Source organism: Aquarana catesbeiana, linkage group LG01 (assembly GCF_042186555.1).
Source record: "Aquarana catesbeiana isolate 2022-GZ linkage group LG01, ASM4218655v1, whole genome shotgun sequence".
Taxonomy (NCBI): Eukaryota; Metazoa; Chordata; class Amphibia; order Anura; family Ranidae; genus Aquarana; species Aquarana catesbeiana.
This window is the reverse complement of record NC_133324.1, coordinates 663,880,288-664,372,268: the sequence shown is the minus strand read 5'-3', so window position 1 is coordinate 664,372,268 and position 491,981 is coordinate 663,880,288. Positions and strand designations below refer to the sequence as shown.

Below are 491,981 nucleotides of genomic sequence, written 5' to 3'. Positions count from 1 at the left end.
GCCCCCCTTACATCAGATCTTCCCAGCGGAGCCCCCCCTTACATCAGATGTCCCCAGCGGAACCCCCCTAACATCAGATGTCCCCAGCGGAGCCCCCTTACATCAGATGTCCCCAGCGGTGCCCCCTTTACATCAGATGTCCCCAGCGGTGCCCCCTTACATCAGATGTCCCCAGTGGTGCCCCCCTTACATCAGGTGTGCCCATTGGAGCCCCCCTTACATCAGATGTCCCCATCGGAGCCCCCCTTACATCAGATGTCCCCATCGGAGCCCCCCTTACATCAGGTGTCACCAGCGGAGCCCCCCTTACATCAGATGTCCCCAGTGGAGCCCCCTTACATCAGGTGTCACCAGCGGAGCCCCCCTTACATCAGATGTCCCCAGTGGAGCCCCCTTACATCAGGTGTCACCAGCAGAGCCCCCCCTTACATCAGGTGTCCTCAGCGGAGCCCCCCTTACATCAGATCTTCCCAGCGGAGCCCCCTTACATCAGATGTCCCCAGCGGAACCCCCCTAACATCAGATGTCCCCAGCAGAGCCCCCCCTTACATCAAGTGTCCTCAGCGGAGCCCCCCTTACATCAGATCTTCCCAGCGGAGCCCCCCCTTACATCAGATGTCCCCAGCGGAACCCCCATAACATCAGATGTCCCCAGCAGAGCCCCCCCTTACATCAGGTGTCCTCAGCGGAGCCCCCCTTACATCAGATCTTCCCAGCGGAGCCCCCCCTTACATCAGATGTCCCCAGCGGAACCCCCCTAACATCAGATGTCCCCAGCGGAGCCCCCTTACATCAGATGTCCCCAGCGGTGCCCCCTTTACATCAGATGTCCCCAGCGGTGCCCCCTTACATCAGATGTCCCCAGTGGTGCCCCCCTTACATCAGGTGTGCCCATTGGAGCCCCCCTTACATCAGATGTCCCCATCGGAGCCCCCCTTACATCAGATGTCCCCATCGGAGCCCCCCTTACATCAGGTGTCACCAGCGGAGCCCCCCTTACATCAGATGTCCCCAGTGGAGCCCCCTTACATCAGGTGTCACCAGCGGAGCCCCCCTTACATCAGATGTCCCCAGCGGTGCACTCCCCCCTTACCTCAGGTGTCCTAGTAGGTCTCCGCCGCCATTGCAGAACAGAAGGGGTATACAAAATAGTGTCTCCCTCCACCGGCCGCATGGTTACAATAGAACCCCAGCCCCTTTCCATAACAGACCGGCAGCATGGTGGGGGGGTAGGCGAGGCGGGGCGGCGACGCAGGAGCTCCGTCTAGCCACCCAGCTGTGTTCCTGGTCTTCTTAAAAATGGCGGCCGGCAGAGACAATGTCTCCCTCGGCCGCGGACCTCTAGCGGCGGCAGGTGGCGAAAAATCCTGAAAAAACTGATTTCTCGGGAAACAATAAAATCGGGAAAAGAATCTAAATCCCGGGAATGTCCCGGGAAATCCGGGACAGTTGGTAAATATGGTACAGGCATGCTCTGTGCTGTGGCCGGAACTCTTGCGCGCATGTGTGAGAGTGATGTCATCGCACCTCGGCCATTCAAACAGCTGCAGCCTGTGAACCCGGAAGTAAGACTGGGTGAAGATAGAAGACTGCAACACCAGGGACAGCGCACCGCTGGAGGGCCTCGTTTCAAGGTAAGTCTTTCATAACGTGCTAGTATGCACAGTCACGTCATACACATCACTTCTAGGTCAGCAAGAAGGAGAGCAGATGCATGTTCACTCGGCTCCCTCCCCACTATCCAGCAGCACCCATCCAGCAGATGGGCAAGTGAGAACCTAGGATGCATGGCTGTGGCACGGGCATGCACTGCTCCACTATTACATACTGCTCACTGACTGCCCCACCACTACATATTGATAGGATATAGGAGTTCACTACTCTAAGACAATTACCCCTCCTAGGATCAGCTGTCTCCACAATCAGATTGGGTTCCGGCTGTGTTTGCAACAGAGACATAGGAACAAAACGATGCTGGATAGCTGCACTTCAATATTCATCTTTATTTTATAAAAACAGAGTGCAGAGCATGACAAGTGGATACAGACCAACTGCACAGCTAACACATTTCACATTGGATATGGTGCTTAATCATAGCTTGCCCCTACATACTGCTCACCGACTGCCCCGCCACTACATACTGCTCACTGACTGCTCCACCACTACATACTGCTCACTGACTGCCCAACCACTACATACTGCTCACTGACTGCTCCACCACTACATACTGCTCAGTGAATGCCTCACCACTACATATTGCTCACTGACTGCCTCACCACTACATATTGCTCACTGACTGCCTCACCACTACATACTGCTCACTGACTGCCCCACCACTAAATACTGCTCACTGACTGCATCACCACTACATATTGCTCACTGACTGCCTCACCACTACATATTGCTCATTGACTGCCCCACCACTACATACTGCTCACTGACTGCCCCACCGCTAAATACTGCTCACTGACTGCCCCACCGCTAAATACTGCTCACTGACTGCCCCACCACTACATACTGCTCACTGACTGCCCCACCACTACATACTGCTCACTGACTGCCCGTCACTACATATTACTCACTGACTGCCCCGCCACTACATACTGATAGGATATAGGAGTTCACGGCTCTAAGACAATTACCCCTCCTAGGATCAGCTATTTCCACAATCAGATTGGGTGCTGGCTGTGTTTGCAACAGAGATATAGGAACAAAATGATGCTGGATAGCCGCACTCCAATAATCACCTTTATTTTGTAAAAACAGAGTGCAAAGCATAACAAGTAGATACAGACCAACTGCACAGCTAACGCGTTTCACATCGGATATGGTGCTTAATCATAGCTTGCCACTACATACTGCTCGCCGACTGCCCCGCCACTACATCCTGCTCACTGACTGCCCCGCCACCACATATTGCTCACTGACTGCTTCACCACCACATATTGCTCACTGACTGCTTCACCACCACATATTGCTCACTGACTGCCCCGCCACCACATATTGCTCACTGACTGCCCTACCACCACATACTGCTCACTGACTGCTCCACTACTACATACTGCTCACTGACTGCCCCGCCACCACATACTGCTCACTGACTGCTCCACCACCACATACTGCTTACTGACTGCCCCGCCACCACATATTGCTCACTGACTGCCCTACCACCACATACTGCTCACTGACTGCTCCACCACCACATACTGCTCACTGACTGCCCCACCACCACATACTGCTCACTGACTGCTCCACCACTACATACTGCTCACTGACTGCCCCGCCACCACATACTGCTCACTGAATGCCCCGCCACCACATACTGCTCACTGACTGCCCCGCCACCACATATTGCTCACTGACTGCCCTACCACCACATACTGCTCACTGACTGCTCCACCACTACATACTGCTCACTGACTGCCCCACCACCACATACTGCTCACTGACTGCTCCACCACTACATAATGCTCACTGACTGCCCCACCACCACATACTGCTCACTGACTGCCCCACCACCACATACTGCTCACTGACTGCCCCAACCCCACATACTGCTCACTGACTGCCCCAACCCCACATACTGCTCACTGACTGCTCCACTACCACATACTGCTCACTGACTGCCCCACCACCACATACTGCTCACTGACTGCTCCACCACCACATACTGCTCACTGACTGCCCGCCACTACATATTACTCACTGACTGCCCCGCCACTACATACTGATAGGATATAGGAGTTCACCGCTCTAAGACAATTACCCCTCCTAGGATCAGCTATTTCCACAATCAGATTGGGTGCCGGCTGTGTTTGCAACAGAGATATAGGAACAAAATGATGCTGGATAGCCGCACTCCAATAATCACCTTTATTTTGTAAAAACAGAGTGCAAAGCATAACAAGTAGATACAGACCAACTGCACAGCTTACGCGTTTCACATCGGATATGGTGCTTAATCATAGCTTGCCACTACATACTGCTCGCCGACTGCCCCGCCACTACATCCTGCTCACTGACTGCCCCGCCACCACATATTGCTCACTGACTGCTTCACCACCACATATTGCTCACTGACTGCCCCGCCACCACATATTGCTCACTGACTGCCCTACCACCACATACTGCTCACTGACTGCTCCACCACCACATACTGCTCACTGACTGCCCCACCACCACATACTGCTCACTGACTGCTCCACCACTACATACTGCTCACTGACTGCCCCGCCACCACATACTGCTCACTGAATGCCCCGCCACCACATACTGCTCACTGACTGCCCCGCCACCACATACTGCTCACTGACTGCCCTACCACCACATACTGCTCACTGACTGCTCCACCACTACATACTGCTCACTGACTGCTCCACCACTACATACTGCTCACTGACTGCCCCACCACCACATACTGCTCACTGACTGCTCCACCACTACATAATGCTCACTGACTGCCCCACCACCACATACTGCTCACTGACTGCCCCACCACCACATACTGCTCACTGACTGCCCCAACCCCACATACTGCTCACTGACTGCCCCAACCCCACATACTGCTCACTGACTGCCCCAACCCCACATACTGCTCACTGACTGCTCCACTACCACATACTGCTCACTGACTGCCCCACCACCACATACTGCTCACTGACTGCTCCACCACCACATACTGCTCACTGACTGCTCCACCACTACATACTGCTCACTGACTGCCCCGCCACCACATACTGCTCACTGAATGCCCCGCCACCACATACTGCTCACTGACTGCCCCGCCACCACATACTGCTCACTGACTGCCCTACCACCACATACTGCTCACTGACTGCTCCACCACTACATACTGCTCACTGACTGCTCCACCACTACATACTGCTCACTGACTGCCCCACCACCACATACTGCTCACTGACTGCTCCACCACTACATAATGCTCACTGACTGCCCCACCACCACATACTGCTCACTGACTGCCCCACCACCACATACTGCTCACTGACTGCCCCAACCCCACATACTGCTCACTGACTGCCCCAACCCCACATACTGCTCACTGACTGCCCCAACCCCACATACTGCTCACTGACTGCTCCACTACCACATACTGCTCACTGACTGCCCCACCACCACATACTGCTCACTGACTGCTCCACCACCACATACTGCTCACTGACTGCTCCGCCACCACATATTGCTCACTGACTGCCCCGCCACCACATACTGCTCACTGACTGCCCCACCACCACATACTGCTCACTGACTGCTCCACCACCACATACTGCTCACTGACTGCTCCACCACCACATACTGCTCACTGACTGCTCCACCACCACATACTGCTCACTGACTGCTCCACCACCACATACTGCTCACTGACTGCCCCACCACCACATACAGCTCACTGACTGCCCCACCACCACATACTGCTCACTGACTGCTCCACCACTACATACTGCTCACTGACTGCTCCACCACTACATACTGCTCACTGACTGCTCCACCACTACATACTGCTCACTGACTGCTCCACCACTACATACTGCTCACTGACTGCTCCACTACTACATACTGCTCACTGACTGCTCCACCACTACATACTGCTCACTGACTGCTCCACCACTACATACTGCTCACTGACTGCTCCACCACTACATACTGCTCACTGACTGCTCCACCACTACATACTGCTCGCCGACTGCCCTTACATACGGCTCACTGACTGCATCGTATACTAGCTCATTATGAAATACTTAACTTAGATCAGAGCTGTTGCAGCGGTCCCCGTACACCGGTGTGAACGGTGACATGTCTCCGTGGGCTTCGATGCTGTGGTCGGCTGGAGCCGCGATTACTTCACTCCCGCGCATGTGCAGGGGATCTGCCGGTCATGGCACGGCTCCTGGAGGAACGTCAGGAGCAGGCTGTTTCTTCAGTGCACATGTGCCGATGACGTCGTCACATGCTGATAGCCTAAATATCTCCTAAACTGTGCAAGTTTAGGATATATTCACGGTACCTACAGGTAAGCGCTATTATAGGCTTTCCTGTAGGTAAAAGTGGTGTAATAGGGTTTACAACCACTTTAAAGTGAAATTTAACTCAGTTTTTAAAGCGGAACTACACCCATCAATTTAAAGGATAAGTATAGCTAAAGCTTCTTTGGCTGTACTTCTTCTATGGGTCATAGGAGTGCAATTTGTTTTGCACCCTTGTGACCCTCTCTCTGCTGATTTCACCAATGTCAGTCCAGTCGCGTTATACTGACTACGGAGTCTGGATCTGCTCGGTGCCTGGACCAACACCCAGCTCAGCCTCTCAGTGAGCCACTGAGAGTCTGAGATGGCCGCTCTGCCCCCTCCACAGCTCAGTGCTCCATTGAGCGAGGAGGGAGAAGTGCAGAGAGCTGTGACTGACAGTCTACAGCTCTCTGCTCTCGAATCTCTGAAAACCGAGCGGTCAGCAGTGTCCGATCGCTCGGTTCTCAGTGTAGAGGTGCCGGGGGGACAGATGCAGCATTGGAACGATGCTGCATCCACCTAGGTGTGTATGTAAGTAAAAAATTCCTTTGCTTCTCTTGTCTGTTAAGTTAAAACCAGTTGCATTCCCAGCATGTGTTGGTAATGTAACTGTCACATTTGCTTGTGCTCTCAACCAAACTGTCAAACTATCAAATGACTGGTGTCATAACTGATCACATGTGCAGCACCATGGCAGTTGCAAATCAAACGAACGTAGGTTACAGATGATGCAACCTGCGGTTGCAGGAGAGAAAGATCGCTCAAATCCCCCCCGATGTGCCATTGATTATCGCTATCACATGCTACAAATCTGACATCCTGCCCATACATGGTTAGAATCTCAGCTGGTTCAGCACAGACTTGGACCATCTATGGCTGGCTTAAGATGACAGCTTCCTTGGCTGAAAATCATAGAAGGGTTTCATTCTGCTTTGTTTTTTGCTTGAACTGGTACAAGAGACAGTACTTACATTGAATGAGTAGTACCGCTCGTGCTTGTGGCTACTATTTTCATTGAAATCTTCCATCTTCACCCATTCTAAGGCTTCAAAGAGAACTAAAAAGAATAATAAACTGACGAGCGGGACAACCTTGTGGACCATACCTCTACCTTTCAACCCTTTTTCTTCTTTCTCTTTCCTTTTCTCCACCTTACGATTAAAGCTCATTATCAGAATTTATTTCACCTATATACACTCCACTTGTAAACAATATGTATAGTAGGTATAAATCATTTAAATACCTACAAAAGTAACTAAGGAAATGATATATATCTTTAATTTAGGTTTACGTGAACCCGATGTTTAATATTTGAAATTCCATGATATTTACCTATATAAACCCTACTGTAAAACAATGAGCTTACTTTATAGATCCTTGTAAACTTACTTTATGTATCTTTATAACATTGTATACTCAATAAACTTCTTTTGACAAGGAAATCTTCCATCTTCTGCTCCACCATCTTCCCCATCTTCTGGTGCTGCAGAGGTTAATACAAGTCATCTGTCACAGGCACAGGCTGACTATGCCCGCCCGTTTTGCCATCCTCCTCCATTCACAGAAGCTGTACTCTAACTTCCACAAATGAAAAACTATCTACGATGCCTGGTAAAGGTGTATGACAGTAAAGAATGCTGGACTCACTTCTTCCTCTGTTTGAATCCAAAACCAGCTCCCTCCGCACAGCTGCTGTTCACCTCCCATTTGCTGTCCCGGCTTCCTAACTCTCTCTGAGCTGAACTGGCGGAGAGCGGGGCGCTCAGTGATTGGGGGAGCTGGAGGTTACGAGAGGAGGGTGGAGTAACAGTCTTGGACACATAGGAAGTCCCATGCTGCACCTGCTATGTACATACCTCCCAACTTTTTGAGATGGGAATGAGGGACACCTATCAGCAAAAGTATGCAGGCATAGGACACACCCCCTGCCACGCCCCCTTAAAGGAGAATTGTACGAAAAAACAAGATCGGTTAAACTCACAAGTGTTTTTGTGCAGAAATTAAAAAATCAGATGAAAGGTTTAGTGCTGGAAAACACCTTTTGATAGATAAAAAGTGCATTTTATATACATCTATATAGATCAGACCAAAATGAGGGACAAATGAGGGGGAATGAGGGACATTTCTCCAAATCCGGGACAGTCCCTCAAAATCAGGGACAGTTGGGAGCTATGTATGTACAATTGATCCCCATAGCAATGCCACTGCCTCCCCTGGCTGGAAGGAGGGGGTGGCTTGGGCTGCTGTGGCTGACAGCCAGGATACCATGCAACACAACCAAAATGCGGGAGATTCTTGCAACTCATGGGAGACTGGGGATGTCTGAGATTGGGAAATGTCTCACTGCCTGTGATTAGCACTGTGCAGTGTCGGCTTCCTGGCAGGATTGGGCATGTGAGGTTTCAAACACGCCCAAGCCTATCTCTGCCTGCTTCTAACTAATACACTGAGGGTTATTTACTAAAGGAAAATCCACTTTGCACTGAAAGTGCACTTGGAAGTGCAGTCGCTGTAGATCCGAGGGGGACATGCAAGGAAAATAAAAAACAGCATTTTAGCTTGCACATGATTGGATGATAAAATCAGAAGAGCTTCCACTCATTTCAGATCTACCCCTCAGATTTAGAGCGACTGCTCTTCCAAGTGCACTTGCAGTGCAAAGTGGATTTGCCTTTAGTAAATAAACCCCACTGTTTTTATTTTCTCCATCAGCTCATCCCCCATAGTTATTACCTTTTGTATCACTTGACCCTCCCTCCTAGATTGTAAGCTCTAACGAGCAGGGCCCTCTGATTCCTCTTGTACCAAATTGTATTGTAACTGTAATGTCTCAGACATCTCAAGTCTCCAGCGTCTCGTGGGATACTCCCGCATTTGACGGCGGGCTGACGAACACCTACGAGTATGGCACGATCTCCCGGCTGAGCCTGCACTGCCACTCAGCCTGGAGTAATCACTAACAGCGGGTGTCTCCTGCTGTGTCATGCAGCTGCAGTCTTAACTGTTAGGCGGTCATCCACTGTAACAAAGCCCCGCCTCCTCATCCATGATAGACGGAACACTGATTCAATTTCCCAGCATTATATCAGTGTTCAGTTGACCATCTATCATGGATGAAGGGGGGATGCTTTGTTACAGTGGACGGCCGCTGAACAGTTAAGACTGCAGCTGCAATACACAGCAGGAGACACCCGCTGTGTGTAATCAAGGTACTGACGAGGCTGCAGATGGGCACAAATGAGGATACAGATGGGCACACTGAGGCTGCATTGTTGGCACAGTGAGGCTGCAGATGGGCACTGATGAGGATACAGATGGGCACAGTGAGGCTGCAGATGGGGCACTGATGAGGATACAGATGGGCACAGTGAAGCTGCATTGTTGGCACTAATTAGGCTGCAGACGGGCACGGTGAGGCTGCATTGATGGGCACTGATGTGGCTGCATTGTTGGCACAGTGAGGCTGCAGATGGGCACATTGAGGTTGCAAATGGGCACAGTGAGGCTGCATTGTTGGCACAGTGAGGCTGCATTGTTGGCACAGTGAGGATGCATTGTTGACACTGATGAGGCTGCAGATGGGCACAGTGAGGTTGCAGTATTGGCACTGATGAGGCTGCAGATGGGCACAGGAGGATGCATTGTTGACACTAATGAGGCTGCAGATAGGCACAGTGAGGATGCATTGTTGACACTGATCAGGCTGCAGATGGGCACAGTGAGGTTGAAGTACTGGCACTGATGAGGTTGCAGTATTGGCACTGATGAGGCTGCAGATGGGCACAGGAGGATGCATTGTTGACACTGATCAGGCTGCAGATGGGCACAGTGAGGGTGCAATGTTGGTGTGACACATTATCTTTTAAAGTATTATTTTATTATGGCATTATATTATCTTTAAAGTATTATTTTGTATAGTAATAATAGAAGAAAAAAAAAGGAAGACCTGTCATGAGAGAACTACTGAAGCTACCGTGACAATGTTAGTTGCCTGGGTTGTCAGCTTCATGACATTCAGTGACTGGTGAGCATGAAATGTACAGATCACCTTCTTCCTCCTAATGCTGCTGAGTGAGAGTCCACGGCTCAGGATATCAACAAAAGCAGAACCGTTATCTCTCTCAGGATTGGCTGGGGCTGACAGCTCAGCTGACCTACACCTTAGTGAGAGGATCGCTCAGGAAGACAACACTGCACATGACTAGTGTTACAGGTCAGCGACAGGGACGCGCGCACACCCACACCATCAACCCACTCCCATGTGTTCCTGGGCTCACTTCCGGGCTGTCGCCGGGCAGTGATGTCACAGTCATGTGACAACCCTGTCAATGGAGAAGTGTGTATGGTCCAGGGAGTGATGGCGAGCCTGTGAGAAGAGACCAGGAGGAGGAGGCTGCATGCAGGGTGTACAGGTCAGGGCTCCAGCTGCTGTACATTGTAGTCAGGGGTTCAGTCATAGAGGGAAAGGCTGCAAGTGTTTGTATACAGACATGGAGCTATACATGTACAGAGTACAGGACAGCATTGAAGTCCCTGCTACACAGCACTGTTCTTCGGTTAGAAAAGAAGTCATTTTCAGTGCAGTAATAAAGAAGATACTATTACTAGGTTGAGGCTTTTTTTTGTAGTTTGTGAAAGGCAATGAATGGTAGCATCTGACCAACAATCCCCACAGATTCATTTTGTCTTAGCAGCTATGTCTATGAGCATTGTGCAGGGGCGGTTCACTAGAGAGACGCATTAGACTCTGTTCACACACGCTGCGATTCCCAGATGCAAAAATCAGCAGTTTCCTGCGACTGGGATTGACAGCTATGTACACTGCAATAACAGGCTGACCTATTCATGACTATTGATGAATGCGGTGATCGTGGCTTGTCACACTTTGCAGCTATTGTGACTGTTTGCACAGCAAATGATTCTTTATGGTGATCGTGGATGGACGTGCATTCTATGCTTCCAGGCCATGATCAACGCACAAATCAAGTCATGAATAGCTGCTACTTCTGAGAGCCTGTCATTGCATTATATGGGGGCTCGGCAACAGTGCGAACATCTGTTAATCCCAGCCACCGGAGTCTGCACAATGATCCTTGCAGAAGGGATTTGCAGCACGTGTAAACGCCAGTGTGATTAGAGCCTATTGCCTCATACATGCCATCCGAAAATCAGACGACAGATCATCCGTTTTTTTTTTTTACATGCTGATCATATATTGAACATGAAGAGCTTACTAAGGTTACTAAAATTCTCGTACGACAGAATAAAAAATCGGAAGTGATGTCACATGTTGTAGTGAATTTGTATTTTATTTTCAGACGACAACTATACTGATTAAACAAAAATTGTATGATCTGGTATCGTACGAGAATAATTTTCATGCTTGCCCGATCAGGTAATATCAGATGAACTGTCGTAATCGTCTCTCGAAAGCTCTGTACTAACGATCCGATTATCGGATTTCGGATTGTGTGTATGGGCCATTAGGGTCACCGTACATGTTACAGTCTGAGCACACAATCTTTGTACAAAGTAAACCAACTTTATTTTTAAATTGGTTGAAAAAGACATGAAATATGAACAAAGCATATTTCTCTATAGTGTGTACTTGTCTCAAACCAGGGCACTTTGTAATTTTTGTTTGCTGCTTCGTTCCTCTGCTATCAGCATGAATCACCTCTGACTGACTAGTTTTTCTGACATCAAGGGAAAAAAGATGACCGATAAGGGAGCTGCAGCATACAGCCTGTGATTGACAGCCTCAGCTCTGTTCCTGTCTGCTGTGTGAAAAGGGGGTTGTGTTCCTTCCCTTCAATCAGCTCTTTGAGCTCTCCTCACTGAGCTTTGCAGAGTGTAACTTCTGCTCTCCGACCCCTTTTTTTTTTTTTTTTTCTGACAGCGCAGGCAAGCTTTATAAATTCTGTACTTTGAACAGATGTAGAGAAGAAAAGACTGCAGATGAACGGGTACAACTTATGTAGGAGGACTTGTTTAATCTCTGTATATCACTTGAAGCCAGTCACTTCACTGTGTGTATGTGTATCTTTTAGATTGTAAGCTCTAAGGAGCAGGGCCCTCTGATTCCTACTGTATTAAAGTCTATTGTATTTGTACTGTCTACCCTCAAGTTGTAAAGCGCTACGTAAACTGTTGGCGCTATATAAATCCTGCATAATAATAATAATAATATAAATATATGTGTGTGTGTGTGTTTACAACCATTTTAGGCCCCATTCACACTTGTGCGACTTGTCATGCGACTTTGGACCCAAAAGGTGCATGACAACTTGCACCCCAATGTTTACCAATGAGTCCTGTTCATAACTGTGCGACTAAGAGTTGCAGCGACTTTAAAATAGATTCTGCACTCCAATTTTCATGCGACAAAAGTTGCATGATAGTTGCACCTGCATGATATATGTGCGACTTTTGGATGTGCAATTAGTTGTGGTTTCATTTCCTTTATTGGTTTTCTAACAAACTCCACATTTTCAGAATGATTGGAATTTGAATCCGAATTCTGTGTGAAGAATAGCTGGTTGTTAAGGAGTGTACACCCCCCCCCCCCCCCCCAGGGCACCATGTCCCCATGCTCATCACAAACATATCCATGACCCAGTTTGAGTCCTGACCGATAGTTTAAAGCAGTATTAAAGCGAAAAGCAAACATTTATTATATTGCAGCTTACTAATACTTCAATGGGATGGCTACATTAGTTTTCTTTTATTTTCATTTGGCGATCCAACCAGTAAGTCTGTTATTTTTCAAGAGAATAAGTTCTGATTCAGATGTATCATTTTACAGTGATGAGGCAAACCATTCAGCACTGATAGGGGTGCTTAAAATAACGCTTTTATTTATGTAAAACCTTTATCCTAAAAGAATAAAAAAAGTTTGCTGTAAGGGCACTTTCACACCGATGCGGTGGGGGCGTCGGCGGTAAAGCGCTGCTACTTTTAGCAGCGCTTTGCCATCTTTTTGGTCACTAGTGGGGCGCTTTTAACCCCCGCTATCGGCTGATAAATGGTTAAAAGCGCCGCTGCTGAAGTGCTTTGCAGGCGCTTTGGCAGCACTGGCCATTGATTTCAATGGCAGGGGCATTTTAGGAGAACTGTATACAGGGCTCCTAAACCGCCCCAAAGATGCTGCTTGCACCGCTCCAGTACGAAAGCACTCGGGCTTTCACACTGTTGTGACAGGAGAGGCGTTTTGCAGGTGCTATTTTTAGCGCTAAAACGCCTTTAAAGTGCATCAGTGTGAAAGTAGCCTAACAGATTATAAAGTATTAGCTAGAGTTTTTCAGTTTTTCTTCAATTTGTTAGTGTATTTAAATATTCCAGTCCATCTAATGCTCCCCTCCCTCAGACTGACAATGCTGCTGTCCAAAGGTGTCCCCTGTGCTCCTTCATCCACAGTGGGGAAACTCTAATACAGGAGTTATGTTACTGGCCAGATCACCAGGTGAAAACAGAGGGGAAAAAAGCCTAAGGGTCCTCTCACACTGGGGCGGTTTGCAGGCGCTGTTGCGCTAATAATAGCGCCTGCAAACCGACCCGAAAGTGCCGCTGCTTTCACACTGGATCGGTGCGCTAGCAGGACGGTAAAAAAAGTCCTGCCAGCAGCATCTTCGGAGTGGTGAAGGAGCGGAGTGTATACCGCTCCTTCACCGCTCCTGCCCATTGAAATCAATGGGACGGCGCGACTATACCGCCGGCAAAGCGCCTCTGCAGAGGCGCTTTGCGGTGGTTTTTAACCATTTCTCGGCCACTAGCGGGGGGGTAAAACCCCCCGCTAGCGGCCGCATACCGACGGTAAAGCGCCGCTTACAATAGCGGCGCTTTCCTGCCGACACCCGCCCCAGTGTGAATGGGCTCTTAGAAAATGAAGGTCTCCATTTAAAACAGATTAGTCACAAGTGGATGAGAACTGAATCATCCAATGATACCTTATATCATATGGAGATATATTACTGGAGTTCCCAGGTCTGCTTTACTCTGCCATTGAGTGTCACTGGTGCTGCTTTCTTCAAAATGTAAAATATGTGAAAAATACAAATAAGAGTGGGATTATGTTCTATCAGCTGTAACAATTGGAGAACGTAGGTGCCAGAAACAGTCCACAAATTAAATATTGTTTTTGGGGTGGAATAATCCTTTGAAAACTGTAAATGTTACCAATGCTTGTTTTGTTCCACATTAATACTAATACATATTGTTTTTATTTTAGCTTTTTTTTTACATCCTCATTGACTTTCCACAATGCCTCCACTGAAAGATGCCAAATTAGGAGCCTTCACCTTTTTTGCTTCTGCGTTGCCTCATGATGTTTGTGGGAGCAATGGCCTGCCACTCACTCCAAATTCCATCAAAATCCTTGGGCGCTTTCAGATCCTCAAGACCATTGTTCATCCTAGGCTCTGTCAGTATGTGGACATTTCCCGTGGTAAACATGGTAAGATGCAGACATTTCCTCATTTGTAATACTGCCTACTGTTATTATACCCTCTGTACTTCTCACATGTACATACTGCCTGCTGTCATACCCTCCTGTACTTCTCTCATGTACATACTGCCTTCTGTCCTACCCTCTGTACCTCTCTCATGTACATACTGCCTCCTGTCCTACCCTCTGTACCTCTCTCATGTACATACTGCCCTCCTGTACTTCTCTCATGTATATACTGCCTTCTATCCTACCCTCTGTACTCATGTGCATACTGCCCGCTGCCATACCCTCTGTACTCTTATGTGCATACTGACCACTGTCACACCTTCTGTACTTCTCTCATGGACAAACTGCCCTCTGTCATACCGTCTGTACTTCTCTCATGGACATACTGCCCACAGTCTTGCTCTCTCATGGACATACTGCTTGCTGTCATACCCATTGTACTTCTCTCATCTGCATACTGCCCGCTGTCATACCCTCTGTACTTCTCTCATGTACATACTGTCTTCTGTTATACCCTCTGTACTTTTCTCATATACACACTGCCTTCTGTCATACCCTCTGTACTTCTCTCATGTACACACTGCCTTCTGTCATACTCTCATGTACACACTGCCTTCTGTCATACCCTCTGTACTTCTCTCATGTACACACTGCCTTCTGTCATACTCTCATGTACACACTGCCTGCTGTCATACCCTCTGTACTGCTCTCATGTACACACTGCCTGCTGTCATACCCTCTGTACTGCTCTCATGTACACACTGCCTTCTGTCATACCCTCTGTACTGCTCTCATGTACACACTGCCTTCTGTCATACCCTCTGTACTTCACTCATGTACACACTGCCTTCTGTCATACTCTCATGTACACACTGCCTGCTGTCATACCCTCTGTACTGCTCTCATGTACATACTGCCTTCTGTTATACCCTCTGTACTTCTCTCATGTACACACTGCCCGCTGTCATACCCTCTGTACTTCTCTCATGTACACACTGCCCGCTGTCATACTCTCTGTACTGCTCTCATGTACACACTGCCTTCTGTCATACCCTCTGTACTGCTCTCATGTACACACTGCCTTCTGTCATACCCTCTGTACTTCACTCATGTACACACTGCCTTCTGTCATACTCTCATGTACACACTGCCTGCTGTCATACCCTCTGTACTGCTCTCATGTACATACTGCCTTCTGTTATACCCTCTGTACTTCTCTCATGTACACACTGCCCGCTGTCATACCCTCTGTACTTCTCTCATGTACACACTGCCCGCTGTCATACTCTCTGTACTGCTCTCATGTACACACTGCCCGCTGTCATACCCTCTGTACTGCTCTCATGTACACACTGCCCACTGTCATACCCTCTGTACTGCTCTCATGTACACACTGCCCGCTGTCATACCCTCTGTACTGCTTTAATGTGCATGCTGCCTGCTGTCATAGCCTCTGTACTGCTCTCATGTGCATGCTGCCCACTGTCATACCCTCTGTACTGCTCTCATGTTCATACTGCCTGCTGTCATAACCTCTGTACTGCTCTCATGTACATACTGCCTGCTGTCATACCCTCTGTACTTCTCATGTGCATACTGTCCACTGTCATACCCTCTGTACTTCTCTTGTGTACGTACTGCCTTCTGTCATACTCTGTCTTGTTTCATTTACACACTGCCCACTGTCATACCCTCTGTACCTCTTTCATTTACACACTGCCCACTGTCATACCCTCTGTACTGCTCTCATGTACACACTGCCCGCTGTCATACCCTCTGTACTGCTTTAATGTGCATGCTGCCTGCTGTCATACCCTCTGTACTGCTCTTATGTGCATGCTGCCCACTGTCATACCCTCTGTACTTCTCATGTGCATACTGTCCACTGTCATACCCTCTGTACTTCTCTCGTGTACGTACTGCCTTCTGTCATACTCTGTCTTGTTTCATTTACACACTGCCCACTGTCATACCCTCTGTACCTCTTTCATTTACATACTGCCCGCTGTCATACCCTCTGTACTTCTCTCATGTACATACCGCTTGCTGTCATACCCTCTGTACTTCTCTCATATACATACTGCCCGCTGTCATACCCTCTGTACTTCTCTCATGTACATACCGCTTGCTGTCATACCCTCTGTACTTCTCTCATATACATACTGCCCGCTGACATAACCTCTGTACATCTCTCATGTCTATACAGTAGTGTCTGCTGTCATGCCCTCTTAATTTTTCTCATGCATATACTGCCCGCTGTCATACCCTTTTTTTATTTTTCTCATGTGCATACTGCCTGCTGTTCTAACCTCACATTGTTCTCTAACAGATTTCTCCTTCCATGCTAAACATGTAGGTGGACCAATCCCCCAATGTGGCTATTTACATTCTGACAGCTGTCACTGCTGGCTGTCAAAATGCCTCAAAAGTTGACCTGCATCTGTCTGTATACAGACTCTGTTCGTCTGACAATTTTCAACATGGCACCCTTGATTTTTCAATCAAAGATTGTCTGGTGGGAGGGTGCCAACAGGGCCACCCACAAAGTGAATCTTAGCCAGTTGATTAGGAATCAAACCAAATTCACTCTGTATATGGCCAATTAAGTCACCTAATCTCCCCCCGCTGAAATGAGGCAATGAAGATTGAATCGCTCTGTTCTGTTCCTGTCAGCACATTCAGTGTTAGGCTAATAAGCCCTGGGCAGAACGATTGACCTGTAACTGGCTGAGTGTGCTGCCCTCCTCTAAGTCTAAGTATTGCTGTGCAGAAGATTACAGGAGGCTAGTATAAGATGCAGGGTAAAATGTTGGTGTTGTATAAAATATTTTCACTGGATTTTTAATCGCTCTATTATTGAATTAAATGTTTTATGAATATATTTTCCAGAAGTTCAGCTTTAAAGAGGCACAGCCACCTGCTTATTTATGGCATAGTGATAGTCTTTCCTGATTGCTCTATACCCACCCACAAGGTATACCATAGATCCACGCTCCCTCACAGCTGCACACAGAGTTAGCTTTAGTGTTGGACAGTAGTGGGGCTTACCCGGGTGGATGATATCACTGCCCCATTTCCATTCATTCCTATAGAGGAATGAATGTCCACTTGTCCACTGTTTGAAAGCATAATAGATAGCCTCTCCATTGGAATGAATGAAGATTCATGGGTTTAAAGTTGATGTATAGACTGCCTCTCTTTAGCATTGACTAGGCACTCAGGGGTTTAATTTCAATGTATAACAAGTAATAACAACAATCTAGCAACTGTATAACAAAAAAAAAGCTTTACATTGTTTTAAAGTGGTTGTAAAGTCTCATTTTTTTTAGTTAAAAATAACAAACATGTTATACGTATCTGCTCTGTGAAGTGGTTTTGCACAGAGCAGCCCAGTTCCTCCTATTCTCGGGTCCCTCTTCAGTGCTCCTGGCCCCTCCCTCCTGTTGAGTGCTCCCACAGCAAGCAGCTTGCTATGGGGGCACCCGAGCCAAGCCACAGCTCCTTGGCCTGCCCCCTTTTTCTCCTCATTGGCTGACTGACTTTGAGAGAAGCGGGAGCCAATAGTGCTGCACTACTGTCTCAGCCAATGAGGAGGGGAGGGAGTCCCAGGCAGCCGAGACACTCCTGCAACATTGCTGGATGAAGATGGGGCTGAGGGGGGCTGCTGTACACAGAAGGCTTTTTATCTTAAAGCGGTGCTCCAGTCTCTCCACGGAAAAATTTAAATTCAGCAGCTACACATACTGTTGCTACTGACTTTTAATATTGGGACACTTACCTGTCCTGGAATCCAGCAATGTCGGCACCCTAGCCGATGTTTAATTCAGTTCTCGAGAGCTGCCACCATAGCCTGTAAGGGAAACTGGCAGCCGATTCCGCACTGCACATGCGCGAGGCGCGGTGCGCTTTTTTTAGAATAACCCGGCGGTGGAGAAGGAGGAGGGGGCTGCACTCCTGACGGATCTCACCGTGGTGAGGTACGACGGAAGTGGGGATAGGTACCTGTCAAAAACGGGTGCCCGCTCTCCCCCAGAAAAGTGCCAAATTTGGCACCGGAGGTGATGAGGAATCACATTCAGCTCTCCCACGGTCCAGAGATGCAGCCGCCCGGAGCCTCGCTCCTCTCCCCCCTCCTCTGTGCCGTCATAGCAACTGTGGGCACCTGGCCGTGACAGCTTTCAGCATCAGGGCTAGGCGCGCAATGTGCATGAGCGAGTAACGTTGCGCTCTATTTGCCAGGCAATGTTCTGGGACCTGTGACGTGTCCCAGAAGATCGCAGAGAGGGAGGGGCTGCCTAGGGGGAGAGAAGGAGTCGCCTAGGCGACCAAGAGCTGGAAGGAGGAAGTTGGATAGGAAGTCCCACTCTAAACTAGGTACACACTCCCCCCCCAAAAAAATGACATGCCAAATGTGGCATCTCCGGGGGTGAGGAGTGCTTAAAGTGGGAGTTCCACTTTTGGGTGGAACTCCACTTTAAGTCAAAGACAAAAGTAGAGCTATCAAGAGAAAACATGTTTTCCAAAGTCTTTGAAGGGCTATGAAATGCATTTAATTGCTAGAAGTTGCCAAGTTTTCTTTTTTTTACCAAAAAATGGTTTCTGTCTCCGTGCTGCTGTTCTCTTGCTGAAGGCAGTCAGCAGAGTAATCCAGCAGCTACATACTTACAGGAGTTTTCAATCTACTTGGAAGGGGTGAGGAATCTGTTTGTTTTCTTGAAAAGCAGATATGTCAACCTGTATAATTGTTAGCTTAATGTGTTTGTCTGTTTTTATGTTGGATTAATGTGCATCAAAAGCCTAGAAGATCTAAGCCAGAATTTGTCTATAAAATGTGTATAGTATACAAACCAGACTATGGGAATAAATCTATGACTGCGGCGTGTCCGGGTAGCATCAAGATATAGTCATAGATTCATGAGTAGATAGATGAAAGGCTGAAAGTGTCATTTTTGAATTGTGTATAAAAATGGTGTCATTCTCATAGTGCCGCTGGTCTGGTATAGGTATACATTTGTTGTCTTTTTGTTTTTCGTAGTAGTGAGGGATATTTTAAAGCCACATAAACCAAACATTTCCACTTCATTGCCTTGGAGAATAATGTATACTTGTAACCAAGGAATGGGAATCTGTTATAGCAGAAAAAAAACTTTCTAATTGCTTTTCCAGATACACAGCCTTTCATCACCTCTACAATGCTGAGAACATGTTATGTTCACTGACAATTGTCTTTATTACAGCCTCAGTGATCCATTGTTCCACTTTATTTTATGTTCATTTCCATACTCTCCATGAATTGGAAACCTCACCATGGATTAGTTTAGCCGAGGAAAGGGAACAACATGGATTTCTTTTTGCTCTGACTCCTCGTTCTGCCTTTCACTCTGGTTGAGATATATGGTCTACATAAAATGGCAGTTTTTTTTTAGTTACGTGGCGTTTCTCTAATAGCAGTTCCACTAAATGTTGTAACTACAGTAACTAATGGAAAAAATATCTACATTTTAATTGATAAGTAATAAATTAAAGTGTTACTAAACCCAGGACACCACATTCACTCTATCTGGTCTCCCACTGTGCACAAAACATTTTAGTAAATATAAACTGGTAAATACCTTTTCTCGTCAGCAGTATTTATAACAGACTTGTAATTTCTATCAATTCCTGGTGCTTTAGGAGGAGTTTTAGGAGGAGTTTTCATACTGCACGGAGCTGTCCTATCAGGATGCAGGGCTCCTGAATCTCTGTCTGGACGTGTTTGGACAGTGCTGATTGGCCCTGTGTTAATCACATGCACTCTCCCTCTCTATCAATACATGCCAAACTGAGCATGTGCAGCCTGACTCCAAAGGCTCTGTCTTATCCGGACTTGTCCAGGGGGATGGTGCGTGGAGGGGAAGATCTGTGCATACAAGATCAAGCAGCCTTTTTACACAATGTAGAGGATTAACCCCTTAGGTTCCACAGTGACTGATTTTACTTTTCTGGGTTCAGTAACACTTTAAGGTTGTTTACATCAACTTTAGATTGTGTGTTATTTGCTTTGTTTATTTTTTTTTTTAAGTAATGTTCTCCACGTCTTCAGTTGTGTTCATTTAAAGTGGTTGTAAACTCTGTTACACCACTTTTACCTACTGGTAAGCCTATAACAAGGCTTACCTGTAGGTACAATGAGTATCTCCTAAACTTGCACATTTTAGGAGATATTCAGTATATGCGCTGCTGCTGATGTCATTGGCGCATGTGCACTGAAGAAACTGCCCGCTTGTGCCATTTCTTCATGACTCGTGTGGTGACTGGTGGCTCCTGTGCACATGTACAGGGTTGAGTGTCGTTGTCACAGCTCTGGCCAATCACAGCGCCATAGCCATGAACCCGGAGGTAACTCCGGTGGAAGATGTTGGCTGTGTACTCGGAGTGCCGACACCGATTTAGAGCATCGTTCTGAGGTAAGTATTTCATAATGAGCTAGTATGCAAAGCTTATTATGCCTTTGTCTTGCAGGGTTTTTTTTTTCTTTTTTTCAGAGGTTTACAACCTCTTTAAAAGTTTGCAGTTTTAAAGGCTGAATAATGGCTACAAGATTCCTTCCACTGAAACACATTAAGGACCCATGCCTGAGGACATTTATCTGTACAGTATAAATCCTGGGGCTATGAGTGCTACTGGATTCAGAGTACAAACACTGGAAAGACCTCAGCTCCTTCTGTTTCCTGTAAATGACATTTTAGAAAGTATACCACCTATTTTGTTAAAGTCTAAGGTACATTAATTGATAAGAGTAGTGTCAAAGTAATGGAACCTATGTAGCTAAACCAATAAATGATTTACTCAATAGAAACACTTTTGATTATCAAAAAATTTGAGAGCCCCTGTATTTTACCTAAGGTAAAATAAGGTAATTTCTTCGGTCTAGTCAGGTTTAGTGTTGTCACATTTTTGGTAATAGAACAAATATCTAATTCGATGAGTACCTGAACTGAACTTTAAGAATTAAACTGCTTGTAGTATTTACATGCAGTGAAGCAGAGGTGCCTGGCTATATCATCAGTCATCATCTAGTATGCCCTGGCAGAGTCCTATCCCAGGGTGCTCTGGTATTCAAATATCTGCTTTAGCTCAGTTGGCACTTTTGAAATAAACAAAAGGGAGGAGAGGAGAAGAGCAACAATGGTGTAGCATGTTAAAAACAATTTTAACAGAAAATGTAAAGTGCACTCACAAGAATAAAAATAGAGCTCAGCATGACAATCAGGATGCCTCTGGGTCTAGAATAGATGGAACGGCAACCAGGAAGCCTTGCCCTGGCCACCGGCAAGGGAGTAGAGAAGGATGTAGACTAGGAACTGCTGTCATTGGGGGCTGAAACCAATGATGGAAGTCAGAGCTCAGGTGTGCCACCTTGTGTTGCTGGAGCTGGAACAGGAACACGTTTCACAGCAACGTTGCTTCTTCTTCAAAAGTGTGTGATTATTTAGGCTATTGAGACCCTTCAGTTGACGCTTTTGTCTGCCTTCAATATCACCTCGTTTATTGATTTGTCAATATAATGGTTGGCTTTATTGAACAATGAACAAAAAAAAAAGCCAACGACCATGCTGATCAATGAGTGCTTCTTTCTTCTGGGATACCTTAACAGAAAAAGAGGCCTCGGATGTGCTACTCATTTGTCAGCACAGTAATGTGCCTCCGTTGAGCGTTTGCCATTGCGAGCATTATTATAGTTACTCACTTTGAAGCTGTGTATGGTGTCCGGACTGCTACACAGGCAGCACAGAGCATCACGGCCCCTATGTGAAACGAGGTCCAGAGGGCTGGCCAGGATATTTGGGATATTTTTACCTTTTCATTTTTCCTGAAAAGTGAATTTAACCTTAAGTGAGGCAACGCTAAATATTATAATTCAATGACAAACCAACTAAAGCACCGCTTTTAGGCCTATTTGTAATTGTACCTGAGAATAGCTTGTCACCCACATCAATGCTTTTATTGATAACTTTAGTGAACTGTCCATCACCGTCACCATCACCGTCCATGATCTCCATCACCGTAAGGAACTATGGGGGTGAAAGAAAAGTATAATATCTATAATTCTAGATATTATCATTTCTCATTCTCAGGGGCGTTTCTGGATGTATAGCAATGTCTTTGTGTTATATGTTATATAAATATCAGTGTCCTCTCTCCTAGAGGGTAGGGTGTATAGGAGATATGTTTCTGTACTTTGTCCAAGGCCGCATTTCCAACTTACTTTTAGGAATTAGTTTCTTAGTAGAAATTGAAGAATCCTTCGTTCATACGATGCTTCCAGAAAGGTTGTTTATTTGTTCAGAAAGACAAGCAAAGACCAGACTTACATCGATAACATGTGGCATGGTGATGGTCTCAGAAGGAGGAGGAGGAGGAGACATCTTGATGTTACATTCTTCAAAGTGTTGGGTTACTTCTCTCTCTTCAACCCTACTCCATTCCTATTCTACCATGAATCTGATCCATTCTTATACTGTTTCAAAATGTTACGTCAGCATATCCTAGTAATACCCATATTTGCATATATACTTTAAATGGCTATAGTCTAAAGATAAGCAACATTACTCCACCCATTGTCCTGACATAGCAACTCAAAATAGAAATATCTACCCAGCTAAACCACTCCTCTGTCCTCCATCCTGTTAACCTTCAGAAACCATCACAAATTACATATAACATTTATGTGTTTCATATATTTTTTCAGAAACTTTTATCACCTAAAATAATAATGAACTTAAAATCTTCTAACAATTCCCCCTCAATGCACTATAATCAACAGATATAATAAGTGCATTCATCTTAAATAATAAATGTCTCTGATCCACATTTTCAATACAAACAATACAATAAACATTAATACATTAAAATAAACATTAATACAATACAATAAACAGTAATACAATTTAGTGTGTCAGATATTGTACATAAACATTTTCCAAAACTCTGCGATATTCTTATGAAAAATATTTAACTATTTCATTCCATTGAGAAAATTTTAATTATTATATTTATTAATTAATTTTAATTAATTCTCCGTCTAAATCATGTAATATTAAAGATTTTCTTCCTTCAACTTCATAAATTAATTTAACTTCCTGTGAAAACTCTTATGACTTTAACCATATAATTTGACTATTTTAATATGAAGAAGAAATAAATATCTTTGAAAAATCAAATTATATTGCTTTGTAATATAAATTATTAATCAATAAATAAAATTTCTTCCATTCCTGGAAATTTCAATAACCAAATAACTTCTACAATGTAAGTTTTTATACATTATCCTTGACACAGAACAATTATAAACATAATAAATAATCTACTCGTCTGTAGATACATAAAAAACATAAAACTTTCCCATCATTTGATTATCATGTTTTATATATTCTATCCATCTTTCTATTTATTTTCCTATTTATTTATCTATCTAATCATGTTCTTTAAATTTAGAAACGAAAGACATATCTATAAAAGAAAATGAAAACAAGTATCAAATTCTTATAAAAATATGGTTTTCCTTAGAAATTTTCATTATTTAATATAAACCATTCTAGACTGATAATCCTTTCTGTGTTTACCCATTTTATTCTTATTTTTACCAATTATTTTTATTTATTTTATTACCAATTCTTTAGAAACAAAAAATTATAATTCCAATGTACCTTAAAAATACAAAATAATCTTTCCAATTGACATCCCAATTGACATCTGTTTGCATCCCTGGTACCTTCAGATCTATAATTCTTAACCATAACTTTAGCTACTGGAATAAATTACTAAACATACTCATTAGAAATAGAAATCTCATTCAAGACATCATTTCTATTTAAATTTAGCAAAGGCCTAGCCATAATTTGTGAACAAACTTCTGAAATATCTGCACCTGTTGTTTGCAAAGTTTGCAACCACACTTCTTTCTATACAACAGATTATATAAAAATAACAAAGTATGCTAATCTCAAAAGACATCCTGTCATTAACTTAAAAAGTTAACAAACCCAATGTTTAAAAAAATAATAAAGTTTTTAAACTAAGACTATAACAGGTAAATAAGTCACCCAATCTTTACCTTATTCTTGAATCATCTTACCCTATTTAGACTTTATAATACTATTCATATGTTCTACAATACCTGAGTACTTAAGATGATAAGAAACAAAAACTTTACTAAATACCTAAAATTGCATACATGTCCTGCAAAATTTTAAATCATTATCTGATTCCATGGTTTGAAATCCAACCCCAATGGAATATGACATCAGTTCACAACAACTTAGCTTTTGTTAAAAATATTATTTTTTCTAGAATAACCTCAATTAATTTATCAAAAAGAAACATTAACTAAAAAAAAACAACATCCTAATATCCTCCTTTAGTAGGTGGAAAAAACTAATATAATCAATCTATATAGATTTGCCAAATCCCTCAATACTTTGTAGTATTAGGTTACTCTTTCCTATTGGATTGTTCTATAAACAAAAAAAACAATATTCAGAAGTTTGATGACAAAGTGTTCTAAAATGAGTAGTTCAGAATTTCTTTCATTAGCTTAAACAAAAAAATCAATCAATCAGTCAGTCAGTCAGGTACCTGGATATGCAAAAAGAAATATTTTCATTTAAAAATAACTCTATTCATTATAGTTGGAATTATTTTTTTACAATAAATATTATCTTCATCAGTCTGTACTGATTCTAACTAAAACAAAATGTCATAGTCCCCCTTTTTATCCTGTGACTAATATTAAATCTTGTAAAAGAATAATCTTACCAGATTATTGTATTTTTTCCTTTACACGGACAATTGCTTTAATTTTGTAAAAGAACACTAATTTAGGTTGGGCCTTCCTAAATATTATATTTCTGAAAGAAATTTGATCATGTTGAAATTTCTTTTCAGAACCAAAAACATTCCTCTCATACAGTATGATTGAATGAGCCACACATGCCTGTCACTCTGACTGCTAAACACATGGCAGTCTTAAGATCAGCTTTCAATGCAGACACCTACAGAAAGTTTAATATTGTCATTCCATTGTGCCAATATTTGGATCCATCTATAGAAGCACAAGAAATTCTTTCCCAATAAATGTCCACTAAAAGTTGACAAAGTGACTTTTTCATGATTAATTTACACAACTGTGGTTCTATCCCTCACATTGCATCTATTTAATCCCCATGTATTTTTAAATACCACTACAACTGATCTTTTTAACATCCAATTGCCATTAGACAAAGCTGTGTGTATTGACACCTCCTGTTTTCCTAGTAATAACACCTTTAGTGTAACATAAGATGTTTTCAAAACAAATGGTGCAAAACCCACAATGTCTCTGATCTGTAGCATTGGACAATGCTCTCCTAACACATTTTTTTATAAATACCAATGAAATTGTCTCATCATCCACATACACTTGAATATAAAATGGCTGAGAGAGATCTCTATATTAATCAAAAATACTAAATTAATAAGGGCTTTCTTTAGATCTTCAAATTATTGTATACAAGTTCTCTCTTGTAATTAAAAATATTTGCCCTACAGTAAGCCTATATAATTCATTAAAATTTACTCAGACAAATACTTTGTCTAGAAAAATCTCAATGAACTCTTGAGAAAAGTTATTAAGACCCAAAAAATCTTATTTTTTTAAAAACAATTACTTTAATAAGTAATAATACCTTTTAAAAATGTATTTTTTCTCATCCATGAACCCTCTTCCAGATATTTGGAAGACTTTGATCCACAGAAGTGAAAACTGTCATGACATGATGACTAGTCTGTGTAACTTGATCTGCATTTCTCTGTTGGCAATACACTCCTCGCATGTCACAAACTCTTAAGAGAATGATCTGTTACAATCAGTTTAGCTATCATGCTTTGTATACAATACACTGTACAATTCGGTAACAATCTAGTTTTTCGTTTTTAAAATGTTTAACCTTTTTACCACTTTTTAAACATATTTTGTTTGTACATCTGCCAAAAATCATGTACACTACGTTATATGACTTTCCTGATTATAGTAATGACAAAAAAATTGTTTAGAGGAAAATCTCGTGAAACTCACAGATTGGGTCCTGCCCAAAAACTGCGATAGGCCTTTTCCCCGAGAAAACTCCTCCATCAATCAAAGTCCTTACTTTTACCAGAAATACTAATTTACAAAGACTATTAACAATTGCTATTTTTACAATTTTTTTAGATTGAACAAAACTTTCATATTTTTATATTTTCTCTGGGTAGTTTTAAATAAATTAGAACAATCTACTACTTTTAATTTAATAACCAAATCCAAGTTTGGAATTTTTGTAAAAATTGTTCAATCCTTAACTTATTATTTCCTACAACCAAATCTATAGGATTTTTGTAAGACACTAAACACCATGTTAATTTCCATAATCTCAATTTCATACAGTTCTTTCCACAATCTTAATCAATACTTTTTCTCTGAAAACTTTTTCTGCCCCCTATTTACGTGTTTTAAAATGACCACGTGTAATAACGCACATTTTCTGTTGTTCAGGGCCTAAATATTCATAAACATTTACATGCAGCATTAAACTTAGTTTCCTTATTTAATAACTTCTTTACACTCTGGCATTAATTAATTACCTTACTACTGCATGTATTCCTGTATTCCATATATATGGAATGTATCAATTTCCCGATGGTACAGGAAAATACTTCTGAACCTTGAGATGTTAACCATCCCATGTTACCCTATTATATAAACAAACACACTCACCCCTTGTTAGTATGATAGTCCTGTGCGCACTTAAAAAAAAACAAGAGATGAATAATATCCTTTAACTTTGTTGTTCGTTGCCTTTTCTTTAGTTTGTTGCTTTTTCTTCCATTTGTTGCGTTTTCTTTCGTTCGTTGCTTCTTCTTTCGTTTGTTGCTTTTTCTTGGAAAAATCATTTTCTTGTAGCTTTTTGCCTTGTTCCTTGCATTGTGTGCTGTAGTGTGCTTTAGTGTGCTTTAGTGTTCTTGCCTGTTGATTTTTCTTTGCCTGCTTCTTGGACTTTCCATCTTCAAACATCAAAATCCGACTTTCATCTTAGTTTACCAAATAGTACATACATCTGCCTGTTGTACCTCAATGGTATCTTTTCCAAATAACGTGAAGTCTCAGTTCTTAGGAACTAACCTTGGCAGAAATCTTCACGTACGTAACGTTACGTTTTCACAAACAAAGTCTTGGATTTCCAACAATAGCTTGAAGCATACCGTCCAAATGGCCTTGACAATCAACTTCGTAGGCTAGGTCTTCCTTTTTTTTTTTTTTTTTTCAAAGTTACAAACTTTGGCTAGAGGTGAGAAAACAGACAAAGAAAAACTCACCCTCGACTTTACTGAACTGTTGTCCACATCTGACGCAAACGCCTCCTTCTAGGTTCTTTGATCGTTTTTTCCCGAGACTTGATCAATCACAAAATTGTGTTCGTTTCCCCCCTTTGTCAAGGAGTGGGAAAAAATTGACCATTTTAGCTTGCTCGCCATTGAAAGAAAAGTGTAATATCTATAATTCTAGATATTATCATTTCTCATTCTCAGGGGCGTTTCTGGATGTATAGCAATGTCTTTGTGTTATATGTTATATAAATATCAGTGTCCTCTCTCCTAGAGGGTAGGGTGTATAGGAGATATGTTTCTGTACTTTGTCCAAGGCCGCATTTCCAACTTACTTTTAGGAATTAGTTTCTTAGTAGAAATTGAAGAATCCTTCGTTCATACGATGCTTCCAGAAAGGTTGTTTATTTGTTCAGAAAGACAAGCAAAGACCAGACTTACATCGATAACATGTGGCATGGTGATGGTCTCAGAAGGAGGAGGAGGAGGAGACATCTTGATGTTACATTCTTCAAAGTGTTGGGTTACTTCTCTCTCTTCAACCCTACTCCATTCCTATTCTACCATGAATCTGATCCATTCTTATACTGTTTCAAAATGTTACGTCAGCATATCCTAGTAATACCCATATTTGCATATATACTTTAAATGGCTATAGTCTAAAGATAAGCAACATTACTCCACCCATTGTCCTGACATAGCAACTCAAAATAGAAATATCTACCCAGCTAAACCACTCCTCTGTCCTCCATCCTGTTAACCTTCAGAAACCATCACAAATTACATATAACATTTATGTGTTTCATATATTTTTTCAGAAACTTTTATCACCTAAAATAATAATGAACTTAAAATCTTCTAACAGGGGGTATTCCAGGGAGTTGGGGTGGATGAGACAAACTTGACTTTTTCTTTAAAAGTCAAGATTTGTATTTCATTTTAACTTCTTGGATTAACTGATTATTTTGACATTGTTTTTCACTAGAGGCAACCTCTGCCTCTGTATTTTCTAAACAAATATTAAAGTGGTTGTAAACCTCAGACATGAAATATGAACAAAGCATATCCCTCTATAGTGTGTACTTGTCTCAGTCCAGGGCACTAAGTGTCATTTCTGTCTATTGCCTTGTCTCTCTGGTATCTGCATAAGTCACTCCTGACAAGTTTCCCTGACCACAAGAGCAAAAGGGTGACAGGGGAGGGAGCTCCAGCACACGACCTGTGATTGACTGCCTCTGTTCCGGTGTGCTGTGTGAAGGGGGCTTGTACATTCCCTCCAATCAGCTCTCACTGAGCTCTGCAAAATGTAAGTTCAGCTTACTGTCCTGCTTTCTTGATTTGATTGTAGCCGTATTAGTGCAATTGTGACAGAGAAAATTGAGTACTGTCCGTGATACTTTTTTTATTTGCACTAACATACAATTTTTCAGGACAAGCTTTCGGGGTATGTCCCCTTCTTCAAGGTCCAAGCAGTACTGATTCACACATTTTTAAGCAGCATGTTAAAGAAAAAAAAAGGGAAAACCGTATGTGTTTGGTTTTCCCTTTTTTTTTTTTCTTTAACATGCTGCTTAAAAATTTGTGAATCAGTACTGCTTGGACCTTGAAGAAGGGGACATACCCCGAAAGCTTGTCCTGAAAAATTGTATGTTAGTGCAAATAAAAAAGTATCACGGACAGTACTCAATTTTCTCTGTCCTGCTTTCTGGAAGCTTAAACAAGCTGTCTAAATTCTGCACTTTGAACAGATGTAGATAGGAGAAGACTGTAGATACATTGGTACAACCTAAGTAGGAGGCTTTGTTTTATCTCTGTGTATCTGCTAAGGGTAGTCACTAAACTGGGTATAGTAAGGGTTTATAACCACTTTAAGATTCTATTACCCAGAGTTGTGACCGGTGTACTTTAAAGCGGGGTTCCAGTCTTTTTTGTGTGGTTATTTAAAGTCAGGCGCTACAAAAAGTGTAGCTGCTGACTTTTGATAAACACACACTCACCTGTCCTACGATCCAACGATGCAGCCGTCCAAACCCTTGGTTTTCTCCCTCCCCTCTTCCCGGCATTATAACTTTGGGCACCGGGCTGTGACAGCTTGCGGCTTCACAGCCAGGTGCGCACTGCGCCTTTTAACGATCGGCAATCTTCTGGGACCTGTGACATGTCCCAGAAGATTGCAGGGAGGGAGGGGAGAGAAGAATTTCCGGTTGGGTCGTCTAGGCCAGTGGTTCTCAACCTCAGTCCTCAAGTACCCCCAACGGGCCATGTTTTGAGAACTTCCCTTAGATAAAATAGCTCTTATCAACACCATGTTATTATTGATTTAAAGCAGCTGTTCAAAGTAAAGGAAAACCTGAAAACATGGCCCTTTGGGGGCACCCGAGGACTGGGGTTGAGAACTACTGGCCTAGGTGGTCTGGCTGAAAGTGGGGGTGGGTACCTGTCAAAACTAGGTACCCACTCCCTACCCCCAAAAAATGACATGCCAAATGTGGCATAGGATGAGGGGAGGAATGTTTAAAGCGGAACTTCCCCATTTTGGGTGGAGCTCTGCCTTAAATATGGGATTCCCTAGCAATTTGGCGTTGTCTCTGAAATTCTGAAATGTGATATATCTTACTGTAAAATGTCAGTTGAATCTTATAGGTGGCCCCCAAAGACGTACCTTATTAAATAAAAAACTTTTTTTTTTCCAACACTTATTGGCTATCTAGCCCCTGAGGTTTACACAACCCTCTGAAAAATGCACTACTGTATTGTAATTTTTTAGTTATTAATGCCACCCCTTCAGAATGGTAAAAAGATCATTGATGTCATGCTGCTGGCTTTGGCCAAGTGGCATTGGACCCAGAAATATTAAGGCATCATCAAGTGAGTTGTCAATCAGCCACAGCTAAAGGAACTCCTAGCAACCTCTGGAGGAAACCTGGGCTTCCACAGAACCCTGGCTGAGAATGGCTGGTGTTTTTGCCACTTCTGTTTCTCTTCTATGAATAAAATATCTTATTTCTGCAATCATTGTTTCCAGCCTACCATTATGTCACCTACTCTACAATATGATTACAGTCTGCAGCATTCAGCCTTTGCACTCGTAGTGCATGTGCTGTGTTCCTGCCTTTCAAGAGCTTAAAGTTATGAACTGTTTAAAGATAATAATAGGGACAGCGGATTGTTCCTTTATCCCAGTCATAAATACTATTTAGTACAGATGTACAATGTTTTCAGGTCTCAACAATTGCCTTGCTCTGATTTTAAATCTTACCTTCTGACATGCTAGCTAGAAGAGCCAAAAGAGAGCGTAACGTATGTAACATAGCAACTAGATTATTAATATGTGAAATCATGTCTGTTGCACGTTTTTCAGGTTGAACATGGCTTTTAGATATTATTGTGATATTAGAGAGTGTTTAGTGGAATTTCAAACAATAAAAAAGCTGCTTTTAAGCAGAATTTAGGCGTGCAATATGGTATTGTAGGTTTTCGTTGTTATATAATTATGGAAGGCCGATTTATATACCAAAGGTTGCAAAAGTTTAACTGCAGTTACCTTTGTGAAGTTTAGAGTTTTTGCTTCATAGTAAATGAATTTGTCTTTTTTACACTTCCTAATTTAGACATTGGTGGTATATAGATGATATTTTAATATTTAACACTACATAATTTTTTTGATCTTGTCAGCATGGCTAAAACAATGAACCGTTATATTATAATATCAATCATACACAAGTGTTGCTAGAAAGGACTTGAAACACTATTCGCAGCACTCCCTCAGTGAACAGACGTTGCACATGAATGCACACAAGTCCACCAAAACATAAGTGGGAAACAGTCTCTAAATGAGTGATATACGTTGGATGATACTTCGATGTTCCGTGAAACCAATAACTTCCGGGACCGGAAGTGATGAGCACTGCAGCTTAGTGAGGAGCAACATGTGGTGAGATGCCTAGTGTACCCCCCGGTGGACATTTAATTGTGCTAGATGTGATCAATGCCTAATTAAATATTTTGTTTGTAAGTGTAATTTTAAAGGGGGGAAGGTTTTTATAATAAACAATCTGAATGTGATTAAGCTATGGAGTGTTGTTTTGGATAAGGTTAACAGCGCTTGATGCTGCCCAGAAAGGTGACCTATTAACCTCTTGTGGAATCTTAGAGCAACACTGCAAACAAATGTGTGTATTTACTGCCTTCTGGTGAGTGTTTACTCTAAACAGTCTAAAATACTGTTTCCCACTTGTGTTTTGGTGGACTTTATGTAAATGCAAAACACCATCGGGAGTTGTGTGCATGCATGGGCAACGTCTGTTCACTGACAGAGCACTGCTAATAGGGTCCTTTCTAGTAACACTTGTGTATGATTCATGTTTATAGTGTATAGTGGCAGCTGAATTATGTTATATTCAGTTTTATTTAACCGGTTCCCGACCGGCGCACGCCGATGTACGTCAGCAGAATGGCACGGCTGGGCAAATGGGCGTACCCATACGTCCCTTTGAATTTGCCGCCGGCCAGGAGCTCCGTGAGTCGGGTCGCGGGTCCCGCGGACTCGATTGCCGCGGGGATACCCGCAATCGCCTCACGTGTGAGGACGACTGGGGAGATGCTAATGTAAACAAGCATCTCCCCGTACTGCCTAGTGACAGTGTCACTGATCTCTGCTCCCTGCCACGCCCCCCCACAGTTAGTAACACTCCCTAGGACATACTTAACCCTTCCCTAGCCCCCTAATGGTTAACTTCTTCATTGCCAGTGTCATTTACACAGGAATCAGTGCATTTGTATAGCACTGATTGCTGTATAAATGACAATGGTCCCAAAAATGTGTAAAAAATGTCCGATGTGTCTGCCATAATGTCGCAGTCATAATAAAAATCGCTGATCGCTGCCATTACTAGTAAAAAAAAAATTAATAATAAAAATGCCATAAAACTATCCCCTATTTTGTAAACGCTATAACTTTTGCGCAAACCAATCAATAAACGCTTATTGCGATTTTTTTTTTTTTTTTTTTTTAACCAAAAATATGTAGAAGAATACGTATCGGCCTAAACTGTGGAAAAAAAATGTTTTTTTTAAATATTTTTGGGGGATATTTATTATAGCAAAAAGTAAAAAATAATGCATTTTTTTTTCAAAATTGTTGCTATTTTTTTGTTTAGAGCTCAAAAAAAACAACGCAGAGATGATCAAATACCATCAAAAGAAAGCTCTATTTGTGGGAAAAAAAGGACTTCAATTTTTGTTTGGGAGCCATGTCGCACGACCGCGCAATTGCCAGTTAATAATGTGACACAACTTGGTCTTCTGAGCTAAAGGCTGCATATCCATACAAACTAGCACTGTGTGTTCAGGGAAGGTCAAAAAACTCCATGCGGGCTTTCATGTGTCTTGCACTGAGGAGAGGCTTCCGTCGGGCCACTCTGCCATAAAGCCCCGACTGGTGGAGTGCTGCAGTGATGGTTGACCCTCTACAACTTCTCCCATCTTCCGACTGCATCTCTGGAGCTCAGCCACAGTGATCTTTGGGTTCTTTACCTCTCTCACCAAGGCTCTTCTCCCCCGATAGCTCAGTTTGGCTGGACGGCCTGCTCTAGGAAGGGTTCTGGTCATCCCAAACGTCTTCCATTTAAGGATTATGGAGGCCACTGTACTCTTAGGAACCTTAAGTGCAGCAGAAATTTTTTTGTAACCTTGGCCAGATCTGTGCCTTGTCACAATTCTGTCTCTGAGCTCTTCAGGCAGTTCCTTTGACCTCATGATTCTCATTTGCTCTGACATGCACTGTGAGCTGTAAGGTCTTATATAGACAGGTGTGTGGCTTTCCTAATCAAGTCCAATCGGTGTAATCAAACACAGCTGGACTCAAATGAAGGTGTAGAACCATCTCAAGGATGATCAGAAGAAATGGACAGCACCTGCGTTAAATATATGAGTGTCACAGCAAAGGGTCTGAATACTTAGGACCATGTGATATTTCAGTTTTTCTTTTTTAATAAATCTGCAAAAATGTCAACAATTCCGTGTTTTTCTGTCAATATGGGTTGCTGTGTGTACATTAATGAAGAAAAAAATTAACTTAAATGATGTTAGCAAATGGCTGCAATATAAAAAAAGAGTAACAAATTTAAGGGGATCTGAATACTTTCCGTCCCCACTGTGTTTGTATATATATATATATATATATATATATATATATATATATATATATATTAGTGGTGCTAGTATATATATGCTACTGGTGTGTCTAATTTTAGTTTTCTTTCCAGGATGTTGGCAGGCAGGAATAAGATCAGTCTTTTGACCTACAGGAAACCACAGAGCATTATTTTATATGGCTAAGCTGAATACAAATACATTAGTCTAATTTTCTCCTTGGTCAGTTTTGCAGTCTGTGAATTTTGGCAAGGCAGAAAGTGGCTACTTTCTCCGTTAGGTCTGCCTGATATGTCACCAGCATAAAGCACCATTTGAAGCAATTACCATGTGAAAACCTTGCTTGGCTTAACTCAGTGTAAACTGAATTGGGAAGTGGAACAATTAGGCTTTTTTCTTTTTTCCTTGATGGGATGGTATGACCAGCCATGCCTATTCCTATTTACTCCAGGCACCTGAACCAAGTAAATGTAAATCTGCCCTGGCATATAACCTGCCACTTTCGCTTGTGAAATCTGTGTGCAATGTTCCAATATAAATGTCAGCTTTCCACAAAAAGTTATGCTCCCTTTTTTTTTTTAAATCAGCTTTGACATGACAATGTCACTTGTAGACCTCATAACAGGTCAGAAGTAACACATGGATATGTACAGATTATAAAAACTGCTTTTTCTTTACACTCGTAAAACTATGTGCTGAGAAATTCTCAATGTTTTCTAGGGCAACAGGGACCTTTTAAACATTACTGTGTCTGGGCCATTACATACAGTTGTCAGGCTGTAGACAGAGCACGTTGGCCAAAGCTGATGTGAATTCCTCCTCTCTGGGAGACGAATCCGGTCGAATGCATCCAGTAAAATGTTTAATTGGAGCATATATTTTCCAAATCCAACTAACCCTACATGACTAGCCTACACTTTTTTTTTTCTGATGGAGCAGACTGAAATTTTCCCTGTGCTAGATACTATGCTTATATAGTATTTGGGACATGATATAATAGAACCATGAAATATATGTACATCACCAACAAGCCGCTTGTGATTTGGCCTATAGATCTAAGATGGAAACAAATGTATGACCACTTCTACAGTCATATTTGAATAGACAAACATTAGATCTTGATTTAAATAGTGCCTGCAGACAAAGGTGATATACTTGAACAAATAACACATAAAATTGACATGATTCGTTTTCATCATCTAAATCAGGGTTTCTCAACCAGGGTTCCCTGGAATCAAAGGGTTCCTCCAGGGGTTGCTAGGGGTTCCTTAGACAATGAGCAATTTTTACCTCTCAGATATGTTCCCACTAACACCATTTATCTTTAGTGATCTGTATGCTGGTAATTCTTTCCAATTACCACAAGTGTAAGGAGCATTCTTCCCACTGACCATCACACTAATGTATCATGAGTTGTAAATATAGTAAATTTTAGCAGGGGTTCCCTGAGAGCAGGACGTTACTTTAGGGTTTCCTCTGTGTTAAAACGTAAGCCTCGGTTCACACCAGAGGCGGCACGACTTGCAGGTCGCCTCACCGAGGCGACCTGCACACGACTGCCGGGGCGACTTGCAAGACGACTTCTTTATAGAAGTCTATGCAAGTCGCCCCCAAAGTAGTACAGGAACCTTTCTTCTAAGTCGGAGCAACTTGCGTCGCTCCGATTAGAACGGTTCCATTGTACAGAACGGGAGGCGACTTGTCAGGCGGCTAGGTCGCCTGACAAGTCGCCCCCGTGTGAACCGAGCCTAAAGGTTGATCTAAATGCACAAAACTGCAGTCCATGAAATTAGAATCGGGTGTACAGATTAGGTGCCTATGATTGGAACTTCCTCAGGGAGTCACAGGTGGCACCGGTCCTGTTTTAGGGCCAGTTCACACTATGTGCTGTGACAGACATTTTACCACATGGTAAAACGTCTGTCACTGCAGGGACACACAGGAAACAATTGTTTCCTATGTGTCCCATTCACACTGCAACACAGCCTAGCGCTGCACTAAAATGCAGACATTTAGTGAATAAAGTGTATGTTTTGCACACTTCAAATAAAGCTTTTACAAAACAAAAAAAGGACGGTGCGGGGCACTGCACCGCGCACCACACTGCCCCCCTGGGGGGCCGGAAACATAGAGCTGTTGCAGCGGTAAAGCACTGCGGCAGCTCTCTATATAGTGTGAATTGGCCCTTAACTCCAATATCTTAGGGTCGGGTGTTCTCTTTGATACAGATGTATGGTGGTGTCATCATACGAAGATCAAAAGAACTTTCTAAGACCCTCAGAGTTCGGCAAGGGCTATAAAAAGATTGATTTAAAATAATTTGGCAATCATTCCACTCATAAGTACATAAAATCATATAATGATTCCGCGCTACAGCAATAGTAAAGTGCAAAAAGTGCCCAATGAATAGAATAAATAAACAGTGTGCAAATGGTGCCCAATAAGTTGGGATAATGATAAAGTTCAAAAGTGATTAATCAATGAGCTGATGTAACAGTCCAGGGGCATTAGATTCAATGTGGTGATAATCTCTTAATTCAGCATTTTTCAATAAATGTCCAAAAAAGAAGTTCTTTCAAAATGCGTTTAGATAAACTACACAGCAAAAAGGCGAGAGGTGTAAAACCCCATAAATGAGCTCACAGAACCCTCACCTTGATACCTTGAAATACCAGCATAAGATAATGTACAGGAATCTATTCCGCTATTCCAACATCCACCACCAGAGGGTCCTCCATTCCACTTAGTGTAAACCTGAATGGATAATTCACATCCACGTCCTCATACAGTCTCGTACTCCCAGCGAGGGGGGGGGAGGGGAGAAGTGGGCAGGGATGGGAGAGATAGAGAACTCCAATAGTGTAGTATGTTTATAATTAAAATATGATTTTATTAATACAATAGGCTGGACTTACATTGATACATTAGAAAACAAGCATAAAACAAATCGTATGGCGTTTGGACGCCGTTCTCACGTCACTTCCGGTATAATTCAACCTCCGGCCACTCCCTACGCGTTACGTCATCACGTGACGTCATCAGGGGATCCGGATTGGTTGTGGGAGCTGTGTTTATATCATTCATAGCTATACATCTGCAGTCGGCACTGCCTCTGCTCTCACTGTAGAACGGACTACAATAAGGAAACGCTTCCCGTACTCTGCTGTGGCTCACCAGCTCCTCCTAGTGTCTCGGAGGACTTGTAGCAATTAAACATCTCATTCCACTGCAAGAAAACTAGTCTATAAGTGGTGTAGACTTCAAATGACTGCTAGTTTGTTGAGGATTTGCCAGATAAGCAAATCAATCAAAGAGTTGTCCATTGATGCTAAAAGTGATCTCCAAGAACCTTCAAATAAAGATCTAACGTTTGACTGTTCAAATGTGTTAAAGTCAACAATATCCATGGAGCGTGCATCATTCTTACATACCACGTGCAGCATCAGTAAATTGATAATTCAGCCTTTAGTTTTATGTAGCAATTTTAGATCATTAATAACACTTTACTGCATTCTGTTTTATTCATAGCTGGCAGCAGAACTTTTTGATTTAGGAACAAGTGCTGCGCTTTTTGTTTGTCTGCTTTCTGTCAATCTATCCTTACTTAGAGTTGTTACAAATTTCCATTTCAAGCCAAGCATGCCTGGACATTTAAAGCTAAATTTTAGGTTCCCCATAACCCATCCCCTTTAAAGTCCAACTCTATGCGCAACAAAAAAATAAAAGTACCCTTGCCGTGAGCTGCACCCCTCACCACACTGTAAGGATTAAATGCATGAATAAGGTGTAATACTATATTTTAAAACTTTGGTCAGCATAGTAACAAAATGTATGGATGTTAATTATGTTCTATTTATTCTATTTGTATTTGTTTATTTATAATATTCTATATTCTATACTCTATCTACACAGAGAGACTGGTTGTGGTCGCTGAGCATTCTGAAAAAAGTCTTGAAGATCTGCTACGGGGCAGGAAGCCTGTAAGGTAATGTCTCTCCATAGGGCACACTTTTTTTTTTAAAGATTTCCTAACAAAACCCGTGGGCATACTGTGGCTTGCTTTGTTTCATACAAACAGACATAGGATTAACACGTAAATCGATAATGTCTTGATTTTAGTTAGTGATATTTTCATTTTTTCTATGTGGGTACGGCCATTCAGTAAAATTCTAGTCCTCATGAATCAATCCTTTACATGTCACTTTTTACAGCAAAAGTATTTTTTATTGTTGTTTTTTTTTTATGAAGGCTTTGCCTTTTATCATTATAAAGCAGCCCCTGACCTCTACTCAGCCTGCCACAGGCAAGGGGATGCATTTCCTCAGTCTTTTCTTCCCCAGTGATTAGGCTGCAACTGTAACTTTGTAGCCAATCTCAATGTAAGAATCTACAGCAGGAGCTGGCCTGTTACATTTGTGAGCCCAGGCAAGAACTGCCCAGGAAACCAGGATTTAATTGTCATCTCTGAGCCTGCATCTCAATCCAGAACGATGATTCTTACCCTGAAAGAGGACTAAACAAAATGGCATCAACCATTTGGAGAGAAAGTACATGTACTTATCTGAAAAAAAATGTATCTGGTGTCTTGTTCGCTTTAGGGCCAGTTCACACAACGTTTTCTAAAAAAAAGCTCTCATCAGAGTTTTGCTGGCAGCATTACCTATTGCGTGTACGCGGCATTGGTTAACGTTGACATTTGCGGATCACAACTGAATGTGGTGCCATAAATGCACACAAAACGCTGGTTTCCCGCACCGCTTTCTGATGTGAACGGACCTTAATGAGTTTCTATATTATTTTCTGTCATTGTGTAAAATAAAAAATATTAGGCCACTAAAAATGAATTATTCCTTTTTCTAATATCTTTAAAAAAAAAAAAAAAAAAAAGGCAAAACATCCAGTTGTTTTTAGCTTTCTAGGTGGACTACTATCCATTACTATTTCTGCATTTTAGTCCCCAAGCATCCACACTTATTGTGCAATTACGAGGGTGCTCCCACTGGACTGGAGGAAATTTATCCTGTGTATAGTAAAAAGAAAAATCATTACCTTGTTTTCTATCATGGCAAAATTGTGCCACCATGCAAAGATACTTCCCAATTCCTGTGAGTGCTCAGTGCTTAAAGTAGAGACCTGATTTCAGCATCCATCCCTGACCAACAGCACATGTGAGTCTCAGGGCAAGTGACTGATTTGAGCAACCAGCTGCAACCCTACAAGTCCTACAGAGTAGGGAATAGTTGGACAGATAGGGTCAGGGAGTTCCATAGGATGGGAGAGGCTCAGGAAAAGTTCTGGAGGTAAGCATGTGAGGAGGTGACAAGGGAACTAGAGAGCAGGAAGTCTTGGGAGGAACGAGGAGAACCCAAATCGCTCACTAAATTAGCAGGGGAGTCAGTGCTCCACTGGCAGACAAATAGACATTTAAAATCCATAGAAGACATATGCAGGAGCGTGGTAAGCTTGATAGGAGAAAAGACATGCAGTCCATGGCAGCTCCTTGATGGGTATGGGTTCCCCTCAAGACATGTAAACAATAAATGAGGGTGCCAGATCAGTACATGTCAAACATAAACCGTAATTTATTCTCAAAACACTTCCACATAAAAACGCTGTATACTGCACACAGGGCTGGTAGAATGGTGCAGCGGTCTCGATGGACTGGAGAGTAGCCGCAGAAGCGTCCAGAGCTCTAACACATGCCACTGTCGGTGTGTCCACAGGCTGGTAGAACAGGTTGGGGGACAGGCAGCAACATGCTTCCGAGGCCCCGCCTCCTTCATCAGGCTAACCCACCCCACACAATGAGAAGGATATATATACACATTCAGAAAAAAAAACAATGATGCATTTGATGCATTTGTAATTCTAAGCCTATGCTGGGGGACCCGACATTTTAAATCTGTTTAAGGTCATCTTTACCTTAATCCAGTCCATCTCTGCTTTCAGTCCCTCTCCTTATCTGATAAGTGTATGTATTGGTGAGGCCCTAGCACAATTTTTATATACTGCAAACCATACAATAAACTGTTTCTGTTCCTGGCATAACCACTGTTATTCCATGAAAAATCTGCATTGCTGATCTGTGTCTAGTCTTCTTCTCTTCTGAGTGTCCAGACAGCAGTTTCCATTAAAGTTCTCAATGCCGCCTGTAAACAGGATGGATCTTCTGTTCGTTTTATATTATGGTGAATAAAAGAAGAGGTTAGAACATTCCATGGTAGACTGAAGCATACATAATTTCAAAGTGGACAATAACAGAATTAAAGACTATGACTTGACTATTGGAGACTTTAAGAAATGTCAGCAGCCAGTGGTTTGTCAAATGCACTTATTTGTGGTATTTCACATTTGGGTAGTGTGACCTAATATCATCCATATCCCAAAACAGGCAGAAATTTGCAACGGGTATTCTATATTTAAACATTTAATACCTTAGTTAGCAGGGCTGAAATGGCAAGTTCATTTAATTTCAAACTCACTTTATTATTTCTAGCAGTACTGGCTCAAAGGTAGACAAAACAAGTCTACTATTGATGTTCTACTTTTTGTGGGAAAGAAAATTTATGTCTGGCTCCATAATAACAACTGTAAAAGTCCTTGGTCAATTTACACCAGTTATTCAAGCTGTAACAATATACACTTTATTGTCAAAAGTATTGGAACACCTGCCTTTACACGCACATGAACTTTAATGTCATCCCAGTCTTAGTCCGTAGGATTCAATATTGAGTCAACCCACCCTTTGCAGCTATAACAGCTTCAACTCTTCTGGGAAGGCTGTCCACAAGGTTTAGGAGTGTGTCTATGGGAATGTTTCACCATTCTTCCAGAAGTGCATTTGTGAGGTCAGACGCTGATGTTGGACGGGAAGGCCTGGCTCGCAGTCTCTGCTCTAATTCATCCCAAAGGTGCTCTATTGGTTGAGGTCAGGCCAGTCAAGTTACTTCACCCCAAACTTGCTCATTCATGTCTTTATGGACCTTGCTTTGTGCACTACTCCAAATCATTTGGGGGGAGGGGTGTTATGGTGTGGGGCTGTTTTTTAGGGGTTGGGCTTGGCCCCTTTATTTCCAGTGAAGGGAGCTCTTAAGGTGTCGACATCCCAAGACATTCTGTATAATTTGATGCTCCCAACTTTGTGGGAACAGTTTGGGGATGGCCCCTTCCTTTTCCAACATGACTGCGCACCAGTGCTCAAAGAAAGGTTCATAAAGACCTACATGAGCGAGTTGGGGTATAAAAACTTGACTGGCCTGCACAGAGTCCTGACCTCAACCCAATAGAACACCTTTGGGATGAATTAGAAGATAATAATAGTTCCCTTCACTGGAACTAAGGGGCCAAGCCCAACCCCTGAAAAACAACTCCACACCATAATCCCCAATCCACCAAATGATTTGGACCAGTGCACAAAGCAAGGTCCATAAAGACCTGGATGAGTGAGTTTGGGGTAGAGAAATTTGACTGATCTGACCTCAACCCAATAGAACACCTTTGGGATGAATTAGAATGGAGACTGCTAGCCAGGCCTTCTCGTCCAACATCAGTGCCTGACCTCACAAATGCGCTTCTGGAAGAATGGTCAAACATTCCCATAAACACTCCTAAACCTTGTGGACCACCTTCCCAGAAGAGTTGAAGCTGTTATAGCTGCAAAAGGTGGGCCAACTCAATATTGAACCCTATGGGCTAAGACTGGGATGCCATTAAAATTCATGTGCGTGTAAAGGCAGGCGTCCCAATACTATTGGTAATATAGTGTATATACCTCAGACCTTTTCGACTTGGTAATAAAATTAGAGATGATTGAGGCCAAGACAAATAACAAGTTTTATTTCTTATTAAAGATTTTACAGTAATGTAAAATAAGTTATTTAACATAATACAATAGAAATCTGTAAATATTTGTTCCCTCCATGATCTTAAATTGTCTTTTTCAGTGGCCATATTAAAATTTGCACAGAGTTAAAGAAAACTTGTGGTGTCACCCATTTCCATTGCTCAATCATATGGTCGTTCTGCGTCTAGGTCGTTGGTAGATCCTCCCTGATAGATCAAACCCACAGTCCAGCTGGTTTCTATGCAATAAAATGCAAATTGCTGCAAAAAGCACTGTTACAGTAGTGGCCCTTGCTGCAAAGCGTGTGTGTATTGTGATTGAATTGTGTTAAAAAAGAGAGTACAAAAAGAAAAAGTACCAAGTACATTACGTCATGTAGGTGTATGTGAGCATTTACAGAACAATATGCATTAAAAACAAACAGTTATAGTTATGTGGCACTACCTTGAGGTAAGGAGACTGTATAATAAAGGCCTAGCCGGTAAACAATGGTCCTTATGGGCACCCTACAAAGCTAGCGATGAGAATCAATATATCTGTAGATACCTCTGAATCTGTAAAAGTAAGTACACTCAGTTTGAACGACAGGTTCAGCGAGGCATGGGAATATAGCCAACCATATAGGCCCACTCTGAGTCTCCCTGCCCTATATCACTAAACAAAAGTAGTAAGAAGAGAAGAGGGGAAATTGGACAGGGAAAAGTAAGAAGAGCGAGTGAAGAAAGAGAGAGAAAGAGAATTGGGAAAAAAAAGGGGGGGGGGGAGTCAAAGGGGAAGGTCTCTCTCAAAAGAAGGGAGAGGGGGTGGGAAAACCACCAGCTACCCTCTCAATCTGATTCCGGTCCGTATGTGCAGTACATTAGGCCTAGAACTGCCTCTGATGTCGACATTTGGTAAGTTTTCACGCCAGTAAACTAGTTCAGACATCAACCTGCATCAAATCCTGACATAACTGAGAATTTCGAAATTTCATCCACGGTTCCCAAATATTCGAGGAAGTGGATATTTTGTCCTGAGTGATGTAGATCATTTCCTCCATCTCTGCTATGCGGTTAATGCGAGAGACCCATTCCTTCATTGAAGTGGGGGCTACAGATTGCCAATGTACCGGTATACAAAGTCTAGCGGCATTAATCATGTGCATGGCTACCGATATTTATAATACCTTTTTTTGGGTATGATTGAGAAGTGAAGGAGGTACTGTGCTGGCGAAAATTCTAGCGGGAGTGAAAAGATCGCAGTCGTCCTGTCACGCACCTTATGCCAATAGGGCTGGATCTGTGGGCACCAAATGTGAAGAAAAGTGCCTAACTTCTTGTCGCATCTCCAGCAACGATCTGAGACTGCTGGGGCAAATTTGTGAAGCAGATCCGGTGTTTTGTACCACCGAGTTTTAAGCTTATAACCGTTTTCCTGGATATTGACTTAAAGGGAGCCCTTATGGATGTACAGGTGAATGCGGTCCCAGCTATCCTCGTCTCAAGTCTATTTATTAATAAAATTAATTGTAAATGTTGACTGGATGCACCTTTAAATTAAAGTGATTTATATAGTAATTTTTTTTAAAATAACAAACATGCATACTTGCTCTGTGCAATGGAATTAAGCAGAGCGGCACCCAAACCTCCTTTTCTCGGGTCCCCTTCTGGAGCTCCTTGCACCTCCTCTTTTCGGTGTGTCACAAAAGGAAGCCGCTCCCTATTGTGGCACACCTATGGGCTCGATCCCAAGCTGTGCTGCCTGTGGGAGAGCCGCTACAGATGGGCACAGCTCTGGATCGAGTGAGGATGGTAAGTATAGGGGGTCAGGGGCGATTCTATTACCTAAACATTTTTTAACTTAATGCATTAAGGTAAAAAGTGTTTAGGCTTTAGAACCACTTTAATGAAATTTGCTTATCTTTGCCATGACTTTCATGTTTGCCTTTATAGCACATTTTATAGTTGAAGTGTGAAGATACATGAAATGCCTCACAAAATGTTACACAGATTATTTTTTGTCTTCTGATCTGCCTGATCGATTCACAGTGCTGTGAGCTGCCAACAGCATTTTGAGGGGCATGTTATTTCAATTGCAGAATGTTTATTCCATTTAGAAGATCATAAAGCAGAAGCTCATCTGCTTCTGAGATTAATTCATCCAGCAACCGCCAAAAGCAAAAATGAGAACAAAACGGCCTTATGCACCTGTAGCCTTCATCCGCTCAAACCCAGCAGGGGACGTCTTCTTAAGTCTAGCTGAATGTTGCTTGTACAGACTGACAAATTGTTCACTTTTGTGTGATTTTTTTTTTTTTTTTATTATTTTTCTTGAATATGCTACATTTACTGGTTTCAACATAAAGTAGGGTTTCAAAATAAATGTATATGTTCTGTCACCTAAATTGTCAGCTGATGAAAAGATGAACTTCTTAGTTAAAGGTTTTTGTCCTCTCCATTAAGAATTGTATATACCACAGAGTAAAGCTGGACTTACACCTGTAGATTTTTAATTTCAGCGTTCGGCCAAAAGGATCACAATCACCGACTCAACTAAATTTTAATAACTTTTCATTTGAGTACCATGTCAATGTTTCCATTGACGATCTTGATTAACTTTGTCAAGTGCATGCACCCTAACACTATTTATGATTTCTCTTTACTTGGAGCCAATTTAGCAGATAGAAATATGTTTACTCGCATTACATTCCAAAAATGTTTTACATCCTTGACCGTCAATCTTTTCGGCTCACTCTGGTTGTCAAATTGGCCTCTTTAACTCTTAGATAATCCAATTAAAGTTCCAGAGAAAAGAGGTTTTGAAGGAAAATCTACAGGCCAGCTTAAAGTGGTTCTAAAGGCAGAAGGTTTTTTATCTTAATGCATTAAGATTAAAAAACATTCTATGTGCAGCAGCCCCCCCTAATATTGAGCCCATCTCGATCAAGCAATGTTGCACGAGAGACTTGGCTGTCCGGGACTCTCGATCCTGATTGGCTGAGACACCCAGAAGGGTGTCTCAGCCAATTGGCTACCGCTGCTGTCAATCATTGTCAGTGAGCCAATGAGGAGAGAGGGGGCGGGGACACGCAGTGGCTCCGTGTCTGCATGGAGACACAGAGCAGCGGCTCGGCTCGGGTGCCTCCATAGCACGCTGCTTACTGTGGGGGCACTCGGCAGGAGGGAGGGGCCAGGAGAAGAAGAGGATCAGGGCTGCTCTGTGCAAAACTGGTAATTATCACAAGTTTGGAAGAAAAATCCTGGACGCCCGCACTCCGTGAGAAAGAAAGCACCTTTATTGTGAAAAAAATACCAGAACAGGTCACATAAAAAGTGGATATTACAGGACAGAAGCTAACGCATTTCAGATCTACTGATGCTTACTCATAGCTATTTCACATAGCTATGAGTAAGCATCAGTAGATGTGAAACGCGTTAACAGCTGTCCTGTAATATCCAGTTTTTATGTGACCTGTTCTGGTATTTTTTGTTACAATAAAGGTGCTTTCTTTTTCACTGAGTGCGGCCATCCTGGATTTTTCTTCCTTTCTCCATACCTTGTGCAGAGCCGCCACCTGTGAGGCTGAATTGGGCGTCTACTCCTATCCAGGTGTGGCGGTCCTGGGAGCGTCTTTTCTCCTTTGACTTAAGTATCACATGTTTGTTAACTTTCAACAAAAAAAACAAAACAAGACTTTAATATCACTTTAAGGCTAGGTCCACATTCTGTCCTCTGAGACATTTCTCTCTACCATGTTTTTGACAAATAGGGCACAGATGGCCCTTAGAGTAAACCTGTCTGAGCAATTCAAACTGAGAAAATTATACCAAAAATGCTTTAGGCTGAAGTTTAGGTATGCGTATTTTTGCAGTTACATGCAAGTATTTGTATGTCATACCTAGTTGATTCCCATGGAAGCTAGAAATCACAGCAGTAGGCACCCGCTCGGTTCTGGGTCCTGAGCCAAGCGCTGCCCTTCTGCTTGGTGAACACAGGAGGTTGCTTACTCAGCATGGGCGCCATTCAGGGAAAACTTTGCATTGTGTCAATGAATGTTCTCTGATTGGACAAGGTGGAGATTGTGACATCACAACCTCTTCCATATGGATAGCTTGCTATGGGGCCACACACAGAAGAGGAGGAGCTGAGAATGTGGGACCACAGGAGAGGAGGAGCTGAGAATGTGGTACCACAGAAGAGGAGGAGCTGAGAATGTGGGACCTCAGAAGAGGAGGAGCTGAGAGCGTGGGACCTCAGAAGAGGAGGAGCTGAGAGCGTGGGACCTCAGAAGAGGAGGAGCTGAGAGCGTGGGACCTCAGAAGAGGAGGAGCTGAGAGCGTGGGACCTCAGAAGAGGAGGAGCTGAGAGCGTGGGACCTCAGAAGAGGAGTAACTGAGAGCGTGGGACCTCAGAAGAGGAGATTTAGGGCTGCTATGTACAATACCATTGCACAGAACAGGTAAGTATAACATGTTTATTATTTTAGAAAAAAAAGCTTTTACAACTGCTTTAAGTTGTCTAATGGGGTAGGTAAGTTGTTGGAGTTGACTTTTGCTGAACTATCTTTTTTTTTTTCTTTTGCATCCTTTGCAATGACAACTTTTTTTAACCCTTGGTGGCTTAGGGCACCCAAGGTTTGTTATCTTATAAAAAAATATGTTTTGCATAATAGTTTTTTTCTACAAAACTTTTTTTGTTGGGTTTCATGATACCCTAAAGCTTTTTTTGTGGACACACATACAATGCACCAGCAGTGCTGTCCACTCCCAAACTTGTCATTCTCAGTGTAGCATCTCTGGCCATCCTAAAAAATTGTGTGGGTACTGATGGCTTGTGTGAAATATCATATTCCAAGCTTTATATTATATGCATGCTACTTGTGATTAATTTTCTGTTACCGTTATAACAAAGTTCAGTCACCGGTTCTGTAATTTACTCATCCCTATGTCACTACCATTAACACTTTTAAAATACATATGCCATCTCTTCAAGTTACTTTGCATGTGTTCTATGGGGGCTTCAATTATTTCATTTGGCTTTCCTGTTTGTTATCATTATACCTTCTAACTTTACTGCATCATTTTTATTTTACATCTTAGATTCTCATATTTATTTATTGTTTTATTAGATATGAAACAAAATTTCCCACCCAGAAATTGCTTTTAAAGAAACTGAATGGGATAGCTCAACAGGTTTTATATATTGTGGTTTTATTATAAATTGCCGTTGATCTGTAGCATATTTTCATGCATCCTTATAAACAGCTTAAATGTAACAGTTTTCTTCCCACAATATATTTTTATTACACTTCCTGCAAGCTTTATCAGAAAAAGGCCTCCAGGACATTTGTAGCAGTCATCAGTTGAATGTACAGTCAGGTCCATAAATACTGGGACATCGACACAATTCTAATCTTTTTGGCTCTGTACACCACCACAATGGATTTGAAATTAAACAAACAAGATGTGCTTTAACTACAGACTTTCGGCTTTAATTTGAGGGTGTTTACATCTAAATCAGGTGAACGGTGTAGGAATTACAACAATTTGTATATGTGCCTCCCACTTTTTAAGGGACCAAAAGTAATGGGACAGATTAACAATCATCCATCAAACTTTCACTTTTTAATACTTGGTTGCAAATCCTTTGCAGTCAATTACAGCCTGAAGTCTGGAACGCATAGACATCACCAGACACTGGGTTTCATCCCTGGTGATGCTCTGCCAGGCCTCTACCGCAACTGTCTTCAGTTCCTGCTTGTTCTTGGGGCATTTTCCCTTCAGTTTTGTCTTCAGCAAGTGAAATGGATGCTCAATCGGATTCAGGTCAGGTGATTGACTTGGCCATTGCCATAACATTTCACTTCTTTCCCTTAAAAAACTCTTTGGTTGCTTTTGCAGTATGCTTCGGGTCATTGTCCATCTGCACTGTGAAGCGCCGTCCAATGAGTTCTGAAGCATTTTGCAGAATATGAGCAGATAATATTGCCCGAAACACTTCAGAATTCATGCTGCTGTTTTTGTCAGCAGTCACATCATCAATAAACACAAGAGACCCAGCTCCATTGGCAGACATACATGCCCACGCCATGACACTACCACCACCATGCTTCACTGATGAGGTGGTATGCTTTGGATCATGAGCAGTTCCTTTCCTTCTTTATACTCTTCTTTTCCCATCACTCTGGTACAAGTTGATCTTGATCTCATCTGTCCATAGGATGTTGTCCCAGAACTGTGAAGGCTTTTTTAGATGTTGTTTGGCAAACTCTAATCTGGCCTTCCTGTTTTTGAGGCTCACCAATGGCTTACATCTTGTGTTGAACCCTCTGTATTCACTCTGGTGAAGTCTTCTCTTGATTGTTGACTTTGACACACATACACCTACCTCCTGGAGAGTGTTCTTGATCTGGCCAACTGTTGTGAAGGGTGTTTTCTTCACCAGGGAAAGAATTCTTCGGTCATCCACCACAGTTGTTTTCCGTGGTCTTCCGGGTCTTTTGGTGTTGCTGAGCTCACCGGTGCGTTCTTTCTTTTTAAGGATGTTCCAGACAGTGGATTTGGCCACACCTAATGTTTTTGCTATCTCTCTGATGGGTATGTTTTGTTTTTTCAGCCTAATGATGGCTTGCTTTACTGATAGTGACAGCTCTTTGGATCTCATATTGAGAGTTGACAGCAACAGATGCCAAATGCAAATAGCACACTTGCAATTAACTCTGGACCTTTTATCTGCTCCTTGTAAATGGGATAATAATAACACCTGGAATAACACACACCTGGCTATGGAACAGCTGAGCAGCCAATTGTCCCATTACTTTTGGTCCCTTTAAAAGTGTGAGGCACATATACAAACTGTTGTAATTCCTACACCGTTCACCTGATTTGGATGTAAATACCCTCAAATTAAAGCTGAAAGTCTGCAGTTAAAGCACATCTTTGTTTCATTTCAAATCCATTGTGGTGGTGTATAGAGCCAAAAAGATTAGAATTGTGTTGTATAGAGCCAAAAAGATTAGAATTGTGTCGATGTCCCAATATTTATGGACCTGAATGTATATGCAATATGTGTTCCGCCATTATGACTCCAGTGAAGAGCAGGTGTAATGGATTAAAACCTGATGTACTGGAAAAAGCACAGAAGGCATATTGCTTTTTATATCGAAATTAGAGGATAATTAATTAAATAGGCCAGGGGTATCATTTGGTCTTTCAGTCACTTTTTTTATTTTACTATTGCAACATATTTTACACCCAAAGGCTTCCACTATATGCACAGAGAAGCTGTGCTATAGCATAAGGCCTAAGAATCCTGCTAGTTCATATTGAGTAGACTTACAGTGGGTATAGAAAAGAATCACCCCTTTAAAATAATCACATTTTGTTGCTTTGCAGCCTGGAATGAAGACAGACATCATTTTTGTTTTATCCAGCTGCATTTGCTCAGTGCAACGTATAACATCCAAGTGAAAGACAGAACACCAACATGTCAGAAGATACCGTATTTATCGGCGTATAACACGCACTTTTTTCCCCTTAAAACCAGGGGAAAATCGCAGGTGCGTGTTATACGCCGATCCCCTGCGATCCCGACCTGTCACATTTTCAAAATCGCCGACCGCGATTTGAAAATGGCGCCGCCGGCGCCGAAATACACAGAGCCGGTCCTCGGCTCTTTCCGGCGGCTGTCGTTCATTTTCGGCTCCACTCGTAGTCCCGAGCGGAGCTATCCGAACCTACTCGGCTAGGTTCGGATAGCTCCGCTCGGGACTACGAGTGGAGCCGAAAGTGAACGACAGCCGCCGGAAAGAGCCGAGGACCGGCTCTGTGTATTTCGGCGCCGGTGGCGCCATTTTCAAATCGCGATCGGCGATTTTGAAGCCCAGAATGGCTGGGATCACTGGGGAAGGCTGCACTGGGGAAGGCTGCACTGGGGAAGGCTGCACTGGGGAAGGCTGCACTGGGGAAGGCTGCACTGGGGAAGGCTGCACTGGGGAAGTCTGCACTGGGGAAGTCTGCACTGGGGAAGTCTGCACTGACAAGGCTGCACTGACATGGCTGCACTGACAAGGCTGCACTGACAAGGCTGCACTGGGGAAGTCTGCACTGACAAGGCTGCACTGGGGAAGTCTGCACTGACAAGGCTGCACTGGGGAAGTCTGCACTGACAGGGCTGCACTGGGGAAGTCTGCACTGACAAGGCTGCACTGGGGAAGTCTGCACTGGGGAAGGCTGCACTGACATGGCTGCACTGACAAGGCTGCACTGACAAGGCTGCACTGACAAGGCTGCACTGACATGGCTGCACTGAGAAGGCTGCAATGATGGGCGTTTAAATTTAAGTTTTTTTTCCCTTCAACTTCCCTCCTAAAAGTTTTTTTTTCCTTAAAATTCCCTCCTAAATTGGGGTGCGTGTTATACGCCGGTGCGTGTTATACGCCGATAAATACGGTAATCAAAAACAGAATCACTGAGTTTGAAAAAGGATCACCCCCTCCTGAAAATTACTTGTAAACTCAATCAGGTGTAGTTAATCGCCTTTTCAATGGCACACAAAGCCATTTGACTTTCAACTGTGATCAGCTGAGGGCATTTTGATTGGCTCAGCATGAAATAAGCATTCCTGCAGCTTTTCAGTCCCTTGTAGTGCAACTGACACAAACAATCAACTATGGGTGACAAGAAACTGTCAAAAAATCTCCGGGATAAAGTTGTAGACAGGAACAAATCCGGAAATGAATACAACATTTTTTCAAAGGCTTTATCAATGCCTAGAAGCACAGTGAAGTCTATTATTAAGAAGTGGAAAGTATTTGGTACAACACAGACCCTTCCTGGATCAGGACATTGCTCCAAATTGGATGAAAGAGCCAGGAGGAAACTGGTCAGAGAGGCTACCAAGTGGTATACAGCAACTCAGAAGTAGTTGCAGAAATTTATGACAAAGAGTGCTCATTGTGTGTATGTAACAACAATATCACAAATTCTCCACAAATGTGGCTTGTATGGGAGGGTTGCAAGAAAAGCCACTCAAGAAAGACCACATGCAGACACGACTGAGTTTGCCAAAATGCAAGATTCTGAGGCCATATGGAAAAAGGTGTTATGGTCCAGTGAGATTAAAATTAAATTATTTGGCCTCAACACCAAACAATATGTCTGGCGGAAATCCAATACAGCTTACCATCCAAATAATACCATTCCTAAAGTAAAGCATGGAGGTGGTAATATCCTGTTATGGAGTGTTTCTCTGCAGCAGGGATTGGAGCACATGTCAGGATAGAAGGAAATATGGATGGGGCAAAATAACATCAAATTCTTGAGGAAAATCTGCTGCCTCTGCCAGAAACCTGTCAATGGGAAGAAGGTTTACCTTCCAACATGACAATGACCCAAAAAACACAGCAAAAATGACCACGCAGTGGTTGAAAGAGAAAACGGTGAATGTCCTTGCATGACCTATTTAGAGCCCAGACTTCTACCCCATTGAAAATCTGTGGAATGACTTAAAAACTGCAGTCCACAATTGGTCACCATCAAATTTAACTGAACTTGAGCAGTTCTACAAAGAAAAGTGGACAAATATTGCAAAGTCTAGATGTGCCAAGTTAGTAGAGACATATCCCAACAGACTAAATGCTGTAATTGAAGCAAAAGGTGGTTCAACAAAATACTGACACGAGGGGGTGATCCTTTTTCCAACTCAGTGATTCTTTTTTTGAATTTTTGAATTTTTTTCTGACATGGTGTTATATCTTTCACTTGGATGTTATAAGTTTCAGAGTCAATGCAGAAAATGCATAAAACAAAACCTGTGTCTGTCTCTTCAGGCTGCAAAGCAACAAAATTTGATTATTTTAAGTGGTGGTGGTGGTGGTGGGGGGGGGATTCTTTTTTTATACCCACTGTAAATACATTACCATTAAAGTGGTTGTAAAGGCTCCAGGTTTTTTACTTTCATGCTTTCTATGCATGAAGGTAATAAAATAAAAAACTCTGTGCAGCAGCACCCCCAGCCCCTCCTAATACTTACCTGAGCCCTATTATGATCCTGCGATGTGCATGAGAGCCTCAGCTCTCAGGGGGCTCCGCCTCCTCATTGGCTGAGACTGCAGCGGGAGCCGTTGGCTCATCACTGAGGTTCATCACTGCCAGTGAGCCAATAAGAATAGAGAGGGGGCAGGGCAGAGCCGCAGCTCTGTGAGTGAATGGAAGCTGCTTGCTCTGGGGCACTTGACAGGAGGGAAGGGGCAAGGAGCATCGGTGAGGAACCTAAGAAGAGGAGGATAAGGGGCTGCTCTGTGCAAAACCACTGCAGAGAGCAAGTAAGTATAACATGTTTGTTATTTCTTTAATGTCACTTTAAGGGCTTTTATACACTTGTGGTTGGGGGGATGTAAAACCCAGTGGCTAAACTGTATCTTTGTAAAAAAAAGGGTTAAAATCCTGCGCTTATCCTACTCTCCTGGTGAAGGGAAGTGTGACCATTGAAATGGAGAAATCAAACACATAAATAAATGAAAATATATAGATAAAGAAAAGCTGCAACCTAAAAGGTCCGAACGCCTACCATAAGCATAGATAATTAAAAGGAACAGGTGCACTAATCTATAAGAACATTCACAGTGCAAAAATATACATGACAAAAATTTAAGGGCATAAAGACCACTCCTACAAAAACAAGTGTGTAAAAATAAATAAAAAAATTGGATGAAATCACTCAAAGTGAAAAATATATGATTCAGTTCATAAAAGGCGGAAAACCAAAATGTGCATAAAGAATGTCCAACTGACAAACCCTTATACAAAAGGGAACTGAGTGAACCAAATATGTGAAAAATTCTGTGCTCTTCAAGGGAATTGGGTGAACCAAATATAAGGAAACTTCAGTGCTTTTCAAAACACGAAGACTTTAATATCCCATCGCCATATAGATTCACTTCTTGCCAGATAGCAGTAGTTTTAAGCATTGGATATTAGGCTCCAACACCTTAAGCTGTAAAAGTGGACCCTGTTTTTCAATGGACGCAGGAATCACGGTATCTTTGGAAAAGCTGATATCCAATCTGGCAGCTCGAAGATAAATCCCAGAGCATAAAAGAAGGATAGCCTCGTAGTGCAATATGTTTCAACAAAGGGGTTTATTAAAAAGGCACACTAAAAACTTACATCAAGGCAACCAAACATCAGCAAAAATAAATGCACATAAAAAAACAGAGCGGTGGTTTGCACCAACCAGCTCAAACGGTTAGACGTCTCACAATGGAGCCCACCATATCGACGTTTGTCATATGGTGGCGCAGGTACTCTTCTAAAGTGAATTCTGTGAAGAAACAAAAAACAACAGTGCAGTACTTACCCTTACTTTCTCTGTCCCTAATCTGTGTGCTTTTGTAAAAAATTAATCACCAATAACGGAATGAAAAAAATAAATATACAGTATCTCACAAAAGTGAGTACACCCCTCACATTTTTGTAAATATTTTATTATATCTTTTTTTGTGACAACACTGAAGAAATTACACTTTGCTACAATGTAAAGCAGTGAGTGTACAGCTTGTATAACAGTGTAAATTTGCTGTCCTCTCAAAATAACTCAACACACGGCCATTAATGTCTAAACCGCTGGCAACAAAAGTGAGTACACCCCTAAGTGAAAATGTCTAAAATGTACCTGATCAGAGTCTGAGTATTGTATCTCCAGCCCAGGTCCCGCTGAGAGTGGAGACAGAAGGAACCAAGGGACAGAAGGAACACGGGTGCCCACAGATGTAGCCCCGGAAGCTTGAAGCAGACGATGCGACTCTTGGAAGGCAGAAAGTCGCAGGAACGTAGTTGCAGATACAACTAGGGAGGCAGGATGGCGCCAAACAGGAGACAGGAGCGTAGTCTCAAGGATAGCCGGGTTTGGTGACCAGGCTGTCTGCAGCAAAGTACCTTTCAACGAGTTCCACCAGGTTGTCCGCCGAGTTGGGGTCTCCTTGTCTCACTCACTTCTGCAGGGGAATTGGTAGTGACCTCAGGAACCGGTCCATGACCACACGCAACACTATTTGTGGCCCAGACAGGGACTCCGGCTGTAGCCATTTCCTCACCAGGTGAATTAGGTCAAACATCTGCGATCTTGGGGGCCTCTTGTCTCAGATGAACCAGCTGTGGACCCGCTGTGCTCGCTGCCAAGGTGACACCAAGTCACGCCGGGATTTCCCGCTTGGCCTTTTCATAGTCTCCCGCTTCTGCTGACTCCAAATCATAGTAGGCCTTCTGCGATTCTCCAGAAAGCAAGGGGGCGACCAGTTCTGCCCACTGGGTTTTAGGCCAACCTTCCCTCTCAGCGGTCCATTCAAACGTTAGCAGAAAGGCCTCTGGATCATCATCTGTAGTCGTCTTAGAAAGAAAGCGACCCACATGGATGGCTGAGGGCTTGTCTCCAACATCATCAACTTTAGCAGGTGACCACTGTGCTAGCGTCTCCACAACCTCAGTCAAGGTTTTCCTATCTGCTTCTGCATCAGTGGCTAGCTGTTCAAATTGCTCAGATTGCAATTGCTCCTGTACAGCACCAATCTGTTGGCACAGCACCTTGTTTTTCTCCTGTGCGATAGCGTTGGCTTGCTTTAGTGCAGCGTTTGCTTGCTGCTGTGCAGCGTTGGATAACACCAATTGTTTTAGGATTTCCTCCATGTTTAGTCACTCTAGGTACTGGCCTTTTAAGTAGTAACAGCTGGTCGCAGCCTCCACCATATGTAACCTGGGGGAAAGGTAGCAGGTACAAAAAGCTTCCTGGGATAAGCAGGCTTTCAGGCACAGATACCAGAATAAGTGAAGTAGTGACAAACAGTGAAGTGTTTAATGGTGATATTTACAAGTCTATAGAGGTGCTGTACAGTGTTCAGAAAAAAACAAACAGAACAAAATAGCCAAACAAAAACCTAGCTGTGTCTCGGCTCTAACTAAACACTATGCAGGCCCTAACTACCAAGCTGAGCAAGCCTACCGCTTGTCAGTTTCCATATAAACCGCTTAACAGCTTTTTACCAACTTTTTGCTCTCACAGACCAGCGTTGTCTGTGTTTCCCAGGCAGAGAGCAAAGGCTGTCTGCTCAGGTTAGCTTAAATTAGCCTGGGGAAGAGGACCAAGACCCGAACTGGATCATGGATCAGAGATTCCTGAATGTGTATGAGAGGAGCCTGGGAGACGTATAAACCCTGAACAGGACTTTTCCTGGCTCTCTCTGGGACGCTCTGTTAATATATATATATATATATATATATATATATATGTATGTGTATATATATATATATATATATATATATATATATATATATATATATATATATATATAATGTTTGGGGGTTCCAAGTAATTTTCTAGCAAAAAAATACTGATTTTAACTTTGTAAGAAACAAGTGTCAGAAAAAGGTTCAGTCTTTAACCACTTAAGGACCGAGCCTCTTTCTGAGATTTTTTGTTTACAAGTTAAAAACAGTTTTTTTTGCGCAGCGGTCTTACAAGCGCACTTTTTTTTTTGGAAAAAATACACTTTTTTAAATAAAAAAATAAGACAGCACTAAAGTTAGCCCAGTTTTTTTGTATCGTGAAAGATAATGTTATGCTGAGTAAATTGATACCCAACATGTCACGCTTCAAAATTGCGCCCGCTCGTGGAATGGCGACAAACTTTTACCCTTAAACATCTCCATAGGCGACGTTTAAAAAATTCTACAGGTTGCATGTTTTGAGTTACAGAGGAGGTCTAGGGCTAGAATTATTGCTCTCGCTCTACCGATCGAGGCGATACCTCTTGTGTGGTTTGAATACCGTTTTCATATGCGGGCGCTACTCATGTATGTGTTCGCTTCTGCACGCAAGCTCAGCGGGACGGGGCACGTGTTAAAAAAAAAAATTATATTTATATATTTTACTTTTTTATTTTTTATTTTTACACTTCTTTAAAAAAAAAAATTGTGTCACTTTTATTTCTATTATAAGGAATGAAAACATCCCTTGTAATAAAAAAAAGCATGACAGGACCTCTTAAATTTTGTCAAAAAAAAAATGGCCCTTTAAGAGTGACTTGGTTAAATTTATGATAGGCAACTCCTATCCTCATATTGATTAGTGGTTCCAAATTAATAACTACTGCAGTAGGGAACAGACACAAAAGATACGCTCAGAATCTTTCAAAATAACTGTTCTGCTTTATTATGACGCAATTGAAGGTTTTTATACACATGATTACGTAGGTATCACATTAATATTACAGTTGTACGTTTATGGTGACAAGGGGCGTTACATAGGCAGGCTAATTCTAATCGAAAGAATGTAAACATGTACTGAAAACATTATTAGTGCCGTGTGCACAGTGAGGGCAGAGTGCAATACATACAAAATACAATACAATTATATACAGAACTTACAAATTTCCATTACAGTCTCCCCTCTTTTGATCAATATTTTGATCACTAACCATACCTGCTATCACCTTTAACCTGGAACCTCCACACGCTTAGGTGGAGGTAGTCCTGGCCAAAGAGGCAAAAAACCTCCATTGTGGAGAAAATAATAGCTGAGCAGCTTTTTCATTACAAAATGACTTTTCATTGTGAAAAACAAATGATTGATAAGACATATTTACAGAGTACTGGCTGTACACTCCTGTGGCCAGAATGGCCTTCTAGCCGAATTGTTGGCATGCTGACTTATCAGCATATGTAAACACAGACAATTCTACATAAGATGGAAGACGTACAAAAGACAAATATGACTTCAACATGGCTGAACTACTTTTCAAATATATATATTCCTTACAATTAAAGTAACTGAATCAAAAAGTACCTTAGACTGTGATCACAAGAGGGAAACAAATCAAACACAGAGATTTCTTTAATTTAGTCATTTTTGCAGTGTCTGGTGTGGATCCAGGTGACTTTTCCTTCAAATTTGCAAAAACTGTACATGAAATAGATGCTGTATTGAGTCTCTAAATATTTCCTTATATATAAATGTCTCTTAACAATCCACAAGTCACCTGGCTTTAGTTTTGGATCCTTCCAAACTTTTAGGATCTGGAATTGGGGAGAAAAAACATAAATGAGTTTGTCAAAAACCTTAAAAGATCAGCAACATTCTCTGTGAGATCCGAATGGAGGATTTCAGCTGCTGAGACAAAATATAAGCAAGTGAGTAACACACTCCCAAACCAAATCCCATAGGGAGAGAGTCCAACATCCCCCTTAGAGGCTTGATAAAATATAAAAAAATATTCAGGCAAAAGTTTTCTAGTTTCTTACTCTACTTTGTCCGCTACATTGTAGACAGTAGGGGGTGTAAAAATAAAACCTCAAAACTTCTAGTAAGGACTCTCCTATAAAAATGATTTCCTCTGTTACTCTCTGTACTTTCTGCACTGTATATTTACAAACTACTTCTGATAACACTTTTTACTGTGGCAGTAGCATTTGCCACTGGACATCCAAAAAACATGTCCATACAGACAAAATGCATACTCGTAAGATCCTGACTTGGGCATCTGGATATATGTTTTTGTAATCTCTGGAAGGGATGTTCAGCTTTTGGTAACACCTTTGGTAACAGGTAAAACAAGAAGTGGTATGTTATAAAAACAACTGTGGTGAACCCTGGCTCTATCCCACGCTCATTTACTAAGGCAGCCATAACTGCTTGTGACTGATGACACGGTCCATGTGTCAAGCTGGAGGGAAAAGAGTGGCTGGCAGACATAAATGATCACCTTTTCCAAAGTCCTGTTTCATAAGAAGTTGTCCCCTGTGGACCACTTGTTCTTCTCGTTCTGGGGTCCTTAAAGTTGAATTATTAATCCCAGCTATACTGGGCCAGAACCAGGGTGAAATCTGTGAGTTGCACAGACCCATCAAGTGTTCGGGGCTATAAATGCAGCATCCTTAGTCACCTGGTCTGCTTCCATGTGTGAAAGTTAATATGGCTACCTCAGCAAGAACCTGGAAGGCTGAAAACAGCCAATCAAATTAACTTGGCATGCTTCATTGGTTTACCTGCCGAAGTAAAAACAAACTTCTGGCCCAGCAAATGGAACCAAAAGCTCTCTATATCTCGACTATCTATATAAATATACACTCTTTTTATAGTTCACAGGCTTTGCTAAAACATGGAGCTCTGCTTCTTGAGCTGGGGAAAAAAGGATCCAATGACTTTGAATACAGAGTATCCTTCTGGGTGATAAACTGCATACTCAGTATAAAACCGGGAATAACTCTACAAAAAAATGTAATATCTGGGTCTTCAGGGAGTGTGTCCCGCACTGGGATCACAGCAGCTGATTCCTACCTCATCAATTTAACACATGTGGTTTTTCCTTTCTTTTGAATAAATGTACGCGATTTTCATTGTTAGATTTGTACATAAACAAACTCATATTTTAAACCTTTCATTAGACAAACATTTAGTTAGCTGTATATTTGCTGCGCAGAATGTCGGACCATTAAAAATTAAATGTTTGACCAAAACAATATCTAACTTTGTCTAATAGCACCTTTGCATAAAAGCTACAGCTCTGATATATCGGGGTGAACCCTTCCTTACTGGGTCCAGCTTGCATAAATATATTACAATGGCTTGTTTTCTATCATGCTGTTTGTGTAAGAACCCCAGTTTCATGTTTCAAAAAACAACTTATTCCTGGCAATAATATAATAAATGATAACAATACCCTGCGGTCATGGAGAGATGCCCATAAATCCAAATATTCTTTTGCTTATACCACTGTACTTACAAGGAAAAGGGGCACATCATTTCACAATCCACACATTCTGCTTTGGATTTCAAAAATAAAAATAAATAAAACAAAAGGATCAAGAATCTGTATGATGGACCAGAAAGCATCAACAACTAAAAAACAACTGGCTGCAGGTGGCATCTATCCTAACATGGTGTGTGGACTTGATGTGATGGGTCTGTTATATTTACATTTTATTTATTATAACTCTCACATCATGGACCGCACATCAAGTTATTATCAAAAACCTTAAAATTTCATTTTTGTAGAAAAACTTCTTATGTATCCCATCCATCTTGGCTTTGTTAAATATAATGGCAGCTGTAAAATTACAAAATTGTTATCTTAATCTAAACTAATCTCATTTTTACAAATTTCCCCAATAACCTGGATTTCATTTCCAACCAAAGGTTGTCTAAACCAGTTTCAATATATCTATATTATTAATAAAATTGTTAAACTCATATTAGAAATTAATACTCATTATTACTTAATTTTACTTAATTTCCCTTTTTTAAATGCACTGTTTCCACTATCAAAGGATATTCATTTTGTGTAATACACGGTTAAATGTAACCTTCATTTTACCATGTCTGGAAAACAGATTCAAAATAATTGTGATCACATTGTTTACCATTAGATTCGTTAACCCGGCACATTTTGTTATAAATGTTTTGTCTAAAAAACTGAAATTGGCATGGTGTCCTTCCAACTTATCACTGACCTCTCATCCCAGCCACATTCTTTCAGGAGAGCACAAAGGAGGGGGTCACATCTGCGTACATGACACACACAAGCAATAGAACTAAAGGTCCCAGCATTCACACATACACGAATATATCTCTCTTAAATTGCTTACTTTTTCCCATTTGTACACTATCCATGCATATCATTCTCTCACTTTCTTTTATTTTGCTCAGATATCCTTTATATCTAGCTTCTATGATCAGACGGGCAGCCAGAGTGCTCATCCCATCTTCTCTCTCTGACAACATATAAAGTATTCTGTTTTAATTCTCATTTCTTTGTTTCTGACTTTACTAGTTGTAGTGCCTGACCCCAAATTCATCCCACAACTTAACATGAAAATGTCCCTTTCTATCTAGTGTTAATGTCACCCTTGATCCATCCTGCTCACATAGATTGTTTCTCTAGCTGTTTTCTCTGCATGATTTATAGTCCCTGTGGACCTTGGTAACCCAGTTACCCATTGTGGATCCCTGTCCACTTTAACCATTAATCTAGGGGCTCAGTATAGGCGGAACCGCACCTTCGGTTCATATATAGCGCTCCTCTTGCGCTGGGCATTTTTGAGGGTCTCTTACCCTTCATTCCCTTACTTAATTCAATGCCCATAATGACTGACCAGTCTTCTCAATGTGTGCCTATACCCTCTTGCCTCTAAACTACTTTATCTAGCAGATGTACTACATATACCTGTGAACAGCACTATTCTTTCACTATCTATAACACTCCGATGGACAATAGACAGGGACAACATAACATATAACCACCAATCAGTACAGTTCAATTAAGGGAAGTAAAATAGGTATCCTTTGTCCCGAAAAATGCCTTACCGATCAAGGAAGTCTGATAACTCAAATGTAAGCAAAAGGCTTACCTCAGCTGGCTGATTATCAGAAATTCCTGGATTGTCTCAAGCTCCTCTTTTCGGATACTCAGGGTCACCTGGAAACCCCTCCTAGGCAAAGCTCGCCATCCTGACTTGGTTAAATTGATGATAGGCAACTCCTATCCTCATACTGATTAGTGGTTCCAAATTAATAACTACTGCAGTAGGGAACAGACACAAAAGATATGCTCAGCATCTTTCCAAATAACTGTTCTGCTTTATTATGACGCAATTGAAGGTTTTTATACACATAATTACGTAGGTATAACATTAATATTACAGTTGTACGTTTATGGTAACAAGGGGTGTTACATAGGCAGACTAATTCTAATCAGGACTCGAAAAAATGTAAACATGTACTGAAAACATTATTAGTGCCGTGTGCACAGTGAGGGCAGTGTGTGCAATACATACAAAATAGATTACAATTATATACAGAACTTACAAATTTCCATTACAAGAGCTATGGGCAGAAGTGACGTTTTGACGTCGCTGCCGCCCTGCAATGGTATTGAGACAGGTGGGGGCCATCTTCCCCTCACTCGTCTCCATACCCAGCCAGCAAAAGTATCCTATCACCTCCGCCGCTGCCGACGGCTCCGGTAAGCGGCGGAGGGTACCGGAGCGAGGCGGGAGGGGGGGCCCCTCTCCCGCTACCGATAAGTGATCTTTCAGCGAATCCACCGCAGAGACCACTATTAACGGAAACCGGACCCCCGACCAAAGAAGAGGATACCGGGGTTATGGTTATGGCAGCTAGCTGCTGCCATAACAACGATATTCCTCTTCAAAGTTAGGATGTATATCGGCGTGCGGCAGTCCGGAAGTGGTTAAGTGGTTAAACTTCCTTCATTTACACACCGAAGTTCATTCCTTCAGTCTAAGAAGGAAACGTTACAATGTTTCTAGTTAACTACTAGCGCAATGTTGTGAAAAAACTTGACAGACTGCCCGTTTTTTTTTCTTTTGACAGCTGAGTGAGCAGAGAACTCTCTACACTTGTTACATGAATGAATTGGGAAATTCTGCATAGAGATCATGAGGGGGGTTGAATCGAGATTGCGATTTTTTTTTTTTTTTTTTTTAACGATTAATTGTGCAGCTCTACAACACAGACACTGAGCATTGTCAGTCTGTCAAGAGGAAAATGTTAGATATACTAGCAGATTTAGATACACTAAATAATTAAAGCCAAACTCCAACACTTTTTAAGCAGTAGCAATAGTTTTTTCTCCTTTTGGGATTAAGGTTTTACATAAATAAAAAAAAGTTAATCATTGTAAGCACCCCTGTCAACGTTAAATAGTTTGTCGCAACCCTTTAACTGCTACATCTGCAGGTTTAAGTCCTCATGTACACTGTAGTTGCTAAACTGATGTTTAGGGGCAGTTTTTTCTAAAGACCCTAAACTTTCCTCTGTTATCCTATGTGTCCATGTACGTAGTCGTTTAGAAGAGTTTACACTACAGGCAGCTGAGTTTACAGACATTTCTCTGAAAGCGCAAAAAACGCATTCATGACAAGAGTTTATCGGCATTTAAAACGCTAAACGCACCTAAACTCTAGGCGCGTTTAGCACTTCAGCATTTATTCATTTTAGTGGCCAGAATAAATAAAAATTCTGGCCAATGACATAAATAAACCCCCAAACACCACATGCTACTAAACTACCCTAAACTGGTTTGAAAAAATGCAGCTTAGGTGAGTTTTTCATGGTCATCTTCTCCTGTCAGCAACGGCATTTGCAATAAGCCAGTGTGCATAAACCCTAAAAGCGAAAACTAATGCAGCCACCACATCTAGGAACTGGTAAACTGCAATTTGATATATTCCAACACCTGCTGGGTCCAGTGGGTTCCCCTATTGTTTTTATCAAGTTTCACTTTAAATTTTCACTGACTGTGGCCTTGGTTTAATATAATATATTATTTCCATTTCAAATATTTGTATTTTTTTTTTAATGTACATATAGTCAAAAAAGTAGCATGACATAGTCTAAAGGTGCAAATACTGGATACCCAAGATAAACAAAATGCAAAAAGGGTGCCGCAGCAACAGCTGAGGTCTAGGAACATATTCTGTAATTGTTTACATCTGTTCATATTTGCAGAAAAAGTATTAATATCTGTGATTCACACCCTGATGATATGAGACCACCCATGCTAACTGGCTAGTTCTCCTCTACTTTGATGAATCACATGCTTTTTGAGGTTTTTTTTTTCCCTCATGTGTCAATTTGTGAAAAGTGAACACAGAGTAAAAAACAGCAAAAAGAAAAAAGGTGCATTTTGAATTTGAATCTAGATTTCTTTAAGCATGTCTGAGGTTTAAAGTGGTTCTGAAGGCTGAAGTTTTTTTACTTTAAAGAGGATCTTCAGTCTTGCCCAAATAGGAACACTGTTTAGGAGATATTTACCTTGTAGTGGGCAGATGATGTCATCGGCGCATGCGCTGTGAAGAAACGGCCCTTTGTGCCCTTTCTTCCCGAGTGAGTGCCATGACTGGCGGGTCCGGTGCGCATGTACGGGAGGACATCCCGCGGCTCCGGCCAGTCACAGAGACGGAGTCCGCAGCCCGTGGTAGGAAAAGGGGCGAAGATGGATGCAGCCACCAGTGGGGACAGTGCAGGCTTCGTTTGCAGGTAAGTGCCACATAATGGGCATACTAGCCCATTATGCTTTTACTTTGCAGGGAACAAAAGAGGAAGTAAAACCTATCAAGAGTTATTTCCTCTTTAAGGCCTGATGGCTGAAACGTGTTGGCTTTTTTGACTGTTGTTCACTTGCATTAATAAAACAATGTTTTAGCCAACTTCCATGACACCAGCCTTTCTCCTTTTTTGCAAGGATCGACACAAGGTTTTTGCCTTTTTGAAAAGACATATTAAAATGATATGAAAGGTATATTTAACAGGCCAAAAAGAAGGAAATAAGCAGAATAGTTCATATATAAACTTCTAGTAAAAGTGGGTCTTAAACATTATAGTACTTATAAACAAAAATGTTGATGCTTTTACAGAGGTAAAATAAAATAGGATCTGTAAGACACAATGTTGGAATTCACAAAAGTGATAATTACAAGTTTTGGATTTTATCAGAATATCTTTTTTACTTGTCTGTAGTAAAGCATATTTGCTACAAGTGTAAAAAACAATACACAATGAGTGTTTTTTCATTTTATTGAAACATTTTTCTAAATAAAAAACATTTTGCACCCTTTATTTGCAGTGGTTCATACTTGATAGTCTCTAGTAAACCACATTTCCTCTACAGTAACTTAAAATGGGAAATAAAATGTGTCCTTTAATGTGAGATTCTACAGGCATGGAGGGTAATGTTACTAGCCATTTTTTATTGTACCTAAGATGCATACACTGAAAAATCTGTTTTATATTAAATATTAATAATAAAATATTTTACAGTTGGCGCAAATGGTGTTTCATATAATTAAAATCAAATGCAGAGGTTTGTAGAATTGTCCTAAAGCACTACATTCTGCACAATTCAGGAAGAATTTAGAGGAGGAAATCGAGCATTGAATATAATTCAAAGCTGGAATGAAGATAATGTTGAGAATTTAACACTCAAGAGGAAAATTATTATTGCTGTTATCCAAGGCAGAGAAACACCTGGCATATTCTTTATAAGAGAAGTGAGAGGAAGGCCAAAGATAAATATAGCTATAATATCACTGAACATGGGAACAGTAAACTCACACTAAATGATATAACCAGTAGGGCTTCACATGTCGTTCTGCATTATACCATACATATGTTACGTCCTTCAAATCCCTAGAAGCTATGTGTGCATGTACAAGGGTGGGTTTGGGAACATGTTCCAATTACTAGGCCGCATGCCTCAGACAGATAAAAATCTAAACTGGAGGCACTTATGTGAGATCCGTCACCATAAATTGAAAGGTTCTTTGGCATCTCTGTTCAGAACATTTATTGAACCACGGGGAACTTTGCGCTTTGGTGTAAATAGGTGTTTGTAGTTTGTGCCAATCAAAAGTCAGTAGAACATGCATTACCATTTATTCAGTCTTCGCTTGAGGATATAGACTGCATTTTTCTCTTAAAGCGGGGTTCCACCCAAATTTTGAACATTATCTCTATGCATTCTCTTCCTTGCCTAGATGCTGACATGCTGTGTAAAAAAATTTAAATCGCCGTAATTACCTTTTTTTTTCTAATCTTCTTTGCACTTCCTGGTTTTCCTCCCATGGGAGTAGGCGTGTTTCTAGCCTCTCCCAGACCTCCCACAGTCCCCTGGGAGCTAGTCTCAGGCTTCCCAGCATGCATTGTGCAACAGCGTCATCACAACATCTCTGCTCCCAGCATTCACCGCATCCAGGAAATACATGCTTGTGGGCTTCAAATGCCCACAATGAAGATGAAAACTGCCTTCAGTGAATTTTATAAGTTATTCTTTACAACGAAATCGGACACAGGCGGACTTATTACACAGAACATGTGAGTAGATAATCATGAGAAGAAAAGTTTGTGAATGAACTCCAAAAAAAAAAAACGATAGATAGGTGGACCCCCGCTTTAAGTGGCGCTTATGTACAAGTACTATTAAGGTTCAGAGAATAGTATTTATGTATATAAATTTAAAGTGGCTGTAAACCCTTACATATACCCAGTGAAGGAACTAACCTCAAGTGATACAAAGAGATGGAATAAATCCTCCCACATAATTTGTACCTGTTTATCTGCAGTCTCTTCATTACATCCATTCAAAGTGCTAAATTTATAAGCTTGTCTGAGAGTTCAGAAAAAAGCGGGGGGCGGAGAGCTGAAGTTACACTTTGCAGAGCTCAGTGAGGAGAGGTCTGAGAGCTGATTGGAGGGAAGGGACACATTCCCTTCACACAGCACACAGGAACAGAGCTGAGGCTGTCAATCAGCTGGAGCTTCCTCCCCTGTCACTATTTTTCTCTTAGTGTCAGGAAAAATTTTCAGAAGTGACTTATGCTGATAGCAGAGGAACAAAACAGCAGACAGAAATTAAACTTAGTGCTCTTAACTGCTACACCCCGCTGGAAGAGCTAAAATTACAAAAAACAAAACAGCAATTCTCATACAGCATTTTAAGTTAATATGGTTCTAAACACTGAAGGTTTTTTTACCTTAATGCATTCTCTGCATTGAGGTAAACTTTCAGGGTGTAGCTCCCCCTGAATAGACACACAGAGCCGGCTTGCAATGATGGGGGGGAAAGAGCCAGGCACGCCAGCGGGGAATCCAAAAAGAGAAGGATCAGGGCTGCTCTATGCAAAACCACTGCACAGAGCAGGTAAGTAGGACATGTTTGTTATTAAAAAAAAAAAAAACTTTAAGGGTGTAAAATTACTTTAACACAATCGCTTCAACAATTTTTTTTCATGATTTTTTTATTGCCGATGTTCTGTCGAATAGTGCCCCTGTTGAAAAATGTCTCCGATGGGTCTGTGCATGAGCGGTACGCAACGTCACTCCAGCTATGTTGATCAGCTGGCAGGACCTGAACATAGCACATGCGCAGATCGTCCGTGGCATTATCTGATGCTATGCAAACAGCGGAGGGAGAACGTCATTGTCAGATTATGCCTCGCTGCTGTGGGGCGTGTTTCGTGTGTGTTGCAGGACGGCTTCGGTGTGTTGAACAGCGGGTTTTGTGTGCGTTACAATACGACCTTAGACACAGACAAAACAATTTTTTGTTTTCTGTTTACATTCAGCTGTCAGTGGGAACCCCGCTGACAGCTGATGAGTCATCCCTTGTTAAGGATGCAGCGGCTGGCTTCCCGGCCCACTCCTTGACAACCAGCTAATGTTAAAGACACCGGTGGCCGCTTTTAATCTCTTGAAATTTTCCACATTTTGTCATGTTACAACCAAAAACGTAAATGTATTTTTTTGGGGATTTTATGTGATAGACCAACACAAAGTGGCACATAATTGTGAAGTGGAAGGAAAATGATAAATGGTTTTTAAATTTTTTTACAAATAAATATCTGAAAAGTGTGGCGTGCATTTGTATTCAGCTCCCTTTACTATTATACCCCTAACTAAAATCTAGTGGAACCAATTGCCTTCAGAAGTCACGGATGTTCCCGGGGGCGATTCTGTGAGGACGTCCATGGATGCCCACCCAGAATAAGCCGGCCACGCTGTAGCCGTCTTTCGGCTATGGCCCGGTCGGCATGTGGTTAATTAGCAGTATCAGAGTAAATGGTGGCTGAATACAAATGCACGCCACACTTTTCAGATATTTATTTGTAAATAATTTTGAAAACCATTTATCATTTTCCTTCCACTTCACAATTAAGTGGCACTTTGTGTTGGTCTATCACATAAGATCACAATAAAATACCTTTGCGTTTTTGGTTGTAACATGACAAAGTGAAAATGTGGAAAATTTCAAGGGCTATGAATACTTTTTCAAGGCACTGTATATCCCATAGTTTGTAGACGCTATAACATTTGCGCAAACCAATCAATATACGCTTATTGTTTTTTTTTTTTTACCAAAAAACACATAGCAGAATACATATTGGCCTAAACTGATGAAGAAATTAGATTTTTTTACATTTTTTTCTTTTATTGGGTGTTTTATAGCAGAAAGAAAAAATATTTTTTTTTTTCAAAATTTAACGTCTTTTTTCGTTTAATATCGCAAAAAATAAAAACCGCAGAGGTGATCAAATACCACCAAAAGAAAGCTCTATTTGCGGGAAAAAAAAGGACATATTATAATTGTATTTGGATACTGCGTTGCAGGACCGCACAATTGTGAGTTAAAATAACGCAGTGCCGTTTCTTCCGGAGCTGAAGTGGTTAAAATACTTTCAGTGTTCTCTGTATTATTCCTCAATACTTTTATGAAACTTTTTAACATACAAAATAGACATTTCTATTTACTGTCTTCATATGAAATATATAGTAATCCTCACACATGCAGTGCACATGTGTTTAAAATTGCCTCTATAATAATGTGGTATTATACAGAATGCATTAGCGATAGATCAGTCTTGGAGGCCACCTGTGAAAATTATCTTACTGGAAACATGACAGGGCTGTGATTGGCTTCCTACCAGCATCACCTGGATGTTTTACGTTTTGTTTTAGGACTTGATCTTTCTTGCACTTGGTGGTCCATAGGCCACCAACAGACTTCGTTTTCAGTACTGACCCTGAATATAAATAGGAGCATGCATAACTGAGATAATTTGCAAATGATTACACTGAAACAATCCATTATTACATCATTTTATCATGACATTCCAGCTGATACTGAATGTGAGTGTAATATAGAGTAAGCCAGGATTTTGCTACTTTTCTTATACTCCCTTTTTATATTATGCTTTTTATGTACTCTGTTCTCTTAAAGCGAAAGTAAAGTCAAGAATTCAACTTGTCATATAAAAGCATATAATACATACTTCTTGTTCTTGTTATCCTCATCTACTGAAGGCTTTCTCTTCCCCAGATTTTGCTGTTGATCCTAATGATGTTACCAATGCATGCACACTTTATCGCATGTTCAGGGCATCCTGGCTGTGTCAGGATAAGATAAGCACCAGCCAGTTATCTCCAACATTGCTTGCTCTTGCAAGTTTATTTACTACTTGAAACCCTGTTGGAGAGATTTACTAAAACTGGAGCGTGCAAATTCTGGTGCACCTCTGAAACCAATTGGCTTGCAGGTTTTACTGTCAAAGCTTAACCACTTCAATATAGGGCACTTAGACACCTTCCTGCCCAGACCAATTTTCAGCTTTCAGCGCTGTCGCACTTTGAATGACAATTGCGCGATCATACAACACTGTACCCAAACTAAATTTTTATCATTTTGTTCCCACAAATAGAGCTTTCTTTTGGTAGTATTTGATCACCTCTGCGGTTTTTATTTTTTGCTAAACAAATAAAAAAAGACCGAAAATTTTGAAAAAAATAAAAGTTTTGTTTCTGTTAAAAAAAAATTGTAAATAAGTAAGTTTTCTCTTTCACTGATGGGCACTGATAAGGCGGCACTGACAGGCACTGATACGGCGGCACCGATGAGGTGGCACCAATGAGTGGGCACTGACGATGGGCACTGATATGCGGCACTGATGGGCATTGATAGGCGGCACTGATGGGTGGCACTGGTTGGCACTGATGGGCACTGATAGGCGACACTGGGCAATGAAAGGCGGCACTGCTGGGCACTGATAAGGCGGCACTGATACGCGGCACTGATATGAGGCACTGATGGGCATCCCTGGTGGCACTGGCAGGCATTGAAGTGGGCACTGATTGGCAGCTGCCTGGGCACAGATTGACAGCTGCCTGGGCACACAGTGGCATTTCCCTGGGGGTCTAGGGGCATACCTGGTGGTCCAGTGTGGATGGCTTCCCTGGTGGTCCTGGGCGGCTTCCCTGGTGGTCCTGGGTATGATCCGAGGGGGGTTGTGCTGATAAACAATCAGCACAGACCCCCCCTGTCAGGAGAGCAGCATCTGACAGACGCTCTCCTCTACTCGTGTCTGTCAGATGCGAGTGAGGAAAAGCCGATCACCGGCTCATTCTATTTACATCGTGATCAGCCGTGATTGGACACGGCTGATCATGTGGTAAAGAGTCTCCGTCGGAGACTCTTTACCTAGATCGATGTTGCAGGGTGTCAGACTGACACCCCGCAACAACGATCGCCGGGGGCGCGCAGCGGCTCGATATTCCTGATCACGTCATATGACGTCCGCTCAGGAATATCAAACCACTTTGCCGCCGTCATTTGGTAATAGGGCGGGCGGCAAGTGGTTAAAGTGTAAGTAAACCCCCCTATCGTTTTCAGCCAAGGAAGCTGCCATCTTTGCCTCTGTTTAGTCTACAACTGCCATGATGCTGCGCATGTGATATGTTATAACTCCAGCCATTGGATGGTTTGACAGTTTGGTTGAGAGCACAATCAATGAGAGTGTTACATTTCTGGCACTGTTTTATAGATGGGTGTACTTCCGCTTTAAAAGACAAGTATGGGCTATCCCCCCCCATCATACTTACCTAGGTAGATGCAGCATTGGTCCCACGCCGGCTCTAACACTGAGAACTGAGCGATCTAACACCGCCGCCGATCACTCTGTTCTTACAGCTCCCTGAGCAGAGAGCTGGTGACTGTCAGTCACCGCTCTCTGCTCTGCCCCCCCCCCCCCCCCGCTCAATGGAGCACTAGGCTGTGGAGGGAGCAGGAGCAGCCGGCTCAGGCTCTCAGTAGTTTGCTAAACCAAGAGTCGGGTGCCGGTCCAGGCATGTAGGCAGATCCCTACTTCATTGTTGCAATCTTGCCCGAGCCTGGACTGGCTCTGTGACTTCACCAACAGTAGGCTTCAGCCCGCTGTCTGCTGAAAATGAGTCACAATGAACTGTACTCCTGTGATCCATAGGAGAAGTACAGCCAAATGAGCTCCTCTTTTCTTCTTCTCCTTTAATTGAACAAGCTGAAGTTTGAAGTTGATTGGCTACCATGCACAGCTGCACCAGATTCTAAGTGCTCCAGGTTTTGTAAATCTCCCCCTGTGTGTCATGGGGGTTTCAAAATCCTGTTAAACGGCCCCCCTCCATTTCTTGGTCACTGAAGTAAATGCATTTCGAAGGAAGCCTAGTCGGAGTTCAGAGCAAAGCTTGGCTCCTTTCTGTCTGTCAATGCCTGAGTTTTCTGAAAGACATTTCCTAATCGTACATCACGGGACACAGAGCCATAGTAATTACTATGTGGGTTATAGGCCACCTTCAGGTGATGGACACTGGCACACCCTAAGACAGGAAGTTCACTCCCTATATAACCCCTCCCACTACTGAGAGTACCTCAGTTTTTTCGCCAGTGTCTAAGGTGTTGGTCATGAGTAAAGATGTGCTGTGTTGAGCTCCACTGGATCAATCCTTGCTGGGGTTAGCCATGCAGCCGGATCTATTCAAAGTGTCTTTTTAGGCCGAATTGAATGGTACCTGGGCCTAGATGCGGAAAAAAAAGGTTTAGCATGTAATGCTTCTCTTTTTAGAGAGCTGGGATCCATGGCTTTTGTTTTTTTCAGCCTTCGTTTTTTTTCAGGTGGTGCTATTAAGGGTCCAGGAGTGGAATCCCCCCGCCGTTAAAAGGGGGCCCCAGTTACTGAAGGTTTTCTAAACGGAGCCCACCGTGAGAGGTGAAGATTGGGTCTGTTGGTTTTACCACAGAATTCCCTGCGGCGGGAAAGTTTCTTTTGAATTGCCTCTTTTAAAAAGTAAATGTTGTCATGCCTAAAAGTCACCACTGGGGGCTGTATAGCCCTTTCATGACTAAGCCTATTTTTGAAATTTGGTGTTTACAAGTTAAAATCCGTATTTTTTGCTAGAAAATTACTTAGAACCCCCAAACATTATATATATTTTTTTAGCAGAGAATCTAGAGAATAAAATGACGATTGTTGCAATATTTTTTATCACACGGTATTTGTGCAGCGGTGTTTTAAACGCAAATTTTTGGAAAAGTGACACTTTCATGAATTTTAAAAAATCCAAACAGTAAAGTTACCCCAATTTTTTTGTATAATGTGAAAGATGATGTTACACCGAGTAAATAGATACCAAACATGTCACCCTTTATAATTGCACGCACTCGTGGAATGGCGACGAACTACGGTACCTTTGAATTTCCATAGGCGACGCTTTAAAAAATTTTTACGGTTACCAGGTTTGAGCTACAGAGGAGGTCTAGGGCTAGAATTATTGCTCTCGCTCTGACGATCGCGGCGATACCTCACATGTGTGGTTTGAACACCGTTTACATATGCGGGCGCGACTTCCGTATGCGTTTTCTTCGCTGCGCGAGCTCGCGGGGACAGGGGCACTTTAAAAATTTTTTTTTTAATTTTTTTTATATATTTTATTTATTTTTGTACTTTATAAATTGTGTTTAAAATTTTTTTTTTTTTTTTTTTACTTTTATTGCTGTCACAAGCAATGTAAACATCCCTTGTGACAGTAATATGTGGTGACAGGTACTCTTTATGGAGGGATGGGGGGTCTAAAAGACCCCCCATCCCTCCTTTACACTTCAAAGTATTCAGATCGCCGAAAACGGCGATTCTGAATACTGTGTACTTTTTTAAATTCGGCGCCATTGGCAGCCGAGTAAACGGGAAGTGACGTCATGACGTCGCTTCCGCATTTACAAAAAGAAGGCTGGAACGAAGCCGCTCGCAGCTTCGTTCCAGTCCGCCCCCAGCCGCCGAAGACAGCGGAACGGACACCGGGCCTCCCGATCGCACGGGAGGCCCGGTAACAGCGGCGGGAGGCGGCGGGAGGCGGGGGATGTCCCCTCCCGCTCCTCCGGTATAACAGCCGAGCGGCTTTTAGCCGCATCGGTTGTTATACTCGGGTAGCCGATCGCCCGCTGAAAACAACGGTACCGGGATGATGCCTGCAGGTGCGGGCATCATCCCGGTATAACCCCGGAAAGCCGAGGCCGCATATATGCGTTCGGTCGGCGGGAAGGGGATAGAGCACGTACCTTGTCATGCTTTCTTAGATCATGCTGTGTCAGCAGACGCTGACAGACCTCTCTCCGGCTAGCAGTCACAGGACTCCAGTAAGATGTTGGGGGGGTTTTCTCTAAAAAATACCCCCCACCCAGACAAAAGCTCTCCCCCTCTTTCTGAGTAGAGGGAGAAGCATAAGGGTCCTTTCACACTGGGGCGGTTTGCAGGCGCTATTGCGCTAATAATAGCGCCTGCAAACCGCCCCGAAAGTGCCGCTGCTTTCATTCCAGTGTGAAAGCCCTGAGGGCTTTCACACTGGAGCGATGCGCTGGCAGGACGGTAAAAAAAAGTCCTGCTAGCAGCATCTTCGGAGTGGTGAAGGAGCGGAGTGTATACCGCTCCTTCACCGCTCCTGCCCAATGAAATCAATGGGACGGCGCGGCTATACTGCCGGCAAAGCGCCTCTGCAGAGGCACTTTGCGGTGGTTTTTAACCATTTCTCGTCCGCTAGAGGGGTATAAAACCACCCCGCTAGCGGCCGCATACCGACGGTAAAGCGCCGCTATTGTAACAATAGCGCCGCTATTGTATTGTTACAATAGCGGCGCTTTACCGCCGACGCCCGCCCCAGTGTGAAAGGGCCCGTAACGATCGGCGGATGCCGCTCTGTTCTCCACCGCCTCTGTACGGTGGTTTGTCACTGCCCTCCTCCTCACCGTCCTCCCCCCACACACGCCGATCCTGTCGGATCGGAAGCACGCACTCGCGTGGGAAACCGCTCTTTTTTGAAAAGAGGAGGGCACGGGGGAACGCTGAGTGGGCATGGTTTAGCGCGGCATTGGCGTGCAGCAATGTCCAGCGCGGGGGTGTTTTTTTAAAAGGCTCCAAAGCTAAAAAGAGGCATATAAGTGGTGACACAGGTATTCCTTTGGCACATTTACTACAAGCATCAGGCTGAGCGTTAAATAGCAGCGGCAGTTGCTGGACTCTTGCTCAAGCAGTGGATGCGATTTCTTCTGGTAGTCTCTCTTCATTTGTGCATCGGGCTATGGTCAGAAGGGGGTGTGGAAACACCCCAAAAAAAGGGCTTAAAAGGGACTCCTACAAGCTCTAAACACTACATTGGCATTTTCCCCTGAAAGGTCTTGGGTGGCCGGTCAGAGTAAGCGATCAGGGCTATCAAATATTGCAATTGTTTTCAACACTGCAGCCCCTGTCTTTTTTTTCTGAAGAGGGTTTTCCTCAAGCCATGATGGGATTGGCTAGCAGCTTTAATCGCATCCCAGAATGGGATAAAATGCGATTTCCCTCAGAGGACCTCTTCTGAGGGGTCAAATGCGGGGGGATCAGCTTCACAATCTGAAAGATTGATGGTGCAATTCTTACTGAATTTGTCCACTCCATATTTTTTGCTGCTCTTCATTGAGTCGGTTGATATGCCCACTTGTTTGGGTTCACTAAAGCCTTCTCAAGTTGCGCATGCCTTTCCTGTCCATTCATTGCTGGAAAGGCTTATATATTCTGAGTGGGATCCTCCTATGGAGGAAAAATTCACTAAGAAGTGGGAGATACCAGCAGTTGTCGCTGCTATATACTCTGTGAATGAAAATTTGACCTGTCCGATAGACAATGCTCAAATGCTTAGGGATCCAATGGATAAAAAGTTGGAAATTCCTATTTAAAAAAAACAAATAACACTTTTTTTTCTGATGTCTTAACCTGGGCTAGCAGCAACTGGTGTATGTCAGTCCTTGAGAGACCAGTCTGAACAGGTGCTCAAAGTTATTCCTGATCAGCAGGCCCAGGATTTAGCCGAGTTGCCAGCGGCATTATGTTTGGCAATAGACGCCATGAGAGATTCTAGTCTTCAAGCCTTGCGCCTTACGCTTGGCTGGTGCATAGGCATAGAATCTTATGGTTGAAAAGTTGGTCAGCCAAAGCGTCATGCAAAGCTCCTGGCTAGTTTTCCTTTTCACGGTGAACGGTTGTTTAGGGTTGATTTGGATAAATACATCCAAAAATGTATTTTGTGGAAAAAGTATTCTTTTGCTAATTTGGAAGAGGAGTAAACATATTTTATTTAAACAAGCTCCTTCTCCAGTGCCAGGAGCATCTGCTTCCAGGCAGTCACGACGGCCTCCGCCGTCAAGTTCAAGAAGGAAACTGAACCCTCCATATGAGGGGGCACCCCCGCTCGCTCGAGTGGGGGAGAAGACTTCCGCAGTTCTCAAGGGTCTGGCAGGAAGAGTGTCGGAGCCGGCCACATTACCCTTAAAGCGCCCAATCTGATCTCAGAGGCTAAGCAGGGTCGGGGCCTGGTCAGTACCTGGATGGGAAACCGCCTAGGAATGCCAGGTGCCGTAGGCTGCAGATGGGTGACTTCCTCAATAACTCGAGGGTACAAACTTGAGTTCCGAAAGTCCCCATCTCCTCATTTTCTCAGACTCCAGAGGAAAAGAAGTCTCTCTTTCAAGCATTGGACCATCTTTTGTCTCAAAATATTGATCTTCGTGGTCCCCAGAGCAGGGATTGGCGTTTTATTTAAACCTTTTCATGGTACCAAAACCAAATGAGTATGTCAGACCCATTCTAGATCTCAAAGATCTAAACCGGTTTCTGAATATCCACTCTTTCCGCATGGAGTCAATCTGATCAGTGGTCTCCGTCCTACAAGGTGGATAACTTCTGGCGTCAATAGACATCAAGGATGCATACCTCCATCTACCTATATTTCCCGCTCACCTGAAATATCTACGTTTCGAGGTAGAAAATCTTCTTTTTCAGTTTGTAGCTTTGCCTTTCGGTCTAGCTACTGCACCTTAAGTATTTACAAAGGTCTGGCCCCTCCTGTAGCCGGATTAAGGCCCCAAGGTATAACGATTATAGCTTACCTAGACGATCTGCTCTTGATAGACCAGTCGGTAGCCCGTTTAGACCAAAGTATGATCTACAGTCAACTACCTGGAATACCAAGGTCGGATTCTCAACCTAGAGAAATCCTCCTTAAAAAAACTTTCAAGGAGACTGGAATACTTGGGTCTGGTTATTAATACAGCCCAGAAAAAGGCGAAGATCAGTGCCATAAAGGAACTGATTCAGACTGTCAAAGCAAAGAAGAATCCTTCTATTCGACTTTGCATGAGGTTTTGGAGGCCTCGAATGAAGATAGTGGCTTCATTCGAGGCCGTTCCTTATGCTCAGTCTCATTTGAGGCTGCTGCAAAACAGTATTTTGTCGGCTTGGAACAAGTAGGTCCAAGCTCTAGATTTCCCAATGTGTCTGTCTCCAGGGTGCATCGGAGCCTCAGTTGGTGGTTGATAACCAAGAATCTGCAGAAGGGAAAATCTTTCCTACCAGCTACCTGGAAGATGGTAACAGCAGATGCCAGGCTTTTAGGTTGGGGAACAGTCTGGGAAGAAGCGACTGTCCAAAGGAAATAGTCCAGATCAAAAATTACCTTGCCCATCAACATTCTAGAGATCTGGGCAGCGCGCTTGGCCCTGAGGGCCTGGATGTTCAGGTTGCGGAATTGTCCTGTCAGGATCCAATCCGACAATACCACAGCAATGGCCTATATCAATCACCAAGGGTTGCACGATAAGTTGTGCGGCCTAGAGAGAGGTGAATCCTATCTCAACTTGGGCAGAAAACAATGTACTTTGCCTATTGGCAGTTTTCATTCCGGGAATAGAAATTTGGCAGGCGGACTATTTGAGTTGCCAGCAGTTGTTCCATGGAGAATGTTCCCTTCACCCCGATATCTTCCTGGCAATACACCAAACATGGGGGATCCCAGACGTAGATCTATTTGTGTCCAGGTTCAACAAGAAATTCGACAACTGTGTCAAGAACAAGGTATGCGCTAGAATGCGGAACATATGCCTTGGTGTTCCCGTGAAATCAGTTCTCACTGATTTATGCATTTCCTCCTATTCTGCTGTTTCCACGACTGCTTTGCAGGATCAAGCAGGAAGGGAGATCGGTGATTCTTGTGGCCCAGAAGATCTTGGTATTCAGAGACCATAAGGATGGTGGTAGGGGACCTATGGACCCTACCACCATGTCCAGACCTTCTCTCGACCTTCTCTCTCAAGGTCCGGTATTCCATCCTACCTTACAAACGCTAAATTTAACGGTTTGGCTATTGAGACCCATATTCTGAAGAAGCGTGGGCTATCAGATTCAATGGTATCTACCTTGATTTATGCAAGGAAGCTGGCCTCCAGAATCATATATTATAGAGTCTGGAAGGCATATGTCTCCTGGTGTGAATTTAGGGGTTGGGACCCCAGGAAGTATGTCATAGGTAGAATTCTTGACTTTCTGTAGATGGGGTTAGAAATTAAGCTGGCCTTGCTTACTATCAAAGGCCAGGTTTCGACCTTATCGGTATTATTTCAACAACCACTTGCTTGGCATTCTTTGGTTCATAGCTTATTCAGGGGGTAACGCGGCTTAATCCTCCAGTTAAGTCACACCTAAACCTTTGGGACTTGGATTTAGTTCTGTCGGCATTACTGAAACAGCCTTTTTTTGAGCCTATACAGTATATTCCCTTGGTCCTTTTGGCAAGGAAACAAATTTTCTGGTAGCCATATCTTCTGCAAGAAGGGTATCAGAGTTGGCTGCTCTTTCTTGTAAAGAGCCATATTTGATTATTCACAAGGATAAGGTAGTGTTGCGCCCTCATCCTAACTTTCTACCGAAGGTAGTGTCTAGTTTTTATCCGAACTAGGATATTGTTCTACCTTCATTTTTCAAAAAACTGATGTTTTGTTGTGTTGCCTGAAGGTCCTAGAAGTGGACAGGCAGCATCGAAATCTACTATTTCTAAATGGAGTCAGCAAGTAACTGTTCAGGCTTATGGTTTAAAGCGGAGGATTCCACCCTCTCAAATCAAAAGCGCACTCCACTAGGACTGTTAGTGCTTTGTGGGAGTGCATCACCAAGCTTCCATGGTCTTCAGTCCACACATTTACCAGATTTTATCAGGTGAATGTAAAAAGGCATGAGGATATCGCCTTTGGGCGTAGTGTGCTGCAGGCAGCAGTATAACTCCTAGTCTCATGTTGCCCTAATTCTGTTGTGCCTCCCTCCCCTCAATTGGCATTGCTCTGGGACATCCCACATAGTAATTACTATGGCTCTGTGTCCCGTGATGTACGATTAAGAAAATAGGATTTTTATAACAGCTTACCTGTAAAATCCTTTTCTTTGAAGTACATCACGGAACACAGAGGTCCCTCTCCTCTTTCTGGTATACACGTGTATTGCTTTGCTACAAAAACTGAGGTACTCCCAGTAGTGGGAGAGGTTATATAGGGAGTAAATTCCTGTCTTAGGGTGTGCCAGTGTCCATCACCTGAAGGTGGCCTATAACCCACATAGTAATTACTATGGCTCTGTGTCCCGTGATGTACTTCAAAGAAAAGGATTTTACAGGTAGGCTGTTATAAAAATCCTATTATTTTGAGGGTAAAAGAAAGGAATAGGAGAACGGAGTGCAGAGGCACAGAAAAGATAGCACTTGCTTCAAGAACATCAGTGGGAGAGCCATTTACACCACAAAACATAGTAAGCTAATAAAGCTCTTGGAGCGTTTATTACTAATTTTGAAGAATTAAAGAAGTGTGGCAGATGGCAGACTTTACTTTTGCTTTGATTAGCTGTAAAACAATTTTTGCTAAGTCACTGTATTTATATGCCAAATGTTGACCAGTGGGATGATTAAAAAGATGATTTGTATAATATATTTATTAGGTAATACAGCTACCCCTATAGAGTAAATCTGTGATAAAGGTGCATTCAGCAACCTGTCCAACCCTCCAAAGTTAATGCAGTAGATAACTCAAGTAAAGCAAAGGTACAGTAGTACTCTGTGGTTTTTAATGAAAATTATCTGCAGTATGTTGAAGATAGGTAGAATATTCTTCTGCAGTGTGCTTTTCATTTTTGGTGATGCATAACAATATGACACATGTTAAAGCGGGGGTCCACCCACACCGCCAAAAAAAAAAATATTAAAAGCCAGCAGCTACAAATACTGCAGCTGCTGACTTTTAATACATGGCCACTTACCTGTCCCAGGGTCCAGCGATGTCAGCAGGCGACGCCGAGAACCCGCTCGGTTCTCGGCAGCTGCCGCCGCCATCCTAGGTGAGGGAATCAGGAAGTGAAGCGTTGCGGCTTCACTTCCCGGTTCCCTACTGCGCATGCGCGAGTCGCACTGCGCGTCCCAAATACTGCAGCTGCTGACTTTTAATACATGGCCACTTACCTGTCCCAGGGTCCAGCGATGTCGGCAGGCGACGCCGAGAACCCGCTCGGTTCTCGGCAGCTGCCGCCGCCATCCTAGGTGAGGGAATCAGGAAGTGAAGCGTTGCTGCTTCACTTCCCGGTTCCCTACTGCGCATGCGCGAGTCGCGCTGCGCGTCCCAAGTGGTCCCCGCTCTCTCCTGGGAGCTATGTGTTTCCCAGGAGACAGCGCGGTGGGGACGGGAAGAGGCGTAGACTCCCATGGGAGTCTATGCCGGAAGTGGGTGCAAATACCTGTCTTAGACAGGTATCTGCACCCCCCTCCCACCTGAAAGGTGCCAAATGTGACACCGGAGGGGGGGAGGGTTCCGAAAAGCGGAAGTTCCATTTTTGTCAAATACCCTGCTCCTCCACTGCAAACTGTTGTTCTTTCTGTCGGCTCCTACATCCGTACAGGACATGGCTGGTGGAAGGAAGTACAGAGCATGGCAGGGTACCTGTGGTACTATAAGGCCCTGTTCACACTAGCATTAAAAGCAGGCGTTTTAAGTGCATTTTTAGCGCTTCACAAATGCTTTGTCAAGCAATCTGCAATCGATAATATGGACAACACACAAAGCTGTTCACATTATCAAATCATGAAGTGTTTGTGTCACGTTGCTGCACTTCAAAAAATACAGCTACATGTTGAGTTTGGAAGGAGTTGAAGCATCTCAACGCCTTCCATTCAAGTCTATAGTAACATGCCATAAGCGCTCCAGTACAGCTTTGTCGATCATTAGGCTTTGTTCACAAGAGCCAAAAAACAAATAGACATCAGAGCTGAGCTTTTAATGCGCCTGTGGCGTGTGTTTGGGGGGCGTTGTTAACAGACGTCAATTGTGACAAGCAACGCGAATTAACGCTATGGGCGCATTTGTTCGGCATCATTATTTTGAGCGAGTGGGAACAAGGCCTAAATCCTTAATTTGTCTAGTAATTTTATGACAAATACAGTAAGGGAAAAAAGTATTTGATCCCCTGCTAATTTTGTATATTTGCCCACTGACAAGGAAATGATTAGTCTATAATTTTAATGATAGGTTTATTTTAGCAGTGAGAGACAGAATAACAACAAAAATATCCAGAGCATTTCAAAAAAGTTATAAATTGATTTGCATTTTAATGATTTAAATAAGTATTTGACTCCATTGCAAAACATGACTCAGTACTTGGTGGCAAAACCCTTGTTGGCAATCACAGAGGTCAGACGTTTATTGTAGATGGCTACCAGGTTTGCACACATCTCAAGAGGGATTTTGTCCCACTTCTCTTTGCAGATATTCTCCAAGTCATTGAGGTTTCGAGGCTGGCTTTTGATATCTCGAACCTTCAGCCCCCTCCATGTTTTTTTCTATGGGATTAAGGTCTGGAGACTGGCTAGGCCACTCCAGGACCTTAATGTACTCTTAGGGTCATAGGCAGCATTCCTCCTCCAAACACGGTGAGTTGAATTGATGCCAAAGAGCTCGATTTTGGTCTCATCTGACCACAACACTTTCACCCAGTTCTTCTCTGAATCATTCAGATGTTCATTAGCAAATTTGAGACGGGCCTGTACATGTGCTTTCTTGAGCAGGGGGACCTTGCAGGCGCTGTAGGATTTCAGTCCGTCACAGTGTGGTGTGTTACCAATTGTTTGCTTGGTGTCTTTGGTCCCAGCTGCCTTGAGATCATTGACAAGATTCTCTCGTGAAGTTCTGGGCTGATTCCTCACCGTTCTCATGATCTTTGAAATTCCACAAGGTGAGATCTTGCATGGAGCCCCAGACTGAGGTAGATTGAAAGTTATTTTGTGTTTCTTCCATTTGCGAATAATTGCACCAACTGTTGTCACCCTCTCACCAAGCTGCTTGGCGATGGTCTTTTAGCCCATTCCAGCCTTGTGTAGATGTACAATCTTGTCCCTGACATCCTTAGACAGCTCTTTGGTCTTGGCCACCGTGGAGAGATTGGAATCTGATTGCTTCTGTGGACAGATGTCTTTTATACAGGCAACGAGCTGAGATTAGGAGCACTCCTTTTAAGAGAGTGCTCCTAATCTCAACTCGTTACTTGTATAGAAGACACCTGGGAGCCAGATATCTTGCTGATTGATAGGGGATCAAACACTTTCACAATTTCACTTGTTAAAATACAAATCAATTTATAACTTTTTTGAAATACGTTTTTCTGAATATTTTCGTTGTTATTCTGTCTCTCACTGTTAAAATAAACCCACTATTAAAATTATAGACTGATCATTTCTTTGTCAGTGGGCAAACACACAAAATCAGCAAGGGATCAAATACTTTTTACCCCTCACTGTAGGAAGCCTTTCTGTAAAAACACTATTGTTTCAAGGTATTTATTGGACTTCCAAATTACAAGTAAAACAATAGATTGGCATGATTAAACTATTACAAATTACAATATATTCTCAGTCATCATTCACAGTATTAGACAAAATTCCAGAAATGTAGACCAGCATAAAATACAGAGCAGTCTTCAGAGAATAAAACAAGGCATGTTTAGAGGTTACATCTGACAATATCGCAGTTTGTAAGTATTCAGATTAGTTAACCTCTAAGGAAGATGTACATTTGTCATCTGCATCTTGATAATACAGAACTTCACATCTATGAGAACATGACCAGTTGGTGAAATATATGAGATGGCCAGTGAGAAAAGAACAAAGAATGTAATGGCTACAAGTCATCAAAGGCTAGCCTATCCCCGGGTGATGAAGCTGTATCCAGGGTTCCCAGATTTGTCAAAAATGTCAAAACTAGATAAATGTTTTTCGACCATTGAAATTATTAACCCTTTGAGTTCTGGAAATGGAAGGAATTGATTCTGAGTTAGTTGTGCCGTGAGAAAAATATGATATCTTAAAAGAGAAGTAAAGGATTATTTTTTGGAATCATACTTACCTCGGTGGATGCAGCATGGGTCTGATGCTGCATCTGTCCCCAGGTGCTTCTGCACCGAGAACCGAGTGATCGAACACCGCCGATCGCTCGGTTTTCAGAGAGCCGTGAGCGGAGAGCTGTAGACTGTCAGTCACAGCTCTCTGCTCTTTACCCTCCTCACTCACTGGAACACTGAGCTGTGGAGGGGTGGCTGGCTCACTCTCTCAGTGGCTCGCAGAGAGGCTGAACCGGCTGTCAGACCAGGCACCTGGTGGATCCAGACTTTATTGTCGCGAAGGCACGGTGCCTGGACTGAAATCTGTGACGTCGGCATTGAGCGGGCTTTAGCCTGCTTTCTTCTGAAAACGGGTCACAGAGTGCAAAATGTACTGCACTCCTGTGATCCATAGGAAAGTCCCGCCAAACAAGCTTTGGCTGGACTTCTTTAATGTTTGTGCCTTGGCCTCTGTGGAAAAAGTACAGGAAGAACATCGCCCATACGTTTCTAACCTGGCAATTCAGTTAGATATTAATATCTATGTTGTTGCAGCAGTCAGTGCACACAAATCATACGTGATTAATTTTGAATAGGTCCCATGTCTGATGAAGGGATCCTGCAAGGCCCTAAAATGTCACTTCTATTATGTTGTGATCTCTGAATAAATAAAGCTTTGGACCCATTCTGGAGATCAGTAGTATGCTGGTGACATTCTCTTGCTCTGATTACCTTTGGTTCCAGTGGTCGCTGCAGCACCCAATAACACTTACAGTCACTCTGTAGGAACTTGTGCGTTGGCAATAGTATGTTGGTAACTTTAGATAGGACACACAATGTATGCACTGTTCCAACTGTGGGTGGACCTATTTTTGGGGCAGTAAGTATTTAAAGAGACCCTGTCACCAACTTTTTTCTTTTCCATAAACCATTTTATTGACTGGCAATGTGCATCTGAACTTGCTATAAAATGTGATTACTTCAGAAAGCGTCAATTCCCTAACATATCCCCTTCTATACTTTTCATGTCATAGCCCACTCCTCTTCTGGGAGTGTATATTTATTCCTTGTGTTGGCCCAGCTCCGCTGCCCCCCCTTCACCTCTGCACATACAATTTTATGAAGGACCTAGGGAAACAATGAAGGGGAATATTATAGTGTCACTTGAGTGACAGCTCTTAGCCTGTTGGGGCTACTGATATCACAGTCAAGATGGTGGCGCACAGCAGCAGTCTTAGGGCTCTTGGATGTCTACGCAAAGCTTGTACAGGTAACATGCTTTAAATACTGTGGTGGGCTGTGCATTTCACACCTAGGTCTTCAGTAATGCCCTACATATGCCACAAGCAGACTTCAAAACACACCTTGTCCCCACTCAGAGTTCATCGCTAATAATAACTTTCTTTCAGGCTGGGACTTTGTGCAGTCCTCAATGGCTTATCACTTATTATTGTGCTATTTACATCTCGTGCTCCCACAAACTTTTTCTCCAGTCCTCAATGACCCATTGAGTTTCACCTTAATGCCTACTTGCTTGCCTGTCAGCCAATGTGTATGGCTTTTGTCTGCTCTGTACAGCCGTCTGCTCATCTCTCCTCCCATTCAAGCTGTGGCTCAGTCCTACTGGCGAGACAGGGACGTGGCCCACATGACATCACAAGTCTCTGATCCAAGTAAAAGATGTTAAAATGCAGACCTGATTGTAAGCCTGTTAGATGACCCCGATGTCGCCAACTCAAAATCTGATTGGTTAAAGTGGTTGTAAACCCACTAACAAAAAAAAAAAACCTGCAAGACAAAGGCATAATGAGCTAGTAGCATAGCCTACTAGCTCATTATGGATTACTTACCTTAGATCGAAGCCCCCGCAGCGGTCCTCGTGCACCGATCCAGCTGGCGACATAGCTCCCGGAATTACTTCCGGGTATCGCGGGCCTCGGTGCTGTGATTGGCCAAAGCTGCGATGATGTCACTCCCGCGCATGCACATGGAGCTGCCGGTAGCAGCACACTAGCTGAAGCAATGGCACGAACGTGCCGTTGCTTCAGTGCGCATGTGCCGATGACGTCAGCACATGCCGATAAAGGGGATATCCGGGGTAGCTACAGGTAAGCCTCATTATAGGCTTACCTGTAGTAAAAAGTGGTTGTAAAGGGTTTACAATCGCTTTAAGGCCCCTTTCACACTACCGCGACTTTGCGGCTGCAATTTTGGTGCGATTTTTGCTGCAATTTCAGGGATTGCCTCTGTAACTCACATCAAATTCGGACCAAAGTAGTGCAGGAACTACTTTGAAGTCAGCACGACTTGAAGTCATGCTAATATGAATGGTAGTCATTGGAAATCATGGGGAATGACTTGTCATACGACTTTGCAGTCCCAAGTCATAGGACAAGTCATACAAGTGTGAAAGGGGCCTAAAGCAACATTCATTGCCATTTACTGTAAGCTACAGGCACCCGCATTGTTGATTGTGAAGGCATTAAGGCAGATTTCTTTGACCCTGGTAACACATGATGGCTATCATGGCTGAAATATGATCGGATAAAAGCCCTAATATTACTGGAAGCAGTGAAACCAAGAGAAAAGCTTTGAAATGAATTGAATAGACAATTGGGAATAACGCATTCATGGAAAACATTGTGATTCTGATATTTTAGGCAATCGGTAGGCCCACCACTGTAAAATACATTAAATGTACATTTAATCTTATGAGAAGAGTGCTGGAATGGTGCGACAGCAGGGTCTCTTTTAAAGGAACTTGTGGCAAAATGAACATGCAGGCTGTCATTAATGTCTTCTGGTCATAAAAAAAACATTAGTTGTGCTGAGCCACAGACCCCAAGTCCCCTGGTGAGTGGCTGACCCATCACACCTATGTTGATTTTTGTCTTTTCTGATCCTCACACTTGTTCTGGATCAGTGAAATATTTTATGGTGGTGGGTTAGCACAGCAGCGAGGCAAATAAATTCAAAATTTCTGGTATGACAGGTTTATTATAATATATTAAGATGTGGTCTGAGAATCCTTGAGTGACCTTTTTACTTTGCCGTCACCATGTGTTAAATATGCTGACAATACCCACACAGACCTCTGTGCTGAAAGTGACATCTGCCAGCATTGCTAACTTCAGGATCCTACAAATGTAAAAAGAGTCTTGCCCACAGTTATTTTAAAGACGCTATTGTGTTGTCTGCATATTATCAGATGGGTAAAGTGTTTCATATATATAATGTTGTCATGCAGACACAACACAGAGCTGACAGATGCAAGGTGTCACCTTCTCGTGTGATGTTTGAGAGTAAATACCTTTGTCAAAGTGTGTCTATGTATAGCTACAATTTTCTTCCTGTGAAGAAAGAAGTAGTTACATAACTATGAAAAAAATGACATGCCAATGAGAAGTTCGAAGTTGGAGAAACAGGAAACGTTTTAGAGGGGAAAAGTATAATGCTTGATAAGTCTTTCCAAATCAGGATGCCTTTGACTTTCAATGAATTTCTAGCAGGCTTTTATTTTGAAAGTGGTGTACTGTATGAAGTTTAAAGTGATCTGCTGCCACCACGAGGCTGGTCATTTACTTGCTATATAAATGCATATGAAACACATTAGGACTCATAAATACTTGCGTGAAAGCTTTTGGAACAAACGTGAGGTTTATGGTGTTATCAATCAAGTTGACCTGAGGAAACAAAAGAAGTTATCTGATTGGTTACAAAGTCAAAAACTTCTGATCAAATTTCCCTAGCTTCAGTTTTGAAGCCATATTAAAGTTGTAAACTCCTCAAAAAAAAACACCCTGCAAGACAAAGGCATAATGAGCTAATATGCATCTCCTAAATGGTGCAAGTTTAGGAGATATTCACGGTACCTACCGGTAAGCCCTATTATAGCCCTATTATTTATTTATTTATTTTTTGGTTTCTGTGTTTGTGTACGCCTCACAAATAGGGACTGCATCTTTTTATTTATTTTGATTTGGGTCTGTGAAGCGCTGTACTCTTTTGTATTAAGCCCTATTATAGGCTTACCTGTAGGTAAAAGTGGTAGTACAGAGTTTACAACCACTTTAAAGTGGAAGTAAAGCCTAATACAGTACTTAAATTCTCCCCTGCAATCATTAATGTAAGCTTAGTTCAGCCTGGGAAAAAAATCTCAGTTTTTCTACCCTTTATTTTGCGGTATCCAGTGTCCGTCATATGACTTCAATTAATTCTACTTCCTAGCGTCTGCAAAATAGGGGATAGTTTTATGACATTTTTATTATTAATTTTTTCTTTTTACTAGTAATGGCGGCGATCTGCGATTTTTATTGTGACTGCGACATTATGTTGGACACATTTTTGGGACCATTGACATTTATACAGCGATCAGTGCTATAAAAATGCATTGATTACTGTAAAAATGTCACTGGCAGGGAAGGGGTTAACCACTAGGGGGCGATCAAGGGGTTGATTGTGTTTCCTCTCTGTGTTCTAACTGAAGGGGGGAGGGGACTGTCTAGGGGAGATGACAGATCGCTGTTCATACTTTGTATAAACAGATGATCTGTCACTTCTCCCCTCAGAGAACTGGAAACTGTGTGTTCTCCGTGTGCCCCGAGCGATCACGGGAGCCCGGCTGTGATCGCGACCGCCGGGCACTCGCATCGGCTCCATGGGCGAGCAGGGGCCACAGGGCAAAGCGACGTTGCATAACGTTGTTTCGCCCAGCCGTGCCATTCTGCCGCAGTACAACTGCGGCGGCTGGTCGGCAAGTGGTTAAGTGGGCGTGAAAGAGGATGTGTCCTTTTGCCTACATACTTTTGCTAATAGGTGTCCCTCGTTCCCATCTCAAAAAGTTGGGGGTATGGGAATTAGCTGGGAAAAATGTCCCCAAAATGGCTGTTTTATTCAGTGTACTTCATGACTTTCAGATTAATAAATGTGGGCTGTGTCACACCCAAATGTTATTTTGAATAAACAGAAAATTTACATCTCAGGTTTCTTTTTTCAACCTGAGTGTGTGTGTAAAAGTGTCCACAAAAGTTTTGAATGGTATATCCCTCAAGTGAAGGTAGTCCCAATCGTAGGAAAATAGTGTAAAGCTTGTCTGTAGTCAATTTCAACGGTGCTCAAGAGATAAATGGGTACTCTTACCAGCTGTGATGGACCCCAAATGTCATACGACAGAGGGGTCAGACAGGCTTAAGATCCTATGCTGTATTGATCAGATGCTGCTCAGGTACTGGACAGAGATGAGTGGAACAGGTTCAAAGTGATATCCTCCGCTCCTGGTCCGTGGAATCTCCAAGTACTCTCCAGCCAGATAGCCATCTCCAAAGTTGTTCCTGCATAGGCTCCAGGAAATGAAAACAAAAGGAAGGAGAAGGACTCCAACGGTGCAGGTCAAAACCAATTAGGTTTATTAATAATAAAAGGTCAAATGGTAAACACCAGTGTAATAAAAGTGATCACAAGAAAAGAACTGATAAAATAAAATAACGTGTGATACAAGAAATGCTAGCCCGACCGGTTTCGACACTAAGGGGTCTTCAACTGGGGCAAAACCTATGATTGGGACTACCTTCACTTGAGGGATATACCATTCAAAACTTTTGTGGACACTTTTTCTCACACATTCATTGGGTCACATCCAGTTTTGCCAATTTATATTTTTTGCTTTATTAGATTTGTTATTGAGTCTTTATCTTGTGATTTATCGATACACTTTCTAGCAGCGCTACACTGTCACTATATAATTTCATGCTCCCAACTTTGCGGTAACAGTTTGGGGATGGCCCCTACCTGTTCCAACATGACTGTGGAAGTCTATGGTGGAGAAGGATCTGGGTCTGGAATAAGGATCTAGATCAGGTGTCTCCAAACTATGGCCCTCCATTTGTTCAGGAACTACAATTCCCATCATGCCTAATCATGTCTGTGAATGTCAGCGTTTTACAATTCCTCATGGGACGTGTAGTTCCGGAACAGCTGGAGGGCCGTATTTTGGAGATCCCTGATCTAGATCATAAGCTTAATAACGGCGTGAAATGCAAAGCAGTGGTTTCTAAAGAGTAAAATTCTTTCTTGTATTAACCCCTTCAAATCCGCACTATAGCCGAATGACGGCTACAGCGCGGCTCTGCTTTGCCGGGAGGCTGTCAATAGACGTCCTCCCCTTTGCACGCTCTCTGCACACCCCCTGCAGGGCGCGCACGGTGCAAGCTGTGATCACCAAGTCAGTGAGACTTGGGTGATCACAGATCAGAGTAAGGGTTATAGGCCACCTTCAGGTGATGGACACTGGCACGCCCTAAGACAAAAAGTCCACTCCCTATATAACCCCTCCCACTACTGGGAGTACCTCAGTTTTTTTGCCAGTGTCTAAGTTGTTGGTCACGTGTAAAGATGTGCTGTGCTGAGCTCCACTGGACCAATCCTTGCTGGGGCTAGCCATGCAGCCGGATCCATGCAAAGTGTCTTTTAGGCCGAATTGAATGGTACCCGGGCCTCGTGTCCGAAGAAACGAGGTTTTGCCTGTAAACGCTTCTCTTTTTAGAGAGCCGGACCCTGGGATCCAGTACTTTTGGTATTAAGGCCATAAAGTTTTACTTGCGGTGGTGCTATTACAGGTCCAGGATTGTGGTTTTCCCCGAGGGTCCCCAGCTCCTGAAAGTTTGTTAACGGAACCTTCCGTGAAGGGTGAAGATTGGGTCTCTTAGTTTTAACACAGAAAACCCTGCGGCGGGAAAAGTAAGTGGAGTTTTCTAAGAAATTTTGAATTTTCTTATGAATGTCTCCTTTAAATTAGTGAATGTTGTCATGCCTATGTCTCACCACCGGGGGCTGTATGGAGCACATACCTTCTCATGCTTTCTCAAGGAGCTCACGCTGTGTCCAGAACAGCATATTTCTTTCCTCCAGCCAGCAGCAGACCTCCGGTAAGTCTGGGGGGGGGTGTTTCCTCCCCACCAGACACCCCCCACCTGTGCTGTTTTCTCCCCGTCTTCAATAAGCAAGAAGCGTCAGAAAAGAAAACGAATGGTACGCCACCCTACTCATCCTCGCTATTTTTCCCCCTCACAGTACGATCCCATAGGATCGGAGGCCCGCACTTGCGCGGGAAAGCTCTCTTTTAAAATGAGAGGGGGGAGCGTAGGCAATGGAGGGGTCAGGGCTTAGCACGGCGTTGGCGTCCTCCAACGTCCAGCGCGGGAAAGTGTTTTTAAAAGCACCATGTTTACTGTTGCAAGCTGCGGAGGGACACAAGAGCAAAGAGGGGCATGAAAGAGGTTTGGTGACAAAGGCATTCCTTTTGACACATTTACTATTGCATCAGGCTGAGCATTAATAGCAGCGGCAAGGCTGGACTATTGCTCAAGCAGTGGACGCGTTCCTTCTGGTGGTACCTCTGCTTTGTGCATCAGGCTATGGTCGGAAAGGTGGTAAAAGCACCTTAAAAAAGGGCTCTAGAACTTCTACAGCCACTAGGAAGCCTAAAACCATCTAAAAAAAGATGGCATCCTCCCCTGAGAGTGATATGGCTGGTCAGAGTGAGCCATCAGGGACGTTGGGTGTTGCACTGCAGCCCCTGTATATATTACTGAAGAGGTTTTTTCCTCAACCATTTTAGGCTTGGAACAAAAAAATTGATGCCTTAATCACATCCCAGAGTGGGACTAAGCGTAATAGGTCCCCTTCCATTACCCAGGACCCTCAAACTGAGGAACAGAGGGCGAGAGATGATGTTTTTCTCTCAGGGGATCAGGAAGAGGCTGATGACTCCTCTTCTGAAGAGTCTAATACAGATGGATCGGGTTCACAGGAAAGGTTGTTGGTACAATCTCTCACTGAATTGGTCCGCTCCACATTTTTGCTGCCAGTAGCGGAGTCATTCGATGAGCCCACTTGTTGTTTCGGTTTGCTAAAGCCTCCCCAACCTATTCATGCTTTTCCTATCCATTCATTACTGAAAAAGCTTATGTATTCTCATGGGAGCACCCAGATAAACAGTTTTTTCCTCCAAAGAAGTTTTCAACACTTTATCCTATGGAGGAAGAGTTTAATAAGAAATAGGGGATTCCAGCAAATGACGCTGCTATATCCTCTGTGAACTAAAACTTGACTTGTCCTGTAGACAATGCTCAAATGTTAAATAGTGATGTAATAATAATGCTAAAAAATGATGAGAAAATATTAACCACAAAATATGTTATACACAATTCATGGTATTAATAGATCTCCAATGGGTGAAATATCATCAGTGAAGAAAAGTATATCAAAACAAACAATGTAGCGCTGAACTGGTGATACGGTACACAAATATATTATGAACACATGTGAATTATTGACCTAAACTTATTTCGTCATAAAATAAAATTGGTGAAAATCATCTAAGTGATAATAATTATTAATGTGAGTCCGTACCCTGAAAGGGTGTATACAAAGAAAAAAACACAAGTGCAAAATGAAACGTATAGAATGTAAAGTTCATAAGTGCAAAATAGGCTAAAGTTCATGAGTGTCACAAATGAAGAAATAAATCCAAAGAAATCCAGAAAACGCTATTGCAGGGTTTGGGATTGCATGATCCACCTTTAGTGCAGCCCACCACCAGATGGTAAAATTAGAGGCTTACCAGAAAGCCTGCGACCGCCCTTACTCAGGGGGGTCAATACAGGCTTAGTAGTGGAAAATATCCGAAGATGATAGGTTCCCTAGGCTGTTTTCCCGCTCTCCTCGCCAAACAGATGGTCCGCAGCAATGGGGACCCCAATGTGGAAGAAGTGCTCCCAGGGATTCCTTCAATGCTTCCCCCCGGATGGGCCAGGCACAAATAAGCTACAGATCCCAAGAGAAAAAAACAAAGGGGACTCCAATAGTGTAGATTGACTAAAAAAGGCTTTGGTTTATTGAACTATAGCAAAACAATAAATATAAAGCACTTACAGCAGAAGTAACAATAGAAAAAGCTCCTTAGCTGTTTAAAATAAGTTCGCGCATGCACGATGCGTGTCGGCGTTGTGACCCTACGGCCGTTTCGTCACAACTGACGTCATCAGGGGTACCCTTTTAAACAGCTAAGGAGCTTTTTCTACTGTCACTTCACTTCTGGTGTAAGTGCTTTATATTTATTGTTTTGCTATAGTTCAATAAACCGAAGCCTTTTTTAGTCAGTCTACACTATTGGAGTCCCCTTTGTTTTTTTCTCTTGGGATCTGTGGCTTATTTGGGCCTGGCCCATCCGGGAGGAAGCATTGAAGGAATCCCTGGGGGCACTTCTTCCACATTGGGGTCCCCGTTGCTGCGGACCATCTGTTTGGCGAGGAGAGCGGGAAAACAGCCTAGGGAACCTATCATCTTCGGATATTTTCCACTACTAAGCCTGTATTGACCCCCCTGAGTAAGGGCGGTCGCAGGCTTTCTGGTAAGCCTCTAATTTTACCATCTGGTGGTGGGCTGCACTAAAGGTGGATCATGCAATCCCAAACCCTGCAATAGCCTTTTCTGCATTTCTTCGGATTTATTTCTTCATTTGTGACACTCATGAACTTTAGCCTATTTTGCACTTATGAACTTTACATTCTATACGTTTCATTTTCCACTTGTGTTTTTTTCTTTGTATACACCCTTTCAGGGTACGGACTCACATTAATAATTATTATCACTTATATGATTTTCACCCATTTTATTTTATGACGAAATAAGTTTAGGTCAATAATTCACATGTGTTCATAATATATTTGTGTACCGTATCACCAGTTCAGCGCTACATTGTTTGTTTTGATATACTTTTCTTCACTGATGATATTTCACCCATTGGAGATCTATTAATACCATGAATTGTGTATAACATATTTTGTGGTTAATATTTTCTCATCATTTTTTAGCATTATTATTACATCACTATTTATCATTTGTGTCCAGCACTACACTGATTATTATCCATACAATTTTTGCCTTATATCAGGGTTATAGTGTTTAGCAGCAGGACTTTTATCATAGTTTTGTTATTAATGATTCACTCATTTTATATTCTCACTATTTATACACTTAGCGCAGTTCTTCGCTTATTTTTAATGCTCAAATGTTGAAGGATCCAACAGATAAGAAGTTGGAAATTTTTATTTAAAAACAATATTTCTCTGGCAGGTTCAGTGGTTCAGCCTGCGCTGGCAGCAATCGGAGTATGTCAGTCCTTAAAAGACCAGTTTAAAGAGGTGCTCAAGATTATTCCTGATAAGCAGGCCCAAGATTTAGCGGGGATATCAGAGGCGTTATGTTTAACAGTAGACGCTATGAAAGATTCTATTCTCCAAGCCTCACGGCTTATGCTCGGGCTGGTACATGTGCGTAGAGTTCTATGGTTGAAAAATTGGTCAGCCGAAAGCACCATGCAAAAAGCTCTTGGCTAGTTTTCCGCTTCATGGTGAACGGTTGTTTGGAGACGATCTGGATAAATATATCCAAAGAATTTCTAATGGGAAAAGTTCTCTTTTACCAGTTAAGAAGAAGTTTAAGCGTTTTTCTTTTAAACGAGCTTCTTCTCCAGTACCAGGAGCATCTGCCTCCAGGCAGTCACGATGGCCCCTGCCGTCAAGTTCAAGAGGTAAACCTCAGGGTCGGCCCTGGGGGAGGAAGCCTGCTAAACAAAATACTAAAACCTCCTTATGAGGGGGCGCCCCTGTTCACTCGAGTGGGGGGGAGACTTCTGCAGTTCTTAAGGGTCTGGCAGGAACATTGTCGAGACAGATGGGTGGCTTCCTCAATATCTCTAGGTTACAGACTAGAGTTCCGAGAGTTCCCGTCTCCTTGTTTGCTCAGATCAAACATTCCCAGAAACCCAGGAAAAAATAAGTCTCTCTTTCTGGCTTTGGATCATCTCTCGTCTTAAAAAGTGATATCACTGGTCCCCATGGAAGAGCGAGGGTTAGGGTCTTATTCAAACCTTTTTACGGTACCAAAACCAAACAGGGATGTCAGACCCATTTTAGGTCTCAAAGATCTAAACCGGTTTTTGAATATCCGCTCTTTTCGCATGGAGTCAATCCGATCAGTGGTCTCCATTCTACAAGGTGGAGAACTGCTAGCGTCAATCGACATCAAGGATGCTTATCTACATGTGCCTATTTTCCCCGCTCACCAGAAATATCTACTCTTCGAGATAGAAAATCTTCATTTTCAGTTTGTAGCTCTGCCTTTCGGTCTAGCTACTGCACCTCGAGTGTTTTACAAAGGTTCTGGCTCCCCCTTTAGCCAGATTAAGGGCTCAGGGGAACGATTCTGGCTTATTTAGATGATCTACTCTTGATAGATTAGTCGGTAGCCCGCTTAAACCAGAGTTTGGTCACCACATTCAGCTACCTGGAATACCTAGGTTAGATTCTAAACCTAGAGAAATCCTCCTTAAAACCATCAAGAAAATTGCAGTACTTGGGCCTGATCATAGATACAGCTCAGAAGAGGGTGTTCTTGCCCCAGGCAAAGATCAGTTCCATAAGGGAACTGATTCAGGTGGTCAAAGCAAAGAAGAATCCTTCTATTCGACTTTGCATGAGATTGTTGGGAAAGATGATATTGTCATTCGAGGCCGTTCCTTATGCGCAGTTTCATTCGAGACTGCTGCAAAACAGTATCCTGTCAACTTGGAACAAAAAGATCCAAGCTCTAGACTTCCCGATGCGTTTATCCCCCAAAGTGCGTCGAAGCCTCAGTTGGTGGTTGATATCCAAAAATCTTCAGAAAGGAAAGTCCTTCCTACCAGTTACCTGGAAGGTGGTGACAACAGATGCCAGCCTTCTGGGCTGGGGAGCAGTCTTGGAAGAAGCATCTGTCCAAGGAAAAACAGAAATAACCTTGCCCATCAATATTTTAGAGATTCAGGAAGCATGTCTGGCCCTGAAGGCCCGGACACTCAGATTACAGAATTGTCTGGTCAGGATCCAATCCGACAATGCCACAGCAGAGGCCTATATCAGTCATCAAGGGGGCACGAGAAGTTGTGCGGCTCAGAGAAAGGTGAATCATATCCTATTCTGGGCAGAAGACAACATTCCTTGCCTATCGGCAGTCTTCATTCCGGGAATAGAGAATTGGCAGGCAGACTACTTGAGTCTATGACAAATGAGGCAGATTGGCCAAACGCTGCGCTAAAACTGTGCTTGATTAATTACTAAAATATTAAAACAAAAAATCAGCAAAACATAAGCAGCCCGCACCAAGAGTCTACAATACAAAACCCAAAAATTATAAATTATATATATATTAGAGCAGCGCTAAATTCTTAAAGTAGAAGAAATATAAATTAAGTGAAAACCATACTTAACCAGAAAACTAAAGCAGACAATAATATTTGTGCTAATAATAGGAAAAATAAATCACCCAGGTGACATTTAAAATCATATATACATAGTTGATAAACACACAAACAAAATATAATTGGTGATGCTCAGATGTGGATCAGTGTAATCCACAATGGCAGTATTCAAAGTTCCAATACATTTGCAAAAAGAAAAAAAAGGGGGTGGTCAGTGAAAGTGTCATAAAACAGGTAAAAATTTGCGCTGAACTGAAAAAAAGCAAGCGGCCAGCAAAGTTCGTAGATAACAAACAAAAAGTCACATGCATAAAAAATATTGCGGCGCTGAAAAGTTCAAAATTAAATTGAAGAGTGGGAGGAATCCAATCACCAAATATATTGTGCAGATGTAGAAAGTGTCAGTCGTCACCAAGTGGTAATGTAATCTGCTTACCAGAAGGTGTTAAGGATTAGGCATCTGAAGACATCTGTTATGATGAAACATGTCAGCCAGGCTGACATCCGTACGCTGATTGCTGCAGCCATTTGTTCCTATCATTGATGCATGCTGTTTTAAGCTTCAACTGAAATCCCACGGATGTTGTGGTCTGATGAGGGGTTCCAGTGGGCTGGATTTGCTGGATGCTATTGAGAATTTATCATCTATGCCTAATCCTTAACACCTTCTGGTAAGCAGATTACATTACCACGTGGTGACGAGTGACTCTTTCTACATCTGCACAATATATTTGGTGATTGGATTCCTCCCACTCTTCAATTTCATTTTGAACTTTTCAGCGCCGCAATAATTTTTATGTCAGTGAAAGTGTGATCGGCACAGTGATGGAAAAGGAATCCCTTATCCAATGAAGCGAAACACCCAGGGGGGTAAGATGTCTCCTTACCAGCTGTAAAGACCAATATGTTGGTCTCACCGAGCCTAGGGAATTATGGTCTCCCAAAAACCTTAAAGGAACTCCAGGGCTGTGGCATCTGTGTCACCAGAAACGGATGAGAGGGACCAGGGGCTGCTCCGTCTGTGGTCGGCAGTATTACTCAAAATATAAAGCAGAGAGGGCTCCCATAGTGCAGTACGTATATAAAATTTATTAAACTCAAACAGATTTGCACTTACAAGAAGATGGCTGTATATAAGCAGTCAAAAGCAAGCAAAGCAATATATCTGAACGGCGGCGTCTCATGAGGCTTCCTTCACACGCTAACCGCCAGTATTCCAACTCCTCCGAAGAGGAAAGCGTGACGACGTCAGAGACGCAGACTCCTCCCAGACTACTTGAGTCGCCGACAGTTGTTCCCGGGAGATTGGTCTCTTCACCCCGACATCTTTCTGTCAGTATGTCAAAGGTGGGGAATTCCGGACATGGATCTATTTGCGTCCAGGTTCAACAGAAAAACCGACAACTTTGTGTCGAGGACAAAGGATCCGCTGGCATGCGGAACAGATGCCTTCGTTTTTCCATGGGATCAGTTTTCACTGATCTATGTGTTCCCTCCTGTTCTGCTGCTTCCGCGCCTTCTTCGCTTGATCAAGCAGGAAGGGAAGGAGGTGATTCTTGTGGCCCAGGAGATCTTGGTATGCAGAGTTTGTAAAGATGATGGTAGGGGACCCGTGGACCCTACCACCGCGGCCAGACCTTCTCTCCCAAGGTCCGGTATTCCATCCTACCATACAAACGCTAAATTTAACGGTTTGGCTATTGAGACCCACATTCTGAAAGACCATGGGCTGTCAGGTTCAGTAGTTTCTACTTTGATTAATGCTAGGAAGCCTGCCTCCAGAGTCATATATTATAGAGTCTGGAAGGCATATGTCTCCTGGTGTGAATCCAGGGGTTGGCACCCCAGAAAATATGGTATAGGTAGGATCCTTGAATTTCTACAGATGGGATTAGAAATGAAGCTGGCCTTGAGTACTATCAAAGGTCAGGTGTCAGCCTTTTCAGTGTTTTTTCAACGACCACTTGCTTTGCACTCTCTGGTTCGTAGCTTTATTCAGGGGGTAACGTGGATTAATCCTCCGGTTAGGTCACTCCTGAACCCTTGGGACTTGAATTTAGTCCTGTGGGCATTACAGAATGAGCCTTTTGAGCCGATACAAGATATTCCCTTGGTTCTTTTGACAAGGAAATTAATTTTTCTGGTTGCCATATCTTCTGCAAGAAGAGTATCAGAGTTGGCTGTTCTTTCTTGTAAAGAGCCATATTTGATTATTCATAAGGATAAGGTTGTATTGTGTCCTCATCCTAATTTCCTACCGAAGGTAGTGTCAGGTTTTCATTTAAACCAGGATATTGTTCTGCCTTCATTCTTTCCAGAACCTCATTCTGCAGAAGAAAGGTCACTACATTCTCTTGATGTGGTGAGAGCAGTCAAGGTCTATTTGAAGGTGACCGCTCAGATGCGTAAAACAGATGTTTTGTTTGTGTTGCCAGAAGGTCCTAAGAGAGGACAGGCAGCGTTGAAATCTACTATTCCTAAATGGATTCGTCAAGTGATTGTTCAAGCTTATGGTTTAAAGTGGAAAATTCCACCTTTTCATATTAAAGCACACTCCACCGGGGCTGTTAGTGCTTCATGGGCAGTGCATCACCAAGCCTCTATGGCTCAAATCTGCAAGGCTGCAACTTGGTCTTCAGTCCATACATTTACCAGATTCTATCAAATAGATGTAAAAGGTCATGAGGAGATCGCCTTTAGGCGCAGTGTACTACAGGCTGCAGTATAAGTCTTCTAGTCTCTTAGTGCCCTACATGTGTTGTGTCTGCTTCCCTTCAGTTGGCATTGCTATGGGACATCCCACATAGTAACTACTATGGCTCTGTGTCCTGTGATGTATGATAAGAAAATAGGATTTTTAAAACAGCTTACCTGCAAAATTCTTTTCTTTGAAGTACATCATGGGACACAGAGGTCCCTCCCTTCTTTTAGTGTACACGTGTATTGCTTTGCTACAAAACTGAGGTACTCCCAGTAGTGGAAGGGGTTATATAGGGAGTGGGCTTTTTGTCTTAGGGTGTGCCAGTGTCCATCACCTGAAGGTGGCCTATAACCCACATAGTAACTACTGTGGCTTTGTGTCCCGTGATGTACTTAAAAAAAAGGATTTTACAGGTAAACTGTTTTAAAAATCCTATTTTTTTTTCCTCTCATGCTGACAGCATGAGGAGCAAAAAAAGCCGATCACCGGCTTCTGTTACAGGGACATCAGTCCCAAAGAGGAAGAGGCAAAGCCGCCTCATATGTGCCCACCAGTACCGCGTGCCAGTGCCACCTGCCAGTGCCATGAATCAGTGCCCACAGTGCCACGAATCAGTGCCCACTAGTACATAATTGCCAGCAATCAGTGCCACCTATCAATGCCCACCAGTGGTGCCAATCAGAGCCACCTAGCAGTGCTCCCCATCAGTGTCAGCTACCAGTGCCGATCAGTGCCCATCTCTGCCACCCATCAGTGCCCATCACTGCCACCCATCAGTGGCTATTAGTGCCCTTCAGTGCCACCTATCAATGCCCTTCAGTGTCACCTATCAGTGCAGCCTCATCAGCGCACATCAATGAAGGAGAAAAATTACCTGTTTGCAAAATTTATTAACAAAATATAAAACGGTTTTGTATTTTTTTTTTAAATTCCGGTCTTTTTTAATTTTTTTTAACAAAAAATAAAAAACCCAGAAGTGACCAAATACCACCAAATGAAAGCTCTATTTGTGGGAAAAAATGATCAAAATTTCATTTGGATACAGTGTTTTATGACAGCGCAATTGTCATTCAAAGAGTGACAGCGCTAGAAGCTGAAAATTGGTCTGGGCAGGAGGGGGGTTTAGGTGCCCAGAAATCAAGTGTTTAAGAGGCATGGACTGCATAGAGAGATCTCATTTTGCCCCTGTACAAGTCATGCGTAAGACCTCATCTGGATGTGATCTGGCATATCTGCCCTGGGCACTGGTTGACCTTGTCCCGCCACTGGATCCACCCTCCTTACGTGTGAGGCACTCCCTGGAATCTGGCTGCAATCTCTGACATACCACTATATTGAATAAGATAGATAAAGTTAAATTCATGAATGAAGCTCATTTTGCACTGCATATCAGCGCTCTGTTTTTTTTTAATTATCTTGTCTTTGAAAGCTCCTAGGGAATGTAGCAACATAAAAAAATGTATGAAATATTTACACATACAAACTCTTCTTTTCTGTACCAGCTCTTTGAAGATTTTACAACTGGCATTTGAAGTCCTTCAGGGATTGGAGTACATGAACCGTCACCACATGGTCCACCGGGCACTTTCTCCTCATAATATTTTGCTGGATGGAGAGGTAAGAAGTGATGTGATCAGTGGAGAGAATGAAAAGATCACTGCGCTCCCTAAATGGCGTGCTTTGCAGTGATACAATAATAACCACAGGTATATCTTCTTAAGTGGCATTGATGAATGAAAGGCACAAACGGTGATTTATCTACATGATAGACAGATGAGCAGAGCATTTTTTCTGTGCTCAGGTGAGTCTGATAATTTAATGAGCAGCACACATACCTAAAACACCCCTTTTAAAAAATAAAGGCTAAAATTTTTGTTTTGATTTCACTACCTGTCATAGTCATTTTAGAATCTACCAATCAACTAGCAGGTGTCAAAAAATATTGTAGTTATAGTGGCTATATTACTATTTTCACAATATACAGTAAAACCTTGGATTTCAAGCTTAACTGGTTCCAGAAAAATGCTTGTAATCCAAAGCACTTGTATATCAAAGCAAATTTCCCCATAAGAAATAATGGAAACTCAGATGATTCATTCCACAACCATTTATTCATAAGTCCTTCAGTTTATAGTCCATATAAAAAGATTATAGCAATGTGATAGGTTGTGTAACCATAAAATGTCCATTTACAAATGGCAGCCTCTACAAGAGGATTATAAGCAAAATCCAGCAGGAGCTACAGGGTATAAAAGAGAAGAGAGGTGCCTCTAAGTGTAGCAATATGGTTACATTTAATGAAGGTACGACATTTAGTAACTCACATGGCTGATGATTAAAAGACGCACATCTAAGTATGCAGGCCTCCGGGGTCAAGCTGTCCACATAGACCGTCCTCCGCACCGCCGGCTCTCCCCGCTTTCAGTCAGCCATCGTGACCGGGAAGACTACCCTGCAGTAGATCGATTTGAAAGGCTTGAAGCGCTTGTGGAGCGCGGAACAGATGGCATCAATGGTGGATGGTCTATGTGGGTATAACGGTCTATGTGGACAGCTTTACCCCGGATGCCTGCATACTTAGATGTGCCTCTTTTAATCATCAACCATGTAAGTTGCTAAATCAAAAATGTTGTACCTTCATTAAATGTAACCATAATGCTACACTTAGAGGCGCCTCTCTTCTCTTTTATACACAGTTGTGACATGATGCTACTTGTACATCAAGAGATTGCTAGTATATCAAGTCAAAATTTATGACAAAATTTTGCTTGTCTCGCAAAACGCTCTCAAACCAAGGTTTTACTGTAGATGTAAACATATGATGCCATGATATCATATTAGACCAACATATTTACATTGTGTTCAATTCTGAATTATTACATTAATGGATCTAATGAGGGATACTATAGGTTCAGTTCCCATCTAACAGTCACATGGCCAAAATAAAGATCCCTCTCCTTATGTTGAAGCCATGTGACTTGAGCCTTACATAATGTACTTTATGTTTTATAGAACAGTAGAAAATAGAGTTGTTAATGTAGAAAATTACATTTTCCTGCAAGTATATATGCAATTTATAAATTCAATGGAATACATGCAAAGGGCTAGAAAATAGTTTAACGGAAAGCTCATGTGCAAAATAATTTTATTGAATGTCAATAAACTGACTACAGCTTCTCTATCAAAAATACCCCCCCCCCCCCCCCATGAACTTTAAAATGTGACAACATTGTCAACCCACCCCCTACGATAGCACTGATAGCTGTATATACAGTTATCAGTGCTATTGTGAAGGATTACTATTAGCCTGTGCTCTAGACCAGAGGTGATTTTTTTCAGACTGCACTTGCCCTTTAGTATAGTACTGATGTAGTTAATGTGTGTTGGTATGCAAGACTGAAGTTGACAATGTTGTCACCTTTTATTGTTCATTGGGGGGTATTTTTGATAGGGAAGATGTGGTTGGTTTATTCACATTCAGTAAAATTATATGAAGGTGTTACCTTCAGCCAATCAGACTGCTTGTCGACGTTTGAGATATGTGTATGAGAACATTTTTACCAGCCAAAGGTTTTGCAAGACTGTATGGCCAGGCATACAGCCAGGGCTGCTGTTAGAAATCACGGGGCCCTGTACAGCCTACCTGATAGCGTCCTCCCTCTCCCCCCCTTTAATTACAACAATTAAAAAAAAAAAAAAAATGTGTGCGTGTGTATATATATATATATATATATATATATATATATATATATAATTTTAAAAATTATTTTTTACAGTTTATATTTTACTTTTTTAAATATTTTTTTTCTCACAACACTGTTGGGGGGGCTTGGATGAAATATCAGGGGTCTGAACAGACCCCCTAGCATCTCATCTTTGAGTCAGAGAAAGGAATTGAGGACACAGATTCTTCAGTTCCTTTCTCTGTAGCCTCAGCTGGGCTGAAGATGAATGACCAAAAGAGGCTCCTGTTCATTCATAAACTGAAGCATAGTAAACACAGTTTACTATGCTCAGGTATCAATTAACACAGGAGCGATAAGTACCGATCGTTCACTGTGTCCAATTCAGAAAAGGAAGGGGCTGGTAAATGACATATGTACCAGCCCCTTCCCCTACTCTCCATCCACCTGTGTACCCGCAGCAGCCGGTGGGAGAGGAGATCGGGCAGCACTGCGAGTGGGGGCCTGGGCACACAAAAGGGAATCAGATGTGGGCAGCACAGGGTGGGGGGACGGTGCTATTGCAGGCTATTGGGGTTACTTCCCATATTTATATGTGATTTGAGGAAAACATAGGGAAGGATTAAAACTGCTGTCTTAGAGAGATTTTCCTTCACGTTCTGTCCTGCAAACTCAAGAAGCAGGATATATTTCCAGTATAAGGGGAATGAATTCTTATTTGTCACATTGGACACAGTGTCCCCATTGGAAGATTCCCCCTCTATTCCACCTCTGGTGGCACCTTAACATTTTGGATTCACCCTCGCTTTCATTCCCGGTGACATTGGTGATCAGGACAGTTTGAGAGAGTGAAACTCCCTAATGAGGACACAGATAACAATTAGACCCCTTTCACACTGGGTCGCTTTTCAGGCTTTTTGGCGCTAAAAATAGTGTCTGTAAAGCACCTCTCAAGCCACCCCCGTTTAAAAGCCTGAGTGCTTTCACACTGGGGTGGGAAAAAAATTCCTGCAAGCAGCATCTTTGGGGCGGTGCGGGAGCGGTTTATACACCACTCCCAAAACGCCCTGCCCATTGAAATGAATGGGCAGCGCTGCCGAAGTGCCTGCAAAGCACTTTGGCAGCGCTGCAACACAGGCGCTGTTAACCCTTTCTTCGGCCGCTAGCGGAAGTTAAAAGCAACGCTATAACAGCCGCTTTACCGCTAACACTGGCACCGCCCCAGTGTGAAAGTACCCTTAGAACTTTTTTTTTTTTTTTTTTTTCTCAATGCGCAATTTTTTCTTTACCATGCAATTTTTTCCTTTAACAACAATTGGAACCTGACAATAATTCTAACTCCTCACCACTCTACACAAATCTAGAAATAATTAATTTGCCTTCGGTTATTCTTTAACATTTTTTATTATTCAGTGCAGGCATACAGCGGGAGTCCTAAATTAAGCTATGATATCAGTTGTTGCATGCTAATAAGCAGCTTCTTAAGAGATTTTATCACCTGATAACATTGATAAAAAGGAAAAAGTTACCGGAAAAAAGTATTTGATCCCCTGCTGATTTTGTACGTTTCCCCACCAACAAAGAAATGATCAGTCTATATTTTTAATGGTAGGCTTATTTTAACAGTAAGAGACAGAATAATAAAAAAAATATCCAGAAAAATGCATTTCAAAAAAGTTATAAATTAATTTGCATTTTAAAGGGGTTGTAAACCCTCTTGTTTTTTTCACCTTAATGCATCCTATGCATTAAGGTGAAAAAACTTCTGACAGTGAGCGCCCCCCGCCGTTTTACTCACCTGAGCCCTTCGTTCTCATCGGCGGAGACGCGCTGGACCTCTCTGCCTGGGGTTTTCGGCTCTTGATTGCATAGATTGATAGCAGCGCAGCCATTGGCTCCCGCTGCTGTCAATCAAATCCAATGATTTGGGGGGCGGGGCCGAGTCTGGCATTTTGTGTCTATGCACGCAAATGCTGGACTCGGGAGCACGCCCGCAGGGTAACCCTCTGGGAGAGCACTTCTCCCAGGGGGTTTACCGATGCGGGGAGGAGCAGTGAGCGCTGACGGGGGACCCCAGAAGATGATGATCGGGGCTACACTGTGCAAAACAAACTGCACAGTGGAGGTAAGTATGATATGTTTGTTATTTTAAAAAAACAAAAAAACTAATGTTTACAACCACTTTAATGAGTGAAATAAATATTTGACCCCTTTGCAAAACATGACTTAGTACTTGGTGGCAAAACCCTTGTTGGCAATCACAAAGATCAGACATTTCTGGTAGTTGGCCACCAGGTTTGCTCACATCTCAGGAGAGATTTTGTCCTACTCCTCTTTGCAGATCCTCTCCAAGTCATTAAGGTTTTGACAAAGAAAAAAACTAAGCGCAAATACTTGTGTACATGTAAAAATACAACAGGCAGTATGTGAACAATAAGAGCTCATCAGTCCATAAAGCAACAGTTCTTAGAGTGGGGTGACAGGCGGCAGCTGTCCTCAGAGAAAAGCCAGCTCTGTAAACAGATTGAAAAAGGGGAAACACAGGAAGCGCCACCTGAGTGTAGTATGTTAAATACAGTTTATTAACAAGGTAAGTAATGCACTTAAGAAACAAGTTAAAAACAGGCTCATCTGTAAGGGGTGGTGTTGTAGGTGTAGTCCGGCATCCGAGATGAGCGTCCACGGGTATGGCAGATGTGCAGAGGAGCCGCAATCCGTCCTGTGGCCACCAGGAAGTCGGCCTGGGCCGCCGTGGAACACAAGGAGAGCGCTCTGCTTCCAGTGCTGTCATCTCCTTGCGTTCCACGGCAACCCAGGCCAACTTCCTGGTGGCCACAGGATGGATTGCGGCTCCTCTACACATCTACCATACCCTTGGATGCTCGTTTCGGATGCCAGACTACACCTACAACACCACCCCATACAGATGAGCCTGTTTTTAACTTGTTTCTCGTAAGTGCATTACTTACCTTGTTAATAAACTGTATTTAACATACTACACTCAGGTGGCGCTTCCTGTATTTCCCCTTTTTCATAAAGGTTTTGAGGCTGACGTTTGGTAACTCGAACCTTCAGCTCCCTCCACATATTGTCTATGGGATTAAGGTCTGGAGACTGGCTAAGCCACTCCTTAAAGTTACTACTACTTAATGTGCTTCTTCTTGAGCCACTCCTTTGTTGCCTTGGCCGTGTGTTTTGGGTCATTGTCATGCTGGAATACCCATCCAAGACTCATTTTCAATGCCGTGGCTGAGGAAAGGAGGTTCTCCCTCAAGATTTGACAGTACATGGACCAGTCCAACATCCCTTTGATGCAGTGAATTTGTCCTGTCCCCTTAGCAGAAAAACACCCCCAAAGCATAATGTTTCCACCTCTATGTTTGACGGTGGGGGTGGTGTTCTTGGGGTTATAGGCAACTTTCCTCCCCCTCCAAACACGGCAAGTTGAGTTGATGCCAAGCTCGGTTTTGGTCTCATCTGACCACAACACTTTCACCCAGTTCTCCTCTGAATCATTCAGATGTTCATTAGCAAACTTGAGACGGGCCTGTACATGTGCTTTTTTGAGCAGGGGGATCAGCTACCTTGAGATCATTGACAAGGTTCTCCTGTGTAGTTCTTGGCTGATTCCTCACCATTCTCATGATCATTAAAACTCCACAAAACTAGGTGAGATCTTGCATGGAGCCCTGGACTGAGGGAGATTGACAGTGATTTTGTGTTTCTTCCATTTGCGAATAATCGCAAAAACTGTTGTCACCCTCTCACCAAGCTGCTTGGCGATGGTCTTGTAGCCCATTCCAGCCTTGTGTAGGTCTACAATCTTGTCCCTGACATCCTTGGACTGCTCTTTGGTCTTGGCTATGGTAGAGAGATTGGAATCTGATTGATTGCTTCTTTGGATAGGTGTGTTTTATACAGGTCACAAGCTGAGATTAGGAGAACTTGATTCACACCTATGCATTTTTAGTTCTTTTCGCATTTTGCAGATTTGCACTACAGAACGTGTCCCATAAGAAACCATATTAAATGGACTGTAGTTCAAATCTGCAAAATGCAAAAAGCACTAAAAATGCATAGGTGTGAATCGAGCCTAAGGCTCGATTCACACCTATGCATGTTGCTTTTGAGCGTTTCTGCAGTGTTTTTTGTGATGCTTGCCACGTTTTTGCGGCGTTTTGCATTTTGCGTTTTTTTTTTTTTTTTTTACAGTTTTTTTTAGACTGTATACAGTTTAAAAAAAAAAAACCACCAAAAACGCAAAACGCTACAAAAACGCTGTAAAAACGCTGCAAAAACGCTGCACTTGCGTTTTTGATTCTGGTCCATTGAATTCTATTACATGCAAAACGCTGCATTTTGCATGAAAAAAAGTCCCTGACCCTTTCCAAAAACGCAGAGGTACAAAAAGGCATTGATGTGAACATGTTCCATAGGAACCCATGTTAAAAAAATTCTCATGCATTTCTGCAAAATGCATAATGCATCAAAAAACGCCTAAGAGAGCGCTTTCTCAGCTCATTACCTGTATAGAAGACACCTGGGAGCCAGAAATCTTGCTGATTGATAGGGGATCAAATACTTATTTCACTCAATAAAATGCAAATCAATTTATAACTTTTTTGAAATGCGTTTTTCTGGATATTTTTGTTATTCTGTCTCTCACTGTTAAAATAAACCTATCATTAAAATTATAGACTCATAATTTCTTTATCAGTGGGCAAACTTACAAAATCAGCAGGGGACATCAAATACTTTTTTCCTTCAGTGTACTTTAGCTTTTCTCTTGTCCATAGCAGATTTGTATCTTATGACCCAGCAGTGTCCCCATCCTATTACAGGAGGGTTTCTGAATTCAAAGCATATGGGTGTGTGTATTTAAAAAAATAAAATGAAAACACTCTTTTGCTCCCCCCGACCTTCCTTCAAGTCCAGCACACCACAACACAAAGTACAAAAATCTCCATCTGAGGACATGTGTATACACATATACAGGTACAAATGCGTTCATTGAATTTCAATGCATGGAATAAAGAAAAAAGAAAAAAAAAAAACAGGACCATTTTGCACATTTAAAAAACAGATGTAAAAGCAAGTAGGAACTTCCAGAAACATCAGTAAAATTTTTACGGCTGTGTGAATGTAGCCTTATTTATTTTATTCTCTTTAGGGAATCAAGCATTTTGCGGTAAAACTACACTGCAGTATACATACAAATTGGTATCATTGCTACTTTTTTTCATGTGGTTACATTATTATTATATTATTTATATTATTGTTGATATATTGTATGCAGAATAATAAAAATTTCTGTTTCAGGGGCACATAAAAATGGCTAAATTTGGTCTTTATTATATAACCGATCATGGAGCAGATGTAGATTTCCCAATAGGGTAGGTAAAATGCTGTTCATATGCTTTAATAAAAAATGTCCAGTAGATGGCAGCAGTATGCCAGTGTATAGTAAGCACTGTTAAATACTTTCAGTTCACTGAAGCTGCCTTTATGAAATGTATTTTCTAGTTTTATTACTAAAAAAGGACACCATTAATGTCTAGACAACTTCAGTTTAACTTCTGACATCACCGCTTCTACAATTAGATGTAGTACAATGTGACCATTTGGAGGTTGTATCAATTTTAAAAGCATCTGCAAACGCTCCCACCATTTTTATTTCATAGCAGCATTTCTGCAGTGCAGCCAGGCATGGGAATGCAGCTTGAGCAACATCATAAGAGAGCCATAGGGAATCGATGTGCTGCCCAGAAAAGTCATTTGGATTCCATGTGTATTTTGTTTCCTAGTACAGTTTTGGTGATGGGAGCAATTACCTGTACAAAAATATTTTTTGCCACTTTTATATTAAATTACAATATATTTTTTGCAGAGCAGATTTCTCTTTTAAGTACAGTTCCAAACAGAACTCATTTTTCTTGTTTTGGGTAAACTCCGTAAGGATTAGAACGTCTCTCAGGGTTTTATTGCCATCTGTCTGTTACATTGAAGAGAACCACCATCTCAATTTGTCCTGGTAAAATAGTGAGGGGCAATGCAAAATTTTACAGCTGTACAGGAGTAAAGGGTACATTTTCTGACAACTGTCATGGGTGGTATTTTGCGGAATTCTCAGTTTTTTTGTTTTGTGTCACTAGGGACAGCAAGTACTTAATCTCCCTGATGGGGGCACAGATGGCAGTTAAAACCTGACAACAGGCATTCTAACCCTTCCATACTCCATCCACTGCAAAAAAGATGAAAATAAGTTGTTGAACAGAACTGTAAACTCTATAATATCAATATGTGGCATTTCTGATATACAGTATCTCACATAAGTGAGTACACCCCTCACATTTTGTAAATATTTTATTATATCTTTTCACGTGACAACACTGAAGAAATGACATTTTACTAAAGTGAGTGTACAGCTTGTACAACAGTGTCAATTTGCCGTCCCCTCAAAATAACTCAACACACAGCCATTAATGTCTAAACCGCTGGCAACAAAAGTGAGTACACCCCTAAGTGAAAATGTCCAAATTGGGCCCAATTAGCCATTTTCCCTCCCCAAGGTCATGTGACTCGTTAGTGTTGCAAGGTCTCAGGTGTGAATGGGAAGCAGGTATGTTAACCACTTAAGGACCGAGCCTCCTTCTGAGATTTGTTGTTTACAAGTTAAAAACAGTTCTTTTGCTAGAAAATTACTTAAAACCCCCAAACATTATACATTTTTTTTTCTAACACCTTGGAGAATAAAATGGCGGTCGGGTCATTGCAATACTTTCTGTTACACCGTATTTGCGCAGCGGTCTTACAAGCGCACTATTTTTTGGAAAAAAATACACTTTTTTTAATTAAAAAATAAGACAACAGTAAAGTTAGCCCAATTTTTTTTTTTTTTTTGTATTATGAAAGATAATGTTACGCCGAGTAAATTGATACCCAACATGTCACACTTCAAAATTGCACCCGCTCTTGGAATGGCGATGAAATGCTCTTGCTCTACCGATCGCGGCAATACTTCATGTGTGTGGTTTGAACACCGTTTCCATATGCGGTCGCTACTCGCGTATGCGTTCGCTTCTGCACGCGAGCTCATCGGGAAGGGGCGTGTTTAAAATTTTTTTTTATTATTATTATTACTTATTTTACCTTTTTTTTTTATTTTTACACTGTTTTTTTTTTTTTTTTTAAATGTCACTTTTATTCCTATTACAAGGAATGTAAATATCCCTTGTAATATAAAAGAGCATGACAGGACCTCTTAAAATATGAGATCTGGGGTCAAAAATACCTCAGATCTCATATTTAGATTAAAATGCAAAAAAAAAATAAAAAATAAAAAAAATAAAAATTTGTCATTTAAAAAAATTATTTTAAAAAAAGGCCCTTTAAGAGCTGTGGGCGGAAGTGAAGTTTTGACATTGCTTCCCCCCAGCAATTGTATGGAGACAGCTGGGAGCCATCTTCCCCTCACTCCATACCCAGCTACAGTAGGTGACCGCGATATTGTGTCAATCTTGCTGCATTTATCGGCGAGATTTGACACCTGCAGGAGCCAGCGCCAAGATGGCTCACTCATCGGGAAAGGAAATGAGTGACAGGCAGTGCTGACAGCTGTCTGGAATGAATCCTGAGGGGGAACACCGCGCCAAATTTTAAATGAAAAAAAACGGCGTGGGCCCTTAGGTCTGGTATGGATTGTAAGGGGAACCCCCTACGCCGAAAAATCGGCGTGGGGGTCCCCCCAAAATCCATACCAGACCCTTATCCGAGCACGCAGCCCGGCCGGCCAGGAAAGGGGGTGGAGACGAGCGAGTGGCCCCCCTCCTGAGCCGTACCAGGCCGCATGCCCTCAAAGCACCTTGTCCCCCTTGGCCAGCGCGACATGCACAGTACCCTGTCGCCGAGAACCAACGCGATGGTATCGCGCTGGAAACACAATCTCGCAGTCAGGTACTGTATCAACATACCCAGCTAGTGACAGGAAGCGATCGCCGCTGCCGACGGCTCCAGTAAGCGACGGAGGGCACCGAATCGCGGCGGGAGGGCCCCTCTCTCGCTGCTGATAAAAGTGATCTTGCTCCGAATCCGCCTCAAAGACCACTTTTATCTTGTAGCGGACCACCCGCTGAAGAAGGGGATACCAGGGTTATGGCAGCTAGCTGCTACCATAACAACAATATCAACCTTCAAACAGCTGTCGTAAAACTGCGGCGGGCGGTCCGTAAGTGGTTAAATTTGGTGTTATCGCTCTCACTCTCTCATACTGGTCACTGGAAGCTCAACATGGCACCTCATGGCAAAGAACTCTCTGAGGATCTGAAAAAAAGAATTGTTGCTCTACATAAAGATGGCCTAGACTATAGGAAGATTGCCAAGACCCTGAAACTGAGCTGCAGCATGGTGGTCATAACCATACAGCGGTTTAACGGGATAGATTCCACTCAGAACAGGCCTCGCCATGGTTGACCTAAGAAGTTGGGTGCATGTGCTCAGCGTCATATATAGAGGTTGTCTTTAGGAAACAGACGTATGAGTGCTGCCAGCATTGCTGCAGAGGTTGAAGGGGTGGGGGGATAGCCTGTCGATGCTCAGACCATACGCCGCACGCTGCATCAAATTAGTCTGCATAGCTGTCATCCCAGAAGGAAGCCTCTTCTAAAGATGATGCACAAGAAAGCCTGCAAATAGTTTGGTGACGACAAGCAGACTAAGGACATGGATAACTGGAACCATGTCCTGTGGTCTGATGAGACCAAGATAAACTTATTTGGTTCAGATGGTGTCAAGCATGTGTGGAGGCAACCAGGTGAGGAGTACAAAGACAAGTTAATCTTGCCTACAGTCAAGCATAGAGGTGGGAGTGTCATGGTCTGGGGCTGCATGAGTGCTCCCGGCACTGGGGAGCTAAAGTTCATTGAGGGATCCATGAATGCCAACATGTACTGTAATATATTAAAGCAAAGCATGATCCCCTCCCTTCGGAGACTAGGCCACAGGGCAGTATTCCAACATGATAACGACCCCAAACACACCTCCAAGGCGAACACTGCCTTGCTAAAAAAGCTGAGGGTAAAGGTGATGGACTGGCCAAGCATGTCTCCAGACCTAAGCCCTATTGAGCATCTGTGGGGCATCCTGAAATGGAAGGTGGAGGATCGCAAGGTCTCTAACATCCACCAGATCCGTGATGTCGTCATGGAGGAGTGGAAGAGGACTCCAGTGGCAACCTGTGAAGCTCTGGTGTACTCCATGCCCAAGAGGGTTAAGGCAGTGCTGGAAAATAATGGTATCCACACAAAATATTGACACTTTGGGCCCAATTTGGACATTTTCACTTAGGGGTGTACTCACTTTTGTTGCCAGCGGTTTTGACATTAACGGCTGTGTGTTGAGTTATTTTGAGGGGACAGCAAATTTACACTTTTATAAAAGCTATAAACTCACCACTTTACATTGTAGCAAAGTGTAATTGTCACATAAGAAGATATAATAAAATATTTACAAAAATGTGAAGGGTGTACTCACTTTTGTGAGATACTCACAATGTGAGGGGTGTACTCACTTTTGCATACGCTGGCAGAACTGTATAGGTCTAGAAAAAGGTGGGCAAACAGAGTAATGCCTAAAATGTGCCAATAGACATGAGACAGGCTTCTGATCCAGCCATTTTTGTATATAAGGCACATGCACTCACTTCTGCCCAGGCTTCTTGGGTGAGATAGTGGTGAGACCTATGCTTTCTTCCCTGATACATAATCCCCGGAGGTGTCTGCTGGGAATTTCGGCCAAGCCTCAGGCAAACATTTGTGTTTATAATTCTGGTGGAAGACTGAGATGCCTGGATGATTGGATTCTTCCTCTATATCCAACTCCTTCAGCTGTCTGTCTGTTAAAGTGTATTTAAAACTTAAAACAAAAAATGTAATATATCAGCTTACCACTCATGAAAGGGTACTCCACTTCCATAAGAAAATATAACAAATAAAAAAAAAATATATAGCATTTACAAATGCTACACAAGCCATATTGTAGTTGAATGTTATAAATAATTATCTTTCCCTTTCAATCTACTGCGCTGTAATTTTCTCAAAAATTCAATGCAATATAGCAAACTGGCGGTGTTCTGTACACCAGTTTGTGTAGAGAAGGCCACCAAGAAATGTAATTTACTGCTTATATGATTAGCTCTGCACTAAGGTACAAGTAAGATTTTAGGCTTCCCTTGCAACAGAAATGCCAGATTTGGTCAGATACCTGCCAAGGCTGGGTTTACACTTTTGGCAGAGCTTGCTGCTCCTCCTCTGTTTTAACCTTCTAGATCCCAACCCACACACACAGTTACACGGCGGTTGCAGCTTGGCACCATTCATTTAAGTGAGTAGCGTTCAGCAGTGGTACTGCCCTTCAAATGTGAAAGGGTAACTTATTTTTGCTGCATCATGTATAAACTCCTTCTGGCTGCCTTTGGAGCTTGGGAGACTGTAAAAATGTGGCTCAGCTGCCTGTTGTTACCACCACTTCCACCCAAATGCAAGTGTAAAGGAGTCCTAAGGGAGCATTGCTTCTTAAGGAATGCAGACATGTTTCTCATCAGAAGACTACTCCAGGTGATTATAATAAACTAGACCCCTCCATTCAGCGACATGGTCAAACAGGACATGGTCAAACTAACAGCTATTTTTTAAGCCCCGGTTCACCCTTCTGGGACTTATCATGCGACTTGTGACACATAAAATTTCATGACAAGTCAAAACACATTTATTTCAATGGGTGCCGTCTTAATTAAAGCAACTGAAGTTGCAGCGACAAAAATAAAAAGGTTCCTGCGCTTCTTTTCTGCAACTTTGGTGATTTGAATGCCATAGGCTGCAATGTTACATCACAAAAGTCTCAAGAAAATCGCAAGCAAGTTGTACGGTTTTGGGATCGCAGCATTGTGAACCAAGCGTTAGAGCAGAAAAGGTAGGAAGACGCAACAACGTTTGTACATTGGTCACCCGGAAGATTTTTTTTTTTTAACAAAAGTGGAGTTACTTTTTAAAGGTGGTGGCTGCATTAATTTTCTTATCTTAGTTGTACAGTACAGGACATAGACTGAATACTCAATGACATACAAAACAATCTCCTGCGCTTGGGGGCTTAGTCTATATAAGTGGTGCAATAAGCCCTTTGCATTTGCATAGAATGTCACTGGTCTTGCTGCCCTCCTCAGAACAACGGGCATCCTTGAAGCTGGAACATAGAAAAAAAAAGGAGGGCGCACCGACCTTGTGCATTACCAAAGGTAAAATTTATTTAGATTTAACAGCAATGATCATACTCACATACAAACGTGATTAAAAAAAAGCCTTGTCAATACAACAGCAAAGTGAACATTGGTCACCCAGAAGATCTTTTTTTTTAACAAAAGTGGAGTTACTTTTTAAATGTGGTGGCTGCATTCATTTTCTTATCTTAGTTGTACAGTACAGGACATAGGCTGAATACTCAATGACCCTGGGTTATAGGCTTGTACCTTTAGGTGATTGGAGACTGCCAAGCTTTTGAGGACATGCCCTATTGGTGTCTCCTCTATAACCCTACGCTACTCTGTGAGTTCTCTGTTTTTTTCTAGTTTCCCAAGTTGATGGATCTCTTCTTCCTTATGGAGAAATCACTCTTAGCTTAACTAGTTTATTAAGTTTGCTTCTGATTCTTCAGTCAACTCTTTACTGTCTTCTGATGAAACCATAGAGACAGTGCATCTGAATCAGTGCAACCTCCATAAAACTTTGAGAGGAAAATAAATTGTTTCTGCAACTGTTTAAAAAGTGAAAGTTGTATTTAGGCTTTGTTAGTCACTTGTTTAAAGTTTATCTAAAGCTTGTAGTCCATTTAACACAACCTATTCAGACAATGCTGCTGTCCAAGGGTGTCTCTGTAGCTTCTTCATAGATAGAGAAGACGCCCTAATACAGGAAGTGTGTTACTGGGCAGATCACCAGGAGAAAGTAAAAAAAAAACAATAACATCATAAACAAATGCAGCCACAACATCTAAGGATTGGTAGGTTGCAACAAAATAAACTTTAGTTTTTGGGTTTAGATTAATTTTAAGGTAAAGGTACACGCATCATGGTATGCCATGCTTTAGATTTATCCAGCTCTGTATATGTCTTAATTGTGTTGCTCAACATACTGCTCTTTTACTAAAGTTAGACTTTGTCAGCCATTTATTTTAAGCCCATCTAACACTACCTACTCTAGACAGTTCTGCTGTCCATTTGTTCCTCCATAGATAGAGGAGACACCCTAAGGCCCCTTTCACACTGGGGCGGTAGGGGGCGTCGGCGGTAAAACCGCTATTTTTAGCGCTGTTTTACCGCTGTATTCGGCCGCTAGCGGTGCGGTTTTAACCCCCCGCTGGCGGCCGAAAAAGGATTAAAACCACTCGTATAGCGCGGCTATAGCCGCGGTATTGCCGCGGTATAGCCGCGCTGTCCCATTGATTTCAATGGGCAGGAGCGGTGAATACAGTGCTCCTTCACCGCTCCAAAGATGCGGCTGACAGGAGATTTTTTCTTCTCCTGCCAGCGCACCGCTTCAGTGTGAAAGCCCTCGGGCTTTCACACTGAACAAACAGCGGAGGCTGTTTTGGGGCGGTTTGCCGGCGGTATTTTTAGCGCAATAACGCCTGCAAACCGTCCCAGTGTGAAAGGGGCCTAAGACAGGAGGTGTGTTACTGACCACTTGGTGAAAAAAAAATCTAAAAAAGAAAATCACATCAATCTAAGGATTGGTAGGCTGCAATATATTTTTGTTTTTTGGGTTTAGGTCCGCTTTAAGGTAAATCTGCAGATGGCACGCTATGCTTTCGTTTTATCGGTGTATATCTCTGTATACATCTTCATCCTGTTGCTTTTCATACTGCTCTTTTCCAGATATCCATCATACTTGGCTCCGGAAGTCATTGCCCAAGGGATTGTAAAACCCAAAGATCCCACTCTGCATGAACAGCCTCGACCCTCTGGACCAAAATCAGATGTGTGGTCTCTGGGTGTGATTTTATTTGAGCTATGTGTGGTATGTGAAATGCTTCTGTTTCTCTGCTTTGATTGCTGCTTTTAGTTGGATGGATATGGGGGAAGTATTGAGACCAGCTGGTATATTTTGCGGTCAGTGGTTGAAAGGGGATTTCCAGTGGAGTGTTATTTATCTGCAGTAAGTAGCCTCTGACCTAAGTGTTATAAAAGCAATGTTGCTGCTCTGTGCTTTAGTGATATATTGTAATGCCATATGATATGAGTGATATGAAACTATTGTCAGACAGACTGTCTCCTTCCACCCACCAAGAAAACACAGCTGTTTCTATCTATACTGTATATTGTAATCACATTACAATATTAATCACAGCAGTAAATAGATAAGGATAAAATCTTTAAATGTGTGTGCTTAATGTTAAAATATGTATGGTTTAAATGAAATGCTACAGATGTTTGATTCCTGCCATAACCAAAATATGCTAAATGCATAGAAGGTGTTTCTGTAGACCTCAGAGAATAGATTAAATGGTAAACGGAACCAGTTTTTTTAACGTGTTCAGTCTGCCTAAAATCAATATTTTAGTATATAGGTGATGAAAATGCTAGTTACCTGGCTGTTTCTAGATTCAATATTTTTGAGTCACAGATGTGGGAGAAGCATGGTACCCATAATATAATTGGTTACTGTGAGCAACACAAACTCTGTGATATTTTTTTTATTTTTTTTGTATTATTTCAGGCACTTTAATTTATAATGCCCAATTTTAGAAAGAAACATTATTTAAAAGTGTCAAGTGCATGTGTTAAGGCATCCAGCAATAAACTGTAAATCTAGCAGACTGATAACACTTTAAACATTTCTGACTTCCTGGGCAAAAGTATTTTTTCCTACCAGTCTGCCTTGGTTATGTTTACTGAATTTTTGTATATAATGGTAATATATGCTAAGTTTAATGGCCCCACAAATTACACATTACTGTGTCTATTAGGGTTCTGCCAATATGGCACATTGGCCTTTTCTTTTCAATAGATTTTTTTTATTGAGTTCTTTCAATGTTACAAGGTTGGAGGGCAATAAAAGGGAACACCTAAGGTATACATTCTTAAAAAATATACTGTAAATAAGTGAGCAAGCAATGCATCCCTGGTAATAGGCGTGCAAACTATAAGGAGACTAAGGTAAAGAACTAATGCATCTCCTAGCTAACCTTGATGAACTGTGCTCGAGTTTATCTGGTCTTTGAAAAGACTAAGCAGAGAAAAGGACTGAAAAAAAAGAGAAGAAAGATGATAGAAGGGAGAGGTAGGGGTCAATAGTACATGGGGTAGGGAAGACAAGGAAGAAGGCAACCCATTACTGACTTGGGGAACCAAAACCCTAAAAAAAAACCCTTACCATTTATATTTATGGGAGGAAGTATTTAATTTAAAGAGCCCAGATCTTGTCAAAGGTTGCTGTTCTAACCATTTCACCATCATTTTTTCATAAATCATGGTCTCTTTAAAATCCTGTTCTTCACCTCATAGACATTCTGGACTGGAGATCTCCATGTCTTGGCAATTCTGCTTATTGTCTGTAAAAATGAATACCATTAACTTAAATTGAAGAAATGTTATTTGTTTATTATGAGTAGTGCTTCTCATGGGTCTGTGTTAAGTGGACAGCCCAGAATGATGGTGATATTTAGGGATGCACAGATACCGTTTTTTAGGACCAAGTAAGAGTACCAATACTTTTTCTCAAGTACTCGCCACTATCAATTACCAATCCCCATTTTTAGTGTCGTGTGACATATTATTAAATAAGCTAATATATTAATCTAATACTAAATCAATTTTAGGTGGTCCTGTTTATTTTATTATTAAATTATTATTATATTATATATTGCATTTTGAAACGCATCCGATTCGCTTGACATGTGAACCAAAGCTTTCTATGGAGCGGGTTCACATACAATGGGTATAAAAAAGTCTACACACCCCTTAAAATGTCAGGTTTCTGTGCTGTAAAAAAATGAGAAATCATGTCAGAACTTTTTCCACCATTAATGTGACCTATGAACTGTACAACACAGGTAAACAACAAACTAAAATCTTTTAGGTGGAAAGAAGTAAAAATAAAAAACTTAAATATTATGGTTGCATAAGTGTGCACACCCTTGCACTAATACTTTGTTGAAGCACCTTTTGATTTTATTACAGCACTCAGTCTTTTTGGGTATGAGTCTATCAGCATGGAACATCTTGACTTGCCAATATTTGCCCAATCTTCTTTGAAAAAACATTCCAAATCTGTCAGATTGCGAGGGTATCTCCTGTGCACAACCCTTTTCAGATCACCCCACAGATTTTCATTCGGATTCAGGTCTGGGCTCTGGCTGGGCCATTCCAAAACTTTAATCTTCTTCTGGTGAAGCCATTCTTTGTTGATTTGGATGTACGTATACTTTGGGGCATGCTGAAAGATAAAGTTCCTCTTCATGTTCAGCTTTCTAGCAGAAACCTGAAGGTTTTGTGCCAATATTGACTGGTATTTGGAACTGTTCATCTACCTTGACTAAGGCCCCTGTTCCAGCTGAAGAAAAACAGCCCCAAAGCATAATGCTGCCACCACCATGCTTCACTGTGGGTATGGTGTTCTTTTGGTGATGTGCAGTGTTGTTTTTGCGCCAAACATATCTTTTGGAATCTTTCAACCTTGGTTTGATCAGACCATAACACATTTTCCCACATGATTTTGGGAGACTTCAGGTGTGTTTTTGCAAAATTTAACTGAGCTTGGATGTTTTTCTACGTAAGAAAAGGCTTCCGTCTTGCCACTCTACCCCACAGCCCAGACATATGAAGAATACCGGAGATTGTTGTCACATGTACCACACAGCCAGTACTTACCAGATATTCCTGCAGCTCCTTTAATGTTGCTGTAGGCCTCTTGGCAGCCTCCCTGATCAGTTTTCTTCTCGTCTTTTCATCAATTTTGGAGGGACATCCAGTTCTTGGTAATGTCACTGTTGTGCCATATTTTCTCCACTTGATGATGACGGTCTTCACTGTGTTCCATCGTATATCTAATGCCCTGGAAATTCTTTTGTACCCTTCTCCTGACTGATGCCTTTTAACAATGAGATCCCTCTGATGCTTTGGGAGCTCTTTGCGGACCATGGCTTTTGCTGTAAGATGTGACTAAGAAAATGTCAGAAAATACCTACTAGAACAGCTGAACTTTATTTGGGGTTAATCGGAGGCACTTTAAATGATAGCAGGTGTGTACTGACTCCTATTTAACATGAGTTTGAATATGAGTGCTTAATTCTGAACACAGCTACATCCCCACTTATAAGAGGGTGTGCAGCCACATTATTTTAGTTTTCTATTTTTATGTTCTTATAAAATAGATGCAGCAGGAAAACATATGTATTTTTTTTTTCAAGTAAGTTTGTTTGTAGTATATAGACTTACATTTTACAAACTATTTATGAGTGGTCCTGTCTAATAAACATATTCCTCCTTTTTTTCAGGGAAGGAAATTATTTCAAAGCCTTGATATAGCTGAGAAGCTAAAACTTATACTTACACTGGGTATGTGATAAAAGCAGATAAATTCTTATACAGTTGTGTTAAAAATTTGAAACCTAAAATCCTTGCAAATAGAAACAGTCATGGGAAAAAATAAATACGCAGTGCTCATTACGAGAAATAATTAGGGGGAGTGCTGCACATTTTCTTTGGTTTCTATATTTATTTTCCATGTGAAGTGTGAGCAAAGCTCCTAATAATAGTTTTTAGTTGGCTCGCAGTGAAATAAATTTATATACTGTACATATGAAAATTAAGTACACCCCTGGAAATTGATGATTTTATCAACATGGTTGAAAAGTTAGCTATTTATTGAAACCTGTATAGTGCCTATAGATAAAGATGATATACTTGAATTTTAACTTTGCCTTTTCAATCATTTATTCAACAAAAATACCAATAGATGCAATAGTGTACTACGGAAAAAGTAAGTATACTCTTGGTCTCAGAAACTGGAATTTCTTTGGCAGAAATTACTTCTTGTAAATCTTTGGCATAACTGCCAACCAATCTCTAACATTGACTTAGCAATGTTTTTGACCACTCCTTCATGCAGTCCTTCAGTTGAAAAATGTTTGTAGGTTTTTTTGCATGTACTGCCCATTTCAAATCCCCCACAACATTTAAATGGGATTCCTAGGAGAGCGTTGATACAACAGTTGTTCATGTCTTCTTTTTTTTAGCCATTCCTTGGTGCAATGAAAGGTCTATTTCCTGTTCAAGCTCAACTTTTAGACAGAGGGCCTAAGCACACATCCATATGAAGCAGAATTTATAGTTGCCTCAATGACTACAAGCTAGCTAGGCTCTGAAGCAGCAAAACAGCCCCAAACATTTACAACACCATGTTGCTGTGAAGTTCTTCCGAATTGCTGTCTTCAGTTTGCACCAAGCAAATCCACTGTAAAGGCCCATACACACGATAAGAGCGGCAAGGATGTGGAATTCCCTTCCACAGACGGTGGTCTCAGCGGGGAGCATTGATAGTTTCAAGAAACTATTAGATAAGCACCTGAACGACCACAACATACAGGAATATACAATGTAATACTGACATATAATCACACACATAGGTTGGACTTGTGTCTTTTTTCGACCTCACCTACTATGTAACTATGCCTTGTTTTTAGAGTTGCAAACTTTGGGCATTATTCTAATCCTTATTTTACTGAGTGGTAGTTTAGACCCCTTTCACACTGAAGGCGCGTTGCAGGCGATTAAGTGAAAAAAAAAGCGCCTGAAAAGCGCCTCTCATGCCTTCCTAGTATGTAATCCTGAGTGCTTTCACACTGGGGCGGTGCACTTGCGGGATGTGAAAAAAAGTCCTGCAAGCAGCATCTTTGTAGCGGTTTGGGAGCGGTCCCAAAATGCCCTGCCTATTGAAATGAATGGGCAGAGCTGCCGAAGTGCCTCCAAATCACTTCGGCAGTGCCACAACATGGGCAGTTTTAACAATTTGTTTGGTCACTAGTGGGGGTTAAAAGCGCTCTGCTAGCTAAAACGTCGGTAAAGCATCGGTAAGACTAGCGGCGCTTTACCACTAACACGGCCCCAGTGTGAAAGGGGTCTTACTGGCCTAAAACATGAATCCTGTCCCTGTACTTGGTCTGCATTATGTATACTAAACTCCTATGTACCTCTTCTAGGTAAACATTCAAAATGTAAACATTTATTGCGTAAAATCGGTCATGTACAAAGTGTTTGGTCCTTCTCCTGCTGACACATGGACATGAATAAAGTGTTGCACAGCACTTCTTATATATTTAGTACCTCTGCACAGATAGGTATGTCTATCATATGCCAGACTGCAGTTCCTGGACAGTTTCTGCAGAGACCACATTACTTTTCTTACTTTGTATAGGACACGGCCTCTAATATATCTGCAGCCGGGCCATTTAATGGAATTTCAACACCTGCCTATCAGTGAGAAAATTAGGATCCACACAGAATCATGAAATCTTCTTTGGATTTAAATTTTAGGGGGATAATCTTTCCATGCTACCAAAAAAAAAAAAAAAAAACAAGCTTGTTTTTTCATAGCTCCAAGTTTTTATGTGAATGTCTTGGTCCTCATGTTCTTGTTATTTTGCTCCCTCAGGCTGTGTTGATGACATTGTGACCGTGCTCGCTGAAGAACATGGATGTGTGGAAGTGATAAAGGTCTGTGAATCAGTTTGCTATTCCCAGGAAATTGCTGGCAGAGCTGATGTCATGCATTTTAAAAGCAGAATGTTTGCAGTATTTCCCCTAGGTGGTGCTGTAGAGAACATGTGATTCCCATTTGATGAATCTTAGCAGGTAGCTTCTCAGCTCAGCTATAATAAGAATGAAGTTGAATTGATCCTTTTTCTGTGGCTGAAATAGCTGCCTGCAAATGGCTGTTACAATTGTGCGAGGCTTAGATGACCTGTAATGATTCAGCAAAACATGACCACCTTTACTGTAGAATAATGCTAAATGAATGCACAGAATGTGTTGCGTCCGGAGTGCTAAACTAAAAAAAAAAATTAAAAAAAATATACATAAATATATGTTTAAATAATATAACATATGTTACTTTGATGCGCAACTTCGTGGTTATATTTATGGAATGTTATTTTTCTCAGAATCTGCCAGAAAATGTCTTAACGTTACTGAGAAAATGTCTCACATACCACCCATCTAAAAGGTGAGTACTGGGTAGTAATACTAATTACATCTGTTCTTTTCCTGGTTAAAGTGACATTAAAGCCTATTTTTTTGCAGATGATAATAATATAACTTACATGTACGGAGAGTGGGTGGCCTCACAGGACAATATAAGATATGTACAAATCTATAGAATGTACCATCATCCAAAATAAATTGAAAAAAGATATTTGGGAGTGTGGGCCCCACCCCAGACTCACCAAGAAAAAGGGGGCAAGTGGACTATCTCGGTACATATGAAGATAGTATGCATTGGTGGTACAAAACAAATATAAAAATTTTTCAAAATTTATTGATACAAGATAACAGAAACAACAAACAATGCTAAAAAAACACAGATGACATGGTATTTCAACTACTTTTGCAGGTTTGCCGCTTCACCAGGAAATACATCTGCGGATGAAATAGAAATACAATAATATAGAGAAAATCCATGTTGGGGCATATTTACAAAATCATGAAATGGGGAAAAGGGTGAAGAAATAATCAATATATAAGGCTGCTTACCCATGCTTCGGTATATGCAAGGTGCAGAGCAACCCGGCAAGGTCTCCCGCGGCGATTGGGAAAGAGATATATGAGATCACCAAATGGCTAGCATCTTAAAGTGGATGTAAACCCAATGTCATCCTTTCTAAACTACTGCCATAGGGGTTATCTATAAGGATATACATGCCTCCTGCATGTATCTTTACCTGTCAAATGTCTTCCCTCTGTCTGTTATTAGACCCAAAAACCTGCATATTCTGTGGGTAGGTCTGTTGTCTGGAGCTCGGTGGGTGGAGTCGTGATGTCAGTAGACTCCCCGCCCACCTCTACACTCCCCTTGTCAATATGCATTTTCTCCTGTGTATTTCTCATACTGAACTTCTGCTGAACTTCTGCTATGATCTCTAACATCCAGTGAAAAGACAGGAAAGTAACCACATGACTTCAGCATGCCAAATCATGCTGAGGTGTGGAACAGCCAATCCTTGCAGAGCTGCTGAAGACAGGAGTGGGGGAGGGATTTAAAAAGTCATACCTGTGTCTTAGGCTGTCACTCACAGCAAGGGGGAGTATTTGACAAAGTTTTTCTCAGTTTGTCAAGATTTTTCTCACTGAACAATAAAAAGAGGATTGCTCAGAGATGGATTAACTCTGTGTGGCAAGACTGGGCTCAAATGATAGGAAATCTTATACTCTACATTATGATAAAAAAAAATCGGGTTTACATCCACTTTAATGAAACGGTATAAAAGATGGGTAATATCAGGCAAATGCCCAAAGTCATGAAATTGTGCAGGCCACAGTGGAAAATTGAGTAATAAATTTTGCTGCACACTCTCTTTCACCCATATTGCATGCACCTGGTATCACGTTCACATCAAGTCATGAAATTGTGCAGGTGTGAAAAGAGACAAGGGCCACAGTGGAAAATTGAGTAATAAAAATTGAATTGTGAAAAAAGGGGACCAAGAAAGAAGACCAAGCAAGTGGATAAATGGAAAGTAAAGAAAAGAAAAAAAGAAAAGGCAGAAGATAAAGAAAGAAAGAAGGATGGTCAAAAGAAAGAGAGGGGTAAAAAACCAAGATGAGAAAGATGTGAATCCTGAGACCAGGAAAAGAGCTGGATAAAAAACCTAGTGTGTGCATTGGGAGGCTGAATAGAAAGGAAAACCAAAAGAGGTGTGAACGTGATACCTGGTGCATGCAGTACAAGTGAAAAAAAGTGTGCAGCAATGAGCCTGAGAGTATAGACAGACAAGGTGCAGTGATGACAGGGGTTGATATTGTGTGCATTGGAAAACAAAATATGAAAGCAAACCGATGTGAACGTGATACCAGGTGCATGCAATACGGGTGAAAGAGAGTGTGCAGCAAAATGTATTACTCAATTTTCCACTGTGGCCTGCACAATTTCATGACTTTGGGCATTTGCCTGATATTACCCATCTTTTATACCGTTTCATTCAAATGCTAGCCATTTGGTGATCTCATATATCTCTTTCCCAATAGCCGCAGGAGACCTTGCTGGGTTGCTCTGCACCTTGCATATACCGAAGCATGGGTAAGCAGCCCTATATATTGATTATTTCTTCGCCCTTTTCCCCATTTCATGATTTTGTAAATATCCTACAACATGGAATTTCTCTATATTATTGTATTTCTATTTCATCCGCACATGTATTTCCTGATGAAGCGGCAAACCCGCGAAACTAGTTGAAATACCATGTCATCTGTGTTTTTTTAGCATTTTTTGTTGTTCCTGTTATCTTGTATCAATAAATTTAGAAACATTTTTATATTTGTTTTGTACCACCGATGTATACTTTCTTCATATGTACCGAGATAGTCCACTTGCCCCCTTTTTCTTGGTGAGTCTGGGGTGGGGCCCACACTCCCAAATATCTTTTTTCATAACTTACATGTAGTTGCTGTTTTTACTTAAAAATACCTCTTTTGTGTATACTTTTGAAGGTGTACCCTGCTAGTCATTCTCTTTGCCAGCAATAGGTTACAGACAGTGTGAGATGTTACCCTGCCTGTTGTATATCTTCTGCTATTAGAATAGACCTGCTGTAGAATATTGAGTACAATGAACCCTTTACGGAACTCACTTATTCAAAGCATATTCTTAGTGGGAGCTGAATGTAGATCACGTTCTGTATGTCTTCCATTCAGCTTCTTTCAAGTGGCCTCGTGTATTACCAGGTCTGTTCTATAAAAAAGTCCATTTGTTAGCCAGTAAGATCTTGTACTGAGGCATTGCATTGAGGACAATATCCTGACTGTTCAATGATAGGCATGCTCCATGCTGTGTCAGCAGACCTTACTTGCCCTGCCAACTCAGCTCAAGACATCTTGTAGTGAGGCTGAAAGCACATCAGACAGCTTAACAGAAATGCATTCATGCACAAATATCATACATGTCTGCTGATGTGCATTTACCGTGCATCAAATGAAAGATTATAGGTGTTATGCCCCGTATACACGGTCGGACTTTGTTCGGACATTCCGACAACAAAATCCTAGGATTTTTTCCGACGGATGTTGGCTCAAACTTGTCTTGCATACACACGGTCACACAAAGTTGTCGGAAAATCCGATCGTTCTAAACGCGGTGACGTAAAACACGTACGTCGGGACTATAAATGGGGCAGTGGCCAATAGCTTTCTTCTCTTTATTTATTCTGAGCATGCGTGGCACTTTGTCCGTCGGATTTGTGTACACACGATCGGAATTTCCGACGACGGATTTTGTTGTCGGAAAATTTTATATCCTGTTTTCAAACTTTGTGTGTCGGAAAATCCGATGGAAAATGTGTGATGGAGCCTACACGCGGTCGGAATTTCCGACAACAAGGTCCTATCACACATTTTCCGTTGGAAAATCCGACCGTGTGTACGGGGCATAAGGCTGGCCATAGATGTTGCGATTATCTTTCCTGCAACCATTGGTTGCAGGAAAGAAAATAACTACTTTCCTTCATCAACACAGTCAGTGTTGAGGTGGGAATCCCCCCTGTGGAGCTATTGTGTTCTCGTGGCAGGGATGATGGATTTGGCAATAATTGCATGTAAAAATTCTGGTTGTACCCAGGGCGATCGATGAATTAACTTGTTTACAATCAGCCTGCCCATACATGGTTCAAATCTTGTCTTGTCCCTGCCAAACCGGACAAAATTCGAATCATCTTAGGCTGACTTAGGGATATATCCAAGGTATATGAGCTCTAAGATCTGTTTGTTTCCTTAGTTGTTTCTTCATCATAAATGTTTTTTAAGAAAACCTATAAGTTGGTATAAGGATAGTTGATACACAAGGTCTTATTTGGTAAAGTATCCAATGATTAACAGCAACGAGTGCAGCAGTCCATATTTAAATGCTAACTATTGGTTTGCGAGAGGGTTGTTTACTGCACTTTCCAGGATGCCATTGCTTGTTGCTTTACCTGATTGAGTATACCCAGTATTGAATACTTTTACATTTGTTTCTTCCCTGGGTCATTGCCCTTTGCTAACATATACATTGCTTGCAGACCCTCAGCTGCAGAGTTGCTCACCAGCAGTGTTTTCAGTGCTGTATCTCCTGGTTACATACCTTTTCGACAGCCAGCTAGTCTGTTTTCCTCAGCGTTAAGATGTGCTGACCTCGACTTGCCTGAAGACATCAGTCTCCTATGTAAAGGTATAGTGATTATTGGGTGTGAAGGTTTATCAGCTATGAATGTACGCAGTAATAAAGGATTACCTTTAGAGTTTGTTTTCCTTCCTATAGATGAAGACAGTGACTTTTTGGCAGAAAGGTCCATTGAAGAGGTGTATTACCTCTGGTGTTTAGCCGGAGGAGATTTGGAAAAAGAGCTGGTCGGCAAGGAAATTATTAGATCCAAACCACCTGTCTGCACATTGCCAAAGTAAGTGCTAAAATAATAGTAGCAATTCTTTTTTTGTATAATCTCTTTTTATTGAAGAAGAATGAATTTTCAATACAATTGAATAAAAACAGTACATAGAGAAGAAACAGAAAATTGTTGTCCATTAATCCAATTGCCATTTTTCCATCAATCTACAACTAAGGAAAGCTAACATGTAGAAATGATCCTGCACAAAATCAGTGGGCAATCTAAAATATATATAAAAAATTAAGAAAATACCGCGCTAGAATAAGGCAAAAAGCAGCAACAAAAACCATCTAATATCTAATGGTGCTAGTGTACAAGTTATAAATAAAGTTGCGCTAAATTAAATAATCTCTTTAAGGAGAAAATTGTAAAAGACAATTGGAGGTGGAGGTGAAACATACAAAATAAATCAATCAAATAATACAAAAATATGCAGTGAGTAAATTGAGTAATGAAAATAAGTGTCCATATGCATCAATAGTGCATTGTTGAATACAGAAATAAAAATATGAAAATAAAATGAATGTCCATATACACCAATAGTGCAGGAAACAGTGTCCTTTAAAAATATATACACAATTGATAAGTGTATGGAGGATTTGGTAAATTTGGGCAATGAGGTCCACAACAGGTAGGAATTCCGGATGACCGCCCTCGCCCTTTAATTGCCACAACTGACAAAAAAGGTGTCTCAACCTGGAAGTGAAGCTTTATATATGAGAACCCTTACCAGAGTTGGTGGACCCCCTAAAGAGCAGGGTCATAAAATCAGACAGATTAGGCCCTCTGCAGGGACACGTGGATCCTCCAATGTCTCCGATCCTTCGATTGCCTCAAATAGTTGGTGGAGCATTCGCCAAATTGCGATGATGCACTCATCAGATGGATGTTCTCATTCTGGAAAAAACACACTCGGGTTGTACTGTGAAAAAAAAAGACATTCTTATGATGTCACTGGATACATTGGAGTCATCTGAGAAATCCCAGAGGGGCATCATCGAGGTGTGTCTGCACTTAGAATTTCACCCTGCATGTTATCAGTTTGTGCTGTGGCATTTGGACGACACCCTTTGAGTTCAAAGTGTAGCCCCATCTCTCTGCCTCAATTATCCTGTCCACCTCCTGCTTCCAGTCTTGTAGAGTGGGACGATGAGTTTGTTTCTAAAATTATGGTATAAGGCTCTTAGCCACATTTAAAAGGATAATAGTAGCAACTTTATTGAGTAATAACCATGTTTATGGAATTCCTTTTATGTGTAGCACCATAGAGCCTTCCTAAAACAGAAGCCACATGTCTTATTCCATTACATATCTCATTCCCCATTTTAGGACAGCGGGCAAAACCATGGAAAACATTTCTTTATGCCCCAATGGCAAAATGATCATCCAAAACTGCTCGTGTATAGTGCGCATATTTGCTAATATTATAGAGACTATGTTCAAAAATGCATACAGATGTTTTAGGCCCCTTTCACACTGGTACGACATGACAGTCGTACGCGTGGATCCGACTTTGCCCTGCGACTTGAAAGTCCGACATGCATTCGACTTCAATGAACAGGGATCCGACTTTGATCCCCGACAATACCAGACACTGTCTAGTATAAATCATTAGGGGGAACTCCACGCACAGTGTAAAAAAAAAAAAAAAAAAAACGGCTTGGGTTCCCCCTCCAAGAGCATACCAGGCCCTTCGGTCTAGTATGGATTTTAAGGGCAACCCACATGTCGAAAAAATGGCGTGGAGGTCCCCCCCAAAACCCATAAAACGCAGTACACAGGTTTTTAAAGTAATTTATTAAGCAGCTCTGGCGTCTCTTCTGACTTCCTCTCCCCTCTCCGGCTCTTCTGCCTCTGCCGGTTCTTCTCCCCTCTCCGGGTCTTCTCCGCTGATGTCTTCTAGCCCTCTCTGGTTCTTCTCCCTCTGTCCACTGTCTTCTGCCTCTACCGGGTCTTCTGGTCTTCTCCGCTGCTTTCTCGCTCTTTTGCCGGGTCTTCTCCGCTGTCTTCTCACTCTTTTGCCGGGTCTTCTTCGCTGTCTTCTCCCTCTGTTCTTCTTCTGATGTTTACTCAACGCTCTCTCCCGCTCTAATGCTGGGAGCGCGGTGTGCCACTACTTATATTGGCATGGGGTGGGGGTCACCCTTATGACGTCACCGCCCATCATGCCCCGGGTGGTGACATCATAAGGGGCGGGCCTCCGACCCGGTGACCCCGCCCCATGCCAATACTGGCACACTGTGCACCCAGCATTAGAGCGAGAAGACAGCGGAGAAGACCCGGCAGAGGCAGAAGACAGCGGACAGAGGGAGAAGAACCAGAGAGGGGTAGAAGACATCAGCGGAGAAGACCCGGAGAGGGGAGAATTGGAAGTGACACTGGAGCTGAATAAATTACTTTGAAAACCTGTGTACTGTGTTTTATTCTTGACACTTTTTTTTTTTTAGGTGAATGGGTAGGGGTACAATGTACCCGATACTCATTCACATAGGGTGGGGGGCCGGAATCTGAGGGACCCCTTGTTAAAGGGGGCTTCTAGATTCCAATAAGCTCCCCGCCCGCAGACCCCGACAACCAAAGGCCAGGGTTGTCGGTAAGAGGTCCTTGTCCTCATCAACATGGGGACAAGGTGCTTTGGAGTAGGGGAGCGCAGGGCCCCCCTGCCCCAAAGCACTCACCCCCCATGTTGAGGACATGCGGCCTGGTACAGTTCAGGAGGGGGGCACTCGCTCATCCCCAGCCCCTTTCCTGACCTGCCGGGCTGTGTGCTCAGATAAGGGTCTGGTATGGATTTTGGGGGGACCCCCACGCAGTTTTTCCGGCGTGGGGTTTCCCTTAAAATCCATACCTGACCAAAAGGCCTGGTATGTTCTTGGAGGGGGAACCCATGCTGTTTTTTTTTTTTCATTTGGCTTGGAGTTCCCCTTCAAGAACATTAGAGCACGAAGGCGGATCAGTTAAGACAGCGATCCAACTTTGATCCGACTTCAGTGATATTCAGTGAGCTGAAGTAGGATCAAAGTCGGACCAAAGTAGTGCAGGGTCTACTTTGAAGTCAGCACAACCTTGAAGTCGTACTAACATGAATGGCCGTCATTGGAAATCATGGGGAACGACTTGTCATGCGACTTTGCAGTCCTAAGTCGTAGGACAAGTCGTACAAGTGTGAAAGGGGCCTTAGGCTTTTTCATTTTAAATTAGCAGTGCAGTGTATGGAAACCATGGCTTCTATAGAATATTGCTTGGGATCTAAAGATGCAGTAAACCCATTAAGGTTATAGTTCTGCCTACTGACTTTAATAAGGAATAATCGGCTTATTATTAGGATATGTAATAGAATGAGACATGTGCATACCATCTGTTTTAAGAAGGCTCTATTGAGCAATGCACTGATTCAGCTGGAGGGCTTTTTGATCCCTAAATAAGGCCTTTTGCACACTGAACTGATGTATGAGCATCAGACATTCCTGGTAGAATAATCATGTATTTGTCAGTATGCACACGCAAGCATAAAAATTCTTCTATCATTATCGTTTTCATGGACAAAGTATGTCACATGCGCGTATTTGTGCATATTTGCAAGTATAGATGCAAAAATACTGACCAGCAACTCAGATTCCTGTATTTTATTTTTACTGATCAATACACACAGCACATGTTTACTTGCCTGTGTGTACAGGCACATTGAAAACAATGGGCTGCATTTAGATCAGTAAAAAAAAACAAAAACGCCTGTATGCCTGAACATTTTGCGTTTTCAGGTAGCAGTGTGAACTAGACCAAAGTCTTTTCTCTCCATAACTGTGATAATGGATTATAATGCCACAAATTTTAGGAATGGAAAACAGTTCAGACTCTGCTACCTTTCTGCTTCTTCCAGGTCAATGTCCCTGTAGGCAGTAAAGACAGAATGTGAGCACCAGAACCCTCATTTTGCTTAACTAACTCTTTGGCTTTCCAGCATGTACCCTAACCTTACTTTTACTCTATTCCCCACCACCGCAGTCCTGATAAAATTAGTATTTGCATAGAATTTTTGAGGCTATACAGTTAGATGTAATGGGGCAGCTAAGAAGTATGCTAGAGGTGAGAGCAGGCAACCAATCTAACTTGCTATAAGGCCTAATTTTAGTTAGGTACATGTGTATTGAATATAAGTTAACTTAGCCTAGGTTCACACTAGTGCAGTGTGATTGGGAGCGGATTTTCAATGCGCTTTTGCGAAGTTGTGCGATTTAGATACATTTTGGATGCAAGTTTTTACTACTGTGACTCATCCCTGCTGTTAGCCAGCAAGATGACTTATTGTCTGTTAAGGAGCTGGCACCTGGCAAAGTTTTTTGTTGTTTTTTATGTTTTTTTTTTTCCCTTCGTGCGGGTCAGCGGCCAGTGTTCAGTGTGATTGACGCTGGGTTTACTTTAGGCGACATGGTTATTTATTGATTTTTTTAATAATGGGCTTGTAACTGTCTTGAGTTTTTATTTACTTTTGACTTTTTTTGGTGAAGGAGTAAGTGTTCTATGTGCTCCATACTCATTCACATAGGAGGGGGCCAATATCTGGGGGCCTTAAACAGGGTTTCCAGATTATGATAAGCTACCCCCCACAACCACCGGGCCAGGGCTGTGAGGAAGAGGCCCTTGTCCTCATCAACATGGAGACAAGGTGCTTTGATGGTGGGGTTCCCCTGTGCCAAAGTTCTTCACCTATGTTGAGGGCATGTGGCAAAGTTTGGTTCATAAGGGAGCTGGCTTCACCCCCCCTCCCCCTTTCCTGGCCTGCTGAGATGCATGCTCAGGTAAGGGTCTGAATTTTTTTCGGGGTGGGAGGATCGTCCCTCCGCCATTTTTTTTTTTTGGGCATGGGATTTCCTAAAATCCATACCAGACCCAAGGGCACCGACAGCAGGGATGACTCATCGTTAGAAAGCTGGCTCCCTGCTGCTGACACTAGGGATGAGTCACTGGTTGCTAGGATGCTGGCGGGTGCTGGCTGCTAGCGAGCAGCACAAATCACATTTTTAAACGGATCAAAAAAGCATGCAGATGCAATTTTCATGCAAGTCCATTGAAGTCTATGGACCACAAAAAAGGACTGCATCGCACCAAACTCCCACAAGACCCTTTTCAAAGCCGGATCACAGTCCCACTGCATGTACAGTGCATCTGGAAAGTAATCACAGCGCTTCACTTTTTCCACATTTTTTTATGGTACAGCCTTTTTTCAAAATGGATTAAATTCAATTTTTTCTTCAAAATTCTACAAACAATACCCCATAATGATAACGTGAAAGAAGTTTGTTTGAAATCTTTGCAAATTTATTAAAAATAAAAATTGGAAAAAAAATCACATGTACGTAAGTATTCATGTTGAAGTACCTTTAGCACCAAGTACAGCCTCATGTCTTTTTTAGTATGGTGCTACAAGCTGCTTGGCACACCTTTTTTTGTGCAGTTTCTCCCTTTCTTCTTGCAGGACCTCTCAAGCGCCATCAGGTTGCATGGGGAGTGTCGATGCACAGCCATTTTCAGATCTTCCCAGAGACGTTCAATCGGGTTTAAGTCTGGGCCACTCAAGCACATTCACAGAGTTGTCCCATAACCACTCCTTTGTTATCCTGGCTGTGTGCTTAGAGTCGTTGTCCTGTTGGAAGATGAACCTTTGCCCCAGTCTGAGATCCAGAGCGCTCTGGTGCAGGTTTTCATCAAGGATGTCTCTGTATATTGCTGCATTCATCTTTTCCTCGATCCTGACTAGTCTCCCAGTTCCTGCCATTAAAAAACATCCCCACAGCATGATGCTGTCACCATCATGCTTCACTGTATGGATAGTATTGGCCACGTGATGAGCGGTGCCTGGTTTTCTCCAGACATAACATTTATAACTGAGGCAAAAGAGATCAATCTTTGTTTCATCAGACAAGAGAATTTGGTTTCTCATGGTCTGAGAGTCCTTCAGGTGCCTTTTGGCAAACTCCAGGCGGGCTGTCATGTGCCTTTTACTGAGAAGTAGCTCCCATCTGGCCACCTTACCAAACAGGCCTGATTGGTGGAGTGCTGCAGAGATGGTTGTTCTTCTAGAAGGTTCTCTTCTCTCCACAGAGAAACGCTCTGTCAGAGTGACCATCGGGTTCTTGGTCACCTCCCTGACTAAGGCCCTTCTCCCCCGATCACTCAGTTTGGCTGGCTGGCCTGCTCTAGGAAGAGTTCTGGTGGCTCCAAACTTCTTCCATTTGTGGATGATGGAGGCCACTGTGCTCATTGGGACCTTCAATGCTGCAGAAATTTTTCTGTACCCTTCCTCAGATCTGTGCCTTGATACAATCCTGTCTCGGAGGTCTACAGACAATTCCTTGGACTTCAAGGCTTGGTTTGTGCTCTGACATGCACTGTTTACTGTGGGACCTTATATAGACAGGTGTGTGCCTTTCCAAATCATGTCCAATCAACTGAATTTACCACAGGTGGACGCCAATCAAGTTGTAGAAACATCTCAAGGATGATCAGTGGAAGCAGGATGCACCTGAGCTAAATTTTGAATGTCGTGGCAAAGGCTGTGAATACTTAAGTACATGTGATTTTTTTATTTTTAATAAATTTGCAAAGATTTCAAACACACTTCTTTCACGTTGTCATTATGTGGTATTGTTTGTAGAATATTGAAGAAAAGAATAAATTTAATCAATTTTGGAATAAGGCTGGAACATAACAAAATGTGGAAAAAGTGAACCACTGTGAATACTTTCCGGATGCACTGTATGTGAACGGGCTCCATAGAAACGGATGTTATTTCACTTGTCATGTGATTCAGTGTGATCCAACTCGCATTACAAATCGCCTCATTGTGAACTAGGGCTGAAAAACCGAGACCACAAGAACAGCTTCCATTATTCAAGCCAGATCCAGTGTAATGCCTCCCAGAAACCTGGCATAACTGGTTTTAGTTTTCCTATTATACTTAAACCAATTTATAGCCTGTAATTTACACATTTGTAACACAGGATCTGTTTTCCTAAAGCTTACTTTATGATGTTTTGTTTTATCGTGTTGCCAAAAAATGTAAAACATCTGAAATACCGTATAGCAAATGAAAGCCAGAATGTACTTAATCATTGTTTTGTTTTTCATTTTAACGTAGATGTATATTTTTCATTCTTGAACAGAATGGTTACTAGACGCACACAACAGATTGCATTGTTTTTTTTCTGTCTAATTCAGGTGTTGGCAAATACTTTGTTTTGAATGCTGTATTTGATGGATGTTTTATTTGTGTTTTTATTGGCAATAAAATGTTGGATATCAAGTCTTGATTGCGAATACGTTAATCATGTTGTAGCTGCTGTCATCTTTTAGAACTCTGGTCAGGAAAAGGCTGTTGAGGGTTCGCTCGTGTGTTTTGTTTGTAGAATACCATGGCTAGGACCCCCAAAGTTGCATCAGACAGTACACCAAAAAAGTTTTACACAAAATATGATCTTGGAAAGTTTAATACTTTTGCAGATTTTGATTTGCTTGATGCTCATTTAAGAATAGTTAATTTAAATATTCTGGCTATTGAAATTAGTTAATGCTCAAGTTCTTGACGTGCCTAATGTTAACACGCGCATATTCGTGTCAAGCGTTTTTTTTTTTTTCTGCCAAAGCGCTGCTGCTCCTGGACACACTGTAAGTGCTTTTTTTCTGACTCTAAATGCCTCTAAACACCTCTGTGTGAATGGACACATCAGCTAACATACAGGGGCGTTTAAAGGCAGAAAAAAAAACAGATGCTCCTAACAGCAGCGTTAAAAACGTCCAGTGTGTATGAGGCCTAAGTATCTCTAGACAGATAAAGGTGTGGTTACAAAAAGGTGTGTCGCCATTGTTAAATTTTCCCCTCGCCCCCTGTTCCAGTGACAACTATAAAGGCCCTTTCACACAGGCACCTCCACTGATCCCCGCTGAGCAGGCGCATGATAGGTCTGTGTCCGCTCCGCTGTGCCACTCTCCTCAATGAGGAAATCGGATTGGCGGTCCATTTCCATCCGATCCGCCGGACGGATGGAAAATAGGACCACCATCAGTCTGGTTTTGGCGGACAGGATCAGATCAGATATCGGCAGGGGTGTCCGCGGACATGTCCAATCTTGTCTCCAAATATCACCCAAATCGTCCTCTCTGCTCTTCTCAAGACCTCCTACTCTCAAGCTCTCTCTTCTCCTCCTCCCATGCTCATCTCCAGGATTTCTCCAGAGCCTCTCCCCTCCTCTGGAACTCGCTATCTCCACCGGTCCGGCTATCCCCTACTCTTGCTACCTTCAGGCGATCCCTGAAGACTCATCTCTTCAGGAAAGCCTATCATCCCTCTAACTAATCTTTTACCACTTCCATCAGCTCATTTCCTACAGTTACAACCTTTTGTACCACCTGCCCCACCCTATTAGATTGTAAGCTCTTCTGAGCAGGGCCCTCTTAATCCTTTTTTATTTTATTGTATTGTCTCCCTTTTATATTGTAAAGCGCTGCGTAAACTGTTGGCGCTATATAAATCCTGTATAGTAATAATAATAATGTGTCCACTGACATCCGCCGCTTCATAGAGGAGATTGCAGGGTCCAAATAGGTCCGCCTGAAAAACTGACAGGCGGACCTGATCGTACAGCCCGTGCGAAAGGGGCCCTAAATATTGGAGTTTCCATCACTTTCATGTCTCGGTTAAACACCCGGACAAAATAGAAAGGATTAATCTCCCCCAGTGGGGCCATAGCAGTAAAAACCTGACAAGGGTTGTTGTGACCTCTTTCAAATGTGTTCAAAAAGTTTGACCAGGAGTACTCTTTCAGAGTAGAGTGACATTACTACTACATAAATTTAGTGTTAAAAAAATTAATGTTTACATACACAGTGCCGCATGGCTTATCTGATGTATAAGTAACTATCATTCAAATATCATTTTTGGATATCAAAAATGACAATTCAGTGTGTATACAATTGGGCCACAAGGTGGCAGCATGATCCAATTTACACATTGGAAAAAAGCGCCTGCATTGTAACTAGTAATGTGCATGCATTACTTGATGATTCCAGTAATGAAAGTTCTAAAGCAAGGGTGTCCAACCTTTTGACCTTCGTGGGGGACATTGGAAGAAGAGCAATTGGTTGGGCCACACATAAAATACACTAACAATAAGAATAGCTGATGATGAGCAGAAAAAATTGGGCAGATCTCAAGTTAACGATCATTAATACGTATAATGTACCTATCTGAGTCATAAAACTTCATTTTTTTTGTAATATTTTTTATTATAAAGTAAAAGAGGGCAACATAAAACTAATGATATATTTGACACTGTGTTTGATAATCTGGTTCAGTGGATGAAGTAGCAACTCTCAATGAATTCCCAAGGTGCTTCATCCTTTAAAATAGTTGCTTACAAATATAGGTGCTGCTGAAAACTGATGACATAAATAAGGTGTGATTGTGAAGAGTGGGGGATCTTTCTTGGGGAATATAAAACTATAAAAGTCCAGTGAAGAGACACTGTCAATTTATTTATTTATTTATTTTTTGACCACATGTGTTCGCTAAGTGTAAATATAGTTTTATAAAAAAAAGAGCAAAAGCAAAATTCCTCAAACGTGGGACTTTGAAGGACCGCATGGTCCTTCAAAGTCCCACGTTTGAGGAATTTTGTTATTACACATTGAATTGGGGATGTGGACCTGAACCTATTCTTTTTTCAATTAGTTAGTCAAATACCTTTTTCCCGTTTTATAAAAAAAGATCAACATTTTTAAGTAAGTTTTCGATGTTGGGTGTTGGGCCGCATTCATAGCCATCTTGGGCCACAAGTTGGACACCCCTGGTATAAAGTATTGAGCATTTCCTCATTCCTCAGCCTCATTGACTTCTAGTAGCCATATACACCCTGGGTGAGGCTTATCAAAATTGTTGAGGCTTAACTTATGCAAGACACTAGAATTCATGCAAGTTAATATCACCTTTGCCAAATAAAAAGTAGCATATTGTGTTGTAGTAGACATGAGGTGCACTATTATTCACACAGAAAAGATTATATTCTAACTGTAATAGGTTAGTACTTGTAATAATGGTGTTCATTATATTTCACTAGCTTTTTTGTGTGTGTATTTATTTTCTTAGATTGCGTGGTCTGCGGGTAATTATCAAACGAACAGTGGCAGGGGTTGAGAAAAACGTTAACACTAGCAGGGGCTCACACGCCGATACTTCAGTCTCCGTTTGGTTTTCTTCCGGGTTTGGCATCTTTTGACATCTTGATTGGCTGGCCAGAGATGAAATCATTCCCACATGTGTGCACAAAATCAGTCTGTATATGCAGTAAAGCTTGCTTATTACACTCACTGTGGAACCTAAGGGGTTGATCCTCTGCATTGTGTAAAAAGGCTGTTTGATCCTGTCTTCTCTGATCCTCCCCTTCATCCACTGTCCCCAATCAATCTCCCAGTAGTACAGAGCCTTAGGGGGCACTCTGCAAATGCACAGTTTGGTGTGTTTTGCTAGAGAGTTTTATTTTCTTGGGAGAATACTTGTGATCAGCACAGGGCCATTCAGCACTGTCCAGACAGAGGGTCAAGGGTCTGGTAGCCTCATAGGACAGTTGGAGATAAATGAAAACTCCTCCTACAACCTTTAACCAGACACTGATAGAAGTCACAAGACTGCTATATACTGCTGATGAGAAAAGGTATTTAGCAGTTTATATTTACTACAACTATTGGATTTCCATGTTCTGTGTACTGTGCGAGACCAGATATAGTGAATGCACGGTCCTGGGTTTAGTAACACTTTAACATCAGACAGTCTCTCTTTCCCACAGCTTTCTAGTCTTCAGAATGTTAGTGCTGAAAATATTTACAGGCTCACCTTTTGATAAGCGGTCAAGGCTTTCAACGGATAACCCTGCATGCATACCATTTGGCTGTAGACAGTGTTTTCTTTGTCTTTATTATTTTCTCCTTTATTTTTACTCTAGCCTCCTATTAGAAGATGGAGAAAGTTTTGGTCAAGGTAGAGACAGAAGTTCCCTGCTAGATGACACAACTGTTACTCTATCATTGTGCCAACTACGAAACGTAAGAGCAGAAGGCTATTGGTTTGTAAAATAAGCATTTGACATTGACATCTCTTCACATGTCTAATCAAAGTATTGTTAATGTACTGTATTTGTACACACTAAAAATGACCTATTATTTGCTTTCTTTGTTCAGTTAAAAATTCCATTGAAAACATTTTGTGTTATCTGTTATATACGTACAAAAAAACGAAAAACCTGTTCATCCTCCAAAAAATCCACTGAACTCATCATTAGCTGTGCACACTGTCTTTGCTGCATTGAAATCTTAAGCTGTGTTAACTGCCCTGCCTAGTTCACCTCTGTGAATTACAGAAGACCTCCCTTCTATGTTACGGAGAAGAGGAGAGGGTGAGTTATTTTGTAGTCCTGCCCTAAGGTGACAGCGCTGCTTCTCCATTCATACAGTAAGCGTTGTCAATCAAAGACAGGAATTGTGTTGTTGGTTGGCTCTCCAATTAAAAATAAAGGAAAAATACGCCTGAAAAAAGGAAACTAATTCAGCCACTACATATAGAGACTTAGAAGCGTTAATGTATTCCTATTTTCTTCTAAGGTTTAGATACACTTCTTTGGTTTGCCATTTTGGTGCTCTGTAGGCCGATTGCAATAAGCTACTAGCAGTTTTTGAAGTGGACATGTCACATTTTCCTGTACATTGTAGAAGTGATTTAGAGCTGCCTTATAATGTTATTTGGATTCTGTTTTCAAGATCGCACCTCTGCTTATTCATGGGACTGACATCTGACAGTGCTAACATCACCGCCTCCCCTTATATTCTCATACTAATGTCTAAGCTTGTACTGTTAGCTCTTTTTATAGTGAAACTTCAAGATATGTCTGCTAGACTATAGTTGTCTTGTATTGCTGAATTTTCACTCTCCCCATGCTCTATTTTCTTAAAGTGGAACTATACCATCCTATCCTTTACAGCCAAGGAAGCTGCCATCTTAGCCCCTGTTTGATCTGCAGTTGCCATGGATGTGGCAACTATCAGTTGTGAAAGCAACTATTTGATGGTTTGACATGTGGTTGAGAGTAGCAGCAACTAAAACGGTTATTCTTCACAGCATGCCTTGAATGTAATTGTTTTATGAAACCATTAAATAGATGGGTTTACTTCCATTTTAAAATTAAACACTGGAAAGCAAGTATTAACGTAAATGAAGGCTCCCAGCAGAGTTAGTGATTTAGCAGGAAAGGAAATACAAGGGTTGTACTGAAAGTAATGTAAAAGTGGGATAACTCATAGGTTGTTCATATTTTACATGTTGGTAGAGTAACACTTCCTCTATATTGACTCTTCTTTTTTATTGCAGGTAAATAATGGAGTCCAAGCAAAAACAACATGCTGTCATTGAGTTCTTGACGAAGGAGGGGAGCAGGCTGTCCAGCATATACAGAAGGCTACCGAATGGTTATGGAGATGACACTATTCACAAAAGTCACCAATGACAAGACATTGCTCTTGTTAATGGTGTTGCCTCCGTAAAGATTCTGCAGCCTTCTCTGGATTTTGGTCAGCCTGCTTCACTCCTTTGCCAAGAACTTAATGATGACACTTTGCTTCTGCCTGGTATCCATTATTTACCTACGATGAAAAAAGAAGAGGAGGAGTTACTATAGAGGAAGATTTGCTCTACCAACATGTAAAATTTGAACAAGCTATTTAAGTCAAGCAGTTCCCACCTGGACTATAGTTAAATGATGGCCAGGTTGGACATTCGTCATTTCGGGGGGACATCACATGGCATCCTACCGGAACGCGCCTCGTGTGCCCCATGGGACACAGCCAATGACAGATCAATGTATCGGCCCACTGCTGGTACCATGTGATCCCTGACCAATCACAGCAGATCACATGTCAATTGTAAGCAATGAATGGCTTTGATTCATGCCATTCATTGTGTACAATTGTGTTGGTCGTGGTGATTACATGGTACAGACATGGCCAATCAAAGCCCATCTGTACCATTTGATTAGCTGTGGCCAATCACAGCTAATCACAATACACACTGAATGAATCGGTATCATTCAATAAAAATGGTTGCTTATAACGGTTAAATTCACTGGTATAAGCAATCATATTGTGTAAAAAATGTGTAAAAAAAGAAAAAAGAAAATGCCTGATCACTTTCCCAGAGTGGTACAATATTACTATGGTAGCAATGGTAGCATTGTATTGCTCTGGTCACAGTGTGTTAAAAAAAAATGTTAAAAAAGAAAAGAAAGTGTACAGTAAAAAAAAGAAAAAATCAAAAAAAATTTCAATATTACAACTTCAGAAAACTTGCCATGCATCTTACTAAATTTCTTGGACTGTCTACTTTCCAAAAATATCATAATTTGTGGACTCTAACTTTCCTACAGACTAGATAATATACACTTATTTGGGTTATTTTCACCAAAGAATTGTAGCAGAATACAGTTTGACCTGCATTTAATAATTTTATAACAGAAATGAAGAAAAATTTTCTGTATTTGTTTCGTTTATTTACCAAAAAGTAAAAAACGTAATGGTGAAAAAATACCACCTAAAAAAAAAGCTCTATTTGTGTTAAAAAAAAATTATTTATTTATTTGGGTACTGTGTTGCATGACCGCGCAATTGTCATTTAAAATGTGAGAGCACTGAAAGCTAAAAACTGGCCTTGGCAGGAAGGGGGTGAAAGTGCCCAGTATTGAAGTGGTTAATAAAAAAATGATGCCCACTTTTGCATTTCTTTCAGTGTAGCCTCAGTTGGTCCTCTGCACTCTGTTAACCGTACAAATAATATTAGGTTGCTGTCATGTGTTATCCACACATCTTGTCTCAGTATGAATGTACTGTGGAAACTGGCACATGTGGTTCTTTATGTGTTGCTTTCTAAAATGCAGATGTTTGTGCTTTAGCGATCTGTGTTTTCTTTGTTCTTTTTTCCAATCCTTCAGAGATTAAAAGATGTGCCTGGGGAAGCGTTTTATCCCTTACTGGGAGAGGAGTGAGTATGACATTGTTTTTTTAATCCAGTAACTGTTAGAGCGATATTAAATCAGGTGTGTAAAAAGAGCAGTGACATGAGTTCACCGTGAACATATGTTCATTTCAATGTTTTCTTACCTTTGCATCAGACCCAAAGGGAGAGAACTCCTCAAATTACTGATACGTTTATGCCACTTAATACATACGGTGCTCACTTTGAGTGACCTGAAAAGTAGTGAATATGAATGAACTGCTGAGCGAAAAAAAATGTGCAGTGACATGTTAATGTCACACCGATCATCTTTATTTATAAACGACACCCTGGAGAGTGAGATGATTCAGACAAGGATAGGTTAGGACCGTTATTGGCATTACGCTGCAGCGAGGCACAGCATGTCAGTGCCAGATGGAATACGCACTTATGTAACTAGCTTGTAATTTGTTCTTGTCTCTCTAATCACTTTGCAGCCAATCAAACATCCCTCACTCTGGTAGTAATACCGAGCTCTCTACCTCCACGCTTCCTCTCATTATCAGGGAGAGGGATACAGAATATCAGCTCAACAGGATAGTCTTATTTGACAGGCTTCTTAAGGTAAGCACTTTGCAGTATTCTATCCATTTTAGCATTTTTCTGCATACAGCTGTATACTAAGCAAACCTGTCACAAAGCAGGACACGTCAAACTGAGCAGGTGATGAAAAAATGTTATAGGCTTGTCAAAACTACCAGTAGATTCAGAGATGTAGGTATCTAAAGCCATTTACAAATGTCAAGTTTGGCTCCACCTCTCCCAATTCCCGACTGCCCATTGCAGTGAAGAACCAAAGTCAAAAAAAGATGAAGGACAAGGCCATTTTTAAAATTGAATGTGGTAATAAATATATATATATATATATATATATATATATATATATATATATATATATATACACATAGTATCTCACAAAAAGCGAGTACACCTCTCACATTTTTGTAAATATTTTATTATATCTTTTCATGTGACAACACTGAAGAAATGACACTTTGCTACAATGTAAAGTAGTGAGTATACAGCTTGTATAACAGTGTCAATTTGCTGTCCCCTCAAAATAACTCAACACAAAGTCATTAATGTCTAAACCGCTGGCAACAATGTGAGTACAAAAGACAGTGGTTCTCAACACCTGTCCTCAGGACCCACTAACAGGCCAGATTTTAAGTATTACCTTGGGGAGATGCAGACTAGAATACTGCAATCACTGAGTTATCTTGCAAACCTGGCCTACTAGTGGGTCCTGAGGACAGGAGTTGAGAACCACTGCTATAAGAAGATCGCCAAGACCCTGAAACTGAACTGCAGCACGGTGGCCAGGACCATACAGCGGTTTAACAGGACAGGTTCCATTCAGAACAGGTCTCGCCATGGTCAACCAAAGAAGTTGAGTGCACGTGCTCAACGTCATATCCAGAGGATGTCTTTGGGAAATAGACGTATGAGTGCTGCCAGGATTGCTGCAGAGGTTGAAGGGGTGGGGGTCAGCCTGTCAGTGCTCAGACCATACGCCGCACACTGCTTTAAATTTGCCTGCATGGCTGTCACCCCAGAAGGAAGCCTCTTCTAAGGATGATGAACAGGAAAGCCCGCAAACAATTTGCTGAAGACAAGCAGACTAAGGACATGGATTACTGAAACCATGTCCTGTGGTCTGATGAGACCAAGATAAACTTATTTGGTTCAGATGGTGTCAATTGTGTGTGGCAGCAACCAGGTGAGGAGTACAAAGACAAGTGTGTCTTGCCTACAATCAAGCATGGTGGTGGGAGTGTCATGGTCTGGGGCTGCATGAGTGCTGCCGCCACTGGGGAGCTACAGTTCATTGAGGGAACCATGAATGCCAACATGTACGTTGACATACTGAAGCAGAGCATGATCCCCTCCTTTCGGAGACTGGGCCGCAGGGCAGAATGCCAACATGATAACGACCCCAAACACACCCCCAAGATGACCACTGCCTTGCTAAAGAAGCTGAGGGTAAAGGTGATGGACTGGCCAAGCTAGACCTAAACCCTATTGAGCATCTGTGGGGCATCCTCAAAAGAAAGGTGGAGGCGTACAAGGTCTCTAACATCCACCAGCTCCGTGATGTCCTCATGGAGGAGTGGAAGAGAACTCCAGTGGCAACCTGTGAAGCTCTAGTGAACTCCCTGCCCAAGAGGGTTAAGGCAGTGCTAGAAAATAATGGTGGCCACACAAAATATTGACACTTTGGGCCCAATTTGGAGTGTACTCACTTTTGTTGACAGCGGTTTAGACATTAATGGCGGTCGGCGGTATGCCACTCCGCTTCTCCTTACACCACTGTCAGCGGCGGTTCTTTCCCTCTCCAGCCTCCCTTCAGATTGGGCTCTCCTTCTCCCCCCCCCCACATGCCAATCCGGTCAATCGGAGGCTGCTGACGGGGGCATGTGAGTGTGGTGATACAGGCATTCTCCAGGCACATTTACTTTGCATCAGGCTGAGTGTTAATAGCAGCGGCAGTTGCTGGACTATTTGCTCAGCAGTGGGTGCATTTTTCTTTGTCAGTACCTCTGTGTTTGGCACTATGGTTGGCAGAAGGGGAGGTGCAAAAACCCCAAAAAAGAACCCAAAGGTGTTACCCTCGGGCTCTGGGGACACTGGTCTTGCTTCTGCAGCACCATCTTCCCCTGAGGGAAATAGGGAGGTCGGTCAGAGTGAGCCATCAGGTTTGGCAAGTGTTGACACTGTCTCCAGCATTTCAGCCCCTGTCTATATTACTGAGGATGTTTTCTCCTCCGCTATGATGGGTTTGGAAGAGAGGTAAACGGCTTTAATCCCATCTTCCCAGAATGGGAGAAAGCACGTTAGGCCCCCTTCTACCACCCAGGACCCTCAAACAGAGGAACAGTGGGAGGGAGAAGATGAATCTCCCTAAGGGGGACATGAAGAGGCTGATGACTCCTCTTCCGAGGGGTCAAGTGTGGATGAACCTTCTTCAGCTTCACAATCTGAGAACTTGCTGGTGCAATCTCTCAGTGAAATGGTCCGTTCCACATTTAAGCTACCCTTAACTGAGTCGGCTGAAAAGCCCAATTCTTGTTTGGGTTCACTAAAGCCCCCTCAAGCTTTGCGGGCCTTTCCGGTCCATTCATTGCTGGAACAACTTATGCATTCTGAGTGGGATCACCCAGATAAGCATTTTTTTTCCTCCTAAAAAGTTTTCAACACTTTATCCTATGGAGGAGAAATTTACTAAAAAATGGGGTATTCCAGCAGTTGCAGCTGCTATATCCTCTGTGAATAAGAATTTGACTTGTCCGGTTGACAGTGCTCAAATGCTTAGGGATCCAACCGATAAGAAGTTGGAATTCCTGTTAAAAAAACATTTTTTCTTTGGCAGGTTCAGTGGCTCAACCTGCAGTGGTGGCAATTGGGGTATGTCAATCCTTGAGGGACCAGTTGAGACAGGTGCTCAAGGTTATCCCTGATCAGCAGGCCCAGGATTTAGCTGAGTTGCCAGGGGCTTTGTGTTTTGCAATTGATGCAATGAGAGATTCTATTCTGCAGACCCTCTCGCCTTACGCTTGGGTTGGTGCATATGCATAGAATCTTATGGTTGAAAAATTGGTCAGCCAAAGCGCTATGCAAAAAACTCCTGGCTGGTTTTCCTTTCTGGGTGAAAGGCTGTTTGGGGATGATTTGGACAAATATATCCAAAAAATATCAAGTGGAAAGAGTACCCTTTTGCTTGTTAAGAAAAGGAGTAAACGTCCCTCATTTACACTGGCTCCTTCTCCAGGGCCATGGGCATCAGCCTCCAGGCAGTCACGACGGCCTCTGTCGTCAGGTTCAAGAGGTAAACCTCAGGGTCAACCCCAGGGACAAAAGAAGTCTAGAGGAAGGAAACCTACAAGACAGAATACCAAAGCCTCTTTATGAAGAGGCGCTCCCGCTCGCTCGAGGGGGGGGAAGGCTTCTGCAGTTCTCAAGGATCTGGCAGGAAGAGTTTAGAGACAGATGGGTGGTCTCCACAATAGCTCTAGGGTACAAACTAGAGTTCCGAGAGTTTCTGTCTCCTCGTTTCCTCAGGTCAAACGTCCCCAAAGATCCAGAGAAAAAGAAGTCTCTCTTTCAATCTTTAGACCGACTTTTGTCTCAAAAAGTGATCATGGTGGTCCCCATGGAAGAGCAGGGGTTGGGGTTTTACTCAAACCTTTTCACGTGCCAAAACCCAATGGGGGTGTCAGACCCATTCTAGATCTCAAAGATCTAAATTGATTCCTGAATATCCGCTCTTTTCGCATGGAATCAATCCGATCAGTTGTCTCCATCCTACAAGGAGGAGAACTTCTGGCATCAATCGACATCAAGGATGCATACCTGCATGTGCCTATATTCCCCGCTCACCAGAAGTATCTGCGTTTCGAGGTAGAAAAACTTCATTTTCAGTTTGTAGCTTTACCTTTCGGTCTAGCTATGGCACCTCCAGTGTTTACAAACGTTCTGGCCCCTCCTCTGGCCAAGTTAAGGGCTCAAGGCATAACAATTGTGGCATACCTAGACGACCTGCTCTTGATAGACCGGTCGGTAGCCCGCTTAGACCAAAGCATGGTCACCACAGTCAACTATCTGGAATACTTAGGTTGGATCCTCAATCTAGAGAAATCTTCTTTAGAACCAGTAAGAAGACTAGATTATTTGGGTCTGATCATAGATACAGCCCAGAAAAGGGTGTTTTTACCCCAGCAAAAATCAGTTCCATAAAAGAGCTGGTTCAGGTGGTCAGGGCGAAGAAGGATCCTTCTATTCACCTTTGCATGAGGTTATTGGGAAAGTTGGTGGCTTCATTCGAAGCGGTTCCCTATGCTCAGTTTCATTCGAGACTGCTGCAAAACACTATTCTATCTGCTTGGAACAAGAAGGTTCAAGCACTAGATTTTCCAATGCGTCTGTTGCCAAACGTGCGCCAGAGCCTCAGTTGGTGGAGGATATCCAAGAATCTGAAGAAGGGGAAATCCTTCATGCCGGTTACCTGGAAGGTGGTAACAACAGATGCCAGCCTTTCAGGTTGGGGAGCAGTCCTGGAAGAAGCGACTGTCCAAGGAAAATGGTCCAGGGCCGAATGGACATTCTAGAGATTCGGGCAGCACATTTAGCCTAAAGGCCTGGACGTTCAGGTTGCGGAATTGTCCGGTCAGGATTCAATCCAACAATGCCACAGCAGTGGCTTATATCAATCACCAAGGGGGCACCAGAAGTCATGCAGCCCAGGGAGAGGTAAACCATATCCTAGCCTGGGCAGAAGAGCATGTGCCATGCACATCGACAATCTTCATTCCAGGGATAGAGAATTGGCAGGCGGACTACTTGAGTCGCTAACAGTTGTTCCTGGGGGAATGGTCCCTTCACCCCGACATCTTCCTGGTCATATGCCAAAGATGGGGGGTCCCGGATGTGGATCTGTTTGCGTCCAGGTTCAACAGCAAAGTCAACAACTTTGTGTCAATAACAAGGGATCCGCTCGCGTGCCGAACAGATGCTTTAGTGACCCCGTGGGATCGGTTCTCACTGATTTATGCATTCCTTCCTATTCTGATGCTACCTCGTTTTTTTTCTCAGGATCAAGCAGGAAAAGAAGTCTGTGGTTCTTGTGGCCCCAGCATAGCCCAGAAGGTCCTGGTATGCAGAGATCGTAAGGATGGCAGTAGGGGACCCATGGACCCTACCACCACGTCCAGACCTGCTCTCGCAGGGACCAGTATTTCATCCTTCCTTACAAACAGTAGATTTAACGGTTTGGCTATTGAAACCCACATTCTGAAGAATCCTGGGCTTTCAGGGTCAGTGATTTCTACCTTGGTTAATGCAAGGAAGCCAGCTTCCAGAGTCATTTATTATAGAGTCTGGAGGGCATATGTTTCCTGGTGTGAATCCAGGAGTTGGCATCCTAGAAAATATGTTATAGGTAGAATTCTTGCCTTTCTGCAAATGGGATTAGAGATGAAGCTGGCCTTGAGTACCATCAAAGGTCAGGTCTCGGCCTTATCGGTATTGTTCCAACGACCACTTGCTTCGCATTCTCTGGTCCGTAATTTCATACAGGGGGTAACATGGCCTAATCCACCAGTTAGGTCACCCTTGAAATCTTGGGACCTGAATCTAGTTTTATCGGCTTTACAAAAACAGCCTTTTGAACCGATACGGCATAGTCCCTTGATCCCTTTCACAAGGAAGTTAGTTTTTCTGGTTACCATATCTTCTGCAAGAAGGGTATCAGAGTTGGCTGCTCTTTCTTCCAAGGAGCCATATTTAATTATTCACAAGGATAAGGTGGTATTGCGCCCTCATCCTAACTTTCTACCGAAGGTAGTGTCAGGTTTTCATCTAAACCAGGATATTGTTCTGCCTTCGTTTTACAAATAAATATGTGAAAAATGTGGCGTGCATTTGTATTCAGCCCCCCTGAGTCAATACTTTGTAGAACCACCTTTCACTGCAATTACAGCTGCAAGTCTTTTTGGGTATGTCTCTACCAGCTTTGCACATCTAGAGAACGACATTTTTGCCAATTCTTCTTTGCAAAATAGCTCAAGCTCTGTCAGATTGGATGGAGAGCGTGTGTGCCCCCCGCACGACTTCCCGCAAACTGCAAACAGAACTTCTTATGACTTTCTTTCATCAATGGCTTTGTTCTTTCTACTCTCCCATAAAGGCCAGATTTGTGGAGTGCACGACTAATGGTTGTCCTGTGAACAGATTCTCCCACCTGAGCTGTGGATCTCTGCAGCTCCTTCAGAGTTACCATGGGCCTCTTGGCTGCTTCTCTGATTAATGCTAACCTTGCCCGGCCTGTCAGGTGGATCGCCATGTCTGGGTAGTTTTGCAGTTGTGCCATACTCTTTCTATTTTCGGATGCTGGATTGAACAGTGCTCCGTGAGATGTTTAAAGCTTGGGATATTATTTTATAACCTAACGCCGCTTTAAACTTCTCCACAACTTTATCCCTGATCCATCTGGTGTGTTCCTTGGCCTTCATGATGCTGTTTGTTCACTAAGGTTCTCTAACAAACCTCTGAGAGCTTCACAGAACAGCTGTATTTATACTGAGATTAAATTACACACAGGTGGACTCTATTTACTAATTAGATGACTTCTGAAGGCAATTGGTTCCACTAGATTTTAGGTATCAGAGTAAAGGGAGCTGAATACAAATGCACGCCACAATTTTCACATATTTATTTGTAAAAATGTGAAAACCATTTATCATTTTCCTTTCACTTCACAATTATGTGCCACTTTGTGTTGGTATATCACATAAAATCCCAATAAATTGCATTTAGGTTTTGGTTGTAACATGACAAAATGTGGAAAATTTCAAGGGGTGTGAATACTTTTTCAAGGCACTGTATTTCCCATATGCCTGTATGTTGTGTTCGTTAAGATGCACTGCCAAGAGTCTCTTAAAAATATCCATACTCCCCGCAGCCACCACCAATTGTGGAAGAGAGTTCCACATCCTTATTCCCCTGACAGTGCGCAGTTTTAGGTTAAACCGCTTCTCCTCCAATCAAATTGTGTGGACCTGTGTCCTCTTACACTCCTTGAGACTGAATAGCTTTTTCCTATGCTGGGATCGCCATTGAGATATTTGTAAATCGCTATCATATCTCCTCTCAAGCGTTATTTCTCCAGCGAGAATAAATTTAGTGTTTGCAGCCGTTCCTCATAATTGAGGTCCTCCAGTCTCCTTGTTAATTTTGTTGCCCTTCTTTGGACTCTCTCCAGTTCCAGCATATCCCTTCTGAAGACTGGTGACCAGAACTGCACTGAAAACTCCACATGTGGTCTAACCAGAGTTTTATAAAGTGCCAGGATTATCGTTTTATCCCTGGAGTGTATCCCCTTTTTTTATACAAGCTAATATTCTGCCGGCTTTGGTAGCTGTAGCTTGACATTGCATGCTATTGCTCAATCTGTCATCTACTACGATCCCCAGATCTTTCTCCATTCTTGATTCCCCCAGCAGTTCTCCCTTAGTAAATAGTTTGCATATATATTTTTTGCCCCCAAGTGCATTACCTTACATTTCTCCACATTAAACCTCATTTGCCATGTATTTGCCCACTCCATTATTTTGTTCAGGTCTTTCTGTAAAATTTCTATATCCTGATGTGAAGTTATTGCCCTGCTTAATATTGTGTCATCCACAAAAACGGAGATTGAGCTATTTATCCTATCCTCTATATCCTTTAGACCCCTTTCACACTGGGGCCGCCCGTATGTTAGCGCTAAAGCGCCGCTTATTTTAGTGACGCTTTAACGCTGTTTGAGCGGGGCTTTTCAGCTGCTAGCAGGGCACTTTTAACCCATGCTAGCGGCTGAAGAAGTGGTTGAAAGCGCCCGCGTTGCGGTGCTTCCGAATCACTATCCAGGCGCTTCGAAAGTGCTGCACATTCATTTCAGTGCTGTATACAGCGCTCCCAAAACGCCCCAAAGATGCTGCTTGCAGGACTTTTTCTAACACTGCCTGGCATTGGAGGCAGTTTTCTGGCGCTTTACAGGCGCTATTTCTAGCGCTAAAATGCCTGAAAAGGTGAACTTATCCTTTAAAGTGAAATTATACCTATGCTTACCTTTCTAAAGGAATTTCTGCTTCAGGTTTTCTTCTGTGATGTATATTAACATATGTCAGTATTTATGCACTTTGCTGAAGAAAATATCAGCATTCAGTTTGGCTGACATTCCCCTTCAGCAAAGATCATGTAAACAAGTGCTTATCATCCAAACATGTGACCAGCACTGGAGGCAGCCCAGAGCAGCATCTTCTTCAAGAAAGGTGTTTAAGCCTTTCTGAGTCTTTATTCTAAAAAAAAGGTTACATAGTTTAATCTGAGTATATTATTTTTCTGCTGCAGCTCTAAGGGTCCCTTTAGCACATGAAGACCTTTTCGTTACCCATAATTTATTGGTCTGGTCGGCTTAGCAAAAAGAATAATCACAGTTACAAACTTTAGTTAAAGCCCAACTCCGGGAAAATGAACAATTAAGCCCCGTACACACATCGGACTTTCCGACGGGAAATGTTGGATGTCAGGCTGTTGTCGGAAAATCCAACCGTGTGTATGCTCCATTGGACAATTGTTGTCGGACTTTCCGCCAACAAAAGTTGGCTAGCATGTTTTCAAATTTTCCGCCAACAAATGTGTGTTGTCGGATTTTGCGATCATGTGTACACAAGTCCGTCGGACAAAAGTCCAAAGTACAAACACTCATGCTCAGAAGCAGAAGTGGGCAGTCTTGTAAACTAGCGTTCGTAATGGAGAATTAACATTCATGACGCGGCAAATTATGAAATCTCGAAATGCAGCGCATATTCTCTTCTTCTTTAATGGGATAATAATGAAGCTGCTTTGCTGGAGATACTGATGGAGTTATTGCAAACACATTTTCAAAGGCTTTTTTTTTCTAGTGATATCAAGAATAATATTATTATGCTTTTTTATTTTTATTTGTGCAAGTTACCACAACACCATTATCCCGTAGTTTATAAGATCAAAGATACAACTATGTTGGTGTCCCTTGTCAATTTTACATTGTATTTTTTTAAATGTAACTGCCTAATCCCAAACTGTCATTTGAAGTAAAACACATAGCCAAGTATTATTCTCCACAATTTTTTTATTGTGCATTAAAAAACAAAACAAATAAAATTAGACATGCTATCTGCCAATAGAAAAGTGCATTCTATGCATCCAAAAATATAGAAAATATACCAAATCAAATCATTATTATTCAACCAAAAAAATAATGTCAAAGCAATAACTCTAAGGCCAATAATAAATAACACGTTATCTCCTCCGATTCTGCAACATGTCTGGTTGTCGAATGGCCGTTCAGAAACTAACTGAAAAGCACGAAATGAAAAGCGCAAACTGAAAAGCGCTAAATGAAAAACGTGAAAAGAAAAGCGCGAATCAACACTTACCAAATATCTACTAACACGAAATTAGCAGAAGGAGCCCAAAGGGTGACGCTAAAGAGCTGAAAAACCATGTAGTACGTCTAGTACGTCACTACGTTCGTAATTGTTGGCCAACATTTGTGTGACCCTGTGTATGCAAGACAAGTTTGAGCCAGCACCCTTCGGACAAAATTCCACGGTTTTGTTGGCGGAAAATCCGATCGTGTGTACGAGGCATTACTCTTGCAGTAGGCGGCACCCGCACTGCAAGGGATTAACTGCTTGTTTAGTCTAGGCAAGAGGAGAAGCGGTTCAATACACCTGATTCTCTGCTTGCCCAGCAGGCAACGCTCCTTCACATTTTGTGGTAGACTGCCCCTTGACATCATCATGTCCAGTGCGGTACTATAAATACTGCATTAGCCTTGATCAGACATGTGCAGAACTGTAAAATGTGTTTCGTTTAGTTTTCAGATAGATTCATTATGTTGCTAATTTCATTTCGGAATTTATTTAGGTTTGTTTTGTTTAATTTTGTTTCGTTTGTTAATTTTCTAACAAATTCCACATTTTTAAAAGATTTGAATTCGGAAATTATTGACCAATTTGAATTCTGTGTGAATAATAGCTTGTTGTTAAAGAGGAAGTAAACCCTGATGGGTTTTACTTCCTCTTTTTTCCCCTGCAAAGTAAAAGCATAATGGGCTAGCATACATTGCATACTAGCCCATTATGTACCACTTACCTGCAGTCGAACCCTGCGCTGTCCCCACTGGTGGCCGCATCCATCTTCGCCCCTCTTCCTTCCGGGGCCGCAGACTCTGGCTCTGTGACTGGACGGAGTCGCGTGACATCACTTCTGCGCATTAGCCATCAGTCATGGCACTTGCTAGTGAAGAAACAGCACGGAGGGCCATTTCTTCACAGCCCATGTGCTGATGACATCATCGGCGCACTATAAGATAAATATCTCCTAAACGGCTCAGGTTTAGGAGATATTTACAGTACCTATAGGTAAGCCTTATTATAGGCTTACCTATAGGTACAACTTCCGCATTGGGGATATACAACCACTTTAACCACTTCAGACCCAGAAGATTTTACTCCCTTCCTGACCAGAGCACTTTTTACAATTTGGCACTGCGTCTCTTTAACTGACAGTTGTGCAACACTGTACTTAAACAAAATTTGCGTCCTTTTTTTCTCACAAACAGAGCGTTCTTTTGGTGGTATTTGATCACCTCTGCTGTTTTTATTTTTTCCCCTATAAACAAAAAAAGAGCGACAATTTTGAAAAAAAAAGACTATTTTTTACTTTTTGCTATAATAAATATCCCCAAAAAAAATGTTTTTAAAAAAACTAATTTCTTCATTATTTTAGGCCACTATATATTCTTCTACATATTTTTGGTTAAAAAAATCGCAATAAGCGTATATTGATTGGTTTGCGCAAAAGTTATACAAACCAAATACAAATATACAAAAGGTCTACAAACTATGGGAAAGATTTATGGCATTTTTATTATTATTTTTATTTTTTTACTAGTGCGACATTGCGATGGACAGATCGGACACTTTTTACACATTTTTCACACATTTTTGGAACTGTTGACATTTATACAACGATCAGTGCTATAAATATGCACTGATTACTGTGTAAATGTCACTGGCAGGGAAGGGGGGGTTAACACTAGGGGGCGATCAAGGGGTTAAATCTGTGTTCCCTTAGTGTGTTCTAATTGTATGGGGATAGGACTGACTAGGGGAGGAGACATATCGTTGTTCCTACTTAGTAGGAACAACGATATGTCTCCTCTCCCCTGGCAGAACAGGTATTTGTCTGCTTACACACACAAATCACCGTGCTGGCTCTCATGCACGCGATCGCGACCGCCGGCCACGAGCAACGGGTCCCCCGCCTTGCAGCGGGCAGCGACCGCCCTCTTGTGGCTCTTAAAGGGAACCCCGTACATGTACCAGATTTTGCACAGCGGTGCCATTGTGCCGCAGTAAATGTGCGTGAGCCGGTCGGGAACCGGTTAACCACTTCAGCCCTGGAAGATATGGCTGCTGAATGACCGGGCCATTTTTTGCGATTCGACACTGCATTGTTTTAACTGACAATTGCGCGGTTGAGCGATGCTGCACCCAAATTGACGTTCTTTTTTTTCCCACAAATAGAGCTTTCTTTTGGTGGTATTTGCTCGCCTCTGCGGTTTTTATTTTTTGTGCTATAAACAAAAAAAGAGCGACAATTTTGAAAAAAACACAATATTTTGTACTTTTTGCTATAATAAATATCCCCATTTTTCTTCTTTTAAAAAAAAAAAGCTATTTTTTCTCAGTTTAGGTCGATATGTATTCTTCTACATATTTTTGATAAAAAAAATCGCAATAAGCCTATATTGATTGGTTTGCGCAAAAGTTATAGTGTCTACAAAATAGGGTATAGATTTCTAGCATTTTTTTCTGCGACATTATGGTGGACATGTCGGACACTTTTGACACATTTTTAGGACCATTGGCATTTATACAGCGATCAGTGCTATAAAAGTGCACTGATTACTGTAAAAATGTCACTGGCAGGGAAGGGGTTAACACTAGGGGGCAATCAGGGGGTTAACTGTGTTCCCTGCTACACGTTTCTAACTGAAGGGGAAGGGGACTGACTAGAGGTAGTGAAGGTTCGTGGTTCCTAGCTAATAGGAACACACGATCTGTCACTCCTCCCAGAACAGAACAGGGAAGTGTGTGCTTACACACACTTCCCTGTTCTCCCTCTCGTGCTCGCGATCGCTCGTGGCCGGCGGTCATCGCGAACATCAGCCACGAGTATCGGCACCCCCGCAGTGCTATCCCGATCTCGCGAGCCGACGCATAGCTACGACGGTTTGCAGGATCGTGCCGACTGCCGCAGCTGGTCAGCAAGCGGTTAAGGAGCAGGCCGGGAAGCTGGTGTTACTAAACCCACAACATTAAAATCAGTCTGTATATGCAGTAAAGCATGCTTGTTATACTCTTTGTGGGATCTAAGGGAATAATCCTGCATTGTGTAAAAAGGCTGTTGAATCCTGTCCTCCCTTACTTTTACTGTCCCCAATCCATCTCCTGATAGAACAGAGCATTTGGTGCCATTATGCAGCAGCTAAGTTTGGTGTGTATTGCTAGAGAATTTTTTTTTTTTTTGGGAGGTTGCATGTGATCAGCACAGGGCCAATTAGCACTGCCCAGACAGAGGTTCGGGGGTCTTGCAGCCTCATAGGACAGTCAGAGGAGAATGATAACTCTTCCTACATGCCCTCAACATGGGGGGGGGGGTGCTTTGGGGCAAGGGGGAGCTCTGCCCTTACCCTATCCAAAATGGAAAAAAATAACTTTGCTTACTGGGCACTTAAACCCCCCTCCTTCCCAGACCAATTTTCAGCTTTCAGCGCTGACGCACTTTGAATGACAATTGCGCGGTCATACAACACTGTACCCAAATGAAATTTTTATCATTTTTTCACACAAATAGAGCTTTCTTTTGGTGGTATTTAATCACAGCTGGGGTTTTTATTTTTTGCAAAACAAACAAAGAAAAATGGAAAATTTTGAAAAAAAAAATCATGTTTCATAGTTTATTTGTTTTGCAAACAAGTAATTTTTTTCGTTCATTGATATGCGCTGATGAGGCGGCACTGGTGGACACTGATAGGCTGCACTGGTGGACACTGATAGGCTGCACTGGTGGACACTGATAGGCTGCACTGGTGGACACTGATAGGCTGCACTGGTGGGCACTGATAGGCACAGATAAGGCGGCACTGATGGGTACAGATAAGGCGGTACTGATGGGCACAGATAAGGTGGCACTGATGGCCACTGATAAGATGGCACTGATGGGCCCTGATGGGTGGCACGGATGGGCACTGAAGGGCACTGATAGGTGTTACTGATAGGTACCACTAATAGATGGCACTGATAGGTGGCACTGATAGGTTGCACTGATGGGCACTGGTAGGTGACACTGATGGGCACTGGTAAGTGACACTGATGGGCACTGGTAGGTGACACTGATGGGCACTGGTAGGTGACACTGATGGGCACTGGTAGGTGACACTGATTGGCAGCACTGTTGATGAGGCACTGATTGTTGACACTAATAGGTGGCACTGTGGGCCGCTCGGGCACGGGAGGATGTCTATTGATGTACTCCCGGCAAAGTAGGTCCGCTCTGTAGCTGTCATTCGGCTATAGCGCGGATCTGAAGAAGTTAATCCTAGACCATTGTTAGTTTGATATGTTTTATTATTTTAAAATTATATATTTTTATTTATACATGTTACCAAATCTAAATTACATTTCTAATTTCTAATTTCACACTGTTTCACATTTTTGCCCAAAATTTTTTTCCCTTTTTTTCTAAGGCATATCCATATAAGAAAAATCTGATTTGGAAGGAAGCCAGAGTTGACATTCCTCCGCTTTTGAGAGGTTTAACTTGGGCAGCCCTGCTTGGGGTAGAGGTAAGAATCTTTATAATATGAAACTGGTTGTTTAAATTGGTATATATAGCTTTTGACTCTTAGGGCTTGTTCACGCTAGTGATTGAGGGGTGGTAAAACTCTGTGGTTGACCTGTGCTATAACCACCCCCAACTGCTACTCTTTTAGTTGCAGAGGCAACGGGTGGGGATGTGCACTTACCGTGGCCATGATGCCTTGCTTCGCAGCTGCACGACAAAAATAGTCCACTTAAACAAATTTCTGTGAGAGGAGTTGAAACCAAACTCCCAGTGCTGTAAGGAATAAACAATGCAACTGTCCACAAATGCTCTTTAATGTAGTGATCCACTACATAGGGAAATATACCGAGGTTGCTGATACCTGATGATAAATTGACCTAGGTGGATAATATAAAAAGCAATTAGACCTGTAGTAGAATATAGGTCTAGTGAGAAGGTGAGTGGTGAATCTACACATTGGGGGAGCACACTTATTAATGGTGTGCATTTGCAGTGACACTGGTGGCGCACTTATTTTTGGATTTAAGTATGCAGGCTGGACTTCTATATGAATAGTGGATCACTACATTGAAGAGCATTTGTGGTCAGTTGCATTGTTTTTTCTTTACAACACTGGGAGTTTGATTTCAACTTCACTATTTGTATCAACACAAAACTTGTGTGTGTGTGTGTGTGTGTGTGTGTGTGTGTGTATATATATATATATATATATGTGTATGTGTATGTGTGTGTGTGTGTGTGTATATATATATATATATATATATGTATGTGTGTGTGTGTGTGTGTATATATGTATATATATATATATATATTTTTTTTTTTTTCTGTTTGCAGCACTGGGATTGTGGTCTCACATTTGGGCACAATACGGTATTATATGTAATTTGAATAATTTTATTGCAGACTAATTTGAAAAAAGGAAACACACAAGATAAAAGTAATTTAATATATTTTTGCTCTATATTTTTATATTTTCCCACAAGTGGAGGACTAAGCGCCACACTGATTTACTCCTCAACATGGAAGATGCTTTACTGCGTCCTTGGTTAACACTCCCTTGTAACAAGAGTCTGTCACATGTTAAAAGTTATGCACAGTTATATTTCATGAGCTGTAATATACTGTATGTATGAGCTGTCCAAAGAAGTAATTTTAATCTTTTCTTTAAATATATCTTTTGAAGGGTGCTATTCAGGAAAAATATGATGCCACAGATAAAGACACACCAATACCCACAGACCGTCAGGTAAAGTTTCATAGTTTTGACCTAAGCCTCTTAACACTTCCTATCGATTGCCAATAAGAAAATCCATACATATCTTACTTTGTATGCATCAACTAAAGTAAAAGCCACATTTCTGGTATTATTATAGACTACAGGATAAATATTTCTGGCGATTCCTGGAACCTACACTGTATATGCTTTTTTAAGTATTTAAGAATAAAAGGGTAAGCACCACAGCAGGCGTGTTTGCTGTTAAAGTAAAGTTAGCCAGATAAACCCTTCTGTGGGCTTCTCCTCAATTTGTTTTACTTTTTGCCATTATCATGTCCAATTACTGGGCCCATATAACCACTAAGAATAATCTCAGTGGACTAGGAAACCAACGATCGAGCTAGGCCCTGTCAACTGCCATTACGGTCACCATAGAGCAGGGGTGTCCAAACTTTTTTGAAAGTGGGCCAGATTTGATGAAGTGAACGTGTGTGAGGGCTGACCATTTTGCCTGACATTCTTTGAACCATTAAAATTCGGTGTGTTCGTCTGGGCACTAATACACTGTCCAACAAGAATTCTCTTGCCTTTGTGGCTGTGTGTGGGGAAGAGATGAGCTCGGGCGTGATATTTGGCTATACCATATTTATCGCTGTATAACACGCACCTTCACTTTAAGAGGGAGGTTTCAGGAAAAAGCTAAAATTGTAAATAAAGAACTGTGAAGCAAAATAGTGGTCAGTGCTCATCTGCAGCCCCACCGTTGCCATGAATTCAGTGCCACCGTTGCTATGAATGCAGATCCACCGTTTCTATGAATGCAGATCCACCGTTGCTATGAATGCAGATCCACCGTTGCTATGAATGCAGACCCACCGTTGCTATGAATGCAGACCCACCGTTGCCATGAATGCAGACCCACCGTTGCCATGAATTCAGCTCCACTATTGCCATGAATTCAGCCCCACCATTGCCATAAATGCAGCCTCACCATTGCCATGCCTTACCATTGCCAGGAATGCAGCACCCCCATTGCCAGGAATGCATCACCCCCATTGCCTAGAATGCTGCACCCACATTGCCAGGACTGCAGACTCACCATTGCCATCAGTGCAGCCCAATTGATGCCTATCTGCAGCCTCGGATGGGACGGGGAGGGGGGGGATGAGCACTGACAGATTACATACAGGAGAATCTGTTTTCTTGGTGTCCTCTTTAATACAAAGTCCCGCCTCCTATGATGGACAGAACAGTCATCCAATGACAGCGCAGGAGATGGGACTTCCTATTACAGAGGTCACCGTGCAAACAGGAAATTCACCTCTCCAAGGCAGCCAGCACATATATCTTTTGTGGCCCCCGGCACTCTGGGATTCCTTGGGAGCCACAAAACATATACATGTCCAAATCACTAGGCGGGTCGTTCGAAACCAGAACGTGGGCCGCAAAAATGGCCCGCGGGCCGGACTGTGGACATGCCTGCCATAGAGAGTCCTGGGAAAATTGCATTTCATTTTCCTAGTAACATTAGTAAGTATGTGAACAGAATTTCCCAGACTCCTCCACTCACCCGAAGCATTCAACGGTTCCTGAAATTACATACATCTCCTAGAAGTCCAAAGGGACCGAGGTCAAATTAGAGACAGATTTCCACATGGAATATGTCATCACTAGCTACTGTATGTTCTTAGGTTTACTACACTGGAAATCTCATCTTTATTTCGATACTTGAGAAGAGCCCTGCAATTTTAAAGGGAAGAAAGGAATTGTAACATTTCTTACTGCAACACTAAGACTGATTAGGTTATTATAGCAAAGGCAGAATCAATCACTTTGCATTTGTTTAAAAGTTGGTCTGGAGGGGGACTTTTTTTTTCAACCCTCAACAGTTAAGTACTGCAGTGTACTTAATAGGTCTCATTATTTACAATAGAATTGTGGGAACTGTTTTATAGATTGAAGTTGATATCCTACATTATGATCAATATGATGAGCTGCTTGCGTAACCTGAACGACATAGGACGCTTTGAAGGGTGCTGGTCCCAGTGTTTAGAATTGGATTGTGCAAACTAGAAATCTGTGTTGACCGCAAAATCTATTTGAGAAATATTTCCTAAGGGTAAGGGTGGCAGAAGTAATTCTGAGCTAATAGGGGTACACTGCTGCCTACAGGAAAATTGGACACTTGCAAAAAAAAAGAAAGTTTTTAGTTAGCCAGACATAATAAATCCCACTCACATCATTCTTTGGTTTCTTGCTAATGTTCTAGGAGAGTGGATGTCTTTTCTCCTGAGACATGTTTTAATTTTTATCAAGTTATTTTTTTTCTTGAGCCAAGATTCTTTGTTACCTGCAGAGCTATCGGGGCTTCTATTGGAGCTTTCCAGATTGTATGATTCTCAGCATCATCCTAAAGAGCATATTCATACCCCACCATGACAAAGATTGGATGTAATGTGACCTTTGGCACTGTGCTCTGCTTGTAGCACTCTTCAGAAACTTCATAAACTGTGTTGGCCGCAGAGTGATCTACAGCTCCAGGGCTGTGATACACCCATTGGTGTAATCCAGACTTCCTGGGAAGTATGCCCACGTGAATTGTGAAGACTGTTTGAAACGTGACATGTTTCACTCAGCATTTTGTTGCTCTGTTTGTTTGTGGCAGGGCACTCCTCAGAGCCCCACTGCAGTATATTACTGGGGCCTTGCCCTTTTTCAGAGCCTGGTGCATGTTACTATATTTCCCTGCTTATTGCCCAGCGGGATTAAAGCTGGGGAATATTAGTGTTGCGTAACATTTTTATGTGTCAAATGCACTCTAAAGAAGCAAACATTCTGGGTATTCTTGGTATGACACAATGGATTGTGTCACATCTTCCCTGGTTAATTAAGTGCTGTTCTGCCTACAGCTATGTTGTGCATGTGCACTTACCATACTTCCCACCTTTGACGTGAGGTGATCACCGCCACAGCGCTTCTTAGCAAGGATCTCAGAGACAGTTCTCCTTGCTGCTGCTTAACAGTGCCACTGACACAGTTGACCATAGTGCCTCCCCAGTTTCAGTAACTGGTGTATCACATCGCACAACGCAGGAGTTGCAAGCCTAGCTCTGCACCTTTTCCTCCAAAGTCTGTCTCTGACATAGCTGCAGTTGTTTCTGCAGCTGTTCTGCTCAACTGAGAAAAGGGATTGTAACCTATCCTCTTTGGATAATTTTGCATCTGAGGAGGTTCAGTCAGCTAACATATTTCCTAGGCATATAGATAGTTTTGGTTCTTATTGACACAGTGCGTATCTGTCTGGGTATGGAGCAACCTGGGTCTAAATTTTCTAAAGTTACCGAGCTGGGCTTCCTTTAAAGTCACCAACCTGTCAAAACTTTCCCAGTACACTTCCTACTGCAACCCTTATTGTATGGTAACTGGTCTACTCCTGACCAGCTATTTTCCCTTCCCAAGTGTTTTGCAGAGCAATACCAGTTACATTGAAAAACTAAGACTCCCATATCTTCCAAACTTGTGAGACATTCCTCCTCACAATGAGGGGATGCCCATGCTTCTGAAAGTGGGGAAACATCTGTTTTTTTTTTTTTACAAGAGCTTGAAACAAAAGCATCTCAGATAAACGAGTAAAGGACAATAATGTTCAGGGTTTAAAAGCTGGGATTTCAATCTCTACAATATGTAACGGAAAGGTATATGTCTAATTCTTAATTAGTGCAGCACCAACCCCACAAAACCACATGCATATAAAAAGTAGTAGTAAATGACCTAAAACAATAGTGTTAAAAGATAAAGACACCTATAGCACATCTCCAAAATTATGTCTTCATAAACCCAGTGCATAGAGCATACTCCTCATCTCAGAACTATCGGTATTACAGCAAAATTAAAAAACAGTGTCTGCGGGACTCAAAGCCTGAAATAAGAATACAAGTATGCATTAGTGCCAGTGTCCATTCTGTATTCACAATCCAATATTACAGTATCAATCCATACAGTGTCCATAAGCCATTGATCATTACAAATGTCCACACCGTGACCAAGCATGTATTGATTCTTCTCAAGATTAATTGTTCATCCACCCTTCTTCACCAAGTTAAAAATCTCTGTGTGGTCCCACACCCTTGGACTAGCACTCACCTTCTGTGTATGACCTATACTTACATATATTAGATAGGTCATAAAGGCTATGGATCCAAATCTCAACTGTCCTGGCTGGAATCCTCAAGGGCTTACTGCTCTAACCCTTAAAGAAATCAAATACAATCACACATAACATAGCATAACATCCTTCGTTAACTTAAGAATAAATAAAAAATTAACTTACAAGTGTCCGCATAGACATAAGCAAACATAAATCTTATCTGATTGTTGCCTCTCTGTTGCCTGTCACAGTTCTGGTCAAGGTCTCTATACCGAAGACACAGTGAAACACTGATTGTGCCAATGGGGACTATGTTTCCTGGTTGTGCATCATCTTAGCCTCTCAATCTTTACCCTCTGGCCTGCTTTAAGTTGTCAAACCTTCCAATGTCTCTGTGTTGACCAAACCTCCAAACTGCTCTGGAACAACCCCTCTCTTGGGAGGTCGTTGGCATTGTTCCAGAAAAGGAAAAATTTTGAGGTCTCTACTAAAAGATCTCAAACCATTTTACAGTACCCAAAGCAAATGAGATCATATTTTCCATTCTGGAGCTAAAAGCTTCCAATCTCTTCATCCGCATGCATGAATTTCACAAGTAGTCTACCAGGTCAATCATTGCTTCCTTCCATCATGGACACTTTCTGGCCTCTATGAATATTAAGGATACTAACTTGCATGTTCCCATCTTTCTGGCACATCAACGCTACCTGCAAAACTGTCAGTTTGTTGCTTTTCTCTTTGGTCTGTTCCCTGCACCTTGAATGTTCACCAAGGTGCCAGTGCCTGTGCGTGCTGTGCTACATTCTCAGGCCATTCCTTTCTTGGAATGTTTGGCTGACTTCACCTTGTTGACTAACAGCTCTTTTGTTTGCCAGTGTCCAATTCTCCTGTAGGCAACAGTATAACCTAAGAATTATTTATGACCCTCTGGCAAAGAGGCACCATGTTTTAGGTGCCCATAAATTGAGCAGAGTGAAGTATTTGCTAGCTGAGCTATTCATATTGAGGTGTGCTGCTATTATTGTTTTTTAGATTGAAGTTGATATCCCACGTTGTCATCAGTACGATGAGTTGCTCTCCTCACCTGAAGGGCATGCAAAGTTTCGAAGAGTGCTAAAAGCTTGGGTGGTATCACATCCAAATCTAGTATACTGGCAAGGTGAGTTACCCGACTGTTCATATTGCTACTATAGTATTTTGTGTCTTACATCCAGACTCGGTATCCTGGTGAGGTGATTTACTCTGATCATTATATTGATGTTATTTGTATTGTGTGTCTTTCATCCAAACCTAGTATGCTGGCGGGGTAAGGTGCACTTATATTATTATTATTTTCCTGTTATGTGTATTGTGTGTTTCTTGCATCCAAACCTAGTATATTGGCAAGGTGTGTTTCACTGCTATTACTAATATGTGGTTTGTGAGCAGAAATCTGTTTGATACTGTTTTCTTACATTGCCACAAATCATCTTAGCATTTATGAATTGTACAGTGTGAATCCTAAACAATAGCAAATGCACATGCATAGTCTTTGGATTTCTTTGGCTATGGGAAAAAGCAAATTCCCACAAGAGTATTGAACAGAACTGAGGGATTAGCACAAGTCATGAGACTGTCATGATCTATGCTGACCAGCTGCTTATAGGAAAATGATAACATGCTTTACATTGTGATGCCTGAATAACTACACATTATAATTTAGTAGACATGCTTATGATACAAATACACAACAAATTCTATAATTTACATAAGGGGGTGACCTTCTCTGAAGCATCACACAAGCAGATTTTACATTGTAGCCTTCTAGTAACAAATACATGTAAAACAAAACTTTTTTTTTGTTTCACATAGGGATTTAGTAGAAAAGGGTTAAAACTCCTATCATGTTTTTTTTTTTTCTTTCCTGCCTGTGTCCTGCTGGAGAGATTTTTGACCTAAAAAGAAGTGAGAGGAGATACTTTTAAAGTGAACAGAATTCATTCCTTAGTGCTCATTTATACCTGCTTTGACTTAACACATATTAAAGTGCATACTGCTTCAAATGCTTTTTTTATGTGTTTTTGATGCTTCTGTGATGCTTCGATGATGCTTTTTTGAAGCTTTAATGAATTGTGGCAAATGCCCGTGTGTGTTGATTTTCTATTTGTTTTAAAGGGGGCCAGTAGAACTCCAGCTCAGTAATACCCCCAACCAACAGATCTCCAGCTCATTAGTACCCCTGTTCAGCAGATCCTCTAGTACCTCCAGCTCTGCTGATCCCCCACTCATTAACCCCCAGCTCTGCTGATCCTTTGGCTTGCTGATCTTCCTCTCTCTCCGGTACCCCCTCATCTTCTGCTGTAACATTCCCATGTTGCACACCAAATGGGCCGTTCTTCCTGCTGCTCCACGTTGCATGACAGTTGTGACATCTGCTTCAGACACTTTCAGAATATTTACACATCAACTTGAAATGACTGCTGATGACGTCCTTCTGGTTGGCTTGTTGGTTTCCCAGTGCATCCTGGGTCATACCTACAATACCTCCAAAACAAAGAGAACACTGAATAAACGCCTCCCAAAAGCTTCAGGTGCTGTGCGCAAGCATTGTCATAGACTTCTATGAAGGCTTTGGAGACACTTTGAAGCACCAAGAAAGTGACATGGGGTATATTTTTTTAAGCAAAGCAAACGCCCCACGTGTGATCAGGACTGTAAGGTAACCATTTTATTTAGTAACAAGTGCTTTGATTGGCATTCAGAGGGCTTTTAAAAAGTGTCACTTTTTGAATCAAGTGTAAACGAGCTGAATTGTCGTAGGAACATTTGTCCACATTGGAGGATTTGCCCTCACCTCTTTCCTTGTTGACAGATCAACATTTTTGCTTTTCCATCACTTTTTGTCTTGGTTGTCTTGACAGTAGTCACTAAAACAGAGGGATAAATAGCCCTAGCAGTGGCACAGGCGACAAAATTACATACTTGACACTACAAAGGAAACCTCTCTAAAAGTGAAATACTGTACTGCACCTTTCATTAGCATGTATTCTCACATTTGCTTAAACTGTTGAATCATTGCCCAAAAAAGATGTTCTCTATAACATAGCAAATTTTAATTATTTTTTTAATTCAGGTCCACGTTAAAGGGGTTGTAAAGGGTCACATTTTTAAAATAAAAATAACATTAATGTTATAATTGCCTGCTCTTCATCTTGTGCCCCCACCGAGAGCCGCTTTCCATGGGGTGCACCCGTGCGGGCACACTCCCGATTCCCGCTGCGTCAATTGACACAGACAGCAGGACTCGTCCCTGCCCCCACTCTTGTTTCACCGGATTTGATTGACGACAGCGGGAGCCAAGAGCTCCTTCTGCTATCAATCTATCCAATGAGGACAGAGACAGCGGCTAGAGCCGCTGGGCTCATGCACGTCGCTGGAACGGATGGGTTCAGGTAAGAAAAAGGTGGGGGGGCTTAGGGAGCAGTTGTAGCAAAGAAGGTTTTCCACTTTAATGCATTAGGGCGAAAAAACATGAGACTTTAAAAACAAAAAATAAGTTAAAGGGGTTGTAGATAGGACTGAGGTTGAGAGATTTCTGCTCACTTCCCTAATAAAAAGGGAATCTGATTAAGTCTTATAAACAGAGACACAATATTTTTTTTAGTACTGTAGAGTGCAAAAAAGGGCTGAAACCTCTCTCAGGTTCTTATTGTTTTCACTAGGTAAATTTCCCTTAAAGTGGATGTAAACCTGAAATATTTTTTTTTTTTAATGAACACTTCTACCTAGTAGAGTAGAGGATGTCAAGTCATCTGTGCCCAGTCTTTCCACGAAGAGTTAATCCAGCTCTGAGCAATCCTCTTGTCTTTTTTTAGTAATATAAAAAACGACACACAGATTAGTGTCGCCACATCCCCCACTGCTGTGACTGACATCTAATTTCTATATCTCATGCACGGCATGAGAGCAGAGAATGTGTTACGATTTCAGCTTCACATCCCTCCTCCTTTCTTCTCCAGCTCTCCCAGGATTGGCTGCTGTGGACAAATGTTCCTATGACAATTCAGCTCGTTTACACCTCAGCATTATGGGCATGCTAAAGTCATTTGGTGCCTTGACTGAATGTTACGCAAAACTCAGGAATAGGAGAGTAGGAGAGTGTAGAGGTGGGCGGGAAGTTCTTGTGACATCACGACTCCTCCCACCGACGTCCGGCAAAGTGACCCACCCACCGAATCCAGAGTCTTGCAGGGCTCCTACTGCTGAAGGGGGTGACATTTGCAAGGTAGAGATACATGCAGGAGGCTTGCATGTATATATACATTACATTTGTGCTACAGGTAAGCCTATAATAAGGCTTACCTGTAGCTACCCAGGATATCTCCTAAACCTGCACGATTTAGGAGATATCCCTGTATTTGCATGTCATCGGCACATGCGCACTGACACAAACTGAAGCTACGGCACGTAGGTGCCGTTGCTTAAGTGAGTGTGCCATTACCGCGCGCATACGCGGGAGTGATGTCATCGTGGCTCCAGCCAATCACAGAAGTAACCCCGGGAGTGATGTCAGCTGCCGGAGCAGTGTACGGGCACCGCAGCGAGGGCTTCGATCTCAGGTGAGTATTACATAATGAGCAAGTATGCTATGCACACTAGCTCCATTATGCCTTTGTCTTGCAGGTTTTTTTTTTTTTTAAAGTGGGTTTACACCCACTTTAATACTGTGCCATTAGTTTATACTGGGTGAGTGGTGGGTTTACAACCACTTTAATACCATGCCATTAGTTTATACTGGGTGAGTGGTGGGTTTACAACCACTTTAATACCGTGCCATTAGTTTATACTGGGTGAGTGGTGGGTTTACAACCACTTTAATACCGTGCCATTAATTTATACTGGGTGAGTGGTGGGTTTACAACCACTTTAAGGGTCCTTTCACACTGGGGCGGTTTGCAGGCGCTATTGCGCTAATAATAGCGCCTGCAAACTGACCCGAAAGTGCTGGGTTTACAACCACCTTAATACTGTGCTATTAGTTTATACTGGGTGAGTGGTGGGTTTACAACCACTTTAATACTGTGCCATTAGTTTATACTGGGTGAGTGGTGGGTTTAAAACCACTTTAATATTGTGCCATTAGTGTATACTGGGTGAGTGGTGGGTTTACAACCACTTTAATACTGTGCTATTAGTTTATACTGGGTGAGTGGTGGGTTTACAACCACTTTAATACTGTGCTATTAGTTTATACTGGGTGAGTGGTGGGTTTACAACCACTTTAATACTGTGCCATTAGTTTATACTGGGTGAGTGGTGGGTTTACATCCACTTTAATACTGTGCTATTAGTTTATACTGGGTGAGTGGTGGGTTTACAACCACTTTAATACTGTGCCATTCGTTTATACTGGGTGAGTGGTGGGTTTACAACCACTTTAATACTGTGCCATTAGTTTATACTGGGTGAGTGGTGGGTTTACATCCACTTTAATACTGTGCTATTAGTTTATACTGGGTGAGTGGTGGGTTTACAACCACTTTAATACTGTGCCATTAGTTTATACTGGGTGAGTGGTAGGTTTACATCCACTTTAATACTGTGCTATTAGTTTATACTGGGTGAGTGGTGGGTTTACAACCACTTTAATACTGTGCTATTAGTTTATACTGGGTGAGTGGTAGGTTTACATCCACTTTAATACTGTGCTATTAGTTTATACTGGGTGAGTGGTGGGTTTACAACCACTTTAATACTGTGCCATTAGTTTATACTGGGTGAGTGGTGGGTTTACAACCACTTTAATACGGTGCCATTAGTTTATACTGGGTGAGTGGTGGGTTTACATCCACTTTAACTTCCTGTCGTGGTGTCACTGGGATAGAAAGTAAGGGGAAATCTTACTAATGCCACAGGCTTGACAGGTCTAATGCCGCGTACACACGGTCGGACTTTTCGTCTACAAAAGTCCAACGGACGCCGACGGACTAAAGCTGGCTGGTAATCCGATCGTTTGTGGGCTTCTCCGGACTTTCAGCAGACTTTTTCAGCCTCAAATCCGACGGACTTTAGATTTGAAACATGCTTCAAATCTTTACGTCGTAACTACGACGGACCCCGAAATCCGCTCGTCTGTGTGCTAGTCCGACGGACAAAAACCCATGCTAGGGCAGCTATTGGCTACTGGCTATGAACTTCCTTATTTTAGTCCGGTGTACGTCATCACGTACGAATCCGTCGGACTTTTGTGTGGTCGTGTGTAGGCAAGTCCGTTCGTTAGAAAGTCTGCTGCAAGTCCGCCGAAAGTCCGCCGGAAGTCTGTCGGACAGGCTGTCGGACTTTTGTAGACGAAAAGTCCGACCGTGTGTACGCGGCATAACACTTTCCTGCTTCCTACAAAATCCTATAAAAAAGAGTCTGGAGTTGGGCTTTGACCAGCATTTGCTTTAGTTTTGAATGACTTGGAATTTTGATTTCCAGATAAAGCAAGCCTATAGAGAAAATACTCTTTATAATGTAGTGCTTTTTGTATTATCAGGCCTGGATTCTTTATGTGCGCCATTCCTCTACTTGAACTTTAACAATGAAGGTAAGGGTCTACTACTTTTAAATGAGAAAGTAATGATTATTGCTCAGATAATGGCTATGGTAAATTGTGTTTATTTAACACCGATAGTTGTCTATTACCTGTAATTTGTACACTCAATCATCATTGCTGTCTGGCCACCCAAGCAGCGTCTTCCACACTTTATGCATCTCTAGCCTAACTTAGAAAAACACACCTCCATCACCAATGTATCTGTTCAAACAAAATCCAACTGCTATGAATGCCATGTGATGGTTGAAATCACATGTTTTATGACATGTTAATGGCCCTGGTTTGTTAGCATAAAGATAAGGCAAAGGTCTCCATATTAAAATCCCCTATAATGGCCTTACAGGTCTAATAATGTTTACATCATCTTTTGTGCTTGTGCTTTGGATTTCGGTAACAGCCAGGGAGAAGTTGTGATTGCATATTCTTCAAATATTTAATGAACACAAACAGTAATGCAGCATTTTAAGTCAAACAAAATCACTACCAGCTGATCAAAATCGTACAATGCAGACCTTTGTAGAATCTTTAAATCAAGCATGGTATTCAATACAAATGATAGTTTAGCTTGTTTTAATGATATATGCTAGTCTCAAAATCACGAAAATCAAAATCACGTTTGAAATAACAATACTGTCTGCATTGCATAAAGCCAGAGCAGAATATGCTTATATAGCTTGTTTAATTACAGTTACATTTTGAATATTAAAGAAATTGTCTGCTGCGTAAACTGATGGCGCTATATAAATCCTGTACAATAAGAATGTTTTTCTAGCATGAGATCTTGCCAAACATGATTAAGGGGTTGATTTATTAAAACTGGGGAGTGCAAAATCTGGTGCAGCTGTGCATGGTAGTCAATCAGCTTCTAACTTCAGCTTGTTCAATTAAAGGTGTTCTAAAGGCAGAAGGTTTTGTATCTTAATACAAGATACTTCTAAGCATTAAGATAAAAAGCCTTCTGTGTGCATCAGCCCCCCAACACTTACCTAAGGCCCCCTCTGTCCAGCGATGTCCACGAGTGTCTCAGCCGTCCAGATTCTCCTTCTGGAGTGGCTGAGACACAGCAGCAGCACCATTAGCTCCCACTGCTGTCAATCAAAGTCATCTAGCCAATCAAGGGATGGGCGGGGCAGGGCCGAACTGGGGCTCAGTGTCTACATGGCCACAGGGAGCTGTGACTCAGCTCGGGTGCCCCCATAGCAAGCTGCTTGCTGTGGGGGCACTGAACAGGAGGGTGGAGCCAGGATCACAGAAGAGGGACCTGGGAAGAGGAAGATGCAAGTGAAAATCCAAATCCACTGCAAAAGAGCAGGTAAGTATAAGAGCCGGTTCACACTAGGACGACTTGTCAGGCGACTTAGCCGCCTGACAAGTAGCGTCCCATTCTGTACAATGGAACCGTTCTAATCGAAGCGACGCAAGTCGCTCCGACTTAGAAAAAGGTTCCTGTACTACTTTGGGGGCGACTTGCATAGACTTCTATATAGAAGTCGTTTTGCAAGTCGCCACTGCAGTCGTGTTCAAGTCGTCTGAGGCAGTCGCGCTGGAAGTCGTGCTGCCTCAGTGTGAACCAACTCTTACATGTTTCTTATTTTTATAGAACAAAAAACAAGCCTTTACAAATACTTTGAGCTTTGACAAAAAAAAAAAAAAACTGGAAGCTGATTGGTTTATATGCACAGCTGCACCAGATTTTGCAACTCTCCAGTTTTAGTAAATCAACTCCTAAGCGTCAGAAGTAATTTTCTGCTTTTCTGACAAATATGATTATTGTAAGACAGAGCAGGGCAGGTATCTTGATTCTTATTTATTATGATTGTTGAGTTGCTTTGTTACCTTTTGATTGTATGATTGAATGTTCTGAATGTGCCTGACAAGCAAGGCTTCATTCACATGCACATATGCAAAAATTCTGCATGGAATGCAGGTTCTTTCTGGCAAAGCTAGCAGAAGATCCTGTTGCGTGTGCATGTTTACGCGCACTCATAAAATCCTCAGCTATATATCGCCGGGACGCAGTAGGTTCTTGCATTTTTGTTTGCCACTAAATGGAGCGCACATTTTTGTTTGTAGGTGCAGCTACTGTATGTGTATGTCCCCACTGATTCCTATAGTGTTGTGTTTAGATACATACAAAATTCTATCAAAATTAACCAGTCCAGCTTTCTTTCTCGAACATCACGGGACACAGAGCCACAGTAATTACTGATGGGTTATATAGGTATCACTGGTGATTGGACACTGGCACACCCTATCAGGAAGTTCAACCCCCTATATAATCCCTCCCCCTTGCAGGGATACCTCAGTTTTTACGCCAGTGTCTTAGGTGATGGACGTGTAAAGATGTCCTGTGCTGAGCTCCAAAGGGAATATCCTAAGATCCTATACTGGGGCAAGCCAGGCGAACCGGATCCATTCAAAGTGTCTTTTCATGGCCGAATTGAATGGTACCCGGGCCTCGTGTCCGAAGAAACAAGGTTTTACCCGTAATGCTTCTCTTTTTAGAGAGCTGGACCCCGCAGATCAGAAAATGGCTTTAAACTTCCTAATTTCTGGCGAGGTGCTTTACGGTCCCAGAACTGTTGGATCCCCCTATTCGTAGGGGGCCCCAGTCTCTGACGGTTTTTTCAAACGGAGCCCACCGTGAGAGGTGAAGATTGGGTCTGTGTAAACAGCACCCTGCGGCTGGATAAGGTAAGAGGAGATTCCACAGAATTTTTGAGTTCTAGTGGCTTTTCTCCTTTAAGGTAAATGCATGCTATGCCTATTGTGACCACCGGGGGCTGCCAAGAGCACAAACCTGCACATGCTGACTGTCTGTCTCAGGTGTTTTCATCGCTGATTATGTCCCAGCGTCTCAAGCAGGCTGCAAACAGGTAAGATGGAAAGGGGGATTTCTCATGTTTGAATGTTCCCCCCCAGGCTAGAGAGGGGCCTCTCTAGGGTCTAGAAAGTGGTTATACCACCCGGGCTCTGCGGCCTAATGGCCACCATCTCTGAAGATAGCCGTTTAGGCAGATCTTGTTACCAGCCTCTCTCCCTCCCCCCCCCCCATCCCCAGCCTTTCTCCAGAAGCATGACAGGAGAGTCGGCAGCGCGGGAAGCGCTCGTTTTTTTCAAAACTCGAGGGGGGGGGGGCGGTAGAGGAGGGGGCGGGACGTCAGCACAGGTGCTTAGACTCCCACTCAGGCCAGCTGCAGGCTATTAAAGGCACTCTGTACAGGTGCACTCAGCCTTCTGAGAGACACAGAGCTGACGGTCGCATGTAAGGTGGGACACAGGCATTCTCCTAGGCAGCATTTACTGAAGTAACACCAGACTGAGCATTGGGTAGCAAGGCTTTTAGCCAGACTACATCGCTCAGCGGGCAGTGTTCATTTGTATACCTCACACCTTGTTGCTTTGCACTATGGGTAGAAGAGGTTCAAGCACCCCAGGAACCAGAGACACTAGGGGATCTCGTTCAGGTTCTGAGGGCCCCCTGTTGGCAGCATCCTCCCCCCTAAAGATGGGCCAGGGATGGCTAGCCAGGGAGAGCCATCGGGGTCAGGGGCTATACCTGCTTCTGGCACGTCAGCCCCTGTATATATTACACAAGAGGTTTTTTCCTCAACCATTAATGGTCTAGAGGAAAGATTAATGGCCGTGATTACGTCTTCACTCAGTGGAAGAGAACGCACTAGGCTTTCCTCTGTTCCCCAAGACCCTCAGACAGAGGAGCTCTGGGATAAAGGAGATGAATCCCTTTCAGAGGATCGGGATGGGACGGATGATTCCTCTTCGGAGGAATCAGGTGGAGAGGGACCCTCTGCGACTTCCCAAGAGGAGAAAGTCTTAGTGCAGATCCTCACTGGATTGGTCAGCTCCACATTTAAGTTGCCCATACCTGAAACTGCTAAAGAATCCTCTTCTGCTTTGGGGTCACTGAAACCTTTCCAAGCAGCACATGCTTTTCCTGTTCATACTTTACTTGAAAAGCTCATTTATTCTGAGTGGGATCACCCAGACAAACGTTTTTTTCCGCCGAGAAAGTTTTCAACACTTTATCCGATGGAAGAAAAGTTTATTAAAATGTGGGGAATACCGGCTATTGATGCCGCCATTTCCTCCATAAATAATAGCCTGACTTGTCCTGTAGACAATGCTCAGATGCTCAGGGATCCTGTAGATAAAAGGATGGAATCCCTATTGAAGGATGTTTTCTCCTTAGCAGGATCAGTGGCCCAACCTGCAGTAGCAGCGATTGGAGTCTGTCAATACTTAAGAGACCATGTTAAGCAGGTCATCAAAGTATTACCTGAACAGCAGGCCCAGGGGTTTGCTAACCTTCCAGCGGCCTTATGCTTTGTGGTTGACGCCATTAGAGATTCTATTGTGCAAACCTCCCGTCTTTCACTGGGGTTGGTGCATATACGTAGAATCCTATGGTTGAAAAATTGGTCAGCCGAAGCACCATGTAAGAAGCTACTGGCTGGGTTTCCATTTCGTGGTGCAAGGTTGTTTGGAGAGGACTTGGATAACTATATCAAGAGAATCTCTTGAGGGAAAAGCACTCTCTTACCTGTCAAGAAGAAGAGTAAGCGTCCCTCTTTCAAACGGACTCTTTCCCCAGCGCCGGGGGCTTCAGCCTCCAGGCAGTCTCGACGGCCACCTCCATCGGGGTCCAGAGACAAGAGTCAACCCCAGGGACAAAAGAAGTCCTGGGGAAAGAAGCCTACTAGGCAAAACACTAAGACCTCTGCATGAGGGGGCGCCCCGCTCACTTGAGTGGGGGGAAGACTGCGACAGTTCTCAGAGCTCTGGCAGGAGGACTTCCAGGACAGATGGGTAATCTCCACGGTAACCTTGGGTACAAGCTGGAGTTTCAGGAATTCCCCTCTCCTCAGTTCCTCAGATCAAATGTTCCCAGAGACCCAGAGAAGAAGCAGTCGCTCATTCTAGCGTTAGAGCGACTTTTGTCGCAGGAGGTCATTATGATAGTTCCCGCAAAGGACCAGGGATTGGGCTTCTATTCCAACCTTTTTACGGTCCAAAAGCCAAATGGGGATGTCAGGCCCATTCTGGACTTAAGGGATCTGAACCGATTCCTAAGGATTCAATCCTTCCGCATGGAATCAATTAGAACAGTAGTTCCCACCCTGCAGGGAGGAGAATTTCTGGCATCAATAGACATCAGAGATGCATATCTGCATGTGCCCATTTTTCCTGCTCATCAGAAGTTTCTGCGCTTCGAGGTAGGAGGGCGCCATTTCCAGTTTGTGGCTCTGCCTTTCGGGATAGCCACTGCACCTCGAGTGTTCACAAAGATCTTGGCTCCTCCTCTGGCCAGATTAAGGGCTCAGGGTATAGCTGTCATAGCATACCTAGACAACCTGCTCTTGATAGACCGGTCGGTAGCCTCTTTGAATGGAAACTTGAGGACCACGGTCAGGTATCTAGAACACCTGGGTTGGATCCTCAACTTAGAAAAGTCTTTCCTAAAACCAGTAAGAAGACTGGAGTATTTAGGTCTGATTATAGATACAAGCCAGGAGAAAATATTTCTACCCCAGGCAAAGATCACTGCTTTGAGAGAGCTGATTCTGACAGTAAGGACCAAGAAGGGTCCCTCAGTCCGCCTTTGTATGAGGCTACTAGGGAAGATGGTGTCTTCATTCGAAGCAGTTCCCTATGCTCAGTTTCACTCAAGAATGCTGCAACACAGTATTCTGTCGACCTGGAACAAGAAGGTTCAGGCATTAGACTTTCCGATGCACCTGTCGCATGTGGTGCGTCAGAACCTCAATTGGTGGCTCATACCCAAAAACCTGCAGAAGGGGAAATCCTGTCTACCGGTTACCTGGACGGTGGTAACAACAGATGCCAGTCTGTCAGGTTGGGGAGCAGTTCTGGAATAGGTTGCGGTCCAAGGGGTATGGTCCAAGACAGAGAGGACCTTACCCATCAACATTCTGGAGATCCGGGCGATACATATAGCTCTAAAGGCCTGGACTATCAGGCTACAGGGTTGTCCGGTCAGGATCCAGTCCGACAATGCCACAGCAGTGGCTTATGTCAATCATCAGGGAGGCACCCGGAGCCGAGCTGCTCAAAAAGAGGTGAACCAGATCTTAGTCTGGGCAGAGATGCATGTGCCATGCATATCGGCAGTTTTCATCCCGGGAATAGAGAATTGGCAGGTGGACTATCTAAGTTGCCAGCAGTTACTTCCAGGGGAATGGTCTCTGCATCCCGACGTCTTTTGGGCCATATGCCAAAGATGGGGGGTTCCAGATGTAGATCTCTTTGCATCCCGATTCAACAAAAAGATAGACAGATTTGTGGCAAGGACAAAAGATCCTCTTGCATGCGGGACGGATGCGTTGGTGATTCCGTGGCATCGGTTCTCACTGATTTACGCATTCCCGCCTATTCTGCTATTACCACGACTCCTTCGCAGGATCAGACAGGAAAGGAAGTCGGTACTTCTGGTGGCCCCCGCTTGGCCCAGAAGGACTTGGTATGCAGAAATAGTAAGGATGACAGTAGGTTCCCCGTGGACACTACCGGTACGCCCAGACCTGTTATCTCAAGGTCCAGTGTTCCATCCTGCCTTACAAACGCTAAATTTGACGGTTTGGCTATTGAGACCCACGTTCTGAAGAGTCGTGGGCTCTCAGGTCCTGTCATATCTACCTTGATTAATGCAAGGAAGCCAGCTTCCAGGATGATTTATCATATAGTCTGGAAAGCTTATATAACCTGGTGTGAATCCAGAGGTTGGCATCCCAGGAAATATGTCATAGGTAGAATTCTTGATTTTCTACAATTAGGATTAGAGATGAAGCTGGCCTTGAGTACCATCAAGGGCCAGGTCTCTGCTTTATCAGTATTATTTCAGCGGCCACTTGCTTTGCATTCTTTGGTCCGAAACTTTATGCAGGGGGTGATGCGTCTTAATCCTCCGGTTAAAGCGCCCCAAAACCCCTGGGACTTGAGTTTGGTCCTGGCTGTGTTACAGAAACAGCCTTTTGAACCAATAAGTCAGATTCCTTTGGTCTTGTTGACAAGGAAATTAATTTTTCTGGTGGCCATCTCTTCTGCTAGAAGAGTATCAGAATTAGCAGCTCTTTCCTGTAAGGAGCCTTATATTATACACAAGGATAGAGTGGTACTACGCCCTCATCCTAGTTTTTTACCGAAGGTGGTTTCTGATTTTCATTTAAACCAAGACATTGTTCTACCTTCCTTTTTTCCAGATCCCTGTTCTCCGGAAGAGAGATCTCTACATTCGTTGGATGTAGTAAGAGCAGTTAAGGCCTATCTAGGGGCAACTGCTCAGATCCGCAAGACGGATGTTTTGTTTGTGCTGCCAGAGGGTCCCAATAGAGGACAGGCAGCGTCAAAAGCTACCATTTCTAAATGGATTCGACAGTTGATCATTCAAGCTTACGGTTTGAAACAGAAGATTCCTCCGTTTCAGATCAGGGCACATTCCACAAGGGCTATTGGTGCTTCTTGGGCAGTGCATCACCAGGCCTCTATGGCTCAAATCTGCAAGGCCACAACCTGGTCTTCAGTTCATACATTCACCAGATTCTATCAGGTGGATGTGAGAAGGCATGAGGATATCGCCTTTGGGCGTAGTGTGCTGCAGGCAGCGGTACAGGGTCCTCAGGTCTGATTGCACCCTACTTGGTCGTGGTTCCCCCCCCTCAGGTAGCATTGCTCTGGGACATCCCGTCAGTAATTACTGTGGCTCTGTGTCTCGTGATGTTCGAGAAAGAAAATAGGATTTTTTAAAACAGCTTACCTGTAAAATCCTTTTCTTTCAAAGGACATCACGGGACACAGAGGTCCCGCCCCTCTTCTAATACACTATATTGCTTGGCTACAAAACTGAGGTATCCCTGCAAGGGGGAGGGATTATATAGGGGGTTGAACTTCCTGTTAGGGTGTGCCAGTGTCCAATCACCAGTGATACCTATATAACCCATCAGTAATTACTGTGGCTCTGTGTCCCGTGATGTCCTTCGAAAGAAAAGGATTTTACAGGTAAGCTGTTTTAAAAAATCCTATTTTTTGTTTACGGTCATGGAAGTACACTCAGTATGAGTCATCTTCTATTGACTAGCAATGTATGCTCTGCTAGGATGAATAGGCAGTGCAGGGTCACCTTTCATTGACAGGAAGGGCATACATCTGGAAGGCCTATACAGTAAGGCAGTACAAGAGCAGTGATGTTTGGTATTCCTTTTTAATGACTTTCATCAGTTTAAGTTACTACACTCTGAGGCTGATTTACTAAAGCTAAATAGACTGTGCACTTTGCAAGTGGAGTTCGCTAATTTTCCCCAGAGCTTAGTAAATGTGGTAAAGCTGTGCTGAATTCCATCATCCAATCATGTGCAACCAAAATTGCTTTTATTTATTTTTTCTTATTTTCCTTGTACCTGATTGTGTACTATTTAAAATCTGAAGCTTTACCACATTACATTTACTTAGGAAAATGAGTGCAACTGCACTTACAAAGTGCACAGTCTACTGTATTCGCCTTTAGTAAATCACCTTTTTATGTATCTGCTATGCTGGCAATTGCTTTAGTAGACACTTTCAGTGTTGCTAGATTTGTTGTTGATGAGCTGTGTACATGCATTCCTAGCCGGTACATACAAAATACTTTTGCTGGCCAATGTTTAGAGTATACTTTTGGAGTTAATAGATCTGTTCTGTTCTTTTTGGGCTGTTTGCACGCATTGCTGGCCAGTGCTTAAGCTAGCCATACACTAGTAGATTTTCGAATGAACATTCATTCGAAATTTCCCATTTGATGGCATGATGATTGTCTTTCGACAGTATTTAACCACTTAAGGAGCAAGCCACTTTCTGAGATTTGTTGTTTACGAGTTAAAAACAGTTTTTTTTGCTAGAAAATTACTTAGAACCCCCAAACATTATACATTTTCTTCTAACACCCTAGAGAATAAAATGGCCGTTGCAATACTTTCTGTCACACCGTATTTGCACAGCGGTTTACAAGCGCACTTTTTTTAGAAAAAAATACACTTTTTTCAATAAAAAAATAAGACATAATAGGATAAATTTGAATCTGACAAGCCTTAATGTCACATTCAACCACAAGCGCTTAAGGAAGTATGTATAAGGCTAGATAGACGTAAACAGCCAAAATTAATGGCAACAGCAGCTGCCTAAAAAGTGCCTCTAAATTAGAAACAACACTGCTGAAACATAAGTAAAAACCTAAAAAGGCTAATGGCAGCGCTAAAAGATTATTGGTCCTGAATAAAGCAACCTTAAACTGTCATATAATAAAGTTCGTGTACACTTTTAAATGCTGACGTGGATGATCCTGAATGAATTCTTATGACGGTCTATGGAGTATAATTATCAAGGATAGCCGCATTCATTCTGTACTATTTCACATCACATGTGCTCGCAAGGAAACCCCCTCTTGTAAAAACTCTTACCGAATCCAACCTTGATTTAAGCGTGTTGGTCATAACCCATGGGAATCACCGTCGATGTTCTTCCTCGATTAACGATCAGGACAGCTTACCAATGGATCAGTGTTTAAAACCAAAACAGAAAGGGGCAAACATAGCGTAATCCCATTTACCACATTTTATTAATAATAAAAAAGGAAGGGAAAAACCCCCCTTCAGGGTGTACACTTACAAAATAAAAGACTAAACAAGCGGTGTTCACAGTTCACATCAGGCTAACAGCGTCTCCTGCTGCTTATGATAGGAACCTACTGGCTTTCCTTGAATGACCTGGTGTGTGTACGTCGTGTAGCTCCACCCTGAGGCGTTTCGTCACTCGTGACATCATCAGAGGGTGGGGCTACATGGCATCCTCATTCTATTTAATCGTCTGGGAATAGAGGTCAATTTGCATATTAACCACTTCGGTGCATCACAGAACGAGCATACAGGCAGAGTTCCAGTAACTATAGCAAAAACCGACAAGGTTTTTATCAGCAACTCTGCAATACACACTCGAACATGTGGATCGTCTATACAGTCTTAAACATGGAGAGTGTGCATCACTCCAGGGCAGCATGACTTTCCCATTGCTCGATCATTAGACAAATGATCGGCTTACCACTCAACTGCAGTATCTTAATAGATGCTCAACTTATGTAAAATTAAGATACACATTAAAACTAGAAGTGGCAATATAAACATTGAAACAATGTGGCAATATAAACATTGAAACAATAACTGTAGCTAGTAACCAACTAATACAGTCTCAAACCCCATTCGGAACAATGAGTCATCCTAAATAAACGACTCATGTGCTCTAATGTTACGTATCGATCATCCTTTGCATATTGCCTAAGCACATACATAATCCAATGTGGATTGATCATCATACGCAATAATAAATACAAAATAAAATAAAATCAAATAAAACTGGAAATGGTAATGTGAAAAAATTGAGCAATCGTTAGAGCCAGTAAGCGGCTATAGCTACGATAGCTTGACACAGCATCAAGCACAATAATTAATTAAACAGTCCAAAACAGTTTAATTAATTAATTAATTAACATATAATTATGAACATATTTTTTATCTTTTATTCTATTTTCATTATGCATGACGACCGATCTACATTGGTTTGTGTATGTACACAGGCAATATTCAAATGATGATCGAGGCATAATATTAGATTACATTAGTAATTTGTTACCTTTAATGGTAAATTTTGAGTTGATCACTAGCTATAGTTACAGTTCTATTCATGATGACTTGTAGGTCCGAATTGTGCTTGATGCTGTGTCAAGCTATAGCAGCTATAGCCACTTACTGGCTCTAACGATTGCTCCATTTTTTCACATAACCATTTCCAGTTTTATTTGATTTTATTTTATTTTGTATTTATTATTGCGTATGATGATCAATCCACATTGGATTATGTATGTGCTTAGGCAATATGCAAAGGATGATCGATACGTAACATTAGAGCATTAGAGCACATGAGTTGTTTATTTAGGATGACTCATTGTTCCGAATGGGGTTTGAGACTGTATTAGTTGGTTACTAGCTACAGTTATTGTTTCAATGTTTATATTGCCACATTGTTTCAATGTTTATATTGCCACTTCTAGTTTAAATGTGTATCTTAATTTTACATAAGTTGAGCATCTTAAGATACTGCAGTTGAGTGGTAAGCTGATCACTTGTCTAATGATCTAGCAATGGGAAAGTCGTGCTGCCCTGAAGTGATGCACACTCTCCATGTTTAAGATTGTATAGACGATCCACATGTTCGAGTGTATATTGCAGAGTTGCTGATAAAAACCTGACTTGTCGGTTTTTGCTATAGTTACTGGCACTCTGCCTGTATGCTCGTTCTGTGATGCACCGAAGTGATTAATATGCAAATTGACCTCTATTCCCAGACGCTTAAATAGAATGAGGATGCCGTGTAGCCCCACCCTCTGATGATGTCATGAGTGACGAAACACGTCAGGGTGGAGCTACACACACCAGGTCATTCAAGGAAAGCCAGTAGGTTCCTATCATAAGCAGCAGGAGACGCTGTTAGCCTGATGTGAACTGTGAACACCGCTTGTTTAGTCTTTTATTTTGTAAGTGTACACCCTGAAGGGGGGGTTTTCCCTTCCTTTTTTATTATTAATAAAATGTGGTAAATGGGATTACGCTATGTTTGCCCCTTTCTGTTTTGGTTTTAAACACTGATCCATTGGTAAGCTGTCCTGATCGTTCATCGAGGAAGAACATCGACGGTGATTCCCATGGGTTACGACCAACACGCTTAAATCAAGGTTGGATTCGGTAAGAGTTTTTACAAGAGGGGGTTTCCTTGCTCACCCTCCCTCTCTTCCTTCCGAGCACATGTGATGTGAAATAGTACAGAATGAATGCGGCTATCCTCGATGATTATACTCCATAGACCGTCATAAGAATTCATTCAGGATCATCCACGTCAGCATTTAAAAGTGTACACAGACTTTATTATATGACAGTTTTAAGGTTGCTTTATTCAGGACCAATCATCTTTTAGCGCTGCCATTAGCCTTTTTAGGCTTTTACTTATGTTTAAAAAAAATAAGACAACAGTAAAGTTAGCCCAATTTTGTTTATATTGTGAAAGATAATGTTACGCCAAGTACATTAATACCCAACATGTCACGCTTTAAAATTGCGCCCACTCATGGAATGCCGACAAACTTTTACCCTTAAAAATCTCCATAGGCGATGTTTAAAAAAATTCTACAGGTTGCATGTTTTGAGTTACAGAGGAGGTCTAGCTCTACCGATCGTGAAACCACACTTCACATGTGTGGTTTGAACACCGTTTTCATATGCAGGCGCTATTCACGTATGCGTTCACTTCTGCACGTGAGCTCGTCGGGACGGGGCGCGTTTAACATTTTTTTATTTTTTTCTTATTTATTTTGCCTTTTATTTTCGATTTTTACACTGTTCTTTTAACCACTTGCCGACCAGCGCACGCCGATATACGTCCTAACTTTGAGGACAGATATCGTTGTTATGGCAGCAGCTAGCTGCCATAACCCCGGTATCCTTGTATTCAGCAGGTGGTCGGCTACAAGATAAAAGTGGTTGCTGTGGCGGATTCACCGCAAGATCACTTTTATCGGCGGCGGGAGAGGTGGCCCTCCCGCCACACTCCGGTGCCCTCTGCTGGTTATCGGAGCTGTCGGCAGCGGTGGAGGCGATCCGGTCCTTTCACTAGCTGTGCATGGAGACGAGTGAGGGTAAGATGGCCCCCACCCGTCTCCATGACATTGCAGGGCGGAAACAACGTCAAAACGTCACTTCCACCCATAGCTCTTAAAGGGCCTTTTTTTTTTTTTAAATCATTTTTTTTAAATGACAAATTTTTTTTTTTTCTTTATTGCATTTTAGTGTAAATATGAGATCTGAGGTCTTTTTGACCCCAGATCTCATATTTAAGAGGTCCTGTCATGCTTTTTTTCTATTACAAGGGATGTTTACATTCCTTGTAATAGGAATAAAAGTGACAACATTTTTTTTTTTTTTTTTAAAACAGTGTAAAAATAAAAAAATAAAAGGTAAAATAAATAAGCAGAACATTTTTTTAAACGCGCCCCGTCCGAGATCGCATGCAGAAGCGAATGCATACGTGAGTAGCGCCCGCATATGAAAACGGTGTTCAAACCACACATGTGAGGTATCGCCATGATCAGTAGAGCGAGAGCAATAATTCTAGACCTAGACCTCCTCTGTAACGCAAAACATGCAACCTGTAGAATTTTTTAAACTTCGCCTATGGAGATTTTTAAGGGTAAAAGTTTGTTGCCATTCCACGAGCGGGCGCAATTTTGAAGCGCGACATGTTGGGTATCAATTTACTCGGCGTAGCATTATCTTTCACAATATAAAAAAAATTGGGCTAACTTTACTGCTGTCTTATTTTTTTATTCAAAAAATTGTATTTTTTACAAAAAAAGTGCGCTTGTAAGACCGTTGCGCAAATACGGTGTGACAGAAAGTATTGCAACGACCGCCATTTTATTCTCTAGGGTATTCAAAAAAATGTATATGTTTAAGGCTAGGTTCACACTGCTGCAGTGCGAATTTAGCGCAATTTTGTTCCGATTGCGTTGCAAATTTGCATTGCGAATTCTTTGTGTGTTCTTGCGATTCTACTGCAAATTTTGCAATCTATGGAGCTGAATTCGCATTGCACACGGATCAAACTCGGACAGGACCCTTTTTTTACGCAGGTAAATTCGCAACGCATTGATGTGAACAGCACTCATGGAAAACAATGTTATTAAAATGACTTGCGAATTTGAGCGATCGCAGCGGCTCAAATTCGCAATAAAATTCGCAGCAGTGTGAACCTAGCCTGAGGGTTCTAAGTAATTTTTTAGCAAAAAAAAATGTTTTTAACTTGTAAACAACACATCTCGGAAAGAGGCTCAAGTGGTTAAAAAAAAAAATTGTGTAACTTTTATTCCTATTACAAGGAATGTAAACATCCCTTGTAATAGAAAAAAAGCATGACCGGACCTCTTAAATATGAGATCTGGAGTGAAAAAGACCTCAGATCTCATATTTACACTAAAATGCAATAAAAAAATAAATAAATAAATAAAAAATAAATGTTGTCATTCAAAAAAATACAAAAAAAATGGCCCTTTAAGAGCTATGGGCGGAAGTGACGATTTGACATCGCTTCCACCCTGCAATAAAATGGAGACGGATGGGGGCCATCTTCCCCTCACTTATCTCCATGTCACACAAGGGAGAAGATCCGATCGCTGCCGACGGCTCCAGTAAGCGGCGGATGGCACCTGAGCGTGGCGGGAGGGGAGGCCCCTCTCCCGCCACCGATAAAAGTGATCTCGTGGCAAATCCACCACAGACACCACTTTTATCTTGAAGCGGACCGCCCACTAGAGAAGAGGATAACGGGGTTATGGTAGCTAGCTGCTGCCATAACAACGATACTCCTCTCCAAAATACAGATGTATAACTATGGTGGGCGGTCCGGAAGTGGTTAAAAAATGTTTTCTTTTAACATTCATTTTTGGTGTGAATGGACATTCCTGAACTCTGGTCAAAAATAAACATCACCCCACTAACGTTTAGAAGATTCTTAAAAGGAACATTTTCAAAAAAATTCTACTAGTGTATGGCCAGCTTTAGAACACATTTCCAGAGTCGCTAGATCTGTTCTTGCTGAGCTGTGGGAATGCATTGCTTGTCAATGCATACAATATTCTTTTGTTGGCCACGTTTTTAAGTTGATAGATCCGTTCTTTCTGAGCTGTTTTCATGCATTTATGGCCAATGCCTACAACACAATTTCAGAGACACTAGAACTGTTTTTGTTGAGTTGTGTGTGTGCTGGCCAATGCTTGGATCAAACTTTAACTAATCACTAGTAAGACATATTTGTTAAAAAAGCACACGTGCTCCATATATAGTTGCCGTGAGCAAGATGAAAATGTCAAGTCTGTAAAAACATAAACAAAAGGAACAAAGTTCTTATAAAGGTGTATTGCAGTGCTATACCTCACAGTACTAAGCCTTTACTAACCTGGACCAGGCATGCAGCAGCTAAAGTCAGAACTCATGATCTGCATTGGTGTTCCACATCAGTGACTCATATAGTTGGAAAGTCATTGGATTAGCAGGCAACCCCCATTTTCAGAATTGGAGATCAGCAGTGGCAGCCTCTCTGTTTCTTTTTGAATGAGGTTTATTTAAAAACGCACTATATAGAGAAAATAAATCCCTAGATTGGGGTGCAAGTAAGTGAAATGATGTGTACTACAATTGCCTTTATGCCTCCAAATCAGGCATCTTTGGGTATAATGTCCGGGACTTGACAGGTTTTGACTCCCAATGCACCACAGCCGACTGGTTGTAAAGAAATTTGCCACAAACTTCTATGAGGCTGTCGACAAATTCTGGCTGATTAATGAGCAGTGCTCTGGGTGTGGAATTCTTTAAAGATTGCAAATATCAGTAGATTGTTTTTGAGGAGATAACATATATTTAAAAAACGTATATCATTTTTAATATTAAAGCAGTGGTCTCCAAACTGCAACCCAGGGGCCAGATGTGGCCCTTTGCTTAGGGCACGATTTCATCCACTGATACCAACAATAGGGCATCATTTCCCCCCCATACTGACACCAATAATGGAGCACAATTCCCCCAATGACACCAGCAATGGGGCACAATTCTTCCAAATGACACCAATGATGGGACACAATTCAGTGCATTGTTTTTTTCTACTGACGTTGGAACCTTTTCTGCTCTCAGTGGCCACAGTTCATCCCCCCCCCCCCCCCCAGATATATGAAGGACAGTAAACTGGCCCCTTGTTTAAAAAGTTTGGAGACCTCTGTACTAATGGAATCCTAGAATGTAACGTAAGATATTATGGTCAGTGTAGCTGCAGATGCTGCTTGAAGTTTATCTAATGCAAAACTTTTTTTTTAATTATTTGGATAAAGTATGGAATGATTAAAAAGCCTGTTTGAGTTCTCTTTTTTGCCATCTGAGTCCCAGCAGGGAGACTTTCCTTAATTTCCTGACCTGTAGACAGGAAATAAGAGGAACTTGGTATACCCCCATTGGAAGACTCTCCCTCTGTTTCTGTTATGCAGACGACTAAAAAGCTAGTGGAGATCACTGTAGCGTTGCCCACTAAAGTAATTTCCACCTTCCAGGGGTATCCCACAGGTATGGTACATACATACCTACCCTGGACCAAGTTGGACCAATGTAACTATGTAAAGATTGCCATACCTAAACTTCAGCTTTAATCTTTTACATATATTGGCTTGTACTTCATGTTATTGAGGCAGTAAGAATATATGTTTTTATTTTGTTTTCTTTTAGCCTTGGCATATGCCTGCATGTGTGCTTTCATACCAAAATACCTGTATAATTTCTTCCTGAAAGACAATTCACATGTTATCCAAGGTAAGCATCTAACATTTTGAATATACTATTTGAATGTTATATTCAAAGATCAAGAAATTTATTAAATCTAAATATATTTAAGTTATAGAAATCAGTAGCTGTTTATATTACGTCTTAATGTTGTTCCTTTTTTTTGCTTTACATTAATGGGTACAATATTTGGTATGATCTTTTCCTAATCACTGTGATGACACAACACCTGTTTACGTATGTACAAGGTTACAGTGGAGAAATTATGTAAAGAAAGAGGAAACTCTTAGGCCTCTAGCGCGCTAGATGTTTTTCTGCTGCTCCTGAGGGCGTTTGGCCTTTTTTCCCCTGACTCTAAACGCACCTGCATGTTGGCCTATTTGTCCATGCACACATAGGTGCTTAGAAGAGTTTAGAGACAGGAAAAGAACCCACAGTTAGTGCGTCTGGAACAGCAGAGTTTTGGCAGAAAAAACGCTTGATGCGCCTAAACGTGTGTAAGCTCACCTAAGCTCTAGGCACGTTAAGCGTTTTGAGCTCTAATTAATTTTAATGGTCAGAATAAATTATTATTAATTATTATTCTGGCCAATGAAATTAACGTCCAATTGCTTGACACGTCTAAACCTATTACATGAGTTTACCAGCGTCAATCGTTTTTTTCTTCCTAAACTCTGGTACCAGGTGGAAAGCAGTCTAAGAGAGTTAGTTAAACGTCCATTGTGCATGAGGCCTTAAGACCATGTTGGACCTTTTCAGCACTTTGTGTAAACTGCTGTAGTAAAGGTTCTTCAACCAGCCTTGCTTTTCTATATTAGATGTTTTCCTACTAAAGTCAAGGCAGTATAGGCAGAGAGTAGAGAAGTTTGATGGCTCACCAACTGCTGCTTCACACGTCACATCTGACAAGGTAAGCGTCCTTTGGAGTGGTGGTGTTCTCATTACAGTTCTCCTGAAACTACACTGCATATATTTTTTAACAGTATCTCTAAAGTGGAAAGCAAGCACTTAAATATATAGTTGAAATGTAGTATATACACTGTATGTTTACCTGCTTATGAATTTGCAATTCTCTTCAGCCAGTCTTGTTGCCCTTCTACCATTCATTCTTCACAGTTAGAAGGATCACATTTCCTCCTTGGTTCCGCTTTGCTGTAGCAAATCAGCCCCCTACTTGTTGGACAAAGATGATGATGCTTATTCATTGCCTGGTGAACAGAATGGAGACACAGGTGACACAGGGAGCTGCAAAGCTGAACTAAAGATCAGGAGCATCACCTGCATAGTTTGGCAGATGAAACAAGAATACAAATCCCTTGGCTAATAAAATAGTAAACATAAAGTAGGGTTCATAAATAGACAGTGCACTTTGCAAGTGCAATTGCACTCCTTTTTCTTAGTAAATATAATATGGTAAAGCTTATACCCAATCAGGTGCAATGGAAAGAAAAAGAAGGCACCAGATTTGACCACACTGCCCAATGCAATCTGTAATATAACAGACTAGGGCAAGCACATCCCCTTTCTTCATTAGCACTGTGAGTGTTAATAAGAATGCTTGTGACTTTTATTAATCTATGGTATATCCTCTCTTAGACTGCACAAATGATGAGAAGCTTAAAAAAAGTACTAGCATAAAAGTGTGTACAGCCAGTCACTTCTATGGCCGGCTGTATGAGCCTCCTGTGGCTCCTGGAGGAGGGGAAAACTCCAGCCTTTTACAATAGTGCATTTTTTTTCAGCCTATTAATGTCCTTGTGCATGAGACCTTAGTTGTCACCAATAAAGTTTCCCCATTCAAAGATTTACCCTCATCCGCTTTTTCTGCGACAACTTTGGATTTCCCATTACTCTGTTTCACACAGACACAGGCAGTAAGTTAAAGGAGAAGTCCAGCCTGAGCTCGTTTGGCTGTACTTCTCCTATGGATCACAGGCATGCAATTCGTTTTGCACTCCTGTGACCTGTTTTCAGCAGAGAGCGGTCTAGAGTCCACTCTCTGCTGATGTCACACAGATCAGTCCAGGCACCGTGTCATCCCGATTCTGGGAGTCTGGATCCGCCAGGTGCCTGGACTGATAGCCGTCTCAGCCCCTCAGCGAGCGGCTGAGATGGCTGCTCCCCGCCCCTCCACAGCTTAGCGCTCTAGTGAGCATGGAGGAACAGAGCAGGAGAGCTGCTGATTGACAGGCAGCAGCTCTCTGCTCAGGGAGCTGGGAGAACAGAGCCATCGGTGATGTTGATCGTTCGGTTCTCAGTGCAGAGATGCTGGGGTATAGATGCAGCATCAGACTGATCAGTTAGATGATGCTGCTGGGGAACTTGTCAATATGATCAGTAACCACTCTGAGTGGTTACAGATAGAGTGAACACCATGAAATGATTGTGATCATAGAGAACTGGTAAAGTGTTTTTTTTCATCTTTGTCCATTTCTTTGCTTATTGTAAAACATTTTCAAGGGTGTTCTTAAAAAATTACAACATTAAGGGCTCCATATGTAATTACAAAATGTGTATGAGTTTATACTGGTGTGCAATGCAGTTCAAATGTATTGTTAGATAAACTGGTGCTTACCCAAACTTCAAAATGTTTATCTGATTACAAAGGTTTTGGTGACTCCTTGGGGGCAATTCCAGGTGAAAGTAAGTTAAAAATGTTACAGCACTACAGGACTATAAAGAGAAAAGGGTAGGTGATTTCAGGTGGGCTTTGACGGTTGTGTCAGCTAACTGGGTGCAAGTTCTTTTCAAGTTGCACCAATGCAGGAGTAGGGATTAAGGAACTATGGGGTCAATTTGCTAACGGTCATGTGACTCATTTGCATAAATTATTGCATGCAGTAACAAAAAAGTCTCAATTCACAAAAAATTTACTATTATGCGGTATTTACCACAAAATTAAAAATGTGTCGTAATTATCACAAAAAAAAAAAAACATGCAGTAAGCTACAATTCACAAATGGAACTGAAAGTAAAAAAACATGCAATATTTATCACCAGGGTTTTGCTTTTGGTATCACATGCGTGGCAGGTCAGGAAAGGGAGGGGACGAGGGCACCCCCTCCCCAAACCATACAAGGCCACATGCCCTCAACATAGGGAGGGTGCTTTGGGGTTCTACCCTCCCCACCCCAAAGAACCTTGTCCCCATGTTGATGGGGACAAGGGCCTCTTTCCCACAACCCTGGGCAGTGGTTGTGGGGGTTTGCGGGTGGGGGGCTTATCAGAATCTGGAAGCCCCCTTTTACAAGGAGGTTTTTTCTTCAACCATTTTAGGCTTGGAGCAAAAAATTTACACTTTATTCGCATCCCATAGTGGGACTAAGAGTAACAGGTCCCGTCCATTGCTCAGGTCCCTCATGCTGAGGAACAAAAGGCGAAAGATGACAAATTTCTTTCAGGAGACCAGGAAGAGGCTGGTGACTACTCTTCCGAAGAACCTAATAAGGAAGGATCAGGTTCGCAAGAAAGATTGTTGGTACAGTCTCTCACTGAATTGGTCCGCTCCACATTTTTGCTGCCAGTAGCGGAGTCAGTCGATGAGCCCACTTCTGGTTTGGGTTCACTAAAGCCTCACCAAACTGTTCATACTTTTCCTATCCATTCATGGCTAAAAAAGCTTATGTATTCTGAGTGGGAGCACCTAGATAAACAGGTTTCTCCTCCAAAAAAGTGAGCCATCAGGGACGTCAAGTGTTGCACTGCAGCCCCTGTATATATTACTGAATAGGTTTTTTCCTCAACCATTTTAGGCCTGGAACAAAAAATTGATGCCTTAATCACATCCCAGAGTGGAACTAAGCGTAATAGGTCCCCGCCCATTACCCAGGACCCTCAAACTGAGGAACAGGGGGCGAGAGATGACGTTTTTCTCTCAGGGGATCTGGAAGAGGCTGATGACTCCTCTTCTGAAGAGTCTAATACGGATGGATCGGGTTCACAGAAAAGGTTGTTGGTACAATCTCTCACTGAATTGGTCCTCTCCACATTTTTGCTGCCAGTAGCGGAGTCAGTCGATGAGCCCACTTCTTTTTTGGGTTCGCTAAAGCCTCCCCAACCTATTCATGCTTTTCCTATCCATTCATTACTGAAAAAGCTTATGTATTCTGATGGGAGCACCCAGATAAACAGTTTTTTCCTCCAAAAAAGTTTTCAACACTTTATCCTATGGAGGAAGAGTTTAATAAGAAATGGGGGATTCCAGCAATTGACGTGAACAAAAACCTGACTTGTCCAGTAGACAATGCACAAATGCTGAAGGATCCAACAGATAAGAAGTTGGAATTCCTTTTTTAAAAACTATATTTCGCTCGCAGGTTCAGTGGTTCAGCCTGCGCTGGCAGCGATCGGGGTATCTTAGTCCTTAAAGGTCCAGTTTATAGAGATACTCAAGGTTATTCCTGATCAGCAGGCCCAAGATTTGGATCATTGGATTATCAGAGGCGTTGTGTTTTACAGTAGACGCTATGAAAGATTCTATTTTCCAGGCCTCACGGCATATGCTAGGGCTGGTACCTGTGCGTAGAATCTTATGGTTGAAAAATTGGTCAGCCGAAGCGCCATGCAAAAAGCTCTCAGCCAGTTTCCCATTTCACGGTGAACGGTTATTCAGAGACAATCTGGATAAATACATCCAAAGAATTTCTAAAGGGAAAAGTTCCGTTTACCAGTTAAGAAGAAGTTTAAGCGTTTTTCTTTTAGGCGAGCTTCTTCTCCAGTCTAGCTACTGCACCTCGAGTGTTTACAAAGGTCCTGGCTCCTCCTTTAGCCAGATTAAGGGCTCAAGGTATAATGATACTAGCCTACTTGGACGATCTACTCTTGATAGATCAGTAGGTAGCCCGCTTAAACCAAGGTTTTGTCACCGCAGTCAGCTACCTGGAATACCTAGGTTGGATTCGCAACCTAGAGAAATCCTCCTTAAAACCACAAAGGAGATTGCAGTACTTGGGACTGATTATAGATACAGTTAAGAAGAGGGTGTTTTTGCCCCAGGAAAGGATCAGGTGCATAAGGGAACTGATTCAGTTGGTCAAAACAAAGAAGAATCTTTCTATTCGACTTTGCATGAAATTGTTGGGAAAGATGGTGGCTTCTTTCGAGGCCGTTCCTTATGCGCAGTTTCATTCAAGACTGCTGCAAAACAGTATCCTGTCAACTCGGAACAAAAAGGTCCAAGCTTTGGACTTCCCAATGCGTTTATCCCCCAAAGTGCGTCAGAGCCACAATTGGTGGTTGATATCCAAAAATCTTCAAAAAGGAAAATCGTTTTTACCAATTACCGGGAAGGTGGTAACAACAGATGCCAGCCTTCTGATCTGGGGAGCAGTCCTGGAAGAAGCGTCTGTCCAAGGGAAACGGTCCAAATCAGAAATGACCTTGCCCATCAATATTCAAGAGATTCGGGCAGTACGCCTGGCCCTGAAGGTCTGGACGCTCAGACTACGGAATTGTCCTGTCAGAATCCAATCCGACAATGCCACAGCAGTGGCCTATATCAATCACCAAGGGGGCACGAGAAGTCGTGCGCCCAAAGAGAGGTGAATCATATCCTGTCCTGGGCAGAAGACAACATTCCTTGTCTGTCAGCAATCTTCATTCCAGGGATAGAGAATTGGCAGGCGGCCAAAAATTTTTTTTTTTTAAATTTATTTAGTAAATATTTTTCTCATTATTTCATTTCAATATTCATTTCATTTTTTGTCCACATACACCAAGTATATGCATATGCAAATTTTTAGTCACACACACTATAGTAATATAGACTCTTATACAACCTTTTTTATACAGTTAGTTCTCTCATTTATAGCTATCTTATATTAATACATTGGATAGATCTTTTTTAAGGCACTAAGAAAATTCTTTTATTATGGTAAACCTATAGGTATCCTATTCTTCCCTGTTTCCTCCTCCATCTGTGGAGGAGAGCCACTCATCTGTGACCATTCGTAAGCCCCACGGGTCGGTCTGGCTTTCCCATGAGACATAGGCAGGGATGGCGATGTAATGGAGTCCGGCGCTACAAGTGGGGGATTTTTCTGCCTCTTTCAATGTTTTTAAGATATCTCCGGTCCATAAGAGTTCACATGACACCAAGGGTAAATATTTAGCAATTAATATATAATATATATGAAATGACAGATTAAAAGGAATATATGATTATCTTTTTCTTCAATGCCCTTACAGAATTTCAAGGACCCCTGAGGAAGACTATGACATTGTAAACGTCGAAATGCATTGTGGTCTTCTCTATTATTGGCAAGCATTATTATAATCACAAGTGCTATTGTAAGGAGCAGTATCATATATACACTCCTAGTGATCAATTATGTGACAATCCATTATGCCTCGTTATGTGTGAAACCAGAGCTCATATTTTTAAACTCTTGTATTCTTAAATCATGTTCGGAGTATTTGCTAATAAAAACATAATTTTTACAAAAATCTTTTTTTGAGGATTGCTGCTAAAAAACCCCACGGGGACTTTCCACAACTTTTCTGGTAAAAATTACTTTGGGGTGTGCAGCTACACCAGCCCCTGTTCAAGTGTCAGGTGATGCTAGAGATATGTCATAGGTAGAATCCTTGGATTTCTGCAGATGGGATTGGAAATGAAGCTGGCCTTGAGTACTATCAAAGGCCAGGTGTCGGCCTTATCGGTGTTTTTTCAACGACCACTTGCTTCACACTCTCTGGTTTGTAACTTTATTCAGGGGGTAACATGGATTAATCCTCCAGTTAGGTCACCCTTGAACCCTTGGGACTTGAATTTAGTCCTGTCGACATTACAGAAGCAGCCTTTTGAGCCAATATGAGGTATTCCCTTGGTCCTCTTGACAAGGAAAATAATTTTCTTGGTTGCCATATCTTCTGCAAGAAGAGTTTCGGAGTTGGCTGCTCATTCTTGTAATGAGCCATATTTGATTATTCATAAGGATAAGGTTGTATTGCGGCCTCATCCTAATTTTGTACCAAAGGTAGTGTCAGGTTTTCATTTAAACCAGGATATTGTTCTGCCTTTATTTTTTCCAGAACCTTGTTCTGTGGAAGGAAGGTCACTACATTCTCTTGATATAGTGAGAGCGGTCAAGGTCTATTCGAAGGTGACCGCTCAGATTAGTAAAACAGATGTTTTTTTTTGTGTTGGCAGACGGTCCTAAAAGAGGACAGGCAGCGTCGAAATCTACAATATCTAAATGGATTCATCAAGTGATTGTTCAAGCTTATGGTTTAAAAAGGAAAATTCCACCTTTTCATGTTAAAGCGCACTCCACCAGGGCTGTTAGTGCTTTTTGGGCAGTGCATCACCAAGCCTCCATGGCTCAGATCTGCAAGGCCGCAACTTGGTCTTCAGTCCATACATTTACCAAATTCTATCAAGTAGATGTAAAAGGTCATGAGGATATCGCCTTTGGGCACAGTGTACTGCAGGCTGCAATATAAGTCCTCTAGTCTCTTAGTGCCCTACCTTTGTTGTCTCCCTCCCTTCAGTTGGCATTGCTATGGGACATCCTATGGGGACAAGGTGCTTTGGGGGGGGGGGGGACCCAAAGGGCCTGGTATGCATTGTGGGGGAATCCCACGCTGTTTTTTTTTCAGAATTTTTAATTGCCGGCATGTTTTCCTTACATTCAACTGTCAGCTGTTGATCATGAAGCTGCAACCAGCTTCCCAGCCCCTTCCTTAACAACCAGCTCAGTGCGATAAATTGCCACAATATACAAAATATGCGTGAATTAACGCATTATCAAAACTTTAGCCCAGTAGATATTTACCGCGCAATTCTTAATGAATTGAACATTTGCACATTTGTTTCTGATTGCGTTATTTTATCACATTTTTTTCAGCGTTATTTAACTCTTAGTAAATTATCCCCTATTTGTGTCATCTGCCAGGAATGCTAGCTGAACAGAATTGCAAAAGCTTTTGGTGATACTTTTACCATACATGTGTTTTAACTGCGTTCAGCTGTTTGTCCACTATTCAGCCTTTAATGAGGCTGAAATAACTGAAAATACTTATTCACCATCTTAACGTCTAATCTGCCTTTTTACACTCATTTTAGTCAGGCATTTGGCACCTAAACTTGGAGTCATTAAACTGAGTTCCAGAATAACTTTTCACTGTTGACTGACTGTAAATAAATGTGCAGACAGTTATCATTGCATTTGAAAAGAAGCATGGCATGCCCTGAGTATATGTTATTAATACTTATCTGATGAAGATGACTAGGAAGAACCAATTATCGTATATTTAAATTAACTGATTGTTTTTTTGTGTAAAATAGGCTCAGAGCAGAAACATAGATTGGCACATGTTATAATATTTTTGGCTAAAGAGAAGGCCCATGAGATGGCACAAATCTAGAATTGTGACATACATCTTATTGTAGTTTAAATTAACAGCATACAATCTCCTTTTTTTTAAGCAGAGCAACATGCAAATTGAAGTATCTATTAAAAACCAGCATACAAAATCATATTTCATGTTTTCCAGTACTAGACACTAATTAAAAGTGAAATCAAATTTGTTGGTATAGTTTACTGTGATCCTGATCACTGGCAATTGTAGTGCCTTATTCAACAAGCCTGTATGATTTTTTTTTCTCTAGATCTGGTTCTGTAGTATGATAAATATTGGACATGCTGCCATCATTTTTTTGGCTACTGTACATCTTTTTTTTTTTTAAATAATTATCAAGTTGTAGTCCAACAGGATAACATGCTCAGTTGTATCTTTTATGCTGGAAAGAACAGTTTCTTGTTCTCAGAGCTAGCCAGGTCACATGATATTGACATCACACATGTGGGTGTGTATACAGGCTACAGTGAAAATCTCCTCCTTCCTGAACGCTCAGCCCTGGAGAAACTATGCAGTTTATCATGTAACCGTGGTATACAGACCATCCAAAAAGGTATATAGTGGAAGTATTTTAATGTAAAACGAAAATTTTATAAGCTGTGGGCACTGTCGGGGGGTGAACTATTTTCATATCACTGGATTTAGTAACACTTTAAGAAACATGCATTTATGGTATGAAAAAGTTTATGAAAGAGAGACCATAATTTCCATTTCCTCTTGCTTGTAATAATTAGAACAGGTTTATAATTGAGGATTCAGTTGTACTCTGTTATATTTATAGTTACATTTTGGGAACTTTTTTCACCTCCATTTTTCCTCTACAGTGCAAACATGTCTGAGTTACATTAACACATTGTACCTGGACTTATCCACCCTCCCATTGGCAATGTAGTGTCTCCAGAAATACCCCCATTCATCGAAGACTCAACTGTTTACTTGCAATTACTATTGCTCCCTGAGCCCTTGTTCACACTGAACACAGCTTTGAAGTCGTTCAGATAAACTTGCACGATTTCAAAGCTGCATTTCAGTCCGACTTTGGGGGCGACTTGAAAGACATCTGTACGGGTTTATGCACAGATGTCTATTGAAATCGCCAAAAGTAGTGCAGGAACTACTTTTGGAAATCGGAGCGGCGCCACAAAGTTGGCGTCACACCAATTGGGACGTGCCTTTTGCCGGCAATAGGCTCCAATTTGACATGCAATTTGACCTGTCAAATCACGCCGATGTGAATGGGGGCTTATGCCCAGATCAACACCAGAGTGTCACTAGCAACATACTCTTTAATAAGCCTTCACAGATCTAATTGGTGATTTATACCTTCCTGGACTTCTTTCTAAAGAGAAAAGGATGGCTGAGCAGACTTATTCATTAAGGCTATGCAGACCAGTGATGTACACATTTTAGTAACCTGTATGGCTCAAGTTATGTGAAAATCCAATAGTTTTCATGGTTTACCACCCCTAGCACTTGATCACTGCCATGTGCATGCACCAACCTAGGGTACCTAAAGATATTGTCATACTGAGCCAGCACTTAAATGTAAGTGTAGTAGTTAAAATGAACCTGTGCTCAGACTATGCACACTAAAGTATTTAATATTCTGGACAAACTGCAAAAGCACTTTAATAACAATCCCTTGTTCACCTCTGTAGCTGTAGGCATTGCAGATCAATTCATTTTAAATTGAAGAGTCACTTGGGCTGCAGGCAAGTTTCAGGACCTTTATTAATTACTAAATCATTCATGTTGTCATCCTTCCCTTCAGTTGGGCAGTTTAAGTATTTGCCATTTCTAAAGCTCTAGATCAATTTGTCATCCTTAATGTAATTCCAGTAGTTAAACACCCTTTAAGTCAAGTGTCAGTCATGGTCTACTCTTCTGTTGATGCAACTTGGCAAACTAAACCAATTTAGAGTATTTCTAGCTGGTCCATGCCGAATGGAGAAAGAATGCATAGTCTACATTTGAGCAAAGGTTTATTTAGTTTGTAGGAATGTAACTGTTAGCAATAAAAAAAAAAATTCCTTCAGTAGAAACGCTTTAGATGCTACTTCCATTTTTGTGGCCCAACAACTTCTCTATCTAGATGGTTGCTGAGGAATCTGGAGTTGGAAGTGGATATAATTGGACAGGGTTTGACAAATTTACAATTGTATTACTGGGCTGCTATGTTAGTTACTAAAATATTGGGATCTGTACAAGATGCATATACTGTATAATCCCACAGTCAATTTAGGAACAGCCATCTTCAGTTCTTATTCAACCCTTGCTAACCTTCCCCTTTAGTAAGTTCATAAATTACATTTAAATATAAATCTAGAATGGGATTCAGTGAAAAAATGCTTTGTTCAGCATGGGCAGCAGTCTCCATTTACCCTTGTATCTGCCAGTTCTGGACATACATATCTTCTTTTTGTTCCTGCCCCCCAGCTTTGAGCTTCCAAGAATATAAAGCAGTTGTAATAACATATTACAATAAGTGGCTGATATGCGTGGGCATGACGACCCTCAGCCCCATAAAAGATACAATATTAAAAAAACAACAAAATTGCCCAAGAGTCTTTGTGAGACACATTGATGTAAATAAAAGATTCACATTTTATTCAAAATAGGCATCTTAAAAACTCACAATAGGTATAAAAGTTATTCTTTGATAAACATGCATAAAGCAATAGTGTACATATAGACTGTTACAAGATTTTTCAGCATTGCAGATAGTTCATACAAAACATGCTCTTGCACAAATCTATCAACGCGTTTCGCAAGTCAGCACTAGCTTCATCAGATGTGAGGGAAAAAAACACACACACAATATACTTACAAATCCACTAAGGTAACAAAAGCAAATCAAAAACTTGACGCATATCCTACTACATTAAATGAGTGTGGCAAGGATATACCAACTGGTCCACACCGTCATGGCCGGGAGTTGTGAGCAGGAAGATGCCGGCCAAATCTGGCTCATCTTCAAAGCACTGCCAACATGCAACAAAAATTCACTGAGGGCACTTTCCAGGGTGATATTCAACCCCCTTCCTTTCAACATGTCAACCTTCAATCATCCAGTGTCCATATTTAAGGACTCTTGTATAATATTAAGCAACGCTTTATGTTAATGCTAATAGGTCATGTTTTACAGACTTCTGTTAAAAATGTAAAGGATGCACTCTATTTTCATATATACCCTCTATTAAAAAAAGTATTGGGGTGCCTGCCTTTACACGCACATGAACTTTACTGGCATCCCAGTCTTAGTCCTTAGAATTCAATATTGAGTTGGCCCACCCTTTGCAGCTATAACAGCTTCAACTCTTCTAGGAAGGCTGTCCACAAGGTCAGGACTCTTTGCAGGCCAGTCAAGTTCCTCCACCCCAAACTCACTCATCCATGTCTCTATGGACCTTGCTTTGTGCACTGGTGTGCAGTCATGTTGGAACAGGAAGGGGCCATCCCCATACTGTTCCCATAAAGTTGGGAGCATGAAATTGTGTAAAATATCTTGGTATGCTGAGGCCTTGAGAATTCCCTTCACTGGAATTAAGGAGCCAAGCCCAACCCCTGAAAAACAACCCCACACCATAATCCCCCCCCCCCCACCAAATGATTTGGACTAGTGCACGAAGCAAGGTCTTTAAAGAGCAAACTTGGGGTGGAGGAACTTGACTGGCCTGCACAGAGTCCTGACCTCAACCCGATAGAACACCTTTGGGATGAATTAGAGTGGAGACCGTGAGCCAGGCCTTCTGGTCCACATTAGTGCCTGACCTCATAAATGCACTTCTGGAAGAATGGTCAAACATTCCTATAGACACACTCCTAAACCTTGTGGACAGCCTTCCCAGAAGAGTTGAAGCTGTTATAGCTGGAAAGGGTGGGCCAACTCAATATTGAACCCTACAGACTAAGACTGGGATGCTATTAATGTTCATGTGCGTGTAAAGGCAGGCGCCCCAATACTTTTGGTAATCTAGTGTATTTCTGTGTAGAGTTCAAGGTGTATACTGATGGCAGGTGTTGTGGAGTGATTTATAAAGCCGTGAAGGAATTTTTTTGGCTTACCGTTACCAGCTAATGACATGATAGCTTTAATGTTCTAATTTTTAGTAGAAAAAAAACTACATTGGTTTTCACTGCTGCAGGCAACAAATCCACTTCTATTTCTTTGCTTGTTAGGTTGGTGTTGTATCTATTGGTATCTGTAAAAGATCATCTCTACTAAGGTGCTTGTCTTTAGATTGTTGCTACTGCATGTTTTATTTTACATGTTAGTGTACCTCCTTGCTTCCTTGCCATGTGACCAGAACCCTGAAAAAAGCGATGTATAGAAAAATATATATTTTTTTACGCTTAATGACATTTGATTCAGTAAAAGATGAATTTGGTCCAAATAAGTGAAATTTGCTGGCGCCAAAACTTTGCAACACATCAACTTACAAAAACACTTGGATGGAAACTGTACCAGTGATAGTACTTGATTATCTTGATGAAAATTCATGTAATGCAACTGGAAACCTGTTTGGTTTCATTGTGAGGTAGTTTAGTTAATAAGAAAATGTAAAGCAATTCCGTTTTTGGACCGGTTTCCTGATTGGCTAAACCTTGTTTTAGATGTGTGTAAAAAATGTACCTTTGACATATTATTAGAGTGGAAATTGTATCTAGTGTGTTTAAGAGTGTTTGCTCTGAATACCTGTAACTTTGTTTTTATTTTAGAGTACCTGACGGTGTTCTCCCAAATGATAGCATTTCATGACCCGGAGCTGAGCAATCATCTCAATGAGATTGGCTTTATACCAGATGTAAGTACCAAAAGTCTTTCAACTGCACGTTAACTGGGCCAAATAATAATTCCAAAAGCATGCCGACATCAAAGAAATGTAAAAAATATTAATACGTACACTATTATGTTTTATGGATGTCTTGCATGAGATATGTTGCCTTCTTCTAAATTGAGTTTTCTATAAATAGATATATTTTAATTTTGTTTAAGGGCTTAATCTAAAGGATTAAGACCGGTGGCTTATTTTATACTTGTTAACTCAAATGTTTTTTTCACATAGCATCGGTTGTTAAATTAGATGTGCACTTTTCAATCAGATCTGCTTTCACCAGGCCTTGTTCATCAGGAGGGAATTATATGTTATTGGAACTGTGGGCTTGCACTCCATATCAACTGATTGCTAAAAAAAAAAAAAAAAAAATAGCTGCAATTTTGTCACTTGTGTTTAAACCTTTCTCCTGATCATGGCACAAATCTTAAAAAAAATTATTGAGTGTAATCAATTGTTCTGATGTAATCAGAAGTCAAATCAATTTTACTGATTTGCGGTGCAGGTATGACTGTTACTATATGGAATGCTTTGGACTTGTTTTTTTACAGGATATGTTTTGTTAGCTAAGAGCACCATGCCTATAACAAAGCTAGGTAGGCTATGTGCCTTAAAAATATTCTGCTCATTTTCACAGAACTTGAGAACAGTGAATATTGAGCTCCTTTCAGGATACTATACATCTCTCTGCATTTCACCAACTGTCTATCATGCCATGTCTTGCCTATGTCTATTCAGACATAAATGGGAAATGATTTCCTTGGCATGTCGATTTGTTCCTCAAAGCGGATCTTCAGTCATTTTTTCAACTTTCCATCTATTAAATCTTCTGCCCTTGTTGTTTTGACTTTGGATAGTAAAACAGTAAGAGTAAAAGTAAAAAAAAAACATTTTCTGCCAGTAAATCCCTTATACAGCCCACTTCCCGGTTTTTGTCTTGTAAAAAGCCTAGGCTTTTGATATCATGCACAGCTCTTTTTCTCACTCTCGTGAGACTTTGCCAGGAGGGGAGGAGGGATGGGTCATAAGAGGGCCAATGAGAGTTGCAGAGCTGGAGGTGTGCCGCTGTGTGACTGTGTAAATACAGGAAGAGAACAGGCAGCACCTTCAGCTGCCCACAGTTAAATGGATGCAGCCAGACTCAGTGGAGGGAGATTTCTGTAGCATATTTGGCAAGTACAGAATCACAGTATATATAAAATAATATGCAAAGTGGTTGGAGGGAAGCTTCAGAATGGCAAAGATGTTTTTATTACAAATTATGTGAGCAGACTGCAGTTCCTCTTTAAGGTTGCCAGGTGTCTCAGCTCTCTGAGTTTAAATGACATTTTACAGATTGGTCCCTGGCTGTCACCTGACTATATTCAGTGAAGAAACTCTGATTTTTATCCTTCAGTGGTGCAGGATACTGTTTTCAGTTCCAGTAATTGTTTATTGAAGAAATTAACTATTAAAATGGTTGTAAAGGCAGAAGGTTTTTTTTTATCTTAATGCATTCTATGCATTAAAGCGGACCTTCAATAATTTTTTCATCTTTCCATCTATTAAATCTTCTGCCCTTGGTGTTTTAACTTTGGATAGTAAAACTTTTTTTTCTGCCAACAAATACCTTATACAGCCCACTTCTGCCTTCTGCTTTCTTGTCTGGTAATTAGCCTAGGACAGTGATGGCGAACCTTGTCACCCCAGATGTTTTGGAACTACATTTCCCATGATGCTCAACTACACTGCAGAGTGCAAGGGGCATCATGAGAAATGTAGTTCCAAAACATCTGGAGTGCCAAGATTTGCCATCACTGTCTTAGGATAATGACAGCTCTCTCTCTGAGTTTGCCAGCTAGGGAGTGGGGGCAGGAGAGTGGAGGAGGGATGAGTCATAGGAAAGCCAAGGAGAGCTGCAGGGCTGGAGGGGGCTGGATGAGGGCGGAGACTGCAGAGATCCATGTGTATTCATCGAGAGAAGAGAAATGTGCAGGCAAGCAGTGGTGTGAGTGTGTCTGTCTGTATATATGTGTGTGCCTCTGTGTAAATCCAGGAAGAGAACAGGAAGCAGCTTCAGCTGCCCACAGTTAAAATGGCTACAGCCAGACTTAGTGGAGGGAGATTTCTGCAGCATATTTGGCAAGTATAGAATCACAGTATGTATAAAATGAAATGCAAAATGGTTGGAGGGAAGCTTTAGAATGGCAAAGATGTTTTTATTACAACTTTATGTGAGCAGACTGTAGTTCCTCTTTAACCACTTCAGGCTTGGAAGGATTTGCCCCCTTAATGACCAGGCCATTTTTTGCGATCCAGCACTGCGTCACTTTAATTGACAATTGTGTGGTCGTGCGACGTCATACCCAAACCAAATTGATGTCTCCCCCCCCCCCCCCCACAAGTAGAGCTTTCTTTTGGTTGTATTTCTTCATCCGTGCGTTTTTTATTTTTTGCGCTATAAACAAAAAAAGAGCGGCAATTCTGAAAAATACAAATTTTTTTACTTTTTAAATGTAAAAAACGAATTTCTTCATCAGTTTAGGCCAATATATATTCTTCTACATATTTTTGGTAAAAAAAAACGCAATAAGCGTATATTGATTGGTTTGCGCAAAAGTTATAGCGTCCACAAAATAGGGAATAGATTTATGGCATTTTTATATATATTTTTTTTTTTTTTTTTACTAGTAATGGTGGCGATCTGGGATTTTTAGCAGGACTGCAACATTGCAACGGACAGATCAGACACTTTTGACACTTTTTTGGGACCACTGACATTCATACAGAGATCAGTGCTATAAAAATGCACTGACTATTGTATAAATGTCACTGACAGAGAAAGGGTTAACACTAGAGGATGATCAATGGGTTAAGTGTGTTCCCTAGGTGTGTTTCTGTGAGGGGATGGGACTGACTAGAGGAGGAGTCAGATCGCTGTTTCTATTTAATAGGAACACACAATCTGTCTTTCCTCCCCTGTCAGAACAGGGATTTGTGTGTTTACACACACAAATCTCCATTCACTTACCACAGAATTACAATGTATAAACAAACCTACTAATGCAATGACAAGAGATGCCTAAGGATGGTCTTCCAAATGTAGATTTAACAAATTCAACAAATGTATATACCAAAATCCGTATCTCAGCGAAAGGAAATGGAAACAAGAAAGGTATATAAAAGAAGCATTTCCACAAATGTTTTTAAAGCCTAACTCTGGGCACAACATTTCTTAAAGAGGAGCTCCAGGCTCCTTCAGAAAAAATTAAAAGTTAGCAGCTACAAATACTGTAGCTGCTGCCTTTTAATATTAGGACACCTATCTGTCCACGAATACAGCGTTGTCTTCAACCGAGCCGGTTTTTCAATTGGCTCTCTGGTGTTCGCTCCACCATCTCAGGTAAAGGAAACCGGCAGTGTAGCCTTGCAGCTTCACAGCTGGTCCCCTACTGCGCATGCGAGAAGCCAGCCAGAAGTGTGAGTGGGTACCTGTCAAAACCAGGTACCCGCTCCCCTCTGAAAGGTGCCAAATGTGACAGCGGGGGGGAGGCAAATAAGCGGAGCTTCCTCTCTCCCCCTCCCCACCTCTAAATTCCCTTACTGTGCACCAAATGCCCTTTTAAACTCTATTACCTTAAAAAATGTGTGCTGGCAATCATCACTGGGCTTCACATAACTTTTGCATAGAGCAGAGCTGTGGGAGAAACCCATTAGGTCCACCCACGACAGGCTGCCTGCAGAAAACTACAGGAGGGGGCGGATACAAGACCAGTCACCCTGCACATGGACACAAAGCAGCAGTAACTGGTCTTTATTACAGATGGGGTTGCTGCTCAGATCTGGAAGAAATGCACAAAGCACACCAAGATTCAAATAAGAATACACGTCTCTCGTATTTAGACAATACTTATACGGAAGTTCATCTTTAAGGGCTACTATTATTGAGGGTTTTTAATGAATTTGTAGACCTCTGCTAGTTTTGTTCTGTATCCCTATTGGAGAGATGTGCCTTATGTTGTATCCCACTGACAGTTGTTATAGGGGCATCAAGAAAGGGAAAATCTCTTCAGCTTCAGAACATACATAACAAATAAAACCTGACAGCAGTTCTAATCCTCCCACACTGTACAAGGAAAGTGTCTATATTGCTGTTTGTGTCAGGGTTAGAGATATTTCCCTTCGCTTTCTGTCAGAGTGACACAGACCCCGATAGATGCTAATTCAGGATATTCCAGAGAGTAAAATGTTAAATTTTATGCTTTGCACAATCTTTCCATTCTCTCTTTAGTGTTTAATAGGAGGCAGGTTTTGCGCTATACGTTAGACTTTCTTGATAGCATATATAGAGTTATCGTAGAATCAGAACTCATTAAAGTGTTACTAAACCCACAACAGTAAAAATCAGTCTATATATGCAGTAACGCATGCTTGTTATACTCACTGTATATTTGCCCTACACAGTGTGTTGTTAGGTTTCAAGAGGAATATTTTTGGGGAGAGTTGGATTATATGGGGGCTCTTGGGTCATTGTGCTAATAAATTGTTGTACATCGCTTTCTTTAGCAATAAATTCTTTTTGTAGTTTAACTCTTTAGGGTGTGTAGAAGTCTTTGTGTTTTTTATTTTTTGTTTGTTAGTTTAGTATAATACTGATTACACCCCCCGATATTTATTCGGTGAGCTCTACATATATATATATATATATATATTAGGTAGGATTCCCACTTATTCCATATTTGTTGCATATCATCGCAAACGCCAGATCTTGGGCAGTAATTCTAGCACCAGATCTCCTGTGTAAATCTAAAGTGGTAACCTGTAAAGGCTTTTAAAATGCATGGGCGTGTGCAATTTTATAGTGTGACATGTTTGGTAACTATTTACTCAGCATAACATCATCTTTTAAATATTACAAAACAATTGGTACTTATATTGTGTATTTTTTCCAAATAAATCGCGTTTGAAAAACCGCTGTGCAAATACCGTGTGACATAAAAAATTACAGCACCCACCAATTTTTTCTCTGGCTTCTGCTTTAAAAAAACATATAATGTTTGGGGGGTTCTAAGTAATTTTCTACCAAATATAAAAAAAAAAGTGCCAGAAAAGGCCTGGGGGTCAGTTGGTTAAGACTTGACATGTTTGGTATCTTTTTTTAGCTTTACCAAAAAAGTGGGAATTATATTGTATTGGTATGTACCAACATTTATTTTAGTGTACTTTTTCCTAAAAATATGCATTTGATAAACTGTTACACTAATATTGTGTGGCATTAAAAAACTGCGTCCACTACCATTTTATTGTATAGGGCAGGTATATGCAATTAGCGGACCTCCAGCTGTTGCAGAATTACAAGTCCCATGAGACATAGCAAGACTCTGACAGCCACAAGCATGACACCCAGAGGCAGAGGCATGATAGGACTTGTAGTTTTACAACAGCTGGAGGTCCGCTAATTGCATATCCCTGGTATAGGGCCTCTTCTTTCAGAAATCTATAATTGTTTCAAGGTTATTTTCTTAGCAAAAAATGTAGATTTTTACACGTGTGGGGAAAAAAAAAATGTCCAGGGAAAAAAGTGATTAGATTAACAGTTTTGGTACACGACCACGTGCTTGTGTTCAGACTGCCACCTATTTAAATGCATCCCTGCTAGGTAGTGTTTGTGTTCACGCAGTTGACTGGCTACCCATCATGTCTATAATGCTGTGAAAAATGAACTCAACTGTTGCAATCATTTATCCTGGGCCCACTGGGACACTTTGCTAGTGCTCAATACTGAAGATTGACATTCAGTGTCCCAGCAACTGGGAGAGCGGACAGTGGCTTTGATCTCTGCTTCATTCAGCAGAGCATCAGCCATCTATTTGGATCTCATGTTTCATTTTACTGTGTATGGCAGCTGCTTTGTGTCTCAAGAGCAATAAAGCTCTCTAAAAGGATCCCATGTGAAGAAAGTACATTAGAATGTACACAAAAAAGAATGGCAAATAATTTTAGAAACACACATGAACGCAGATAACATATGCATACACATTTTTCACTCCCATAGAACATATAAAAATAAGCATTTTATCTGAGGTTTCAAAATACCGTCATAGCTCACTTTTCAGAGGATGGTAAACACTGCTGAAAGAGCCTTTAAAGGTTTTTTAAACTGAAATTGTTATAATTACATGGGCCCCAAGGTTGGTATGCCATAATGTCCTAGTATGAACCACAAGAGACCATTAGGGCCTTCTTTTTTAAAGCTTTTTTCCCATTATATGTACCTTGCGATCCAGCCAGTAACACACTTCCTGTCTATCTCCACTAAAAGGGACACCATTGGACAGCAGCATTTCAATTTAGGAAGGAGAGTACTGTTAAAGTACTGTTAAGGCCCGTACACACGGTCAGAAAATTTGAAGATAAACTTCGTCCTATGAACAATCTGACGATTTTCTGATCCTTAGTATGCTGCTTTTGACAGCCGATTACAAATTTTCTGCAAAAACTGGATGTGCAGGCTTGAAATTTTTTGTCTGATGTGACCACAACATCTGATTTTCTTTTCATTAGTACAGTTTTCTGACAAAAAAAAAAAATATGAAGAGCAAGACTAGGCATGTTCAGAAATGAAAGGACACATACAAAACAATTCAACACATTATGTCTCTTCTGACGTTGAAGTCTGTCGTCAGAAAATTTTCTGATGGTGAGTACCCTCTTTACTTTCAATTTGAGACTAGCATCCAACAAAAAACTGACAAAAATTCGTCCAATAATCTGACCGTGTGTACAAGGCTTAAGATGTACTAGCTGATTTAGGTGGAGTTGACTAAAAAATTTAAAGACAAACTCCAACTCACACTTATTTATTTTTTTCACAATAAAGTTTTAGCTCAAAGTTTTTAAGCAGTTACAGCAACAGTTTTTTTTCCCTCTGGGTTAAAGGTTTTACATAAATGAATACAAGTTGACCATTGTAAGCACCCCAGTCAGAGTTAAATGTTTTGTCTCAACACTCTAATTGTCACTTTTGCTGGACAGCTTGGTCTGGTAAAGGAAGTGGAAAAAGAAGACTTTCTGGAAGGATCACTAGATGGAAAAAAAGCCTAATGCTAAGAGTTGGAAAGCTGCAATATATTACATTTTTGCTTCTGGGTTTAGCACTGCATTAATTATTGGAAATTGTAGTGTTTCCCATATTATCTTTTATAGCAAGTGAAGAGAAACTTTGCGGATAGAAATATGAAGGCTTAAGAAAATATAAGGCTTGTTTTCAAAGGCCAGTCCTGCTAATTTAAAAGAGAATTATGGCCAAAGTTATTTTGGCCATACTTCTCTTGTGGGTCACTGGAGTGCACTTACTTTTCCTGTGACGCAGAGTTAGCAGATAGCTGACAGAACAGAGAAGCTTCAGGCTCTGGAGGGATCCTAACTATATTGTCAGGATTCACCCAGCTGTCTGATTGACAGCTGGCTCCCGCTCTTAGTGTGTGGCTAAAAGCCAGAGCCAGTTGTACCTGCCCCCACCCCTGCCTGGTACACCAGTGAGCGCTGGAGGAACAAAGCAGACCAAGATCTGAGTGATCAGCAGATTGGGATTTTTCTGTTATCGGTCTTAGAGCCGATGTAAAGGTGTGTGTGTGTGTATATATATATATATATATATATATATATATATATATATAAAGTTTTTTTTTTATATATATAACTCTACACTTCACATTTAAAGTGATTGTAAACTCATATATATACCCACTGAAGTGAATAGCCTCAGGTGATACACAGAGATGAAACAAATCCTCCTACATACATTGCACCTGTTAATCCCGATCACGACACTACCTGCCTGGAGTTTGCATGTTCTCCCTGTGTCTGCGTGGGTTTCCTCCGGGTACTCCGGTTTCCTCCCACACTCCAAAGACATGCTGGGAGGTTAATTGGATCCTGTCTAAATTGTCCCTAGTATGTATGAATGTGAATCAGGGACCTTAGATTGTAAACTCCTTGAGGGTGTAGAGACTGATGTGAATGTATAATGTATATGTAAAAGCGCTGTGTAAATTGATGGCGCTATATAAGTACCTGAAATAAATAAAAAAAAATAATCTGAAGCACTCTCTTTTTTACAGCCTCCTAAAACACATTTTACACAGTATTTCTGAGCTCCAGCAGGCAAGGGGCATGGATTTGATGTCACACACTGCAGAGCAGGAAGCTGAGTGTAATTTGAGAACTAAAATGAGGGAAAGGACGCACCCTCCTACAATGTCTCAAAGGTTAACATGCACAGCCGAGGCTGTCAATCACCTTCAGTGTGCTGTTGGGCAGTGGGGCAATCTCCTGAGATTGCCTGGTGTCGGCATAGTCTCATGCAGAGAGAAAAGAGAGGAGGTGGGACCACAGTAAGCATTGGGATTGAGGCTAGTATACCCTAAAAACGGATATTCTTTGTTAATTTTTCATTTAGGAGGTATACAATCACTTTAAGCTTAACTATATGTTAAATCATTAAATGGGAACAAGTATGATAGCCTGAAACCTGAACTCTGTTTGTTTGTTCCTGATTGGTAATATGCTAGCTATTGAAGCTGGAATCAAAATGACATTCCTGAAACCTCAAAAGGTGCCTTTTAAGTCAGAGGGATCAGACCTACTTTGCTTTTTAGTTTTTATTTTAGTTTTGGTGGCCCCTTAAAAGCTACAACACTTTTTATGTTCCTGTTTCTCAAAAATCCTTAGAATTCAGGCCAGAACACATGCCACAAAGCTTTTATTAATTTGGATACTGGTGTGATGTGAAAGATAATTCTCTACTTTATTGTATATATCTACCATGAAGGTAAGGGACATCATCCCAGCCTCATAGTAATGTGATCTCACATATGTTATTGCAATTCTACTTGTCGTGGATTGTGTGTGCTGCTGCAGAAAATGCCCTAATATAAAAGAGATTGTTTTCTGCTCAAACAAGATGGCCTGTTTCCGGTCATGGCAACATATCAGCAAGCTGATAATAGGGCCTGAACCTGATTTTCGTGCTTGAGCAGTAATCCAGTATCAGTAAAACCTGATTAATCTTTCATCGCCCGAACGCAGTGTCTCGCTGCAGGAAGGATTGCGTTTCCTGGCAACCTTCCACTCGCTCAGGGTCAGTAAAAAGCTCTCAGAATGCTGAATGTTTCTTAAGCCACCAACACCCTGAATGCTGTAGGCTGACCTATAGATCTGTTTGAAAGGCAGTGTCTGGCTGCGGTGTTTCTCCCTTGTGCATTCTCCTTTTATTTTTAGATGCTTACGCTATCATGTGTTCGAAATTCCGATGAAATGCCTTTGATGTAAGGAAAAAGCTTAATTTTTAATGTTTAAGTTACTGAATATGTCAAGGTGTACCTTAAATGCATTCTCTGCTATATGAAGCAAAGCAAAAAAACACAACTTCTTCTTCTAATTGTTCAGACTTTTTAAAGTAGGGACTCTTCAAAGGCCTCGTCTGGCAGAAAAGCGATATTTTAGTTTTTAAATGGATATTAATGGATCAATCAACAGCTGGTATATTCTTCAGCGTATCCAGTAGCAGGATTTTGTGTAGTATTTAATGTATACCTTTACCTGGTTTTCACATATACTTTTTCAAAATAATTGATTACAGTACCTGACCGCGAGATTGTGTTTTCAGCGCGATCCCATCGCGTTGGTTCTCGGCGACAGGGTACTGTGCATGTCGCGCTGGCTCACTCATCGGGAAAGGAAAACTTTTTTCCTTTCGTGATGAGCAACAGGCAGTGCTGACAGCTGTCTGCGCCAAATTTTAAATAAAAAACCGGCGTAGGTTCCCCCTCAGGGGCATACCAGGCCCTTAGGCCTGGTATAGATTGTAAGGGGAACCCCCCCACGCCAAAAAATCGGCGTGGGGATCCCCCCCAAAATCCATACCAGACCTTTATCCGAGCACGCAGCCCAGCCGGTCAGGAAAGGGGGTGGGGACAAGCAAGCGCCCCCCCCCCTCCTGGACCGTACCAGGCCGCATGCCCTCAACATGGGGGTGGGTGCTTTGGGGAAGGGGGGGGCCCTGCAGGCCCCCCCCACCCCAAAGCACCTTGTCCCCATGTTGATGAGGACAAGGGCCTCTTCCCGACAACCCTGGTTGTTGGGGTCTGCGGGCAGAGGGCTTATCGGAATCCGGGAGCCCCCTTTAATAAGGGGGCCCCCAGATCCCGGCCCCCCACCCTATGTGAATGAGTATGGGGTACATGGTAAAAAAAGTGTCAATAAAAAAAACCTAGTAATTCCTACCCTGCCATTTAACTCTACAATGTCCATAATAGTAGGTCAAAGCTAATTAGAATTTCTGGGTATGAAAGTCTTCAGAGGATACAAGAAGTCAGTGTGCTATTCAAAGTGCAATCAACTATGCAATACTTCTATTGCAGTGTAGTTAGCTTTCAAAGAGGCCCTATCACCAACTTTAAAAAAATTGCAGATAAAAGTATAGAAAATCAAGTATTTTAAATGCTTATTTTGAGTGTTTTTCCTTTCCATATTTTTTTTTATTCACTTGCAATGTGTCTTTAGACTTGTTAGAAAATTCTAAGACGTGTCAGTTCCCTAGCACAGCCTCCACCTCTCCCAATGAGCAGTAGCCCTCTCCTTTTATGAGAGTGTCTGAATATTCTCTGTGCTGGCCAAGTTACTTCATTCCTTCACATCAATATACACTGCTCCAAAAAAATTAAAGGAGCACTTTGAAAACACATCAGATCTCTATGGGGAAAGATATCATGCTGGATATCTATACTGATACAGACTGGGTAATGTGTTAAGAATGAAAGGATGCTACATCATTTGATGGAAATGAAAATCATCACCCTACAGAGGGCTGAATTCAAAGACACCCCAAAAATCTGAGTGAAAAAATGATGCAGTAGACTAATCCAATTTGCTGATATTTCATTGCAGCAACTCAAAATGGTACTTAGTAGTTTGTATGGCCCCCACATGCTTGGATGCATGCCTGGCAATGTTGGGTCATGCTCTGAGCTCCTGAACAGACTAAGATGCAATCTGGCGGCGTCAGATGGACCGAAACATAATGTCCCAGAGGTGTACTGTTGGATTTAGGTCAGGCGAGTGTGGGGGGCATTCAGTGGTCTCCATTCCTTCATCCTCCAGGAACTGGCTGCATACTCTCGCCACATGAGGCCAGGCATTGTCGTGCACCAGGAGGAACTCAGGACCCACTGCACCAGCGTAGGGTCTAACAATGGGTCCAAAGATTTCATCCCAATACCTAATGGCAGTCAGGGTGCCATTGTCTAGCCTGTAGAGGTCTGTGCGTCCCTCCATGGATATGCCTCTCCAGACCATCACTGACCCACCACCAAACCAGTCATGCTGATCGATGTTAGAGGCAGCATAACATTCTCCATGGCTTCTCTAGACCCTTTCAACTCTGTCACATGTGCTTAGGATGAACCTGCTCTCATCTGTGAAAAGCACAGGGCGCAAGTGGTGGACCTGCCAAATCTGGTGTTCCATGGCAAATGTCAATTGAGCTCCACAGTGCTGGGCAGTGAGCACAGGGCCCACTATAGGACGTTGGGCCCTCGGGCCACTCTCATAAAGTCTGTTTTTGATTGGTCAGAGACATTCACATCAGTGACCTGCTGGAGGTCATTTTGTAGGGCTCTGGCAGTGCACATCCTGTTCCTCCTTGCACAAAGGAGCAGATATTGCCACCAGATGAGGAATGCCACGCTGCCTGCCACCAGATGAATGCCACTTGCCACGCTGCCTGCCACCAGGTGAGGAATGCCGCTTGCCATGCTGCCTGCCATCAGATGAGGAATGTCACTCGCCACCAGATGAGGAATGCCATTTGCCATGTCCCCTGCCACCAGATAAGGAATGTCACTTGCCACGCTGCCTGCCACCAGATGAATGCCACTTGCCACGCTGCCTGCCACCAAATGAATGCCACTTGCCACGCTGCCTGCCACCAGATGAATGCCACTTGCCACACTGCCTGCCACCAGATGAATGCCACTTGCCACGCAGTCTGCCACCAGATGAGTGCCACACTGCCTGCCAGTGCCACCAGATTTGGATTGTCACTGCATTGGTGGCACTGGTTCATTTAGCACAGAGGCAGGCCTCTGTGCAGTGGTCATTCTTGAGTAAGAGTAGGAGAGCGGTGATGCAGGGCTTGCGGAGAGAGATGATGTCATCTCTCTGCCCCCGTCACACCTCCAACACCAGTGCTGTGAGGGCGGAAGAGCTGTGATGTGGGGCGGGCGCAGAGAGATGATGTCATCTCTGCTTGCCAGCTTCTCTCATCCGCTTGTCTCTGTGATCCACCGGGCTCTCTCACCCGCCTGCCTCTGTGATGCGCTGGGCTCTCTCGCCGGCCCGCCTCTGTGATGCTCCCGGCTCTCTCATTCACCTTGCTCTCTCATGCCGCCCACCGCATCCGTGGCCTGGCTGCAGAGACTATACGGCCCGGTAGTGGGCCGCGGCCTGGGGGTTGGAGAACACTGCTCTATAGGGTCCAAGTCTCGCCTCATGCTACCAGTAGCGACACTGACCCTAGCCAATGCAAAACTAGTGAAAAACAGTCAGAAAAGATAAGTAGGAAAAAAAATGTCAGTGGCCTCCACCTGTAAAACCATTCCTGTTTTGGAGGTAGTCTCATTGTTGCCCATCTAGTGCACGTGCTGTTAATTTCATTAACACCAAAGCAGCTGAAACTGATTAACAACCCCCCTCTGCTACTTAACTGACCAGATCAATATCCCAGGAGTTTTATTGACTTGATGTCATACTCTGATTAAAAAGTGTTTCTTTAATTTTTTTGAGCCGTATATAAACTTTGTAATGTATAAAGTATATTTAATGCAAATCTCTTATGAGAAAATATATTGTTAACATCATTAGCCTGGTGATAGCATGTCTTTAAAGCTGTTGTAACCCCCCCCACCACCACCACCAAAAAACCCTGTAAGACAAAGGCATATTGAGCTAGTATGCATCGCACTAGCTCATTATGAAATAATTACCTTCGAAGGAAGCTCTCTCAGCGGCACCCGCACACCGCTGAGACAGCTGACATTTTCCCTGGAGTTTCTTCCTGGTTTGCGGGCTCCAGCGCTGTGATTGGCTTGAGCCGTGATGATGTCACTCACGCACATACGTACGGGAGCCGCCAGTCACGGCACAGGGTCCTGAAGAAACAGCACCAGAGCGCATGCGCAGATGACGGCGGTAAATATCTCCTAAAGGGTGCAAGTTTAGGAGATATTTACAGTACCTGCAGGTAAGCCTTATTATAGGCTTACCTGTAGGTACAATTAAAAAGGAAGACTTTACTTCCCTTTTTTAAGAAGACTGGTGATCTGCACCAACTTACCTGATTTCATTTAAAACAGAGCAATGAAAGTTGGTTAGGTATGGGTTACTTCATGTTAAATTTTAGGGTATACATTGCAAATGCTGTTCGTGAAACATTTCTTTCTTTTTACTTATATATTTCAGTAATGAGAAAATTGTCATGTAGCAGCATTCATTTAGAGTGCGTAATAGATGACACAAATCTCACCTACTTATATTAATCTCCTCGCATAAGCAGACTGATCCTTTGGTAGTTTATACCCTGAATTGTTTTCCTTAGAGAACTGTTACCTGGATGAAAACAGATAATGATTAAACACGCCAGCAAAAATTAATCTGCAAGAGCTTTTATTGGACTGGTATTGCAGTTTTCACATCAGGTGCCATTTATACCAGGCTTAGGTATGATACATTACAAAAGAAAAACATTTTCATTACTGCAGAAATCACTATGGGCAGACAGCGGTTGCTGTCATGCTGCCATCATTTAAACTATTATTTCATAAACAGTTCCAATCACATAAGACTTTTTACACTCCGAATTGTAACTGAGAACTTCTTAGTCAAATAGCTCAATACAGATGGATGCTTAGTAAAGACTTTCCTTTAAAGTGGAACTTTAGTCAGAAAATGAATTCCTGCTAGATCACGTCAGGCTGGCTCCTTTCAGGTGTAGCTATGTAAAACATTAAAAATAAGTGCCTATAAGTTTCCCTGCAAAGTAAAGGCATAATGTGCTAGTATGCATTGCATACTAGCACATTATGTGACACCTGCATGACACTTACATGCATCCATCTTCGCCCGTCTTCCTTCCGGGGCCATGGACTTAGCGGACTTCGGCTCTGTGACTGGCCGGAGCCGCGTGACGCCTCTCCCATGCGTGCAGGAGCTGGCGGTCACGGCGCACTCGCCTGAAGAAACTGCACGGGTGGCCGTTCCTTCAGAGCGCATGCGCCAATGACATCATGGGCACAGTAAACAGTAAATATCTCCTGAACGGCACACGTTTAGGAGATATTTACAGTACCTATAGGTAAGCCTTATTCTAGATTTACCTATAGGTACAACTTCCCCATGGAGGTTTACAACCTCTTTAACCACTTTAATACTGGGCACTTTTACCCCCTTCCAGCCCAGGCCAATTTACATCTTTCAGCGCTGTCGCGATTTGAATGACAATTGCGCGTTCATGCACCATTGTACACAAACAACATTTTTATCATTTTTTTGAGACAGATAGAGCTTTCTTTTGGTGGTATTTAATCACCACTTTTTATTTTTTGCTAAACAAACAATAAAAGACCAAACATTTTGAAAAAAATAAACGTTCTTCTTAGTTTCTGTTATAAAATTTTGTAAATAGGTATTTTTTTTTCCTTCACTGATGTGCACTGAAGAAGCTGCACTGATGAGCACTTATGAGGCGGCACTAATATTCAGCACTGATGGGCACTGATTGGCATCACTGGTGGACACTAACAGGCATCACTAATGGGGCTGCACTGTTTATCAGTGCAGATGTCCCCACTGAGGAAAGATGCTTATCGGCTCTCCTCTCCTCATGCGCTGTCAGCATGAGGAGAAGAATGCCGATAACCAGCATTTCCTATTTACACTGTGATCAGCTGTGATTGAACACAGCCGATCACATGGTAAAGATCCTACATCATAGGCTCTTTACCATGATCAGTGGTGCGATGTGTCCAAGGGGCACACTGCACCACTGATTGCTGTGCTGCACTCTGTTCTAAAGGACTTCATATGATGTCCAGTCAGAATGGTACAGCCCCCGCCCTGGCCGTCATTCCGCTATAGACCTGGAGGGCAGGTGTTAAAATCCAGTAATACACTGTTTCACCCTGCTCTGTACATGCTCAGTTGCTCTCTATTTTTAGGCACTGCCAAATTTGTAGAGGCTGATCTGGGGACAGCCTTAAAGCAGAATTAAACCCTCCTATCCTTTACAGCCAAGGAAGCTGCTTCTGATTGATCTGCAACTGCCATGGTGCTGCACATGTGATCAGTTATGACACCAGCTATTTGATGGTTTGACAGTTTGGTTGAGGAAACAAGCAATTCCGGCATTCCAGGAATGTAACTGTTTTTGAAACTGTTAAATCGATGAGTTTAGTTCTGCTTTATGATTTGTTTCTGCTCAGGGGCTCTGAGCTTCAGCAAAATGGCAGCCTTCAGCAAAAAGAAACAGGAGCAATGCTGTTTACAGCAGTGCAATGCAATTTACAGCATACACTAATTTTGGTAGCATAATTATTCATGTGGAATGTATGTTCCTTCCCAAAGACTATTATTTTTTATCAAGTTATTGTGGGTAAAGTTACGCTAAAAGTTTCCTAAAAAGAAAAATGTGCAGTTGATTGAGCATGATATTGCAGCCCCTCATACAAGTCTTTGCTCACAAGGTCCTGCAGCCCCACTTTCTTGGAAAAGTGGCAACACATAAAGTCACATGTAACCAACACAAGCATACAGAGTCCCTAAGCTATCATTGGACAATAAATTACTGTGACCTAATCTGACCCTTTTTGTTGAATTTGGAAAAGTTTGCATATCTATGGGCAGTATGGAACCACCACACCTGGCTGACTGATCTGATGTAGGGAGTAGTTTTACTGTCTATATTTTGTATTTATTTTGCTGTCTAGTCACATGTTCTCTGAAATAATACGGGTTCCAGGGCTTTCTGTGTGGTTGCTAAATTTGTGTGACAGCTATAATTTCCTTTGCTTTGTAGTCAAGTTGGATATTACAATGCAATTAGAGAACAAATGGCTCAGTTCACAAAAGGCCAATAGTTGTATCCTCCAGTTTGTTGCCTCCAAGTTATCTGCTGTCATTTCTAACCTGTAGACACCCTGTTTAAATTGTTGGTCTTAGACATTGCCATTTTTACCTTCAAATCGGTGTGACAAATGCAGTGTTAGACCACTCCCTCTTCACCAACTTGTGACAAATGGTTAGTCCACTTCACACCGCGCTGTTACTGATATGCAACAGTGACACTCTCAGCCTCACCCTGCAAAGATTTTCCAGCTTGAGAGACCACAATCTAAGTGTCAACAGACTGAGAGTGATTGTCATTGGGTTTGGTAACTAACGATTAACTCTTTAGCTGCCATCAAATATTATCATCTCAAAAAAGGACGATTTTGTTTGGGTGCAACGTTGCATGACCGCGCAATTGTCAGTTACAGCTTCGCAGTGCTGTATCGCAAAAAGTGCTCTGGTCAGGAAGGGGGTAAATCATTCCGGGGCTGAAGTGGTTAATATCTTTGAATACTTACAGGTTACAGTGTGCTGACTTACATATTATTGTAAGTGTGAAATTGCTTTTTGAATGAATATAGATGTCTACTTTACCTAGGAGGGGTAATGTGGCTTGTTGGCTTCCCATACCTTCTAATATATATGTTTGGACTTAAACACTAATGCTAATTAATGGATATAAGTAAATATGTACATATGTCCTTATTCTGGCTTAATTGTTATTATCTCATAAGTTCTGAAATATACTGTGGGCTTTGCTTCTTTGCTACTTTTTTTTTTTTTTTTTTACAAATTCTTTTTTATTAAATTTTAAAAAGACAAACAAACAGATAAACATTCTCCGACAGGCAACCTACCATGTCGAAGAAGGCCTTGCAGGGCCTACAAACCATCCCACCCTCCCCTCCCCCCAACCCCTCTACCCGACCAGCAGTCATATTATAACAGTTGTGGAATTATGCATCCAACAATTTAAAATTATTCATAAACTCAAGCACTTATAAAGTTTACAAAGCATCCTGTAGGCAATGAAATGCATCAGGGAAAATCACCCTTCATCAAATTACCAGAGACTATATAGTCTACAGAGCATTAGTTATACCATTCCATTCACCATCTGATCACTTAATAAACTTCTCTACTCACTGTAACTGTGGAATCCAACCAGGCTTGCCACACCTTAGTAAATTTCTTTTCACACCCTCTAGAGAGGTAAGTGGCCTTGTATAAATAAATAACTGAGTTAACCATTTTTTTCCAATATGACATGGTGGGAGCAGTAGATTTTTTCCAATAAATAATAGCTTTTCTGCCATAAAATAACCCAATATTCAACAATGTGCGATGAGCACGGGAAGGAACTACCTCATCCACTAGTCCTATTAAACAAACTCTAGGTGTCAAGGGAACAGGAGTGCTAAGTACCTCCGACAGGCATTCTGTTATGTCTGACCAAAACCCTTGAATAAATGTGGGCAACTCCAGAATATATGCTCTGCATCTGCTGGGGTGTGAGAGCACCGCCAACACTGACTACTCACTGACGGGTATATGCGAGACAGCCTCGCGGGAGTGAGGTAAACCCGACAGAGAAATTTAAAGTGAATTAAACGGTCCCTTGTTGAGACTAGATATTTAAATGGATGATCCCACATATCGTCCCAATCCTCCCCTTGGATATCTGTTATCTCTCTCTCCCAACTTTCCCTACATTTGGTGGTCCTGATATGTGTTTTTTGAAAGAGAGATTTGTACACTGAGGACAATGGCTTGACCAGGTCCTCCTCCATCAAAAAATTCTCCAACGATGATGGTAAATATTCGATCCTTTGACCCTTAAATTGCTCCTTAAATGCATGACGTAACTGTAGGTAGCGAAAGAAAAAGGAGTTGGGAAGGTCATGTCTAGCCCTTAGCTGGTCAGATGTACAAAGCTCACCCTCACTAGTAATGTCCTTTAACCTTTTTATACCCCTGCAAGCCCAAATCATAGGATCAGGGAAAGGGAAGAAATGTGGGAGCTTCGGGTTCATCCATAACGGAGCTGAAGGCGTAATCCCCGTATAACTAGGGGACATTAAGGTAGTGGCGATTTCCCAAGCCTTAATCGTTGCTATCATGGAGCCTGTCAGAGGTAGACATGATTTCTGGCCCCTATATAGTGCCATCTTTAAACTTTCGTAAGACCCCAAGTGAGCGGCCTCCACTACTGTGGCAGAGTCCCCAGCATCTGAGGTCAACCATCTCCTGGCAAAAACCATCTGTCCAGCAAGGTAATATTTCTGCCAGTCAGGTAAAGCCAGCCCCCCCGACCCCATGGTTCTTGTAGTACTTTAATACTAATTCGCGGAGAGTGTGGCGATCATATGAAGGAACCTATGATACCGTTTAATATCTTAAAATATCCTTTTGGAATCCATATAGGAGAATGTCATAGGAAATATAGGATTACTGATAGGAATTTCATTTTTATGAGACTAGCCCGCCCCAGCAGTGAGAGGGGTAGGTTTTTCCATGCCGATGTTTTATGTTTAAGTCTGCTAACCAAGGGAAGAAGATTTAGGGACATATAATCCTGAGTGTTGGCTGTCACTTTAACCCCTAAATAAGTTATTGATGAGACCCATTGAAGTGGTAAAGTGTCATCTTTTTGCTTCGTGGCTTCAGATCCTAACGGTAATATGGATGACTTACTCCAGTTTACTCGTAGACCGGAGAAAATGGTGAATCTATCTAAGATCAATAATGCTGCCCTAAGAGACGGGCCTGGATCCTTGAGAAACAACAACAAATCATCCGCATATAATGCAATATATTCATTTATAGACCCTACCCTAATTGCTTGCACCTCCTCTGAACGCCGAAGTGCCCTGGCCAAGAGCTCCATCATCAAGGCGAAAAGAAAAGGGGAAAGCGGGCACCCCTGTCTGGTGCCTCTTCCTATTGTAAAGAAATCGGAAACCTTGTTGCCAAGCCTCACCGCCGTCCTGGGTGTACTATATAGTAAGTTAACCCAGCGACAAAACCCAGGACCAAACCCCATGGCCTCCAATACCTTGTGCATGTATTGCCAATCCACCGAATCGAAAGCTTTCTCGATATCAATGGAGACAACAACTTTAGCCAGGAACTCTGTATTATCCATTAGTATATGTGTAAATAATCTTCTCAGGTTTGTATCCATAGACATACCTGGCATAAAACCTGTCTGGTCAATGTCCACCAGTGTCGAAATGACTTTAGCTAGTCTAGTAGCCAACACTTTAGCAAGAATTTTTAGATCCATGTTAAGCAATGCAATTGGGTGGTATGAAGAGCATAGCTGCGGGTCCTTGCCTGGCTTCAGGAGAAGCACCATATAAGCTTCAATCATTGAGGTCGGTAGGGAGCCATGTTTCCAGCAGTGGTTAAACAGTAAGTTTAATCTAGGGGCCAGTTGTGACATGTAGACCTTATAGAAGTCGGCAGGAAAATCATCAGGGCCCGGGGCTTTTTTGGGAGGAAAGGCAAGTATGGCAGCCTCAATTTCCAGGACAGAGATTTCTGCATCTAACTGAGTGGCATCTGTATCTGTTAGTGTAGGCATGGAAAGACTGCGGAGCAGATCTTCCAACTCTGTTACATCATAGGACGAGATAGGGGAGTATAACTTTTTGTAGAAGCTGACGAATTCAGCCATTATTTCCACTGGGTCAGATATTAGAGTCCCTGCGTTATTTTTAATTACAGGAATGCTAACAGGGATCTTCTGGTCAGCTGCCAGGTTAGCCAACAGCTTACCATTTTTATCCCCCTCAGCAAATATATTTTCGGCTCTCTGCCTCGCCTCCGTATGAGCTAAACCTGTGAAATGTAGTTCCACTGACCTCCTACTATACAACAGGGAAGCATAATTAGCCTCCGAAGGGGAGTTAGCCTGAAGCTGTGCGCATTCCCTCTCTTTGGCCACAAGGGTTTCATATTCCTCATTATGATCTTTTCTGACCGCTTTAATTGCCAAAATGAATTCACCTCTTGATACCACTTTGAAAGCATCCCAAACAATAGGTGGGTCGGCCGTATCCACATTTGTCACCCAGTACGTATCCAACGCAGCTTGCAGCTGAGTAGTTACCTGATCTTCTTGTAGCCAACCCGGTGCCAATTTCCAACCCCCCTTTCGCCCCCTGGTGGGAGAAGTCATGGTAACCAATATTGGATTATGGTCCGAGGACCCTCCGGCTAAGTATTCGGCCCCATGGAGATTATTTAAGAGTAGAGCATTCCCAAATGCTAAGTCTATTCTAGCTGAAGATTTGTGAGTGGTAGACAAATGTGAATAAGACACGACTCCCGGATTTTTCCACCTCCAAATTTCAGTTAGACCCACTACCGATGCCCAAGTGCAAAGATCCACCGAAGCTGGCCTATTTGCATTGGACGAATCCAGTGTAGAGTCTAAGATAGTATTAAAATCACCCATTAGTAGCATAGGTAAATGCATGTGCGGCGCTAAAGTCACTAACAAATCATATAACAGTTGCACTTGAAAAGGTGGTGGTAAGTAGACATTCACTAGTAATAATGTTTGGTATGCCAAATCTAATACTAGAGCCACATATCGTCCTCCAGGATCAGTGAATACCTGGTGGATGGCACATGTAATCGCTTTACTAATCAGTATAGAAGTTCCTCTAGCATAGGAGGAATAAGAGTGAAAGGACCTCTGTATCCAGGTTTGCGTAATGAAAGAATCTTACTACCCCCCAGATGCGTTTCGTGGAGGAGAACGACATGTGGTTTTACCTGCTTGAGATATTGGAATACAGCGGCCCTCTTGAATTTATTATTCAGTCCTCTAACATTCCAGGACACAACTTTTATCTTGCTATCCATTCTCTCTGAGTAATATATCTACTGCACAAATCTTCCCTGATGCTAACATAGATATCGTCAATTAAACTTGTCCTGTAAGTGTGTACATGAAAGGCATATCAGATGCATTATAAACACAATATATATTACTGCAGGCAATCCCTTCCGCCCCCTGCTGTTATACTGGAAACTGAGAACCTTACAAAAAAATAAAAAAAACAAGCTAAAAAAGGTCCAGTATGCAGCTTTGACCCTAAAACAAAAAACCCCAAAGGAGTTCAACCAAAAGTGTCGATAGTTCGGCATAAAAAAATAGAATTCGTTCTTGTTTGCTTCTTGAGCCTCTCTGTTCACTCCCTAGAAACGAACAGCCGATTGAACATGACAGGATAAGATGTTAGACAAAAACCATGGCAGATACTTGTGGTGTTATGAACACCATTTCCATGTAGGCCCCTCTGCGTCCAGCAATAGTCAGTTCAGGGGAAACGGATAGGATGTCATAGGCTAGTAATAGCCCAGCCGGAACAATGTCCTCATATCATAGAGCAGCCACGGATCTGCGCTCACCTCCCATCTCTCGCCCCTTCTCCATCCTGCAGCACCTTCCCCCAAACAACCAGGGGGAAAAAAGAAAGGATGACGGGATAGTCCAGCAGTTTAATAGAAAATCCAAACAAGGTCTGGGTGCATATCCAAAAACTTTGTGGCAAAGAAAATAGAAAAATATTGAAGAAAAACAAAAGGAACATTGGTGCACTTACACCAGCGAGGAACAGTAACTTCACATATAATGATCCAGCCAATCACTAGCATCTTGCGGGGTTTCAAAGAATTTTACAATACCTTTATATTGCACCCGTAGACGACTTGGATAAATCATACTGTATTTTAGTTCCTTCTCCCTGAGCCTCCTCTTCACATCAGTAAAGGAACGACATCTTTTCTGTGTTTCAGCCGAGAAATGCGGAAACAGCATGATATGTGCATTTTCGAATTTTAGCTCTTTGTGTTTCCTAGCTTCCGCCAGCAGCATGTCACGGTCCCTATAATTGAGGAATCGGACCAGGAACGGTCTTGGTGGGGCACCTGAGGGTCTGGCTCCAGTGGGCACCCTGTGTGCCCTTTCAGCCACATATGTTGGGGGGAGATCGCCAAGTGAGAGCAGCGATTTAAAAAATTGTTCTGCAAAGGTGGTTGCATTGGTGCCCTCTGCTCCTTCCGGCAGCCCTGCCACCCGCACGTTATTCCTTCGTTGGTGATCTTCTGAGTCATCAGCTCTGCGTTGCAAAGCTCCCACCATCTCCTTTAACTCCCTTAATTGTGACCCATGCGTATGTGAGGTGTCTTCCACTTCCGATATGCGATCCTCTGCAGTGGTCAATCTGCCTCTGATCTTGTCCAGATCATGGCGGATGAGGTTGCACTCAGAAGCCAGGAGATCAATGCGCCCCATAAGTTCCGATTTGAATGCCGCAATGGCCTCTATGATCGGCCCTGTTGTAGCCTCAGTGTCTACCTCTATCTTTAGTGGTAGGAGAGAAGTGTCTTGCGAGTGCTGTGTTGCAGCTGTGCCCTGCTGTGCCATTTTTACCTTAGCTGTCTTGGCGCGCAGTAATCCCGGGAGCCTGGACAGAGGAGCAGTGGGCGGGGCTAGACGCCATGCTGCCTTGGGAGCGGAGGTTCCTCTGATCCTTTGGCGGCTGAGAACAGGGATGTTTATGCTGCTTCGATGACGAAGAGGGCATATTAGATTGCCCCAGGTATTCCGCTCACCAATGGGCACTGTCAGTAGCCTTTTAGATCAAACAATCCGCTGTAATCAGGAGAAGTTGCTGGAAAAAAACGGGAGCTCAGAGCAAACACGTCCTGCCGCGATCACATTCCGGCCACGCCCCAGGTTCTTTGCTACTTAACAGTCAGACAGAAATGTGGATTCAGCCACACAATGGGTTTAATTACTCAGCAGACCATGCATCACAGAACTGAAAGATTTTGTGACCATTTTACGATTGGTCAATCCCAATTTCTTCAGAGGAAAGTGATAATTTGTAGATTTTTCTTGTTAGCAGACACGGCCACACCACCCGCCAGAACCTCAGTTAAATACTGTATTTACAGCTCTGGTAAATGCCTATTTATAGTTATCTGCTAAGTAATGGGCAGCAAACTGGTTGCTAATGTGCCTAAGTTGTTATAACAGGTTCTTTAAAATTCCAGACCCCTGTTGAAATGGGACTTAAGTAAAAAGGCTATGTAGGAGCACTCCTAGGGATTCACTGCTGCAATGTGTGTCTATTCTACAAAAATGTCATGGCTGACCTATAATTCCTGAACATGGCCTCCGTACAAAGCTTTTGGTGTGCCCAATACGCAATATCATTACATATGGCACCTGCCAGTTGGTGCCAGCACCTTCAGTTTAGACTGTTCTTCATTTTGGAACTCAAGTTAATACAGAGGGACCATCATTATATTGTCTTGTCTCTATCACTCTTGAGCACACTTAACAGGCACAGAGTGCCTTTAGAGCTCTCTCTACTTCTCATTCATGCTTTTTTATGCAGCTACTGCCTTTTGTGAACTTTAGGACTTGGAGGTAGGTAAAGATAAGGGCAATATAATAACTCATTGGCTGTAACAGCCATCCCATGTCTACAAGAGCAGAACTTTGTCCAGCTTTGAATGGTTGGCAATAATGAAAAGGGTAACATGTATAGCTTTATAGCAATCAAATGTGTAGGCTGAAAAGGTACAATGTCAACCTTTAGTAAGGATCCAAGGCAAGAAAAGTGCTCTTTTAGTCCCTTCAAAATTCTAACTGCAGTTCACAGGAAGAGTAGAACAAAGAAAACCAGAATAACATGTATTTTGCTTCTACAACCTAGTGATTAGCTCTGCAGCCTAGCAAGGGTTGATATGAATGGTTCAGAGTTTGCTCTAAACCTCTGCAGAATGTTTTAGTTATATGAATTAGAAAAAAAATTACAAAAAATGCAATATCTTATGTTTTCTCATTTGCAAAATGACTTATATGGGTTGCCAGCATAAAGGCTACAGAAATATTAAAACTCAATACATCTGTCAAATGTTATTGCTGTACGTGACCCTGTTGAGGATTCACCTCACTTCCGGCCCCTTTGACAGAAGAATTAGAAATGAAGGGAGCAGTTGTCACTGGGATAGGGTGCAGTTGTTTCTGCCCAAAACGAAAAAAAAACATTTGCCTAGAGTTAAAAACTATTAATAAAACAATTATAAAGCATAATTATAATTTTTATGAAACTTTACTAAAACACTTTATATGAGTAGCAAAAAGAAGGGATTAGAGACATATGTTGCAGAGCATGGCACCGCATCCAACAATAATTGAGCAAAAACAAAAAACAATAAAAACAAGAAAACTGACTTTTAAGGTTGCCAATACAAACCCGAATGGGAAAGATAAATGGTCTTGTTGTGTTAAAAATATATAATTTATTGGATCCCATTAAAAAACACTTATTTAAAAAAAAAAAAAAGGGGGGGGGTGTATATACATATGAACATATCTAGGAAAGTACACTGTCTCATACAAGAGAACAGATAGGGAGGCTGACACATAGAAGTAGCATAGATAGCCTATGGGACTAGGAGACCAGGCAGTCCTAGAGGATTCCTTCTGGCTCAGAGGCCAAGCATACAGAACTTCAAGATCAGCGCCAATCGATCGCTATGGGTTTCGCCTTTAGCTTCCTCAGGAGATCCTATTGGTACTGAGAAATATATCATAATCACTATTTGGTTCCTATATAGATATATCATACTGAATTGTTATACATCATACAAAAAATGATATATACATATTTAGAGACCATTATCTTAACAGAAGACATTTCATTTTTGCAGTTATATGTCACTCAGAAATAAAAATATAAAATATATATATATATATATATATATATATATATATATATATATATATATATATATATAGTATTATTTAGGCAGCAACATAAAAAACAGAAAAACACACACTAGCGACAGAAATAAAAAATCACAGCAAGGAAAAACTTTATGATAGATGTACATACCATCACAGGGAAAGAGGAAGAAGAGGAAAATGGATGTCCATCAAACACAGAGGACCCCCTCGATATCGCAATGCAACATCCTCTATTGAGGAGTCTATATCCAAATGAATGTCAGCCTGCCAAAAAAAGATAACAAAAGATATGTATAGAAATATATAGAGAGAGATAACACAAAATATGAAGATGTGGACTACCATTTATTTTTTTATGGTAGTCCACATCTTTATATTTTGTGTTATCTACAGCGGGGACAGAAAGTATTCAGACCCCCTTAAATTTTTCACTCTTTGTTATATTGCAGCCATTTACTAAAATCATTTAAGTTCATTTTTTTCCTCATTAATGTACACACTGCACCCCATATTGACAGAAAAACACAGAATTGTTGACATTTTTGCAGATTTATTAAAAAAGAAAAACTGAAATATCACTTGGTCCTAAGTATTCAGACCCTTTGCTGTGACACTCATATATTTAACTCAGGTGCTGTCCATTTCTTCTGATCATCCTTGAGATGGTTCTACACCTTCATTTGAGTCTAGCTGTGTTTGATTATACTGATTGGACTTGATTAGGAAAGCCACACTCCTGTCTATAGACCTTACAGCTCACAGTGCATGTCAGAGCAAATCAGAATCATGAGGTCAAAGGAACTGCCTGAAGAGCTCAGAGACAGAATTTTGGCAAGGCACAGATCTGGCCAAGGTTACAAAAAAATTCTGCTGCACTTAAGGTTCCTAAGAGCACAGCGGCCTCCATAATCCTTAAATGGAAGACATTTGGGACTACCGGAACCCTTCCTAGTGCTGGCCGTCCGGCCAAACTGAGCTATCAGGGGAGAAGAGCCTTGGTGAGAGAGGTAAAGAAGAACCCAAAGATCACTGTGGCTGAGCTCCAGAGATGCAGTCTAGAGATGGGAGAAAGTTGTAGAAAGTCAACCATCACTGCAACCCTCCACCAGTCGGGGCTTTATGGCAGAGTGGCCTGATGGAGTTTGCTAAAAAAAAAACAATTGAAGGACTCCAAGATGGTGAGAAATAAGATTCTCTGGTCTGATGAGACCAAGATGGAACTTTTTGGCCTTAATTCTAAGCGGTATGTGTGGAGAAAACCAGGCACTGCTCATCACCTGTCCAATACAGTCGCAACAGTGAAGCAGGTGGTGGCAGCATCATGCTGTGGGGGTGTTTTTCAGCTGCAGGGACAGGACGACTGCTTGCAATTGAGGGAAAGATGAATGCGGCCAAGTACAGAAATATCCTGGAAGAAAACCTTCTCCAGAGTGCTCAGGACCTCAGACTGGGCCGAAGGTTTACCTTCCAACAAGACAATGACCCTAAGCACACAGCTAAAATAACCAAGGAGTGGCTTCACAACAACTCCATGACTGTTCTTGAATGGCCCAGCCAGAGCCCTGACTTAAACTCAATTGAGCATCTCTGGAGAGACCGTAAAATGGCTGTCCACCAACGTTTACCATCCAACCTGACAGAACTGAAGAGGATCTGCAAGGAGGAATGGCAGAGGATCCCCAAATCCAGGTGTGAAATACTGGTTGCATCTTTCCCAAAAAGACTCATGGCTGTATTAGATCAAAAGGGTGCTTCTACTAAATACTGAGCAAAGGGTCTGAATACTTAGGAACATGTGATATTTCAGTTTTTCTTTTTTAATAAATCTGCAAAAAAATGTCAACAATTCTGTGTTTTTCTGTTAATATGGGGTGCTGTGTATACATTAATGAGGAAAAAAATGAACTTAAATGATTTTAGCAAATGGCTGCAATATAACAAGGAGTGAAAAAATTAAGGGGGTCTGAATACTTTCTGTCCCCACTGTGTGTGTGTGTGTGTGTGTGTGTGTGTGTGTATATATATATATATATATATATATATATATGTCTTTTGTTATCTTTTTTGGGGCAGGCTGGCATTCATTTGGATATAGGCTCCTCAATAGAGGTTGTTTTTGTTCCATTTTCTCCCCCCCCCCCCCCCTTTTTCTGCTCTATGATGTTTTGAGGGGGCCCTCTGTGATGGGCATCCTTTTTCCTCTTCCTCCTCTTTCCCTGTGATAGTATGTACATCTATCATAGAGTTTTTCCTTGTGATTTTAGATTTCTGTTGCTAGTGTGTTTTTCTGTGTTTTTTCTGTTGCTGCCTAAATAATACTATATATATATATATATATATATATATATATATATATATATATATATATATATATATATATCTCTATATTTTATATAGAGATATATAGATAGATAGATAGATAGATAGATAGATAGATAGATAGATAGATAGATAGATCTATGTATAGATAGATCTATCTATATATATATATATATATATATATATATATATATATAATTTATTTTTTAATTCTGAGTGACCTATCACTGCAAAAATGAAATGTCTTCTGTTTAGGTCATGGTCTCTAAATAATAAATATGTATACATAATTTTTTGTATGATGTATAACAATTCAGTATGATATATCTATATATGAACCAAATAGTGATTATGATATATTTCTCGGTACCAATAGTATCTCCTGAGGAAGCTAAAGGCGAAACGCATAGCGCTCCATTGGCACCGATCTTGAAGTTCTATAATGCTTGGCCTTGGAGCCAGAAGGAATCCTTTAGGACTACCTGGTCTCCTAGTCCCGTAGGCTATCCATGCTACTTCTATGTGTCAGCCTCCCTATCTGTTCTCTTGTATGAGACCGCATACTTTCCTAGATATGTTCATATGTATATACACCCCCCCCCCCTTTTTTTTCAAAATATGTGTTTTTTAATGTGATCCAATAAATTATATATTTTTAACACAATGAGACCATTTCTCTTTCCTATTCAGGTGTTTCTTGTTCGTGTTGCCTCTTATTTGTGATGTTTTTTTGGTTGTAGCATAGTTGAAAATTTAATACAGTTTTGAAGGAAAATAACATTTTGCAGAGCTATGTGTGGTTAGCTGTGGTAGAGGAGGCGACTCTTTTTTTTTTTTTTTTTTTTTTTTAGTTAATCACAATTCTTCTTTATATACAGTATATAGCTGTAGTAGGAGAAATGCAGACTGAAAAGATTAGGTCAGTGAATTTGACAATAGAAGGAAACTTGCAAATTTGTTGCAAAGTTAGGCAAAAAGGACAGTAAAATAAGTGGAGTTTTATACCTAAATGGAGAAAAAGGCAGAACCATACCTGGCAATGTACATGAATATGAATGTACGTCATCCTATAATCCTTCAGGTTCAGGCTGTTGCCTTGCTTTGAGTCACCAGTGAGGCTGCTGGGCAAAAACACAGACCACTGAGGCTAAACAGAACCTAATTTATTTTCTTTCTGACTCTCCACTCTCCTATTTTATTAAAAAAATAAATGTAAACTTAACAGCCATGGTTTTGTGTGATTTTTGTTTTATGCTCAGTTTTATTTTTAATATCCTTTTTTTTGTCCGTTGAATACAGACTTTTTATTACTGCTCGGATATTAAGACGGTTATAAAGTCACATTTTTTTTTCAAATATTAACATGTTATACTTACCTGCACTTTGCAATGATATAGCACAGAGCAGCCTAAACCTCCACTTCTGGTATCCCCAGCCTCCTCATCTTCTGCGTGTGCCACCAAAGCAAGCCGCTTGCTATAGGGTCACACGTGTGGGTTCACTCCCAGGCTGGACTGTGTGCGTCCATAGACACACACAGCATGGCATGGCCCTGATCCCCCCCCCCGCTCACATGATTTAATTGACAGCGGCCGGAGCCAATGGCTCCCACTGCTGCCTCTCTGTCCTGTGAGGAATGAGACCAATGATGCTGCAGAAGAGCACAGCGCTGAATCGAGAAGGGACTTACGTAAATATCAGGGGTGCAAGGGGGTGATGAAAATGCAGGGAATGCATTAAGGTAAAAAAGTCTTACCCTTACAACTGTTTAAACCACAATAATGTGTTTTAAATGACCAAATTATACCTCCAATTTGAGCCAAAACATATTTGTCCAGTGCAAGTGCCTGTATACACTGATCAGCCTAAACTTTATGACCACAGACAGTTCAAGTGAATACCACTGATTATCTTTTTACAATGCTTTTGAAAATCAGTGGGATATATTAGGCAGCAAGTGAACATGTTGTTCATGAAGTTGATCTGTTAAAATCAGATAAAATGGGCATCACAGTTTGATGTGTATGAGGGTGTGTAGCTGTGGACCGGTCAGGGTACCCATGCTGATCTGTGTCCACAGCCAAAAAACGACTACAATGGGCATGTGAGCATCAGAAATGGACCACGTAGCAGTAGAAGAAGATGGTCTAATCTGATGAATCACATGGGGAAGCGATGACACCAGGATGCATTTTGGGAAGAAGGCAAGCCAACGAAGGCTTGTGATGCTTTTAGTCAGTGTTCTGCTGGGAAACCTTGGGATACGTTGACACATACCACCTACCTAAATATAAATATTGTTGCTGACCAAATACACCCCTTCATGCAAATGGCATTCCCTTATGGCAGTGGCCTCTTTCAGCAGAGAGTGCAAAAATGGTTGAAGAATGGTTTGAGGAACACAAGTCCAATCAAGAATTTCTTAGATGTGATGTCTGCATTTGTTTTTTTTATTATTTAGGCTTTCTTCCCTGGTGATTAAGGCAGTTAGGTTTGATTGTTGGATGGCCGATGATTTTTGTCAAAAGCGCGCGTACAGGATTTCGTCTAGCATAATAACTATCCGCAAATTGTCGTTTGACAAACACGAACGTAGTGACGTACTATGAGAGTATAAAGAGGAAGTTCTTTTCTCAAGCGCCACCCTTTGGGCCCCTTATGCTAATTTCGTGTTAGTAGAAGTTAGTAGAAATTTGGTGAGCGTTGAGTCGCGATTTTCAGATCGTACAAAACAAATGCCTTTTAAAATATGTTTGGCATAACTAAATCAGTTTCACCAGCAAAGCAGCTTCATTATTATCCCATTAAAGAAAATGAGAATGTGCGCTGCATTTCGACATTTCATCAGCTGCTACTTAACGAATGTTAATTTTAGATTATGAACGATAGTTTACAAGACCAAACTCTTCCCGATCGTTCCTTGAGTGTGACGATTTCTGTACTGACCATCCAAAAATCAGATGTTGAGTTCACATCCGACAAAAATAAAACATTTTATAGTGCTGCACATCCAGCTTTTGTGTGATGAAAAAGTCAAATCGGCTGTCGAAAGCTAACGATCCGAAAATCCGCAGACAGCTCATCTTAAAACTTTTCCCTTCTGATTTTCATACCATGTGTATGAGGCCTTAGTGATGTTTTTCACGTTCTCCAGCAGAAAGTATCAGTTACAGAGATGAGGCAAACCATATAACACTAGCAGGGCACTTGCAATGATCAGCTTTTATTTATGTATGTAAAACCTTTATCTCAAAAGGGAAAAAAACCAAACTGATTTCTAGGAAGCAGACACAACTAAAAGCGCTGATCGGGACAGTCTCATGTGGACAAACTCTCAGAAGAAATCAATGAGATAAAATCATATGTCAGTTTATTGATAACATGTTGTTAATGAATGAACAATTAAAATCTCCTCGCATAGATGAAACAACTGTTTAACTTGCTCCCCACTGTGACAGTACCTTGTAAAAGCGGTCGGAAGTGGACCAGCTTGGTGAAGCGATGCTGCGGGGGCAATTCCCTTATGCGCCCAGAAAAATCCACTGTGAAGGGGGAGAACCAATATGTGCAGAGCCAGATTGACTTGAAGAAGGGCCACGCCCCAAACCGCGTTGTCATGACAATAGCCATTCTCTTCCTTTACTCTCCTCTGCTTTCTCTCCATCCACCACCCTGTGTTTCAAGCCTCGTTTTGGATCTGTGTTCCCTGAGCGTATGACGCCATGCTCAGGTGCTTTCGTCTGCTGGTCCCTGTCAGCAGCAGTTCCAGCTACCTTCTAGTCCCTCTTCCTTCTATGGCCATCTCTCCACCTTGCCACCCACCACCGGAGCTTCGGTTCAAGCATTACACCTTCTATCTGGCTCTGCACATATTGGTTCTCCCTTCACAGTGGATTTTTCTGGGCGCATGAGGGAGTTATCACCACAGCATCGCTTCACCAAGCTGGCCCATTTCCGACCGCTTTTACAAGGTACTGTCACAGTGGGGAGCAAGTTACACAGTTGTTCCATCTATGAAAGGAGATGTTAATTGTTGATTCATTAACTACATGTTATCAATAAATTGACATATGATTTTATCTCATTGATTTCTTCTAAGAATTTGTCCACACGAGACTGTCCCAATCAGCGCTTTTAGTTGTGGCTGCCTTTGAATGTTTGTATTTGTTTTCACACCTCTCCTGGTGTGCCCACCCACACAGCTGCATTTAGGGCTCCCGTAGGACATTTATATGGTTCCCAGTGCAATCCATGTCCCAGTTTCCTGGCGCCAGACTTTTTTGTTTCATTATTTAATTCTACTAGTACACCTAACACTCCACTCCCCCATAGACTGACAGTGCTGCTGTCCAAAGGTGCCCCTGTGTTCCTTCATCCAGAGTGGGGGCACTCTAATACAGGAGGTGTGTTACTGGTAAGATCAGCAGGTGAAAACAGAGGGGGAAAAACCCCTACGAAAAGAAAACCGATGCAGACACCATATCTAATGATTGATAAGCTGCAACATGTTATATTTATGGTTTAGAGTTTAATACTGCTTTAAAAGATCTGCTACTGATGGTTTGGTGGCAGATAATATAGCATACAGGTATAATAGCATACATGCTGCGATGGGCAAGGACTGTTTTGGTGGCAAAGGGGGACCTACTCAATATGATGTAGGCGGTCATAGAGTTTTGGCTGATCGTTGTATATATGCACCTACATATTGTACAGGACATCGGGAATGTGTCTTGGAAGGCAGGTACATTTCCCCAATATTGGGGTTGTGGTTTCTTTGAGAGACAGTTGTGGAGCCATTGCTGTACTCAGGGGTTCTCACCCTTGCAGGGTGAGGTGTTTCGGGGAGTCTAGCGAGAGGTCCGATTTCCAGTGCTCTCTGGTTTGGTAGGTATTAGGCACCTTGAATTTTGGAGTTTCGAAGAGATTTGGGAGGGAAGTACCTCCAAGCCCTGACTACCAGGACTCTGGTCCAAAAAGGCTTAAGCCCCAGGCAGGGGAGGCTTGAAAGACAGCAGAGGGAAAGCAGTACCTGTGTCAAGGAAGTACAGTGGTGGAGAGAGAAGCTCACAAGCTGCAAGTATAGCGTGAGCTCTTGGACAAGTTGAGACACTGGTTGCTAACCCCTTTGTGGTCTGTCTGGCATTATTGCCACGGAGGTCCCAGTGGGGGACCAGAAGTCTGGCAATGAGCCTGCTGTATAAGTTTGGTGTACCAGGACTTTGGACTATTAACTTGTTTTAGCTAAAGTATGCTATTTTAGTTTAACCATTTTTTAAATAAATTAACTGGTTGCTATTACCAAACTGGCTGGCTGTCATCTGAGCCACATAAGATCATAATATATACAGTATATATTGGTATGGTCTTGTGAAAAAGTAAGTACACCCCCATGGAAATTGTTGACTTTATCATCATGTTTGAACAGGCGAACATTAGACCTTGATTCAAATAGTGTCTACAGATAAAGGTGATTGCACATATGACACATAAAAATGGAATGTTTTGTTATTTTGTTTTCATTGTCTAAATTAACACATTTGTCATGGAAAAAGTACATTCCTACTGAAAGGTACTACAACCTGACTTACAACAAGTTAATAATACCTTTCTATCATATGGGATGTCCTCCCTATATATTACTCCTATACTAACCTGTGCCTGCACTCTCCGTTCCTCACTCCCAGACACACACACACACACACACACACAGAGCTCTGTGGAGAGCAATATAGACTGAAGTCAATACATGGACACAGAATAATGCATCACTCGTCTTTTATTTCCTGGTTCAGTATCTTAAATACAATGGATACAACCAAGTGATATTTACAAAATTAAACCAATGGAAAAATGGACACCCATTGCTTGTCATCATTAAAGACAAACCTACATTCATAGAATTGTTTATACACGTATGTTTGTCACTCTTAATAACACCTGTTAGTAATTACTACACATCTTTATAAAGTATATATGTGTGTGTATTATTGTACAATCTTAAAGTTAGTTCCAATTATGTCCCAGACATATTTATCAGTATTTATGTTTATATTTTGTAAACATTTTCTGGGTTTCGCCAAACCGTCTACACTACAGTTATCTTTCTCACGCTTAGTATTATCTTTTCTGTGATAACAGTGTTGCCACATATTAAAACATGTCAGCTAAAAAGCCAATGTTAAAGAAGCACTCTAAATGAAGTTATAGCACATTACAAATTGAAGCCAATGTTTAAGGGACACATCCTTACAACCTCTCTTTTGTCACAACATGACAATTTATAAATCCTGTCCCAATATACATCATCCCGGACTGCTTTCCCATAAATGCATTATAAGCATGTACAGTGGGGACGGAAAGTATTCAGACCCCCTTAAATGTTTCACTCTTTGTTATATTGCAGCCATTTGCTAAAATAATTTAAGTTCATTTTTTTAACTCATTAATGTACACACAGCACCCCATATTGACAGAACTGTTGACATTTTTGCAGATTTATTAAAAAAGAAAAACTGAAATATCACATGGTCCTAAGTATTCAGACCCTTTGCTCAGTATTTAGTAGAAGCACCCTTTTGATCTAATACAGCCATGAGTCTTTTTGGGAAAGATGCAACAAGTTTTTCACACCTAGATTTGGGGATCCTCTGCCATTCCTCCTTGCAGATCATCTCCAGTTCTGTCAGGTTGGATGGTAAACGTTGGTGGACAGCCATTTTTAGGTCTCTCCAGAGATGCTCAATTGGGTTTAAGTCAGGGCTCTGGCTGGGCCATTGAAGAACAGTCACAGAGTTGTTGTGAAGCCACTCCTTCGTTATTTTAGCTGTGTGCTTAGGGTCATTGTCTTGTTGGAAGGTAAACCTTATGCCCAGTCTGAAGTCCTGAGCACTCTGGGGAAGGTTTTCGTCCAGGATATCCCTGTACTTGGCCGCATTCATCTTTCCCTTGATTGCAGCCAGTCGTCCTGTCCCTGCAGCTGAAAAACACTCCCACAGTATGATGCTGCCACCGTCATGCTTCACTGTTGGGACTGTATTGGACAGGTGATGAGCAGTGCCTGGTTTTCTCCACACATACCGCTTAGATTTAAGGCCAAAAAGTTCTATCTTGGTTTCATCAGACCAAATAATCTTATTTCTCACCATCTTGGAGTCCTTTAGGTGTTTTTTTAGCAAACTCCATGCAGGCTTTCATGTGTCTTGCACTGAGGAGAGGCTCCTGTCGGCCACTCTGCCATAAAGCCCCGACTGGTGGAGGGCTGCAGTGATGGTTGACTTTCTACAACTTGCATCTCTGGAGCTCAGCCACAGTGATCTTTGGGTTCTTCTTTACGTCTCTCACCAAGGCTCTTCTCCCCCGATAGCTCGGTTTGGCCGGACGGCCAGCTCTAGGAGGGGTTGTGATCATCCCAAACGTCTTCCATTTAAGGATTATGGAGGCCACTGTGCTCTTAGGAACCTTAAGTTGAAGGAGAAGAACAACAATGGCGCCACTCTAAGTGCAGTATTAAAAATGAGTTTAATATATCTTTAAAATCAAGTACTCACAAAGGTACATGTAAACAGGCGTGTAGAATAAAGTTGATAGTGCCAAGTGTCCCAAATACGTTGTCCAGTCACATCATACGGTGGCGTTCTGTTTCATATGACAGGCTGCGCTGCTGGATGTTTGCTGTGTCCTGCCGCTGGAACGCACTGTTTTCGATCCGGGGGACAGGGTCACTTCCGGGTCCGTGCAGGGGTAGACTGATTGGCAGACTGATAGGCGACGCGTTTGCGGAGCTACGCTTCCATGTACCTTTGTGAGTACTTGATTTTAAAGATATATTAAACTCATTTTTAATACTGCACTTAGAGTGGCGCCATTGTTCTTCTCCTTCAGCACCCAGAGGATTGCTTCATCCTAACCTACAGGGCTGCCTTCTACAGTTGCTTCTTATGGACTATAATTTAGTTTAGTTTTGTTTGTACTTTAGCAGCTCAGAGTCTGCTTGTTGTATTATTACAGTTTCAATTTTTTTACTATTAATTTTTAATCAGTTATGCAACTACCTTTCAGTATTTATCCTCTCTCTAATAGAGCAATATATATGTGTTTTTGGGGTTCTAACTGTTTCAAATTGGTTGATTGTAGCGCTCACATGTACATGTTGTTAGGAACCTTAAGTGCAGCAGAAATTTTTTTGTGCCTTGCCAAAATTTGCCACAATTCTGTCTCTGAGCTCTTCAGGCAGTTACTTTGAATTCATGATTCCCATTTGCTCTGACATGCACTGTGAGCTGTAAGGTCTTATATAGACAGGTGTGTGGCTTTCCTAATCAAGTCCAATCAGTATAATCAAACACAGCTAGACTCAAATAAAGGTGTAGAACCATCTCAAGGATGATCAGAATAAAAGGGCAGCACCTGAGTTAAATATATGAGTGTCACAGCAAAGGGTATGAATACTTAGGACCATGTGATATTTCAGTTTTTCTTTTTTAATAAATCTGCAAAAATGTCAACAATTCTGTGTTTTTCTGTCAATATGGGGTGCTGTGTGGACGTTAATGAGGAAAAAAATGAACTTAAATGGTTTTAGCAAATGGCTGCAATATAACAAAGAGTGAAAAATTTAAGGGGGTATGAATACTTTCTGTCCCCACTGTATATAACTATAAAACCAATAGACACATTCAAATTATATATGGCAAGATAATGATACATAAATAAGGGTCATTTCAACTATTTACGCAACTGTATCGCAAATGTTCATGAGAAATAAGGAGAACATGACAGTCCTTAAGTTCATAAAGTAATCTTCAGCAAAATAGAAAAGAACGGAAAAGTCTCTCTTGCATTGAGCCTTGCAAATGTCCAAAAATGTCCATACTGTACAAAGTCCACATTGTTTCAGTCCTTAAGTTCATTTGATACACTTTTAAACACCTCCAAGGATTCTGTACCTTCTCATATAGCCAGAAGAAATCTTCCACCCCATAAGAGCTTGCCTCTTGGTAAGGACAGATCTTGACATCCACAGACAGACTGGAACTGATGTTGCAAAGAAACAAATCATCCCTCAGGTTAGGTCGCTTGGGTCTTCAAGCTGGCCCCTCAGATCTCTCTTTCTTGTCCATTGAAACTTTCAGGCCTTGGGTTGGCACCATCCTTCTCAGGCATCCCAGAAACTTTCACAGGAGCCTCTTTCAACCTTCAGCATTTCGAAGAGTAGAGAAGGGTCATACCGAAATGATAGCTTGACAAAGCTTCTGGAATAATTCCAAGACCTCCTGTGGCTTTTAAAAACAACAATGATCTCCATGCAAAGATCTAGTAACTTCTTCAAGTAGAACATCCAGATAGAGACGTAAGTAGAGGGCATATACTCTCCAGTAAACATGAAAAACTACAGAATAAAGGCTTTTTCAGGTCTCCCCCCCCCCCCCCTTTTTTTAAAAAAAAAAACCTTTGCCATTTAAAAAATTCAAACATAAGTTCATAAGAATGTGGAAATAAAAATGTTTCATAGCCGGTTTTGTTTACTGGACATATATATTTTCAATTGAACATCTTTCTCAAACCCAATATTGCAGCAGGATTCAATAAAACAAAAAAGTTTGGATCCAGAAGTGACCTGAAGCAAAACATCTTCAGTTCCTCTTATCCTTTGGACCCAAGTGGAACCAGAGGGCTCCAGAACAGAACGATTTAACTTTTTTACCTTCACTTCAAATCCATGAAATTAGAGACCAGTATTCCGTATTATGTGCTAATGATTAGAACCTCGTTTGGGAGTATGCAGGTTGAACCTGTTCTTTTTTTAACTTGTTACCGCCCGACCACTGTACATTTACTACAGCACAGGCAGGCTGGATCACATACATGTATGTCAACCAGCCGCAGTGTGGTTGCGGGCACAAAATCGCATGTTACATGCGATTTGGTGCGGCTTGTTTTTATAAAAGTGCATTACACTAATTTCTTCACGTTTTGGTGCAATTTCTGTCCATTTAAATGACCGGGCCGCAAAAATGCACCACACAGAATCACACAGGAAGGCGTGCCGTTCCTGTGAGATCATGGTGTGAACCCAGCCCTAATGTTACCTGCAAGGGGCTGGCTCCACTTACAGCCACTAAGAATAAACCTCTTCAAAAAACCTTCATGAAGTTTATAGGGTGCTTTATTCATTTGTAATAAATAGTTTAAAAAGATTGGTACATCATTTGAAATCGATTCAACTGTAGGAAAAATAACCTACAATTGGCATTGATTTCAAATGACTGCTAACTTGTCCAGGACTAACCTCCCAGTAAATTCAACCCAAAAGCTGATGGTTTAATGCTAAAAGAAGTCTCTATAAGTGTTCATTGTGGGATCTGCAGGTAACTTTTGCAACAGTTTCTGTCAAAGTGTATATCCCTCTCCACTCCATCCAAGACTAAAAAAGTTAAAAGTTGTTATACTTTAATGTATTCTGCTCCAATCTTTGGGTCTGCTGAATATTTTGACAATTTCTTTTCCTGAAGGTAACTTCTGTTTATGTATTTGTTTATAATTTGCTCAGTTTAAATGGCCCAGGCTTGTGACAGCTTTACCTTAATAAAAGCTTTTTGACAGCTTTACTTAAATAAAAGCTTTGTGACAGCTTTACTTTAAAGATGGTTTATGGCTCATGCGGAAAGATATTCCAAGCCTATATTTCTAGTATAGACAGTACTACAGTGTCTTGGCAATATGATTTTACCGTTCATTACCCAATATATTCCATTAGAGGCAAATCAGGTAACCAGAAACATAATGTGTATAAAGAGTCCGTGATAACTGAATGTAAAAATAAAATCAGCAGCACCTGTAAAATAATATACAATGCAAAGTTGCGTTAGAGCCCATATGAATGGCTATCATCATTTATGTGCAGCATAATCTCTAACTACAGATCTGGATATATTAGCCATTACTGTGCTGAACCATGATACAATGGAAGGGGCCTGTATTAATAAAAGTCTTTCTATTAAGCCAACTGAGCCAATTATATTTGACTATATGTCAAAACATACAGTGGGGATGGAAAGTATTCAGACCCCCTTAAATTTTTCACTCTTTGTTATATTGCAGCCATTTGCTAAAATCATTTAAGTTCATTTTTTTCCTCATTAATGTACACACAGCACCCTATATTGACGGAAAAACACGGAACTGTTGACATTTTTGCAGATTTATTAAAAAAGAAAAACTGAAATATCACATGGTGCTAAGTATTCAGACCCTTTGCTCAGTATTTAGTAGAAGCACCCTTTTGATCTAATACAGCCATAAGTCTTTTTTTGGAAAGATGCAGCAAGTTTTTCACACCTGGATTTGAGGATCCTCTGCCATTCCTCCTTGCAGATCCTCTTTAGTACTGTCAGGTTGGATGGTAAACATTAGTGGACAGCCATTTTTAGGTCTCTCCAGAGATGCTCAATTGGGTTTAAGTCAGGGCTCTGGCTGGGCCATTGAAGAACAGTCACAGAGTTGTTGTGAAGCCACTCCTTCGTTATTTTAGCTGTGTGCTTAGGGTCATTGTCTTGTTGGAAGGTAAACCTTCGGCCCAGTCTGAAGTCCTGAGCACTCTGGAGAAGGTTTTCGTCCAGGATATCCCTGTACTTGGCCGCATTCATCTTTCCCTCGATTGCAGCCAGTCGTCCTGTCCCTACAGCTGAAAAACACTCCCACAGCATGATGCTGCCACCGTCATGCTTCACTGTTGGGACTGTATTGGACAGGTGATGAGCAGTGCCTGGTTTTCTCCACACATACCGCTTAGATTTAAGGCCAAAAAGTTCTATCTTGGTCTCATCAGACCAAAGAATCTTATTTCTCACCATCTTGGAGTCCTTCAGGTGTTTTTTTAGCAAACTCCATGCAGGCTTTTATGTGTCTTGCACTGAGGAGAGGCTCCTGTCGGGCCACTCTGCCATAAAGCCCCAACTGGTGGAGGGCTGCAGTGATGGTTGACTTTCTACAACTTTCTCCCATCTCCCGACTGCATCTCTGGAGCTCAGCCACAGTGATCTTTGGGTTCTTCTTTACCTCTCTCACCAAGGCTCTTCTCCCCCGATAGCTCAGTTTGGCCGGACGGCCAGCTTTAGGAAGGGTTCTGGTCGCCCAAACGTCTTCCATTTAAGGATTATGGAGCCCACTGTGCTCTTAGGAACCTTAAGTGCAGCAAAAAATTTTTTGTGCCTTGCCACAATTTGCCACAATTCTGTCTCTGAGCTCTTCAGGCAGTTCCTTTGAACTCATGATTCTCATTTGCTCTGACATGAACTGTGAGCTGTAAGGTCTTATATAGACAGGTGTGTGGCTTTCCTAATCAAGTCCAATCAGTATAATCAGACACAGCTGGACTCAAATGAAGGTGTAGAACCATCTCAAGGATGATCAGAAGAAATGGACAGCACCTGAGTTAAATATATGAGTGTCACAGCAATACTTAGGACCATGTGATATTTCAGTTTTTCTTTTTTAATAAATCTGCAAAAATGTCAACAATTCTGTGTTTTTCTGTCAATATGGGGTGCTGTGTATACATTAATGAGGAAAAAAATGAACTTAAATGGTTTTAGCAAATGGCTGCAATATAACAAAGAGTGAAAAATTTAACGGGGTATGAATACTTTCTGTCCCCACTGTATATGTGAAATTTGGATGCTATGTGTTTCTTCAATTTCTTTCAATTTGTACATTATCTCTTTGCACTGCCATAATAAATAAACCTTTATATTTTAAATTAAGTTTTAAAGTTTGTATACTGCATTGAGCACAGTCTTTTATTATTTTCACTCCCTGCTGTGCCTTCCCTCCATCAACAGGGGATGCTACGAACATCCGTAACATGTTTCTTGTAACAGAATAGATTAAACTTACAGTGAGAGGAAAATGCATCAAAACTTGGATTGATGTAACGTATTTACTGCATGCTCTTCTTTTTGGCACCAGTGCCTTTGGATTTATCCATTTTACACCTTGTAGGTCAGCGGGCATGGAAACAGAAAGAGCATAGCAAAGTTGAGTGGCCAGCACCAACTGAGACCAGTGGTGAACCACAACTCTAAAGCCTAGTACACATGATCATAAAGTTGGACGAAAAATACTGCTTTCAAAGCGATGGTACGATAATCTGATCGTTAGTACACAGCTTTCAAGAGCCGATCACGACAGTTCACCTGAAGTTATCCGAAGAGACAAACACTAACGTTTTTTTCATACAATATCAGATCGTGCAATTTTCATTTCATTGGTACAGTTTTTGTCCAAATAATACAATACACACTTCCAAAGTTGTATTCTGTCACGCGAGAATTTTCGTAACTTACCCTACCCTCTTCATTTTCGATATAGAAACTAGCATGCAAAAAAAAAAAAAAAACACGGACGATAATTCCTCCGATATTGTCATCGTGTATACGAGACTTGAGCTAGGAAGATTAAGATTCAACCAGTGCTCAGACTTTTAGGATTTTATGTAACCATTTTCCATATCCAGTCAGTATCTAATCCTTACAGGAAAAAGCAAAATGCATTGCTTGTTTAGATTACAATAAAAGCTGGAAATCTCTGTTCAGCACTACACCCTCTCAATCATATACAATCAGGATAGGAACTGGCAATTACTGAGTCTATTTGCAGTGTCACCCCTTGCGTAAATTTGGCATTGCAACATGATCTATCGGTATCATATTTCTGATGTTGTATAGAGGGGACCTAGATGTTACTATAAAGTGATTTCAGATTTCTCACTTTAAATTGTCACAAAGGTGAGCATAGAGAACTGTCATGGAGTTGAGCATAACCAATGAAGCAATAGCAAAAAACCTTGCAAATAAGTTGCAGTGGGTATACATAGTTTTTTGGTCTTTGAGGACCTTTATCAATCCTGATTGACAGAAGTCCAAGACCAAAACATTGCTCTGTACTGAAAAAATAACTTGGGTTGTGTTGTAGAGTTCAGTTTTTATTTGTGCCTGTATATCAGCATTAAGATGGCAGATGTTGAAAAGGCATAACTAATTTTTAGTTGGCCAATCTACAATATGAAAGTTGTGCCCTAGACAAGTGCAGTATATATCCAGGCACAAGTAGCTCTTAAAGGAATAATAAAATGTTTTAGCTCATTTTTAAGTTAATATATTTTCTAGTCTTTTTTTTTTTTTTTTTCGAAATAAACATAAAAAAAAAAAAAAAAAAAAAAAGATCAAGTGTTCCCAGAGAACTGTGGGTTTTCTACAGAGACAACACCTTGGTAACTTCCTGCCCTAAATCTCCCTTTGTAATAGTAATAATTTCTACATACCTGCTTAAAATTACTTCTTAGAAGTACAGTGGTAAAATGCATATTGCCTGTCAGCAATGTGCACCAGTGTTTTGAGGTGGTGGTTGCCCCTTTTTTTCCCCATCAAAAAAAACTCCCAATATTGAAGAACATATTGGCTCTTATCAGCATAGCAGTGATACCTGTCTACCTAGTAAGTGGGGCTAGTAGGTTCTGATGAAGGGTATGTTTTTTTCTTTCTTTAGTTTAAAGCATTTTTATGGTCATCAGCATTGTAATAGCAACAATCATTATTTTTGACACTCCAATATAACGTCACTAAAATCTTCTCTCCTGTTGTGAGTGCTGCCTGTCAGCTGGCTATCTCATGGATTTATCTTCCTGGATTCCCTGCATGGTTTGCAGTTTCTTTGCTGTCTACTTCCCGTTTCTAAGGACTACATATCCCATGGTACCTTGCAGACTGTAAGCAGTGATCCCTGTACTGACTTTTCCACCTGAAACTCCTCCTCAGCACCTTGATTGTTCAGAAGGCAGACTCTGTGAATTCTGTGACACAGCAGTGCCTACACACAGGGTATAGTGAATATGTGTCACAGAATTCAAGGAATTAAATGTGTGAGGATCTTGACAAAATATCTTTAAAATTATCATTATTGTGTAGGCTAGAAATATTTAATACAGTGTCAAAATGAACATAGGATTTTACATATTGACCAAAGATACACTTTTATTAAAACTGTGCTCTTATAACATTTTTGGATCTTATCACTCAGCAAAATTGCAAAGAAAGCATTCTTATGCCCCGTACACACGGTCGGATTTTCCGACGGAAAATGTGCGATCGGATCGTGTTGTCGGAAATTCCGACCGTGTGTGGGCTCCATCGGACTTTTTCCATCGGATTTTCCGACACGCAAAGTTTGAGAGCAGGCTATAAAATTTTCCGACAACAAAATCAGTGGTCGGAATTTCCGATCATGTGTACACAAATCCGACACACAAAGTGCCACGCATGCTCAGAATAAATAAAGAGATGAAAGCTATTGGCTACTGCCCCGTTTATAGTCCCGACGTATGTGTTTTACGTCACCGCGTTCAGAGTGATCAGATTTTCCAACAACTTTGTGTGACCGTGTGTATGCAAGACAAGTTTGAGCCAACATCCGCCAGAAAAAATCCTAGGATTTTGTTGTCGGAATGTCCAATCAATGTCCGACCGTGTGTACGGGGCATAAGAGTTAATAAGGCATGAAACTGTGTTCCTCTTTCATAAATGAAGTGTAAGCAACATTTGATAAGGCCATACCTGTTTGTATAGTGTAAAGAAACCAATTGTGTTTTGTGAAGTGTTTAGTCCAGTATGTATGAAGATAATTTAGCTTTTTTTTTTTTTTTTTATTCTGTTTGTAATATTTTTTGCATATGTTAGAAGATATAATTAAAGCTATTCCTACAATATTTCTTAAGATGTTTTGTTTTACTATCCTCTACTGCTAGAGGGCACTGTGGTACTAAAAAAGCTTCTAACATTTATATGTTTATTGTGAGAAATAAAAGAAAAATAATTTTAAAGTTTACCAGACCACCATCAAATTTCCGCTCACTCCTCTGTCCCTATGAATATATTTTAAAATGCAGCAAAAGCTATTTAATGTTAAATTGTAGATATATTTTTGGATAAATGTAAACTTCATACCTAACATTGGAGCTCAGAAAACAATATTATAAAACTTTTAATTTTAAAATACAGCAACCACAATACAACAGTAAGTAAATTAAGAAAAATAATCATAAATATTTTATACATTACTGTATCAACTACTGAAGGGCAAGAAACATGCTGATAGAAGGGGAAAGCAGAGTGCCAAAGAGGTGCCCATCAGTCACCTTCTACTTCTTTCATTGTCTAGTCACAGACTGGGGGACAGAATTTGACCTGTAACTGTTATTAATCTTCAGCAGAGGAAAATCAGGTCTCCTGCCCTCTGAGACAGGGCTGTACTGTTTTGCCAAGAATGTGTGTGTGTGTGTGTGTGTGTGTGTGTATGTATATGTATATGTATATGTATATACAGTATCTCACAAAAGTAAATATTTTATTATATCTTTTCATGTGACAACACTGAAGAAATGACACTTTCCTACAATGTAAAGTAGTGAGTGTACAGCTTGTATAACAGTGTAAATTTGCTGTCCCCTCAAAATAACTCAACACACGGCCATTAATGTCTAAATCGCTGAGTACACCCCCAAGTGAAAATGTCCAAATTGGGCACAAAGTGTCAATATTTTGTGTGGTCTTCATTATTTTCCAGCACTGCCTTAGGGCCCTTTCACACCTGTGGACCGTATGTCCGTTTTTCATCCATCCGTTTTTGGGTGAAAAACGGACATACATGTATCCCTATGGGATAGCGGATGAACATCCGATGACATCAGTCTCCGTTATGATCCGAAACTGATGACGGAGGATAACCCTATTTTTCCATTCGTCTGCGGATCGGATCAGATGAAAACGGACAGATGGTCCGTTTTCATCCGATCCCCCCATAGAGGAAAGCGGAGATCTGACCGGTCCGTTTCTGCACAGTGTGCAGAGACGGACTAGTCATCTTCCCGGCTCAGCGGGGATCAACGGAGCGATCCCCGCTGAGCAAAAGGATGGCTGAATACGGATCCTCCCAGGATCCGCACGTGTGAAAGGGGCCTTAACCCTCTTGGGCATGGAGTTCACCAGAGCTTCACAGGTTGCCACTGGAGTCCTCTTTCACTCCTCCATGACGGCATCACGCAGCTGGTGGATGTCCTTCCATTTGAGGATGCCCCACAGATGCTCAGTAGGGTTAAGGTCTGGAGACATGCTTGGCCAGTCCATCACCTTTACCCTCAGCTCCTTTAGAAAGGCAGTGGTTGTCTTGGAGGTGTGTTTGGGGTCGTGATCATGTTGGAATACTGCCCTGCGGCCCAGTCTCCGAAGGGTGGGAGTCCTATATCAAGCTATGATATCAGTTGTTGCATGCTAATAAGTAGCCTCTTAAGAGATTTTATCACCTGATAACATTCATAAAAGAGGAAAAAACTAAGAGGAAAAAATTACCATAAAAAAAGTATTTAATCCCCTGCTGATTTTGTAGGGTTGCCCACTGACAAAGAAATGATTAGGCTATATTTTAATGGTAGGTTTATTTTAATAGTGAGAGACAGAATAACAACAAAAATATCCAGGAAAACACATTTCAAAAAAGTCATAAATTGATTTGCATTTTAATGAGTGAAATAAGTATTTGATCACCTATCAGTCAGCAAGATTTCTGGCTCCCAGGTGTCTTCTATAAGGGTAACCAGCTGAGATTAGGAGCACTCCCTTAAAGGGAGTGCTCCTAATCTTAGCTTGTTACCTGTATAAAAGATACTTGTCCACAGAAGCAATCAGATTCCAATCTCTCCACCATGGCCAAGACCAAAGAGCTGTCCAAGGATGTCATGGACAAGATTGTAGACCTACAGAAGGCTGAAATAGGCTACAAGACCAAGCAGCTTGGTGAGAGGGTGACAACAGTTGGTGCGATTATTCGCAAATGGAAGAAACACAAAATAACTGTCAATCTCACTCGGCCTGTGGCTCCATGCAAGATCTCACCTCCTGGAGTTTCAATGATCATAAAAACAGTGAGGAATCAGCCCAGAACTAGATGGGAGAATCTTGTCATTGATCTCAAGGCAGCTGCGACCCTAGTCACCAAGAAAAAAATTGGTAACACACTACACCGTGAAGGACTGGAATCCTGCAGCGCCCGCAAGGTCCCCCTGCTCAAAAAAGCACATGTACAGGCTCATCTGACGTTTGCAAATGAATGATTCAGAGGAGAACTGGGTGTAAGTGCTGTTGTCAGATGAGACCAAAATCGAGCTCTTTGGCATCAATTCAACTCGCCGTGTTTGGAGGAGGGGGAATGCTGCCTATGACCCCAAGAACACCATCCCCACCATCAAACATGGAAGTAGAAACATTATGCTTTGGGGGTGTTTTTCTGCTAAGGGGACAGGACGTCTTCACCGCATCAAAGGGACAATGAACGGGGCCATGTACCATCAAATCTTGGGTGAGAACCTCCTTTCCTCAGCCAGGGCCTTGAAAATGGGTCATGGATGGGTATTCCAGCATGTAAATGACCCAAAACACACGTCCAAGGCAACAAAGGAGTGGCTCAAGAAGAAGCACATTAAGGTCCTGGAGTGGCCAAGCCAGTCTCCAGACCTTTAATCCCATAGAAAATATGTGGAGGGAGCTGAAGGTTCGAGTTACCAAACGTTGGCCTCGAAACCTTAATGACTTGGAAAGGATCTGCAAAGAGGAGTGGGACAAAATCCCTCCTGAGATGTGTGCAAACCTGGTGGCCAACTTCAAGAAATGTCTGACCTCTGTGATTGCCAACAAGGGTCTTGCCACCAAGTACTAAGTCATATTTTGCGAAGGGGTCAAATACTTATTTCACTCATTGAAATGTAAATCAATTTCATAACTTTTTTGAATTGCGTTTTTCTGAATTTTTTTGTTGTTATTAAGTCTCTCACTGTTAAAATAAACCTACCATTAAAATTATAGACTGATCATTTCTTTGTCAGTGGGCAAACAATCAAAATCAGCAGGGGATCAAATACTTTTTTCCCTTACTGTGTGTGTGTGTATGTGTGTGTGTGTGTATATATATATATATATATATATATATATATATATATATATAAAATATACGGTTGTGCTCATAAGTTTACATAACCTGGCAGAATTTATGATTTTTCAGAGAATATGCATGATAAAACAAAAACTTTTCTTTCACTCGTGGTTAGTGTTTAGCTGAAGCCATTTATTATCAATCAACTTTGTTTACTCTTTTTAAATCATAATGACAACAGAAACTACCCAAATGACCCTGATAAAAAGTTACATACCCTGGTGATTTTGGACTGATAACATGCACACAAATTGACACAAAGGTGTTTGAATGGATATTAAAGGTAACCATCCTCGCCTGTGATCTGTTTGCTTGTAATTAGTGTGTGTGTATAAAAGGTCAATGAGTTTCTGGACTCCTGACAGACCCTTGCATCTTTCATCCAGTGCTGCACTGATGTTTCTGAATTCTGAGTCATGGAAAGCAAAAGAATTGTCAAAGGATCTGCAGGAAAAGGTAAAAATCAATCATTGGTATTGCGTTCTAGGTAGAAACTAAAATAACAGTGATATATAGAAGGTGTTGTAAAACCAAAGTAGATAAAAGTCGGACGCATCTGAGATCAAGTCCTAAATTCTAATCAAACAATAATGTAAACAACCTAAATACATTCTAATATATAAAGTGCAAGTGATAAAAGTGACAAAAGTGACATATAATCTTCAGACTGAATGGATAAAGTGCACGCAATTAAAATTGTCCAAATAGAAGACTCTTCAAGTGAATATAAAAAAATATAGTGTCCATAGAGATGAGTAAACTGAAGCTGTGAAGTGCTGCTCCGGTTAACACTCTGTGCAGAGAATGTAAACAGTGACTTAGTGGTTGATTTCTTCAGTGCAATTGCACCTTTGTGTGAATTAGCCCCTTACCTTACCGCTGTAAGGTAACAGCGTGAAAGAAAAATAGCATTCAACGAAATCCAGACGCCTGTAGTAGATGGCTGGTGGTTTCTCGTCTGTGCAGCTGGTAGTTTCTCATCTGTGCAGCTCAGCAATCCATGGAAAAAAGGGGAAGGTTTCCAGGTCCAATGCCAGTGTATAAAAGCAAAGAAAGGGGGGGAATAATTCATTTTCTTATTGCAGCAAAAGGTAGTTGAACTGTATAAAACAGGAAAGGGATATAAAACTTGATTAGAGCTTGAACACTGCTGATTGAGAGTGCCAATCAGCAGTGTTCAAACTCTAATCAAAAAGGGGAAAATGAGGGGTTCGGTTGAATGCAAACCACGGTCAAGTAGGCCATCTAAAATTTCAGCCACAACTGCCAGGAAAATAGTTTGGGATGCAAAGAAAAACCCACAAATGACTTCAGGTGAAATAGAGGACACTCTGAAAAGGTGGTGTGGCTGTATCAAGATGCACAATAAGGAGGCACTTGAAGAAAGATGGGCTGCATGGTCGAGTGGCGAGAAGAAAGCCATTACTACGCAAATGCCACAAAATTACTCGCTTACAATACGCCAAACAGCACAGAGACAAGCCTCAAACCTTCTGGCACAAAGTAATTTGGAGTGATGAGACCAAAATTTAGCTTTTTCGCCACCGCCTTAATCACTACATTTGGAGAGGAGTCAACAAGGCCTATGATGAAAGGTACACCATTCCTACTGTGAAACACGGAGGTGGATCGATGATATTTTGGGGATAAGTAAGCTACAAAGGCACAGGAAATTTAGTCAAAATTGATGGCAAGATGAATGCAGTATGTTATGAAAAAATACTGGAGAACATTTGCATTCATCAGCCAGGAAGCTGTGCATGGGACGTACTTCGACATTCCAACATTACAATGATCCAAAACACAAGGCCAAGTTGACCTGTCATTGGCTATAGCAGAAGTGAAGGTTCTGGAGTGGCAATCTCAGTCTCCTGACCTCAATATCATTGAGCCACTCTGGGGAGATCTCAAACATGCAGTTCATGCAAGACAGCCCAAGAATTTACAGGAACTGGAGGCTTTTTGCCAAGAGGAATGGGCAGCTTTGCCATCTAAGAAAATAAAGAGCCTTATCCACAAATACCACAAATGACTTCAAGCTGTCACTGATGTTAAAGGGGGCAATACACGATATTAAGAACTGGGATATGTAAACTTTTGATCAGGATAGTTTCTGTTTTGATTTTGATTTAAAAACTGTAAACACAGTTTGATTGATAATAAATGGCTTCAGCCAAACACTAACCATGAGTGAAAAAAGTTTTTGTGTTATCATTCATATTCTATGAAAAATGGCCAAGAAATCATAAATTCTGCCAGGGTATGTAAACTTATGAGCGCAACTGTGAATATATATATATATATATATATATATATATATATACACACACACACACACACACACACAGTTGGGTCCATATATATTTGTACATAGTTATATAATGAAAGCGCACACTCGGGTAATTACAGCTCTTAAGAATAGCCATCCCCTTTTTCAAGGGACCAAAAGTAATTGGACAATTGAATCAAAAGCTGTTTCATGGCCAGGTGTGGGCTACTCCTTCGTTATTTCTTCATCAATTAAGAAGGTAAAAGGTCTGGAGTTGATTCGAATGCCCCGTACACATGATCGCACATTCCGACAACAAAATCCATATTTTTTTCTGACGGATGTTGGCTCAGACTTGTCTTGCATACACACGGTCACACAAATCTTGTCGGAAATCCCGAACGTCAAGAACGCGGTGATGTACGACGAGGCGAGAAAAATGAAGTTCAATAGCCAGTGCGGCTCTTCTGCTTGATTCCGATTTTGATTTTGGTGTCGGAAAATTTGAGAACCAGCTCTCAAATTTTGTGCGACGGAAATTCCAATGGAAAATGTCCGATGGAGCCTACACACGGTCAGAATTTCAAAAAGATCTCCCATCGAACATTTTCCGTTGGAAAATCTGACCGTGTGTACGCGGCATAAGTGTCGTATTTGCATTTGGAATCTTGCTGTGAACCTGCATCATGTGTTCAAAGCAGCTGTCCATGCAAGTGAAACAGGCCATTGTAAGGCTTCAAAAACAAAACAAATTCATCAGAGAGATGGCAGCAACATTAGAAGTGGCCAAATCAACTGTTTGGTACATTCTGAGGAAAGAAAAACGCACTGGTGAGCTCAGCAACATAAAAAGGCCTGCACATCCATGGAGGACAACAGAGGTGGATAATCGCAGAATCCTCTCTATGGTAAAGAAAAACCCATTTACAACATCCAGACAAGTGAAGGACACTCTCCATGAGGTGGGCATATCATTGTCAAAGTCTACAATTAAGAGAAGACTTCACAAGAGCAAATACAGAGGGTTTACCACAAGGTGCAAGCCATTCATAAGACTGAAGAATAGAAAAGCCAGATTCGACTTTGCCAAAAAACATATAAAAAAAAGCCAGACCAGTTCTGGAAAAGCATTCTTTGGACAGATGAAACTAAGATTAATCTGTACTAGAATGATGGAAAGGAAAAAGTGTTAAGAAGGTTTGGAACAGCTCATGATCCAAAGCACACAACGTCATCTGTAATATATGGTGGAGGCAGTGTGATGGCAATGGCATGCATAGCTTCCAGTGGCACTGGTCATTGTTTTTTTTATGTGACAGAAGGCAGAAGCAGCCCGATGAATTCTGCAGTGTTTAGACATGTACTGTCAGCTTAGATTCAGCCAAATGCAGCAAAGCTCCATGGGTGGAGTGAAATGCGCTGGGGGCGTGGTCTGGTTGGAGCCCGGTCTGAGGCTGTCACACACCCTCTTACGAGGTTTTGCATAGATTTGCAACTTCCAGGACTTTTCCTATTTCCATTAGATGTCTAGAGCTGGGACGAGCTCTGTCCTTGTCTGCACCCCAAGCTCTTGCTACAAGACACAGTGAAGCCATAGGGCGGCACCTGTAAATTTAGAATTTAAAATGCCTAATGCACAGCTTTGTTAAGACATTTAGTCAGGACTGAAGCATTTTTATACCTGTATCTATAGTTTTAAAGTAAATTTTAAGGGAATTCAAAGAACACTTCTACTGTAGTTCCAGTAATGTTGGCTCATTACTTTATTCTACATTTGCTGTTCACACATTTGTAGATGTGTGCTATGGCCAGTACCATCTATAGACTTGGCACTAAAGAGAGGCATATCAACTGATACATGTGTTCCTACAATATTTAAATGAATCCAATAAACAAGGGCATAGAAGGTAGACACTGCCAATGAAGACCCTCTTGCATTACCTACTCCATAAAGTACAAAATACTGTTCTCCTAAACCTGTTGGAGAGAACTCTTCAAAAAGCCCAACTGTCAGATCATTTGAAATTTCTCAGTGAATTCTTATAAAGAATTTGTTTAACTGTAAGATGGTTTGAATCTTGAATCTAATACATAAGGAGAAGTCCAGGAGCACAATATTCTGTACCTTATCGGGGCCAGGTATGTTGAGTGGTCTGCCAGTGTTTTCTTCTCTTCATTTATTAAGGTTTTAAAAACATAGTTTAAATACAATTCTGTATAAAGATTTTTTTTTATTTTTGCTGGCTGTATCCTGTCAGGGAGATTTTCTATAATTTCCTGTCCCATAGAAATATCAGGAAGAGAGGATCTCTCCAAAGTGAAGGGGATCACCTATCTTAGTTGTCATTAAAATAGTTTTCCCCATTTGAAGATTTTCCACTTACCTTCTACTATGAATTTAAAATCAATTTTTGTGCTGGAATCAGCTGTCACAAGGACCATAAGTGATAGTGAATCTTAGCAGTGGGAACACAGACAGCAATGAAAGTTTGACAGAATGTCTAAGCCTTCAACATTCTATTCAAAAGTTGAAAAAAATAAAAAAAAGTTTTTTGCTTTAAATATACTTTTTAAGTGTTGTTTCTGTACGATTCAGTTTGTGCTTAAATCTCCTTGAAGATCGCAAAGAAAGACTATAGTTGGAGAAAGAATTTGTGATTTCTGTGGATCTATTGTGAACTTTGATGATAAATTTCTTCACAATGCCCTCTGCCACAGAGGTGATTGAAGACTTATTTAGGCTACATTCACACCTTGTGTGAGCTTAATATTTTGTTCATTTTGCACATTTTTTCTTGTGTATTCAGACGTTTTTGTTTTAGCCTATGGAAAGCAGACATTTTTCAGGAACTTCTTTTGAAATCTCTGCAGCCAAAAGCACTCAATTTTTACCTCAAAGGTAGCTCATGTACAATACAAACTTTAGGCATTGAACCGCAGTTATATTTATCAGTAGACTCCTCTGCAATCAGAAACAACTCTCCTCTATTTTTCGGTGTCTCTATTCATTTGAGCTGCAACTTACACAACCAGTACTCCACACACCATCCTTCAGTGCTATTTCACAAATAAGGGAGGCTCTGTTCCCTATATGTTTTACGCTAACTGACAACCCTGCATGCTGAATAAATTCTGCTATATACACTTAAAAACACCAAAAAAAATTAAATCCTATACAATATAACTCAAAATCAGATGAAGCAACATTTTATATGTGTGACATTTTCACATGTTATAACACACTCTTTCTGTGCCATACATATAATATTATTATTATTATTATTATTATTATTATTGTTATACAGGATTTATATAGCGCCAAAAGTTTGCACAGCGCTTTACAAAATGAAGGCAGACATTAGAGTTACAATACAGTTTGGTACAAGAGGAATCAGAGGGCCTGCTCATTAGAGCTTACAATCTAAGAGGGTGGGTCAATTGATACAAAAGGTAATGGGGCTGTGGGGATGAGCTGACGGAGAAAGTAAAACAGTGTATTAGTTAGAAGCAGGATAGGCTTCTTTAAAGAGAAGGGTTTTTTAAGGGATCATCTAAAGATGGATAGATTAGGAGACAGTCGGACAGATTTGGGTAGGGAGTTCTAAAGGCTGGTAGAAGCTCTGGAGAAATCCTGGAGGTGAGCATGGGAGGAGAGCAGGAGGTCTTGGGAGGAACGAAAAAGGCAGCTTTGTTGATATTTTGAGATCAGACTAGTGGTGTAGCTGGGGGCAGAGTTGTGGATGGCATTGTAAGTTATTGTTAGTAAATTTTATTTGTTGGAAGCCAGTGAAGGGATTGGCAAAGAGGGGCGGGGGACACTGAACGGTTGTTAAGGTGGATGAGTCTTGGATGAGTCTTCCATGATGGACTGAAGGGGGGATGGCCAATGTAAAGATAATACAATGAGGAGGGAGTTGCAGTAGTCAAGGAGAGAGATAACCAGAGAGTAAACTAGAAGCTTGGTGGTTTCATTGGTTAAAAAGGGGCATATTCTGCTTATGTTTCGAAGGTTAAGGTGGCATGATTTGGACAGGGATTGGATATATTCTGTTCCAATTTCTGTGCTTTACATATCTTTTGTGACAGACTTTCAAATCACTTTCATTGTGCACTTGCCACTCCTCACACATGATCACTCTTGTGTCTTCCATCTTATACACCAAATTCTCACCTTTTTAATTTGACCTATAGGTCATAATAGGCCAAACAGTGCCTTCCCCTTTAAATTAGGGGCCATACATGTGCTCACTTGATTCTCTTTCACCATGGGTTATCGCACTCCTTTCCTTTGTGTCCTCAGTCTCCATGATCTTCCTTCTTATTCCTGGATTGTATAGAAAAGTATATTTCACAACCTTTTATTTTGGCAAAAGGTGCTTTTAAACTACAAACAAACATGCACTGGCTCCCTAAGATCTATGTTTGTGCAGCCAGGCTGCTAGCAAAGAATCTTGCTTATGTGCTTTAAGTTGTGATGTCACCAGCTCCACCCCTTACGTGTTACGTCAATCATGTGGCTTCATTGGATGGTCTGACCTGGAACCAGTGTGGCCAATGACAGTGTTAGTGACCCTTGAAATATCTGAATCCAGTGCCAATTTGCTCTTGTGTTTGAGCAATAAACACGCCACCGCAGTTCTAACCCCTCACCACTCTATCCAAGTCTAAGAAATTTTTTTTACATATACTTTAACTTTATGCTCAGTCTGAATTGCCTATGTTTTTGACATGTTTGCTTACTTTACTTCCAAAGAGGTTAGGTTGCATAAGAGTATGGCATAAAACTATTGGAATGCTGAATGTCCCAGGAAGTGCACAGATCTAACAATACCCCAAAAGAAATAAGAAATTGTCAGGTGGTTTCGGTCAGGTATTCCCCTTTACTTCTCTTTCGACAGCTACATAAAAATGCATTTAATGAATGGGAGATGCAGAGATGCTAGGCTAGCACAGGTTGTAATTAACACTCCTAGAAGTGGATAAGGCAATGACGCGCAAGGAGTTAGTGGGCTTTGCTAGGTAATTGACTATTTCTGAAGAAGTCAAATTTGCTAGCAAGTTCAAACACACCTTGCAAGTGAATAAAATATTGTTTATGGAAAGGAAAATGCTGCAAGTATGTAAAATATTTTTACTTGCTGGCCTTTGTGCCTTGTCTTGCAGAAGACTTATTGCCTTCTTTTCTAGCTGACCCTCACACATGTATATGTGCTGTTAAGCAGTGCTGACTGGGTTCTCCCCTCTATTCTTGAAAACATTTAGACAGATAGTGCACAGTATTGTTAGGCAAATTTTGCCATATAAACCGTTTTTCCTTACGTTGATTTTACTTGCTGATTTCCTGCTTAAAAAGCACACACACAAAGAACTAATCATTTCATTAACCATCCCACATTTCTTCTTGCATAATGGCTTTCTTCTCTCTTGAATCTACTGAATCCCTTGCAATAACAGTGGGAAAGTGAGGCTTTTGCTTTTTCATTTAGCACCATCGAAAGAAAAAACTTCCTGCACCTGTTAACTGACAAGTGCTCTTCAAGGCTCTTGTCCATAGCCACAAGATGCTTGAAGCACGAAAATCACATTTATAATTTCTCCATGTTTTTTCTGCACAGTATACTCTAGTAAGCAGGCCTCCTTTCCTTCAAAATCCTTTCCCAGGCCTACCAAACTACTGCAAGGCACGTTAATAAAAATGTATTCATCTTTTATGATAGAATCTCTGATCTATCTTTTTTGTTCATGTGTAATACTGTATATGTAATTTTCATTTTTATACAGTATCTTACAAAAGTAAGTACACCCCTCACATTTTTGTAAATATTTTATTATATCTTTTTATGTGACAACTGAAGAAATGACACCTTGCTACAATGTAAAGTAGTGAGTGTACAGCTTGTATAACCATGTAAATTTGCTGTCCCCTCAAAATAACTCAACACACAGCCATTAATGATAATAATAAGTGAGTACACCCCTAAGTGAAAATGGGTCAAAATTTTGTGTGGCCACCATTATTTTCCAGCACTGCCTTAACCCTCCTGCGCATGGAATGCATCAGAGCTTTACAGGCTGCCACTGGAGTCCTCTTCCACTCCTACATGATGACATCACGGAGCTGATGGATGTTAGAGACCTTGCGCTCCTCCACCTTCCATTTGAGGATGCCCCACAGATGCTCAATAGGGTTTAGGTCTGGAGACATGCTTGGCCAGTCCATTACCTTTACCCTCAGCTTCTTTAGCAAGGCAGTGGTCATCTTGGAGGTGTGTTTGGGGTCGTTATCATGTTGGAATACTGCCCTGAGGCCAAGTCTCCAAAGGGAGGGGATCATGCTTTGCTTTAGTATGTCACTGCACTCATGCAGCCCCAGACCATGACACTTCCACCACCATGCTTGACTGTAGGCAAGACAAACTTGTCTTTGTACTTCTCATCTGGTTGCCACACACACACACAAACACACACACACACACACTTGACACCATCTAAACCAAATAAGTTTATCTTGGTTTCATCAGACCACAGGACATGGTTCCAGTAACCCATGTCCTTAGTCTGCTTGTCTTCACCAAACTATTTGTGGGCTTTCTTGTGCATCATCCTTAGAAGAGACTTCCTTCTGGGATGACAGCCATGCAGACTAATTTGATGCAGTGTGCGGCGTATGGTCTGAGCACTGACATGCTGATCCCCCTCCCCTTCAAACTCTGCAGCAATGCTGACAGCACTCATACATCTATTTCCCAAAGACAACCTCTGGATATGACGCTGAGCATGTGCACTCAACTTCTTTGGTCAACCATGGAAAGGCCTGTTCTGAGTGGAATCTGTCCTGTTAAACTGATGTCTGGTCTTTGACATTATTCTGCAGCTCAGTTTCAGGGTCTTGGCAATTTTCCTTTAGCTAGGCCATCTTTAGGTAGAGCAACAATTCTTTTTTTCAAATCCTCACAGAATTCTTTGCTATGAGGTGCCATGTTGAACTTCAAGTGACCAGTATGAGAGAGTGAGAGCGATGACACCTGCTCCCCTGAGACCTTGTAACACTAACGAGTCACATGACACCGGGGAGGGAAAATGGCTAATTGGGCCCAATTTGGACATTTTCACTTTTGGGTGTACTCACTTTTGTTGCCAGCGATTTAGACATTAATGGCTGTGTGTTGAGTTATTTTGAGGGGACAGCAAGCCATGCACTCACTACTTTACATTGTAGTAAAATGTCATTTCTTCAGTGTTGTCACATGAAAAGAAATAATAAAATATTTACAAAAATGTGAGGGGTGTACTCACTTTTGTGAGATACTATAGTTTGTGCTTGTGGCATGAAAGCATTGCAAAGAGTAGTGAACATGAAAGCATTGCAAAGTGGCATGAAAGCATTGCAAAGAGTAGTGAACATGTAAAAAAAAGTCACTATTAGCAGTTTTTTTCTTGCCTCCTTTAAAACCCTACTCCACTCCACACTAACCCCAGTCCTGTGAGTCCTCAGGATTTTTCTTTTTTTGCTAGAGTCCTAAGGTGATGAACCTCTTCTCCTTCAACCACCTAATTTTATTTCATTATTATTTTGTCTGTCAGTTTTTCAGTCAACTCCTCACTGCATTCTAATGCCACAAGTAGAAGCAGTACATCCAGATGGGCACAACCTTAGTAAGCCTTGGGAGCTGTACCCAGACCCCACGCTTTATGGGCCTGTAATGTTGCATAGGGCACTAGATTCTGCATGGGTAATCACCTTAGCACTTAATGCAACATGTGTTGTCATCAGTTGTGTTGCAGGGTGCTGTAAAGGTCCAAGGCTGTGGTCCAACCCTATAGAGCTTGCTCACTGAAGGTACCGTCAGAGGTTTGCTTACAGTGATGGTCGAAGCCTGGACTTTATAAGCAATCCTGTGTGACAGACATGTAAAACTGGGTCACCCTGTATGCTTCTGATCATTATGGTAAAGACTGGGGTGATATTTGAATGATATCCTAGAGCCCTTATAAGGTATTCAGGTGATTCATACTGCCCTTTCACCACAAGGATTCTCTACAGAACGGTCTACACCTAAGTTACTGCATTCTCCTCCTTGACACACATCCTATATTCTGCTCTGCACCCCACTCCATGAGTACCCCACAGGGGAATACCTCAAGAGACTTAATCTTGATTCCAATGTTTCCGTGTCCTTCACACATCACAGACTCTCTCTCTCGCCCTGCCTTCTCAAGGTTTTAGTTTTGCAACTGTTAAGCATAAGCATAGTTGATGACATAGGAAATGTGACATTATTCTATTCGCTATTTTTTTTAATAACATCTCACACCTCCCCCTTTCTTTTCTTCTGTATAAAATAGAATGTAATAATACATTTTGTCAGAACGAATACTTTAAACACAGTGATTGCGTCCTGTGAATCTGTTCCTGCATATGCAGAGTTAAAGGCGTTGTATGGGTTTTTTTTTTTTTAAATAACAAACATGTTATACTTACCTCCACTGTGCAGTTTGTTTTGCACAGAATGGCCCCGATCCTCCTGTTCTGGGGTCCCTCGGCGGCTGTCTCTGCTCCTCCCCGCAATAGCTAACCCCCCTCTGGGAAGCTCTATCCCGAGGGGTTTAGCTTGCGGGCGCGCTCCCTGTCATACACGCTGCGTCCAAGACACAGAGTGTATGACTCTGTCCCGTCCCCCGGCGGCCGCGTCATTGGATGTGATTGACAGCAGCGCGAGCCAATGGCTGCGCTGCTATCAATCTATCCTGTCTATCCAATCAACGGCCAAACTCTGTGGAGAAGAGGGCGCCGGGGGATGCGCACATCAGGTGAACGGGCTCAGGTAAGTAAATGGGGGGGCTGGGGGGCTGTCAATGCCAGGTGTTTTTTCACCTTAATGCAAAGGATGTATTAAGGTGAAAAAACACGAACCTTTACAACCCCTTTAACTTTTATTTTCAGTGTCTCAATCAGAAATATCAATAACAGTAGCCCAGCTGTGTAAGGCTGCCACCTGGTGCTCAGTTGATACCTTCTCAAGGTTCTACCACATGGATGTCCAATTTTCTGTGACTGCGGCTTTCAGCTACAAGGTTCTTGCAATGGCACTTTGAAGTCAGGTCCTTTTCTGACCCTTATTGCTATCCAGCCTGTTGGCTCAGTTTTGCCTAGTTGTTGCACACCCTTCTTATTCATTGCTTGGTGATGCCTGAGGGTATATGAATACTCTGCCTGTGTCGTGCTCTGTGTGATTAGAAAAATAGAAATTTTAACTGTATTCCATATCTTGAAGTTCAGAACAGGACACAGGCCACCCTCCCTTCCATCCTTTGGTTGCTCTGCATTGCTTACTACAAAACTGTGGGGTAGTGTTATAGGGGAGGTGCCCAGGAAGCATGTCATTTTACAGCAGTGGTTCTCAACCCCTGTCCTCAAACCACTGTCAGCTCTTTTTGCCATCTGTTTAAAGCGGAGGTCCGCCGAAAAAAAAAATATTAAAAGCCAGCAGCTACAAATACTGCAGCTGCTGACTTTTAATATATGGACACTTACCTGTCCAGGGAGCCCACGATGTCGGCAGCCGAAGCTGATCTGTCCGTCGGCTCTCAGCTGCTGCCACCGCCGCCATCCTCAATAAGGGAATTAGAAAGTGAAGCCGTGCGGCTTCACTTCCTGGTTCCCTACTGTGCATGCACGAGTCGCGCTGCGCGTCCTCATTGGTCCCTGCTGTCTTCTGGGACCTGTGTGTTTCCCAGAAGACAGCTGGGGAGGACAGAGTAGGCGACAGGAAGTGGCGTAGGTCACTGCAATCATCTATGCCAGAAAGTGGGAGCAAATACCTGTATTAGACAAGTATCTGCTCCCCCCTGAAAGGTGCCAAATGTGACACCAGAGACGGGGAGGATTCCAAAAAGTGGAAGTTCCATTTTAGGGTGGAACTCCACTTTAATTGAGTTTTCCCTGAGTGCTCAACAGAAAGTGAAAGGATATCATTCCAATGTGAGTAAAACCCCTTTTAGACAGTTGCTCTACCAGATGAAAAATTTCCCTTCTTTTTCTGTTTCTTATGGCAGCCACCATTGGCTGGTTATGGCAACATGCCTAACAGGCACTCAACAATGGATTATGTCGGGTGACGAAAAGATCTTGCAGCAGCATGACCATTATGTAAACTCCTTTTTCATTGATCTCATTTTTTTCGCCTTCAGTAAGTGTAACGCACATGTTAGAATATCTTCCTTTTTTTTTTTGCCTTCAGTAAATGTAAAGCACATCTGTTAGAACATCTTCCTCGTCATGTAAGAGGTGTTCTTCTGTGCTTTATCTATCACCTCCACTGTTTTGTGCCTCAGTGACCATCCTCAAGACCCAATCATTGTCGCATGGCTGGGACGGGGGGGGCATGCCTCTCTGTGAGGAGGCATAAACTTTTTTCAAATTTTGCCCAGGATGCTGGTTTGGGCAGAAGCACAGATCAAAGTAATGGGTAGAAGTAATGATTGAGTTTCAACATAGGAGAATGCCTACTGCGCAACAGCGGGGAGTTCATGACAAGTCTGCATTAAAGAAGGAAATTGACTTGTCCTATTTGAGTGACACAGTTTGTAATATACCTCACATGTATTAAAGCTATAACTTTTAGTGTGGTGTACTTGTTATAACAGTTGTTTTCCAGATATCATTGTTCAGACTGATTGTGTCTTTGTTCTTTTCCAGCTATATGCAATTCCGTGGTTTCTGACAATGTTCACACGTAAGTCACAGCTTTGTCGTTTTGTTCTCATGTTCTGTGGTTTTGCTTTATGTCACTTTTTTATTTCTGTCTACAGGCAGTCTTAACAATTCCATTCCTTCATTGCTAGGTATTTCATATTTACTGATCACAGATATTAAATGTCAGCAGACATCTAGAGGCTGTCAGTTGAAGCACATGCCAGATGGATACAAAGGGGTTAAAGGCTGCAGACAGATATAAGTGGAGGTGTAATTGAAACTGAGAGGTAGATTGTACTGGAAAAGGAATAAGCGGAGTCTCTGCGGAATGAGAGGACTTTGGAGTAATAGGAGTTCAATCAAGGTGGAAGATTAAATCCTACAAGGCCGAATTCACGCCTGCTGATCTGGCTGTTTCTCGTAAAAGGTTTCCTGTCTTATAACTCTACCAGTTTCTCATGCAGAGAGCAGGTCGCGTGAAGAACTCTTGTCAGGTTTGATTAAACAATTAATGGCTAGATATGGGAATTGCTTGCATCATCCTAGAACGTGCAGAATCTCCAAGTAAATCACACTGCATTTGACGGAGCCAGAACAAGAGAGAATCTTCTTCTTTAGCATTAGCTAAAACTCACTTTAGAAAGCAATTTGCACGTCTCTGAATTACACTTGAAATGAAAAGCCCCTTCTCTTAATAGGTTAAGTAAAAAAAAATCAAGGCCAACGCTTCCCAGCTGCAATTATCACATCTTTGAAAGTGAAAATGTATTGGAGAGGTCCGCATTGCTATGTTGAGGCTTACATTAAACTGTTGTAATATGCAGAATGGCTTGTAAAAGACAGAGGGCAGTGACATTTCCTCAAGTCAACTCATCAGGAAGTACTGTAAAAATATATGCCATTCGTTATTACTGATTAGCATGTATTAAAGTGTATCTAAACCCCAGAACAAAATAATATGTTACTACTTACCAGGCCCTAGATGTGCTGGCTGCATTCGTTTTCTTTTTATTAGGTGTGTTCTTTTTTTTTTTACCCAATCATCCCAGTCATAACACCTGTTGGACGGTGGCTAACTAACTCTCTGTACTGTATCTATGGAGGTGCAGCGTTATCACTCTAGGATAGAAAGTGAGTTAGGAATACATAACACTACTTAGCTTCATATACATAACATAGAAGGGAAGCGTTCTGTAGCTCATAGAGGTTAACTGGGCAAAGTTTATAAAATTGCTTGAGATTACTTTGCAGAATATACAGGAACTTGCAATCTCACTGGATTTTAGTAGGGTCAGCAGATATTTTTTGTATTTATGGCTTTCTCACACAGGAAGCAGTATCCTAAGTGATGGACAGCACCTTAGGACACATGATACATTTGATGCAGCAGAACAATTTTAACTCAAGCTGCAGAGTTTGTTAGGCAGCGCTGCCTGTCAAACTTGCCCATTGAGAACAATGGGGCTGCACCACAGCTGCAAGCAAAAATATTGTCACAATCTTCTGCTGCAAGACCAGCCGTTGTGCTCTCTGTGGTCTTGTATGTGTATAGAATGTGCTGCTCACAGGACTAATCCATGCACTTCATGTCTTTTCTTGAAAGGGCTGCTCCAGGTACAAGTAGCACAGAATGTCAGGTTCGCTTACAGGTTATCCACTTTGATCAGGCTTCTCTTTAGCAGTATACTTTTGCATTCCCATGCCAGCTAGTAGCTACCAACCCACCCTTTCCCACTTGAAAGAAGTCAGTGTTTGCATTGCCAGGGGCCAGCACACAATTTACCATGACCAGTGCTCCTTGCACTTCTGCTATGGATGGTTCTGGGCTGAAATCTGGGAATATGGGGTCAATTCACTTAGTGTTAAATACCACATGATTACTTGGGTTAAAATAATGCTCTACTTAACTCAGGAACATGCAATTCACAAAAAATGCACGTTAAATACAGCACAAGTTAACGTTCTTTATTTTGCGGTATTTACCGTGAGTTTTTGCATGTTATTTTACCACAGAGTGGTTGCAATCAGAACTGAAAGATTTTAGCAGTGGCATTCCTACCAAAGTTCCCGCCTGCATCCTAACAACCTGTGCCTCATCTCCATTGACAGCAGAATGCAAACTGAAGTGCCAACTGTAAAAAAAAAATGTTTTTAAAATTGACCTGCACCCCCCACCCCCCAATCCATACCAGACCTGTGTGCTGGCTCTTTAACACCCAGCTAGTATTCCTTAAATAGCACGTGGCTAGATCACAACTTATTGGACAAATGTTTTTGTTTACATTTGTTTACATTTGTTTTTTTTTGTGAAATAGCTTTTAGACAGGTTTATGTGATATTTAAGTGTTTCTTATTTTTCCAGTAAGTACCACATAAACCTGTAGGAAATTAACATTTTCCATATTGCATGCAATATTTTGGTTAAATGAGTCACATGGCCCAAACATTGCATACAATATCATCGTGTGAATTGACCCCTATGTGTGGAATCTGACTGGGTATCAAGGAGCCATGGAATGGGTAATGCTGTTGGCTCTACTTCGAGGCTGTTGAGTTTGGGAGCAAGGTGAAACCTTTGACACAGCTCGATTTTTTTCTAAAACTGAATTTATGCTTATATAATGCACCATCAGTAAAGTGTTAGGGACAGTGGTGTCGCTGGGGGGCGGGTCCGCACCTGGCTGACACCCGCTAGAGAGGTGAAACCTGTGGGCAGCAACACTGCTAACACCGCACGGTCCGCACCCCTACACTGATCTGCGTCTAACCAGCTGTGTCCTTAGGCGACCGAAGCCGCTTCCCGCACCTCTTTGTATACATCTACACAGGAGGAGGGAGTCTGAGGGACACACCACTGTGCATATCCTGCGCTGTTCTGAGGTCTGTACAGTGTATTCTAATGTAGATGGACATGTGCAGGGGTAGCGCTATGGGAGGGGAGAGGGCAGTCTACTAGCACACGTACTGAGATGGTGTCTGCACTGAGGGGGGTCTATACTGATAGAGGAGGGTCTGAGCTGAGGGGGTGTCTATACTGATGGAGGGGGGTCTGCACTGAGGGGGTGTCTATACTGATGGAGGAGGGGCCTGCACTGAGGTGGTGTCTTTACAGATGGGAAGGGCTGCACTGAGGGGGTTTATACTGATGGAGGGGGGTCTGCAGTGAGGGGGTGTCTATACTGATGGAGGGGGGTCTGCACGAGGAGGGGTCTATACTGATGGAGGGGGGTCTATACTGCTGGAGGGGGGTCTGCACTGAGGGAGGTCTATACTGATGGAGGGGGGTCTGCACGGGGATCTATACTGATGAGGGGGTTTGCACTAAGGAGGGTCTGCACTGAGGGGGTGTCTATACTGATGGAGGGGGTCTGCACTGAGGGGGTGTCTATACTGCTGGAGGGGGTCTGCACTGAGAGGGTGTCTATACTGATGGAGGGGGGTCTGCACTGAGGGGGTGTCTATACTGATGAGGGGGTCTGCACTGAGGGGGTGTCTATACTGATGAGGGGGTCTGCACTGAGGGCGGTCTATACTGATGGAGAGGGTGTCTATACTGATGGAGGGGGTCTGCACTGGGGGGTTTATACTCATGGATGGGGTCTCTGTACTGAGGGGGGGGTCTATACTGATGGAGGGGTTCTGTACTGAGGGAGGGCTCTTTACTGAGGTGGCAATTTGGGTTTTTTAGTGAAACAAGGATTGTTGATAAAGCATCAGTGGAGAGGAGACATGTTTTTCCCATATTAACTCTTTACTGCGGGAGGGGGATCTGTACTGAGGGAGAGGGGTCTATACTGCGGAAGGGGGATCTGTACTTACTGCGGGAGGGTCTATACTGAGGAAGGGGGGTCTGTACTTAGTGAGGGGGGTCTGTACCGAGGGAGGGGGATCTATACTGCGGGAGTGGGGTCTGTACTTAGTGGGGGGGTCTATACGTGGAGGGGGGTCTGTACTGAGGGAGGGGGGTTGTACTAAGGGGGGACTATGGTTGTTGGAGGGTGGGGTGACACCAATTTTTTCCGCACTGGGTGACTCCAAACCTAGTGACGCCACTGGTTATGGAACTAAAAGCCTGAGACCCAGAACACATAATAGGAGATATGGGTTATGTTTCCCTGGTACCCAGGCCTAAAGCCTAGTACACACGAGCCGCATGTCAGACAACATCGGCCAGTTCTAAAGATCCCGGCCGACATTCAGCCTGTGTTTACGACAGCGGGTTTGACAGAAGCTGGCTATTCGGCCGGCATCTGTCGAAGGGTCAATACTGAAAAAGGTCTGCCGACTGGCTTCTGATCAGCACTCTCAGCCAATGATTGAGAAGGCTGACCAGAGTATTCTGGCAGGGGGCATCCACCTGTCAGAACACCATAGCACAGCAAGGGAGATCGCTGTTCTAACATTGGATTGTTAGTACAGCGGCTCCGACGTGAGCTGCCCGTTTTTTTTTTTTTTTTGTTTAAACCGCTGGGTTGAATGGAAAAAGAAACGGGTAGTGTGTATGAGCCTTTAGGCTCATCTCGGGGCAGTAGCATGTGTATAGGGAGAAATAAAGAATGCTTTTCAGAATTTGACCTTTACATTGTTGTGAGGTAAAGGGTTAATCTGTACAAATTTTTATGTTATTTAACTAGTTTTAGACTCAATTGTGAAAAACCCTTATAGACTTTAATAAGTAAGGCTATGCAATTTAAGTTATAAGATGAACAGCTACAAAGAGTAGTGAATGGCTTTGGGTGGGGGGGTAGAGTTTTTTTTTTTTAACTACAAGTACTCCTCACTTAACGACCAGGTTCCGTTCGAACGACCAGGTCCTTTCACAAGAAATCAATATTTTAAGCATTCTTAATTACTGTAATGTACTGTACTGTATTGCATTTCATGGTTTAATATCTTAAAGTTGCAGTAAGTACACTTATTGGTAGTTACTAGACAACCTGCTATCTAGAAGTGTTTAATATAATTTATTATTTCGCCTATCACTCACAGATTAGTAATGTGGCTGTCATTTTTTCATTTTAAATAGCAACATCTGTGAATTTGAGAATTGTTAGTTTTGGCACTGAATTTGTATAATACAGTAAGCTCTAATTATACTCATCATTGACTCTGATAGAGTAAACCCTATCTTTGACATATATAATTTGTCTTAATGATTTAGCTGGTATTGATTGAAATCTATTTTCTTTAACGATCAGGGCTCAGTTACCTGAGTAATCTGTTTTGAAAGGCATTCATCTAATTACCATGTGGTATTTTATTCTTTTACAAGCAGTAGAAATTTTCTCAGCTTGGCATTTGTTTATTCTTTTCTACTAAAACAGCCCTTTTTTCCATGGCAAAGCTGTTGACTTCTGCCCCAGTAAACCTCACACTCTGGCATTTACCTCTGTCCTTTGCTTTTAACTTTCAAATGCCAGAGCATCAAGGGAAGTGGGGGCTTTGATATTTCATTGACAGAGGTCCTGCTGCATTTTTTGCAACATTCCACAGGTGTCAGTGGAAGCAGTAACCCCCCCCCCCTTCTTACACACACACACACACACAAACACACATCATTAATGTCAGTGGATGCAATAAAAATCCCCAGAATTAGTTTCAGTGGACATAATATTAAAAAACCCCAGCATTGGTGTCAGTGACCACAGTCATAACCCCAGTATTGGTGTCAGTGACCACAGTCATAACCCCAGTATTAGTGTCAGTGACTGCAATAATAACCTTAATCATTGGTGGTCAGTGGTTACTACCTGTACGCGTTCTCTCACCGAAGAGTCTGTGACTATATTTGTACTGTTGAGTGGAGTCTATTTCACCTTAAAGTACTGTCTTTTGTCTAATGCCAGATGCTGCAATGCAGAGAGCATTTTAGCAGTTGGCACCCCACTGCAATTCTGCAGAGTTCCCATGGGTGCTCAACAGGTGGTGAACCCAGCTCAAGACCCAGCCCAGGACATGGCAGGCCTCCCACAGAGAGGTAGTGGGCCGTGTGTTGGGCACCAAGACTGTAAGTGAACACAAATAGCACCTTTTTGATGATAAATATCCCTGCTTACCTCCCCATATTTTCTCCATCTTTTGCCATATAATATTGCAAGGAAAATGATGTCCTTGTAATAAGCAGAACTAAAGTAAACTTTATTTTTTTGTTAGCATTTAACACGCCTGACTAATGTTATGTATGTGATATACTTTGAATGTTTTTGAATGATATAGTTGAGGATTTTGTATTGAATAAAGATTCAGGGTTTGCAGTATGTCATTAGCTTTTTTTATTCTTCATTGTTCCATTTTTAAAGACAGTATAGAAAAGAATGGTTCACTTAAGTGATAATGAATTGAGTCATAATCAAATGTACATTGTGTCACTGACAATAGTTTACAGATCAATATTTACCTCATTTAGCTTCACAGCCCTAATTTGTTAGAGTATAATATACTATCTTTAGTTGGCGTGGTGAGAGGAGCTCCCTATGTCTTATGAGATGGTGTGGTGAGAGGAGCTCCAGATGTCTTAAGAGATGACTGAGATTTACAGACTCTATTCCACACATTGGAAAACGCCAGGTTCACATAGTCTATTCTCAAACCATAAGAGCACTTTAAGTAAAAGTGGGACCCAGAACTGTGCAAGGGAGAATACCCACCTGTGGAACTTTGGGTAGACAGCTGTAATAGACTTGTTTGAGAGGGAGAAGAAGAAAGATGGCAAAAAAAAAGAGGCGAAGTGGTGGGCATTGGGGGAGAAATGGTGGCTAAACTGTCATAGACCTGACATCAGAGCCCAATATATCAAAGTACACATGAAATCAGAAATAAAACCACATCTTGTTAAATTCTTCCGCTCTGTGGTTGAGGCCATAATATCTTCCATAGTTTTGATCTTGTTGACTTTACTGAGCCAGACACTGATTCAAGCAGGGGTTCATCTGTTTCCAATAAAGAGGAATGCATTTATACCTCTTTTCTGACACAGGTGTGAGTTGAAGGCCACAAGGTTGTATACAAGGCGGACATCGGTCAATTTGAATATAATGTTCCTTGCCGGATTTCAAAAATTCTGCAAAAGAGGGCAACTCCAGAACACATGTAAGATAGTCCCCTCTTGGTAACATCTCCAGCAGGAAGTGGAGCACAGAGGAAATATTTTGTGTAAAGTCTTTGAGACTCTATGCTATCATGACAGTCACTATCTTAAAATCCTGTCTCTTGAAGTTTGCTAGAGATTGATGCCATGTATATCATTAGCTTTTTGGCATTATCTTCTATGCAATGCCTGTTTTCGCTGAGTATGAGCAGTAGGGCAGATATATACCTTACTGATGTTTGGGATGGCCATACACGAGCAGATCTTTTACTGAGAATAAGTGGTGAGTGATCTGCCCTTTAGTGCCTGATTAAACACCTCTTGCACCCAAAGTGAAGTTGCCAAACTGCACCCCACTCCTAAGATGAGACAGATTGTGCTTGCCTGCAAGATGTGAAAATGACTGTCCGCTGGCCGTCTTTTGTCTATGAAAAACTAAATATGGCTGGGACTTGGCTGAAGTGACTGTCTCTTGAGAAGTATAGGAGCTGCTGTTGCAGGCCTCCTTCTGGAAATGCTAGATGTCTTGCTGTGTCTGATTTAGTATAATTTAGTCACTGAAAAAGTATTCTGTAAATGAGTGTCAAAGTATCGGAACTACTTATCTTTATATTTGTCCTCGATCAGTGACTCAGACAGCAATAAATTAAAGTATCAGAATGATAGCAAAGGAGCTATCATTCTTAAAGGAGAGTTCAGTCACAGCAGCTGCATTATTGTGTCATAGCAATGTCTCTTTAAACCATTGTGAATTATTTTTAATGAGCACTTAAAACGCAAGCAGGTTTTCATTAACATTATGACAGCCACCCTGCCCCTACACCAGGTTTCTACCCCATCCCCTTCAAAAATCATTCCATAGCATTACAAATTAAATGTTAGGTTATACTATGGCCCTTTTTTGTCTCGGTACTATAGGGCCATCTTGTATGGATTGCTGGCTGGGCCCGGGTAATGCCTGATGGTGGTGAAAATAATAAAATATAGTTAGAGCCCCTGCTACGTTAGCCTATCTTGGAGCCCTCTCTTTCTAAAGCCAAAGTAACGTTTCAGCTCACACCAGCCTACTAATAGTGGCTGTGCAGACTCTAAGATATACTGTGATAGGGAGGGGATAGACTCAAGCACATCTGCGCCTCTGCATTTCCAGGTGCCTCTTGCATTGTACAGTGGTGTGAAAATCCAATAGGGAGCATTAAACTCTATAATGTATTAAGGAGTATTCTTAACATCTCAGGTGAAGAGATTTCACTGCAAAAAGTTCTAAAGATATATAAGACCAGAAGAATTTTGACGCACCTTGTACTACCCAGCACCAAAATATGTTTTGGATGAACTGTCCCCAAAAGTAGCTACTCAAGTTTGTGTTATGTGACGGTTATCATTTGCTACAACACCAAACTTATTCATGGGTTAATTTTTACAGGCAGTGTAGTCAGTGAACCTTTAAGTAATTTGGGGTACGTGTAGCAGAGTTTAAAAACTTTGCAGTGGGACTGATAGGAAGTCAGAAGTGTTAAACTGGCACAATGCCACACGGCAGCATGGTAAAATGAAAATTTCTTCACATCCCTCTGTACATCTATATTTATTGTAGGCACATCATAAGGTATTTTTCTCATTCATTATTGAAGAAGTGGGGATTCACAATACAGAACACCTACAGTATGGAGAGGTTTTCATGTTTCAGCTCATCTCTCTAGGCATATTGGTATTTTAAAGATGTGAAAACGGACAGGAAGGCAGAATTTCCTTCAAGGAATCCTAGGCATTAATGATTAAACACAAGCCTAATGATTGAACTCTCCTACTTACCATTTCCACACTCAGCAGGAGAAAATAATTTTTGATGCTGAGAGGACAGATGTATGGCACACTAGAGGTGAACTCTGACCTGTGTTCATTGGCACAAGGAAGTCATGCATGACGGCTATGAGCAGCAAATGAAAGAAAGATGTCCTGGCCTTTAGGTCCAGCAGGATACAGTAGCATATGTGAGGTATATGTGATGATTGCTCTTGGGGTTAGAAGACTGCAAGTGATGGCTATGCAATATAAAATATCATAATTATGTTATAGATGTGACCATTGAATGATGTCTGTGGTATGGAATCTATGTCTAAAAACCTTTCTTTTTTTAAACCGGGCAGGCCTTTCAAATTTTTTTTATTGCACTGCAGTTAGAAAAAACAAAAGCCTTTTCTAGAGTTGTATGTTTACCTGATTACCCTTTACCCAAAGTATTCCACAGTTGTCTCATAAGCAGACATGCTTCACTAAACATGCAATTCATTACTGTAAATAGATTTTAATCCTCTGGTCAACATGTGATGGTCTGCTGTTAACGTCCAAGCCGCAGCAGTTAATAAGAGTTGCGCAGGCGCAAGGAATGGAAACCCTTTACACTTGCACATTATATCATCAGCACATTCACAGTAAAGTTGTTTGTGAAAAAGCAGTAGAAATTAAGCAAAAAGAAAGAAAAAAGTAAGCGCTTCTACAATAGTTTCAGGTTCTTTCGCTCAGATGCAGACTCACCTCAGATTGGGGGGTGAGTACTTCTTTCTACCAAAAAAAAAATGAATGCATAAAAGAAAATACAAAACAATTATTCTTTATTTTTTATGAATACTGAGCAATGTACCACTTTAAGTACAATCACATCATCTATTTGCTCAAGAATTTGCTCAGTATATCATTTCATAAACAGACATTATGCCAATATAGTGCAAAATATTTCCAACATTTTTTCAACAGATAATTGTACATTTCTTTATATAAGCATATCAATTACAAAATGCAATCAGCGCAAACTATATTGTAATGAAAAATGCAAGCTGAACACTATAGGATTCACCAACCTAGATAGCAAATAATAAAACAATACTAGTGCAGCGCAAATGGTAAGTAGAAAAAGTCCATATAATCACACATATAATCAGTTCCTCTTGGCAAAGGGAGGCTGATCCGTTTCCATAAGGCACCAATATTCATCAATTCAATCATAAGAATGCGCTTACCAGAAAAGGTGGACCTTTTAATTACAGGAGGTCATACAAGCCTGGGTTCCATACGGACTGGGTAAATGCTGTACAGCTATACTGGATCTCATCTGTGGTCAGCAACCTTCAGCTTTCCTGTTTGCTGATCCATCCAGTCTGCTGAGCTTGTCTGCTGAGCCATCCAGTCTGCTGAGCTATCCAGGCAAACAGGTGAGCAGCCTGGATAGCTCAGCAGACTGGCCCAGCAGACTGGATGGCCCAGCAGACAAGCTCAGCAGACTGGCCCAGCAGAATGGATGGATCAGCAAACAGGAAAGCTGAAGGTTGCTGACCACAGATGAGATCCAGTATAGCTGTCCAGCATTTACCCAGTCCGTGTGGAACCCAGGCTTGTATGACCTCCTGTAATTAAGAGGTCCACCTTTTCCGGTAAGCGCATTCTTATGATTGAATTGATGAATATTGGTGCCTTATGGAAACGGATCAGCCTCCCTTTGCCAAGAGGAATTGATTATATGTGTGATCATATGGACTTTTTCTTCTTACCATTTGCGCTGCACTAGTATTGTTTTATTATTTATATAGGCATAGTCTGACCCTAACCAGGGAATAGATAACCCAAAAGGGCTTTTATTAGTGCTTCCATTGATAATAAATATATATATATATATATATTTTTTTTTTATATACATTCACATTAATGCAGTGTACTCATTTGCCTTTCACACAATTGGAAACCTGAAAACACCCCTCAAAATCAAACAGAAAAAAAGTGGGCCATAGGAGCACCGGATGAGTGTTCATTTTTCCAATACTCCATTGAGGAAATTTCTCCTACACTACCAGCCCTGCAGGTTCCAGTGTGTCATATTGAACATCAATTTTATTTTACTGTTAATTTTGAGTAGAACTGAGTTCATTCAGCTTGTCAGCTATTTCATATTTGTATTTACCACAAAGTATGCAAGCATGTGACATAAGAATGTAAAATATGTAGGGACATATCTTTAAAGCAGTAGGTGTAACATTTACAGGTAGTTAATTATTCTCTGCCATTTAAAACACATGCATCAGGAAGATACACCTGCAGTGAAAATGTGGTGAATGTCACTTTATAAATATGCCCCACATAGAAAAAAAAATAGACCACTTTATTTGCAATTTCTATTTCTTACATATTGGTGCCATAAAGCCCCATCTAATTAGACATCACAATGTAAGTGAATAAAAAAAATCTATCAGTATTAGGTTTTTAGCTGATGGAAAAAAAAACTGTTATGCCGCGTACACACGGTCGGACTTTCCGGCATACTTGGTCCGGCGGACCAGAGTGTGCCGGACAATCCGCCCGTGTGTGGGCGCCGGCGGACTTTTCCGGCGGACTTTTTCCCAAAAGCCCGCCGGACCTAGATTTGAAGAAAGTTTTAAATCTTTCCGAGGGACTCCGTTTCGGGCGGAAAGTCCGCTCGTGTGTGTGCTGGTCCGACGGAAAGCCCGCTCATGTGTATGCTGGTCCGACGGACCAGATACGACACGAGGGCAGGGTATTGCATCTCGCGCTCGCTGCAATAGGAAAAACAAATTTTCCTATTGCGGCAAGCGCAGGGCATACCAGGCCCTTAGGTCTGGTATGGATTATAAAGGGAACCCCCTACGCCGAAAAAACGGCGTGGGGTCCCCCCTAAAATCCATACCAGACCCCGATCCGAGCACGCAGCCTGGCCGGTCAGGAAAGGGGGTGGGGACGAGCGAGCGCCCCCCCCTCCTGAACCGTACCAGGCCACATGCCCTCAACATGGGGGGTGGGTGCTTTGGGGGAGGGGGGCCGCCCTGCGGGCCCCCCCCACCCCAAAGCACCTTGTCCCCATGTTGATGAGGACAAGGGCCTCTTCCCGACAACCCTGGCCGTTGGTTGTCGGGGTCTGCGGGCGGGGGCTTATCGGAATCTGGGAGCCCCCTTTAATAAGGGGGCCCCCAGATCCCAGCCCCCCACCCTATGTGAATGAGTATGGGGTACATGGTACCCCTACCCATTCACCTAGGGAAAAAGTGTAAGTAATAAAACACACTACACAGGTTTTTAAAATATTTTATTAAACAGCTCCGGGGGGGGATCTTCCTCCGGCTTCGGGGGTCTTCTTCCGGCTTCGGGGGTCCCTCCGCTTCATCTTCTCCCGGCGTCCGGTTGGTTCTTCTCCGCTCTCTTCTCTCCAGTTCTTCGGCCGGCTCCTCTGCTGTCTCCAGGTAGCTCTCTTGCCAGCAGAGGTCCGGACTTCTTGTCTTCTTCTCTTCTCCAGATGTTGACACGACGCTCTCTCCGGCTGGACTGCTCTCCGAGGGCTGCGTTGTGACTTATATAGGCGGAGACCCCGCCCCCTTTTGATGTCACAGTCCCTGGGCATGCTGGGACTGTGATGTTTTAGGGGGCGTGGTCACTGGGTGATGTTGACCACGCCCCCTAAAACGTCGCAGTCCCAGCATGCCCAGGGACTGTGACATCAAAAGGGGGCGGGGTCTCCGCCTATATAAGTCACAACGCAGCCCTCGGAGAGCAGTCCAGCTGGAGAGAGCGTCGTGTCAACATCTGGAGAAGAGAAGAAGACAAGAAGTCCGGACCTCTGCTGGCAAGAGAGCTACCTGGAGACAGCAGAGGAGCCGGCCGAAGAACTGGAGAGAAGAGAGCGGAGAAGAACCAACCGGACGCCGGGAGAAGATGAAGCGGAGGGACCCCCGAAGCCGGAAGAAGACCCCCGAAGCCGGAGGAAGATCCCCCCCGGAGCTGTTTAATAAAATATTTTAAAAACCTGTGTAGTGTGTTTTATTACTTACACTTTTTCCCTAGGTGAATGGGTAGGGGTACCATGTACCCCATACTCATTCACATAGGGTGGGGGGCCGGGATCTGGGGGCCCCCTTATTAAAGGGGGCTCCCAGATTCCGATAAGCCCCCGCCCGCAGACCCCGACAACCAACGGCCAGGGTTGTCGGGAAGAGGCCCTTGTCCTCATCAACATGGGGACAAGGTGCTTTGGGGTGGGGGGGGCCCGCAGGGCGGCCCCCCTCCCCCAAAGCACCCACCCCCCATGTTGAGGGCATGTGGCCTGGTACGGTTCAGGAGGGGGGGGGCGCTCGCTCGTCCCCACCCCCTTTCCTGACCGGCCAGGCTGCGTGCTCGGATCGGGGTCTGGTATGGATCTTAGGGGGGACCCCACGCCGTTTTTTCGGCGTAGGGGGTTCCCTTTATAATCCATACCAGACCTAAGGGCCTGGTATGCCCCGCGACGGGGCTCGCAAGGTGTCAATCTCGCCGATAAAAGCGGCAAGATTGACATCCTTTTCTAGTCCCGTCGCACCTGAGTCACGTTCAAAATGAACGGACTTGTCCGTGTGTGGGCAAGTCCGTTCATTCTGAAAGTCCGCCGGAACTCCGGCGAAAGTCCGTCGGAAAGACGGGCGGACTTAGCCCGCCGGAAAGTCCGGGCGTGTGTGGGCAAGTCCGTCCGTTTTAAAGTCCGGCGCACCTGGCGGACAAAGCCCGTCGGAAAGTGTGCCGGACCAAGTAGGATAGAAAGTCCGACCGTGTGTACGCGGCATTAGCATTCTTGCTTATCCCTTTGTTAATCCAAATCACCCCTTAATTCTTTTACAGATGTTTTTCCTTTGCACAAAATCTTCCATTTGTGGGACACATTGCTACTAGGGAACGCCTCATTTCCGTTTTGCATTGGAGTGGCTATTTTACAACAGCTAAGAGTCAGACTTCTTGCAAATGGATTTAATGAATGCATCCTGCTCTTCTCAGATTTACCAGGTAAGTCTTTTCTTAATAGATTTGAAGGCATTTAAAGTCTACATTCCAGTATTAAATTGCTTAATTTAAATTTTTAAAATATGTATTGTTTAACCACTTCAGCCCCAGAAGAATTTACCCCCTTCCTGACCAGAGCGTTTTTTGCAATTCGGCACTGCGTCGCTTTAACTGACAGTTGCGTGGTCGTGCGACGTTGCACCCAAACAAAATTGACCTCCTTTTTTCCCACAAATAGAGCTTTCTTTTGGTAGTATTTGATCGCCTCTGTGGTTTTTATTCTTTGCGCTATAAACAAAAAAAGAGCGACAATTTTGAAAAAAAAGCAATATTTTTTACTATAATAAATATCCCCAAAAAATATATAAAAAAATTTTTTTTTCCTCAGTTTAGGCCGATATGTAATCTTCTACACATTTTTGGTATAAAATAAACCACAATAAGCGTTTATTGATTGGTTTTCGCAAAAGTTATAGCGTCTACAAAATAGGGGATAGTTTTATGGCATTTATATTAATAATTTTTTTTTTACTAGTAATGGCAGCGATCAGCAATTTTTATCCTGACTGCGACATTATGGCGGACACATCAGACACTTTTGGAGCTATTTTGGGACCATTCACATTTTTACAGCAATCAGTGCGAATAAAAATGCACTGATTACTGTGTAAATTTGTCAGTGAAGGGGTTAACCAGGAGGGGGCGCTGCAGGGGTTAAGTGTGTCCTAGGGAGTGATTCTAACTGGGGGGGGTGCGGCTATGTGTGACACGACACTGATCACCGCTCCCGATTACAGGGAGCGGTGATCAGTGTCAGTGTCACTAGGCAGAACGGCGAAATGCTTGTTTACATCAGCATTTCCCCTTTCTTCCTCTCCATGAGACGATCGCGGGTATCCCCGCGGACATCGGACCCGCGGTTAGGCTCGAGGCGGGCTCAAGCACCTGCTATCCGGACCTCGCAAGATCATGTATAATAACATGATTTCGCGCAGCGGAGCCAACCTGCCGCAGTAAAACTGGCGGCTGGTCCGCAACCGGTTAACATTTCTTTTGCCAAATAACAATTTTTATTGTAGATTGTAGTAATACAATATAAAGGAACATGGACATTCACAAACATTGTACAGTATATCCATTTGTGGTATTAAACATGTGTTTTTTATGGCTTAGCTGATATTAGTTCCTATGGTAAAACAAGTAAGCAAATATAAACGCTCATTCAGTTACTGAATAGGATAGGAGGAAAGAAAGGAAAGAAGGAAAAGAAGAGGATAAGCCTTCTAATTGGTGTTGTTACCTGGTCATGGTGGGTCCTCCCGGAGGTGCCACAGCTCCCAGACCCTGGTATGTGCCTCCAGTTTGTCCTGAATTCTAGCTGTCATTTTCTCCATCAGCTCTACATCTTTAATTCTAGAGTAAAGATCTTCAGCTGAGGGTGGAGTGGTACGTTTCCAGTTTAGGGCTATAAGACAGCGTGCTGCTGTGAGTATATGTCTTACTAATTTCTTATATGGTTTGCAAATTTTTAATGATGATAAACCCAGTAAAAAAAAATTTGGAGTCGCTTGGACTTCGACCTCTAGGAGGCGGGAGAGGAGATGGCGAACCATCTCCCAGTATTGAGCCAATATTGGACAAGTCCAATATATGTGTATAAGAGTGCCTTTAGCGTCCTGGCATCGCCAGCATTTATCTGAGCTATCCGGGAAAATTGTATGAAGTACATCTGGGGTCATGTACCAGAAGTAGAGAACTTTGTACGAGTTTTCTTTATATAGTGTACACATTGAACTCTTCGCTGTCTGATTCCATATTGCCTGCCACTGCGCTAATGGAAGTTCTTCCCCAAGGATCTTCTCCCATCTGAGCATGTAATGGTCTTTACCCTGCTCTTCCAGAGCGATGGTATTCAAAATCTTATATATTTCTGATATTAGCCCTTTCTGTGAGCTACCTGCTAAGATGGTAGTTTCAAACGGGGATGGAGGTGAAAATTGTAGATTCGGGGCTATAGTTAGTGCGTAATGTCGTATTTGTAAATACCCATAAAAAGCTTGTTTTGGCAATTTGTGTTTGGCCTGCAGGTCCGAAAAAGATAGGAGCCTACGGGTTCTGGGGTCTACTATGTTTCCAAAGTGGAACAAGCTCCTAGAGGACCAAGGGTGTGACATCTGATGCGTGAGGCTATCTGGCACCTTGGGGTTACAGACAAAGGATGTCAGGGTCGATCTTTCTGAGATTAATTTGTGAGGGTGGGCTAATGTACGCCAAATCCGCTTTAACATGGACATGGGACCCAGAAGGCGTTCTGGAGCTACCTCCGCACTTGCATTCCATAATAAGTTGTTCGGGTGTATCGGGGCTAGCCATAATTTCTCGATCTCTGTCCACTTATTATATGACTTTTGAGTAAACCATGATGCCACCGCTCTCAGCTGTGTAGCTTGGTATTATTTAACGATATTGGGGAAGGCTAGGCCCCCCTCACTGCGTGATGCCATCAACACTGTTTTAGAGATCCTATGCTTTTTGTAGTTCCATACGAAGTGAAGTAAGTCTGATTGAAGCTTTTTCAGTTGCTTAAGTGGAATAGGTATAGGAAGTGTTTGGAAAAGGTACAGTAGCTTCGGGAGAATGGTCATTTTAATAGATGCAATTCGTCCTAGTAGGGAGATATGGTGTTTTTTCCAGTGATGTAATAGGGATCTAATTGTGCCAAAAAGAGGGGGAAAGTTTTCCTGGTACAGGGTATTAAATTTTGGAGTGATATAAATCCCTAAGTATTTCAGGGCAGTTGTTTTCCACTTGTAGTTATAGTTAGATTTTAAAAGTGCGATATCAGCCTCAGGGATGTTAATGGGTAGAGCTTCTGACTTTGAGGCATTAATTTTATATCCCGAGATGGCTCGGAATTGGTCCAACTCAGCGTGTAAATTTGGGAGGGAAATATGGGGTTGGGTCAGGGTGAGGATTATGTCATCAGCAAAGAGGGAAATCTTAAATTCTCTATCCCTGACCATGACTCCTCGTATGTTTAAATTATTCCTGATAGATGCCGCTAGGGGTTCTACACATAGTGCGAATAAGAGGGGCGACAGCGGGCACCCCTGTCTTGTGCCGTTTGAGACTGAAAATGATGTTGAGAGTGCAAAAGGAGTTCTGACCTGCGAGGAAGGATTTGAATATAAGTGTTTTATTGCCCGCAAAAAGGGGCCCCGGAAGCCCATGTGGCTCAATGTGGCGAACAGGAATGGCCACCCCAGCCGATCGAACGCTTTTTCAGCGTCTAAGCTGAGCAACATAGAGGGGGCGCCGTCCCTGTTCGCCACCTCCACCAAATCTATCACTTTTCTAGTGTTATCGCTTGCTTGTCGCAGTGGGACAAACCCTACCTGATCTTTATGGATCAGTGATGGCAGGATCGTCTTCAGGTGATTAGACAGAAGTTTGGTGAAGATTTTTAAGTCAGAATTTAACAGCGCAATAGGCCTATAATTTGCACAAATGGAAGGGTCTTTATCTGTTTTGGGAATCAGGGTGATGAAGGATTTCTGCATTTCTAAGGGAATTTGGGTGTCCTGGAGGAAAGCATTAAACAGTTTACGAAGATCTGGTAGTATAAGAGGGAGAAATGCTTTATAATATTCGTACGGGAACCCTTCTGGGCCTGGGGCTTTATGGGACGGTAGGGTTTTAATAGTAAGTTCTATTTCCTCGTCAGTGATCTGTGCATTAAGTGTTAACAGATCTGATGATTGAATATGGGGGATTCCACTTTGCTCTAGATATTGTTTCATCGAGTGGGATAGGTCAGTAGAAGGAGGGTTGCTAGGTATGCCTGGGTTGTTGTAGAGTTCTTTATAAAAGTCCGCAAATGTGCGTGCAATTTCTTCAGGATGCGATAATAACTGACCCGCTTTGTTTTTAATCTGATTCGGGGTTTACATATGGGATCTCTCCCTTAATTTGTTAGCCAACAGAGAGTGTGCCTTATTCCCCTTGTCATAAAACATTTGTTTCAACCTGGTTAGGGCTTTCTCCACTTGTCCCATAGCTAGATCATGGAGAGTTGCACAAAGTTTAATTATTTTCCTTAGGTTGTCTATCGTGGGGTTGGTCTGGAGCCTATGTTCAAGTGTTTTAAGTTGACTCTCCGCCTCTATTTTGGCAGCTAGGGTGTCTTTTCTTACTGTTGAGGAGATCGCTATACATTTACCCCTAAGGACCGCCTTGTGGGCTTCCCAAAGAGTAGGGAGTGAAACTTCCTGATTGGAATTTTCTAGAAAATAGAGTTTGAGTGTAGAGTTTAGTTCCTCTAGGGCCGGTTGGTGTTGGAGGAGGAATGTATTCAGTCTCCAGTTATAGGGTCTGCGGACGGGGTGCCTAGATCTAGCGTTATTAAAATAGGGGCGTGGTCTGACCATGAGATAGGTCGTATTTGCGCTTTACGTGTCAGTTTTAGAGTGAAATTATTAAGGAAAAAGTAATCAGTGCGTGTATGTGTGCAGTGGGGAGCTGAGTAAAATGTGTATTGTCGGCCTCCAGGACACAGAGCCCTCCACGCATCAAAGAGCGCATATCGTCTAGTGATCTGTCTGAATAGTCTCGAGTCTCTATGGACCCTAGGTGTGGGAGCGTGGGGGGCTATCCTCTGGCGGTCCTCCGTGGGTGACTGTACAAGATTAAAATCACCTCCTAAAACAAGAACCTTAGGGGTGGATCTAAATATTCGGGACATTACCTTGGATAGAAAGCTATGTTGCTTAGTATTAGGGGTATATAGAGCACATAGCGTTATTTCTTGTGTTTGCCACATTCCTCTCAAAATAATGAAGTGGCCATTAAGATCACAGTATTGGGACACGCATGTGAAGGGAGCTCCCCGCTTGAAAAGTATGGCCACTCCAGCCTTTTTACGACTACTCGAAGCTATATATATTTGGGAGTAATATTTGGATGCAAATGCGAATGAGCCTTCCCTGTCAAAATGGGTTTCCTGGACCATAACAATATCAGCTCCTGATTGCCTAAACTCCCTCAGCGCCAGTTGTCTTTTCCTATTAGAGTTCAATCCGTGTACATTTAGTGATAGTACCTTAGTCATAGTGGTGGTTCAGTGTGTACAGGTGTACGCTTACCTAATGGCGGCTTGTCATGGTTCGAAATCCCAGGGTCAGGATATGCACTCTCCGGGAGGAGACCAGGAAATTTCATGGACTTAGTCATGTACCAAAGAAGGTGGTTAGAAAGAAAGAGAAAGAGAGAAGACTGGGGAGAGAAGAGATGTACAGTTAATGCACAAAAATAAGACAACATCAACCTCGTCAAACATCTTTGATAGGCCAACAGGCCTAGACTGGAGCGGAATTCCGCGTGAGCCCCCCCCCCACCCCAATTAGGGCGGTTAAAGAGGCCCACCCAGGAGCCCGCATTCCGTCAACAGTATTTTCCAGACCGCACACAGCCTAATACTGTGTACCAGTAACTAGCTAAAGTAAAATTGAAATAAAAGTGAGCAAAAAAAAGGGGGGGAGGGGGGTGATAAATGTTGGCTTCTATGCCAGTCAACTCAAAGCTCATCTGAGCTTAGCCCTCACTAGTGAACTAAAGTTAGGCGTAGGGGGTGTGTTCAAATGGAATGATCCAGGGTCTTTTTAGACAGAGTGTTAATAGGACAGTTCTATTTGCCGTGCCTAAATGCTCAAGTCCCTGTGTTGCTTGTTGTTGTAGTAGTAGTGGATCTACGATCCTTATGCTTTGTGGATTTGCGTTGGGTATCCGGATGTCTAGGTCGATTGGGTGCAGGGACCTTTTGCCAGGTAGTAGGTGGCTGTGGGGGTGTAGCAACTATGTCCCATTCTGGTAATTGTGGGGTTGGTATTTCAAGAATGTCACAGAATGTACGAAGGTCTTCTGGGTATCGTAGGATAGCGGATTTACCCTGATGCTTTGCTGTGAGGCTAAAGGGGAAGCCCCATCTGTAGATAATAGCTTCTTTCTGTAATTTCTGTAGTAGGGGTTGAAGAAGCCTTCGTTTTTGCAGTGTTATCCAGGATAGATCCGGGTAGATTTGTATCTGAGCTTCCATATAAGTTATTTTGCGTGCCAGACGTGCTTGTCTCATGATTTCCTCTTTGAGAGAATAAGAGCTAATTCTGCAGATAACGTCTCTGGGTTTGGGGGTGGCTCCCTTTGGTCTAAGTGCCCGGTGGGCTCTATCCATTTCTATGTGCTTAGAAGAGGGTTCCCCAATGAGATTGTTGAAGATGCATTGCAAAATGGTTTGCAGGTCCTCGGCGTTTTCTGATTCCCGGGATGCCTCTCACCCGTATGTTGTTACGGCGCCCCCTGTTGTCCAGGTCTTCTATATGTCTCTGCATATCTCTTAGCATTGCTCTGTGGTCTGCTCCCTGTAGTTGTGTTCTATGGACCGCTAGTTTAGTTTCTTGTATTTCTTCTTCAGCCATTTCCATTCTGTCTGTCAAATGTTTAAGGCCCGTTTGGAGTACTTGAATTTCCGTGCGACATGTAGATTTCACGTCCTCAATTAGCTGTCTGAAATCCTCTTTTGTGGGCATGGCTTGCAGATATGTATGCCATGGTTGAGGCATATGTGGGGGTACGTATGAGTCTCTTGTAGGGCTGCAGTAGTGGCGAAGGGGGGATGATACACGTGGTGAGGAGTGTGGGATTAAAGCACCTGCTGCATGGTTGATCTGCACTCCAGTTGCTGGGGGGTCCCACCGGTTAACATTTCAGTTACAGTAAGCACCAGCATGACATCAACACAAGATTTGAGACATTTAAATGTATTTGTGTGCAGAGAATATTTAGTACAGGTATCGGAAAGAAGGAGAGTAGGAGAGATAAGCTTAAAGCGGTTGTAAACGGCTGCATGTTTTGGTTTTTTACTTACCTGCAAGACAAAGGCATAATGTGCTAGTATAGATCGCATACTACGGTAGCACATTATGTGAACCTTAACTGAAAATGAAGCCTTCCAGCAATGCAATGTCATCGCTGGAGACTGCTTCCATCTTTACCCGTATTGCTTCTGTGTTCGCGGACTGCGGCTCTGTGACTGGCTGGAGCCACGATGATGTCACTCCCGCACATGCAGTCATGGCACAGGGCTCTGAAGGAATGGCACGGGTGGCAGTTTCTTCAGAGCACATGCGCCAGTGATGTCGCTGGCTGCATGGACAGTAAATAGCTCTTAAACGGCGCACGTTACATTACCTATAGGTAAGCCTTATTACAGGCTTGCCTATAGGTAAAATTTACAGATGGAAGTTTACCTCCTCTTTAAAGTGTATATAAAGCCCATTTTTTTTTGTTTTTCAGTTTTGGAGTGGTGAGGAGGTTAGAACTCCTGTCAGGTTTTTTATTTGCTGTCTTTGTCCCAACTAGAGTGATGTACTTCCGATTTTTTCCTGGTGGCTACTAGGACAAAGTTTAAAAAGTAAGGAAAGATCCAAAACGTTGCGTTGTCACCTGAACAGGAGTAAAGAAGCAATTTTCCAGTAGGGGTTGTCTCTAATTTTGGAGTTATTTTCATTTACTTCCTGTTGTGACTACAGGACTTGACATGAAGGAAAATGTCTCTAATAGGGCAGTACTGTATAGAAAAACAAATGGTGTTTTTAATCATGACCTACTACGGTATATTCACAAAAAAGAAACATAATTTAAATCAAATCAAACCATTAATGGCACTTTAATCATTATTATTATTATACAGAATGTATTCAGCGCCAACAGTTTATGCAGCACTCTACAATATAAAAGGGAGACAGTACAGTTACAATACACTAAAATACAAGAGGATTAAGAGGGTCCTGCTCAGAAGAGCTTACAATCTAATATTATTAAATGCACTTACATTTGAACATATTTCTGGAAACAGCACACAGGAAAAAAATAAATATTTAAAAATTGTACAAACAGTTGAGATTTTATAACACATGTTAAAAAAGTGGATCAATTCACATTTTGGAGCAGACCTTACATCAACACCAGTTCTCCAGACCTAAATATAGAAAATGTTTTCCAGGTTTCATCAAAGTATCACATCTGTTTACAAGGCCATCTATGGCCACCTTTATCAAGAAAGGTAATAGAGTAGCTTCTTGGTTTGGTTGTATAAAGGGTTGCTGTTGGCTGTTCACAGTTATTATGCAGGCCCTGCATAATCAGTCCCACAGGTACAGCGGCTTCCAGTCTACTTAGTGCTTTCCTTTCCCTTGCCAGTGGCCAAGACAAGGGTCCCTGGTCACCCTCCAGCTCGTTCCAACTTATTAATAATTGTGAGTGCATTTATCACTTTTTGATAAATATTTTTTCAATATACTACACTATTTGCCCTTCTATCTTCCCACCATCTTGCTTTTAGTGCCAGAGGGTGACTGTAGTATTTGTGAGGGAACAGGGTCCAGTTAGGTGGGCATTATAAAAAAAAGTTCAACAACCTCGTCTATGTTAGCGGGGTTACATGAGGGAAGTATTGAGTGTACCTGTAGATATGGAGTGTTAGGTGGGGTAGATATCTGTACAGTGGAGATCTCCTCACAAATTGTATCATTTTATATTTTGAAGTGATTTGTTGATCTCCTGGGCAGTGAGTGAGTTAGTGGGTGGAGGACAATGTAGAGAGTTAAAGGTAGAAAAGAGTTGGTGGGGCTGGATGAGAGGGTGTTAATCACAGTGATAAAATAGGTCTGCTGGGCAATGTGGTGGCAAGAAATGTATTTTTGGAGGGCATATTTATATTGGTTGAAGTTCTGCTGAGATTTACGCTACAACTGTGCCTTTTGAGACTTCTGGTATCCTCTGTTTGCCAAGGTTGTAGTGGTCGAGGGCCTGATTAACGAGGGGGGACGAGCATGTACAGGGAGGATGACCCTGAACTGTTATAGACAGAAATGGCTAGGTTGTATCAGGAGAGGGATACGCTTTTGTCATAGAGGTGGTCAGTAGCAGAATAGAGAAGGGTTAAAGTGGCAAAGGTTTCTACTGGTAACTGTTAGGCGGTTGGAAGCAGAGGAGGTGGAAGACAGCGAAGAGAGTGAAATCAATAAGGTAGTCATCAAAGAGAGGAGAAGGATTGTGGGTTGGATAGGTTGCATGGAGTGCTTAGGTAGGAGTATACAAGGTCAAGGGTGTTGTCATCAGAGTGTGTAGATGCATGTGTCTATTGCTTCAGGTGAAAATAGGAGGTTAACCACTTAGCGCAAATCGCCGTCATTGTACGTAGGTAGTTTGACGCTATATACCGTTGTTATGGCAGCAGCCAGCTGCCATAACCCCAGTCTTTTCAACCACGGCGAGCGGCTGGCTTTCAGATAAAAGTGGTCTCTGCGGCAGATTCGCCGCAAGATCACTTTTATCGGGGGCGGGAGAGGCCCCCCCTCCCACCGCATTCCAGTCACCTCTGCCGCTTACCAAAGCCGACGGAAGTGGCGGAGACTATCACGTCCTTCCTCCTCTGAGACATGGAGCCGAGTGAGGGAAAGATGGCCCCCACTCGGCTCTATAACATTGAATGGCGGAAGCAACGTTAAACGTCACTTCCGCCCAATGGTCTTAAAGGGGAAATTTTGCAAAAAAAAAAGACTTTTCATTTTTTTCTTATTTTACTGTATTTTAGTGTAAATGTTAGCTCTGAGGTCGTTTTGACCTCAGATCTCACATTTAAGAGGTCTTGTCATGCTTTTTTTTTTATTACAAGGGATGTTTACATGTGTAAAAATAAAAAGTAAAATTAATAAAGAAAAAAATAATTAAAAGGCGCCCCGTCCAGCGGAGCTCGCTCACAGAAGGGAACGCATATGTAAGTCGCGCCCGCATATGACACAGTGTTCAAACTGCACATGTGAGGTATCGCCGAAACTGTTAAAACAAGAGCAATAATTCTAGCACTAGACCTCCTCTGTAGCTCTAAACATGTAACCTGTAGACATTTTTAAACGTTGACTATGGAGATTTTTAAGGGTAAAAGTTTGATGCCATTCCACTAGCGGACGCAATTTTAAACCATGATATGTTGGCTATCAATTTATTCAGCGTAACATTATCTTTCACAATATAAAAAAAATTGGGCTAACTTTACTGTTGTCTTATTTTTTAATGTAAAAAAAGTGTATCTTTTCCCAAAAAATTGCACTTGTAATGGCCGTCGGATTTTCCGACGGAAAATGTGTGATAGGACCTTGTTTAGGCTCCGTGTGTAGGCTCCATCACACATTTTCCATCGGATTTTCCGACACACAAAGTTTGAGAGCAGGATATAAAATTTTCCGACAACAAAATCCGTTGTCGGAAATTCCGATCGTGTGTACACAAATCCGACGGACAAAGTGCCACGCATGCTCAGAATAAATAAAGAGATGAAAGCTATTGGTCACTGCCCCGTTTATAGTCCCAGCGTACGTGTTTTACGTCACCGCGTTTAGAACGATCGGAATTTCCGACAACTTTGTGTGACCATGTGTATGCAAGACAAGTTTGAGCCAACATCCGTCGGAAAAAATCCTAGGATTTTGTTGTCGGAATGTCCGAACAAAGTCCGACCGTGTGTACGGGGCATAAGACCGCTGCGCAAATATGGTGTGACATAAAGTATTGCAACGACTGCCATTCTATTCTCTAGGGTGTCTGAAAAAAAAAAAAATATATATATATATATATATATATATATAGTATTTGGGTGTTCTAAGTAGTTTTCTAGTATATTTTAACTCTTACACAACACGTGTCAAAAAGAACCTCGGTCCTTAAAAGTAGCAGGAGTATTAAAGACAATGTAGAAGGCACCGAGAATGATTGTGGGAATTTAACAAGAGCGAAAATAAGGCAGCCAGGCAGAGAAATCATCGAGGAAGGTTGATAATGGTCCAGGAGGCCGGTAGATCACAGCAATTCTCAAAGAAATTGGAGAAAATAGACAAATACAGTGTGCCTCAAATGAGGAGAGGGACAGAAAGGGAGGTGAGTGAAGAACCTGAAAAATTCTTTCTGGGGATAGAAGGATCCCAACTCTACCTCCCTTCCATCCTCTGGGTCTGGGAGAGTGAGTCCAGAGAAGGCCACCATGGGAGAGGGAAGCATGTAAAGCAGAGTCAGTTTCTTGAAGCCAGTTTCAGTAACAGCAAGTAGATAGTGATAAAAAGGTCATGGACAGAGGTGAGTTTGTTACAAACAGAGTGGGCATTCCAAGGGGCTCATGGGAAGGAACTAAATTAAGTGGTTTATGGCTGCTGCTGTAGGGCGTGGGGTGACGGGTGTGTTGGCCACAGTCAAATGATTTCAGCCTAGGGCTTAGGAACATATCTCTAGAAGGTAGAAACAGTAGGGTGAGAAATGTACTATGGGAATGTTATTTATATGAAGGGGCATGCCCCAGCATCCTGGGGGTTTAATTAGTATGTGAGTTTAGAATTAACCACTTGCCGACCGCCTCACGCATATATACGTGAGCAGAGCGGCACGGGCAGGCAAAATCACGTACCTGGTACGTGATTGCCTTCCCGCGGGCGGGGGGTCCGATCGGACCCCCCCCCGGTGCCATCGGCGGTCGGCGTTTGGCTGGGAGAGTTGAGAGACGAGGGGGAGACCATCCGATCGTGGCCCCCCCCTCGCGATCGCTCCCAGCCAATGAGAAACATCCCCTGCCTCTGTATAGTACACAGAGGCAGAGGATGTGATGTCATCTCTCCTCGGCTGGCCAGTTTCCGTTCCAGCACCGAGGAGAGAAGACATGTAAGTGCACCAACACACACACAACACAGTAGAACATGCCAGGCACACTAAACACCCCCGATCCCCCCCCGATCCCCCCCCAATCACACCCCCCCCCTGTCACAAACTGACAGCAAGCAGGTTTTTTTGTTTTGTTTTGTTTTTTTCCTGATTACTGCATGGTGTCAGTTTGTGACAGTTAGCAGTGGTAGGACAGTTAGTATTAGCCCCCTGTAGGTCTAGGGTACCCCCCTAACCCCCCCTAATAAAGTTTTAACCCCTTGATCACCCCCTGTCACCAGTGTCGCTAAGCGATCATTTTTCTGATCGCTGTATTAGTGTCGCTGGTGACGCTAGTTAGGAACGTAAATATTTAGGTTCGCTGTCAGCGTTTTATAGCGACAGGGACCCCCATATACTACCTAATAAATGTTTTAACCCCTTGATTGCCCCCTAGTTAACCCTTTCACCACTGATCACCGTATAACTGTTACGGGTGACGCTGGTTAGTTTGTTTATTTTTTTTAGTGTCAGGGCACCCGCCGTTTATTACTGAATAAAGGTTTAGCCCCCTGATCGCCCGGCGGTGATATGCGTCGCCCCAGGCAGCGTCAGATTAGCGCCAGTACCGCGAACACCTACGCACGCACCGTACACGCACCGTACACCTCCCTTAGTGGTATAGTATCTGAACACATCAATATCTGATCCGATCAGATCTATACTAGCGTCCCCAGCAGTTTAGGGTTCCCAAAAACGCAGTGTTAGCGGGATCAGCCCAGATACCTGCTAGCACCTGCGTTTTGCCCCTCCGCCCAGCCCACCCAAGTGCAGTATCGATCGATCACTGTCACTTACAAAACACTAAACGCATAACTGCAGCGTTCGCAGAGTCAGGCCTGATCCCTGCGATCGCTAACAGTTTTTTTGGTAGCATTTTGGTGAACTGGCAAGCACCAGCCCCAAGCAGCGTCAGATTAGCGCCAGTACCACTAACACCCACGCACACACCGTACACCTCCCTTAGTGGTATAGTATCTGATCGGATCAATATCTGATCCGATCAGATCTATACTAGCATCCCCAGCAGTTTAGGGTTCCCAAAAACGCAGTGTTAGTGGGATCAGCCCAGATACCTGCTAGCACCTGCGTTTTGCCCCTCCGCCCGGCCCAGCCCAGCCCACCCAAGTGCAGTATCGATCGATCACTGTCACTTTTTTTTGTAGCGTTTTGGTGAACTGGCAAGCGCCAGCGGCCTAGTACACCCCAGTCGTAGTCATACCAGCACTGCAGTAACACTTGGTGACGTGGCGAGTCCCATAAGTGCAGTTCAAGCTGGTGAGGTGGCAAGCACAAGTAGTGTCCCGCTGCCACCAAAAAGACAAACACAGGCCCGTCGTGCCCATAATGCCCTTCCTGCTGCATTCGCCAATCCTAATTGGGAACCCACCACTTCTGCAGCGCCCGTATTTCCCCCATTCACATCCCCAACCAAATGCAGTCGGCTGCATGAGAGGCATTTATATGTCCTCCCGAGTACCCCTACCCAATGAACCCCCCCAAAAAAGATGTGTCTGCAGCAAGCGCGTATATAGACGTGACACCCGCTATTATTGTCCCTCCTGTCCTGATAATCCTGGTCTTTGCATTGGTGAATGTTTTGAACGCTACCATTCACTAGTTGAGTATTAGCGTAGGGTACAGCATTGCACAGACTAGGACACACTTTCACAGGGTCTCCCAAGATGCCATCACATTTTGAGAGACCCGAACCTGGAACCGGTTACAGTTATAAAAGTTACAGTTACAAAAAAAAAGTGTAAAAAAAAAAAAAAAAACACAAACAAAAATAAAAAAAAATAGTTGTCGTTTTATTGTTCTCTCTCTCTCTATTCTCTCTCTGGTGTTCTGCTCTTTTTTACTGTATTCTATTCTGCAATGTTTTATTGTTATTATGTTTTATCATGTTTGCTTTTCAGGTATGCAATTTTTTATACTTTACCGTTTACTGTGCTTTATTGTTAACCATTTTTTTGTCTTCAGGTACGCCATTCACGACTTTGAGTGGTTATACCAGAATGATGCCTGCAGGTTTAGGTATCATCTTGGTATCATTCTTTTCAGCCAGCGGTCGGCTTTCATGTAAAAGCAATCCTCGTGGCTAATTAGCCTCTAGACTGCTTTTACAAGCAGTGGGAGGGAATGCCCCCCCCCCCCCACCGTCTTCCGTGTTTTTCTCTGGCTCTCCTGTCTCAACAGGGAACCTGAGAATGCAGCCGGTGATTCAGCCAGCTGACCATAGAGCTGATCAGAGACCAGAGTGGCTCCAAACATCTCTATGGCCTAAGAAACCGGAAGCTACGAGCATTTTAGGACTTAGATTTCGCCGGATGTAAACAGCGCCATTGGGAAATTGGGAAAGCATTTTATCACACCGATCTTGGTGTGGTCAGATGCTTTGAGGGCAGAGGAGAAATCTAGGGTCTAATAGACCCCAATTTTTTCAAAAAAGAGTACCTGTCACTACCTATTGCTATCATAGGGGATATTTACATTCCCTGAGATAACAATAAAAATGATTTAAAAAAAAATATGAAAGGAACAGTTTAAAAATAAGATAAAAAAGCAAAAAAATAATAAAGAAAAAAAAAAAAAAAAAAAAAAGCACCCCTGTCCCCCCTGCTCTCGCGCTAAGGCGAACGCAAGCGTCGGTCTGGCGTCAAATGTAAACAGCAATTGCACCATGCATGTGAGGTATCACCGCGAAGGTCAGATCGAGGGCAGTAATTTTAGCAGTAGACCTCCTCTGTAAATCTAAAGTGGTAACCTGTAAAGGCTTTTAAAGGCTTTTAAAAATGTATTAATTTTGTTGCCACTGCACGTTTGTGCGCAATTGTAAAGCATGTCATGTTTGGTATCCATGTACTCGGCCTAAGATCATCTTTTTTATTTCATCAAACATTTGGGCAATATAGTGTGTTTTAGTGCATTAAAATTTAAAAAAGTGTGTTTTTTCCACAAAAAATGCGTTTGAAAAATCGCTGCGCAATTACTGTGTGAAAAAAAAAAATGAAACACCCACCATTTTAATCTGTAGGGCATTTGCTTTAAAATAATATATAATGTTTGGGGGTTCAAAGTAATTTTCTTGCAAAAAAAAATAATTTTTTCATGTAATCAAAAAGTGTCAGAAAGGGCTTTGTCTTCAAGTGGTTAGAAGAGTGGGTGATGTGTGACGTAAGCTTCTAAATGTTGTGCATAAAATGCCAGGACAGTTCAAACCCCCCCAAATGACCCCATTTTGGAAAGTAGACACCCCAAGCTATTTGCTGAGAGGCATGTCGAGTCCATGGAATATTTTATATTGTGACACAAGTTGCGGGAAAGAGACAAATTTTTTTTTTTTTTTTTTTTTTTTGCACAAAGTTGTCACTAAATGTTATATTGCTCAAACACGCCATGGGGATTTGTGAAATTACACCCCAAAATAAATTCTGTTGCTTCTCCTGAGTACGGGGATACCACATGTGTGAGACTTTTTGGGAGCCTAGCCGCGTACGGGACCCCGAAAACCAAGCACCGCCTTCAGGCTTTCTAAGGCCGTAAATTTTTGATTTCACTCTTCACTGCCTATCACAGTCTCGGAGGCCATGGAATGCCCAGGTGGCACAAAACCCCCCCAAATGACCCCATTTTGGAAAGTAGACACCCCAAGCTATTTGCTGAGAGGTATAGTGAGTATTTTGCAGACCTCACTTTTTGTCACAAGGTTTTGAAAATTGAAAAAAGAAAAAAAAAAAAATTTTTTTCTGGTCTTTCTTCATTTTCAAAAACAAATGAGAGCTGCAAAATACTCACCATGCCTCTCAGCAAATAGCTTGGGGTGTCTACTTTCCAAAATGGGGTCATTTGGGGGGGGGTTGTGCCATCTTGGCATTTTATGGCCTTCAAAACTGTGATAGGTAGTGAGGAGTGAAATCAAAAATGTATGCCCTTAGAAATCCTGAAGGTGGTGCTGGGTTTTCGGGGCCCCGTACGCGGCTAGGCTCCCAAAAAGTGCCACACATGTGGTATCCCCGTACTCAGGAGAAGCAGCTGAATGTATTTTGGGGTGCAATTCCACATATGCCCATGGCCTATGTGAGCAATATATCATTTAGTGACAACTTTTTGTAAATTTTTTTTTTTTTTTTTTTTTTTGTCATTATTCAATCACTTGGGACAAAAAAAATAAATATTCAATGGGTTCAACATGCCTCTCAGCAATTTCCTTGGGGTGTCTACTTTCCAAAATGGGGTCATTTGGGGGGGGTTTGTACTGCCCTGCCATTTTAGCACCTCAAGAAATGACATAGGCAGTCATAAACTAAAAGCTGTGTAAATTCCAGAAAATGTACCCTAGTTTGTAGACGCTATAACTTTTGCGCAAACCAATAAATATACGCTTATTGACATTTTTTTTACCAAAGACATGTGGCCGAATACATTTTGGCCTAAATGTATGACTAAAATTTAGTTTATTGGATTTTTTTTATAACAAAAAGTAGAAAATATCATTTTTTTTCAAAATTTTCAGTCTTTTTCCGTTTATAGCGCAAAAAATAAAAACGGCAGAGGTGATCAAATACCATCAAAAGAAAGCTCTATTTGTGGGAAGAAAAGGACGCAAATTTCGTTTGGGTAGAGCATTGCATGACCGCGCAATTAGCAGTTAAAGCGACGCAGTGCCGAATTGTAAAAAGTGCTCTGGTCAGGAAGGGGGTAAATCCTTCCGGGGCTGAAGTGGTTAACAAGAGCTGATGAGTGCAGTAATAAAGAGAGAACAGAAGTGAAGGTGATACGTATCAGCTGTGAGGTGGAGAAGAGAGGTGAAGGAAAAAGATATATCATATATACATTCACACATCTGTTTTGTAAAGTTGCAATTGCTCAGTGAAAAGTACATTGCCTCCAGGAGATAAGGCAAGCACTTCTAAGAACTAATGCTCAGCTGTAGATCGGTACTGCTATTTCACCCCAAGCACATTCCTGTGACTGTGGATTCTGAAGGCCCCAACTTTATTTCTCTATCCAGCTTGGAAAGGAAATTAAAATATGTCTGTCAGACAGAGCAAGTAGCTTATATTATTATTGTGAATGGCAAACAAAGGGATTTGTAAAAGCAAATATACTTTGGATGACATTACTCAATAAAAACTTTGTGCAAACCCAGCTAAAATAAATACGTAAATAAAAACGTGCTGAAAGTGGCAGCACTCTAGATAGCAATATCACCTATATGTAAAATCAACCTAATGAATACATACACCACTTGTATCTGTAAAGCAATCTATACTGATAATATAGAATATACCTTGTGACATATAATAATGTGGTCCTCTCATTCAACCAATATAATCCACAAGTGCAAACAGTCTTATGCAGTATTGCCCATATAAATAAATAAATCTACTCTTTGTGATTTCTACCACCTCTGTGTGCACACTGTCACCTTCAAGGTTGGACCAGGGTTTCCAATCTCCCAAAGTAAAAAGTACTGACAGGACACCAAAAATTTATTGACAGCGCCAATTTTTTTTTTCTCTTTACTGGCACAACACATGAAATTTACTGAGTGAACCAAATGTTTTACTGGCACTTCAAAAAAGTACATGAAATGACGTTTTTCTGTGAAATACAGTGCAAATATCAATATTTAACCTGCAAACATGTAGCTAGTGCTACTAGCAATATGTTTAAGGTATAACAAAAGGCAAAAAACATATTTCTCCATTTACATGAAGGTCAGGTAACCCAGCAGTTTTGTCACCTGCTTCCAATTGAAGAGATTTTCCTTCAGTTCCATTCAACCACCACAGAAAGTGAGGGGAATCCTAGGTAGCCACCAGGATCAGAAGAATAGAGGTCCCTCTATTTCTATTCTAGATTTGATCATAGTTTTGGTTCCTATGGTAAACAGGTCAAATAGAGGGGGAATCTCCCCAGCTGGATGAAAACATATGTTCTACCTCAGCTGTGCCATGTGCAAGGGAAAGCATAATGTTGGCAAATTTAACCAGATGTGGGAATTTAGGTACTTTCAGATTGCCCTGAAGGGCCCTTATACAGCTTTGTCCTACCATGTGCTAATAAGAATCATATCTCAGTCTGAGCAACATCAGTGAAATCTGTCACTTGGTATTCAATAAATTTAGTATGCAGCATTTCAAAATAAGATGGGGGAACAATTTGTGGAAAATGCTTTGCAAGGTCAATTATGTCTCCAGAATCAGCAGTAGACCTGTTGGAAGGTTTCAGTAAAGCCAACAGCTGTCAGGTAACATTTGCTCTGGAGAAAGTAGCACTTAGTGATAGGATCCTGTAGCAAGAGACTTATCCTTTCCACAGTTACAAAGCACCATCATTTGACTGAAAATAACTTAACACTGCATCACATTGATTGAGAATGTGTAAGCCATCTATTAATCCAATGCTGTAAAATCTTTAGACAAGCTACCTCATCAAATTCCTTAAACTTATGATACAACTGTAAACATTTGCAACTATGTGCAAAGTGGTTTTGTACAGTATGTCTCTGCAAAGCTGTTTAACAGTTTTAGGTAAGGCTCTACAGGCATTTGCAGCACACAAGTAGCAATATGGCAGGTACAATGAATGTGAAAGATGAAAGGCTGCTCTGCTTTGAAGCAGAATAGTACAGAGTTTTTTGGACCAACCATTACACTTGCATGATCTGTACCAAATGCCATAACATTTTTCAGGGGGACACCATCTTCCAGAAAACATTGTTTAATCTGCTCAAAAATGGCATCAGCAGTAGCTTGAGTGAGATCAACAAGGCGGTAGAACTGATACTGGGTTTCATCAAAATAATGAAAAGTAGTTTTGGCACACCTTTTTATAGCACTTGCCAGTGACGTATATGATTAGCATGGACACTTTGGTATGCTTACAACAGAGGAAATTTGCTAATTTGGAGCCTGGAAACCAGTCAGCCATCCTATTAGTAAGATCATCTAACAAATGTAGTGGCACATTTTTCTTTTTTCAAGTGACGTGACTGGGAGAGTGGGGGTCCAGGGAGAGGAGAACCAACCTATGACACAGAGGGAGAAGGAGAAAAACAAACTTGAGACTTATGAGAGCTGATAGTTTTTTGGCAAAGCACACTGGAACACATTGTTTATTTGTTTATTGTATGAAGCCAAAGGGAATGCTTCAGGAGGAGTTGTGGCTGGCAGGCAGTTCTTCTACCTCTAGGCAAACAGCTGATCTTGTTTTTGGTGCAGTTCACTTGATCCAACAGGAGGGCAACAGCAGGTGGGTGGTGGCAGTGGTGGCATAGATCGGTTAAAGTAGGCGTGATTGGGAGTCCAGGGAGATCCAACCGAACAGAACAAAGAAGGAGGGAGAAAAAACAACCATGATAGTATAGCTGTCGGTGGGGGTGTTCCTCCACTGCAGTCATTACTTGCTCCCATAGACTGCTCCATGACATTGCATTAATTCAGTATTGCCACCAAGTAGACTGCTCCATGTGTTGCATGTATTTATAATTGCCCAAGATGGGGTGGATTGCTGCATCCATCCATTAATCATTGCATTCATTCATTATTGCCCCAGTAGTACTGCTGCTCCATTGCATGCAATGTATTCATAATATTTGCCCAGTAGTACACTAACTGCTCCATCCATCTATTGATCATTGCATTTATTCTTTACTGCCTCTGGTGCCCCAGTACTAATAAACTGCTCCAGTGACTGTCAGCATCATGTATTATATAGCCTCAGGGCCAGGCCAGACCAGACTGCTCCACCACATCCATTACATTTCGAGTATTGTATGCATTTATTTCTTAATGCCCCACCACTGCAGTACTGCTCCTACATTTTTTGTATGCATGCCAAATAATTGAATTGCCATTTGCCAATAATGCCCACAACCAATCCATTCCATCTTCATTTGCTCAAGTGCCCAACTCATGTCCAGACCAGCAGAGACTCCATGTCCATGGCCATTTGCAATTTTGAATAAAAATTCACTGTTTTGCACAGCATTTGTATTTTTCACTTGCACAAAATCTCACAATTTGGAAATTGCATGAATACATACCAACTTGTGTGGGCACTGCACTGGTGGCGGACACTGGGCACAGGTGGTCTGGTCACTGGTGTGGCTGTGGTGGCGACTAGGCATGGGCAGCAGCACTGGCAGACAGGACTCAGGAGGCCAGGGCAAAGGGCAGGCACCAAGAGCAGAGCAGACTGGTGGTCACTGAGCAAGCAGAGCAGGCGAGCTATGTGACTGAGCAGAGAGGCTGGGTACCTCCTTCCACTGGAAGTCCTTCGATGCAAATGGTGCGCAGATTTTTGCACGCAGTGCGTCATGGCGTCACCTGAAATGCCCATCTGCGGATCTGATTTGATGCAGCAACGCATAGATGGCCAAAATTCTAGTTTTTTAAGGGCAGCCACTGCCCATAACGGAAATTTATGAACAGGTTGTAAATAGGCCTAAATTTACAAACTGAAAGAAAAAACAATGTGGCGCTACTATAAATGACACAAAAAAACAAAAGTGAACAAATGACTAAATAGAGCCGCAATGAATACATAGAACTATGTGCAACTCAGTGAATGTGAGTAACATAAAGTCCACAGGGATGTGAATAGTGAGTTCTTCCTATGGAGGTGTCTTCAGTTGAGTAGAGTGCTTGTCTGTAGTCAATTGTTAAAACACTTCATAAGTAAATAAATGCTCTTACCAACTGTGGTGGACCCTAAATGTTATACGACAGAGGGGTCATACAGGCTTGGGATCCAATGGAGTATGGATCAAGAGATGTTCAGGTGTTCAAAATGGGGAGGTCAGGCGACTCCGATACAGTGCCCTGCTCGTCTGTAGATGGACAGGAGATCGGCAGCCAGGCGGTCGTCTCACGGAATATTCCAACGTGGAATCCAAAGGCCAACCATATGAAAGAGAGGGGAGTAGGACTCCAATGGTGCAGGTCAAACCAAATGGTTTTATTGACAAAGTTCAAATATCAAACAAAATTACAATATAGTGATCACAAAAAAGGTTAAAATGGATAAAAAAAAGGGAGCACAGGCAATGTTTGATACAAGGAATGCTAGCCCTTGTATCCCACATTGCCTGTGCTCCCGAACGCTGGATCGGGATCGGGCTCAGTTAAGTATTATTATTATTATTATACAGGATTTATATAGCGCCAACAGTTTACGCAGTGCTTTACAACATTATGGCAGACAGTACAAGTACAATACAATTCAATACAGCAGGAATCAGAGGGCCCTGCTCGTTAGAGCTTACAATCTAGGAGGGAGGGTCAATTTATACAAAAGGGTAATAGCTGTGGGGGATGAGCTAATGGAGAAAATAGTGCAGTAGTTAGATGGAGGCAGGATAGGCTTCTCTGAAGAGGAAAGTTTTCAGGGATCGCCTAAAAGTGGATACATTTGGAGACAGTCTGACAGACTGGGGTAGGGAATTCCGGGGGATAGGCGAGGCTCGGGAGAAGTCCTGGAGGCGGATATGGGAGGAGGTGATGAGGGAGCTAGAGAGCAGGAGGTCTTGGGAGGAACGGAGAGGGCGATTAGGTTGGTATTTTGAGACTAGGCTAGTGATGTGGCTGGGGGCAGAGTTGTGGATGGCTTTGTAACTTATTGTTAGTATTTTGAATTTAATTCGGTGGGCGAGTGGCAGCCAATGGAGGGATTGGCAGAGAGGGGTAGCAAACACTGTGCGGTTTGTAAGGTGGATGAGTCTGGCAGCAGCATTCATGATGGACTGAAGGGGGGATAGTCTATTTAAAGGTAAGCCAATGAGGAGGGAGTTTGGAAAGTGATTGGATGTGGGGCCGAAAGGAGAGTTCAGAATCCAGGATAACACCTAGCACCCTGACATGTGGGGACGGATGGATGGTTGTGCCATCAGATATGTCGGTTAGTAAATTAGTGATGCGTGAGGAGACTGATGGAGTGAGTTGAGGGGTGGAGAGATAGATTTGTGTGTCGTCAGCGTAGAAATGATATTGAAAGCCGTGAGAGGCTGACCCAGGGAAGAGGTGTAGATTGAAAATAAAAGAGGTCCAAGAACAGAACCTTGGGGGACCCCGACAGAGAAGGGAAAAGGAGTGGAGGAAGTAGAAGTGTAAGTGACACTGAAGGTGCGTTGAAATAGGTAGGATGAGAGCCACTGAAGAGCACAGTCACGGAGACTGAAGGAGTAAAGTTTTTTGAGGAGGAGGGGGTGGTCAACCGTGTCAAAGGCAGCTGAAAGATCCAGAAGTAGGAGTACAGAATAGTGTCCGTTGGTTTTTGCAGTTAGTAGGTCATTTGTGAGTTTTAAAAGAGCAGTTTCTGTGGAGTGTTGAGGGCAAAATCCAGATTGAAGGGGAACAAGAAGGTTGTATTTAATGAGGTGGTCACTCAGTTGGTTGTAAACCAGGCGTTCAAGGACTTTAGAGGAAAAGGGGAGCAAGGAGATAGGGCGTAGGTTGTTAAGATTGGTAGGGTCCAAGGATGGCTTTTTAAGTATGGGGGTGACCAGTGCATGTTTTAGAGCATTGGGGAAGATGCCAGAGGTGAGGGAGAGATTGAAGATGTGGGTTATTGAGTGTAGGATGGAGTCAGAGGGTGACTGTAGCATATGAAAGGGAATAGGGTCCAGGGGACAGGTGGTTAGGCGGGCGATAGAAAGGAGTTTAGCAACTTCGTCTGGAGTAGCAGATTTGAATAGGGGGAGTGTCAGTTGTACCTGTTGACATGGGGTCTTAGCTGGGGGAGATACCTGTAGAGTGGAGATTTCATTACGGATTGTATCAGTCTTGTTTTTGAAGTGATTAGCGATCTCCTGGGCAGTGAGTGAGTCAGTGGGTGGAGGCGGTGGAGGACAGAGTAGTGAGTTGAAGGTAGAGAAGAGTTTATGGGGACTGGATCAGAAGGTGTTAATAAGAGTAAAATGTAAAATCGGTTTGCTTGGCAGTGTGGAGGAAAGAATAGTATTTTTGGAGGGCAGATTTGTATTGGTTGAAGTCTTTGAGAGACTTAGTCTAGTGCCACAGACGCTCAAGAGCGCGACTACGTTTTTTGAGAATTTTAGTGTCATCTGTTTGCCAGGGTTGTAGGGGTCAAGGAATGATTCTGCGTGTAGTGAGGGGAGCGAGCTTGTCCAGGGTGGAGGACAGGGATTTATTGTAGATGGATGTGGCTTGGTTGGGGCAGGACAGGGGAGAGATTTTGTCATAGAGGTGGTCAGTAGCAGAAAAGAGGAGAGAGGTGTTGAAGTTGCGAAAATTTCTACGGGTGAAGGTTAGGCGATTGTCGTTAATGAGAGATCATACTGCGCAATCGCGCATGACGTCATCTACGAGAAAAAGACGATTTTCATTGAAAATACAGCAGTAAGTACACTTTCACAGGCAGCGATCAGCTGCCTGTGTTATCTACTATCTGAACAGATTAAGTTGTCTCTGAGGGTTTACAACCACTTTAAGCTTTGACAACCAAAAATTGGAAGCTGATTGGTTTCTATGTAGAGCTGCACCAGATTTTGCACTCTGAACTTTTACTAAATCAACCTCAAAGTTTTAGGTCTAATGAGCCAAAAGTTCAGTTTTGGTCTTTAACAGAAAATATAATGGATTCAACAATTCTTTTTTTCATATATGTTTTGTACTACTTATTTGAACTTTTCCCTCAAAGATGTGGATGGTAGAACACGCTCTCCAAATTTTGCTGCAGCAAAATTAGGGATTTATATGTCTGTAGTGCTTTTAGGTGAATGAGTATAACGATTTATGGTTTTTACAAAAGTACATCATGGTTTCCTATTGTTTTGTAAAACAGTTTATGATTTTAGGTTTGGGTTTTTTTCAGACATGTTTCTGCCATAAATTTCAAAATGACTATATATTTTTTTTAAAGGATAAGTTCACCATTAAAAAAAAAACAATAAATGCACATTTTTTTGAAGGTTAAAAAATGCGCATTTACTATTTTTTATTTATTTTATTTTTTTTAGAAGCCTGGAAACCATTGTACCAGTGATCAGCAGATTGCTGTGTCATGCAGGACTCCAGCAGACTGTCAGTGTAAGCTGTCTCTCCGTACGTCGTACAGGCAGGCAGTTTTACACTGACAGGAAGAATCAGTGAACTACCAGAGCGCTAAACAGCACCATGGTAGTTCATTGAGCCGCAAAGGATGTCAGTATTTGTTTTTGTTTATTCACAGAACTCTGTTAGTGAATGACACGGCTGTGTGGGCGGAGCCCCGCACGGCTTTGCTCTTTTCAAAAAGTGACAGCTGGTACGGGGAACTTCTCCCCTTACTGCTGTCACCCAGAGGGCTTGGATTGCCGAGTGGCTGCAGGAGCAGGAACATGTTGCATGTTCCACCCTAAAAATGGGTGGAACATGTAACATGTTCCCGAAGGTGAACTTATTCTTTAACCACTTCAGCCCCGGAAGATTTTACCCCCTTCCTTACCAGAGCATTTTTTACGATACGGCACTGCGTCGCTTTAGCTGACAATTTTTTCCCACAAATAGAGCTTTCTTTTGGTGGTATTTGATCACCTCTGCGGTTTTTATTTTTTGCGCTATAAACAAAAAAAGAGTGACAATTTTGAAAAGAAAAAGCAATATTTTTTACTTTTTGCTATAATAAATATCCCCAAAAAATATATTAAAAGAACAATTTCTTTCTCAGTTTAGGCCAATATGTATTCTTCTACATATTTTTGGTAAAAAAAAATTGCAATAAGCGTATATTGATTGGTTTGTGCAAAAGTTATAGCATCTACAAAATAGGGGATAGATGTATGACATTTTTATTATTAATTTTTTTTATTAGTAATGGCAGCAGTCTGCGATTTTTATCGTGATTGCGACATTGTGGCGGACACATCGGACACTTTTTACTCTATTTTGGGACTGTTGTCATTTATGCAGCTATTAGTGCTATTAAAATGCACTGATTACTGTGTAAATGACATTGGCAGGGAAGGGGGCGATCAAGGGGTTAAGTGCGTCCTAGGGAGGTGTTCTAACTGTGGGGGGGGTGGACTTCCACTGACATAACAGCGATTACTGCTCCCGATGACAAGGAGCAGTAGATCCCTGTCATGTCACTACTTCTCCACACCGCAATCGCATTTTTTTTGCATTAAGATAAAAAGCCTTCTGTGTGCCTCAGCCCCCTTAATACTTACCTGAGCCCCATCTCTATCCAGCGATGTCCATTAGCCGCCCGGGACTCTCCTTCTGATTGGCTGAGACACAGCAGCAGCGCCATTGTCTCCCGCTGCTGTCAATCAAAGTCAGTTAGCCAATCAGGACAGAGAAGGGGTGGGGCCGAACTGAAGCTCTGTGTCTGAATGGACACACAGAGCTGCAGCTGGGCTCGGGTGCCCGCATAGCAAGCTCCTTGCAGTAGGGGCACTCAACAGGTGGGAGGGGACAGGAGCAGCCGAAGAGGGACCCGACAAGAGGAGGATCCAGGCTGCCCTGTGCAAAACCACTGCAACAGAGCAGGTAAGTATAACATGTTTGTTATTTTTTCTTTAAAAAACTAGACTTTACAATCACTTTAAAATAGTACATTTTCTCAGTTTAAACATTTGTGTTCTGTTTGCTATTGCAAATAAAATATGGGTTTATGAAATTTACAAATCATGAATTCTTGCTTTGGAATTTGCTCATTTATTTAGTATTCAGACAAACATCACCTATATTACTGGTCTCACGAATCATATATCCAAAGGGCTGCTTTGATCAAACCCAATCAAAGGAACAATCTTAAAACTGACTGTTAATTAATAGTAAAATTATTGTAAACAGTGATCCCTAAAACTATATGCTGTATAGTTGGCCTCAGGAAAATGCAGCCCACACCTATCTAAAGTTTAAATATGCACCTAACAAAACCTAAGACTCTCACTCAGCATTTTCCAGACAGGTGCTCAAAAGCACAGTCATCAGACACAAAAAGAAACCTGACCCTGTCTAAACTGTAGAAAATTCTTCACAGGGTCTGTTTGGATACACAAGATATTTCACAATGCATGATTATTAGGTATGTGTTACTGCTGTATTTTTCAATTTCGATTCTCAGGGTCCACTGACTAGCTGTATTTTCTGGCACTTTTCTTAGAATTGCATATAGAAAAAATAATGTGCAGTTCTTTTAAGCTATTGACATTTAAAATACCATACTTTTGGTAGATTTAAAATGGTGACATGCCATTAGCCTTTATGTACAGGAGCAGAGAACCACTATTTTAGTGTCAATTTGGTTACATAACATTTTTCTGAATTTAGAATGTTATCTGAAATTCTGTGAATTGGATCTTTTCAAAATTGTGCATCAACACTGTTCAGACCATTAATCTTATTTCTTACAGTGAACTGAAGTAGAACTGCAAAACTCCTTGATAAAGTATTTTTTTGTACTGGCTGTTACACTGATTTTATCTGTGGTTTTTATTTTAATTGGGCATCACTGTGTTTTGTTTCTACAGTGCTAGTGGTTTCTCCTTTTGCTGGAAATGCCTGGCAGCACTGACCTGTTGTGAAATTACAAATTACCTTCATTATTATTTTTCAGAAGACTAGATAATGTTCATTCGGTGCTGGATCTCACTCAGGCATTACTAAGTCTAGCTCAATGAATTCATTCAAAGCCATACTAGTAAAGTATGGTATTTACCAGACCGTTGCTGTTGAGAAAGCAAGTGATGAATTTTTTTGCAAGCTTACTGGACATGTCTAGTGGGATATTGATACATTTTTAAACAGGTAAATGTGCAAACCATTTTTGTCATCAAAAACATGTAGGAAGATATGTTGCCTTTCATAAGTATTAACAGCAGGGCTTTTTTTCAGCGGGAACACGGGGAACGCAGTTCCAGCAGTGAATGTATGTAATGGCAAGGGGTGATGGGGTGTGCTGCAGGGTCTATTGATATTGGCTGCTGGGGGATCTATTGTTTGCTGGAGGAGATATATTTTGTCAGGGGGGTCTATTGTTGCTGGGGGGTCAGTTGTTACTAGGAGGGATCTACTGTTGAGGGAGGAGTCTTGTTGCTGGCTGCTGGAGGGTCTATTGATGCTGGCTGCGGGGAGATTTGCTGTTTCTGCTGGGAATCTATTGTTGCTGGGGGGATATATTGTTGGAAGCGGTCCATTGTTGCTTGGGGGATTTGTTGTTGATGGGGGGGTCTATTGTTGCTTGCTGCAGGGGATCTATTTCACTGCTTTTCTTGTTGTTCTTGACAAATTATATACATATTATTTAGCACCACAGATGTTACTTGGTTCTGTATTCTCTAAAAGGGGCGATAATGGGAGGTGGGTAGGGGTTGGAACCAAGGAAACGGTGCTTGAAGGTGGATAGGGGGCAGAGACAAGGGGTGACTCTGAAAGGCTGAAATGGGGAGTTTCTGTACCTATTCTCTAAGAAAAAAAGCCCTGATTAACAGATTTTAGAAATTTGAAAGCTGACAAAACACTGAATGGCATTTTACCAGCCCGACAGGCGAATAAGCATTCACACTTGCATTTTTTGAGTATGTATATACAGTACATATATATATGTTCACTGTATACCCCAGTGACGCTGCAGTTTTGCAAAAACAATCATTGTTGAGGTTATTGTTATTTTGTAGACTGCATAACCTGATGTCAATCTCTAGGTCAGGCAGACATTCAAGTGACATGACATTGTCATCACCACCACCATAAGCAGCACCAATTTCAGAATCAACTGGAAATGGCAACTGTTTAACTCATGATTTAGGCATCACCTCCTCAAAAACATGTATCTCAGAGGATACAGTCAGGTCCATAAATATTGGGACATAGACACCATTCTAATCTTTTTGGCTCTATACACCACCACAATGTATTTGCAATGAAATGAACAAGATGTGCTTTAACTGCAGACTTTCAGCTTTAATTTGAGGGTATTTACATCCAAATCAGGTGAATGGTGTAGGAATTACCACAGTTTGTATATGTGCCTCCCACTTTTTAAGGGACCAAAAGTAATGGGACAGTTGGCTGCTCAGCTGTTCCATGGCCAGGTGTGTGTTATTCCCTCATTATCCCATTTACAAGGAGGTCCAGAGTTCATTTCAAGTGTGCTATTTGCATTTGGAATCTGTTGCTGTCAACTCTAAATATGGGATCCAAAGAGCTGTCACTATCAGTGAAGCAATCCATCATTAAGCTGAAAAAACAAAACAAGCCCATCAGGGAGATAGCAAAAACATTAGGTGTGACCAAATCAACTGTTTGGAACATCCTTAAAAAGAAAGAACACATCGGTGAGCTCAGCAACACCAAAAGACCCTGAAGACCACGGAAAACAACTGTGGTGGATGACGAAGAATTCTTTTCCTGGTGAAGAAAACACCTTTCACAACAGTTGCCAACAGCAATAACCCAGCGCCAATGAGTTGCCACCTGGAGAACTCGATCAAGGCGTGGAGTATATAACATATATTGTTATCATACCATGTCATATAGTATTTTATGTGCATTTAGCATGACTAGACATAGAGGGAGAATAGTGCAGCTGGACCAACCGTAGCTGGTAGATACAGATCAAGATAAAACAACAAAAAATGTCCAGCGCTCTGGAATTCACATAAATAAAATGAAATAAAATTAAATCTGGCAGTCCAAAAATAATGATAAAAAAGGACAGTTTATTGAGTCCAATAATAATATAATAAAAATGATAATTCATAAATTGTAAAAACAAGCTTTGAACAAATAAAATTGAACCCACAGTAACACAGAACTATATTGCACTGAATGAAGACATCTTAGTGTGTACTTAGGGTAAAAATATATGTGTATAAGACAGTTGGCCCTTGAGCAGCAGAAAGCCCACACAAGAAACCCATCCAGGTGTATTGTAGCAGCCAAAGTCAAAGTAGAAAAAAGTTGATGAAACAAAAAAAGGGGGGCACCTCGCCCAAGGAATCAAGGGGACTAACAGAAACCCTGCTGGCTGTGTGATCTGAGATCGTGGAGGACAACTCACCGGCTCCAGCGAGCAGAGGATGTTGCGTGGAAGGAGCCGACGCTCCGGCGGGAGGAGAGCAGCGCTGTGTGATCCAAAGTCGGGAGGGACAGCTCGCTGGCTCAAACAGGCAGGGGATGTGGCGTGGAGGGAGCCGGAGCTCCACCGAAGGGAGAACAACCTCACCGAGGCTCCGCCGCGGGGGCCAGTGACATCAGCACGGGAGAGCCGCCGGAGTGTCAGCTGGTAAACGAGAGCTGCTGGCTCCCGGCTGTGTCTCCTGGATGTGTCTCCTCAGGGATGGATTCAACCCCAAAGGTGGATGGTGTCACTTGAGGGAATCCAGGGATGAACTGGGGAGGAGGATGGGATGTGAATGGCTCCAGCCACGCTGATGGAACACCTCATGTGCCAGATCAAACTGTGACCCTTCAAAAAGAGAGTACTGCAGGGATGAATGGTGTCACCCAGGGGGTCCAGTGGAGAAATGGACAAGCAAAAAGGGAATTGATGGGACTGGCAATAGCCAATGTAGAGCTCGCAGATGGAGATGAATGAATGGATGGATGGGTGGGTGAATGGGTTGATGATCACCGTGCTCTAGTTCTGGATGGGACCACTGTCATAGGGTTGCCTTGACGACGCGTTTCGCGCATGAGCGCTTTATCATAGTCAAGGGGTGAGGCAACTCGCACAGTTTAAATATACTGGTATAGTTTAGAGGGAGGGAGCAATGGGAGGGGAAAAAAAAAAGGAGAGGGGCACAAAAACAATTAATTAACCCATTTGTGGGAAGAAGGGGGAAGATGATATCTCTCATGTTGGCTCCCCGCTGCTCAACGACCCACAATGGAAAGTCCAATACAATAAAATCCATTAAAATAGAACATACAATAATGGTACATAAATGATAAAAACACATACTTAGAATTGCAATTAGAAATGAAGTTCTAAAAACATCTCTTTCTAAAGGCTTTATTTTACTGAATTATTAAGAAAAAGAATCACCCAGCATGAGCAAAAATTCTACACAAAGCTACAAGTCTCTAGTTCCTCATTCAACCCCTTGGGGGCAAGCGAGTCGAACATATAAATCCAGAAAACTTCTCGCTTGCATAACAAGGAAAATCTCTCATTATTGGTTAGTGTACCCTTGGGGATAGTTTCAATCACAAAGACCTCTAACTGTCTAATGTCTTTGCTGTGGAAACGTAAAAAGTGTCGAGGGACACTATGTTCATCACTTCCTTTAGAAATCAGTCTACGGTGGTCACCCACTCTTGCCCGTAGTGCCTGAATGGTCCGACCAACGTAGAGGAGCCCACAAGGGCACCATAGTACGTAGATAACGAAGTCTGTGGAACACGTGATGAATTGCCTAATCTCATTTTTGCCTGTGTTGGTTGTAATGAACTTAGTGATATGGGCAATGAATTGGCACGTCAGACAGCTCCTCTTCTTACACTGGAATATACCCTTTCTATCATGGAAGTATGATCTAATATCAAGGGGGATTTGAATGATTTGTTTCCTATCTTACTAGGTGCCAATAAATTTTTCACGGTACGGGCTTTACGAAACGTCACTTGTGGGACCTCTGGTAATACCGAAGCTAGACGCTGGTCCAGTTGTAGGATACCGAAATGTTTTTTGACAATTCTAGATATAGATTTAAACCTGTCATTGAACGTAGAGATAAATCTCACTGTCTGGTTGGATCCTGATTCCACTTTTGGAATCTTGTCCATGGGGGGAGGATTCATGTGAGACAAGAAGGCATCATTGATGAGGTCACGTGGGTAACCCTTCTCTTGGAATTTCTTTACCATCAAGGCCCCTTGTTTAACATAATCCTCTACCCTGGAACAATTACGTCTCAATCTGTTAAATTGGCCATTTGGGATGTTACATTTCCATGATGGATGATGACAGCTTCCAAAGTGGAGGTAGGAATTACTACTAGTTGGCTTAACATGATTTTTTGTGAAAATCCTATGTTGGTCATGAGCCAATACCAAATCCAAGAACACAAGTTCATGGGGGTCTATTACGTGAGTGAATGACAGACCAAGTGAATTGGAATTGCAATGGGCCACAAACGAGGAAAACAGCTCCGGGCCACCACTCCATATGAGCACAATGTCATCAATGTACCGTCCGAAAAAGACAATGTGTTCGGCAAACGGGTTGTTGGCCCAGATGCTGTGTTCCTCCCAATAGCCCATGGTAAGATTGGCATACACCGGAGCGAAGTTGGCTCCCATAGCGGTTCCCATGCACTGTAAATAAAACTGGTCACCAAAAGTAAAAAATTTACGTTTAAGGCAGAATTCCGTGGCTTGAACGAGAAATTGTGATTGCATAGAATTGAAATCTCCACTTTTCGTCAGAAAGTATTGTACGGCTCTCAGGCCTACTTCATGGGGTATAGAAGTATAAAGGGAAGACACGTCCAGAGATGCCCACCAATAGCCCTCTTCCCATGAATAGTTCTGAAGAGCCTTAATGACTTCTTTGGAGTCCTTAATGTATGACGGTAATTGGCACACAAGGGGCTGTAGACAAAAATCAATATATGTAGACAAACCACTGCTGAAACTATTGGTACTCGCCACAATGGGCCTACCAGGGGGGTCCACCATTGATTTATGGACCTTAGGTAGATGGTAGAAATAGGGAGTACTACACTCAGTTGGTAATAGAAATTGTCTTTCCTTATTCGTGAGTACTCCATTACCCCAGGCTTCCTGTACCAAGGTCCTTAACTCCAGTTGAAACCCAGGGAGAGGGTCCGACTGTAATTTTAAATACGTGTTGGTATCCACTAGCAACCTACTCGCCTCTTTGATGTAGTCTGTTCGATTTTGTACCACCAAACTGCCTCCCTTGTCCGCCTGCCTAATGATGATGTTAGTATTAGCCATTAGATCTTTCAAGGCCGCATTCTCACCATTAGTTTTAGCAGTGGTTTGTCTACATATATTGATTTTTGTCTACAGCCCCTTGTGTGCCAATTACCGTCATACATTAAGGACTCCAAAGAAGTCATTAAGGCTCTTCAGAACTATTCATGGGAAGAGGGCTTTTGGTGGGCATCTCTGGACGTGTCTTTCCTTTATACTTCTATACCCCATGAAGTAGGCCTGAGAGCCGTACAATACTTTCTGACGAAAAGTGGAGATTTCAATTCTATGCAATCACAATTTCTCGTTCAAGCCACGGAATTCTGCCTTAAACGTAATTATTTTACTTTTGGTGACCAGTTTTATTTACAGTGCATGGGAACCGCTATGGGAGCCAACTTCGCTCCGGTGTATGCCAATCTTACCATGGGCTATTGGGAGGAACACAGCATCTGGGCCAACAACCCGTTTGCCGAACACATTGTCTTTTTCGGACGGTACATTGATGACATTGTGCTCATATGGAGTGGTGGCCCGGAGCTGTTTTCCTCGTTTGTGGCCCATTGCAATTCCAATTCACTTGGTCTGTCATTCACTCACGTAATAGACCCCCATGAACTTGTGTTCTTGGATTTGGTATTGGCTCATGACCAACATAGGATTTTCACAAAAAATCATGTTAAGCCAACTAGTGGTAATTCCTACCTCCACTTTGGAAGCTGTCATCATCCATCATGGAAATGTAACATCCCAAATGGCCAATTTAACAGATTGAGACGTAATTGTTCCAGGGTAGAGGATTATGTTGAACAAGGGGCCTTGATGGTAAAGAAATTCCAAGAGAAGGGTTACCCACGTGACCTCATCAATGATGCCTTCTTGTCTCACATGAATCCTCCCCCCATGGACAAGATTCCAAAAGTGGAATCAGGATCCAACCAGACAGTGAGATTTATCTCTACGTTCAATGACAGGTTTAAATCTATATCTAGAATTGTCAAAAAACATTTCGGTATCCTACAACTGCACCAGCGTCTAGCTTCAGTATTACCAGAGGTCCCACAAGTGACGTTTCGTAAAGCCCGTACCGTGAAAAATTTATTGGCACCTAGTAAGATAGGAAACAAATCATTCAAATCCCCCCTTGATATTAGATCATACTTCCATGATAGAAAGGGTATATTCCAGTGTAAGAAGAGGAGCTGTCTGACGTGCCAATTCATTGCCCATGGCACTAAGTTCATTACAACCAACACAGGCAAAAAATATGAGATTAGGCAATTCATCGTGTGTTCCACAGACTTCGTTATCTACGTACTACGTGCCCTTGTGGGCTCCTCTACGTTGGTCGGACCATTCGGGCACTACGGGCAAGAGTGGGTGACCACCGTAGACTGATTTCTAAAGGAAGTGATGAACATAGTGTCCCTCGACACTTTTTACGTTTCCACAGCAAAGACATTAGACAGTTAGAGGTCTTTGTGATTGAAACTATCCCCAAGGGTACACTAACCAATAATGAGAGATTTTCCTTGTTATGCAAGCGAGAAGTTTTCTGGATTTATATGTTCGACTCGCTTGCCCCCAAGGGGTTGAATGAGGAACTAGAGACTTGTAGCTTTGTGTAGAATTTTTGCTCATGCTGGGTGATTCTTTTTCTTAATAATTCAGTAAAATAAAGCCTTTAGAAAGAGATGTTTTTAGAACTTCATTTCTAATTGCAATTCTAAGTATGTGTTTTTATCATTTATGTACCATTATTGTATGTTCTATTTTAATGGATTTTATTGTATTGGACTTTCCATTGTGGGTCGTTGAGCAGCGGGGAGCCAACATGAGAGATATCATCTTCCCCCTTCTTCCCACAAATGGGTTAATTAATTGTTTTTGTGCCCCTCCCCCTTTTTTTTTTTCCCTCCCATTGCTCCCTCCCTCTAAACTATACCAGTATATTTAAACTGTGCGAGTTGCCTCACCCCTTGACTATGATAAAGCGCTCATGCGCGAAACGTGTCGTCAAGGCAACCCTATGACAGTGGTCCCATCCAGAACTAGAGCACGGTGATCATCAACCCATTCACCCACCCATCCATCCATTCATTCATCTCCATCTGCAAGCTCTACATTGGCTATTGCCAGTCCCATCAATTCCCTTTTTGCTTGTCCATTTCTCCACTGGACCCCCTGGGTGACACCATTCATCCCTGCAGTACTCTCTTTTTGAAGGGTCACAGTTTGATCTGGCACATGAGGTGTTCCATCAGCGTGGCTGGAGCCATTCACATCCCATCCTCCTCCCCAGTTCATCCCTGGATTCCCTCAAGTGACACCATCCACCTTTGGGGTTGAATCCATCCCTGAGGAGACACATCCAGGAGACACAGCCGGGAGCCAGCAGCTCTCGTTTACCAGCTGACACTCCGGCGGCTCTCCCGTGCTGATGTCACTGGCCCCCGCGGCGGAGCCTCGGTGAGGTTGTTCTCCCTTCGGTGGAGCTCCGGCTCCCTCCACGCCACATCCCCTGCCTGTTTGAGCCAGCGAGCTGTCCCTCCCGACTTTGGATCACACAGCGCTGCTCTCCTCCCGCCGGAGCGTCGGCTCCTTCCACGCAACATCCTCTGCTCGCTGGAGCCGGTGAGTTGTCCTCCACGATCTCAGATCACACAGCCAGCAGGGTTTCTGTTAGTCCCCTTGATTCCTTGGGCGAGGTGCCCCCCTTTTTTTGTTTCATCAACTTTTTTCTACTTTGACTTTGGCTGCTACAATACACCTGGATGGGTTTCTTGTGTGGGCTTTCTGCTGCTCAAGGGCCAACTGTCTTATACACATATATTTTTACCCTAAGTACACACTAAGATGTCTTCATTCAGTGCAATATAGTTCTGTGTTACTGTGGGTTCAATTTTATTTGTTCAAAGCTTGTTTTTACAATTTATGAATTATCATTTTTATTATATTATTATTGGGCTCAATAAACTGTCCTTTTTTTATCATTATTTTTGGACTGCCAGATTTTATTTTATTTCATTTTATTTATTTTATTTATGTGAATTCCAGAGCGCTGGACATTTTTTGTTTTTTTTTTGTTGTTTTTTCACAACAGTTGGCCAGATCAAGAACACTCTCCAGGAGGTAGGTGTATGTGTGTCAAAGTCAACAATCAAGAGAAGACTTCACCAGAGTGAATACAGAGGGTTCACCATAAGATGTAAACCATTGGTGAACCTCAAAAACAGGAAGGCCAGATTAGGGTTTGCCAAACAACATCTAAAAAAAGCCTTCACAGTTCTGGAACAACATCCTATGGACAGATGAGACCAAGATCAACTTGTACCAGAGTGATGGGAAGAGAAAAGTATGGAGAAGGAAAGGAACTGTTCATGAGCCAAAGCATACCACCTCATCAGAGAAGCATGGTGGTGGTAGTGTCATGGCGTGGGCATGCATGGCTGCCAATGGAACTGGTTCTCTTGTATTTATTGATGATGTGACTGCTGACAAAAGCAGCAGGATGGATTCTGTAGTGTTTCGGGCAATATTATCTGCTCATATTCAGCAAAATGCTTCAGAACTCATTGGACGGCGCTTCACAGTGCAGATGGACAATGACCCGAAGCATACTGCGAAAGCAACCAAAGAGTTTTTTAAGGGAAAGAAGTGGAATGTTATGCAATGGCCAAGTCAATCACCTGACCTGAATCCGATTGCTGAAGACAAAACTGAAGGGAAAATGCTCCAAGAACAAGCAGGAACTGAAGACAGTTGCAGTAGAGGTCTGGCAGAGCATCACCAGGGATGAAACCCAGCGTCTGGTGATGTCTATGCGTTCCAGACTTCAGGCTGTAATTGACTACAAAGGATTTGCAACCAAGTATTAAAAAGTGAAAGTTTGGATGATTGTTAATCTGTCCCTTAAAACGTGGGAGGCACATATACAAACTGTTGTAATTCCTACACCGTTCACCTGATTTGGATGTAAGTACCCTCAAGTTAAAGTTGAAAGTCTGCAGTTAAAGCACATCTTGTTTGTTTCATTTCAAATCCATTGTGGTGGTGTATAGAGCCAAAGAGATTAGAATTGTGTCAATGTCCCAATATTTATGAACCTGACTGTAAGTTACATTCTAACATTTGTGATTTTTCATATAAATGTCTCCTTAGTAAGAACTTGCTGCTGTGTCCCACTCGTGTCCATAAAAAACAAACTTGGCCTGGCAACAACAGAAGTTGTAAACCTTCTCATATACCCATTGAAGTGCTGAATTTAGATAAAAATCCTTCTGCATCTGTCAGTAGCACAGAGGAGGGGACGGGGAGCCGTAGTTAGACCTTCTGGACAAACAAAAAGGTAGTGGCGCATGGGAGGACACCAAGAGGGAATCTATGGCCAACTGGGTAGAATACACATAAAAACGATAATGAGTCCATATGGACAGAATTAAAGGGCAACTCCACCTTTGTGGGGAAAAATTAGTAAATAAAATATATATATATATATATATATATATAAATATATATATCATATACAATTGCGACTCAAGTCATATTGCAATTGAATGTTATTAAAAATGACCTTTCCTTTTTCAATCTGCATCTCCTGTCATTTTCTGTAAAATGTAATGCAATATGGCTACCTAGAGGTGTTCTGTACACAGGATGTGTACAAAACGCCCCCCAGAAACATAATTTCCTGCTTGTATGATTGGCTCACTGATTTTCCCAGAACTCTGCACTAAGATACAAGTCCGATATCAAGCATCTCCTGCAACAAAAATGTAATATTTGGTGAGATACTCCCAATAGAAAATCACATCTAAAGGGATGCAGACCCTGCAATTTTCCTCACTAGAGCCCCACAGGTGCAGCAGCTGACTGCTAATTATGAAACCACTCCCATTAGATTCACTTACCACATGGAGACAAAAACACAGTGATTTCTTCAGAATAACAAAAGGTAGGAATCTGCAACAAAGTTTGTTAAAATCCTTGTACTGTACATAGATCACCCAGGGGGAATGTTTTTTTCTCAACAAAAATGGAGTAACTCTTTATAAAGTCCATATTGAATCAGTTCCGACACCGCTACATGAAGGCTGCCAACTGAGAGAGCAAGAAGCGACTCTGTGGACAAATCAAGAGAAAAACAGTAGCGCTATATCTGTGCAGTATTGTACAGTGCATCCAGAAAATCTTCACAGCGCTCCACATTTTACTATGTTACAGCCTTATTCCAAAATGCATTAAATTCATTATTTTCCTCAAAATTCTACAAACAATATCCCATAATGACAACGTGAAAGAAGTTTGTTTGAAATATTTGCAAATTTATTAAAAATAAAAAATAAATAAATAAATCACATGTTCATAAGTATTCACAGCCTTTGCCATAACACTCAAAATTGAGCTCAGGTGCATCCTGTTTCCACTGATCATCCTTGAGATGTTTCTACTATTGATTGTAGTCCACGTGTGGTAAATTCAGTTGATTGGACATGATTTGGAAAGGCATATACCTGTCTATATACGGTTCCACAGTTAACAGTGCATGTCAGAGATTAAACCAAGCAATGGAGTCCAAGGAATTGTCTGTAGACCTCCGAGACAGGATTGTATCAAGACACAGATCTGGAGAAGGCTACAGAAAAAATTCTGAAGCATAGAAGGTCCCAATGAGCACAGTGGCCTCCATCATCTGTAAATGGAATAAGTTTGGAATCACCGAGACTCTTCCTAGTGCAGGCCGCCCGGCCAAACAGAGCAATTGGGGGAGAAGGTTCTTAGTCAGAGAGGTGACCAAGAACCTAATGGTCACTCTGACAGAGCTCCAGCAATTCTCTGTGGAGAGAGGAGAACCTTGTAGAAGAACAACCATCTCTGCAGCACTCCACCAATCAGGCTTGTATGGTAGAGTGGCTAGCCGGAAGCCACTCCTCAGTAAAAGGCACATAACAGCTCACCTGGAGTTTGCCAAAAGGCACCTGAAGGACTCTCAGACCATAAGAAACAAAATTCTCTGGTCTGATGAAACAAAGATTGAACTCTTTGGCCTGAATGGCAAGCATCATGTCTGGAGGAAACAAGGCACCACTCATCACTTGGGCAATACCATTTCTACAGTGAAGCATGATGGTGGCAACATCATGCTGTGGGGATGTTTTTCAGCGGCAGGAACTGGGAGACTAGTCAGGATCGATGGAAAGATAAATGCAGCAATGTACAGAGACATCCTTGATGAAAACCTGCTCCAGAGCGCTTTGGACCTCAGACTGGGGCAAAGGTTCATCTTCCAACAGGGCAACGACCCTAAGCACACAGCCAAGATAACAAAGGAGTGGCTACGGGACAACTCCGTGAATGTCCTTGAGTGGCAAGGACCAGGCTTGAACCCTCTCTGGAGAGATCTGAAAATAGCTGTGCATCGGCGCTCCCCATCCAAACTGATGGAGCTTGAGAGGTCCTGCAAAGAAGAATGGGAGAAACTGCCCAAAAATAGGTGTACCAAGCTTGTAGCATAATGCTCAAAAAGACTTGAGGCTGTAATTGGTGCCAAAAGTGATTCAACAAAGTATTGTGCTTTGATGTGATTTTTTTTTTTTAGTTTTTTTTTTTTTTTATAAATTTGCAAAGATTTCAAACTTCTTTAACATTGTCATTATGGGGTATTGTTTGTAGACTTTTGAGGAAAATAATGAATTTGATCAATTTTGGAATAAGGCTGTAACATAACAAAATGTGGAAAGAGTGAAGTGCTGTGAATACTTTCCGGATGCACTGTAGGTAAAAAACACTTTAATGAAAAGTAAACAACTCACAAACATCGGATGAAATCACACGTGTAAGACAAATCAACCAAGGCTCCTCGCTACGTTGGTCCGTTTGGATCGCTGATGTGCTCTGTAGCCGTGGCCATGCTAGTGAATCCCAGGGCTCCTCTGCAACTATTGTTGCACTGGCACTGACAGCTGTGACGTCAAATCAGGCAGGAGGTGTGGTGCGCAGTCAGGGCATGCGTGCTCCTACCTCAGGCCATGTGGCGGCCATGTCTGAACCGGTCATATATGGGCAGCAAGGCGCCTAGACAACAAGGTCCATCCAGCACGCCTTTTCAGGCTGCTCTACAGGACAGGGCAAAATTGTTTAACAGCAAAACAGTCCAGACTTTGGCTATTCCTAATATTATTACATACTTAATTACAGCTATAATATTGTACTTCCATCCCGATGAAGCATGACAAAATTGACCTGTTAAAAAAAAAGGATAATATCAATATCAAAGTATATATATTTTAAAACAAGACTATATGAAATATTCAGACTAAATTAAGATTGGTATAAGGATAAATATAGCTTTCTTTATGTGTATAAAACTATATATATATATATATATATATATATATATATATATATATATATATATATGGGTAGAAAATCTTGAAAAATTCTACCACCTCAGGACCATAATAACAATAAACAAAAAAAAATCTAATGATAAAAAAGAAATGAGAATGGTGAAAAATTCTTCTAAAAGGGAGAACTTAAATTGAAAAATATATAATTGTTGACGATAACTTGAACCACTATTATAATGCTGAAAATATTTAAAAAACAGAATGAGTGATGAATAATTATTCTTATCATGATGAGGTATTCAACGTAATGAACCTCTAGATCCTGTGTGTAGATCCAATAGGTCTCTCTTTCGCAGACGTTTAATGCCCCCTGCTGTGGATTTAAAAATAGGAAAAATTGAGCAGACTTTACCGGTACCAGTCGCAACGCAATACTAAATATTATCTTTATTACAAAATTGTTACTTTTTTTACACATTCTAAATAAAATCAAAGTTGTATGGCTCTGATCAATTTGATCAAGTTCGTAAATAGGCAATAAATCTGTTACTATTGTGTCAAGAGGTCAACGCGTTTCACAGCTGTGCTTCCTCAGGACCTTAATTCCTTGACTATAGACAGAGATCATATTCAAAAAAGCAACATAGTTATTATTCACATTTTATTAGGTGAAAATGCAACAGAAACTTTATATGTTGCATTTTTACCTAATAAAATGCGAATAATAGCTATGTTCCTTTTTTGAATAGGATCTCTGTGTATAGTCAAGGAGCTAAGGTCCTAAGGAAGCAAAGATGTAAAACGTGTCAACCTCTTGACACAATAGTAACAGAGATTTATTGCCTAATTACCAAATTGATCAGAGCCATACAACTTTGATTTTATTTAGAATGTGTAAACATTTTTTTTAAATTTTGTAATAAAGATAATATTTACAATTTTGTTTTGTGATTGTCCTTCACTGGTACCGGTAAAGTGTGCTCAATTTGTCCTATTTTTAAATCTTCTCATCTTTAAAGGATGAGGTACCCCCATAACCCATACAACTTCTATATATACACTCTGCTCTGGAGAGATAGTGAGACATGGATTCTACCACCCAGACTTTGAGGCCTCCTGAAGATTTTTGGTGGAATTCCAAAATATGTTTTGGAATACTAAGCTTGTCCTTTCCCTCCTCAACCCATCATCTGTGCTCCCCAAACCTTTTTCTGAGGATTCTGATCAGCCAACTAATGTACAGTAGACCAAAAGGGCAGGACAGACAAAAAACAAACTCAGAGGAGTAGTTGTAGAATTCCTCCAATGTATATGCCCTGCCCTTAGTAGTAAACTGTTTCTGTTTTTGTACATGTTGGCACTTAAGACATCTCAATTTTCAACACTGGTACATTTCTTCTAGATAATACATTGGTGTTTTGAAGAGGTCCAAAAAGATTGCAACTTCTCAAGTACAGGGCCTCTGATATATTGATTGTTTATAGGTTAATCAAAGCCTAAAAATGTGATACTACTGGTTCTGTAAAAGTATAATCACAGTTATAGATATAGGTTAAATCCCTAGTAAATATGTGTAGGCCATGTAGGTAGTTGGTCAATGCATAATGAGTGTATCATTGTATATTGACTGTAGTATGTGCTTTCCCAGATAAATGGTTTGAGAGAGTACTTTATAATAGCTCTAGGAAGAAAATTCCAAAACTGAAAAAAGTTGGATATACTTTAAAGCTGTACTCAAACAATTCTATTATATTGCTTAGGATAGGATTCCATAGGATATAAACCCAGCTTCTGTGCACCAAATACTTTTGAAAATCCAGTTGTGCTGTGCAGAAAGCAGAGCTGTGGGTGAGACCCATCAGGTCCACCCACTACAGACTGCCTGCAACAAACTACAGCTACAGGAAGGAGAGGATACAAGACCAGTCATCCTGTTCAAGTTCGAGAGAGCAGCAGTGACTGGTCTTTATTACAGGAAATTCCTGCACAGAGGTAAAGTTTCACACTGGATTACTGCACAAATCGTGAAGAAATACACCAAGAACAAACCTCTTGTATTTAGATGTTTGCTTATTCTAGAGTTCACCTTTAGAAATTTTTACTTTGCTTTTTGCACAACTGAAAAGTATCTGTAATGTACTTTGCTGGCAGTTTATCTGTTTGCTGAGAGTACAATGGATAATTTTAATGTAGTAACAGTAATGTGTATGTATTTAACTAGTACAGTCCTTGATTCCCTTGTTGTGTAATATATTTACTGTACCTGAAAGCCACTGTTGGCAGTGTCAAAATTTGTAAATAGAATTGATGATTGACTGAGCCTGAGTTCGCCCATTCTGGTGTTAATTCATGAATATAACTTGAATAAAAGAAACAAAAAACGGCTGCACTGGCAAGGAAACGGAAAACGGTGTTCGGCTTTGTCTGACAGCATTCCAGGTGGTTACCACGGTGATCTTTGTCGTGCATGCTTTGTGATCGAATGACGCAAATTATTAAATGATTGTGAGAGTAGCTTGGGAAATGCTGTGAAGCAGGTCATTTATTCTCACTGTCAGCCCTTTACCACCCTGACCACAGACAATAACTGATTTGTGGATGGCAAAAGGTGACTTAGGGACATATTAAAGGAACAGGCTTCAGCTGCAATAATAAATCTTCCAAGGGTGTGTATGCATGCACATCCTTTTCCAACTAAACCAAAAAAGCTCTTCCTTTGTAACAATAAATGTTAACAGAATTCTAATATTCACTTTTTTATTTTGGAGCTGTTTCTGCAGACTCTTAACAGCGCAATTGTTTGGATTTATATACTAATTAAAGTGATTGTAAACCCTCACCTTGTAAAGCCACCCGTTCAGTTTAAAATAGAGATGAAAGACAAAACATTTGTGTATAGATATAAAAAATAAATAAATACCTTTAATTTCCCTTTTTTAAAATATGTAAGTGATCGCCTAATCTCCATTCTCAGCTGCAAAGGAGCTATGGGGGTTATTTACTAAAGCTGGAGAGTGCAAAATCAGTCTCACTTCTGCAGAGAAACCTATCCGCTTCTAACCTCAGCTTGTTCAATTAAGCTTTTGTAATAAAAACTGGAAGCGGATTGTTTTCTATGCAGAAGTGAGACTGATTTTGCACTCTCCAGCTTTAGTAAATAAACCCCTATGGGAGTAGAAACAGCAGTACTCTGATCTTCACAGTGAATGGCTGTGCAGGAGGGGTGTGTCAGGACAAGTCTGATCATTGGAGGTGAGCAAACCTAGTCCCCAGCATAGCTAGAAACCTTACCAGGGTGTGTTCTCCCACTTAGTTTGGTCAGTTTTTAACAGGGGAGCAGAGGGACTGACAGGAACACCAGGGATATCGCACAAGGAAAGCAATACAAAGAAAACAGGATACTTTTTTATACAAGTACATGGTACAACAGGCACATATCCAGAAAATGAAATGTTGGATTTACATGATACGTTTAATGCGAGAGCTTAGTTTGCACCCAGCTAGATCAAAACCGTATGTCTTTGATCAATGATTTTTAAAGTAAACCTATCGAAAACGTTGGCATTTCTTCTGGTAAAAAAAAAAAAAAAATGCAGAGGTATTCTTCAGTATAACCACACAACAAAATGATCAGAAGATGCTTGATAAAAAATTATAGATAGCCGACATTATATGCAAATACTGATTTTATGGTGAAAGTTGAGCTTGACCCCATCCTCCCCTAACCTTTCTACTGGTCCTTTAATATGATGGACAGTCTTGTTGACCTAAAGGGAGGCTAAGGGCTTGACAGAGGCCAAAATCAATAAGAATGAAAATCTTGATAAAAGTACAACTGTGGACCTTTTATGTAAAGTAGACCCAAGTCTCTTCAGACCACGCAAGGGATCCATTTAAGAGACCTGTATCCATTTCTTTTTTTTCCCTAAGGATCTTACTAAATTGTGTCCCTCAGACAGTGAGCATTTTTCTCTATGAGAGCAGTTTGGCCTAATGCAATCTACTGTATGTTGCCCTACTTTCAAGTTGTTGCTTGGGCTTTTGGAAAGTGTCTACAGGACCCTCGGGAGTTTACACGTGTCCATACTGTTACTGTAGACATTCCAAGATAGCCTTATACATGGAGCGTGGTAGGCCTCATCCTTGCATAGATTGAGCTACAGTGACCCCTTGATGAATCTGTGGTTCAGAGTCTCCTTCCTGATTTTGCTTGATCCACTTTTCCCTCCGCTTTTACAGCTGTAGCTGGCAAGTTTTTACTGCTAATCCTGGTTGGCTGAGCTTTTAACTGTATTTGCATGACGGAGTACCCATTATCCTGTGGAATGTGTGGGGTCTTTGGGACTCATTGAAGAAATCCATGATTACTGCAAGACTTCGTAAATACCACCCAGGTATCTATGGCTTTCAAAAAACTCACCATATTAAAAACTTGGTGCCTTGGGTACAGTATGCTTGGGTGGGCTGATACACTGATCCCTTGAGTTTTGTGAAATTGATTGAGAAGTGAGACTGATTTTGCACTCTCCAGCTTTAGTAAATAAACCCCTATGGGAGTAGAAACAGCAGTACTCTGATCTTCACAGTGAATGGCTGTGCAGGAGGGGTGTGTCAGGACAAGTCTGATCATTGGAGGTGAGCAAACCTAGTCCCCAGCATAGCTAGAAACCTTACCAGTGTGTGTTCTCCCACTTAGTTTGGTCAGTTTTTAACAGGGGAGCAGAGGGACTGACAGGAACACCAGGGATATCGCACAAGGAAAGCAATACAAAGAAAACAGGATACTTTTTTATACAAGTACATGGTACAACAGGCACATATCCAGAAAATGAAATGTTGGATTTACATGATACGTTTAATGCGAGAGCTTAGTTTGCACCCAGCTAGATCAAAACCGTATGTCTTTGATCAATGATTTTTAAAGTAAACCTATCGAAAACGTTGGCATTTCTTCTGGTAAAAAAAAAAAAAATGCAGAGGTATTCTTCAGTATAACCACACAACAAAATGATCAGAAGATGCTTGATAAAAAATTATAGATAGCCGACATTATATGCAAATACTGATTTTATGGTGAAAGTTGAGCTTGACCCCATCCTCCCCTAACCTTTCTACTGGTCCTTTAATATGATGGACAGTCTTGTTGACCTAAAGGGAGGCTAAGGGCTTGACAGAGGCCAAAATCAATAAGAATGAAAATCTTGATAAAAGTACAACTGTGGACCTTTTAATGTAAAGTAGACCCAAGTCTCTTCAGACCACGCAAGGGATCCATTTAAGAGACCTGTATCCATTTCTTTTTTTTCCCCCAGGATCTTACTAAATTGTGTCCCTCAGACGGTGAGTATTTTTCTCTATGAGAGCAGTTTGGCCTAATGCAATCTACTGTATGTTGCCCTACTTTCAAGTTGTTGCTTGGGCTTTTGGAAAGTGTCTACAGGACCCTCGGGAGTTTACACGTGTCCATACTGTTACTGTAGACATTCCAAGATAGCCTTATACATGGAGCGTGGTAGGCCTCATCCTTGCATAGATTGAGCTACAGTGACCCCTTGATGAATCCGTGGTTCAGAGTCTCCTTCCTGATTTTGCTTGATCCACTTTTCCCTCCGCTTTTACAGCTGTAGCTGGCAAGTTTTTACTGCTAATCCTGGTTGGCTGAGCTTTTAACTGTATTTGCATGACATTACCTGTGGAATGTGTGGGGTCTTTGGGACTCATTGAAGAAATCCATGATTACTGCAAGACTTCGTAAATACCACCCAGGTATCTATGGCTTTCAAGAAACTCACCATATTAAAAACTTGGTGCCTTGGGTACAGTATGCTTGGGTGGGCTGATACACTGATCCCTTGAGTTTTGTGAAATTGATGTACTGGTAGACGGTGAGGGTAAATATATATTTTTGCGCTGTCTGTATATGGTACAATGTGTCATTGCTGTGATATGCATTCAACCTCCCTTTTCAAGGTCAGTTTTACAATCCTTGTTGGTGTACCTACTGAACAAACCTGATGTACCTCTCTTACTGATGGGTGACTTTAATTGTTATCTCTAACCCTTTCTAGACAAGCACCCTTCTCCTACCACAGGAGCTCCCAATAGAGGTACAGTTCTCTATAAGTTCATACAGGAGATGGGCTGGATTGATTTTTGGCGTACTAGGCACCCTCAGGAGAAACAATTTTCATGCTTTTCCAAATACCATACTGTATGTCTTTATCCCGGATTGACCTGTGCCTGGGTACCCCCCTTACGGACATTAAATAAATCCCTAGAGGAATATGGGACCACTCCCCTCTGGTGATCCATTTGGAAGTAAGGCCCATAACTACCCTGGTGCGTGCCCCATGGAAGCTCAATGTCTTTTGGCTTTACCTCTTTCCTTCCCATGTAACTATAAATCGGTCTATTGCAGATTTTCTTGTAGCTCATGAGAATCATGCAGATGTAACGCAAAGTTGGAATTTATAGGCCAAATTAATGGAGTTAAATGAAACACGAGTCATCTGTGAGTTGAGCTTGAACACTAGGTACGCCAGTTGGAGCAAAAGTATATAGATATTGTAATCCCACTCACTCTGCTCGGGGGTCCTGGTTATCTGCTCAGGATGTACTGGATCATTTGGTATCATCCTTGGCAGATAGGAAGTGATTCTTCTCTAAGCTGGCACTCTATGAGGAGGGAGTACAGACAGGGAGATTATTAGCCAGGATTGCAAGGGCCCAGCACTCTGAAGGCACTATAGGTGCCTTGCAGACTGAGAATAGAAGGTTAATCACTACTCTGGATTCCATAACTATGGAACTTGTTTCCTTTTATTCCTCTTTATACCAATCTAAGCAAAAATGTACATCCAAAGATATTTTGACCTATTTGAACGGTATCTGCCTACCAGAACTGTCCACGTAAATGGGAGAATGCTTGACTCCCCAATTACTTTGGAGGAGCTACAGCAGGCAACTGCCACATTCCCTAACTGCAAGGCGCCGGGTGGTGATGGCTTACTGGTAGAGATTTACAAACAGTACGGGGAGAAGATATTGCCATTCCTGTTAAAGGTGCTGAATACTGCTAAGCTAGGTGCTACTTTACCATACAAAGGAAGAAATGCCCAAGGGACTTTCAGAGACACTCAAAAAAAATGTACAAAATGTATTCAACATTTAGACATGATTAATACTGTAAATACTTCTAAAATCGTTCTGTGAACACAAACATATACATACATATACATAGATATCCATAGTTATTTGCCTGAAGCTACGAGCATTTCATGACTTAGATTTCCCTGGATGTAAACAGCGCCATTGGGAAATTGGACATTTGGCTGCTTCCATTAGGCAGAACCTATATATATATTGGGATTTCAGTTTGGTACATTGCAGGAGAAAGTCATGCTTTACGCAGACAACAGTTGAACTCGCACGGCTTCATTCCGGCAGCCCAGTGTGACTTTTTTGATTTTTTACTTTTTACAAGCCTGTGTGACAGCTGAAGCCATTTGTTTTGTAAAAATATCCCATGTAATCACCATAATTGCCTCTCATGGTATGATGATCAGTAATCAAGCTGATTGGTTTCCAATCACTAGCATATATCAACAGGTGTCAGCAGCATAAACTAGAAGTGCAACCAGCTCGCAGACCTGTTTTTGTTGACTGGAGCTTGGCATGAAGAGGGCACAGCTTTTCAATGTGTTGAAGTGTAAGAATTGGTGTCTGATCGTCATCACAGGTTGTACGTGTAAAGCAAACATGATGATATCTAGATAAAACTAAAAAAGCCCTTAGACGGGATATGACAATCACGGCGTGAGGAACGTGGATATCTGATCCAGGCCCTTACCAACTTGTGACAAAGGACTTGCCAATCTCACACCGTGCTGTCACTTACAATGCCACTCTCAGCTGCACCCTGCACAAAGATTTTCCAGCTTGGTGCCCAATCTAGGTGCCATAAGCCAGAGAGTGATTGCCACTGGGCTAAATTAATTAAGCAATTAACCCTTTAACCTACCAGCACCACCTTTTGACCGAGAAGAATGAAACGCAGATTCTAAGCAATACCAATTATAATTTTAGCATAATTGTCTGTAACACACACTGTCACCACAGACAGGTATAGTCAGAGGATTTACACTATACAGTAGCACTCTTTAAGGCCCCTTTCACACTGGGGCGGTGGGGGCGTCGGCGGTAAAACAGTGCCATTTTTAGCGCTGTTTTACCGTCGTTCTTGCGGCTGTATTCGCCCGCTAGCGGTGCGGTTTTAACCCCCGCTGGCGGCCGAAAAAGGGTTAAACCTCGTACAGCGCGGCTATAGCCGCGATATTGCCGCGGTATAGCCGCGCTGTCCCATTGATTTCAATGGGCAGGAGCGGTGAACACACCGCTCCTTCACCGCTCCAAAGATGCGGCTCGCAGGACTTTTTTTTACCGTCCTGCCAGCGCACCGCTTCAGTGTGAAAGCCCTCGGGCTTTCACACTGAACAAACAGCGGAGGCTGTTTAGGGGCGGTTTGCAGGCGGTATTTTTAGCGCAATAACGCCTGCAAACTGCCCCAGTGTGAAAGGGGCCTAAGAGACAGATATTCTTTTTAGTTTGCATATCACAGAGACAAGGTTAACACTTTTCAAAATACGGTTTACTAATGAAAAGGCAAAAAATGGAGCAAATAAAATATTTACACAACAAAGAGATAATAAAGCAAAAAAAAATAAAAGAGTTGAAAAGGAAGGTTACCTGCAATGTCCTGGTTTTGGCAAAGTTCAGTCAATGAGCAAGGGGCTATTGGTTCTCAAACTTGACAGATGTTCCAAGTTTGATGGTACATGAGAACTCTCAAAATGTGGATGCATTCCACTTTTCTTCACATCAAGAGGGGTGTTGATAGAGAATATCTGACCAATCATCTGGTCTAAGGTGTGGTTGCTGGGATGTCACCCTTTTTATGACCACATCCCAGATGCAGTTTTCCATAAGTATTCATATCTCTGAATATCTACACTTTACAGTTTGTTAACATGCAGATTATTGTCAATTGTTAAATTCACTTTGGAATAAAATAACAAAATATACAATTTAACCACTTCAGCCCGGACCATTATGCTGCCTAAGGACCAGAGGACTTTTTCCAATTTGGCACTGCATCGCTTTAACTGCTAATTGCGCGGTCATGCAATGCTGTACCCAAACGAAATTTGCGTCCTTTTCTTCCCATAAATAGAGCTTTCTTTTGATGGTATTTGATCACCTCTGCGGTTTTTATTTTTTGCGCTATAAACGGAAAAAGACCGAAAATTTTGAAAAAAAGTGATATTTTCTACTTGTTATAAAAAAAATCCAATAAACTCAATTTTAGTCATACATTTAGGCCAAAATGTATTCGGCCACATGTTTTTGGTAAAAAAAATGTCAATAAGCGTATATTTATTGGTTTGCGCAAAAGTTATAGCGTCTACAAGCTAGGGTACATTTTCTGGAATTTACACAGCTTTTAGTTTATGACTGCCTATGTAATTTCTTGAGGTGCTAAAATGACAGGGCAGTACAAAACCCCCCCCAAATGACCCCATTTTGGAAAGTAGACACCCCAAGGAAATTGCTGAGAGGCATGTTGAGCCCATTGAATATTAATTTTTTTTGCCCCAAGTGATTGAATAATGGCAAAAAAAAAAAAAAAATTACAAAAAGTTGTCACTAAATGATATATTGCTCACACAGGCCATGGGCATATGTGGAATTGCACCCCAAAATACATTCAGCTGCTTCTCCTGAGTTCGGGGATACCACATGTGTGGGACTTTTTGGGAGCCTAGCTGCGTACGGGGCCCCGAAAACCAATCACCGCCTTCAGGATTTCTAAGGGTGTAAATTTTAGATTTCACTCTTCACTGCCTATCACAGTTTCGGAGGCCATGGAATGCCCAGGTGGCACAAAACCCCCCCAAATGACCACATTTTGGAAAGTAGACACCCCAAGCTATTTGCTGAGAGGCATGGTGAGTATTTTGCAGCTCTCATTTTTTTTGAAAATGAAGAAAGACAAGAAAAAACTTTTTTTTTTCTTTTTTCAAATTTCAAAACTTTGTGACAAAAATTGAGGTCTGCAAAATACTCACTATACCTCTCAGCAAATAGCTTGGGCTGTCTACTTTCCAAAATGGGGTCATTTGGGGGGGGTTTTGTGCCACCTGGGCATTCCATGGCCTCCGAAACTGTGATAGGCAGTGAAGAGTGAAATAAAAAATTTACGCCCTTAGAAAGCCTGAAGGCAGTGCTTGGTTTTCGGGGTCCCGTACGAGGCTAGGCTCCCCAAAAGTCTCACACATGTGGTATCCCTATACTCAGGAGAAGCAACAGAATGTATTTTGGGGTGTAATTTCACATATTCCCATGGCATGTTTGAGCAATATATCATTTAGTGACAACTTTGTGCAAAAAAAAAAAAAATTGTCTCTTTCCCGCAACTTGTGTCACAATATAAAATATTCCATGGACTCGACATGACTCTCAGAAAATAGCTTGGGGTATCTACTTTCCAAAATGGGGTCATTTGGGGGGGTTTTGAACTGTCCTGGCATTTTATGCACAACATTTAGAAGCTTATGTCACACATCACCCACTCTTCTAACCACTTGAAGACAAAGCCCTTTCTGACACTTTTTGTTTACATGAAAACTTTTTTTTTTTTTTTTTTTTGCAAGAAAATTACTTTGAACCCCCAAACATTATATATTTTTTTTAAAGCAATCGCCCTACAGATTAAAATGGTGGGTGTTTCTTTTTTTTTTTTCACACAGTATTTGCGCAGCGATTTTTCAAACGCATTTTTTGGGTAAAAAAATACACTTTTTTAAGTTTTAATGCACTAAAACACACTATATTGCCCAAATGTTTGATGAAATAAAAAAGATGATCTTAGGGGCCGAGTACATGGATACCAAACATGACATGCTTTAAAAATGCGCACAAACGTGCAGTGGCGACAAACTAAATACATTTTTAAAAGCCTTTAAATGCCTTTACAGGTTACCACTTTAGATTTACAGAGGAGGTCTACTGCTAAAATGACTGCCCTCAATCTGACGTTCGCGGTGACACCTCACATGCATGGTGCAATTGCTGTTTATATTTGACGCCAGACCGATGCTTGCGTTCGCCTTTGCGCGAGAGCAGGGGGGGACAGGGGTGCTTTTTTTTTTTTTCTTTATTATTTTTTTGCTTTTTTATCTTATTTTTAAACTGTTCCTTTCATTTTTTTTTAATCATTTTTATTGTTATCTCAGGGAATGTAAATATCCCCCATGATAGCAATAGGTAGTGACAGGTACACTTTTTTGAAAAAATTGGGGTCTCTTAGACCCTAGATCTCTCCTCTGCCCTCAAAGCATCTGACCACACCAAGATCGGTGTGATAAAATGCTCTCCCAATTTCCCAATGGCGCTGTTTACATCCGGCGAAATCTAAGTCATGAAATGCTCCTAGCTTCCGGTTTCTTAGGCCATAGAGATGTTTGGAGCCACTCTGGTCTCTGATCAGCTCTATGGTCAGCTGGCTGAATCACCGGCTGCATTCTCAGGTTCCCTGTTGAGACAGGAGAGCCAGAGAAAAACACAGAAGACGGTGGGGGGGGGGCATTCCCTCCCACTGCTTGTAAAAGCAGTGTAGAGGCTAATTAGCCACTAGGATTGCTTTTACATCAAAGCCGACCGCTGGCTGAAAAGAATGATACCAAGATGATACCTAAACCTGCAGGCATCATTCTGGTATAACCACTCAAAGTCGTGAATGGCGTACCTGAAGACAAAAAAATGGTTAACAATAAAACACAGTAAACGGTAAAGTATAAAAAATTGCATACCTGAAAAGCAAACATGATAAAACATAATAACAATAAAACATTGCAGAATAGAATACAATAAAAAAGAGCAGAACAATAGAGAGAGAATAGAGAGAGAGAGAACAATAAAACGACAACTATTTTTTTTTATTTTATATATTTTTTTTTTTTTTTACACTTTTTTTTGTAACTAACTTTTATAACTGTAAACAGTTCCAGGTTCGGGTCTCTCAAAATGCGATGGCATCTTGGGAGACCCTGTGAAAGTGTGCCTAGTCTGTGCAGTGCTGTACCCTACGCTAATACTCAACTAGTGCATGGTAGCGTTCAAAACATTCACCAATGCAAAGACCAGGATTGTCAGGACAGGAGGGACAATAATAGCGGGTGTCACGCCTATATCCACGCTTGCTGCAGACACAACATCTTTTTTGGGGGGGTTCGCTGGGTAGGGGTACTCGGGAGGATATAAAGAAAATGCCTCTCATGCAGCCGACTGCATTTGGTTGGGGATGTGAATGGGGGAAGTACGGGCGCTGCAGAAGTGGTGGGTTCCCAATTAGGATTGGTGAATGCAGCAGGAAGGGCATTATGGGCACGACGGGGCTGTGTTTGTCTTCTTGGTGGCAGCGGGACACTACTTGTGCTTGCCACCTCATCAGCTTGAACTGCATTTATGGGACTCGCCACGTCACCAAGTGTTACTGCAGTGCTGGTTTGACTAAGACCGGGGTGTACTAGGCCGCTGGTGCTTCCCAGTTCACCAAAACGCTGCCAAAAAAACTTTTAGCGATCGCAGGGATCAGGCCTGACTCTGCGAACGCTGCAGTTATGCGTTTAGTGTTTTGTAAGTGACAAGGATCGATCGATACCGCACTTGGCTGGGCTGGGCTGGGCCAGGCAGAGGGGCAAAACGCAGGTGCTAGCAGGTATCTGGGCTGATCCCCCTAACACTGCGTTTTTGGGAACCCTAAACTGCTGGGGATGCTATTATAGATCTGATCGGATCAGATATTGATCCGTTCAGATACTATACCACTAAGGGAGGCGTATGCTGCGTGCGTGGGTGTTAGCGGTACTGGCGCTAACCTGGCGCTGCCTGGGGCTGGTGCTTGCCAGTTCACCAAAACGCTACCAAAAAAACTGTTAGCGATCGCAAGGATCGGGCCTGACTCTGCGAACGCTGCAGTTATGCATTTAGTGTTTTGAAAGTGACAGTGATCGATCGATACTGCACTTGGGTGGGCTGGGCTGGGCTGGGCTGGGCCGGGGGGAGGGGCAAAACGCAGGTGCTAGCAGGTATCTGGGCTGATTCCGCTAACACTGCGTTTTTGTGATCCCTAAACTGCTGGGGACGCTAGTATAGATCTGATCGGATCAGATATTGATCCGATCAGATACTATACCACTAAGGGAGGTGTACGGTGCGTGCGTGGGTGTTAGCGGTACTGGCGCTAACCTGACGCTGCCTGGGGCTGGTGCTTGCCAGTTCACCAAAATGCTACCAAAAAAACTGTTAGCGATCGCGGGGATCAGGCCTGACTCTGCGAACGCTGCAGTTATGCGTTTAGTGTTTTGTAAGTGACAGTGATCGATCAATACTGCACTTGGGTGGGCTGGGCTGGGCCGGGCGGAGGGGCAAAACGCAGGTGCTAGCAGGTATCTGGGCTGATCCCGCTAACACTGCGTTTTTGGGAACCCTAGTATACCACTAGTATAGATCTGATCGGATCAGATATTGATCTGTACAGATACTATACCACTAAGGGAGGCGTATGCTGCGTGCGTGGGTGTTAGCGGTACTGGCGCTGCCTGGGGCGACACATATCACCGCCGGGTGATCAGGGGGCTAAACCTTTATTCGGTAATAAACGGCGGGTGCCCTGACACTATAAAAAATAAACGAACTAACCAGCGTCACCCATAACGGTTATACGGTGATCAGTGGTGAAAGGGTTAACTAGGAGGCAATCAAGGGGTTAAAACATTTATTAGATAGTATATGGGGGTCCCTGACGCTATAAAACGCTGACGGCGAACCTAAATATTTACGTCCCTAACTAGCGTCACCAGCGACACTAATACAGCGATCAGAAAAATGATCGCTTAGCGACACTGGCGACAGGGGGTGATCAAGGGGTTAAAACTTTATTAGGGGGGGTTAGGGGGGTATCCTAGACCTAAAGGGGGCTAATACTAACTGCCCTATCACAGTAACTGTCACAAACTGACACCATGCAGTAATCAGAAAAAAAAAACAAACAAACAAACAAAAAACTGCTTGGTGTCAGTGTGACGGGGGGGGGGGGGTGATTGGGGGTGATCTGGGGTGTTTTGTGTGCCTGGCATGTTCTACTGTGAGGTGTAGTGTATGTGCACTCACATTGATGTCTTCTCTCCTCGGCGCCGGAACGGAAAATACCGAGCCGAGGAGAGATGACATCATTTCCTTTGCTGCTGTTTAGCATACAGCAGCAAAGGAATGTTCTGATTGGCCGGCGGCGATCGCGAGGGGGGGCCACGAACGGATGGCCTCCCCCTCACCTCCGATCGCCGGGGGACAAAAGAGGACCGCCTCGGGGACCGGGGGGGGTCCGATCGGACCCCCCACCCGCGGGAGGCAGATCGCGTGTATGTACGTTATTCTGCCTGCCCGTGCCGCCTTGCCGACGTACATCGGCGTGAGGCGGTCCTCAAGTGGTTAAAGTAGTGAGTGTACAGCTTGTTTAACAGTGTAAATTTGCTGTCTCCTCAAAATAACTCAACACAAAGCCATTAATGTCTAAACCGCTGGCAACAAAAGTGAGTACACCCCTAAGTGAAAATGGCCAAATTGGGCCCAATTAGCCATTAAGCCATTCTCCCTCCCCGGTGTCATGCAACTCGTTAGTATTACAAGTTCTCGAGTGGAATAAGGGAGCAGGTGTGTTAAATTTGGTGTTATTGCTCTCATTCTCATACTGGTCACTGGAAGTTCAACATGGCACCTCATGGCAAAGAACTCTCTGAGGATCTGAAAAAAAGAATTGTTGCTCTACATAAAAATGGCCTAGGCTATAAGAAGATTGCCAAGACCCTGAAACTGAGCTGCACCACAGTGGCCAAGACCATACAGCCGTTTAACAGGACAGATTCCACTCAGAACAGGCCTCGTCATGGTCGACCAAAGGAGTTGAGTGCACATGCTCAGCTTCATATCCAGAGGTTATCTTTGGGAAATAGACATATAAGTGCTGCCAGCATTGCTGCAGAGGTTGAAGGGGTGGGGGGTCAGCCTGTCAGTGCTCAGACCATAAACCGCACACTGCATCAAATTGGTCTGCATGGCTGTCATCCCAGAAGGAAGCCTCTTCTAAAGATGATGCACAAAAAAGGCCGCAAACAGTTTGCTGAAGACAAGCAGACTAAGGATATGGATTACTGGAACCATGTCCCATGGTCTGATGAGACCAAGATAAACTTATTTGGTTCAGATGGTGTCAAGCGTGTGTGGCGGCAACTAGGTGAGGAGTACAAAGACAAGTGTGTCTTGCCCACAGTCAAGCACGGTGGTGGGAATGTCATGGTCTGGGGCTTCATGAGTGCGGCACTGGGGAGCTACAGTTCATGGAGGGATCCATGAATGCCAACATGTACTGTGACATACTGAAGCAGAGCATGATCCCCTCCCTTTGGAGACTGGGCCGCAAGGCCGTACAGTATTCCAACATAACAATCCCAAACACACCTCCAAGATGATTACAGCCTTGTTAACCTGTATGATTATTTCAGATTTTAGGTGCTGAAAGCGGTACAATTATTTTGCATGGAAATTTGGCGTTTTATATTGTAGGTCTGTAATTCTTAACAATAACACACTTAAATCTGGTCTAAAGCCACTTTTGATGTAAAGGGACACTTTTTGGTTGCTATGGACAATCTCCAGTTTCCAGGCAGAAAGAACAGTATATATAACATAAAACTGCATGCAGGGCATAGGACAAAGCACTGGGGACAAAAGGGATGTGAAATAATTTCATACAGTACTGTAATCTGTATGTGTTATGATTTTACACTTTTTTGAATTTGCCGCCAGGCTCCACCCCGTGCGTCGCGCCGCTCGCAGGGAACGGAGCCTGGCACGAAGAGGCTTCGGAGGAGGACGGAGCCCGCAGACACAGCGTGGGACATCGCAGGATCCTGGGGACAAGGTAAGTAAAGCCACACCAGGATCCTGCGATGTAATCCCGAGTGTGGCTCGGGGTTACCGCTAATGGTCCTGAATTTTAACCCCGAGCCACACTCGGGAAAACCGCCAGGGAGGTTAAAGAAGCTGAGGGTAAAGGAGATGGACTGGCCAAGCATGTCTCCAGACCTAAACCCTATTGAGCATCTGCGGGGCATCCTCAAACGGAAGGTGGAGGAGCACAAGGTCTCTAACATCCACCAGCTCCGTGATGTCGTCATGGAGGAGTGGAAGAGGACTCCAGTGGCAACCTGTGAAGCTCTGTTGAACTTCATGCCCAAGAGGGTTAAGGCAGTACTGGAAAATAATGGTGGCCACAAAAAATATTGAATCTTTGGGCCCAATTTGGACATTTTCCCTTAGGAGTGTACTCACTTTTGTTGCCAGCGGTTTAGACATTAATGGCTGTGTGTTTGAGTTTTTTTGAAGGGACAGTAAATTTACACTGTTATACAAGCTATACACTCACTACTTTACGTTGGAGCAAAGTGTCATTTCTTCATTGTTGTCACATGAAAAGATTTAATAAAATATTTACAAATTGTTATTTCACATTGTGAGATACTGTACCTGTATGTTGGTCTGTGCATGTGGTATTGTGGGCGCGTGCATGACTGCGGGAGCTCCCTCGTGGGTCCGGCAGACTCGATGTCCACCGGCCACCCACGATCACGGTGAAGAGAGGCAGAACAGGGATCTGCCTATGTAAACAAGGCAGATCCCTGTTCTGACAGGGGACAATACTGAGATCTCCTGTTCCTAGTGATCAGAAACAGCGATCTCTGTGTTGTCCCAGTAAGCCCATCCCCCACACAGTACACACCCAGGGAACACAGTTAACCACTTGATCGCCCCTTAGTGTTAACCCCTTCCCTGCCATTTTCATTTATACATTGATCAGTGCATTTTTTTAACACTGATCACTGTAATAATGTCACTGGTCCCCAAAAAGTGTCACTTAGGGTCAGATTTGTCCGCCGCAATGTCGCAGACCCACTAAAAATCGCAGATCGCCGCCATTACCAGTAAAAACAATTAAATAAGAAAAAGTCCATAAATGTATCCCATAGTGTAGACGCTATAACTTTTACGCAAACACCAATCAATATACGCTTATTGCGATTTTTTTTTTTTTTTTTACCAAAAATATGTAGAATAATACATATTGGCCTAAACTGATAAATAAGTTTTATTTGATATATTTTATTTTTTGGGATATGTATTCTAGCAGAAAGTTATATATATATATATATATATATATATATATATATATATATATATATATATATATATATTTTTTTTTTTTTTTTTTTAATTGTCAGTCTTTTTTTGTTTATAGCACCAAAAATAAAAACACAGAGGTGATCAAATACCACCAAAAGAAAGCTCTATTTGTGGAGAAAATAAAAAGGACGTCAATTTTGTTTGGATACAGCATCACGCGACCGCACAATTGTCAGTAAAGCGACACAATGCCGTATCGCAAAAAATGGCCTGGTCATTAAGGGGGTAAATCCTTCTGGGGCTGAAGTGATTAACTGAGGAAAGTAAATATGTCCACGTTATGCCTGTGCTATTAATATTTCATGAGTTATAAAACATGCTGAAGTTTCAGAGTTATACCTGCTAACCTATCTGCAGGGATGCGTACTGGCCATCCCCTCCAACTCAGCTATTTACAACGGGTATCTGTTAGTCCTCGGGATTGCTCTGCTTGCGAGGGTGATCGTTTTATTAGGGTTTCTAGAATTAAATTGTGGATTGGATAATGGAAATGTCTTTGTGTCTGATCAATGGATTGATAAGGTCCCAGTCTCCATTAACAGTTTGTGTATTGTATAAAGTGAAGGGGGGGGGGGAATCAGAGCTCCTGGATCTCTGGTTTAAAAACAGAAAAGCTAATGACAAAAAAATGTAATTGCTGAACGTGAACAAAATGGCTGCTACACACATAGCTATTCGTGAGTCCAGCACGCATGACCATTACAACCGGATTTTCTGGACTTTTTTTTTTTCTGTACAAACTTACCGGTACAGAAAACAGTACAACATAAAAGGTATCACATAAACTTGTGATGTATCCCCCCCCCTAACTTTGCCCAGATAGGTACACGAACATTCCTACCTCCAACCGGAGGCAGTCTACCATAACAGAAGGATACAGTTACGCGACTTCCCATATGATCTAGCAGATATCCTCTGTGGAGTGGTGACGTTCTCCTCCCTCCTCCACCCCCCAGTGACATGGTTCAATTAAGGAGAGTTGCCCATCCCCAAATATGCAGTGTGCCAGTTCTTCGACCACTCACTAATTTCTAGCCCTTCAAGACAGTCTCCTCTCTGAGTTATTATGCCCACCAAGGATCCTGGGCTGTGTTCTAGTGTGATTAATCTGATGCCGTGTCCATGGAAGCCATCCCCCCCCCCCAAACCTTCTCAAATTTGTTCAGAGCCCCTCTGCTCAAGTATGTAGTCTTGTAAAAGGGTACTGCCTTGTTGACCAATGTTTTCCAAGACTCCAAAATCGGTGACGCAGAGCTCTTCCATGAAAGGATAATGCTCTTTTTAGCATAAAACAGTAACAGGGTAAGAAGGGTCCGAATGGCCCTGGTAGTGGCCAGAGGCTCCACTAAGTGTAGAAGACACACCTCAATGGACACAGGGATAGAGATTGAAGTGGCCGACCTTATACAGGAGGCAATGGCTTGCCAATAAGCTTTAATTGATGGGCATTCCCAGAAAATATGCATAAAATTAGCTAAGGGTGCAGCGCTTCTCCAGCACAGGGAGTGCTGGGTTCCAAACATCTTTGCCAGTCTAGCCGGGGTGAGGTAGATTCTGTGTAGGAACCTTTTTTTTTATTTTCATGTCTGCTAGTTGCCCTGCCACAATTTTATCAACAAAACGGTCTGGCTGATCCTGTACCCTGAAAGTCACATCATGTATGAACACCCAACCTCCATCTTTGGGCAGCCTTACTATTCCAGAGGTCATAAGGTCACCCATGTATGGCATTAATAAAATTGAAGGGGGCACAATTGCTTGTGTTTTGTTAAGGTTTCTTCTATTTAGTTACAATAATAATTTTTATTCTTTCAAATGTTCCGTATACTTTGTTTCCATGGTATATGCTGACAAAACATTGGCTAATTTTAATGTAATGTGAGTTTATTTAATTCTCTCCTTGTGTGTTGTACTTGGAGTACCTTAGCATTCCTGGTTTTGATTCAATACAAGTGATACTGAGCACAACTACAAGTTAAAGTGATGTTAAAGGTTTTTTCTTTTTTTTTTTTGCTAGGATAAAAAAAAGTTTTCATGCTTACCAGCTCTGTGCAACAATATTGCCGAGAGCAGCCCCTTACCTCCTCTTCCGGTGGTTCCCCTGTCGGCACTTTCTGCTCCTTCTTTAGCAAGCTGTGTGCTATGTGTCCACAAGCTCCCTCCTTACAGGATTTGACTGACAGCAGCAGGAGCCTGTGGCTTCCGTGAGACTAGGAAGAGAGGGTTGCGGTACTGCAGCTGGGACAGATAAGTGATCAGAGGGGAGTGCAAGTATTGCAGGGGGTTTTTTTTACCCTAATGCAGAGAATGCATTAAGGTTAAAGAAAAACGTTTGAGTTTAGAAACACTTTAACCTTTTGCAGTATATCTAAAAATTAACCTCTTGTGCTCTTGGCACAGCTGGTTGGTTAAAAGGAATCCTAATAAGCTTGATTGAACAATTACCCACTTAAGGACCAAGCCTCTTTCTGAGATTTGCTGTTTACATGTTAAAAACTGTTTTGTTTTTTTTTGCTAGAAAATTACTTAGAACCCCCAAACATTATATATTTTTTTCTAACACCCTAGAGAATAAAATGTCGTTGCAATGCTTTTTGTCACACCGTATTTGCACAGCAGTCTTACAAGCGCACTTTTTTGAAGTAAAAAATAAGACAACAGTAAAGTTAGCCCAATTTATTTTTATATTGTGAAAGATAATATTACGCTGAGTAAATTGATACCCAACATGTCACACTTCAAAGTTGCGCCCGCTCGTGGAATGGTGACAAACTTTTACCCTTAAAAATCTCCATAGGCGACGTTTAAAGGTTGCATGTTTTGAGTTACAGAGGAGGTCTAGGGCTAGAATTATTGTTCTCGCTCTAACAATCGCGGCGATACCTCACATGTGTGTTTTTGTTTTTTTTTATTAATTTATTTTACCTTTTATTTTTTATTTTTACACTGTAATTGTAATAGAAAAAAAGCATGACAAGACCTCTTAAATATGAGATCTGGGGTTAAAAAGACCTCAGATCTCATATTTACACTAAAATGCAATTAAAAAAATTAAATAATTAAATGTCATTTAAAAAAAAAATGGGTGGGGGCCATCTTCCCCTCACTCGTCTCCATGCCTAACAGGAGAGCAGAACTGATCACCTCTGCCGGCGGACCCGGTAAGCGGCGGAGGGCACCGGAACAGATAAAAGTGATCTTGCACCAAATCCGCCACAGAGACCACATTTATCTGAAAGCAGTCCACCCACTAAAGAAGAGGATACCGGGGTTATGACAGCTAGCTGCTGCCATAACAACGATACTCCTCTTCAAAATAGTGACGTAAAATGACAGCGGGCGGTCCATAAGTGCTTCTTCTACTGCTGCATAACAGCACAAACTCCCTTTTCTATTTTGATTATAAGACCCCTTTCCCACCAAGGCGCTTCAAAAACACCCTAAAACGCCTTAGCGTTATTACCGCGTTTTTACCGCGTTTTAGGGGCGCTAGTGGTAAAATTAACGCAACGCTGCAGCCGTTTTAACAGCATTTTTCAAGTGTTATTGAAGCATGTGTTATTGATGCTATCTTTCTGCTTGCATGTTTATCCTTTGTGAGATCATGTAAAATAAGCAGTGTCTTGTAAAGTAACAAGCAGTGTCTTGTTTTACTTCAAATCTTCATTTTTCTGGGATTTATTCTTTTTTTAGCACTTTAATTTAGTTTTTTTGGCAATTTGATGGTCTGTTTAATCATTCTGACCTTCCCATAATTTCGGTCCTGTTGTAGATGCTCTTTTTTCTGCTTGCATGTTTACCTTTTTGTGAGATCATGTGACTTTTCTACAGCTCAAGGCGGATTATAGGCGCTATTCAGGCGTTTTTACAGCGTTTTCAATTCATTTCAATGGAGAGGGGCGTTTTTGAAGCGCTTTTTTGAAAACCCAAAAGCTGCTCCAAAGATGCTGCTTGCAGGACTTTTCTCAACGCCCCGCCAGCACAACGCCTCAGTGTGAAAGGGTCCATTAAGATGCATGGGGAGCGTTTTATGAGCGTTTTAATAGCGTTATTTTTAGCGCTAAAACGCTGCAAAAACGCCTTGGTGTGAAAGGGGTCTTATAGTGGCCTAAAAAATGAAAGGGAGAGTAATAAAAAAAAAAAAATCATATACAACAAATATAGGTAAGGATTGAAAACTCAAAAAATAGGTGGACTTTGTGGACACATAATGAAAGGAAAACTGATTAAATAAATATAAATTTTATTACAAAGTAGTTAAAAAACATAGAAACACCCTATATGGACACAGTTACCAGTTACCCAATAATGCAGTTATAGAGGTTGGAGCTTAGGTATGAAAGTTAACTTGTAGATAAATGTCCAATAGAACAGTTTAAGCCTAAGTAAGAGGTAGTGGTCCTTTAGTCCCGCTTAGATGTCCTTACAGCTGTATCCATCTAAACGGGACTAAAGGACCTCTACCTATTAGGCTTAAACTGTCGGGCCCTACTGATAGGCCTCCCCAATCGGGTACACCTGCCACACCTATATGAAAGGATTGTTGCCCTGTCCTCCATGATTTGGAGTATCCTTTGATACTTTGTTGTAACATCTCAGGGCTGGAAGTTTACCTTTTTTGGTACCTCGCTCTCTGACGGTTTACGCCTTACTCTACTTACTAATATGATCCCTATTGTTGGCCTGGATTTCTACCTAGCTACATTTTTGGCTGATTACTTGCCATATACCAAGCACACGCATAATAGAGTTCTGCCTCACAGCGGTTTAATCAGCGATCCTAATCATTTATCAGCGTGTATGCTACAGAAACATTGGTCACTTTTGTATACGCATTGATCTGACATACATATACATCAAATTTGGAGTCCCTGTTCTTGATTGTCTGTCTAGTCTTGTGGAGTGTTCCTATACCCCTGGACAGAGGCGGCTCTCTAATTAGGCAAATTAGGCGGTGGCCTAAGGCCCCGCACTCTCAGGGGCCTCGCAATCACCTAATTTGCCTAATTGCAGAGCCACCTCTGCTGACAAACAATGCCGCTGCGGTGGCGCTGCGCTCCGGCCACTCGGCCAGCAGAGCTGCCTGAGCTCCGTGGAGAGAGAAGACGGAGCTGTGGCTGTGTCTTGGGGAGAAGGCGTGGCAAGCACTGTGTTGTCCGGGGGAGGAGAAGGGGAGGCGACTCATTACAGCAGCCGGACAATACAAATATTCCCGCTGCTCCGGAGCTGCAGATCGCCCCCCCTCACCTCCCACTCAAGTGCTCCACTGAGTGATCCCAGCACACCCGGAGGAGTCATCCGGCGCCTGACTGGTAAGCAGAGGGCGAGCGGAGGGTCCCGCCGGGGAGGAAGCCTCGCCAGGGCTGTACTGGAGCTGATAGAAGGGGGAGGGAAGAGAGAAGAGCTGAAGAGGTGTCCAGGTCGCCCTGGGGCTGTCAATCAGTGCGGGGGTGTCGGGATTCGGGGCTCCAGCTGCAGGGAGAGGCACATCTACCATGCCACAACCCCTTCTGCAGCCAGTCACCACTATCATCACTATCATCAGAGAGAGCCAACCCCTCACCCCTGCTCCTCCAGCATCCCTCAGCCACAGCCACTTGTCTTTATTTCCACCCCCTGCCCCATCCCCTCCACTCCCTTCTTCTGGATAATCAGTGCCACAGTCAAGGCAGCTCAGTCCTGTGCCAGCCTGCCAACCTATGATTGACAGCCCCTGACCCCTCCCTCCACACTGCCATTACCCCCACCTACGCAGGCCTCCACTGCGGGTTCAGGACATCCCAGCCCAGTCCAGTGCTGATCCTCAGCCATGGTGGGCCGGGTGCTCTTCATCCTGCGCTGGCAATGCCTGCTGATTGGCTTCTCCACTGCTATCTCCTTCACCGACACCAGCACCGAGATAGAGAGCACCGACACCAGTACCGAGATAGAGAGCACCGACACCAGCATTGAGATAGAGAGCACCGACACCAGCACCGAGATAGAGAGCACCAGCACCGAGATAGAGAGCACCAGCACCGAGATAGAGAACACTGAGACCAGCACTGACATAGAGAACACTGAGACCAGCACTGACAGAGAACACTGACACCAGCACTGACAGAGAACACTGACACCAGCACTGACATAGAGAACACTGACACCAGCACTGACATAGAGAACACTGAGACCAGCACTGACATAGAGAACACTGAGACCAGCACTGACAGAGAACACTGACACCAGCACTGACATAGAGAACACTGACACCAGCACTGACATAGAGAACACTGACACCAGCACTGACATAGAGAACACTGACACCAGCACTGACATAGAGAACACTGACACCAGCACTGACATAGAGAACACTGACACCAGCACCAAGATAGAGAGTACTGACACCAGCACTGACATAGAGAACACTGACACCAGCACTGACAGAGAACACTGAGACCAGCACTGACAGAGAACACTGACACCAGCACTGACAGAGAACACTGACACCAGCACTGACAGAGAACACTGACACCAGCACCGAGATAGAGAGCACTGACACCAGCACTGACATAGAGAACACTGACCCCAGCACTGACTGAGAACACTGACACCAGCACTGACAGAGAACACTGACACCAGCACCGACAGAGAACACTGACACCAGCACCGAGATAGAGAGCACTGACACCAGCACTGACATAGAGAACACTGACACCAGCACTGACAGAGAACACTAACACCAGCACCGAGATAGAGAGCACTGACACCAGCACTGACATAGAGAACACTGACACCAGCACTAACACAGAGAACACTGACACCAGCACCAAGATAGAGTACTGACACCAGCACTGACATAGAGAACACTGACACCAGCACCGAGATAGAGAGCACTGACACTAGCACTGACATAGAGAGCACTGACACCAGCACTGACAGAGAACACTGACACCAGCACTGACAGAGAACACTGACACCAGCACCGAGATAGAGAGCACTGACACCAGCACTGACATAGAGAACACTGACACCAGCACTGACAGAGAACACTAACACCAGCACCGAGATAGAGAGCACTGGCACCAGCACTGACATAGAGAACACTGACACCAGCACTAACACAGAGAACACTGACACCAGCACCAAGATAGAGTACTGACACCAGCACTGACATAGAGAACACTGACACCAGCACCGAGATAGAGAGCACTGACACTAGCACTGACATAGAGAGCACTGACACCAGCACTGACAGAGAACACTGGCACCAGCACTGACATAGAGAACACTGACACCAGCACCGAGATAGGGAGCACTGACACTAGCACTGACATAGAGAGCACTGACACCAGCACTGACATAGAGAACACTGACACCAGCACCGAGATAGGGAGCACTGACACTAGCACTGACATAGAGAGCACTGACACCAGCACTGACATAGAGAACACTGACACCAGCACCGAGATAGAGAGCACTGACACTAGCACTGACATAGAGAACACTGACACCAGTGCTGACATACAGAACACTGACACCAGTGCTGACATAGAGAACACTGACAGCAGCACCGAGATAGAGAACACTGACATAGAGAACGCTGACACCAGCACTGACAGAGAACACTGACACCAGCACTGACAGAGAACACTGACACCAGTGCTGACAGAGAACACTGACACCAGCACTGACAGAGAACACTGACACCAGCACTGACAGAGAACACTGACACCAGCCCTGACAGAGAACACTGACACCAGCACCGAGATAGAGAGCACTGACACCAGCACTGACATAGAGAACACTGACACCAGCACTGACAGAGAACACTAACACCAGCACCGAGATAGAGAGCACTGACACTAGCACTGACATAGAGAACACTGACACCAGCACTAACACAGAGAACACTGACACCAGCACCAAGATAGAGAGTACTGACACCAGCACTGACATAGAGAACACTGACACCAGCACCGAGATAGGGAGCACTGACACCAGCACTGACAGAGAACACTGACACCAGTGCTGACATAGAGAACACTGACACCAGTGCTGACATAGAGAACACTGACACCAGTGCTGACATAGAGAACACTGACAGCAGCACCGAGATAGAGAGCACTGACATAGAGAACGCTGACACCAGCACTGACAGAGAACACTGACACCAGTGCTGACATAGAGAACACTGACACCAGTGCTGACATAGAGAACACTGACACCAGTGCTGACATAGAGAACACTGACAGCAGCACCGAGATAGAGAGCACTGACATAGAGAATGCTGACACCAGCACTGACAGAGAACACTGACACCAGCACTGACATAGAGAACACTGACACCAGTGCTGACATAGAGAACACTGACAGCAGCACCGAGATAGAGAGCACTGACATACAGGACACTGACACCAGCACTGGCATAGAGACCACTGACACCAGCACTGACATAGAGAACACTGACACCAGCACTGACATAGAGAACACTGACACCAGCACTGACAGCAGCACAGAGATAGAGAGCACTGACACCAGCAGTTTAAAGTCCCTAATGCAATTTATACAGTTAATTTTTTTATAGATGTAATTATTTTTCCCATTATGGGCGTGAGTGGGGCCTCATGTCTAGGTTTTGCCTAAGGTCTCACAAAGCCTAGAGCCACCTCTGCCCCTGGATACAGGTCCACCAGCACCTGTCCAGTATTGTCCTGAGGAAGCTAATATCTAGTGAAACCCTTCGATGAGCAAGTGTGGAAGCGATACTGGATCAAATTCTTTCTATTAGATGTGTATCTATAAGTTAACTTTCATACCTAAGATCCAACCTCTATAACTGCATTATTGGGTACCTGGTAACCGTGTCCATATAGGGTGCTGTTTGTACGTTTCTATGTTTTTTAACTACTTTGTAATAAAATGTATAATTTTTTAATCAGTTTTCCTCTCATTATGTGCCCACAAAGTCCACCTATTTTTTTGAGATTTCAATCCTTACCTATATATGTTGGATGTTGGCATGGTGAGGGTCCTCCCTTCCTATACAACAAATATTATTTGGAACCATCTTGAAAAATGTTTGCTGTTGAAAAGCTTACTTCCACTGAAATTTGTTCTGTCCAGTTTTCATATGAAGAAGAAATTTGTTTTTGAGACTGACACTGCACAGAAGTTCTTCAGTCACTTATAGTGCATTGAAAAAGAGGGCTCTGTCAGGTGGTAAGGCTGTTGTCCTCTGAAAAGCGGGCCATGGTGGATCGCATTTCATAGGGTGTTATAGCTGCGGCTGGCAGGCATTCCAGAGTTGCTACTCTTGCCTTCTGATGCCTGGTTTTTACTTGTTTTTCTTAATTTAGTTGTTGAACGACAATTTTGTATTGCTGGACTGCGCTGCCACTGTGAGTCAGGTGTTTGGCTCGCGGTTGCGGTACTGACCCATTGATCTCAATGTGAAAGTTTGACAAGCACGATGGAATGTCAGGCTTTAAAGTTAGAATTCCTGTGTGAGGCCTCTCAGCCTGCTTTGAGGCTGCCATTGTGAAAGAGCACAAAATGTTTTACTGCATTTTGATGACCACCATTTAGCTAAATTTGGGAAAGATAACAAACAACTTGGTATCAAAATTATAAAGCAGTATACAATGTTTTCCATAAGTTAGTCAGGTTCATTAAAGCAGAGGTCCACCCACCGATGCAAAAATTAAAAGCCAGCAGCTACACATACTGCAGCTGCTGGCTTTTAATAAACGGACACTTACCTGTCCTGGAGTCCAGCGATGTTGGCACCCCGCAGCTGATGTTTCCATCAGCTGTCGGGTGCTGCCGCCTCCATTGTGAGGAAGGGAACCCGGCACTGTAGCCTTGCATGGGCGAGGCTCCGCTCCTCTCTCCTACTGGCCCGGCGGTAAAAGGGAATATCCCTATATTGATATTCTATATAGTTTGAAAAATTAAGTGGATAAGGGTTCTATATAACAGTTTCACCAATATCAAAATTCTTAGCATTTTGGTTTTAGTTCTCACAGGTAGCATTTACCTTGATTATCATTTTGACTCTTATTTATAAATGTGGATTTACCTGGCACAAATCCAGTTTTGCCCACATATTTAGTTTATAACAGGTAGCTGGGAAGTGAGAGCGAACCCTGGAGACTGACCATCTTTGATTGTCTCACTGATCTTGCCCAACATTCTGCCACAATCTTAATCTTCCTTTTAAGATTAGGATAACCATGTGGATTTTATATCATCTAAGTAAGGCATGTACAAAGTCCGGCCCGCGGGCCAATCGTTTTGAACGGCCGCCTGGTTATTTGGACATATATATCTTTTGTGGCTCCCAACGATCTCCCAGAGCTGGCGCCACACAAGATATATATGCTGGCTGCCTTGGAGGGGACAGGGAGGAGGCGAGACGAGTGCCGTACACACAGGAGAATTTCCTGTTTACACGGCAGCCTCTGTAATAGGTCCCGTCTCCTGCGCTGCCATTGGACGACTGTTCTGTCCATCATAGGAGGCGGGACTTTGTATTAAAGAGGCCGCCGAGAAAACAGGAATTTTTGACGCTTGTCCCGCCTCCCTGCCTGTCCCCTCCAAGGCTGCAGATCGATGGGCATCAATCAGGCTGCACTGATGGCAATGGTGAGTGCTGCATTCCTGGCAATGGTGGGTGCTGCATCCATGGCAATGGTGAGGCTTCATTCATGGCAATGGTGGTTGCTGCATTCCTGGTAATGATGGGTGCTGCATTCATGGCAGTGGTGGGTGCTGCATTCATGGCAATGGTGGGTGCTGCATTCATGGCAATGGTGGGTGCTGCATTCCTGGAAATGGTGGGTGCTGCATTCCTGGAAATGGTGGGTGCTGCATTCCTGGCAATGGTGGGTGCTGCATTCATGGCAGTGGGAGTGCTGCATTCATGGCAGTGGGAGTGCTGCATTCATGGCAGTGGGAGTGCTGCATTCATGGCAATGGGGGTACTGCACTGATGGCAATGGGAGTGCTGCATTCATGGCAATGGTGGGGCTGCATTCATGGCAATAGGGGTGCTGCATTCATGGCACTTATGAGGCTGCAGATGGGCACTGACCCTTATTTTGCTTCACAGTTCTTTATTTAAAATGTAAGTTGTTTTTTTTCCTGAAACTTCCCTCTTAAAGTGAAGATGCGTGTTATACGCTAATAAATACGGTATATCCATATAACACGCCCAAGCTCATCTCTTTACTCACACACAGCCACAAAGGCAAGATAATTCCTGTTGGGAAGTGTATTAGTGCTCGAACGAACACGCTTAGACCGAATTTTAATGGTTCAAAGAATGTCAGGCAAAATGGTCGGCCCTCACGCATGTTCACTTCATCAAATCTGGCCCTCTTTGAAAAAAAGTTTGGACACCCCTGATCTAAGGTGTTGATTAATAAATACAGATTTACACAAGGAGAAAAGTATATTAATTTTGCAAAGTGAATTTTCACTTTTCATTGGAATATTAACTTAGCTTAGAGGATGTGGAGAAGATGAATTTTGCAAAGAATATCCGCTCATATGCAATATGAATAGAATTTTAAAAAAGATGAATTTTTGCTTGCAAATAATTGGATGGTTGAAGACAGCAGCACTTCAACGCTTTCACCAAGCTAAGGAAAAATTCCTGTGCAATGTGGAAATTGACCCCCATAGTGCTGTTTAAAGCACTTTGTGATTGGGTAAATCATAGAAGTGTAATATCAATCTAATTTTTTATTCTGTGCATGATATATATGTTTTTTTACTAAGTTTTAAAGAGTTGCATGGTTTCCAACATATTTCTCTATGTCTGTCCAGAACACAAGTTTAGGTCATTTATAAAATTTTAATTAAATAAACTAAAATACTATGTTGACGTGATTGTTGAAAACCTTTCAAACATTGTTATTTAATAATATTTTGCTTCATATGCCCACAGAAATCGATATTGAGCGGTGTGTCAGAGAGTCAATTAACCTTTTCTGCTGGACACCAAAGAGTGCCACTTATAGGCAACATGCACAGTCACCAAAACCAGCAAGTGAGTGCAATGGCATGAACAAACCCCCAAGTAACTTTGCTGTGGACTACCAGGACTCCTCCAAAACTGACTTGGTATGTCTGGGTAGTAAATACCTCTTCTTATTCAGTTGTAAAATAATTGCCTATTCTTTTAAGGAACATGTTTCTTCCAAAATCAGGTGTGTCTATACACCTGTATATAGTATAGGTGCCTTAAACATCCTTATACAGCTTGCATATTTTTATGATTGTAGATTAAATTAGTATGCCTTTTAAAGCTGTTAACTCTCCTACAAAATCATTGATAATGTGAAATTTTGCTGTGAACTCTGTAACAACGTTTTAATAACACCTTGTTTAAATACAGCATATCTTATAGCATCTGTTTAAACCTAATATGCCACTATTCTTGAATTTCTCTCGGATAAATTGACTTGTGTAAATGAAAGGATAAGGTCACCTTTTGTAACCTGTAACATGTTACAGGTTACACTCATATTCAGGATGTAACATGTTACAAATCCTTCGGCCCTGAACCACCCCAACTCCCCGATGAGACAGGCGGCGGTCGATCTTCTTCCCCAGCTCTCTGTCATTCTCTGAAAAGAACGTGGCTATGCAGGGCTTCGATCTGCTGATTGTGGGTGCAATGCTTTTCAGGCTCCCAACAAAAAAACAAAAAATAATAAATGCACATTTTTTTACCTGCAAAAAGATGTGCATTTATTTTTTCTTTTTAAAAAAGGTGAACTTATCCTTTAACTTGTATTTCCTAAAAGTTTATAACATTTGTCATTATTAGTCCTGTTAAGATTTCACTTTTATTTTATAAAAATACTGCGTGGATTTGGTATTAAATATGGGGACACAACATCCCAAAAAGATCATGAACATTTCAAGAGCAACAATATGGACTTTTAAAGGTGCCCTCAATGATTAACACTCTGTACAACACATTGACAATGTTGCCAACACATTGCAGTGACGTAGCCCATTCCACCATGTAATTCTTGATTCATGTTGGGAATTTAATTCAGATGCCCTAGTGAAAATGTAGTAGCCCCTGCTTGTCCTCAAGCTATGAACTATCTGTTCTTTTTGGGTTACCATCAACAGTTATACACAGTGTATTACATTTAGCACCGATACATCTTTTGGGCCTTGATTGGTTCTCCTTATGCCCTCCACATCTGTGCGTTGGATACCTGTCTCTGACCAATCTGGTGACACCTTGGGGTTCCCGTTATCTTCTAGTCTCTCCCCCTTCTTTCTTTGGAGTGATTTACATCTGGATACTGCTCAGTGGCTATTAACCTCCTGAGGAAGCAGACTGAGATTCCTGTGAAACATGTTGAGGATTCAGAGCCATATTTGAATTGAACAACATGCTTTGTTAAGAGTTATTGCTCTTATAGATACATATTTTTGCATTGATGTAATGTATGTCTATAATGATCATTTCATAGTGGGCTTTGCTGCTTTGTAACAAGTTTACTCTACTGGTATCATAGTTGGACTTTGGCTAGTTTTTATTGGTAACATTAATAAAGTATGGGGAGTAATTCTCCCAGTTAATTTAAAAAATCTGTTGTACACTGCATTACTCTTTGGGACACCTTAAAAATCCATATTGTTGCTCTTGGACTGTTCAAGATTTTACATATGATGATTAATTCAATGTTACGGGTCATTGGAGATTGTGTAAAAGATTTTGATGGTTTTGACAAGACTGATAATAGTATATTAGAGTGTGTACCTTGTGTAAGTAAGAAGGGTGAGTAGCCTACTCAGCTTTAGATGAAGTAACTAACTTTGTTAGTCAAATAGTACACGACACAAGATCTTTAGTCTTTAAAGTATAACTAAAGGTAAAACTTTTTTTGTTTTGGACAGAGTGGAGAGGGATTAGAACACCTGTCAGTTTTTATTGCTGTCTTTTCCCCCGTTAAGGAGATTGATCCTCTCTATTTTTCTTATTTACCATTATCATTAAAAGTGAAAGTAAAAGAAAATCCCAAATTTTGGGTTGTCCCCAGAAAAGTAATAGAGGGTAAATCTTCCAATGGGGATACTAGTTCTAGTGACCTGGTGGTCCTCAAGGAATTCCCCTATTTTGCAGGGATTTCCTCTCACTTTGTTTGGCTATGAGACAGGAAGTGAAGGGATATCTCCCCAATGGGACACAGATGCTCTAGCATGGAGCAGGAGGACTGCCAACCATTTAATGTGCTGCCATTTTTCTGGTGGTTTGATGTAAGTCTTTTGCATCTGATGCTACTGTGCCTCTTTTTCAGCCGCTTCGCTGAGTGTGTGCTCATTTTCTTACTTTGGGCACATTTCTCAAGGTTGGCACCCGCAGCTCCTAGCTCCATACTGTACAGCAGAGTGATCTTTGGATGCCTGCCTGGATTCAGCAGACTTTAGTGTCTGAAAAAGAAGGCTTGATCCTTCTTTCTCCATAGCTGTGGAGGTCGTGAGTACCCCTTTGGGGACACTTTTTTGCACTACATATGACAGATCACAAGCACAGTGGTAAGATGTCAGAAATGCCTCAATAGCTTAGATTGAGCATGTGACTCTGGAGGGGGTGGCCCTTTTACCCTCGATTTCATGAGCAGAATTTCCGACCTTCTAGAGGCTGCTCATAACAGGGTGTCAAGTGAGCCCATTTAGTCTTTTCTTCCTGGGTCAGTCTCTGGCATTAGTTTTGCTGCAGACACTGTTTGAGGAGGATGTACATGAGGAAGATCCCCTCTCTCCTTCTGAGGAATTGGATCAGGATAAGTTGCCTTAAACTAACATTTTATCCAGGCTGGATGATATTTCTACCCATGTTAATGTTGTACAGTCTTGTTTAGTGTTAGGGCAGCCTAAGTCTCCTTACCCCAATATCTCCCACATTGCATCTCCACAACTGCCCAAACTTGATAAGATCTTCCCAATCCACTTTTAGAACCCGTCCTATACAGTGACTTGCTTCAGTCTGAAAATTTATTTTCTTTTGTATGTTTTGCTCAGCAATATCCTATTAGGAGAAACATTCATAAATGTCTCAGACTGGTACACAGGTGTGACCTGTGTTAAGTCTAGGCTGATACCACCTAAGGTGGGTCAAGTGAGTGGATAAAATAAACTGAAAAGATGTCCAATAGTGAAATAGTGAAAAATGAGTGGCATATATAAAAAAATCCACACAAGGTGGTGATGCTGGTAGACACACCAAAGTTCTATGGCTACGAGAAATCTTCTGTACATATGGCATCTACAGTGATAATATTCATAGATATTCTTTCATGCTTGAATGGAAAAGCTATCCGTGCACAATCCACTGGTGTTCATGCTCACATTGCCCTTACCTTAAGGGGCTTAAATTAAAGCCTTGTAGACAGTGCTGGCTGATGGTGGAGATGCCTGTTCCCAAAGTTGCCGGATGGCACTAGCTGGCTTCAAATGGGTAGATGTCCGTGACAACTCCTTGCTGGATTTGGTTCAGGATCCTGGACCTCGAGCCAAGAAGACAGGAGGGAAAACAAGGGGGCTTCCAATAGTGTAGTATAAAAAATCAGTTTTATTAGAGTAAAAAACAAAAAACAAAAAAAAACACACACTGTGCATACAATGCATACAGTGACACACAGTATGGCGGCGGACCGCGGTTCACAGTTCCCAAGTCAAATGACGAGTTTGGCCCATTTTGGATTTGAAGACTCTCACTTTGTTCCTGTTGGTTCAAATTTTCCATATGGAATCCGCCAGGTTGTCAATGCCTCCCTCTTCCCGGGGCGTTTTCTGACTTCAGTAGACATCCAGGATGTTTACTTGCACATTCCTGTCTTTCTCCTTACAGTCCTAGCAGCATTTTCTTGGGGCGATTAGCAATACCACTTCATCGCTTTTACCCTTGGCCTGTCCGCAACCCCCTGGGTTTTTTCCAAGGTGCTTGCTGCAGTCCACTATAGCCAGCAGCACTGATCAGTGGGATACCCCCACCCACATGAAGAATGTGGTCTTTTTTTTTTTTTTTTTTCAGTCTGTTGGTTAAATGAAAAAAAAAAAGATTATATGAGCTGCCTAAAACTGCTGTTCATGATAGACAGTCTTGACACCAGCTACCTGGTTAACTAATACATTCAAAATAAGTTATTGCTGGAATAGTGTCTTTTACTAGGAAAGAGTTTTTGGATCTACATTCCTTGATAGATAATGTTCCTTTTTAATCTTGTGCCAACCTCTTTCAATCATACTCCTGCCTTCTAGCTAGAGGACTACTTTTATTTAATTTTTGAAACATCAAAGGCAGACTGTGCTTCCTTGAACAACTGTACCTGCCAACTAACAAAGCAGAGGTTTATTAAACTTCTGGTGGGGGAGTCTTCCCAAAGTGATTTCACACATGCTCTATTGGGTATATAGAATTTGCCTCATTATCTTACTTTGATAAGAGTAAATATTCAGCATTATTTATGCTACTGTTAGCTCTCACATAAATCATTTGGTATAAATAGTTTTAAAATTGACTTATGAGATAAAGTAGATTAGAAAACATGCAACGCTTTGTCTTTGAAAAGTAATGCAGTAGTACTATTTACAATTAAAAAAAAAAATATGTATGTTCTTTAATTAGGACCATTTTCGGGAGTTATATTGAGGCTACCTTCCTACTGTGTGCTGAAGAATAATACATATGGTGTGTGTACATATACTGTGTGTATATATATATATATATATATATATATTTATCTATCTATATTTGGAGGGGAGGGGGGGTGAGCATCAACCCTCTTTCTTTTATCTGTGTGGTTATTTTACTGTTGTCTGTCACCTGAAATAGAACATTTTAACATTACACAGCGAGTTTCTCAGTTGTCAGCACTGCTGTATTTATCTGATGATGGTTCCTTGATGAGAAGCATTGTACAGGAATTTCAAACTACTTCGTAATTACTACTGTTTATGTCTGCTTTCACAAATATCACTTACTTTTACTAGCGTTCCTCTAAGAACTTTTATTGCAAGTCATTGTCTGTTTTTGTGGGTAATTCTAGGCTCACCCATGCAGGGGTGCCCTTAACCTCCCTGAGTTATAGCTCTGCATTGCCCCTGCTTGCTGACCCACTCACCAGTGAAATTACCAGAACAGCACTCTAATTGGCCAGAATTACAGCAGAGAGGGGGAGAGGCCAACTTAAAGGCCAAGTTCACCTTTTTTTTATTTGCCAAAATCCAGCTCCACTATGTACCACTATATCATTAATGTACCTCGGTTGCAGAAAATGACAAGCTTTCCTTGATTTTGAGAACAGGGCCTTACTTTAGCCCTTGCTGTACTTCTTAGAACGCTTGAGAGACTCCCTGGAATACAGACAGAGACAGAGGAACCAGTAAGACACAAGAAGGAGTTTACCAGCTGACTTCATTAGCACACCTTCACTCATCAACTACGTTTTCACAGCATCCCCGGCATCTCTCCCTGTGTGCATTTGCCTGGCTTCCCCAGGGTCTCTTCATATGGGCTCAGGCTGCATGTGCATGCTAAACTCCCTGGGGCTGCATGCAGCCCACATGACACCCCTGATGTAGTGCAAGGGCCTGACTGATTGGATATAGAGTGATTGGATAGATGGTGTGTCCTCCTATTATATAGCTTTGGTAAATCTAAAGGAGATTGTGCAGAAATTTTACAATTAGATTGTATAGTGTATGGCCACATTTATACACCTAAAATAACCTAGTTGCGCTTTCAGTGTCATGAATTGTTAGCGGCACACCAACCAAAAAAGCAAACACACATTTTGCCACATGAAAAAACAGGTGACAAATGCAGTAAAAAAAAAAATGTGCTCCATTCCAAAATATCCCATGAGCTACTGTCCCACATGTAGTGCAACCCAGTGAAATTAACGGGCTGTCCTATGTGTGCCATTGGAAAAACAAGCCAAAAAACATGCGCTTTTACTACTCTAGGTGAAATTGGTGCATTTACACAAGAACAATAACAGTCCATTGACATCTGTGTGTTTCCCAAAGCATGGCAAACCACACAGAAAATGTGCGCTTTGCCATGCGTTTCAGAAATGCTGCAAATGTGCATCGTGTTTGTGTTGACAATACATGATAAAGGCACCCCAAGTGCGGCAAACGCATGAAAAACTGCGGTAACGCACTATGCTTCAATCCAAAAAAAGTTCTGAAGCTTCTCTGGGGCGATTGTTGTGCAAAGGGCAACCCTATGCGTGATGAGTGAAAACACTCCAAAACACCCAAACAAACCCGTGTGGGAATGTGAGTTTTTGGCATGTGGAGATGTGAATGAGGCCTGACAACTGAGTGTCTCCGTCCACTCCCTCCTATGTACTTGTATAAAGCTGGCCATACACTATGCGATCTCTGTACAATTTCCTTTAGATTTACCAGAACTATGGAATAGGAGGACCCACCTGACCAATTCATTCAATTTGCATCAAATCAGGCATGCCCTTGTACTACATAGCTGATAAGAGATCTAAAGGAGATCGATTGTGTAGGAAGTGGGTAGAAGGTAGTATTGTAATGAGGGAAGTGTGGTCCAGAGTGGTATCACACCTTCTTCTGTGATGCAACAAGGAAGTGAAGATTTCTGGGAGATTACCTAACAGGAAGTGAAGGCTGATATAGTAATGGAATCTGAAAATTCTTTTAAAAATTCAAATAAATTGACAAGATGTTAAACCTCCTGTGTATAAGGTAAGTGAGAGAAAAGTACATTGGGATGGCTGGGCCAGAAATAGCATTAGAAAACGCTTTTCTTTATTATGAAAACTGAAATTCTGCCCAAAAAGGTAAATTTATCCTTTTAAATTTGGAATGTGTATCAGTTAATATACTGGAAAGTTTTTCACTATGCTTAAAAGATATGTGCACTTTCAAACATAGTACACTGATCCTTTTTGCCTCCCTGCTTACCTAATCTACACCACCCTCCGAACATACATACTTACCTTGCAATCTAGCCTGCACCCTCCACAGTTTTTGTGCTCACATCCCAGTCAATTTTAAGTGTGCTGGCTGCATCTGTGCAGTATCTTTTTATAGCACCTAATGGAGTCTTCCCAGGTATAAAATGCTTAGGAGTGGACCCTATAAAAGTTACTGCACAGGAGTGGTCAATGTACTGAAGATCAGCCAGCTAGGATGCAAACAAGAAGTGGAGACCATGACCATGAATGCAAGGTAAGTTTGCATCTGGGGTCTACTTTCGCTTGGGAGGGCGCAAAAATTATGTTTTTAATTTTTATTGTTATTTGTGAAAGCAATTTTGTAATGCAAAAGAGCTACCCACAGGTCCTAGGACTCATTAGTTCACACATTATAATATCTTCTGAAAAAGAATGAAGGGCTCTAAATCTGTTCTAAGTTTAACAATACTGTACATGCTTTATATACCTTTAACAAATGACTTTGCAGGTGATTGCCATAATTCCTGAAACAGTTAATTTTTGATAACAGTGTTGAGACATTCTTATTCACTGTCTAACTCTATAAACTATGCCTTCAAAAAGTCCTCATTTTTCTATTCTCAGGACAGGGTTCAGCTTCATTTTATCCATAAATAATAATGGAGCGATCATTTATGGATTATGTGTAATGTATTCCTGCCTTTTTCCATGCGTTCAGCTATTTGATGGGCTTATTGCTGTTCCCGCAGTGTTGCTTGGAAAGTAAGATTTATTGAAATGAGACGGAAACGATAATAGAATTAATGGAGCCATGATTCCCTGTGGACGTGGCGCATCGTTTTTTAATTCATGATAGTGAACTGTGTCATTGGATTCCCAGGGAGTGAATGTAATTCAGGGTAAACCATTTCAGCAAGCGTTGTCATATAATATAATATAAATGTGAGCGTCCAGCTAGGATACACTGCAAGGATTGCTTGGCCATTAGGCATTCATACTATCATATTGCTTTTTTTCACTGAAATTGCTTTCTTCTTACTTATCCCTGTGGACTCTTATTTTTACTTATATTTGGTATTGTATTTTGTTTTCCTTGAGTTTAGCATTAACTTTTCACAATTTTTTACCTTTTTTTTAGCCTGAATTTGTCTGAATAAAGACAGGTCAAATCTGCTAGAGAACACAGATTCAGGAATCAGATGAATATCAAATTAAACTTTTACATTTGGGCTTAATTAATAAGCCTGAAAGGACTGCTTAAAGTGCATTAACCCATAGCTACCAAACAAATTATTTATCACCAAAATTTAGGACTCATATCTGAGGGGTGGGACCCATTTAACACAGGCGCAGTGTGCCCTCCATTATGGTTCACATAAAAGAAACAAAATATGATTAAATATGACAATCATAAGGGCCCATTTACATTTTTGCTATGCGTTAAAGGCTCAGTGTTGCAAGGTTTCCTGGGTTCCAAGCACCACCATTTGTAGTTTACAGGTAGATTGTCCAGCACTGAGTTATCTGACCAGGACTCAGCATCATTAAAGGTTTGTTGAATCAAGATGCAAACTTGGATTACAGGTATTATTGGGTTTCATGACTTTTCCAAGGTTGTAGTAAATCTTGAATAGAATCCTCATTTCAGTTGTTGATTTCTGTTGTCTTGACACAAAGAGTTTAGCAATAATATTTTTAAACTATAGGAAACTATATGCTTAGAAGTAAAATAGTTGCATAACTGACTACATTATTGCATATTGTACTGTAATGTAACATTTTGTGCAGTTTTGTAATCATTTTATAATCAGATTATATTTTCCCAGACTAGGCAACTTAAAAGGCATGCTGACAGATGGCATCATAAGGTACAAGGGCCATGTCTTTCCTTTTTTCATGCTAGCAGCAAACTGAGTTTGCTTCTAGCTTGATAAAGCACTAGACATGGTCCAAAACATTATAAAAATAGGAACAATCCGCGCAAACTGATAGCACGTGAATGCAAGCTGAACACTTATAGGAAATCACAAACCCTATAAAACTACTTAAAAAACAATGTTAGTGCAGCGCATGTAAATATAAAAAGTCCATAACATATGGAGACATAAAACAGAAGAGGAGATCCCTCATGTGCAGAAAGGGGAACACAGGCTTCTGTACAAAGTGACGATATCTTGCACCACCGGCACACAAATGTGCTTACCAGATTGGGTGGACCTCTTATTATAGGAGGTCATAAACGCATGTATCTGCTCAGAAACAGGTCAGCAATCCTCAGCCACTCTGGAAATCCAATTCCACCCCATCAGACGACACTCCGGAAGGAAGATATGGATGTTGGCTCAGTGGAGGTATCTAGTCTGGGGATGAGGGGAACGTTGAGGTCTCCACCCAGGATCAGGTTGTGGGTCCCAAAGACTTTCACGCAGGCTCTCACAGAGAATAGGAAATGGAGTTGCTGGTGGATAAAGAAGCAAAAGTCCAGGAATTAAACGAGATGATGTGGGATCCTCCGCTCAAAGAAGCCAATGGTCCAAAACATTGCTATGTATAATGGGAGCTATATATATATATATATATATATAATGTATATGTAAAAAGATGATGAGGCGATTGAATAAAGGTTTTAGCTGGGGATCGTGCCAGTATTTCCTATAAATTCTCGGTGCAACTCTGTTCTGAGTAATATGCTGCTCACAATACATGTCCAGTTGATCAAAGGACAGGGGAGTTTTAATATTGTGTGTTAAGTCACATGCACATTGGGTATTTAGGCCCTTTGAATCGAATCCCAGCATTTTCATGCACCCAGGAGGCACAGGTGCAGCATCCAGCCCCACTTTCTGCAGCCTGCCAAAGTCTATGATGGGCTGAAATACACTGCAGCTTGATGCAGCACTATGTGGTAGTTGTGTGTAGAACCCTATGCTTTCAGGGATGTATGCCCAGAACACAGAGTACCTGCATTCCGAGCATGCATCTCTGAACGCATATGGCCCTAAATGTGAGTACCACTCGGTACATTGTCCAGCCGCAACTTATTTTAGCCTGTCATAGACTTTGACAGGCTGTAGGCAGTGGGACTGGATGTACCTGTGCATCATTGGCATACCAAACACCAGAATGAGAAGCACAGGGGCTAAATGCCCAGTGTGCATATGACCTTATAAAGAAAAATTAATACTTTGATTTTCTGGAAGATTCTGCCAACTTAAAAATTAAAGGACACCATCAAGCACATTGTTCATTGAGTGCCCACACCCTGATAAAGGCTAAAGTCATAATCATAGTTAACATTTCTACCATCCATTTAGGTGAATTTATTAAGATTCTAGCAGACAGATTTTGAACCAATTGTGCATGACAACCAATCAGCTTCTATCTTTCATTTTCAAGGCTCAACTAAACAGCTGTACTTAGAAACTGATTAGTTACTATGCACCAGTTGAAGCTGATTGGTTGTGTCTGCCCCAGTTTTAGCAAATTCCCAAATTGTTTCCGCTACAGTACGGTCATCACAATATACTCTCAACAGCACTGTGTTCAACACCCCCCTCTCATTGCCGAGTATCCGCACAAGCTTTTGTCACAGCTCTTCCCAAAACTAGCTGCATTTTCCCTGTCATGTCAATTTTGAGACTTGTGGCTGCTGTTCTCCCACTTCTTTGTTTTTCAAGTTTCTTTGGCTTTTTCCTGTTCCTTGTTTTTTACAATACTATTCATTGTCTCTTACTATTATATGCTATTTTATAAATATACATGTATGAGTCATGTGTGCGTTTGGTTGAACTCGATGGACATGTGTCTTTTTTCAACCTAACTACATTAATATGTTACTAAGTTATGTGCCGCTTTGGATAAAGCTGCTCTCCAGGCTAAAAATGTGACGTAGATCTGTGTATTGGTGATAACAAAGAAAAAAGTGAATAAAAATTAAACCTAGTAAAGTATTAAAAGTAAAGGTTTAATCTTTGCTTATTTTAGTCACACGAGGGAATAAGGAACAGTGACACTTTTTTCTTTTTTTATCACTGTTTATTGGTTCTTTATCACCAAGTTGGAGTGGCAGCATCCTACACTCACTGGTTCCCTTGTCCATTTATATCCAGAGGCGCGGTATCATTGTGTTTATAGATCTATGTATTAGTATCACTAATGGTAATACCAGAACTGAATATCCGTTTTGAAGGCAGTCTTCTAAATTCTCAGAGAATTCCAAAATCGCTAAGCAGAAGGACCTTCCTATAATGTAGATTAGATTAATTGGTGTCCAAGGACACCCATCTGTATTTTTCACTTCACATTAATATATGTACCCACTGTTGAATCTATACAGCCTCTCTCTGCCCATTATTGCGCTACACACTAAAGCTTTGCTTGTTTTTAACAGTAGCCTGTCTGATGACACGGGGACACTCCATTCCTGTGACCTCTCACTAGGGATGAGCTCCAGGTTCAGTCTGAACTCTGGTTCAAAGATTCAGATTCAATCTGAACTGTTGAGGCAGGAATTACACAACTGAACATCCCACAATGCATTGCAAAAAAAAAACGATTTTCCAAAGTCTTGCACCTGACCTCTTACCTCCCAAATACTATAAAAGGCTATACTCCCAGTAGTCCTTTGTCAGTTTGCTGAGGTTTAGTGAGAGTGAAGAACTGACAGTGATTTTAAGGAACTAGAGCTATACAGTGCTGCTATATGTGGTACTATATTCAGTGCTGTATATTGCCACTGATACATTGTGATGGATGGCAATTTGTGGGGCTAACAAGAGTGGAGTGTACTCCCACATGCATTCATTGTGATTTGATAAGAACCAACGGTCTTTTGAGGACTACTTAGTTGGTGTGTGTGTCAGTAACAAATTGTGTTGCTGTATTCCCCCTTTTATTTTTATCTGTTTGTTTATTGTAGATGAGAGAAGTGAGGGAGAGGCACAGCATTGGCAGGTTACTGTTATTCCCCAGAGCTCAACTGTGTAGGCCTTTTTCAAAAAATGCTGCAGACCACACTCGTCATTTTCAGCATTTGTTGGTAGTGTCTCAAACCTGATAATTTCATCAGTCGTTTGGGTACGACATCTATGAAGAGACGCCATACAGTTTGATGCGAGCAGAACTTGAATACTTGCTGTAGGCAGCAAAAGGATTGCACTCCTCATTCCAGCTTCTTGTTTTCCACCCTCACCTCACTATACAAGGTTCCCAAGCAGCAGCCTCAAGCAATCAGGCAGACATTTTTCTCTGTCCCAGCTGGTGGAATTAAAAAAGCACACAGAATTGTGGGCCATGACAATGTGGATATCAGGATCACTATTCCCGTAGTTTTCCTTCTGGAGCAGATACTGCATGGGATAAAAGGCATAAACACCAGGCACTTGAGGCACAGGAGGAGAACTTCCTGGTGTCTTTAGACCCCTATTGATCCAGAGCTCATCCCTGTAAAGCCACAGCAGGCACTGGAGAAGGAGGAGTGTGGTTGTCATGGTGGTGTTGAGGAGGAGCAAATAGGACAGGCTTCCAGGGGTGGGTTTCAGCTATAGGCAGCGTCTGAACCATTTTGTGACTTATTACATCAGGTAAAGGGTGGGTGTTCCAATGGACGAACCCCTTGATTATTGAGTAACTAGGATAGACCACTAGCTAGGGTTGTCCCGATACCGATACTAGTATCGGTACCGATACCGAGCATTTACCTGAGTACTTGTACTCAGGCAAATGCTCTGATGCTTCACCCGATACCTGGACAGTCAGGGTGATAGGTGCGGAGGAAGAGTTACAAGCACCAATCACCCTGTATAGATTTCAATAAAGCCTGACAGTCATTTCTCCGCTTCTCTCTCCCCCTCTTTCAGCTGCTATAGTGAAATCTACACAGCTGTGATCAGTGCTTGTAACTGCCCCCAAAGCTGCACCGATCACCGCTGACTGTCCCTGTATCCTCCTCCAGTTCCCCTCTGTTCTTCTGCTGTCCCCCTCTGTTCTCCTCCGTGTCCCCCTCCATGCTGCTGCCCCCCTCTGTTCTCCTCCGTGTCCCCCTCCGTTCTGCTGTCCCCCTCCGTTCTGCTGTCCCCCTCCGTCCTCCTCCGTGTCCCCCTCCGTTCTGCTGTCCCCCTCTGTTCTCCTCTGTGTCCCCCTCCGTGCTGCTGTCCCCCTCCGTTCTCCTCCGTGTCCCCCTCCGTTCTGCTGTCTCCCTCCGTTCTCCTCCTCTGCCCCCTCCCTTCTCCTCCTCTCCCCCCTCGATCTTTCAGGATGGAGAGTGGAGATAGGAGCCAGTAAATCTGGCTCCTTCCTTTTCCGAATGAACATTCAGTGATAACTGACTCTGTCCATTCACATAACTGAAACATCATAACCTGTGTTTACGATGCTTCAGTTTATGAATGGAGAGGAGCCTCTATCTCCTCTCCATTCATTTTCAGTGCAGCTGAGGCTGCTGAGAAGGGGACTGGGAAACATGTGTCCTCAGTCCCTTTCTCTGTCTCAAAGGAGAGATGTCAGGGGTCTGTTAAGACCCCTGATATCTTACCAAAGCCCCCCAACAGGGCTAATAATAATAATAAAAAAAAGAATTGCAATAAATAATAAAAAGAAATTAATTGTAAAAAATAATAAAAAATAAAATAAAAGACACACTGACACTGTCCACTCCCCCCCCCCCCCTTTATAAAAAGAACACATTGTAAAAAAAAAAAAAATAACAGAATAAATTGTAAAAAATAATTAGAAAAATTAATTGTAAAAAATAAAATTGTAAAAACAAAAAACTACTGACACACGTGCCACTGTCACATGACATTAAAAAAAGTATTGGTAATCGGTATCGGTGAGTACTTGGAAAAAAGTATCGGTACTTGTACCCGGTCTTAAAAAAGTGGTATCGCGTGTGGCAGGAGGCGGAGCCTAGCAGAGCAGACATGCATTGTTAGAGCTCCACACCGCTGAGGAGAGAAGAGAAGGACAAAGCGGAGCCTGCAGGCTCAAAAGGTATCCATTTGAACCTTTTTGCCCCAGGGAACAAACTGTGAAAGTTTGGGCAGGAAATATGGTACTGGGAGGAAACCGTGGCAGAAATAAAAATCACCTCACAAAGAGCTCACAGGCACTCACTGCAGCTGAAGCAGCTCCAGTCACCTCACAAGATACAGCATCAGGGCGCTCTCACAGACAGAAAATGTCACAGCAAGACTCTCCATTTGAGTCAGATACAGAACAAATCCTCTCACAAACTTCTCCACAAGCCTCCTCAGTATCCCCAGTAATATTATTACAATTTGAAAAGATGCTTCATAAGGCTTTAAAACAAACCTCAGACCAAATAACAAAAAGCCTAACCAAAGAAATAAGAGAGCTGGGAAACCGAACCGCAGCCTTAGAAATAAAAATGGATGAAATTGAAATTACAACCCAAGAAAATATAACAGAATTGGAACAATTAAAAAAAGAGAATTTAATACTTCAAACTAAGCTCGAAGATTACGAAAATAGAGCCAGACGTTCAAACTTGCGCATAAGGGGAATACCTGAAACTGTGACAGACCTGCAATCTACTATTACTGCTCTATTACAAGAACTAAAGCCAGATATCCCTATTGAACGTTTAGAACTGGACAGAGTACACAGAGCCCTCACAGCCAAAAAGAAAGATGGACCCCCACGTGATATAATCACAAAATTTCATTATTACAGAACGAAAGAACAAATACTAATTGCTGCAAGAGTAAAAAAGGAACTTAATTTTCAATTATCAAATTTTTGCTGACCTATCCCAACTTACTATTACTAAAAGACGATCCATGAAACCCCAACTAATGGAACTGCAACGCCACAACATTATGTATCAATGGGGCTTCCCCTTTTCAGTCAGATTTAACTACCAAGGTACAATTTACAGAAGCAGATCAGCAGATGAACTACAACAAACCCTTTTAAAATTAAATCTGACAGAACCCACAAGCAGCAACACTCCCACACGCAGAAGAATGGCGTCATCTTCACCTTCAGGCAGCACCCAGAAAATTTCAGAACAAAATGGGAATCATCATTCTCACAAAAGAGGCCGTTATGCCACATCATCCATGGACCAAGAAGATTCAATGGACTGACATCCTAATTCCTGATATCTCTTCATTTATTATACTAAGAGATGGTTCTCTATAAAAAACCTATATTTATAACTGAATGTAACTGCATTCTGATAGTCACACACTGTGTGGGATCATGTTACATTCCAGTTATATTTCTTATTACTTCTGATTCATATAGCCTTAGAATATATAAGTGAAATAAGGAAATTCTTGTTCGGTTATATATTATCAGGTAATAACAATAGATTTATTACTTTTTAGGACAAATATGTTCAATAATCCAGAAGTAATGGAAGCTTTTTCTTTCTTTTCTTAAAACAAATATATTATTACCTAACTAGTTCCTAGAATTATGTTTTTGTTTATTCTAATCTGAAGCAATACAACCTCAATTTTATGAGTTAACATATCTAAACAGTTACATATGAATAAAATATGTAATTGTTTACTCTAAAAGGGTTAAAATCCCAAAATAATTCAAACTATCTTCATCAATACCAAAGTTATTAACAGTACCTTTCTAACTGAATTATTTAGCCTAGGGCAAGACTAACCATATACAACCACCCTGGAATAAATAATTTCAACAAAAACTATATTCTGCACTCCAATTAATGAAACATCATTTTGATGTCTTTTGACATAGCACTTCTCTCCTGTAAGCGGAAGATCCGTGTACCCCCATTAGCCCTCCTCATTCTCCCAACCATATTATGTGGGAGTGTGACGAAGGCACTTATTCCCCTGAGAGAGATATTTATTCTCTTTCACGGGTAAATTGTGATTACTTGCAAAAAATAATTTATACAATGTATCATCTAATCTCATATGTTTTTTGTTTACTCTTTACTCCAGAATTCACTGGTTTCTTTTCTATCTATTCATCTCTTCAGTCCACACAGGTTGATCTGCGCAGTCAGCTCTGCATAACAAAAAGTAAGTCAAAACTATTTGATCTATTGCCATGGCACCACTGAATATACTTTCCCTGAATGTTCAGGGAATAAATGTCCCTCAAAAAAGGACCAAAGCCTTCCGTACTTTCCATAACAAGAAGGCTCACATAGTATGCCTCCAAGAAACACACTTCACCAAAGATTCTACTCCAAAATATATTTCTCCTTTTTATCAACAAATTTACACGGCTTCTGCCTGTACCAAGCAAAGGGGAACTCTAATTGCATTTCACCGATCCACACCATTCACCTTATCATCAGAAATTAAAGACCCAGAAGGTAGATACCTGATACTCATGGGTTATATAATGGATACAGCAATCACGGTGATTTCCTACTACGCTCCTAACAAACAACCTACACCATTCCTCTCACATATATTACAAGTGATTAATACACACAAAATAGGAACAGTGATAATGTGTGGGGATTCGAACCAGGTCCTCCTCCCATTTCTAGATAAATCACCTTTTACACCATCCAAAATAACCTCTAGATTACCTTTTTCTCAACTTCTTTCCAAATACAATCTGGTAGATTCATGGAGAGAAAGTAACCCAATGAAAAAGAAATTCACTTATTTCTCGCACCCTCATCAAACCTTCACCAGAATAGATCATATTTTTCTAACAATAGGAATGATACCAGAAATTATTGCATCAGATATAATTCCGATTCCGTGGTCTGACCATAATGCAGTATACACTACTATAGCCTCAGCCATACCAAAAGCGCATGACCCAACGTGGTACTTACCGGACATAATGCTCAAACACCCACTACATCAGATGGCCATTGAACAAGCTTTAAAGGAATACATATCAATTAATAATACAACAGACATCTCCCCAATAACACTGTGGGAAGCTCATAAGCCTGTCTTGCGTGGTACAATACAAAGACAAATGGCACTATTTAAACGGGAACGCAAAAATCTAGCAAAAAAACTAGAACTCAATTTTAATGCAGCCTACATATCATTTCAAGATAATCCATCTCAGAGTACAAAATCTCATCTGGAAAAATCTAGATTGGAATACGATCTATTTCTCACTGAGTCAGTTGATAAATCCCTCAAACGCTCCAAACACAATTTCTACATGAATACAAACAAACCAGGTACATATTTGGCTCGGGCATTAAATTCAACTAACAAATCTTTCAAACCAATACGTTTGAAATTATCAGAAAATGTTTACACTTGTAATCCAGTTAAAATAGTCCATAAATTTCACTCACATCTCGCAACTTTATACAAGACAAACAATGAATTTAATCCTACAGAAGCTGAATCCTTCTTCTCAAAAATAACCTTACCTGAGTTATCTCAGAATCAAAAAAGCAGTTTGGATGAGCCTATAACTATAGATGAAGTTGCTAACGCCATAAAAGACCTAAAACTTAACAAAAGACCAGGCCCAGACGGCTACTCGGCTTTATACTATAAAACATTCTCAGAAATACTCTCTCCCATTCTCACTGAAACTTTTAACAAACTTTTAGATGGACATTCTTTTCGGCAAGAAACACTAATGGCAATTGTTTGTATGATCCCAAAACCCCTTTCTGATGATACTTCCTGTGTGAATTATCGGCCTATCTCTCTGTTAAACCTCGATATTAAATTATTAGCAAAAATAATAGCAAAACGCCTCAATAGCATTATAGGAAAATTAATACATAGAGATCAAGTAGGCTTCATGCCAAATAGACAGGCAGGCGATAATATACGCAGGGCAGTGTTATTGGCACATATTGCTAAAAAACGGAAAATCCCTTTATGTTTTCTATCTCTCGATATTAAGAGGGCATTTGACACAGTATCCTGGCAATATATGCAATATTCATTACAAAAATGGGGTTTTGGACCCCACTTTTTAACATGGATCAAAGCATTATATAATAAACCCAAAGCCTATATAAAATATGCTGGATACAAATCTGAAGCCTTTAATATCGAAAGAGGTAGCCGACAGGGGTGCCCATTATCTCCCTTATTATTTGCCCTTATACTCGAACCCATGGCCCAATACATCAGAACAAACCAAACTATAACTGGCATTGAAGTAGGAGGTATTACACACAAATTATGTATATTTGCAGACGATATATTACTTTTTCTATCATCACCACAGGTCTCTGGTCCTAACTTAATACCAGCTCTTGATGGATTTGCAGCCCTATCCGGCCTTATGATTAATCCTAAAAAATGCCTAGTGCTTAATATTTCACTCACAAACATGGAATTGATCCCGGCTAGGGCTGCACTCCCATTCACATGGGCAGAAAAATCAATCCCGTATCTTGGAATTCATTTAACAGCATCTCATTCTGACTTATTCTCAACCAATTATCCTCCTATATTAAGACAGATCACAAATCTAATAAAACAATGGTCGCAACTTCCTTTATCCTGGATGGGGAAGATTAATGCAATCAAAATGACTATTCTACCCAAATTGCTTTATCTATTCAGAGTCCTCCCTATTCCAATTCCTTCCTATTTTTTGAGAATAGTACAAAAAAGAGCAACTTCGTTTATATGGGGCTCTTCTAAACCACGTATACCTATACACACACTACATCTTCCCAAAAATAAAGGAGGCTTGGGATACCCTAATTTTACCAACTACTACAGAGCAGCACATTTGGCCAGTCTGTCCAAATACCATGCAAAACAGGAAATCCCATTATGGGTATTTATAGAGGCTTCAGAAAATGACCCTCTATTAATATCAAATTTATTATGGCTTCATCCTAAAGACCGCTTTAAAATTCATAATCCCATAACTAAACACTTCTTATCTCTCTGGGATAAACTAAAAACCAAATATCAGTTACAATCTCCACACAATCCTCTCCTTTCTTTTATCAGAAATCCGGCCTTTTATCCGGCATGGATCTACCCAAATTCTTTTAAAGCTTGGACAACATCAGGCATTCAGACACTAAATGACTTCATAGCATCTAAATCATTCCTTTCATTCCCATCGCTTAGAGAAAAATATGATCTACCAAACTCTGAGATATTTAGATATCTCCAAATCAAAAATTTCTATACACCATTCCTAAAGGGGGATACACCATTATCCCAATTATCCATTTTTGAATCAATCTGTACAAAAGATCCATTTGCTAAAGGTACAATTTCATCACTTTATAATCAATTATATGGAGTAGCAAATCTTAATAGACCCTCTTACGTTCAGAGGTGGGAGGAGGACCTGGGACGAACTTTAGAAGACACGGACTGGTCTAACATATGGCTCACATCTAAGTCATCTTCACCCAACATCTTAGCACTGGAGACAAATTATAAAGTCCTAACTCGCTGGTACCTTGTACCCGCTAGAGTGGCAAAATATTCACCTAATACCTCAACTCTTTGTTTTCGAGGATGCCCAGAAATAGGCACATATTTACACATATGGTGGACGTGCCCAGTAATCCAAACCTTCTGGAAGGAAGTCTTCGTGATTGCATCTAAAATATTTAAAAAAATAATACAACCAGATCCATATTTAACTTTACTTAATCTAAAACCGGAATGGTTAACACTCTCTCAATTCAAACTTATGATCCAACTAATAACGGCTGCAAAACAAACAGTGGCCAAGGCATGGAAATCTCCTACATTGGTACTAGCAGAAACAATTCACAGAATGAATAATACAATATCCCATGCTAAGATGGTAGCCATCGATCAAAATCAAATTCCAAAATTTGAAAAACTTTGGCATCCTTGGATAAAACAACAATTCCTGTCAAACTTCAATGACTCTGTCCTGTTGCCATGGTAACAGATTAAATGACTTACAGAGACACCCATTCTAAGGCTTCAAAGAGAACTAAAAAGAATAATAAACTGACGAGCAGGACAACCTTGTGGACCATACCTCTACCTTTCAACCCTTTTTCTTCTTTCTCTTTCCTTTTCTCCACCTTACGATTAAAGCTCATTATCAGAATTTATTTGACCTATATACACTCTACTTGTAAACAATATGTATAGTAGGTATAAATCATTTAAGTACCTACAAAAGTAACTAAGGAAATGATATATATCTTTAATTTAGGTTTACGTGAACCCAATGTTTAATATTTGAAATTTCATGATATTTACCTATATAAACCCTACTGTAAAACAATGAGCTTACTTTATAGATCCTTGTAAACTTACTTTATGTATCTTTATAACATTGTATACTCAATAAACTTCTTTTGACAAGGAAAAAAAAGTGGTATCGGGACAACCCTACCACTAGCCAAGGTTTCCCACTATGCAGTACATTTATTTTATAAAAAAGGAGTTAATCTGCCCCTAGACACACTGACCCTTGACTGGCTGACCTTTCTGAAATTGAATCAGTCCTGGATCAGCAATAAATTATAAGCCCTTGCTGCAGATGCTATAGATTTTATTTTTTCATTTTAGCCTCAAAAATATTTTTAGTGAACGGCCTAAACCTCTCCTTTTACCGCTGCATGCCTGAAATAATTAACACCTCTTGCCACCATTGCCATCTCCTGTCCCCATAAGCACACCCTTCCACCATTAACGTCTCTTTATACCTCTGATGGGTTGATACTGTAACAATCTACTGCCACCGCTGTAGGCCCATTCACTATTACTATCTCACTACTAGTACTAGTAATACTAGTAATACTAGTTTTATTGCTGTAGTCTGTTGCCATTTTTAATTTTGCACACTTAATTTTTCTGCAGCTGTTTGGCAGTTGCAAAAAATGTAAATCTGTGCTCTGTATGAATATTTTCTTTTTTGCTGGAGGTTAAAATCAATCCTTTTTTTTTTGGGGGGGGGGGTAAATACTGCATTAGACATATGTGTTTGTGTTGCATGTTACCAGGCATTGTCATTAACCACTTGACCTTCAGAAGATTTACCTACCCCCCTTCATGACCAGGCCATTTTTTGCTTTATGGCACTGCATTATTTTAACTGACAATTGCACGGTCATTCAACACTGTACCCAAACAAAATGTATGTCCTTTTTTCCCCACAAATAGAGCTTTATTTTGGTGGTATTTGATCACCACTGCATTTTTTATTTTTTGTGCTATAAACAAAAATATGCCGACAATTTTGAAACACAAAATCGTATATTGATTGTTTGCACAAAAGTTATAGCATCTACAAATTATTGGATCTAAATACTGGAATTTTTATTTATTTATTTTTTACTAGTAATGGCGGCGATCAGCGACTTATAGCGGGGCTATGATATTGTGGCAGACATTTGGACACTAACTGATACTTTTTGGGAACCAGTGATACGAATACAGTGATCAGTGCTAAAAATATACACTGTCACTGTACGAATGACACTGGCTGGGAAGGAGTAAAATCAAGGGCAATCAAAGGGGTAAATGCATGCCTAGCTGGTATTTTGATGTACAGTGTGAGATGCTTTTACTAAGGCAAGTAATGGATTTTATTCCCTGCTTTGCGGGGAAAAAAAATCCATTATTTCCCTGCTGACAGGACAGGACTCTGTCCTGTGTAAATTCCAGACGATCAGCGGGTGCCGGCGGTAATCCATTGGCCGGTACCTGCTGATCGACATCTGTGTTTAATCACAGCCAGCGCAGCACGCTCCCTACCTGGAAGTGCCAGATCACGTATCTAGTACATGATCTGGTGCAGCAGAGCTGCCTTGCTGTTGTATATCTATCTTATACGGTCGGCAAGCAGTTAGAATTGAACAACCCTTAATGCTATGGGAAACTGGTTGCCAAAGTCTTTTGTTTGACAGGCTACACAATTCAGTCTGTATTGATCTTTTGGACCTACTTGAGTGCACTGAATTTTCTGGGAATTTGTCACAAGGAGAATTTTTCTCACTTGTCACAGAGAGAGAATACAATAATTTTTTGTATTCAAATAGGAAGTCTGCCTGCTCTCTCCCTATAGAATTGCCTCCTATGAAAAATAATTAGATTATGTGTAGCAAATCTGTATAACTTCTAGATTTTGTGTCAAAGTAAGTGTCTAATTGAAAATTTTAGACTGAAATATGACTATGACTATGAAATCATTTAAATTTTCATAGAATCAGAAGAAAAATGGCAGTGTAATTGGATTTTTTGCTGAAATATGCCTTATCTCTGCTTCTGTAATTGCATTTTATTAAAAAAGATCTTGTACTATTTCGGGCTGACATATGCCTACTCTTTGCCTCCAAAATTGACTCACGTTCAAAAGCATACAATTCTGATCAGCAAATCCATAGAATTGTAATATACTGTGTCTGTAAAAAATATAGTTTTATTTAGTATCGCTGGCTGAAATAAGCTGACTCTCTGCCTCCAAATCTGCTAATAAAATGGATTAGACTTTGTTAAGCAAATCTGTAGAATTTTTATAATCTATATCTAAACAGATAAAGTTTAACCACTTGCCGCCCGTCCACCGTCAAATGACAGCTGGACGGTGCGGCTTTCAATCTGGGTGGACGTCATATGACGGCTTCGCAAAACGACCGCTCTCACATGCTATGGGGGCGCGCAGCGATCGCAGCTGTGCCATGTTGCTAGGACATGGCGCGACCCCAATCTCTGTAAAGAGCCGCAGCTCTTTAACCATGTGATCGGCTGTGTCCAATCACAGGCAATCACATGTAAACACGTAGATACCGGTAATTGGCACTCCTGGCCTCACACTGACAGAGTGTGAGGAGAGGAGAGCGGATCAGCGGCATCTTCTCACAGAGGACATCTAGGGATGTAATCAGGGCACTAATTAAGTGCCCACCAGTGCCAGAAATGTGTGCCCACTACTGCCAGCAATCATTGTCCACCTTTGCCCACAAGTGCCAGCAATCAGTGCCCACAAGTGATGCCAGTCAGTGCTGGTTATCAATGCTGCCCACCAATGCCCATCACTTCTGTCCATCAATGCCCATGCCCACCAGTGCCACCTATCAGTGCGGCATATTAGTGCCACGTCATCAGTACCCATCAGTGCAGCCTATCAGTGAAGGAGAAAAATTACTTATTTACAAAATTTACTGACAGAAACTAAGAAAAACTTTTTTTTTTTCAAAATTTTCGCTTTTTTTTTTTTTTTAGGGAAAAATTTAAAAGCCAGAAGTTATTAAATACCATGAAAAGAATGCTCTATTTGTGTGAAGAAAATAATAAAAATTTCACATGGTAATGTAGCATGACCACGCAATTGTCATTTAAAGTGTGACAGCACTGAAAAATGGCCTGGGCAGGAAGGGGGTGTAAGTGCCCTGTATTGAGGTGGTTAATGTATTTTCTTTTTCATACATCATGGGACAGAGCTAGGCTAATATTCATTACCTCCTGGGTTATACTTCATCTCCAGGGGAATGGACACGGTAACCCAAAGGTCTTTAGACAGGAAGTGATCCCCTATATAACCCCTCCCATACAGGAAGTACTTCATTTTTTTACCAGTGTCTGCAAGGTGGATGGCACGGTTGTTTGAGCTCTCTGAACTCCAGGTCTCTAGTCCCACAAACGGTTCTTAACCACTTGACCACTGGGCACTTAAACCCCCTTAATAACCAGACCAATTTTCAGCTTTCGGTGCTCTCACATTTTGAATGGCAATTACTCAGTCATGCAACACTGCACCTATATGACATTTTTGTCCTTTTTTTCACACAAATAGAGCTTTCTTTTGGTGGTATTTAATCACCGCTGGGTTCTTTATTTTTTGCGCTATAAAAGAAAAAAGACCGAAAATTCTGTAAAAAACTGCATTTTTCTTCGTTTCTGTTATAAAATTTTGCAAATTAGTAATTTTTCTTCATATATTTTGGCCAAAATTTATACCGCTACATATCGTTGGTAAAAATAACCCAAATCGGTGTATATTATTTAGTCTTTGTGAAAGTTATAGAGTCCAAAAGCTATGGTGCCAATATCTGAAAATTGATCACACCTGAAGTACTGACAGTCTAATTTCTTGGGACCCTAACATGCCAGAAAAGTACAAATACCCCCCAAATGACCCCTTTTTGGAAAGAAGACATTCCAAGGTATTTAGAAAGATGCATGATGAGTTTTTTGAAGTTGTCATTTTTTCCCACAATTCATTGCAAAATCAACATTTTTTTTTCTTTTTTTTTTTTTCACAAAATTGTCATATTAGCAGGTTATTTCTCACACACAGCATATGCATACCACAAATTACACCCCAAAACACATTCTGCTATTACCCCCAAGTACGTCAATACCACATGTGTGAGACACAGCGTGGCCGCATACAGAGGCCGAATATGCAGGGGAGCACCTTCAGGCGTTCTGGAGCACCCAGGCCAATTCTGACATTTCTCTCCTACATGTAAAAATCATCATTTATTTGCTAGAAAATTACATAGAACCCCAAAACATTATATATGTTTTTTTAGCAAAGACCCTAGAGAATACAATGACGGTCATTGCAATTTTTTATCTCGCACGGTATTTGCGCAGCAATTTTTCGAACGCGCTTTTTTTGGAAAAAAACTGTTTTGTGCTTTAAAAAAAAAAACAAAACAGTAAAGTTAGCCCAATGTTTTTGCATAATGTGAAAGATGAAGTTATGCTGAGTAAATAGATACCTAACATGTCACCCTTCAAAATTGCACATGCTCGTGGAATGGTGCCAAACTTCGCTACTTAAAAATCCATAGGTGACGCTTTAAAATTTTTTACTGGTTACATGTTTTGAATTACAGAGGAGGTCTAGGGTCAAAATTATTGCTCTCGCTCTACCGATCGCAGCGATACCTCACATGTGTGGTTTGAACACCATTTTCATATGTGGGCGGGACTTACGTATGCGTTCGCTTCTGCATGTGAGCACACGGAGACACGAGGAAAAATTTTTATTTTTTTTTATTTATTTTAGTTTGACGCTTTTGTTCAAAAAATAAATATTTTGATCACTTTTATTCCTATTACAAGGAATGTAAACATCCTTGCAATAGGAATATGGCATGACAGGTCCTCTTTACAGTGAGATATGGGGTCAATAAGACCCCACATCTCACCTCTAGGCTGGGAAGCCTGAAATAAAAAAAACAAAAAAAAACCCCAATCCTGGCTTCGATCGTAGCGGTGAGTCTGTAGAAGCACCTGAGGGCGGCAGGAGGGGGGGACATCCCCTCTCGCCTCCCATAAGAACGATCAAGCAGTGGAACAGCCGCTATGATCGTTCTTATGGTGTAGGGAATCGCTGGCTGAAAAAGCTGTTATCTGAATGCCGCCTGTAGCTGCAGGCATCATTCAGATATCCGCGCACAAAGTCAAGGATGTCGTATGATGGGCGGCGGGCGGGAAGTGATTAAAACACATTTTTTTTTGTCCATTTATACAATATTTCTAATACATAGCATGTACATACCAAAAATGACACCCCAAAATAGATTCTCCTGCTCCTCCTGAGTACAGCGATACCACATGTGTGAGACTTCCACAGCCTGGCCACATACAGAGAGCGAGTACAGCTGAGTATGGCCGGGTATGGCAAAGTATGGCTGGGTATCACTGAGTATTGCAGAGTATGACTGAGTATGGCAGAATATGGCTGGGTATGACAGAGTATGGCAGAGTATGGCTGGGTATGGCAGAGTATGGCTGGGTATTGCAGGTTATGGCAGATTATTGCAGAGTATTGCAGGGTATTGCAGAGTATTGCAGGGTATTGCAGGGTATTGTAGAGTATTGCAGGGTATTGTAGGGTATTGTAGGGTATTGTAGGGTATTGCAGAGTATTGTGGGGTATTGCAGAGTAGTGCAGGGCATTGCAGTGTAGTGCAGAGTATTGCAGGGTATTGCAGAGTATTGCACAGGGAATTGCAGAGTATTGCACAGGGAATTGCAGAGTAGTGCAGGGTATTGCAGAGCATGGAGGGATGGCTGAGCATGGGTGGATGGATGGCTGAATGTGACTGCACATGTCACAGAACAGCGATGTGGGCACTACAGATGCAGCCCACAGCGCTGCTGCCATCCAATCCCTCCCCCTCTGTACCGATCGGTACAGAGAGGGGAGGGAGGAACCGGCGTCATGACAGCGATCACATGGTCGGAGCAATGACATGGTAAACGGCCGCAATCAGCGGCCGTTTACCGTGATGCGCCGGGTCCGGTCACGGATTTCCCGTGTGCGCGCCCCAGTGGGCACGCGGGAGCCGTTTTCTGGGATCACGTCATAGTACGTGCTCCCAGAGTTATCCAACCGCCCTGCAGCTGTCATTTGGCTATGGGCCGGTTGATAACTGATCAAATGAATCAAGGGATTGACCAATCGGATCCATTTGACACAGGCTTTATATGCTTAGATAAATGTTACCCAAACATCGCAAAGAAGACTCAAGATCCTGCAAGGTTTTGCCTGTAATGCGGCCTCCGGGTGTGGACCCTGCAAAGTGGAATCCTGGACACTACAGCGCTAAGGCATTCCTGCAGGGTGCTGTAGAGGTCCAAGGGAGTGGACCCTAAACATGAAAAGGGTACCCAGGCCTTGAAGGTCCTCAAGTGACAGGAACCTGCCGTGAGGGTGAAGTTTCTAAGTTGTGGGGTGTCCCAGTGATTGTAAAGATCAGTCAAGCTAGCTAGAGCCTGGACACCTGTGTTTGGTGACCATACGGGGGAGTTTTTGGGCTAGCTGTGGGTGTTTGCCAAGTGTACCTTTTTTGCTTGTGTTTGGCTGTTTTTTACCTGTATGATGGCCATGGCCTTGGTTCGCCATGGCGCACATGCACTGTAGCCGCTATCTGGGCGCATTTAGATTTGCGCCATACGCGAATATGCCACGCCTGTTCGCTAGGACCGCGCATGTGCGTGCGCACACATGCGCAGAACTTTACGGTGCACAGCCAGCCTATTTGTGCAGTGTATGCCAAGCATGCGGTGCTTCCAGAAGGCAGCTGTGGGAAACAGAGCAGGCTCTTAACCAGGCACTTGCAGCGGTTCATTTCTCCTTACCCAGGTCACGTGAGTCACCAGGTGTTGCTTGACAGGCTAAAGGTGCTTAGCAGGATTGTGGTAATACTACACCCAGGTACTCCCTTTTTTTCCCTATTCCCAATTCCATTCCTGGCCTCTACAACAAGACATCTTGTTGGCTTGGAACAGGAGAGAGAATAAGCCCTGGATCATCCAATGTTCTTATATCCTCGGGCACGCTTAAGCCTAAACTGGTGGTTGCAGGATCAGAACCTGAGAAAGGGAAGATCCTTCCTCCCGGTAACTTGGAGAGTACTGACTACAGATGCCAGTCTCTCAGGCTGGGGAGTGACCCTAGAAAGGCTCACAGCTCAGGGGAAATGGCCAAGGACAGAACAGATCCTGCCTATCAATGTCCTGGAATTACGGGCAGTACGTCTAGCTTTACGGTCCTGGATGGCGGAGATTCAGGACTGCCCTATCAGGGTTCAGTCCGACAATGCCACTGCAGTGGCCTATATAAACCACCAAGGTGGTACCAGGAGTCGTTCAGCTCTGAAGGGGGTGAACCACATACTAGCCTGGGCAGAGGGACATGTGACGATTCTGTCGGCAGTCCATATCCCAAGAGTAGAGTACTGGAAGGCAGATTATCTCAGCCACCAGCAGATCTGCCCGGGGGAATGGTCCCTACACCCAGGGGTGTTCCAGGAAATTTGCCAATGTTGGGGATGGCCAGAGGTTGACCTACTGGCATCCAGGTTCAAAAACAAGCTACAGCAGTTTGTGTTCCGAACAAGAGAGCCTATGGCAATCGGAGCAGATGCTCTGGTAGTTCCATGGAGCCAGTACTCCCTGGTTTATGCTTTCCCTCTGATCCCTCTCCTTCCACATTTGTTGCGTAGGATTCGGAGAGAGGGAGTTCCAGTCATTCTGGTGGCACCAGAAGGCCCTGGTTCCCGGACATTGTGAGACTGACAATAGACGGGCCATAGACGCTTCCACTTTGCCCCGATCTACTGTCTCAAGGTCCTATATTCCACCCCAATTTACAGTCTCTAAATTTTATGGCATGGCTATTGAAGCCAGGGTGTTAAAGGACCGTGGCATCTCAGGTCCAGTGGTGTCTACCCTAGTGAATGATAGAAAGGCTGTCACTAGAAATATCTATCATAAGTTCTGGAAGACTTATATTGCTTGGTGTGAAGCCAAAAAATGGCATCCTCGGAAATACGTGATTGGGAGAATTCTGTCTTTTCTACAGTCAGCTGTGGAAATCAGATTGGCTTTGAGTACAATCAGAGGTCAAGTTTGGGCCCTATCCGAACCTTTATGCAGGGGGCAACTCGCTTGTTTCCCCCCATTAGGTCACCTATGTGTCCTTGGGACTTGAACTTGGTGCTGTCTGTGTTACAGAAACAACCATTTGAGCCTATCATGGAAATTCCATTAGACTTACTGTCACGAAAGCTAGCCTTCCTGATGGCCATCACCTCGTCTAGAAGGGTGTCGGAGTTGGCGGCCCTTTCGCGCAGCGAACCATACTTGATCCTTCACCACGACAGGGTCGTGTTAAGAATTGTTTTATCCTTTTGCCAAAAGTGGTGTCAGCCTTTCATTTAAATCGGGACATTATTTTGCCTTCTTTTTTCTCTCAGCCTCGTTCAGTTGAAGAGAGACGACTGCATTCTTTGGACGTTGTCTGGGCAGTCAAGGTTTATTTGTCTAGATCTGCGGAGATCCGAGGATCAGACTCCTTTTTTGTTTTACCAAAAGGACCCAAGAAGGGGCAGACCGCTTCCAAATCTTCCATTTCCAATTAGTCATTCAGTCCTATGGTCTGAAATGTAAAGCTCCTCCCTTTAGGGTGAGAGCTCATTCTACCAGGGGTTTAGGAACCTCCTGGGTTTTTGCCATCAGGTATCTGTGGCTCAGATTCGTAAGGCTGCTACCTGGTCTTCAGTACATACGTTCACATTTTGTGATGTTCGAGCAGCCGAGGATTCGGCTTTCGGCCGCAGTGTATTGTGGGCTGCCGTATAAGGTATGATGGCTATTGTTTGGCAGGGTGTCTCCCTCCCCTCAAGGCTATTGCTCTGGGACGTCCCAGCAGGTAATGAATATTAGCCTAACTCTGTGTCCCATGATGTATGAAATAGAAAATAGGATTTTTTTCCTCATACTTACCTCATACTTACCTGTAAAATCCTTTTCTTGGAGTACATCATGGGGCGCAGAGGTCCCTCCCCTCTTTTTGAGGATTCAGTGCTTGCTACAAAACTGAAGTACTTCCTGTATGGGAGGGGTTATATAGGGGATCACTTCCTGTCTAGAGACCTTTCATCTACCATTGTCCATTCACCTGGAGATGAAGTATAACCCAGCAGGTAATGAATATTAGCCTAACTCTGTGTCCCATGATGTACTCAAAGAAAAGGATTTTACAGGTAAGTATGACGAAAAAATTATTATTATTATTTATCTAGCTCAAATAGGCCTATTCTCTGCCCACAATTTTTTTTTTCCAGATGCAATATGCCTGCTCATTCACTCAGAAATAACAGTCCATATAGGCTTAAAGTGGTTGTAAGCCACTGGACAAATTTTTTTTTTTTTTTGTATGCATCGCATACTACCACATTACGTTAAACGTAACTTAAAACAAAGCTCTTCCAGCACCGAGAAGTCAGTGCTGCAGGCACTCTCATCTTCACCCATCTTGTTTCCAGGTTCGTGATGACGTCATTCCCGTCTTTGCAAAAACTAGCTAATAAAGATCTTTTCAGAAGGGAATTCAGTTATATTGGGCTGCTGCTGTTTGTGAATCACCGGAATAGAACCCAATATGAACCATTTGGTTCATCACTACCTTTAACAGCACAGCAAAATCAATCCCAAGTGCCACAGCACATATTTCATGCATCTAGTTGGCTCTTGAGAGCTGTAGTTTTCCAGTGTCTATCAGAATTGGCTTCCTGACTGGTGCTTGCGTTCCAGAGCGTGTTATGTCAGTTGGTGTGTGTGGGTGTACTGCTGGGTCTTCCTGGATTTCGAGGACCTCCAGTACTCCCAATATCCCTGCCAGAATTCCCTGTATTGATGCTGAGCATGTCCCCTGACCAGAACAATATTTAAAGTGATATCACAGGTTCATTTTTTTAATAAAATAAAAAAAAATCATATTTACGTGCTCTGTGCAATGATAGTAGTATCTCATCTTACCCCCCCTTTTCAGTCCTCTGCCGGTGCTGTCTGCTTCTCCTTCCTCCGTGCCCTTCCTCAGCAAGCCAAGCCAGGTGCTAAAGTGGCACTTGTATGGGGGGCTCCAGTGCCATGCTGTGTGCAACCACAGTCACACACAGCCCTGGTAGGCCACACCTCTGCTTCCTCCTCACAGGGGTTTGACCGACCCCCCCTCCTTAGTAGGGTGATCCTGGGGGCTGTGTCCTTGTGCTAGTTGCTGCAAAGAAAACATGGATCGTTAGAGCCGCTTAAACTTTGTGCCTTAGGTGAGCCCGCCTTGACCTGCCAAAGGGGCGCTAAAACTATCTTTCCCTTGTCCATGATCATCTGCCGTTTCTGCCTTCTCTCTGTTGGACTCTCCTGGGTATTCAATCAGCTCACACTCTGTTTTTCTTTAAAATCTGATTTGAACTCACCCCTTGCCATTACCACAGATGTAAACAAGGCAGATCGCCGTTCTGACAGGGAGAAGATAGAGATCTTGTATTCCTGATAAGCAGGAACTCCCTAGGGACACATTGATTGCCCCTGATGTTAACCTATTCCCTGCCAGTGTCATTAGTACAGTAACAGTGCATATTTTTAGCACTGATCACTGTAATAATGTCACTGGTCCTCAAAAAGTGTTAAAAGTGTCAGATCTGTCTGCCGCAATGTTGCAGTCCTGCTAAAAATCGCTGATCGCCACCATTACTAGTAAATATAAACGTGCCATAAAAAAATATCCCATAGTTTGTAGACGTGATAACTTTTGCGCAAACCAATCAATATACGCTTATTTGGATTTTTTTTTATCAAAAATATGTAGCAGAATACATATTGGCCTAAATTAAGAAAATTTGATTTTTTACTTTTTTTTATTGGATCTGTTTTATAGCAGAAAGTAAAAAATATTGTTTTTTTTTTGTTTTTTGTTTTTTTTAAGTGTCTCTCTTTTTTTGTTTATAGCGCAAAAAATTAAAACCGCAAAGGTGATCAAATATCACCAAAAGAAAGCTCTATTTGTTGTCAGTTAAAATAACGCAGTGCCATATCGCAAAAAATGACCTGGTCATTAAGGGGTTAAAACCTTCCGGGGCTGAAGTGGTTAAGTAGTAAATGTGCCCTGTATTTTACATCAAACAAACATAGAAATACCAGTAGATGTGTAGCTTATTAGTGCAGAAATAGTTACGTCTTCTTATTGAGAATGCTCTGGCAGTACTTTGATTTTTTTTTTTTTTTGAAAGCCTATGGCGTGCAAAACACACCCCAAAAACTTCACCCGGTGCATAAAAAATGTGCACACACATAAAGAGTGCTCACAAAAAAGTGCCACGGGTACACAAGACGTGCCAATTCCCTGATCCCCCGGGGCGTTAGGCTCCTGCGGGGACAAAGGTACTTACAATGGTCCGTCTGGCCGAAACCAGACAGACCCCGTTCTCTGGAGGGCCTGCCGAGACAGGACCCACCCAAGTACTAGGTGGGGCTCCCCCGAAGGGAGACCCCATGAGAGAGGGCGAACTAAGCCAAAAGGCCATGTCCACCCCTTCCCAAGACTTTCAGGGCTGGCCCGAGGACCCGCATCCTTACTCATCACAACACACAGTGGGACAAACGTGTAAAACAAGACGTGACAACACAGGATTTCAATCAAAAAAAGAAAAAAAGTGGGGGAAGGGATAGTGGAGAGGAGAGTGAAAAGAAGTGGCCATTGTGTAACACAATGACCAGGCCCTCCGGCCAGGAATAAAAAATTCCTCTGGTCCTAGCCAAAAGGCCCGGCCCAAGAGGCAGGTGCAAAAAAGCTGTGTTATGGTGCAGTGACCGTGGTGCCCAAAATCAAAGTGTCTGCCACACACAGTGATCTTAAGGCACCCCTGGACTGCCACTCCAGGGGCACTACTCCATAGGCTTTCAAGACCTACCCTGGCCCACAGCCTAGACCACGACAGCCCCCCACCGCAGACAGAAAAGGCATGAGGTTCAGGAAGCTTGGTGAGAGCCCTTGCCCCGAAGGCTCCACCATCACTCCCATCACCCCTTCCAGTTTCACATTTGGGTAAATGGATACTAGCCACTCCCCCCCCCGCCAAAAGGGGAGTAAGCTTTCTCCTACCCAAATAACTGTCAGCAGCTAGAGCTACCACAATCCAGGCCAGAAGGCCAGGGACCCGACCCTTCAGCCAGACCAAAATGCAGCACCCATCCCCACCAGGAGCACCCTTCCAGACGGCTCAGACTCAACCATTGGCCGGTCCCCAGTATACTTTCGGGCAACTCGGCGTAGTCCCTGCTGAGTATCGCCTTTCCAGGTACTATGACACCATTGGATTTGCTGGCCCTCCCCAACGAGAGTGACACAGCGCCTCCTCTGGAAACTGATAAGAACAGATACTACACTTGATCTTAGCCAAAAGGCCGAGAAGCTCTGGCAGTACTTTGATATGCATTTAATAGATATTTACATCCTAATAGAGGAGCTTAGAGCCAGTAATAATATTCCTGCTAACAATGTGCCTAGGGAACTGTGCAACTTGCTGTGAAATGTACGCCCCATTTCTTTCTTAAGCCATCGTCTAATTTTTTTATGTGTCTTGGGATTTCCTAATCAGGGAATAAAGTATGTTGTATTTAATAAACGTGAACTTAATTTTGCTTTTCAAGACCAAACAGCACTTTTCTATTTCCGTTGCCAATTTATTCTTGTCTGTGCATGTAGCTATAAGAATCTGCATATGGTCATTGCCTGAAGCTATAGTTTGTAAATGTAAGATGTTAGGTGCCTCACATATGCCAACCCCCCTCCCCCTTCAAACTCATTAGATGGGTGCACATAATAATATGTCAAATTTTTCTAAGCAATCTAGGAAATGGGAAAATTATTTTCCTTTCATTATATTATGTATATATTATAATTTACCCCGCAGTTTTGTGATTTTTTTTTTTTTTACTAATTAACTATTAATTGATACTAATGATACTACAATACAGTCATGCAGAAACTACACTGGGATCCTTGTTGGCATTAGGCAGCTTGTGAACTACTCTCCTCAGAAATCTGTGGGTGAAAAAAAAAAAAAATCTTTAACTGTGGGTTTTTTATATTTGAAATATACTGCTTCGCAAATAAGCAAAATGCCCTTTGGGGTTTAACACAAACAAAGTCTTCTGCAATAACTGATGGAAGCTCACTTGCTATTTAACCACTTAAGGACCAAGCCTCTTTTTGAGATTTGTTGTTTACAAGTTAAAAACAGTTTTGTTTGGTAGAAAATTACTTAGAACCCCCAAACATTATACATTTTTTTCCCAACACCCTAGAGAATAAAATGGCGGTCGTTGCAATACTTTCTGTCACACCATATTTGCCCAGCGGTCTTACAAGCGCACTTTTTTTTTTTTTTAAATACACTTTTTTTAATAAAAAAAATAAGACAGTAAAGTTAGCCCAATTTTTTTTTATATTGTGAAAGATAATGTTACGCCGAGTAAATTGATATCCAAAATGTCACGCTTCAAAATTGTGCCCGCTCATGGAATGGCTACAAACTTTTACCCTTAAAAATCTCCATAGGTGACATTTAAAAATATTCTACAGGTTGCATGTTTTGATTTACAGAAGAGGTCTAGGGCTAGAATTATTTCTCTCACTCTACCGATCGCGACAATACCTCACATGTGTGGTTTGAACACCGTTTTCATATGCGGGCGCTTCTCAAGTATGCGTTCGCTTCTGCACACAAGCTCGGTGGGTCGGGGCGCGTTTAAAAAAAAAAAAAAAAAATTCTTATTTATTTTACCTTTTTTTTTTTTTTTTTTTTTAAACTGTTCTTTTAAAAAAAAAAGTGTCACTTTTATTCCTATTACAAGGAATGTAAATATCCCTTGTATTAGAAAAAAAGAATGACAGGACCACTTAAATATGAGCTCTGGGGTCAAAAAGACCTCAGATCTCATATTTACACTAAAATGCAAAACAAACAAAAAATGTCCCTTTAAGAGCTATGGGCGGGTGTTTTGACGTCGCTTCCGCCCTGCAATGGTATGGAGACCCAGCAAGGAAGAGGATCCGATCACCTCCGCCGCTGTCGTCGGCTCTGGTAAGAGGCGCTCTCCCGCCGCCGATAAAAGTGATTTTGCGGCAAATCCGCCATAGGGACCACCATTATCGAAAACTGGACCGTCAGACGAAGAGCTAGCTGCTGCCATAACAACGATATTCCTCTTCAAACTTACGTATATCGGCGTGCAGGAGTCCGGAAGTGGTTAAAGTGGAAGTAAACCCATTAATTTAACAGTTTCAAAAAACAGTTAGGCTGGGTTCACACCAGTGCGGGCCCCCCCACATCCAATTTGCATAGTAGGAGATTGTGACCGGCTCTCTATGGATCCGGTTCACACATCTCAGTGGCTCCAGTGTGAATTTCACAAGAGCCCTGTGCGTCTTTTGGTCCATTTTCAGGTCCAAATTCAGCCAAAATTTTGGGCTGAAATGGTGAATGGAGACGCACTGGACTCCTGTGAGCCACTGTGTACTGTAGTGTGAACCCAGCCTTACATTCCCGGCATGCCGGGAGTGCTAACTGTCGCATTGGTTGTGCTCTCAACCTAACTGTTAAACCATCCACTAGCTGGTGTCATAACTAATCACATGTGCAGCATCATGGCAGTTAAAGATTAAACAGAGACCAAGATGGCATTTTCCTTGGCTAAAAACGATAGGAGGGTTTACTTACACTTTAACTGCATTTGTTTTAAAGTAGTTCTAAAGGCGGAAGGGTTTTTTTTTTAACTTAATGCAAAGTATTCATTAAGATAATAAACATTCTGTGTGCAGCAGCCCCCCTAATGCTTACCTGAGCCCCATCTCGATCCAGCAATTTTGCACAAGAGCCTCGGCTGTCTAGGACTCTCCCTCCTCATTGGCTGAGACACAACAGTGGGCGCCATTGTTTCCCGCTGCTTTCAATCAAAGCCAGTGAGCCAATGAAGTGAGAGGGGGAACAGGGCCAAGCCGCGGCTCCACGTCTGAATGGACACACAGAGCAGTGGCTCAGGTGCCCCCATAGCATACTGCTTGGTGTGGGGGCACTCAGTAGAAGGTAGGGACCCAAGAAGAGGGCTGCTCTGTGCAAAACCACTGCACAGAGCAGGTAATTATAACATGTTTGTTATTTTTAAACAAAGACTTTAATATCACTTTAACTACTTTATTTTAAAATTTGTCTGGTTGCTGCTGTTTTTTTGGTAACATATCTTTAAAGTTACATAGTTAAGAAGGTTGAGTAAAGACACTTGTCTATCCAATTCAGCCTGAGTGTGTGTGTTTGTTAATATCACTACCATTTTCCATATCCCTGTACTTTGTGTTCACTAAAGAAATCTAACAGTTTTTTAATGTACCTTTACTCCCTGTTGACCCCAGGAAGTGTGGAGGGGGGTTCCACATCCTTACTACTCTAACAGTAAAGAACCCCTTACTCAGTTCAAGATTGAACTGCTTCTTGTCCAGTGAACCCATGCTATACCCATGCATGCTAAAACAAAAGCCATTCTCATCTGTGTATGACAGACATTCTTTTACTCCCCCACCCTGTCTTTACTCCCCCTCTGCTCCGTCCTGCTGATGGGCCAGTGATGTTCTATGACAAAACTTTCTTTACCAGCACTGTCTGTTATTTTGGCTCTGTGGTGACCTGGAGGCGTTCTGTACACCGTGTACAGAGCGTCTCCAGAAATGTAATTTTCTGCTTCTGTGATTGGCTTTCTGATTTTCACAGAGTCTACACTAATATACAAGTCAAATCTGAAGCACCCTCTACAATAAGAATTTTAGTTTTGGTGAGGTACTCTCCAAGGGTTAAATATCTCTAATGGGTAGCACCTGAGAGTACACCAGCTGCTTAATGAACCAGACCCTCCCATTCAGAATCTGTATCTAAAGGACATTGCAAAAACACAGAGCAAACTTCAGAGCAACAAAATATAGGAATCTGCTATAAAAAGTGTTAAAATCCTTGCACTGTACATTGATCACCCAAAGGAGAACTTTTTTTTTTTAACGGCAAAAGTGGATTTACTCTTTAAGGTTAACAATTACATAGTCCAGAGCTAAGAAGGTGACAGTAAGACTGCAAATAAGACAACCAAAGGTGCCTATACATACCTTTACCTTCTATAGTCTTCATAAGTCCCTGAGAGCCTCAAACCCACCGACCTTCCTGAATTAATCTCCTGTTGGTCTATCGCTGTGGTGAGCAGCCTCACTATCCAAAAGTGTCAATGGGGAAGGCCAGAGCTCTAAGCTTTAAGGACTCGTTCCCCGCTTCTCTTTCACAATTGCCACTTTTGGGGAGCAGGGGGCGGCGCGGGGGGGGCAGGTACCCGACTTTTTCAGGTAACTGCTTCCCACTTCCATTCCGAGTGCTGCAGCTAAATGGAAGTTCTCCTCCCTCCCCCCTGCAGTCTTCTGGGACACTGACAGGTCCCAGAAGAGGGCATCCACCAATCACGATGCTTAGCGCGACTCATGCATTCACAGTGGGCAACCAGCTGTGAATCTGCAAGCTGTCACAGCCAGGTGCACATAGTGAGGATGCCAGGGACAACTAAAGACAGCAGGTGAGACAGACTGGGGTGAGCACACCGCTGGATTGTGGGGCAAGTGAGTGGCTGTTATTTAAAAAGTCAGTGGCTACAGTTTTTGTAGCTGCTGACTTTTATTTTTTCCACAGGTGGCTGGAACTCCTCTTTAACATTTGAATAGTTTTGTAGTGGCAAATGTAATCTGCTTCCGTAACCAGAATAGGACTGCCAAGATCAGCCAGGAGGGCAGGTGCCCTTTTTAAGGAACGCAGTTTTTACAATGCCTAAAATAATCTCCTCGTTTGGGCTGTGTTTATGTTAGATGTCATGTAAGTTGTAAGTAGCAGCACAAAGGAGACAGAGTTATATTTCTAAGCTTTCCCTTTTAGCTAAGTGTTTATGCAGAATGTAAGCAAACCACTTAAATCCTTATATGGAAGAGATGTAACCATGCTAAATACACAGTAGTTTTTGAAGTTTTAGTCCATGTCATCATTTTAATTGTTCTGTAATTAAGCCGTGCTTGCCGTAATTGCACACCCTTCATCTTCTGTACCTAATTGAATACGGAGCGTTTTAATGTGCTGGCCCTATTGAACTTTTTTCCTGTGCATTTTCCCAGGTTAATTATTCTGACTCAGCCTGGTCTTTTCACCATGGATTGTCTTATTTTGTCGTTGATCATTAGAAAAATATAGGGTTTGTGCAGGCGAACCGTCACACAGAAAACTTTGTTCCTGACTCCTTTTTCTCTGCACTAATTGCTGGTATTCAGCAAATGAAGTGAAAGGGGAGAACCTGTCTCAAGGGGGAAAAAAAAAAGTTCTTTAAAAGAAAACTCCACCTTTAACCTTAGTTTCTATAATCCCATTTATATAAACTTACATAATGCAAGATTGTGGGCATTTTTCAAGAGCCCTTCTACTTTTTTCATATGTTGGTTTAGCAGTACTTAAAAGTAGTAAAGCTTTAAAGCGGTACCTAAAAGCAAAAATGTAATATATTGCAGCTTACCAAGTCTAAGATGTGGTGGCTGCATTCATTTTCTTTTGTAGTCTTTTTTTTTTCTTTTGTAGTCTTTTTTTTTTTATTTTATTTTCACATGCTGATCAGGCCAATAAGTATTTTCATTTTCAACTTCCTTTACCAGGCCAAGCAAAAGGAGCAGTTAAAGGGTTGAGGCTTTTATTCATTCACGTAAAACCTTTATCCCAAAAGGAAAAATATGCTTGCTGTAACTCATGGGTGCTCAACCTGTGGCCCTCAAACTGGTGTGGAACTACAAGTCCCATCATGCCTCTGCCTTTGGGAGTCATGCTTGTAACTGTCCGCCTTGTAATGCCTCATGGGACTTGCAGTTCTGCAACAGCTGGAGGGCCACAGGTTGAGCACCCATGGGGTAACTGCTCGAAAAGTGTTAGATGGAGTTCAGCTTTAATATGTTAGGCTGCATTCACACCTGAATGTTTCGTTTTCAGGCAGAAAGTCACATGTTTTTACCGTGATTTTTACTGCATTTTTTGCTGCAATATTGCACAGGACAAAAGGTCACCAAGGTAAAAAGCAGAAAAATGCCTGTAATCTGCCCAAAAAGAAGCTTGTATACTTTGAGCTTCAGGCATTTTGCTTCAGGCTAAAAAACGCTCAGATGTGAACAGGAGCCATTTAAATGAATGGGATTTTGATTTTCGGGCATTTTTTTTTTGGTGTTTTACGAGCGTTTTAGAAGCTGAAAACGCTCAAGTGTGAATGCAGCCTTAGTCAAGGTTGGTTTTATAGAAGACAATTGGTAGATCAACTTCTGTACAAGAGTGTCCATACATGGACCTAAATTCGGATGGTCCCTGCTGAACCAGATGAATTTTGATTCATGTATGACTGGCTTTAAACTACCCTCTCCCCAGATGGACGATGCCGCTGTACAAAGGTATCTTGGTTTCTCCTCCTGTGGAGTGGAGACACACTAAGACAGGAAGTGTGTTAGAGGCTGAATCACCTAAAAAAAATAAAATAAGCCTAAACAAAGATATCTAATGCAGCCACTACATTGTAAGCTAAAATATATTTTGTTATTGTTATATGTTTATTTTGTTTTTGGGTTTAGTACCGCTTTAACAAGTCAAATCAGTGTGCAAAATGCAGTCAGGAAGGCTCCGGCCAAAATGCGTTTTAGATGTCGCACTGCTGTTCGTGCTCAATATAGATTTAAGAAGAAGCAATCGAGTTGCCGGCATTTTTTGCTATTTTGATGTTTATGGAACACAAGCCTTAGCACCGTTATTCAGCTCATCATTCTACAATCATGTGGTAGAGCTTGGGTGAGTTTTTGTCTACATTACTGTCTTGTATTAATCTGATTTCTCTGAGGCATCATTTCATTGGATTTCACAGGTTACCGTACTTCGCCAAGTAGTTCCAAACGTGGGATATTATGCAAGCATAATTTAAATTTCTAAGATAATGGCATGTTTATATAGTGTGTGCTTGGAGACCTAATTACTATTTAAGGGATTAGATATAATTACATATCTGAAGTTATTTAGATCTAAATGAAAAGAATAATAATTCTGTTTTGCATATCATTCTAGTGAGTAGTATTCAGCTTTGTGCAATTCAAATTACAAAAAAATGCACATTCTGAGGTTATTTCAGTAATAAACACGTCAACAGGATCACACTATCACTAAGTATATACACATCCACACATCTGGGAAACCTTGGCCCTTTTGTAAAACAAAAAAAATCTTGAACCCATTCGTCACCAATGTATCTGTGCTCATGATTTGCATGCAATTTCTGCTTCCTGTTTCTGGATCAACTAATCATCGTTCTCACTTAAAGTGATACTAAAGTCTCGTGTTTTTTTTTCTTTAAAAATAATAAACATGTTATACTTACCTGCTCTGTGCAGTTGGTTTTGCACAGAGCAGCCCAGATCCCCCTCTTCTCGGGTCCCTCGCCGGCACTACTGGCCCCTCCCTCCTGTGGAGTGCCCCCACAGCAAGCCGCTTGCTATGGGGGCACCCGAGCTGAGCCGCAGCTCCGTGTGTCCATTCGGACATGGAGCCACAGTTCCGCCCCCTCTTTCTCCTGATTGGCTAACTGACTTTGACAGCAGCAGGAGCTATTGGTGCCACTTCTGTATCTCAGCCAATCAGGAGGGAGAGTCCCGGACGGCCGATGCACTTGAGCACATCGCTGGATAGAGATGGGGCTCAGATAAGTATTAGGGGGGCTGCTACACACAGAGGGTTTTTATCTTAATGCATAGAATGCATTAAAATAAAAAAAACCTTCTGCCTTTACAACCACTTTAAGGATACTTCTGTTTATGCAATTTTTTTAGCTTATTATAAGTTTGATTGACCCCAGTTTGTGGCGTGTGATTTTGTTACATTCATACTTTTGTGATGGAGAAGGCTGAGACAGATCTGACCTACAGTTTCCTAAATATGAGAACATTGGCATATAGGAAAACCTGTACTGTATGGAACACATTCAAACATTCAGATGACAATTCATAAGTGTTAGCAAACAGTGGCTTGCATCAGTTTTCACTACTTTTGACTTTCATATTTTATATTGTTGCAATCTGAAATAAGCATACGTTACATAATACATTTTTTTTATTGGATTGAAAAACAGACATTCGTCAGTTCACACCATAGAAACGCAGTCCGGTTGTGTTCCAGATGCTTTTTTGCATGCGTGTTTGATATACCAAACTGGGAAGTGCAAAATAAGGTGCAGCTGTGCAGGGTAGCCAATCAGCTTCTAACTTCAGTCTGTTTAATTAGGTTTTGACAAAAATAATTGGATGCTGATTTGTTTCTATGTAGAGCTGCACCAAAATTTGCACTCTCCAGTTTTAGTAAATCAACCCCTTAGATTTTTCATTTCCTGTCCGTGAGCTGAATGAGAGAATATCTATAAATTTTTCCATTCATGCTAACAATGTGGATAGCGCAATCTGCAATGCCTGATGCTGTATGGATGCCTGAACAGTGAGTGCATCTTTTAAGATGAGAATTTTCCATGCTGTCAATGTTTAGCAGTGTGCTAACAAGGCCACAAATTCTCATGTTTTAGTAAATTGAGCAGGAATCGGCCTAAATTAAAGCTCTAAATGACTAGCTTAAAGCGGAGTTCCACTTGTTTTTACGTTTATTAACAGTCAGCATCTACAAAAAGTGTAGCTGCTGACTTTGAATAAACAGACACTCACCTGTCCCACGGTCCAGCAATGCGGCCGCCCGAAGCCTCGCTCCTCTCCCCCTCTTCTCCGCCGCGCTGTCATTGCAAGTGTGGGCACCCGGCTGCGACAGCTGGCAGTTTCACAGCCGGGTGCACACTGCACATGCGCGAGTCACGCTGCACTCTTAGTGCCCAGGCAATCTTCTGGGACCTGTGACATGTCCCAGAAGATTGCAGAGAGGGATGGGGAGAGAATGAGTCGCCTAGGGGGAGAGGAGGAGTCGCCTAGGCGGCGAAGGGACTGAAGCAGAAAGTAGGAGCTGGGTACCTGTCAAAACTAGGTACCCACTCCCCCTCCCAAAAAAAAAATACATGCCAAATATGGCATGTAAGAGAGCAAGGAGTGCTTAAAGTGGAAGTTCCACTTTTGGGTGGAACTCCACTTTAAGCATTTTGGTGCTCTCAGTAATTCATAATGGAACCACGTTTGGCTGAAAGTCTTTTGGGATAAGTCTCTACCAGCTTCTTAAATCTGGACCATTCTTCTGAGCAACATTCTGTCAGGATGGATGGATGGAGACCAAGAGAATAACAATAAAGTCTTGCCACAAAAACGTAGGTGGATTGCGGTCTGGGCTTTGTGTTGTCCATTGTAAGATGAGCAGGTTCTTGGATTTAAGCCGGTCACTTCAGTGTAGCTTTGGCTTTCAGTGGCAAGTCTCTTGGTTTAAATCCTGACTAGTTTCCTAGTCCATTTGTATGACTCTGCTGCTTAAGGACTGACATTTTGTATGGTCTAACCATTTTGTGTTAATCTATTGCTGAATTGATGAATCTATTGTTGAATTACTGTATAGTGCCTCAGGTGCAAAGGTTGCAGACAAACCGCTTTGATAAAGAGGGCCATTGTAATTGCCCCAAATACATTTCTGCAAATAATATCTGTGATCAAAGTTGATCTGTTTGCCTTTTGTCTTTGGGATTTGCGTGTAGTTGAGCATTTGCCATATTGATTTTAATTCTCATTTACACTAAACAATGGAAATGTTATACATATGCACTTGGGATTGGAAGTGCAACCAGACTCATTTAACAGTGGCTTTTCTCTGTGGACAAGTGTCAGGGCTGGGCTCAGCCCTTCCTTCTCTGAGCTGGTCGCTCAGCTGTCGGCTAAAATCCAGCTCCTATCTCTCCACAGTGATTCACCTGTAGATGATATCCTGCTAGTCAGTCCTGCCTACTTAAGCCGTCCAGCCCTTGGTCACATCTCTAGGGACACTCTCCTGTGTTTCTGTTAAAGACTTGCTTGGCTGACATTCCTTCTTGCTCCAGATCCTGCTTACTGTTCTACTACGCTCATCTCTGGCTCCCTGTTGTTTTGGCTTGTCTGACTATCCATTCTGGTTCTTGAACTCTGGCTATGTTTTGACTACGTTTACTCTGTTTACCTTTTTTTATTATTATTAAACAAGTGAGATTTAACTGTACTTCTGTCTCAGTCTGATTCATGGTTTCTGACAGTAGGCGAAGGCCATGAATTTAGAAGATGCAGTCAATCCACTTGTTGGTAGTATTTTTCCAGATTGGATGAGCAGGATCACCACATGGATCAGTTTGCCATGGCGTTAAATACACTCCTGAGTCACACAGCTCACCTGCAATCTCCCACTGTGGCTGCTCCGGGACAACCTGTGTTGCAGGCCATTCCTGCTGCTCCAGTCTCTGTGCAGGCACCTGCCTTGAGTATTACCTCTATAAGAGGTATGACTGATTCCACTCCGCTTCCCCAGCGTTTTGGGGGTGATCCAGTCCAATGCAGAGGGTTTCTCAACCAGGTTGAGATATACTTTGAGATGCTGCCCCAGGCGTTTCCCACGGACAGAAGCAAAGTAGGTTTTGTGATATCTTTGCTTTCTGAGAGAGCCTTAGCTTGGGCAAACCCTCATGGGAGATGGAAAAACCTGTTGTCTTGAGTTACCTTGAGTTTGTGGCTTCCTTTAAAACGGTATTTGATGTTCCTGCACGCTCCGCTTCTGCTGCCAAGTGCCTCATGTCCATCAAACAGAGTACGAAAACTGTAGCTGATTACGCCAGTAATTTCTGTACTCTGGCAGCAGAGGTTGCTTGGAACAATAAGGCCCTCATGGCTGCTTTTTCTCATGATCTCTCGGATACCATCGAGGATGAGATAGCAGCCCGAGATATATCCAATGAGCTGGAGAAGTTGATCACATTTGCCATCCTCATTGACTCCAGACTCAGAGAAAGACTCTCTTTTAAGGAGCGCTTGCGGAAGCCTCCTGTATATTTGTCTCCGAGCTTTGCGGTCCCACCCTGTCCTACCTGTCCAGGGACTGCCCGAACCTTGAGGTTCTGTCATGGACAGACCTTAGGTGGCGTTGTTTTGTCCCCGTTATCCAGAAGGATAAGCCTCTGGTTTCAGGTTACCCTTTCTTGGGCTGAGTCATCCCTCGAGATAAGGCTCTAATCGACTCTGGGGCTGCAGGCCTGTTCATTGATGCTGCCTTTGTATCGACTCGCTCAATTCCGCTGCAGCTGCATGACACTCCACTTGCCATTGAGGCTCTTGACGGGAGACCTCTACAGCCTGCCCATGTGACTCATGAGACTGTTCCGTTGTCCATGGCAGTAGGGGCTCTTCACCATGAGATAATCTAATTCCAAGTTATTTCCTCACCTAAGTTTCCGCTGATTATTGGTTATCCTTGGTTACAGAGGCACAACCCCTCTTTTGATTGGCTCCGTGCTGAAGTTCTCTCCTGGCCGCCACAATGCAGTAAGACATGCTTCCAGAAGGTAGCCAAGGTCCTGTGCACTTCTTCTCTCTCCTCCCTGCCGGAGGAGTACCGCGATTTTAGCGATGTCTTTGACAAAGGTCAAGCTGGTAGTTTGCCTCCATACCGGTCGTATGATTGCGCAATTGACCTTCAACCTGGTGCCATACCCCCTCGTGGCTGGGTTTACCCTTTGTCGGTCTTAGAGGATAAGGCCATGGAGGAGTATGTTGCAGACGCACTTAGTCGAGGTTTCATCCACAAATCCTTGTCTCCTGCTGGTGCTGGTTTCTTCTTTATGAAGAAGAGTGGTGAACTGAGACCTTGTATTGATTATAGGGGTCTCAATCGTTTCACGATCCGATTCCATTGTTTATGGAGTTATTTGACCGCCTCAAGGGAGCAATGATTTTCACGAAGCTTGATTTGAGAGGGGCATACAATTTCGTGAGGATTAAGGAGGGCGACGAGTGGAAAACTTTTAATACCAGAACAGGCCATGATGAGTACCTCGTAATACCTTTTTGGCCTTTATAACGCCCCGGCAGTTTTCCATTTATTAATGATGTCCTCCGAGATTAGTTGCAGTTATGTGTGGTGTTTTATCTCGATGATATCCTCATATTTTCCAAGTCCCTGGAGAGCCACCACACAGATGTCTGCCGTGTGCTTCAGAAACTAAGAGAGAACAATCTCTATTGTCAATTGGAGAAGTTCAAATTCCATCGTGAACAGGTTAAATTCCTGGGTTATGTCATTTCCACTGCTGGTTTTTCGATGGACCCAGAGAAACTTTCAGCAGTCCTACAGTGGCTCCAACCCATAGGTTTACGTCCTCTGCAGCTTTTTCTTGTCTTTGCCAATTATTATCGGAAGTTTATTCGTAACTTCTTGTCTTTGGTCAAGCCCCTGACTGATATGACCAGAAAGGACAGTAACCCACAGTGTTGGTCTCCGGAGTCCATTAAGGCCTTTGAGAGTCTCAAGGCTGCCTTTGTTTCTACTCCTGTGTTGGCACATCCTGATCCTACGTTACCTTTTATCCTTGAGGTTGATGCTTCTGAGACTGGAGTTGGCACCCTTCTGTCTCAACGTCCTGCCTGAGAACGCTATGCATCCTTGTGGCTACTTTTCCAAGAAATTGTCACCTGTAGAGTGCAATTACGAGATTGGTGACAGAGAGCTGTTAGCGATCATTTTATCCCTAAATCTCCTCGAAGGTACCACTGTACCGGTTCTCATTCTTACTGACCATAAGATATGACATTCTTGTCTGAGGCTAAATGCCTCTTTCACAGAAGGGGGCGGGATGGGCTCTTTTCTTGTCTAGTTTCAATTACACGGTCTCATTCTTACCCGGTACTAAGATTGTAAGGGCTGGCACTTTGTCACAACAATTTTCCTCCACTTCCAAAATGGAGTCGGTTCTGGTTCCTGCGATTCCTCCTGATCGTATTCTGGCTATGGTTCGCACCAGTCTCACTTTTCCTTTGAGTGACAAAATTCTTGCTGCTCAGGTTCATGCTTCTTCTGAGAAACCTTGTGACTGCTGCTTTGTCCCAGAGAGTCTCCGTACTGCCGTGCTCCAGACTTACCATTCTCCCAAGGCTGCTGGTCACCCTGGCAAAAATCAACTCTTTTGGGCCATTTCCCAACAATTCTGGTGGCCTAGTCTACATGCTGATGTAACTGCCTTCGTAGCTGCCTGTTCCATGTGTGCTCAGAGTAAGACTCTGCGACACCTTCCAGTGGGCCTCCTACAACTCATACCCAATGGAGAGAGGCCCTGGACCCACCTGTCTATGGATTTCATTGTGGAGTTACCCAACTCCCAGGGCAACACAGTTATCCTTATGGTGGTTGACCGGTTCTCGAAAATGTCTCATTCTATTCCACTTAAGAAGTTGCCCACTTCTAAGGAACTAGCTTCCATTTTTGCTCAGGAGATCTTTCGCTTACATGAGCTACCCAAAGTGATTGTCTCGGACAGGGGTAGTCAGTTTGTGTCCCAGTTCTGGCAAGCCTTTTGTGTAGAGTTGGGAATTCAGCTTGCTTTCTCCTCTGCGTATCCCCTGCAGTCTAATGGGGCTGCAGAACGAGCCAGTCAGTCCTTGGAGCAATTCCTACATTGCTATATGTCTGACCATGATAACAACTGGTCAGGCCTCTTACTGTGGGCGGAGTTTGCTCACAATAGTGCGTTAAATTCTGCTGTCCGATTGTCCCTGTTTATGGTGAACTATGGTTTTCAACCATCCATGTTGCCTGACTCATTTGTTCCGCAGAGTATTCCTGCGTTAGAGGAGCGTGGTCTTCGTTCCACTTGGGCACAAGTCCTGGAGGCTTTGCGACATGCTAATGATAGGTACAGACTCCATCCTGCCTGCAGACGCCTGCCTGCGCCTTCCTTCCAGGTTGGGGACAGGCTCTGGCTGTCATCTCGCAACCTCTGTCTTTGTGTTCCCTCTCAGAAGTTTGCACCTCGGTTTATTGGGCCTTTCCCTATTCTTCGCAGGATTAACCCAGTGGCTTATGCATTAGACCTTCCTTCTAATATGCGTATCTCAAAAGTATTTCATGTCTCCTTATTAAAACCTTTGGTTTGCAACCGCTTTACCCCCCCCCTCGGTGCCTCATCCTCACCCTGTACAGGTTGAGAACCATGAGGAGTATGAAGTACAGTCTATTGTTGACACCCGTAGGTTCTGTGGGCGCATACAGTACCTGTTGCATTGTAAAGGGTATGGTCTGGAGGAACGCTCTTGGGTTTCATCCTCGGACGTACATGCCCCTGTCCTCCTCCATGATTTCCATATATGTTTTCCCCTCAAGCCTGGTGGTCCTCCGAGGGGGAGGGGTCATTGAGGAGGGGGTACTGTCAGGGCTGGGCTCAGCCCTTTCTTCTCTGAGTTGGCCACTCAGCTGTCGGCTAATTGCCAGCTCCTATCTCTCCACAGTGACTCACCTGTTGATGATATCCTGCTTGTCAGTCCTGCACACTTAAGCCATCCAGCCCAGATGATCTCTGCCTTCACCTTGGTCACATCTCTAGAGACGCTCTCCTGTGTTCCTGTTAAAGACTTGCTTGGCTGACATTCCTTCTGGCTTCAGATCTTGCTTGCTGTTCTACTACACTCATCTCTGGCTCCCTGGCGTTTTGGCTTGTCTGACTATCCGTTCCAGTTCCTGGACTCTGGCTATGTTTTGACTATGTTTACTCTGTTTACCTTTTTTATTATTATTAAACAAGTGAGTTTTAACTGTACTTCTGTTTCAGTCTAAATCATGGTATCTGACAAAATCAAGGACAATCAGTTTAAAAGTTGATATCCAACATAGTTAATTACTATTTCTTATAGGTTAGTTAGCCAGGGTTCATTAACACATCATGCAAGATAATTATCGCCAGTCTGGTCAACCATAATCTTGTGTGCGAGGTCTACTTAAAGTGGTAGTAAAGTCTGTTCTACCACTTGTACCTACAGGCAAGCCTATAGTAAGGCTTACTTGTAGGTACTGTGAATATCTCCTAAACTTGCACAGTGCATGCAGCATTACCGGCGTTCTGAAGGTCCGGCAAACAGTGAGCATGCACAAGATTGACGTCATCGCCCCCCCCGGCCACTCATGTAGCTGGAGGATGAAAACCCGGAAGGAAGACCAAAGGAAGATGTCAGCCCTCTGAGCGGTGACAGCGCCGCGCTGGAGGGCTTCGCTCTAAGGTAAGTCTCTCGATGCGATGCATACTAGCACATTAATCCATTGCCTTGCATGGGAATTTTTTATTTTTATTTTTTTCATCAATGCAGTTTACTACCACTTTAAGACTGACTATGCTTGGTACAATGCTAGTCTTTGCTGTAAATGTTTCTGTCCTAAACATGGTGATATTGCAGAATTCTGAATTTCAGATTTCAGTGTGGATTATATAACTCTTGTAAGTACCAGTGTAAATTGTTACATTAAAAATACTAGCAAATTGTCTCTCTTTAGTAACTATAGAACTGTTATAAACATAAAAGTAAAAGTCTGTTTTTTGCAGGTCCACTGTAATTTCATTAATATTTTATTGTACAGTATATGTAAAATTTTACTACATTTAAGATATTATTATGCTAACATCTTTAAATAATTATTATCCTGGGCATGTAGACCACCTACTCTTTCCACTCTTTGGCACATACCAGTTCACTCATTTGTTAATAATCATGGACTGATTTTAACTGATACAAAAGTAAATCTGTGCTAATCTCATTACTGCCTCAATCAGTGTGTCCCCAAGATTCCATAAAATGACCTACTTTAACAATTGTGTCAATTAGCTTGAGGAAAAATGAGTGTTATCTTCTCGTCTTGCAACTGTTGAAATTTAAAGATTTAATTATTTTAATGAATACTTATTGATAATTAACCTACTTGATATTAGTCAGGGTTGACAAATATTAATTTACTGTGCAACCTTTAAGTGTGACAGTTTCTTATTTTTTATTTTTTTGTGGTATCCAGCTTTCACTCAAATTATTTTTAGACTTTACAGAAAATACCGACCACCCATTCAGTATTTTGGTGTTCTGTTTATAACTATGGATGAGCTTCGTGTTTAAGTTGACCATGAGTGCTATGTGAACACAAATTGTTCCCAGCTCACCAAACAGGCCAACAAAATGGCCAGATTTAGCCAGTTTGCTATCTCTTCTGAATCTTTGGCTGTAAATTAAAGCTTCTGGCAGCCTGACGGCTTGTTTCAAAATGTAAATAAGTCAGCAGGCATCCCAGCTGACATCATTGACCCATTAGCGAACATAATGACCCTTGGTCCTTTGTAGCGATCTGAACACTGCAGAACACAGTCTCAGAATGATTATACATCATAATGCTTGCAAATGGAAGCACCCATTGGTCAGTACAGTCACAGAGCTTCCCATCATGAGCATTATGATAGATATTCACTCCAGGCCTGGGTATTACTGTGTATAGTTTATGGACTGCTACACTGGCTGCAAGGTGCATCACGGCCGCTATGAGCAGTTGGGTCCGGAGGGATGGCCAGAATATTTGGAATTAGTTAAAAAAATTAAATAAAAAAATAGTTCATCTATGTCCCATTGATGTGAGTCCTAAAAACAACAAATCCAACAAAAAGTGAATGTGCTATAAAGTTCCCTAACTTCTTCATATGTATCCACCACCAATGGCGTCCTAACATTATGCTGTGCCCCACCATGTGCCCCCCAATTTAAAAAAATTTTTTTTTTTTTTTTTTTATAAAAAGGCAATGTCTTTTTGTTTGCATTCGTAGCGGATGCACCACATCTTACTTGGGCCACCGCTGGAGTAACACAGTCTCTATTGAGAGGGTGAGCGTCCTCAGTCAGCTCCTGCGGGTGATTCCTCCCCCCTCCCTCTGCTCGCTGACACTGCATAATGCGAGTGCTCACACAACCACGGCCGCCCGATCTGCTCCTTCCCCTGCATCCTCATTGGCAGGGAGAAGAGCGAGTTGCAGGAAGGACTCCACCAGGACTCTCAGTTACTGAAAAAACAGACTGATTTCTCCCATCCTTAGGACAGGAGAACCAGCCTGTAAATTCCAAGAGATGCCAGACCAGCGCTGTCAATAGCAGGGGCAGGACAGCAAGAGGAGGCTGGGGAACCCCACAGTGGCAGAACACCAGGGCCTGGTGGCAAGACAACCTTTGCAGCCCTGATAGTTCTCCCACTGCTTTGGACCCTCATATTTTCTTGGTATGCTGGTGACATATCTTTTGTTTTCTGCCACCCTGGGGGGTCCCAATACAGTAGGAAGGGAGCTCACTGCAGAACATGTGAAAGGGCTCGTTGTGGGATTGTAGTAAAGGGCCCCAAGATATATATATACAGTGGGGATGGAAAGTATTCAGACCCCCTTAAATTTTTCACTCTTTGTTATATTGTAGCCATTTGCTAAAATCATTTAAGTTCATTTTTTTCCTCATTAATGTACACTCAGCACCCCATATTGGCAGAAAAACACAGAATTGTTGACATTTTTACAGATTTATTAAAAAAGAAAAACTGAAATATAACATGGTCCCAAGTATTCAGACCCTTTGCTCAGTATTTAGTAGAAGCACTCTTTTTATCTAATACAGCCATGAGTCTTTTTGGAAAAGATGCAACAAGTTTTTCACACCTGGATTTGGCTCCTCTGCCACTCCTCCTTGCAGATCCTCTCCAGTTCTGTCAGGTTGGATGGTAAACATTGGTAGACAACCGTTTTTAGGTCTCTCCGGAGATGATCAATTGGGTTTAAGTCAGGGCTCTGGCTGGGCCATTCAAGAACATTCACGGAGATGTTGTGAAGCCACTCCTTCGTTATTTTAGGGTCATTGTCTTGTTGGAAGGTAAACCTTCGGCCCAGTCAGAGGTCCTGAGCACTCTGGAGAAGGTTTTCGTCCAGGATATCCCTGTACTTGGCTGCATTCATCTTTCTCTTCATTGCAACCAGTCGTCCTGTCCCTGCAGATGAAAAACACCCCCACAGCTTGATGCTGCCACCACCATGCTTCACTGTTGGGACTGTATTGGACAGGTGATGAGCAGTGCCTGGTTTTCTCCACACATACCACTTAGAATTAAGGCCAAAAAGTTCTATCTTGGTCTCATTAGACCAGAGAATCTTATTTCTTACCTGGAGATGGACACAGATGAACTCAAATTAAGGTGTAGAACCATCTCAAGGATGATCAGAAGAAATGGACAGCACCTGCGTTAAATATATGAGTGTCACAGTAAAGGATCTGAATACTTAGGACCATGTGATATTTCAGTTTTTCTTTTTTAATAAATCTGCAAAAATGTCAACAATTCTGTGTTTTTCTGCCAATATGGGGTGCTGTGTGTACAGTAATGAGGAAAAAATGAACTGATTTGAAATGATTTTAGCAAATGGCTGCAATATAATAAAGAGTGAAAAATTTAAGGGGGTCTGAAAACTTTCCGTCCCCACTGTATATGGTTTTTGAAACACAGGTCACTAGTTAGTACTTAGAAGGACTTTATTTGTAAGGTTTTGGATTATTTAGTGTGCTTCACACTTAAAGGGCCAGCTGTCACATATATAATTTTTAATACGTGTTAATCTAGGTTGGCGCCATTTATACCAGTTCAGAATTTGAAATATATTAATGATTCACTAAGAAAGCATGTAGGGTCAAATTCCTTATTTAGGATTTTTTGGCCAGGGTATTGAGCTCATGGATTCACCATGATTCCTTCTTGCTTAGTTCCCTAATCTTATCTCCTATCCAATGACTTTTACGCATTTCTATGCCCCAAAATTGAAGTCACCTAACATCTTTATTATGGACTAAAGTGATTGGATAGATGGTGTTTTACATATGACCTATGTATATTATATACAGCGGGTAAAATAAGTATCGAACACATCTCCATTTTTCTAGGTAAATGTATTTCTAAAGGTGCTATTGACATGAAATTTTCACCACGTCAGTAACAACCAATGCAATTCATACATACAAAGAAACAAAAAAAAAAATAAATCAGAAATTAAGTTATATGTAATAAAAGGTAATGACACATGGAAAAAATATTCAACACATGAAGAATGGGAGGTGCAAAAAGGCATGGAAAGTCAGGACACCAGCTGAAATATATCAGTAATTAGAAAGCAATCCTGCCCCTTATCAGTGCAAATTAAGATTAGCTGGTTCAGTCTCAACTGATGGCCTATAACAAGGTGTCTCATTACCATAGTGTCACACAAGAAAGGGACAGCAAAATTGTTGGATAGTAATACACACTTGCTATATAGGAGCGTGGCACCATTTGGTTTCTACGTGTACAGTGTATACACAGTTTATGAGAGTGCGTTTAGGTGTGAGCGATCCAACAGCACTTGACAGTTATAATTTTAAGAATATATACATATATTCTTTTTGTTTTTGACCGTAGCAGTGTGCAAGTTTTTTTTTTTAATCCACCTTTTCATTTTTCATGAAAAGGTGAACTTACCCTTTAATAAATGATTTTTTTCTACTGTGTGCTTGTTATTCACAATACATTTACATTTTTTAGTGAATGACTAACAAGGGGTACTATGCACCCAGTGCTCATTCCCATAGGGGAAGAAGCAAATATATGGGGGCCCACTTATTTAAAATATGGCTTTCAGATTCCAATAAGTTCCAACCACAGACTCCCACATCCAGTGCGCTAGGCATGTGAAGATGAGGCCGTTGTCCGATCAACATAGTGACAAGATGCAAAGAGGCAAATGCTTCCTGACCCTCACATCCTAGCTACCCAGAATGTATCTTGGATAAGGGACTGACATTGATTGTCAGGGGGATCACATGCAAAAGAAAAAAAAGCATGGTGTCCTCTTCAAAATCAATAACAGACCCTTATCCTAGATATCAAGCAGGAACCCTATAACGTTCTGCGAAGCTTACATCCATTCCCTGCTGCTTAGTAGCGGCTGCAGCTGATTGCAGACACCATATCCCCCCCAGAAATACATGGGCGGTGTAAGGCCCTGGACAGCCATGTATATGAAGCCTTGAGAAGCTTTACAGGAAAGCTGTACTAAGACTCTGGATCCTTTTACTTGAGATCTCTCGATTTTGAAAATGCTAGTGACATGGCTGTAAATAACTAGATAAGATAGTCACTGAGGCTACAAGTGTAAGTAGTGGCTGGAGGGGAAGTCAGGTATGTTGTCCCCTCAACAGCCCAACAATGATAACCGTCACCTCAATTAGATAACACTAAGAGGTGTGTTCCTCTGAATTGAATAGCAGCATATAGAAAAAAGGGGGAGGAGTTCCCAAGGAATTTATCAACGAGAAACAGTCGTTATTTATCAAAGTTGGTTAAATGTTTATTAAGTAATTCCACATAGACACTAGAAACAATAAAAAGTTAGCCACAAAAGGTAGCCACAACAGACACTCATACCACACATGTACTATGGGGCACTAATTCCACATTGTTATGTGCTGAATCTGTAATTTATTGGATCACAGAGCCAACAGAGCTGGCGCCTGGAGTTCCATATAATACTCCACACGGCAAAGGACAGTCTGAGCCTGCGTTGGGTATCCTGTTGGGGCTAGGGAAACGTGCTCTAAGGAAACTTGTGTCACGAGTGAAACGCACCAACATGAAGCCATCACGCCCTATGCTCTGAGGGCCGGCTACAGACACTCCCCACTAGACTTCCCCGGAAGTATGTTTGGAATGCGGAAGTGATCCCCGGACGTCTGCAGTTACGGCGCAAGATGCCAGTTACTCACCTGGAGCAGTGAGCAGAACTTCTCTCTCCACTCTGTGGGAACCAATCCTTCTCTACAGCAACTGGATGATCGGGCGGTCGGGTTGCAGGACAATCTTGAATGAACTACCAGGAGAGTGGTGAGCTGTATCAACATTCATTACACCCCGCTGGATATGGAACTCTAAACATTAACCACTTCCGCCCCAGAGGATTTGACTGGCCAAAGAGCAGAGCACTTTTTGCGATTCGGCACTGCGTCACTTGACTGACAATTTCGCGGTCGTGCGGCGTGGCTCCCAAACAAAATTGACGTCCTTTCTTTCCCACTAATAGAGCTTTCTTTTGGTGGTATTTGATCACCTCTGTGGTTTTTATTTTTTGCACTATAAACAAAAAAGAACGACAATTTTGAAAAAAAAGCAATATTTTTTACTTTTTGCTATAATAAATATCCCCAAAAAATATATAAAAAAACATATTTTTTCCTCCGTTTAGGCCTATACGTATTCTTCTACATATTTAATAATCGCAATAAGCGTTTATTGATTGGTTTGCACAAAAGTTATAGCGTCTAGAAAATTATAGATAGATTTATGGCATTTTTATTAATATTTTTTTTTACTAGTAATGGCGGCGATCAGCGATTTTTATCGTGACTGTGACATTATGGTGGACAGATCGGACACTTTTGGCGCTATTTTGGGACCATTCACATTTATACAGCGATCAGTGCGATTAAAAATGCATTGAAGGGGTTAACCAGGAGGGTTGTGATCAGTGTCCTGTCACTAGGGCAGAACGGGGAAATGCTTGTTTACATTAGCATTTCCCCGTTCTTCCTCTCCGTGAGACGATTGCAGGTATCCCCACGGACATCGAGTCCGCGGGACCCGTGGTCGGACTCACGGAGCTTGCGGCGGGCACGCGCCTGCTATCCAAGCCCCTCGAGATCACGTAATATAACGTGATTTTGCACAGCGGAGCCAACCTGCCGCGGTAAAACTGCGGTGGCTGGTCCACAACTGGTTAATGTACACACACATCCTCAATATGGACCTGGTAGCTGTTCCCCTAGCCCCAGCGGGATACCCAACGCCAGCTCAGACTGTTCTTTGTCGTTAACCGGCTGTTCTACCTGCTCCCCAACTGCTGTGTACTATCTCCGGATCTGCCCTGTCCACCCCTCCCACTTCCCCTTTCACCTACCGGAATCATCTGGGTTTCTCCCCTCCAAACCGGGGAACATGTCACATATGGACCGCTATCTAGGTTATCACTGAAGTTATCTGTGAAGTTGTTATTCTCCCGTGTGGAGTATCATGTGGAACTCCAGACCTCAGCTCTGTTGGCTCTGTGATCCAATTAATCACAGATTCAGCACATAACAATATGCAATTAGTGGATCATAGTATATGTGTGGTATGAGTGTCTGTGGTGGCTACCTGTGTCCTCTGACAACGTTGTCAAATTTTAAATTGAAAGTGGTGGAGGTTATTTAAATATAACTTTTTATTGTTTCTAGTGTCTATGTGGAATTGCTCAATAAACCTTTAACCAACTTTGATTATTACTGGCTGTTTCTCGTTGATTAATTCCTTGGGAACTCCTCCCCCTTTTTTCTATAGTGACATGGCTGTCATGCAGATTGATAGTGCCTAAGTATGCTTTGTTTATTTGGTGATCTAGGCTTTAATACTTTCTGAGGCACTTACCAGGAACAGGCATGCTTACCTGCATGCTCGCCCCAAGTCAGCTATAACCACAGAACTAATATTTTTAGGAATGTCAGTAATGGAAGCTCCAATATGTTTTTCAGTACAGATCTTCTTTAGACCTTGTTCACACGGGTGTACTACAGCAAGCACAGGGATGCACAGGTGTTTCATTGATGTCAGTTGAGACACAGCAGCTGCACTGATATGGCCTCTAGTCCCAGTGTGCCTTGAATGCACACTGTCTGCATTTGGGGCCATGTACCTGCACATCTGTAGTTGCATGGTTACATTTAGGGTATTAGAACAGAGACTAGTCAGTAGGTAGATACGGTCTAAAAAAAAAGCTATAGAGCCATGTACAGTGCCTTGCAAAAGTATTCACCCCATTGCCGTTTTAACTATTTTGTTACATTACAGCCTTTAGTTCAATGTTTTTTTTAAATCTGAATTATATGTGATGGATCAGAACACAATAGTCTAAGTTGGTGAAGTAAAATTAGAAAAATATATACATAAAACTATTTTTCAGAAATAAAAAACTGATAATTGGCATGTGCGTATGTATTCACCCCCTTTGTTATGAAGCCCATAAAAAGCTCTGGTGCAACCAATTACCTTCAGAAGTCACATAATTAGTGAAATGAAGTCCACCTGTGTACAATCTAAGTGTCACACGATCTGTCATTACATATACACGCCTTTTTGAAAGGCCCCAGAGGCTGCAACACCTAAGCAAGAGGCACCGCTAACCAAACACTGCCATGAAGACCAAGGAACTCTCCAAACAAGTAAGGGACAATGTTGTTGAGAAGTACAAGTCAGGGTTAGGTTATAAAAAAAATATCCAAATCTCTGATGATCCCTAGGAGAACCATCAAATCTATCATAACCAAATGGAAAGAACATGGCACAACAGCAAACCTGCCAAGAGATGGCTGCACACCAAAACTCACGGACCAGGCAAGGAGGACATTAATCAGAGAGACAGCACAGAGACCTAAGGTAACCCTGGAGGAGCTGCAGAGTTCCACAACAGAGACTGGAGTATCTGTACTTAGGACGACAAAAAGCCGTACGCTCCGTAGAGTTGGGCTTTATGGCAGAGTGGCCAGAAGAAAGCCGTAACTTTCAGCAAAAAACAAAATGGCACGTTCTGAGTTTGCAAAAAGGCATGTGGGAGACTCCCAAAATGTATGGAGGAAGGTGTTCTGGTCTAATGAGACTATAATTGAACTTTTTGGCCATCAAAGAAAACGCTATGTCTGACCCAAACCCAACACATCACATCACCCAAAGAACATCATCCCCACAGTGATGTTTTTCAGTAATCGGGACTGGGAAACTGGTCAGAGTTGAGGGAAAGATGGATGGTGCTAAATACAGGGATATTCTTGAGCAAAAACTGTACCACTCTGTGTGTGGTTTGAGGCTAGGACGGAGGTTCCAGCAGGACAATGACCCCAAACACACTGCTAAAGCAACACTTGAGTGGTTTAAGGGGAAACATGTAAATGTGTTGGAATGGCTTAGTTAAAGCCCAGACCTCAATCCAATAGAAAATCTGTGGTCAGACTTAAAGATTGCTGTTCACAAGCGCAAACCATCCAACCTGAAGGAGCTGGAGCAGTTTTTCAAGGAGGAATGGGCAAAAATCCCAGTAAGATGTGGCAAGCTCATAGAGACTTATCCAAAGCGACTTGGAGCTGTGATAGCTGCAAAAGCTGGCTCTACAAAGTATTGACTTTAGGGGGCTGAATAGTTATGCACATTGTCTTTTTCTGTTGTTTTGTCCTATTTGTTGTTTGCTTCACAATAAAAAAAAAAAAAAAAGCATCTTCAAAGTTGTGGGCATGTTCTGTAAATTAAATTATGCAAATCCTCAAACAATCCATGTTAATTGCAGGCTGTGAGGCAACAAAACACGAAAAATGCCAAGGGGGTGAATACTTTTGCAAGACAGTGTATTACATTACATAAGCCTAGCTAAGTAATCCATTTACATAATTCTTTTTACAGGCGCTATACAGTTATGGGACAGCATACAACACTTATGCATGGTTCTAACATGCTTTAATCCATGCCAGACACCAATCGTAAATCTCTGAGAAGTTGAAGAGGTACAAAAAGGAGGGCAATTTGTCACGGGTGTTATGAGTTTTAGAACATATTCAATATTCAGGTCATAGGTTAGTGCATTTGGGTATAGTTGAATTGTAATGTGAAACCATGAGAATCCACATCACGTATGTCTGTCATATAGTGGTTGTGGTTATAGTATAGTTTGCTTCTGCAAACAGGTGGCAACAACATTAGTATTTACAGTATATGCAACATATGTACGTTGTAAGTCACAGTTTTTCATTACTATTTTTTATGTTGGCATGATTTACTACTATATGCATGCTATATACTATGCAGCTGCCATTCAATTGTGGGAGTTCTAGGAGTGAAATTCTAACCATTAATCAAAAATAAAGTAGATTTGATGACTCTGCATATGGTAGTATTTTCCCAATCCTTATTCCAAAAATAAAAATTTGAAAAGTTAGACTATAGCAACTAGCAAGCATGATCCTTACACATTTTTTTCCTTTTTGTCCTATATTGTTAACCTTTATGTGCTTGTTATAACTCTGCAAAGGGCTACAGAATATTATAGCAGTATATACATGACAAAATTCAATTAAAAGTGAACCTTTACCGGGATCTGATTATTCAGGTTAATGTGATAAATAACTAACATGTTATACTGCTTGTGTAATGGTTTTTCACAGAGCAGCCCTGATCCTCTTCCTTTTGGGTCCCCTGCCAGCGGTCCTGGTTCTTTCCCCCTCCAAATCCCCCCAATAGCAAGCTTTAGGAGCATGCGAGTAGGTTGAACAGACCAGTTTTTATTTTGTTTTGTTTTTTCAGCTGCAGCCGCTGATCAGTGTATGCTGACAGTCATAACTTTTTCCCTTGTGTGACCACACCAACACATCCACCTTCACATGTCTCTGTTTAGTTTACCAGAGTTTTGCAATGCTACATCTTGTGAATGCTTTTTTACTTATCTGCTAACAGTGTACAATATGTGACTCAGCACAGCAGATTCCACCTACAGTGGGGAAAATAATTATTTGATCCCCTACAGATTTTGTAAGTTTGTCCACTTACAAAGAAATAAAGGGTCTATAATTTCTATCATAGGTATATTTTAAATGATAGACACAGAATATCAACCAAAAATCCCAAAACAACACATGATACAAATGTTCTAAATTAAGTTGTAGTTCAGTGAGTAAAATAAGTATTTGATCCCCTTTTGGATGGAGGTGGGCTCATTTCTTTCCTGTGCATTGGGCCTTCCTAATGTCCTACATCCTAAAAACTGGGGGGGCGTATTGCGTCACCAATGGTTTGTTTGATGACTGTGGTCCCAACTGCCTTGAAATCATTTACAAGCTCTTCCCATGTAGTTCTGGGCTGATCCCTCACTTTTCTCATGATCATCCTTACCCCATGAGGCAACTCAATTTATAACATTTGTGTCGTGTTTTTTCTGGATTGGTTGATATTCTATCTCTATCATTTAACTGCTTGCCGCCCGCCCACTGTCAAATGACGGTGGGGCGGTGCAGCTCTTGTTCTGGGATGCCGTCATATGACGTACGGGGAACGCAGCGTGGTGGCCGCGCCGTGTTGCTAGGACACGGCGCGACCCCGATCTGTGTAAAGAGCCGCGTCCGCGGCTCTTTAACCATGTGATCGGCTGTGTCCAATCACAGCTGGTCACATGTAAACACGGAGATGCCGGTAATCTGCTCTCCTCGCTCAACACTGAGAGAGTGTGAGGAGAGGAGAGCCGATCAGCGGCATCTCCTCACAGGGAGACATCTAGGGATGTAATCAGGGCACTGATCATCAGTGCCCTGATTACAATAAAACAATAAAGTGTAACAATAAATGCACACCAATGCTAGCATTTAGTGCCCACCAGTGGCAGCAATCAGTGCCCACCACTGCCCACAAGTGCCACAAATCAGTGCCCATTACCCATGCCAGTCACTGCTGGCAATCAGTGCTGCCTATTAGTGCTGCCCATCAATGCCCATCACTGCTGTCCATCAATGCCCATCAGTGTCACCCATCAGTGCCACCCATCAATGCCCATCAGTGCCCATCTGTACCGCCTATCCAAGCCGCCTATCAGTGCCCACCAGTGCTGCCTATTAGTGCCCATCAGTGCCACCTAACAGTGCCCATCAGTGCCACCTATCAGTGCTCATCAGTGCCCATAAGTGCGGCACATTAGTGCCTCCTCATCAGTGCCACCTCATCAGTGCCCATAAGTGCCGCCTCATTAGTGCCCTTAAGTGCCATCCCATCAATGCCCACTAGTTCAGCTTATTAGTGCCCATCGTTCCGCCTCATCAGCGCACATCAGTGAAGGCGAAAAGTTACTTAGTTACAAAATGTACTGACAGAAAAAAAGTATAAAACCTTTTTTTCCAAAATTTTTGGACTTTTTTTTTTTTTGTAAAAAATAAAAAACCCAGCAGTGATTAAATACCACCAAAAGAAAGCTCTATTTGTGTGAAGAAAATGATAAAAAATTTGTTTGGGTACAGTGTAGCATGACCGCGCAATTGTCATTCAAAGTGCAACAGCGCTGAAAGCTGAAAAATGGCTTGGGCAGGAAGGGGGTGTTAGTGCCTGGTAGGCAAGTGGTTAAACTACACCTATGATAACAATTATAGACCCTTCATTTCTTTGTAAGTGGGCGAAATTACACAATCTGCAGGGAATCAAATAATTATATTCTCCACTGTATTTCTTGTGTGAAAACATGTAAAGCTGCTGTGCTATCATCTGGCAGCACTGGGGAGCTGGGGCGCAAGTGTGTTCCTTAGGCAGCTCAGTACAGTAATGCTGTCTGCTGAAGCGAGTTGTCTGATGGGCTCTGGTGCTTCCACTGATGCTCTGAAGCAGTTTTGATTCCTTTATCTCCCCCTGTATCTCAACCCTTGCTGACCGTTAGGAAATGTCTGTAACACTCACTGCCATACCCAGACAGAAAAGAAAAACAAAAGTGTTTTAAAAATGCTAGTCTTCTTCAAAAAGGCATTATGTTCATTCATTTCTGATTAGAGAATATAAAGAATAAGAGCAATGATTTTAACATATAAATCTAATTACAAACATTGTAAAAAATAGTTACCAGAAAGATATTACAAAATAGACGATAAACAGTAAAGCAAATGGGATTAAACATGAAAAGTTCTTTACAAAGTTTGTTCACTAGAGAAAAGTCGATTCAGAGGCCCGTACACACGATTGGACTTTTTGACAACAAACATGCAAATTAGCTGTTTTGAGGCAACATCCGACTGTGTGTACGCTCCATTGGACAAACTTTTTCGTTTTTCATCGAACTTTTGTTGGCTGTGCGAACGGACAAACTTTCCGGCAACAAAAGTCCGATGGAGCAAAGTTCCATCGTATGTACACAAAGCCATCGGACTTTTGTACAAACTACAGTACCTGCCCGCGAGAATGGTTCTCGGCGGCAGGGTACTGTACATCTCGCGCTGGCTGCAATAAGAAAAACACATTTTCCTATTGCAGCGAGCACTAGAGGGAGTTCCCCTCTGGGGGCATACCAGGCCCTTGGGTCTGGTATGTATTTTAACCACTTCAATACAGGGCACTTATACACCTGCAAATATTATAAGTAAACACTGCGCTATCAACAAAATGTGCAAAAAATGCAAAAAAAAGAGCAGCTACATACAGTGTGACAACAACAATAAAAATACCATATAAAAAATGTAGCGCATAAATATCAACTTTGAAAACCCACAACGGATATTCTTAAGTGGTATCACCATCAATACAATAAATAACTCGTGAGTCTCTCAACATAAAATGGATAGGTAAAGTCCATCAGGTAAACAATGTATAGTTGGAAAATGTCCCACTGGTTAAAGATGGATAGGTATAAAAAACAGCTGATGTTCAAACATAGGCTGATAATTACATCCCCAAGGAGAACACATCAATTGGCTGTATAAATCTTGATAACAGTAGTGTGTAGAAAACTCTTACCAGATATACTGGACTCCCTTGTCAGCGACAGGGAATCACTTGGACAGGGTGCCCCTCAGGGCGTTGAAAAGGATGTCCCGACTCTCAGAACCCTCTAGGTCAGACTCAGTGTGGATCTCCAGGGACCCCCAGTAGGTCCTCGCGATGGATAACCCGGGTATGGATCAGAGGAAACAAGACATCTCCCATAGAACTGTAGTGAGGGCTGGATTCTCATTCAGATAGTATGTGGAAAAAGAATAAAAAGCCGGCGGCAGTTTTATTGGGTGTTTCTGGAAAGTGACATCTTTGTGTTCAAAGGGGAAATCCTCCCTCCACTGCTGGCTGCACATCACCAAGAGATGACACCTTCCTGCCCAGACCAATTTTCAGCTTTCAGTGCTGTTGCAGTTTGAATGACAATTGCGCGGTCATACAACACTGTACCCAAAGTAAATTTTTATCATTTTGTTCCCACAAATAGAGCTTTCTTTTGGTGGTATTTGATCACCTCTGCGTTTTTTTATTTTTTGCTAAACAAATAAAAAAAGACCGAAAATTTTGAAAAAAAGAAAAGTTTTACTTTTGTTTCTGTTAAAAATTTTTTTTTTTAAATAAGTAAGTTTTCTCTTTCACTGATGGGCACTGATAAGGCGGCACTGACAGGCACTGATAAGGCAGCACCGATGAGGTGGCACCAATGAGCAGGCACTGACGGCACTGACATGCGGCACTGATGGGCACTGGTAGGCGGCACTGATATGCAGCACTGATGGGCATTGATAGGTGGCACTGATGGGCACTCATGGGTGGCACTGATGGGCACTGATAGGCGACACTGGGCACTGAAAGGCTGCAAAGATGGGTTCTTATGGGTGGCACTGATAGGCGGCACTGCTGGGCACTGATACGTGGCATTGATGGGCACTGATATGAGGCACTCATAGGCATCCCTGGTGGCACTAGCAGTGGTAGGCATTGTGAGTGGGCACTGATTGGCAGCTGCCTGGGCACAGATAGTATTTCCCTGGGGGTCTAGGGGGCATACCTGGTGGTCCAATGTGGATGGCAATCCTGGTGGTCCTGGGCGGCTTCCCTGGTGGTCCTGGGTGGGATCGGAGGGGGGGCTGTGCTGATAAACAATCAGCACAGACCCCCCCATCAGGGGAGCAGCCGATCATCTCTCTTCTACTCGTGTCTGTCAGACGCGAGTGAGGAAAAGCCGATCACCGGCTCTTCCTATTTACATCGTGATCAGCCGTGATTGGACACGGCTGATCATGTGGTAAAGAGACTCAGTCAGAGGCTCTTTACCTAGATCGGTGTTGCGGGGTGTCAGACTGACACCCCGCAACAACGATCGCTGCGATGCGCGCCCCCGGGGCGTGCAGCGGCTCAATATCCTGAGGACGCCATATGATGCCCAGTCAGGATATTGATATTGAAACATCACAGTCCCGGGGCATGATGGGACTGTGACGTCATAAGGGGGTGGGGTCACCGGGTGACATCACTCGGTGACCACGCCCCATGCCTATTTAAGTCGTTGCACACCTCGCACACGGCAGTACAGCGGGAGAGAGTGTCTTGTCAACATCGGAAGAAGAGAAAAGGATAGAAGATGATGGAGAAGACCGGGCCACCGCTAGCAAAAGAGCGGCAAAAGAGCAAAAGATAGCGGAGGAGCCTGGCAGAAGAACCGGAGAGAGGGAGAAGAGGCCGGAGAGCGGGAGAAGAACCGGACACAGGGAGAAGAGGCCAGAGAGAGCGGAGAAGTCGGAAGAAGACCCCTGAAGTTGGAAGAAGACCCCCGGAGCTGCCTAATAAATTACTTTACAAAATGGGGAAGTGTGTTTTTTTTATTGACACTTTTTTTCCTAGGTGAATGGGTAGGGGTACGATGTACCCGATACTCATTCACATAGGGTGGGGGGCCGGGATCTGGGGGCCCCCTTATTAAAGGGGGCTTCCGGATTCCGATAAACCCTCCACCCGCAGACCCTGACAGCCAACGGACAGGGTTGTTGGGAGGAGGCCCTTGTCCTCATCAACCTGGGGACAAGGTGATTTGGGGTGGGGGGGGGCCGCAGTGCGCCCCCCCTGCCCCAAAGCACCCACCCCCCCATGTTGAGGGCATGCAGCCTGGTACGGCTCAGGAGGGGGGGCGCTCGCTCGTCCCCACCCCCTTTCCTGACCGGCCGGGCTGCGTGCTCGGATAAGGGTCTGGTATGGATTTTGGGGGGACCGTTTTTTCGGCATAGGGGGTATCCCGTAAAATCCATACCAGACCCAAGGGCATGGGTGGCACAGTGGTGTAGTGGATAACACTTTCACCTAGCAGTAAGAAGGGTCGCTGGTTCGAATCCCAACCACATCACTACCTGCCTGAAGTTTGCATGTTCTCCCTGTGCCTGTGTGGGTTTCCTCCGGGTACTCCGGATTCCTCCCACACTCCAAAAACATGCTTGTAGGTTAATTGGATCCTATCTAAAATTGTCCCTAGTATGTATGAATGTGCGTTAGGGACCTTAGATTGTAAGCTCCTTGAGGGTAGGGACTGATGTGAATGTACAATGTATATGTAAAGCGATGCGTAAATTGACGGCGCTATATAAGTAACTGAAATAAATAAATAAGGGCCTAGTATGCCCCTGGAGGGGAACCCATGCTGGTTTAATATTTAAAATTTGGCGTGGAGTTCCCCCTCATGATTCATACCAAACAGCTGTCGGCAATGCTTGTCGCTCATCGCGAAAGGAAAAAACACATTTTTCCTTTCCCGATGAGCGAGCCAGCTCGGCGCTGGCTCCCGCGACGGGGCTTGCAGGTGTCAAATCTCGCGGATACAGAAGTTGACCAAAGGGTGGCAGTAAAGAGCTGAAAAACCACGTGATTTGGTGAAGGTTAAACGAAAAAGTCCTGCCATGTGTATGATTAATGCGTTTTAAGGCCAACGCCCTTTGTACAAAAGTCCACGGGAAAGCTTGTACAAAGTCCTATCACGTGTATGAGGCTTTAGGATTGGCTTCTCTTAAACGGGGATGTCGAAAAATTCTCCTTTGACAAGCACTGCAGCGCTGATCAGTGAATTCTGACAGTGGAGGATTTCCTGCTGTTAGAATGCAATAGCACAGCATAGAGGGTTTCTTCATCCACCTCGAATGTGTGGATGGGGAAATCCATTCCTTTTTTCTTTTATCAGCTGGCTGGCTGATCAAAAAAAAAAAAAAGATACATTTATGGTCAGCTTAAGTCCAGTCTGATGTTTTAAAGTCATCGTCTCTCTTAAATGACTCTTATGACGCGTACACACAACCGGACTTTCCGGCAGTAAAGGTCCGACGGAATCATTCCATCGGACGTTCCGATCGTGCGTGGGCTTTATTGGACTTTCTCCTTTGAAAATTCTGACGGACCTAGAAATAGAACATGTTTTAAATCTTTCCGACGGAATCAATACCTATCAGGAAAACCGCTCGTCAACGCAAGGCCAGCTATTCGCTACTGGCTATTGAACTTCCTTTTTCTAGTCCTGTGGTATGTCATCGCGTTCTAAACGATCGGACTTTGGTGTGATCATGTGTAGGCAAGTCCGTTTCAGCAGAACATTGTTGGAACTCCATTGAAAAAAACGTCAGAGTTCATTCCGACGGAAAAAACGGTCGTGTGTACGCGGCATTAGCATTCCATCAATTTTTGATGGTATGAAGAGCTGCTAAGTTTCAAAAGCAGCCATCTTTTCTGATCCCTGAAGAAGGTGTTTACAGAGTTAACATAACTAATCCTAGGATTCCATATTTGTCTGCACCAATACAGTCCAAGGGTCTTAGAACTGTGCTGAAAGGGGATTGAAGTGTTTTCTGATTTTCAGTAGACATACAGTACCTTTTAACTCCAGTTTTTCATAATGCATCTATCTTTCCATCTGACAAGGTTTTTAAGTCTGACAACCAACATTGTACATTTTTGCACAGAATTACTCTATAATGTAATAATCTGAAAGGTCAAATATGATATGAATCCTGTGCACACTTTGCTTTGGACATCTAATGTGTTTCATTTGTCTGTTGGATATTGTAGCATAGGCATTTGGTGTCTAATTCATCATTATTTTTGTAACCGCTTTTTTATTTTATTTTATTGTTGGTGCAAGATTGCAGTGGACAGTGAAGGCGGCTGTAATATTTGGCCCATAAACGTTGTAACAATACCAGAATAGAAGTATTCTTTTTAAAAAAAATAATTAAAAATTCTAGCGGTAAAGAATAAGCAGTGTATGTTGGATGGCTGACACTTAGTATGTTATCTAGCATTTTGAGGAAGGGGGACATGTAGATTAGATGGGAAGTAATAGATCGGTTGGGGGGGTTGTCCGTTAATCTTGTAACCACTTTTTATGAATGTGCCTTTAGCATAGCAGGAATTATGGATTATGTATAGTGTTTTTCCTGGCAGTTCGATCTCAGGTCAAACACCAGACTCATAAATGTGTATTGCAGTTTTACAACAGGGCTTTATTAAGATTCTCTGGGTTAATAGAGGTTTACCATAGCTATTTCCAACTAGGCTCATTATTAGGCTATACAAATCCTAGCTAAATTATTCATGCATTCCATTTGTGACACAGTGAAGAGGCTGCAAAAGATTTTTATGTATTTGGCACTTATTGGTTTATATTTTCTTCAGGAAGAGCATGTGTATTATTATTATATGTTAATCTCTTTTGACTATTTAATGCTAGGTACTTGTGGATTTAAAGGGGTAGGCATAGCGCTGTCCTGCACTTCTAATCATTGTATAAACATATTTATACACAATAGAGGTCGACCGATATCGTTTTTTCAGTACCGATACCGATTTTTCGGCTGCCTTTTAGGCCAATAGCCGATATTAGGTGCCAATATTCTGTGGATTTAAACTTTTTTTTATTTTGACACTGTCCTTTTAATTTTTTTTTTTTTCATCACTGTTATTGCTGTCACAAGGAATGTAAACATCCTTTGTGATGGTATTATGCAGTAATGGGTACTCTTTATGGAGGGATCTGGGGTCTATAAGACCCCAAGCCCCTCCTCTGCACTTGAAAGTATTCAAAATGTCATGATCAGCATTTTTGAATACTTTCGATTTTTTAAAACTGGTGCCTTTAGGATGCCAGTAATCCAGAAGTAATTTCGGGGGTGTTCCCTCCTACTGCTTTTAATAATAGCCGAGCGGCTGCTAAACCTCTTCGGTTGTTACTACAAGAAAGCTGACTGTCCGCTCTAAAGAACCAAACCCTTGAAGCAATATTGGTAACATCGGTAAGTTTTTGACCATATACCATAAATAATCGGCCGCACCGATAATCGGTTGACCCCTAATACACAAGAGGTGTGACAGCTTTAACCACATGCCGACCGGGCCATAGCCGAAAGACGGCCACAGCGCGGTCGGGTTATCCTGGGTGGACGTCCCTGGGACGTCCTCCCAGAATACTGCTCTCGCGCGCCCCCTGGGGCGCGCACCTGAGAACTTCCGTGACCGCCGGGTCCAGAGGACCCGGCTCATCACGGATCACGGTGAACGGCCGCTAATCGCGGCCGTTTACCATGTGATCGCTCCATCAAATGACGGAGCGATCACATGTAAACAAACCGGCGTCATGTCATGACGCCGGTTCCTCCCCCCCCTCTGTGTACCGATCGGTACAGAGGGGGAGGAGCGGGGGAGGGATCGGATGGTAGCAGCGTTGTGGGCTGCATCTGTAGTGCCCACAACGCTGCTCTGTGACAAATACGGTCACATCCATCCATCCATCCCTCCATGCTCAGCCATCCCTCCATAATATAATACCCTGCAATGCTCTGCAATACCCCACAATACTCTGCCATACCCCACAATACTCTGCCATACCCCGCAATACCCCACAATACTCTGCCATACCCCACAATACCCCACAATACTCTGCCATACCCCTCAATACCCCACAATACTCTGCCATACCCCACAATACTCTGCAATACCCCACAATACTCTGCAATACCCCGCAATACCCCACAATACTCTGCCATACCCCACAATACTCTGCCATACCCCACAATACTCTGCCATACCCCGCAATACTCTGCCATACCCCACAATACTCTGCCATACCCCACAATACTCCGCCATACCCCACAATACTCTGCCATACCCCGCAATACCCCACAATACTCTGCAATACCCCACAATACTCTGCAAAACCCACAATGCTCTGCACTACCCCGCAACACCCCACAATACTCTGCAATACTCAGCAACACCCCACAATAATCTGCAATACCCTGCAATACCCCGCAATACTCTTCAATACCCTGCAATACCCCGCAATACTCTGCACTACTCCGCAACACCCCGCAATACTCTGCACTACTCCGCAACACCCCGCAATACTCTGCACTACTCCGCAACACCCCGCAATACTCTGCACTACTCCGCAACACCCCGCAATACTCTGCACTACTCCGCAACACCCCACAATACTCTGCACTACTCTGCAACACCCCGCAATACTCTGCAATACTCTGTACTACTCCGCAACATCCTGCAATACTCTGCAACACCCCGCAATACTCTGCACTACTCCGCAACACCCTGCAATACTCTGCACTACTCCGCAACACCCCGCAATACTCTGCACTACTCCGCAACACCCCGCAATACTCTGCACTACTCTGCAACACCCCGCAATACTCTGCAAAAATCTGTACTACTCCGCAACATCCTGCAATACTCTGCAACACCCCGCAATACTCTGCACTACTCCGCAACACCCCGCAATACTCTGCACTACTCCGCAACACCCCGCAATACTCTGCACTACTCCGCAACACCCCGCAATACTCTGCAATACTCTGTACTACTCTGCAACACCCTGCAATACTCTGCAACATCCCGCAATACTCTGCAACCCCGCAATACTCTGCAACACCCCACAATACTCTGCAACACCCCGCAATACCCAGTCATACTCTGCAATACCCAGCCATACCCAGTCATACTCGGCGATACCCTGCCATGCGCAGCCATACCCAGCCATACGCAGCCATACCCAGCCATACGCAGCCATACCCAGTCATACCCAGTCATACCCAGCCATACCCTGCCATGCGCAGCCATACCCTGCCATGCGCAGCCATACGCAGCCATGCTCAGCCATGCTCAGCCATGCTCGGCCATATTCAGCTGTACTCGGCCTCTGTATGTGGCCAGGCTGTGGAAGTCTCAGACATGTGATATCGCCGTACTCAGAAGGAGTAGGAGAATCTATTTTGGGGTGTCATTTTTGGTATGCACATGCTATGTGTTAGAAACATTGTATAAATGGACAACTTTGTGTTAAAAAAAAAAAATGTGTTTTAACCACTTCCGGCCGTCATACGATGTCCTTGACTTTGTGCGGGGATATCTGAATGATGGGTGCAGCTACAGGCATCATTCAGATATCAGCTTTTTCAGCCAGCGATTCCCTACACCATAGGAATGATCATAGCGGCTGTTCCACTGCTCGATCGTTCTTATGGGAGGCGAGAGGGGACCTCCCCCCCTTCCCGCCGCCCTCTGGTGCTTCTACCGTCTCACCGCTACGATCGAAGCCAGGATCGTTTTTATTTTTAAATTATTTCAGGCTTTCCAGCCTAGAGGTGAGATGTGGGGTCTTATTGACCCCATATCTCACTGTAAAGAGGACCTGTCATGTCATATTCCTATTACAAGGGATGTTTACATTCCTTGTAATAGGAATAAAAGTGATCAAAAAAATTTTTTTTTGGAAAAAAGTGTCAAACTAAAATAAATAAAGTAAAATGAACAATAAAAAAAAAAAAAAAAATTTTTAAAGCGCCCCTGTCCGTGTGCTCGCATGCAGAAGTGAATGCACACGTAAGTTCCGCCCACATATGAAAACGGTGTTCAAACCACACATGTGAGGTATCGGTGCGAACGTTAGAGCGAGAGAAATAATTTTGGCCCTAGACCTCCTCTGTAACTCAAAGCATGTAACCAGTAAAAAATTTTAAAGCGTCGCCTATGGGGATTTTTAAGTAGCGAAGTTTGGCGCCATTCCACGAGCGTGTGCGATTTTGAAGGGTGACATGTTAGGTATCTATTTACTCGGTGGAACTTCATCTTTCACATTATGCAAAAACATTGGGCCAACTTTACTGTTTTTGGTTTTTTTTTTTAAGCACAAAACTGTTTTTTTTCCCAAAAAAAAGCGTTCAAAAAATTGCTGCGCAAATACCGTGCAAGATAAAAAGTTGCAACAATCGCCATTGTATTCTCTAGGGTCTTTGCTAAAAAAACATATATAATGTTTTGGGGTTCTATGTAATTTTCTAGCAAATAAATGATGATTTTTACATGTAGGAGAGAAATGTCAGAATTGGCCTGGGTGCTCCAGAACACCTGGAGGTGCTCCCTGCATGTTGGGCCTCTGTATGTGGCCACGCTGTGTAAAAGTCTCACACATGTGGTATCGCCATACTCTGGAGTAATAGCAGAATGTGTTTTGGGGTGTAATTTGTGGTATGCATATGCAGTGTGTGAGAAATAACCTGCTAATATGACATTTTTGTGGAAAAAAAAAAAAGAAAAAAAAATCTTGATTTTGCAAAGAATCGTGGGAAAAAATGACAACTTCAAAAAACTCACCATGCCTCTTACTAAATACCTTGGAATGTCTTCTTTCCAAAAAGGGGTCATTTGGGGGGTATTTGTACTTTTCTGGCATGTTAGGGTCTCAAGAATATAGATAGGCCGTCAGTAATTCAGGTGTGATCAATTTTCAGATATTGGCACCATAGCTTTTGGACTCTATAACTTTCACAAAGACCAAATAATTTACACCGATTTGTACTTATTTTTACCAAAGATATGTAGCTGTATAAATTGTGGCCAAAATTTATGAAGAAAAATTACTAAATTTGCTAAATTTTTTAACAGAAACAAAGAAAATTTTATTTTTTTACCGAATTTTCAGTCTTTTTTCTTTTATAGCACAAAAAATAAAAAACCCAACAGTGATTAAATACCACCAAAAGAAAGCTCTATTTGTGTGAAAAAAAGGACAAACATTTCATATGGGTACAGTGTTGCATGACTGAGTAATTGTCATTCAAAATGTGAGAGGACCGAAAGCTGAAAATTGGTCTGGTTAGGAAGGGGGTTTAAGTGCCCAGTTGTCAAGTGGTTAAATGTTCAATCAGAGGGTATTATTATTGACTAAAGTTAAAGAGTTACTAAACCCAGGACCCTGCATTCACTATGCAGCACTAACACCCGAAGGAGCTGCTGATATTTGATTGGGCCTGTACTCTGCTTTCACACCCCCTATATCTTGCCTCAATCCTCTTGACACAGCTGTGGTGCAGTGTTAGTGTGAAGCTAATAGTGAGGGATAAGCTCACAGTGCACGATATAATAACAGTATACCTTTGTTATTACCTGGGTATCCTATGCTCCACCTGCTAAAAAAAGGAACAACACTCCACACAAGTTGTACTTAACCTGGAAACGTAACTTTTACTGAAATCAGTATAAAAGTAGTATTACAATATTGGTACTGTCACACAAACGTAGCGCAACGGCCCAGTAAATATACACAATAGGTTGTACACATAAAATTGTATTAACTGATCTCTAGAAGTACGTCTCCAACCGGGACTAATGTCAGTATGGGAAATACCTTAATTCTTGGCACCTTCCCACTTCCAGTGCTTGCTTGTAACTACAAGAAGACAATGTTATATAGCACAAGAACAATCCCTAGGGAGCTCCCCCTGCTTTAGAGTGTAAACTCTCTATTAATCACAACTAGGATGCAAGGTCTTGCAATGGAATAGGAAGTCCTCTCTTTGTCTTCTGTCTTCTGCTAGCTATTTATGAATTGTAATCCAATGGTTAAATAAACCAGGGTTAGATAAAGTAGATGATGAAGATTATTCTTGTAGTGTAGTAACCTATAACTGTCTCTGACGCAATTAACTTTGTGTAACACAGTGCTATTAGTGCAGTGAAGGGTAGGCTTGAGGCCTATTTGAACTCAGTCTCTGGTTCCTCCAATTCTCCTGTGTGGGACTACAGGTCCCAGCAACACTGTGTTAATTGTCTAGGTGTATAATGGTACGGTATAAACTTCTGGGCATTAGCCCTCTCACCAATTTTGGTCCAGACAGATGGATGCCTCCGCTCCACAAGATCTCAGTTCGTTCGCTGCGGCCACGCTGTACCAGATCACAGACGACCGGGAGTCCTCGGTTACCTCCTTCAAGGGTCTCTGGAACGATCACACTGCTGCTCCAGCACGCTGTGATGTAAGACAGGATCGCTGGCTGTTCCACTCCGCACGAGGTAGGCCGCAACTCTGTGGGACACCCACACCCACAGAGCCCTGCTGGCAGGCCATGCGTCCCAGGAACAAGAGAAAGAAAATTGACGCACGGGCCCTTTTATAACCTACCCAGCATGCAGTTCAGTCTGAGTGTCCATGGGAGGTCACTTGGCATTGTGGGTAGGTCAGTTATTTGTAAAATGTAAACAGTCACTTCCTGCAACATCTCCAAGTTCTTCAAACAGAATGTAAAATAAAGTCCGTTTTAGCCACTAGGTGGTGCCAAATACCAAAGAATACATTGTCCATACTTTTAACATCACATTAGAAAGACAGGCAAAAATTGTCAGCGCTACAACTATATTTGGTCTCACAGTACACAGAACATGGAAATGCAATTTTAGTAAATATAAACTGCTAAATACCTTTTCTTATTAGCAGTCTTGTGACTTCTATCAGTGCCCAGCCAAGCACTGGCTGAAGCTTGTAGGAAGAGTTTTCTGACTGTCATATGAAACTGCAAGACCCCTAACCCTCTGTCTGGACAGTGCTGATTGGCCCTGTGCTGATCACATGCATTCTTAAAAGAAAAGAAAAACCTCTCTAGCAATACACACCAACATGAGCATGTGCAGCCTGACTCCATAGACCATTGATTGCGTACCTTGGCACTCCAGATGTTTTTGAACTACATTTCCCATGATGCACTGGCACTCTGCAGTGTAGTTGAGCATCATGGGAAATGTAGTTCCAAAATATCTGGAGTGCCAAGGTTAGCCATCACTGCCATAGAATCTGTGTTATTAGGAAATTGTTTGGAGTCAGTGGAAGAAGGAGATGATCAGAGGAGACAGGGTCAAACAGCCTTTTTACACAATGCTCAGGATTAACCCCTTAGGTTCCAGTGAGTATAACCAGCATGCTTTACTACATCTACAAACTGATTTTACTGTTGTGGGTTTAGTAACACTTTAAGTGTAAAACAATCAGGCATTACTTATTTCATTCCAGTACACCCTTTGAATCACGATTTTGCTTAGTACTGCATTATTAAATTAGCAAAATAGAATATACGTACTAAAAATTCATTACATAAAAAACACCTTGAAAGTTTGCCAGTGGCAGAAACAATCCCTTATCTTTGCAATGGTACAGTAGTAATTACATCTCCCAAAAAAAGGGTGCGGATAATTGAAAATGACTCGGGTGATACAGTTTCCATGTGTCATAACATGCACATTATTAAGCACAGTCCCCTAACTGATGTAAAGGATTGTATTTCCTGGCCATTAACAGAGAAGTGTTAGTACATGAAATAAATTCAGTGTGTTCCACTTTGCTGACTTTTTCTAATGGACATTACCATAGTGGGTACATAAATCAATGAAGTTTCTGTTAAAGAAGTTAAAGGGTCTTACTAGGCTAAGTTAAATATTGACTACTGTTATTCACATATGCTTGTTAGGGTTAGGTTGGATATACTTTAAAAGGAGAAATGTATTTTAAAAGGATGTTTGCTTCATGTAAATGCCCCCAAATCACCCCCTATGCCACACACTGCTGTACAGTGCATATACAGAGACCAATCCTAGAGATAAATGGCTTGCCTGTACACCAGCACTACACAATGAATTGGGCAGGGCAATTATCTCTGTCACTTGCACCTATGCACATGCAGTTGTCATATTCCCAGGTGCTATAAATGCTTCTCAATCTTAAAGTGAAACTATAAACTTTCTCAATCAAAAATAACTATTTTAATCCTTATGATGCTAGCATTAGTAAATGGTTAGGAACATATATTATATTTACTTTTTTTTTTTATATATATTGCTTCAGTTGCTTCCTGGTTTCTAGCCCAAGTCAAAATGATGTCATACATCCCAGGAGACTGCATTTTTTTTCTTTCATATAAAGGAGGGGTGGAGGGGCTTTTTCAACTAAGCACACTCTCCTGCCTCCATGCTTGAGCTTACGGCAGATGGATTCCAGGAAGTAAATGCCACAAGAATCATCTTCCCTTACTCAAGATGGCCACGGCTAGAAATGCTAGGGGGTGTTTTTCAAAGAGATTTCTCAATAAAAAAAACATGTAGATGGATGGGTGAGTTTGCTATTATATTATATTATATTCTTTTTTAATAACAAATATATATTAAAAATAAATTAATAGCATTTTTGGTTTGTGGTGCTCAGATACAGTTTAGTTCTGCTTTAAGTTCACCACACAAGTTACAATCTGATTGTACAATCTCCTTTAGATCTACCAAGAAGTATGTAGTGGAAGGACCTACCTGATTGAATAGAAATTGATTGAATAGTTCAGGTAGGTCATTATATCATATAGTTTTAGTAGAAATAAAAGTGGCTGTACAGAAATCGGATGGTGAGCCTTAGGCAGACCAGCATGAACTTGAAGACATTTCAATTAGTCAAATTTCTAGTTTATATTTTGATTTTAACACACATACTGTCTTTTTTTAAGATGTGTTCCAATGTTAGTACAGTTATAATACAATAAAATGCAAGAGGGTAAGCGGGCCCAGCTCATAAGAGCTTACAATCAAATGGGGTGGGGCAAGTGGTCAAAAAGGTAATAACTGTGAGGGATGAGCTGAAGAATTAAAAATGCAGTTGTTAGGTGGAAGTGGGATAGGCTTCCCTGAAAAGATGAATTTTCAAGGATCGCCTAAAAATGGCCGGAGTAAAAGATAGCCAGACAGATTTAGGTAGAGAGTTCCAGAGTATGACAGTGGCTCTGCAGAAGTCCTGAAGATGAGCATGGGAGGAGGAGACTAGAGAACTAAGATGCATGAGGTCTTGGGGGCAGCAGAGAGGATGGTTTTGGGTGATATTTTGAGACAAGATTGGTAATGTAGATTGGGGCAGAGTTGCAAATTGCTTTGTATGTTCTTGTTAGTATTTTAAATTTAATTCGCCAGGCAATCGGAAGCCAGTGAGGAGATTGGCAGAGGTATAGCCTGCATAGAGGTAGGCCTAAGAGAAGGGAGTTGCAATAGTCAAGTCGAGAGATTGGGGGGGGGGGGATATTACATCTCCATTTTAGAAAAATATAGTTTGAGGAAGTGTTGTAACATCCATGTTGATGCCTCAGTAAGTTAATAATGCAAGAGGAGACTGAAAGAGTGAGATGAAAAGTAGAGAGATAGATTTGGGGGTCATCAGCATAGAGATGACCAAGAGAGGAGGTGTAGATAGAGAAGAGTAGGGGTCCAAGAGCAGAGCCATGGGGGACCCCCTACAGAAAGATGAGGTGGAGACAGAGTTGTGGGCAACACTGAAGGAGCGCTATGATAGCATGATCTACCTGTTTAAGGTGCTCTGAGTGAAAATTGGATGGATTGATGGTGAATATTGCAGCAAAAGGTGCTTTTTCTTATTTTATTTGCCTAAATTTATGCTAGCAAATCAAGGCAGGTAAATATTGCAATACCAGCTCAGAATGTGTACGCACTGAAAATACAGCATATACAGGCTATGTACCAGATAACTAAACTTCTCTGATCCTTGCCTAGGGAAAGTGGGTGTGATGAGTGGATATGCTATGTCAAATGTTTTCCTTAGACTGAAAAACTAATTTAAAGCACTTCTGTGTAAAATATGTTTTCTTTCATTATCCTTCATGTACATTGACTTTTACTATAAAAGTCAAGGGCCACAATACATAAAAGACATGCTGAGAAATATTTGACATTACATAAAAGCGCCAATAAAATGCCAGCAAGAGATTAAAAAAATGAGGGAAAATGAAATGGCCGTATCTAATTGTGTGTGCCTGCTGCCCAATGATGCTGGAAACTCTTTAATCTTGTGAGAGCTTAGCTTTTAATTTAAGAATACCTAGGTGGCTTTGATTACTATTATTAAAATAAGAAGCTTATTTGCCTTTGTAAATTTAGGCTGGTAAAGGAGGAGCGTAACAGACAGTAACGACCATGGCTTATTACAATGTGTGATGTATAATGGAATACAAAGCAGCTATGTAAAGAATTTATTGAATAAATGACTGAGGGAATTTCACTTTGAATGATATTGGTATGAACAAACAACATAAAATCAAACCACTTGTAACATCAAAATAAAATGGAATGGAAGTATGCAGTTATGCAGCACAGCCCATAGTAACTGTGTAGCCAAAATATTTAACGCGTCCATTTAGTAAAATCAGTCCTACCTTTTAGAGGAAAATGTACCTTACTCTGGAAAGCGGGCATCTCCAGGTGTCTGCATACTGCATCTAGAATACAAAACTTGGGGTGCACAGCAACTCAAGTACAGACCAGCTTCCGTGGTTGGTGGTTCTACACTACTACTTCCTTCCACCTGCACCTCACCATCAGTGAGGCCACAAACTATATTGATGGGCCAGTAGTAGTAATGCACAGTGGGTGGGGCCAGAACCAAGGACCTTGCAAGACTGATTGGTATTTTCATCCTTTTTTTTTTGGGTCCCGGTGCCCATCATAGGCGATTAGAGTTGGCAAACATACACAAAGCAAAGAGAGGCTTCTTGTGCTGCTTTGTTTACAAGTTTAAATCCTTTATTCAAAGTTGATTACATTCAACCATTGCAGAGATTAAAATGTTTCTCATGATGGCAGATTTCATTTTACACCAAAAATTCAACCATATCATATAAGGCCCTAATGAACATACCATGAATACAGTATACTAAATCCTGAAAGCAGGTTTGATATTAACCAATTAAGGACAGATCCTCGTTTTGAGATTTGGTGTTTACTCTTTTTTTTGCTAGAAAATTACTTAGAACCCCCAAACATTATATATATATTTTTTCTAACACCCTAGAGATGGCGGTCGTAGCAATACTTTCTGTCACACCGTATTTGCGCAGCAGTCTTACAAGCGCACTTTTTTTGGAAAAAATACACTTTTTTTTAATTAAAAAATAAGACAACAGTATTGTAAAAGAGATTGTTTCCCGAGTAAATTGATACCCAACATGTCACACTTAAAAATTATGCCTGCACGTGGAATGGTGACAAACTTTTACCCTTAAAAATCTCCATAGGCGATGTTGAAAAAAATCTACTGGTTGTATGTTTTGAGTTACAGAGGAATTAATGCTCTCACTCTAATGATCGCAGGGATACCTCACATGTGTGGTTTGAACACTGTTTTCATATGTGGGCACTGTTTTCACGTATGCGTTCGCTTTTGCACGCGAGCTTGGCTGGACGGGGGCGTGTTAATAATTAAATTTTTTATTTATTATTTTTACACTGTTATTTTTATTTTTTTTTTTAATTATGTCACTTTTATTCCTATAACAATGAATGTAAACATCCCTTGTAATAGAAAAAAAAGCATAACAGGACCTCTTAAATATGAGATCTGGGTTCAAAAAGTCTTCAGATCTCATATTTACACAAAAATGCAATAAAAAATAAATAAGAAAGTCGTTTGGAAAAAAAAAAAAAAAAAATGTCCCTTTAAGAGCTATTTGCAGAAGTGACGTTTTGACGTCGCTGACATCCTGCAATGGTATGAAGCCAAGAGGGGGCCATCTTCCCCTCAGTCAGCTCCATACCACAGACCAAGAAGGATCCGATCGCCTCCACCGCTACCGACGGCTCCGGTAAGATGCAGAGAGCACCGGAGCGTGGCGGGAACCCACTCCCACCACTGATAAAAGTGATCTTGCAGTGAATCCGTCACAGAGACCACTTTTATCTGAAAGCCGACTGTCCACTGAAGAAGAAGATACCGGGGTTATGGCAGCCAGCTGCTGCCATAACAACGATATTCCTCTTCAAACAGCCGACGTATAACGAAGGTGGGCAAGTGGTTAATACAACAATAAAAAATAAAGCATCATCGTAATAACCATTTGTCCATCTTTTCCTGTATAATATTTTGCTTCTCTGAATTGAAGTAGAGCACTTACTTTTTGCCATACAATTCTCTCATGGACATGAAACGGGCATGTGGCAAGTGAAGGTTTAACTGCTGATATGCATACTTGTCCCTGGTTTACAGTGCCTTGAAAAAGTACTCACACCCCTTGAAATTTTCCACATTTTGTCATGTTACAACCAGAAATGTTTCAAATTTTTTTACAAACAAATATCTGAAAAGTGTGGCGTGCATTTGTATTCAGCCCCCTTTACTCTGATACCCCCAACTAAAATCTAGTGGAACCAATTGCCTTCAGAAGTCACCTGTGTGTAATTTAATTTCAGTATAAATACAGCTGTTTTGTGAAGCCCTCAGAGTTTTTTTAGAGAACCTTAGTGAACAAACAGCATCATGAAGGCCAAGGAACACACCAGAAAGGTCAGTGATAAAGTTGTGTTGGTCTATCACATAAAATCCCAAAAAAATACATTTACGTTTTTGGTTGTAACATGACAAAATGTTGAAAATTTCAAGGGGTATGAATACTTTTTCAATGCACTGTAGATACTCGTCACAGCACGTTTCAAAAACCCCATAACAGGGTGTGCTTTGGAAGCTGAGTGGGTATTCTTGTTAGATATCCCCGCATAGCCATACACTTGGGGAATTGCAGAAAAGCCCACCTGGTTTATACTCTTTTAGGCTTATGCTTTTTTTTTGTGTTTTTTTTTTTTTTTTTATTACAAAAATGTGGCCCCTGATTGAAAACTTAAGCATAATCTATGACCAACTGACAGGAATTTATTGGTTTCTTGACATGCTTTATTTTGTAAATAGTTACTTCTTGGGAAAGTGGAAGTGTGGAAATCTGAAACCATTTCAGCTTATAGACAAAAAATGTTTCATAAATTTTGGTAAACAAGGAAACTCTTCATATTAGCTTGACATAGCGTCATAGTTGATGTTCATCATTTTCATGGCTCACTGTTGGTGACATGGTATTGGCAGTGCATCTGAGCACAGCTGTCCAGCATAACACATATTATGGTAATGATGAGATATGCACTATGTGTGTTCTTCTGGATTGATTAGCAAAGGCTATTTAAAGGTAATATTTTATGTTAACTTTTACAGGCAAGTAAAATAATTTTGAACCTATGTTGAGTGAAGAGCATTGACAGAAAATTGCTAAGATGATAATATTAATAGGACAAAAAGTATTAACTGAAATGATAAGCAGACCTGACTGTAGTAGCGCACACACAGCTTTTGAGTTAACAGGATAGTGTAGAAACTTCATCCGAAACATTTTAGCTTTATCATACAGTACAGTAAATAGGCTCCTGTTTTTTGCTGGTGTCCATAGGATGGACACCGTCTCTTGGAGAAGGATTTCAGTACTATTTTCTCACCAGATTCTAGATTTATTTACCTTTTTCACTGACACCTCTATCAATATCTGACTGTTCGCTGCCTTTATAACTCATAAGGCTTCATGTTCATAGGACGTTTCTCAACCTCTCCTGAACAAAGGGTGTGTTTAGCAGCGTTTACAAGCCTCATTTAGCCGCGTGTGCGTTCAGGAGCGTTTACTAAAGGTAACCTCAGGCGACCCTCCCAAATTATTAGAAAGCCCTAAAAACAAGTATTTATTAACTATTTCAGCCATTCTGTGAGAGAACAGTGTGGGTAGCAGCTGAGAAAGCTCTGTGCTTGTAGCTAGCTGTTATTTTTTGGTTGGTTTGTTAATATGGATCCCATGATGAGCAAGTGTGAGGAAATGCTTCTGATGTTGCTTTTGCTGAGGCTCCAAAGATGTAGAAAATTGCATGAGAGGACCAGAGTTCATCGCTACTGGACACATCCATTGATGGCTCAACGCATGTCCACAGGATACCTTTCTAATATATATGTTCAGCTGCGTAATTACCCAGAGAGATTTTTTAATTTGACACGCATGTCAATTGCCACCTTTGACGTTCTCTTGGAAAAAGTTAGACCCCGTCTAGAAATGCAAACAGCCAGACATTAGGGTCTCAAGCTCAATGTGGGGGTCATCAGGTTAAATTCTCAATGGTTGACGAGTGAGTGAAATTCCTATTCAACTTCAGCGTCAAGTAATGCAAGTTGTGTATTGTACAGCATAATTGGCTGATGAGGGGAATATCACATGGTATATCAAGTGATAATTGAGTTTTTGGTGTGTTTTTAGCATTTTGAAGGCTCAAAAGTAATAAATAAAATCTTTCCCTTTAAAAATGCTACTAGATGAAAACGCGCCTAAACGCGGGTAGCCGTATTTGGCATTTGAAATGCCTCTAAACACAGCTTCTGAACTCATTTTTTGGGGTTCCAAAAGAAAGCCTCTAAACGCAACTGCCTAGAAACTACTATAAATGAACCTGTGTACATGTACTGATAAGATAACATAGAGGAGAGTTCAGGAGCAGTTGAAAAAAATGCCCAACTGCTCCTAAATGTCCGTTTATCAGCAGCAGTGTGCATGAGGCCTTAGCAGTTTCTGGATCAATGACCCTTACCTGGACCCAGTGACTGTCAGGCTTGCCTGTAATACTTGCTTCAGACACTGTCTCCTGCACTTGGCACATGGTGCATCAGGTATGGTAACCACAGAGTTCTATACAGGTCCAGGGCCATAGTTCATTACAATGGCACCCAGACCCGGAATACCATTTTAAGGGTAGTTACACTCACCATGACAGGCAAAGCCTAGAGCAGTGTTTCTCAATTCCAGTCCTCAAGGAGCACCAACAGGTCATGTTTTCAGGATTTCCCTCAGATGAAACGGCTGTGGTAATTACTATGGTAGTGAAACTAATCAAATCACCTGTGAAAAATAATAGAAAGGCCTGAAAACATGACCTTTTGGTGCGCCTTGAGAACTGGAATTGAGAAACACTGTCCTAGAGCAGGGGTGTTCAAGCTACGGCCCTCCAGTTGTTCAGGAACTACAATTCCCATCATGGCTAGTCATGTCTGTGAATGTCAGTGTTTTACAATGCCTCATGGGATGTGTAGTTCCGTAAGAGCTGGAGGGCCGTAGTTTGAGAACCCCTGTCCTAGAGGGAACCAGCAACATGGACAAGGTAAAACAGGGTTTCCCTGCATCCTTATAAAATCAATACTAAATTGTGTGATAGCGATATCTCTAAATCAAGCTAAAATAATAACTAAAAAGTGACAATAAATGACTAAATAGGTAAATGTTTCATATATATAAAGTTCCACTGCAAATTAAATCCATAAACAAACATGTAATGCAAAAAAGCTAGTGCAATAAATAGTAAAGCTTCTTATAAATTGTGCAATCAAAAATGTCTCTGTTTTATAAGGTGCTTCATAAAGATGACACCACTGTGTAACGTCAATTTTCCACTCGTGCTTCTTTCACCAGGTCATGTGCAAGCTCACCTCTATTATAGACCCCTAACAGTGAAGAAAGCATGCACGCAGATCAATCTGATGGACCAAACTCTGTTGTTCAGGTTCCTTTAAGAACAATGGAATTCCCTCTCCAAGATGGCTCTACACCGCTCATACATAGGTCATAGGCAACAAACAGAAAAACAACCTCCAATAGTGCAATACCCATGTTATTAGGCTCAACACACCGCACACGACCCACTTCATAAAATGCACTCACATTTATTAGGTAATAAACAAGCATATAATAAAAGCCAGCATCTCACATAATCCAGTGAAAATTCCCGACGCCAGGCTCAACCTCTACGCGTTACGCCACCAACACGCGTGGCTTCGTCTGGAGGGATGCTTTAATAGCCATAAGCACTCTTTTACAGTGTCGGGACAAGGTCAACCAATGCCCAGGGGTGAAGATGGGAAACCCGCCCTTAAGGGGAGAAGGGGACAGGGCCAATAGTGACAAACGCCAAAATGTTTATGTGTGTGCCATGCAATGAAAAAGTACTAGTAAAAAATTCTATATAGGTGTACCAATACGTTTGCAAAGGAAAAAAGGTCCCTGAGTTGGTGGTGTCACTGAAAGTGAAAGAATGTCAGAGTTGATAATGTGGCTAAAATTAAAAAATATCCCTGCGTCGGTGGTGTCACTGAAAAGAAAAATACCCAAGTTGGTGGTATCACTGAAAGGGGGAAAAAAGGCACCAGCATTGGTAGCGTCACTGAAAAGAAAAAATGTCCCTGCATCTATGGTGTCAGTAAAAGCAATACATTTTCCCTACATTGCTGGTGTCACTGAAAAGTAAAAAAACATTGTGTTTATGGTGTTACTGAAAAGAAAAAATGTCCCCATGTCAGTAGTGTTACTGAAAAAAAAAAAACCCCTGCATCAGTGGAAAAGAAAAAATGTCGCTACGTTGGTGGTGCCATTGAAGGAAACAATTTTAACTGTGTGGTGGTGTCACTAAAAAGAAAAAAATGTCCCTATGTTGATGGTGTCACTGAAAGAGACACCACTACAAAACTCCTTGAGCTCTTCCCTCAACTCTGACCCCCCCCCCCCATTCCTCACTACAAAGCCCCCCCCCAGTACAGACTCCACCACTCCCTAGTTCTCCCCAGTACAGAGCTCCCCCTCCTCCCACCCCTCCATTACACAGAGCTTCCCCCTCCTCCCACCCCTCCAGTACACAGAGCTTCCCCCTCCTCCCACCCCTCCAGTACACAGAGCTCTCCTTTCCTCCCACCCCTCCAGTACACAGAGCTCTCCTTTCCTCCCACCCCTCCAGTACACAGGGCTCCCCCTTCCTCCCACCCCTCCAGTACACAGAGCTCCCCGCTCCTCCCACCCCTCCAGTACACAGAGCTCCCCCTTCCTTCCACCCAACCTCCCAAGTGCACTGCTCTACCACTCACTCCCAGCTATTTACCCAGTCCTGCAAAGTGCTACATGCCCAGCCTCCTTGGAGCTGCAGGGCTATTGTTGAAGTTGGCGGTACAGAGTAGAAGAAAAAGCCCTTCTGACAGGAGTAAAGCTGGCCATACACCATACAATTTTCCTATTCAGTTTTCTTTAGATTTACCTTCAACTATGTAGTGCAAGGGCTTGCCTGATTGCATATTAATTGAAAGGGTATAATGTGTGGCCAGCCCAACACTGCAGTGATTGAGCTCCAGCACTGCCCCTCCCCTTTGCACATATTGCTGGCACCTGGGGCACATGCCCCTTCTGAAAAACAACGGACTTAGTGGCCAGATCACCAGATGAAAATAGAAGCAATAAAGCCTAAAAAAGAAAACCAATGCAGCCATCACATCTAATAATTAGTAAGCTGCAATATAATAAATGTTTGCTTTTGAGTTTAATACTGCTTTAAAGCTGTGTGGGAAAGGTGCTTTTTGTGCATGCCCTTCAAAGGCAAGCTTCTCTTTGGCAGTTCCCTCAATGAATACATTGAGGCAGCTACTGATCTGCAGGGGTTATGGTATGACTAGTCAGCCATTTCCAGAAGTAATTACCAAATTTCTGTCATAACTACTATACAGAGAAACTCCTGAGGACATATCAATGTTTAATATAACACGTTAAGGACAGGTACTGCAACAACTATATAATATACTATTGTAAGAAAGGTTTCAGTATAAACCTTGCCTACATATTATGTATTTCTCAAATTAAGCCCAGGTTTTGTCCCTGATCCAAGCTGCAGGATTATGAGTATTTAAAAGTATTTGGAGAACTAATTATCCTGTCACAGTGGTAGCACTTGTGTATTTTCCCAGATTTCTGTGTCAATTAATTTGACAGCACAGGCACTCTTGAGGGCTCGTTCACACCACGTCCGTTGATCTGCATAGATCAACACAGGCTCAACACAAGGGCATACAGAAAACAGTTGTTTTCTACAATACCTGTTGAAGCTATACAGGTGCATTGCGGTGCACTGCAAAAAAAATGCAGCTTGTCTTAATTTTTACACAGTGCACTGCACCTCACCTTCTGTCACAGCAAAGCTGTGCTGTTCACAGAGTTGAATGAAGTGTCATTTTGTGAAGATTGATAAACCGTGTAATCATGCGTTATAACAGTTCATTGCACCGCTGCTAAACAACACACACCAGCGTGCATGTGTTATAGCATACAGATTGGTGTGAACAAACCCAAAACTAGCACTGAGGCATTTATGTCTGGCCTGATGTGACAATAAAGCCTTGTACACACGATGAGAAAATCGCATGACCGATCGTCTGATTTTCCACAAAAGTGCATATCATGATGTAGTCGGAACAGTGTAGATGAAAATTCCTGGCCGACAAAGGCAAACATAGCTATGTACTCCGGTAGTAGAAGAGGAAAGTGTAGGGTTGTTCTATGCTTCTGAGCATGCACATTTTTTTTCTATATAAGATTAGTTCCATACGATTACTGTACACATTAAATGAAAATCGAGCTCTGGGGGTTATTTACGAAAGGCAAATCCACTTTGCACTACAAGTGCAAACTACAAGTGTAAAGTGCACTTGAAATTGCACTGAACGTGCACTTGGAAGTGCAGTCGCTGTAAATCTGAGGGGTAGATCTGAAATGAGGGAAGCTCTGCTGATTTTATCATCCAATCATGTGCAAGCTAAAATGCTGGTTTTTATACTTCTTGCATGTCCCTCTCGGATTACAGCAACTGCACTTCCAAGTGCACTTTCAGTGCAATTTCAAGTGCAGTTTGCACTTGTAGTGCAAAGTGGATTTGCCTTTCGTAAATAACCGCCTCTGTGTTTTCTAGCCTGCACCTTCAGTTTTTGCAGTCCGAAAAGTCGGATTCGGCTGTCGGAAGCACTATACTAATGATAAGAAAATCAGCCTTATCGTGTTTACATGCCTTTAGGATCATGTACAATATATCACAACTGGCAGTTCCTACAAAACCAAAATTTAAATAAACGCCGTAGAGTACATATATAGCTAATGGTCTAAAAAGCCATATTTGTAGCTCACATTTTCTACAATGCTATGGAATGCAGATAATTGTACAATATTCACAGTATGATTCTGAATTGAAGGTATCCATTATAAAAAAGAGGATCTATTTTTAGATCATTTTATATTTTTCTCTTAATAATGTCACTATGTATTCAACTGAGATATACAGATATACATTTCCTATTGTATTTTCATTAACTACTTAAGGACCAGCCACCGCAGTCGTACTGCAGCAATGTTGCTCGATCCTGCGAATCGCTGTCGTTGTACGTCGACTCGCAATTTGTGCGCGCCCACTGGCTTGCGGCGGAGCCAATCAGTGGGTGGAACGGACTCAATGGCAAATCCCCATTCTAACAGGGGAGATCACACAGATCCTGTCTTTCTGCTATGCAGGAAGACGGGTCTGTGCGTTTCCCCAGTGACACAGTCCCCCATACAGTTAGTAAACACACCCAGGGAACACATTTAATCCGTTGATCGCCCCTAGTGTTAACCCCTACTCATTAGTACAATTACAGTGCATATTTTTAGCACTGATTACTGTAATAATCTCACTGGTTCCCAAAAAATTGTCAAAAATGAAATGTCAGGTGTCTGCTAAAAATCGCTGATTGCCGCCATTACTAGTACAAAATAAATAATAAAAGTGCCATAAATCTATCCCCTGTTTTGTAGACGCTATAACTTTTGCGCAAACCAATCAATATATGCTTATTGCAATTTTTGTTTTACCAAAATTATGTAGAATACATATTGGCCTAAACTAATGAAGAAATTTGTTTTTTTACATATTTTGTTTGGATATTTATTATAGAAAAAAGTAAAAAAAAAATATATATTTTTTTTTTAAATTGTTGCTCTTTTTTTGTTTATAGCGCAAAAAAAAAAAAAACGCAGAGGTGATCAAATACACCAAAAGAAAGCTCTATTTGTGGGGAAAAAAGGGTGTCAATTTTGTTTGTGTACGGCGTCGCACAACCACGCAATTGTCAGTTAAAGCAATGCAGTGCCGTATCACAAAAAATGTCCTGGTCATTAAGGGGGAAAATCTTCCGGTCCTTAAGTGGTTAAAGATGTTTCATACTCCTTTTTTGTTTGTTTTATATTGTATCTGTTTTAATAAGCTTTAATATGTTGTAAGAAATAACTTTTGTGTCATCTCAGATTTAACACAATTTTTCCCTATGATGTTGTTACTGATATCTTGTTGCTTAGCAAACAAGCAAATAAAATTGAGTCAAGCAGCACGTTTATCTAGTTTTCCAGAAATGAAAAGAATGAAAGGCTTGCATACCACAGTCTCCTAGCTCCTACTTTTTAAAGTTAATTGGCCTAAGAATTCCAATATTCTTTAAATGCTTGTTCTACTAATCTTTACACAGGGGTGGGTGACACAAAGTGCAGTCTTACATCTGTGTGTGTGGCCTTGCTCACTCACACCTCTAAATCACCTGCTTTTTCGTATGGTCTGAATACATCCTGACAACATAGTATATGTCAGCCTAAGCCCTCTTGTCTCTTTGACACAAGATGCCTCATTATGCAAGCATGCACAGATCATAGAATTACATAGTATTAGCATATTAATAATTTTTTAATTGCTTCTGATGTTGATCTAGGAAATCCAGCAATCTTTTTATATAAAGTACTCAGATGTAGATTGAGTTGTACTAATATATTAAAAGGTCAGTCCACCGAAAACAAAAAATCGTAATTTTGGTGGATAATAGATAGTTCATCTACTTTATATATTTATAGAACTCCTGGGGGCCTCTGGTGGTGAGATCCCTGAGCTTGAGCAATTTAGGTATTGCAAGGAAGCTTATGTTCATCATTAGGCTTTTTTACTAGGGAGAAATCAACAAGAGGGCATGAACCTAATATGTGGGCAGGAACAAAGCCAGAAACAACATCTACATCATGTAAATCTTTCCACTTTTACAGACTCCTATAACTGAAATATACCTTTTGGGTGGACTGAATTTTTACTGGATCCATGGGCAAGAATCATATCAGTTGAACTGTCAGAAGGTCAGATAGACCTGATATACCCAATATGTTTTTCTTTTCAGGGAAGAGAACTCATCCAGCTAAGTGAGCTAAAGTCAGAGGTATCGCCTCGAATTTCTGCAGAGGATCTCATCGACTTGTGTGAGCTGACTGTACCCAGTCATGGAAAAATGAATATCAAGAAGACAAAGTCCAGTAAACCAAAGCTTCTTGTTGTGGACATCCGTAATAGTGAAGAGTATCCTTTATATATAATGCAATAGTTTTATGGCAAGATATTTGATCTACACATACAGGATACCTTTTTACTTCTGGGCAGTAAAGGGAGAAAATGTGTTGGTTTTACTACTGTGTTCCGTATATTCAAAAAAAGGTACATCAGCTTATAGCATGTCATTATTTAATTTACATTTATCTGCATTTCTTATTATGTGTGAGTTGGGATGAGCGAACTGGCCTGGGTTCGGTTTGCAGGCTATTCATTGGACCCATCATTAAGTTGAAAATTGCAAATCCTGACTGCCCATTTTTAAGACTGAAAGGATTTATTAAACACAGAGCTGGGCAACATCATGAAGAATATGTACCAAATGCAAAAATACATAAAAAAATCCTTACAGTGGGGAGAAGGTCTACCTGTAAATGTGATTTTGCAGATGAAACAGGAAAATCGTAATGCTTTCTGTTACATGTTTGGGAGATTCCCTTAAGCTGCATGTGGTGGTAAGGAACAGTATAATTTTCACAGACCACTTCAGGGACACTACTGTTTTGTACGTGTAATTGATTTGTTTACTTCTACATTTAGCTTGGCCTATATACAAGTACAACAGTGCACCAATCTGATTTTTTACAATCTAAAACAAAAAGGCTTTTTTTTAACTTTGGCTAAGATTTAGATTTTTTTTTTCTATCCTGCAAAATTAGGCCTGAATTAGTGGATAGTGGATATGGAAGCCACAACAATCCTAAAAGCTATAGGTAAGTTTACTCTTACGAAAAAAAAATAAAGCTAAAGCCTTAAACTTAATACCAATTGACCAGTGGAAAATTGTTTTATGACATTGTTTGTGTGCTTCTTTTTTCACACTCCCACACTTCATTAAAAAAATTTAAGAAACTGTCAAAACAGAGTGCTAAAAAACTAAAACTAAAAACCACAACTCCACATTCCTTGAAACCCGCTTCCATCCTTGTAGAGTTCCACATTTTCCTTTTTAGAATGTTGCTAAGTGAACTTTTCCTCTTCTTTCTCCCTAGGGGTACATAGCAGCCATTTTATTGCTAATGCACCCTTTTCCTCAATTTGAAGGGATGGTCCTGACATTGAGGAGTAGGAGGAGTGTAGAAAAAAGGCTGTCAACACTTACACAGTGCAGGCAGTATTAACAGGAGGGGGGAAATATAGGGACAGGGCAGGCAGCAGCAAAGATAACTGTATGGTCAGTCTGCATGAGCTATTTAGCTGCCATAGACTGGTTGTTATTGTTACTTTTTTTACTTTATATTTAAATTTAGGGATGGCAATGCAACCTGGATATTATTTTATCAAAAACAAAGTCCCAGAATAAGGCTGTATATTTACCTTATACAGTATATTATTTAACAGAAAAAATGCAGAAATATTGTACAGACTCGATGCGCACTATGTAAGCAGCTTTAGTAGGCCACCGTTTCAGATGGAGAGGCATGACAGGCTTTAACTGCTTGCTGCCTACCCACCATCAAATGATGGTGGGGCCGTACAGCTCTCGTTCTGGGACGCTGTCATATGACGGCGTCCCAGAACGGCCGCTCTCGGGGTCCCGTGGCGTGTTGCTAGGACATGGCGCGACCCAGATCTCTGTAAAGAGCCGCGTCCGCGGCTCTTTAACCATGTGATCGGCTGTCCAATCACAGCTGGTCACATGTAAACAAGGAAGTGCCGGTAATCGGTTCTCCTCGCCTCACACTGACAGTGTGAGGAGAGGAGAGCCAATCAGCGGCATCTCCTCACAGGGGGACATGTAGGAATGTAATCGGGGCACTGATCATCAGTGCCCTGATTACAGTAGTGCAATACACTGTCACCAATCAGTGCCCAACATTACCCACCAATGCCAGCTATCAGTGCCCACCAGTGGCAGCAATCAGTGCCCACCACTGCCCACAAGTTCCACCAATCAGTGCCCATTAGCGATGCCAGTCAGTGATGGCAATCAGTGCTGCCCATCAATGTCCATCACTGCTGTCAATCAATGCCTATCAGTGTCGCCCATCTTCTTGATCCCCTTCAATCTGGATTTCAAAGAAAAAAGGGAATATTTGGGACTTTAAATGAGACGCAACAGGGAATATTGCGCCTCCATCCCTGGTTGCTTTTGCAAAAAAAAGGGGGGGGGGTGGGACTTTAGATGAGGTGCGTGCGGTAGAGCCAGACAAAACCATATACATATGTAAAAAATTGTATTCTTTATTAGACTAAAGATAGTGCATAGATCAACCCATATAAACACATAATAGCACATTGGCATATAAAATACAAAGTATCAACATACATATTGAGGATAGTCACCAACATGACACAGAAAGTAAATATTATACATCCCCCAAATGGAGTAGGCATAACATTATATCAGGGTGGTAGAGCAATAAAAACCATCTAGAATCATAAATATGAGATGGATGCATCAAAATAAGCTCAACGACGTTTCGTGGACTTCTATCCACTCATCAGGAGCAAGTGCATCCATATACTAAAAAGGGGATTAAAAAAAAAAAATCATTATAGTTTGATATAACCACAGACTGGAGGAGTAGAGGGATTAAAGATGATGATGAACAATAAACGGCCATAACTGAAAGTACCCACATAAGAGCTGATACTAGGCCATGTGATACCACCTGCCGGAGGTCAGCCAGATAAGTATGTCCAGCACGGGAGCTGAGGAAAGGACCTGGATTTCAATCAATCTGGATTTCGCCCTCAACACTCCACAGAAATTGCTCTTTTAAAACTCACAAATGACCTACTAACTGCAAATACCAACGCACGCTATTCTGTACTCCTACTTCTGGACCTTTCAGCTACCTTTGACCACCCCCTCCTCCTCAAAAGACTTTACTCCCTCAGTCTCTGTGACTGTGCTCTTCAGTGGCTCTCATCCTACCTATCACAACGCACCTTCAGTGTCACTTACAATTCTACTTCCTCCAATCCTCTTCCCTTCTCCGTCGGGGTTCCCCAAGGTTCTGTTCTTGGACCTCTTTTATTTTCAATCTACACCTCTTCCCTGGGTCAGCTGATAGCCTCTCACGGCTTTCAATATCATTTCTATGCTGACGACACACAAATCTATCTCTCCACCCCTCAACTCACTCCATCAGTCTCCTTATGTCACACCACTTCCTCAAACTCAACTTGTCCAGAACCGAGCTTATAATATTTCCTCCCCCACGCCTCTTCCCCTGACTTGTCTGTCAAGAGCAATGGCACAACCATCCACCCATCCCCACATGTCAGGGTGCTAGGTGTTATCCTGGATTCTGAACTCTCCTTTCGGCCCCACATCCAATCACTTTCTAAAACTTTCCACCTAAACCTCTGCAACATCTCTAAACTACGTCCCTTTCTAACCAATGAAACCACAAAGCTCCTGATTCACTCCCTGGTTATCTCTCGCCTCGACTACTGCAACTTGCTCCTCATTGGCTTATCTTTAAATAGACTATCCCCCCTTCAGTCCATCATGAATGCTGCTGCCAGACTCATCCACCTTACAAACCGCTCAGTGTCTGCTACCCCTCCCTGCCAATCCCTCCATTGGCTGCCACTCGCCCAACAAATTAAATTCAAAATACTAACAATAAGTTACAAAGCCATCCACAACTCTGCCCCCAGCTACATCACTAGCCTAGTCTCAAAATACCAACCTAATCGCCCTCTCCATTCCTCCCAAGACCTCCTGCTCTCTAGCTCCCTCATCACCTCCTCCCATATCCACCTCCAGGACTTCTCCCGAGCCTCGCCCATCCTCTGGAATTCCCTACCCCAATCTGTCAGACTGTCTCCAAATTTATCCACTTTTAGGCAATCCCTGAAAACTTTCCCCTTCAGAGAAGCCTATGCTGCCTCCATCTAACAACTGCACTATTTTCTCCATTAGCTCATCCCCCACAGCTATTACCCTTTCTTATAACTTGACCCTCCCTCCTAGATTGTAAGCTCTAACGAGCAGGGCTCTCTGATTCCTCCTGTATTGAATTGTATTGTAATTGTACCGTCTGCCCTAATGTTGTAAAGCACTGCGTAAACTGGTGCTATATAAATCCTGTATAATAATAATCAGTGCCCATCAGTCCCGCCTATCCGTGCCGCCTATCAGTGCCCATAAGTGCAGCATATTAGTGCCGCCTCGTCAATGCCCACAAGTTCAGCCTATCAGTGCCGCCTCATCAGCGCACATCAATGAAGGCGAAAACTTAGTTACAAAATTTACTGACAGAAAAAAAAAGTAAAAAACATTTTTTTTTTCAAACTTTTGGTCTTTTTTTTTTTTTTGTAAAAAAAAAAAAAAAAAAAAAAAAAACAGCAGTGATTTAATACCACTAAAGAAAGATCTATTTGTGTGGAGAAAATGATAAAAAATTTGTTTGGGTACAGTGTAGCATGACCGTGCAAGTGTCATTTAAAGTGTGACAGCGCTGAAAGCTGAAAAATGGCATGGGCAGGAAGGGGATGTAAGTGCCTAGTAGGCAAGTGGTTAATCAGGAACCAGAATTAGAGTGTGTTATTGCACAGAAAAATAATGATATATTGAGCGGCATTATATATTGTACAAAAAAAATTCACTGCACGTATGTAAGCACTTTTACAAGTACACATTCTTTATAGGGGAAACACCTGGCAGGTTGTATTGTGAAATGCAATTTAGAGTTTATTACAGGACCCCAAGTAGTCTGCAGTCATATGGTAAAAGTACTGCCTATGACTTCTGACTGAGGCTTGGCCTGTTTGCTGTGCCACAAAGGCAGCCACTGCCAATGACTGGAAATGTAGCCGAGAGGATCTTCTGCAGCACCTATATGTACTGTAAACAATACAGCACAGTGAACATGGGGGTACTCACAATATAGCCCCCCACATTGCAATATACTACAATTCACTTTAATGTAGCACAATACAGCACTATATAAAGCACTGCCCAGCACTGTGTAGTTTGGCAGCAATTTTCCCTCCCTGTCAGCTGTCCCTATCTACTCCAAGTCTTTAACACACACTGTCAAAAGGCTGCTGAGAACCTTGATTTTTCTAGGTAGGAGGCAGGAACATTAGACAATCCCTCATGTTGATCCTTATAAGCCACCTTACCAGAGAGGCCAGAGACCAAAAAAAATGGAATTGTTACAGGGCCTATTTAACAACACAGTAAGTCACCATATTGGTGGTGTTGGGTCACAGTTAACGTCACATTGGCTTTTTCTGTAAAAAAAAAAAAAAAAAAGTCACATTGACTGTGCAAACTCATGGTAGAGACACTCCATGTTGTCTACCGTTTCTCACAATAGACAATTTTACTCTTTTTACTTAAACTGCAGCAGGCACACAACATGTTCGATTCATGACCATACTGAATGTTTTGTTCAAGGGCTATGCAGATTAATGACTGGTCCACTTGCAGCAGAATAGCTGTGTGTGCTTGGAGTAAAAACTCACCTTATTCTACAAATAATCCCCCAGCAGATATGTAATATATCACCTGCATTCCTTACCAGCATATAGTATATACAAGTATAGAGGTGTAGCCCTCATTTGGGGGGGGTTATGAGAAATTGCCCTCCCCAAACAGGAATTAGCACTAAACCTGTAGGTACCTTGGCTAAGTTGGTTTGATAATAAAGCTGGCAGTGCCACAACTATTAATATATCTTTGCATGAGTTTTATACAAATTTAAGAAATGACCAGTGATTTTTTTAAATTTTTTTCTACTTGAAATGCATGAGTAAAAAATTAAGTCCTATTATCTGTTCTATTAATTCCCTATTACTCGTTGGTATAATATAACTTGTATATTATCCAACTAGATTTGATGGTGCCTTGCAACATCCATACATGGCAATATAACCGTTTACCGTAGTTAAATCCTTAGAAAGCCTTAAAATGTGTCTTTTTTTTTTTATTGCATGAGAAATCTCCTTCCAAAAACTTACAAAGACCGAATCAGATTTTTTTTTCGAATGGATGCAACCCAAATGATTGTTAGGTTGTTAGAATACATATATCGAGGAAACAGTCACACAAAGACATGTCTCTGTGAAGGAGCTTGTTGCTTGTATTAAAAAAATTAAAAAAAGCTATTTTTCCTTTATTATTTCTGGAGGAAACACAAAGAATTTGGCATAAATCAAAGGAACATATAATCACAAAGGCTGTAGTTAATTCTCCAGTGATTACATTTAGAACAAATAAAATAAATGTGTGCCTATATTATTGCTGGAGTAGAACCATTGAATCAGTGACTTAGACATGTGGGTGTGACCTCATCAGAGTAGTGTGGGGCACTGCTGAGACCTTTGTGCTGCTGGCAATTGTACTCCTACTATTAGTAGACAGGCCTGGATTTAACCATTCTTTAACTTTAGGCTGTTTTTCAATGTGTACTTTGCCCTTTTATCAACAATCTCTTCAATAGGCCGTATGCCTACCCTTTTTCGTTCTTATGATTCGTGAATGATTTGAAGCAAACAAGCCACACTGAGACAAGGCAAACACCGAAAGGGACACCGAACGATATCCTTATTCTTTGAAAATAATCCATATATAACTTAGTGGCCCTGTAATCTATTTTGCAATAAATAATTTCTTACTTTATTTTCTGCTTTTTTTTTAACATCCTCTGTGAGCTCCTTCTCTTTTTCCCTTCTCACTTCTGATTGTTCGGAATGGCAGTGCATGGTCATTGCGGTCATGTGCATTATTCAATACACATTACAAAACCCCCTAGGCCACAGTCCGTAGTCCATCCTAGGAGCAAGCACCATATGGTGGCTAAGTTCCTTCATACAGTGGGACCATGAAGAACAAACATAGCCTCCCTCTAACAAGAATTTGGATCGCAGCAGCAAAAAGGGGGTTTGGAGGGGGCTTAAAGCAAAATAACCTTTTTGAGTTAAGAATGTATACTCAGAGTCAAGTGTTACTTTAAGAAATCTTTGCTAATCCATGTAACACTTAGAAAATCCCAGTGAAATATAATACGTCCATTCCAACAGACATACATTTTCCAGTTCTTTGCAAGTAACCAGGTGACATCTGTGTTTTGGCTTTTTACTACCAGAGCCTGAACTTATACAACAGTAATTTTTCTTGTGCAATGCTTTAAAATACATTTTGATTGATATGCAAAAAAAACATGATGTGATGCAATGTGGCACTTAAAAACTTGGATAATACCTTGTTATACTGTGTTCATTAATGTGGTTTATGGAACTCATGAGTCTACAAATCTGTTCATAGTGTACCATTATGTTAATGGTCATTTTGATTGGGTATCAAGCTGCAGGACAAATCTGTAAGCTTGGGCTCTGGTCCCCATGGAACCTGGAAGTGTGAAAATATTACAGTGGGGCAAGGTCAAAATAACTTTGAATCTATAGATCTGATTCTCCTATGGGGGAGATTGGTGTTCCTGGGTTTTCACACCAGCAGTGGCCGATATAAGAGGATTGTGCAATTTCTGTCTATTTTTTACACATATTTGTTATTGCTGAGATTGAATCATGCGGATCTGGAACACCCCAAACTCTGAGATGGACAAGAACAAAGTCAAAATATGGCATGGAGCTCTGACTATTGTATTGTCTTAGACATATAAGAAGCACAGGGCTGACTTAAACAACCCTTTAATGATGTACTGTGAAGTGCAGTAACCCAAAGCAGCTAACCAAAACTCCTTCCCAATGAGCTAAAATCTGATTAATGTACTTTGCACATAGCCACTACACTTTGAATGGCCTTGTTAACTAATCCCATTAAGGTAGAAGATTAAGAATGTCATATTTTGTTATATAAGTGTTCCAAAGCTGACTTTTCAATAAATCAGGTGAAATGAAGAGCACACTTTATAGTCCCACCACACCTGAGGATAAAAACTGAAGACATAAGGATATATCATACTGAAGATGCAAAATTGATCTACAGCTTTCCTGGAAATACAGGTCTTAGCTTGCAAGTTGCATTAGAGACATTTTATAGGACACCTCTGTAATTTTGTGGAAAATTGAAGAAACACGCTCACAGTACATCTTGAAAATTGCTGGCCAGCCTAGACTTGTCAGAGATATATCCCATTTATCAGTTTCCTGAGGAGCCTAAAAACAAACTAAATAATATGGCCAAAGGGCTGCAAAAGTACAAGTGCTGTGAGATGTGTATAAGATCAGTACCTGTTACAACGGCAACAAAAGATTTAATCTGTTATTCTATCAGAGAATGGACAGCAACTAGTAAACTGCTAATTTGAGGCAGCAACAAAATCTTTGTCTGATGTTAACGTAATATAAATATGTACATAATAAAGTGGTAATGTTCTTCACTAGGTTTGTGTTTAGGAATATACAGATACAAAATACTGCATGTTTAAAAAAAAAAATCCTTAATCTTGTGTACATGATGACACAGTATGAAAAGTTATAGTGAATTTTCATTATCAGTTGTATGTTCTTGCCTAGAACATAATGCAATCATGTAATATTCAGACATCAGGTTGTGGCCAGTTGTGCAGATATGATCTGAATGATGATCAGCCATTTTTTGAATAAAGATTTCTTTCACAAGGGACTGGTGAGCATGCATGGTTAAGGTTATGAAGAAGGTAGGGCATAGAGAAGAATGACATTGCTGGCATTAACATATCTCAGACCTAGATATGGGTTAGACAGGGGCATTTTGGAGAGATCAGGGGTACCAACAGCTATGTGATGGTTTCACAATATGGTTTGAAGTCATCTTTATAAATGTAATCTGAAAATGAGCCTCTGCTTTTGTAAAATAACAATGAGACCTGTAAAACTTAATATTGAGTCTAAGTGCCTAGATAGACACTCTTCAAACAGTTTTAATTCCCCCATAAGTCTATAGGAATACAAAACCTGCTTGAAGTAGGTCAAATCCAGGCCAGAAGGAGGATGGCTGCAGTTCAGATGCACCTATCAATGAATTCTGAATAATACCTGAAACATCTTAAACGTATATCAAACTGATTCCATCAACATAAGCCTAAAGCCTGCTGACACAGGACCTAAAGATACTTGCTATAGTGTCTTCAGTCAGTTATGGATCACCAGTTCTAGCCACTGAAACCACTGTGTCATTAAGATTTCAGGCCCTGCAGACAGTTCTCTGATTTGTCAAAGTTTATGAATATAACACTATTAAACAGTGTTTAAAATTTTGACTTGATGTTTTACCTGTTTTTCCTCCCATCTCTGTGTACAAGTACCCTTAACTTTTGTCCTCAGCTTTAATCGTGGCCATATACCTGGGAGCATCAATATGCCCTTTGGTTCTGCATTCACAGCCGATGGAGAATTAGTACCAGGTCTAGCTAGCGCCACTCTTCAAAGTTTCAAAGGCAAAGTCATTGTGTCAGTTGGACATGTTTCATCAAATGCAGCTGAGGTAACATACTAAAAAGCGAATGTATTTGTTATTTATAGCTATTTGTGTGATATTGCAATACATTATATATATATATGGATATATATATATATATATATATATATATATATATATGTATATGTGGTGGAAACCAAGGACATGAAAATAGTTTTACTCCTTACCCTCTTAAATATTGACTAATCTGATGTTTGAAGGCATACCTTAAAAAAAGAAGACATAGGCAGTGTGTTTGTTCCATGCTTTAAAAGAGTAAATCCCACCACATTAAAATTTGTTTCAGGAAATTTGTTTTTAAACAAAAAAGGAAATCAATTTCAGACATGTGAATATCTTTTGTGTGCATGTTTGTCTGTAAGACATTCACAGTGGCATTTTTGTGTTGCAAAACCATAATTAACAGTATCAGAAATCTCTCATTGTATGATGTATTTGGTATCATATTGTCAAATATATGTTATATATTTTTAGTTATATATAGTTATATATTTTTACAGGGATAGTTTTATTTATATACAAAGTTTGTTCAAATCTGTCAGCTCGAATGTACTTCTTTCACTTGCACAGTCTCTTTTTGTTTAAATTGTCATGAAGACTCTAACCCTTAGGAAATAGTATATAGCTTCTGATCTCAGACTACCAGTGAGCATCTGTAAGAATCTAAATATCAACCCTTAACAAACTTAATAGTACTGCCTTACTTCTCAGGGATTACTTTATATCATTCACCATTATTACCCCCTGTCAGAGCAGAAGTGCCAAGCTGTAATGGTGTCCTGTCTCTTACCTACTCAAAATATTCTCATATAATAAAGATCCTGTCAGGATTGCATGAAAATAAACGAAAGGTTTTGATGACTGATAGCTTTACCCTTCTAGCAGCTCAGAAAGATTGCCAGTTATCAGCTCTGTGTTCATGCAGCAAGCAGATCAGCCTCTACGGGCCTTACAGTCTGACTACAGGCTAGCACATCTGCTCTAGCAGGGAGTGAATACAATGTATAGCACATAGGCCTAGCCGTGAGAGCCAAGGTTGCATTATATTATAGCAAATTAAAAGCAGAGATGTACATTCCTACTAATGCATATTCTTGACTAATCTTCAGAATAGATTAGATTCCATTTTCAGATATCTAATATCTTTATTAGTAAACTTTTTAGTGGAGACGCAGACAGCAATACAAATCTAGAAGAACTTCCGACCCTTTCACATTCTACCAAAAACAGAAAAAATGTTTTTGTTGGAGTTCTGCTCTTTATTCCCAGTAGTTCAATTTGCATTACAGTGCCTTGAAAAAGTATATAAACCCCTTGATATTTTCCACATTTTGTCATGTTACAACCAAAAACGTAAATGTATTTTATTGGGATTTTTCAAAATTCTTTACAAATATCTGAAAAGTGTGGCATGTATTTGTATTCAGCCTCCTTTACTCTGATACCCCTAACTAAAATCTAGTGGAACCATTTGCCTTTAGAAGTCACCTAATTAGTAAATGGAGTCAACCTGTGTGTAATTTAACCTCAGTATAATAACAGCTGTTCTGTAAAGCCCTCAGAGGTTTGCTAGAGAACCTTTTTGAACAAACAGCAGCATGAAGGCCAAGGAACACACCAGAAAGTTCAGAGATAAAGTTGTGGAGAAGTTTAAAGCAGGGTTAGGTTATAAAAAAAATATCCCAAGCTTTGACCATCTCGTGGTGCACTGTTCAATTCATCATTTGAAAATGGAAAGAGTATGGAAAAACTGCAAACCTACCAAGACATGGACGTCCACCTAAACTGACAGGCCGGGTAGGGAGAGCATTAATCAGAGAAGAAGCCAAGGGACCCATGGTAACTTTGGAGGAGCTGCAGAGATCCACAGCTCAGGTGGGAGACTCTGTCCACAGGACAACGATTAGTCCTGCATGCCACAAATCTGACCTTTATGGAAGAGTAGCAAAAAGAAAGCCATTGTTGAAAGAAAGCCATTAGAAGTCCCAATTGCAGTTTGCGAGAAGCCATGTGGGGCACACGGCAAACATGTGGGAGTAGGTGCTCTGGTAAGATGAGCCCAAAACTGAACTTTTTGGTCAAGAAACAAAACACTGTGTGGCAGAAAACTAACACTGTACATCACCCTGAACACACCATTCCCACTGTGAAACATGGTGGGGGCAGCATCATGTTGTGGGGTTGCTTTTCTTCACCAGTTGATGAAGCCAAATACAGGGCAATCTTAGAAGAAAACCTGTAATGCCTCATGCACACGGTTGGATTTTCCGATAGAAAATGTTTGATGGGAGCTTTGTGTTGGAAATTCCGACCGTGTGTAGGCTCCATCGGACATTTTCCATCGGAATTTCTGTCACACAAAATTTGAGATCTGGATCTCAAATTTTCCGACAACAAAATCCATTGTCGGAAATTCTGATCGTGTGTACACAATTCCGATGCACAAAGTTCCACACATGCTCGGAATCAAGCAGAAGAGCCGCACTGGCTATTGAACTTCATTTTTTTCCGGCTCGTCGTACGTGTTGTACGTCACCGCGTTCTTGGCGTTCGCAATATCCGACCAACTTTGAGTGACCATGTGTATGCAAGACAAGTTTGAGCCAACATCCGTCAGAAAAAAACATGTATATTGTTGTCCGAATGTGCGATTGTGTGTACGCAGCATTAGAGTCTGCAAAAAACTTGAGACTGGGGCAGAGGTTCATGTTCCAGCAGGACAACTACCCCAAACATACAGCTAGAGCTACAATGGAATGGTTTAGATCAAAGCATATTCATGTGTTAGTGGCCCAGTCAAAGTCCAGACTCAAATCCAATTGAGATTCTGTGGCAAGACTTGAAATTTGCTGTTCACAGACGTTCTCCATCCAATCTGATAGAGCTTGAACTATTTTGCAAAGAAGTATGAGCAAAAATTTCACTATCTAGATGTGCAAAGCTGGTAGACACATACTCAAAAAGACTTGCAGCTGTAATTGCAGTGAAAGGTGGTCCTACAAAGTATTGCCTCTGGGGGGCTGAATACAAATGCACGCCACACTTTTCACATATTTATTTGTAAAAAATGTTTAAAACCATTTATCATTTTCCTTCCACTTCACAATTATGTGACACTTTGTGTTGGTCTATCACATAAAATCCCAATAAAATACATTTACGTTTTTGGTTGTAACATGACAAAATGTGGAAAATTTCAAGGGTACTATTTCTCTCAATGCTGCTATTTGCTTTGTTTGTATACATTTTGTGTGGGCCCAGGCAATTCCTAAAACTTGATATTAAGCACATAAGCACACCAGCAAATAATTTTGCTTCAAGCATATATTGTAAAAAGTTATTTACTGTAAATAAAATACTGTATATATACATGAATACCAAGCGACTTTAAAGAGCACAGAACAATACAGAACACATAGTAAAGCATGGGGAAAATATATTAAAATTAGTATGGACTAACCTACTGTATAGCCAAGAGTGTACATAAATATAAGAACATATTACAAAAAGGTTTACCTGTTACAAGGTTTTGGAGGCATTATATCCCAGATTATTTGCCACAACGGGCCTATCATCCCATTAACATGACTACTCTTACATAGTGCTTGCTAGACCCAAAGAGCACTGATCCTAGATGGCTGTTGTGGAATGTTCCTGATTTTGTTTTTCTTTCTGTTTACCTACTTTCATTTTTTTTGTGTCAGGTAAGAGGTGTGCATACCAAATGTCTCTAACAAAAAAAAAATCTTTAAAACCTGACCTATAAAGGCTATTCTATTATTATATGAAATTTAAAGGCCTCCTAATTTTGCATGGGAGATATTTTAAATTGTCTATAGGAAGAACATTGTTATAGGTAGTGAAATAATGCCACAATGTTCTAATATGACTGGTCAAAAGTATACACAAAAAACACAATCATATTGAAACGTTTAAATATAAAAATGAGTCAGCTTAAATATACTGTATATTTGCAAAATAATTATTGATATTTATGGCCCTAATCCGTTTCTTATAATTTCATACCTATGTTTTTTATGCACTCTGTAGTTCAGATATGCTATGCTTAAAATCTTCTTACATGCAGACTGTGGGAGACCACCAGCACCTTCCAATTAGGAATGCAAAAAAAAAAACTGTGGCTTAAGTTTTTATCAATGATCCCATAGAGCTGCCAGTCAGTTTTACAGCTCTAATCTGCAGTTAACCAGTGTCAGTATTCTCACCAAAATATAACCTCATAACCTTCCTGTATTATGACAGGATAATTATACCACAGGTCATTTAGTAGGAAGTTAGGGAGAAAACAGAGAAAAGGACCACATCCGACAGACCCAGGAAAGCTTAGCAACTCTCTAAATGTGTTATGCCTTGTAAAGCTTACAAAAGTGTAATGTACTCTTAAGTGTTTGTGATGTCAGCTTGAAGGAATTCTGACTAGATCCTTCAGTTATAGAAAAAGTTTTCGTATATCGAGACAAACAAGACTAGTCATATAATGTATTATTTCTTTCCAACAATTAAATATGTAATGGAAAAGTTTAGAAATTATTATATTTGTTACCTTTATGTAGCCATTACCTATTTGATGATTGCATGCTTTGTATTTTACATTAAAGCGACTCTGTGGGAAAAAAATTAAACTGAGCTTTGGTGCCTGCAATAAATTACACTGCAGAGACTCATAGGGGATGGCCAGTAAGCTAGTCCTTATTTTCACATTGCCAAGGGAGAGGAGTAAAGGATAGATCCAGAATATAGAATACACTGTAAAGATAGGAAAACATTAACTTTTTTCTCATTCAAAGGAATATCAATATTATGTATACTATTTCCAAGCCAAATTTGAATAATATTGTTGCCTCTTGTATTTGAACATTGTGTCAGAAAATGTGGAGCAAACTTGTTGGAATTATTATGCAGTTATCTATCACACAGTAGCATATCATGGCTACCTACCCAATTAGGAGTTCTTGTTCTGATAATCTGAAATTATTTCTTGCAGGCATTTTGTATACGTGCCTTCCAGTCTCTTACATCGACTCTGTGAAATGTTTGACCACTTCTCCATGCACAATTCCTTCAATTTGCAAAATGTTTGCGGGTTTTCTTGCATTAACAGCCCGTTTCAAAATCTACCTACAAAATTTCAGTGGGAATCATATCTGGTCTTTGACCAGGGTAGTCCTTAACCCTCTATTTCTTCTTTTTGACGCTTTTCTTGGTGGGTTTTCTTATGTACTTTAGATCAGCATTGTGTTGAAAGACTCTTTTCCTGTTCAACTTTACTTTGTGGGCAGATGCTCCCACATTCACATCAAGCATACTTTGATATAATACAAAATGTGTAGTTGATTTGATGACTGAGAGCTGTCTAGGTCCTGAGCTGCCTACGTCCTGAGGCAGCAAATCAACCCTAAACCATACCATTTCCATCACCTTGATTCACAGTTGTTAAGGGGGTTCTTCTCCTACTTGTTCAATTATAACACTAATTGAAGAGTGAGTGAGTGTGTGTATGTTTTTCTGTATGTGTGTGTATATATATATATATATATATATATATATATATATATATATATATATATATATACACAATTTTTTTATCATAAATCTGTACTGTATTGCTTTTAACAATAGCTACATGCATTGTGTTCCACAGCTCAAAACTTAATTTGACTACATGATTGAAAATGAAATTTGCCTAACAATATTTAGGCCACCTTGATTAGCAAGATCATGAATCTTTCCCCATCATACCTTGTTAGGTCCGCAGACCTAAATTTAAACGTAAATGGCTCTGCTGCTACTTCCATCATATCAAAATTTATGTGTGCCACCACTTGTGGCAAGCTCCCATTCTTACTGAATTGAGTTGCCATGCAAACTATTGTGCTTATTCCCCAATTCCAGTGGCATTACCAGGGCATAGTAGTAGCTTTTAAATGCCAGCTTTTAACCAGCCACATAGTGTAGGTCAATATAAACATGGTTGAAATGAAGGAATTCTAGAACCAGCTCATTTAGTAAGGTGAGCAGAGCAACAGTTTCTGCTTCAGAAATAAGAGTTGGTGCTAGTTCCCAGACTATACAGTAGTCACTGTCATGTGAAATTGGAACTAGGTGTAAGTTGTCTACATAAGTGAAAAGTGAACTGGTTAGCTCTGTGCATGATTTAGCAATGGATACCACTTTAAAATGAACGCAGTCAAACGTCATCTGAGTACAGTGACAACATCATGTTTATGATATGCCTTATGGAAGATCATGTATCTGCTGTTAGAATGTTCTGGCATTTTGGTTAATGTGTACTTGTTATGACGATAACACACTCAACCTCACCCTGCACAGAGATTCCCCAGCTCATGGACAAAATTCTTAGCACCAGCAGTAGGGCAGGTTAACTAAGTAGTTAACCCTTTACACACATACAATAGAAATGTGCACCATTCACAGCATCTACTGTTCCAAGTCTGACCCTTAAAAAAAAAAAAAATGCATCACTTGTTGCCACTGCCAGACATGAATGGAACAGAATTTGCACTACAGTAGCTTCTTTAGAGAGGCAACGTTTCTAATTTCAAGTTAAAGCATTCAGAGATTCAACTTAGGGAAATTTAAATATTGTTTTATTAAAAAGAAAACTGACATAAGCAACAGTAAAATAAAAGGGTTTAAAAATGAAAAATACCTAAATTGGACCTTCATCCTTCCCATCCACTTCCTCCCGTTTCCTTCCTCTCATACAGTTGGGTATTTTTTTTAATTTTTTTTGAGTGGAAAATAGCTTTCTCTGAAACCCCTCCTCACGCTTCCTTGTTGACAGGTACCCGCTCTGACTTCCAGGTAAGATTGCCATTGGGGCTCTAAGACATTTCCAGCCCTTCCTCCTCCTAGATACTCACAGCTGAGATGTTTTTTCTGAGCACAGCTGAGGATCTTTTTCTATCCATTCTCAGTTTCTGCTGCTTTTTACTCACTTCGCTGCAGATGTATGGACTAATCTCTCTGAATTTGGATTATTAGGTTTCAGACTGCATTTTATGAATTGTGTATAGGAATTTTTATTTGTAATATAAATTTTTAGGGATGCACCGAAATTTCGGCCGCCGAAACATATCAGCCGAAAATGGCCTTTTCGGCAAAATGCTAAAAGGGAAATCTCACCGATAACGGCACTGGAAATGGGGCGGGGTGCCGCCCAGTACAGGGATTTTGTTCTGGAGCGTCCCAGTCCAGTCCTCTCCTCCCCTCCCCTGCCTCCCTCCTCGAGGAGGCGGCTGAAAGCCAAGAACAGTGCTCTATCTATGGAGGAAAGCTGTCAGCACACAGCATTAAGGAGCAGCTTGTCGGTATGATCAGCAGGAGGAGTATTATCAGTGTGCAGCACCGCGGGGGTTAAGAGTGCAGGACTTCTTGTTTGACATGCTGTTAGAAACAGTGAGCCTGCTCGGTGAGGCATTGTTGGACACTAATAGATGACACTGATGGGGAGGCACTGATGGGTATTGATTGGCAGCACTGGTGGGCACAGATTGGCAGCATTGGTGGGCACTGTTGGGACTGCCCTGATAATCAGGACACTGATTATCAGTGTACGTGTCCCTTTTACAGAAGCTGCTTATCAGCTTTAGTCTCCTTTCCTCGCGCTGTCAGCATGAGGAAAGGAATGCCGATAACCGGCTTCTGTTTACATCGTGATCAGCTGTGATTGGACACAGCTGATCATGTGGTAAAGAGACACTGTCTGGCTCTTTACCGTAATCTGTGATCAGCAGTGTAGGGAAGACACTGCAATCACAAAGCATGCCACTGCGGCGGACGTGATCACGGGAGGACGGGATTATATGACACACTCCCAGAACTGGCCAGCCATTCGGCTATAGCGGGGTCAGCATGTGGTTAAAATAAGTACACCTGTTTCCAAGGGAATAACTACAGATCACGGGGACTAAACTACTTTAAAGCATGCCTAAAACAGAATCAGGATAGGTAGCAGGATTGCTGTCAGCATAGTCAGTACATACTAGCAACCAATGTAGAGACAATAAAAGTCATCAGGGAAGTGAGGGCAACTGTGCAGAAAACGAATTGTTAACCACTAGCTCCCTGCCCACTGTCATATGACGGCGGGACGAGAGAGCTGTTGTTCTGGGCGGACGTCATATGATGTGATCGCCCTCCCGAGCCAATAGGGGGTGCACACGCGTGCCCACCGCGTCGCTCGGGACACGATGCGCGTGCCCGGCAGGCCCCAATGTCCGCCAGGCACCCGCGATTGCCGGGTAACAGAGCAGGACCGTGGATCTGTGTGTGGAAACACACAGATCCACGTCCTGTCAGAGGAGAGACCGATGGTGTGTCCCTTGTACATTGGGACACCGATCGGTCACCTCCCCCAGTCAGTCCCCACCCTCCACAGTTAGAATCACTCCCCTAGAACACACATTAACCCCTCGATCACCCCCTAGTGTTAACCTCTTCCCTGCCAGTCACATTTACACAGTAATCAATGCATTTTTATAGCACGGATCGCTGTATAAATGTGAATGGTCCCAAAAATGTGTCAAAAGTGTCCGATATGTCCGGCGCAATATCACAGTCACAATAAAAATCGCTGATCGCCGCCTTTACTAGTATTAAATAAATAAAAATGCTATAAATCTATCCCCTATTTTGTAGACGCTATAACTTTTGCACAAACCAATCAATATACGCTTATTGCGATTTTTTTTTTTTTTTACCAAAAATATGTAGAAATATACATATTGGCCTAAACTGAGGAAAAAATGTATTTAAAAAAAAAATAAAAATTGGATATTTATTATAGCAAAAAGTTAAAAATATTGTGTTTTTTCAAAACAGCGCAATAAATAAAAACCGCAGAGGTGATCAAATACCACCAAAAGAAAGCTCTATTTGTGGGGGGAAAAATGATAAAAATTTCATTAGGGTGCAGTGTTGCATGACCGTGCAATTGTCATTCAAAGTGCAACAGCGCTGAAAGCTGAAAAATGGCTTGGGCAGGAAGGGGTTGAAAGTGCCCAGTATTGAGGTGGTTAAACTTTATTTTCCAGCTCCCAGATTTTCAGCTTGTTCTGAAAGAGGTGGTCTAGTAGTTATAATAAGGAATAAAACTAGAAAGAGTTGGCATAGTAACAGTATCGGTTATTAGCTAAGGAGGGGAAGCACACTGGGAATCAGAAGAACAACTGATTAGGTATACAGAGTTAATTTCAGTAAGAGCAATATGTCTGCATTGCTTGGACAGCTAAACAAATGCAGTTTGCTGCTCAAAGAATGGTGGATTTAAGACTAGTGACAATCCTGGAGACTATACCTATGCATCTTTTATCAACTATACCAAATTGTTAAGTGGTATTAAAACCAAAAATGTAATATATTCAGCTTACCAATCCTTAGATGTAGTTGGATGCATTAGTTTTCTTTTTTTCTTTTTTCCTTTATATCATCTAGTGATCCAGCCAGTTACACACTTCCGGTCATATGGTTTCTGCATTCTGGATGAAGTAGTAAAGCAGACACCATTGGACAGCAGCATTGCCATTCTGGGCAGGGAAGTGTTAGACTAATATGTTTTTGATGGACTTGACTAACAAGCTGAACTCCAGCGAACACTTTATAATCAGATACAGCAAACAGCCTTTTTCCTTTTAGAATAAAGATTTTACATAAATGAAGAAAAACTGAGGCGCTTTACAGGCATTTTAGCGCTATAAATAGCGCCTGTAAAGCGCCTCTCATGCCACCCCAGTGAGGCGCTGTGCTTGCAGGACAGCCTGCAAAGTCCCACAAGCAGCTCCTGCACCGTCCTGCCTATTGAAATCAGTGGGTAGCGCTGCCGAAGCACCTGCAAAGCACTTCAGCAGAGACGCTTTGTGGGAGCTTTTAACCCCTTGTTAACCCCTTCTTTGGGGTTAAAAGCGCCCTGTTCCTGCCCGCACAGCGCCGGTATAGCGCCGCTAAAACTAGCAGCGTTTTACAGCTAACGCTCAGGCAGTCTGAGTGTGAAAGTAGCCTTGATTGGTACAGAACTGAATATGTATTATCTTCACATTCACACAGAGTTTCTGTATTAGATTCGCTCAAAAAAAACCCTAATGGGGCCAACTGCCTGCTAAATAACGGCTATGGCTGTAAACAAATCTGCAATTAAGCAGCAGCAATCAGAGCTGAAATTAAAAAAATATCCCAATCCTCGAACATCCCTGGGAGCACCATTGAATCCACTATTAAAAATGGAGAGAAGTACAAAGTGGGTATGGAGGAAATTAGTCAGAGAAGCAGCCAAGGGCTCAGTGGTTCTCAAAAACAGCTCTAACCCCAGAGAACAGAAAACAAAATCTTCTGGACATCACAGTGGTACTCCTACCGCATTCATAAAATGCAGTTATAGAATTCTCTCTGCCTAACATGGCAAAGAAAATTCTGTAATTATAGATAAGGCAGGACTTACTTGCTATAGTCATGTGACTGGTCTCTCTTGCCCTCTTTATTTTTTCATTTATTTGGATAACACACTACTTACTTTGCAGTACGGAAACAAATGGAGCAATGTGCACATTTGTAAACCTCACTGCTATGCTTTTTAAATGCAATTTTTTTTTATATATAACAGCTGTGGTTGGGCTGCTATATAAATGCAGCTCTATGGGTGGGAAAAAAACCCTGCATGATGGTGTCAGTGAAAATGGTCAGAATTAAGGGCAAACTGGAGGGGGGCATACAGTGGGAACGGAAAGTATTCAGACCCCCTTAAATTTTTCACTCTTTGCTATATTACAGCCATTTGCTAAAATCATTTAAATGCATTTTTTTTCCTCATTAATGTACACACAGCACCCCATATTGACAGAAAAACACAAAATTGTTGACATTTTTGCAGAGTTATTAAAAAAGTAAAACTGAAATATGACATGGTCCTAAGTATTCAGACCCTTTGGTCAGTATTTAGTAGAAGCACCCTTTTGATCTAATACAGCCATGAGTCTTTTTGGGAAAGATGCAACAAGTTTTTCACACCTGGATTTGGGTATCCTCTGCCATTCCTCCTTGCAGATCCTCTCCAGTTCTGTCAGGTTGGATGGTAAACGTTGGTGGACAGCCATTTTTAGGTCTCTCCAGAGATGCTCAATTGGGTTTAAGTCAGGGCTCTGGCTGGGCCATTCAAGAACAGTCACAGAGTTGTTGTGAAGCCACTCCTTCGTTATTTTAGCTGTGTGCTTAGGGTCATTGTCTTTTTGGAAGGTAAACCTTCGGCCCAGTCTGAGGTCCTGAACACTCTGGAGAAGGTTTTCGTCCAGGATATCCCTGTACTTGGCCGCATTCATCTTTCCCTCAATTGCAACCAGTCGTCCTGTCCCTGCAGCTGAAAAACACCCCCACAGCATGATGCTGCCAACACCATGCTTTACTGTTGGGACTGTATTGGACAGGTGATGAGCAGTGTCTGTTTTTCTCCACACATACCACTTAGAATTAAGGCCAAAAAGTTTTATCTTGGACTCATCAGACCAAAGAATTTTATTTCTCACCATCTTGGAGTGTCATGACCTTGCAGTAATACATTCATGACCTGTCTGTCTCTTACCTGGTCTGTGTATCAGCCTTGAGGCTTGTACTCTCACACCTGCATGCTTAAGTAATCTTCCCTCTGTGTGGCTCCACCCTAGCCTCAACCGGAACCACTATTTAACACCGTATTCTCCAAGCCTGCCTTGCCGTGCAATATTGTGTGTTTGACTTCCTGTTTGCCGTGTGCTCTAAGTTTGTCTCTGTCTCTGTTCCGATCTTGGCATGTTCCCGACTATCCCTGTCTGCTTGTGACCCTGACCTTTGGCGCGTTCTCGACTATCCCTGTTTGCCTGTGACCCTGACTTTTGGCGTGTTCTCTGTTATCCTTGTCTGCTAGTCGCTCCGACATTTGGCTACCTCCTTACTATCCCTTGCTGTCCTGGGCTGCTGTTTCCTCTCCATCCTCCTATAGCCTACCGTGAGCGTGAGCTGGGAGACCCTGGGGGTCACGACCTGGAGCCAGTTGCAGCCCAGTCCATCCTCACCACTAGAGGCTCTGGTGAACATCTGCTGGCTCTTGGACTCCGTGCCATGGGGAATCTATGCTCTAACTCACTGTGGGATCCGTGTTGGTGCTCCAGGGGACCTGCCTTCCTGAACCACCCCGAGTTCCATCTGCAGCAGTCAGCCTTAGGGTCCACTATCATAGCAGTGCACTCCTGACCCCAACGGGGTGCATCTGTCACCTGGATACAGGTGACCTGACATGGAGTCCTTCAGGTGTTTTTTAGCAAACTCCATGTGGGCTTTCGTGTGTCTTGTACTGAGGAGAGGCTACTGTCAGGCCACTCTGCCATACAGCCCTGACTGGTGGAGGGCTGCAGTGATAGTTGACTTTATACAACTTTCTCCCATCTCCCGACTGCATCTCTGGAGCTCAGCCACAGTGATCTTTGGGTTCTTCTTTACCTCTCTCACCAAGGCTCTTCTCCCGAAATAGCTCAGTTTGGCCGGAGGGCCAGCTCTAGGAAGGGTTCTGGTCATCCCAAACCTCTTCCATTTAAGGATTATGGAGGCCACTGTGCTCCTAGGAACCTTAAGTGCAGCAGAAATTTTTTGTAACCTTGGCTAGTTCTGTGCCTTGCCACAATTCTGTCTCTGAGCTCTTCAGGCAGTTCCTTCGACCTCATGATTCTCATTTGCTCTGACATGCACTGTGAGCTGTAAGGTCTTATATAGACAGGTGTGTGGCTTTCCTAATCAAGTCCAATCAGTATAATCAAACACAACTGGACTCAAATGAAGGTGTAGAACCATCTCAAGGATGAATAGAAGAAATGGACAGCACCTGAGTTAACTATATGAGTGCCACAGCAAAGGGTCTGAATACTTAGGATCATGTGATATTTTATTTTTTATTTTTTAATAAATCTGCAAAAATGTCAATAATTCTGTGTTTTTCTGTCAATATGGGGTGCTGTGTGTACATTAATGAGGAAAAAAATTAACTTAAATGATTTTAGCAAATGGCTGCAATATAACAAAGAGTGAAAAATTTAAGGGGTCTGAATACTTTCCATCCCCACTGTATGTGTAAAAAGCACTGTAAATCCATAACATCATTGGCATTCCCGCCATTAAATCATTTTTATACAGTTCATTGTTACTGGAAAAGTACAGTGTCCTTGAGAAGTAAAATGTCCTACTTTATTACAGTGTTATTTTCCATTACAAAACGATCAGAACAATGCAAAATTTAACAACCCGGCCATCTCTTGTTGAAACATATGATATTTTTAGATACCTACTCCTGTATTTTTCAATGAATGACATTTATAATTCGTTTGATAGGATGATGGAGTTGGTTTCATAGATATTTATAAAAGGCATCACCTATGTACCAATACCTAAGGGCAGCTGTGCAGCACAGAGAGCACATTGGGGAATATGTAAACGTATTTAAAGTGCTTTTGAGATGTACATTTCCTTAGAAAGCTATAAAAATGGAAAGTGGCCTGAATTTTTTATGTATGGTTTTTTTTTTTTTTTTTGTATTAAGAGTACTGTCTGGACAAAAGGCACTCAAATTTCTGATTATTCTTCTGGTACACTGTCGACTTGAACTAAGCAAGTTTCTGGGAGGGAATTAAAGCTATATTTAAACTCTTCTTTATCAAATGATACTGTCAGGTTATATGAACGTTCTGTGGCTGGAAAATGAGTGCTTAATAGGAATAGTGCTGGGATCATGCCTGTAAAAACATATATAATACGTTTGCCAAAAGAAAGCCTAGCTGTGTTTATTTTATGCAGCAGTGGCTTCTCGGTCACTGACTGGCTGACCTCTTCCCAAGAGGATGTACTGTGCACGTTTTCATGGAAAATAAGTGTCATGTTAGTATAGCTGCTCCAGATTTTTTTTCACAGCTCCAGCACCTAGTTTTAGGATTAAATATATTGGTTGTTGGTCTTTGTGATTATGGTAAAATTCATTTATTGAAAAATCAAATTAGATTTGGATTAGTTTTAGGCAAGCATTGGTAAAGATAACTGTTGTACTCAGTATGGATATTAACTTTGTGTTACATGCTTCTTTGGTCAGTTTTTTAGCTCAGCTAATTCATGATCGCATTCTGAAAGTTAATGTTCCATAGTAAATGCACATAAACCACTGATTATCCTTTAGAAATGTTTCACTGTTCAAAAAGGTTTTTGTTCTCAGATTTACCACACTGTTTGTAATGCTAGGGGGTTGTGGTGGGGGGAATTTTGGTTTAATGATTGTAACACTAGCCATACAAGCATTCATATTTCATTAGTAAAAATAAAAACTCTAATGCCGCGTACTCCTGGTCGGATTTTTCGACGGGAAATGTTGGATGTGAGTTTGTTGTTGGAAAGTCCGACCGTGTGTATGCTCCATCGAACATTTACTGTCTGACTTTTCGCCAACAAATGATTGATAGCAGGTTCTCAAGTTTTCCGCCAACAAAACTTGTTGTCGGAAAGTCCGATTGTGGGTACACAAGTCTGTCGCACAAAAGTTCACGCATGCTCGGAATCAAGCAGAAGGAGCCGCACTGGCTATTGAACTTCCTTTTTCTCGGCTTGTCGTACGACTTGTATGTCTCGTTCGTCACCGCGTTCCCACGTTCGGAATTGTTGGCCAACATTTGTGTGACCATGTGTATGCAAGACAAGTTTGAGCCAACAACCTTCGAACACTATACACATAGTTCTAGTTAGTCAGGTTCATGTATTTATTACAGGTACTTATACAGTACCATCAATTCAAGCAGCACTTTATATATTATACAGTATATTCACAGCAGTTTCTACCCTCAAGGAGCTTACAATTTAAGGTCTCTAACTCACATTCATATATACACATATTAGGACCAATTTAGACAGCACCCAATTAACCTAGCATGCCCGCACAGGGTGAACATGCAAACGCTGTGCAGATAGTGTCGTGATTGGGAACCAACGACCCTAGTGCTGCTAGGCGGAATTGCTAGCCACTGTGCCACCACTGGTTATGTATGCTTCCCTATGTAATGAAGAAAGATCATTGTTAGGGTCCAGCAAGGTGATGTCTTAGCTTCCACAAAATAATCGCAACATCCGGTATAGGATCAATTGTTATTTGCATAAAAAGTAAGGCTTCTGGACATTTTTTTAAAAATGTTATGAACATAGCAGTGTTGAATAAATCAGGATCACAGTGGCTTACGTATGACTTATCTGGAATTATTTGGGAGAAAAAAAAATAGTTATTTTTTCAAAGACCCTAGTCATGGGTGCTGCCATTTCATGTCTTCCTACGTCGGTTGTGTATGTGGTACATATCATTACAGCATTGGTACCCAGACCAATAATTGTCAGGGTACCAATGGTAGACCAATTTGAGAATGGTAAACTGAAATTTGACTGCAATTATTTAATCTGCTTTGCAGGTCCACACTTTACTATGCGATAGCTGATTGAATGTAACAATTTCTGAATGTAATCCTATTTGTTATTGGTTTTGAATTTACACCATGACAAACATTTATAGCCTCTCCAAAACACTGGGCAGCATGTTCGGAAGCATATAAAATATGAAGACAGCTTAAGGGCTCCTTCATACGAGAGGCCCCCTTATATTTCAGCCAATAGTGTGCGATGTGAAGGCAGCAGTGCTGTTGAAATATAACAAAGCATCACAACGTTTACTTTTCTTTTTCCAACTTTATTGAAATGTCACAAACCAACATTCCATTCAGTTTTATGCATAGAAGCACTTTGAGATGCAGTGTAGTGCTTCGGAGCCAATTGCACCGTGCAAAAATGCAGTGTGTCCTACTTTCTTCAGCATACATCACTGCAGCTCAGTGGTGTGAACTCAACTTATAGGACTCCAGGCAGATTGTCCCATCTGTGTACATCCTCACCCTTTTCAGCTTGGCATCGGTTTTGCTTTCTTGGCACAGTTATAGGAGACCCAAATGTTTAATGGATGAAAACAAGTGAGTTGCCAAAATTGGAATCTCTGTGGGGTAGATGTTAATTCAGTAATAGTTTATTGCAGCCTACATATTCATTTAAAATTCCAGTTATATTCAAAACAAACTGAATTTACATAATTTGATTATTTTAGCATTTTTAGATTCATGAATTCTATATGATGTCAAAATACTGTTCATAAAGAACACTAAGATATGCAACAAGGTTATTTGATGTGAGGAAGCATCACAAATACATTGCAAATATAAAGTACCTGTACCATAAGATATCAAAGTAGCTTTATCAGTAAAAGGATAGCTTTTGAATTGTGCGAACCTGATTATAGATTTATGTAGCAAGTGATGATATATTGATATGTACTGTATAAAGGTTAGTTTTAGGTATAAAGTTAAAGGACACAATGAAAGATAAGCAAGGCAGGAGAAATTAAAGAATCATTATTTATTATGATCTTGTAGACCTAAAGGAGACGTCCAGCCTGAGCTCGTTTGCTGGGCTTTTCCTATGGGTCACAGGAGTGCAATTCGTTTTGCACTTCGGTGACCCGTTTTCAGCAGAGAGCGGTCTGAAGTCCGCTCTCTGATGACGTCACACAGATAGATCAGTCCAGGCACTGCGTCATCCTGACTCTAGGAATCTGGATCCGCCAGGTGCCTGGACTGATAGCCGTCTCAGCCTCTCAGCAAGCTGCCGAGACAGCCACTCCCCACCCCTCCACAGCTCAGCGCTCCAGAGCAGAGCAGGAGAGCTGCAGATTGACAGGCAGCAGCTCTCTGCTTGGGGAGCCAAGAGAACCAAGCCATCGGTGATGTTCGATGGCTCAGTGCAGGACCGATGCTGCATCCACCTAGGTAAGTATAATGATGGGAAAAAAGCCAAACCTATACTCCTCTTTTAAGACATGTCTTAGCTCCTTAATGACAAAGTGAAGTTGTTTGGGATCCCTGGATCTCCTACCTCTCGGGAAAACGTCTAATGTTATTTTTTTTTTTTTAGAGAAGGGATGGTTACTTGCCTGTATCCCCCTTTACTATCTTTTTTTTCTTTATTTTCTGAAGAAGTTGCCTTCAGCTCTGTTGCAGCGTTCTGGGCTATGCTGTACTTGTGATTTGGACTGGGACGGGCGATTGTGGGGACCCCCCTCCCCCTCTAGAGAGATTCTCCTGTTTGCCCAATCTGGGCAGGTTTGGACTGGAAAAAAAATGTCACACATACTAAATGGGCCCAGTAGGGTCCTGTCCATTTGCTGTTACATTGTTTGCATGTAGATTTTGTACTCACTGGCTGGAATGCTTGAAGGTGCATACACTGATTGCATTTGCTTTTTCTCCCCTTTTATATGTTTTCTTTTTTTTTTACTCTATGTATGCTAGAGAACTGTGCTTATGTGTCAGTCCCACTATGTTTTGTATACCCCCAACCCCTTTTTTTTCATTGGAAAATAATACTTTTTTTGGAAAAGAAATGTCTTAGGATATTTACCACCATTTTCTGCTATGTTATAACCATTTTTACTCAGAGAGAGCAGCAAAAATGGTGGAGTAAAACATTTGAATGGCCTTACTCTTGATAATTGAGTCGTCCTGAAAATCATTGTCTTCTTCATAGAACTGCAGTCGTTGTCTCCTGAACCTGTAAGAGCTCTAGAAATTATGAGTCACACTAACTCAGGGTAACCAATCAGATTTTAGGTTTCTGCAGTGTTGAATTTTCAGAAAGATTATAGATGTTTACTAATTATGGGTTGCTTTAGTTTGCTCTTGGTACTTTATTGCCCCCTAGATTGCTGAAGCCCTGCGACATCTGATTTTTGCCCTAGCAGTTCAGTATTAAAGCCTGTAGGAAGATTACTGAGTTGAAGTGAGAGTCACCTGTACTTGCCAGATGGACAAATGCAATGCAATGTAAATTACAGATAATGTTGAAAGAATATCCAGGCATGGCCTGTGTTGACTACAAAGATCTCCTGCGTACTGCATCTGCCCTCTTGCCGTCTATAGGAATTCAGTGTCAGAGCCACAAAAATCAGAACATTGGGTATTTATAGGTCCATTAGCTATTGTGACCATAGGTGTCAGCCATTGTTATAGACCTCTAAGCTTCCACATTACTGCATTTACACTCCACTTACCCTGTTCCAGGAAAAAAAGTGTTTATGGAAATCATTCTTTGCAGCTTTCAAAGGTTTTTTTCTTGTGTTAGGCTGGGGTTGAACTTAAGGTTTGATTTGCTTGTTAGTAAGAGAATGCAGCCTATCAGTGAAGCTGCATGGTGTCAGACCTCTGAACTCATAGATGCCTGAATGCTGCTGAGAGCTGGTAGATCTGCCAGTACCACAGTTATTTTATTATTACATTATGATATAAAAGTGACTCTAGCACAAATTGCCATATCATTTGTATTCTATTGTTAAAAGAGAGGTTTCCTCTTATTGTCTTAGCTACTCCCACTAAAGAGGCTTTTCTAATTGTATTGCATTCACATCTGTATTGCTTTTTCTTTTTGTAACCATCTCTGGTAACCTTTACCCAGTCCAGTTTTTGAAGTTTTGGTTATCAGGTGATGGGTATATAACATGCATTGATATTCTTTGATTTCAGATGTTATCTTTCTACTGTAAATTAACCCCTTCGCTGCCAAGCCCTGTGCTCCATTTTGTACACTCAGGTGGCCAGGCCATTTTTGCAATTTTTCCTTTGCTTTTTTATTTTTTACTTATAGCTTTCAGAATTAGTGAAAGACCACTCAAACAATATATTTTCTGTAAGCCCATGATCAATAGAATAAAAAGAAGGTGCTACTGATTTTGTAGACCCCGCTGTATTTGCGCAAATGTTTATCAAACCTATATATTTGCAAAAAATACACTAAAACCATTATTAGCAAATAAAAACACAGCAAATTTTACAAAATTCCTACTAAATATAAAAGCTTAACCTATATTGAGTTAATAACAAATATTTGTAACTTTTAAATTGCGCTTTTTTTGTGAAATGGTGAGAATTGAACAGACGCAAAAGTGTAAATATCCAAATTTCTCTAAAAATCTGAAGGTTTTAATTTTTCCCTTACAGCTTTCAAAACTTGTGAAAGACCCCCAAAACCATATATTTTGTGAAAGCATATGACCTCTAGAATAAAACGAAGGTGCTACTGATTTTTTAGACCCTGCAGTATTTGCGCAAATTTTTTTTAAACCAATATATAAGCAAAAAATACACTAAAACCATTATTAACAGATAAAAACACAGCCAATTTTATAAAATTCCTGCTAAATCCCTACTGAATGTAAAAGCTTAAACTGTATGGAGTTAATAAATAACAAATATTTGTAAATTTTAAATTGCGCATTTTTGCAAAATGGTGAAAATCGAACGTACCCAAAAATCTGGAGGTTTTAATTTTTCACTTACAGCTTTCACAATTTGAAAAGACCCCTCAAACTAGACATTTTTTAAAAGCACATGACCTGTAGAATAAAAGAAAGTGTTACTGATTTTTTGGGCCCCACAATATGCGCAAATGTATCATCATATCGCTATTTTCACTAAAAATACACTAAAATCATTAATGTTGCACATAAACACAATGTAACTTACAAAATTCCTGCTAAATTAGTACTAAAGCATCGTTCACATGTGGCATACTAAAGTGTATGCCCATGGGGGGTCATGTTTACCCGCACAGGGATGCACAGGTGTTCCATGCATCCCTGTACAGGCAGTCCAGTTTATGGCAATTGGGATGCATCTGTGTGAGTGTTGGTACATGACCCCGAACGCAGGCAGTGTGAGCTCATGACATGCATGCGGACCTACATAGATGTAAAATTGGGAGCAACGGATCTGTTCGTGCAGTTGCTACATCCCAAATGAGTGGGACTTCCTGCCTGAACACCTGTGCATCCCTGTAAAGGTATGCTGTGTATGCGCTGTGTGAACAAGGCCTTAGGCCCCTTTCACACAAGCACTCCGATCGAGTCTGCCTGTCCGTTGTTCAGGTGGGCCCAATCAGTGTCTCCATAGAGAACAATGGGTGGTCCGATGTAAATGGACATGTGTCCGTTTACACCCGCCTGCATTCGATTCAGTCCACTAAAAACAGACAGATGGTGATTCCATTCCCCATCCATCTAGCAGATCGGATCAGGTGGCATTTGATGGAAATGGACAGGCAGTCTATTTCCATTCGACCGTCCCATAGAGAATAGCGAGCTGTGTCTGTCTCTGCATCAGCAGAGCGGACATGGACCTGTCATCCACCTGCTCAGCGAGGATCAGCAGACAGAACCCCTCGCTGAGCAGGTGGATCTGCTTGATAGAGTCCGCTCCATGTGAAAGGGGTCTTACCAGAAGCGGCCAGTCCATTAGAATCGCTGGAGAGCTGTCCCCCTGCAGTGCGCCAGACTCATACATTTGTATGAGTTTTTTTTTCTTCAAGCAACATTATTAGAGCCTGAGGCTTGAAAAAGGTTGGTCTCGGGGTGCAGAGCATTGTACCCCGAACCCACCCACTTGTGACAATAGCGAATTTATATTCGGTATTGTCTTCCGGCTTCTCCTTCTGGCCAGTCAGGACAGATTGGGTTTGTGTTTGTTTTTCTTCTATTTTTTTTTTTTTTTACAGTCATATTTCACAGTTTTTTTTTTTTGGGGGGGGGGGGTCTTTGGTGAGATATCAGAGGTCTAAACAGACCCCCATATCTCTTTTTTTGAGACAGAGAAAAGGACTGAAGATAGTGCCTTTCCTCAGTCTGATACATTGTAACACTCGCGGTTACAATATATCAGCTGTCAGTGGGCATATAGCAGCGATCTGTAGTGATCGCTGCATGCACCCTCATTTCTACAGGGGGAGCTTAGTAAACACATGTTTACTAAGCCCCCCCAAGCCCCAACTTCGCCCCAACCCACACCGCTCCCCCCTCCCCCCCAGCCTGACAGATCCCGGAGATCAGTGCAGGGAGAAGCTGCAGGAGGGGAAGGAGAGATGCCACTCGGAGCGGCCATGGATCGGGGGTGCGGGGGCAGTTGGGGGGTTGATCTGACTGACAGGAGGGACACATCTGGATCCCCTCAAGCCCCATGCAGCACCTGAAGCCGGCGGGAGTGGAAGACTAGGAATGCCGGCTAATGATGGTAGCTGTGGGAAGCGGGTTCGCAAGGGGGGTCGGATCGGGTGGAGGGGAGGTAATTAGTGCTGGGGGTGAAGAAGGGGGGTGAAGGGGATAGGAGAGAAGAGTAGGGGGGCAGTTTTAGATGGAAGAGTGCGGTGGTGGTGGAGAGGCAGGGGACAGGGAAGCGGTGGCATGGGTGGGGGGGTGGTCATATTAGGGGTTAATAACTCTGATCAGTGGGTTGTAATCTGCTGATCAGAGTTATAGAATTGTCCAGCAGAGTCTGCTGAACAATTCTGATAAAAGCTTATGGTCATTGAAGTAACCATAAGCTTATAGGAGAGGGAGAAAGGAGGTCTGTACGCCGTACTGACTTGGCCACCTGCGGGCACTTCTGTAGGTCCCTACGGCATACGGACTTGGCAGTGAAAGGGTTAAAAAGCAGATCTTGAAACTCACAGCAACTTATAGGATGGCAAGGGAAATCACATTACCTTTAAGCCACCTCTAAATTAACACTAAACATTTTGGCTTTACTTAAACTGATAACGATTTAAAGGATATTAGAGGAGTCATAAAGCAGAAAATATTTTGAACCACTTCCAGAATGTCAGATTCATGTGGCCTGGATTATTGCACTGCAATGACTTTAAAAGGCTGCTGTGTACATTTAGAGCGTTAAATCTTTTTAAAGCCATCACACAGATCGCTTGCTCAGAGTTCCCCACTAGGTAAGAATTTGGAGCAGTTAGTCCGTCCTAACACTAATAGTGAAACCCCAGAGTTTATTTGAAGTGAGATGCTGAGGGTATTAGTAAGGAGTAGGGAATGCGTACATCAAAAAAAGAATTCCGCTGCTGCTCTATTTCTGTGCTGGCATTAATGAAAGTCTTTGTTATGGCTTTGCCACCACTGTGCCAAACATGCGTTAGCAGACTGGTATAAGGAAGGTTAAAAGCTGCTAGGAGAATGTAAATAATGTGTGATTAAAACCACAACCCCATTCCAATTAGCTTGAATTTTCCATTTCAAAGAGCACGCTAAAGCCACAGAAATACAAGTTAAAGCTCCATTTGTTCATTTTTTTAAATTACACTCGCAGCTTCTATTGCAGCTTCACACTATGGGCACAGAGGTTTTAAAGGTGGTCTTGTATTCCTCTCTTGTTTCAATTCTCCTTTGATTCAAAATGTGTTTTAAATCACTGCCTTTGTATTTACTAGAATAGCAGTTTTAATAACAAGACAAAAGGACATTTGCCCTGGGTCACCATTATTGCATAAAACTGGATCTTTACAACGGGGCTGTATAAATGTCTGCATTGCTTTACAAATAGACGATCCAATTTGATTTAGATGGAATATCCTGTATTATGAATAAAAATACACTGCATTCTAATATTTACACTGCTTCAGCACCATGACAACGATTCCATCAACAAATGTTCTGCTATCCTGATAAAACTTGACCTGTTTTCTAATAATAAGATACTTTCATTGGTCCCACCAATTATTCAAGGATCTCTAGATCTAGAATAACAAGAAACTCTTGTCTAAAATGTTATTGCCATAATCTGTAAGTGTAAGCTATTGGAATGCAAACATATATTATATCTAGACCCTTTGCTAGGACCAAGAGCTAATGGTATGATGGTTCAACTTTGGCTCTGAGGTATTGGAAAGTGTCAGGAAGTAGCAATTCTTGCTATAACGTTGCTCTTAAAGCACCATCAAAGCCACTGTACATAGATGTGTGTGTATGTAGAACAGGGGCAGCACCTTCCATATTAGCAACTATTTCTTTAGATACTGTCCCTAAAATACATATAAAGGGCCTGTGTGTAAGGGATTTGAGTTTGTTTAATAATAGTATGAGATACTTCATTCAAATACAGTTACACGCATATATGTGAATTCCAAACCCGTTTGACATGAATAAAAACCTATTAACACAAGCCCTTAACACAGGGTTTACAAATGGTCATGGCATCACTGTGTCTGTATCCATCTTTGCTCATAGCTGAGTGTGAGGAAACGCAGATCTGTTTCCATTATCTCCTACACACACCATCCTCTCCTGCAAACACTGATATTTAGTAGAGAGTAGGCCACTGCTGAGTATGGAAATGGCCAGCCTCTTCCTCCATGGTGACAATGCTGAGCTACTGGAGGAAGAGCCTGTGCCACTATATAGTGTTCTCACATGCATCCCAAGGTGTTGTGTGACATTTATATAGATTCATTTTTATAGTTATCCTATAGCATTGCTACCCATAGGCAGAAAGTTGCTTCTGTTAGTTGCAGGATCACCAGGTATGAAGTTAGACAGAGAGAGAAAGATAATTAATGGGAAATAGCTTGTTAAATGTTTACAACCTTCTATACAAGGTAAACAAAAGACGTCTACTTTAATTTCTGTATGTATGCAATAAGAGATGAAAAGTGACATAGATGTTTATCCTACAAGGTCAAGAGGTTTTTGGCGAGGCAACTAAAGCCTGGGATCCAGGTCCAGCTTGAGCTATTACTGTATGCTCACCTTTACAATATATAATTAAGATAAATTAAAGATTATCTAAAGATTATTGTGTAGATCCTTTTTGCTGGCAAAAAAGACCCTTTTGCTGGCAAAACAGCTCAGGCCATGGGAAGCACGAATGCCACTAGACCTCTGGAGGTTGGAAGAGGAGAACAATAATATGCTGCCACTTAAAAACACTGAACATTGGCTTGAGCTGCACACGGCATTAACACCTTATTTACTTGTATAAAAATAGTTACAGCTTTTTTCTGTTAGGAAAAAAGTCCTTGAAAAATGCCTGGCCTTCTACCTATTTTCACACAGAACCTGCATGTTTGGCCCGTATCTCTGTAGTATGAATGATTTTTACAGAATATAGAAAAAAAGGTGCAACATTGCGGGAGATTTTCTATGGTTACTATGCACAGCTGCGCCAGATTCTGTGTTCCCCAATTTTGGTAAATCTTCCCCACAGTGTGCAATATTCGTGAATCATATTTACACTTCTTCATTTTAAAGAGAAAAGTCCTTAGTCTCATATCACTACAAAAACCTAATCATGATCCCCATAATTGAGCCCCATGGGCAGGGCGAAACACATTGGAGGTGTGGCCTGGTTGGAGCCCAGGTTGAGGCCATTTTCACTTTTCACACACAGGTTTTTGTAGTGATGTGTGGCTAAGGACTTTTCTCTCCGTCTCCACCTGCACTCCCAGCGTTTTACCAAAATAGAACCTGTTGGAGCCTCAAGCAGCAACCACAGTTCAGCATTAGTTTATACTTCTTCATTTGCCACAATACCCAGACACTGACAGGTGAGATGAGGTCATTTTCAGTTTTGGTTATCAATCTCATGTCGAATGACTGCTGTCTGACTATGGTCTAGAAAACATATTCCACATGTTATTTGTTCCTCTATTTGATGAGACACAGTAGCAATGCTGTCCTCCCCTCCTCTTCCATCTCTATTGAATGACCATAGATGCTTAGTTGAGCCAAATATTTGTAGATAGGATGGTACTGTCCAATCCTGGGTCTTGATGGTGGCTGGTTTGTGTGTGCACCTCCTGACAGCCTTGGTAGTTCATTTAAATGCACGTTCTTCTACAATCCACAAGTAACCAGTTTTCCATCTACAGGTTATTTGTTTTATTTACACCTTTTCATGTATTGCTACCTGCAGAATTTACAGTCTAACAGTGACAGAAGAAAATAAAAAATAAAAGTTAAACATAAAATACATTTTGTAAAATTGAAGATCATTCTGATGATGTAGATACAGTACTATATATATATTGTCAGTGGTGTGCTGTCATAGCAGAGGCTTCAGATTAGCTCAACCCTCACAAATAAAGACAGCAACAAGGAGTCACTCATCACACCTTTGCCTGCTTTTGTCATGAAATTGTCTTCTTATGAGCTGTCACCTATAATAGTTAGTGCTTCTTTGATCAATCAATTATCTTGTCTGGATTAAGACATTAAACAGAGTAATTGCTAGGTGCTCATCCTGAAAAATGCCTAGGCCTGGAGCAGATGTACACACAGGAATACCAAATGCATTTTATCCTGAGAAGAATAACCAAATATGAATGGTAGGCCTCATTGTTATTTGGACTGCGCAATGGTAAAACAGAGGAAATGCCAATGCAGACATTCTGACCTTATGCTGCTGGTGGAATTCTGTTACATATTCCCTTTTGCTTTGCGCTCCCATTTTTCCAAACTGCCCCTTTTGTTAATCTTATTTTTTTTTTTTAATGTTTAACTATGTTGGCTTGAAGAAAATACTATGATTATGAGGTATAGCAGTATGGATAAATTAGGCAGAAAAGCTATGGTTCCCTATGCAAATTATCTGTAGACAGATGATTTAGACCTCGTCTGCCACCAAGCAACTGATATGTGGGCCGCACCCAAGTTTCAGTGGTGCAAGATATTCATTTAGATCAGTGGTTCTCAACCTTTCTAGTGCCGTGACCCCTTAATAAAATTTCCCAAGTTCCATGGACCCCTAACAGTAGAATTATTTTTGTAGCGTGGGTTGTCAGCACCCAAGGCAAGACAAGTAATTTGTGCCCCTAACCCACGGACATTTAGCGCTCTTTGAGTCCCTTCCACTCGTACAGTATTAAAACCCCTTATGGTACATTTTAGGATGTACCACTCTTTCTCTTTGTTATCCTTTTATCTCTCTCTATCCTAATTTCTTGTTTTTTTCCCCATCTCTCTATCTAGCTGTCTTTCTTGTTCTTTCTCTTATTCTTTCTCTCCCTTTTTCTTTGTTCCTCCCCCTCTTTTATTCTCTCTTCCATGTATTCTCTATTTTTATTCCTTCTCTTACTACTTGGTGGGGGGTGGGGGGAATGGGATGGGTGACAGTGCTGGTGGGGGGTGGGATCAGTGGCAGTGGGGGGAGTTCTGATCAACCAACTTAGGCACTCTTGATCAAGGTCATCTGCTGATCTGAGAACTGTTGTGGGGACTTTTAATGGCAACTATAATCACAGGTAGTGCTACTCACTGTGTCTCCAGCTTCACTGTGTCTCTGACTTTTTGGTGTCTTGTAACAGTGACACCTATGCCAAAATCAGGAGATAGGGTCTCCTCCAGCCCCTCCCACTTTACATTCCTCACAAGTCAGTTGACCTCTAGTCTCTGCCCCCCAGCCATGCTGTGAACTGAATGGGTGGTTGTGAAGAGGCTGAGTGGGTGGCCGCAGGCTCCAGAAACAGCCCAGCTGGACGGCCGTGAAAAGGCTGGGAGAGCAGCGTGGGCTTCAGGAACAGCTCAGGATTCAGTGACCCCTGGCAAATCATCATTTGACCCCCGAGGGGGTCCCAACCCCCAGGTTAAGAACCAATGATTTTGATGTAACAATTGACTGAGGGTGTTATCTGTTTGTACTGTATATATGACTCTTGAACACTTCAATTGTTCCTAAATTTATATGGGCTATCTGAACACAACCAACGTACCTGCTTCCCTAATTTTTAAAGGGGAAGGATCAGCTCTGCAAGAGGTCTGATTGCCATTTAAGCTGTAGTTTCAAGGTTTAAAACGACATAAAGCACATCTGAGGCTTTCTTCATACAGTGCAATGCTTGTTTGTAACTATTACCTGTCTATAAAAGTTAAAGTTAATTTTAGGACATACTGATATAGCTGTCCAGTTTGATTAACCACTTCACGCCGATATACATCCTAAATTTGAAAAGGAATATCTTTGTTATGGCAGCAGCTAGCTGCCATAACCCTGGTATCCTCTTCTTTGGCGGGCAGTCCGGTTTCCGATAATAGTGGTCTCTACAGCGGATTCACAGCAAAATCACTTTTATTGGTGGTGGGAAAGGGCCCCCCCCCTCCCGCTGCGCTCCGGTGCCCTCCGCCGCTTGCCAGAGCCGTCGGCAGTGGCAGAGGCAATCAAATGCTTGTCCCTCCTGGATATGGAGACAAGTGAGGGGAAGACGGCCCCCACCCGTCTCCATACCATTGCAGGGTGGAAGCAATGTCAAGACGTTACTTCCGCCCATAGCTCTTAAAGGGCCATTTTTTTTTTTTTTTTTTTAAATGACACTTTTTTTTTGTTTGTTTTATTACATTTTAGTGTAAATATGAGATCTGAGGTCTTTATGACCCCAGATCTCATATTTAAGAGGTCCTGTCATGCTTTTTTTCTATTACAAGGGATGTTTACATTCCTTGTAATAGGAATAAAAGTGACACTTTTTTTTTTTTAAAGAACAGTGTAAAAATAAAAGGTAAGATAAATAATTAAAAAATAAAAAATTTAAACGCGCCCTGTCCTGCCGAACTCGCGTGCAGAAGCGAACGCATACGTGAGTAGCACCCGCATATGAAAACGGTGTTCAAACCACACGTAAGGTATCGCCGCGATCGGTAGAACGAGAGCAATCATTCTAGCCCTAGAACTCCTCTGTAACTCAAAACGTACAACCTGTAGAATTTTTTAAACTTCACCTATGGAGATTTTTAAGGGTAAAAGTTTGTCGCCATTCGGCGAGCGGGCGCAATTTTGAAGCGTGACATGTTGGATATCAATTTACTCGGCGTAACATTATCTTTCACAATATAAAAAAGTTGCTGTTGTCTTATTTTTTAATTCAAAAAAGTGTATTTTTTCCAAAAAATGCGCTTGTAAGACCGTTGCGCAAATATGGTGTGACAGAAAGTATTGCAACGACCGCCATTTTATTCTCTAGGGTGTTAGAGAAAAAATGTATAATGTTTGGGGGTTCTAAGTAATTTTCTAGCTAAAAAAAACGAACAAACAGTTTTTAACTTGTAAACAACAAATCTCAGAAAGAGGCTCAGTCCTTAAGTGGTTAAAGGCTAGGTTTACCCTTGTGAACAACAAAATAATAAACACATATTGTTTCTGGAAAAAATGTGCATTTAATATGTTTTTTCACAGGAGCCATCAGTGGATTGTGAATGCAATGTCAGGCCCTGCACACACTGCTCACAGCTCTGTTGTTCATACCTCTGTATGGGCCTTCAGTTTCAGAGCTATAAGCAGTGTGAATGGACCATGAATGTGCTCATGTGCACGCAAACAGTCCATTGAAGCTGCAAGTCCGTCTGCCGCAGTGGCAGGCGGGACTTGTTCAAAGGTGGATTAATGGCAACAAGATAAATATTTCTCAGGCTAAGGCTTAAACTTCACGGTGCCAGACCAGCAGTCTCTATCTGCTTGTGTATAGACATCCAAATCACAATACATCGGCAACAAGGATGAGTATAACAGCTTCTTCTTTATTAATTCCAAGGAGTAAAATGTTCCACAGAGTAACCAACACTAACGCGTTTCTGTCAAAAAAAAGGACTTACTCATAGCTGGTAACCAGCTATGAGTAAGGTAATCTTTTGACGGAAAAGGTAAATTATTCATTCACAGACTGCTGTGAATGAATACTGCGGCTCCGACATTTTCAAGATTTTACAACGAGTGTGGGGAGAGGACCCCCGCCTGCTGTCACAGGGAGAGGCACTCTGGTGATGGAAAGGTGGGTAAATAGGGGCATGTTACACCATAAGATGGGTTAAAATGTAATATGCTCCTAAAAGTGAACTTATCCTTTACTATTTGTTCTGGCCAAGTTCAGTGTTAGGAGGGTTGTGAGGTGTGTTAACTCGCATATTTCTTTGTTTATTCCTTCTTCCCAAAATCTTCCAGGGCTTATCAATGACTGACTCAAGTCTCTGTTTTCCTGCTTTCTATTTTGTGCTCTGTTTTCTGAAGCCTTTAATTGGTCATTCTGCAGCTTTTAGGAAAACTGCCGTTAATTTAACTATGACCACACAGACATTTTTGACATCTCACAAAATTGGTTTAGCAAAGTTGGTGTAAGATTAAGTTTCACCCTAATGCATTACAGTAAAGATTACAAAAACATAACATACTCATAGGGTGTGATTACTTTGTGACTTAACAAAGGGCAAAAGGCTAGAAGCCCGACAGCTGCCTAAGCTCCATTCACTTAGATCCTGTGTCACTGTTCTACTGGCAAAACTGTTTGCACCTTCTGTAGATATTTATGAGCTAAACTGTAGCCAGTTTCTATATTGGCACTTATGAAGCAATTACTTGCCTCTACATTGCACTGCATACTTTTGACCTGTTAGTGACTGCCTTCATATTTTATTCCTTAATGCTTCATGCCTATACCTTGTGCAGTATGTTCATTTAGAATTGTACTAGAGCTGTAGGGCTGTACAGCTAGCTAAAAAAAACATGTTTCGCCAGCATCCATTTACTTTCCACTTCTACTTTTTAACGTTACTGTTTGAATTAAAACATTGTAGGATTACAAGATGGACTTTTTAATTACACTACTGTTGCTGCATCAGTCACGTTTTAACCACTTGAAGACCAAGTTTAAATCCATATTTTTTGCTAGAAAATTACTTCTAACCCCCAAATTTATACTTTTTTTTTTTTTTTAACATAGACCCTAGGGAATAAAATGGTGGGTTTTGCAATTTTTTATGTCACACAATATTTGGGCAGTGGTTTTTCAAACGCAGTTTTTGGGATACAGTTTCTAAAAATACACTTTTTAAAATTTGAATGCAAAATACACAATACATAACCCAATTTTTTTTTGTAAAATATAAAAGATGATGTCACGCTGAGTAAATCTATACCAAACATGTCACGCTTTTATATTGTGCACGCCTGCACAACGGCGACAAACAACGTAAATTTTACTATGTAGACGACACTTTAAAAGCCTTTACAGGTTACCACTTTAGATGTACAGAGGAATTACTGCCCATGATCTAATGTACGCGATGATACCTCACATGTGTGGGACGATTGTGGTTTGTTTGCATTCAGGACCGACGCACGTATTTGCGTTTGCGCACTGGGACGGGGGCACTTTAATTTTTTTAAATGTATTCATTTATATTATTTATTTTTTTACACTGTTTTTTTTTTTTCTTTTCTTTTTTTTATTACTTTTATTGCTGACACAAAGAATGTAAACATCCCTTGTGACAGCAATAGGCACGTGACCGGTATTCCTATGGGGTCTATAAGAAAGCATTCAGAACGCCAAGATCGGCGTTTTTGAATACTTTCGATTTTTTTAAAACTGTTGCCTTTAAGATTCCAGTTAACCGAAAGTGATGCCATGACGCCGTTTCAGGGTTTCTACATCTGAGGACCTGCTCAAAGCCAATATCGGCTTTCTTCGGGTCTCCGGCCATGCCGGCGGATGTGCCAGCTCGTCGCTCGGGTCTCCCGGTGGGACATTAGTTGATTCCATTGTCATTGTTTCAGCCTACTAATATTAAACTCCATCCATTTTGTTTAGTTTTGAACACTTTGGAGGAGGGCTAGAACCTTTTTATTGCTGTCTGTGTGACTGATATCACGAGGACAGAAAATTCTGAATTTACAATTACACTATTAAATTATTGATGTAGTTACATCAATTTAAGTTGTAATTTGTTAACTGATGCCTGTTGTAGTGCTCCTTTGTGGAGATCATATTTGGTTACTTGACAGCTGAACAGGTTGTTAGTGCAGTCTGTTAGTTTGCTGCCACTGACATTCTACAGAGCTCTTCAGCTAAACAAAGCTAGCCTGGAAAACTTCTTTCATATTATAAGCAAGATGATTTGGACTGTGTACTTAGCGCCAACTCTTAATTACCTAGTCATTTGGGGTCTGAGCTGAAATGTTATATTGTGTTTTAATAGTGGAAGGTAAACCCTGAAATATATTCATTTTTCCCATTGTAATGCAGGTTGTACATTTCTCAATTATAACTGCATTTTCATATTGTTTTTCTTTCAGTTTGCAGCACATCTTGTGAAACTAGGATATCCTCGGGTTTGTATTCTGGATGGTGGAATTAACAAGATGAAGCCAACTGGCCTGCTGACTGTCCCTTCTCCACAGATCTAAGCAACACAAGCCAATACTTCTGAACATTACAGCATACCCACAAAGGGTGTACAAGGAGCTCTGCCCACCTATATGTTATTTCATGGCTTTGGAAAATCTATTCAGAAGTACTGTTAAAGTGTCTCTACACCAAGGTGAAATGGTCTACAAACCATTAGATGATAGAGTTACGTTGAAATTGCATTTATCATGCAATCTCAAATCTCTTGCCCTATAGAGACCCAGGGAAAGTGTTATATTTGGGTCATGGAATCATGAAATATTTTTGTTATGTTGGCCTTTTAAAAGATCTGTAAATATATCTGTGGACAGCAATGTCTACACTGTTCAATCACAACAAATGACAGTCAAACAAGCACCATTAGCCAATTTATTGTTTAGGAATGGAGGATCAAGATAGGAAATATGCTGTTTCCAAAGTCAATCTAAAAGCACTGACTTGCAATATTTTCTTTTTATTTAAACAATGAAGATATACTTTGTATATTACAAATAACCTGATATGCGATTATGTTACCCGGTGCTGCTGTTGTAAGAAAAAAAATAATCATTACGATATAGATGGTAGCTGTTCAGTAGAAAATTATGGACAGCATATTCAGAAACATCATCCATCTGTTTGATGTTTTTAGGTGTAACCATTTCTGCCACATACATTGTGTAGGTATTGGTCAAGTATGCTGAAGTCTTGGGAAAAAATTATATATTTAGATAATTTGAAGTGGGTTTGAAAAAAGTGTGGGATGTTTAGCCATAGTGGTATACAAGTAACATATGAAGCACTTTATGTATACTTTCTGACTGGCTAATAATTAATTAAATTGAATAGAAGTGGGTGTTATCCAAGCAAGATGGAGACACAAATAAGAGGGATTTATTGCCTGACTTTGATGTGAAAAATGGCTAACTCCCTTCAGTTTGGCACTAAGCTACACAAATTGAGCCTGAAGGGGGCAGCACAAATATTTCATCAAGAGTAAATCACTTCATTGTCCCAACAACATGGCTTCCTTTTCATATTTGTTCATGCATGAAAGGTCTGCATTATACACTGTATTCCAAATAACATGCTATACTTTTATAGTACCCTCCTGTTTAACTGTTTTGGGGTGAATTTGTTTAGTTACACACCTAGTACCTAAAAGGGAAACATCATGTAAAGGGAAATCTTTTTAGGGATATTTTTGCAGTCTTTGTATAAATTGGTTGGTTTTTAACCACTTCAGCCCCGGAAGGATTTACACCCTTCCTGACCAAGTCAGTCGTGCGGCGTTGTACCCAAACAAAATTTATATTCTTTTTTTCCCACAAATAGAGCTTTCTTTTGGTGGTATTTGATTACCTCTGCAGTTTTTACTTTTTTGCGCTATAAACAATAGAAGAGCGACAATTTTGAAAAAAACACAATATTTTTTACATTTTGCTATAATAAGTATCCCAAATGAAAAAAAAAAAATAAAAAATTATTTCTTCAGCGGTTTAGGCCGATATGTATTCTTCTACATATTTTCGGTAAAAAAAAATAGCAGTTAGCGTATATTGATTTTTTTTCACAAAAGTTATAGCGTCTACAAAATAGGGGATAGATTTATTGCATTTCTATTATTTCTTTTAATTTTTTTTACTAGTTAAGGCGGCGATCTGGGATTTTTATCTGGACTGCGACATTGCGGCATACAGATTGGACACTTTTGATGCATTTTTGGAACCTTTGACATACAGCGATCAGTGCTAAAAAAAATGCACTGATAACTATTCTAATGTCACTGGCAGTGAAGGGGTTAACACTAGGGGGCGATCAAGGGGTTAAATGTGTTCCCTCACTGTGTGTTCTAACTGTGGGGGATGGGACTGACTTGGGGAGGAGACCGATCGTTGTTCCTATATACTAGGAACAACAGATCAGTCTCCTCACCCCTGACAGAACGTGGATTTGTGTGTTTACACACACAAATCCCCTTTCTCACTCTGTCAGTAAGACAAGTAAAAGAAGGCGCAATACAAAATACCTTATATACCATTGCCTATGCACACAAGGGCAGGATCCATACAAACATATATATGGCATATATATGGGTGGAGTAAAAAGTCATTCAAGGCAACCGCCAGAAAGAACCAAAAAGCCAGGTCCAATGTGCTAGAGAAAAACAAGGAAGAGGGGCGCCACTGAATATGTATCAAATTAAATTTATTATTAAAAACAATAGCCACTCACATGTAAAACTGAAGTGTAGATCTCAGGTACATCTCATAACACAAGAAGGAGCGGAGGACTACAACTGGCAACAAGTCCGGATGCACTGTCATCACCTCTCATAGGCTGAAGATGAGCTGCACTGAACCAATGTTGTAGTCCATAAACACACCAAGTACAGGAGAGCAGGGGAGCCGTCTAGGGTGGTGTGGGTTCCAGGAGAGGAAGGTGAGGGCGTCCAAGCTGGTACTTCCGTGTATAGCGGTGTATCCCAAAGTCTCGTCCGGCGTCCGTGATGGAAGTAAAGCACGGCCGTGTGATCGGGGGACGTACCTGAGATCTACACTTCAGTTTTACATGTGAGTGGCTATTGTTTTTAATAATAAATTGAATTTGATACATATTCAGTGGCGTCCCTCTTCCTTGTTTTACTCTGTCAGGAGTGATCATGGGCACGTGCATCAGGCTCCTTAGGGACGTGGCGGGCGTGCCTCCGGCGACGTGCACGTGCCTCTTATATTCCTTAAAGCACCCGCCGTGCAGCTACAGCGATTCGCGCAAGAGTGCCATTCTGCCGCCGTTAATCGACGGCGGGCAGTCAGCAAGTGGTTAATGATGATTTATTGGTATCTTGTGGGTGTTTGCTGGAAGCTGAAGAAGCTTTCTAAATACTAAAAATGATTCACATAATCAAAAAGAAAAACCCTTTCTTACTGCAACTCATTCATATATATACAGTGGGGACGAAAAGTATTCAGACCCCCTTAAATTTTTCACTCTTTGTTATATTGCAGCCATTTGCTAAAATCATTTAAGTTCATTTTTGTTCCTCATTAATGTACACACAGCACCCCATATTGACAGAAAAAAACAGAATTGTTGACATTTTTGCAGATTTATTAAAAAAGAAAAACTGAAATATCACATGGTCCTAAGTATTCAGACCCTTTGCTCAGTATTTAGAAGAAGAAGTATTAAGTAGAATTTAAGGGGGTCTGAATACTTTCCGTCCCCACTGTATATTCCAGTAGTTGCCACTGAACACATATCTAAAAGAAAATGGGCCCTGGTTCTCAGCAAAGCATGAAGTACATATAATCCAAGAGATAAGGTGGCACACACGAGGCTTGAAAGGTGAACATACGGTGATATCTGGTTGGTATACTTCCACAAAAAAAAAAAAGAATAACCCATAATTTTCTCAGAAAAAGTTTGAAAATTACAAAGTAATTGGCATTGCTCATTGTTCCATATTTAATAAAAATCAGACTTTGCTTTTGAAAATTGCATGGACAAAATGATGGTACATTTAAAGCTCACATCCAGGGAAAGGATTTTTTTTTTCCATGCAGTGGGATTGCCTTCACACTGCAAAGGTTAGATGCTCATTTAGGTTTAGGGGCCTACAGAAAGCAGTTTCACTTACTTGGTCCTCTGCTCCCCCAATAGCTGGCACTCTTCTTTACTCCACACACTCCGGCAGTGGACTGTCCCATGGCATTTTAACGCCAAATGCTGAGCTATGGGCACTGCATTGGGCTTGAAGACGTCAGGGGACCTGCGACCAGCAGAGCAAAGGAGAGAGGAGGCTTTCAAGGACCTGTCTTTACAGCCGGGATGAAGGCTGCAGGAGAACAGGATCAGGTAAGTAAAAATTATTTTTCTGGCCCCCTTGACCTAAACAAGCATTTAACCCTTGCAGTGTGGGATCAGCGCAGGAGCATTTTTCCTTTTCCTGGAACTCAGATTTAATCTAATATTTTGTTGTACAATCTTCAGAGGCACTACAAAGAGAGATTCTGTAGCTCTTAATCAGTCTTTGGTAATTGTCAACAGGAAGTTTGGCACACTCTTCTAGCACACTGCTCCAGCTATCTCACGTTTGAAGAGTGCCTTCCTTAAACTACATGTTTCAGCTCTCTTCATTAGATGTTTGATAGTATTCAGATCAGGGGCTCATAGAAGGCCATTTGAGAACAGTCCATTATTTGTTCTTAGCTCTTCATGGGTGCTTTTAGCTGTGTGTTTTAGGTTATTCTGATGTTGGAGGACCCGTGACCTGAGACCGAGCTTTTTGACACTATACAGCAAGGATCTCCAAACTATGCCCCTCCAGCTGTTGTGGAACTGCACGTCCCATGAGGCATTGTAAAACCATGACATTCACAGACATGACTAGGCATGATGGGAATTAAAGTTCCTGAACAACTGGAGGGCCATAGTTAGAAGACCCCTGCTATACAGTATGTTTCAGTATGGTGTTCTTCCCTTTAAAAGCTTTAATTTTCATCTGTGAACATAGAACTGATGTGACAAAAAGCTTCAGTTTTGTCTTTTCTGTCCAAAGCACATACTCCCAGTAGCATTGTGGCTTGTCAATATGCATTTCAGCAAATTCTAGTCTGGCTTTTTTATGTAGAGTCTTCTTGGGTCTTCTTGCATTCAGCCCTGTTGCTCAAAAAAAGGACAGGTACTAAAGAGTTACTACTTTCCTCAGTTTAAATATGCTGGATAAATATGCTAAAATATGCTAGATTGAAGATGACTGATACTATATTACAGAAAACAGTTAGTTTAAAATATCATTATGTTCTAATTATTTATAATATTTTCTAGTACCAACATATTTGTCTAGGATTTTTTAGAAATCCATTTGTAAAACTGGCAATAATTTATCTTTTTCATACTTCCTTTGTTCTGCTCTGACATATGAAAGGCATGCAGTTTACAACGAGACAATTGCTTTACATTTCATCACTTTTCAGGAGAAATGAAGCATGGGTACCAACAAATTTGTCCACCTGTGTGGTTATACACCACCATGATATGATACTTTCATGATCTGCATGCACAAAATTAAACTCACATTTTTTTCCTTACCTTAATGTGCTATTTGCATCAAGGTAGAAAATTCCCCACAGCCTAATCTACCCCCCAATCCCTAAGTACTTCCCTGAGTCACAGATTCAGTGCTGTCCTGACTGCAGCACTGCTCTCCTCTCTTCATGGTCTCATAGGAGACACTGAGAGCAGCGAGAGCCATAGGAGTGTGGGCATGGCTTACTAGTTGTGGATGCACACAGCCCAGCTCAGCACATGCCTGCACTGGTGCCCCTTTAGCACCCAACTTGCTAAGGGGGCACCCAGAGGAAGGAGGAGCAGACATCACCTTGCAGGGGACTGAAAAAGAGGAGCTAAGGGACTGTTCTTTCCAATATTTTTAAACAGAGCAGGTAAGTATAGCAGCTTTTTTATTTTAATAAAAAAAATAACCTTTACTATCACTTTAGTTTTTATATGTTTATAGTAAACTAATCCTGTTTGTACAGATTCACTATTCCATGTATAGTGCTGTACTACAGACATATTTATATAGTTATTCACCATTAACGTGGAAAAGTATTTGTAATGTCGCGGAGTGTGTATCTTAAAAAAAAAAACATTCTCATTATTCTCTCTTTCAGAGAATTTCGCTATGTTCATTTTAAATCAGAAAAATTATACATGTGGCATTCAAAGATAACTTGTTAGGATGGAAATATGGAAGTTACCACTGCTGATCTGCTAGTTAGGTGTACAGGTTTAGAGGGGTTGTCCTGGTCCCCACTTTCCCTCCTGCTAAATAACTGACCTGGAACAAGCACGCTCAGTAGCTAGTGAAGCCAGGATCAATATGTCAGACCTGAAGCCTCCATTTTTAAAAACCATCAGCCACATTCATTTCAAACCTCCTGCTATTTATATAAAGTGGAACTCCAGGGAAATCTGTATACAAACAAGTTACCTCCTAATGGTGGTAATCCAAGTTGTTAAGTCTTAAATTCCTAGTCTCACTCATGCAGGAATGTACAGGCAGTGCTATACTTCTGATGCTGGGGGATAAGAGCCGCATACAGAAACATTATATTGTAACATAATGGATCCATTTTTTTCTCATTTCTATTCACTAAAAGCTGCTATATGGGACCCAGTTATGTATCTTCACTATAACAAAAACCAGCCAAGGGAAGTCCCTATACTGCCACGGAAGACAACATTGCATATTGTATGCAGCTAATACTACCTACAGATTATATAGCGCTGACAGTGACAACATCAATTTGTAAAAGGAAATAGTCCATTTGGACCAGGTTGGCCTAAAACAAACTATTTATATTGAAAGTAAACCTGAAGTTGATCTTTAAGGAGTGCTGCTGATTGGACAGTTCGGGAGCAGCCGAACACTGATATTTCATCATTCTGCTTTCTCCTCCTGTCAAGCACATTCACTGTCAGACATGTACTGCCCCTCCCACTCCCAGTCTTACTGTTTCTGTACAAAAGTATCCAAAAAGCTGATATCAAGACAAATTCATGTATTTATTTCAGTTATATGAAACAATATTTAACTTAAAGTGATATTAAAGTCTTGTTTTTTTTGTTCTTTTTTAAAATAACAAATGTTATACTTAACTGCTCTGTGCAGTGATTATACAAAGAGCAGCCCAGATCCTCCTGTTCTCAGGTTCTCCACCGGTGCTCCTGGCCCCTCCCTCCTGCCAAGTGCCCCCCAGAGCAAGCAGCTTGCCGAGGGGGGGGGCACCCAAGGAGGCTCACTCTCGAGCTGTGGCTCTACGTGTCCATTCGCACACAGAGTCGTGGATCAGCCCCTCCCCCACCCCCTTCTCATTGGCTAACTGGCTGTGATTGACATCAGCAGGAGCTAATGGCTGCCTCAGCCAATGCTGAGTTAGAGTCCCCAGAGAGCTGAGGCTCTCCTGTACATTGCTGGATCGAGATGGGGCTCGGGTAAGTATTGGGGGGCTGCTGCACCCAGAAGGTTTTTTAAACCTTGAGCCTTTACAACCACTTGAACTTTGGATGCTCTGCCCAAACAAATGTAAGCTGGAAAGAAAAAGACTAATCACCATCACTGACTTTGGTCTCTCTGATTTTTCCTTCATTACGATCTTATCATGCCTTGTTATGCACTGTGTGGACTTGGCCATCTTGGTAGAGCCAAGGTTTTCCTCTTCATGATTTCAGGAAGGAGATTAGTGAAAAGAACAGTAGTGACATCACCAAATCCCACTCCAAATTTAATGAGACTAGCAGTCGGAGCAGTGGGGACTCAAACAGTAGATATACTGAGGCTGTAGAGTACTGCTTAGGCACAATCAACATTTCTAAATATCCCCTATAACATAGCAAATCTTCACTTTTTGAGCTTACAATATATGAACAGCTATATCGACTTGTGTTTTTAATATTGGCTTTAAACCCAATACTTTTTTAACTTTCTGTTCGATGGTCAGTTTGCTCACAGTACGTCAGCATATTGTACAGGAAGCATATTCATAATCAAAATGAACAGCCTCTTATAAAATAATGTGATTGTCTACAGAGATTACTTGAATATGATGTTCTTTAATAAATTGGCTATATATGTCAGTAGAATTGTTTTTCTGTGTGCATTATTTCCTAAGATATAATGGTCTTATGTTGATACAAAGCATAGTACATCCCCTCATTAGATAAGTTACAGTAATGCAGGCATGCACAAGATCTCCTGAATTAAGTAGGTATTACATTTCCGTGGAGAGAGTTGGAGGTAACCTGTTGCCAAGAGCTTGTACCATTCTTTGAAGGTAAGTTTTATTAACGTTTGTCAAAGAATTGACAGAAAACTACATGTTACAGAAGATTGGGTATAAAGCAAATAAAGGAGAACATGTTGGTTCAGTATGTTATTGAAAAATCTAAATTACCACATTAAATGAAAATAAACTAAAAAAGAACATAATGCGGCCTCTTCTTCAACAGTCTAACGTTCATTTACATGTGCGATCACGTTTGCGAATCTGAAAAGTGGTCAACTGTGAGTCTCTTTTTTAGAGACATTGGAGAGGCGGCTCGAAGATGATGTGTCGCCTTCTCACTGCCTGTGTTAACCATTGAAATCCTGCAGTATCGTGTGCCTTACACATGGTTGTGGCACGGCACAGCAGCTCTGCTTACCAAACGCAACCTGTTGTATAAACTTTGCCATACTGTGACCATGGCAGCCTGTACTAACAAAGCTTGCTTAGGGCTCCACCTGCTAGCTGCAACTTGTAAATTGGATATATTCAGGTCCATCGTTTCATGTTTGCAATATAAAAAATAGTAATACAATTATTTAACATTTTTACTATACATTTTAAAGTACTAATAATAATATACTGTATGTAAAAATCTATAAATCACCTTTTGGTTCAAATCAGCCACTTAAATGCTTAAAGCGAAGTTCTGCCCACCCCTGTAAAAATTAAAAGCCAGCAGCTACACATACTGCAGCTGCTGACTTTTAATAATAGGACACTTACCTGTCCTGGAGTGCAGCAATGTCGGCACTGCAACTAATGTTTCCATCAGCAATCGGGTGCTGCTGCCACCGCCGCCATTGACAGTAAGGGAACCCTGTAGTGAAGCATTATAGCAGGTCCCTACTGCGCATGCGCAAGGCACCGCTGCACTCTCCTACTGGCCTGGCAGCGGGGGAAGGAGGAGGGAGCCAAGCTGCTGACGTAATGCGCTGTGGCCCGGTCTCCTGGAAGTGGGGACAGGGTACCTGTCAGGTATCTGCTCCCCCGCAAAAAGGTGCCAAATGTGGCACTGGAGGGGGGAGGAGACATATGATTGGAAGTTCCACTTTTGGATAGAACTCTGCTTTGAATAAAGACCAACTCAGGCACCAATTTTTTCTTAAGAGTTTAAAGACCTTGGCTGCGAAGATTCTCTCCTCCTCTCCCACTTTCCCTCTCCCCACACGGACGAGAAGCCAATAGCATCTCTACACAAGGACACAGACTAAACGCAGAATGGCAAAGTATCAGAGTCTCTGTCACGTTTTTCTTTATTAAACGTGACTGATAAATACCTAATATTCATTCTAACCTTTCCTCTCAGTAAAAGAAAAATCACCTGGTGTTAGTAGGTGGAAAAATGAACTCTAAAGAAAAAAGGTTAGATTCCTACCTACAAAACCCCCACATTACTAATATCACTATCCTTCTAAGAAGATTTTTTGGGAATACACAGCAGACGAAATCTGCTGTGAATACCCTCTATATTGTTGTATACTTTCCCAGGATCTCAGCAACAGAAGCACACCAAGATTCAAGTAAGAATACACAAGCCTCCTATATTTAGACAATATTTTCTTATCCCAGATTCCAGCTTTAACGATTTCCACCAGGCGGGACATTCACCACTCTGGGTGTAGGCCATATGACACCCTCTTGGGCCGTGTTGCGGCACGATCTGTCACCTGCTGTGACTGAATGACTAATCAGCGTACTGACCTCTGCTGTGACCAATCACAGCAGATCACATGACAATTGTACACAATGGATGGCTTTCATTCATGCCATCCATTGTGTACTATTGTGTTGATCTCTGTGTTGGTTACAGTGATTACATGGTACAGACAGGGACCAATCACAGCCCATCTGTACCATGGGATTAGCTCTGGCTAATCACAACTAACCACAATAGTAAACACTGAATAAATTGATTTCATTCAGTAAAAATGCCTATAACAGTGAAATTCATTGGTATAAGCAATCATAATGTGTAAAAGAAAAAAAAAATCATGATCACTTCCCCAGAGTATTACAGTTTTACTATAGTAACACTGTATTGCACTAGTCACAGTGTGTTTAAAAAAAGTCATTTTTCTTTTTTGCATACTGTCACCAGTCAGTGTCCCTGGTCACTGCCAAACCAGTTATATGATGACGCTGTACTACACTGGTGACAGTATGTAAAAAAAACAAAGACAAAATAAAATTGTAAAATTTTTTTTTTTTTTAATTTCTTAATTTTCCCAAAAATTGTGACAAAAAAATTACAACTTAAAAAAACTTGCCATGCCCCTTACTATATACCTTGAACTGTTTACTTTGCAAAAACGGGTCATTTTGGGAATCTTTGGGCGTCAAGAAATGAGATAGGCTGTCTGTACATCAGGATTGATCAGTTTATCTAGATAGATAGATAGATCTGCAGTTAATCCCTTTTAGCCCACGTTCACATTGGCCCGATTTGGAATGCGATTTGACATGTCAAATCGGAGCCTATTGCTGGCAATGGCACCGTTCAAATCAGTGCAACGCCAGCTTTGCTGCTTGCAGGAAAAGTCCTGCAAGTAGCATCTTTGAGGCGGTTTGAGACCGCTGCATACAGTGCTCCCAAAAAATGAATGGGCAGCGCTTCCGAAGTGCCTGAAAAGCGCTTCGGAAGCGAAGCAACACGGGCATTTTAACCTTCTTTGGGGTTAATAGTGCCCCGTTAGCGGCCGTAAAGCTGCTAACAGTGGTAAAGCGCATCTGAAATGAGCGGCGCTTTACCGCTAATGGCCGGCGCTTTCAGTGTGAAAGCAGCCTTATGCCCTGTACACGGTCAGATTTTCTGATGGAAAATGTGTGATAGGACCTTGTTGTCGGAAATTCCGACCGTGTGTGGGCTCCATCACACATTTTCCATCGGAATTTCCGACACACAAAGTTTGAGAGCTTGCTATAAAATTTTCCGACAACAAAATCCATTGTCGGAAATTCCGATCGTGTGTACACAAATCCGACGCACAAAGTGCCACGCATGCTCAGAATAAATTAAGAGACAAAAGCTATTGGCTACTGCCTCGTTTATAGTCCTGACGTACATGTTTTTACGTCACCGCGTTCAGAACGATCAGATTTTCTGACAACTTTGTGTGACTGTGTGTATGCAAGACAAGTTTGAGCCAACATCCGTCGGAAAAAATCCATGGATTTTGTTGTCGGAATGTCCGATCAATGTCCAACCGTGTGTACAGGGCATTAGAGTGAGGTTTCAGTTAGTTAATAGCTTCAAAACACCTTGTCAGCCTGCCAAGATCTAAAAAAAAATAGAATAGAAAAATATCTGTGCCTGTATTGATAAATTTGAAAACGAATTTCTTCACAATGCTTATAGATGCATAGATGAATGAAGGCTTATTTAAAAGTGCTTTTGCTGATTATTCAGAATATGTAAAAACATTAGTGTGCATAATATATGCACAGAATCACTTTAAGGTAATCCTTGATACCCGGTGAAAGTGAACACAGGTATTTGGCTTTGTCCATCTGCCATAACGGGGGGGTGGATTTTCCTACACTGAGGGTGGGCAGAGGGGGGGGTTTAAAGAAAGAGGTCATCACATCATCGCCCTTAAAACCTTTGATAGTTTCTATGTCCATGATGGTTTCTCAAGCCAGCCATAGATCGATTGAAATTCAGCCGGTTCGTGCAATTACTGCTGCCGGCTATAGCTGGCAGCAGTAATCATTGTATTCTAATGGCAAGGAAACCTCCTGCTGTCAAATACAATAGCACTGCGGGAGGGATTCCTCCATCGGCACTGGATGTGTTGATGGGCGAATTAAGTCATTTTCTTTCTTTTCTGCCTTGGTTGAAGGAAAGAAAATTGCTTAATGCATAGCCAGCCTTAGGTGGAGAAATGTCAATTTAGCCTTTGTTGTACTGTAAAGTAACAAGGTTTGCAATGGGTAGTTTTCAATTTATAAGACAAAACGAATGCAAGTTTTGTAATGGGATTAGTTTAGTTGTTTGACTTAATTATTCAAGCAAGGCTATGCAAATTAGTTTTAATTATTGTAAAAGCTAAATTGAAACTCCTAATGGTTTCAACCCAAAAATGCCAGTCTTTTTAATGATCTAGTTAAAAAAAAGCAGTTTGTGAACAAAGTATGATCTAGTTTTCTTTCCATACACTGTAGTGGAGAACCCTGCTCATCTATGACTGCTCAGTGCTGGATGGGAAGTTCATTGTCCTGTACAGGGAATACTCCTTTCATATTTTCTCTATAATCTAAAATGTAGAAAAGTGAAGCAAGTCTTTCTTTGTGTGTGGCTTATCAAAGAACCCTCCGAATCTCAGGAACTAGGAGGGATACATCCTACTGAGTGTTTTATCTTACTGCTGACTACTGGGGATTGGTCAGATTTCAGGCGCCACAGAACAAAGCTAGTATTATTCCTTAAATCTTCCTCCACTGCTTTATAGCAACTTTCCATTCTACGCTTTGTTGTTGTTTCTTTAATTTATGCAATTACAGTGCGGTAACAGTTCCCAAAACCTGACAATTATATTTCATATTTAACTATTGCACTGGATTCTGATTCATACCTTAAGCCAGCGAAGAAATCTAAGAGTAGCTGAAATCCTACAGCAAGGAAAGGCTTAAGTCCTGTTATTTTAGTATCTAGGAAATGTTATCGAGACATACAATGTACTGATTCATTTGTCATGTTTCCGCATAATCATCACTGTACAACTCTAGTACCAAAGGCAGATTATTTTTTTTAGTCATACAGACTACCTTTTGTCTGTCTGCCGCTAAGCCCTCTTATCATTAATGGGTTCCTCTAGCTACACAAGATTATCGCACAATGTTGTTTCAAGAAATGTACATGTGATCGGCTATTTCCTTAAAGTAACCCTTTACATTGCCAATGTTTACAGAAACTGCTGCCAAAAAAAACTATTCAGCTTATAAACAGCTCTACATGATTACTGCCCAAAAATTCTGTTGCAGTCTGTCCTCCAAAATCCAGTTATTCCACTATCGGGTGCTGCCGTCTTACCCCTCCTGCCACATAGAGAAGCTAAGGCCAGGCACGTCAACCCTTTCTGTGTCATGTGTCACTGCTCTCTACATATATCAGCAGCCAGACGGAATACTTAAAGCGGAGTTCCACCCTATTTTAGATGTTCGGAATGTTTTTTTTTCTTTCTTTAAGGCATATTACCATTTTTGGTTAGTAAATAGCTCCATTTCCAGCTGTACCTTGCCATGGTAAAGTACATCATATCTGGCCGCCCATTGGCTCCTGAGATATAAGTGTCATCAATCCCAGGAATCAATGGACATCCTCCGCTTCAATGAGTGTGCCGCGCTGTGTACACACTGCGCATGCGCGAGATCAGGAGGTGCATGCTGGGTAGCCAGCAGCATCATATCCTGGAAGAAGCTAACAGTGGGCTTCAGATGCCTACACTGAAGATGGGAGCGTTCTTGTTATAGAATTTACTGTGAGTACATTTTATAACTATATAACAAAAAAAAGACTACATTTACAACATGTCCAAATTGGATTAGATGGCCTAAGACTATCGCAGTTTTTTTTTTTTTTAGGAAAAAAGAACTGACTGGAACTCCGTTTTGTTTTTTACCAATTGATGTTAAACGATATCCTTATTCACTGAAAATCTTTCCTACACTTCTCCACTACTTAATGTACCCATAATCTATTTTTGTTCAATCATTTCTTACTCTGTTTTTCTGCCTTCTTGTAATGTCCTCTGTGAGTTCACAAGCCTCTCCTGTTCCCCTTGCTTCTGTTCAATTGGAACAAGCAGTGCATGTTAGTAGAGGTCATGCTCTATGCACACTACACATCGCATCATTCATAGTCCATCTCAGGAGTGAGCAAGAGAGGGTGGCTACAATCCTACATACAGTGGGACCATGGAGAACGAATGTAACAGGAAGTCAGATCACAGCAGCAAAAAAAAAAAAAAGAATTTGGATATTTGGAGGAGGCTGAGAGAAATAGAAGGTGCTTTTCTGATTTAGTAAAACATACTTCAATAGAATATTTTTTTAAAACCAAAATTTAGTGCCCTGGTGCCAAACCTGTGGCCCTTTGGTATATGATGTGAGGCCCTAGGACCTCAGCAGTTTGTAGTGGTAACATTGATTAGGGTAATAGCACTGATCTCTACTAGCCTCATGTAACATGTTCCCAGTTTCATATTGTCTTCTGTAGCATATCCAAAGCCAAAAAATGGAGCATGTGTACACTCTCTGACCCTCATTTCCCGTATTAGGTCTGCAGTTTCCGACAGTCCTCTTGAGCGTTACATATATTGAACAATATGTGCGACCCTTTGGTGATGTCAGGGGCTGCATTTGAGGCCCCCTTAGCTCATAAGTTGACAACCACTGATTTAGTGTCACTTTATCTATGTACAACAAGTCATCATTTTCATATAAGGCCACTGCCTATTCTTTTTAGGTTGCACAGTTTAGGGAAAGAAAGTAGTGGTGCCTTTGGAAAACCAAAAAGGCCAGATCAAGAAGATACCACCATGTTTACATACCTAGGGAATGGAGAAGTGTAAATATAAAACAGAGGCTAGAATTTTGCAGACAAAATATAATTTGAGTAAAGCAGCCTAAATGCACAATTAGGGTTCATTGACACGGCCGTTCATGGCTGTACACTGTCCAGAGTGGGTACAGGCAGGTATTTCAGCTGTGGCTACTTGGCCTGTACAAATCATTGACAAGTTGACACGCTCCTCAGCTGTCCATATGGAATTGCACATGGTGTGCTTATCTGTAGGTAGGGACACATAAGCAGCCCTGGAGCAGTGTATATTCGCTCTTTGAGGGATTACATGCGTTCATTCGCAGGTGAGTCAACCTGTCCACAGCCGGTGATCTCAAACACCTGGCCATACCTGCTACAGAAATATGCTGATCTGGGCAATGTACAGTCATGAACGACTGTGTAAATGAGCCCTTAAAACAAATTATTCATTTATATGTATGCAATCAAGATTTTTAAGAATTGCAAAAAAGTATACTCACATTACACTTAGGTACACAAATCTAAACTGCCTGTATACTTTGACACATATCCTGTCTGTAAAAGTGTTTTTTTTTTTTTTTTCAATCATCCTGTTGCTGTTTGCAATGCCTGCTGCTGGCCCCCAAAATAGATATTTTACCTTTCCTGTGTACAAACTGTGAATAAACATTCCTCACCATGATTCCCTGTGCTGAGGACACGTTTATAAATGTCCCCCTTTGAAAGCCAGCAGCTGACACAGTCCCCAATGAAAAGAAGTAACCAATCAGAGTGGTTCTCAATCATGTGATTACCATATTAGTTACAATCACGCACAGGCTGGAGGTTTTTAGTCTGCAGATGAACACTGCCACCTTTAGGCTGAGGTGGCATCTGCAGTACCATCAGTTTTATACTGTAATTGTGTAATAATAAAAACTACATTAAAGCGGAGTTTCACCCAAAAGTGGAACTTCTGCTTTAAGGCCTCCTCCCCAGCTCCTGTCTGCTCCCACTTCCGTTCTGGTCGCCTAAGAGATCAGAAGAGGAAGGTCTCCCTGCCGAAGTCTTCTGGGACATATGGCAGGTCCTAGAAGACTTTTGAGACCAGTCATGGAGCGCAGCGGGCACCCGGCACCGCCGAGAGAGGACACGGGGAGAACACAGCGCGGGTGAGTGCACCACTGGATCGTGGGACAGGCGAGTGTGTGTTTATTAAAAGTCAGCAGCTACACTTTTTGTAGCTGCTGTCTTTTAATAAACAAAAATATGACTGAAACTCCGCTTTAAACATACCTCCAATGGTCCCAAATTCCGCAGGACATTCCCAGAGTTTTAGTGAAATCCTTGCATCCCATGCGAAGCCGAGTGTTGGAACACTCAATCCAGCACCCAGCTCGAACTTTTTGCACAAACTCTTCAGGGGAGTAATCTGTACAACAGTAGGTGCCTAGTGCCAGCAGCAGAAGATAGAGGAGCGAGGGCAGCCACACAGTGCACACACTATATTGCAAGGTGGTAAGTCAGCTGTGCTTTACCTCCACTGGCCACCAATGTCTTCCATGTCCCCCCATCCTCCCACTGACTGATACTGCTTTTCATATGGATGGGTGTTTTTATGCAAGTCAGCAGATTGCCATTGCCTTGAATAGAGCAGCATTGATGATAGTGCCTAGGCTGCACTGGACTTGCTTTGCATTGCAATGCATTTTTTAGGATGCAACATGTCTTGTGAAGGTGTGTTTACATTGCAGACAAATAGTCTAAGGCATGCCACAGGTTGCAGAAAAAGAAATTTGCTAGATTCCGCCATCAACACAGTGTTGATGCGGGAATCCTTCAAGCCAAGCCATTGTCTTCTCCCGACGGGGGGTGAGTCGGAGGGAAGCCACCACTGCCAGTAGAAGACAGTGATTATTGCTAGCGTCTATAACATAATTGCATGTAAAATCCAACAGGCTGGTTGTACCCAAATTGATCGATCAACTTGAGTACATTCAGCCTGCCCATACATGGTTTGAATCTTGATCAGTCTATGGTCGGCTCAACCTTATCAAATGGTACAGTTTACATTTAGAAATATGTGAAATATGAGCAACTAACTACACCCATCTAGAGAAGTCCTACATCTTGCAATAAATCACTCTATATCCACAATGTAAACACAGTCAAAAGATTGGTATGTGACAAACTGGTTACTGTTCCCAGTTCAGTACTGTATATAAAAAATGGGCTTTCCATACTTCTTTATGGTCATGTACAACATACTATCCCCTGGCTATAACATATTAGTTTGTTACACCATTTATAGTGGTGATACTCTGCTCTGTGAGTGGGTTGTGATAGGAACATTTGTTGGTACAAATATATTACCATATAAAGGTCCCGTTACTGTCAACCTAGAACATAAGTGATGTATACAGTAAAAATTAAAGTTTTTCCTTTTCAGTGGAGCTTGTAAACTTTGACATATTGGGTACTAAAATACCATGTAGGCTGTCGGAATTGGTGGAGGGCGTTTGTAAAGAAATGCAATCATGGCACGCTATCAATGTTTTCTGGTTCAGTAGGGCAGCCTTAGTTGAAATGTTGGTCCTTCCTCACTTCTTGTACATCTTCCAAACTGTACCCATTAGGGTCCCCCCAACATTCTTCTCTCTTTTTATGAGAGAATGTATGCAATTTATTTGGTGCAAAAAAAAAATCTAGAATAAGATACACGCGCTTGACTGACCCCAAACACAAAGGCGGATTAGGATTCCCAGATCTCCAGGGTTATTATGTGGCCTGTCTCTTAGCTAGACTGGTTGACTGGAATGTACACTCTTTACTCAAAGCTGTGGTGACCCTTGAAAGCTCCCAAATAACCCTCCCCTTGCATATCTTGCCTTGGTTGCCACCGAACGAAGTGCCCAAGGAAGCTAAATTACACCCTCTTATCAGACTGCCACTACTAACTTATCACCGGTGTTGTAAGCATTCACAAGATGGTATGCAGCAGAGTCCTTTGACTCCGTTACGCTTCAATCCCACCTTTCCACTTGGCACGTCCTCTTCTTTTTTACGGTAAGGCTGGCTCCATCGTGATGTCCTGGCTTAACATTTCTTTCATAAAGGAGCATTACTCTCGTGGGAAGCAGTCAATAATTTGATGAGACTCCATGCGATACCCCATTGGACGTATCTTCAAATTTGTCACTTCTTGACATCACAGGGCCCGATTGCTCCCTGGGTCAGGCCTCTTAATCTGTTGGAATCCATCTGTACTCGCACCCAACCACAACGACACATGATATCCACTCATTATGGTTTGATTGTCAGTCTGCCCCCTATTACTACTGCCCCGTTCTGTCAGGCTTGGGCGGGGGAACTGAACTTGACCCTATCTGACAAAGAATAGGAGAGTGTTTGTACCCTTATTCACCAGAGTTCAATTAACGTAACTGTCCAAGAGAATGGATATAAAATTCTTTCTCATTGGTACAGAAGCCTGTGAATTCTCCACAAATTTTTCCAAACTGTCTTTAATCTCTGTTGGAGATGTGGCGTAGAGTTTGGCACCATGTTACATGTGTGGTGGTCGCGCCCCATCCTTCAACCCTTTTGGAAACAAATACATAATATAATCTACAAAGTTACCTCGTATAGTTTGGATTACACCCCAGTGCAGTTCTTACTGCATCACTCCTCTTTACCACGAAACACCTATAGGAAGTATTTGGCTATGTACATAGTAAACGCTGCCAAGTTATGTATACCTTGCTACTGGAGCTCGACAAACACTCCATCAATATGAAAGTTGTTTCATAGGATTGCCTATATTGAGGAGATGGAGGAGCTAATACATATTTCAATTGATAAGATGTCCAAATTCACCAAGACTTGGTATAGCTGGATAAAGTATAAAGAGTCTGCGGAATATAGGACATTCGTAGGTCAACCTGTGTAAGCACCTGACCAGGAAAGAAATATTTATTGGATTCTTTAGTCCTGGACCAACTAATGCAGCTGAAGCCCCCTATCCCGGGGTCGGCCCAATAGTGACGCTCATTAACGCTAACATCTTGCCTATTTTTCCTGTACCCCGACAACCCCCCCACTTTTTTTTTTTCTTTCCTTTTCTCTTTTCCTTCCCAGCTACTGCATAACCTCAATTGGAGTTGCAGTCACTATTCCTATAACTTCCATTAGCACTCTGAATGGTATAAGCAAGAAAATTTGTTCTGCCCATTTTACAAAAGTAAGTACACCCCTCACATTTTTGTAAATATTTTATTATATCTTTTCATGTGACAACACTGAAGAAATGACACTTTGCTACTATGTAAAGTAGTGAGTGTATAGCTTGTATAACTATGTAAATTTGCTGTCCCCTCAAAATAACTCAACACACAGCCATTAATGTCTAAACCGCTGGCAACAAAAGTGAGTACACCCCTAAGTGAAAATGTCCAAATTGGGCCCAAAGTGTCAATATGTTGTGTGACCACCATTATTTTCCAACACTGCCTTAACCCTCTTGGGCATGGAGTTCACCAGAGCTTCACAGATTGCCACTGGAGTCCTCTTTCACTCCTCCATGACAACATCACGGAGCTGGTGGATGTTAGAGACCTTGCGCTCCTCCACCTTCCATTTGAGGATGCCCCACATATGCTCAATAGGGTTTAGGTCTGGAAACATGTTTGGCCAGTCCATCACCTTTACCCTCAACTTCTTTAGCAAGCCAGTGGTCGTCTTGGAGGTGTGTTTGGGGTCGTTATCATTTTGGAATACTGCCCTGCATCCCAGTCTGCGAAGGGAGGGGATCATGCTCTGCTTCAGTATGTCACAGTACATGTTGGCATTCATGGTTCCCTCAATGAACTGTAGCTCCCAAGTGCCGGCGGCACTCATGCAGCCCCAGACCATGAGCTTGTAAGTCACATGACACCGGGAGGGGAAAATGGCTAAACCAGCTGAGCAAAGAAAACCCAGCAGATAATGTCAAAAGGTATTAAACGTATAGTTAACCTAACAACATACAGTTCTAATCTGTAGTCGAAATCGTAACCATGTGTAGTAACATACAAGAACCTGAGTATGGTACGGAGAGGGAGGGGTCGAGGGGGAATAGTGGATAAGACCTAGTAGGGGACTTTTGTACCATTTCCTGAGAATATCAATGTCAAAACTTAATGAACTTCTAAGACATGCCATACAATATCTCATACAATATTTATTTATTGAGCTGTAGATCTGAAGTTTTTTTTTCAGGGGTTCCCCGAGATCTCAAACTTTTTGCCAAAGGTTCCCTGAAGGCAAAAAGATTGAAAAACACTGGTTTAAAACAATCCATTTAACATGGACAGGGCTGCTTACAGTAGTAAGCTTTTATGCATTTATACAAAAGGGAAAAAAATATTTATGTAACTGCTTACAAAGTGTTAGATGGAGTTAGGCTTCAGTTTGTTAGTGACTTGTGCAAAGTCCATCTAACACCATCCTCTGAAGACACTGCTGCTGCCCAAGGTTACTCTGTTGCTCATCAATACTGTACATAAAGGAGACACTCTAAGAATGAAAGTGTGTTACTAGCTGGATCACCTATTAAAAAATAAAGGCTGCAAAATATAAAAATTTTGTTTTGGGGTTTAGAAACGCTTTAAATCTTTCAACAGTGCATGGGAGGTGTGAGCACTGTACAAAATATTAATAATGCCACAAAGCATTTTTTGAATAAGAGCTTGGTAAATGAGCATTGTAATACCTACATCAAGGCATGCTGGCTGAAGTTATTCTTCAGATTTACACCACTTACCTGCTTAGTGAAGAGTGTCAGTAGTAATCAGGTTATAATTTCCCTGCCAAGCTGTCGGCAGTATTCCTTCACTGGAAGACTGTAAAGATGAATCCAAAGTTTATTCCTGTGTTCAATAAAAGGTCATGGACCTGTAATTAAGATATTCTATAAATAATCTCAAATGCTATTTTGAAAGGCTGACTTTAAAAGATCTGCATGTGAGTGTTACAAATGAGTAAGAAAAATCATTGGTTACATGGCAAATCATTTGTTGTTGTTTTAGTTGATGAGCTGTAAGAAGATGAAATATATTCAGGTTGGTAGGGAAGATAATCAAAAATATCTTTCCACTGAAAAAAGACATCCATGCCTTTACAGCTGTGAAAGTATTGAGTATAGAACAATATAGAATTAGACACTAGCAAACACTCAATAACCCTTCTGTTATCCCCACAATCTGAATTAAAAGCTGTAAAGTCTACGTTTTGTCAAAATAAAAATCCGTACAAGGGACATAATTGATCTGATGTGTCCCTTGCGCTACTGGCTCCTGCTTTTCTTTAAAATTTTTCTCCTCCGACCGCCCCCCACCACTACCTTACACAACACAGTCAATTATAAAAGCAGAACTATACTCACCTTGGCTCCAGCAATACAACATCCTGGTGCTCCCCTCCAGCCAATGACATCTTCAACGAGCAGCTTCAAGATATCGAACGTCGGCCGCTTTAATTGGCTGGGAAGGGAGGATGTCACTCTATGCACAGGAATTCTGTTGGCTTTGGCATTCCCACATTTCTACAGTGAGCTGAGCATGCAGGTAGGTCATTTTAATGCAGAAAGAGACAAGGCTTGTTTCTTCGGCATTAATAATCCTGCCATTTTGCTGTTTTATTTACAGTATTACCTAAAGTTCCCCTTTAACAGTGTTCAGCTATGCCCACCCTTTACTCCCACCTCCACCATTCATAGAAAACGTACTATAGCTTCTATGAATGAAACTTGATCTGTGAATGATGAATGGGTAGATGATTAAAAGCTCTGCACCCTTCATTCATAGATCCTGTTTCATTCATGAAAGCTGTAGTCAGGGCCGGTGTTCTATCGGATAGTGCCCACTATTGAGAAGTGCCCAGGAAGTACTGCACATGCACAGTACGGAACAGCACAACAGCTGATTTTACGATCAGCTGTTGTGACGGCGAGACGGTGCCTGCACACGATAGCCAACGGAAGACTTTTTTTGTCAGATTGTGCCTCGCGCTGCTGAGGCGTGCATGACGGTGAGGGGTGGATTTGTAAATGTTGAGGGCGGATTTTGCAAAGATGACCAGTGCGGCAAAACACATTTTATTCTGCTATTTTTCCTGGACACTTTCCGGGCGTGCCCATCTTTAAAAATCCGCCCCCAACATGTACAAATCCGCCCCTCACTGACATGAACACGCCTCAGCAGCGCAAGGCAAAATCTGACAGATACATTTCTTCCGTCGGCTACTGTGCGCAGGCGCCGTCTCACTGTCACAACAGCTGATCGTAAAATCAGCTGTCGTGCTGTTCTATACGGTGCATGCGGCGTACATCCAGGGCACTTCTCGATAGCGGGCACCATCCGACAGAACACCAGTGCTAGACTATTTTGCGCCCTAGGCAAGACCAGCAACTTGCAACCCCCCTAAAAAAAAGTGCCATAAGATGCCAAAGAGGCAGCCCAATCCAGCAAAAAAAAAGAAATCAGCCCAAACCAGCAAGGAGACTGCCCAATCCTGCTAAGAAACATTCCCATATAGCAAAGAGACATTCCCATATAGCAAAGAGACAGCCAAATCCAGCAAAGAGACAGCCCAATCCAGCATAGAGACATCGCAATCCAGCAGAGAGACAGCAGAATCCAGCAAAGAGACATCCCCATATAGCAAAGAGACATCCCAATCCAGCAAGGAAACAGCTTAGTCCAGCAAAGAGACATCCCAATCCAGCAAAGAAACAGCCCAGTCCAGCAAAGAGATATCCCCGTTTAGCAAATAGGCATCCCAATCCAGCAAAGAGACATTCTAATACAGCAAAGAGACATCCTAGTACAGAAAGGAGACAGCCAAATCCAACAAAGAAACATTCCATTCCAGGAAAGAGACATCCTAAGAGTAGATGTGGGAAGGATAGGTATCCATAGGGCAGTAGGTAGTATAGATAAGGTTAGGTGTCTATAGTGCAGTAGGTAGTATAGAGAAGAGGAGGTGGCCATAGTGCAGTAGATAGTATAGGAAGAGTGGCAGCTGACAGGGCAGTAGCATATACAGGTGGCCTTGGGACTATAGCTAAGAGTCCAGGTAGGTGTCCCTAGGATTCTAGTGCGCTGTCCAGGGATTGTAGGTAAGTGTGGACAAGGTCAGGTAGGTGCCCCTAGGATTTTGGTGTGCTGTCCAGGAATTGTAGGTAAGAGTCCACAAGATCAGGTAGGTGTCCCTAGGATTGAGGTCACAATGTAGATATTTGCCAGCACACCAAGGATCAGCACACGGTGGCGTCCAAACGGTTTAATTTATTGAATGATCACAACACAAAAGGTGCAACGTTTCGGAGTCGCGCAGGACCCCTTCGTCATGCCTGATGAAGGGGTCCTGCGCGACTCCGAAAAGTTGCACCTTTTGTGTTGTGATCATGCAATAAATTAAACCGTTTGGACACCACCATGTGCTGATCCTTGGTGTGCTGGCAAATATCTACATTGTGACTTGAACCAGTATCCAGCTGGTTGTTGCTGCAGCACCCGACCTTTAAGAGCTTATACCAGGAACGTGTGCGATGGGAATATGAAACATTCCTAGGATTGAGGTAACACCAGCTGGTCTCCAGGCTTGGGATGGGACATTGGGAGCTCCTCACTCACCTGCAGAAGGTGGCAGAGCCATGCAGTCCCTCTTCTTTCTCCCCAATGTCGGTCCTGCAGAAAGTCCTGAGAGATGTGACATCCCCTGCGCTGTCCTCCCCTTCCCCACTCTGCTGGGCAGGGCCATCTCAGGTGATGCACCTAGAAAGGGACAGGGTCCAGGTGAAGAGGTGACCGCTGGTTGACATCACCGGAGTATCAGCGGCTGCAGATTTGTCACCTGGAGAGGACCTCGCTGGTGCCGGCGATTATCTTCACCATGTCCTGGTAGCTGCACTTGTCCACGGCCTGAGCTACCAAAGTCTGGAAGCAGGAGGGGATCTTCCTGGCCAAGAGGTAGTCGAAAGCTGTGATGAACTCAACCCACAGGGACATGTTCCTCTTCTGACCATCGCTCAGCTTGAGGATTGTACAGCCCGGCAGGGAGTCACCATCCATGAAGTTGGAAACCTCCATCTCGTTAAGGTAGAGCATTACCTCGAACTCTGTGGGGGAGGCCACCTCCAGGCCCTCATAGTGGGCGTCAATCTCGGTCAGGGAGCTGATGAAGCAGGGATGTTAGGAAGCTGGCGGAGAGTAGGGAAACCTGTGGCCCAGGTGGCAGTGCGCCCTAGGCGGATGTCTAGTTCATCTAGCGGTAGCTCCAGCCCTGGCTGTAGTACTGCTTCTATGAATGGTGGAGCTGGGCAGAAAGGGTGGGCATAGTTGGGCACTGTTTTTTTGTTAATTAAAATTATGACTGTACAATACAAGCAGGCCTAAAACACAGGCCAAAAAAAAACAAAAAGACAAAGTAACAATAGAAAGAGTACAGCGCTGGGCAATACTGTAAATTCAGCTTATGCATACATACATACATATGATCATCCATCATATGTGTGCACACCCTAATCACCCCATGTGGTGCAGATTCCCCTGGTTTAGACTCTTGATATTTCACCAAAGCCCCCTAACAGGCCTTCTAAAAAAAATAGTAAAAAACGTAATTGTAAAAAATAATACGAATTAAAATAGTAAAAATGTAAACAAAATAAAAACTACTGAAAACATCCACTGCCCTACTGACACTGTCAGTATATATACACATGCACACACACATATGTGTTTGATCCTCAGGGTGTCATGTCACCCATCTTATACACCATAAACAGTGATTTAACAATGATTCCCCATCTCAACAAGTATATAAATGCACAGCATAAAGAATATCTCAAAGAGAGTATGGTTAAAGTTCCAGAACTATACTTTCAGGTGTCACTGCTTTCTTCGTACTAATAACCCCTCCGCAACCAGAAGATTATGGCCTTGAGGGTGGGTAGTTGCAGGATGAAGATTTCAAGGAAAGCAGGAGCCAAAAATACAAGAGACACATCCAATTATTAGTAATATCCCTTGTGCTGATTTTAACCAAACGTAGCCTTTAAATGGGGAAAAGAGGACTAGGGAACAATATAACCATGCTAACAGGGATGAGCAGAGTAATTTCAGCAAAACTATTTTTTTTTCTTTAATTGCTAATTTTGAGGTAAATTCTGGGCTCCTGTGGACTCCAGGATAAACCTGCTGTGCCCCACTTAAATCCTGCTGTCTATCTCTGTACTCAGGAAGAGGAACTCTGCCTCCCAAACTCCACCCATGTTGGTGACCTCATTCATTCAGTCAATACTAGCATGCAGTCCACTAAAAGTATTAAAGATTATTTTGTTGGGTGTATACTTATCTCTCCTAGATGGCAGAAATCTCTGTTGGTGCTAGCCAAGCCTGTGCTGTAATTCTCCATAGACATAAATGGAGCAATACTCCTGCAGCAGAAGCACTAGGAGTACAGCCTCATTGACATCTATGAGGAATAAATGTGCAGACATGGCCTGTGCTGGAATAGATTTCTGCCCTCAGAATGTTATAAACACCACCATCATGGAGAGGTAATTAACTACCAAAGACGGAAGTTCTAGGTTACATGATCTTAGGGAGGGGGGGTTATGGGGGTTTTTTGTAAAGCTTATGCTTTAAACGTTTTTTTTTCCAAAAGAACAAGCTGTCCTGCTGCCTGTAGCCGTTAGGGGGTTGGGACAAACCATATACCACTGACAGAGGTACTTACAATGATCAGCCTTTATTTATGTAAAAAAAAAAAATTAATCCAATTCGCAATAGTGTGAACAAAAATTCTTTCTGGCCAAACATTACAAATATACCTGAAAACATGCTGGCTGAAAATGCACGTTGGTTTGAATTTTAATGCCCTGTCTAGTTTACAGACCTGATACCATGTCAAGAGACAACAGTGCTGCTGCTTTGTGGAATCTACAGTAGCTGGTCAGCTAAGCAGCGAACACTTACCTACATACCTTCTAGACAATGTGCTCAGCCTATAGTAATGACTTACTCATTCAAATGTTTATAATGTATGAATTTTCTCCCAAATTATGAAATGAAAAGCTTTAAATCATAACTTGGGGAATTGAGATGACCTTTACAAGGATCTCCTGGCTCCAACAGTGAACTTTAATTGGCAAATAAATATCCTGTAGTCTTATAAGGAACATTTTATCTTTCCATATTGGGTCCCTGTATGCAGAGAGAAAGGCACCCTGTTGTAATGTCCTTTCGTTCTTCTCTCACTCTCTGCACTCTAATGTGGAGCATGTGAGCAATAATGCCTATTTGGGGAAGAATAATGCCCCGTACAATCATCCAATCAGATTACGCGATTCTCATTACCGCAGTACTTAAGTCCTTTTAATAATGATTAATCTCTCCACACTATCCAAGCATTGCTACATTTTTCATGCACACCATGTGTGATTAGAACATTACATTTTTAATTTTCCAAATGGTCATCTGTTTTGGTGCTAAGCCACATCCAATTTCCTATAATTCACCGCTGATGAACGTGTGTGAATGAATCTCGAGCTGTTTAATGAGGCTTTTAATTAGACCATAACGATGTCTGGGAGTAGAGAAATTTGCATTTAAACAAGAGCTGTGGCTTTGCATGTAATTGAGCTATTTAGCTGTGTCATTTGCCTGTGTGAGCCTGTGCTGGCTAGGCGGCCTCGCATCTTACTGCTCCTCTAAACATTCAGCGCTCACGTCAAAGTTAAGCAAATGTCAACTGACTTATTTTGCGTTTAATTAAAGGCAGCAAATCAAACTGGGAATTTTACCCCAGGACACTACACATCTAACTGACATGAAGATCACAGTATCATGCAACCACCTACCGGCTAGACAAGGGTTAATGAGAATGTTGCACTGTGCTTTCATAGGGACTAATTATATCATTTCAGAGGTAGAGTGTGAATATAAATTAATTAATTTATCTGCTATGCTAAGACACAAGAGGGATTTGTAAAAGCCAAGCAGTTTGTACCCAATGGCCAAGCTTATTATTTAATAACATGGGTTTCCGTTACGACTAAGTGCCATGTGTAATCACATGGAAGCTAAAAAGCAGAACAGGGTCACTCTTCATTTTGAGGCAGAAACATGAAGTCATGGCAACAAAGTATATTCCATTTGCCAGATTTCTGTACAAATTACCTACTTTAGTGGGAGATACCAGAGAGATTTGGGGAAAATGCTCTAATTTAGTCAAAGTAACTGAAAACGATCATTACAAGCAAATTCAGAAAAAAAGATAAATATCATTTGACTAATCAACTACAACGAGGTTAAATCATTTCTTCAACACAGATTGTGTAAGAGTCACCTAATCTCAAGAATCCTATTGTCTGGTTGCAGTTATTAAAAGTACCGCTTAACTGTGCAAATGTTTTCTGAATAATTAAAAAAAAAAAAAAATTACTTATCTCCATGCTCTATATGATTTGTTATTTTCTAAAACAATACATTTTTATAAAGTACTTATTAGAACCCCCCCCCCCCAGTTTGTATGCTAGTTGAATGCCAGTGACCTAGAACACATTTATAGTAGTGCCTATTCCACCAAAAAATAAAACAAAGAATAATACATTTAAAAAGAGGTATTTCAATTTGGGTTTAAAGTAAAGCACACCTGTGCCCAAGATGTGGACATTCAAATATTTGCCTTTCACATGCAATACATGCTTTTAAAAACAAGCCCTCACTTACCTCTGTAGCTGCAGGCACTGTGGAGCAATTAATTCCCAAATTTTACAGCACTTGACGTCTCAGTCTCCCCCTCCCACATCTGTGTTTAAAGTAGAGATTAGATGGTTCAAAGGCTACCGAGCCACTGCTGGGAGGTGGGAACTGCATAGTAGGCCTGGGTGTCTCCAGCCTCTGCAGAATTACCTTAATAATGCCAATCGTAAAACCAGAACCCCTCCTTCCCCAAAAGTATATAAGCAGCCCCTACATGCAGGGCTGGATAACACACATAGCAAACCAAGATAGAGGTGATAGGTAGGGGGGCCTGGCTGCTGTCATGTCACACTAACCTAATACTGAGTGAAATGAACTTTAGGTCATCAGTGATCTAGTTTTTTCATCAGTAACTGCAGTTCTGGTGTCTTTACATAGTTATTAACAATAGTGCAGAGCAACATATAAAAGTTCAACACATGTTTATATACATGTCCTATTCACTGTGCTCCAAAAGCCAGTGTGCAATATAAGTGGGATCATCTTCATCATCATGTGCAAAAATGGCCACTCACCTCCTTATATGACCTCACTATTAGACTGAGGTCTAATGGCACTTTAGAATATTGCCTGCTAAAGTTAAGAACCTCTAATGGCTCGTGGTACATAAACAGCTATCAGCAGGTATCACTTGGCTCTTTCCTCATAACCCATTGATGGCATATGTAAAGCATAAAATAGAGGACAAATAGTGCTTTCTGTATATTTTCATTTTTAATAAAATAAAGGAGCATAAAAACACTTATGATAACCATAGGTCAGGAAAACCTCACTACCCCATCAGGAATGACATAATGCGCGTGGCTCTGTATTCCTGTACACGTTGCGCCCTGGTATACGCTTCATCAGTAGGGTAGGAGCCACATTGCAGTTACAGTTTAAACAGCTTTCTTTGACAAGTAGAGCGGCTGTGCTAACCGGATTTGATGTTATATAGGGGCTGGGTCTGGCTCAGTGGCCTCTGCTTACATAGTAATAGTCACTACAATGACCGCGATAGTGCATTCAATATCTGCTCACTCCCTGGCATGAATACGCTCATACTCTGCCAAGACCAGAAAAGATGCCTCTGCTTTTATGGCAATTATAAGCAAAGTTCTGAAGCTTGGACACTAAGTGACACGTTCATCACCACAGTAACTGACTCGAGATCCACGCACTCCCTGGCAACCCCATACTAATGCTCTGCCAGGACTGGAAGTGACACCTTCAGGAAGCTGGCTGAGGATCCCCCGGGATAGGATGAGAATAAACACATATATCCTGCCCTGGAGACACTGCCAGCATACAGCCTTGCAATATCAAGCAAATGTACAGCCATTATTAAAAACCCATTCATTTAACCTTTCACTTATAGTATGTAAATAAAATGACCAATTAATAATAAATTATTTTTAAAATACCAAAATTGCTAAATAAAATCAAATATGGAATATCTATGCAAGTCTTATGACAAACATAAAGTCATATATCACAAATTTATAGTATCCTGACTTCCAAAACGGGGAAATTATTTTATATACAAAAATGGGAACAGGATATGGAGGTAACGATGGAAATGGATAAATGGTTTAAGGTGGCATAGTCTGCTTCAAAAGGTTATGTTAATACCTCCCTGATAGAGGCGAATTATAAAGTCTTATTACAGTGGTATATGGTCCCGGCGAGAATCACGACATATATCACTGATGCCTCTCCTCTGTGTTTCAGGGGATGTGGCAAAGAAGGTACAATATATCATACTTGGTGGACCTGCCCTAAGGTCAAACGATTTTGGATACGCATTTATTACTTTATATACTCACTGACTCAAGTTAATCTAACCAAATCTCCACAACAAGCACTACTGGGGGATCAAGTGGAAGGAATACCTGGACATACCAGGAAGCTCATATCTTTTATATTTACAGCATCTAGAATAGCGGTGGCTTGATCCTGGAGAAAGCCCCTGATCCCCTTTAAATTGGTTAAAGCAAAACTGACGTGGATCATGATTAATGAACGCCTTTCGGCGATTCTTTTAGATAAACAGAGGGCTTTCAACATGATTTGGGAACCATGGTTGTCCTACTTGTCTACGGGTTTTGACAGTTAATGGATCCCAAGAGGGATCCCTAGGGGTGCACTCAACCCCAACTCTCCCCTTACCCTTTCTTCTCTTCTTCATTTGCCCTCTTTATTTTTCTTTCTCTTTCCTTTCCTTCTCTGGTCTATTTTTGCAGGTTTTCCTGCCTTATGTCGTTATCCTAATGACAGATACGAAGGATCACGATATGAGATCTGAATTATTAGTCATAAGGGAAGAGGGGTGTGGGGCGGGGGCCCTCCCGTCCACAGTAAATATCCCAAATGGGGTGGATGGTTGGGTTCCTGATGACACGCCTTCTCTCCACGCAATACAGAGAGGTGTGAGAATAGCGCTAGAAATTATAAATATATAAAGCAAGATATATATATAACAAAACGCATGATGCTCTGCACTCAGCCTAGATACATATGTAAATAAAGGAAATGTAACTGACCATGTACAGTCGGATAGACGCATCCACCTCATCTAGAGAGATAAAACAAGGATGACATAGTCTGTTTATAGGATTCCTACAGGCCATATTGGCTGAGATATGTTTGTCCCCCGCCCCCCCCCCATTTCTTTCCTTTTCTATTTTTGTACTCAAAGAATATATGTTGTGTATTTTGTATATGCTATTCTCAATAAAAATCATTGAAAGAAAAAAATCAAATAAAAGGAGCCCCATATAAATAAATTTCATCGAAGAAGAGGTTATATAAAGCCCTGGAGGACATACAAAGAATGGACATCCTAACTCCAATATCATTTTCATCAGATGCTCTAAAACCTAATAAAAAAGAGATGGATTTACAAATCACTGATAAAATAATGTCAAGGTCTATGTTAAGACCTAATGGTGCTAATGTTTTTGTTTCATATATCCAGTAGGATTCCCTCTGACTGAGTTACCGGAAAAAATTCCCATCCCCAGTTTGTTGGGATCCTTGTTTTGACACAGCCTGAAGTGCTTAGACACAGATTTTTTTCCCCCTCTTGTATTATTGGTTACATGCTCTCTAATTCTAACTGAAAGTTGCCTAGAGGTGCGACTAATATATTGTTTTCCACAGGGACATTCAAGCATATACACTACACCTTCTGTGGAACAGGTGATCCTGTTTGATCCCTCATGTACATTTGATCCCAATAGTCCTTGCATGCAGCAA

At 41.9% G+C, this 491,981-nt stretch overlaps 1 protein-coding gene and 1 pseudogene across 1 annotated transcript; one reads left to right on the top strand and one right to left on the bottom strand.

Annotated features, from left to right (window-relative positions):
- Window positions 1-10,301: 10,301 nt before the first annotated feature.
- TBCK (TBC1 domain containing kinase) lies at window positions 10,302-469,236 on the top strand. The gene is made up of 26 exons (XM_073601952.1): window positions 10,302-10,438; window positions 14,254-14,478; window positions 37,924-37,996; window positions 97,409-97,523; window positions 104,909-104,982; window positions 112,512-112,653; window positions 116,132-116,192; window positions 118,288-118,349; window positions 118,796-118,857; window positions 122,900-123,048; window positions 123,139-123,277; window positions 134,260-134,359; window positions 137,290-137,339; window positions 137,789-137,915; window positions 151,690-151,788; window positions 152,971-153,033; window positions 158,183-158,309; window positions 163,668-163,718; window positions 180,104-180,187; window positions 193,238-193,323; window positions 252,601-252,637; window positions 266,336-266,497; window positions 334,825-335,000; window positions 420,901-421,076; window positions 430,338-430,497; window positions 461,496-469,236. Exons 2-26 carry the CDS (start codon window positions 14,286-14,288, stop codon window positions 461,604-461,606), a joined length of 2,679 nt encoding a protein of 892 aa, XP_073458053.1. The 5' UTR covers window positions 10,302-10,438; window positions 14,254-14,285; the 3' UTR covers window positions 461,607-469,236.
- Window positions 367,369-367,473, bottom strand: LOC141124375 (U2 spliceosomal RNA; annotated as a pseudogene).
- Window positions 469,237-491,981: the final 22,745 nt, after the last annotated feature.

Coding starts and splice junctions, on each gene's coding strand:
- TBCK (XM_073601952.1), top strand. CDS start 14,286: ATGCCTCCACTGAAAGATGCCAAATTAGGAGCCTTCACCTTTTTTGCT. Junction 37,997..97,408: donor CGGGGCAGGAAGCCTGTAAG/GTAATGTCTCTC, acceptor TTTCTGTACCAG/CTCTTTGAAGATTTTACAAC. Junction 112,654..116,131: donor TTTTATTTGAGCTATGTGTG/GTATGTGAAATG, acceptor CCTTTTTTTCAG/GGAAGGAAATTATTTCAAAG.